Source organism: Anopheles maculipalpis, chromosome 3RL (assembly GCF_943734695.1).
Source record: "Anopheles maculipalpis chromosome 3RL, idAnoMacuDA_375_x, whole genome shotgun sequence".
Lineage (NCBI taxonomy): Eukaryota > Metazoa > Arthropoda > Insecta > Diptera > Culicidae > Anopheles > Anopheles maculipalpis.
This window is the reverse complement of record NC_064872.1, coordinates 38,662,260-39,117,928: the sequence shown is the minus strand read 5'-3', so window position 1 is coordinate 39,117,928 and position 455,669 is coordinate 38,662,260. Positions and strand designations below refer to the sequence as shown.

The window sequence follows — 455,669 nt, the reverse complement described above, 5'->3', positions numbered from 1 at the left end:
AGCGCAAATAAAATAAAAACAAGGCTATAAGAGAGAAAATATTTGATATCAAAGCTGTACGTTCAATCGATTTCGGAGCCATTGGTTCGGAGCCGGCACCGGAGCCATTGGTTCGGAATCGGCTCCGTAGCCGTGGGTGCGCTCCGGATCGCACATCACTATCGCCTACACCACCGAACCGCCTCAATTCCTAATGAAAATAACATTTTGATTCATGCACACGTGAATAGAACGTAAATGGAGTTCCAAAGGTGGATATTTTATATAATTCAATTACAATATAGTTATGACATGAAACTGGACACAAATATGAAATAAAATATACTTTTTCTTAAACCGGGTATGCCTGAGATAAGGCAAATAATGAGAAGGAAATGCCTTATTATTATGTTTATATAATTTAGTCGTCAAGAGCGGTGTTGACGATACGACATTGTACTGTCATAATTAATTATTAATATATTTATATATTAATAATTAACGTGCGTGCGTACGTTGTTTAATCGTAAAGATTATTCCATACATTATACATACTTTTCTATTGAACTTTAATCAATTCTCAGCAAAAAGCAAACGCCAGTCTCAACAAGAGTAAACACTCTGACAACCATTTGAAGATTATTTTTAATTATTATAAGAATTCTTGCCCCAAGTAACTGAACTAATAAAATATGTACTCTGGGTCAAAGTCTTCTAATTGATGGATTTGAATAAAGCCTTTTAATGCTCGATTGTAATTCGTTTCACCTAATTTCTCATTGGAACCATAATTCAACCAGCTTCAAAAATTAAGTACCCCGGACGGCTGATGAATGGTTCTCCTTCATTACCCTCACACTTTGGAATTACATAAAAACTTCCGTTGCGTCACACAATCGAAATGTGATAATGTCGGATAAACGTCAAGCTGCGGGCAGTAATTGCTGACAGGCGGGATGGCACCGGTTGGCACCAGTCCCACATTTTCTCGTTATTTTCCCACCCTCACCGAGTGGAACCACAAACGTATCCTCTTTGTATCACTTCTTACGTTACGCAAAATACACACCCGGCTACCGTTTGCCACCACATTCCGGCAAAAACCTATTCGTTTTCCCATCCTGACAGATATTGTGTTTCATATGACAAACAAATAAATCTTCTTGCCACACCCGTCCCTTTCGAATGCCGCTGATGATGATGTCCTGATGGGAGTTTGGTCTTTCGATTGGACCATTTGGTCGAGGAAGCAGCAAGCGAGGGAAGGTATTCCAATTGTACAGATGTATAACGGACGCTTTTTCTTTGGGACCTTTCCAGGATTGCACGGGCGGAGTAGGCCACCGTATACAACAATTCATTCCACGGCACACTTTCCACTTTCACTTCACGAGCCCAATCCGAACGGCAAACCCAAACCCGTATCGGAAAGTAGACTCAACATCCTTAAGCTGTATCATGTCGCGCGCAAAACCGCTCCTCCTCCATTACACCTGCACTTGACCGACAAATAGAAGGATGATTGATATTGGAATGTATTGTGCGAAATAGGGCTCACAACAATAATGCCAACAGTAGTAACGGTTACACGCTATTACACATTTCGAGAGCAAAATCTCGAAACGAGACGGTGCAAATGTTCCAAAACATATATCGCCCTTTCAATCCGTGTTGAACGTGTGCACCAGCACCACGAATCTGTGGGTGTTGTTACAAAGAATGTGGACCTACGGGTAGAACATAATCAAAACCTATCAAAAGCATTGCAGGACGGGTTGGTTACATTATGAACGACAGCGTTGGAATCCACCTCACATAAGCACACACACACACCATGCATCTCTTTCTCGGTGTACGGTCTCTTTCACATCCGCAGCCTTGAAGAAGCAGAAGCAAAGTTTCGGAGTCGATCTATACGAACTTGTCCTTCAGTGATCAAGTTACCGAGCTGAGATTTAATTCGTAAGCTTCCCCCCTGAAGCTTCCAAAGCGATGTTTATTATCATTTACCTTGGAACCGAGAGCATGTGCCAGTACAAGTATGTGTGTTTGTGATAGAAATCCTTCTCTTGCTACCTTCTCCCCTACTTACCAACTCCTCCTCCCTCGGGAGCTGGTGCATTGTGTCTCCGGGCGTTATGCAACATATCTTCCATCTCGAAGAATCTGTCTGTTGTTGTGGCATGTGAAAAATGTACTGCCAGCTCCCTTGACGCATCTCACCCCCAAAATGTTGCCAGTTTTATTTGGAGATACAGTACGGCGTATGGGAGCAGAATACCAACCAAACCTAGTACCAAACCCTCGGTACGTGTACTACATTTGTTTCACATGCATTCCAATTGAAGGGAGGGTCAATTCCAACGGAAGTTCCTTCGATTACTCATCTACAACCAGCACAGATCCATTTGCTCCAGGGAAGGGTCGATTGTTCAGAATTCTGTTACACGCAAACCATCCCCCGACGAAGGTCCAAACAACGATTTGGACTGATAAATGATTTTGAGCCTCTCGAACCAGACGGGAGCATGGTCTCAGCGATCCAGAACCTTATTCCTGGACCAAAACTAGGAGGCGGAGTAAAATGGGGTCAGTTGTGCTACAGATCCGATTTACGGTAGCGAACCGTTGCTAGTTGCAGGTCCGGCCAACGTCTAGTCAGCCGTATTCCAAAGAACCGGATCAAAGAGAGCTTTAGGGCTTGCCTCTACATCCTTCCCCATCAAGGCGCTGCGGATAGAAATTTTGTTTATTAAATACACCGACCGAAGAGGAATTTGCATAATTTTCTTGGGAAAATGGCACACTCCCGGGTATCGAGTAACGGATCGCAATAGGCAGCTGGGAAAAACCCGGACAAATACATATAGCTGAGGCTGTGAGTTGTGTGCTTATGGTTTTATCCTTCCTTCCTTCCTTCCTGGCAGCTTTTGTGCAGATACCTTTTCTTTTTCCCGCACAATTTAGAGATTTTCCCATTGAACCGGCACCGCACATATGTTTTCTTTTCCAGGCCTTATTGCGAACGATCGGTGAAGCGAACGGGCAAAGAAAATAATGCAGATTGACAAAAAGACAACACCGATAGCTGCCATTGAGCGTACAATCCGAGAAACGAACGTACTTTGCATACGTAAGTATGATGGCTTATGCTATTTATTTTTCTACAGTTTGGGCTTCCACACAAACACGCACACACACACACACACACCGCCGGTACTACAGTGGATGACTGGTTGTGCTATAATCCTACGGTTTACGGTGGATTTATAGAGACGAATTTTAAGCAGTATAAATAAACACAATCAAAATATAAATACAGTTGATCACAAAATTTTGGTCCAAATATGTATCTGTGAAATGGAATGACTTTTACATCATATTACAATGACAAAAAATGCAACGATTTGCCATGAACAAAGTAATAATGATAGTATTGTTTAATCAACAGCAAACATTCATAAAATAAGTCGAAATGATGAGATGAGATTTTATGATGAATAGAACAGCAAATGCAAGTAAATGTTGTGATACATCAAACCCACAACAAATCCATCTGAAATGAAATTTCCTTTCTCGCGACATACTGAAGAGTTTCGAGGAGTTTTCCTGTTTTTTTTCTTTCTGCTCAAATTTGCTCGTTTAAGGCAAAGTCTTCTTTCTGAAAACAATCTTCCAAATATGCCTCGTTCATGAAGTTCATTTTCCTGGGAAAAATGTTTGGCTCGCATCGCCCGAACATCCACAACCTTATTTCAGGGTTATGTTTGGAAAGAAAAAAAAACACAAGAAACTTGTTGTTGGCTCCAGTTTCCTTGGGAGCGAGTGTGTGAAAACTCATTGCACAAATAAAAAGCATTAATAAAAAAGGGAAGATAAAAAAGAAAGATGCCACGGTTGATGCAGAAGGAGTGCACACACTTCAACGCCCCGAACAGATTATGTAAAACACAATGCGCGAAGATCTCACTCCACACACACACACACACAACACAGGAAGGAAGCGCAGCAGCATCATTTCCCTGTCAACCGCTGGCCGCGCGTCGTAAAAAGCGTAAAACGAGCTCCTACCGCCCGACCAAAGCACTGGCAGACACAAGACGGTACAAAGGCAAAAGTTCACAATCTTAGTTCACCTTGCTGCTTTGCGTTCTTCTGGTGCTTTGTTTTATTTGCTCTCTCCGTGCGCCATTTTTCGCAGTTCGTTTTCTCCTCAGAAGCTTACAGCATTCTTCCCGCGTTTTATTTTGCGGGGTGTATGAAGCTCGTTAAAGGGAAAGTTTTCTACTCAAGTGTACCAGAATGTAAGGCCGATCTGGGAGCTCACCAGTGTTCTGTTTCTACCAGCAAAATTCTAAAAAAAAAAAACGCATAAAAACGAATAAAATGAAATAAAAAGTGGAGGAAATAAGACAAGCAGGCAGACAGACAGAGGAGGAACAGAAGAAAGATAATCATGGAAGAGCTCAAATTAATTCACACGCGAATACGCCACTAATGGTGAGAAGTACGAACTATACTGCTCACACTCCACCGAGGGCTGTGTATCATGGTTGTGAACCGGTTCGGGGAAGTGTTTTTGAAAATATCCTTTCGCGAGGCCCCAAACGGCTCGATGCGGGTTTGCAGACGTTTCCAACAACTTTAGGAATGGTGGTTTGCGGGTAGGCAAAACAAATGGGAGGGGGAGGGAAAAGTTTCAATTTCGTAAAGAATCCAATTTGCCTTCGTCGAGCGAATAACGAGAGCATGTATCTCCCGCAGGAAACGCAAAAGGGCACTACTCTATGTAGAAGGGACGAAGGTAGCGCGACAAATACCTCATTCAATGCCCACCCCTTCCCTGGCATCATGCTTCGGGTCGGTCTTCACCCTCAGGGATGAACCCTCAAGGGTGTTGCTGTGCGCGTTGCGCGCTGTAAACTTTCTTTATCAACAACTTTTGAAACACTACAAATTTTCCACTCACGACAAAACCGACCCAAACTCCCAGGCGGAACTCCCGGGTCCTTATGCCGCCAGCATATCTTCCCGCTGATAATAATTCTGCCCATTTCCCCCCCCCTCCCTTTCGAAGTATGTGTTTATCTCCATGTTTCATCCGTGTGCTGTTTTTGGAAGTACTACGGCGGCGCGAAATCATTTCCTGCGCGTGTAAAACTTCCTTCCCTAGCGTGCCCGTTTTCGGGAAGTCCGGAACCATAGCCGTGATTCCTTGCGTTTCTAGCGCGCATTCCGAACGGTTTCCACACGGCACGCGGCAAATTATCGCGAGCTGTGTACGGAGCAGCAGTAGTTCAACGTTGTACGATGAACAACAGGATTGTCCCGGTGGCAAGGATCGAAAAATGGTGTAGATGAAACGGTTGGTTGTCATGCTACGGATTGAAACAATATCCGGACAGGCAGTAACAACACTTACTCGCCCTCACGCCCATCCAGTAAGCGGAAAGGATTAATCAACGGTTGCTATCTTCATCTCGGGTTGTTGCAGATCTCTGGTTGTACATCTTCATCCCCGGGCGCCGTGGGGTCACGCAGTGGAGCCGGCGTTTTTATCGCGCATTACTCCACCGTGTAACCATGTGCTCTCGGTTGAAAAGTCATCTCCTCGGCACTGCTGGTGCGAAGCCCCGGCGGGTGGTCGGCTTTCTCATTAAGCACGTCGGCCGGCGTCGACGAATTGCGGACGGTACAAAGCGGACGCTCGCAAAGCGCCAAACTTCCTCAACGCGCTGACAGGAAATGAGAGTCAAGATTTGCATACAGATAAGCGGTATTAAGTTAATTATGCCTTAAGCCCTAATAGCTTTCGTGCGTTCTTTGATACACCCGACCACACCCGCCCGTCAGCAAACTGAGGCCAGTGTCAGAACGGAACGCAACCGAGCCGTCTTCATCTTCGTGCCCGGCGAGTAGCAGCGAGACCCTTTGGCAGGGCGGCTTGTGATTTTGAGAGTGAAGTTGGGTGCGAACCAGACACCGGAAATGTAGCTAAATGGCAGAATCCTCGTGGGAGTTTCAACGCCTCCCAACTCGCCTTAAGAGGCTAGATCCATTGCGTACGGTGATAGCAATACGGGTGATAGAAGAAGAATCTACCAAACACGCGTCGCCATGACAAACGCTTCTACTCTAACCCTTGAAGCTGCGTTCTCGCATTGCTTTGTCTCGTTCTGTCCCGTGTCAACCCTCCCACCACGAAAGTGGAACCGGAAATTGATGTTCATTTTATCCATCGAGAGCAGCTCGCAAAGTGTGCTTGCGTGTGTGTGTGTGTGTGTCTGGTTGTGTGTGGATCGGTTCAGAACGAACGCGGCAGAAAAGTAGCTTTAATAGGATTGGATTTACGGTGCAGTAGCACCACTAGCGTTCCCAAGCGTCCCGTGACAGGACGATGATCTGCGCTGGGTGAAACGCTAGCGCGTGCTGAGATTTTCCCACCAGGGTTCGCTTCGATCGAGCGCAAAGTGAGATAAAGTGAAAAAAAAAATGATAAAAGCACGAAGCATATAACATCCGATGAAGGGTTAAAAGCTCTCCACTACACTAGATGGTGTCGGCGTCGTGATGAAATGTGACAAAGTGTGTTTGGCGATTGGCCATCACTTGTTTCCCTTCTCTAGTGTGGGTACGTGTGTGTGTGTGTGTCTGGATATTTGTGTATGTGTTTGAGAATGGCTCGTGCATTTTTAACACCACCTGGGAATGTGCCCTTCATTCGCTATGTGGCTCCTGCTGTGCCCTAGCAATTTCCCCAGCAGATCCCAAAAAAGGAAAAGTATGTTGTGAAGAAAATGCGTCACGTATATCATTCCATTCCGGTATCTGTGGCTGTGTGTGTGAATGTGTACACTACACCTCTTTACGTTCAATGTCAAGTATTTGTTTTCGGGTGAAAGATAAAGCAATGACAATGTAAAGAACCTCCAAGAACGCTTACAAGTTTGCAGTATTTGTTACTTTCCGGATTCTCTCTGTTTATTCGCCCGTGACACTTGTGTTGAAAGCAACAAATCCGTGCTCTTCTTATTGCGCTCAGTCATGAAAGCTCAAACCCAGTGCCGTCTACGTTTCCCAAGGGATAACTATACTTCCGGCAAACGTTCCTTGTGATCGGTGTGTGAGTGTGTGTGCTCTTTGCGCGACGAATTTGTAGCATCGCGTCTTTATCCGCCTTGGGATATTACCATTTCCACCGTTAACTTGATGAACAACGCAGACACGGCAGGACCAGGCCAAATGCACCACCAAACAGTCTGACAGGATTTACGACAGTTTAACCGATTTCCGGTATGAGTTTCCCTTGCTGCCGGATATATTGCATTCTCTCAGCCGGTGGGTTTTACTTCCTGATTATTGGTTTGCCATTGGTTTGTTCGAATGGGTGCGGAAAATGGAAGAAGCACGATTTTGAATTCTTCCTCTTTTCCATCGTTGCAAAGCGAGAAGAAAAAACAACGTCCCGACAGAACGTGAAACAAATAACACCCAAGGAAAAAAGGGAAGGAAATACCATAAAACACTTTGCCGCAGGAAAATTTGCTCCGAGCGGAAATAGTTGGAAAGAATGATTTTTTTTTCTCACACAATATCGGTGTTTTATCACCACCGTTGGCTTGCCCGGGAACAACCGTAGAATGGCTATTGTTCGAACCGGAATATCGATTAATTCTTTAACACGAATATTCAACCATCTTCACGCCGCTTGCAGGTGTTTCAAGTCCGTGTTTTTTTTTGTCATAAAACGAACCCAATCACACTCCGTCTGCCGGTGTTTTTGTGCTACAGCTTTATTTTCCCACAGTGGACAGGTTTTCTCACACTGACAATGCGGTTAAAACTTCTGTCCTACTGTGGCCAGCACGAAAAGAGAATAATAATAGCCGTGACAGATATGCAAACAAAAAAAAAGTTGAATCTATAGATTGCATCGTCAAGATACGGGTTCGATAGCAAATCCGAGAGCTTTGGCTGAAAGTGGAACGGTTGGAGATCGAACTGATTGTTAGTGTTACTGTCTCTGTACTCAGTTCCAAGTGCAGCAAGTAGATTTTGCTATTTATGTGCGCCACAAAACGTGACTCTCCAATCATGTTTTTTGCTGTAGTTAGTTATCTTTTTCGTACCACAAGTAGCTAAAATTATTTTCTGTCTTGATTGAATTGATATTACCTACATTTTTCTATGGAAATGATGCCAAACGATCCTATTTGCCACTTTGTAAATTTCTATTACAGTTCAAGTTTACCATCTCGTCAAGTGCTCAGCCTGCGGTTCACAGAAGACAACCAAAATAACACATCACAGCACGGTCTGCAAAGTTGTGTGGTATCGAAAACACATACTCAGCCACGTAAACCACCGGGATGGAAAAATGGAATGCAAAAGGAGACATAAATGAAACATTACCATTACTACTACTCCCTTTTCCTACAACTATTTTCCTTCCATTTCTGCACTTCACTATCGCACCGAATGGGAATTGCACGGAACAACACAAAATGTGTAGCCAGTGTAAGAACCACCGTACCGACTACCTGAACACTGCCGGGGGGCCATTGAGTCATCCTGGTCACGGCACCCAGAGTACGATACGCCAGGAAAGGGGGTTTGTGTTACAAAATGAACCAACCGAAACGAATCCTGGCGGTGACTTTTGGTTCCGGGGCTAGGACCATGACACACTGTAATCCTAGCGACTTGTTTCCATGTGTGTGTGTGTGTGAGTATATGAACCATCTTTTGACAGCACACGGCAGTTGGGCATACAACTGTTTGGGTTTTTCACATTTGCTAAATCATTTTTTACTTTGACTAATAGTCCACACGTCGCCATGTAAAAGGGTGGAGGCAGTAGCATTTTGAATTACTTTTTTCGGTTTGACTTAGCCCAAAGATCCGAATGTGCAGACAGCAAGGGAAAGAAGGCTCGTATTCAGCAAACGTATACGGCAAGGCTGCCTTGTGCCTCGACTCTTGCGGATCCGGATGAGTCAGCCGTTTTGTGCTGGAAGCGGTTCTGGGTGAGGTACGGAAAACACGCACCATAAATAATGAGTGCTTTGTGCAAATGCACAATTTGTCCTAAGTGCTTGTGGGTTTTCGCTGTATGTGTGTGAGTGTGGGAGCCTTTTTTTTTGAGTTCCATACCTCACTCTGCTTAATGTGTTTCTGTATTTTTAACGGGACCGTTCACCATCAGAGCGGTTATAGGGAAGGCCTTTCTTTAGCAGATACGAAATGCTTGGGAAAATACAAGACTTCATCGTTCCGGTCACTGAGAGCTCCACCGGCCGGGTCGGTTTGCTCTATTTTTCAATGAAGATGTGCTCCACATTCAGCAAAGGTAAATTAATTGATATGAATGTTTCGCCGGAACTGAAGCAAGAGGCCACCGCTGAAATGTGATGTCGGTTTGCCAAGCTTGCTAGCCCTATTTACTTTGTGTTCTCTTGCAGGAGCATGCAGTGTTCAACGGAAGCACCATGAATGCATCTGGGTGGGGGATAAAAATCCAGCTTCCATCGCTATCCCATGGCACGTCGAAAGTGCGATGCAATTACTTTGTCAAGTGTACACAAATCCATTTGGTCGAAATCCAGCGTACGACATGCTCAAAGGACATGCGGTGTTCGGTGTTCTGGGAATCGTTTCATTTCCCATTGTCATCGTACCTAGAACCTTCATCATCGAGCCGCTATTCCGGACGAATCGATTCCGAATATTAACAATGACAGCGGACACGATTGACAGTGAGAGTGGCATTAGGAAAAAAAAGGAGCAAGCCATCACCGAGTGTGGAACCGAGTGAGACAATAAATGTCCCGTCATCCTCACGAAATGCTGCGTCCTTCAAGCAAGTAGTAGTCGATTATGCATTGAGTCACGCGTTTGATACACTACTCACACAGTCCGTACACACACTTGCCATACACCATGCCATGAAACACATCATCGAGACAAATCATGCTCACTATTAATCATCCCTACTGACGGGTAGAATTTGTTGAGGATAAAACAGGGGCTTTATACGGGGACGAGTGTCTAATCGCACCCACTGTCAGTGTCCGTGTGGAAACACTTCCTAACCCGCATTTCCAACCGCCTCCCATCAACGTGACGACAGTGAAAGGGCTTTAACGGTCGTCGGATCTGTATCTCTCACTCGTTCACCCGCCATTTCCTCTCGGAGGCCAATTTCAATCTCAATCATCCAGTTCGGTCCCTTTATTGTGCAATGGGTACACATCGTATTTGCCGAACCTCGAACTGCCTCTCCAATATGGCTTTTTCACGGCAAAGCATTCGCCGCGCAACAGAACGCTCCTATGGGTAGAGGTTTATTCAACCAGCATCTTGACATTTTCGCTGCTCTGCTGGTGGTAGAGCGGATTGCGAACGCGCCAAAAAGCATCACGAGGACGACGATGACGATGACAGTCATTTCGATTGGCAAGCGGTGGAGGTCGCCGACCATAGGTAATTGATTATGTCATAACAATACGCAACAAACATTAAACATGTCAGATTATATTTGCAGATGCGAACCGGAACAGGAATTTATATGTGCATAAACATCGTCGATGGGGCGACATTTACGAACAAAGCGAACCGGCGAAAGAAAGTGGACAAATAGTAAAGGAAAACAACCTCAGGAGGTTGGAATTCGAGTTTTTGCCTCCGATGGTGGTTGTTTTCACTCTTATCATACCGAACAAAAATGCGTGGAGCGTTTCGTTTTTACATCGATCTCGAATTGAGTATTGGGCTGTGTATGAATATGTGTTATTCTTCTATTTTCCTGGCTTTCCCACGCGAATCATTGCTGATTGGCTCCCATATCGATGCGAGCTAATGAAGTGTGAGTGAATGTGAAGTAGCATCATCGTTCACATGTCAAATCACCACCACGCTCTGCCTTACTCTGCTCCACAGCAGACAGTCTTTTAGCCGGGCTTTTGGCGAATTGAGACAACCAATTAAGCCATCGCTATTGTGCACCAAGATCCGGATGATAGAAAGAAGCGTAAAAGGCCTAAAAGGTACTTCATCATACGCTCATATCGGTCGTAAAGATGAAGTCGGTTTGCAAGGAGAGGAGTGGCACTGTAGGAAAGGATTTAAGCACAAAACCAAGTTCCAATTTCTCGGTATGGAAGCATTAGTAGCAACCCTCCGGCATCGGCAATTTCAAACCGGTATCAATCGCGCGCTTTTTAACGCGGCAAATTTGTTCATTTCAGCCACATCAACTCGATCGATTTCCGGTCCGATGAATACGACGCTGCTATCGCAGCCATGTTGGAAGCCCGAGGGACTCGGGATAACAACAGCAGACAGACAGACAGGCAGACGAGTTTTGATCTCACTCATAAGCCGCACCCGCAACTAATGTTTGCCACCTTTCCGTAGGCTCGCTGCTCTCGAGGACGGATATTATGCGGTGGATGTTCGACGTGTGATCCCCGCGGCTACGACGATTGAAACACAGTTTTGTCGACGTACGTTTTTGTGCTCGTGACATTTTCTACCGATTGAGATACAGGTGTCCGAGCTTTTTTTTTTTGCTTCTTTCTTTGATGCGCTTCATTGAACAAATCGAGAGGAAAAATGAAGTGGATGAACTCTGCCCGAGGTTAAGCAAAAGCAGTAGACCATATTCAACGGATGTACATGTGCGTAATCTTGAGTGCGTGTGGGATGCTTTAGCCGTTTGATACCGTCTGATGGTTGATAGTGGATTTTCGCACGAAAAAAAAAAGCAAACAAAGAAAGAACACCGAAGCATGTACGTCACCATTATACAATCCTGAGCATGAAGCTCATCGAATCGTACAGGTAATTGATGAAACATTCGTACGCAGTAAGACACACTTTTTTGCTGTACCGATAAAGCGAACGAACATGATGGCCTATTTTGCCGCCTTTTGCCACTTGAAGTGGAATCATTTTTATGTTTGCTGCCTCTTCTATGATTGCCGATCTCTGTATTGATGTTATTTTTTGTGTTTTACTCGTGAATTCTCTCCCTTGCACCGATTATTGCCGCTTGTCTGTGCTTTCTGTTTCGTTGGTGTATCGCAATTTATGTGAACATAAATATCCTCCCCCTGCACGGCACAATACGGAAGCGATAGCCACCGGGCATAGAGTGAATGAGCGACTGAATGAATGTTATTTTTCCACATCGTTAAAAGCACGGCACAATACATCATCGTATGGTTGAGTGCAACTTTTTTTCTCTCTCTCTCTCTCCCTGTTTTTCTATGACGTGTGTGGCAAATGATGTTCCACACGAGGATAAGCGCACGCTTTTCATTTGCACAGGTATTGAATCGAGCTAAAAGAAAGTTTTTGTCTATGCTGCGAAAAACGATGTGAATAACACAACATCACACTGTGCATTCAATGGCTGGTCCATTATACAGTTGAGCAGTTTGTTCAATTAACAAACAGCGCTTGTTGTTTAGTTAGAAAATAATGCACAATAATAATATTTATTGTGGGAAGAATTTAATTAACTATTGGTTATTTTTGTGTACGGAATATGTATCACAAACATCAGCTGGAAAATACAGCAAATACTAAACTTACTTTACAGCAAAAAGTTTATTTAATTTAATCTATTTAACAACGGTACGTGGTATCGGCAAGTCTTGTAAGCCATTCGACGGCCGGCGTGACTATGCAGGTCGTTAAGCCAAGAAGAAGAATAACGAACTTTGTGAGCCTAATAAGGAATAGTATTGCAGGTCCGCAAATAAATAAAGGCCGTTTTGAAATCGATGAGGCCACTGTGGACTGTGGTGCGATTTTGATGTTTACAAACGTCATAAATTAAGTTCGGCAAAGACATAATCAAACTGTGTAAATAGATAAGTGATTATTTCGTGCGAGTAAAAGTTTTTAGTTCTTGAAAATTGAGCCGGATAAGCGGCATAAAAGGGAGGTGTTGCTGTTTTTGTTTCGAGCGAAGAAAACTGCTGCCGAAGCGCATCGAGAGCTTTAGAGTGTTTACGGCGATGTTGCTCTAAGCGAAACAAGGTGTCAAGATTGGTTTCGACGCTTTCGAACCGGTGATTTCACCGTGGAGGATGCTGAATGTGAAGGAAGGCCCAAAACCGACGCCGACGAAACATTGACGACTTTACTGTTAGAAAATCACTGCCAAACGCAAGACGAGCTTGCAGCCGTGCTTGCTGTAACTCGTCAGGCCATATCATCACGGCTGAACGCATTAGGCATGATACAGAACGAGGGCAAATGGATACCACACGAGTTGAAGCCGCGGGACATTGAACTCAGATTCTTTCTTGTGTGAATTGCTGATCCAGCGGCACAAAAGAAAGGGTTTTCTGCACAGAATCGTGACGGGAGATGAGAGGTGGATTTTGTTCAGCAATCCTAAGCACAAAAAATCATGGGGATCCCCCTGGTCATACCCCAACATCATCAGCTCGGCCGAACATCCATAGCTCGAAAGTTATGCTGAGTATTTGGTGGGACCAGCTCGGCGTCATCTACTACGAACTTCTGAAAACGGGAGAAACAATCAAAGGCCGAACACTGCGTGAAAACGGCCAGAATACTCATCACGCTACGACAAAGTTAATCTACTGCATGCCAATGCTTGGCAATATGTTGCGCCTCCTGTGAAAAACTACCTTTATACCCTAAAATGGGATGTTTTACCGCACCCACCGTATTCACCGGATTTGGCACCATCGGATTTACATCTGTTCCGATCCATGGCACATGGATTGGCTGACCAGCAGTTCGGGATTACTCGATTGCGTCGAAAAACGTATTATTTCCGAAAGGGATTCCGAAAAGGAAACCGCGATTTATCCGAAAGATGGAAAAAAGTAATAAATAATAATGGCCAATACTTTGATTGACCCAATTTCAACAAAAAAAAAAAATGCTACGAGTAGAAAGGAACTTATGTAAAAATGGCCGTTATTTATTTGCGCACCCAATATATATAATTATTTTTAGTTTAAATATTTGCAATCTAAGTCGGTCTTCAATTAACACATCGCTGTCCTATTTGTTTGTATACAAATGGTAATGAGTCGATGCACAAGTCCTGCCAATATCCAAACATTTTCTGGAAACGCTTCGCATGAAGTACGACCGCTTGCCACGGCCTCACTCAGACACTCATTAACGCCTAACATTTTCGCATTGTTTAATCATCCGATGTACTTTATCTATTTATAAAAAAACTCATTGGCTGCCAAAAGAGTAAACAAATTTGAGAGTGTTTCAATATTGATTGACATGCGTTTGTTCAGTGGATACTAATCCCAATCAATTCCCTTTAATCGACGATAAGCTCCGACTGCAGTGATTGATAATACTAAAATCATATGCAGTTATTAATTAAAAACTTAAACAGTCTTATCAGATCTAGAGCACAAACATCATTCGTCATTTCATCGTTGCACAACAAAAACACGCCCCGCTGTCAAGTGCACAGCAAGTGCAAGGAGCAACATTATCTGGGCTGATGATTCACTTCGGACCATTGAATCCTCGTTGAGATGGAAATGCATAGCACTTTAAAACACTAAAGCTGGTTGCGTTTTTCAGCAATATGTGCCGTTCGTCGATTGCAATCAATACAAAATCCATTCATCAACGAGATGGTTCCATCCCTTACCCATTCATCATTTTAGTAGCCAGACCACGGAAGGGATCTCTTTTGCTTTAAAGTGATTACGAACGAAACAGGCACTCATTTACGTTACTTACATAATGCATGGCATGGTTGGAGCGGTTGGATCGGTGGAGAGGAAAACTTTAAACCACTTCTAACGAGTACTACAAAAACTCTTTGAAATAGGATTTGCCCCAGATACCGCAAACGTCCGATACTGTTAACTATTGCTTGACTGTCGGTGTTTGCAATGTGGAGAACTCCTGCCGATGAGATGCTTCATCCCGGCACGGCACAAAACGTCTTCTCGGGCTTCCCGTAGCGTAAATGAGTAGCAGCAAGAAAACGATAGGCAGCGTATTCTTAAGAACGAGTGCGGCCCAAAGATCGGTTGCGAAAGATACATTCCACATTGGTTGACCAAACACACGAACACAGGCCAACCAGAAGCTGGTGCTTGAAAATGGTACCAAAGTGGCAGACAGGCAGACAAATTTGGCATGAATACGAATTTCGAGATGATATCTTCAAAGTGGAACTTTGTGGCGAAACAAATTTTCCGAAACGTTCACGCTCGGATAGCTGCTCAGTTTGGGGCAAAGTTTCAAACAATTTTCTCCTCCTGTCGTAGGACATTTTAGATATGTTGTGTGTGTGTGTGTTTGTGTGTGTTCCGTTAGTTACACCTAGAGGTTTACCCTGCAGCACTGATGCTTGGAGCACGGGATCAGGTAGAGAGGGTCGTGTAAAAATGTTCTTTTCGATCGGTCCTACATAAGCACCACTTATCACCATACTACCATACACACACACACACATGCACGCTTCCATTTGCGAGTGTCCTTGCGGTATCGTTAAGGTAATGTCACCGAATGTATCCTGTGGCAAAGTTGGCAACAATTTCATCCACACACGCCCCAATCTCTTCACCCATCAGAAGCGAGATTGCAACGGGATCTAAGCTTCCGCAGACGCCTTGCTAATGCGTTCCCTATGTTAAGAGAACCCGCAGACCCTTTTTATTGGGCTGAGTAAGCAAGGCTGGGTCAAAACTTCGTCGAAAAGGTCTATCACAAGGATGTTCGGTGCTCGTTAGGTCGGAGAAAGTGAGGTCGTACGTACCGTGTAAGAGATTTCAATAAGGTACATCAGCGATGGAATGTTCCGGGAACTTTAATTGTGATGCTTCGGTTACACCAATAAGTCAAGTCAAGCCATTTGATATCGGTTCATGCTACAGGGATGCATATACACAAGATATGCGAAAGACTTCGTACGCTGCAGTCGCTACCAATCCCTCAATAAAATGTCCCATCAAGTGTACAGCAAGAAACTTCACGATCAGCAGCAATTTCTAATTTCGAGCTTGGCGCTCGGACGAGAAGATCTTCTTTTCTAAAGCCGCTTGCAATGTTTACATGACAGCTGGAAGCAGAAATGGCACATTACATGCATCCGCTAACAGGCGGAATCTATTTTTCATCCACTATAAACACCATCCTCTCTTCCCATCATCGCAACGAAAGGTGTCAAACCCATCGACACGATCCCATTCGAATAAGTCGGGTAAACGCTCTTACCGTTAGCAATAAATCCACAAGTAGCTAGAAGGATATCATTTTCCTCCCTTTCGTTGGAAACCTCTCCTCTCTGTCCTTGCACACAGTACAGTTCGTCAACAAACACGGATCAACAAAAGTGTTCCTAAACGGAATTTGTTCCAGGATCCTTTTATGCAGCCCGGCACGACCACACCTTACGTTTGCCCTTTTTGGCGGGGGTGTGAGTCGATCCTTCCCGGAGTCGATAATCGTGTTATGTCGTCGTTGTCGAGGTCGTCTTTTGGTTGGTTTACCTACGGCTTTTACTTTTTCTGCTTTATGTAAGCCATCAGGAACCAATCAACCTACCGTGCACACGCACAATGGCCGCCCTTTTATTCCCTTTTTTTATCCCGTGCGAACGGAACGAGATGTCTGATATTCTTTGGTGGCAAATCACCTGTCAATGCATGAGACCACCCAGTACACCGTTCGTTCCAGTATCACCTGGAAACAAGGTCGGCAAAAAATGGTGCCTCACATAGAGTGGTGCAGGACCCCGGGTACGGGTGGTTGATGATGTTCGACATAAAGGTTTTCGGTTTTGGATGCTTTGTTGTGTATGTATTGTGTTGTGGGGTGTGCATACGGATAAATGGATACATGCACACATTCACACATACAGCCCCGTAACAATGACATACCCTTGAGTGAGCTCACTCACTTTCCGGCTTCTTTCTGAAGATCCACGTGCCCTCTATTCCGAAACGAAACGAATACCTCCTCTTACAGCTGGTTAAGCTTTTAGAGCAAAGCAGGAACATTTACACACGACACATAAAGGTAGATAAAGACAACAAACGGGAAAGAGCGTGAGTGAGAGAGAGAGAGAGAGACAGATGCCAAAACAGTCGCCTTCAAATACCCTGCGCTTACGGGACCTGTGCTTCTGGCGATCAAATTGGAATGAAATTGATGCGAACGAGGCGAAACGAGCTGCCAACCATCGAGATGGAAATAAATTCACTCCTAGGAAACCTCACCGGAAAGGACGAAATGCGCTCGATTGTGTGCGTTGTTTAGCGAGTGCTTTGTCAAACTGTCACTCATACGAATTTCCGGGTTCATCCTCACTCGGCAGATGGGGAAACAAATGTGGAGCAGACGAAGCATAAAAGAGTAACCGAAAAGAAAGTATAAATATATTCTTATATTATCAATCCCAGCACCAGCAGCATCTGGATGAAAACAAATGCGCCCACGCAAACCGGTTTGCTTTTGTTAGCCGGAAGTTTGATCACATTTCAACTTCATTGCTGATGCGGGTTGGACGGATAATTCGTGTGGATCATTGGCCCCGGTCAGCGTTCCTTTCGTCGAGCGCTTTGACACGTGCCGGGGGACCGGGTGAGTGTGTGCATCATTTTTTAGCTGGCAGGCAACGCCTGTATCGTTTGAATAGACAATCTTACACACCTCGCTGCTTTTCATCATCAGCTACCGACACATAGCCAACAACAGCGTTCGTTACCATCATCACCGACCACCATCATTCTACCTGGTAGACGTACAATTGCCAAGCAAAAGTTTCCTTCGAGTCCGATAGATTCTTTTATGGGTAGTAAAATAAAGCGGCAAATTGTTTCGGCCCTGCTCTCTTACTGCGGGCAGCCAAATTCATCCGACAGGATTACATTATTTTCCCGAATAAAACATTTTCACGGGCCCGTTTCGTTCTGCTTGCTTGAGCGCTTTAGTTTACGTATCGTAAATGCACACCGAACGTACTTCTATTTCACCGTTGCTCCACATCAAAGTGCGTCCCACGTGCGATAGAAGTGAAAATTTCTAGCAACGAACGATAATACCCAAGTAACTAGGTCGAACCGGTTTTTTTTCACTTCATATTATACACGTCACCAGGCGTCTCCATCATTGGATGAAACACCATGCGCCTCCATTATTATCCGAACGGGACCGAGAAAAGAGCATCTAAACCACCAAGAGGGGTATTATCGTAGATAGCTTTAAGATGTTTTCAGTAAAATGCACACGGTTAATTAATTTGTAGTTCGAAGTAAAAGAGGACATAAAACAAGGTTGCTAAAAAGACGTAAAATTAATAGAAACCCACGATAAAGTGGTAGTTTTGTTGTTTTTTTTTTTTTAGTCTACTCTATATTCACTACTGGTTGGTGTCAGGATAAACAATGAAATACCCTTTTTTCTTCAGAATGGAAATCTACCGAAATGCAAAAGACTAAATAAACCATCAAGTGATCGTACTTTTTCCCACTTTTTTATTACATTTTATCCCACACAGCACACACCTTAAACGGTTTTATCACACCGCCAGTATAGGGCTAGGCCGTAATTCTTTATTTCACTTGCGAGAACGTATGGTTGTAACGCACGTTGAATAAATGAACTGCCTCCACCACAACACGTCTCCACTCTCACCTGCCGCTGCTATGCGTGTGTGTGTTTGTGAGAATGGAAAACGAGAAAATCATCCAGCGGAAACACGGTGGACCTCTGTCGGATGGCTAACAGTGCCCTCATCGTTCAATCGACAGGATGTACTGGTACATCGTCCACCGGAAGCTGTGCCAGATGAAACAACCGTCGATCGTGTGTTCTTTTCCGACTGAAGTGACACCGCCAACGAATGGGAGAAACGTTGATGTGCGGCCCCGTCGGATGCTTTTTCATGCGACCGTGGTGGAGAGCGAAACAAAATAAAGGTTCAGACACGGGATACGGCTGTGCCCATCGACCGTCTAACAGCGTCGAGTGGCCGTAACAACGTGTTAACAGAGTGCGATGTGCAGTGAGCTGTTTGGGGTGGGAAAAACACAAGCACACACATAGCGCAGAAACCGGACCGAAATATCTATCGTCAGTGTTTGGTTTTGTTTAGCCGTTTCTCCTCTTACTTTTTGCATAATATGAAAACAGTCCGGAACGGGACACATCACCATGAGACCGTGAGCTAGTCGTCACTTTGCAAATGGCATCGAACCGAAAACACGGAAGAATCACCGCCCCCATGGTAACGGTTCTGTCACGGCGGATGGAGGCGCCTGGTCACGCATCATTCCTGAGTGGCCGTGTACTGTGCTGTGTGATGAAAACCGGTCGGTGACCCGCAAAATGGGAAGTTGACACAACCTTTCGGTGGAACGGCGAAAAGCGAGGTAGAAGTCAAGTTAAGCGCTACGGCAACTTAGAGCAACTGGCTTTGAAGCTTGAAATTACGTTTTGTGCGTACCTGTGTGTATGTGTGTGTTTTTTTTTATTTTGATACGATATCAACGAACAAGGACGATTCTGGACATAAAGCGTCACAGTGGATACCGTTTTCGATTCGAGTGCTTGGACAATATAGCCTGCGGGTGCTACGCCACTCACCGGAAAGCAATTAATATTCGTGCGTGAAATGAGTATACAGCCGGAGAAACAAGGACGCGCAAGGGTCTACCCGACACCCGAAACACGTGTTTATGTATCCGGTATTCATATCAGGGCGAAATGAGAAAGTGCGTTAGGTCAGCACGTGGGAAGGCATCATTTGATTTTCTGACTGCTGTACTATTTTCGGGTTGGGAAAAGTGCTTCAAGCTAGCTCCTTTCCCAAATGCTAAGCAAAACATTAGTGCTGCTGTACCGAGAAAATTACAAAACCTTTCATACTCAACGAAACACTCTTCCGGGGTGTGGCACACGGTTCGGGTAAGCACCACGCTCGTCCGACCGCAAGGCATATAACCCAGCGATGATTGAAATAAATGTACGAGGGAAGTCAGTTGGGCCGAGCAATTTAAAGCCTCCGAAAATTTGCTAACCGACCACTTCAAACCCATCTTCATTTGGGGGCACTGGCCGGCCTGGTGGTGGTGTAATATGGAAAATTACACACCATCACTACATTCTGGCACGGTGCTACGAGTTGGTATTATTCCCAACATGCCAACGCTTGGGGCAGTACACCTCATCCGATGCCTCGCTACAATCCAAAACCGTTCGCTACTCGAAATGCAAACTGTCCAATTAAATGTTCCCACGGCCGGCCGCTCGGTCGGTGCCTTTTTCTCACCTTTCACATGCGCCCTTCGGTCGAACGGGGCAAAAGGAGCGCAGAAAGCGGAAAGCCGGTACGTTCCTTTGAAACGGTAATGAAACGAAATTGCGTTACGGTACGGTCAATTCAATTATCAAATCCATTCAGCGAATTATATATGTTTCCTGCTTTTTGCTTCCACATCGCAACCCACCCCCGGAATGGTTTCTCGATCTTGGTGGGCCCGTTGATGGGCGACACTCAACACAATGGAATCTTCGCAACCACCTTTTACTGTCCCGTCTGCCCGTAAAAAAAGGACCTGTTGCAGGAAACGTGCGCACACACACACAGACGTACAGAACGAGAACATTACGAGCTATGCGAAAGGAAGATTCATTAAATTTTCCACTTTCCATGGCCCATCTAGAATGGTTGTGCACGGCAAATTCGGTCCTTCCTGGGGTGCTCTTCCCTTCTGGCCCCTTCTTTCTTCACTGTTTGCGTATGAAAATGAATGCATTCATCGAAGCGTTATAAGCGACGATATTATACTCATTTTCGGAACCCGGATCACCAACACCGGCCATCGACAGTGTGATGGATCCATTCGGCCGGAACTACCGGCACAAACCCACCACCACAACAACAGACCGGTTGACATGATTCCGGTTCGTTGCATTTTCACCCGGTCAGCTAGCGTACGGCCGTACCGGTGCATCATCATCATCATCATCATCAGGCACGCGACTTCCGTGCGTCCGTTATTACCGAAGCGCAGTAGCGGTGATTAAAGATCATTCATTATAATCATGTGTTTTCGCGACGGGATTCTGTGGCATTTATGCTGGTAGGCCTTAACGCATCGTCCGCAAGTCCGCGCAACACGGCTCACCATTTCATCGACCAAAAACCCGCGCCTGTCCCTCGTTAATGGTTGCTAACGAGCGGAAATTAACACTTCCTGTCCGGTTTTCGGATTCGGTTGGTCGGTCGACCGGGCGGACACACAGGAAGCGCTATATTTCCTCAATCAAACAATTCGTCCGTGCAAGGTCAGTATTTAAGCAACGAGATGAATCCACTAGTGTGAGCGCTGTTCGGGCACCGTCGCGGCACCGAGGCAGAATTAATAGAGGTGCAAATGGATCAAGCAATAAACAGAGAAGGCACCCACTCCTCCTGCGTTGTTATCCATCTTCATGCGAAAACAAACAAAACATTGAAACAAATAAATAAAGCAAACGACGGCCGCATGTTGTAACAATTATTTTTAATTGACAGCACCGGGCAAAGGCAAGCAGCCCGGGCCACCCACGGGTTCGGGTTCGAGTCAGTCATTAAATGAAATGCAAAAGAGGCAATTTCAAGGACGAAGTCAAAGGATCGCACGGTACCATCGCAGGGCATGGTAATCATCGGTAAAAAGGCCTCGACTGCTGGTGTGCTACCGAGTTTCCATCGAAAGGGAGAGCACAGAATAAAAAAACGTAGGTCCGGGATGTGATTATTATTAATTTTTTCATCCACCTCTATCCAGCGACCCTGACGGTACGGATCTTCGAGCTGAAGTCCGTGGATGGATGGTTTAATTGGAGTGAAAGCTTACAGTGAAAATGTCGGCACCATGGACTTTTTTTTTGTGTGCAGAAAATCAAACAAATCATCAAATGAAGTAACCCAAACAAGCACATCCACACCCTTACGGTGTACTGTGCGATGAAGCAGGTTCCGGCTGTGTTAAAGTTAATGGTAGTCAACGGTACACGAAAAATAAAATTTGTACCATTAAAATGTAAACTCACACGCGAGCATCATTTATCATTTGCAAATAAATTGCCTTAAAAGCGTACGCGCTCTCCCTGGCCAGCAGTAAATGGGGTAGAGCTATAAAAAATCATGAAAAATAGCATCGGAACCGGTTGGGATTGGTGCGATGCAACAATAAGCAAACGGGGCAGGGTATTGCTGTCCCCACCTGCATATGCAAATGAATAAGCCAGTCGAGAAATAGGAACGAATATCGAAAATTGTGGTGCGCTCCCATAAAGAAACGGTCACCATTTTTCTACCATATACCAGCGCAACGATCCAAAGCGAATGGTACGTGATTATAATATAACTATAATGTCCCGTTTGTTGTTTGCCGCACTATATTCGGTGACATTTTATGCGAGTGGCCATTGTTTGACCATTTTCCTCCCCTTTGGCTGGTTCAGAAGGTTAAACAAACGATACAAAGAAGCTAAAGACTGCTAACGGGTGGGTGAAGGTGGACAAACGGATTAAATGGGTAACAGCAGGCGGGAGGAAGAGGTGAGCTTGTTTTGCGCAAAGCATTCCAAAAGCGAAAAAGAAGTAACATAAAACATAAAACCCCAATACAAATCGTCCCATTCCCGTTCGGAGTACGAATCGATATGTTTGCCATCCGGTTGGTTATTTAAGTTTTCCAATTCCCGTTGCTTTTTTTACTGTTTTGAAAGGTTTTTTTTTGCAGTGTCCATTCCTTATACCTACAGTGGCCTGTAGCGCACATTCTTCGGTGCTCCCGAAGGAATGGAAATTGCTTATTATTTTTTAATACCAGGATAAGCCTCTTGTACAAACGAATTCGGACTCGGTGAACACGCGCTATTGCGATGGAGCGCACGAACCGATGACTTTGTCCACACCCGGTTCGGGTGAAAGTCAGCTTGCTCGCTAGCGTTCCTTGAATTTCGATTTGTTTTGTTCCAATTTATACTGCCTGCCAGTGCCGAAACGAAATCGTTATTGGATTTTCTTGCATACAAATCGAAAGCAGACAAAAAAAGTTGTTTTTAATGTTTATTCTATCGACAGCATGTTCAGGTTTTATATTTTGTTAGTTTCCACACCCTCCCCCCCCCCCCCCCCCCTACATAGCTGCACAACCGTCGCTGACATCTTATTTAATTTGTGAAATATCAAACCGATATGGCTGATAACGAGCTCGAACGGATAAGAAGGGCAAACACAAGGCGAAACGGAAATAGGACCCCGTAATTGATCAACGAGCAGCTAGGAATAAATTAACGAACGAAGCTGAGCCAATCTTTTCCGTGCGCAATATTTTCACTTCCTGGATTTAATTATTACCCTTCACGGTTCATTCCTGGGAATATCCTTTTTTTCCCGAGAAGCGGGCTTTAGGTGGCGGACCGAAAAGCGACATACCAAGCAAAACTTTTGTTCCACTGATTTTTGGAGCGGACAAAAAATGTATTCACCAAGCATCCCCTTTTGTTCCGAAGGCTAGAAATAGAACACAGTAGAAAACATAACTTAAACACATTGAGTTTGGAACGGACGAAAAAAAAAATGTTTCAGCTTAAAAAAGGATAATTATATCGCTCCCCGGAACTGGACCGCGTTGGCTGGTAACTGAAAGCTTCTAGCATTATCCAGTAAACGGTAGCCAATTCCGGATCGGGATTTTGTTTTTTCCCCCTTGATTTTCTTTTTCCTATCTCTCTCTCTCTCTCCCACTGTGTGGCAAGGTTCGTGGGAATCACGATTTTACAGCGCTCATTTCCTGCACCGATGATGGGTTGGGGCGTCCGTTTTACACCGTCCATGGCCGGTGATCGGTTGTTTATCCTTTTGCACGCTGCCCCAGATCAGATTCCAATGAAAACATCCCCCCCCCCCCCCCCCTTATCTTGCCATTCAATCCGTTCTCCAGCTAGTCCAGCACCACCATCAAGTACTAAAACCGGAAGCACGATGCCAGTAGCAAGAAAAATAAATAAACGGTCAACGTAAACAGGCGGCACCCGGACGCCGAGCGTGAAAGACGATTGAAGATTATTAGCTCGAAGCAACCACTGTTCGTCCGCTTCCTTTCCACGGTTCTCGCTGGCACTGTTGTCGTGCAGACGGGTCGGACAACAAGAGGGTTAAAGTCAAGAAGGCGTCCAGTCCAGCAAAACCCTCCGGTGCAACCGTTGCCCAATCGGCTGAGCATCGGTTTTGGAGTCTTGCGGAGAGGATCGTTTATTGGCAAATGCTTCTGAATCGTGATAACACTCGGGGCGCGGTTTCCGAATACTAAATTGCGCCAAGAAAGGGACAGTCAAACCTTATTGCTTGTGGGTGTGGGTCTAGGTGTGCTAGAGTTTATGCGTTTACTCGGAATGTCGCCATTATGCAGGGATTTTCGTCAATCCTTTACTTAGTCATATATTTTTTTTAGGATCTATGCGTAGAATTGACTTTGCGAATCGGTTTAGCAAACACCAAATTCGGTAACAAATAATAAAATTATTAATAACATTCTCATATTTGCTTGTTTGTTGAACCACCTTAGACTGCGTGGCGAATTAATGGCAAAGGTTTTAAGCAGAACACACCTTTCGGAAGAAATTTTTGGGAGCATTGTCTGCGAAGCAGAGACTGGCTAAATTCAAGGAAATTCAAAATTAAACATCAAACCAAGTTTTAGATCCTGTAAAACAACAGATTTACATCGAAAATTAAATTTTCACAATTTCACCACTTCAAGACTTTGCAAGACAGTTTCAATCTCTTCGAAATCATTCGCAACGTCAAGAAAACCCCTGTATTTACTTCCAAAAAAAGGAACGCAAGTATAAACATTGGGACATCGGTATGGTAGGGTAGCCTTGCCAGAGCAAACGCATTTCGCAGCCCCGTCCAGGCAAGGAATGTTGCTTCCGTAAACAAACAAAGCCTAGGGGAAATGAAACACACTGCCGAGGTACCTCGTTCCTGTGCACAAAATAAGGGTAAGACGGCGAAATATATGGCAACAATATGGACCAAAAATGGCACACCATCTCCGCCCTAAATGGTGTCTGTAGTATCCAAGAAAAGCACAGCCCAGAAAAGCGGGAGTTTGAATAAATTTTCCTCAAAAAACCATCGGCACTGTGCGAGCATGAAGGGATTCGTTTTAATTAATCGAAATTGAAAACAAACCAATCTCTTGTAGAAATGAGCAACGAAGCAACGGAAGGCATGGAGCAGGAAATTAAGGACATAAGGTGGCATACTCTCTGCTCCCTTCCAGCTCACTTCCACGATCGGGCCAATGGAGTGTAAAGGGCATTTATCGGGTGTGGGAACTTAAATTGAGTGTAGAAAATAAAATCCCACTCACTCCGCCCGATCGGTCCCTTGAGAGCAAGTCGCCAGGTGAAGTCAATTATCCTGGGACGGATGTATCCTGCCAGTGTACCTGATACTGTGTGCTGATATTACACCATACGACGATTTTGTATGGGAATTTATTCTTTTCAATTTCATATGACACACACACACAAACGTACATACATCCACCACACAGGTAGCAGCACTTTTCGCAACTTAATTGAACACGCCTGAGAAAACAACAGTAAAAAGATGCTGAAAAGCAAAACCTACCGTTAAGTTTGCTTTTGCCTGTCTTTCGCGCACACTCTTCGTTAAGAAGATTTATTCCGGGCGAATTTCCTTTAGCCACCCAGCGTTACACACCCTGGACCATGTTTCCTCCATCCAGCGAGACCCGAAAAAAGCCTGATGGGCATTTTAAACAGGGGCAACAAATCGTGAAATGAATCATCAAATAGAGTGCGCGCACCGAGAGAGGCACACGCCAAGCAACTTCGCTACTGCCGTCGTTGGTGTCCTCACCAGGGTTTTGTCTGTGCGGTGAAATTGTTTTACTTTTCCATTTTCCAATTCGGTCGGTTCTTGCGAAGCGTGCGAAGACCCAAACCGTCTACCGGTAAAGGACGGAGTCAAATCTCTGGGCGATCCTTTCGGCTTTGTTTGGCTTTATTTGGCTTTGTTTCAGTTTGGTTCACAAAATTTCGTTAGCTTGCACGTTGGGCCACTCCTCCGTTTGGGATTTTTCTTCCCAAACACCCAAAACCCCGAAATGTTATTTTGCCTGTTTTTCCTCATTGTCTTGCCACCGTTTTTAGCGGGTGTTGTGTTTCGAGGATTTCTTTTTACACTCTTTTCTTCTTTTGTTCTTCAAATCAATCTGTCCATTAGGAATGGAATTCGTCTATCATCGTTTTCATCTCCATCATTACGCCGGACGGTTGGAGCGATTGGCAAACGAGACTGAGGTTTCTTAACGACACACACACACACTCCCAACCAGGGATGGCGGGTGTGCCGATAGGGAAGATCCGGACAAACCGTCAACCCAGAATCTGAAATGTTAGAAGTGAGCACTAATGAAACAAAAGCAAGAAATCAATTTTCATCAATCCAGGCGCTAGCTATTTCATACCGACGACCTCAAACCACTCCAATCCGTAATACCGAAATTGACATTCCTCTTTTTAATCTCTCAGTCCGGGCGCGCAATCTGTGGCGACACGTGGGCGAAGTCCTTCGTCCGACCAGCCGACCGAGTGATTAAATTACATCAAGCTTCCAGGGAAAAACGGAAAACTTTAATCTTCCCCACCAACCACGACGGTGGCGGTGCTAGTGTAGTCTCGGGTTGCTGCTGCCCTTCATTCGAATGTCTATCTTGGCCTTGGGTGACCGGATCCAATGACGGTTTTGTTCACTCCTTCTACCACACCACCAGCGCTGGGTTAGCGGAGGTTTTCCTTTTTTTTTTGTACAGAAATTCTCGGCCGTATTTTCCTGCCGAAACTTTAAAGGTGTGCTAGGTGCAGGATTTTGGCTTTAAGCCCATGCCTTCGAACTCGTGTTTGTCTTGAGGTCACAAAGGGTTGGATCTAGCACTCAAGCGGCAGATTAGAGAAATACCGTTTGAGAAGAAAACTCCTCAGTGCCACCCAGTGCCAGTGACGGTGATGTAATCGAGTTCTAAGAGTTTGGATACCTTTCTGGAAGCTGGCTTGGTTGAAGATGGTCGAGCTTGCGTTCAATATTTTCATTACCAAATGACACTGTTGTTGTTTCATGTTTCCGGGAAATAAACCATTTGATAGATTGAATAAATATCGCATGAAGCTTTCAGAATGAGTTGATTAATTCATTTGCTCAATATCCTTGAAGTTATTGCATGTTGATTTTTTGAGAAATGGTATTTTTAATTTTAAAAAATTTAATTTTATAAACGAACACGATTTCTTCGAAGAGAGCAAAACTTAAAACCGAAAATTCTATATAACAATCTAAAAGGATATCTCCGGGAAGTTCAATCCTTCGAATTGCAATCGAATGTATCTACATAATTGCATGACCATTCGTCGATCCTCCACATGTTTTACCCAAAAGTCCTTCGGAAACTTACAACAACTACATACATGTCCAAGCATGTACCGACCACAGTGCAGATGGCCAAACGAACGGAATCAATCCCTCGCCCTGTTTGCACTACGCGCGCTTTACTAATATTAAGCACTGCCGGGAAAGGGATGCCTTCTATCATGGATTATGCTTGCCTTAATTCATTATTTATACTGTTGGAAAAGCTATTATCTAGCCCTGGGAAAGTATGAAGCTGGCTGCAACAGATTCAGCTGCTGCCGGCGATATCGTACACCCGAACCGATCCTTTCAATCATACCACAAAGGCTCGTAAAGATGATTGGAAAGCAATCAAATTAATAATGCAATGTAAAGCTACCATTTTCACGTATTCGTGCTCGCAAGGTCCGTCTACCATGGTCCATGGATGGCCAATAAACGACGCGGGGGTATTCTGCCATAGTGCTTTATTTCTTTTTAAATATACAAATTGAGCAAATGTAACTGTTGAAACAGCTGATTTCTGCACCGGACAGAGATTCCGATGAAAGACTGTAGCTATACAGCAAAATCGGAGTTTATTCAGCATGTGGAGCAATGGAAGGTTATTGGAACGCATAAAACTGGCGATATTATTTTCAGATGCGATTCCATGTAAAAATGATTCTTTCCTATTGTGTGAAGAGTATTATTTGCATGCTTCATGTCCCATAAATCAGTTTTTTTATTTATTGGAGATATCTATACTTTCCACGAACGCCATAATAAACAAAATATTATTGGCGGAAGCTACATCAAAAATTCTTGTTGCAAGCAATTCTTAAAAAAGAATGATTGGCATAATCGTCACATCAATATTTTCGAGCATTGATAAATGTCAAATATCGCCCTTTTGTGATTATGTATGTGTACCAAAAAAATGTTCTCGTTTAAATCCTACAGGGTGTTCAATAAGTTCGAATACAACTTTTCATCGATTTGTAGTTCTGCACTCTGTGTATTCTGTGTATTAATATTGGTGTCAGCTTTAGTATTATGCATAGGCTAACCGTTGCATGTGGTGTCGACTAACTGTCACTTAGTTTGTGAACACTGTGTACGATAAAATAGTGCCGCGATCTTATAGTAAAATTGTTTGTGGGAGGTGAGCAGCCCGGCGAAATATTCCGGCGGTTGAAATCTCACGGGGTGAAGCGAAATTTTATTTATACTACCATCCGTCGGTACCGGGAGACGGACTCGACCAATGACCGTACAAGATCCGGGCAACTGCGTTCGGCGAGGACGCCAGCAGTCTTCAAGGCGGTGAGGGAGTGGATCTGTCGAAAAATTCCGGAGACCGCTGCTGACCTGAATGTGTCAATCGGGACAACTCACACTATTATGACGAAGGACGTAGAATAAAAGCCTTACAAGAAACGTATAGTATATGAAATAACGGAAGCTGCAAAGAAGAAGAGGCTGGACAGATGCAAATCGATACTTTCGCGGAACGCAGATCTGGAGTTTGTGTTTTCCGATGAGGAACTTTTCGTTTTCGAACAGCCGCACAATGTTCAAAATGATCGACTGTGGGCGCCGACGTTGGCCAGCATCCCTCCGTCCCAAATAAACATCTTACCCACGGCCGAATCCAGGCGTGGGAAGCTCCTAATAGTTTTTATTGAGAAAAACGTCAACATAACGCCGCGTACTACAAAACTGAGTTTCTGGAGCAGGTTGTGTCTCCGGCACTTCAGGATCTCTTCGGGAAGGATCCTTCGGAAAGGTCTCATTTTCCAATAAGACGGCGCTCCGGCCTATACGGCGAATATCGTCCAAGCGTGGTGTCAGGAGAATTTGACGGGGTTTCTAGATAAGATGTCGTGGCCACCCAGTTCCCCGTATCTCAATCTCCTTGATTACTATGTATGGTCATTCGTGTTGGCCAAGCAAAGCGAGTATAAAGTAAACACAGTCGACCAATTCAAGATCTTTACATTTCCAAGATCTGGGACGAAATGCCGATGGAACAGGTGCGTGCCGTGTGCGATTTGTTTGCGAAACATCTCAAGCTCGTGATAAAGTACAAAGGGAGGGGGCTCCCTCCTAATATGCCAAAAAGATAGTAAATAAATAAATAAGAAAAAAAAATACTCAAAAAATTATTATTATTATTATTTTTTATTTTTTTATTCATAAGGGACGGCCAGGCCGTATTGCTTCAAAAAATTATATATTATGTTTACATTGTTTGAGCTTGTTTTTAAAGTGTATTCGAATATATTGAACACCCTGTATAGCGTTGCCCAGAAGTAATGAATCATATCAGCTGATCGATCACGTATCACTCATTTATCACGGATGAAATATTTCCTCCAATAAAAATACTCATTTTACCCCAAGTAGCAGTAGTTAGTTAGGCACATAAAGTTTAGTTACGAGTTCGGGCACATCCGATCCATGGGTCCCGCCGATTTGTTCTTCCTCTTGAACGCTCATCACGGTCGATGTGAAGTGCTATAACTTTTATATACTAACTCTGCGCCTTCTTCTGTCACCGTACCGAGAGGGTGCCCCTATCAACCATCTACTTTTCGCACGTCACATAAATCACTGAATGCAATAAATTTATCGTTGAACCTGCTCCAAACGCCTCCACAATCAATCCTCGCTCTAACACACTCAACCGACACCAACATACAAGCCTACGTGTGGTGAAAGATGCAGGTGTGTCCAAATGTCCTTTCTGTCCTTTTACAGCACCTGCTCCGCACCTCATTTTCCATCATTTTATCTCTACCCCCATTGTTGTCGGACGTGCCATCGGGACTTAAAACATCAATTAACTAGCTTCTAAGCGGAAAGCCAAACTAACATGTCCCTTTTATACGACCGTCGAATACCCACCCAAAAACCCGACGTGTGACGTACGTTCGCACGCAGATAATCTTTGCCAAGGTCAACAGAACCATCAACTACCCGAACCCCGAACCCGTCCGGATATTTCTCCCGCTACACATGTTTGCTGCACACACGGCTCGACTAAATGTCGACAAACTAGTGCCAGTTTGTGTGTTGCTGTTTACTCTATTTCATCCACCCATTCGGTTCGGTGGTTAATAAAATATGTACCAAAGCCATTTCGGGAAACGCTAAACGATAATTGGTAATGATCTCGATCCTGTCTCGCTCTAAATTTTCCGCAATGCCGAACCCAACACCGGTGGGAATGAAAAGAACGCATCGGGAAGGCATGTGAAAGTGGGACAGTGTGGGGGGGGGGGGGGGGGCGGTAGCAAGAGTCAATCATAATCCAAACATACGACGTGTACGTGGTCGATCCGGGCGACAGAATTGGCGCAACTTGCCGTCATTTGGTGGAAATTATATTTAACTTTTGCCGTTTTCGAGCTACCACTTTTCTCTCCCTCTTTTTCCATGGAAACGCTGTCCTGGCATGTTTGGGGGAAAAGTGAACCTCGGCACACAGCGCGTTTCAATGAAGTTCTAAATAAATATCGCCAATCGACTTCTGCGCTGGAGAAATATCAACCAGTGCACTGTAGCGCTGGAAGTGAAGAGCTAAAAATCGGATAAATTACATTCAATATAACCGCACACTTGACGCATTTTATGAAGAAAACTTTTTTTTCCTTTCCTTTCGCGCACCTCTGTGACTCTTCGCTGTTTCGCGATCCTATTCATTCAGATTTGCTATGTTTGCGTCTTTTCACATTCTAACCTCACAAAACCAAAGGGCGCCCAATCAATTGGAACAGGAAATAAAATGTGTACCCAATAGCTGGTGGCATTTGGCTTCTATTGGTTGTTATCATCATTATTTAACAGGTGAAAACACCGCTACACAACCGGCGTTGAGCACCAAAATAATCATAAAAAGAGAAACCAAACCAATTCACCGTGCCAAAAAGGAAAGCCATTTTGGGCAAAGTGCTCCATTCAAAGAAATTGTGAGGTTTTTTTCACGTTTGTAAGGTTTGGGTGTTCCTGTTGTTATTTGATTTCTGCTGATGATTGTTAGGCGAATAACAACACCAACCTAAAACTGTGCGAATGCTGCCGATATCTAAACACGACGACATGCGGGACAGTTTTTATTGCGCGTAATGAAAAAGGCTATAGCAGAGTGAGCATGAAAAGCATCTAAGCGAACAAAAGAAAAGCAGTGTTCGGCAAAGTGGCTCTCATCAGCCCCAATCCTTCCAGGCGCGAAAATATCCTGCTCCACAACTAGTGAGGGGTTTCAGAATCCATTCCAAACCATGTGAAATGTGTCAGTAAAATCTGTGCCATGGGGCGTGTATTAGATTTGCAAGACATTTCAATTATCGATCGTAGATAGAACGATTGCATAAAGAAAAGCTGTTGTTTTCTGTGATTTAAATTGAAATACGTCGTGCTTAGCTTTACACAGAGTAAATAGAATACATAGAATGATTAAATATTACCAACATTTTATCTTAAAGCATTCCGAATATCGCTTATAAGGCGGCCTGCTCATTGCGGGATCCCCGGAAATGAAAAAGCAGACTCCTTGGCCAAACGAGATGCCTCCGATGGCAGCATTTTTGAGAGGTCGATTTCTCGTCACGAGTTTCTTCGGACCCCACAACAGCTATGCATGGCCCGCTGGCAGAGCATGTGGGTTGAGGACGAACTCGGGAGGTTCCGGCACTTCATCCCACCACAGGTTTCCCTGCGTCCCTGGTTTCACGGGCTCCCAGTAGATCGTGCGTGTCGATGCGCGATATCCTGGGACAGAAGGACTACGAATATGCGCGGATTCTGTTTGACTTCGCCTAAGAGATGAGAATCATCCTTTGATCCCTTCCACTCTCCCTTCTCGGAGATTCTGTAGTAACCTTACAAGGTTATTGTGGCTGTCGGTTTCCTTGCGTTTTGCTGGCGTTAGGGTTGCCAGCGACTTCATTAGATCACTGAACCAATTGGATTAGGTTTGGACGACATGTAGTTGTCACTGGAAGCTTTACTACTGTTGGCAAAATGCGTGAGTTAGATGCCACTGTAACTTCACAAAGTTGTAGAGGCTTTCGGACTCGTGCGTTCTTCCGATGGTGGGGCCGCCAGCCACAGCATCCCAATGCTGGCAATGATATGGAGTGGCGAACACCACAAAGTATCCGCAACAAAGGGGGTTTTCCTGGGAGTCAGTGTTAGTCTCCACATCTCGATGCTCCAAAGAGGCGCAAACCCCTTTAGCAGACATAGAGAGGACAACATTAGAACCATATCTGGCAGCAACAACATCCACAAACGAGCTCACCCGGGATAAGGTGCACTTGAATTGAGCGAGAAGGAAATGTTCTTTGCTTAACGATCTCCAAGGTCATGCCGGCCATCGAAATGACTTACTAGACTGCCGATACCACGTAGTTGGTTAGTCAGTCCTCACTACGGGGAGACGACGGTCCGGATGGGATTTGAACCCCGGTCCTGCCGTTTTAAGACCGGCGCCGCTGTCGCCTACACCACCGGACCGTCCCCGAAGGAAATGTCTACCTTCCAAGTACGATATAAGTTTAATGAATTGTTAAGCTAGATATAAGATTAGATTTTAAGGAATACGGCATGGGCATCATTACGAAATTTAAAAAAAAAAATTTTTAACGTTAACTTAACATCCGGGGGCAGGATTTTCAAAAAATCTCTTTTTTTCCTTGACTGCGCCGATCACCTCGACATTGTCTGACGGACAACTGTGACCAGGTGCAAGGCATACAACATACTGAAACCCGAGACCGCCACGAGTTGATTAAGGATCAATGCGACGAAAACAAAGTACTTGCTTGCCGGTTGCTCTGATCAACAACTAGGACACAGAGCTTTTATTGGCTACGACACGTTTGAGGTGCTGTGTGGGTCCTGCTCCCGTGGTACGATATTAAATTTGGGATAAAAACGTTTTATTCTTCACCTTGACTTAATTACATGCCGAGTCATAACTGGCGCTACTATCACGTCGTCCAACGAACCATTCCTTAAAAAGAAAAAAACATTGGATAGCTGGCAAAGTGAAGTCTTAAAGTATTTGAAATGAAATCTGAAAGCGCATTGTTCAGGCGAAACGTACCTAGTATGGGCCCCAGTATTCAAAACCAATGTTAATTGCCTTTCTCAGACGTAATGAAATCAGTACACCATGCAACAAGAATGAGTAGATAGTTATCACGACTTGCAATAAATAGAACTGTACATTACTTGTGCAAAAACTAAGGGCTACCAATGCCATAATTGACGTTCATGAAATTCTTTCCCTAAGCAGCAAGGCATGCGCCTGCCACACTGGATCCTATTTCTCTTCCCATTTAACTAAATTGTTCAATGCTGAGAAATACAAACATTTTCCAAGAATTGTACAAAACAGTGGCCAGATGGAAGATTGGAATATTTTAGAAATATATAACAACAACTCTAGAGAGCTACGCGGTTCGTGAAGTTGCAGACGATGACATTGGCTTTGTAAATAGCTTCTTCTATTTACAGGAAACCCTTAACTTTGGTACCATTTTTCACATCCTTTTATACCTTTTTTTTAATCACAACCCCCTTTACACACAGCAAAAGCTGCTGCTTCATAACTTTTACCTACACTTTGCGGAACCGGTATTTGCCTCCATTGCAGGTGAAGCATCAAATTTGTGTTGAATATTCACCGGAAACCCATTGAACCGCGAAATCGAGCCTCATGCGGCAAGATTAACCAGCAGGAAGGGATTGCTAGCCGAAAGATGGGGAAAAAGAGCAGTAGTTGTTGTTGTTTTTTTTTTTAATTGTGATTTTTGCCCGTATTATGGCGGCGAAAGTAGGGTAACCTTAGGCATCAAATCATAGAACGCTTGTACCAGCGCTCACTCGCATCAACACAACCCGCCCCCATTGGACTTTCGAACTTTTCACGCGCTTAAAACCACTGCTAAAATTGCCAAAAGCTTATCCCGACAGGCAAAACCACATGCCCAGGAAGCAAACCTCAACATCTCGCCTTATTTCGACAGCAGAACACTTCACAGGTTAGCTTCATCTGGGCCCTTCATCCTGCTGCCAACCACAGCGTCCGGACGACCGGGTGATAATGACATTTTACCTTTTCGATCTATCTCCAATCCGCCACATCATGTCTCCCAGTATCGGAGCCGCTAATAGGAACCATCCAAACGGGGAAGGAAATGCAAAAAGGAACGATAACGGTGCTGGGTGCGTCTGTAGAAGTTTTCGTGCCCTCCAGAAACCCGACGGCCGTACACTTTGACGGCGGTCAATATCAACTTCCCTGCCTTCGCGGTGCAGCGGAATGGGAGTGGTGAGCGTAGCCACGATGATGAAGCTAACAACGGCAACCTAGTACGCTGCCTAGGACGATTTGATGGTGTTGAATCAGGTTCGGTTTGTTGGATCGTTGGTATGAGAAATCGAAAATTTGTCCGCCAAATACAGTGTTGTGTAGAGATGGTTGTTTTTTCGGAAGCACAGGAAACGGGCAAGTAGTGAGAAACAGGGGCCCCTGCTGGAACATGAACTCAGCACACAAAGGAAAAGTTTCAATCAAATTTCCAACGTTTTTTTTTATTACTTCTTCGTTCGTCCTGCCATCGGATGCCATGTTTTCTATGTCTGCGATATAGATGGTGCGCCAGGATGGGATAACGAGAGGAAGGTTTTTGCATTTTACCCGTACTTGCTTGCTCCTGCTCATTCCCTGCTCATTGATCGCTTTCAGCCGGTGAAACATTCAACTTACTGTTTCTGGCTACACAGTAAGAGGACCAACGGTGCAGGAATCTATCCGGGAACATATTCCCAGGTTCACACGTCACCCCGAAACGAAGTGGAAATTGTTACTTTATTTTCAAAGCATGAGCAAACGGGGGTAAAAAAAACACCCGCCACTAAGGTTTTCCGAGCCCCCCCCCCCCCCCCCCTTAGGCCACCCAGTCAGATTACTACAAACGGGGCAACAGCTACAGGTTCAGGTCTTCCGACTAACGTCTCGCCTCGCCAGGGTACACCATTTGGTAGCAATATCAAAGGCAAACAATAAAACAATTCGAATTCCCCATCCCCATACCAAACCGTTCCTTTCCCTGTGTGCCGTGGGGCAAGGGCGAGCGACTTTCATTTGTGTGTCTCATACCGTGTTTGTGGAAAATGTGAAAAATAAAAGTAATTGTGTTCGACGGTTCTTTTTCGTCCCGAAAAACGGAAATAGTAACGGCACACGAAACCGTAACGCAATGGCAACAGCTGCTGCAAGAACCTGGTGTTAGGCGATAAGAGCTTTCGGTAGAAATAATACTGATAAACGAAAAACGAGCTTTGCGTTGGCCTGGAGCAAGCGAAACGAAGGACCTTTCGGTGGAAAGGTGGTGCAAAGAAATACAGAGATTGTCCTTAAAATAAACACTGCGCAAACAACAACAGCTCCAGTGGCAAAAGTGAGTAAGCTCTACGTGAAAATGTGAAAGTCAAAAAAGAAAAAATCGACCAAAGGGATACCGGGACGGAATGCATGGATCGATGATTTGTCACGTTGCGCCATTGTACCTTTAACGCCTGCACCGTGTTGTTTGTTATTTGGTCGGTTTAACAGTTCCTCTCGCTAACCTACAAAACTTCTTCGGCTTGAAGGACGCCCATCACTACAGATTAGCGCATTCGCGCGTGTGCTTACTGACCCCTGATCCTTTTAGTCAAAGTTGTTCCTACATTCTTTCTCCTTCCTGCGCTCACTCGTACACGCGGTTAAGCGATCGCAAAGGATTTGAAAAATATAAAATTCCATTCCGAGCTTTTCTTTTTGTCCTTCGAATCACTATAGCGATTCGTGTATGTGTGCTCGTTAGTGAGTGTGGATCGATTTGAAATAATAAAAAAATGAAACTTTTCCTTCGCTTTTCCGGCGCGATCGAGACGTTCCTCGAAATATGGCCGCCCCGGTGAAGGTGTCGGAAAAGTTAGGTTAGAAAACCACCAACACTCTCCGACACTTGCGTAAAACTTTTGGAGGACGAAAGCTTAGCAAAAGACGCTAGTGGACATCGGGCGGATCGTGAGGAAGCCGGTGTTGAGGTTCACGTCACTCGACATTCGCGGTGAACCGTATCATGGGAAATATGGAAAAAAAAGGGAGGAAAACTTTCCCGGAAAGCTCACACGATAGGCTTGTGCATTGGGGGAGAAGGATCACCGGGAGTGGCATCGGCCAAACGGTTGGTTTCGGGTGACGGAAATTCCGAATTCCAAATTCCAAAATACCGAAATACATTTCAACCCAACGATTTGCTAACGTACGTACGGACGGACGGAGCGAGCTACAAGTCTGTGCCACGGCAAGGGAGAAAGTCCTTCGAATCATTCTTTTCTTTTCGTTCCTTTGCGTTTTGTGGGCATGCTTCAGACCTGCGCTGCGGTTTTCGGTGGCCACATTTTGTGCACAAACGATGAGACCACCCGCCGGTATGGACCACATTTGAATGGCCACTCGGAAAAAGACAGCCGACAGCGGCGGATCCCAGCAGTGCGAAACCAAAGTCAGTGTGGAATTTTCACAATTTATCATTTCTCCCGTTCATCTAAATTCCTCACATTGCTGGCTCGGGCAGTGGGCACGAGCACACTGCTCCTGGCCAGTCCAATTCTCCAAGGATGCATGCACAACTGGCCGGCGTCGTGCGGAACAATGGTGGGCGAATGGGGCATGGCAGGGTCTCTGGCTGCATAATGATTGCGCGACTGGTCACCGTGATTTATGTAATCGTTTGCGTTTGCCGGATTCCTCGCTACTCTAATGATGGGATCTTGTCCTGTTCTTTGTGGACAGAAATTTTTCATCAAAACCGCTCCCATGGTCGGCGGAAGTTGGGATAAAAGCGACGGGTGGTTGGTTGAACGTAATCCGCCAAAGGGCACAAGTCCTTTTGGGACGTCGTTTCGGTGGGGGTGGGGTGGTTTTTTTTTACTCTTTGTACATTTGACTCGCTTCTGTCTCACTCATACCCATTTTCGGGCCCGCACACAGTATGTGTAAAAAAATCGGGCCCCAATCCGACAAAGTAGTCCAAAGCCCAACAACGGTGGGTAAAGTAACCCGCGGGCCGGAAGAGGCTGAGGGATCAAATCAAGTGTTACCGCAGCAGCATTAAAGGTGGGTGGGGCGTAGTAAGGCAAGCCACAAAACTCGCGAAGAGGTACTCAAATGCAGACACTCTCGGGAAAACGGAAAACCTTGGGGAAGGGGAGGGTGAAGCGAATGGGACGGAGCACAAGGAGCGGCTACAGAATAAGCAACATAAAATATAATCGCATCGACGGAGCATGATGGTGGAATCTACAGTGATTAACAATTTTTTAAGACAACCGGGTGGAATAGAATTTTTTTAAAGTTAGATGAACCGTTTACTAAGTTTTCTAGTAACATTAATTGTACACCAAAAACGAAACACTAATTGGACATGGTTGGCAGTGCTACAAAATGTATAATGTTTTAAAAAGCAAAAAAAAAAACAATTAAACGCTTTAAATTACAATAAGAGTTCTAACCCTATTGAAGAAATCTGTCAACTAAGGCAATACTAAGTTAAATTTGTATTGACAAATTTCTTAGTAGTGTTGATTAAGGCAATTTTGTTAATAGGGAATTACATTATATCATAAACTTTAATATCAACATAACTCATATTTAATCTTGTTCTAACTGAATTAATAACAGAACTGCGGTAGCCCTGTGGTCCAGAGGTTCCGATTTCGTCATTGGATTGAACCCCATTTTGGTCGTCCTCTCATACACAAGATGGGCTATTAAGCTTCTCCAAATGGCAAGCCAAAACCCATGAAACCCATCTTTGGTCGGCTAATATAGTCCCAAAATAGTCCCAGAAGAGAGAATAATTTTTTTCTTAATGTTAACTTATGCCAAACAAAGTGCACAATATAGAAAAGAATCATTTCGCACAGAAAATTAATTGCTCAACACATTAAACAAAGAAATACGAATGTAACGATCTATCATCAACCATGAGTGACAAAACACTGGTCAACCACTGTATTGGTCCGCTTGCAGAGGTGTGCTACATGGTTGGCCAATCACTTCATTCCATTACCATTTGCCATAAACGATCCAAATGGATGCCGAAATCCGAACATTCCAGCATTCCAGTGGCGCGGACAACGACGACAATGGGATGGAATGTGGTCGAATCCACTTGAGAGTCCTTTGCCTGTGACAACCTACGACAACGGCGACGACATTTGATGACGTTTGTTAAGGGAACGATACTCCTTGAGCTAGCTGCAGCTTCCACCATCCCGTGTTTCATGCCATCCATTGTCTTCCTCCCCATTGCTGGGAACGTTCTGTTTGAGGTTATTTATGCGGGTTGGAGGTTGGTAGCGGTACGGCACGGATAGAAAACCGTAGAAACGAAGAAGAGTGTGCTAAGTCAAGCATAAATGTAGCTCGGTGCTGGTGGGAGGATGAAACACTCATCACTCCCTCCCCCCATCGGGTATGCCTCATCATTTCGTGTTATTTGCATCGCAAATCAAATTCCGATTTCCATTTCGTCATTTTTCGGCAGACGGTTAACGGTGCGCCCAAAGGGAACGGGAGAAAAAGAAACCGACAACAGCAAATTGTAATACTAAAGGACCACTTCTTCCATTCCTCGCTTTGCTGGCGAGATTCACTCGAAGGTGGCCTATCACCTTAGGCATTGCAATGATCCATCATCGAGGAAAACAGTCGGTCGAAACAAGCCGGCGAAGCGAAGGGATCGTCGTCGTAACTCCAAACGAACGGAACGGAATCCCATCAAGCGTGAGTACGAGCCTAGCGAAGCACGGCAGAAACGGAGGAATTGTCAGCTCTCTGCGCCGGAAGTCGTACCATTCTGCTCCATCAATATCACTTTATTGCACGAGGTGACTCGCTCGGTCGGTGCTGCCTGGTTTTTGCTTTGTATGCAAAACGATGTCAAATGAGTTGCTGAGTGGGTTTTCTTTCGACCTTCAGTTGTATCCCGGTCGTTGAAATGACCCACAGAAGAAGAGCGAAGAAGAAGGAGAACGATATCCGGCAAAAACCAAGGGATACAGTCCGGACGGTACCGCATTGAGTGAGGGTGCATTCCTGTAAATTTGATGACCGTGAACAGAAGCGTATTTTACATCGAAAAATACGACCAACCCCGAAGAAGTGGAGAAGGACGGACAATCTCCGCAACCAAAGTGTCCACTTTAAAATTAAATAAAAGTTCAACGACAACCAACGAAACAAGTAGTATTCTCTTACCTTACTTGAGACGCAAACGGATGAAGTCGCACAGCTTGGCTTCTCGGACGTAGTCACACTGGGTAGTGATTAGCGTAGACGTTCCTTAGCGCTGACGCTGACAGCAGCTCGCTATCGGACGAAGAAGCGCACAGCATCAGCTATTCGGTTTCTGTTTGTGTCCCCGTGTTTTTGAGCGCGACAACACTCAGCTTGCTGTGTCAAAACAAGCTTTCAAAATCCATCAAACGTTTCGCGAATACTTCAGCCAATCCCAGGCCTACTGGGCCAAGTGCTGCCGTGATTGAGCACTTGCGATAACAAACGGATAGATGGGATAGCAAAGCCAAGAAAACTGACAGAGACACACCGCGAAAGTGTTCACTCCGCGCTGCAAACCCTCACACTGATTTTCCTGATTGATTTGACACTAATTTATCGACTCAACTACGGCAAAGCGTGTTACACTCTGGCGGCCACGGACGGGCCAATTTTCACTTCATTACAAACACACACGCCTGGCCGACACCGTTCGTGTGCCCACGCACAACTTCACACCAGCGTCACCGGGTAAGTGTACATTGTTATCGTGGGCCAAGTAACCAAATTTCTTCCTATCAGCAATAATGGAGAATGTGCCGGAATTTACAAAAAATGTTCTGCCCGTCCGAAACCGTTTTCCTCATGCGGCGCTACTACTACAGATTCTCTCTTCACACAGACACCTTAAAAAGGTACAGGGCTAGTACAGCCGGAAACAACGTCCAGCGCGGTTGACAGTCAGTCGAGGACTATAAGGATCTTTATACAGCGAAACTGGTTGCACGTTGAGAGCATTCGCTCGGAATGTTTTAGCGAGCGGCAAGGCAAGCTCTCTGTAGACATGCGTCGACGACAGCAACCGAATGGTAGCCACGAACAGCGAACCACATGGTTGCCGAGCAGCACCAGATCCCTAACAGTGTCCTTGTGCCAAACTCCCGAGACACTTTGCTCAGTGCAGTTTCGTTTTTTTCGTTCCTTTGCAAGTGACACGGCAGCCTTTGTTTACAAACCGACGGGGAACACGAAGACCAGCAACGAGGCCCACGAGGGTGCCGTTGACGATACCATGGTTATGCCATTTCGTCCTGTCGGAGTGCCACGTGCTCGCGGTGAGAACACTCGGTATCTGCATGTATCTTGCGGTACGAGACACGAGCAGAGAGCGTGAGCGGGAAAGAGCACACCGAGTCATCGCGGGGGAAAAACTATCAACAAAAATAAACACCTTTAAGAAAGGCGTTCCCCGGCCACTCGTCCGCCGGGGCTTGCGGAGATGCAAAGAAGGAAAATCCTTCCGGACCTTTACCAATCTGCCATACACGATAGGTATGGAAATGATGTACGATAAAGGTGACATATTACACTTTAACTCACACTCCAGCATACACAGCAGCCGCAGCCGGGTCGAAGGACAGACGCTTTCCATAACGATTACTTTGTACGTCCGCAAAGTCAACCCCAAACGCCAAGTGACATTCATTCATTCAGCGCAAAGTAAAAGACCTATCTGGATAATTGGAAATGAAAAAGGACACTTTACCATGCGACATCGGTGGGAAGCGTGGTTCCGTGTGCGTCGCACGCTGCTGCCCTAAAAAGGTGTGAAATCTTACGTGTAGTAGGAACGCTGAAAGATATCTGTCTGGTGGGAAGCTCCGAGAGGATTTAAAACGATGATCGTGACAAGATGAATTTATGTTCTTACTCGCGCTTGTTTGCGATGCACATTATTGAATGAGAACCGTTCATCATTCAACAACCGTCGCTGAAACTGGCACTGTCTTTCTGTCGGCAGATTGTCCTTGGTGCCATGTGAGAGGGTACGTACTTGGTACTTTACATTGAATTTGAATTTCTATTAAAAATGCTTCTCGCGAAGTCTAGACAACTGTGTATAATGCGGCAAAGACCTGTAGAAATAGTAGACTTGAAAAGTAATGCCACTTGCACATGCAATGTGGTGTTGTTCATTCAAAAGGCACTTGGAAGGTGTATGTAATGAGTTTGAGACAATAACATAAAAAAAAACAGACTAAGAATGGATGCGTTTGAGTTTCGCCGTTTGAATTTTAGCAAATGCATACCGAAAGCAAACTTATGTTAACAATCTTAAATAATTTTTTTTTAAATAATGTAGAAATAAGACAATACGGCACTGGACCGTAATAATCAAATGTATATAAATAAATAAATAATGTAGAAATATTTTATCAGGGGTTTGTACAACGACTAATGCCCGGCAGGACTGTGCACGACAGACTGAGCTTTACCAAGCTACAGTGGACTGATGCAAAGACAATCCCAGAGTCATTACAATGGTTAGCTCTACGAGCGGCCCGGTGGTATAGGCCCGATCTTCAAACGAAGAAGCGCCGGTCTTCAAACGGCAGGTCCGGGGTTCTAATCCCATCCGGACCGTCGTCTCCCCGTAGTGAGGACTGATGATCGTGGTCATGTCATGAGAATGACACCGAACGACTAAGCTCGTTAAGTGTTTTTATGCCATCCGCATGAACAAAGACGGCATGGTTGGTCCAGACTGAGATGGAGTCCACGCCACGAACGTGAAGCGATTTTAGAACCTTATAAGCGTCGAAATAAGTGGGCTGGCAATGCCATAAGAAATGCGCCAAACGCTCATTGACGGGAATAGTTTGGATAATTTGCAAAAAAAGACCATAAGCGGTATCGAGAACTTCTGCAGCATTATGACGATCACAAAAGATCCACGAACCATCTTGTTGTATGATCATTTATTATTATTTTTCTAACCAGAAACCCAGTCGATTAACTGATAGGCTCAATCTTCGATAATTTCCGTAGCGACTAAGGAGGTGATCAATAAGGATTGTAAAAGACATTTCAAATTGTTAAACAAACTGTCCTCTGCTACTAACAGACATCTCCATCGATCGCCAGGCCGCTTTTAGATTAAGCTCATTCGGATCGCGGCTCAGCACCCACACGTAATGACAACGCATTACCTTCTCCGGATCTCCTTCGATCAGCACACCTTGACTGTCCCGAACACACATTACTTGCTGTGTTTGGAAGGACACTATCAGTACCGGGCCGTGTTCTATTACTTTGCCCATTGTAAGCTCAACGTTCTCGATATCTAAAATCTTCGAATCCAACAGATAACCGGCTGCTTGAGATTGTGAAATTGTTAACGCAAGGATGCTGTACATGCTTTCAAAGCACCAATCTTGCAAAATTTCTAGCTCCCCTGTACTATGGCCTCGAGCAGGTTCGGACTAATGTCACTTTCGCAGAACCACAGAAACCGTTTCTGGTCAAAGCTCGGATCAATCTTGCATATTTCGGTCAGCGTCTCTGAAAGTTCCGTCTTCGAAAATATATTTCCCATAACTTCACTCACCTTATCCGCCAGAAGCCGGGACACTCGAATGATCGGGTTCGTTGACTCGTCGTATTTTTTTCCCACGCTTGATAAAACTTGCTGTCTTTATGTAGCTCCAACTCGGTTGTCTTTGTGTTTGGTTCCACCACTCGCGAAGAATCGGACGCGTTCGACACTTCTACACGTTTGCGCAACTTTTCCGGACTTCGATAAACACGGGATTCGATACTCTGGCTATCCATCTCGTCTCGGACCATTTTTGCTGTCTTACTTATTCCTCGAAATGCACTAGACTGACTCAGTATCTGTCCCTTTGTTTTTAATTTCTCACCAACTCCATGTGCCGTTTTGCTTAACTCCTCACCAAGCTGACCAACATTTGTCTTGGCAGCCTCTCCAAGTGCTTCCGTTATGCGGCATCGTATTTTGTTCAGATTTTCGTTTAACATAACACCACTCTTCGAAGCCTCCGATTCGATCGCGTTAAACTTTCGGCGGGCTACCTTCAGTGTATCCGATCGTTCGAGTTTCTGCGCTTCTTTACGAAACTTTTTCAAGCTTTGCTTCATGTCTCTGTTCTTTTCCATTTCATGTTTGATGTTTTTGATGACTTGTGCGAAAAGCCAGGTCTTCGAGTTGAGTAATTGCGTTGCGAGTGTGTAACCACTCCAAATGCATGAGTGTATGATGCCGATGGTACTATGGCACCGATCACAGGGAACTGTAGAATGTTTGGTTCGTTGCGGATCTGTCCGAAGCCGTAATAGTATACTAACGATTGCACAGTTTTTACGCACAGTACACTGACACTTACACTGTATGAGGTAGGTAACATGACGCTAATCTAATACAGGTTTTGGGACTACAGATTTCGGTACTTTCCTAAACTTCAATCATTAGTTGTTTGGCGTTCCAGATTGTTGAATTCTTGTATTGTACAAACTCACTTCACTACATAACCATATTTAATATCGCTTTGGAAGATTTTTTCTACTAATATTATGCTTTTCCAGTTTTTATCTGCTCCGCACACTACAGCAAGCGAGCAAAACGATTTTCCGTTTGTGCACTGTATTTTAACAGCACTATTTAGCACACAAACAGTTTGTACTAAAACGAAGCATTCCACGACACGCTATAACCGTGCTGCCTGCCACAACAATTGACAGCTCGCTTTGAACAACAAATTGGACGATAAACAAAAAGGTCGTGTTTGTGAATCGAAATTTTGCCGCTCCCTCCTGCGTTTGTGTTGTTAAGTTTTTTGATGTGGAAATTTACACTATGGAACGTACTGGCGATAGCCTTCGGCATAGGCGTAAGCGCCGAATTTTCCGACATTTTCGACGAGGAACTGTTTATAAAGCCACTGCCGGATAAATTCGTTTACAGCTATTTCCAGTTCACAACCCGCTGGGAGCTGGGCAAGAACGATAGTCGTACGTAAATATCTTTTGCTGTAGAAAAAAAGCTTACGAAGCTCATGAATTGTTTAATTCTTTTTTTTTCCAGTGCTCCATACCAACTTAGTGCCACGTCCTTTAGCAGAGTTGTTCTATCATTTTGGCGTTCAGGAGCTACATCTTAGCTTCACGTACGGTTTGTGGCGATACGAATCCTGGGGCTATCCCGTAACCGATGCCGGACCAGGCGCAGAAGTATGGGCCTGGTTTGAGCCCACAACCGACCGTGCATCGGTTGATCACCGTTGGAAGATGCTCTGTGGTACGCTTTCCGGTCTTTTCTGTGCATCGTTAAGCTTCATCGATCCAAGCAACACGTACGAACCGGTTTATACGTTACGTCCGCAAACACATCACTTTCCGGGCCAAGCCGAACCGATCCTGCGCTATGCAGCCTTGCCGCGGGAAATTGTGTGCACAGAAAACTTAACACCATGGGCAAAACTTTTGCCCTGTCGTTCGAGGGAAGGTTTGGTGTCGTTGCTTGTGCCGGACAGTATTTACTCGAGCAACTATCACTCGCTCGGTGTGCACATGCGGAAACTCTGCGCTAATGCGGAATGTAGCGAGTTTCAGTTGGAAGTGAAGCAAACAGTTAGTGTTGTGCAGGATTTGCGACTATTTGGCGGCCCTAACTGGTCCATCCGCAAGCTGTTCGGTCAGGGAATGGAGGGTTCGTGTGCACTTGCAACTACCAGCAACGTGTACGTCGACGTTACAGACAGCAATGGTGCCATCGATGTATCACAAAAGGCCGATGAGACGATTCTATCGATACGCGGTGGTGCCCGGACGGAACTTCAACGCTTCGACGTAAAGCAGTTCGAAGCGATCATGGCAAAGGGCCGTCGAGCGATGTTTAACGTGGCAGTAATGGACAAACGGGATCCGAATGTGATTATCGTCGCTGGGCCACCACCGATATTTGCCAAACGATTCATTCTGGGCGTTGGACAGGAACGAGGCAAAATCGTTACACACATCACAAACGCTCACTGGGGAGCGTTGGATTTGATTGTGTTCGAAAACATTCCCTGGTTTGTGCCAATTTATCTGCACACGCTCACGATCCGACAAGGCAGCGAACGGATCCAGCCAGCCTTCCTGCATTATACACCCGGTGTTCAGAGGGAGCGTCCGTACGGACTAGAGGTAGCGTTCCGCATACCAGCCCGTTCCACCGTTGAACTTTCGATCGATTTCGATTACATCTTTCTCAAGTGGCAAGAGTACCCACCGGATGCGAATCATGGTCATTACATTCCATCATCGATTATCTCGCTGCTATTGCCCTCGGCACGCAATTACACCTCTATTCCTCGGGAGGCCGCACTCTTCCGTGATTCGTTCAACGCCACACAGCTGGCGGGATACTTTCTGCAGGTACGAACCGAATCGTTGCTACTTACGCTGCCAACACCGGACTTTAGTATGCCGTACAATGTGATTTGTTTGGCGTGTACGGTGGTAGCGCTCGCTTTCGGCCCAATACACAACATCTCGACCAAGCGTATCGTCGCAAAGGGTAAAGAAACATCCAAGACATCGCTCGGGAAGAAGGTGAAACAATTTTTCAAAATCAAATCGGGTCGAACTGCAAAACAAGCCAAAGACGAGCAGACCGCTAGCACAGAAGACTTGAATGCGCCCGATACGGAATAATGCGGAAGAATAGCCACTAGTCATTAATTGGGCATTACAGTACTGGAAAAAATAAATCATACACGCTCAACAAGAATGCTTTTTAGTTTCCATGTTTACTATTTTTAAAATTAAAAAGTTAAAGTAGTTAAAGTAGTAGTTAAGGTGGTGTAGGCCGCGTACCTCGGGGCCTTGATCTTATATTTTCTAGGTAAGTTGCTCTTTTGAAAACTGACCTGCAAATGAGTTTTTTTTTTCTATAGGAAAATGATTCCAAACATACATCGAAAATACAACTTTTTTGTTATACGAAGTAAACGAGATGCGATACGAATACGAAAACGAAATACGAATGTATCTTATAAATCTTACCCGTGAATAACTACCGATCGCTGTAACTTCTTCTTGGCTTAACAACCGTAAGGTCACGCCAGCCATCGAATGACTTACTAGACTTACTACCACGTAGACACAGATACCACGTAGTTGGATAGTCAGTTCTCACACCGGGCGCTGGATATTAAAACAACTAAGAATTTTTGGTGTTATTCAGACTACCAAGTAGACAACACATTGCTCTCCAGCAAAATTGCCTATTTTAAAGGCTTTGAAATCAGCATAGAGGAAAATCGATTCTATGTACAAAAGCGAAAGTATGCGCCGTTGATTGGAAGGGGTGCTAAAGGCAAAGGGTAATTATACTAAATACTGAGAATTGTAAAATGTAATCTGAAAGTTGATATAAACATGATTTATGAATAAGAAACCTGATGTATGATTTATTTTGCACACCCCGAATCAATCTGTTTACTGGAGAGAGGCAAATTAAGTCTCAGAGTCTCAAAGCCTCTATAAATAAACGAAAAAAATCGTTTTAATGAAATAACAGGTATATTGAAAAATATATGCATAACCTGCACACCTTTACGGTTTCTAACTTAGGGCTGATAAAAACCTAGGGTAATAACTTTCACCCAAATGATGAAAGCGTATGATTTATTTTGTCCAGTACTGTAACTGCCTTTCTTTGCCATCCAAAAAATAACCAAATTCTCAGATGGTTATATCCGTACATATCCTAATAAATGTATTTTATTCAAACAGTAAAGGTGACCACTTACGACGGGCCACTTAGTCTTATGTATATGTAGCGCATCATGCCACGCACGACCTTTAAGCCTAGTACACCCGATCCTGGTAGCTGTTGTCCTGCGGTTTAGCCTGCATATTCACCATCTGCTGCTGGTAGTGGCGTATGTGTCCCGGCCGTCTCGGCGGTGTCAGATACTCAAACATGCTCTGCGTGTGTTGCGACAGCATTTTGCTCAAATCACACGGCATCGGGTCCGTCCAAAAGAAGTCGTGATTCAGTGCCGTGTCCGCATCGATACGCTTTTTCGGGTCCAACATTAGCAGATAATCGAGCAGATCGATACCGTGCGGGTCCTTCACGTACGGACGCAAGCGCTCACGCACCTTTCGCTTGTGACCCATCGGTAGCTCCATCTTGTGGAACAGCTCCAGATTCTCCACATCCGCCCATACATCGTTCGTGAACGAACCGCACAGCTGCGAAATGAGAATGAGCTGCTGCTGTTCCGTCGCACCTTGCATGATCGGAGAGCGGGTCCACATTTCGGCCATGATACAACCGGCACCCCACATATCGACCGGTGGACCGTAGTTACGATCGCCCAGCAGCAGTTCCGGCGGGCGGTACCAAAGCGTCACTACACGGTTGGTGTATCGATTCGGTAAACCGTTCTTTGATACGCTGTATGCACGTGCGAGTCCAAAGTCGGCCAACTTAAGGACGCCATTCTTCGTTATCAGTACGTTTGCTGCCTTCATGTCGCGGTGGAGGATCTGGACGAAGGAAGAACAAAAAAGATTGGATGAGGAAATCTGACTTCACTTCAAACAAATGATTCCCCTCTTTACCTTATTGCTGTGAATGTAGTAAAGTCCGTTGAGCAGTTGCTGCATAACCTTCTTAATTTCACCCAAATTAAACTTCACATTGATATTGGACAGCAACCCAGCCAGATCGTGCTCGCAAAAATCAAACACAAGATAGAACGTGGACCGGTAACGATTCTGTACGGTGGCCTTGGTACGACAAATCTCGATCAGGTTCACCACATTCTCGTGTTTAAGCAGCTGTAGGATGCGAATTTCACGCAACGCGGTAATTGGAAACTAAAACAAACCCAAAACGGAACCAATTAGATTTGTTGCCCGGATGTCGTCCGGTGGTGGTACTTACCCCTTCCTTTTCATTTTCCATCAGCACCTTCTTGAGCGCTACAAACTTTTTGGTTGATTTCTTTTCCCTTGCCTTAAACACCTCACTAGGGCATCGGCATGAAAAGTTTTTTTTTTAAAGAAAATAGCGTACTGTTGAATAGGAAACAAATTCGCACCATATCCGCCAACCACTCACCCGAAAGTTCCCTGACCGATTTTCGTCACCTTCTCGTACTTGCTGGACTCATCGCAGTAGGGGAAGTCGTAGTTTTCGATGTACTTCTGCTTTTCTGCCAGGCTTAGCATGGTGCTCGAGGTCGACATTTGTCCGCTGGTGCTGGAATGTTCAGCTGCACTCATGCTATTCGCAACAAGAGTGATAAAAACGCACTTTTTCTTTAATTTTGTCTGCAAATCTCAAACCTTTTGTACGTGTTTTGGTTGTTGTTTGTGTTAGCAATAGTGATGGACGAATGGAACGATTGTTCCGACGGGTGTCAAATAATTGACAACTATCCGCTCCGTTGCGTGTCGGAATGGATGCTCCGGATGGAGTTGTAATTTTTGTAGCTTTTTGTATATTTACAACCCGTTTTGAATAAAATTACATATGATATGAAAGAATGAGGATACAGCTTTTCTTTATTATTCTCTACGAAACAAAAATTACCAAAATGCTTAAAAATCCTTTTTCCAATTTTAGTACACCAACACAAATCCAAATTGACCGTTCTTTCAACGGTTTAATCCGGAAAGGAAAGGGAAACCTGGAAAGGGCCACAAAAACGGTATTGATTTTCACCATCAGTTCCACCTTTGTTGTTGCAGGACGATCTATTAGACTCACATTCAACTGCGCTCCAAACTCTAGTGATCCAAGGAATGACTATCCTTTCCAGCATCCTGATGTTCCTAATCCTGAGGACAAGGATGTCAAAGAAGACCGGTGTCATCACGTCCCCTTCTGACGACAAGCACCCGAACACCATCACCTGGTGGGAAAATTTGGTATGTAGAGCAAATAAGAGAGTCTGTCCCATTGCCACAGTCCAAACTAATTTGATCAGAATTAGACAATCGGCTAGACGCTCAGTGGCCAACCCTAAATAACCTTACAAGTTGCCCAGGAAACCTGTGCTGCAGCTCTCCCCGATCTCTGGTGACTTGAAGTTGATGACCAGGATGTTCGTCGAGTTCAAGGTATCGCCGGCAATTCTGCAAGTTCTACTGCAGAGTGAAGAAATAATTGATCTTGTTCCGATAAAAACAAACTCGACAAAATCTGAAGCACGAAATCTGCAGAAGACCATAGGGTACAGGATCTTAGAGGCCGAGAGTGATAATGAATTGTGATGGCTCGAAAGCAGTTAGCACAGGTCTATTTGCACATTCAGTGCCATGCACACAGTTTCCGCTGGTCCCGCTATATTTCTTTCATTTCGAAACAATTGCCATAATCACATAATTTACACAATTATTAGTTTTATTCTGTAAGAGCAGTTCCATTTCATACTTTCAGTTTCATTTCGGTCACACGGGACCACGGAACCTATTCTGGATCTACCACCCTAAATTTTCAACAGTGCACTCTAGCCACGAGATAAAGCTTCTCTGTTACAGTTTCATCCTGTATTCGCAAACATTGCTACGCCGAGTAACAAACAGTTTAACGTGTTTTTACTGCCATCCTAAAAAAAAACACTAAGCTTCTCTTCTACACCTCGTCAATGCTGATTAGTGTTATGTACTTAACATACACACACACACACACACACTTTGGACTTTCGTTTGTTAAGTAAGGAATAGTTTCGAAAAACTCACGCACTTAATCGTTTATAGTTAAACGGGATCATCAAAAGGCATTTCTCGAGACGAAATACGGGGCAAAAGTAGGGTTCCTGTGTAAAATTTGAACTGTGTCTTCGAACTACAGGGGGGATGATAGAGCCTGATCAGTTTGTGGAATGTTTTTTTTTAATTCGGTCGAAACAAATGCAATTTTGAAAACCACCTACAACGAACTTACTACTAATTTACCGACAATTTCGTTCCATCAAATATTTGAGCAGAGCAGACGCTGAAAACTAGTATCCGTCTATTTAGCCTAGCCTAGGGATGAAATCCTTGTATTCGAAGCAGGATACAGGCGTTTTTTCTTTGCAAAATTCTAATGAGTCAGTCACAATGTTTCATGTTTCATCGTCTCTGTGATACGCTCGAATCAACTCGGATCCGCAATATGGAAACCTCGCGCTCGCTCGCTTCAATGATGAAACCGTTACCAACTGCTACATCTCATCGTATATTACCGCTTTGATTTACTACACCACGTGGTAGTATGGAGTATTAAACTACGCGTGAGCGTGACGATAAAAAAACGTATCCTCGTATCGTATCGAAAAAACAGTAGCTTTCGCAAGGGCAGTCAACATTACGACCAAAGCGTATAGGGGCCACACACGCCAATGTTCCTTCATAATACAAAAGTTAACCTGTTTATCTTCCCTTGTCGAATTTTGATATAATCATTATTTGTCCCCACTAGCACTCTTTTCCAGAACGTTTTAGCTCTCATTCACTGTGTCGTAGTATCTTGCAACAGCAAATTTTCAATAACATTTATCACAATATACAATATTTTACGAGCTATCCTCCTAGAAAAAAAAAACACGCCGCCAACCATCCTTACTTCGTGCGAAACACACAAAAACACGCACACACTGGATGATGGTGATGCCCTAAATTTTCACTGTTCCGAACAGTTTTATCCCCATCGGCCAAACCATTTGTTTCCATCACACTATTATGCGACTCTTGTACCACATTTATAAAATACGTTCTTCCTTTTTATTTGTTGAAGGAAGTAATACGAGTACACAGTACATCAATTAAATACGACACACATACACACTTCGTGCAACGCGCGTTAGCTTCCTTCGCTCGTTTCGTCCAGACACATTAAAATAGTTATGATGCTACTCGCTAATATTGATACCATTATCGGATGCATGAGCGATACTAACAGGTAGGTAGATCAGTTGTAGCTCTGATTTGTAGATTGCGGCACCTTTTCAAGGTGCACACACACGCATGAATTTGATAGCTTTCAGTTGAGTAGATGAGGAGTTATAGTACTTTGAGAGGAGTGAAACTTCTGATATAATGCAAAGCATGGATAAAAACGAATTTGTTGGACTGATCCTTCATTGATTCTTGATCGATAAAAACACTGTTCAAACCAAACGATTCTAAGTCTTACCCGGACTCTACACAGTCACCTACAAACATTAAGTAATTGTTTTGTCGGTTTAAAAGTGAGTGTAGCTAAACAGCTGCTACACAGGATGTTTCGTCAGTCAAATCCATTGTTCCATAAAATGGTGTTTGGATGACCATAAAAACATTGATGAAGATAGCAGAAGCTCTGTCGATATCTAAAGCTATGTCGATTTTTTGTATCTATACATGACTATGGACGATACAACAGAGAAAACAAACTATTTCCGATACGCAAACCAGAATAAAATGCTGGCTGGAAAGAAATTGAGGTCCAATGATGAAGTAATCACTAAAACAGAGGCCTATTTTAAGGCTAATGACAAATTATATCTTAAAAAATGGCTCCAAAAAGATAGTAGATTGCTGTCAAGCACTGTTTTGCTCCCGTAGGCATGTAAGATGAATAAACAAATTGAGTTTGGTCAATAAAAAAAGCCTTTTATCATGGGTAGGACTAAGACTTATCTGCCCACCTGTTAGTTGCACGTAACACTTGGTTTTCCTCGAGGTCAACATCAACCACGGAACAAGGATATCACGCACCGAAAAAAGACCTTACTATAGTTTACTAGCGCGGCAGGCAAATGGAGACAACAAAAAAGGGCCAAGTACAACAGCAACAAAATTAACGCGATTTAGCGTAAAGGAACGCCATACGGGGCGCATATAGTAGCTACGAGATGATGAAGATGTTGACTTATTTCACTTAAGATTATACCTAGCGTAATTAAAGGAAATATGTGTATAGTGTATATATTCGAAAACTGGACAGTTGTGTGCATGCCTTGTTTCGCACTGTCCTTTTCAGCGTACGGAGCAAGCTTTGCTTGCCTTCATCCTGCTCCATTCTTAAATAGTAACGTTCACCTGAAGCTTCTTCCAACAAACTGTATGAACCATCCTCGGTACTGCACTCTCGTGTGTTTCTTTTTTTTTCCTGCCAGCTGGCAGGGATATGATGGTGGGGTGTTTAGTATAATTTGTGCTCCCTCCGATATTTTAGAAGCGAATCATTTCTCCTCGCTTCATCATGGTTTTCTTGAGTACAACCACAATCCCTTCGAACACTGTGCATAGCGCACGTACCGCGCTGTTCCTAAACACATGGCTCTACATAACCACAACGTTCGCTTCTCAGATGTCGTCTTGTTGCCATCGGTTGTTATTAACAACTCTCCGTATACATGCAGCGACCCAAGCCGACAAACATTTCCCTCCATGCTGCTGCTGCTGCTGCTGCTGTTGTTAATGATTCCAGTTCAAATCATTTAACCTAGGCGCGGATCGGATGTTGGTGTTTCGGTTGGAAATTCAACCTTTGGCTTCGAGTAGAATAGCGACAGGAACAGCTTCAGCACCGCCATTATTACTCCGCGCACCGAGGGCGTTGATGGAAGGGCGGCAAACAGCAGCCCCCACCGTGCACGGCCATAGCTAAGCAGCTGGCTTAGCTCGGACGCAGGTAGCAGCGGTAGTGCACCGATCGAAGAGCGTGGTGGCAGTGAATCTTAAATGTCCACCGATCCGGTCCGCTTCGCCACTAGCAAATCGTTGTGCGACATCACGATGCCACCGATCAGCGACACTAGCGCTCGGTCCAGCCAGGTGACCGGGTTCGGATATACGAGCCCACCCTCATAGAAGCCCAGGTGGCCACCGTTTGCAAGCTCGATGTAAAGCGATTGGTTGTGGGTTGCTGCCATTGGACGAAAGAAGGATTATTTTTCGAAATTAAATTTAACTTGAAATTGTCAGAGCTGAAACGAAAGAGTGGACCTGCCAGTCCCACCTACTCACAGGCAAATTGTTTCACCGGTTCGAGTAAATTATCCGGCACCAACGGGTCATCCCGTGCGTTAACAAACACCATCGGTCGTTTGATGTTGGCTAGATAGTTGAGCGACGAGCTCCAGCTATACATATCCTTTACCGTTGGGAACTGATGCACCCGTCGCGTGTACGCTTCGTCCAGCTCAGGTAGCGTAGCGGCAGCTGCAATGTCGCGCTCGTTCAGCTGATACCGCTGCTTGATATCGTCGGACAGCAGTACGTGCCGGTGCTTCATGATGATGCTCTTCACGTTCTCGGTCAGCACGTACAGGTAGAAGCGGTGGAAGTTTTGCCACTTCAGCAACCATTGGGTGGCACTGTAAAATAAGAAGCACCGAATAAGAATTATAAATCGACCATCATATCATCAGAAGAAAAAAAAAAACGCCAAAGCTGTGTCAGCTTCCTGAGAGCTATATCTACTTACACCACCGCATTATAACCCTGGCAGATCGAAACGCCACCGATGATGTTGGTCGAACGCTTTGCTTCACCAAGATACTTGGAGATGAGGTTGCCACCGAGCGAAAACCCGACCGACACAATGTTTGTCGTGGGGTACTTCTTTAGCAGGCTATTTATCATTGCGGAGTAGTCATCCGTGTGTCCTGAAAGGCGCAAAAAAAAATTGCATAGTTTCGGTACCACGTGTTTCATGAGCGTGTAAACAAAAAAAGGCAGACGACGCTGAAGGGCTCTCTTACCATACGTGAATATACGGCTCGATGTCACCTGCACACTGTCGAGGACACCGATATGATTCAGCACCGCACACCGGTACCCGTGGCACTGGGCGTAGTGAACAAACGTACGGATGTACACCGATTCGGACGAGTTGCCAATTCCTGGACAGATGGCAACGGTGATATCATCTGCGGAGGAATAAGGGAAATGATGAAGAAGTTATTAATAAGCGTCAGTGCAGAGACAGGGATGCCGCCAGGTGCATTTAAACTTGTACGCTTGATCTGTTCAGCGGTGTTCGCCGTAACACTTACCTTCGACGGTCGTAATTAGCGGCTGGTACAGATCGTACGTTAGTGTGGAACCATCCGTCAGCGCTAGGTAGACACGTTCGCCTAAAGGCCACGGACATTTGACGCGCCCCACAATACTGTGAATTATTGTCTGGATGTGTCCGCTAAAGCCCCACAGCCGAGTCGGAATGTACCTATGGTGAAGTTAATGGGAGGAAAAATGGGGGCGAAGTAGAAACATTAGTATCCTTCCAACATAAAATTCACGTTTTCCGCCAGAACACGAACGTGCTGTGCTGGGTTTCGGGTTATACGATCGGAATGAATCGATAAGGACCGTCACAACACGCGCAATGGTTGTAGGAGGTGCCAGCTTGTGGGAATCGAATAGAGGTTAAAAGGTGCACACAACAGCACTCACAATGTAACATATACACAGCACCTCCATAATGGCGATGGCGTTCCGAACTTAGCGATAAGAAACTTCATCTTTTGCCGTTTCTTATTTCCAAAGAAGGTCAAAGGTTACGTTCGAACCCAAGGTTTCCGAAGGATTCGCCGTGCAGTGGAAAATGTTTCAGCTTCCGGTTTTGCAATTTGATGTATGGGATATACAGCTGTACAAGTGACGAGGTAGAAGCGCAAGCACCAAAGCTGAATCCTTTCCATCGGTATCGCTTGGCAAATCAGCGCACGAAACGTTCCATCGCTTGTTTCGACGAACGCGTTGTTCGATAAATCAGTGACAACGAGTACACAAACTGCCCGGACTAGACTGATTGGGTGGATGTTTCTTTGAAACGGTGAGATGCGTGTGTTCCGCTGGTTGCACGCAATTTGTTACTGGATACCGAAGGATTAGATTAACCAGTACTGGGGGGGTATGGTACCTGACACGTGCACACGTGTCGGAGGCGTTGGTGTGAAATGTGTACCAAGGGTGAAGAATATCGGTGCCGCTCGTTTGCCATCGCAGGATCGATGTACCAGACAGGACTACAAATCCTAACTAACATGCACTTGCAGTCATCCGAGAGAGTCTGGCCCAAGTGCTCAATTAGGATGGCAATGTACATAGCTATGCATCACGATTTGTTTGATCTCAGGCATGCAATTTGTCCATATATTTACGGATATTTATGATGAAAAGGATGTTCGATTAATGTTAAAAACATAAAATATTATGACTTAAACTTATAAAGTAAACACCTTATGGCATGCTGTGAGTCTATTCATATTGAAATCACTCTACTCAAGTAGAGCAACCTTCCACTAAACTCTGATCTAATCTTCAAAAACTGTTTCACGGGCACAAGTTTTTCCCATTCCTATAACCCATTCCGTAGCACAATTTTCCGCGATGACCATTTTCCTGGAAACTTTTACAAAACAATGGAGAAAAGCCGCTCCGCACGCCGCCCAATGATCATGATGAAACCTTTTCGTTGGAAAAAAGTGTCGATACGAACAATAACTTCCCTCGAGATGAAGCGTCGTAACGCGTTTCTTCGCGGGAACAGAGGGCAGGAAGGTTTCGTGTGACCGGGTCAGGAACACCCAAAGGAGATCTAAAGTTTGCCCGTTACAGCAGCTGCTTACAATCGATTCCACACTACTGGCAGGTTATAATTTTCCCCCAGGTTAGCAATTTGCTCCCTGGTGCTATCGAGTCGCAGTGCGTGATTGTGTTTCGTTTCACAGGAAGTGGAACAATTTTATCATTTCACTTGGCGTGCGGCGCCAATGGTTTCGAATGGCGTGGTCAGCATGAGAAGCGGATGGAGGTTTAACGACGGGTGTAGTGGAGGTGGCTTCTGGTGTTACTGTAGGCGGTATCTACTAGTGGCGCATTAGTACGAAAGGACACACTAATTGAAGGGTTGACATTGTCTCGACTACTGAAAGGCGTACATATGGGAGAATGTTTAACTTAAAATGTGAGCTGTTTAGTAAAGGCTTCTCCACAATATGAGTCACAAATTTTGTACTCTAAAATTATACACAATATTATATGAAGCACACATTGAATAGCCTTTACTTCGTTCGGGGGGAATGTAGGTCAAGGTTGTGTTTGTGGAACAACTTATTGTGACGTTTGCTCTCTGATGCTCCGTTCTGCGTCGTCTCAAGGATAATCTCATATGAAATTTATTACGAGCTGCAAATGGTGAACACAGATTTCACATGATGCACAAAGAAAGGATTGTTATCTTCATGGGTCCTGCACTGCGGTAGTATTAAACGTGTAAACAAACAGCCACACACCAGACATTTATCGAAATTATACTTAAAACACTTTTATTTATGAATCTAAAATTGAATGTTCCAGATACCACACTTCAATGCTTTATATTATTCAATAGCACTCAATTTACACCTCCACACGTATTGCGATTGTGTTATACGATCTTTTTGTAATAAAAATCTCCTCACCCGCCGCTCAAATCGATGCGGAGAGCTTTTCGATGCATGCATTATGAAGCACCGAAAAGTGTTGCTTTCCGTCTAACTTTTTTTTTTTTTTTTGCACCGAAACATACATAATAAATTGATCGGAATTTGTTGTCGGTTGTCTGACACCGAGAATAAATTACGATGGCACGTGTGGGGAGGAAGAGAGAGAGGGAGAGTGAGGAATGATTTATCTTATTACCGACGGTCCTTAACGCCATACAGAAAAGGATCATCTTTCAAAAGGAGCAGCAGCAGCCAGCAGACGATGTGTGTCCCGATTCCAAAATCAATCGCGAATGACATTCTGCCGATGTGTGAAGTCGCACGTTCAAACGTTGAAACGAAGGAAGGGTGGGCGAATGATAAAGCGATCCATGTTCCATTAACACGTTCCGCTCGACCGGTACACCCGCGCATTATGGTAAGTGATTTTATAAATGTAAAATGACATTCATTTCATTACATGGATGACATTTTTGCTCATCTGGTATTGTCAATTCTTTTACATTTAAAGCGAAAGTAGCAAAAACGAATCTATTAATTATCGCCACGAAAGCTACATTCGCTGCATCCCTTTAAAAGCGATCAGATTAGCGACTAATTTGATGTATGAAAGTAACCGACGGATCATGTTTGTCGCACAACACAGAAAGCGTGGCGCTCGACACTGGATCGTAAAATTTAATAGAGCTCATGTTGCGCCTTGCACGAGCGCATAACATGGGGCCCGGGGTTTGGATCGAGAAGTTTAGAATAAGTTTCGGCGTCGACACGACACGGAACATTGTGCAGCTTTTTATATTGCTGTCCAGTCAAAACATCAGATGACTTTCGGACAAGATATGTCACCAAATCAGGAACAAGCTTGGACATCATTATTCAGTGTCCTACGGCGAAGAAACTTTTTGTTTTTTGTTGCCTGCTTGAAAACCGTGCCGGCTGAACTTCTGGGAAGGCACCGTAACGATGATATAAGGGATTTTGCGTGACCTTTAGAAAAGGGACGTACCCGTTTTAGCTTTATCCACTTTTTCAAATCAGCGGACAAATCCGCACTAAATCTAAGGATCCGCCCGGCTTTACCCACAATGTTCCGGGCGCATTCATTCATTTTTATTCCATTTGAAAGTCATCTCTGGTTGATAGAATTCTCGATTTGAGGAGGAAAAATGGTGTTGAACTGTTGCTGTTTTAGGGATTTTTCAGACCTTGATCTAGTGAAAAAGTTTGATTGAGGCATTAGCAAAACAGCACTGTTAGAGTTCCTAGTCCTGTATGCCACATGGATCCAAATACAACATTTTTGATTCGCAAATGAACCGAAACAAACGAATTTCCTCTTTCTTCCAACCTTTTTCCCAAGATGAAATACAAGCAACGGATGGTTGAAACTAATGGACAGTGAATTTGGTGCACTGATTTTATGCTTCCCGCTAATTGAGTCACGTTGATCAGTTGTTATTTTAATGTTGGTTATGAAAATATTCTTGCTTCTGGGGTAACGACAAAAAGTGTTTTGCCGGTAGCTTTTGCTGTCAATTAATTCATTAGGTATGCTTTTATTTACCCTCATTATTATGAGTGGTGTCAAGCGTTAAGGGTGAAGTCATTATTATGCTAAACAGCAGCATCCCTTGCGGCACATTGAGAGTGAAAGTAGAAGTAATAAAAATTGTGTTGTCCTAGCATTATAAAACTGGATTTAATACGTTTACACCAAATGTATTCGGAGAGTAGAACAGGACACTAAAGGGTTGATTGCGGTCAATTGTTAATATAACTATATAATAAAAAGGCTTTACATGACAGGACTGGGGTTTAAATCACACCAGGGACCATCCCACCGTAGTGAGGACTGACCATCCAACTTCGTGCTATCGGGATGACCTATTCAAATATCAAATGTTTTTAAAATAATGAGAAATTTGTAAAAAAAAGGATGTCTATCATTTCTATCACACGTTATATTATATTCAATATACATAAGTTCTAGAGATTAACATTCATTTTACTCATTGGTCACTCCACCACGGACAACTGCGCCATCAAACTTACTAATCACACTTCCATCTTTTCCGCCGAAGCAATAGCAATTCAACTAGCCGCCGACGAAGGACTACAGACTGACCGACCGAACTACATCTTCAGCGACAGTGCCAGTGTTCTGGCTGCCCTGGAACACGGCAACTCCAAAGACCCCCACATCCAGCTCCTAGACTTCATACCAGTATCCCCGAAAATCGTTTTCTGTTGGATTCCGGGTCATTCTGGAATCAACGGAAATGAGAAAGCCGACCAACTTGCCAACAATGGTCGGCTCCGTCCTGACGAACCATACAACACCCTTTCACGCCGTGTTGCCATCCGCTTCACCATCATCTCCCAACACTGAAACTCCACATGGCACAACGTAGACCTCAGCAACAAACTCCGTCCTATCAAGCACAACACCTCTTCATGGGAAGCTTTCGAATCCAGCCACATCCAACGAGTCCTTTCCCACCTTCGTATAGGTCATACCCGCCTTACGCACTCCTACCTCCTAGAATAATGCAGTCCTCCATTCTGCAGCTTGTGTGGTGTTGACATCACCGTCCGTCACATCCTCACCGATTGCCAATCAATAGTTTAAAATTATACTATAACTTATGCCATAATCGCAATAGTTTTCCATAATATTTAAACCACCAATACGATAGTTTTGTATTAGATTTATCCATTTTTTTTATACAGTAGAGAGGCGAATGTAGTCTCTGAGACTCAAAGCCTCTATAAATAAACGAGAAAAAAAAAATTGGTCCCTCCAGATTCCAGCTAAATTTTCATGAAAAGTACGAAAGAACTTCATTACGTTGTTATTGTCTGCTGCTGAAATTGTTTTGAAAGAAGAAAAACACGTCGACTGTTAAAGACATTTTGAAAACGGAAAAACATCATGCATTGACTAGAACAATTGCTGTATTAATCAAGGTCGTTCAATCATTGCGCCATCAAAGGAGAAAACTCGTTTATCACACATCCATTACCATCTGCTAACCACCACAATACCTTCCTCCTTCTTTTGGGCTACTCTGGGGAATGTTATTTCGACGAAACGTCGGTTCAATTTACTAGAATCTATTCGACATTCTTCGACTTGGCTCTCAATTGCTGCAGGATAGAACAATCCTGTGGTAAGGATGCGAGTAAGAGGAACTCAATTTACCTTCGGGCTAGGTTGTTAAAACAAAATAAAGCCACAACAAACACTCACATGTAATTGAACGCTAGCATACACACCACGGGGGATATTGACGGGCAACGGATTTATCCTAAACGGGAGCACGATTTGCTCCAGAGGGATCATTGTATCGTTGGGATCGAATCAGGCCAATGTTAGCCAAAAATTTCCAACGTACACATAATATTAACACTGTGCTGGGGAGGCTTCAATGCTTTTGCAATGCTCTTGTCCTTACCCGCAAAATCACAATATCGACCTGAAGCCTTTGCAGCCTCGTGACGGATGGGTGTTTTACGCTTCATAACCTGCGGCAGAAAAGTGATTGTTGTGGCATTAGCAGCCATAGCATGGGGTTAAATCCTGCCGGTTACATAAAATGGGCACGGGTACCAAAATCGCAGGCTTGCCAAACTTCAATTTCCGTTTGTTGACCGCCCGATCGGAAGGTGATTTTGCTCCATTTCTATGTTAGGCGGTCAGTCTCTTTTTGTGTGTGATAAATCGGACAGATTTACTTGTTGAACGCGTAAATACAGGGACGGTATTGTGAAGCGTAACGAAATAAAACGCATGATTTATGCTTCCTTTTTTGGGGGTGAACTCAGACGAGCGCGGAGTGTAGAGCGCTTTGTCGAGACCTATAAATTTATGGTATGCTTAGTGTCATCAGCCTGCAGAAGCCCTTAGACAAAGCCATACAGACATAGCCAAGAATGGTAGGACAACGACTATAGGACCGTAGCTATAGTGGCCAGATAGAATGCTTGGCTTCCAGAATTGTAGGCAATTCATTGCAGGAGACGCAGTTTCGTGTATAGTTTATTGCGAGCTCGTTCGAAACCATCCGACACTGGATTAGGTACGTATCCTTAAGAAAAGGTTCACGCCGGTTCATTAAATACCAACCGATGCAGGATTATGCCGGACTGGTGTGCCGAAAGCACGGAATGCTGCAAAACCTTTCCAGTTGGCCACCATCACGGACGCCAACGTGCACAAATTGTTTGGTTCTGTGATGCTGGCCTCTCGAAAGCGAATGAAAATGTCTTACCTTAACACAGGGATTGATTAAAGGAATTTGCTTGCGAAGGAAGCTTGTGCCCTACCGGATAAAGTGAGTGAGTGACGTTTAATTAAATATATTCAACTAGTAATGGCACGTAAAACAGAGAAGATTGTGTTGACAAATCAAATCAGCTTTCCACTGGTTTAATGTATTATTTAATGAAAAGAGAAAAAGCTTTGTATTTCAAATATAAAATTATAGTTGCATAAATATATATTTAAACGATGTCGTCGTAAAACACTGCAAAGTGTGCCAAAGAAACTAACCACAGCCGGCGACGGTTGGTCCAAAAATACAACCCTTTTCCTTCCATAGATAATGTGGATTAACTAACATAATCGGTTGAATGACCGACCACGTGTTAAAACTACATAAAATTGAAGAAAAAAAACTCAACCTCGTTGCGCATTTTTTCTCAGCATTACACAACACACGATCGCCACCTCTTACGCGAAGAAAGCAGGCAAAGGAAGTTAAGCATAAACCGTACCGCTAGGCAACGGGACAAACAGCGCAAGAAGCAAAAACACAAAGCTTAAATGAAAATGAGAGAAAACGGCACATGAGCTAAAGGAAATGAAAGATTGCTCACCAACGAAAGCAAAGAAACAGGAAAAGGAATGAAATTTTGCGATGCTAAAACACAATTGCCAACATTGCAAGCGACGAAAAATGAAGAGCACGCGGCGCATGAGAAACACGAGCGGGCAAAACACAATGTTTTGCCATCGGCCAGACCAGCCGAACAACATGATAGACGTGGATATAAAGAAAAGCACATTGTGTGCATGTGTAATCCCTTCTGTAATGCATTGCACAGGTGCATCATTGTAATGCACGTGTTAATGTGCACAGATGACTTGAGGTGAACAAATGGTGCCTGAAACGTACCGCTCACTTCCATCATGTGAAAGACACACTAACGAAAGCATATCATAGACAGCAGTGCAAATGATACTCCATGAATGAATGCAGAAGAAAAAGGCCGTTTTACCTAGGTTACATCATCTGGAAAAAATTAACCACTTTATGTAACAAGTAAGGAAGACGGATAAAGGTACAAAAACAGATTAAAGAAACTTTCGATTTATTTTAATTTACAAATTAAAAAATACTTACAAATATAAAGCAAAACATTTAATAGAAGTACAAAACAAAACATTAATAACAATCACATAACAGAAGGTGATTACACCATCCTTCCGGAATTGATTCGTTATTGTTCGTTATCAAGATGATAGTCAATACAAGCATGGTCTTAAGTTTGTTAAGCAGATTGCAAAATTATTGACGAAGCCGGATGGAGCATGAAGCACCGAATAAAATGACAACCATTTTTAATTTTTGACGGAAATAGCCATTGTTGCAGTAACAAAAAAAGAATAATAAGAACGATTTGAACAATTATTTAAACAGTAATGATTAAAATAAAGAGTTAGCAAATAGTATCAATAGACACTTTCTAACACAGGTCATTCGTTATCAAAATGGTCCAGCCAGCCAGACGGCATGATAAGACTTCACTTGATTTAATGGCCATATTTTATCACCTTCAAGACATTAACGATTATCGCAATCAGACGAACATCGCAAGTCCCAGAACATTGTCGGCAAATACGCGTAACCTAGACAGAAAATCCGGTTATTTCCAATTAAACTTTTTTGGCAGCGGCGTGGTACGCTTATCTGCTCACAACGTGCCGAAAAACGCCACGCTGAGGAACGACGAGAGCTACCCAAGTACGTAGCAAGTAAAATCACGCCACTGATAACACGATCTTAACCGGATTTAGAAGTTTCCCACCCATATTTCGTAGCTTTAATTGACGGTAGCAAAATGAAGAAACAAAACGAAGCAGAAAGGGAGCGAGCCGTATCGACGCGCTTGCTGCAAAAGACACATTATCCATGCTAAAGACACACATTAAGTCACCTCGAAGCCGATTACGGATGGTTAATGATGATGATGATGTTGCTGATGATAAGCAAACGGAAGCCTTTCGAGCTAATGACCAATAGCATTAAAAACGAACGACTAGCTCCAGTAATCGATTTGGATTGAATGAAGTTCGGGTAAAGTTTTCTCCAAGGAAAACGCTTGATCGCTTCATTTCGTCCCGTGTTTACTTTTTATAACGTTTTGTTTGAACGAATGCCAACTTAGCAGATGGCGATTGTTTGCATTTGATTTGCTTTTATTGGACGAGTGCACGATGCGTAGGCTCGGTGAGTACTGTGCCTATCTTTGCAAAATTTCATTTTTTTAAGCACAAATGGCTGGACCATAGTGCTGATTTTCCATTTTATTATTCTGTTCCAAATAGAATATTACACTGGAGACTGGACTGTGCTAACTTCCGGGCCATCACAGTCCTGAATGTTGCCTATAAGATCCTGTCCCGAATATTCTCCTGCAGACTGGAGCCCCTTTCTACAGATTTCGTCGGAAGCTACCAAGCTGGATTTGTTGGAGGCAAATCGACAACCGACCAAATCTTCACTCTACGGCAGATCCTCCAAAAATGCCGGGAGCACCAGATCCCTATGCTCCACCTTTTCATTGACTTCAATGCGGGCAAGGAGACGGACTCTCCTTTTTGTTGTTCAACATCGCTCTGGAGGGTGTCATGCGAAGCGTGGGCTTCGACATCCGGGGTACGATATTCACCCGATCTCTTCAATTCACTGGCTTCGCGGATGACATCGACATCATCGGACGGACAACTGTGGCGGTTTGCGAGGCGTACACCCGACTGAAACGCGAGGCCAATAGAATTGGATTGAGGATCAATCCCAGGACGACAAAACACCTGCTTGCCGGAGACTCTGACCGTGATAGAGCCCGACTCGGAAGCAGAGTATCAGTTGATGGAGTTCTGCTACCTTGGTAATAACTTCGGACAACAACGTAAGCAGCGAAATCCGTAGTGGGCACGATTCAGGGGAATCGTGCCCACTACGGACTCCACAAACTCCTGCGATCCAGAAGACTCCAACAACACACGAAATGTACGATTTACCGCAACTTGATACGTCCGGTAGTCCTCTACGGGTACGAGTCTTGGACTGTGCTGACGGAGGACGCCAATGCACTCGCCATTTTCGAACGGCGGGTGCTGAGCTGTTTGGCGGTGCTGATATCCTGACAGTAGTCCAAGCCGGAAGGATACGTTGGCTGGGAGATGCCGGACTCATGTCCCACCAAGAAGGTGCTCGTCAGCAACCCGTTCGCCACGAGGCGTAAAGGAGCACAGCGAGCTTGTTGGCTGGATCAAGTGGAGTGGAATGGAAAAACTGCAGCCCTAGACCGAGTTTCCTGGAAACTAATTGGAGACCTGGCCATATCGACACGACGTACTCAATCCTGAGCAGGCCAAGAAGAAGAATGAATGATGAATTAAGGTAACAAGAATTATTATATATTTCAGTGAATTAATTTGACAAAAATGACCAAGCTTATTGCTTGCCTGACCTTTAAACATTATTTTAATGTACGAAACATTGATTAAAGATAGTATTTTAAAACTGCAAAATATGCTTGCATTAGTTTGAAGAGACTTTATGTCATTTATAATTCATTCGTCTCTTGAAACTTCGGCTGATCGACTTTAATATATTTTTCTCGACACATAAATGACGCGTTTAGTGAACATTCTTTTTTATTGCATTACGAATCGGAACAGTTTTCTCTCCTCAAGCATGTAGGTCACATAACTGAAGCATAACCAACAAAAAAAGAAGACTTCATGTAATTTTTTTTTCCTTTCCACAAACGCCTTCTGTAAAATCATTGCGACAGTCACGCCATCACAATATGGAGCAGCTCATCATGCAAACATTTATCATGAGATATTTTCACGTGTTTTTGATTGTTTTTTTTTTTTTTTGCATCGAACTATGCTTTGGTGTATGGCTAACAAAAACACCGCCAACAAAAGATGAAAGACTATGGTTTGAGCTATGTTTGGACAGAGTCCAAAAATGTTCAGTATTTGTCGTGTATGCATTCTACACGATCTTTTTCTCCCTTTTCACTAGGCTGCACCATCTATGATGTGCTTCGATGCATTTTTGTCGCGAGATGCATCCACCTCTACATTATACACTTCGTACATTGTACACTTCGGAAATGACCCAAATTTGATTTTTGGATCTTTTGGGGCATCATACAAAGGGTTCCAGGAAATCAGGAAAACAGCAGCTTCGCCAAAAAATTGTTCCAAATCACAAATAAACCAAATTGATGGTTTTGGGCTTCATTATTCACTAGAAATTGAAATTGAATTCAAGCAATTTTAATCGTGTTTTGATACGTTTGTAGCTGCTGTTAGAGCTCATATCAAAAGAGCATAAGAATGATCAGGCACGTTATTCCAGGCAGATCAACGGGTGGGAAAAATAATTTAAATTTAATTACTTCCAACACCCACACAAATCATAACAAGAAGCTCAGATGAAAGATGGTAGTTAAGATGATTTAAATTATTTACAATGATTGTTTTCTCTTTTCTTCCATCTTCCGACGACTTCTGAGTGCTAGTGTCCAAGTTGAAATCTTTTCAAAACATAATAAAGCGAACTTCTTCATATGAACGAACATCTTAGCGTGGTAGTGCATTAGTAACATGGTATGGACAGTCGACTGGACGTGAACAAAAGCATTTTTATCCTCTCGCCCAACATCCGGTGACATCCTACACTGTCTGTGCTACTATTGTGACCATGAGAACGCATAACCAACGCTGATTCTTTTCTGCACCAATGCACCCGAATGCAGGTGGAACAGTGCAGCTAACACATTTGCCGGTTTCAGATGAAAATGATACATTTTTCCCACCGGACGCAGAAAACTTGTCCGTCGTCTCAGTCTCGAGAGACTCTTAGAGCTCCCGGGTAAAAAAAAAAAACAAAACACGCCGCAGTTCAGGGACTCCTTTTTGCAGCCCGTTCAGATGTACAGAAGGAAACAGGAAATGAGTAACAAGTGCTGAACATATTTCGCTCCAGATACTTTTGCTTCCCTGCTTTTCTCCATTCTCAATTCTCAAGGTTCGCTTTTCCACACAAGAAAATGCTCCCTTTGTTTGTGCGATTCAAAGGTTAACGCGTGCTTCTTGCGATTCGGTAGGAAAATACAACTTATTTCTGACCTTTTTGCAGCGTCTTTTAGTGTAGGACTTTGGCGGGTTTCTTTCACAGAAATCATTGTGCTGTTGGTGTGTTTTTGTAGAATTTTACGCCCTCTTCACGAACATGGTACTCACGAAATCATATAAATACTTAATATTTTTGCAGCAACAATTGTGATTAAAAAAAAAACGAGCCCCGTGGAGAAGTTGTGTAGGAAACAGTGCCAAGAAAATAAATCACATCACATTTATAAAACCACAGCCGTGTGGAGATCATGGGGAAACGTTATTCCTCATGTGGAGTTTGCTATCCATGTACTCGACTCAATTAGGGCAAATTGAAAATGATTCAGCGATCCCGAGGCTTTTCACGTGTTCCACTAATCGAATCGGTTCCGTCTTTTGTCAGGAAAAGGAAATAGTACAATAGATTTGTGGAGCAGAAAAAAAAACGCAAAATAAGACATAATTGAAGCAAAATTGTACAGGGGTTATCTGCGGAACGTGACAACACTTGAGGAAACATTATTTTATTTCATTTCATTTCGTTAACACTAACGTATGACACACTAAATTGTTATTCAAGTAAGCTTCATCTCAAACAAAATAGAGGATAAGAAAAAATCAATGACACGACACGAAGCAATTGAAAGGTCAATTAAATTTTCCCTAAGAACCAGATTTACATCAGCCTGACAAGCGTAAAAGAAAGTTATCATTTTCCTGCCCATTTGCAGCAAGTACCGGGGCTCCTTTCCATCTTCAACAGTCCTAGATGATAAAGTGTGCTTCTTCAACACGTTCCCTAACGCTGGTGGATGGAAAGCAATAACCATGACCTTTGGACTTAGGCCACGAGAATGGAAAAACTTGCGCAATAAAACCGCGTAACTTCCAGCTCTGGCTTTTCGATGACCAACTGCAGACCGTACCCCGAGTACTGCATTACCGAAGTAATTAAGCACTTAACGGAAGGGACCGGAAGACAAAGTTCATCCTCGTTCCGGCGCACCGAGCAGGGCAAGGAGATAACGATTAAAGAAAATTATCTTCATATTTTCTTTCCTCGGAGAGCATTTTTCCCGCCTCAAGTTCGGGTCTGAAGCATTCAAGTGAATCGTGTGGGCGTTGGGTAGATTTCAAGGTAAATTATGTACAAGAAAGAGAAAAAAATCAATAACTGCGATAACAGAACGCCGTTTGATGACATCGGTCATTTGCAGCCAATCAACCGAATCTCGTTAGGCGCTCGCTTTTCTTGGAAGGGCAATGAGTTGAAAAAAAGAGAAATAAAAAACGGAAACCATTTACACAAAACGTTTTGCGATAGTCGAAAAAAAAAACACTCGCAATACGAATATTATTACCATCATGGAAAACCAAACACCGTTCAAGAAATAGCAAAAAACAAGAGTTAATTTTGTAAAAACTCTTTCCGTGTGTTTCGAGACACAATTTTCCCACGCAGGTTTCGTTATTTTTTCTCCATTTGTGCCATAATGATTAAATCATTCATTTTGCCAAGGAAAATTAAGAATTGTCGCTTCCAATACATCTATCAGGGTTCATCGGCTCAAAACTGTCGCCCATAATATCGCGCTTCAATGGATGGAAGATGTTTCTTTTTGCCCAGCTTTCATTCATCCGATAGAAAGTGAAAGAATTTCCATTTCACTTGAATATGCAAACCTTGACAAAAACCCACGTCGAACGACCGCCACTGTGCAACAATAAATTGGTCATTTGTTCAAGCAATCAGTTGTTTTTTTTTCTTCTTTTACAATGAGCAGCAGCTAGTCCGTCCCTGAGAATTCGCCTTTTCCCTAGCAGCAGCAGCAACAGCTCTCTTACATGCATCTCAATTTATTGAACACTTGAGCGGCTCTTTTTCGCCGGGCACATTTGTTGCAGCATCAGCGCGATCCGTTTCGCTTTCTACCCAGGCCAGGCGTGACGTCGATACCGAGCGAAAACCCACGATATCGTGAAACCGGAACCAAACCACGCGACCAAAGTAGTAGCGCTTAAAGTAGCCGAAGCATCATTATTATTATTATTATTGTCCGTTCCAGCATTTCAACACTTTACAATAGAGTTAAAAGTATTTTTTGTGTGATTGTACAAGTTGATACTCCTGCTTCGCGTCACATGGATCCTTTGTCCACGAATCAGTCCACTTGAAAATCTTATTTCATCCAACGGACAGCGGGCAAGCGAACAATCGGCAATGGAATGAAAGGACGCCGATAAAACCGTTGTACGAAAGCTTAACCGATGCGGGTGGTGATGTTAAATGAGCTGTAAAATATTAAATTTTCATTGAGCCAAAGAGCCAAAATCGCATATGTTTGCTTGGGACTCTTTAGGGATATTGATGTAGCAGCGAAAATATATTTCTTTTTTGCCATTACGGTCATTTTTGATTATTTATCTTTAATAAATGTACAATATCACATTAGCAAAGTGATTCATGCAATTACAAAAATGATGTTTAACAAAAAAAAAATATTTTTAAAAGTTTTGAGATTGAATAGTTATGTTTGCTCTTCTTATTGATTTAGCGACCATCTACTAAGGTCAAGCCGGTCATCGTTTGGTTTACTAGATTAGCTGATACCACGTCAGTAGACGGACCTCAATACGCGGGAAATATCCAGATGGGATTTGAACCCTGCCAAGTAAAGATCGGCGCCGCTGTCGCCTCGCATACGGCGAACGCGCATTTTTGAATAATTTGGTTTCTGCTCCCAAATTTCATCACAATGTAATGATTAAAAGCATATACATAAATAAAATATCTCCCAGCACGCACCTCGCCTCAGTTACACCTGGAGATCCTGGTGATTGACCACGTTCTTATCGATGGAAGGCACTTCTCCGATATTATCGAGCAAACGTCGACTCAGATCATTTCCTGGTTATGGTTAAGTTACGCCAAAAACTTTGCGTCGCCAATAAGCTGCGTTTTCAGCCAACACCAAGGCTCAACATAGATCGACTGAGGCATGCTGATGTGGCGAGGGACTTCGCAAATGCGTGGATCAAGCCATCAGCAACACAACCGAACGAACAATTGGCCGCGTGACACATAACCAGAGGAATGGTTTGATGATGAGGCGAGCACTATCCGAGAAGAACGCAACACGTACCCGCATGCTCCAGCGCGACTTTCGGCAGAACGTGGAACGCTACAGTCGTCTGAGGAGACAGCAGATCCGGCTCTTCCAGGACAAGAAGCGGAGTTTCGAAGAGTCAGACGAGCAACTCATGCAGCAGTTATCCCAGTCGGGGGAAACTCGCAAGTTCTACCCGACCCCGACGAAGTCATCAGTGCCATCAAACAGCTGAAATGCAACAAATCAGCTGGCAGCGATGGGCTGGTGGCCGAACTGTTCAAGATGGGTCCGCTGAGGATTTGGCCCGGAACTGACGAAATCGTAGCCGAACTGGTCAAAAACGGGAGTGTCTCTCTAGAAATGAAGTTCATCAACTTGTTACTGAGGAATGGGATAGCGAAACGATGCCTTGTGATTGGAATTTCGGCATCATCTATCCCATATACAAGAAGGGAGATATGTTGGACTGCAACAAGTACACGGGTATTACGGTGTTGAATACCCCCTACAAAATATTCTCCCTAATACCTCAGGATAAGCTTGTCCCATTCGTTGAGCAGATAGTTGGAAACTATCAAACAGGATTCCGAAACGGAAAATCTACCACTGACTAGATCTTCACCATGCGGCAAATCTTGGAGAAGATGGCTGAACAGCAGTTGAACACGTAACATCCATCTCTTCATATATTTCAAGGCCGCATATGATGGGATAGCCAGTGTAAAACTCTACGAGGCCCTGAGCTCTTTTGCAATCCCGGCCAAACTGATCAGGCTTGTTAGAATGACCATGACCAACATCATATGCCAGGTGAAGGTGAACGGAAAACTCTCAGGATCGTTTGCTACCACCAAAGGCCTACGTCAGGGAGATGGGCTCGGCTGTCTCCTATTCAACTTCGGGACTTCGGGAGACTTCGGGAACAATCTTCTATAAGTCAACCCAAATACTGGCGTACGCTGATGATATAGAAATCATTGGTCTGCGGCTCTCCTAGGTAACTGAGGCCTACCAAAGGATCGAGCAGACGGTAGGAAACCTCGGATTGCAGATTAACGAGGTAAAGACCAAATTGATGGTGGCACTACTAAAAAATCCGGAACTACGTGGGGGTGATGTACGGATAGGTGACCGCATATTTGAAGTCGTCCAAAACTTCACCTATATCGGGTCAAAAGTCAGCACCGAAAACAACATTGCGACGGAGTTGCGCGCTAAAATGCTGGCGGCCAGCCGATCATTCTACAGCCTGAGGAAACATCTCACCTCAAAAAACCTGACGCGGCGGTCGAAGCTGCGACTGTATCGTACCTTTATAGTCCCCGTACTCACATACGCCTCTGAGACATGGACCCTGTCCAAAACAGACGAAGTCCTCTTAGCCGCGTCCGAGAGGAAGATGACCCGTATGTGTGGAAGAACAATAGAGGAGCCACTACAACGACGAGCTGTACGAACTGTATGACGACCTCGCCAGGCTCTGATGGGCTGGCCATGTTATACGCATGGCACCGGGCGACCCAGCTCAGAAAGTCCTTTTAGGCCGTCCACACGGACAGAGGAGGCGTGTTAGGCCCAGATTGAGGTGGGAGGATGGCGTAGAATCATCCGCCATCAAGGCCGGAATAACGGATTGGTGGACGATGGCCTGCTGCGGCAGGCCAAGACCGCAAAGCGGTTGTAGCGCCTGAAAAGTAAGTAAGTAAGCTAGAGGTCAGAAAATCTACACTTGACTCTTGTTCTTCTTTGCTTTTACAACCTCCAAAGGTTTTGAGTTGTCGGCCATTGTTAGCTTCCTCTTTAGAATATTTTCTCTTAGCTGTATAGTAGTCAGTCCTGCCGACCATCGGTACCAAATGAACACAAACAATAAACATTATCAAGCTGGGTTTGCAGAGAGATGCAGCCATAATCAGAGAAAAAAGAAAACAATAGCAGGAGATCCTCAGGATAAAATACAGAATCTTTCAATAGAAAAACACTGAAAAAAGTCATCAACTCAAAAGGCGAGAAGTGGAGAACTGAAGCTTTATTATAAACGACAAGTTAGTAACGAATTTAACATATCTATGATGTGACGCAAAATAACAATGCTTAAGTATAAAGAGTTAACATCCAATCCTCTTTATGGATTTCTAATTCAGTTGCGAAGAATCGAAGTTAAAGTAGCTCTGATTCTTCCCAATTTTCATAAAGAAATTCGTTACTGATTTTACAAGTTTAAAACCATCCTTTAAGAGTGCGTAAACTGATTTGAATTACACAACAAAAAGTTCTTGCGACATACAATAAGTACATTGCGTCGGGAATTTGTTTCAATTTAAACTATCAGTATCATGTGGTGATATTCTACAAAAAGTAAAGACCGTCAAGTTAAGATCTCGTTTTAAATATACATATGGCAAGAACCGATGGCTTCATTCATTACTTAATTGAAATACAAAACCACTCAGCCGGCTTTGTGGCAACCGATGAACCTGTGAGAAGCAGTCGTTTTCTGTCGTTTAACAGCCGGCTACTGCATTTTGCCTGCACTGTCTGCCAAAAAACGAACGCCTGCCTTTAAAACGTGCTCCACCGATTTTGCTACCGCCGGGTGGCGTCAGGCTAAAGATGGTGCGAAAAGACGATGGTAGGTGTTTGCATGCTAAACTGGGCGCAAGAACACTCCCAAAACCGATGATTGTCAGTCTCTAACTGACTGGCGCTTCTTGCCGGGATCTGTCGAGACCTGTCGGGAAGTGTGTTTAAAGGAGAATTTAAAATTACCACGCTGTGACGATGCTTCGCTTAATTAGATTGCTGTAAGCTTTGAGAAACCTAATAGTCTTTGTTGTGCCCATTTACCCGGCGAGACAGCGCGTCAGACAAACGGAAGGTGTAGATTTTAATGAGCCCCCTTTATCAATGCCAACGTTGCGGAATAACGTGTCTTTAAAGTAAAACACACACGCTTGATAATACCTTTTATGGCAACCTTCGGTTAGGAGGTTAGATGTTAATGTGTACTATTTAATATTAAACATTATAACATGTCTGTGTAATAGAAAAAAATACGCTTCAACAAACAAAACAGTCAAGCTTCACATCTACTTTGCTAAGGCCATTCCAATAAATCCTGTAATCTTATTTTAAATTTTCTTTTTTGGATCCCTCTCGGTGGTTCCCAGCCCAAACCTTCCACCGACTTCTTTACGAGTACGGTGAAAATGAAAAACGGTAATTATGCAAATATCAAAACCCAACAAAAAAGACACACCATAAAAACTGTAATTGCTAAATGCAGACCAAACGCAACAAGTGCCCTTGCCCTGGGTACTCATTTATAATGTCACCAAGTTGAAAAAGTTCATCTTTCTGTGAGCAAAAACTTACTGTTGCGTCTGATTATCTGCTCATTTAAGGTGCAGAAAAGCATAAACTATCGCTTTGTGTAAGCTATTAGTTGCAGCAGAAATAAGCAAAAGTAAAAGTTTTCATCCTAAGCTATTTAAAAAAGAAAAAGAATGTCCGTCTTTGCTGGTGAAAGAAGCTATCCAAAACCTAGATTCGCTTTATTGCGTATGCCGCTGTTTTGATCGGGCTAATAAATTATCCTCGCACAAGCGTTATTCGGGCTACGGATAAGCGAACGTTAATTATCATTAGTGTGGGTGATTGCTGTGAGTGATGATTATTATTTTCCGTACAGTTTTATGTTTGTTTTGCTTTTGAGCTGCAAACCGTTTGACCATTCACTACACTAATGCTTCTCGAACCATCTGCTCCACTACTCCACCCGCTAAGGCGCTTAGTTGATGTGTCAATCGGTCCTGCCCTTCGGAAAGTTCGCTCAGAGTACTTCGATTGGTGTGGTGTAGTTGTTTAAGGTGTTTTTATTTTTGTACACCAACCAACCGTCGACGCACATACAACAAAACCGGGCATTGATAACGCACATACAGAACGAACAGTACCACCCCAGGGCGAGAATGTGCGAGAAATACAAAAATCATAGAACAACCTGGAACCTGGTGATGTATGGTGGCGTTCGGACCTTCGCCAAACACCAGACAGCTTTGGTGTTGGCTTGGCTAGGGTATAATGCTAAAAATACGCCCCTCTATGCCTATGCAAGACACAACAGGGCAGAAAGAACTTCGGCACATGATTCCCTAGTGTGCCGTGGAAATGGTTTACTTTTCCTGAAAGGTGAAACAGCGCCACACGAGAGTATACTAACTGATGCGCGTCTGGAAAACAGGTACCGATGAATTGCGCATTAGTGGGAGGTTTTTTTTCTTTTTCTTTTTGCGTCCCATCATCGGCAACCGTATCTGAACGGACAATCGTTTTAGTCATGCGGAATGTGACATAAAGTTCTTATCGTTGTCATAGTCGCGCCAAAGGCGAGCAATGTGGGAATATGCGTGAGACATAGATGAATCACGAGAGAAATTCACTCACCAAGAAACATATTGCAAGCTAAAAAACAAAACGCTCGAAAGAGTTGCTTATCTTGCTGGCCATTAAATTAATTGTTTTCCGTTGCACACTATTAGTTGTAGTAGTGTACTTTGGACAAAACTCCGCTAAGCCATGACTGTACAAATACAACACGATGTGTTATGGTGACAGTGTCACTAGTGGAACCTTCACAATATCGATCTTATGTCATATCGAAGTGAAGACACGTTCGTTGGACAAATAGACGCGACGATAAACAACCTCATGCATAAAACATATTTACATGGAATCTTGTTGAAAAACAGACATAACTCAAATGGTCATTGGAAAAACCTTTCCCCAATCGATGGTACGATTGAGACATCGAGATGGAGAGCAAAATAGACGTGCAAATTATAAATTTTCTTGGTTATACAAACATTTTTCTTCTAAGTTACCTTAATGTTACCAGTAAAAATAGTTTCAACACGCTGCTCAGCTTCCTGCGAAACACATAATGTCAGAACCAACTTTTCAGGTCAACTTTATGCTAATGTGCAGGTGTTAACGTGGGAGTTCATCCTGGAATCGTTTTCTTTGCAAACATTTCCACAACACCACCCAAATGCAATATGTTGCTAAAGTTGTGGATCAAACAAAGTTTGCTTTTACCGGTATCCTCTTTCACTCGTTTGACACGAGGGCTGAAGGTCTGCACTCGTACGCCTTTGATCATGGATTAACTGTTGAGAAGATTCGAAAATCGAATAATGCAATCTCTTTAGAAGTTGTGTTTTTCGAAACTATTCCAAACTATTTTCCATTTACGCGAAAATCTTTCCAAACCTTTATCTACTGATAAAAAAAAACATTCCAAAGCAAACACATTTTGGGAGGGAAAAACTTTTCTCCTTTGCACCAAATGTGGTGGACACAGCAGCGATATGAAACAAAAACTGCAGCTTTTTGTAGGATCAACTTGAAGTGCACCACCAAATTGCAAGAGAATTCATACGTATTGAGAAGGAGATACTGACCCAGCAATACGATAAAGTTTCGCATCAGTCAAAACAAGCGCACATATGTGCGGTCCAGGGGTTAAACTCTTTACCAAACACTTTTCTCCAAAGAAATTGTTGTGCAAAAGTTTTAAATTGAATTTTCCTAAATTGCTTGCTTAACGTGGCAACACATTTGAAGGAATAATTGTTTTAGTGACAATCTGTCCTTTCGTTTCGTTTCGTTCGTAATTTCGTTTTGTCACTAGATTATAGTGTAAGCTGACCAGTAGAACTGACTATAGGCCTAATTGTTAAAGCCAAACGGAAAACTTTCCGACGGAATGACTCTAACCAAACGGAAAGCAAATTTGTATTATGGTGCACCTGTTAGAGTCGACGAATTTTTCGTCGACTTTTTGCATATATCATGATATCATTCGAATTAATCCTGTCCTTAAATGCTTATTTTCACTAGAATCAGTAACTAATGAATCAGTTTGATTTAATAATATACTTTTTGTATTGGAAATTTTTCCGTTGTGGACTCTCATGGTTCTTGCTTCAGAATAATTGATGCAAACCACCAAATAAAATCACTAAAACGCCTTTGAAATCCTTGTCATGACATATACACGTAAAATATTTACATTTTTCTATCGATTTACACTTAAAACTGATTTTTATGCATGCAAACTATACTTTCCGTTGAACTTGACCGACGGAAAGCTTTTGGTCCAACGCGCGTTTCCGTTTGGCTCAGGCAATGCCAAATTTTTACTGTCCCTGTTAAAAAGATCTGTCATCGTCTTTTAAACGTCTGATTTGTCCAAACGGATAGCCAAACGGAAAGTCATAATACCAAAGTGACAATTACATGTCGTTTGAGAAAACGTTTGAGTTTCAATCAGGCCTGCATACGAATATGGTCCTGCATACAAAAAAAGTTCGGGCGGTATCCGAGTGTTATCAGCATACAATTATATTAGCCCTTGTCATCAGGAAATTTAGAAAAATTTTTTTTTAGCAATTTAGGAAAGCTTAATGCAACATTCGGGGCGGCACGATGGTGTAGGCAACATTGGCGCCGGTCTTCAAACGGCGGGACCGGGGTTCAAATCCCATCGTCCCATCGGACCGTCCCTTCGTAGTGAGGACTGACTATCAAACTACGTGGTATCGGGCAAGTCTAGTAAATCATTTCGATGGGCGGCGTGCACTTAGAGGTCGTAAAGCCATGATGAAGAAGAATCCAGCCCTAATGCTTTTGAGACATGCAATAATAATTTGGAAAATATACACTACGATGTACAACAACAAAAAATATGTCTTAAATATTTATATTGTTTGTCTCGCTCTTGTACTGAATGTTCCAACCTGAGATATCTGAAAGTCGGTCCTGTGGCAGAGGCGATTGCGGAATCGGTCTTCCCACGGTAGGATGACGGGTAGAATCTTATCCCATCTCCCGTAGTGAGGACTGACTGTCCAACTATGTGATATAAATAAGTCTAGTAAGCCATTCAATAGCCGGCGTGACCTTAGAAGGTCGTTAAGTGAAAAAGAAGACGAAGAAGAAGACAAAGAAGAAAAAGAACTGAACAAACAACTTGTCTTATTGTTGGAACAAATACTTTTAAAACATTAAAAACATCAGCAACGGTTTTTTACAAAACAAACTTAAAATTAGAATTAGAATTAGAATTTCGTTACTGATGTATCTTAACGAAGCTAATTATGTTTCCTCACCAATTTCAAAATACCCACAAACGATCTTTTATTGCATTTTTGCTGATTTTTTTCCTAATGATTTGACAGAAGAGCTCATGGCAGCCACAATTTTTGAAGAGTGGCTAGAATAATCAGAACAAATGTTTTCCTACAGGAAGCCTACCTGGAAACCTTCTAACAGTGTGTCTAATGCCAAGGTCCCTATACACGGGAAATCGACAAACTGTAGAAATCGATGCGAAACTGTCAAAAAATCTCAAAATTGCGATTCCAACTTTTTCTCCATTAGCCCGTGTGGGTAGTTTCTGTATGTACCAAGTTGCCAAAAAGCGATTTCAAAGCGAGAAAATGTTACAAAAAACTCATGAGAACCCGAAATTTTGATTGTGAAATCTCCCGTGGCTTGAGGCCTCACGACGGCACGTCGACCTATTGTCTTATTAGGTTTTTAATAAAAAAAAAACTTTTAAAACGACTTGATTTGAAAATTATTGTCCAATTTTGTCTGCTTTCTTTGACGTATGAATTGACTGAGGAATATTTTTATTTATATTATCTGCGGGAATGAAATTAGAGATCATTATAAATTTTACACGTTACATTTTACACTTTTTTAAATAAACAAAATAAAAAGGACTGGCACAAGAGAGGAAACAAACGACAAAGAAAATAAAATTGATGGACGTTACAGATAATTTTAAATTTACATAATAGTGATTTACTAATGACTGCATCGCAACAATAACGGCATAATAAAAAATAAAACAACTTCTTATATATTGCGAGGAAGAGGAAAAACACAGGAAGGTTATCAAAGTAACTTTATGCGTCGATTTAATGTGCGCTTTGTTAGAAAACTTGCAAAAGAATATTAATCTATTTCTGTAATAAATTTAAACCAATCCTTCAAACCCGCCGGCAGAAAAGCCACAAACAACAAAAGCAACGTAAAAACAGAGCTGAAACCAATGTCTGAAACCCTCAAGCCAAACACGAACCACAAGTAATTAATATTCATCGAAATAGCGAAATATTTGATCGTTTGAGGTTTGTACTGTTCCCACCTGTTTGCCATCCACCCATCCACCCACCACATGATTGGGGCGCATTTTTGTGAATGAAAAACAAACAAACCAAGCGTTTAGATGCAGCACAAACCTGCCATATGCTTCACTCGCCCATTGCCTCCGCAATGGCAGGGCGAGCAGTATGCGAGCAGCTGATTTCCGCCGGTAATGGAGGTAGCTAACCGGACCTGTTTTCTTCGAGCAGTTTTAGCGGTTGCTAAGTCGGCTGTACTTTGTTCTCACCGTTTTCGGTCACAACGAACCAGACGGGGACGACGGATGATATCATCACCTGCACACAAAATCACACGTTTTACTGGACTTGAACTATGGACGAATGGCGTGTATTGGTAGCGAAGGAACACGTTTCAAGCAGCGGTTATTCCGCTGCGGAAGTGTGATAACGCTGTGCGAATTCTAGAACAAGTTTGGCCCTTCGTTATCAGTGGTGTGACAAATGTCGGACAAAAACGTAACGTGGTGTGATGCAAGCCGTCACTGTGTAATACAATTTTTAAGTACAACACCAAGTGAAACCCTTATATTTGCAGAACAAAAAAAAAATGAAGATCACATCCAGTGCAATGTTGCATCCGATGCGAAGTAAAGTACCATACGGGCAACATCATGCAATGCGATAAATTAGTTGAACTGCTGACGCACTCGTAGCGTCACTCAACGCTTCTGCTAGGCCATGAATGGAACTGACCTAGAAAGGAAAAATGATCAAAACGCCGGCAAGCGCTGCACTGAACGACCGGTTCTGTTTTCATGCTGTCCGTGGAAACGCATACAGTCATGGAACAAGGGCGACTTGGTGCGAGAACGTTCCAAGGGCTGTCTGCCGGAGTGTCTTTTATGACGTGCTGTAAATTTCAGCTCTTTTGAAAGGTAGTGAATATGCATGTACGACAAGCGAAATTGAAGCCAATAATGGAAGTATGCAGGTGATGATGCTTTTCAACAGACATTACTTTAGTGTAGTGGGTCAACCTGTATCAATAATGACTAGTTTTGGTTGACACTTTATTTGTCAGCGTGTGGTACTTTCCATCGAAAGCCGCTGATGGAAGCTAATATATTTTTAAGATCTATGCGGAGAATCTTAAAAGACGACTTGCACGCAATTCCTATAGTCATAGTTTCAATACCGGCATCTTTTTCAGATTCGGGAAAAGTTTCGCCTATGGATTTCCTACGGATATCGGTCCCGCACTCCAGTAGTGCTTCCCCGCTACGTCGGAAGAATTAGGAGAAATCGTCGCCGGCTAACTCGGACTGTAACTAAACACTTCTCCTGCGTTGTCCAGGAAAAAACGTTAGTTCATCCGACCTGAGCGAAGCTGGAGATGCCCGACCAAACCTGAAAATCGAGAGAAGTTTTCCCATTAGCCTTCCCTAGGGATTTCGGTCCCGCATTCCAGTAATTCCCCGCTACGACTTAGGAATTAGAAAGAATCGTCGCTGGTTAAACTATGGTTAAGTGTTGGGCAATGGACTTCGAATTGGATTCTGGGATTCGATCCTTCCTCGAATCAAACCGGATTCAATCCCAAATCTTGGATAACCTGGATTCCGAATCCGGATTGGGAACCGAAACAAGAGTCCTGATCCGGAACCTTCAGGACTCGGATCCTTCAGGACTGGGTTCGTTTAAGATTGAGATCCATCAGCATTCGGATCCTTCAGGCTGGTGTCATTGCTCGGTGGCATGCCACTAGTTGCAAGGGAAATGTACGGGATTTGACAGATCAGGTTGAACGTCAAACGTGAAATCCCATACGTTTCCCTTGCAACTAGTGGCATGCCACCGAGCAATGACACCAGCATCAGGGATTGGGATCCAAAACAAAAATACAGATCCCGGATTCGGATCTGTCAAGATTGGAGTCTGGGATTGGGATATAAAGTGGTGTTTACATTACAGTATCAATATCGTCTGTTCACGACCACTGTCAAACGTAACGGTCGTGCTTCGTTTTTTCCCGCAATGCCTGATTACACTACAATGTCTTCAAATGTGTAATCTTCAAAGCAGTTCTTTTTATTTATAGAGGTTTTGAGTCTTAGAGACTACATACATTCGCCTCTCAATCTTCAAAGCAGTTCTGATGTTGTTCATCTGTTCATGTTGTTCAAGCATTTTGTGTGTGTTTCCTCCGAACAAACGCAATCAATATCCATTTTTTTATATCAGTTTCTTTGTCTGATATGTCTAAAGATTAAAACGTTGTTTTAAAACAAGATAGGAAAATGAACCGATCAATGACTGATGTAAAACTGATGATGGATCTTTTAAATGACTGAACCATTCGTGAATCGGAACGTTTTCTTATGAAAATTTAAACATTGTTTAATAACCTACATGATCAATTAACAGACAGAGTGGCTTCTTGGACTATTTTCGTTCGGTTTATATTTCAACGGTTTTTCCCTAAACTTATAACGCGTTGCCTTTCTCTGGTAGGCTTCTAAACGATTGTAGCTTACCAAACGTTCATCCAAGACTTATTAAGATAATTTACCGCATAATTTACCCTTGCCGTGATCCAATCAACCTCGTGGATAGCATGATAATTTGGTTCACTCCCAAACATGGTCCAATTTTCTGCACCCATCAAACCCATACGGGAAAACATGCCAGCATCGGTCGATCGGCCGCCCAACAACAGCAAATACGAAACGATTGTCTTTGACTACTCTCCCACCCTTCGTCCATTCTCACCCTATTGCGTCGCTATGGAACTTTCTCCGCCGCACATCAATACGGCGGCGCAGAAAAGGTGGCCAAGCCAAAAACGATCCCAAAATCGTAGCTTCTTTGCTTCATTCGGCAACGTACAAAGTCACCGAATAGCACCCTCATCCCTTTCACAAATGCGCCTCCACAATCGGAGATGGACAGCCGGGTTTGTTTTTGAATCGCTTCCGTTCCGTGCGTCTCCAGGCGACTTCGCTCCAACGGTTGCTTCGATTTTGAATTGCAGCAGCAACCCTCTCTCGCTCGCTCTCTCTCTCTTTCTCTTCGGTGGAGGGTTGAAATGCATGGCAGAAGACAAGGGTTCATGCTTTGTTGGTCTTTCCGCTCTTTCGGGCTAACGGTTCCGTATGAGCGAATTTTTCCATCTAGACGCTTCCATTGATGAGGGAAAGCTTGGCCCGGTCGCGAAAACAGGCGACGGCGGCACAGACACGAAGGCGGTGGGAAATGCAAAATCAAAACAAAAAGGCGTGGAATGATACACACACACTACCACGTTGCGCTGCCAGAAACGGAGTTTGCAGATTGATGAATGGGAAGCAGTAATGCTGTCCGAACTGGGAAAAAGACTGGGAAAACAATAAAATGGAACTTACGGTTCCCGTAGCATCGGGGCAATCTTGTTGAAGCACTCCATAAACTGGCCATCTTTGCAGACGATGCTGGGGATCTGTGGCGTGCTGCTGACGTTCAGTATCCGGAACAGGATGCAGAGTATGACGGCAATAACCGCCAGGAATGCGGGAGACATGTTGCTGCGGAACGCGTTTTGGCAACAATTTTGAATTCACCGGAATGATTTGCGTTGCGGTTTTGTACAATTGCTGTTGCTGTCTCGTACTATCGCAATATGCATGCACAAATAACAACTTCAAACAATTTCACTCACTTTTCACATCTAGTTACCCACATCACAATTCACACTTCGCATGTTATTACAAATCTGCACACACTTGATCCGTATGTGTTACGTTAATTTGCTGTTTCGTACCCACTTCCCCAGACGGTATCTACTTGAAGAGGCTTGGCCCTAACCACGTTTACCGAACGGGATATGCTTTTCACATTCACTTTCCGTGGCGAAAGGGCGTTTTTTTTCGTTTGTCGAAGGGATTTATATTTACACGCGGAAATGAAAAGCCACTAGCCAGGTTGGCTTTTCCTCAACAAAACGGCGACGTGTGGCTGATGTGCCAGAGTCGCTTCGCGAAAAACCGTCTCGATGCGCGTGCAGGGAAAATCAAACAGTAAACATTTCACAGCGGAACCTTCTCGGCCAAACTTCGAACAGAATTCCCAACCTACAAGCGTTGACGTTTCCAGTTGACGTTCCGGTAGAGACTGTTTGGGGTGAATTAAAAGTTATTATCTGACGCGCTCAAAGTGAGCTCAAAAGTATAGCCACAAGGCCTTTTTGAATTATTATCCTAGGAAGAAGATTCAAAACGATTTGCCCATGGTTTTGAATGTAAATACTACATTAGCAATTCTAGCAACTATGAATTGAATGCAAAAAATATCATATTTGGTGAGTTAAGGATGGTAAAGTGAAAGCGGATCGGGGTACAAATCTTTCAGATGTGTAGGTGTGTGCTCACCAACCATTTGTTTCAACTCTATGCAACAAAAAGGGTAATTTAACCCGTCAAAATAAATGTTTTTCAAATATGTCTATACTTACAATTTAATTTAATTTTTAATTCGATTTGAATGGGATGTGACCACTTGATCACCAAATTCTTTGCACATATAGCTCATAGACTGCCCGAGAACGCTGCTGAGGATTGAAGATGGGGAAATATTAATGGAAATTAGCAGCACAGTTACCTACATTTTCAAAAAAGATCTCAATTTCAATTTCAAAACGCGATCGCTCAAACAATTAGAGGAAATTTCAAGGTACCGTGTAATTTAAATCTTTTGAAATCGATTATGTAAAAATAATTTAAAAATTTTCTATTCCCCCTTTTTTCCGTTACCTTGTGTAGACAGCTTGTAAATGTCTTAGGTCTACAAAAAACGATTTCAAAGAAAAATATATTACAAAGCTTAAGAGAACCATAATTCTTATTTTGGAATCTCTCAAGGTCCGCGGCCTGCACATAAACTAACGAAAACTTCGGATTTGAAAATTTGGATCATGAAATCTCTCGTGACCAACGGCCTTTGGGCTGGTCTTAGAGCCCTAAATCAAGATCTTACAGCTGTACTAAAATAATCTTTTAGTACGTGGTTACTTGGGTAATTCTTTCCATGTAATTACCGGCAATGTTTTTGCTCATGACCAACAGTCACCCTTTGTGCAGTTGTGTCAAATCGCACCGAACATAAACAAATTATTTTCCGGTCATCCAAACAAAATAAACCATCGGGTAAAACGCCGGAGCAATCGAAAAGCAATTGCACAATACACACGAAAAGAACTGCAACGAAAAAAGTTTAAAGTGCTTCAGAGACATTATCTTTTTCAAAAAAGAGCCAGTCGATTTTCTTCACTGCCACAAGTGTTTCTCATTTCCGCTTTGTTCTGTGAAGGTAATATTGTTTGACTCAATGCGCAAGGGTGAGATAATTAAAATAGTGTATATTTTTTTCTTCCCAGATGGTTGTCCCCAACTTTCACTCACATCTCGCACAGGTGGAAGTGTGCGAAGTGTTGTACAACATTCGCGTACTCAAGATGAAGGATTCGGTCTTCATCTACATCGGCCAGGATAAGGCGGAATCGTTTGACGAGATGGCTGTAGCGATGCCAAATGCATACAACGCGTCCGATGTGCTGGGTACCACCATCATTGGCCCAACGGATGGTAGTGGCGCACAGGATCTAGCGCAGCGACTTGCAAAAAAGCTCAAGAAACAGGTTTACCTCAGCCTTGGATCATCCGTCCCGAACGATCGTATTGTGCGGCCATCAATCGAGAAGAAGATATTTGACGATATCAAAAACAACATTGAATGCTTTTGAGCTACGACGAAGGAACAGGCGTGGAACAATGGAATTACATTATAGAGAAGAAGAAAATAAGAGAGCTACATTACACTCATAATACCTCATAGGAGGAAGGATCGCTTTTTACGTACGTTGGGCGTGTGATTTTTACAAATGCTTTGCTAAGGAATTATCAGATTATTGCTGTGCCGTATAATATTTTTTGAAAATAAATACAATACATAAGCGGGAATAAATGACTCAACTTAGCAGCGACTTAGCTACGACTTAAATACCCCGCGCATTAAGTGGGCGACAACGATTCGTTTCAATTAGGTTCAGTTATCCGTTCATCAATCACAGCTAATAATGTAGACTTTTATGTCTCCAATCGAGCGCAACCAAGCCAGTCGAGGTTTGTGGCCGAGTGCTGCTACACCGCTGATCTAAGGTTAGATCATCGCTCTACTATGCTAAATGTGCCAAACGGGACTGGCACGGTTTATGTTACGTGAAACTGTGTGCCACAACTGCGGTCATTTCATATTGTATCACTCTGTCCCACAATATTTGTGTTACAACATGTTTGATTCAATCACAACACCCGTAGAAGAACGGGAAATAACTCAAACTTTTACTCTCTTTTTAGTCGAGAGCAGTGATCAGATCGTTTAGACGCAACGAAACAGAGCTCGTACAATAATCGCGAGCAAAAGATTTTTTTGGAACTCCTTTTGTGCTCATCAACCACAATTTTGACTCCTGAAGCAGAACGACCGGTACGATCTTTTCGATTCGTCGTGCTGCGAGCACTCTACATAACGAGCATATCGAGCATGAAGCATGGATTTAAGGCATTTGCATGGCGGATCGGATACTAACGTACTCACACCACGACAGGTGTCGTTTGTTTCTATCTAAAACCGATTTATGGCCACAGTGCGTGTCTTAAGTTTGAAAAAATAGGTCATAATTCAATTGCTTTTTACATTGTTTGTGGGCACTTACTTACGACTAAACCAGCGCGCCATGCGACCCACCGACGATGGAAGAACTGAGGCGTGAACGTTTCTGTTACGACGGTGGTTAAAACGAACCGGCCGACGGGGTGCACACCGTTAAAATCGTCATTTAAGCTGCCACTGTTAATTATGATATTGACGGCTTGTGCGCTGTTTGCCTAGGAAAGAAAGGATAAGCAAAAAAATAACTAACTGTTACTAGTGTAATCCACTGCCCTGGGACAGAAGCAAATGGACGTCGTAGTGTATTTTATTCTCAATGTAAGCAAAGGATCGCCGGTTATGTGACCGTGAGGTTAATGTGGCTTAATTGTGCCTGAAGAACGTATGGTGCGTCGGTATACCAACCTGGTGTGTTCTGCAAAACGATCCCTTCCCGATACGTGGCACGCAGCTTACATGAGTTGGAAAGCGTAACAAAATGTTTTGCCAAGATTCTGCACACCGATAGGGGCGCGGTTTTGTTTCTTTCTGTTGTTAAGATTTATCTGCTAATAGGTTTGTCGGCCGATTTGCAAAACAAAAAGCCAGCAACGATCATCACTTTGTTGTTTGCTATCTGATGCATCTGATACTATGCTGATGTGTAGCTAGCTTGTAGCAAATTAATTTGTTGTACTAATAGAATTTAGCGGTGGTTATTGTATCGCTTTGTACTTGAAATTCAAGTGTACGTCTATAACAATGGCAAGTTTCATGTGACACAGATCGGCGACGTTGTCATCTTTTTGTTAGATCGTTGATCAGAGATCATTATTGATGCGAAATAGAGCCCGTCGGAGAAAGGGAAGAATAATATCAGTTTAAGGCAATAGTCTCAATATTGTAGAGGAGTTCTGGTATGCAGTCCGTCAATGTTCGACAAAAGCGAGTTATTCAAGGAAATTGTTCGTTCTTATATATCAAAAGCAGAATAGCTAAAGCTTATTCGAACGGATATGATGATTGGAACCCGTAAGTATGCCAAGGAAGGATACCCTCATCCCATATCAGGAAGATGGTTATCATCGACCCGTTTGGCATGAGGCAAAGGTTGGTTTCCTGACCGGAGACAAAATTGTAACTTGTAACTATGCACTCATATCTTGTGCAGAATTTTCCATCAAATGAGGTTTACAAACACTTGTGGTGCAGAAGGCTTAATCAACATACACATTACTGTTGGTTAAGGGTATGGACTGTTCAATGACCAAAAGGTTCGGTCCAGTTTTTATTTATTCATACAAACTTCGCATTTCTAAAACTACATTCGCCTCGCTCGATGGACACGGCGATAGCGGCAACGATTTTGATACCGCCGATCGAATCTTCTCCGGACCGTTTACCAGTGGGTGAGGATTTACTATTCAACTACTTGGTATTAATAAGTCTAGGAAGCCAGTATATGGCCCTAAGCCAAGAAAAATAGCCAATTCGGGAGAATGGTTCGAGGTGGGATTTGAATAAAAACAAAAGAGTGCTTTATTTAATCGGTGGAGTGCTGTTGATGTCGCTTCTTTCAATAGAGTCGATCTTTTCCACATTCGGAGTGGTCCCAATGTTCGGATAACAATGTTCGAGGCCCTCTAAATGGTTCTTTCTCCAAACTGTTCATTAAAATTCGGGACCCCAAGCATCTGCTTAGTTTCCTTATACTACTATCCGAACCTGGGTGTACGCAGTTCTATTTTCCTTGTAAAATTCTCTACGATCAACGTGCAAGGTTATTTCAATGAGAAAACAAAAATTGTGAGAAATGGATGATTTCTATATTCTCCTATGCTCGAGGTTGTAAAAAAATATGTGTTGTACTTTATAAATACCTGCTCTATTTTCTGATCGAACACATGGCCTGACGATTAGGGAATATATTTTGCCATTAATGATAAAATTCAATTTAAATCTTTCAGTAATTACTTTTAACTTCTATTACTTTCTTATCAGTTAAGCAAACATCATCAACATAACTTCATATTGAAAGTACTAACAATCTTTCAATTTAATCCATTTGTTCAGATACCATCTCTATCTCCAAACATTAATCGTTTATTATCGACAATGAACAAATTCAAATCACAATATTCAACTTTAATATTTACCGTTGCGCCAACCACGGAACTGGTGGTGGAAAATGGAATACCTACCCCCCCCCCCCCCCCCCCCCCCCCCCAGTACACCGATTAACCGAGTTAATACGGGTTACCCGGGTTGGTTGGCTTCACTTCCGATCCTTCCACCACCAACCGAAGTCCAGTGGGAAAACTGCTGCTACACTTCCACGCTCTTTACCACTCGCGATCGCGAGCATTATGCAACCGTGCGCGATCAAACTATTCCGCGCCCTCGATACGAGCACCTTCGATACGCACCTTTAGCGCTCGGTGCGCAAAGACTCTTTCCGATTTCGTTTCGGTCCGCACGTACCGGGCGTGCACGGGTTGGATGCTGTTGTAGACCTGTTTTACATTTTGTTTCCTTCCCTGCCGTGGTTTCGGTTCCGCTCTTCCATCCGCTAAACTTTTCCTTGCTTTCGCTTTTCGGTGAATCGCACATGGACGCACAGAGGCTTATCAGTCGCTAGGCGTCACGTTGCGCCCGACTGGACCAGGAAAGGAAGCACTTTTTCTGCTCATTTTCATCTCCGTGGTTGCTTTCTTGACTTTTCCTCATTTGTTTTACCGTTTTTATTTCTACTTTAGGTTCCTATCTTTCACCCATCATCACTGTGTCCTCAAGCGTCATTACCGGGAAAAAATCGTAACCATTAATCGATTATGAGGCGAGGAAGCGAGATCGTGCTTCAGGGGTACTTTACCATGACACGTGATACATAATTTTCTCCTTCCGAGCTTACGGTTCTGTCCCTAAGGAGTTTGCATTGATCGATTTAACAAGCTGCAAACTGCTGATCAACTATGCTATCGAGGAAGGTTAAGAGAGTAGAGTAAAAAAGAACTTAATGATCGGGTTCGTCACCGCACAATAGGACACGGGAGGCTGGGATTTAAACCATATTCAATCCAACAGGTCCACACACCCGAGAAGACCGCCCACAGCTTCCTGCTCACCGTACAATTATTCCCACCAATAACGAGGTGTCGGAAAACATTGGTTTGTTTTTCTAGTACCGTAAATCGCTTTCCCTTTCAATCTTTCCTTCCATGATGATATGAGTAATCATAATGCTTCGAGATAGGTGAGTGTGATCGTCTAGTGTTATTGCTTGCTCGTAAGCATTCATTCCTAATCAAAATGTTCCCTTGGCCACGGTGTTAACAACCACAGATCCACTCGCTGATCCGCGCACAATGTGAGAATTTTGTCACATAATAAGCAGGAAGTGAGCACTACCTGTCCATGTTTTAATGGTGCACCTTTAGAGAGTACCAGATGTAACGCACCAAGTACAGTATGCACCTGCTGCTGCTGCTGCTGCTGCTGCTGTAACTGCATCGACGGGATCAACGTGCAGAATAAAGACAATTATGTCTCGCGGAAGTTAAATTATTTAACCGACAGGTTGAGCTTGTGAACCGGCAATATTGAACTACATATCCATATCCATTGCAGTGGTGTCCACCTCCACTGTCCCACGCCGAGGTAGGGAAAGCATCAGCTTGTGCGGCATGCACATGCTTGACATGCTTGCCCCATATGCCCAACAATCTTACCTACCACCCTTGTTGAGTCGTGGCATTGGGAGGGACAGGAAGATGAGATGGATGGATCGTTTTGATGGATTTGTCTGCACTGTGGACTGGTAGGTTTCGCTGGCCATTTCATGTGAAATGGTTTGTCTTTTCAACCCTTGGATGTAAGGGTGTGTAGTTTGGGATGCTAAATTTAATAAGTGGTGTATGAGTAAGGATAACTTTGACTTTTAGATGTATTAAACAATGTTGACAAAACCTATGAACTTACTTTAAAATGGCCTAATTCCCGTCTTAAGGTGTAATAGACTCATTTTTTTACAATTAATTATGCTAATTAACAATGCCGTATTGTCAATAATAGACTCTAATCGAGTGAATAAATCAGATTTTTATGATTTTTTTTCTCAAATGGTTTTTTGGCTCGGCAGCGTCTGTTGATTGCAGCAACACACCTGTAATGTGATCTTACTGATCGGTAATGATCTATGTATTTTTATGAGTAGTAGTATCTCATCCGAACCGCTTCCGTGTAGTGAGGACTAACTTGCCAACTACGTGGCCTTGCTTATAGTCTGGTAAGCCACTCGATGACCGTCGTGACCTAGTAGGTCGTTTAGCCTAGAATAATTAGAGACGCAAAAACAACTTTGTCACCTCCCCCCCAAAGGTCCGGGATCGCCTCAACGATCAAAAGTAAATCATATCAAAAGGATAAGAATTCTTAACAGTATTCAATCAATCCTCTACGGATGCCAATCATAACGCACCACCATCCATAGAAGGGTTTATTTTCCCTTTTACTGGATTGATCCACTTTCCGCTGCAGCATCGGTGGCAGCAAACCGAATATTATGTCATCAATCCCCATCGTCCCTGTCCGGCGAAGGTTGTTTCCCCGTCCCGGTGTTTCAGACGTACCGGGCCAGGGGTTCAGGTTTTTCTTCTGCCCTTCCTCGGATCGTACCGGCGATCATATTGTTACCGGTTTCCAATTTCCTCATGCCAATCGGTGTCCGGAGATTGTCCCGCTGAACTATGGTACACCCTACGGAAAAGCGGAAAAAGGGATACCGAAGATCGCGGGCGTTCACACTGCTCGCGTCCACCCCTTTGGACATAATGACGCCACCGTAAAGGGCACGCCGGTGGTAATAAGAGGATTTTGTGATATAAAATGTTTCGTTTGCACGTTCGGAACGTAATCCAGTGACACCTCTCGGACAGATCGGATCCGAGTGGCTTGGCTGGGGACAGTGGATGTGTTCCGTCACAAAAGTTGAAAGCACGGGGCGCAAAAACCTAAGCGAAAGAAAATTTTGTTAAAACACTTTAAGCGTTCGTTTCTATCTTTGTTACCTCGTTTCGGGCTTTTTGATACATCTCTTACGCCCTCGAAAGCACGCGGCCGTATCTGTAACCGTTGCAGGGGGTGGGCGTAATAGGAGCGCGGGTGGGAGGTGGAAAAATTCGCGCTGCCGCACGCTTTCGTAGTAGGGGAAAGTGATTGTTTGCGGTGGTTCTTATAAGTACGGTCGGCGCACCGGAGTGGAAGGTTATTTTCCGTGCATCTGCTGGCAAGGTCGGATCGTAGCTGGAAAGTGAAAAAGTGCAAGTGCAGTTTAGTGGTTTGAAACGGAGTAAATTTTGCGGAAATCGATCTGTTTGTGGTGTGAATTAATCAACGAAAATCGGTGTTCATCTGTGGTGCAATTTTGTGTAACGGTTTCCAGTTTAAAATACAGCTTTCAACAATGAAGTTGCTTCTAGTGGTAAAGAACATTTTATTTTTATGAAGTATTACACCGGAAATGTTTGTATAACTCGTGTATTAACTTAACGTACAACTGGGAACAATCCTACTCGTTTCGTCATTGCTCAAACCCACCTTAACTCCATGCCCATCTTACCATTGTGCCGGAAGTGTGCTTAAAATACAACCAAGACACTCGAAATCTGCGGAAGTAATCACTCTGGCATCAGTACATCCTTCAAGCCTTTTGAAGTATAGGAGCTACCCCCGTTGAAGCAATCAGTTTGATAATAACAAGATGCTTTGGGTTGCAATCGAGTGGTGCGAGAAGAAGCCTAGCTGCTAAAACAGCAAAGAAACAACCGTTGCATCATACCCTTTTTCTCGGGCGGAGTGCGAAGAGTGTTGATGGCAAGCGTTCCGAGTGCATTAATTTGGCCATCATCGGAATTTTGTAATGCTTAAATACAAACGCACGCTTCGTTCGCTTGTTATGTGGTGAGGTTCAGCATTGCAACAAGCTAAAAAGGGGGAAGAGAAATGTTCAAATTAATGTAACACGTTGGATCGGTGGCGTTTTTAACAGCATAAATGATGCCTTGGCAAGATGCAACGGTTGATGAAATGTGCGCGGGCTTTGACAAACTTTTCCCTTTCTTTCTCTTGGCCATGTTCTTTTACTAACGCAGCTCTGCTACGGTTCACGGAGTCTGCAATGAATTTCGAGTATAATATTGCTATTTGGAGTACAATCGGTACAGCATTTCATGTGAAATAATTCGGCTGGTTTCGGAAGTTCCAAAGTTGTTCGAGTAATTGCATACTTTCAGGTGCGCGCGTTCCTAAACAAATGGAAGTAAAAATTAATGCAGAGCATTTTCAATTGGAAATTAAACCATGTTTTGTCTCCAATTTGGAATTATATTTCTTCGCAAAATTTCAGAAATCTTTGCAAAAAAGACCGACTACTGCGCAACTAACCTGGAACTAATTTATTTTTTAACGTCGCTGTGTGTCAAGAAGAGCTCGTTTCCATCGTCTAGATCAGATTATAATCCCAAAGACCAATGTATAAATTATGGACGAGCTTAGTAAGGTCATTATTCCGAATGCTGTAATCGTGCCTGACAGCTAATTGAGGCATCTTGATCCCACCAAATACATTGCATGATCCAGATAAGGAATATTCAATATGGTTGTCGATGATGTAACATGGCCTAGGACACATTAAGGGTTTTCGTTACGCATTACCAGTCAGCATCCGATGTAATCATTCCGTTCCATTATGCGGTTAGGACAAGTGTCCAGTAGTAAATTAACGGAATTCAATTTCTTTTGGAGTTTATCTCCATTACCAGGAACGAATGATCTTCATTTTCGTCTTGACTAACTTTACTTACTATACTTGTTGATACCACGCAGTTGGATACTCGGTCCTCATTACGGGGAAACGGCCTGGATAAGATTTGAGACCCGGTTCTGCCGCGTGAAGACCGACGCCTTTTTGTTCTCTATCATTTCTCTATCATTAGACAATACGGCACTGGACCGTAATAATCAAATGTAAAATTTCTCTATCATTAAAGTATTCCAGGCATACTTTATTTACTTATCAGGCGCTACAACTGCTTTGCGGTCTTGGCCTGTCGCAACAGAATTCGGAACCGCTCACGGTCCCCCACGTCCTCCGCCAATCCGTTATCCAGGCCTTGATGGCGGATAATTCCACGCCATCCTCCCATCTCAATCTGGGCCTACCATGCCTCCTTTGTCCGTATTAAACGGCCTAAAGGGACTTTCTGAGCTGAGTCGTCCGGTGCCATGCATATAACATGGCCAGCCCATTGGAGAGGAGGATCATAGTATAAGTAAAATAAGCCGATGCTTCGTACCTCGTACATTACGACAGAGATAAATCTTCCGGACTGGTAGTGCAGTCATTGGGACCTACATCATTTACGAAGGATATTTGGTCACGGAGTTTGAAAATTAAACTTTTATAAGATATCTTTGTTTGGCCTCTTACGCTGACCTAGTCAGTGGATGTGTTAGGGGTCTTCAACTTTCATTGCCTTTATTTTCATAATTTTTTAGCCTTCCAAGAGCCTTCGTAGTCCCCCACAAGAAAATCCCTGTTACTGTTACTTGTACTTTCAATATATAAAACTAAACTCCTTTGACCATTATCTTCTAACCACCTTCCATAGATCGCAACCTGTCTACTGGGAGCCAGCCTGCTCCAGGCATCACCCCTCAAACAGAGCACGCCCCGGGCCCTCATTACCAGCCGATCGGACGTGGTAACACCGGAAGCCACCAAGGATAAACCACAGTATATGATCCGCGTGATGCCAAAGGACGAGGAGCTGGAGGAGTTATCGAAGTTGGTCGATTTTTTCGCGCATGGGGAGACCGGCTCGCCCAGCGGATCAACCGGCTCTCCCCACACGACCTCCTACGGTTCCTATAGCCCGTCCCGGGACGATCTAACCGAACCGCTGCTTCCGCCACCGGTCGAACAAAGCGAACCAAACTACTACGCCGTCAAGCCAAAGAAAACCAAGAGCAAAAAGTACAGCCCGACCCAGAAGCTCATCAACCTGAAGAACACCGATGGAGTGGAGAAGAATGCGAATGAAAAATCACGCCCGGACAACAGTGACAAGGGCGGGCGGGGCTCGAGCGAGGAGGAGGATACTTTCTTCCTGGATGCGATCGATCTGGACCGGCTGCTGGCCAGTGCGTTGCTCGGTGAGCAGGATGCACAGTCGGAAGCGACGGCCGTTTCGGGCCGTTCGCTGTTGCCGCTGCGGCTGGACGAGCTGAACCGGGGCGAGTTTGTGCCGAGCCGGAACCGCCGGGTGGATCAGTATACGCGCCGCGTTGCCGGAGAGGATGAAGGTGCTAGAATCGATTTTCAAATGCATGGTCACCATGGGCCTAACAGCTACAAGTTTGGCTATGACACGGGTGAAGGGTAAATGTGGTGATTTTTTTGTGACTAACTGCACGATCTTGTGATCTTTCTGTTTTTGTTGTGTGTGTGTTTTGCACCTTTTTGTTGTAATTTGTGTGTTTTACCACGTGTTTTTAGAACGAAATATACTAATAAGTGATTTTTTCCATCTCTTTTCCCACGCAACAGGAAGAATCGTCAGTTCCACGTAGAGGAACGCGACAACAAGGGTAATGTTCGAGGTCGCTACGGTTATTACATGCGATCGGGCAAGTTTCGTATCGTCAACTATAGCTCCTCGCCTGAGACTGGCTTCAGGATAGAGCCGTAGAAGCCAGAACAGGCCATCGCTCTGTCTGAAGACAAATCATCATTTAGTTACCTGTTTTAGTGTTTTATTTATTACTTACTTACATACGTTTACAAATATTCTACATCTTTTCGTCATACATTGTTTTGCGTATAATTTTTTCTTAGCCATTTGTCCCTTTTATTCATGGCCACACACAAAGAGGAGAACGAGAAGAAGAAAGCCAAATAAAATTAGTTCAATTAATTAAATCAGCTTGATGCGTTCTTTCCATCTACAAATCTTCAATCCGAACAAAAAGTTGTAAGAAAACAAGAACAATATGTATTTTTTCAAATTAACGTGGGTTTTCGAGGTAGATTGGGAATGTTATTTTTAAACTCTTAGTTACATTTAATCGCTCGGCAATAAATGCTTTCCCTTTCTTACAATCGTTTCGAAACGGCGTAGAATTGTTTTTCAATATCATCCAATAAACCGGACGCACCAAATCGGAACATTTCCGGCTTGAGCCATTCTTCGCCGAGCGTCTCTCGGATCATGATCATCCAAGCGATAGCATCCCGGACCGTTCGTACGCCACCGGCCGGTTTCAGGCCAATCTTCTTGCCCGTGAGACGATAAAACTTTTGTATGGCACGAATCATAACCAGCCCGACCGGAAGGGTTGCATTGACCGCTTCTTTACCCGTGGAAGTTTTAATAAAATCCGAACCAGCCATCATCGCCACCATGGAGGCTTTATAAACCTAACGAGAAAAAAAAGTTTAGTTTAACCCTCAAAATCGTTATTTCGCATGGATAACGTAAGAAGGACTCACATTAACCATTGTACCACACTCTCCGATGCCAAGGATTGCCTTCAAGTGCACCTTATCACCGCACGCCTTCCTCATTGCGACAATCTCCTCATACAGCTCTTGCCATTTTCCGGTCAGAACTAGGCTCCGATCGATCACTATATCGATCTCGCTAGCTCCTTGCTCAACTGCAAAGCGTATCTCCTGTAGGCGCGTTTCCAGTGGGTACGATCCGGAAGGAAATCCAGTCGCTACGGAAGCAATTTGAATACGATCGACCATTCCCAGTGCCTTAAGCGCTCGGTATGCGTCGCCGACACGGCTCGGATAGACACACACGGCTGCCGTGTGTACTTGGCCTTTCAGCGCTGCGTGCGTTGCAAGATCCGAAAAGGGATATGCTGCCCGGAAGCAAAGACGAGCGACGTTCGATTCCGTATCATCGCCTGCGAGTGTTGTCAGATCGGTTAGTTTTAGCGCTTGTAGCGTGTACTGCCGAAATTCCGCTTCTGTGACACGTTTGATAAGAGCCGAGGTTAGCAGGTCAACCGAACGAACCACGCTGGAAAGGTTTACACGCACGTTGGCGAGCTGTTTCGCGTCTGGAAGGATGTTATTGTAATGGAGTAGTATAAAGGATAAATAAAGGTAGAATTTTGGTTACCTACCATACGGGATTTCAACGTTTGCCACCATATCGAATGCTTTATTGGAGTAGCTTAATCAGATCAAGGGGTTTCTTTGCTTTGTTTTGCCGGCTGATAAGCGGCAATAAATCTAAAATGGATTAGGCAATCAAATATTAGAATGAGCGATACCGACGAGTTACGATCGTTGAAAAGGAAAGTTTACGCACAATTAAATGCTAAAAAATAGCTTTTTCCAAAAAACTACAAGAATTTCGGTTAGAAACTTGGAAAATTGGACACAAAAACACCAAATACCTGTTTTGTCTGCTCCGATGACAGTGTACGCCCAAATAACAAATTTCATTATGAAGGCCTGTGTACACTTGCACGACTGAAATTGGTCCTGAGATCAATATTGTTTTATGGTTTGTTTTTATATCAATAAAAAGAATAACATATTTCATAATGAACTATTTAGCTATAAGAAGAATGAAGCCAAAATATCTGGATATGGTAAACCAACATTTCGTGCCAAAAGCAGTAAACGGAATTCTATGCTGAACGATGGTTATTTTTTTATTCTTTAGGATCTAAAAATATTGCTTCATTTCGTTTAAAACTGTCTCGCTCCTGCGAGGCGCTTCCTGGAGCCTAATTTCACACCATAAAAAGCGCCACACAAAGAAGCGATTTTGAGATGCACTGAGAAGAGTGAGACCACACGCAAAAGAGCTGTTTTACCCAACCCTATCCACAACTTACCTACGCAAGGCAACGGAGAAAAAGCAGAAATCACAATTTTGAGGTTTTTTGACAGTTTCATATCGATTTCAACAGTTTGAAATTTCCCACGGTCCGCAGCCGCAAGATGTCAAATCGGAACATTTTTTTTCTGTAATCTAATTGTCAATTTATTCCAACATTGATATGACCTGAGCTTCACGGCTCGTCAGGCTATAAACGTCAGTGCTCAGAGCGATTTGTTTGGGAATGGACTGTCAAATGGTGTTGTTATTTCATACGCGTCGGACGTGTGCGTGTTGTTTTCGTGCGTGAATTTTTCCCCCAAAAAAAAAGTAAGCTTTCTCCTCGAAGTGGAAGAAGATCTAACGGTATGTTTTGCTACAGAAGAGCGTTGTGACACGGTGAGGGTGTATATGAGTGTAAACATTGCGCTGCTACAGTACGCTGTTGTGTTCAAACGTAGGGGGAAGGTGCATCGTGCTTAAATTCCCTTGCTTACAACGTATGCTCCAGCAGCGACAGGTTTCCTCACCCACCAGGTCCGTATACTCCATACCACCCGGATGCCTATCTACGATCAAAGCAAGCCAAATTAAAGACACAGTGAAAGGAGTGTGAAACAAAACGTGTAGCGCCACCGATCCAGCTTTCCTGTAAAAAGAGAGTTATTCCGTGGCTGTGTAATTTAGATTGTGGTAAAAATTTGATGCCTTCTGGTTGATTGTGTGGAAAATGTTTGGTTAATTTCATTATTAGCAAAGTTTGGGTGGTCACGTCTTTTTCCCGTTACAGTGAGTGTCGGTTCTCGCGGAGTGATAAAATCGGATCCAAAATAAAATAAAAATCATAAAAGCATGCCCAAAAAATTTGTGTTGAGAAGAGCTGCTTGATTGTGAGTGTAGTTGTGTGTATGTTTGTGTGATTTGTGTCCCCGGAGGTCCGAAGTGAAGTAGCTGGCAAACTGGCACAAGTGCAAAGTGTGTACCTGTGAAGAATTTCCTTCTTCCGTAAAGTGTTTGTGTGTGTGTGTGTGTGCGTTAAGAGTGAAAGTTTCCGGTTTTTTCTTTTTCGGTGGAAGATTGTTGGATGCGGAAAATCGCGCGTGAAAAATGAATAACAACAGTTCGCGTACGCATCAGCCCTGGCTGTTCAACAACTCGCTGGCCATCCGCCAGGAGATACAGCGGTTCGAGAGCGTCCATCCGTCAATCTACGCCATCTACCACCTGATCGATCTCATTCCGGACGTGCAGGTCGCGCAGCAGATCCGCGATCATGTCGTCTGCATAGAAGGTACGCGAAAGTAGTGTAAATTTTAATTAGATGACGTATGGGTTGGGATGGTAAGCTTGAAAAGTTGCGCTAAAAGAGTGCTGCATCGTTTGCATCGTGCAAGAGAAATCGAGGAAAATCTGTCCACTTTCTTTTAGGAAATTTATTTGTGTCATCGGCCCACACGAGAGGCTGAAACGCAAGGCATAATTATTGTTTGTAAACAGTTGGCCTTGAAAGCCCTTGCACGTGGTTAAAAATGGTTTTCCGGAGGCACACAAACTGTAATCCGTTGTTGGTGAACTTACTCTAAAGAGCTAAAAACCCACACGCTTTGCATAATCATATTCTTCCTCCTTTCCCGACAGAGCTGTTGCTGATCTTGTCCTGCCTTCGCCACGAAAATTTCCATAACTACCATCATCAGTGACTTGGATGTAAAGATAGTTGTGGGATGTAATTTCCAAATAGTGCTGTTTGTATCTACTTGCTCTCATCCGCAGTTTTTAGCTCTCGAATCCTAATAAACTACTGTGCCCGAAAAATAAAGTGACTTAGCGTTTTGTTTCTTAAATGGTTTTTTATGAGGCCAAATGATGGTCATCACCTTCGAAGTAGTCCCCTTCCGATGCAATGCACCTCTTCCACCTCTTCTTCCACTCCTCGAAGAAGGTGAAAAACGCGGATGCTGGGATGTCCTTTAGTTCCGCCGTCGCTGCGGCTTCTATATCCTCGATAGCGTGAAAACGGTGTCCCCGAAGCGACCGTTTTAGATTGTTGGACAGCCATAAGTCGGCTGGTGCCAAATCTGGCGAATACGGCGGTTGCGGAACAATATGGGTGTTAGTTGTTGCGAAAAACTCCCTCAAAATGACGGCACCAGGCAAGACTTCACCCGCTTCAACTCCAAAACATCTTTCAGTATGGTGTTGACCGAGGCTTTGGAAATCCTAACACTTTCCGATCGACAATTGTTGACCACTAAATACTTGATTTGGACGACGGTCGAGGTGGATGGTCTCCTCGAACTGTCCTCGTCTAGAAATCACTGTACCATTTGTACACATTTTTCTTCGACATAGATTCTTCCCCAAAGGCTTTTTGTAACATCCGCAATGTTTCCGCAGCGTTTTGTTTCATTGCGGAAACCAAAAATTTCATACATGCGCTTTGCTCCACAAACTTAGACATGGTCAATATGGATAAAAACACTTGGCGCAGCTCCGAAAACAAATTGTCACTCCTAGTCGGGTTCATGTTGTAACTTGAAACGTGGCAGAACTGTCAAAAACATACATATTGACAAACGGAAAATAAAAACAAGCGGCTTCTTTTTGCGCGCGAAATTTGACATAAAATGTCACTTTACTTATCGCACGCAGTAGTATATTGTGCATAGCTTCAGCAATCCTGCTGTTCCTGCTATTCGAATCCGTCAATTAAGATCCAATCTGAGTCGAATCTTTGTGGGGATTGAATCTTCGAGACTTTCAAGGTCCGCTTCAAGATTGTTGGACCAGCGAAGTACCATCGAGAGTGCTTAAACCTCGGAGACATGTGCCATAGCCCTATAACTGGGTCAAATGAGCTAGCTAATTAGCAAGGAGCCAAATCTGAATATGTTGTGTATGAATATATATTTTGGAAACTTTTCCGGTCACACCGTACAGGATCCTTACAGGAAGACAATATGGAGAAGTTTTGGTAGTGGGCTATAAGCGGTACAAAAACGAAACACAAATCTGTCATCCACGGCTCCAGTGATTTTGTTTGATCATTGTTTGTTATATATTAAATTAAGTTAATGCCATATTAAACGCCCCGCTGGCAAAACCTGGTCCCCTTTCGGTATTCTTTCCTGTACGAAAAATTGATACAAATTCGGTGGCCTTCTTGCTTTGCCGAGTGCTCCATTAATTTTGGGGGATTTAATTATGATTTACGATGGAGGCTGTGCGACAAACCTGTCATTCTCTTCGTCTTGCCAGATGCCTCATCGGGCCAAAGGAGAATCGAAATAAATCGCAGTCTATAAAAATTAAATCACCAACAGCTCACACACACAAGCTGTTATCGTGTCTGTCAGCATTTTCCATCGATACATTGAAGCGTTGGGCACATCCTAAGGAGACGAGCGTTGGATGAAATGTATTCCTGGGTCGCACTGGACGCTCTCGTCAATTAAAGTGATGTTCACCCTGGCCTCGGTGTCAGATGTCGTTTGGAACGATGAAAAAGAGAAAAAAAAACTTCAAAAAGGTCAGCACGATTTAATGTATGTTTTAAAGAAATATGTAATACAAGAAGAAGAACAACGTTTCCCTGAACGTTTCCTTATGTTTAGCCAATTGTTTTTGCCCAGCCCACAGTATTGGCCTGCAAAAAAAAACGGGAATTTTGAATGAAATAACGTATGCAGAACAGCTGTGCACAAGCTGTGGAATGTGTTTTCATTTTCTCCTGACGCATCAAAACAAGAGTCGGGATCCATATAAGCGGACCCATCGGAAGGCTTCATGGTTTAAATCCGAAATTAAATCAAATACTTGCTGACACAAAATGGGCGCCATAATTTGCTGATGACAAGTTGATTAGCAGAAATGTTAGTTTCGGTTAGTTGGCAGAATGTTTCGCTTCATATAAACTTATGAACTAGAACAAAACAGCTATCTGCGTTTGAATGGGTTAAATGCAAAGCATCATATGCGACCAGTCATTTGCGTACATTTCATTTTTGCGGTCTACACTTTCCGACGACACGTTAGCAGATGCTGGCGATGCTGTGTATTTGTGGGTTTCTTTGTTGATTCTTCTCGGCTTAGGATCGAGTACAGTTTCAGTAGTATGGTTCTGGCAAATACCGGTTTTGGCTGTCGATCGATTCCGTTCTGTCCGGTGTGTGTGTGGAGAGTATGGCGGCATTTTATGGCTATGCTAATGCTATAGGCTTACGGTTAGCTAAAATTAGACCTTTGCCATCCGACTAGCCGGTTAGCGGTTTTTTGGTTAAAATATATTAGGTGATCTGACCGACCAGCAGAACCGACCTGGCCACTACTGCTACGAGCGTGGAACACGCGGGGGTATTTTATTTGTTGCACGCCGATTGAGCATTTTAAAATCATTAGCTCTGTGACCTAATTTTGGTGATTGTATGGTTTTTGGTTCGTGAGGTTGGTGACTTTGTGCTCTTTATGGTTCCTTTTGCCGAGGTGTTGATTTGCCCATCGAAATAATTTAGGAGCGGGAGCGCCGGTGGTGTAGATGGTGTTTTAAGGGGCGGCCCGGTGGTGTAGGCGACAGCGTCGCTGGTCTTCGAATAGAATCCCCAGCTGGACTGGGGTTCAAATCTCATCTGGACCTTTCTCCGGACTGATTATTCAACTACGTGGTATCGGCAAGTATAGCAAGCCAATTCGATGGGTGGCGTGACATTAGAGGTCGTTAGGCCAAGAAAAAGAGTAATTTAACAGCCATATAGCGGTAGTGCTTTATTTGTAAAGAGTTTGTTTAAGCAGTTCATTCATTTGTTTTTTTTTTTTTATATTGAAATCATTCCAAAGTTAGAAATATGGCCTGGCCGTCCTTTATGAATAAAAAAAAAACATTCTAAAGTTTTTATAATTTATATAGAATTTCACTTAACTATCTTTTAAAAGCTAAATAACTTCTTCTTTAAGGCTTAACGTCCTTCTAGGACACGCCTACCATCGAACGGCTCTCTGTTGTCGCCTCACCTACGGGGCGACCCAGAAGCTTAATAATTTTATTACAAAAAACACATTTTAAAACGATATATTTGTAATCAATCTGCCGCCCTTTGGTTGTAAAATTTAAATTGATGTGTTGAAATATTCCTTATTTATTGACTTCATAAAAAAAACTATGCATTAAAAATATAGATTGATTTGATTAGCAGGACCAGGGTTCAAATCTTATCCGGGTCTTTACCCCGTTATGAAGATTGACTATCAACCTCTTTATATTATCGGCAACTCCAGTAAACCGTGCAAAGACTGGTGTGACCTTGAACAGTCGTTAAAGCAAGAAAGAAAAAAAAAGCATGGACCTTGTACGTTGTAAGTCCCTGATCGTGGTAATATTAGGTGTGCAAATAAATAATGGCCGTTTTTTTCCTTTCGGGGAAAAATGATACGTTTTTCGATGCCAACCAATCCTGGATCTGTTCATCCATCTGTTTATCCAACCAATTTTGGATCTGCTCACAGGAGGAGAACTGCTGGTCAGCCAATCCATGTGCCAAGGATCGGAACAGATGGAAATCCGATGGTACCAGATCCGGTGAATACGGCAGGTGCGGTTAAACATCCTATTTCAGGGTATTAAGATAGTTTTTCACAGGTTGAGCAACATGTGGCCGAGCATTGTCATGCAGTAGAATAACTTTGTCGTGGCATGATGAGTATTCTGGCCGTTTGTCACGCAGTGTTCGGCCAGTGATTGTTGCTCCCGGTTTCAGAAGTTCGTAGTAGATGACGCCGAGCTGGTCCCACCAAATACTCAGCATAACTTTCGAGCTATAGATGTTCGGCCGAACTGATGATACTAGGGTATGTCCGGGGGATCGCCATGATTTTTTGCACTTGGGATTTTGCGCTGAACAAAATCCATTTCTCGTCTCCCGTCACGATTCTGTGAAGGAACCCCTCTCTGTTGTGCCGCTGGACCAGCAATTTACATATGAAGAATCTGTGTTCGTTGTCCCGCGGCTTCAACTCGTGTGGTATCCATTTGCCCTCCTTCTGTATCATGCCTCATGCGCTCAGCCGTGATGATATGGCCTGACGAGTTACACCAAGCACGGCTGCAAGCTCTTCTTACGTTTGGCAGTGATTTTCCTCTATTAAAGCCGTCCATTCTTCGTCGGCGAACGTGTTGGGCCTTCCTTCACGTTGAGCATCCTCTACGGCGAAATCATCACTTCGAAAGCGTCGAAACCAATCCCGACTCCTTGTTTTGCTTAGAGCAGCATCGCCGTAAACACTCGAAAGCTTTCGATGTGCTTCGGCTGCCGTTTTCTTCGATCGAAACAAAAACCGCAACGCCTCCCGCATATGGCGCTTATAAGGCACAAAATCAGACATTTGCAAGAACTAGGAACTTTTACTCGCACGAAATAATCTTTAATAGGTTTACACAGTTTGATTATCTTATTCCCGAACTTGATTAATGATGTTTGTAAACGTCAAAATCGCGACACAGTCCATAGTGGTCCCATCGATTCATAACGGCCGTTATTTATTTGCGGACCTTATAGATAAGTTTTTTTATTAAACGTCCATTTTCCTCATCACCCAACTCATCAATAAATTTCAAAATGAATTCACCAGTACAGTTCTCGATCACACCCACACACACACACACTGTCTACCATCATATAACCATTTTATTGTACACTTTTTTTTTTAAATAACCACGAACGTAAAAGAGACCATGCCGTAACAAACTCATTTCGTTGAAATCGCATCAGATCGCATTAAGTTCGCCGGTTTTGTACCATATTTTACCGGCTTAGATGCGCACGGAAAGCGCTTTTCCGTTGGGTCGCATAGAAAGAACAAGCTGCTAGCAGCAGCAGCAAGCTTCGGCTTATTTTATGCTCCAACGTTTAGGAACGCTGTGTAGAAGGGTAGAACGAATCTTGTGCGCTAGATCACCATTCAACGGTTCGTTATTGTGCTCCTGGTAGTGGTAGTGCCCCTGTGTAGAGCTGTAGCGCAAAAGCTCCCGAAGCACTAATAAATTGTATGAAGATGAAAATCAGATTACGTCACTTGCGTTTAAGTAAGGAAAAGCGCTGTACTTAGTGACGGAGCTCTTCTCTTTCTCTCTCTCTCTCTCTCTCTCTCTCTCTCTCTCTCTTTCTTTGTCTCGCTTCGCTCTACCGTTTCGTTTCCGCAGTTCTTTACGTGATTGATTTTTTCCCGATTCAATTGATGGCTTGTATTGCGCTGTGCTTCTAGCTGGTTTCCAAGGCCAATAGGTTTGTTTTGTAATGGGTTTTTAAGAACATTAGGCGAAATAACGTGTAAGCTTTTAGGGCGAATGAAATATATTTGCAATCTATTTAGGTCATATTTGTGTATGTAATGCTTATAACCATTTTGTAATGAAAGTTTATAGAAAAGTTTAAGTTTACAACAAGGCTTTTTCGAAACATCTTTCATAAGCAATATTGCTGAGGGCTTCAATAACGATAGAATTAAATTCAAAGAAAATAAACCTTACACATCCAGCCAACGTAAGCTCAAACGGTTTTGTCTTGTAGAGAAACTAATTTCCCTTTTATCGATTTATCTTTCGGATGTCATTCCATGTTTATTTCATTTGAGCTTTCTATCGCACGCCTATGTTCTATGCTGTAGAAGCTTGTTTTCCCACCCCTTCTTAGCACTAATAGTTGCAAACATGACAGGAGGAAACGTGATGCAGTTTGGCCTCGGCTCGCTTGCCGGATTCTTGCACTGGGAAGGCTTCTTGGGCGAAAGTGCTGTCGTTATTTATAGCCGAAGCGAAGGACGCTTGCCGATCGAACTCGTTTTAGTTGCATCTGCTTGCAAGTGAGAAAAGTGGAACGACGAACTAACGAACAGCAAATGAGCGTTGAAACAAAGTGCCAATTGTGAGTGGGCTTCCAATTGGTACAACATTAAACTATATTGGGTACATTGTACATCTGGCGTTTCGATTTGTTTCAAGCAGAAAATATGTTAAATCGCTCTGTAACGCAAATAATGAGACTTCAAACGATCGTCCTTGCTGTCAAAGGCCAAAGGCATTTGAATTCTTTCTGAAAATAAATATGTGGCCCAAAAGATAATAAAGCACAAAATAAATAGAGTCCCTGTGTTGTTGTCCCCGTTCGGCCTGGGATGTTATTCACGTGTTGGGATCATATTTCTCTCTGCACAGATGAATGAATTTTTCGTGAAGAAATCTTACATGACACCTTCATTCCTGTATGCTGCTCATGTTCCCGTATTCCCTTTACGATTCAGAAAGGACCGAAAGCTGCAAAAGTTTAGCGTAATATAATCTCTACCTGTCCTCTTGCTTACCTGTTCAACTCCTGGAACAGCAGGCTGAAGAAAAGGTTGCAGTTTGAAAGATGAACTTACAGAAATGGACCCTGTTTATTTCATCTCGTGAAGCATCAGGGCAACTTGCTCAATGACTTGTATGGCTGGTAAGCTCGATTGGATGTACCGTAAAAACTAATCCACACACCCTTCGGCCGCTGTGTTGTTGGTAAAAAAGTTTGGTAAAAACAGAACGCAATGGCTTGAAGTCCCGAAAGAATGAGGGCGCCTTCGATATTATATACATAGATGCAGTTCGTTCAGTTGCTGTGCTTGGGAATTTTATGATGTGATAATTTTCTCACTCATGCACGTACGCATCAATGGCGTAGAGGGAAGGTCAACCCCGGTTAGTAAGAGGCAAAAAAAGAAGGTTAGTTGGTTGTTGAGTTGGTGTAATAAAATCCTGAAGCAGGCGCACATATTTCCGGTGCAACTCGGCAAGCAGGGGACAAGCAAGAGGGTACGGTGTGCGTGTTTGTTTCGGGAAGGGTACATCTTTACATGACATGATGGGCTTCTTTCTGGGTTGAATTTCAATGAGTTGAGACGATTTTTTTTTTGCACATAAAGTCAGCAATTTTATGGAGGAGTGTGTTGCCAGGGAAGAAGGGGATGTGAATATATTGGAAACATTTAAATATAGACAAATTGGAATGTATTGGGTTAGTGTTATGTTCATTTTGCTGAAGATTGTAGTTGAACAGTTGAAAATTGAATCAATGAACGTTGAATTCTATTTTGAAACGTGTGACTTAGAGGATGATGTAAATATTTGATTACCGTTTCGTAAATATTTAACTCCGCAGCTGAGCTGCCATTACCTTTCACCTTGCTTCCTTTGACGCTTCGACAACGGCGGAAGAGTTTTGTTTAAGCTAAAAACTTTCATTCTGCCGATGGCAGTTTGCGTTGGTGAGAAGGCGAGAAAAGCGACCCAATAACATGGAGCATCATTACGTCAACTTTAGAGCGACCAGCATCACCAAGGGCAGCGAACAGAATTGGGCGATGCCGTCTATTTGCATCGCCCCGGCTATATAGACACTACCAAGCTAGCTGCCAAGCATCACACTCAAGGCCAGCAGACGCGTTTTTATTTGATCACTATTATTGTAAACAAATCATTCTCAAGAAATTTTGGATGGCGAAGGGGCATGGTTTTACTCGCTTCGCCATCTTTCTTTCTCTATCATCATAAGCAGCTACTCGACAAAATGTTTACCAACGAACGAAGAGAGCGGAAAGATCATCACGGTAATAAAATTTCCAACCCCAAGCAGCTGAAAACTATTCTCAAACTTTTTATTTGTTTCAACACGGCACAGAAACTCGCCAGTTTGTTTGCGTTTTTCCGTGTTTCCCGGACCGGGGGCAGCATTTTTATTTGCTGCTAGAGAGAAAAAAAACCCCGTTCTTACCACCGCGCGTCTCTGTTTTGGGCGGGTGTTTGTGTGGTACCATCGCTTGCCAGATGGCTAGAGAAGAGTGTTTGATGTTAGGGAAAACACACACACACACACACACACACACACACACACACACACACGTGGAGGACTGGAAGACGTCATTCGATGCTGTGGAAGTATCTATATTTTCCACAATCGCAGGCTTCACCTAGTTGGATATATTTTCTATTGGAGAGCTGCTAGAGTTCTGTCAAGTGCGAGGAATTCACTTGAGCATCCGGGCTTCGGCTACATTAACCAGTCACTTGAGATAACGCCTCCACGTTTTGCGATTATTTCCATATTAGTTTGACACTCTCGACCCTCGGTGGCGTTATATTACACTTGACGGGGGTGACGGAGGTCGGTGTTTGTTACATTACCTCATCGAGTGCGGTCGCGTGCGCCTACGCACGAACTCCTAGTTCATCGCGATGACAGATTGATAGGTTTTGGGTTAGAATGGAACGATGTGTGGCGGTGTCGTTCAAGGTCAGGGTGAAGCTTACACAGGGTACTTGCTGTTAAACACTGGTTCGTTTAGAAAGATTTTGTTGCCCGAGGGAAGAAAGCTTTTTCAATTAGGTTTAGCAACAGACTAAGGTGTCTTAATTTTAATCACAATTGTATTTTCGACAGTACCCAGTGACGTAATCTTCTGATCAGTTCCATTTCTGAACTTGATGCCCGAAGAATGCTGAGTGTTTGTGTACAGCTGATGGAACGTGATCGATGGTCGAAGTTGATGGTTGATGGCTGCTGAACACGATCAGCTAACTGTTTGTAAACAATTGTTCCCACATGCCACTGCCAGCGGACGGAAGCAGCATCAGGGTTTTTCGACAAGAAAACGCTGATAGTCGAGAACTCTAGCAGGAATGCGACCCAATGCTGTTGTTTGCGCTTTTTGGGGTCGGATTCTCCCGTGCCTGTGTGTTGACTTCGATTCCTTGCTCCCTGTTTTAATTATATCACTTTACACACGGGCCTAGCACAAGGGAGAACTAGTACAACTAAGGGAACTAGTCAAGGGAAAGGGTGTTGTTTACTGTGGCGCTAGGGTAATGCACGACGTTACAGTTCTTCGAAGGTTTGTGGGAATTCGAAACAGATAAATAGAATTAAATTTTACGCAAACAGACGCGACTTGGGCAACAATCGGAAAAGGGTAGTGTGTTGAAGAATTGCTGTCGAGATGTGATTAGCTGAATAGTCGTTCGAGTAAAATTGGTAAACTAAGCTTGCAGTAACATGTGCCCTAGTTGTGATACAATATTGGACAAAACAAGTGCAACCAATCAAACCCAATCAAGAAACCCTACATTGAAAGTGCATAATAAGTTAACTGTGAGAAAGATGTTTTTATGTTGATTGAAACAGCACATTTTTTGTTTATTATAACAAAAACTTAATTATACATACATACATAACAATTCATGGAAAAAAAACTTACTTACTTATCAGGCACTACAACTGCTTTACGGTCTTGGTCTGCCGCAGCAGAATCAGGAACCGCTCACGGTCCCACGCCGTCCTCCGCCAATCCGTTATCCCGACATGAAGGAGGATGATTCTACGCCATCCTCCCACCTCAATCTGGGCCTACCTCGCCTCCTCTTTTCGTGTGGACGGCCTAAAAGGACTTTCTGAGCTGGGTCGTCCGGTGCCATGCGTATAACATGACCAACCCAGCGGAGTCTGGTGAGATCGTCATACAGTTCGTACAGCTCGTCGTTGTAGCGGCTCCTCTATTGTCCTTCCACACATACGGGGCCAACGATCCTTCTGAGCATCTTCCTCTCGAACGCGGCTAAGATGCCTTCGTCTGCTTTGGACAGGGTCCATGTCTCAGAGGCGTATGTGAGTACTGAGACTATAAAGATACGGTACAGTACCAGTTTCGACCGTCGCGACAGGTTTTATGAGGTGAGATGTTTCCTCAGGCTGTAGAATAATGTCTCTATGCTGTTTTCGGTGCTGACTTTTGACCCGAGGTAGGTGAAGTTTTGGACGACTTCAAATTTGCGGTTATCTATCCGTACATCATCCCCACGTAGTTCCGGATTTCTTGGTAGGGCCGCTGATGGTGCCACATGGAAAAATAAATAAACATAAAACATCAACGTTTTCCTCCTGGACAAAACAAATGCAACTGTGCGTGTTGTGCTAAAATTAAATTTTCTTTCAATATTTCGTTGCAAATCCTTAGTTTTCAAATACAGCCTTGCATCAGCGATGCATAGACTCGATCAGGTGATCAATGAAATTTTTGTGGAATTACTGCGAAAGCCTTCTTTTATTTGTGCAAACTGATCCTTGCGTCGAGCACCTTCACGATCAATTTGCTGATTCTCGATCTCCCACAGGTTCTCTATAGGGTTCAGATACGGAGATTGGGGCGGCCAGTTCATCATCATGATTTCATTATCCTTAAACTGTTTGATCACTTTGGTGATGTGCTTGGTGAACATTTTTCAGGATGTTATTGTACATGCAACGGTACATTATTCCATCGATTTGATGAATTGGACCGAAACCGTTCGCAAAAAAAAAAACATCCCCAGACCATTCCATTGCCTCCGCCATGCTTCACCGTCTTCTGACAGTAACGTGAATCTAAGCGTTTTCCAGTTGTTTGACGTGACAGGGAACATCCCGTCGCTTCCAAAGATGTTGAACTTCGACTCATCACTGAACAGAATCATTCGCCATTTCTGCACATCCCAGTCAATAAGAAATTGAGCAAACTGAAATATTTTATTCCGGTTCCTAAGTGAAATCAAATGTTTTTTCACAGAACGTCGAGAGAACAATCAACGCGGCTTCAACGGCACGAAACAGATAACTGCATATCCATTCGCACCTTGAACGAAGATTTTAAAGGATCCTTTTTCATGCTTCGTACGATCATAGTGTCCTCTCTTGGCTTGGTAAACTGTGGTCTTCCACCTCTATTGTCCACAAATATCTTTCCGGTTGCACAAAATTTCGAGCACAGTCTAGATACGGTCCAGTTTTTCAGCTCATACTTGTCACAAATTGTTTTTTGTGACATTACGCTCTTGAAATCATCGATGATTTACTTTCTAAGCTTCGCTCTAAGGCTGTCAGGTGTCTTTTTCGTATCTAGTAACAAAAATATAAAGAAAACGTCAGTTACCAACGTGTATTTACCTTGTAATGTTACAATAATAAAAAAAAAAACACTTTTTTCAGTAAACGAATCTTTTTCCAACGTAAAACAAGGTTATTAAACGATGATGGTGGAGATAATAGTCTAAGAAGCAAGAAATTGAAGTTGTTTTCACCAACACAAAATGGTTCTTGTTCACAAAACACTCGCTGTGATTTGTAAGTTTGACAGCTGATTGCTGCAATAAACTTGCAGGGAACATCCAGACTCCTGAACCGTCAACTGGAGTAAGTGTCCCGTTTTCTATTTCAAAAACTTGAAATTTGCTGATCATTTTTATGATTGTGCTATTTGAGTTGCACTTGTTCTGTCCAATACTGTAAAATACGGTGTTATTGTGATATATTTGATTCAATTGACATATTTGATTGTTATTTTGGTCATCATTTCGATTTAATTCCTAAAGATTAAGTGAAAAATCCACAAAAAGACCAATACAATACTTTTTATATTTACATTGTATTCGACTTTTTATAATACGATGATGAGTTTCAGGCTACATTATGGAAAAAAATCCAAGAATAGATGCAAAAATAGAAAAGTTGAATATTTCAACGAGACCTCTTTATGCTTACTTGTATTACTACCTATGAAGCAGATGATGGGCAAAGTGATTTTATATTCTATTTAAAATAGGAGAAAGAAAATCATGTTTACTCACATCGTCCTGACGTTAGTGGCACACTGTTCCATTATCAGCGAGTCCTTGAACTAGATACTAGATTGTGGCAAACGGTACAACGAGTCGGAAGGACTCTGTGCAAGAATGTACACTACTTCTGGAATGTAAAATTGCTGTTCAGATGCCTCATTATAATTGCTTCTGCACCTTGGAAAACATCACACCTAGTTCTTATGCATGCAATGTTGGGTGGATTAACTGCAACAGGAGCAGCGATGCACATACTGGCGGCGGGTGTCATTTTCTCAGGCGTTATTTCTCGAGCTCACGCTGATCGAGAGAGTTGCCCGGTTATTTATAGTGCCTCCATTCAATGCTGTACCATATCCATGGCAGTGCTATGCACCACAACATCATCATCATCATCATCATCATCATATCATCATCGTTGTCGTCATCATCAATGGTTGTGTAAACACTTATGGTTATGTGCAGATGAAAAGGTTGACAAAGAACGCCCGACGGTGGTGCCTTTGGCTTAACTCTCCACATGGGTTGGTGTATTGTGTGTCTGCCACAACCAACATGTACTATGTTTCGTTATTATTGTTGCCAGTGTTGCCCAAACCACGTGCTCGCTGTCAATAGTGCTCTTAAATACCGTCGTGTTGCGTATTGATGGGTGAACGAGCTGCACGAGAGCAAAATGTCAAAATCATTCCACTTGTTCCTCGCAGCCCGCTGGGGCCCGCTGGGTGATGATCGTGGGGGCGTACTGATGTGTGAGTGTTTAAGTACGGGATAGAGTTAAACATGTGACCGATCAAACGGAGGAAAGGTAGAGAAGGGATCGGCCAGGTTTGGCGCAACTATAGTGATGCTTATTTATAGAACCAATTCTCATTTCGCTGCTTGCCCACGCTCGTTTTGGAGCTTCCCCCATTTATCAATATTCATTCCCGAAAGTGTGCGACGTCCCGGGAAGCAGTGTTAAATGTAAATGAAAATGTCAACCTCTTTGGCATTGGATTTAATGCCGAAAAGAAGGTGTTTAGTGTGATTCGTTGAGTCTATTTATTGAGCGTCTGCTGGGTGTACTTAACTCATGCGATAAGCACACACTTCGGAATTGAAAACAGTCGACAATGAGCATTGAAATGTGGTAGAATTGTGAATTGTAGCATATTTACTTTGTGAAGAATTTAACTTCAACTTTCGTACTACTGATTGGTTCAACTATCAATATAATTTTGCTTTTTTTCTTTGTAATTCTTCTTCATGGGTTAACGTCCTGATAGTTAATGCCAGTCATCCAATGGCTAACGCGCTTAATAGATACCATGTAGTTGGATAGTCAACTATGGGAGAACTGTACGATTTAGGGTTTGATTACCGACTGGTCAATCAGACTAGAACACGAGGGAGTACGCTTTTTCGGGATGCATGACAACAAATTCTGATTTGATCGGCTAATACTTTTCAGAGTTGAGGCATTTCGGGGAATGTAGCAAGCGTTCTTGTTGGAGGCGCTCCGCTAGGATACTGATCGATGGTACGAAAAGATCTAAAATGCTCAACATTGCGCAAGAGTTGATTCTGATCTGAATCCTATGTGTTCCATTTCGATGGAACGAGTGAGATGCGCGGTCTAAGGAACGGGCGAGAATGGCGGGCTGAGGAAGGAGAGAGAGGTGCGGGGTGAGGAGCGAACGGAAGGCTGTCCGAGTGGCATCTGTTTTGGCGACAATTGTCTGGAACGGCGGCACCCGCAATTGTTGTTCGATCTCATCGACACCGGCCAGAATTCCGCGAAACCCACCGTAGAATGCAAGCGGGCGGCTTGTGTGGTCGGACGGACCAGAGAAGCGAGGCAAGCGAGTTGCGGCTGTTCGCCGGACCACGTTAAGGGGGAACAGAGAGGGAATGAAGAGATAAGGAGAGAGTGAGAGAAGAGAGGGAATTATGAAATTTATTTGTGACCGAGTGGAGTGGGTCAGTCTGATGAAAACCGCGAATGAGTTAAGTCGCAACCAATAAAGTTGTGCGTACAGGATTACCGTGTTCAGTACATTGCGTTAGGTTATCCGCTGAGATATCACATTGGTCCTTCGAACCGGATATTGACCCTTTGTGCTTTGGATATCGGTAAAAATCGCATCATCATGACTCGAACGCCTCGGACGTCTCGCACTCCAACCGTAAAGCCGGCGCCACAACCCGGTTGGGTGGATGTAATTGTTGCTGTAAGGCCGCATGTGCACATGCGTGACCTTGCGTATGGCGAATTGATTCGCATAAGGGACAACATTGTGCAGGCGAAGGAAGAGGGAAAGGCGCTGACCGCGGTACAGTGCAAAGTGTTCGGGAAGAAGGCAGATAGTGCTTTAGAAGAACACAACAAACATTATGGTGAGATCATAAAACATGACGAAAGTGAAGTGCATGACGACAAGTTTAAGGAGACAGTGAAATTGCATGAGGAGGTGATGATGGAAATAGAAAGTGCATCTGAAGCCCTTGCGGCACAGTCCATTTCACCAAAAGCATTGATACCTGCTCCTAGCGTTTCGTCAGTGATTGTGAATGCTCCGCTTCCTCGGCCAATACCTTCGTTCAGTGGCAAGTATGAGGAGTGGGCGCGGTTTAAAACAATATTCAAAGATATTGTTGACAAAAGTAGTGAAGATTCGCGTATCAAGTTGTATCATCTTGAAAAGGCCTTGAGTGGTGAGGCTGCCAAGGTAATAGATGAGAAAACAATAAACGACGGTAATTATGAACGTGCGTGGCAACTGTTATCCGAACGTTATGATAACAAACGGCGTATGGTAGACTTACATATTAGTGGACTTTTGAATTTGAAAAAAGTGAATGAGGAAAGTTATGTAGGTTTGCGCGGTTTGGTTGAATCGGTTGAAAGTCACGTGGAAAATCTAAAGTATTTAGGTGAAAACTTTACTGGTCTGTCGTGTGCGATGGTGATACATTTGATAGCGAATGCGTTAGATATTGAAACAAAGAAACTATGGGAAGCGAGTGTCCCTAGAAACGAACTTCCTTGTTATGAAAAAACCTTGTGCTTCCTAAAAGAAAGAGTGTCGGTTCTAGAAAGGTGCCAAGGAAATGTTGCAGCGGGGCAAAGGGGACGTTTTGTTTCGAAAGGGCCCAGCTCAAGTGGTGTTACGCCTATGAGATCGAATGCAGCTACAACCGTGTGCAGTGTAGTTGTGTGTGAATTGTGTAAGGGTGCCCATGAAACGTTCAAGTGCTCTGAGCTGATGCGACTGCATGGAAAGGATCGGGAAAGTTTTATTAGATCGAAGCGTCTTTGCTTAATTTGCCTAAAACCGGGACATTGGCGAAATCGTTGCAAATCGCATTTGAAATGTAACAGGTGCCACAGACCACACAACACGGTATTGCATTGGGACAACGGTCCAGAACCGGTTTCAAGGGAACCCGAACAAGTGAGCGCGAGCCAGCATGTGAACAATACCGATGCGGCGGGAAGTATTGTTCTCTTGCAAACCGTCTTGCTTTACGCGGAATTACCAAACAAAGAGGTGTTGTTGTGTCGTGCGATGTTGGACAGTGGATCGCAAATCAGTTGTGTGACTGAAGCGCTTGCAACGAAATTAGGCGTAAATTTGGTAAACGTGAACGTACCGGTTAAGGGGATTGGCAACGTTGAATCTTCGGTGAAGAAAAAGTGTACTTTTACAGTGAAATCTCGGTGTAGTGATTTGCTATGGACGTGACATGTTTTGTGTATCGTGAAATAACAGGTAGAATACCCTCTGTGTATTTCGATACGTCGAAGTGGAATTTGCCTGATAAATCGATGTTGGCCGATCCATATTTCAACAATCCAAGTTGTGTAGACATTTTATTGGGAATGGATTGTCTTTCGGAAATAATGGCATCTGGTTCAGTGAAATTGGCGAAAACACTTCCCATGATGACGGACACTCATTTCGGATGGGTGATAGGTGGACGTGTTGCGGAAATACACAAAGAGCGTGAGGTGTACACAAATGTTGTGACAAAAGAAAATTTGGAAACAATAGTGCAAAGGTTTTGGGAAGTTGAAGATGTGACAAGTGAGCGTTCCGTGAAGGTGGAAGACGAGATATGTGAAGAACATTTTGTGAAGACACATTATCGTGAATCCAGTGGCAGGTATGTTGTGCAGTTGCCTTTAAGGGAATCGATAAGCCAATTGTGTTGTTCGCGAAGTGTAGCGCTGCGTAGGTTTTATTTGTTGGAAACAAAACTGTTGAAAAATCCATCGTTACGTGAACAATATCAAGCGTTTATGAGTGAATACGAGGAGTTAGGGCATTGTAGAGTGGTTGATGAAAGTGAGGACGATGGCTCCGTGAAAAGGTGGTATCTGCCGCATCATGCTGTATTGAACCCGGCCAAGAACACTACCAAGTGCCGTGTGGTGTTCGATGCTTCGGCGAAGGTAAACGGCTTGTCTTTGAACGACGTTATGATGACCGGCCCTAAGATAAAGGTGGATCCCTGCGACAGCCCGCTACAACGAGTATTCTGGAGAGCTTCGCCGAATGAACAACTGCGTGTGCTTGAGCTTACCACGGTGACCTACGGAACGGCAGCAGCACCTTTTCTAGCAACGCGAACGTTGTTGCAGCTAGCGAGAGATGAACGAGAAGGTTTTCCCTTAGCCAGTCGCATTATTGAAGAGAATTTTTATGTCGACGATGGATTGTTTGGGGCAAATGATATCGAGACTGTCCATGCTGCACAAGTGCAACTCATTGAGGTGTTTAGAAAGGCGGGTATGACACTTCATAAATGGTCAGCGAATGATGAAAGGCTTTTGGAATCGATACCATTTGAAGATCGGGATGCTCTAACAAAAATCGGCGATTGTGAAGCTAACGAAATCATCAAAACGTTAGGTTTGATGTGGAATCCGATGAATGATGAATTTATATTTTTGACAAAGGTACCGTCTAAGGGCAGAACACCTACCAAACGAGAGGTTCTGTCTGCCATTGCAAAAATATTTGACCCATTGGGGCTTATTTCTCCAGTGGTTGTGTTGGCAAAGATTTTGATGCAAAAGCTATGGTTAGCAAGGTTGGACTGGGATGATCAAATTTCTGAGCCGCTGATAGAAGAATGGGATAATTTTTTGGAAGCATTGCCAACAGAAAATCAAGTTCGAATTCCTCGACATGTAGTAAGTACAAATGCAGTTTCATTAGAGATCCATGGATTTGCGGATGCTTCTTTGAAGGCATATGGAGCCTGCGTCTATATAAGATCAATAGAGAGGAATGGTGAAGCGCAATTGAGATTAGTGATCAGCAAATCTCGGGTTGCCCCTTTATCGAACGTGACAATTCCTAGAATGGAACTGCTTGCAGCTTCATTGCTTTGTCGTCTAGTGAAAAAGGTACTGGAAGCATTAAAGGATTTTAATTTCGAAACGATTAACTTGTGGTCGGATAGCCAAATAGTTCTGGCATGGTTGAAAAAGCCGATAGAGTGCCTGAATGTTTTTGTACGAAATCGTGTAGCCGAGATCAACGAGAACCGAGCGTTCATTTGGCGTTATGTTCGGACACATCAAAACCCTGCGGATGTTATATCAAGGGGTCAATCGGCGTCGCTACTGGTTTCAAATGAGATGTGGTGGAATGGTCCGGAGTTTTTACGTACTTGTGAGATACCAAATGTTTGCATCGATGAACTAAATGATGATGAAATTCCGGAATTGCGCAACGAGGTTATCTGCAATGTTATCGTACCGCTGAAAGTTCTCCCAATTTTGGAGAAATATGAATCCTTTAGAAAGACACAAAGAATACTTGCCTACATCGTGCGGTTCAAACAAAACACAAAGCGTCGCAAGGGCGAACGCATTAATGATCCAAACCCTACTATTCCCGAATTGCGAGAATCGATGCGTTGGATCATTAGAGCAATTCAGCATCAGGATCTACCGGAAGTAGTTTCGGCCGTAAAAAATAGCAAACCGTTGCAACGTTATCAAGACCTTAACCTTTTTTTGGATGGTGAGTTACTGCGGGTAGGAGGTCGTATAAGACATGCAAATCTGGCTTTTGGAAACAAGCATCAACTTCTTCTTCCAAATCGAAATGTGATTACACATCGTTTAATTGCAACAATTCATCGTGAAAATTTGCACGTCGGGCCATCTGGAGTGATTGCGATTCTTCGTCAGCAATTTTGGGTTGTCAATGCGCGATCAACGGTTCGAATGGTTCTGCATAAATGCATTACCTGTTTCCGAAGCAAGCCAACTACTTTGGAACAACAGATGGGTGATTTTCCTAGCTACCGTGTAACAGCTGCTCCTACCTTTCAACGAGTTGGGCTTGACTTTGCTGGGCCAATTATGCTGAAATCCGGTATACGTCGTGTTGCGGCAATAAAGGGATACATATGTGTATTCGTGTGTATGGTGACTAAGGCGATCCATTTGGAAGCAGTGGAGGACTTATCAACTGGTGCCTTTCTCTCAGCTTTGAGACGATTTGTATCAAGAAGAGGAATACCTGAAGAAATCTTCAGTGATAATGCGACAAATTTTGTCGGAGCAAAAAATGAACTACGAGAGCTGTATGAGATGTTTAGGAAGGAGGCGACAGGCCAAGGCATTTTCCAGTATTGCCAAGAAAAGGAGATCGTATGGAAAATGATACCCCCTGGTGCCCCTCACTTTGGAGGAATCTGGGAGGCAGGGGTCAAGAGTGTTAAGAGTGTACTGAAGAAGATTTATAAATCTGCATCTCTAACAATAACTGATTTTAGCACGCTTCTATGCCAAATTGAAGCCATCTTAAACTCAAGGCCATTGTATGCTCACTCAAATGATCCTAACGATTTGGAATGCCTTACTCCAGCTCATTTTACAATTGATCGTCCCTTGATTGGAGTTGCAGAACCATCCTATTTAGATATGCCTGAAGGTCGCTTGAATAAATGGCAGAGAATCCAACAACTGCGGCAGCAATTCTGGAATAGATGGCAAAGGGAGTATTTGTGCGAACTGCAAACTAGATACAAGTGGACCAAAATAAAGGACAACGTAAAGGAGGGAGCATTGGTTCTAATAAAGGAGGATAATACGCCCCCGCAATTGTGGAAGCTGGGACGCATTGCAAGGGTGTTCCCGGGCGAGGACGGATTGATCCGGGTAGTGGATGTGAAGACAAGGAGTGGTGAGTTTAAACGTCCTGTTCATAAATTAGCTCTTCTTCCAGTTATAGATCCGTAGCATCAACCTGGCCGGGAGGATGTTCCATTTCGATGGAACGAGTGAGATGCGCGGTCTAAGGAACGGGCGAGAATGGCGGGCTGAGGAAGGAGAGAGAGGTGCGGGGTGAGGAGCGAACGGAAGGCTGTCCGAGTGGCATCTGTTTTGGCGACAATTGTCTGGAACGGCGGCACCCGCAATTGTTGTTCGATCTCATCGACACCGGCCAGAATTCCGCGAAACCCACCGTAGAATGCAAGCGGGCGGCTTGTGTGGTCGGACGGACCAGAGAAGCGAGGCAAGCGAGTTGCGGCTGTTCGCCGGACCACGTTAAGGGGGAACAGAGAGGGAATGAAGAGATAAGGAGAGAGTGAGAGAAGAGAGGGAATTATGAAATTTATTTGTGACCGAGTGGAGTGGGTCAGTCTGATGAAAACCGCGAATGAGTTAAGTCGCAACCAATAAAGTTGTGCGTACAGGATTACCGTGTTCAGTACATTGCGTTAGGTTATCCGCTGAGATATCACACTATGTATCCTATGGTTCCGATGAAAGTCTTCGCAAAGATCGTCCACGTACGTGGCCTAAAGGCGATGAGGATTCTGAAGCATTCCTTCAGAAAGAGTGAGAGCGAACAGTTGACGCAGCTGCGACGGCATCCGAAATTAAACGCCTTCCTGGAGTGCACGATCCCACTTGAAATCGTCTGGTAAAAGTCCGGCTACAGTGAGCTACGTAGATCCATAAATGAAGTTGTACTCTTTCGATTGCATAACTTTAATCGAAGGCAGTACCGTTCCATCTGACATAAGACATAAGACAGTAAACCATGCAGCCGACCACGATATCGGTGGAGATGAACGCGGGACATAGACTGTTTCCCAGGACCGTTGTACCACAGCAGTCGTCTGGTTGGCTTTGCAAAACGATAATGTACAGGAACTTCTTGAAACGTCAATGTGCGTGTGGCTACATCGTCGCGTTAGCATAGTGTGATGCAGTGACCGATTAACCAATGGGTGCAGGAGGTGACAGTGGTGGTCCCTGTTCATTGACTTCAAGGCGGCCTACGATACCATAGATCGAACCGAACTATGGAACACCATGCGGAACTCTCCTGTTTGTTTTTCAACATCGCTCTGGAGGGTGTCATGCGAAGCGCGGGATTCGACATCCGGGGCACGATTTTCACCCGATCTCTCCAATTCCTTGGCTTCGCGGATAACATCGATGGATCATCGGACGGACAACAGCGGCGGTGTACGTGGCGTACACTCGATTGAAACGCGACGCCTATAGAATTGGATTTAGGATCAATCCCAGGACGACAAAATATCTGCCTGCCGGAGGCTCTGACCGTGATAGAGCCCGACTTGGAAGCAGAGTATCAGTTGACGGCGACGATCTCGAGGTGGTAGAGGAGTTCTGCTACCTTGGTACGATCGTAACTTCGGACAACAACGTTGGCAGCGAAATCCGAAGGCGCATTGTTCAGGGGAATCGTGCCTACTATGGACTCCACAAACTCCTGTGATACAGAAGACTCCAACAACAGACGAAATCACGATTTACCGCACCTTGATACGTCCGGTAGTCCTCTACGGGTACGAGTCTTGGACTATGCTGACGCCAATGCAGTGGCGAAGGAGAATGAACCACGAGCTAGCTGAACTGTTTGGCGGTGCTGATATCCTGACGGTAGTCAATGCAGGAAGGATACGTTGGCTGGGGCACGTGATGAGGATGTCCCCGGACTCATCCCCCACCAAGAAGGTGCTCGTCAGCGACCCATTCCGTACCAGGCGTAGAGGAGCACAGCGAGCTCGTTGACTGGATCAAGTGGATTCAAGCCTGTCGGAGATCGGATGCAGCCGTGGATGGAGGACTGCAGCCCTAGACCAAGTTTCCTGGAAACTAATTTTGAGACCTGGCCATGTCGACACGACGTGCTCAATCCTGAATAGGCCAAGAAGAAGAAGGTGGTGAGAGCCAGTGGCCTCAATGACCAGGGATGCCTCGCCGGACAGAGAAGCTTCACCGATCAGGGAGCCTCACGGGTCTGTCAATTGCACTTGCAGTTCAACGCTGGCACTCACTCGGCCTGACGCTTTCGGTGCAACCGTACCACTCTTTCGACGGACGTCTCCGTAAGCGGGGTATTGTAACGCGCTAACCATCTTATGTTGGTTGGTAGTTCTACCGCGTTAGCAGAAGTACCTTCCGAGTCATTCATTGTTCTAATAGCGAAAAATGAAATCAAAGTAATTCGTCTTATTCAATAAAAAGCTGTCAAACTTACCCGTTAGTTTGAGGATATATGCAACGTTTAATCGTTTGAAAGTGACACGGAACACAGTAATATAGTCAACCGTAAATTATTTAACTTTTTGCAATCATAAAAACCAACGTAATGATCATCACGGAGAAACTGCACATTCAAGTAGGGGTAAGGTCTACTCTAGTCTACGGCGTCGTCCTTTCCCATGTAAAATGTATGGAGAAAAATTTAACATTCAAGTAGGGGAAAAACTACGCTTTGCCCATTGCTAAATTTGTATATCGATGTGTCGTCCATTTTTATAATTTTTATACCTTAATACGGCAATATTTGTGAGTAATATTCAAATCTGTTGGCTATCAATAACAAATATGGAGCTTAACGTATATTTTTATGTAATAATAGCATCGTTGGAGCGATTTATCCATGAATCCATAAACATGATTAAACCATGAATGTTTTAAACACGTTGGAATATATATATTTTAACTTTTATTCAAAGTTACATAAATCTCGTAGTTTGAAAAAAAAATCGAATCGAACACGTTTCTTCTAGTTTCGTCTGGATTCATGCTGCTAAGTGACAATTAACTCGTGCGATTCTACCATTTATCCCCGGCCGACCCGAGCGCGTGTAGCATTTTGCCACACGATGCTCACGTTTTTCCTCGATTTTGTTTGTCGATTTTCGTTAGCTTCGGACAGCGCAAAAATGTGGATCGTGTCAATTTTGAGCGCGCAACCCCAGCACAGAAACATGAAAAACGGTTCAATCTTTCTAAACCCCTAACCATCGGCGAAACCAATCGGTTGACAGGCCTGGCGCAGAGTGGGGACCAGATGTCCGCCAGGGGTCCGTGAACGGAAATGAACTTTTTCTGCAATCGATCGCGACAGGGAACATTTGAAAAAGCAAGCACAGACAGAGAGGAGAAGCACCTTTTTGCAGTGCGTCACATATTTTTTGTTTCCTGTGCCTTCCAAGTGTTTTGTAACCAATGTTTTGGTACGGTGCGAACATACGGAAATGTCAAAGCAAAACACGGCTCCTGATGTTGCTGGTGGCATAGACATGGTGGGGAATTTATTTCTAGGCATGTTTTGGTAGTTGATGAGGTTTTTCTTTTCTGTCGGCGAGATTTGTTACAGCAAGTTGTTGGCAGGATGTTTTGACTGGTCTGGGGATATTTTTTTCATACAATCACAACCGATTGAAACGTGAAACGTTGTGTGGGTGAAGTGAAAGTTTGAAAAGCTTTACATTTTGAAGTTTTTGTTGTAATCTTTTACATCAGCTGTCAGAATTTCTGTAAAGAAGCTAAAAAAATGGCGATCGTTTATTGTCCTCACACACACACACACACACACACACACACACACACACACACACACACACACACACACACACACACACACAACGACGTAACAAAACACGTATGTCACTTTTTCCTTTCCGCATGTAAAGTGTTTCCGATTTGAACCTGTCCTTAATCCCTCTCATGCAAACATCCAAGTTAATAAATTTGTCACTACAATTACGGGCATTTTTCAGCTGTCAGATGAGGTCTTTTCATCCCGAATGCTTGCCGCAAAGCGAATAAGTGCTAGCAAAATCTACTGAGTTCCTTCTGCATTCCCATCGAACAAAACGTGTCGCATCTGCATCAGTTGTTTGTTGGTCCTTGTGTGATCTGCTGCAATATGAAACCATCCTATTTTTTATGCTTCAACAACGGTCTCACTGTTTTCCAGACACACGCGCACACAAAAGCTTTTGCTACCGCTGAATAATCGAGTGCCATCATTCAATGCTGCGTGGTGTGGCTGCTTGCCGTTGCATAGCAAGTGGGCTCAGGCATCATCAGAGGCCCCCGAAAGGGCATGAAAGTGCGGCACAAACGGTTGACGAATAATACGTGGGAAGCGTTAAATGTGGTGCTTTTTCAGGAAGTCGGTACTTGCGTTTTCGGCTGGTTGGAATTGGTCCCTTCCGATGAGGAAAGGGTATGGACATAAGAATGCTTGATAAAATAGAGATCGTTTCTTTTAGGACGACGTGTCACCAAATCGAAGGAAGAAAAGATTGGAACAAGTTGGCAGCAGAAAATTCTCGCTTAGGATGGCGTTCTTGTTTAAATGGTGTTTGGGAAGGATACAAGACACTCGGTTGGAAACGAATAAAGTTGTCCCTTAACCCTTAGCCACACACTGTGAAAAATAAATGCAAAAAAGATTTCCGACTGAAGGAAAACAGTTGGGAATAGTCAACGTATTAGTAGAGAGCCAAATTTCTATATCACTTTGGAGTAATTTATCAAGAGAAATTGTATAATAGTGCAAACAGAAATTGGAAGCAGCCATTTTTAAAGTTAGTTAACTCAAACATCAAATACTCGAACAATTGAAGACGTGCAGTTCACAACAACTCAATAATGGCGACGAAAATGTGCGACAATTTCAATATGTATTGACTCTTCTCCGAGCTCCAATACATCACTGGCCCGGGTGACAGGTGGCAAACCTGGCTAAGGTGCTTATGTTTTTTGCTTGCGTCACCATTTTCCTGATGAAAACTGCATCTCATTCCGCTCACGTACCTTACAGGCAAAGAAAGGGCATCCGCTTAGCACCCAAGGCTGCAGAACGGTGGTGATGTCGTCAGACGCGAATGTTTCGTATTTTAAACCACGCTGTCTGCCGATCGTCGTGTGCTCCGTGTTGGTAGGTGCGAAGTATTATTCTTCCATGTTGAAACTCAGTTTCATGCTCGATTACGAGTGATGTGTGGCTGTGTGCCTACATGCTTGGACCCTACTAGAAGGGGCAAAAGATTGGTGAGTCAGTCGAATGAATTGAATGCATGCAAAGTGGCGAGGGGAAACGCAGCAAAAAAAAAGAAGTCTTGTAAAAAACGTGATAGAAACGAAAAGATAGGGACAAACGTGCGCGAAAAAGGGGGCAACGAAATTGACGAGTGACGACGAACCGACATCTCGAATGACCATGTTTTGTGCCTACTTTTGCTTGTAGCCAAACAACGCTTGTTGATGGCATATGTGCATATCGTCGGTCTCTTGGCAGCAAAGTCGTGCATTTCTCGCCCATAGGACCAACCCATACGGAGGCGTTTTGCGTTCAGCTAGCGCGGCAACAGTTCGTGTACAGCTGATAATGGTACGGCTAAAGACACATAAAAATAGAAGTCACGGCCCTGCGAGATACGGCGCTCGTACGCCTGTTTGTGCGAGAGCCCATCGACATCATCGTGTGCATGCATATCCGGTTGATAGTTTGGCGTGGCAGGAGAAAGAGCAACATCTTTCCGCTGCCAGAGGGAAACGGTTTCGGTGCGGCTAGACAGGGGCGTTTGCTTGGTAAAACCTTCCGCATGCGCTAATAATGTACGTGGCACGACGTTATATTCCTGTTTGAAGGACCCCAGTTCCCTTGACGGTTTGGTGCTCTCTTTCGGTTGGTTCGATTGCACCTGTCATAAGGCTTCCGCCAGCTTGTCCGCCTGCCACCTAGCGAGGGTGGTAATGAATTTTTAATGCAAATATCGATTTCCTTCCCTAACGGTGGGGAGAAAAAGCATGCAGTGGGTAATAGTGCGCGCGGAGTGTCTTTAACCGCAAATGTGTGGCATGTAAAAAAAGGCCGGTGAGTAATACAATGCCTTGTGTTGGCAGAGGTGTGGTGAAAACTGAGCATCATAGATCTTACGACCTTGTGTCATTGATAGAGTTATTGCAATGCTACTGCTTTAAAGAATGAAGATCGAATCTTAACTATGACGAATATACTCAAGGTTACAATTGCTTACAGGACAATACGGTATTGAACCGTAATAATTAATTATAAATAAAAAAATGGCTTGCATATTTCTATGGTTGACAGTAAGGCGACGTGCCATCATACTCTGTAATAAATAAATATTAAAGTATTTATATGATTAGATATCTTAATCGATAATAAGAGATCTTCGCAAAATGTTATTAGTCGTGAATTAGTTAATTTGAATTAGTTAAAGGGAGTTTGTTCTTCCGTAGTAAGGACTGACTATCCAATTACGTGGTATCAGCGAATTTAGTGAGCCATTAGATTAGAGATTGGCCTAGAAGAAGAAAAAGTTAACGGGATAGTTAATCTTGCTTAATGTGGTCATAGTTTGTTAGAAATTTACATCCTAATTAAGTATGTTGATGAGTTGTACGTGAGATGCTACGTATATTTCTGGCCTAGGCTACAAGAAGTAATGCCAGGTGCAATCTGATATTTTCGTTCGAAAGTTTGACATTTTGGAGCATAATCACACTCACAACTTTTTGACGTACGAACATAATTTGTGACGTTTACATTGACTTGAACAAATCAGTTTCGCCAAAAAATAGAATTGTCCCGTGAACATTTCCGTGCGATCATTTTCACAAGACTGCTTTGGGGAACTCAAATCTTCGTATGGCGATGAAGCACCATCCTATAGCACGGTTAAAAATTGGTATAATGAATTTAATCGTTGCCGACGCTCGCTCGATGACGAATTTCGAGATCGACGTCCAAAAACGATCATTGTGCCTGAGAACATTGATGCCGTTCGAGATCTAATTGTACAACATTGTCATATGACATACCATGAGATATAAGCATCTTTTGGGGTTTCTTCCACCAGCATAAACACAAAAAATACGATCATGGTGCTTCAACTTGGTGGGTCTTCAACCTCGAACCAAATCCAACGAAAGTTATCCTTGGAAGTAGTATTTCGAAGCAAATGGTCGCCTGTTTCTTCGGCAAAACTGGTCATGTGGCGATGGCGCCGCTTGAAGAACGTAGGACGATCAATTCTAAATGGTACACCACAATTTGTTTGCCAGAAGTCTTCGGAGAAATTCTAAAAACGAACATCAGAAAACGGAACATTCTTGACCATGCGAGCTCTCACATATTGGCTCAAACCATCGCTCATTAGACCGGCCAAAACGTCAAATTGATGGGTCATCCGCCCTAAGCTCTGACTTGGTACCCAATGGCTTCTTTGTATTCGCGCACATAAAGAAAAAATGCGTGGTCAACGATTTTGTCCCTAGAAGATGCTGTTGAAGCGTTCAAAAACCACGTTTTGGAGGTATCTCAATGAGAGTGGAAAAAGTGCTTTGACATTTGGTTTGAACGCATGCAAAAGTGTATTAGTCGTGCTGGAGAATACTTTGAAAAAGAATAAAACACTTTTGGATGATAAATATTTCCAATTTCATTATTAGGCCAGAAATATAAATAGCAGCCTACGTAGTATTATCTTTATATTTACTGCTCTGATGGCTGATCCAATACTTAATGTATAATAAATGGATCATTTAGGATGGATCATCATTCTATCATAAATGCAGGAAAAAATGTCTCTCTACTTAAGTGAAAGGTGTATTGTTTGTAAATTAGTAGCAAGCAACACGACCAGATCGTTCTAACAGAGTTAATAAAAATTGCTAGGGATTTGGGATCCTGTACACAAATACGAAATTTGTTTTAGCCCCCAAGAGTGGGAATAGCTTAGCTTAGCTTCTTCTTATTCGAACAAAATTGTGTACAAATGGTACAATGATTTCAAGAGTGGCCGTGAGAAGGTTGAAAACGAGGACCGCCCGGGGAGACCATCCACCTCGACCGACGGTACCCACGTCGTTAAAATCAAGGATTTGGTGGTCAACAATCGTCTGTTGACAATATGAAACCTTTCGGAAAGTGTTGGGATTTCCAAAGCCTCGGTCAACACCATACTGAAAGATGTTTTGGAGTTGAAGCGGGTGGTGCCTCGCCTGGTGCCGTCATTTTGAGGGAGTTTTTCGTAGTAACTGTAGTATAACTCATTTGACATTAAAGATCATTCTAGCCTGTTCAGTCAACCTCCTCGGTTCTTCGTAACAAGAATTAAATAAAGTCGTTCTTACGTGGTATTATCATTTTCCAAAGACATTTCCGTATCATTTCCTTCACGTAAGGCTTTGATAATCATGCGACTGCATTGCAATCGCATATCATAAAAGCAACAGCAAACACCTTTGATGAGACCCCGAGAGTATCGGTGACAGGGAGTTAGTTCGTCGACACTTCGGGGTAAGGCTGTTGCAATCCGTTCATTATACTAGAATATCATTTTAATGGGACGCTCTTAAGTGAAGCTGGATCATTGGAAGAGAATAATGCGTCTTAAAGCAAACTTTCTTGCTTACTGGTCCTTCGCTCCGGGCTCTGCTCCGTTATAATTTTTCCAGCAATGAAGTGCCGCGCGAGTTTAGTTGCAGTGTCACGATTTTGCTGACGGATGAGCACGCAGTTTCTTTCATCATTGTGACGACGCGGTGGTAGCCGTCTTAGAAAGAAATTAATGAAGTATCTCATCCGTCAACGTAGATGCTGGCGGGAAATGTGGCTCTCCCTGGTGGGTCGTGTTGATCGTTATCGGAAGGTGTAGTTACATGATCATTATCACGCTACCAAGCATGTCCTGCTGAGGAGCATGACGGACAGCCCGTATATGTTTGTGCCATCCAAAGCCTTTCCCATAAGTTGAAAAACTTAGCTAAAATTTATCTGCCGTAAGGTATGAAGCACAGATTCAATTGAAACCATAACGAATGGATCATCCCGTACGGTGTGGGGAAGGTTCCTCAACAAAGCTTGAAAATGTTTCAATTCGTTTGGAAGCAATCAGAAATTCGTCTCTTAGGTCTCTTGGGTGTAGTCGCGATTACCACCCTGCTTCTCACTCTGCTTGCTCTCGGCACAACATTAGGCACATAAATCGCTGACCAATCAATGCCCTCCCAAGCAAGCTTCTTTTGGTCCCAGTCCGGTTCAAAGTTCAATGGCCTCGACAAAATCGCCCCTCGGGCGCAAGGCGCGCTAGTGAGGGCGGCCACAAAGGAGGTATAGAAAAAAAAAACGCGATCACCTACAAACAGCATCATCCTTGCGCATTCTTGCTGTGGATGCTTCATTCCGCAGTGCCAATGCCGATGTGTGTTCTGGAGTGGAATGAAGTGATCTTGACTCTTTTATAGCCCCGGTTACGTTTCCGTTACGATCGCAAGCGGGATCACTCCCGTGGGGTTTCTGTTGTTCCCACCCTTCGATTCGCGATTCCTCGTGTTGGTTGGTAGCGTTTTGACTGTTGGCGTTTCAGCATTTGCCAGCGCGGAAAGATCATTTTCCTCAGCAGCATCAGACCATTCTTGATGCTCTGGTCGTGGAATGGAGTTGTACGAATCATCTCCGGTACGCTTCAGAAATTCAGCCTTTCGACGTGATGTGGAGGAGAAAAAACACAGAAACTGCTCACGACGCGGGCAGTTTCGATGTGGATGGTTCGCGTAGAAAGCGCGAAGAAAGAAAAAGGCTCGATTTCAATTTCCCGAGTTCGTGCGCTTAATAAGCTCCGGCTTCCATGGTCTCTCTAGCTCTTCCATTCCACCGACCGTTGGTTGTGATGGTCCGATTCTTATGCTGTAAATCTGACTGCTCGATACCTGTCCGAGCAACCCCTTTTCAAAGCTTCGATGCTCGTGACCGGTGAGACAGTGGGTACGAGAGCAAATCTTCGTGTTGTACTGTCAAAGTTAGCATCTTCCACCTTTAGGTGGACCTTTTCCGGGACTGATCTAATAATCTTCTTGTTTGCCTAAGCGGAACCAACATGTATTTCACGTCCGTGGACTCGGAACGGGAACTGCAAGACCACCGCCGCCGCCGGGAGAGTTGATTTATGCATCGCTAAGAGTGATCCATAAATCACAAAAGCCCGAGGAGCACGGCAGTTGTGGGACAAAAACGGAACACTATGCCTCCCAATGTGTACAACCGTGTCACCACGCTGCCCCTGGGCACATTCTCTTCCGCTCGATGGGACTCCAGGACGCTCCCCCATCCCGGAGGGAAAAAAAAGAAAGTATCTTTGGGGTCGGTAAAAACTTTCGAACGCAGCACAAAACTAGTTCATCGTATCGTCACCTCGGATCGTCACAACCTTCAAACTCCTTCGGTACCTTCTTCGGTGTACAGTTATTCATTAAAGTTCTTTCGCCACCATTGTGATCGTGATAAATGCAAAACAAAGCGGGAGAAACCCTTTTCATTTTACGATTCTGACCCATCTTCCATCAGCTGGCCTGGGTGAGAATCCGCCGTCGTCGCGTACTATTCGGTTGGAATTTCAATGGGTCGTAAAAATATGGCCAGAATTGATAGGTGGGTGGGTGTAGAGGTGCCAGCAACATAAACTAGGTGGCGACGAGTGGTGCAGTGTTTTGGAGCATGGTTCGATAATTTTTGTGACGCATACCTGCACTGTATCGGTTAAAGGTTTGTGAACCTTTTTGGTGGTTTCTTTATGATGGTATGATTTATTGACAATTGTTTGTTATGTTTGTATTGTTGTTGTTTAATCGGGATCTAAGATAGGAAACCTTTGTTGTGTTTGCATGCCGATCGCAATCGCGACACAACGCGGAATGCGTTGCTTATCAAGGAATGGAGGGTGTGATTCATAGTAAATTATGAATAGTAATATCGTTTATTGTGTGAAACCGTACCCTCAGATTGTATTCAATATTTATGTAGCATAGATGTGCAAACAGAGATTAAAATAGAATCACGAGACATTTATTGATCCGTAATTAATAGGTAATAGCTTCTTAAGCCGTTTATCGTGTCCTGCAGGGCAAAACAACTACCGGTTTTAAGTAATATCTTATGCGATTCTTCCACAGACACAGCCTCCTTGACGCTTACAGGGTTTCTGAGTAGAACTAGACAAGTGCGAGGCATTTCTAGACAACAGCTAAGATGAACTGGACAGAGGGTAGGTTGAACTGGACAACCGTCGCCCTTTCTCGACAGTGGTCTAGTTGAACTGGACAAACGTCGAGTAGAACTGGACAGTCATATTTGAAATGGTTGGTGAAACGGTTTGAAGCGTTTCGGAAACGCTTGGCAAATTTGAAATAAAAAAAAGTCTGCAGAAATACGATTTTTTTCTAATTTCCGATTCTAAATAATTCCCAAACGTACCTATACTTTCACACCGAATGTAATTACAATCAGAATCCATGGTTTGATTTAAAAATGTGAGATGGAAATAAAATATTTGCAATACCTGTTCAAAATTTTATCTTTTGATAGAAGATGACAGAAGACGTTTCTGTTTATAATCACTGTATCGAGTTCTTATTTTTTATTTAATTTATTTTACCGCTTTCAAACATGTTCAAAGTACAAATTATTTTAATGTTATTATTGAATGCATGTTATGCATGTAAATTACAAAAATGTGTATTTCAGCGGTTACTTTTAAAATATTTGCCAAGCGTTTCTGAGACGCTTTCAACTATTTCACCCACCATTTGAAATTTGACTGTCCAATTCTACTTGACGTTTGTCCACTTCAATCTAGCGTTTGTCCAGTACAGCTTGACCACTGTCGAGAAAGGGCGATGGTTGTTCAGTTCAACCTACCCACTGGCCAGTTCATCTTAGTTGTTGTCTAGATACGCCTCGCACTTGTCTAGTTCTACTGAGAAACCCTGTAAGGTGGTCTTGCTTAACGCACAGCGCTATCTAAAAATCATGCTCCGTAATTGCATTGGCTGCTACTGAATTATGATTGCCTTCCCCCGAGCAATAGGTGCTGCGGTGTTGCTGCTGATGATGTCGGCTTCCTTTTCTGATTTTTTGTGCCTTCCCTTCTTACGATGTGAAACAACCTGCCCAAGAGCTTCTCGGTCCAGTGAAATAGAAACGAAACAGCCCATCCATACTTGGGCGGTTGTCCGTTTTTCGCATGCTAGTAGTACTGTCTTGCTTCAGCCGAGTCGGAATCGGTAAAACATCTTTCCTATTTCGCTCCTTCCGGCGTTGATTGTTCGGAAATCAGGTTCGTTTTTCGGACGGTGATTTTTTGTTGCTTCGTTCTTTCTTTTCCAACCATTTTGGAGTGAGACTAGACGATAATTAGCCACCAATAAGGCGGGGGGAGTGTGTGTAACTAACCGATGTGTATGGTAGAGGCGCGCACTAAGTGCGGTTCGTCGACTGCTAAAAAGACTTTTTTTCTCTTGTCTGCCTTGTTTCCTGGTGGTGTTGTTGTTTGAAGTGCTTTAGTGAGGCGATTGGATAGGAGTTTTGTTGAAGTGTTTGATAAACGGGTTATTTGCGCGAGTAATCGAGTAGCTGTACCGTTTAACTACTTTAGACAATTTTAAATTTCTCTTTGACACGTGTATTAATGTATGCTTTTTCGGCGTTTATTTCCAGGTATGCCATTCGTTTGACATTTTTGAAGTTGGGTGTTGCGTAAGTTACATAATTCAATGTAATTATAAACGGATATTTGGTGTGGATGAAGTTTCCGTTTACCGCCATTATATAGGCGAATTTGCACATTTGTGATAAATGGTTTTGGTCTGGTTTTGCATGTGGAGAAATACGCAAATCACGTAATCCGATTATGATAGGATGCTGAGCGCTGTAATGAAACAAACAGGCCGGGGTGAGAGACTTGAGTCCGCCAAACCCAACCGTACGATAAGTAAATCAAGTGCAATCAAAGTCGATTGAAAGTCATTAACATAATCGTCGAATTGCATTCCGAGTGGACTGAGTGCTGATTTATGTTTCCTCCTGTTTGAGAGGGTGCTGGTGAATGGTTCAAAAATCCAGATTTAATCTAATATAACGATGTACACCTTTTTTCCTACAAGGTAATAAATCATATTTCCATTGCACTTGTATAAAAGTTTCAACGTGTCACGTATGAATGGATGTTGAGACTTGATTAAAACAAGTCTCCAACTTCTCGTTAACAAATCGCTTCCATGTGGCAATGCTGGAATACGAAAATAAAAGCAGAAACGATTTCTTCTTTTCCTGGATCCTATGTGTGATGCGTTTAAAGAGCCTGTGCAAATGACAAATTGTGGGTATAATAACATGCTGGAACTTATTTTTAGGCAACAAAGTCAAGTGCAATGGTGGAACCTAACGAGATGTTGTTACTTCAGCATTGTCTAGACTTGGAGCATGTGTTCTATTTTAAAATGCTGACGAAGAAATACACGAGCTATACCGATTTTCCATGTTAATTGAATAGTGCTTTGAATTTGGTTGCATTTGTTGTTTACATATATAAAACCATAAAACGTGTGGCTGCGTGAGGATTTGGAAAGAAGGAAGTGAGTATGGAAGGAGCAAATTGCGAAAGCAACCAGCAAAAAAAAAATACAAATAGTTCTATTTAATGGAAGCTCATGTGCAGATGTCCAAATACAAAATTTGAAATTAAAATTCAAAAAGTTATAAAACTATTTTACCTTTTAATTCGCTAAGCTTCCATAAACTTATCGTTCCATGCTGCAAGAGCATAGAGAAACATGAAGGAAATGCCACACTCATGGAACGGGGTGCCAAAGTGTACGCTTATGACAGACGCCCGATTTTCGATTTAAACAAAACAGCAGAGGACATTTTTGTAGCTAATAATTACGCATCTTAAAATGGGTTCTTCCCTGTAGCCGGCGCGAGGCCACCGAACCGTAGCTAATCGAAACCGGCGTCCGATACCATGTACGTGATGCCCATGGGTAGATAGAGGTGTTTACGCCAAAGATACGCCTCGTTACGCTTCGTACACCGCTAGACGGACGCCTTTTTGGATAAGCGGCAAGTTGTGCTGGGCGTCCCGATGTAACTACATCGACCCACAGCCTCATTCACTGGAGAAATCGCACGTGGGTGGATGTTCCAGCTTTGCGTGTTTGTATTGCGGTTTTCGGACCGTGTTTTGTGCTGTGTTTTCTCACGCCACGCGAAAGTGATCCAATGACCGGATCCATACCCGGCCGGGAACTGGATTGCCATTTTTGGAAGCGCCGCTCTATGTCCTTGCGTTGTTGGGAGGGAAAATACGGGCGTAGGTTTGGAAGGAAGGACGCGTTTGGTTGCGCTTTCTGGATGGGTAGTTTTGCAGGTCTCGCCGGGCTTTTAAAAGTGGGTCAAAACACCGGTCACTAGGTACGGGTGGGTTTCGTGTGGAAGCTCCATGAGCTGGATCAAAGCGTGAGTTCATTCATTCGCATCGGAGGTAATAAGGCTGTGGAAGATGGTGGATGGATAAGATGGGTGTTTTTGTGAGCTGGCCAATATATTATTAAGACTGTATTTTATGGGAGTACAGGTCGGGCAAGAAGCTGAATTTATTCGATTCAGCTGTTTGAGTAGTGCACATCACCATCTTTGTTTGGAGATACGGCGTTACCCGGCTATGGCTATTTAACTATGTTTTGTTGTTGCGAACAGAACATGGAGGCTTGATTCTTATACTTTGAAGTGTGTTTATGTTATTCTGTTTCTTACCTCAACTTTAAAATAGACCTATTATCAGGATCATTTGCTTTTCGGTAAATTCAACACTCCTGTAACACATGCCATATACGGTAAACAGCGTGCCAAATATGCTTTGCTCAGAAGTTTATTAGGTTTCCTTCCCTATTGTGGCACCTGTGTTTAAGGTTATTTTTATTTCTTCTGCACATACCCCAAATGAACACATTTGTGTTGGTTGCGTGTGGTTTGGGAATTACTTCCCTCGGCTAAGCAACCATTTTTCGAGCTAGGTTTTCGGACGCAAAAGAGTGTGCTAAACAACGAAGTACCATTTATTTGCACGTTAATTTTGTTGCCTCGCTAAACATGATAAAAACACGCAGCATAACTTGTTTGGAGATGAATGGCGGGAGGAGGCGCACAGATCGTTGTACGTAATCGGTCTCGAAAGATAGACTCGACGTCTCGCGCTGTTAAGACGCTGTGTTTTGGGTGAAACTTTAACGTTCATTTTTGGTTGTTTGGCTTCTCGTGGTTCTTATGGAGAAACATCATTCGCGACGGCACATCGAAAGTGGAGTTTATCTCAGCTTCACTCGCAAGTACACTATCCCTGGAGAGATTCCTGGACTTTCGGAGAAATCATCGTGCTGCGGAAGTGTATTTTCGTGATTTTATTCGTTGTTGCTGGTGTCTTCATTAGCATTTTCGGCAGGAATGTGTGTTTGTGCTTGGGAAAAGTAAAACTTGCCTAAGGAAAGGAAGCATCCTCTCCAGGGAATCACTCCTCTGCAATCCTTAAACTTTCAGAATTTTCCTCCGTTTATGATTATGTTTGTTTGAGTTACTCATCGTGTACAGTTTTGATTAAATATGTATTACATGAAATATTTTCACTTATTCTCGCATCGAAGATCTGAAGTTGTGCAACGTGCAGAGATAACTTCACATGTATACGTACGTACATCAAGGCTATCTGATTATACTTCTGATAAAAAAATGAAATATTCAAATTGTACAAATTGATGAGCAAAACTGTGTGCAGAAGCGGTGGGTTGAATTAATGAGCTTTTAAGCAAACGATCATGACATGATTTTTCTGACGCCGCCAAAGAGCATGATCGTTCCGCACCACACACATGCGCGGAGGACATATGCATACGAACATTTCGTCGCCATTGTGTTGCCCTGGGAAGTCAATCAGTGCAAATTCCCAGGGCTTCTCACAGGGCAGCGTTTCAAAGATTTATGGAGCAACGGTGAAGCATGCTGTTACATCGAGCGAACGCAGGCAGGAGCGCTCGTTTTGGGTAACGCAGCATCGAGGTGATTGAAGCGTGTCGGCGAGAACTTCTCGCTGGGCATCATACACAACAATGAAGCAATAAAGCTATTCATAAGCTGAAATTAGCACCTTTTCGGCCGGGAAGTTGGCGTTTTGTTGTGGAAGCTTGCGAGCAACATAAATTCACTCTTTAGCGTACAACGCGGTCTTGGCGGTGGGGCATACATGCCGGTGTAGAAAGATTGTGGACGCGTGTGTGGAAAGATATAGTGCAGAAGGGCCGTAAAAACAATTTTATAGATCAGAGGGCACAGTGTGATGGTTTGATGTTTTAATTACTAGCACGTGGCAGATGTGCAATTGCTTCAATCAATCAGTAATCGTTTATCGTATTTGTTTTATATGCATTTGCATTGAAAGATCAGAAATTTTTTTTTAATATTTGAGAAATAGCTAAAGTACAACACATGGCACTACAATTGATCGATGGACAAGACTAGACGATTCCGTATAGCGTGCAATACTGCAAACAGTTGTGCTAAGAAAACACACAGAATAGAAACCAGACAGTCGATTGAACGTCTTGAATAGGATTGTGATGAAGTAAGGGCGTTCAGTTCCACAACAGCTGTACCCACTAAGAGCGTTTGTAGCAACGGAATGAAGCAGCTAAATAGATACTCAGATAAACAGAGAAAGAAAAAACAGGAAACCCCAACCCATGCTTCGTGCAATACGAAGCACCTAGAAACGTTCACCTTCCTCTTCGACGGTGAGTTAGAAGAGCTTATTAACAATTTCTTTTAATGGTCGATTGAACACTCCTTCAACGGCAGTACGCACTTTCAAGGTTCAACTGCGGTTGTTTGCACTTGAGCTCTGGCAATTGTTTTGACGGCAATGGGAAGAGCAACTGTTTCCAGCACAATGGCGATCATTAATTCTTGCTGGGTCGATCCAGCACCACCTACTGATAGATAGACCGTAAACCAAGTGCGTAAAGCTTAATGATTCTAATTAGTAGCGAAGGAAGTATTGACAATTGTAGCAAGCATATGCGTGTCACGTGTACGGGTCTACCGCATTTGGCAAGCAATTCTAATTGAAATAAACAAATTTACATACGGCTAATAGCGTAATAATTGAAATTGATTAAATATTCATCTGTAGTTCCGGTTTCATGCGCAAAACTTATTGTTGTTGGTCGATTCTGGCTAATAGAAGCAAGCAGTCTTTTGGTTTATCATGCATAAAAAAGGAAAAGAAAATCATACATAAATTGCGTGTTTATTTTTCATTGGAAAAGTTTCTAAAGCTCGCGCTACATGGAGCGTATACGTGAAGCGCAAACTCAAGCGTTGTGTCAAAATGTACTGTGATTTTTAGCGCTTCGTGTACTTACTTACCGTAAACCGGTCACGGACCCGCGCCGTTGTCCGCCAATCCGTTATCCCGGCCTTGATGGCGGATGATTCCACGCCATCCTCCCACCTCAATCTGGGCCTACCACTCCTCCTCTGTCCGTGTGGACAGCCTAAAAGGACTTTCTGAGCTGTGTCGTCCGGTGCCATGCGTATAATATGGCCAGCCCATCAGAGCCTGGTGAGGTCGTCATACAGTTCGTACAGCTCGTCGTTGTAGCGGCTCCTCCATAGTCCTTCCACACATACGGGGCCAACGATCCTTCTGAGCATCTTCCTCTCGAACGCGGCTAAGAGGCCTTCGTCTGTTTTGGACAGGGTCCATGTCTCAGAGGTGTTTGTGAGTACTGGGACTGTAAAGGTACGATGCAGTCTCAGCTTCGACCGTCGCGACAGGTTTTTTGAGGTAAGATTCCTCAGGTTGTAGAATGACCGGGTGGGCGCGAATATCCTAGATCTCCAACGTGCCAGGATCTGGGACTATACGTCTATAAGTCACTCCTAGATCCAACATGCCAGGATCTGGGTTGACTCATAGAAGATGGTTCCCGAAGTCTCCACCTCCGAGTCACGGATGGCCCACTCTAGCGCCAAATTGAATAGGAGACAGGCGAGTCCATCTCCCTGACGCAGGCCTTTGGTGGTAGCAAAGGATCATGAGAGTTTTCCATCCACCTTCACCTGGCAAGTGATCATGGTCATTTTAACAAGCCTGATCAGTTTGGCCGGGATTCCAAAAGAACTCATGGCCTCGTAAAGTTTAACCCTGGCTATGCTATCATATGCGGCCTTGAAATCTATGAAGAGATGATACGTGTTCAACTGCGGTTCAGCCATCTTCTCCAAGATTTGCCGCGTAGTGAAGATCTGGCCAGTGGTAGATTTTCCGTTTCGGAATCCTCTTTGATTGTTTCCAACTATATGTTCGACGAATGGGACAAGCTTATCCTGAAGTATTAGGGAGAATATTTTGTAGGCGGTATTCAACACCGTAATACCCGTGTAGTTGTTGCAGTCCAACATTTCTCCCTTCTTGTATATGGGATAGATGATGCCGAAATTCCAATCACAAGGCATCGTTTCGCTATCCCATACCTCAGTAACAAGTTGATGAACCTCATTTTCTACTGAGGCACTCCCGTTTTTGACCAATTTGGCTACGATCCCGTTGGTTCCGGGTGCCTTATTGTTCTTTGACCGACGGATAGCTATGCGCGTGTCCTCGATGTCAGGTGGCGATGGTACATCGGGACCGTCTGCTAGTGGAGCATCTAGCTGTTCGTTGAACTGGTCGTTAAGTTGTTCATCAAAGTACAGAGCGCTTCTTGTAGCCACAATATATTTGCGCTCGGCTTTGCGCTTACGGTGGATGAAGCCTGAAGTAAAAGTATTTGATAAAATTTATTTTAAATTACAGTAATATGGTATTATTCGTTAAACTATCGTAAAACATGAAAATATCCGTAGTTATATTCTTCTTTCGCCGCAGTAACAATTTGTTTACAAATGTCTGCGCTTGAAAGTTTGTTTACACATGTTTGCGATCAACGTTTATGCCTATCAAACCCAAAAATGTTGTTGACACAACACTTGGGTTTGCGCTTTACGTTTGCGATCCATGCAGCCTGAACTTAATTCGCTTACATCATTAGACCATTGTCTATTTTCTATCATTTTTATGGTGGACGATATTATTTAATATGTTTATTCTATTTGTTTACTTTCATTATATAAATGTTCGATTTTATTTTGTCATCTTCAACCCATTTGTTTTTATTTAAAAAAAAATGCAGATTGGGATGAATTTTACCCAATACCAGTTGAGAGCTGAATAACTTCTTCTTCTTCTTCTTCTTGGCTTAACGATCTCTAATGTCACGCCGGTCATCGAATGGCTTACTAGACTTGGCGATATCACGTAGTTGAATAGTTAGTCCACACTACGGGGGGGTCGGTCCGGATGGGATTTGAACCCCGGTCCTACCGTTTGTAGACGGCAATTGTCGTATACACCACCTTGCCTGCCGAGAGCTCAATAAATGATTTTTAATAAATGTAGATTGATTCATATGTTTAAGAATGTGGTGCCGTCGCGGTCATTTTGTGACAAGGTGGTAAGAGTATGATAATAAACGTTATGATCCTCTTCTAATTTGATATTTAATTAAACATCACCCCCCGAAGTTGAGCTAAGTTGTATTATGTTGCATTATATCTATTTATGTTCTTGTATATATGTGACAACTTAAAGGTTTTCTTTTATCCGTAATGTGTTTTTATTGAAGGAAAGCTTTCGAAAAATAAAACACAAACTGGAATCGAAATTAGGGTAAATTGAATGATTACTCATCGTCAGCACAAAGAGGGAGGAACGAACAGAAATTGGTTTCTAATGGAAGGGGAACATACAAACTCGAATGAAAATGGTTAGGTCCTATTTCCCGTCAGAATGATCTAACGCAACTCATCGGTTCTTAGCAGCGGTTAAAATAATTGGTATATTTATTGTATCGCCTTTGTGGTGGGTGGTACAATGAACCAAAACACACAGCCTGGGGTGGTTCATTTAGTCGATGGTGTTGTGTTCCGTTCCGAAACCGGTTCGAACTCCTTGTGCCCTTTCGAAGGTCACACACGACGGTGAAGTCCTGGGTACAGTGTGCCGGAAGGACATCGAAGGACATTAACGCACTCGAGCGTCAGATAAGAGAAGGTCGCAATCAATGAGCTTCATGAGCGTCCGTCTGGGAAGCCGTTTCGTATGCCAGGGTCATCAAGTTACGCGTAAAAGCGAGCGACGTGCTGGGTGGAGTAAGTTGACTTATGTGATGGGTTCAAGTGTATGGCAATTCGTTATCCCGGCGGTGGTTGGGTGGCTGCATAACTTCCACAAAGACAATCGAAACACAATTCGCTGCACAATTTGTGATGCGATAATTTTGCATTTGCAATTTGCATCTTTAGCCATCTTCATAATGCTGTCGTACGACAGTATACTAGGATTCTAAGCGCTAGAATGTATGTTTACTAAACGTTGCAACATTGTGTATGTGTGGGTGCGTGCGTGTGTGTGTGTGTGTGGGGCTTAGTTGATAAACAAACGACCGTATATAGACCGGCTAGTGGCGAACCCAATGTCGAACCTTCATAACACCACATGGTGTACACAGTGCGTCGTGCATGATGCAACGCCGTTGTGCGATGCCAGACGACGATACACACAAGGAAACTACATTGAATGGCGCCACCCATAGAAAAGAGCCAGGGGGAAATGGATGGCTTTAGTAAAAAGTTGGTTGTCCCAATGGTTGGTTGCTATTATGAAATGTGTTTGATTAGAACGGTCCAAGGCACCGTACCGTTGTTTCTATCGATCGATTCAATGAATGATAATACTATTATGGACGGATTATTGTGTGTTATGAAGATTTTAAAACATATTAATCTTCACGTAAACTTAAAGTGCTCTCACGTGTTGAAGTATAGACGTGCCAGTACAGGGAGTGCTGTTCTACATTATGCAATATTTCACACACATCCTGTGTAATGTTGATGTTTATTACACAGCTTCAAAGTGTATTCACGTACTACAGATTTAATAAAAAAGAAAATCAACCTGTGGGCGTAAAAAGTAATCTAAATTCCACCATATCATCTCCAGAGTGGCAGGCTGGTTCCGGATGTGGCTGATGCTGTCTCCCTGTGTATATACTGTTCGTTTGTTTTGTTTCATCCCGTTTGAAGTTGTTAGCGTTGCAGGTTTGTTGTTATTTCTATAGTAAAGCGGGGGATATTTTAAGACTCAAAAAAGGCTCTCCGACGTGTAGTAACTGTCAGCTTTGTCTTTTTGTGCAGAGTTTTGTTTTCTTTCGCTTACATTTAGAAATTTGAATAAAAGATGGTGAATGCATGTGGCATTTTGTTGGCTTTTTGTACTACTTTCGCCGTACTTAGGTTATGAATACAAATTGGCTACAGAATAAAAGAAAAGAAAAAAATAAAGAACTTTTATGTGTTGTTTGCGGATGTAGAATCTAATAAGCCTGTTTTTTCTCCTTAAAAAGAATAAGAATGTGGGTAAAAGCACTCGTTTCAAGCTGCACAAAAAGTACGTTCCAACCTCATGGAACCGGGACTGATGAATGACCACGTCAAGCGACTTCATTAGCATAACGCTACCGGGCGCCATATGTTCGTACAACCTCGTGGTTTCTTTTTCACCATGCCAACTAGCTTCGCTCGTTTGCGCTGCACAGGTTTTGGGGTAGCTCGGAGTCACACTCGCACACCATCATTGGAATTAGTTTTCCCGTAGTTCAAGGGCGATTCGCGAACACTTTCTCTAACGCGTACGACAGCGAATCGACCTTCTCAAACCTTTTGCTGTTATTTAATCCACAGACAGCAGGTTTGTTTGTTGTTGCGTTTTTGCATGCGCGAATTCGACGAGGTTTGGCAAGTGGGTTGCCAACAACAATGTGTGTATTTGGTCGAGCGGCGGCGGTGAACCCCTGCGGGCAAATTGAAGCAAAACTTGAAAACGAGTTGCTGTTGCTGCAGGTGGGATCCGTTGGCCTCTAGCACCCCCTTACGTGTGTCACCTTATGTGTGTGTAAAAAAAAAACACGCAAACATAAACATAAATTAACCACTAAAGATCTAGCTGAGGTGCGTTGGAGATGGCGGGAACTTAAAGGAGTCGCGTTGTGTACATTGCCTCACTGGTTGTGAGAGTGCAGTTGAGAATGCTCTCCATACCCTTTTAAATGTGAGTGCTAATCGAAATTGATTTGACCACCAGCGTGTTGAGAAGGCGCTTTTTGGGGTGCGAACGATCGTTCGCTTCCAGTGTCAAGTGACAAGGTCAAATTTCAAGCACTCTTCGGGGTAAGCCAAAGGTCTTGAAGGCTTGATGAGACGAGAGAGGTAAAAGTATAGCAAAAAGAAGGATCTGCTTTTTGAAGAGTAGACATCTAAAAAGTGTAGATAGTAAAAACACGGCGTGAAGTTATTAATTCATTGCTATAAAATATTTGAAGTGTTAATATGCCTTCATACTTCTCTACTCTTTGTCACAATATGTCCAACCTATCATAAAACCAACCCCCAATTCATATTTTCTGAATCTCGCTGCTGTATCTCGCCCGTTAACCGGTCGTTTCAGCTTTTAATTTATGCACGCATCGTACTGTTATAAATTATTTTTGACGAGCAGGCCAGGCGCACAGCCCGTTGTAGGATCGAGTTTTTTGTAGGTTGATGGTTTCAGGGCAATGCGTTCATGGTGGGGGTTGTTTGCGCTTTTGCTTTTCTTTCGCTTTTCCGCACTCACACACAGAGACACAAAGGAACCGAGCGCGAAGCTCTGTGCATCACGTGTTAGTGATTAAAATGGGTCACAAGTTAGAGAGGTGAGTAGTTTTGGAGTGCGGAACCACTCGGTCCGTTACACAAATTTACTCCTTCGGACGTAGCGTGCACTTTCACTTTCATTCAAAATGTTGTGTGTGTGTGTTCTTTTCATTTTATGTCCGTCACGTTGACGTGAGTGACTTTTTTTCCATCATGGACCCTTTGGAACATGCAATTTTTGGAACATTGGAAGAGAAAACGTGTGCATAAGGGTGGTTTTACGTTGGTCACGTTTCTCTATTTTAGCTTTTGGAGTTGCTTTTAAGGACCGCTTCTAGTGCGCTAGCAGATAAGGGACATAGAACGTCCCCAAAATTGCCATGTTCCTTTCGTATCTCTCGTGTTTCTTCTATTCGTTGCTATATCCTGAAGGTCAATTTCAAGCTCATGTGACACGGTAGCTACATACTGCGATGAGTCTGCGGTTGTTCTCTGTAGCAAAACACCCTCTTCAGGAAGCTGTTTCCTCGGGGAAAAACTAACTAAAAGCAGAGCAATTTATAATGTATAAGGTTGCGAATCGCGATGGAGCAGAAACAGTTGAAGAATGTTGTAAGAATTTCGGAGAGATTCGTGCAGTACATGTACTCTGAATTTCGGAGAAGATAGAGTCCTGGGAAAGCACCGCACCGTACTCTTAAGTATTTTTATTTTGTTTCATGGTAGTCTTCGAAGTACCATTGGCAGCTGCCGTTAGCGTTACATCGTGCAAATCGCCTTTTAACGAAAAAGTCTTAATTTTTATAACGAGATGGAGAAAACAATACGTTTTACTCTAGTTGTAGTAAAATGCATAATTTAGCAAATAATTTTCATAATCGATACAATGCATAAAAGCACTTATCGCCTCAGTAAGTCGTCATTGCATATCTCCAGGCGCGTACTTACCAGACACAACCCAAGCCAGTACAAACCATTGAGAGGTAGTACACAAGAAGCCAAAAAAAAAGAATGTATTTCTAAAGAAGGAAAATATTCGCGGATTTGTTCAACGAAGAATTTCTGAACCCTTGGCAATAAGATGCCTGCGTCATATGACACGGAGCTGTCGAGTAGGTGAAAGCCAATTTTCTCGACGCATCGGTACCATCATTCGCCGTTAAGATACGCTTCGGGGATTTGGCAGCTAATTTGCAAATAGCTTTGAAAACCATCCAGTCCTGCGGTGATAAAACCTATCGTGCTCCCCGTTAATGGATTTATCTTTAATGAATGCTTTCGAATTATTCGAGGGTTTTGGCGAAGTCGATGGAGGTTGTTTAACATAAGTGTGTTAATGATGTGCCAAACAACTGATTTACTATTATTGCAATAATATAAATGATTAGAAATTAATCGTTGCTTCAAATTTCAATAGAAGTATGTTATGTTATTTGTGTTTTAAATAAATATTGTTTAGTAAAATTTTGTGTTTGCTACTATTTAGATACTATGGAATAATTTTTTTCTTGAGTTTCTTTTTTACCAATAGATTTCTATCTATGGAGTGTTGTAGAAAATGCTGCACAGTGGTACGAAAGCTCTTACAACGTTTTCCACTCTCTTGAAGTACATTTATTTTTTGTTGTCCTGATGCTATGTAGATAGCTTTATTTACGATGCCATCGCCAGAAAGCATCCTGCCTTTTTTGTTTCCTACTATTGCTTTCCCTTCGTTTTGTAGCCACAATACGGTACACTGTGAGCGCTGCTATTACACTTGGCTAGATGCACTTGTCAGTAGCAAAGTGGAGGAAGTGCATTGTCGCGTTTGCGGTTAAAACGTAACGACATTACTCTTCACTCCTGCAACCAACAAAGTATCGTCAATTGGCATAGAAGAGTGGAGTGTAAAGTTTTCACAAGCGGTCGTGATCAGCCATCAGAAATATAAACCACTTTTGTTCGGTAGCATTCGTCCGGTGCAAGAGGAGCTCTTACCAGCCTGTAGACTCGGTGTATCGTTAAAATTTTTATTTGATTTTGTTCGTACAGAGTTTCCTCCATTTGTTTGCTGCTCGCCAGGCGAATTACCTTTCTGTACAAGCAAGCGGTAGTTTATTGCGAAGTTTTCAACTCCGCAACATCTCTATTCCCACACACTAGAAGACAAACAGTAAAAAGTGACATTCAATGTCCGAATGTGACCGCAAAAACCAAAGGTTGTAAAAAGGAAATTTACCATCGACGACGTAGTGTGTGTAAAAAAGGGCTATTAATTTTAAGTTTTTTTTCTTTTTCTCGTAAAGTTATTTATTCCGAAAACAAATACGTTTTGCCTTTAACGAACGTTTGAGGTGGCTAATGGAGTCGTCCCTCCTGCGAAGGGAAGGTTTACATAGCAACGCTTCACTTCGCGTCTTTAATTTTTAAATGTGTGCAGTACAAAGTTTTGCTATATTCAATTGACGGTTCACCTTCACTGGTCCGTCGGTGACCCCCGGCAAGTTGCGTGGACCACTTTACTCGTTCTAACAGTAGCTGGAAAGCAAACACGGTCAAACACAGAAAAACCTCTACCATGGTCCGGAAAGACTAGGAGAGTTGAATTTTAATTATAGATGAAGCTTATGGAAGAATTTCGTCTGAAAACTTGTTGCAAAAAAGATGAGCTTTTTTTCGTTCGAAAGCTCTGGCGGATTGTGGGGACAATCTTGCCTCGGTAGCAGATTTGTTTTGATAGTGTGGTTTCACACTATGTAATCAGAAATTATTCTGGCAAACCGAGAAGTGCAAACTTTTGTTTTTAAATTTGCAATTAAATGCTTTGAATTCTTTAATATGTTTTTATTAAACATTCAAAAACTGTATTTTTTAAAATTAAAATAATTAATCGATGAAAATTAAAAACTTGACCACAATTGTATTAGAACATACTGCCAGTTTTAATTTACATTTTTCAAAATAGTGTGGCTGCTTTGTAATACAATTTAAATTTAATTTGTGATAGTTTACCTGAACGGTGAAAATGCAATCATTTCAAGAAGTGCAACATTTTCACTCCAATTACATTCCTATTCACCTTCGTCGCGACTGCTTCCGGTGAAGCATTTCCCTTCGGAAAGCACATCGAATTGTTGTGCTTTTCTTCCTTCCGACTGGGAAGCCTGGCGGCAAGAAGACCAGCGGATAACGGCGTCGTCTAGCGCCGAAGGGTTGAAAAGTGTGAAGAGAAAACGTAGACACACCGGTACGGAATGGATAGCAATTTGTGCTAAATAAATTATACGCCAAACAAAGTCCTTCTCCAGACTGCTTGGCGGGTGGCAAACGTGGCTAACATTTTTTGCTACATTTTTATTCAGTATGTACTGATGGTTTTGCCGGGAAGGAAGCTTATGTATGGGAGACTGGAAGCTTATTTAAGGTTTCCCAACAAGGATAGACGGAAGGTACTAAGGTTTCGATGGAAAGATGTGTCCTCGACTGCAACGTTTTGCTTTTTTCCGTGGTTTTGTTTGCTAAGCTCTGGCCGAGACAATATGTTCCGCCACGGCATTGCTCTTACGAGACCATAACACTGACCGCACAGGGACTATTTGAAGCTTTTGATCCTGTCCAACGGGGGGTTTAGCGTGACGAGAAAAGAACAACCGATACACTTAATTCTTTCCGTGCCTTCTGACGATATGCTTTTGGTGCTTTGGACTGCTCACAATGGAAACAGTTCATTGGTTGGATTCGCAACATAAAGTGTGAAATTTAATCTACATTATTTCGGTATGGATCGTGCATGTGGAAACTGTGTAAATTGTGTCTGGTTGTACTTCATCGAGACGAACACATAAAGGGCGTAAAAATAAAGCAATTGTGCACACCTCATCCGGTGGACGTTGCTATGAAAATCATCCCAATTTTTACAGACGAAGGTTAAACTCGTACACGAGCGACCATTTTGGTGCTTGGGCAAAGGGATTTTCTTCTCTGAGTCCAGTCGGCTGTCGAGTATGCCTGGATGATGCTGACGATACTCCACCTTTGCCAATCGGATATCGGGTGAAAGAGAATTACGAGTTCGAATGTAGGCACTGTATAGGGAAGCTTTTGGAGCTCACCGTACTCAGCCCACTTTCATTCATTTTCTCGTTAGTGGGAAAAAGGTGGAAAATTGAGTTAAACGAGATCACCGTTACCGGATATTATTGTTTGCAGGATAGAATGCTCGTTTTTTGGTTGCCATCGATTTCGTTTTCGGTAGGATATGCCAGGACAACCACACAGCTTGTTTTGGGATTAGAAAATTTCTTGCGAAAATTTTACCTTCTTCACAGCTTTATGTTTTGGAACTGCTAGGCGACTGGTGTTCTTGGAAGCAAAGAAATGTTATTGATCAAGGAAATTAATGAGGTGCTACGCAGCTTGAAACGCAAAATAACTTGATTTGCTTGTGCCGACGCTATTGTTTGCTGTATTTCGTTTTGTAGGAGTAATCCTTCCAGGCATAATACTATTAAGAAACAGCATTAATTATTTGTGTATTCTTTTCTTCCAGGTAATGTGATGCATGAACGATTTAGCTTGGAATGTTTCGATGCGTAAGTAGAGAAATAGCGTGATAATATAAATTAAGTTTTAGTGTGACGATACGTACATACATGTTTACAAGAGGTGCAGTGGGAAAGAGATTAGTGGATGATGACTGATAAATAATGGGAAAATAAATAACAGATGAACGATAATTTTTCTAGTGACCATTTACAGCACACCTCGTTTCGACCGGATACGTTCTGGCAAATGTGTATAAGATTCTGATACCACAGATTCTAAAGACTTGCTGATACCACATAATTGAATAGTTGGTTTCCTCGCTACGGGGAAATAATCTGGATGGGATTTGAATCCCAGTTCTGCCGTGTGAAGACCAGTGCCTCTGTCTCCGTACGGCCCCTAGAATCCAAGAGGTCTCCTTAATTTCATTTTAATTTGGACTAAACTTTGTTCACTAAAAAACTTAACAGATTGAGTTCGTTGCCATTCTTGTAATATGATCAATCCAGCAGTGTCTATTGGCTAATATTGGTGATACAAGATGTAAATTCCGAATACATGGTAGTAATTTGGATTAGAAGGACACGATTTTGACGAATTCGAAAGTTTTGTACAATGTCCATAGTGTATATTTTAGGGGTGTTTTAGGGTATGTTGAGCGGTGAAATTTCCTCAGATTTTTTTCTTTTTGTCTTAACGACCTTCTCGGCTACGTCAGCCATTTAATGGCTTACTAGACTAGCTGATACCACGTGGAGGAAAGTTTGGACAGGATTTGAACCTCGATAATGCCGTGTGTGGACCGGGGCCGTTGTCGAATCCCCACCTAGCCCTTGTTTTCTTTAGAATTTAATTTATATTTATTATTTCGTAACGACGGTCAGGCCGTATTCCTAAAAAACGAATCTGCTAATCTAATATCTAGCTTTACAATTTATTAAACTTATATCCTATTTTAAGGGCAGACATTTACTTCTCCCTCAATTCAAGTGCACCTTATCCCGGGTGAGCTCGGTTGTGGATGTTATTGCTGCCAGATATGGTTCTAAAGTTGGACACTATCAACTGGTTTCACCATCGACAGAACGCACAAGTCCGAAAGCCACTACAACTTTGTGAAGCTACAGTGAAATCTAACTCACGCATTCCACCAACAGTAAAGCCGTCAGTCATAACTTCATGTCGTCCAAGTCTAATTGAATTGATTCAGAGATCCAATGTTGTCGCTGGCGACCCTGACGCCTGCAAAATGCCTGGAGCCGATTGCCACAATAACCTTGTAAGGTTAGGGAAGGGAGAGGGGAAGGGATGAAAGGACGATTCCCATCTCTTTGGAGAAGTCAAACAGAATCTGCGCATATTCGTAGTCCTTCTGTCTCTGGATATCGCGCATCGGCACCGTCCAAGATGTTCCTGATGCCCGAACGGCTACTAAGAGTCCGGGTCTAGCCGCATCGAACTCCAGACATGACCAGAGGATGTGGTCAATGTCGTGGTATCCGTTGCTACAGCTACAAACCTTGGAGTCGGCGCTACCTATACATTGAAGATGTGCATTCATCGCATAATGGTTCGACATAAGTCTCAACATCATACGAATAAACGCACGATCTACTGGGAGCCCGTGAAACCAGGGACGCAGGGAAACCTGTGGTGAGATGGAGTTCCTCCCGAGTTCGTCCTCATCCCACATGCTCTGCCAGCGGGCCATGCATAGCTGTTGTGGGGTGCGAAGAAACTCCTGAAGGGGAATTGACCTCTCAAAAATGCTGCCATCGGAGGTACCTCGTTTGGCCAAGGAGTGTGCTTTTTCATTGCCGGCGCAATGAGTAGGCATCCATATGAGCGATATTCGGAGTGCTTTATTAAACAAAGAGCTTAGAATATACAGTATTGTTTGCATAAAGTAATCAGAGCGCTTTAATGCCTCGACAGATTTCGGTGCTTTGACAGCGCGGAGGCTATCAGTAAATATAAAATACTGGTTCGGAGACACACCTCCCAACAGGATCCGTCTTTGTAACATCTTCTTCTTCTTGGCTTAACGACCTCTTAGGTCACGCCGGCCATCAAAAATGGCTTACTAGACTAGGCCGATACCACGTAGTTGGTTAGCCAGTCCTCACTACGGGGGGACGGACCTGATGGGATTTGAACCCCGGTCCTGCCGTATGAAGACCGGTGCCGTTTTCGCCTACACCACCGGGTCACCCCTGTGTAATACTGTTGAGGATTTAGATGTCCTCTTCGTGTCCTCTCGCATGGAGGTGTCGCCTACTAAAAGGGAATTGTAGGACTCTGGCAAAGTGGTGCGGTTTATTGGTCAAGTGGTACTAGGGTTTGTCTGGAGAGATACAAAATCATGATATAGATTCATGATTTTGCACTTAGAGCCCGTCTCTCAGATTTTATCATATTAAAATTTGAAATCTGCTGGCAATTCTGGTTTAATTGCGATTTTACTTTTCTGACAAGTTAGTCGTGCGTAGGGACGATGAAAAACTGATTCCACTGACTGGACTGACTCGGTTGTGACTATTGATTTATAAATATTAAAAACATTCTTTTTTTTTTAATATTGTACAATTTGAATAGTAATGAATTGACTTTCCATGATCCATCTATGATCCATCTATATCTGCTTTCTTTAATAAAAGCTCACCTTTAAAAATATCGTTAAATCAAACTAATAAACAGCGGCGTTAGCCTTCCTACGTTAGTACCGGGGACCAACTCCCATTCTTGACCCTTCACCTGTAATGAGGAGTGGATATCCAGCTACGTGGTATCAATAAGTCTCTAAAGCTGTTCGAAAGCCGGCATGACCTAACAAGTCGTTAAACAAAATAAAACTAATAGACTTAGCCGCTATGGTAATTCGTTTTCACGAAAAATGTGCGACTCTTCCCTTTGAGAATCAATTCTGTTTATACTAGCCCGCGTATGTTTATGCTGCCTCTAATGAATGGTGATGATAATGATCACCGTTTGCAACCACGCTCTGATCGCTAGCTATCGTTCAATGTTAAAAGTCATTGATTGTTATTAGGTGTGCGGTGTTTTTCGAGTTGAATGGGAAAGCATTTGACCGAGATGAATATAATAGAGGGCTTCAAAGAGAGTGAGTGAGAGAGAGAGAGAAAAAAAAATATGCAAGCTTGAATAATCGAAATGACATATTGACCCACGCCACGGTTGGGAGACTTACGCACTTACAACGATACACTTACGATGTGTTTAAGGTGAGCGTGTTTCAACATTATCAGCAGCGCGCGATGCCCGGTGTGTGTGGCTCGTGCGTTGCGAGACGGCTCATTATCATTCATTACGGACATGCGAAATTATCTCTCACTCTTCGCCTTGCCTCTGTTCGCGAAACCGTGTATGCACTTTTCGACTTGCAATCGGTAGCGTTGCCAAAACAACACTACCACCACCGTGTTTATGTGGATACATCCCCCGCTCGGTGCTAATGTTCGACGAGAAGGAAAAAGGGGGATTATTATGGCCTCAATTGTTTAATTACAATTTGGTCAGGTCGTCGCCGTCATATTGCTATTGTGTGCCGAAGTAGTAGTACAAGATGATGATGATGTTGTAGATGTGAGCGAGCGAGAGAGGGTTGTTTGGTGGCTTTTGCGGTGGCAAATTTATAGGTAGTGTGCCGACCCAGCCGCCACTGCACTGCACTTGGGGTTGAAGTTCATCGAGGTGTTTAAATGGCGAACGAGAAAAGCGTGTTGCAATAATAATGATCGCATAGTTATGATTAACTAAATGGATTGGTTCCTAAGTGTATGCTAATTAGTGTGTTCGAAGTCGATATTAACCCTGTCAAATAATGGGAAGCGTTTGTGTCGTTTTACCGAAGAGTTTGTGTAAAGTTTAGCAACATTGTTTTTGCTTACTTTATTTTATTTTTACGTATTTATTGATTTTTTTTTTTTACTGACAGTATACTCGTCAATCTGATGAGTATGTTGCCTTTAAAAAAAAGAATCGGATGTCTAAACGGCTTTAATCTCCGGTCCTGTTCCGGTTGCGGTTCCTTGTTGGTACCTAGAAATCGCTCTTAAGAATGCTTTTTATGTTTTCCTCCCTTTCAACCTCAAGTCTGCTTGTGTGCGTGACACAAGCCGTGCGAGGAAAATGTCAAACGTGCATGGTTAGGTGGATTCTTCTTCCGATGGTAACCTTCTGCTTTAAATCGTCATCAAGCTTCAGGAATCAGCTCTAATCGCTCACATACCATCTTCGTAGTCAGCTCTCAGGAAGCAGTTAGACGTGCTTGGAGAGCTTTGATGGAAAAATCGTTCGCCTGGCGTACGTTGGTAGAACATTCGAGTACGATGCTTTGATGAAGTAGTGAAAATATGCTGCATCAGGGAAAAACACCGGCAGCGGGGGATGAATTCTGCCAGACATACCAAGGAATCGAAACCGCAGGCTAGAAGTCGGATTGCTAGGCATGAAAGAATGATACCATGTACGTACAAACGATGCCATATGGTCCTTTACTATAAGCAGTGAAAAGTGAAGTGGGTGTAGGCTCTTGTCGGTCTGAACTCACCTTTTGTATTGGCGTACGTCCCTTATCAATGCCAACTGACGTTAACTACCCACCGACATTTGGGTTGCATCATGCGTGAGCGATTGAAAATGGAATTGAAGATTCGTTTATGCAAGACAATCTAACTCGCCTGATGTGTGGCTCGGTCTCTCAGAGCACATCATTTCCTCTGGTAGAACGGCAAGAATCATCAAACTCGGTCAGGAGATTTAAAACAGTTGTTTGTTGTTTTGTGTTGGCTTGCTGAGCATTTGAGGTTTTATTTAATTGCTATATAATCCTCATAATGAAAGGATACAAACTGTGCAATTTTGCTGATGATGGTGATGGATGGATTAAATTAAAGGTTTTAAATACATTTGACCAATGGTGAGACTGGGCATTGGTCCTTCTTCTCGTTGCAATAAAACTTTGTAACAAGTTTCTCGAGCAGGAGTTGAGAGTTGGTCGATATAGGAGGCATCAAATAGAAGTGATGACGGAAATAAAGATGTTTACTATGTCATTTCAGTCCATCTGCATAAAGTCATCAAATTGCACTTAAAGCTAAGGAGACGTAAAAACCGATAAACCACGACCCACTGATATCCTGCGGTGAAATGAGTATCTTTATCGTTCTATTTACAACGTTACAGAAACGTTCTATTTACGTTTCTTGCATTGTTCTTCAAGTTATAAAGTGTCGTCTTATTTCAGTATCCGATTTCTTAAAGGCTATGATAAAAAAAAATTGAAAACAACTCTATAAATCGTTCAAAATCTTTATGGTCCTTTACTCAAACTACTAGAGCTTTCTTTAGCGATGCATTGTTCTGGGAAATATGAATTTATATTCAGGGTATGAATAAATATCGCAATTGAAACGGGGACATTCTTTTTGCCACCATTTTCTCTTTCGGTCCATAGTTCATCGCTGATATCTCACTAGCATACAATTGATTTTTCCAGCTTTCCCACCATAAAATGGCTCTTATTTATCTCGCCCTTTTTCCCCCCGAAAGGCTTTCCAATATTCAAACTCTACTGTCCGTTCACCGTTACGTTACGGCATTCGCAGGGAAGGAATGCTAGGCATTACATTCATCGAATGCCTTACTCCATCATTTTTGTGGCGTGTGGAAGAAGGTTTCTCGGTATGCTGCTAGGTTGGAAACATTTTCTGTGCTGGACATTTTCCAATCTCGCGACGATCGATCGATTTTCACTCCCTTTCTGGGCGGCTCCGTTACGACAGGAGAAAGGTTTTATTTTTTCGTGTTCGTTTTTTTACAATCTGATGCTCACCCCCGGATTTCCCGTTTTCCGATTAGTGCATTGTATTTTGTCACGTTGGAGGTCGTGTCCGGGGATTATCCTACCCATTTCCGCCTTAGCTCAGGTTATGAGGAGCGAAATGGAAGTAAAATATTTACCTTCAGGTTGCACCAGCCATTTTTTAACCGTTGTTTACTCATAATCCTTGGAACGGAGAGATTTTAGACAGATTGCCGAAGACAGCATGTTAGCAAAATAGATTGAGTAGTCATTGTGAATGTAAAGAATTTGTGTAAAACTTCGTCTCAAGTAGTTTATGCCATTTTCACGATGTTAGGAAAATAAATAAAAAACTATATATTGTTTTACCCAATAATAATCAATAGTCAATATCACAATATCCGTGATTAAATTGCAACAAGCTGTAAATATGTACGTAATGGAAAAAAAACATTACATAAATTAATGAAATCTAATTGACCAAGTGTGTTGCAAATGGGTTTTCGCTTCCGTAACCGACGAGGTTGAAAATTTGTGGTGACATTTTATCGCACAAATAAACAGCCGTTTCGTTCGCTACAGAGTCAATTCGTAGTTCCGGTGAACTATGTGCTAGACGGGTGGGATAACCGTATGCAAATTATGTTCCAATTGTTTTCGAGCGTTGGCGGGTCGGGGAAATGAACGCCAATGCACGAAAATGTAAATGGTGGATGATGATTCCCAATTTCCTTTTGTGTGTCGATTGTGTTTTGTGGATATTTGGAGGTTTAAATGGAGTCCGTTTTGCAGTTGAGTCATTTTTTGTTCCACCTTGTTTAAATGTTTTAGCAAGACCAATTAATGCGTCTGACTTTGCATCGAAATGTGCAGATGCATTTGAATTTGTATCATGTAGTACTTTTTCGCGCATTCAACCGAATAATTGGCTTTTGATCTTTTGCAAATAAAAATTAAAAGCATTGATTTGGTTGCAGTGGTTCTTGCGGTAACGTGTGCATTAAAAAAATGAATTGATTTTCCGGATTTGTTATTGGATGATTCTGTCTCCTAGCTATTCACTAAATTGCTATCGTGATTTTTTAAGTTAAGATAGAATTTAACCGGGGGCGGCCCGGTGGTGTTGGTGACAGCGGCGCCGGTCTTCAAACGGCAGGGCCGGGGTTCAAATCCCATTCGGACCGTCCCTCCGAAGTGAGGACTGACTAACCAACTACGTGGTATCGGCAGTTTAGTAACCCATTTCGATGGCCGGCATGACCTTAGAGGTCGTTAAGCCAAAAAGAAGAAGAAGTAGAATTTCACAGCAACCCAGCATGCCCGGGATGAGGCAAAAACCGTGGAGGAAATGCTCCGTTAATCTAGTTTATATACACAGTCAAGGGGGCAGCCTGGTGGTGTTGGAGGCATCGGCGCCAGTCCTCAAACTGCAGGGCCGGAGATCAAATCCCATCCATACCGTCCCCCCGTAGAGAAGAGTACTGACTAACCAATTTCGTGGTATAGGAGAGTCTAGTAAGCCATGGCTCGATGGCCGGTGTGACGTTAGGGGTAGTTAAACCAAGAATTAAAAAAAAGAAGTTGTTAAACAGTCAACAAATGTGATGTTTACAATACGGCGCAAGCTGTCACACATAAAATAAATAAAATAAAGAAATAAGTAAATAGAACGTAACAGCGTTATAAATAAATATTACACTACAACTGTCACGATGTTGACGCATGCAACTTTACCGACGTCAGTATCACCATTTCATGGATCTGACTAACATTTTACTATTTTTTTTTAGTTTGTATGTTTTGAATAATGAACTTTTGATTGATTTTTACTTGCGGCTTTTTTTGTAAGAACGGCCTGGCCGTATTGCTTTTGACTCATGAATAATACGTATTGAGGTTAGTTAGTCCTCACTACGGGGGGACGGTCCGGATGGGATTTGTATCCCGGTCTTGCCGTTTGAAGACCGGTGCCGATGTCGCCTGTACCACCGAGCCGCCCCATGTTGCATATTTTTCATTAGAAAACAACCGAATTGAACATCAATAAAGTCTGTCCTTTTGTTATGTAACCTCGTAGATTCAGAGCAGTCACAGCAATATGATAAAAGCATTGGTTTTTTACTAATAAAACTGTAAAATGATATTTAAATCCTTATTTTGTAAGGAAATAGAAGTTATTTTCCAAGGAATACGTCTATTCGTTATAGAAATTCTCCCTTACACGTTCAACAAAGCATCAGACACTACTGGTCAGGGTAGAATTGTCTATGACATAACTTTATATCTATATTAGATGCGATTATGATTTTTCAAATACCTGGGGCTGTTTTTTATAAGTCCAAAACGGCTTGTAAAATGCATTTTTTATGATGTCCTATGGATCATTCGGGAATATATCAATATGTCGGGATGTCAATATGTTTGTAAAAGTTTTCTCGCGTGTAGAATTTATTTGAAAGTTGATACCACCGAGTAATCTACTGCAGTTTTATTAACACTAGTCAATCGACCCGGTTGCAGGGCTACGCAACAATACTCTGGTGTATATCTGAACACAAGGGAGTACACTTTTTCGGGATGCATGAAAACATATTCAAGTTTGATCGGCGAATACTTTTCAGAGTTGAGGCATTTCGGCGAAAGTAGCAAGCGTTATTGTTGGAGGCGCTCCGCTAGGATACTGATCGATGGTACGAAAAGATCTAAAATGCTCAACATTGCGCAAGAGTTGATTCTGATCTGAATCCTATGTAGTGTATCGATGTCGATGGTTCCGATGAAAGTCTTCGCAAAGATCGTCCACGTACGTGGCCTAAAGGCGATGAGGATTCTGAGGCATTCCTTCAGAAAGAGTGAGAGCGAACAGTTGACGCAGCTGCGAGGGCATCCGAAATGAAACGCCTTCCTGGAGTGCACGATCCTACTCGACATCGTCTGGTAAAAGTCCGGCTACAGTGAGCTACGTAGATCCATAAATGAAGTTGTACTCTTTCGATTGCATAACTTTAATCGAAGGCAGTACCGTTCCATCTGACATAAGACATAAGACAGTAAACCATGCAGCCGACCACGATATCGGTGGAGATGAACGCGGGAAATCCACTACTTCCCAGGACCGTTGTACTACAGCAGGTGTCTGGTTGGCTTTGTAAAACGATAATGTACCGGAACTTCTTGAAACGTCAATGTGCATGTGGCTAATGTGATGCAGTGGCGGAATAACCTATGGGTGGAGGTGTTGGCCGTCATTTGTCTCGCCAAGCAGGGGGTTCTCTCTGCCTAGGGATGCTTCCCCGACGTGGGGATCTCCCCGGACATAGAAGCTTCACTGATCAGGGATCCGAACGGGTTAGGCCGCAATTCCATGTTTGCGGCGCAATCGTTAAATATTTTTCGGTGGGCGCTGTAACGGGCCAACCATGCTGAGTTGGAAGGCACCTCGGTTGTTTCCGATTGAATAGTGTTCGAAACGTTAACTTTGATAATTATTCTTCATAATTATTCTGAAAGACTTGTCATATTGATATTGATTTCGGATAAACAATTTAGATGTCATGAATTTGGAGAAATGGCACATCCAAATAGGGGTAAAGTCTGCTGTAGTCTGTGGCGTCGTGCTTTCCAATATAATTTGTATGGAGAAAAATTTTACATCCAAGTAGAGGCAAAAACTACGCTTTGCCCATTGCTAAATTTGTATAGCGATTACCATTTGAAGTTAATATATTTTATGCATGTCATTTGCTTTAAAAATAGATTTCATTTGAAATTGGCAGCAAATAGTTTTTTTTTGTGCTAAAAAGAGGTCATATGCGAGAATGAATTAATGATTCACTGAGCAATACGCCCCTGGTATATTGATAAGAACGTATTATTTTCGCATTACAGAAGCATGACTGTTTCAAAGCGAAACAGCATAATCTTTCATCCTCTTGCACTGATGCTGTCGGTTTCACTGTTCCAAAATGGTTTTTTAACCATCTGGACCAGCTTTCAATCGGATGTTGCCCCTTACATTTCATTATCAACTAGAAACAGCTTTTTTAAATTCTTTTTGAGTATTCGTACTCGTATCAGTTGTGAAGCGTGGTCGTGAAAGTAGTTTAATTTTCACGATTATCTCACACCATCCTCTCAAAACAAATCTTGAGCTAATCAAAATTGGTGCTGTCGAAAACAGTGGAAATGATTATTAGCTTGTATTCGACATCCAAGGGTGATAAGTGTACGCTCTGTCGAGTGTCATTGATGAGTGGTTGGAAGGATGCTTGCCAGTTGAAAATTAACACCTTCCCGTCGCTGAGCTCGTTTGTCCTTCATTATCATAATTATTTGCTCTCTTTGCGATAGACATTTCGCAATCTGTAAAGCATAAGATCGGCTAGAAAGCTGTGCGAAGGTGTCTCGAAATTTTCAAGCACCGCAAATAATCGTTCACTTTTTTACAACTCGTACTGAAGATTCTTTGTAAATAACTTTACGGCGAAGCAATTTAGGTAGGTGGGTGGCGCCACTCATAATTTACCATTTATCAAGGGATGACACAGCGATTATTTTGTATCATTTTTTTTATCGAGCTCAGGGAGACAAAATAAAAAGCAAAATCGTTCCACGTGTTATTTGCATGAAATATCCGCACATCACGAAACACCGTAGTTTAATTTACTTCCGCACAATTGTCTTTTACGTCAACCGAGGCGACCCATCCGTCGCGCGATTCGTTTTCACGTGCACACGACGAAGCACGGAAATGGTGACAGTATAATTCGTCCCACCGATACCGTGGTAGTGGCGGGCACGTTGCAGCCACTGTCTCGCGACCTTCAGTACGCGATGAGTTTGGTTTGGTGGTGGCGATTGGAGCAAGCCGTGCAGGGTAAGGCAGATTACGCCACCCGTTGCCGCAGTATGGTGGCGTTATCATAGCAAAAAAAACCCTTCCTCAAAACCTTCATGCTGGAAAAACAAACCCTCCGCAGGTTGGAAAAACGGTGCACAGCGGTCTGATTGTCTCTCGCGGTAGTAAAATGTGTCTGTGAAAATGTGGAAAAAAAATTACCGTCCCAACCGATACGGGCATCATAGAGGGTTGTATGGGCTGAAAGAAACGTGTCGCGTAGGTCTGTAATGAAAGACTAGCTTAATAATTACCCGGTCTTGTGTCTTGGTGGTTTTTATGTTCACTGATTTACATTATTCACTGAGTCGGGCTTTTTGCTTGGGATTTTTTTTTTCGCACAAAAAAAAACACACTCTTCAGTGCTTTTAAGTAGTTCAGGAGAGTGTCCTTCCTGTTGGAAATGCGCATGAAAAAACTTCACGCATTCAAGCTACACGAGTTGGTGGTGTGTCTAGAGATGGGTTGTCGTGCAGCGAAAATGTCCCGTCCCCGATGGGTACTAAAATCACAAACTAATTGGATTTGGCGAAGTCGTTTAATTTGCGAGTCTGTTTGAGTAATTTTTTTCTCTTGGTTTTCTCTAGCACTGTTCTACTGCGTCAAATGAAGAGTGTGACAGGTGAAAATGCGGATGCCTCTTGTACTTTGCGCATTTTTTTTTGCATTGCATTTCTCTATAACCAGTGGACAGCAAACTTGTAGAACAAATTAAAATAAATTTAAACTGTGCTCTTGTTTATCATGTCTTACTTTGAAAGACAAAATATTGTAGGACTATCAGTTGATTTGGAACAGGTATCGTAAACTCACACGAGGAACAATTAATAAATGTATTAAAAAAAAAAACTCCCTGATCAACAATTTTGAAAATAATGAGCTTCTTCCTGGATGAGCTATTACTGCTAGGACAAAAATTTATCGTTATTTTATCTATATCTTCTACTTGTTTGGCTCTACAATCTCGAGAGCGTTTGGCAAGCCATTACTGCCTTTCGATGACTTCATTTCACCCTTTAGCAGAGAGGTCAGTCATGTCGGATTTGACGGGGGTTCGTTATCCGTGCCTGCCTGTGAAGATCATCGGCGCTATCACCTCGGCCACTCCGATGAAAACGTTCAAACAAGCACAACGCACAGTCACAGTATTGTAAGATCGTAAAGTGAAATATAAATTTAAGAGAAAACCACAGGCTTTATCGGCTATCATCTGTTGAGATAATCGCTTAGAAACTTGTGTGCAGGACGCGTGCGTGTAGGTGCCTGAACTGCATGAACGCAATGCCGATGGAATAGACTTCTAACTGACTTTAGCAGGTGCTAATAATTTTTTAGATCAATCATCTATTAGAAGATTTTTAATTTATTTGATCTATTGCCGGCTCTCCTCCTTATTGTCGGATCTGTCTGGAGATTTTATGAAATTATTTTGTATTCTTATCCAATTCGCAAGTCAAACCCAAGAAATAGCTACGAAAGTCATTGCTAAGGCGCCAGCTACACATGCAAAGAACAGCACGTGGAAGGATGGAGTTTTCTAATGCTTTTTGGATACAAAAAGCAAGTTAACTCTCATTTACTCATGTTGGCCTGCTCTTTTAAAGAGCACGTCGTCGTGACACGGCCCGGTCAACAATAGATCTCCAGGAAACTCGATCCCTGGCTACAGCTTCTCATCCATGTAGGATCCCCGATCTCCGACATGTCTCCCTTCACCTGATTCAGTCAACGAACTCGCTGTGCTCCCCGACGCCTCGTGCCGATCTGGGGGTCGCTGACGAATACCTTCTTGGCGGGACATGAGTCCGGCATCCTCCTAAAATGCCCCAGCCATCGTATCCTACCGGTCTTTGCTACCGTCAGGATGTCCGGTTCTTCGTATAGCTCAGCAAGCCCGTGGTTCATCCTTCTTCTCCACACTCCATGCTCGAACACACCGCCAAAGATGATCCGGAGGATGCGACACTCAAACACGCCAAGAGCGTTTGCATCCTCCGCTCGGATGGTCCAAGACTCGTGGGCATATAGGACCACCGGGCGAATCAGTGTGCGATATATCTCACATTTCGTGCGATCTCAAAGTCTTTAGGATCTCAGCAGACGGTGAAGGCCGTAGTAGGCACGATTCCCCTGAACATTGCGTCTCCGGATTTCGTTGCTGACATCGTTATCCGAAGTTACGACAGTCCCAAGATAGAAGATAGCTGCGTCCCTCTCGGCCCTGTAACGACCAGAGCCTCTGGCAAGCAGGTATTTTATCTTCGTCGCATTGATCATCAATCCAATCCAATCTAAACAGCAAGTCTATCCAATCCAATCCAAAAAGCACAACATATGTAGCAGGTCTATTTTTAATGCCTAACACATGCCTGTACATATGTTTAATGCCCATGAATTCGTATCTTGTAGTTACAATGCCTGAAAGTATGCAATGTCTGATTTTGCTTGACTTTTTGTGGTATTATATTCAAGAGTCTTTAGTTTAGCGCGATGCAATCTGGATTTGTTAAAGATAAAATAGTAATTTACTAGCAATACGACCTGGCCGTCCTTTAGGAATAAAGAAAAATAATTTACCTCAAAATTAAACGCAATTGAAATAGTGTGATGAATGCTATGTTTACCTTCTAAGTGCATATTCCATACAAGAAATATACTTTTTATCGTATAAGTTCATACGTTAGTTAGTCTTATCCTATTTGTTCCAAGCGATACAGTCCGTTAGAGATGAGAAAAGTTAAATGAACGCCCTTTGCCGATCCCTGCCCTAATTGGCAAGTACACACAAAAAAACCCTTGTGCAATCAAAACTGATACCGTAGTGCGCAAGTGAATCTCAGACAGTTTTGTCTGTTACGTAGGAGTGTGCTGCTTAATCGGGAAAACGTTTGCGTATGCTGTGTCCCCCTCACCAAGCGCAACTTATCCTGCCCGCCTAGTCTATACCAACGAATGAGTTTTTATTCCGGAAATTTATTGGCGTGTTCGGTGTCCGGTGGCGGAAAATCACTAGCACAAACATCGCCAACACCGATAGGCGTATTTTTCCGGCCCTAGCCGTCACTACTGTCACCCTTTTCATCCCTCGGTTCGCCTACCGGCAAGTTTCAAACGGATGGCTTGATCCTGGTTTGAACGTAGCCGAACCGAGACTGATTTTCTATTGAAGCGAATAAAATATGTTTTCCATCAATCTAATTGTCGGGATGGATGGGAGGAATTGGCACGATATCGCTGCTGTGGCAAAACGCAGAACGGGAAAGAGAAGCATGAGAATGAGGTTTGAAAATTATTCTTCCCGGCTTTACTAAGTTGTTAATAGAAGGAACAGTGGTTTGGGAAGTAATGTTTTGCTTTCTCGTACTATCATTTTGGGCCCGTCAAAGAGATTTCTCTTTTCATGATGATGCGGTTGGGTGTGTTTTCACCTTCGTTGATTATCCTTTAGCGTTTTGTTCGGTGACGCTGTGTCCTCAATGTAAAACGATAAAATCACGCCCAAAGTTGAACACGATCCTTACGTCCGACAGGCAGGCTAGCTTGTTTCAAAAGAAAACTTCTGAAATTGTGGGAATGAAAAATCATCTCCGCTCGGTGTAGTTGTGTCGCAATATGAAGCAGCTGACTAAGAGGTTTTTCCCAGTTCGATCGAAGTGTTTCTGGTTGTTGTAACGCCGGGTTGAACAAAAAAACACACAAGTATGGATAATTATTTTTGGTACGCATATGAAACTAGGAAAATTGGCTTTAAAATGCGTAGCTATAAATGTGAATTTAAAAAAAAAAAGTCAAACGTAGTCTTAAATTTAGCAAACACATTTTAAACATGAGAAAACATTCTATAATGTACTAAAAACTGAAAAACAGGTTGTACTAAAGACGATTGTAGGTAATGCTATTGACCGCCAGATGGCGCTTTGTTGTGTGGCGTATTTAGGATTCTACGAAATTTGCTTTACGGCACACGTGGCTTGTATCAATGTTCCTGAACAGTATGCAATTCGCTGTACTTGCGTAAAAGTTTAGAACACAGCAACATTGTTCAGGTATGCAATACGCAATACGTTGTACTAAAATATGTATTGGTTTCGATACTCGCTACACAAGTTTGCTTCTCATATTTATATGGAGTGACGAATGCAGATTTTTAGACTCAAAGTCTCTATAAATAAACGAAAAGAACAATAAGCATAACAATAATTATAATTTTACATTTACACGTTAAAGAAGACACACACTCTCTCTCTTCTTGGCTTAACGACTTTCTAAGGTCACACAGGCAATTGAATGTGTTACTAGTCTTGTCGATAACACGCAGTTGGATAGTCAGTCCTCACTACGAGAGGACGGTCTGAATGGGTTTTGAACCCCGGTCCCGTCGCGTAAAGATCGGCGCCGCTGTCGTCTATACCACCGGCCCGCCCCTCAGAAGACACATTGTTGTTTAAACTCAAAGTCAACAATACGGCCAGGCCATTCTAGGAGAAAAGGAAAGAAAATTGGAAAACATCCTGTGTTGACAAATTAGAGGGTGAAAATAGGTTTTTTTGTATTAATTTATCAATTCTTTTTAGTTTTTCTATTTCTATTTAAATATTGAAAGGTGAATTTCCTTACTTCGCACGGACTACTAAATTTTAATTAGAACATGCTTACTTATCAATCAAATTACGCTCTATTTCGCACTTAGGTAATGCAGAAAACCCGCTGTATATTGTTCTGAGGCTGTAATTAAATTGCAGTTCGCAGCGCATTGGTGCAAATTGAACGCGTAGGAACCATCAGACGGATGGTCATTATTATATCTTAAGGAGGGTTATAATTGCACTTTTCTTAAGTCACCGTCATGATAGAGCTGATTTCTTCCGCATCCAAAACTAGACGGCTTTACTGAGGGTGCGAAAAAGGCTGGAAATTGGGAAGTAAAATTAAAGTATTCACCCTGATTACGAATGCGAAGGAGCATCCCGGTGTAATCGTCCTGCCGTCCTACCAAAGCTGGAACTGAACCGAAACATCCACCCGATGAGTCATCGTTTCCATAGCCGAAAATACATTTTCAGTTGCCTGGATGCTTGGAGGGGCTGTGTGCAAGACGAGGGTGTTCAAATCAAGCAAAAGGAAAACTCACCGTTCTCACTCTTGTCGATGTCTTTCTTCTCTGTCCCATCTACTGGATGTTTACTTAGTGGGCTTTCTTTGGATAGAGGACGGCATCCTCTTGAAATGTTTTCTTCGACACAGTTTTCCTCCTTTTGAGTGAAATTGGGCCAATGTTCTTCGAGCTGCTGTTGCTTTAAATTGCGCTTCGGTACAGAAATGGCTGCACGTAGAACTTGCGCGACAGAAACACGTGCTGCAAAGTGTGCACAGTTCTAGGATGTGCAAGAGTGTGGGTCTGTGGAAGGTTCGTTAGGTAAAAGTTGGTCATGCAGGATGCTGGGGAGCTCTCTCTCTTTTCTTCTCTCTTTCATTCACGGCACACGAGAAGAACGTGAAAAACAGTTATAAAGAACGAGATATTTCTTCCATAAAACAGCATACAATGTATGGAATTGGATAGAAATCTAGGAGCTATACATGATGGTCGTTGCATTATACTCAAAGAAACACCACAGTACAACAAACTCAAAAGCACTGTACGCTTTTTGATAGCTCTCGGATGAGGAATCAAACAACGGCATGATTCGTTGGAGCGCTTAAAGTTTCCACAAACAACCTAGAAATGACGTGATCATTCCAAACCGTAATCCCCGCGAAAAGGTTCTGTTAAGGATGGTTTTAAAAAGAGATTTACAGGCAGCAGCAGACTTGGTTCTGATGAAGGCTTTCCCCTGCAAGTAGCTAGAAGCGGATGGTGGAATCTTTCTTCAGCCTTGCGGAAAACAAAATGTTAGAAGCGAGAAAAGCAGGAGAAATAGAGGGGAGCAACATGGGGGATGTATTTGCAAATGCCCAAAGAGCACACTAGAAAGGGATCCTGGATCGAGTTTTATTTACCTCTCATCTCGCATTGTTAGGTTTAGGCATTGAGTTGCTGCAGTTGATTACTGGGGTACTACTCCCCAGCACAAGAAACACTGGAAAGCTTCTTGGGTTGTTTGTTGTTTGGAATGTTTTTCGGTGTTTTGATGCTGCTTTAGCGTAGGATGGTTCCGTGGAACAAGGTAAATGAAATATAAATGTTTTATGTAGCTTAAAATAACTGTCAGCAACCGATTCCGGAAGCTTCAATTATTCAACAACGAGCTTCAAACTCCAAGCTACAGTCACATTTCTTATCTTGGCCGAAGCCCGAGTAAATCGTGCACAGTCGGAACTCATTCCCTTAAAAGCGGCAACCATTTTGTACGATAAATTTATATCGAAGTCAGGACCTCGCGGTTAGAAATGGTTGCCAACGGAATACTGAATGGCCTTTTGTGGAACAATTTATGAACTCATCGAGGAGCGAATTTTGAAGAAGGCTCACCGAAAAGCCTCCATGCAGCCATCGAGAAGAACGTCTCGATGATGCGAGGAGTGTAAAACTTTCATCACTCTCTTAACGGTGACATTTTCAAATGCTGTCACAAAATGTTTTTACTGGTCATAAAATCCGAAAGAAATTGCCGGCTTTCGATTGCCGTGGGGTAAGTATGGCAGCTACTGGATGACCTTTCCTCTGGATAATGTACCAATGTCCTTGTGGCATTTCAATGATGCCTTCGCAAATGACGCTAGGATTGAGACGTACTTTCTTCAATCGAGTTGAAACTTTCTTCGATAAATTATGATCTTCCCGGTGGTTGCTTGCTTCGGCTGGTCGGGGTGGAACATTTTCTCGATATTATGACTTTATTGATTTTCTTTTTCCTTTATTTTGTCCATCAAAGCTTTCCACGGCATGTGTCCGTTTGAATCGGTGCTGGGAGATGGTTTTGTGATCAAAGCGTATTACGCGTAAGCACCGGTGGTTTTGTTAAAGAAAAGGTTTTTCGTTAAAGGATCGTATCGAAATCGAATTAGTTGCGCTTGACGGACGGTCCGGACTTTTGGGATCCGATCGTAAATTGTAGGATACTGAACCATTGCTTTCCGTCCGCAAACCCCAGAGGAAGTATTGGATGCGCGAAGAAAATGTGGGCCCTAAACGATAAGGAACCGGAGAGTGTCGGTGATGATTGATCCGAACGGTTCAATCATTTGCTACCGTTGGTTCTGAATTGGAGCGAATCGCGGCTGCCCCGTGTAGGATGTAGCGATCGTTATGCCACATTTTAGGGATAAGCTGTTGGTCCCGGGTGGGAAACGTTCCATCCGTGTCCCGTGTTGCGGTCCGTTACGAAAGTTAAACAAAATAAAAACATCTGACCATAAAAGCTACGTCCCTTCTAAGTCATCCTTCGCGTCCGGAAAGGACTTTAACAAGAATGACGGACAAAGTTGAGTGGTTTTCGAGCAGAACCGTATAGAAAAAAAAGAGTTCGGATGGGAAAGTTTTTATTTTCAATTGTTGACCGGTAAAAGCTAAAAACACTTGAGAAAACAAAGATGAAAACTAATAACGGACGCTAGAACTTTGGGGCTACGTTAGCGTTTGTAAAGGATCCACCGTAATGGAGGGGGTAATGTTGTGTTTCATTATTCTTCAAACACTGCTATTGATATTTAAAATATAACACACACACACAAACAACCCTTTTTTTCTGCGACCGGAGCTCATTGAACCGGTTGGCAATGGGGCAAACAATATGGACGGTTTTGAAAAGGACGAGCAAAGGATGTGTCAAACTCATGCTGAAAAGCTGTCAATAGTCTGGGGTGCTGCATGCATTTGACCCAACAGCAGAAGCACAAAGGGAATAGGCGACAAGGGTGGTGTGTATGCAATTGGTGCTGCATTTTCATTAAAAGGAAGTGATTGTTTTGTTAGCCATAATGTTCGTTTAACATACGGACAGACGGGTGGACAGAACTCATTTCGATTGGTTCATGGTTCAAACAAATGGGTAATAGAACATAGAGCTGAATGCATTTGAAATAACAAAAAGGATACAGTTGTTTTAAATAATCATGGTGTGAAATGTATGATACGTTGTAAGTATGATGAAAAAATACATGAAATTTTGGTGAGATTGGGGCTTAAATGGGCCGTTTTCCTTCCTATTAATTAATATAAAGCTAGCAAATGTTAGCGGTAGTCGGAATCCAGAACTTGTCTAGGCTTTAAAATTCCACGCGCAGCATTAATGTTTAACAAGACAAACAAGAAACATTGATGTGTCGAGTCATGAGTTTAATGCTCGTAATTGCTAGTATATTTCTGGTTATAATTCTATCGGCTTGAGTCTTCTAAAATAGCCGATTAATGTAGGATATTAAATAATTTGATCCAGGGAAAATTCTGTTAAGTCTTGTGGCCGTCCACCTGGACATCGTCATCATGTTGGCCTGCTCTTTTAAAGAGCACGTCGTCGTGACATGGCCCGGTCAACAATGGATCTCCAGGAAACTGGATCCCTGGCTGCAGCTTTCCATCCATGTAGGCACCCGATCTCCGACAGATCTCCCTTCACCTGATCCAGCCAACGAACTCGCTGTGCTTCCCGACGCCTCCTGCCGAACTGAGGGTCGCTGACGAAAAACCTTCTTGGCGGGGCATGAGTCCGGCATCCTCATAACATGCCCCTCCCTCCGTATAGCTCAGCAAGCTCGTGGTTGATCCTTCTGCTCCACCTTCCATGCTCGAACAGACCGCCAAAGATGATCCGGAGGATGCGACGCTCAAACACGCCAAGAGCGTTTGCATCCTCCGCTCGGATGGTCCAAGACTCATGGCCATATAGGACCACCGGGCGAATCAGTGTGCGATATATCTCACATTTCGTGCGGTCTCGAAGTCTTCTGGATCACAGCAGACGATTCCCCTGGGGAATGAGTCTCCGGATTTCGCTGCTGACATCGTTATCCGAAATTACGACAGTCCCAAGATAGCAGAACTCCTCAACCACCTCGAGGTTGTCGTCGTCAACTGAAACTGATGCTCTGCTTCCGAGTCGGCCTCCATCACGATCAGAGCCTCCGGCAAGCAGGTGTTTCGTCTTCGTCGCATTGATCATCAATCCAATTCTTGTTGCTTCACGTTTCAGTCGGGTGTATGCCTCACACACCTTCGCTGTTGTCTTGCCAGCGATGTCGATGTCATCCGCGAAGCCAACAAATTGAAGAGACCGGTAGAGAATCGTGCCACGGATATAGTTGTCTAGCCTCGCGCTTCGTATGACACCTTCCCACCTGGACATAATACACAAATTGACGTCGAGTGATACGTCTCCCAAAATGGCCTTAATTATGGGACTGTGAGCGATATCGCGGATTGTTGCAGTCGACCAAGAACACCGAGACAGCAGCACAACGATTAAGATGAACGCTAAGACGTAAGATAATTCCTTAAGAATAGCAGCGTTGGTAAACGGTAACGTCCACGTATCAGCAAAAAGTATTCTGTTAACGTAGGAATAATTTGATTTTTGAATGTTCAAAGCACATTAAACAATCTTAGAGACGCATCCGAAAACTGCCCTGCCTTAACTTAGAGGCTATGGCTTATAACCAAAACTCATCAACCGTTGAATGACAATAGCCACCAGCAGTATCAACATTCATACTCGAAGGTATCCTCATTTTCGATTTCAAATTCAAATCAATTCTTTGATAGGATAAAAATTCGACTATTCTTTCCATTTTTTCAATTGTGTGGCCAGGTCGTATTGCTATCCGCTTTTATCTGCTCCTCATTATTTTGAATGATTTTGCTCTTTTTTTACCTTTTATTGATATCCTTCATAGTAGACTTCTATCAAAAGGTACATAGAATAATTTAACCATTCTTACAAAAAACAAAAAGTTTTTATAAACATCTATTTTTACAAATTTTCCGCTAAACTGAAAACATATCCTAGATTTGCACCGATCCCATTGTTAGATTTGCTTTTGCCCTTTTAACCTCCCTTAAACGAGAAACACGATCGGACATTATCCCATCCACACGAAAAGCAATGTTTGTTTGATGGATGATGCAAAATGACTTTTTTCGCACTATGCAATTAATTTTAATGACACTTTAGCGTTGAATTGGTTCCGAAAATTCTACCAAAAAGGGCACTTTGGTTGCTTGTGTGCGAGTGTTGTTCTCCAATCAAAAAACCTGGTGTTGTTTATCGTACGTTGCACCCCGAAACGTTGCACCATTTTCACGGGGCCGCTGGACCTCGGACACTATTTGTTCACCCGTTGACATTATCTTTGTGGCCGCAGAATGGTGTCCGCTGCAGTGTATCCTGAAGAAGCCTTTTGTGTGTCAAACAAACTGCTCACCAAGGTTCCGTTGTGGTTCAGCATTTGTGTTGTATGGGACGCAAGGGCTGAAAAAAAGGGAGCTGTGCCAACAAATTGACGATCAATCCTCGAGAGCCATCACTAGCCCGAAGTGTGTGTGATGGTGATGAATTTTGATTAATGATGCAACCGGCACACAAATGGCAACCAAACAAACGGATGACCTCTCTGACGTGGCGTCGTAATGGTCCTTTTGAAGTGTTGGAACGAGATTTTCGACGTTAATATATAAATGGACATTAAAGCGAAACATAGCAGTGATCATTAGACGAATAGTGAGAACTGCAATCGATGACCTAATTGACAAATGTGACAAAAATACGGCAGCGTGTGAGAAAATGTGACGCGAAAAAGCCTCCTTTGGCGATCGGTTGAAATGAGGACACACAGTTCGATTTTTTTTCCGATGCGAATTTTTTCCTATCAATTATTTTTTTCCCCATTTATTTTTCAATGGTCACTGTACCACGCCGGACATCCTTCGAACGTGAGGAGCGTACACACGAAGGACATTCGCGAAACAGTGCATCTCATTTTGACCGTTGGAGGGCGAACGAAAATGGATGTCCGCGAGAGCTATTAAACCGTTTACCGCCGTCATTCCCGTGGGCAGAGTGGGCATCTAAGGGGGAGCATCAGAATTTGTATGCATCCCATTGCAACGAGGTCACCGTCGTTAGCTTTAGGGCAGGACGAAGCTGCAGACGGCACAAAACAGCTGGCAGATGGTTTCGATCGTGCACAACGCTCTCGCACACCCGTTGACCGCAGTTGCAATTGCGAATAAAAAACGAAAAACATCCACGCGGCACTGCACCAGGGGTGGAATGGTGCAATTTTGATGTGCCTTTTATAGATGGGTTTAGTACTGCGTTTTTTTTTATCGTTTTTTTGTAATGGATGTTTGGTCAGAAACAGCAACGTTATTTTTAGCCATTATTTTATGTAGCAAATGCAAATAGTTTGAACTTTTGCTGTTGTGGGTGAAAGAGGGTTTAGCGATGGTCAGCCAACAAATCGCTACTGGAATGCGTAATTAAGCTTCTGTTTTCTGTTGAAATGATGGTGACCGATGTTTGTGGTGTAGTTGATAGCAAATTGAGAATGTTGGCTTCATCCACATATTTATATGATAAAATATAAAATATTCATGTTCAAATATAGCGAGTAAGACGAGAGTTTTGTTTTGTTAAATCAAACTATTTGGAATCTGGGGTGGCCTGTGGGTAGAAGTGACAGCGACGCAGGTCTTAACATGGCAGAACCGGGGTTGAAATCCAATCCGAACCGTTCCTTTATAGTACCTTGGAGTGTGCAAGACAGGTATGACCTATACGAAGGCGCGAAAGGACTCGTTGGATGTGGCTGGATTCGGTATCTTCCCATGAAGAGATGTTGGATTTGATAGGAAGGAGTTTCTTGCTGAGGTCTACGTTATCCATGTGGAGTTCCAGTGTTGGGAGATGATGGTGTTGGTGAAGCGGATGGCATCACGGCGTGAAAGGGTGTTTCATGGTTCATCAGGACGAAGCCGACCGTTGTTGGCAAGTTGGTCGGCTTTCTCGTTTCCGTTGATTCCGGAATGACCCGGAATCCAACAGAAAACGATTGTCGAGGATGCTGGTATGGAGTCTAGGAGCTGGATGTGGGAGTCTTTGGAGGTGTCGTGTTCCAGGGCAGCCAGAACACTGGCACTGTCGCTGAAGATGACGTTCGGTCGGTCAGTCTGCAGTCCTTCGTCGGAGGCTAGTTGAATTGATATTGCTTCGGCGGAAAAGATGGAGGTGTGATTAGGAAGTTTGATGGCGCAGTTGTCCGTGGTGCTTTTAAGTTCCCAGTCTATGGCAGGTGTACGGAGATACCAGGGATTTCACTATTAATACTTCTTCACGCATGGTGGTTATACATATACGCATAACCTGATAATTATGCAATACAAAGTCGTAGTCAATGCTTTACACGAACTTTGTCAATTGATTAAAAGCCTGAATTACCTAAGATCTCATCTCAGAGCAGATCATCCATCAATCCATTAACTATATTTGCAGTACATTGTAAAAATTATATGCTTCTTATTCCGCGACTCACAACAATTCTTGTTGTGAAGCTATTTTAAAAATATGTCCACAATATTCACCACTAATATATTGTTTAAAACTATGAATCCTTCAGAATTATGCTTGTTAGAACATCGCAAATTAAGGTTATAAGATGCACCTCAAAAGTCCGCTCAGTACAATCGTAATTGCAATTTATGCGATCTACAATTGGAACAATTGTGCGCAAGAAACATGTCAGTTTGGAAGGAATTGTTCACTCCCAAAAACACCTTCCCATGTCGTTGATTGTGTGAAGAAAATAAAGGACTCTTGAGGAGTCGACACATCAAACTGCGCCAAACGAAGGTGGTACAAGAAGAAGGAAAACAAAGTTATGCAAAAAAGGTACAAAATGAGGACCAAATGAATGGCGGTACATAAATAATTGCCCAACTGGTCATCATTGTAGTCGTTGTTGGGAATATGGTTCGGACGATTCCTAGCTGTGGCCGTATGTCTAGGGAAAAAGCAGACTCTACTAGAGCCAAAAGTACGACCTTTACCTCAACGCGGGATCTCTTTGTGACGAAGGAATCGCTTATTTTTTCTTTCATCTCTTAGAAACGATCGAGATCGTTTACCTTTTGGCATGTGAGGGAATGAAGCGCCAGTGGGAAGGATCACGTTTCTTGGGAAGGATTCTTTTACGTCATGTGCACCTTTTCTTTGGGCGAGCATCATGTCTCGTAGCATAATGGGCTTGGACAGAAAATGTTCTCGTTTCAATAAATTGCGATCAGAATGACACGTACTTAGGAAGGGCAAGACAGACAATTGTGCCGAAAATTGCACCAGTAACGAATCTTATACTGGAAGGTTTCCATATTTGATGGACGGATGGACGGCGAGAGAGAGAGAGCACATCACAAGCCTATTATCGTTATGTTTACGCCATCGTTCGCATATCTGTTTGGGGAAAAATAAACTCGACCGTTGAGTGTAATGTTTACTGTAATGGCCTCTTTAGTGCCAATTGTTCTAGAATGAAGGATTTTCCCTCACAGCTAGTCTTTAAAACGGCGCCCATCAAAGAAGACTACATAAATTACAACCATAAAGTACGTTTGACAACATCTCAGTGTCGTGATCGTTATGGAGAAGATGTTTATAGCTGCTTATATCGATTATTAGAATGAATGCTAAGATGTCGAACCCCACTGTAATGTCTAGCTGTTTGTTGTGGTAACAGTTTGGTTTTTCTCCTCAAGGACAAAAATCAATCTTCTTTGCTCGCTGTCAATTCGTCGGTCATTTCCCGATTGAACCTGTCTCCCAGGATGTGCCTTTCACTTTCCACTTTCTAATGGAATGAGCATGGGATGGCTTTTATCGTATCAGTTTACGTCGGAACGGCGATCAAATATTGAACGAATAAATGGCACATTAAGCTCCAATGCAATTCTTACTCGTTGTCGTCAGTTATTTGCCCGTCTATCAATCTGTACACAAAAAAATGAATTCCATGTGTGTATGCTTGAGCTCATTTAGCATGCAACCATGTATTATGCTGCTAGTTTTGTATACTTAAAAAAACAATAAATAACACAATTTTCCACATGTCGTCCCTTTACGACTGATACGAAAGCAAGTTTTTTCATCTCTATTTGATCAAAATACACGAGCTATACTTTCGATACCGATGGTGCGTTCTTTCGCGATCGTTGATGCGGAAAACCAAAGGGAATGAATTTGAACCTCGCTTCATGCATCTCATTTCTTCGGTTGACAGGAATTAGAAGTGGTGTGTGTGTCAATAAAGTACAAGCTAATGTCATATTTTTTTCATGTGTGTTGTTGTTTTTCTCTCTCACTGTATCGCTAGTCGTGTGCTAGCTGTCTTTCATCCTTTTAATGTTGTGCCCCGTTCGACGTTTTGTGTATTTATCGTGTATTTTATTTAAATCCGCATCCCAAAAGTGCTCTCCCGAAAAAACAAAAGTGCATTCGAATGAACTGCTGAACGTCAGAAAAAGCAATAACTTTCCATCTTCCGATGTGATGGTTCTGGTTCGGGATGGACCACGCACAGGGGTGACGAAATTAAACAGCTAACAAAAAAAAAAACGTGTCCCAAAGATTGAACCACGCGGCTGCTGTTGCACATGCAATGCAGCACCCGAATGCACCGTCACCGTTTAATGATGTTGGCAGCTGATAAAGTTCCGGTAAAATATGTAAATAAGCTCTGCGTGAATGTGTGGGGTTGCACTGGCGGCTTGAAAAGTGAATGAATCGAACTCCCTATCGTGTTTTGCGGACCCAGCATCGGGCGGACGCACGGCCGGTTTAGAATCGCATTAAATCCTGCAAGCAAACAACATCTCACAGAGTTCGACAGGCGACTCTTTTTAAAACGTTTACCGATTTTAAGGGTACGTTTTTCCGAGTATGGGTTGAATTTTTGGTGCTGTTTTCTGATTGTTAGATGCTTTACCGATCACAAACTACGTTAAAGTTGAACTTAACTTACAGAATGGAGATGAATTGGAAATCTCTAGGGGATCTCTTGAGGAAGTACAACTTATGACATGTTTTATCATTGCCTATTTTACGTACACGTACATTAGTCTTCACGTACTACTGTGTCCGCCAAAAGAAGCCGCTTGTTTTTATTTTTCGTTTGTCAATATGTATGTTTTTGACAGTTCTGCCACGGTTCAAGTCACAATATCAACTCGGCAAGGAGTGACAATTTGTTTTTGGAGCTGCGCCAAGTGTTTTTGTCCATGTTGACCATGTCCAAGTTTGTGGAGCAGCGCGCATGTATCAAATTTTGTTTGCGCAATAAAACAAAACACTGCGGAAACATTCCGGATGTTACAATAAGCCTTCGGGGGAGAATCTATGTCGAAGAAAAATGTGTACCAATGGTACAGTGATTTCAAGACAAGGACAGTTCGGGGAGACCATCCACCTCGACCGAAGACGCCCACGTCGTCCACATCAAGGATTTTATAGTCATCGTCGGTTGACGATATGAAACCTTTCGGAAAGTGTTGGGATTTCCAAAGCCTCGGTCAACACCATCCTGAAAGATGTTTTGGAGTTGAAGTGGGTGAAGTCTCGCCTAGTGCCGTCATTTTGAGGCTGTCCAACAAGCTAAAACGGCCGCTTCGGGGACACCGTTTTCACGCTATCGAGGATATAGAAGCTGCAGCGACGGCGAAACTAAAGGACATCCCAGCATCCGCGTTTTCCACCTTCTTCGAGGAGTGGAAGAAGAGGTGGAAGAGGTGCATTGCATCGGAAGAGGATTACTTCGAAGGATCTTCATTTGGCATAATAAAAAAATGAACTCAACCAAGAAAGGTATCGATAAAGTGCTCAAAAATTCAGTTATACCTGAAAATGTTCTAATTAATTTTTAAGGGAAGTATAGACTTGCTACTTTGCTCTTAAAATTATGTATATTCCAAATTCAATTTTTATTTTTCATTAAAAAATCTATATTGAATTCGCCACAGTGCCGCATTCTTATATTTGATGATGTTATGCTTGAGCGAATTAATTGTCTATTATACTGGCATTAGGTCCTTTACTATTAGCAACATCCTATGTTGAAACGTTTCTCTACGCAATCTGATGAATGTCAAAGAAACATACTGCAAATAGCTTAAATTGTTGGTTAAAACTAACACATACACGCCTCACAATAATACACAAACGTAATAGTTCCATATGTTATGCTTTTTTTCTGAAGACTTCCTTTCTTTTGGACCATTCTGTCTAAGGCTAAGTCATCACGAAAGGAAGGAATATTTTACAGAACAAACAAACAGAACAGAAAAATGCATAATGACTGGTCAATGTGCGTCAACTTGTGGTAAGTGAATAGAGGACCGAAAAACCGAAACCGAACCCGAAAACCGAAAAAGCGTTTTTTATTCGATTAAGAACGACAGTAATTGTCTTTAACGTCGAATTAAAAGCTTTTCTTATTGTTCCAACGCTTCCATTCCTCGGTTTTGGTCGCTGGTGGCAGGATAATGCTCTGCCATAGTTTCATAGCTCCGTTCACTTATCGGACGCGCACAAGCGGTTCACTGTTGTTCCGTTTCGGTTTCACTGCTTTTGTGGTTCGTCAAACAAATTTCTTGACGTAACCTCAAATTACGAACAATTAAACCACTCTAGCGGAAGGTAACCCCACCCTATGCCGTACTGTGTGAGGAAAATCCTTCCAAAAATGGATTCAAAGTGAAGAATGGTCGAGCAACAAATGGGTCCTTTAGGACGGTAAAGCAAAAGGATGGAGGAGTTTCAATGTGGTTTAAGCATTTTTTGTTTTCTTCAACAAAACATTCCACGAAGCAAAAAACAAGCTAACAGGCATTCGTTCAAGGGAACTGCCACCACGCCGTCAGTGAGGAGTAAAGAAGTGAATAAAATTATACTTTAAATTGCTTACAATTTCGACAACTTCTGGTAATGTTCCGCACGCGACACGATAAGCGATCGCGAGCCTTGCTTAAGTACCGTGCACTGGATAGGGAATAAATTTCATAACATCACAGCCACAGCCGGCATGTGATGCGTGAAAGATAAATTACACAGTAGTGGCGAAGGTCCTGGCAAAGATGTTGATGGTGCCTTTTTTTTTTTCTTTGACGACCTCGACCATACGTCATGTGGACGGGTTTCGGCGTGTACACGCTCGTCCGCGTGCTGAGACAAAGAAGCGAAGAATGGGACAACACCCATTGGTTCGCGATGATCGCAAAGGATCTAGGCGCTGAAGGGTTGGTCGCGCACTTCTGGTGGACGGTTGAGGTGACCGTTTAATTAGCGATACAGCAAAAGGGGGTCCGTACGGTCGTGCCTGCGGGACATGTGCGTTATTAATATTGATGTAAGGTTAGGTGCGTTCCACCTGGGAAAAAAGAAGACTCCTGTCGCTGTTCGATGTGTCCTGGATCGTGCGCAGCAGTAACTTGCCCGTCATGGCGCGATCATAAATTCATAAATGCATCACTTGAGGTAGTTGTGTTTGTGAAACGATTAAAAACGAAAGCTAAGTTGTTTGTAGATACATATATCAGAGGGATACATTTCAGTGCAGCAGGGTGTCCTGGTAAATGACTTCATTCTGCAGTAGATGTGCGGTATCATTTAAAATTGAACTGCAAAGAATATCTATTGGTAATTTTAATATACATTTACCAGTAACACAAATTACCTACCTCTCTCTTCTTAGCTTAACGTTGGTCACTTCGGCGTTTAATGGCTTACTTTTGCTTGGCTTAACGATCTTCTCGGTCACACTGGCCATCGAATGACTTACTAGACAGACCGTCTCCCGGTGCATGGGATTTGCACATCGGTACTGCCGTGTGAAGACCGACCCTGCCTACCAATTTGAGCATTTTTGTTTTTTATTTCGCAATGACGGCCAGGCCGTATTTCTTAAAATCTAGTCTGATATCTAGCTTTACAATTTATTAAACTTATATCCTATTTGGAGGGTAGACATTTCCTTCTCCCTCAATTCAAGTGCAACTTATCCTGGAGCTCGGTTGTAGATGTTGTTGCTGCCAGATATGGTTCTGATGTTGTCCTCTCTACGTCCGTTAAGGGGTTAGCGCCTCTTTGGAACATCGTGCCGTGGAGACTAACTTCTAAGAAAACCCCCTTTGTTGCGGATACTTTGTGGTGTTCGCCACTCCATAACGTTACCAGCATTTGGATGTAGTGGCTGGCGGCGCCGCCATCGGCAGAACGCACGAGTCCGAACGCCACTAAAACTTTGTGAAGCTACAGTGACATTTAACTCACGCATTCCGCCAACAGTCAAGCCACCAGTCACAACTTCACGTCGTCCAAGCCAAATTCAATTGGTTCAGAGATCTAATGTTGTCGCTGGCGACCCTGACGCCTGCAAAATGCATGGAGCCAACAGACAAAATAATCTTGTAAGATTACTGCAGAATCAAACCCACACATTCTGCCAACGAGAAGGTCGCTAGCTCCGACCTTAGATCTCCCTAAACCAACTTTTATCAAACAAACAAAGAACAAAAAAAAAACAAAAAAATAAAAAAATAAAAAATTCAAAGAATCCGAAGCGAAGTCAAATAGAAACGCGCATATTAGCAGTCCTTCTGTCCCAGGATATCGCGCATCGGCAACGCCGGGGATCTTCCTGATGCCCGAACGGCTGCTAAGAGTCCGGGTCTAGCAGCATCGAACTCCACACATGACCAGAGGATGTGGTTCGATTTGAGCATTTTGTCAAAAAGTTAATTATTCCATGCACTATCCTTGCGGAAAACTAATTGCAGTGGATAAAACACGCCACAAAAGCTTACCTCCTGACGGTCGGGTGTCATTGCAAATTGTTTCCTTGTGGTTTTGCGTGCCAAAGAAATTACACCAAAGAAAAACGATGTTGCAAATTTGTCAAATGTGGTGCCGACAAGCTTCTAAAACGTCATCGTGTGGTGCAATTTAGCACGCATTTATCGTAGCATGATGGGAAAGAGGGACATTTGTGCAATTCTTGAATGGTTTTTTCGTTATTGTTTCGTTGTAAGAAAGGGGTTGTCTCCTGTAAGCGAAGTCGTTTTGCCTAATGATGGTTATTTTAAATCTTCTTGTTTTGTTCTTCCCTTCTCCCCAGGTATGTCACACACACGCAAACTGCTGCTCATCAGAAACGCAACAACGCCTCTTCGGTGTGACGTCAAACCGTAGCAAAGCAATCATCTTCCTGGTTGTCTGGTGAGGCGAAGCTATTGTGTGATATTGTTTTTGCTACAGCAAGCAGGGCCACCCGTTCCGGTTGCCTTCACGTCAAAAGGGCACTCTAAATAGAAAGATAGAAATAATGTAGTAAAAAAAAAACAGACTGCTGCAGCGCACTGCACGTAAGCAAACCAGAGCGAAGTAAAATAAAAACTTCATTTCCATACCAACTTCATGCCCCGGCCGGCCTGCAAATCCCGTATGCATCTCGGCATATCGGGAAGAAAACAAATAGCTCATTCTAGCAGCATAGTGCTGCACTCGATCTCTTGGCAAAATGAACTAAAAAATGATGCATCAACCAGCATCCGGATTATGGCGCGTGATCCTTCCGCTAGGTGACGTTAAACAAACGAAAAGCCGCAACGAATGCAACGCCATGGATCCGGGGGCACACGAGGTGGTCTGACAATCGTGCAGAGCAACGGGCATTATCACGCCCGAAACCCATTGTATTTACATAATGAAGCGTCACGATTCTGGTTCAGGCTTTCTTTGGCACAGGAAGAAGGATTTGCAAGCAAAGGGCGATAGATAGATACAAGCCGAAGTCAAAGGTTGTCTTCTAAATAGGACAGGGTTTTCTTTTTATTTTCTGCTTTCTTAAATGTTAACAGGGTTAACAGTAATTTAACGGGATGCTTCTCGATCTAGATCTTTATGAAGAAATAATACAAATCTGCAAATACTTTTTATGAATAATGGACAAGATATTCAATATTTTTTGAAAAAGTATTCATGATGATGCCTTCAATACTTGATCTTCACATAAGTCCCAAAGTTTGTGTATCAGAATTATTGGCAGCAAACATTAAATGTGTCCTAAATATGTTTTTCCGCCCCAGAAATACAAAGTCACCTTACCGATAGAAATTAGTGGAACAGTGCTGCAGTTGATGCAGTGAAATCCTTTTCCAACAATCGATAGTTGGAAAAGGACCTACCTCTTGAGGACGCCATTTGCATGTCGTCGAGCTGGCAACCGTTCGTGAGATGACTTCCAGATAAACGAAACTAGGACACACCACATTCAGTCGGAATGGGGCAACACTAGGCAGAGCTCACCTCCAACCTCATTTAAATCTTTGTCCCGATTCTTATCGTTTGGCAGAGTTTGTAAAAGGATGCTGGTGCTGCAGCACTGTCGGTGGGTGTACCAGTTTGTGTGTCGAACGTTCGCTCGTTCCGGATGCTCTCTGATTGCCTGTCACGTGGTTTTCCGTTTGCTGATGGGTTGCGTAGTGTCCTGGTTTAGATAATTGGAGCGTCAATTTCAGGCAGCAGTCCCCAGAGATATTAAGTTGAATAATGTGATTCGAGCGTTCAGTCATTATCGTCGATCTCATTAAACGAGTTGTACGAGGATTGATAGAGTAATTTGTTCTTCCTACAATGGTTGAAAAATCTACAGATAAACATTTTAGAACAGATTCAGAAGAGTAGAAAGGAAAAAAAGAGTGGAATTATTTTTATTTGTTCCCCAAACTTTAAACAAAAAATCAATCCCTTATCTATTTCCTAAGTAAACGTTGTGGTTGGATAAGATTACGTACGTATTAATTTCCATTAATCAATTTGCTACACATTAGGCATAAGCGATTCTTTTAACTGTGAAAGAAAAAGCAAACAAACTTTGACTGCTCGGAGATGTAGGAATCACTCAACGTTACTTCCTTTTTTCTTGGTTTAAAGATATGCAAAGTAAAATGTGGAAAGGAGGAAAATGTTTGTCAGATTTTTTTACGAAAACAAACCCCAGACACCGTCCAAGGCGCAATCAAATCAAACTGATATCCCCTGGCGAATAGAAGACCGATGTCAAAGCGAATCAGACCGCGTCCTCACGGAGCATTGAGGCCAGCTTCCGTGTGTGTCTGTTTTGTCTTGAAGGCAACAACAAATCATAAACAGTAGCAGTAAACAGAAGTGCGTCGAAAGGACATAAGCTGCTTTCACATTTTTTACATGCTACCATATTTTTTTTCCAATAAACCATAATACAACAACCATGATAAAAACGAAGCTCAACACTCTGCTTCCCAACGGATGTAAAGTTTGTAGACGGTTTAAAAGTGTCGAGGGCGATTATTACGATCGTGTACCCCAGCTTCGGCGGTTACCCGCCATGGTGCTCCGATCAAGATTCCTTTTCACGCCAGCAAGATACAACGGAAGATGGTTTATCTCGCATTAGGCACAAGGAACAGGACCTTCATCGAAGGGAGGGATCGTTCGTCAAAGGGTGGCCACGTAAAAAATCTGTCCCGAAATAGTTGCTCACAGCCTGTCAGTCAGCCATGTCAAGAATAATTAGCCAGATAATGAAGCGTACGAAACGACGGTCGAGATAATATAGATTGAAATCTGAAAGACGATTGTAGATGATGCCGGTTGCCGGTGGATAGAAGAAGGAAAAAACGCATCGCGTTCGCTGCATCGGGCGCGAAACCCTTACGAGGGAAAAATTCAAATTTGACGAGGATTGTTAATGTGAGCTACTGAAACTCGAACAGGGCATTGGTATGTGACATGAGTTTTCGTTTCAACGAAAGAGGTATGAGATTCTACAAATCTGTAAACGATTAACAGAGTGCGCAAGGTATCTTTTTGTTCTCTTATTATAGCGATGGACATTTTTTATGGCGCAGATTAAGAAAACGGTAAGAAAAAACGTGAAGCCGATAGAAAATAGGCGCGATATTTGGTTACGCACCACGAAACCCGCTTGTAATCGCCTCTGTAATCAATTGTAAGCTAACATGTCCCTCCTTGTTAAATGCCACAGTGCAGTGGGATGTAGAAAAGAAAAAAAAACATCAAGATATTTTGGCTTCCTTGTCCTAACATTCTAACATCTTTCTAACCCTTGGAACCTGTATTACCCTGGAACAATCAAGCTGACGCTGCTGTTGATGCTGATTGTCCAGTTCAGGTTCACTTCCTTCCGAAGGATGGTCATTTCGACCAGAAGGAATCGGTCCATCTTTGGGTCGTGTCCCCGGAGGGTGCAAACGGTCAAGAAGCAGTTTGAAAGGGGTCAAGACTGCAAAGAAACAGGATGCTACAGCATGATGGATCACTTTTGAGGACCGGACATTTTAATCTGTCGTGAGAGAGATCCTGCTGCGCCCGACGATGATGTTTCCATTAGTACGAAGAGGTTCAACAACTCTTTACCGCATTGCTCATTTGACTGGCAATAGAAAACAAACAATTCCCAGGTTGTGGCTGGCTGGAAATGATTTTGGACTTTCTTGGAAGGTGTGCCAACAGGGGTTAATCAAAGGGCAGAATGGCAATCATCGTATCTACGGCACTGTAGACCCGGAAGTGTAGAAGGGAATTGTCGGCAAATTATCAGAACATATCGCTCGAGGATGTTGTTTTTGGATGCATTGTACGTGTGAAAGAGATTAACATGCAGATTCCGGTACGGGATGCATCAAAACAGACGGCAGCAAACGGTGCTAGAATATCTCAAGGGATTCAAGTGCAAGATGAGATGTTAGTAAGTAAATCGGGTCACATGGATTGGAAGTCCTAGGATGATCGCTTGGCAATATTTTCCCATCGAATGGAACTTAACCCAGCTCAAAGGTTGTACCATTCGCACAATGTTACGATTATGATAAAATGTTCCTTATTTTGCATCGACCTCGTAAATCACGCACTAGCACAACAAAATTCGCCTTAATTTATGCAATCAGCCTCGGGGAAGCAATTTTTGCATTCTATTTTGGCAACAAATGCGAACGTCAATTAGTTCGTTCTATGCTAAAGGTCTTGCTTAATTTTAAAATCGTTTAGAAATGCTGCAATGATTAGAACCGTTTCCATACGATTTGGGCATCCCACTGGGAAACAGGAAAAAAATCGCAAAAAATGTTGCTGCAATTATGCACAAACAGCATAACGCCCTGCATTTAAGATGTTTTTGTGTTGCCTTTTTTGTCGTTGCCTTACGTGCGTCACATTACGATTGCCAGCAATGCCCGTACCCGGGTGAAACAATTCTTGAAGTCAAACGTCGAGAGCTGTGGTGCTGTTTAGAATGCAATAACTGTTATGCTAATGGCTGGGCGGGTCCTGGGAGTCACGCGCAATCCGTGCATTTGTGTTGCTTCTTTTCTCCCGGATCTCACTGCTGGTGTTGCTTGCTGATTGACAATTTGTTACGCAAATCGTGTATGCGCTCTTGCTGTTTAAATTCGATCACCCGATCCCAGCATTGCAACTGGCAGTGCATCTAGAAAAAGAAAAAGAAGCGAAACGGAAAACTGTACCACATCCGTGCGTAGGGGAAGGAAAAACGAGCGTGCCACGCAGCGTTCTTGACATCTTGCACCACACCCGGGGCGGGCTAGTTTGGTTGCTTGCCGAGAAAAGGGTCGTAACCCTTTCACTTGGCTTTCACTCTATCTTCAGGTTTGAATGATTTTCCCCCCATGATATAGAGGGTTCAGTCAGAGCAAGCAGGGCTATTTTTTGTGAGTCGTGTTGTTTTCATCCGTTTCTGGAAATCGAATCACGAAATTCGATTCCCCCTTGAGCGTTGCAGCATGTAACATTTGCATCGTGCATCACCTGAACGAGAAACTACACGTTTGTTCTTGGGAGGAAAGTTGACATTCCGTTCCTTACGCTTGTCATACATCGGACAGCTAGTGTCGCAACTTTTTCCAGGGCCGTTGAGAATCGAGACGAAACACGATAGGCATCGAAGGCTGAATTTGCGGAGCCAAAAGGACGATTTCTTCTTCACTTTCTTTATAAGGCAGCTTTCCCTTTCACTGGCTGGGGATGATGTTGGAATCAAAGTCTGATGAATCGTGCATCACCAGGTCTCGTTGCAGGCCTTAGGTTTGAGGGAAACATTCTAGAGAAAGTGGAAAAAAGGCCGTCGTAATTTCATGCCTGTTAAAATAACAATCAAAACAAGCGCATTGTGCACAATTAAAATGAAATTAAGTTTTTTTCTCTTACCTCTTTTCTGTTCGGTCTTTGACGGTGTTTGCGCCTTGGATGAAGCATGTGTCAAAAAAAAGCGTACATTTCGATTGATGTGCTCAAAGAAGGAAGCAGGATTTGGTTAGGGTAGTAGAAATGATCATGATGTTTTGCTGATTTTTCGTTGGATAGCGTGTTTGGTGTTTGAAACAGCATCAAGAAAAAAAAGTGTTCTTACAGCCCACAATCAACTCTTGTACCAAAGATATCTCTTATCTAAGCTACACTTACTGCTGGTGCAAATTCATTGTAAGAACAGCACTCTATCTAATTTTTTCGATAACTATAAATTTTAGCACAGAACCGCCGCTAATGGTTAAACTTCCTTGCTATCCAGCTAATCTTTAACAGCCGTGCTAAATCCAAGTGGAATGGACTCAATTAAGCACCGTCATTATTAATAATGGCACGAAACCATTAGCTGCGTGCGAGCATAAAAACTTGCCAAATGCCAAATCCATTCTAGCTTTTGCTAAGGATTTTCTAAACTTTCCGCCCTGTCCAAATGGCCGACGCAAATGGAACTAATTGTTTGCTCGTAAACGTAAACAAACCGAAGCGTTCAAAGCAGGCAACAACCAACCTTGGCGGTTTGGTGTTTGTTTGTCGTCAACAGATTTTCAGCGTCACACCTGGAAAATGGCGTTTTCCAGCACGGGAGAAAGAGTTAAAGAATGTAACTAAACGTTCAGAAAAGTAGGTCAGACTTGAATTTGGTGTATTGTTTTGTTGGAAGGAACATGTTTTAGCAGCAGCGCATCACTTCCGTCAGCTTGGAAAACATTATTTGGTGTTTTTATGGATTATTGTCGGAGTTGATATCGGTGTGAATGGAGAGTATGGCGGATACGATAGTGACGGAATATTTGTGTGTAAAAGGAAAGGAGCTCATTTTTCATACAAAAATCATGTTATGATCAATATTTCAATGTCCATCCACGCCTCGGACAAACTTCAAACTAGGATAAAATCACAACTCAAATTGTTTTCCAAACAATTAAACTAGTTGAACAATTGTTTTATCTTTCGAAACAGTGACACCAAGCTGGAAGCCACTGTTCAAAGTTCCGTCGGGAAATTTTTACTTCCACAAAGATCCTTAGAATATTGTTTTCTTTTACATCCCAAACAAGCTGCTTCACCAAGTTACCGTTGCATCTTTCATGAAGGGAAGAAATACGCTGTTTTGTTTGAATCTTATTTTTGGACAACAGGATTGGCCCTCTCTACCTTTACAGGACCCGTTCTGGAAGGTTGTCACGGGCCTGTTGTTGTTTTTTCTTTCCCAAACACCGTCCGTAGAACCGAAACGGCTGTGTTCCCGTTTCGATATGGGACCTTTTCCTGTTTCCACTTCGCGAAGCCAGGTAAGAAAACTGTAGCGTTACGAAAACCATCCGCCAAAAACCAAACTTTCCCCATGTCATGTTGTTCGGCACCAAAGTTACCGACAACAAGCAAGATTTTGTGCAAAATGTATGATGCTCCGGTTGGAAAATGTTGCTTTATATGCGGTTGAATGGCTACAAAGCGGCAGGAAACTAAAGCACAAACTTCCTTATGAAAAGTGTGTGTGTGTGTCTGTGTATATTTAAAAAGGAAAAAAAAGGTTACAAAGGTTTGACAGAAGCATGAGACAAGTTTTTGGTGGATGTAACTATGTGAAATTTGCGCAACTTGGTCTTATTATTAGCTTCGTTTGCCAACCGTTGGCTTGCCGAGGCTCGCGATGTATTGAAAAATAAAAGTATGAATGTAAAAAAAAGCAGAAGCAGAAAATGGTTGTGGTTTACTTAGCCGGCGAATGGTATTCTTCACCGGTACAAAAGTGTCTCTCTTGAATATACAGCTCATGCTCTATAAACAATCGGAAAGAGCGTTGAATGGAAACATTACCTCATATTAACGGTCATTTGCCGATGTAGACCTTTGATTTTTATTTAGTATTTTATTCATTGGATTAAGGCATTTTTACATAAGTATTTATATGTTAATCTTATTAGCATACAATGAGTAAAATGATTTGAAATTTTAAAAATATAATACCGTCCATCAATGACATTTCATGAGATGGTTTTAACTTAAAAAAATGTAATTTCTGGATTTTACTTAAAGAAAATACGCTGTAATGTAAGTACTTAAGGACTATCACAGAGAAACCTAATCACAATGTTTCGAATCGCACTGTGAGTCTATTTGTTTAGATTTTTATTGACAAAGCTGATTATCGGAAATTCCTGTATGTGTCACACAGAGAAGTTCGCCTGGCTTAATCCTTTGAGGAAGCAATGTCCCCAGCGCGAGGTCATCACAAGGGGCAACGCAAAGATTGCCATCCATAAATCAATCGACCGACAACAAACCAAACTCTCGTCGCATTAAAGTAGCTAGCACCGTTCGTCCGACACCCGATTGATCCTGATTAGAAGCCACGAGCTTTTGAATTAATTTCTGTCCCGTACCTTTCTTTGGCAGAGTGTGCGAGCACATGGGGTAGAGCACAACCCTTCTGGTGCGTGAGCCTTTTAGTTGATGCTAAAGGACCTCGGCGTGAATCAACCATTAAAGTGCAATAAATAAAAGTGTGTTGGAACATGTCTAGGTTTTATGCAAGCACTCTCCAGTAAAGCAATGGAAAAACGCTAAAGATTGTAATATCCCCTTGGAATCCCTTCCTTCGGTAATCGATGGGGGGGGTTGCGCAATTGTGCATAAGGTCGAGTAGTGCGATTAGATATTTTCCTTTTATTTCCTAACAACCCTTTTGCCACAGTGGAAGGATACGCATCGCTTGACGCGGTTACATCTTTGCATTAAGAAAGATCGAGGGGTGTTTCATACTGTACTGGTTGAAGATTTTCCCAAAAGTCGTCGCGAAGGATCTGTCGCGGTTTAGTTGCTGCCAGCGGACACTCGACGGCGGACGACGGAAGGACGAAGGATAGGCTCGTACGGTCATAATTCAAGTAAATATGACAACTCGATGAATGGTTAATGCCTTCTAATCCGTTGGTTGTGATAGGTTTATAGTCATGTTTTTCCACGTGAATTCTAAACAAACGCAAACGGGTATAGGGATTTAAGCATAGAGTTAAACCACACACTGTGCTTCTCTGACGGAGGTCTGTTTTGGTGTGATAACTCATATCTCGCACGGGAGATACTCATTTTGTGAAATCTAAATGACGCTCACCTAGTGCTCGATTCGAATATTCTAATTCCTCAAAAGGCAAAGCACAAAATTTCTCACGCTGATCGTTCCTAAGTGCGATCGATTGGGGCTAATTATTCAATGTCTATTTGCAAAATTCCAACACATCCTAGCAGCAGCAGCAGTACGCATCAGACAAAATTCTCTCCTAATGCAGCATAACGTTTGTGTGGCAAAATTTACACACCTCGCAACAACGCCCATCTAATCACCCTCTTGCCTGCTTAGGGTCCTGTTGTACCACATTTTGCCTCCCAATTTCCATGTCAGTTCGCGTCACGGTTCAACACACTTTCTCCCGGGGTGTGCAAATATTTGCGCGGCCCATAATTTACGTCCAATCAGGGCTGTGGAAGAGATTAGCAAGAACCGTACGCAAAACAGTGTGAGTGGACGATGATGCATGCGGTTGTATTACCCGACTAATGCCTATGGGCTATATGCATGTCCCCTGTGCAGATGGGATCCTGCGTGCCAGGCTAGTGTTGTGTCTAGCGATGCCGAATCCAGGTCAATCGAATCGGTGATAAATTGGTAAACATTTGTCATACGATCGTTCAAACACGGGTCTTTCGTACGTGCGTGTGTGCGTGTATGGTCAGGATGAGTTTTTTTCGGTAGGCTTTTTCAAAGTTTCAAATCGAAAGGAAACGAGTGGCAGGATGCTGCTTTGGTGATGCGTGATTTGATCGCATACTGCAATTTCATTTAGAAATGGAGCAGGGCAGAATGTACACATCCAGCTTGATAAATTGTATCGTTATTAATCTTATCGCACCTTTTTTTCTTCCGGTTGGTGACATTAGTAGGGGATGGCAAGAATTAGGTTAGGTTTTGTGGATATGCTGCATGCGGTGGAACGCCAATCATATGAGCAAAACTAAGTGCAAAACTAATATTGATTCTAACTGGCCTGTTGATCTCAAGCAAAACAGGCGCCTTTTAGTGTTGACGCACCATTGGTACGTTTTTTTGTTGTGTTCTGTGCTTTGATCATACTGACACGGTGGGAACGTTACAGCGCCGTCAGGAAGGAGTGCTTGTTAACGTTGTGTATTGTACGAGTGGATTTAGCCTGCGTTTTGGTTACCATCACGGTCAGTTCCCGTGAATCATTAATGTACTGACTAACCCTTAATCTACGTCCGATAAGATCCTTGATCCAGCCGAGGTCACTACCTGGAATCCTGGAATTAGACAAAAGGATTGTCTTCTTCACAAAAACGATGTTTTTGTATCACGAGAAAATAAGGATTCATAGCTTACAAAATGTAGATCCCTTTGCCGTCAAGGCGAAGGGACATGTTTTAGCTGACCATTGGATAGTTTTCCTTTCGCCAATTCCGAGCAGTGTGTAGATCTGGGTCAGCATTTGAGGAAAAAGGGGTCAACGATGAAATTGCGTTGGACGGGGACCATCCGTCCCTAGTGCAACCGGTACCGTTTTTGATTGATTGCACCGGTCAGATTGGCAGATAGAGCCGTCTGATAGCGATGGGTCCGCAGGGAATGATGATGTTATTCATGAGTGGCCGGGAAATGCGGTCGGGTACTTTGGATGGGTTCAACCCAACCGTCATATTGCACTATCGAGTACGCTTGGTTAGAACATGCATCCCCATGCATGCATCGGTCAAGTAGATGCGTACTGAGAAGAATGAGTTGAATGGGTGCAGTTATTTTATAACAGTGACCCTTAGAAGGATAAAGTAGTTCTGAGAGGTAAGGACAAAACCTGCTCAGAATTTGTTTATTTATACTGCTTCACTGCTAAACTGACGGTAAACTTTTATTTTTTAATGCTGTTTTAATCAACAAGAAAGATCATAGTAAATACAATCAAACTTTTTTCAATGAGTTCAAATTTAGAAACTTGATTAATACCTTTGAAATACAGTGCTGGGTATTCAAAATCGGACACTAAGAATTCAGCCGTTCTCTCTACATTTCAATGTATTTATTCGTGCCTTAGAATTGTAAAATATCATCAAAATTGTGCAGTGCGCTTCTTGTACCACCTTTCTACACGGCGATGTGAAAAAATAATTGAAAATGATATGAACAAATTAAGCGAAGATCAAGCTAGAACGTATCACTACTTTCAGTAGCGATTTAGTGATTGGTAGAACAAGTGTGTTTCAACAATGCCGAAGCAAACAACTATTGAAATTAGAAAAAATGTAATTTCAAACACGAAAAAGGGTAGAAGTGTTAAAGAAATCAGTGAAATCACCAATATTAGCAAATCTACAGTTCACGACATAATAAAAAGATACAAAAATGAGGGTAGATTAGATAATAAAACACCTACCAACGAATCAAAACGCAAAATTAATTATAGAGATGGACGACACATTCGACAAATTCGAAAGAATCCTTTTCTGATCTCTGTTGAATTAAAAAACAACATCAGATATTCGTAATATTGATATTGAAACAAAATTTGGTCGGGTTGCAATAAAAAAACTCAGTTACATCGGAAAAGAATAGATTGCTTCTGCTCGAGTTTGCCAAAAAGCATATAGACAAAGATATAGAATTTTGGTCGAAGGTAATCGGACCTAACCCGGCTCAAACATAAGTTTTCGTGTGAAGAAAACCTGGTGAAGAATTTATTTTCAAATTTATCATAACAACTGTGAAACACGGTGGAGGATCCGTCATGCTATGGGGTTGTATGACATCAAAGGAGTTGGCAAATTACATGCTATACATCGAAATTCTTAAGGCAAATGTTCAGCCAAGTGTAGTTCAGATGAGTATATGTTCTATCAGTACGACGATCCCAAGCATAAGGCATGGACGACACGAATGTGGTTGTGGTACAACTGCCCATCACTGTTAGAAGCTCCTCCACAGTCACCAGACCTAAATATAATCGAGCATGTTTGGTACCAACTAAAAAAAATGTATCAAAAAGCTGGCCTTCGAATTTGAAAAGGTTGGTGGAAATAGAGAACGAAGAATGGCATATAATCGATTCACATTTTTGTTTAAAATTGGCCCAAAGCATGCCAATAAGTTTGCAGGCTGTAATAGATGCTCATGGAAATGATACTAAATATTAATGTAGCTATTTTCAAATACATTTTAAAGTGTCCGGCTTTGAATTCCCAGCGCCATATGAAGACTGTTCGCATTTGCACCCCATTATTTTTCGTAAAAAAGAGCTTTTTCAATTATTTTTCCACATCTCCGTGTAGAAGGAAAGGTAGAAGAAGCAACCTGCACAGTTTTGATGATGTTACACAATTCTAGGAAGCTGATATATGTATCGATAAATAGAGAGAACGGCCGAATTCGAACTGTCCGATTTTGAATACCCATCACTGTACTTACAAATGATGAGTTTTATGTCGGTTTTTTATTATAAAAATAATGTTCGATTATTTGTTCGATGTCTGCAGCTGTGGTTTTCATCGGAAAAACTATTGTTAATGCTTTCTATTCCACAGAGGAGGGATTATCTCGTTAAAAACTCATCAAGTCTTAAAATCAGATAAGAACAAACATACTTTCATCTTCCGATCGGAGCAAATAAAAGTTTAAAAGAAAAAAAAGGCTTGATGCAACAAAGTCTCGACTCCGTCAGAAAAGTTTCACCAACAAATGGATTGCAATCTTGATTGCAACGGTTGAAATAGTTGCGGTTCGTGTGTCAGCTTGTATAGAGCCAAGTTCTAATCGAAATTGAATCCTTTTCGTAAAAATTCTTTGTGTGCATGTTTTGTCGTTACCGATTTCATCATTTATCCTTCTCGAAGACATCTGTTCAAATAAAGGCATCAAAGCCACAAAGTCCTCTCAGCAGTAAATGCGACACGTTCCTGATCCTGACGTAGAGCGCAACAGCTTGCGGAGACGGTGATTTTTCTCAGTTTCTACCGGGTCGTTGGTGTCCTGCGTAAGAATTAATCTATGGTAGATTTTTTTTAAAATTTGGTAGTTTTTAGCAAACAGCATCAAAACAAAAAAAAACGCAAAATCTCAACCAGGTGATTGATGTGATGAGGAACATTGAATGATCGTTGATAGAATGGGAGTAGGGTAAAGAACTTCCAAGATTCTGGTATTCTAAAGATATCCGAAACGGACAACTGTTGCAATGCCAGTGTGTTGAACAACAGGAAAAGCCATAATCTGCACTTCCAGGTTAACCAAAACATTTACATCCGGTTTACAGCTCAGATTTTTTCAAGGCCAGCACACTCTGTAGGACGAAAGGCAATGCAAGAAAATACTCTCAATCCACGTAGGGAAGCTTACGTGTTATTAGCTTTCTTTTCATGCGAATTTTTGGCAAGCAGGATTTAACCGAAAACATGCCGCATCCAATTAGTTTCCTCATTCTTTCGTGACCATTGTTATGATAAGCCCACCACAGTTCGCGACCATCGCCATAGTAGTGGACCTCGGTAACCGGTTCCAACGGTGGCTCTCGATACAGTCCCAACATGCTTTGGTTGGATGGTGTGTGATGGAAGAGACGAAACGAGCAAAGGAGAGGAGGATTAATGAAAATCCTTGCCAAAATTAAATTCCCATTACCACCATCTGAACCCGGAAGCGTTGGGAATGAGGAAATGATGGATTAAAAATGTGTAACGTACTGGACACTAGGGGGACACCTCTCGGATGACCTTCCATCCATCACGACCAATCACGGCGACGTGACGCCTGTTGCGAAACTTGATTTTGCTTTTTTTGGAAAGGAATTCGCGAGACAGCAACGGCACTGCCCAAATCGCCCAAAAGTAAAATTAAATTAACCAACCAAAACAGGATTTCGTCAACGTCAGCATCCTGGGAAATTAAATTCCAGCAACGTTGAAAATGTGTTGTCACAAACAATTAACGGCCTCTTTTTATGTGTTTCAATTTTTATTGAACGAATAAAAATCAGTGTAAGGAGAAACTTTTATATTTTTCTGCTTTTATGCGTATTTGATAGATGCATCTAACTGTTGGACGTTGTGTATAGAGACTCGGAAAGCTATATCTAAACACTCGGTTAGCATAATGCTAGGAACCAGCCGCAGGAAGAAAGATCATAAATAACTTTAAGTGTCTTTTAATTACACCTTAATATCCGGATGAAGATTTCTTTTGCGCTTCGGTTGGTCCGTCCTGCAATACGTTTGTAGTCAGTACACGGCTGAACACACTGGATGTTGTTATGAGGGAATTCGGGATATTAATTCACACTTAGATTTGTATCCTAGTTGGGAAGTTGTTACGTTTGTGGTTTTGCGGTAAAAAGTCCCATGTGGCTTTTTCATATAAAGCAGCGGGTTGTTGCGCGTCCTTTCTTCTGGAGTGTACTTTCTTCTGCTTAGATTAATTGCACTTATAATGAATTGCTCTTGAAATGGTAAGAATCCATTAAAGGAATATCCCATGTCTTTTCTATTTATGTTCGCTAATTCTGCGGACTGCTAGAGATGGAGACAAGGTGTGCTTTTGTGTTTGATGCATTTTTAAAGGAATGATTCCGTAGTTAGCGATGGCACCGTAATCGGTTTCCAGAACATCAATTATTTGGTATTTGAGTCATGTAAAGATTAATGGGATAGAGCCCGACTCGGAAGCAGAGTAACAGTTGACGGCGATGATCTCGAGGCGGTAGAGGAGTTCTGCTACTTTCACGAACCACGAACTATCTGAGCTGTTTGGCAGTGCTGATATCCTGACAGTAGTAAAAGCTGGAAGGATACGTTGGCTGGGGCACGTGATGAGGATGCCGGACTCATGCCCCACCAAGAGGGTGCTCGTCAGCAACCCGTTCAGCACGAGGCGTAGAGGAGCACAGCAAGCTCGTTGGCTGGATCAAGTGGAGTCTAACCTGTCGGAAATCGGATAGCACTCGGTCTAGGGCTGCAGCCGTGGATGGAGGACTGCAGCCCTGGACCGAGATTCCTGGAGACTGATTGGAGACTTGGCCATGTCGACACGACGTATTCAATCCTGATCAATCCAAGAAGAAGACGAAGAAAGATTAATGGCGAACAATGATCTATTTATATGCTGCTTTAGGGATCTTTTTTTGTAATTCCATTTCCATTCCCATGGGTTAAGATGGTAAAAATAAATAATTATCTCTTGAGGTTTGTAGACTAAAACCAGCTCAAAATGTAGATTTTATTTTGCGAATAACTTCTTAATTTCTCCCTGCTTTATTTTGCTTTATTTCAAATGCAGGCAGTTTTAAATTGTTTGATGCTCGATACAATTTCTTTACGATAACGTAAGAATCGTTATTCTCAAAAGCAATCCCTCTAACAAAGCTAATATATCATACAATAACGATAAATAGTGAAGCAAAAAAGAAAACGGTGCAAATCGACAGCTTTATTTGATTTGGGTATTGTTGTTGAATAATTTTATTATAAAAGAAAACTATCCCTGATGTGCCCTACATTTAGGTCACCAAATTGCTGCGAATGCACACCGTCAAAAAGGAATGGCTGGTCAAAGCAATGAAAGCAATGAAAGCTGTTCGGTGTGAAGGTTTCCGTTCGAAATCGGCCAAAAAATACGTATCGTTGTCCTTTTTTTTACGGAAAAGTAAAAGTTTTCCCTAACAATTACGGAACGGTCGGTATTTTCCTGATCTTGAATGCGGTCCGATTAAGAGAAAGTTTAATAACCTTTTTTTTCGCACGGCGCCTCGCGTTTTTGCTTCTTTTCTTCGGTATTGTTGATCCCTTATTTAAGGTTAATTTTGATATCTTTCTCCGGGTGATTCATATCGATCGTGCAAGCCTCCGTTTTCCTACCATAATCTCGACCACTCCCAGTACGCTAGACAATACAAGTCGTAAAACTTTTCTTAGAAAACCGAATCTCCAGACACATACATGCATGCAGACGATTTTTGTTACCTTTTTTAATTGAACTGCTAAAAATCCTCTTTATGACAGTTCGCTTTTGAAAGAAAGTAGACAATCATAAATATTGGCTATTGCGTAAGAAAGGTACCAGAAAAATTGATTTGTGATGTTGAAGTATCTAAAAGTATCCACTTCAAGTTTGTGCTAGAAAACTTGAAGTGGTACTCGTTGCAATTATTGCTTTTTTGACACGTAGTTAGGCGATGGAAAAAATGCAATTCATGTCATTTCAATTATTTTGGGAAGTGTTTCTCATGTCATAATTCAGGCTTGCAGGGGAACATCTAACGTTCTTTGTAAAGAGTGACATTGTGAACCATACGTAGAGAACAATTTTACTCGTTACACAAATATCGATCCAACTGGGTCCCGTTTTCGTCTATCGGGATACAATTATATTTCTTTGCCTATCGAACACGATTATTGGGATGATATTGACAAAATCGGGTCATACTATTCCCGCTGGACACGGACAAAAGTAGAGCATGCATGTTTGATGTTCTCGTTATAAAGTATACTGTCCCGAATCAGGAAAGGTATAGGATGAGTTCGTTGTCCCAATTTAGATCTAGCTTGCTCTCAATTACGATGATGACGCAGGAGGTTCTACTTACGCTCTGGAACAGAATATGGTACTGGTTCTGGTTCGCTATCGATCCCTGATAGCGTACGGCTTCCTGATATGGGCTCCATTTTCCTAAGCCATACCTGGGATGCTGCTCTGTAGTAAATGTACACGTAATCATGTTAACTTTTCATTTCTAGTTTAGTATTCAATTCACATGCCTTCAAGGCGAAATAGGTCAAATAGGTAGAGTGCATGTAAAATGTTGTACTTTATATTAAAATGCCAATGAGTAGAGCGAAACATTTTCAACTTTCTTTACATTCTATGAAGTCATGAACATATACCATCATCATCAAGCAACTTTTCCTAGTTCACAAAATTGGATTCAAAGTGCACGAACTGATCGGCTCGTGAGAAGTTTTACATTTCAAAGCATTGCCTGATGTCACAGTAAAATCGTTACAGGATGTGGTCGATAGAAACCGACACCGACACACCTTTCCCGTCGAATCTTCAATCCCTGAGAAGATAGCTCATTATCATCACTCGGAGTAGACATCACTTTTTTCCCCTTCAGTTCATCTATACAGTAGACAGTAGACGGAGATGAAAAAATCGATTGAAAATCTGTTTCGTCCGTCTAGTCGTTCAAAAACAAGTATAAAACCGGATGCAATTGTATACAAAAAAAAAAAAAGAATAAAAGGCTGTGCACCTTCAAGGCTGTAGCTGAAGAAACCGATTGATGACATACGGACCGTCGGGAAGGAGACAATTGTTGCGAGAAATTTAAAACCCATCTCGATCGATAATCCGTCAATAATGATGTACAACATTTGCATATTTTGGTTGTGCCGATGGAAGGAAAGTCCCTCCCGGGGGTTGACAGATACGAAGGATCACGTAGAGCAGAGGATGAGTTGTTCACACACGGTTCGAAACAAGGTGAAGTAAGTCACATTTCCATGAAAACTCCATCCTACTGTACTTCTATGTCTCGGTATGCCACTTCCAACAAGCCTTGCTATCCCGTTGAAACATGACGATGGATCGTTAGAATGCAATTCGTCTTTATTTTTATGTGTCTGGAGTGTTTTGCCCTTTTTTTTTTGGGAAAAGAATTTCTTTTTGAATGTAAATAGAAAAAAAAGATTTCTTTGTGTGGCTCAACTTCATTTCCGTCCTAGACATGGATATCCTTGTTGCGATTCTTCATGACACGGTGTTGGGGACTTCTACTGGATCAAACTTTCTAATGCAACACCACCAAACCAAACAAGCTTCTGGGATCGAATCGAGATCAAGGGGTGCAGAATGAGCAGGATGCGCAACAAAACCCAACTCCGGTTGCAGCTGCAATCGATATTGTTATTTTAGAATGATTGAACATTGACAGGCGCTCTGTGGTGATACATAACCACGGCACGGGAAGGAACAGGAGCCCTTAAGATTGCTACTTCATGCGTCGTGTGAAGGAAATGTGTGTGGTTCTTCGATCACCCCGGACGCTGTCTTGTGGGTCGGTGAAATGGCTAATCCGGCACTGTGCACGGACGTATAATAATGTCGAAATGCCGCAAAACCGATTTGTGTTACCGGTCGAATTGTTGGTCGTACGGCTTTTGAGCGGTTTATTATGGTTTCGGCAAAAACGGTTTCTGTTCTACCCCATCAAACGGGGACGAGGTCAACGAGGCCGTGAAAGCAGAACGTCCGGATCTCGAGCCAAGGGTAACAATAAATGACCATATAACGAGCATAGAATATGGGAAAAGTGCATGTGATGTGAAAATGATCAAGGAAATGCGCTGGGACATATGGTGCGCGATGAAAGAACCGAGCCTTTCTTTAAGATGTGCATTGGTGCGGGAAGGATTATGGCATTCAGTATTGATTTAGTTTGGTATGCTTTCGCTTAGTTAGTGCAGGACTTACTGGCGCACGATGGGTGGTTATGGGGAACGAACTAAATAAACTAAAAATATTATATTTAATTTCCACAAATGTGAAAAAAAGGACTCTAACATAGTCATCTAGCCTACACACGAATGCGATCTATTGCGGCATGTCCTTTTACTCTCCCTCTGATTAAAAGCAACGCTGGCAGGGGTAGCTTTGATCGTATCGTGTTGTTTTATCGCGATCAACAACCGCACGCGTAGATGTTGCTTACCTTCACAAAAAAAAAAACTATTCGTGCGATGACGCACCCCTGGTTAACTAATTTATACGTGAATATGGATAGTTCGACTATGGCACGTCGCATTCGGATACAGATCGGTTGATGGCGTCCCTTGGCGCTCAGAATTACCATCGCGAGCAGTAAAGGATACCACACATGAGGAGTTTGTTTCCCCTTTTATTTTCTTCAGCAATACATTTGTAGCGCGTGTTGCAATAAGATTGAAAATTTTATGGACCCACAGATCATGATAAGAGATGATTCGCTTGTACACTGAAAACTGGTCGAATTCTAATTGCTCGTTTGTTTTCTTTTTGTTTCTTTTCAGGTAATATTTCTTCCAGACACACCTCTGGCAGCGAGAATGAAACATTCATAAATTCAGGTGCATCTTGACTGGTAGCTCTTCTTAATAGAAACATAAATTTGTATGTGTTGTTTGGGGTTTTGTGAACGTGACTTCATTGAAAGTAATGAAGACAAACTCCCTCAAAATGATTGCCGTATGGGAAGGCGCTTTATCGTGGTGCAAAAACCAGCGGTTGTTTTTCAACAAACCCGGCCGCTTTCGCCGGATGGAGGTTACGGAAGGTCCCTATCGTCAACCGATGATTGTTGACGATCAAATCCTTGATTTGGACGACGACGCGGGCGTCGTCGGTCGAGGTGGACGGTCCTCGTCTTTGACCTTCTCACGGCCATTTTTGAAAACACTGTACCATTTGTACACATTTTTCTTCGACATAGATTCTTCCCCGAAGGTTTTTTGTAACATCCGCAATGTTTCCGCAGCGTTTTGTTTCATTGCGCAAACAAAATTTGATACATGCGCGCTGCTCCACACACTTGGACATGGTCAACATGGACAAAAACACTTGGCGCAGCTCCGAAAACAAATTGTCACTCCTAGCCGGGTTGATGTTGTGACTTGAAACTTGGCAGAACTGTCAAAAACGTACATATTGACAAACGAAAAATAAAAACAAGCGGCTTCTTTTGACGCGCAAAATTTGACATACAATGTCACTTTACTTATCGGACGCAGCTGTATATTTTTCTTATATTTACTAATTTCAAGTCCCAAGTCAATTCCTGATGGTCTTTTTTAACCGTTAGTCGGATTTTTTTCCGAATTGGTATTATTTGTGTGAACACAAATTTATACTCTGTTCGAAAGTGTCAGCTTGGAATCTCATTAAAAACCGTTTGTATGAAAGATCACATCGATCTGCTCACTACATAATTACGCAACCAAACACATCGTATTGTGTGGTTTGTTCTTCTGCTTTAGGGAAAGTACCAATTAAAACCACAAACAGGGCCCTATCCATAGTCATGCTGACGGGCTTTTAATTGCTTTATTATTAGCAAGCTAACCTTCATTCTTATCAATCTTCTACTTCAATCACCAATAGCACTGCGTCCTGGATCACCTTTCCAAACACATGACGTTTCCAGCGTAGGGTTTTCCTACAAGGGAGACGGCTCATTGTGGGTGATCACCATTGAGCATAATTTCTGGTTCGGCAAACTTGGCCGAACTATCAGGGGCAATAAAATAGTTAACTTTAGCGCTTTCTCAAAACTCTCGGAGTGTTAATGATCTGCTAGGATGGAAAGGTAGAAACTTTCCTTCGCACGTGTTGGCTTTATTGATAAAATGAAGAAATTTAGGCCATTTCTTACCTATTGTAAGCACCCAAGACAACAGTCTCTATGCCTGTAAACAGTGTTAAAGGTTCTGTGCCTTCTAGTTTTTTTTTTAAAGCTAGAAAGTAAACCGTCACAATCAACCCGCTGCCCAACATTACCATCAGCCGAAAGATAACGTGAAAGTGTTTTTTTTTTGGGTTTTTCGTTTTTGTTTGACTTTTAATTAGCGGGTACGGACTGTCCCAGCGCGGCTCTTGCATTAGTCACACTGCCGGTATTCCGTCATCAAGGGTTAATGCACTTTTCCTGTTAGATGCCTGCAACATCCGTTCCACGCCCGCCTGTGCGCGTACGCTAATCATAAGGTGATGCAGTTTCCGTCTGCTTTTCGATGACGTTGTGTACAAACATGACGACGATAGGCTGGATAGAGACATAAGGTAAAACAAACTGTAAAAAAGTTAAAAACATAATCCACAAACACCAAATGTAAAGCATTCAGTACGCGTGCAAGTTAGAATTTGAAGCGAAAAAATTATATGTTTGAAACAACTTTAAGGGCAGTAATGCGTATGGAATAGTCAGATTTTTTATGTAAATGCGATCAACCCGATTATTTAGAAGTTGTGTTCCTGTGAATTTATTTTTTAAGTGGAGCACTTAAACCCCTCAAATAAATTTCTCGCGTCACTTGAAATACGAGGGTGAGCTACGTCCTTAAGGGTGTTTTTTAGTGGGTGTAAACTAGTTCATTTTTGTAAACTAGGGTCATTTTTGTAAACTAGGGTCATTTTTTTATGGAAATATTAACATGTAAATTGCAATGAACAATATTTGTTAGAAATGATTCATATTTGTGATCTTCGATTAAAAAAAAAGGTAATATCTATGTAACTTATAATAGTTGTTACGATCCTTTCAGGCTCGAAATACAAACAACATATTTCCCCCAAAATATCTATAGAAAACAAGAAAATCAAATCCTACAAATAGAACTATCATGCTTTCGAAGCAAATGCCACTCCCATCGAGGATCCTCTCTTGGTTCGAATAGCGCCAATAAATACCGCAGTGAGATGACAATTTTACAACAAAATCACCCTCCAAATGGCACGTAACAGGAGCAGCATTATAAACATTATAAACAGTAACAACCGACAAGGAACTCGTGCAACTTTTCCTGAAATTGAATTTCAAAATCGTTTATTGCAACATGTCGAAAGGCAACATTTCTTCCGAGTCTTTGCGCATATTGCACATTCGGCTCTGTTGTGTACGAGAAATAAATAAATAATCGCAAGCTAAAGAATAAGAAAAGAGTGCGGTCATACTGTGTTTAAATAAAGGACCGCTGCACCAGTTACGGTAAGTCCCATAGCACAAGGGTCTGTCCGATGCAGAAGCTCGTTTGCAGCAAAACAGCGCACTACGGTTCCCCGATGGGGTGTGTTTCTGCCATTGCATTGTGTGCTGTAGTTTATTCGGCATTTGGGATGGATGAATCTTGTGGGAAGAGTACTGGTCTGGGAGCGTGAGCTTTCTTGTTAGCACATCGGGAGCAACAGTGTGTTGCTGTGTGGATCATATTTCAAAATTATATTATAAATAGATTCCTGCTGCAGAAGCTGACAATCGAAAATGGAGATGGTCAAGAAGCTGAGCAATCTGCTTAAAGTTAACTCTTTTTAAGACGCGTGTGAGGCATCGCAGTTTGCAGAAACAATATGACGTCGGAGGGGTTTTTTTTAGTACTATTCACTGCTTTGAATACAAGGTGACGTCTGCCTTTAAGCGTGTAATTTATCTTCCCGCCCAAGTGGATTTCGATTTGACCAGTTCACGACTAAAATTCAACGGAAAATCACGTACACGTAGCTTATGACCTCAAAAACTATTTTTGTACAATTTTTGTTTCTACTTAACGCACTGCCGCAGGTGACTCAAAGAGGTGAGAGAAACAGCAGTACTGCAGCAAGACTGCATTATGAATAATGACATCACGGGTGAAACCACCCACCCGTTGCAAAGTTGTTTGAAAACAGAATCGCAAACAAATGTTCCTGATGAATCATGAATCTTGCCTTGCTTCGTGACTCGAAATTCGCAGATGGTTATAGAAAATAAAACTGTTGGGTATACCTGCATCAAAATGTGTCATTCACAATTTATATTCGATCGAATATTTATGTTCCGGTTGGTACAGACATTTACTACCATCAAAACCTTCCAATATTGCTTTAAATCACAGTGCGATAAATTATGGTGAGCTCATCAAAATAAATATTAAAGCTTTTAAAACGTTTTCTAGGCATAAAAATAGCGAACTAAAAAGTATTTTTATTAGCCTCCTTGTACCGATTGTCTAAAGTGGTTCATCTGTACAGGAAAAGGATAATTTTTTTACGATCGAAAATATGGTTCTCGTCGGTAGGATTTAATTCTTCTCGAGTGTCGTTTGTGTGTACAGGATCGTAAAATGGTAACGAGCCAGCCACGATACTGAAGGGACAGCGGAAGGCTCTTAAAGTACAGTTGTGCATCTACAGGGAAGGAAGGAAACAGTTGCATTTTTAAAGCAGAATTTCTGTGCAATATTTTTTAGCTTAAGCTTTAAACTGTCGCATTCGTCCTAGATGCTCTTGTGAGATAAAAGAATACCGCAATCAAAACAAACAATATATGTTTTAGAAGAGCCTGCTCATACGAAAAGAAGGCAACAATGTTCTTGTTTTACGACTTTTTAATGTCTCTAAGTGTGGTGTACCGAACATGCTTTGGTTGTTTGTGGTCCTGCCGGTTACAGTAAATGGATTGGGACACAAGCTCTAAGAAACAGAAGTACGAAGAAGAGACTTTCAACCCAATGGCCCTTGTGTCAATTGTGATTGTAAAAGAGCATAAAATGTAATACTGCATGTACTCACATGCATAGGCTGGCCTGACGCAACATAATAAGAGGACATTTGGTAGACCCATCACGAATTGGCCTCATAAAAATCAGATCCTTTCCATGGCCCATGGCACGGTACAATTTAAACCTTTTTTATGAGATAGTCTTAAGGTTGGACTTTTCGAAACCCTCGACATTATTGGGTGGTTTCTTTTTACAAAATTTCTTATGTGGTGTTTTTCATACCTCTGAGCAAAGGAAAATTGAAGATGGGCGGATGGTCAAGCCACGCAATATGTTTGGAATATTGTCTTTTATGTGGATGTGCTTTTGTTTAATAGTATTTCATAAGTTTCGTGTTTTAAGAGCCCATGCTGTGTGTTAAAAGTGTAGAACAAAATATTAATTCAAACAAGATTTCTCTTCAACGCTGCACGGTGACCCATTTGTTTCACCATCATTATCTTAATCGTGCTCAAGGGTATTAGATGACGAACAAGGGTGTCAGAAAAGTTCATCGATGCTCTTTTGTCAAACACTAGCTTTCCGATCAAAATTTAGCTTCCAAAAACGCATCCTCCGAACATCGTCTCGTGTTACACATGCTGTTGCAATCTGTGAATCATTCTGACGATGATGGTTTTCGATAGGAGCAAAACTACCTCCACCCTCAAAGCGTATTCATCGTCAAAACCGACCACCCCGCGCGAAAAAAGCAGTCAGGTACGTTCGGTGTGTCGCTCGCGTAGGTGGTGTGGATGGTGGGATTGGTGCTCGAAAGAAGAACCAGAGTTGCTGATTCACACCCGCCCCGACAGTGTCGTGTGCCATTAACCTGATGCTGTGTGCGGTTGCTGGTAGTGTGGTGGATTAAGCACGAAGAAGAAATGTTCAGAGAGAACATGATATCACCTTCCTCCCATCGTTGCCGCGTCAAAGTAAAAGGTTGCTCGCCTACACATTTTTGAAGTTTCTTCGCTCGTACGGTTGGGTCATTCTCCCAAAGTGTCTGCCAGTCAGCGAGAGAGACTCAAAAGGATAGCTATAGAGGGATCGTTAGCATCGTGAAGGGCCGGTGCTTCGATAGCGCTTTGGAGCGGAATGTGTGGAAACTTGTCGCTGCGAACCGTTGGGGATGATTTTCTGGACGTTGTTGCAACAGAGAAATCGGAGTTGAAAGAACTTGATTGACCTCTAGAACGGCTGGCTTGCGGTGGTAGAGGCAAGGATCTGAATGAGATAGAGAGGAACGTCCTATTTTGTTGTGCAATGTTGCATGAAATAGTTTGGCTCTGTCTACTTTCTTCCATGAATTCATGAAATTTGCTTACGTAAAGAATATGCTTTGTAGATTTAGTCTTTCCTTTCTCGCAAAGAAAATCCCCTGTGATTATAATTAAGACTTTTGCACTATGTATAATATGTATATATTATATACATTCCAGAACAATCCCTGAAGACTCGTCGGGTCAAATATTTAGGGGTTATAATAGACGACAAGTTGAAATTTCACGCTCACATAGACTGGGTCATCACCAAAGTGGCAAAGAAGTGTGGAATGATTAGTAGGCTGGCGAACGATCTCGATTTTTTCGTGAAAGTCCACCTCTACAAATCACTAATATCCCCACACTTTGATTTCTGCTCGTCCATTTGTTCCTCGGCCATAAGGGGCAAATTATTCAGCTTCAACAGTTGCAAAATCGTATTATGAGGCTTATTTTGGGTTATGGTCGACGTACATCGTCCGCTGTTATGCTGGATATCCTGCAATAGATGTCTGTAGAGCAAAGGATTTTGTATCAGACCATGACATTTGTATATTGACTATTGAACAACCTATTGACAGAGTATCTGGGAGAGAGAATAGTGCGGGGATCTGACGTTCACAGGTACTGTACACGCAGAGCTGATGATGCCAGAGTCCCAAACTTACTATCTCATTGTGCTAGGAACTCTTTGTATTTCAGAGGGATTCAACGGTACAACAGAATGCCCAGGGAATTAAAAAACGCGAGCAGCTTACAGGAGTTCAAGCGTAGGTGTGCTGTTTATGTCAAATAAACTATGTAATGTTAAATATATGTAGATGTCCTTAACCCTGTGTTGTGTAACTGTGTAACTGTGTGTACTGATGATAAGATTTTTTTGTGTATTTTTAATTTAAAAATAGAAATGTTTAAAAGAAAGAGACAACGCAAGTTTGAGTCACGCGCGCGCATAAGTGAACAGATTGATGTCATTCAGGTTCATTGAGTGTTCACGGTCTGGAAGTTCACAACGGAATTCATACATTGATGGTTATAGTATGTGGCTGAGTTCTCAGATATGGATTTCCCTGCTTCGGAAGGTAGTTTCCCTAATCCACCCGATGGTGTTAGAGGAACTGGCCATGTGCATGTCGCAGCAGTGTTCTTAAACGTGGTGGACCAGTCCCATTCCTCGGTCACTGTAACGCTACGTAAAGGATACCATGAAATACCATTGTCGTGAAGTAAGGCTCATTTCTTCCTCGGTGGAATTGTGTTGGTCTTATCAGATATGTTGATGACTTGTTGGATTCCTCGAAATGCTCTTCGACGTCCCCACTTACGATTTGTTACGGTGTGTTGGGGTAAGAGGTGGGACTTATCCTCATCAAGACTGAGTTCAATAATCGCATTCGGCTATCCTGTTACATCCTGAAAACCACGTTAGACCAAGCTCTTCATCATAATTTTAAGATCCTAAACACTTATTGTTGGACACTCTTTTTACTCATTTCTGTATAAAGTGGTATTTGTAAGACATAAGAAAAAAAAATCCATATCACAGCTTCTTACCGAAAATCGTATAATAATATTTATGGTTTTGTTCATTATGTCGAGTACCGATCACGGCACGGGGGGTAACGATTATGCTCAACACGATCTGTCAACGGTGATGCCAGGGCGCGTTTGTAAATTGGCCAAATGCAACCGGTGCAACAAAAACCGTTCCTGTCTGAAGCATTGATTGTATTGAGAATTTTTTTGTGTTTTCGTTTTCGCCTTTCGCGACGAAGGGAAGCTTGAAAACCATTCGGTCCAACCTCCTGTCATCTGGAGGCGTGTGCGATCGAACGGTCCGTTTTCCTTCGCCACAGCACAGTGCCTTACGTTTGATGATAGCATATAATTAGAGCGCCGGAAAAAAAAACGGAGATGGAAAAAAGACGTAAATAATTGCATTATTTCAATTGTTTCGGCAATGGTTTGGAAGTTTTTTTTTCTTTTTGAGAGTTTTTCTGAATTTTCGCACCCTACTTGCAGCCGTTCGGTCATAAATGATCGCTTTAATAATAATAATTCTCAAGGAGTTTTTTTTTTCATTCGCTAAATTACATCCTTTGCAATTGTTCCGAGTGGCAGAAAACAATGAGGCAAGCACGTAAAAACAAAACTCAACTGTACCGAGCATTCTCCCGAACGTTCTCAAGAAAGATGTTACACGGTTTTATGAGCCGTACTTGCTTTTTTATGTTTTACTTTATGTGGCTTACGAACCCTCCAATTAGTGTCACCTATTTGCGGGAAAAGTTCCTTAAACCACCGGTTGTTACCTCCACCAGAGTACTCACTGCAAGTCAGGGTGAAACGAGGTAAGTCTGCTTAGGAATTCACCACGGTTAGCTCGGTTATGATCGTGTGTGAGATTTATGTACTTGGCACAAAAATTTGAACATCTCGTTGGGTCTTGTTGAAAGAATGATTCTGGGGAAGGACCATCCTTGACAAGACAAGAAATTCTATGACTCAAAACCTTGTGGAGTGTAGAGCAACACCGTACAACGCATTGTTGGAATGGTTTAGTTTTTATTGTTTATTTATAATTTATTTGCCGATAAATAATAATTCCGATCGATATTGAAAGGGGAGGAACAAGGAATAACTCCTGTTGCTTTCCGTTTTCCCGATATATCCTGTGGATAGTCTCTGCATTGTGCACATTTTAAGAATCGTTGAAATGCGTGGTTCAAAAGTGAAATCGGAATCTTATTGTTTTTCCTGCTGGTCTAACACGAGGAAAACAGGCAAACATATTCGGGTAAAGATGGTCTTGTGAGGATAATGATGTGGTAAGTGTTGTGTTGGGCACATCCCAGGGGATGCTGTAAAAGTTGTAATTGTTTTAGCATCATTCCACCTAAAAGTTGGGAAGTACTGCTGCAGTGTTACCTAGAAAGATTGCCGTGCATAAATCAGGTCGATCAGGCGAGTAACTCTAGCCACGGAATCAAACCCTCATTAGCATTAGAGTGAACGGGCAATGTCGGTCGATGTTTGTCCTGTTGGTTAGTTTCATGCCTAATCGTGTCAAGGTTTTGGGAAGGGAATGGAGTATCGGTCGACCCATCGTTCCGTTGGAATTTTCCTTCTTCTTCTCGAGCTGAAATCAAGATCAACCTTTCTCCACCTTCGGTTGAATTTACCGCCAGCAATCGTTGTAGTGTATTTTCAACCGGTTAACAACCAAGTCTCATTCGTGCGGCCACTCCCGGGAGGGTTTATTTTTAGACTCGTTTATAATCGAACCTCATAAACATCTCCTACGGTCCCGATCGTCGCATCGCACAGTGGATGGAAGTGCGATGGAAAATTCTTCATCGTCCGTTGCGGAAAATAGGTTCTTCTACTCCGTGAGCTGATTGGTAAAGCACTGAAGCGTCTCGGTGCTTAGGAGGTGTTAGGTTAATTGGATGAAATTCCTGCCGAATGATTTTTCAATCAAACGTTTTCTATCCAGACATTTATTTTTGGACGTCCAAGACACTCTGACCGTTGATAGAGGGCAGAATCATGTGTGTTCAGGAAAAGTGAGTATTTTTGTTGTATTTTTTTCTTAGCTATTCCTGTAAATAAAAATACAACAGAAATGGCAAATATATTAAGGGAAATTTTTAACAACAATATTTGTGCATCATAAACGAAGCATCTTACACGTGAGGATTAAGTTATTGAACACAGATCATCGTTAGTTTCTGTACCTGCGCTTCTTTTCTCATCGCCCGTCCCGCAAAACATGGAAGGATTCTAATCATGGTACCGAAAGGACATGAAACGTGACCCGCAAATTAAGCTATCAGCTTATGAAAAAGGGTTTCCATTCTGAAAATATTTGTTAAATACATTTCTTTCCCACCGTAGACATTGCAAATGCTACAGGTTGTTTATAGAAAACTAACCCAATCGGATTAGGGGTTTACCAGAGACACAAGCGTGCGACCTGTTGGAGAACAAGTTTTCATTCTGTTCTTTAGGTTAGGGCTTTTCGTAGGTGTCGAATATGTGGTGCGAGGCGTAGCTTACAGGATTGGCAAGACAAGGTTAGGACAATATTGAAATGTTTAACGTCGGCTTAAATTCGTCACGAATTTTACTGCGTTGGATGACACGTCGTTAACAAAAACTTACATGTTTTTGTGAAGCAGATTTGTTATAGAACCCAAAACCAAATGCACACCTGTAAATGATTTGAATAAGCAACATCATTGTAGTACATCAGTGGATGTGCTCTATCGTGTTGGTTTTACTAATAACAAAATAAAATTCCCTTTCATTTCCCACGAATCAACTCAAGCATTTGTCGGAATGGTTTTGTAGCACGTACATCAGAACGACAATAAAAAAAAGTAACTTCCAAATGGAATTGCAAATTGAATTGATTTTTCGCACAGATTCCAAAAGCCAAGAGTCCGGGTTGAGGAATATAGCTCGCACAGTCAGGACGACGTTGTTCTGCAACTGCATTACATAAATCCAATCTCAGACAAATGAAAATTATCTTGCATATTTCTTTACCATCACAACTCAGGTAAAATTATTAGTTTTTGTTGAACATGGAGCCGAATCACAAGTTGAGGGTGACAAAAATACGATGATGATAAATGATAAAATGAAGAGTGGCAGCCTAGCTTTTCGAAAGAAGCTTTCTTGCGCAGAACGTATGAATCAGCATTTTCCTTCTTTGTAAATTGGGTTGAAGGCGGTTCCATTCTTGGATGCTTTTGGATGAGGATACCCTTATCGAGAGTGAACGAATGATATCTACAACGCAATCGAACCGCATGCGGTTAATGCTACTGAAGCATTGAATTATGCAAGCTGCGACTGCCTCGGACACGATTGGTATCGTTTGTGTAGGAAAATGGGAAGACCATGCCAAAGGTGCATTTTATTTTCGCTTGTCATACCTCTAGCTTTTGTGTTATTCGATCTCAATACTCTGGAGAGCAGTCAAAGCGTGGGCAATTGGGAAAAAGCCAGTTCAAGCAAGTATCCTCTTGGCGACCGATTCGATGATGACCGATTGTAAATTGAAGCATACTTTATCAACTTTGCCGAAGTCCTTTGCACTTCTGTTTCCAAGTGCGGGATAAGGATGTCTTCTATCTTGCAGTATCACTTACCAGTTTGTGCAAACATTGCCTTCCTCTTTGGCCGCCTGTACAGGAGATGCATGAATAAATAATGATGAAAAATTATACCTGCAGTAAAACCTCTGGCAGGAGAACCTTCACGCTGCTAGACAAATCTCTTTCGCCCCAATGTTCGGGAAGGAAAGAGGGAAAGTATGTACTGTGAGCTAGCATTGGGACTGCAGCAATTCAATCCCGAGCTTTATATGGGCATGCATGCAATCTTTTAGAAGAGGCTTTTCAATTGGTCTAAATGCTGTACATGTGTTTGCAGAAGCGAACAACATAGTTGTTAGGGTTCCGATAAACAACACATTGGCAAAACGCAAGATGCCGTCGTTGTGATAGCGAAGCAAAACAAAGGAGCTTGTGTAGGAGTGTACTGAACAGTGTACTGAAATTGTCCAAGCACCAAGCATAACACGTCTCGAGCGATAACGGAACAGCATAAGCACCTTTAAGTGCATGGAACTGAAAAAAGGACGTAGAAATGAGGGCATGGAAAAAGAGGAACGCGACGCAAAGTACTGTGGCAGGCCATTGATCCCTGTTGGTGTTGGTGGCACGTGAGACATTCTCGTGCTAAAGAACAACACCTTTAAGCGAAGGGAAATAAGCGATAGTAGAGGATAAGGCAAGTTTAGCTCCCAGGAGGTCTCTAGGGTTTCTATTTCTGGACGATGGGATTTTTTTGCCTTTGCCGATGCTACTTCATTTCTGCAGAAGCTGCATGATTTCACTTAAACACCCAGGTGCGCGTGGTACGCGTGCAGATGACGATTGATGTTTGCCGAGACCAGCTTACAGTTCGGCAATAGCTTGGTTTGGCCACCTACTTGAACACGAAAGACGCAGCTCGGGGTGCACTTATCCTGTGCTTTGAAACCTCTTTCTATCGGAAGGAATTGTTTTTTTTTTCTTGTTTCTGCTTCCCTCGCTCTTACCCAAGGACAAGAGAGTTTGGTACGCATTACTTAAGGCAAGCGATCCCAACAGTGAAAGAAAACGATAAATAAGATAAAGGACGATAATTTTGAAGGCGTTTGAAATTTATGATGGTCATCTTTCGGAAGGCATCTCTCCCTTTTGCTTTGTCCACGTGCCAGACCGGGAAGAGGTGATGCTGCAGAATTTACTTACGGACGCAAGTGATCTACTTCGGTTTGGCACGAGACACAATGAAGGATGTGATGTAGCGAAAAATGGTCAGCCGTAAAAAGGGAACCCAAGCGTGCAAGGTGGTGTGCGGTGTGGGCTGCGGTATTGAGCAAATGGCACAGCAGCTTGCCATACAGCCATGAATTGAAATTCAGTTTGCTTTTGTGATGCACCGCTGCCGCATGCAACTTAATTACGTACGTCAGAAAGTCGCCAAGAACATGGATTGCCTTCGGAACGGGAAGTTTTCCATTGTTTGGTCTGTTCTGCAAGAGTTAGGAACGCTTGTGTTCCCGTTCTTTAGTTTCGGGTGCTTAAAATAAGCATGACACAAGCATGCGAAGGTGACGGAAGCTTTGATGAGTTCATTTTTCAAGTGTGCTTGTGTTGCTCTAAAATTGCCACTGGTCCATGGCAGATGGCAGAAGAATAAGGAAGTTATTATCATTCTGGAGACCTTTACCTTTCAAAATTACGAGACTTTATTCGAGAATAGAAACCACTTAAACCCAATGCAAGGATAAACCGCTCAAATATAAAAACATTACAAACAATATTCGTTGAATAATGACTTGTTTATTAATTATGCAATTTTGGTTTTCGTTTCTTCCATAGGTAATTTCTATTCACTGCCATTCCTTACTTACTTACTTATCAGGCGTTATAACCGCTTTGCGGTCTTGGCCTGCCGCCGCAGAGTGCGGAACCGCTCATGGTCCCGCGCTGTCGTCCGCCAATCCGTTATCCCGGCCTTGATGGCGGATGATTCCATGCCATCCTCCCCCCTCAATCTGGGCCAACTACGCCTCCTCTGTCCGTGTGGACGGCCTAAAAAGACTTTCTGAGCTGGGTCGTGCCTTGCGTATAACATGGCCAGCCCATCAGAGCCTGGCGAGGTTGTCATACAGTTCGTAAAGCTCGTCGTTGTAGCGGCTCCTCTATTGTCCTTCCACACATACGGGGCCAACAATCCTTCTGAGCATCTTCCTCTCGAACACGGCTAAGAGAGCTTCGTCTGTTTTGGACAGGGTCCATGTCTCAGAGGCGTATCTCACATACGCACTATAAAGGTACGACAGGGACTATAAAGGTACGATACAGTCGCAGCTTCGACCGTCGCGTCAGGTTTTTTGAGGTGAGATGTTTCCTCAGGCTGTAGAATGATCGGCTGACCGACAGTATCCTAGCGCGCAGCTCCGTCTCTATGCTGTTTTCGGTGCTGACTTGTGACCCGAGATAGGTGAAGTTTTGGACGACTTCAAATTTGCGGTCACCTATCCGTACATCACCCCCACGTAGTTCCGGATTTCTTAGTAGGACTGCTGATGGTGCCTCGTTAAACTGCAACCCGAGGTTTTCTGCCTCGATCTTTTGGTAGGACTCGGCTACCTGAGAGAGCCGCAGACCAATGATGTCTATATCATCAGCATACGCCAGGATCTGGGTTGACTTATAGAGGATGGTTCCCGAAGTATCCACCTCCGAGTCACGGATGGCCCTCTCTAGCGCCAAGTTGAATAGGAGACAGGCGAGCCCATCTCCCTGACGCAGGCCTTTGGTGGTAGCAAAGGACCTTGAGATTTTTTCATCCACCTTCACCTGGCATGTGACGTTGATCATGGTCATTCCAACAAGCCTGATCAGTTTGGCCGGGGTTCCAAAAGAGCTCATGACCTCATGATGAAGGGATGGTACGTGTTCAACTGCTGTTCAACCATCTTTTCCAAGTTTTGCCGCATGGTGAAGATCTGGTCAGTGGTACTGCCATTCCAATACGAATAATTCGAACTGAGGAAGAAACTCTGCTTGCCCCTTACTAAATGACGAAGCAGACATCATCAACCGAAACCCACCAATTATAAGCGAACCGTCCTTCGCCAACAGTACAGCTACGCTAATCGCCTCGTATCATAAACAAGCATTAGGTCTCACAATACGTATACGCCAAAGCTAAGTTAATCAAACAGTGAAGTCGCACAACCCAAGCATATATTTGGTATCGAGACTATATGTTTTTTTTTTTTTTGGTGCCGAAATCCTACCAGTACCAGTCGGCACGCGGGCCATGTTTGGAGTGAACTGGTCGGATTATGCCGTAAGGATTTGTCACCAAATTGCCCACCGGCTAAATACGGTCCACGGATGATACTCTGCCGGGTCCGGTTTCAGTGATTAAGAGGGGTGGATGGACGCATAAGATTTGCTCAGGCAACCAAATGCTGCTGCACCTAATGCATTGACCATTGTCCCGCGCTTGCATGATGCGTGATTGTGCATTTGAGGGTCGACAGTGACATTGTTTAGGGCGAATGGACTAAGCTTTATTTCAAACATTGCGATCCAAAAATGGTGGTTCATAAAAAGGTTTTTTTTTCTATCGAAAAAATAACTCATCAACGTTGCGTGGAGTGTATTTTTGTTTTCCTTTACTATTTTTGCTGCCTACCTTGAACTATGCTGCCTATCGCGTGTATAATACTCTAATCGTCGATATGTTGCACCCCGCTTATGGCACTCGTGACTGTCATGTTGTGCATCGTCCGTTTGTGCAGTCTAATCCCTCGCTCGTTATTAAGCGGTAATGCAAATAAGTGCGTTAAATTGAATAAATACAGCAAGGTAAAGAGAGAAAGATAGAGAGAAACCATGCATCCTAACAGCTAAACGGATAAGTATCCTGCGGGAAGATCGAACTTGAATCCATTAGAAAAAAAAGGGATCACTCCAAAATACGACACCAGTAAGACGATGACAAAACAGTGCATTAAGCTATGATATTTACTCCCCAAATCATCAAACTGTTGTCTTCTTTCCGCACTCGCTAACGAAACTAAAATACCACACATAAAATAACTACTACACCCAAACTGTAATCGCTTTTAACGAATGGATCGAAATCGGAAGACTCGTCATCCGACGACTGAAATAGAGATACACAAATGCAATGCCATTAGCATTAGTGATTTTCCCGCTAAATCCCGGGCTTCTAAACCCCTCTCAGCCGGACGTTATGGACGTCGATTGACTACCGATCAAAAATAAAGACAAATCGGCCGGTAGCGAATAGCGCAGATCCTCCGTTAGCTAAAAGGACATTATGGCCATTACAACGTGGCGTGTTACACCGGGGACTGTGTTTAGTACATCCTAAAAATAGCGAATGGCAAAGGAAGCCACACGAACGATGTGTCTGTCTCGCGAATGGTGTGTATGTGAATAATGTAATACGAAATCAAAACATTCGATCGGTCAACGTTCGTCAACGAGCAAAATGGATCGAAAGCCGTTGTTCATTGTGTTGCTACGTTCTATATGTGCCATAGTGGTATTGTTTTTTTTCCTGTCTCGTTTTTCGGAAAAGAAAACCCAAGGCATGAGTTTTCTTTCGTAGCTTAGAGGTGAAAGTTCAAGAACATCTGCTGCTAAGTGGTCATGCATGTATGCAGAATGACATAAGGCATGTTCAATGCTGTAAGTATTAATTTTTTTTCTGTAAGAAACGACGCTTTATTAAGAGTCTCTTGTAACAAACACAAGTTAAAATCGATTTGGGTAATTTAAATGTTGAATTTTTGAAGTCGTCGCTATACAGTCGACCAGTTCAGAGAAATTCAATAGATTAAACATGTAATTAAAATTTGTATCAGCTGCATCACTAAACAGAGTAATGTTTTGCAGTTGCAATTAATGTTAAATTTATAGCAGCATTAGCATTTTTGCACGTTCCATTGAAACTATTATTCGTTCAATTGATATTATACATAACAGCATGCCCGTTAGCAAGGGTACCAGCCAACAAACGTATTCTTCACGATTCAGTGTCGGTGTCATAAAACGCATAATTCCAGATTAGCGCTGATCATAACTTAAAGATTATTTCGAAATGGATCGTAAATTTGAGAGAGCTAAAATGTAACGGGAAGACATACAGGATTCAAATTTTCCAAACGTCCTTCGAAGCCGGTTCGAGTGTTAGTGTGCCTCAGCTTTGTCGTTTAAAGCTCAGCACAGGTCCTGTTATAGCTCCGATTACGGAACGATAGTCATCTGTGGTCCTGTCTCCCTTCAACGGACACCAGCCGTTTTATGGCGTAGAAAAGCGTTACCAGTGGCAACGCAAATAAAAAAAGGCATCCCCTTCGCGTACTTGCGCGAAGGTTTTGCGCACGTGCCGGTAGGTTTCATGTTGCGTTCGGTGGTTCGATGCCGCGAGCCCATAATTCCTAAGCCTTGAACAATTTCTCTAATCCGCTAAAAAAATTATAAAACCTCGATCCCGTCGTTGTATGGCACCGGGCGACGGCTTAGAGCACGTGCGGCACGGGGGCAAAAACACTTTTCATAAATAAATACACCGGGAGAAAGAATCAACAAATCGTTTGTAAATTGTTTGAAAGCAGCACAAAAAAAAACCTCACCTATACTCAGCTTAAATCCTTGGCCCCGGGTAAAGGGATAACGATGGCATGCACCGGTAGCAATTTATAATTAGAATAATTAAAAGCTGAAATCAGCTTTGGAGGTAAGTTGTAGCTGAAATGATATTTATTCGCCTAAACAGTCAGACGAGGGAGTGTTTTGCAACGTTAACGGAAAGTTAAGGGGGAAAATGTGATCCTATTTTTGGCGAAAATATTACCAGTAGGAAAAAGGGGAAAAGCAATCGAGGATTGTACAGGAAAAAAATCGTGGCAAATCCGCAAATCAATGTTTTGCATTGGCGCTGGATCGGTAAATGCATTCGTGCGTTCTTGCGTTCATTTGCACGCGTATTGCATTGAACCATTTTGCTAGTCAACTTTAAATCACCTTTTCCTTTTATTTATTTTTTTCAAAATCCAGAACAGGAACGTTTCTGTGTAAATGTACCTAATGTGTCCTAGCAGAAATAAATCACAGCTACTGGTGAAAAAAATGTCAAAATAAAACTCTTGATGGTAAACTGTACATCCCACACTTGCTTTATTTGCACATCAAAGCGTTCCTCTTGAAAAAGTTAGCATCAAAAGTGCCATCGCTACAAACCTCCCTGTACCTAGCCGATTTAAAACGCGATTAACAGGCACCGCAAAATACTTAACTTTGATGTGAGAGAATGGAAAACGCAAAGAAAAAAGAATACATGCGTTTCTGCTTGCACCCTCGTCGGAACAAAAAAAGGGGGTTGACATTAGTTGTGCAAATTTTCCGCGAGGGTGAAGACAAAAAAAATTGCAACCCTTTTATACCGTTTCCGTTAATCCCATTGAACACCACCATTGGATGGGTGCAGACAAAACAAGAACATTTGGCTACCTTTTTTTTCTAAACGCAGTAAAAGTGTACGAAAAAGCATAATACAAACAACAACAGTAAAAATTTGCAGCCACCGTACAAAACATAGATGATCGCGAGATCCGGTTCCGGTAGCCACAATCAATTTGCTCTATGTACACAATTGCGGTTCCCAAATTGTGGTGGCTTCTCCTCACCAAAAGCATGCTGGTGAGCTTTAAAAAAATAGAACAATCACGGAAGGAAAAACTACAAACGATGATATTGATTTTACTGGTGAGATAATAACGGCGGATCTGGTGCACTTTTAGGTTATCTGTTGTCAAATCATGTATATATTCCTATCGTGACCACGCTTTCGATTTTGATGTTGTGGGGTTAATCAACACGGTTGAAGTTTGAAACCATTAGATTTCACAACAGATCTCTCAGCATCGCTTATCTTTGCCTGTCAGTCAGCGCTCTCATCCCGAAAGTTTTTTTTTCTTGCCAGCGAAATAGGACATCCCTACCCACCCTTACACATTTACACTTAACCCCTTTTAGACGTGCGCAAGCTCACCTTGCTTGTCGTTTGATGTTGTCCTGCGCCCGTGTGTGATGAGCGCCTTCCGTTGTCATCGTTTGGACTGTCATCCTGTCAGCTTCGGCTCGCTCGATCGCTTACAACGTTAAAATGACACACCGTCCCTCACTGGCCGTAATATGTATCTATACATTGTTAGAGCGCATGATGATACTTGCTTCCCCCCTCCTCCCCTCCCCCCTCGGGTAGTCCGGCAACTTTACCCTCGACCCTTGGAATCGGTTAATCTGATTGTCTCATAGAAGAACGCGAACGCGAGCGCACTGACCGGAAAGCTGCTGCTTTTTGTGTAGGTTTTGTGATGAATAAAGTAAAGCAAAATAAAAAAAATACAGATTCCCAATCCTTAAATCATAGCGCTCAACATGAAGCGAACAGTAGAAAATTTCTTTGTAATGATATCATGAAAATGATTCCTAATTTTTTTTTTTTGGCTGCTTCCATACTTCATAGCAATTGAAAACGTGCTTCTGTGAGTTATAATTCGTCAATGGGCGCATAGGCGCTTCTGAAGACTGGAACTTTTAAACTTTCATCAGGACACACCCAAAAAACGAATACGCAACGAACCGAATGCACCACATTTCGATTTGGGTTTTCTGTTTGATGTGAGGTCCTTCTTCATGTTTTTTTTTTACATTGACGTAGTAAAAGTTAAAAAAAAAGTTGTTGTTGCATTCGGTCATACGTCCTAGCTCCTCTTCATGCGTGCATTCATGCGAAAAACATGAAAAAGGTAGCACGGGACCGCGAACATATCCCCGCACCAGATCGGATCCTTCCATCGTACGCATCGTTGTATTAGAAGAGAACTTGTCGATTGCTGTGTGTGTGTATTTTTTTTTTTTTACATATCACTCTTCTCCATCCTTTGTTGGGTACTACTAGAACATTGCACTTTGAGTGACGTGAGTGACATGAAACGCGAAACAGGAAAAAGGGGGAAACCCCTGCCAAGTACTTGCCGGAAGCACAAAGACCTACAAATTGCATACCATTTTACGCGTACTGCCAAAGGGACATAAATTGCGTGATTTTAGCATGTCCTGTTTTTTTTTGCGAACGTTATTCTCTTTTCTATTTTTTTTTTTTTGCTAAAACCAAAAAAGGCAAATCGGTTCGGGCACTCGAAGGTACGTACCACTTCAAAAGGTTTCAGGGAATTTTGTTTTTTCGTCTATGCTTCACCTACTCTCATGCACCACATCGTCAAGGACGGATGTTGGTTTTTAAGGAGTAGTTAGAAAAAAATGTATTTCACGGTCGTTTTTTTGTGCATTTAAGTGTGGAAATTTGCATTCTTGTTAGTACTTTCCAGGTTCAAAACGGTGCAAAAATAATAGCAAAAGGACCATTCACCTGGTCATTTCTGATTCGGTTTATTTCCCCTATTCTTGGCCTAGAACTTTTATTAGTTCAAGTGGTTTTTGCCAATCAAACCGATCACATGTGTTCTGGCCACACACTCAAATGCACAATCTGCCAATGGAAACACCACTACCGCGACAATGTTCCGGTTCGCGTGCGGTCAGTCGGCAAAGAATAATAAAAATCTGAACGAGACACGTGCATTAGTTGTAAGGATAAATAGAAGTGATTATGTACATTAACACGCACACACACACACACACCCTTGAAAAAGAAAGTGAAAACGAGGTATGAGCAAAGGAACATAAAACATTCACCGCAAAATAGCTAATCATGATAGCCCCATGTCCATGGCACCGGCATACACGAAATTATCTTTTATTTCATTTCATTATTCATTTTTCGTTTTCATCTTTATCATAACAATCTCATGTTTCGATGTTGTCATTTCACACCACCGGCAATTGTTTTTCCCTTCCATATATGGAGCATTGCAGCTGGAACTGGGACGGAGAATAAAAGGGAACACAAGCGCGCAGTTCACGTGCCGGTTTGGTAGTGCTTTTGCCATAATTTTCAAATTAGCTTTTACGACCGGATTGAAGAGCTTGGGTTAGTGTGTGGCTGGTAGGGAATTTATCATGTGAGGTGGCTGCCCAATATTGTTACGCTGTTACGAATCGCGTGCGCCAGACGGTTCCGATGTAGTAATTAAGATATAACCAGCATAACCAGAATAAAGTACAATACAACTGCTACTTCTGCCAGCTCTGCTCTCGTTTTGGAAGCTAATCGTCGTTCTAGTTTTTGCCGGGCGCGCCTGAAGAGATAATTTTGACTTCAAACGGTGCTGTTATTTCTTGGACCCACACAATGGATGCATACATAAATGGTGTAACGGAAATTAGGGGCAATGAAACAGTTAACAGAGTCATGATTTTTTTTCCAAAATGAAATTGATTGGAAGCTATAAAATGTAAAAAAAAAATTCACAGTTTAATGTGATTTATAGCGAAGGATCATTTATCATTTACTTCATTACTTTGCTTCATCATTAATTTATTGATTTAAAATGCTGCTGAATGCTTTAATAATTTACTTTTTTCGTACTAAACCTATAAGATCGTTAAATATCCCGTACACTTTACAAGACCTCGATGAGAGTATTGAATTTACATCATGGAAGGAAGTAAATAAACTAAACAAATTTCAGTCAAGGCTCGTTTTACCACATGAAACTTATCTATAGCGTGTTACAATAGGGTTTAAGCTCCAGCATGCGCTGTAAATTGAACAAAAAAAAAAGCAAGGGAAACTGTTATGCTGTCCCCGCGTAAAACCAACGAAAGCAAATCATGCCATGATTAATGAAAGATCATGCCCAAGCCGCCCTTTATTTTCGTTGCACCGTAATGAGCGTAAATATTTTCCAATAATTATTCGCTTCAAGGCAGCCGACCGATACGACAACCGCGACACACTGCACTGCCGGATGGGCTCCTTGTTCAATAGCTTCGGGCGACCCTTTCTCTCTGATGGCGGTGATTTTTATAGCCAACTTATAACAAATGATCAAATGCGTTAGATTGACGGGCGGAAGCGTGCCGCGGCAAGACCCGGTCATTCGGTGGATTGGGCCAAATGGCAAACAAGCGACAAAAATCAACGGACTAAAAAATTAAACGAACATTTGTTACGGTGATGATGTGTTTCGGCGGTTTGATGGTGAGTTTTTCTATCGTCTGAATACTTACGCAATTGGTGTGCAAACCTTTTAAGGTCGTTTTGTGTGTGTGTGTGTTTTTTTTCAAACATCTTCAGTCAGTATGTGACCATCACAAATCATATCATGCTGCAGATCAAGCTGACTGGTGGTACCATCATGACGTAACATAGCTGGGCACGTGGCTTTCTCCAAGGATGTGCGCGTTGGGGTGCAACACACAACTCGTTCGAAAATGTCACGAGCCTCCACTTCACGCACACATTTTCACCGAAAATTGAAAGAAATTCGAACAACGAGTCCTTACGCTGGTAAAGGAAACAGAATGATAAGTGGCCTTTTTAAGAGGCGCCCTATACTTATCGGGCAGCTGGTAACCTAACGAGCATCGAAGATCTAACTTCCGACCCTACGGCTGGCCGAGTTGCAGTGTCATTTTCGTTTTTCTCGTCTCCATCTCCAAGGATATCGACGTAGCTAACAAGGAGGCTCATTACGCACGGCTCGAAGCCGGAGCTCTGGCTTAATTAATGCCCGATTACGGGTAGCTGCTAAGTATGCTAAGTGCTAAATGATCGTGTCCTGTGTGGCCGTGCAGTGAAGCTTGGCGCGAATTTATCGACCACGGCATCAGAATTAATGGGCAGAAAACAAGCGTTTCCACTTTTGCACTGTTTTGTCCGATGTGCATTTTGGAAAAGTGGTGGCTAAGTAAGGTTATGGCATGATTTGCAGGTTGAATGGAAATTTATAGTTTTTGGAGACAATTTTGAATAAATTTTCAGGAATGTCTAGAAGAGTTAACACTAGAACCGCCGGACTTTTCAACCTTACTAGAACCGCCAATTGGGACAATATTGTCCCATTGGTCGTTATGTTTACATATTAAGACATTTGTATTATTACCTATGGATTTCTTGTGGTAAAATAAACAATGTTATAATGTGGTGAATTAACATTATAATTAGGTATAATAAAGCTTTATTAGCAACTCAATCAACAATTAAAAAATCGAATTGAGATCACATCAACCGTACATTAAGGTTTTTTTTTTCATCAATATAAAATTTTAGGGCTTTTAGTGATAAACGCTTATGATTATTCCTTACGAAACTCTTTTAGTACATTTTTATATATTGGTCTATAACATGTGAAGCATTCGTTCACACATTTGAGCCTGGCAGCGCCGACGAGAACCTCCAGCACAAGCTCCTGACGTAAGCAAACTAGCTTTGACGCTCTTATTTTGAACGTACTCTTTGGCAGGTTCTTCGCCTAGCTTGGAAAAGAAAATCCCGGTTAGATATCTTTTCTTTTCTAAGTCCTTTGTACAAGACCCAACCATTGTTTCCCGCCAAATTCAGAATATTTAAAAATGAATAAACAGGCCATTTTCTACTCACACTTTCCACGGAGTACTTTCTACACATTTGGCCAACTACATCAGATTTGTACTTGATCGAGTAGTGTAAAAACAAGGTTTCAGGCTTTTATGTCCTTAGTGCATCTGGCAAACTAGTTGCGCTGGTGTTGGGAGAGCATACACAGCGACCAAGCAAGCCGGCAAGTCGAAACGTGTAGGCTACTTGTTTGCAACTGCAAGAATTGTGCTGGGGATCCAAATACGCAATAGCCAGCAGGTGATGCTTTGGGTGGAGAGTGGGCGATAGGGGCACTCAGACGAACCAATGTTACCAATAAAATTGCGGTAAAGTGTACAAAAATGGTGTTTATATTGACTAGCTTTTTGATGATAGCGAAAAAATTCGTTCACTTTTATTGATCTAGTCGTATTGGCATGCATTGTCACGAAAACGAGTACACGCCAGTGCTGCCAGACTTGCAGATGCACATCCGTCACTCGTTGACATCCATCACAACGTATTTTGCCTATATGACAAAAATTTCCCATATGGCGGTTCTAGGTTGGAAATGATTTTTTTTAAGTACACACAATTGTGGGGCAAACAATTTTGTATTGGCGCATTCGAAGTATCGTTAAAAATTAATAAAAGTCAGAAAATTTCAAGGGGTTATTACGACGGAAATCGAAATAACACACCTTTTTCGAGAGCAATGGGACAAAACAGTCCCATCGGCGGTTCTAGTGTTAATCACTCTTGCTTGTCGTAAGACGATGTCTGAGGTTCACTGATTTTTCTTCTATTTTCTGGACAATATTTCATCCAGTTTCTTCCATTAATCTTATAAAAATACAAAAGTAAACTTCCCTTAAGTAAACTTTGTATACTCTGGGCCACAAGAACAGATTTATTTGATACTTTTAGAAAGGAACCGACCCATAAGTCCACAAAATGGAGTAAACACTTTGTGCCAGACACTAAAAACCACATGCTCCCTCCATCCTATTTGCATAAATCGTATTCAAATGAACTTTCGTTCGAGATAGATAGCACCTGCACACCCAAACACCTGGGCAAAGAGAGTACATCCAACGGTAGAAGTGACCTACTCCACTGCTATGGCTGTAGCAACGCTCGAAAAGGGAAAAGTTCAGCAGTTATGCAGTAACTCTTGCTTTAAGAGAAACTCTATCGTTCTCTGGTTGTGGATTGAACACCAGAAGCGGTGCCGTGAGAAGGAAGGTAAATCCTTTTAATATCCTTTTCCAGGCTTTTCCCGAAGCCACATACCGTGGGTCGTAGTGAGTCCAACATTCAGAACACTCCACTAAAACAATCAAACCACACGTTGTCCGATTCGGTCGGACTGCGTCACTGGCGTGCGTTTCCATTTCCATACCAACCTGAACAAAATGGAATTATTATTATTATGATTATTATTAGAGCAAGCGGCCATTTGAAACGAATAAGGACACTCGAGTCTATGGTACACCGATTGGGAGAAGTGATGGTTCTTATTCAGCAGTACGTTTCGTACAAGGCGCAACACTGGGACACGTGCTCCGGTAGTGAACGAAGGGGCCACTGTTCGATGGTACTTCATGGACCGTAAGGACGAGAACCCTGGATGGTCATAAAAATGGATCCGGATAATTTCGTGCTCTCCCTAAACTTATCACGGCCGCCAGTTGTTTGTTTGTGAAAGGGCTATCGGAAGAAACAATGAACACTAGCAGAAATAACAAAACAACATTAGATTCGCGTCGGTTGTTGCGCTTTAGTGTTGTTGTTATCCAGCTCGACCGTCACGAATCGCGATCCTCACGCTTTCGGATCCCTTAAGGGTTGATTTTCTCGTTCTATCTGCCACTGCTCTACCAGACGTTGCTCTCATTATTTTTATTGGCGATGCAAATCAAATTAATTAAAATGCACCTATCCCAGGTGAGAGATTCATAATGAATCCGTTGCAAACCGGGAGGATACGTACAAACGGACGAGAATGCTTTGTCCTAAGGGAGAAAAAAGGGGTAAACTCAGCAGGTTATCTGCGTGGAACGAAAGGATTAGAAAATCCCCGGTATTCTCGCGAGCGAGTCTTTTTTCCACGTGCACAGGCAAATCCGAAGCTTCCGGGCGCTTTCTAGTACCGGGTAGTGCATAAACCATAACGAAGAAACTGCTGATTATCCTTTCCGCCCTGGAACGCATCGTAATGGTTTCGCGCGTATTAATGCCGCATCATTGTCGCATCGTTTGCTCTAGTCTGCAGAGCGACCGTGCAGTGTTGAATGTAATGCGGGTGCCTGTGAGGCTGGAGGCGAGGAAGCGAGAAAAAAGCGCACTGCAACCCATACTCCCTTTTATCACCCGCGGTGCATTGCCGGTGACATGGGCGCAACGTGATTGTCACATTTTGTGACTCCCGGGCTCGAGGATTTTTGCTGGTATCACACTGATTCTGTTTTGGTTATGGGTTGTGTTGTTTTTTATATATAATTATTGTTTCGAGGATGCCTTTACCGGTATCCTGTGGTTTCGTACGGGGAGTTTGGCTTTTTTTGGGTGCATAATTGCATATATGTTTCGGTTATGATACGCACGTTAAAAAGAGCTCCCTTTAATAGCTTGAACTCATGTCTCGTGCAGATGCAAACGGATTATCTGCTAACAGTTAAAATTGGACAGTTCAATTGTAATTCTTTTCAAAAAATGTCTTTTTTTGCTATTGATACGGGTACCCACAACCAAAAACTTAGTTCCCTATTGGTTGGAACCTGATTTATGATATCCGGTAACAAAATTTGTTTTGCCTCATTTTGAATACTCCCGATTTGATGCATTTTCGAGATTTTCGATCCATACAAACAAACATAACAATAAAACTACCCTTATGTGCGGCTAGGAGATGTAGGTCATTTGGCAAATTTATTTGCTTTCGAGGGAAATTTATGATCATCTCGAACCAGCATAAAATGAAAAGGCTTAGAAGAGGTTCGTGCTAGTCTGTTTCGTATATTTGTTGAAAAATCCATGTTTCCCCCAAAAAATCAAACGATATTTTCCAATCGTCAAGAGAAAACAATCTAACCACCAACAAGGGATAACATTGGAAAACTTTTCCATCTTTTTATTTCCTGACTTTTGCCGGCATAACTGCTCGTCGACCGCTTATAAATGGCACACGTTCATGATATGGCAATTTAGCAGCCATCCTGCGGTGAGGAATAATTATCGTCCTAGCCTGCCGGCTCTCGGCAGAATCCTTTCCCCCTGTGTGAGCACAACCGGGGCTACCAGCGGGGTTAGTAAACTCAAACCCCCCGGACAGTAGTATCGGGGACTTGATCTGCTCAAAACTGACCGGTCAAACCGATTGTCCAAATATTTTCATTTCACTTTCACCGATACTATCCTTGCCCAGCCATTCATTCGCGAGAAAACCGTTACCAATCGGTTCCCGCTAGCGCATAACTGGTGATTTTGGGCGCTGTGGCATCAGAGAAGAAGGGGAAAAGGAAGAGGAAATGATGGTGTATCGCCCGAAGGGCTCATTAGATTATTGGGATACGCTTGAATAGGAGCGAAATGCAGCTACAGGGTAATGGTGTGGTATGGTGGTCATCGTGCTAGCACCTGGCACTCTGCTGTCCATTTAAGGCACGGTCCTGACGGGTCGTTGATGTATGAAAAAATACACCACACGAGACAGCGCGGACGGCTTTTAACCACCGCATGATGCAAAGCAGAAATACTTGATGTGTGGTGTTTGATGTTTGTTGTTGGTAACGAATTATATTTTAATGATCCGTTGCGTATGTTGCATCAAGCGATAGCAGTAGGGCTGCATTTGATGACAAGCCTGCAGGACATCTCAGTGGCGTACCGTTTTGATTAAGTATGGTCACGCGAACGATATCCGGATTCGATCTAAAATTATGATTTTAATCAGTGGTGGACGCTTCAAAACGGAAATAAGATATTTTGTTTAACAAGGAACCCTTTCATGTAGGTGTAAGTGGTCGATGAAGTTTTAATCAAAAATGGTATAATTTAAAACGTCATTTGTACACATTCGAATAGATCACATAATTGGACAATTAGAATTTTAACTGAAAATACAGATACGTTACGAGATTATTACAGGTAGTATGTGAAAGCAACATTCTAACATATATTTGTACTCAAAATCTTCTTACACTAAGGTTAATTGTTTTTAATGTTTTGCTTAAATAACCGACACGAACCGAAACATCAAAATGGATTTGAAATAATCCACAAAAAACCTTCGACACATTTCGCCACGTTGCAAACTTAAATTAAATCTTTGATTTCGTCCATTTCATGCTTTAAAATAGAGTCATCATAAATTATTCAAACAAGCCTCTCACCGCCGCCAGTTTCTTCCTCAACGCAACTAGCTAACACAATAAAACAACAAACACGCATTGTCCACGGCTACTCGCGCAGCATTATGAACTGCTACCGTCGCTGCTAAGCCACGACCTGCTGGGGGAGGTTGGCGTGTTTCCTGGATTAGGAGTAAAATAGAAACATTAATCATATCACCTACCGCCGTTTGAACTTTCATATGCTCGCGTAATAGAGTTTTTAACACCCACCGCCTAATGGGAGAGGGTTATGCTATCGGTGGAGCATCGTAAATTTTCTCGCGGTCCGCTAACCTCAACACCGACAGCGATAAGAGGTAACTGAGGCCTCCCAGCTTATGCTCGTAGTCTGTTTCTTTGCGCCATTGTTCTCCTGGTGGACTACACGATCATCAGCATAAAAAGAATCGCTATCAGGGCTTCCGCTTTCTGCACTCCAACTGCTACGATCCAGACCCGGTACTGGTGCTAAAATGTATTTCCCTTCAGCCTTCTCTTCTTAACTACTCACGATCTCCAATGGCGCATCTCCCGTTCGGTAGGTTCAATTTTCGCGTGCCCCATTAATTAAGCCACGTAGTTGTGCGAATGTTCGGTGCGCATCACACAAGAATTCGTGACTGTCGATGGGAGAAACTTGCTTCGTACTTACCCGTCAAGACCACACGCCATAAGATGATTGTTCCCTCCCGTAGGTGGTTATGGTTCCATTTTTTGGAGAAAGCAGGCGCCAACGTAGGTTAAATGCGTAGCGTGTAGCATTGAATAAACACGTTCCTGTCACAGAGGTACACATTATAGCGATATGTATGAGTTCCTCCTAGTTCCTTCGCATGATTCTGTGTTTGACTCTGCAATGCTTCCTGGTTGGAAGGTTCGGAAAGCGTTGCTGCATTATGGCACAACACACGCTACACTGCATCGGGGCGTTTGTGTGTGTGTGAAGATGACAAGCACCAGACATACACCACCGAAACCGGTCGGATGTCTTGCGCTTATGATTAATCTGTAAGGAAGGTGCGCAACTATTGCTTAACACGATACGGCAACGTACCGACGATAACGAACTGAAGATAAGCTTGCCAAGCAAATGGGGTCTTGCAAGGGGGTCGTTTCATATGTTTGACCTCTGTACCCGGAAGACGAAACACGTTTCTGTTTGGTGACCTCCCGCCGCATATGAAGCTGGCAACTCTGGCGGGTGGAAACGCTGAAACCGTTCGCCGCAGCATGGGCGGTTCGCTGAAGATGACGATGACACAACGGCGTCGCGTGCACTTTAACACAAGCCCACCGGAACTAGGCCTCGGTGCGCACACGCATGTGCATAGATTTCTTGTTAGAAACCACACGCAAACCGGCATGCGTAATCTGGTTGTCATGTTAACTTACGATGTTTCATACCTTTCTAAAAAGGTTTTCGTTTTATCTATATCACGAGGTCTCAAGATTGGTGAAACTCTGTTTCGAACGAATGATCGAAAAGGAAGTGCACGTTACAACAGTTTGGGCAGTAGAAGAAGCATGGTGTAGATTTCAAGATAAGCGATGCTTTGTAATGAACCACGAGAGCGTGAAATTCTCCTAAAAATTCGAAGGGCTCCAACTAGAAATTGAAACAAGTGTCGCATTCATTTTTTTTGACATTCCAGGTGCTACGATCTACATGTTGTCCCTATAATTAAGCGTCAGTGCATGCCGTTTATAACACTTGTGGTACAATGATTGCGACGATCTCCATAAATGTAGCAACATTCTTCTCATACTCACGGGATATTGACGTTTACGACAGCAAGCCTTTCGATCGATTTCGGCTCAACCTTCATCATCGTTTGCATAGAGTTTGCATGGAGTATGCGATGTAATAACATTCGTAATAACAATTACCCGAAAATGTGTCTCGACTAAACTTGAGCCTCTGGTGCAAGTACCTTCTCCGGACAACGTTCCACATTCCCGAGTCATAAAAGATTATAACCTCTTAGGTAACTTTGGATTCCAATTTCCTGATGTTTTTGCTCATGTCTCGTACCCTTGGGGATTGAAGTGAATTACGACTTGTGTGTGTTACACTGTGTGCCACCGGCACAGATACATCCCGGATGCGGATATAGCGCAGCGCTAAGGAATTTATCCACAAACTAGGTCACAAGAGCACAGCCAGAATCCGCCGACTTTTATGTGTATGTCGGGAGAGGTTATATTGGCTACCGAACATTCTCATGAGCTTTTTCGACGATCGGTTAGCATTGCCGGCGTGTGCAGTAAGGTGATGGCAGCAGAATGCAATAAACGCCAAATGCCATTCGGTTGTCTGGCGTTATGCGAGCCGTTCGATTGGGCATGCACGGAGGCCTGCTATATAAATCACACAATTTTACGATTCGCGTGCAATTTCCTTCCCTTGGCGTGTGTGTAATATGCGATGAATTTCTTACACTGTGCGGTGAAGAAGCCATCGATGAATGGGCCTTTGCTGATGGAAACTGGTGGCGAGTAGTTGCAGTGGTAAGCATCATAAAAAGTTCTTCACGCTGTTGTAGAAGCGTGACGTCTTTTGCGCATCAAAATGCTAGTAGAGTGATGCCTGGGTAGTGGTAGAACGTTCATTCCATCGGCTCCCGAGACTGTCCAAAATTTACGATACCATCGGTTGGTTCCGCTGGAATCGATCCGTTTTGACACTTTATGGCCACTTCTTGTATCGGAAAGGTTATTGCACATCGAGTCGTTCAGGTTCCTGGAAGGAGTGAGCGCGATACGGCGCAAAACTTCAACCTTTACCGCACGCACTGTCTAGTTCTGGGTTCGGGATGTTGCGAAAAGTAAATAAATTCACATAAATGTCAACAAAAACACAATTAAATTTCATGCCCATCAATAAGGGCAGTGCGTCCATCAGGAGGATGGGATTGTATATGAACCTACCTGGCTAAGGAATGTTTCTTATCGTTCATTGCTCGTACGCCAGTCGTGTAATGCAGCCACAGATCCATCCAAAATTCGGTATCGACTGACAAATTTGCGTGAAATTAATTTTTTACACCCGTCTGAAAAGATAAGACAAAAAAAACGGCAACTTTGGGATCATTCTTGGTCCTTGACTCAGGCTTGGCTTGCAATTGGTTCTTCTTGGTTGGATGCCAGGCTTAGTAAGGATGCTAGGGTTGTAGAATGGTTTCGCGAGATCGTTGAGATGGGTTAACCCTTTTTGACGGTTGTTTTTATGTTCTTGCCGAACTGGGTCAATCGATAGCTTCATTCGCGCAGCGCTACACCGATTCACAGACAAAAAAAAAGCGACAACCCCTTGAAACAACGGTTGGGAGGCAACGAAAATGGAAACAGTAATAAAAAAAACAACGGACGCTTTTTAAACTGAATGGTGAGATTTTTTTTAGCCTCAGCTTAGTAGGTTCGATGCGCCAAACTTGCTATTTCGCATATTCATCCCAAGGCGAAGAACGGATGGAATGCTGTTTTCCCTTTGACTATTTTCCTGCAAGGAATAATCTCTTGTGGAAAATAAACGAGCTGCGCAAGGATGAAATTACTGTTTGTACATCAATTTGGAACTAATCGATTGCGTTTATTGCCATATCGCGCTCGATTTCGCTGCTTGGTGATCGAATACCTTCGATTTCGATAAGCATTCTCGGATGAAGTAATGCGTCCTTATGCAACAACGCACCAGTGAAAAGGGGTTACGTAAAGGGTTGCTGTTTGAAGGATGGGAAAAAATGCTCAGAAATGAGCATCGACGAAAGGCAAGCATCAAACAAATCAATCTGAACGGCGCAAAGCAGCAGCACGATAGGTCAATGCAATTAACAACCAAATTTGGAAGGAAATGACAGGCTTTCGATGTGGATTCGGTAGATGTATGCAGCGCATCGAAGAAGTTTGTTTGGTTCTTGACTCTTTCGGCACGGTGGAACAAAACACAATCCCTTTCCCGATGGTGAACAGATAGGGATCAATCACACTTTACTGGTAGAAATAAAATTAGTTTCCTATCAGACAGATAAATGGCGGAATGCTGCCAATATCAAGGGCCTGTGTGCGCCTTTTCATGTTCCGTTTCCTGATGTATAATCCAAACCCTTTCCAAATCCGTTTTCTGTACTATTATTGATAGCTATTGATTTGAGGAAAACTTTCTCTTTTGCAGACGAATAGCTTTTTCTTATCTGCATCCGAATTCGTAGAATATGGTTCGTCGAATCACGAAGCATAATACAGTTCGGAGGCACTTAACACACTGTTCGTGCCATGGACCAAGGCTATGATTATCACAAATCGATATGCCAAACTTTGTCTCATGGTAGAATGGAATACAATTATCCCTGTCTTACGATAGTTTTGCGTGGAGTAAAGTTTCTCTATGGGGAGAAATATCGACCGCTAAATTATCTTGATTCTGAGCACTTTCGTCTCAGGAACTTTTTCGTCTTACTCTTGTTGAAGAAAACTCCTTCCTAAGTGTTTTTGTGTAGGAACCTTTCTAGGTAATAAATTTCCATTCTTAAGCATGTGTTTGTTCCTTTCATGTTAGGGGCAAGACACATCCGTTGAGTTTTTTGTTTTGTTTTACCAACTTGACTCATTAATGTTGGCTTCGTTTATTACACGCACGTACGAACATGCCTCGTGCGCGCGTTCTTATCATGTGCAGCAACATAATGAGGGAGGGTGTTAGTTCCTATTTATTTCCTTCATTCGTTCACATCTCCACCACCCGAATGCATTCCCAAGATCAGTCTAGTGTTTCTCTTGATGTCGGCACTACCTCGTCGGTACAGTGCATTTATCTTTCTTCATATTCTTGAAGCCCAATTTTTTCTGAAGCAGTGCCACCTTCATGTAACTTTCTGCTTTGTGGCGATGGTATGATTATGCGCTGTGCTTGCATCGCTCTCTGTCTGTGTTTCGTTTATGTTTCGCCGCTGCTATCGCACCGGCAGCCCACTTTGTGCCGTTGGGTTCTTATCTTTTGCGTCTGTTATATGCACCTCAGCATGCTTACGTCACAATGTAGTCGTCATCAAGCTTTTAAGGCACGCTTTGGATGGAAATGCTTCATAATAATACGTCTTCAATCATTCACCACCATTTTGTTCCAGTTTCGGTACCGATTGGCCCGTTATTGTCGATTATGATACTTAATATTTTATGCACACTCATCAGCCGAGACGAATCTTCTTCCAACACTCACACTGACATGCTGCTTACTCTCGGTACCAAATTTGGTCCGATAGCGAATCGTGCAAATGGAGATAAATTATGAATCGTCAGGTAGATTAATTACGCGACCGAATAACGCGTGTGACGCGAAAGGATGGCTTTCTTTCTCATACCCCGTTCAGCTTTAACGGTGGCGAGCAGTAAATACAGGTAGCTCGCAAAAAAGAGCCGAAAATGCCACCGCAGAAAGTGTATCTCGTAATTATTTAAATTTGATTAACCACTGTGCCAGCCCAAATTGACCAAAAGAAAACGCCCCTGAATTACATGATGGATGTTTTACGACGAGCTACCCCTTTTTCTCGGAGGGGTTTGCGAGCTTCTACGCCGGAGAATATTACTGTCTTGCACTTTGGGTCATTCTTCAGGTGAACTGTCCAAGCCTATTTATCGGTGTAATTAAGCATAAAATATCTCAAGATCCGTCATAATGTAAGCCGGGTTTTGTGGAGAGATGTTCTAATAACTTCTTAGGGTTACCAATGTAATTGTTGGGTACTCTGAGGTGCTTTCTTTGAATTGTGTGATTGACTAATAAAGATGATTGGGAATTTAAATCTTGTTTTTGTTTTGTTCTCATTTTAGGTATGTAACAACGATGAGTTTTCAAGTAGATACGTCTCACACGCTGATGTTACCTTGTAAGTTTCTTATATATGTATATTGGATTTATAAACATCGTATTATGGTTCTACGCAGTCTACCGAACTTTATTTACTCCTACAAAGGACAGGTTATTAGAAAAGCGTATGAAGCCGCTACGCTCTTCAAACTTAAAAAAGAAAAAGCTCTTTTCTTTGTACCTTATCGACTGTTAATGGGTTAAATGTTAAAGCATAGTGCTTTACCCATTTCATTCTTTTATGCTTCACACGACGTGATATTTCGCTTTGAGCCGGAAAAGAAATCTTCAACGAACCCCGCTTACCAACCGCTCCACGAAAGATAACTTTCAATGTCCACCTACTAGCAACCCACGCGGTATCTCACCAAGGACCTGACATGTCTTGTGCAGTGTGCGATCCGGTATTCATTCCTTTTCAAAGACACCATCACTACAAGGCACCACTGTATGGTCTAGGTTGGTTGGTGATCGTAAAGCATAATGTTGCTCTTACACCCCACGGATGAGGAAGCCTGGCGCGTTCTAGCTACGGGCTTCAATCTGTGTGAGGTATTTGCCTCGTAGGCGAAGACTATCGGGCTTCCAGATATGGTAATGAACGTTCGATACCCGGTTTATTTTCTACGGACGACGGTGGGACTGTTTGTTGCGGTTACCGGTTGGCTTCGTTTTAATGTATTTCTACCAGATTTTATTCCACGGTTTTTTTTGTCTGTTGTTGGAATGTAAATTCAATGCACGATGCAATATCTATGCTGGCGCTAAGAGTATCTGTTTTTGTTGTTGTTTTTCGGATGGTGGCCAGAAGCGTCTTGGTATCGGAACCGGTTCGTGAGTCAGTTACACGATGGTTGAGTTGAGCTTCAAAAGGTCAGCCGGTAAAACAGATAAGCTGGGTTGGACTATTTCAAGAGCAAGTCTAGCACCGTAATTTGAATTGGATGCTTAATGGGAAAGATGGTAAAATCATGGAGATGGAACGCATCAGGTCAGCTGAAGTTTTGTGTTATACTTCCATTTATTCAACAAAGTTTATTTGTTTATTTAAGTAACTTCACATGTTCCTACAAGTTTCTATACGATGTAAAGATTTTTTAATCTTATCCTTAGCAACATAATTTTCAAATATTATTCGATTATTGAATTTTAAAATTTAATTGCAAAATTTTATATTTTCTTTGAAAAATTTATCGAACTCTATGTTTATCAAACTCGTACGTATCATTATTATTTTTAATTACAAAAAAAGGGCAAAAAAAGGCTCGATGTTGCGATATTTTGCTATCGTATAAACGAATTGTTTTCATGTGTGAGTGAGTGTAGCAACGCTTAAGCGTTCGTGAGTGCGTAAAACGCTTCAATTCGGTCCTTCGTTTATGTTATTCAACATAAAGAGAGCAAGAGAGAGAGAATGATGTACGTTCCATAATCTGAGAGCAAAACAGCATAAAATGAGATATTTTGAGCAGGGTTGGTGTAGTGTTTTTTCGTTTTATGTTCACTGAGAGAAAGTCGAAAAGTTTGCAGTAAAAGTTATGAAAGAATTTGTATCGTACATTAAAATAAAAGCAGAATTGCAAACCCTAACGAATGTATATTTAAAATCGTTACGTTAAAGGTTTTTTAAATGTATATTTTATTTCATTTTAATTCAACTTTGAGTTGATCAATTCCCTTGACAAGAAAGTACTGTGAAATATTTTAAATTTTTCTATTGAAATCAAAAGTTTTATTAATTGTCCACGGCGGGATAAGTGCCATGCAAACTAACAGTCAAAGAAGTCAGAAAAGGTTGCCCCATAACCTCTGTATAAATGTGTCTGAAATAGTTTTCCGTTTTCAAGTTCACACACGCAGAGTTAAAATACTTATTTGTTGATACTTTTGCTACAGCAACAATTATCATGTGTGGGTTTTCTTGCCTTGTTCCGTAGTAATCTGATATCGAATACAACCAATTTGTTATTTTCATTGTTACTGAACAATTTTTACTGAACTTTAAGACCTCTAACTTATGTGGTGAAATTGTTACAAAAATAAAAATAAGCTATTTCCATCACATTTTTGTACACAAAACATTATGTATGAAAATCTGCAACCTTAACCTTAATGCAACCAATCCTCGTAGGGGGATAGAGCGTTGTACGAGAGAGCGTAAACGGTGGTTGATTCTCTCGATTTCACCCCTATCTCAACGCACCCATGCTATGCTATCGCATGCTTCGTGAGTCGCTCAGTATCCTTCGAGTCGGTCGGACGTACTTGTAGTTCCCGCAGCCGTAGAGCATGCGTTCGGTGCATTATTTTGTGAGCTCGTCCAAGTAGAGAATGTTTACTGTGGTCGTGCGATTGGGGTATAGCTTGAAGTGAGTGCAATTCCATTTCGTGAATGCCACTTTGGCGATCTTATTTGGTGGTGATCATGTTGAAAACTAGTTGCCAAACAACTTTGCACACAAGGTTCATGTAAAAAATGTGGAAATAGCAACAATGAGCCATTTAGTGTCGAAACCACCCACCAAAGAGAGTGATTTTGTACGCCGGTTTACCCGCTTGTGTCGTGTTGGATGATGATGATGATGATGCATCAAGCGAATAAAAAACGTGACAGCTTCTGAACACCTCGAATGGTGCACGGTGCCAAATTTATCCGAATGTGTCGACATTAATCAGCCACGTCGCACGTGGTGGTTCAGACCTAGCAAGCCACTACCCCTAGTGTATTCTAAGCAAGGTTGAGTGCATGTTCGGTTGGTAGTGATAGTTCAAACGGTATGGTGAAGGTCGTGCCGAAAACAACCGTTCGCGAAACTGGGATTACGTATGCCAAAAAAATTGTGATGCAGATTGGAAAACATCTGTAAAAAGCATCGCTTAAACCGAAGCCAAAGAAAATAGTGCAGAAGTGTCTGCTAAAAACCCTGTTTTCAACCATCGGATGTGTGTTCGTGTAGGTGTTGTGAAATTGTAAAGTTGATTTTTTGTAGCCAAAGAAAATGTTCATAAAAAACCACGCCAATAATTTATGTTCAGAGCCCACAAGGTGTGTGTGATTAGTGTGCTGTAGAAAGAAAAAAAAATCGTAGAAATATCGGGCACGTGTGACAGATAAACAACGCAGAAACGCAAGAGTGAAACAGAAAAGCCTTGTGCCTACAAAAAATACACACATTCAAACAAAAAAAACAAAACACATCTTTATCACACAACATGACGATGCTGGCGGTGAAAAATTTCTTCCTGCCCGAACGGAAGGCACCACCGGAAGCGCCAAAGTTTAGCCGCATGCCGGAAGCCTTCCTACGCTCCATCCGACGTCGATCGCTGCGCATCAAACGCCCAAAAACTGTCATCGTGGAGCGGGAGAAGCGAAAATCGGGTAATTAAAACGCACTACAGTGTTATCTTGCCCAGCTTATAGATCGTTGACATGATTTGCCTACTGATAGTGCCAAAAAGAGTGGATGAACAAGAAGAAAAGTGGAACGTTTTGCCAAAAATAAGCAATTTGTATGATGACAAATTGCGACCAGCAGGGAGCCAACCAACAACAACAACAAAAAAAAGTGTACTTCCAAACACACTTCTCAAGGACAAACGCCTTCTACGCGGTTATCTCGCTGCCATCAGCCACGCGGTGATGATGTTGCCGAGGTGTCATCGTAAATGGCACTTTTAATGAATATTAATCACCGTGCTTATAGTGGTCCGCTTTTTTTGTGTATTGTCCCCTTCTGTGGGGATGTCATTTTTCGTAATGGATTCCGTCCCGTCAATGGTTCGATAATACTTTGTTGCCATTTTTAGATGTTCATTTTTTTTTTTGGTGGAAGTCTTTCACACAATCTCATCTTTTCGAGATGATTAGATTCGTGGAGTGGCTAAAGCAACCCATGTCGTGGTATCGTAAACATGCGACTCTGTGCATGAAAATTTGTATATCAATCCACTGCCAGATGGAATCCACATGTTTCACTCTCGACTGGCGAGACAAGTCTGGACGGAAATGATGATTATGATGTCGACTCGGTCGGGTATGCGAGGGTGATGCAATGCTATGGAATGGAGTGAGAGTAAAATTCAGCCAAGCAGGGAAACACATGTGCAAAAACTAGCAAAGTGAAACGAAAAACTGATATGCTGGATGCACGAATTAAAAGCATGAGATATAGAAGCGAGACGTGCTTCTCTTTTGTGATTTAATCATTTATGTTTTATTTTATCACACACAATGCATGATGAACATTGAGAACAACAATTAACGCTAGGAAAAGAAACAGTGTAGCTCTTTGATTAAACGTGATAAATAATCTAAACAAAGCTAAACATATTAAACAAACATCTTAATACGCTAGCGTTCCGACGCGAAAAGGCTTGGGATGCATTTTAATACGCAAAAACTAATAACAAAGAGCTACTTTCAGGGCGCTCTGTTTGCAACACGCTACAGCCAAAACCCCTTCTAAACGTACTTTCCTATCATGTGTATCTTTGATAACAGTGTGGTGTTGTTGTTAAAAAGCACCCAGCAAAGTCCGATGCATCTACAACTCGAAGTACAAAAAAAAAAAAAACAGTTCACGTACACCTCTCGACTAGGTGTGGTTTTTATTTTGATAGGCCCTTTTTTTTTGCACTACTCACCTTACCAAAGATAAGATTAAAACCTTCACCGTACCGTATCGTACCATCGTGTACCGAACTTCACCCAACCATTGACGGTTAGAGCACTGCGGCGCTTATCAGCTCCCTGGACCGTTTTCGCCCCAAAATCATGCACTTCATGCACAGCAACCGAACGTTGCTTTACACGCGATCGGCTCCAATTTCCCATGCGTGTAAGAGAAGCGTTCCACGGGCGCAGAGGGAACTGTACGAAAGGAACGAAATTTTACACACGATGAAGCTTTTCCTTTCACGCCCGGCGCGTAAATAACCTTGAAAGAAAGTTAAGCGCGTCTTCAATGTCAGTGGCAACATCAACCAGTGGTAACACGGGCGGCTCATCTCAGCTGTTGGCAATTGTTTCATCGCTAGCTTTCTCCCGGAGCCAACCGTAAAACCCACACCCGGCTGGTGTCGCCGGTCGGAGTTGAAAGCAGAGCGGCATTTGCCTAATACGCTCGCCAAAGGTCTTTTATGCGAGGCGCATTGTTTCGACACCCGTTAAACAGACCGATAATCGAATGATGCATCCGAGAAGAAGCATATTTGTGTCCACACAATACACTCACCCCGGGGGGCAGTTTCCTTTCTAGCTGGTGTGAAACAAATTTCACACTCAGTTACAGAGATCACATTTTGTTCGCTTTCCTCAACCCGGCTCGCATCAGCATCAGCTGACCGTTGCAAATTTTCAACCGTAGCGCTGGCAGCATTTCTCCGAGGGTGAAAGTGAGTCTGGTTCCGGTTTCTGTTCGGTGTCGGTAAAATTCTAACCGTGCCCGGTAAGAAAGTCTGCCGTCCTCCGCAACTTCTGTTGCTGCGTGTCCGAGGGATGCATCGCCGTACACCGGAAGGTGGAAGAAAATTTACGACCTGACCGACATATTTTCCTCATATCGATTTTATATGTTCCAGTTTTCGAAATTTTCCTTCGATTCGTCTTGCGTCATATCTTTTCCGATGTTTCGGCACGGCACAGAAATACCGGTATCGCTCCATCGATGGTGGTCCAAAAGGCTAACCTTGGCCATGTGACAGATGATGTCATGCCGAGGTGAATGCTTTCTCCCAAACTATAAGGCTACTTTTCGCGACAAATGTGGGAAGGTAACAGAACAATGTATCCAGAAAGGCACAGCGAACGTTTCTAACGGAAGGTTCGTGATGCAAATGTGGGAGGCTTTGGAGAGGTTTTTTCTCCTTCTGTTGTCCATTTTGTTCGCATGGCGCATGTGTTACGCATACGCGATTATGCTGTGTTTGTTACGTAGCCATCGACACGTGCGGGTAGGAAACCCGCAAGGAATTGTTCTAGCACGTAAAGGCACGTAATCAAACTCCCTACTATGTGTAACAAAGGGGGTACCATCTTGGTTCAGGGTGTCCGTGTGGACTTCCTGTCCTTGGAAACGCATTACGGTGGAATCATATTTAGCCCACTGTTACCGGGTCCATGCGGTTCAGGAACTGTTTAGCGCGCTGTGGTGAAATTCATTGCATTGGCATTGTATTCTAAGGATTTGCAGCATGTTGCGAACAACGTTTTGACCTGCTTTACCCTATAAGCCCTCAGCAATCCGTTATCGATTGTCTGTTTGTGTGTCCAAATTTGGAAAGGATTTCAATACCCGACCATTTTTCCTATTTTTTCGGTAGCCCTAAATTCAACTGTACAGCTGTGTATTATTCATACGGAGCTATTTTAGAGCCGCCCGATGGCTATCCAAAAATGACACACAGAAGTGTTTTTCCTCTGTTTTACTTGCGGGTTCACCTGACTGAGAGCTCTACTTTTGGAGTCTCGGTATTAACCGTCCGTGTCGTCCAAATCGCCTGCTAAAAAAACAACTAAACGTGACTTGCCAGCTACATTCGGCTTAAGGCAACCATTCGGTAGCAGTTTTACGTTCATTCGCCTTTTTTTGTCGAGAACGTGATCGTCTCTGTGTTCTACTTGGAGCTTCAAGCCCGAAAAAAAACGCACTGAGTGGAAAGTGTGGAAGGAAACAAACCACCATACGAATGAGGTTGCCTGTTTTCGTAGGCTAATGCAACACACAGCATGCGCGATTTTCGGCCACCTATGTCGCATTGGTATTTTTAACCGAGCGAATAGAAAGTCACTTGCCTTGAAGGAACACTATTTTGAATGAGGCTGATGTGTGTTGGGGGTTGGAAGGAATAGAATGCTTAAATCTGTCCACTGGCGACTAGAATTTGTGGCCGAAAAAAAAATAGTTAAACCCTTACCCAAGCCATTTATCTTCGTTGTGCACAATAATGATCCTGTTTTCGTGGTGATTTTTGCTGTTGCCGACGTGTTCGGGTGCAGTGTGAATAAGGCGCAGAAATTTCGAGAGCTTATCAAAATAAGATGTCGTGAAAGAATTATTTTGAAATATTTCTGATGTGTAAACAACAGATTGCAATTTCCCGTCTCATAACATTTGCATGAGCTGCATACCGCACCGAAGAACCCTTACACAACGACTTCGGGATTCGAACTAATCTCATTGACCTTAAACTCTCCAACTGCTCCCCTCCGAGGCTGTTTGTGCTATCCGACCAAATTGAAACTACATTAGACCGCTCCTGGCGACGTTCCGATCCAATTGACTATCACTCCACCGGCACGTTTAGACGTTAGGGGCCCCCCCCGTTGGTGATGGAACTCGAGAGCGTTTCGTCCACCGTAAAATTATTCGCTTCCTTCCCACGCAGTTAAACCAATCAGTGGCGTTGTTAGTTGCTGTGTGGCAAGCGGTTTTTTTTTTTTTTTTTGCTCAACTGTTGACTTGAAACCTGACCACTTGTGGATGTGACCAATAACTCCCTACGCACCAAGGTGCTAAAACCCACACACCCCGAAAGACTGGCGCCCATTCTTACGCCTCTGCATCTCGTTTGAGGTGAGAATTGTGATACGCGCACATTTGGTGGTTTAATAAAAATTCAAATCCTTCATGCATCGCTTCCCATATTCAAGCGAATTCCGGTACATCTTCCTGAGAGTTTGCAGTGCGAAACATTTTCTCGCTGTCCGCCATTATGATCCGTCTATATGTCGGTTGTGGTGCTGCAGTTCTTGCACCAATGACATAAAAATCTTACGACCGGTTTTTTTCCTCGAGAATGCTCACTAAACGAACCCTTACATAGGGGCAAACGGAAAAATGAGCCTGCACAGACTAGAGGCGAGTAGGCTCCACCCCTCGGGGTAAGAAAAATGCATTTCCTAGGGAATTTGTGTTGCAATGCATAATTCTTCCTTCGGCAAAGGGTGCCGTACCATTTTCTCACTGCAAAGGGTTCAAGCCTGCTTGATGTAATGGCATTTTACAGCATACAATCACATGCCGCAACGGTACACCTGTGAAATGTTTCATCGCGTATACGAGTGGATGAAAAGTTTCACTCACATGTTGGCGCGAAATTGGAACCGAATTTTGGATGTATTAAATCAAACATTTTTGAATGTGTGTGTGTGTTGTTCCCCACGTGCTTTTGTAAAGAAGCACGTGACTGTAGTGTTTTTTGTTTTTTGTTTTTTTGCTGAATGTATGTGAGTACTTTTGAGGAAAGAATGGCCTCTGGTAGCATACAAACTGCACCTAAAAAGGTTTAAAAGAAGGAAGCGAAATAAAATGGTCAAAGACCGCAAAAACAAAATTGATCTAAAAATGGGAAGAAGGAAATGGTAAGCAAAAAAAAAGGCACCGTAAAAAGAAGGTCAAAACCGTTGTTCTGTGCCTATTCAGACAGTGAGCAGTGAAGTGCTCGCATTAACACGCAGGTAAAACCCACACGCGCGCACACTGGAGACGCGTGGCTCACGTGTCCGTCTGGCCGCGTGTGAAAGGTGGCCCTGAGCATGGGTTTTGCAGCTGTTTTGTTCTGAAACTACTGTTTCTACCGCTTTGGATCCAATCGGAAAGATCTTCGCCCCGCAAACGGACACCCAAAACATAATCCAAAGATCGTCCTCGAGCATCGTCAGAACGAAACGAACAGCGAAAAACTACCAGCGGGTCAATTTAGATGCTAATTTAAAAGGAAGGATCGGGGAAAAAACACCTTCATCACTGTTAACTACCACCGACACGCACCACACCACTTCCTCGAGGCGTTCGGATGTCATCGGACGTGTGCATCCCGGGCCCAAACCCAGCCGATTGCATATTTATGTGCTTAATGCAGCCGCCAGTCAGGACAGGGCCATCTGGTTGTTGGTGTTTGGACGCGAGACGATGCTGATGATGATATCGTGTCTTGGGAGGGATTATCCTTCGCTTGATCGTAAACATACACCACGCTTCGGGGCCGGTTTTACTTTTTTGTTTCTTGAAACATTGAACGAAGCAGAGATTTGACGAGTTCATTTTACGTTTTGCATTTTGGGCAGGAAGATCGTACGCATGCTTTGGGAGGCAAGATTAAAGTTTCATTTTCTGGGTTTTTTCTATAACGTATCTAAATCCCCTTCTTCAAGAGCTGTTCCGTGTAATCAGGCTTAACTTGGTCGACAGCTGCTTGCGTGGGGAAAACAGTGCAAGGAAAATTTCATTTACTTTTCTGCTCGCGTTTGCATTTTAGTAAGTATATATTAACTTTCTACAAAATTTCTTTGTGGATAAACTTGGCAATACTTGTCAGGAAGCATTATTAATTGATCATTTCATGTACAGGCGGCCGGATCGTTTGCTTTTTCACATCTTCCATCGATAGTTTTTCAAAGGAAGTTACAATTTATTATTAGAGCAGTGTTGAACGATTGTTTCTGGTGTTGTTTCTTCTTCGCTTCCGCTCAAAAAAATTGACTTCCGATGCGGGAATTGAAACCCATCACAACAAACACCGTCCAGAGAGAGGCTGATTGACAGGGCGACATGAGAGCAACTGATAGAAGATCGTATGCTAAAGGCAACATTAAGACCGGGTATTATGTGTCGCTTGTGAGAGAGATGTACTGTTGACAGACGACGAAAGGTCATCGGGCATCAAAACTACATGTGCACGCTGACACCTTACATGTTAAGAACTCTGAATTCTCAGACTGCATCATGCCCAAGTGTGATGTCAAACAGAATCCTGGATGTCAGAAGAAGTTATCGATTGTATTGTCTCTTCATTTTCATAGTTACTCACGTGCAAATGTCAAATATTTCTTTCGGATATATTTATTGACTCGATCGGATGTTGTAGTTACTAGAGTATGTATTTGAACTTCTTCCTTATCCGCTTGATTTGACAGCGCTTCGGTCTGGAATTTCTTCCTGTTCTGCCTCATCCATACCAGCGGACCATAAATTCAAATCCATTTCAATTAGCGCCAGCATCGAGGCGTAACCAGTGCAAGAAAGAAAAAAAAAGCTCGGTTAGGAAGAATTATGTTGAGTATTTGTATTTCTTTCACTTCCTGCAGTCCTTGTGCGGTGAACATGTCCTTACAACTGAATTCTAATTAACTTTCAAGTGGTGGATTTAAGCTGAATTATTACGCATGATGCTTCTCAAAGTACAAAGAAACGAGTAAAAAAAGTCTGTTAAGAATCCTGTTCGGGTTTGCTCCGGCAAGATAAAGTATCCTTCGCTAGAGCTAATCAACCATTCCAGCTGCATGCAGGGAACTGAAGACTGAAGAAAATCAACCGGAAAAGAAGACATTCCTGAAAACGTGCTTCAAAGAAGATACAATCACACTTTATTACGGTTGACATCTTCTTCCTTGAATGGTCTGTGCGTTCGTGGTTGATAGTTCCTCCGACTGCCGGGAGGATGAAGAAGATATTTGCCCGTAAAGGCGCGACGCGTTGCTTGACAGATGAATGCATGAATGACAATAAACTGACCAAAACGCCACGGTACCAAAGGGGTGGTGGAATGAAGAATGCTGCACATGCAAAAAGCAGCACTGCACTGTATCATCTCTAACAATCAAACCCCATCGCGAAAATGTTCCTCCCTTCCATGTCTGGTACATCCATCACTCCGTTTCCGGGCCAGCCGGACAAATTGACATTAATGTAACCCCCGTTTAGCGTTTCTTTCTTCGGTATTAAATGGTCGCCATTTGTACATCCTTCGCATGCATATGATTATGCATACTCTAAGGTCTCTTTCTCTCACTTATTTGTATCGTACGGACAATTGTGCTTGAATATTTTTTTTTTATGTTTGTTATCCTTACTCAAATCCTAGTCAGTTCCGCATTGCTGTTTCCGTAAATCTTGACAGTTGAATATAACCTTTTTATCGCTTTATTTCTTTATCATTGTGCGATTGTGCAGAAAGCAAATGAAAAATAGGCTCATATTTCACATTGCAGGTTTACCTCCGCCACATTCGTTGCACATCATTTCTCTTCCGTTTGATCGTTTGATTTGACAAAACTTGTTTGCTCACTCCTGGTGCCAACTGGACACTGTCGGACGATGCCTCACTTTTCCCTCCTTGGTTTACCCGGCGCTATTAGTCCACCGTAGAACCATAAAAGCGCGGGACATTTGTACAACCTTTAATAGAAGTCACCCCTGCCCGAAACACATGCCCATTGACCATTTCCTTTACCTTCCGCTTTCTGTCGGTTTCACTTTATAATTTTATTATTACAGTTATTAAAATATTTCCCCACTCCCTCGTTTTATCCTCGTGTCCCTTGCATTTGTTGAATCGATTTTGTGTCGCAGAACATCATCAGAAAACCACCACAAGTCCAGGTCGACCCGCGTGCTGATAGGGCTAGAAATGGTGCAATATAGTTAAACTGTGCCCTAAATTGTGCGCATTTAAACCAGTCTCTGGGTGCATAATTTGCCCGTCTCATGTCTAACGGTCGACGATCCCGTGATCGAATCAGCTCATAAACTCGGAACTCGCTTGTCATAAACGCGCTTACCCCCGGTTGCGGTCATGTGCGGCATATTAGGGGGTGCAAACTGGTGTCCACCCAGTTCTAACGTGTGTCCATATGGGAAATTGATTGGACCGGGTCAGGTTTCACCATTTTGCGCCACATATCTCATTCGATTCGCGCATAATTGTGCTAATTTGTTCTATGTCCTCTTTTTCACCCCTGACGTACACTGGCTCAAACAACGGATGCCAAAAAAACAAAACACGGTGAGGGTGAGGAGTGTATGATTTTTCGCAATAACTGTCAGCTTGATGCTTTTAACCTTTCGGTTAGTGTACCGCCTAATGAGTCATTTCAGTGGAGGGTGCATTAAAAAACTATGCAGGAAGGAAGAGGGTATGAATGTGGCAGGAAAGTGGGTGCATTATTTTGTCGCTTTTGTCGCTACTGGACTTTTCATTAACTTCCAATAACGTGTCGAATTGGCATTGTTGGTGCCACCTCAGACTGGTTCGTACGCTGCACACCATCTATGGCTAACACAACATATCATTACCGAAACGAGACGCAAAGCGAATTGTGGAAAGCGATTATTGTCAAATATTTGACATATGCTAATGGGAAGTCATTTGGCATATGTTCAGTGGGGAATGCACTTTTTCGGTTGCATTTTTTGTTTGCGAATTTTCGAAAGGTGAACGTAAGTAAAAGACAAACAAATCAAACACACCGGTTGGCATTTAAATTAGTCCAGCACGGCACGAGCTGTCTGTCTGTCACGCAATCAAACAGTTGGAAGTTTTGAATACATTTTGGTAGTACAGATCGAAATAAATATGTCCAGGAAAAAGCAAAAAAAATATAAAAAGAGCTAGAAAACAGCCTTTGGAAAAAATATCCTTTTCAATCAATTTTCTAAGTTCTCTTGTTTACAAATCATAACTTATCTCACCTACCGGGCCATAAGGAAAATCGCCTTACTCTTCCTTAAAGCGAATAACCATAATTTTGACAATATTTTAATTGCTGGTGTAGAAAAAAAACGAAACAGAAAATGTGTCACATAAATATCAAATCATTTCAAACCTTTTTCCTGCGTTACGAATCGGCTCATAAGGATAATGAAAAATGTCACAAAAAAGGTAGCCCTAGCAGGACATACCAAACAGAGATAAAAACGAGTAAAATGTTGAGCAAATAATCAGAAACTTTTGATGGAATTGTTTTTATATTGCGATCGGCTTGATTCGGCACAGCCAAACAAAAAAAATATCATGGTGTGACTGATTTCTCACTCTTCAATCAACTGGATGAAAGTGAAACTTTGACCGGGGGACGCTCACTTGGTTATGGTAACACCCCACGGCGAAGGTCTTAAAGAAAAACCAACAGCTACACCGAGCATTTGCGTCATCATCCACAAGTCATCGATTACTAGTTAGAAGGCAAGGGCAACATGCTTCAATCAAACGTACGTTATCCAACGATCGCATCGAGGGAAAAGAAATGCACCACCCTGCGCTGTGTCCCACCAATAAAAAACAAAAAAAAAACGAACCAAATAGATAAAAACCAAACAAAGAACGTCGGAGACTCGTCAGCGAAAGGTAAAAAGCAAATCGATACTACTCCCTGCAAACTCCCTGCGACTCTTGTCATGTCGATCATCTTGCTTGCTTTTCCCCCCCGTGATACCGTTCTCATCCAGAAAAGTGATATTTATGTGACAGCTTCTGATGCATCCTTCTTCACGAGGGGTGAGAAAGCAAAATGAGCCTTCCGAAGATGATAACTGATGAAGAAGCAACAAAACGAATCAAACCCCGTGTTCTGTTCTTCCTCCGTTTGCTGCTTTGTGCAATTTATGCACTTTTGGGTGATGGGTACGGTAAAAGTGCATTCGCCAGTCAAAATATGGGCCACAACTGGGAGAAGAAAGCGTACCGGGAAGTCGTTCAACTGCCGGGACACTTTTCATCGCTCAATCAGAAATAGAAAGCAATCGGCAATGGCTGTGTGTCGGTGTCGTCCTTTTCTTTTTCTTTCTGTTCTTCTTCTGCTCGGGACAAGAATCACACCGACAGTAACGATCATCTACGACAGCCCTTCTACAATAGGACACTTTATTTGGCATGGCTTTCGCCTCTTTGCGCCCAAACACACCAAGTGAAGAAAAAGGTTAATAAATTTTAAATGATCATCAACGTTTTAGTTTTTGCTTTCCTTGTCGAAAACTGTGTTCGTTCCTTGTCTTTCGTGTTTGTTCGTAACTAAAGCCTGGTAGGAGAAAACAAGTATAAGGAACCGCCTGGGCGTTGATTTCCTGCTTGCGTTAATGTTTATCTAACGGATGTTTTTCACCGGGCTGTTGTGTTTTGCAAAAATATCTTTGGTATAACGTTTTGTACATCGGAAGTACGGACTCCGTCATGAGGTTGTGTACAGTTTTTCAGTTTTAAAATAGCATTTTTTTCCATTTTTAGCAATACGAATTTAGCGGTGGTAGCAATAAATATTTACCAAACAACGCAGAAAAAAATCTCTGCTTTCAGTGGTGGTCCCGTTGGCATTGCTCGATGAGCTCGGTGAGTTTATCATGCTAAAGGGATGTATAGCATCTTTTCTGTCCGTAGTCGCATTATTTAAATTGCACAATGTGCGTTCCGCAAACAAAAAAGAAGCTTTTCCTACGTCAATTTTGCTTCCGCAGCTCTGTGTCTACGACCTTCCTTTGCGCCAAAAGTTTGTTGCATAGAACGACAGCAAAAAAGTTTTTCAAGAAAAGGGAAAAATCATTCGTCAGCACATCTACCTAGTTTCCATTTTTTCGGCCGGCGGATTCAAACAGCCTCAGGCCGTGAAACCGAATACCGCGCGCGTTTACGAGCCGCAACGCCCAGAAAAACGATGGCACAAGACGGAAGTGGATTGCACAGTTACACTCTATCCGAGAGAAGATCTGCTAGACTAAATCATAACAACAAAAAAAAAAACACCGAACCGTGTGCTTGCTGGACACGTTAATCACTAAAGGACCTCCACATAGGGAAAAAGGCATGAAGCGTTGGCTTGGCGCATGGGTTTTGAGTGGAATTTAATTTGCGAAAAATATAAATTTTAAATTGAATTGCTTCAAGCCTTTTTAAATTCCAGTTGCCGGTACCAGTTTAGTGTATGCGTGTGTGTGTGTGCGTGTCCCTCCTGTCTGCAGGCACATCCTTTTTGGCTCACGCGTGGTACTTACCATCCTAATTTTTGGGCTCGTAACGGCATTCGCCTCAAGTGCCCTGTTCCATCCGCCGTAGACCGCGCGGATAGAGTGTGCGGAGGCTCGGAAAGCGGTTCAAGAGTTTTTAAATGTTGAAAATTATACCATGCAAGTAAATGTGTCGTACGAGGCAAAGGAAGGCAAAGTGGAACTTGAATTGGCTAGAGCGAAAGGTGCTCACTCTAAGCTCGCAGACGAACGAACGAAGCAGAAGGATTGATTTTGCAGCACATCTTTTTCGCTCCTTTGGTGTAAGCCTGAAAAATCAGTTACAATAAGATTATGAAAGAATCCTTCCGAAGAGTGGTTAGAAGAACAGTTTTTGTTCGGAAAATAGAAACATACACAGAAGGAAAAAAAAAGGATTTGCTCCAATAAAAGGACCACAGAGGAACAACTCCCTTACTCTGGTAGCAAGACAGTACCGAGTAATGGTGAGACAGCAAAAAAGGGGTTATGGCAAAAATTTGGATCGTCGTTAAATTTATGATTGCGTTCATTAACATACCGGCATTAATTCGCTGCTAAAGATGCGTTAAATTGTGAATCTGGTGGTGTACGGGGCACGGGACAGTAAGCAAGTGGAAACCGAGAAGAAAACAGTTCTCGCTGGTGTCCAGAATCGTGACGCAGTGTTACGCACATTTGTATAAAATGTGTTACCCAGGAGCTTTTTGCCGTGTTGGATAATGTTCTATTTTTTAAATGAGATAAACTGAAGTACAAAAAATCTCAATAATGCCATGGGAGAACCCCCCGGCAAATGAAATCAAGACTGGTAGAATATTTAGGTTTGGTAGGACGCAAAAAGGGAAGCAAAAACGCAAGAATTGTGCAAGTACAAACCGAGTCCAATTCATTATGTCGGTATGATAAATGGTGACCGTCTTGGCCGGCCTAATGTGGGGTTAGCATTTTTTGGCAAACATTAACGCGTAATTTTGTCTTGTATTTATTTTTTTTTTCCTTGATTGCTCTCTTTTTCCCTTCGCTGTCTTTGCACTCCATGGCAAATGCTTTGATTTATGTATTGTTTTGGTAATTTATGCTAATGGTCTCTGTTACTGACTCTTGCCATTCTCTCTCTTTCCGTTTCGTTTCAGGTAAGAGTGGTTCCTTTTTACTGACCGAGAAAAACATACGAAGAACGCACTGTCCGTCTTGAATTGTACTTTATCTGGAGCCAACTGAAAGGATCACGAAACACGCATCCAAATGGCCAAAAGAGCCAATGACCATCACTCCCAGGAGCGAATCCTCGCAGCGGGTGACATAAATGTCTTCATCGGTGCATCATGCAGCCGCATTTAAAAACAGGTCCAACCGGGCTTAACTGAATGGCCGACTCCCGCAGACTTTGCTACAATGTTGCACGCCTTTTGTGAAAGGGCGCGATTCCTGGGGCGCGCGATGAAGTATCGACCTTAAATTTGTCACTTGAATTAGCACCCCGGTCGCGCCTTACTTTTTGCACGCTGTAACACGTCTTCTGGAGTGGAGTAATGCTGGCGCTACGACACACCCAACTGGCCGGAACAGGTCATCTCCCGCTGTGTGGCATGACGCTCTTACGGGAAGGTGCTAACCGAGAAAAAGGCTAACCGATATATACTTCCAGGCGCTACTAGCGCTTGCTCAGACTGTAAAGATGCTGATGCAAAGTAAAGTGGCCACTCAACATGGGAAAAAAAGGACACGGCACTGCAGGGCGTCGTGTCCAAGAAACGTATCGCCAATCGACGGCGTGTCCACGTGTGTGTGTGTTTTTCTGTTCGTTCCCATCATTTGGTCACCGGGCAACAATGTCTTCCCGTGGACTTGCTCTTCACCAGTGACATGGTAGCTTCTGTTTGTGTGTTTATTCTCGTCTCACTCCATTTCTTTCTGTTTGATTCATTTAAACATACGCACTGCGGACACCCGTAATACGCGGAAGCTAGTCTACGTTCGCGCTTCTTCGCGAATGTTTTCGGCAATGAATAATCAACCGAGAGGGATTGTGAGGGACCACTCTGTACGAAAGTGTACATCTTCATGTTTGTGAAATACGATGCTAGAATAACAGAATATTATCAACTGCAAACAAAGCTATCGCCCATGGAACATCAGCAACATACATTTTGGGAAGTGGTAACACGTCGTTACCCCTCTTCAAATGCAAAAGGGACAAAGGGACCGCGGGAAAAAAAAACAATTCTCCTTTTTCCACCGTTCGCTTCCTGGCACACTCGCGCGCCAAAGTGGTGGGAGTAAGAAGAACAGAAAGTCAAGAAAGAAGATGTATGTTCTGCCGAAAAAGACGAACTTTGAAGATGCAAAGAGAGAAAGGATAAACGAGTCAGTCGCGCTCTACCAACGGAATGGAATCCCTTATTTTAGGGGGTTTTCCTTCAGGCAGGACTTCTTCCATACGATTTCACGACCGGCATTATCATGGAAGTGTGGTGTGCCCTATTGTAAATTGCAAACGTATGCTTTATTGCCAAACATTTTGCGCGCCCGTTTCATCTTTCATAAAGCAACTGCAAAAAAAAAAAACATCCGTTTTTGCCGGTTGAATGTGCCAAAAAAGAAAAACTACCGCCATCTCATTCCCATTTTCGAGACCAATCTGGTGACCTCAGGTTTTGTTTCCTTTATTCACGAATCCCAAAGCAAATGCTAAAATGCGCCATACATGAATATTTGAACTGGTTTTTGGGCTGTTTTTTTCTTTCTGTGCGTTTGACTGCAGCAAAGCGCTGGTTTGAAAATTTGTTTCTTTTAGCAAAAAAAAAAAAAAGGAAAATCTTGACCGGCTCCGCCCAAGGCGAAAAAGTGATTTGCATGACGTGGCTGATGTTGCTGTTTGAAGATGAAGAACTCAATTACTTTTAAATGAATTTAAAAGTCCCCTTAACGTTCTGGTAGATAAACAATGGGAGCAAAATTGTTCTTTAATAGCATCAGAAATGTTCTTAAGTGTATGAGGCATAAGCGATGGGAAAATTCTGATGATGAACTAGTTTCCAATCAATCTTCATTTAAGGTTTATTCCACCGGTCAGTTCAATTCCTAGCACTCCAGTATAAACCTGTTGCCAATTAACTCTATCTGTTTGTGGTAAACTCCAATGGCCATGAATAACTTCATCCATTTTAACATCCTTCCCCGACAGTGACGCATGAAAATTGGCCAACGGTCATTTCTTCTGCGAATACCGTGCATTTCTCAGTGTGTCACTTCTATGTAGATCACATTAGTCTCTTCCCAATCAGAACAAGACGTGCAATTTGCTTTATCATCCACATTAACCCTTAGGCTTAGTAAAGTTTTCGTTCGCACAATTGTGCATCGTCCTTCCGGCAACGGTGAGATGAGCCAGCACAAATGGAAAGATGCACCTTTTATTTCTTCGTTCCGCAAGTCTGCATGGCTGCATGACAGTGTCCAATGTCCGGTCCCGTCCTTAGGATGTGTTACCGAACACAATCGTGCCGTAATTAGTCTTCCATGATGCGGCCACTGTTCCCGTAAAGGATGTTGGGCACAAACTCCTGTTGGCAATGTTCCGGTTCAGCAAAAAGCCGGACAAAATCAGTTAAAACTGGAGCACATCTCGGTCGCCCATCCGGTCCGGTATGAACGGTATTTTCCTTCTGTTTCCATTAGGACAATTCCTTTCGTGCTGAGATTTATTGGCATCAGAACCTAGGCGTTATTTTTCCTTTAGATTGCAACCGTTTTTCTTCGCCCAGAGAATAAACAGAGGAATGATGATGCGATGGTACGCGCACGAGGCGAGGGTGAATAGCTGCACTATTGGAGCAATCTTGATGAACTTTCTTCCCTCGCCCTCGAGCAAGCAGCTGTTTCGAATTTCTTTTCTCCAAAAGTTCCAGCACTTCTTTGCGGGCGACCTTTACGGGTGTTTACGGGACACTGATTGTTTGTTCCGTCTGCTATTGATCCCGTTTTGGCGAAAGGCACATGCCTACGTAATCTAGAGCAAACACAGCTAACCCTGAACGGAGCCACCTTTCCATTTTGTCCAGTACTCTTTGGACTCCTCATTCTTAGGTCCAGGGGTTGAGGTCCTCCTGGCAGAAGAAGATTCCTTGATCCTTCAACGGTTCGAATAAAAACGGTGGCAGAACGTTGAGCAGCGAGAAGCAAAAAATCAGGGCCATACCTTTCACTGTATTCCTTGTATCTTTCACTGTGTCTGCCAGTTTTATTTGCGAGGGTGCGCAAGCATAATATTAGCTCTTATTATATGCTTTTCTCCGATTCGTAAAATTCCAGCGCAGCGCATGGCGACCTGCTTTTGGGCGTCCTTTATTTCTACCTTCCCTCTTTGCTGCCATCGGGTTGCAGTTGACACAAGCTCACCTGAGGGATCGCTCTTGCCTATATCCTTCCTCGGTGACGTAACCGGGTGTGTGGAGGAAAGTCAGCTTAAAAACGTGATGGCAGCAGAGTAGGAAAGGGAAATAAATTATTGATTGGAAAAAAAAAGTAGAGTAAAAAGAAGAAAAAACCGTTCACCTTCAGTTTGTTTTTTCTTCTTCTATTAATGTTTATGCAGCATTGTTTTGCTTACTTAAAAGATTCTTATGTTTGCCCAAGAGCGACTGGAATATCTTGAAACCGGCAGAATACGCTAAAGAACTCTACAGTATGCGTTTGGTTTGTTTCGTACCGATCGCACGTCAAAACAACAACATTTCTCTTGTCCCATTCATACGCCAGCAACGCTTGCCCCGAATAGAGTCTATTGAAGTGTACATCTTTCTGCTCGCAGAAAATGTGCCAACCGTCCTGTATAAATTGTTAGGAGGACTTTCGCCAACTGCAGTATTGCCTTTCATTCCTGGAAGGGATGGAAAAATTGGCTGCTGCTCAACCCATCATTGATTCGCTCGTCTTACGTCAACTCTTCTGTTGCGTAGACTGAGGAACGTGAACCCGGGTTACACATTTGACCGAGTTCCAACACCCATACTGTGCGGAGTTGCTGGAATGTAAACCCAGCACCACCGTGTACTGGTCGGATGTTATAACAATTCTTGGTATGATTTATTGCTGGATGGAAATAAACAAACAGCTTCACCAAATGCGCATTCCGATCGATTAGGAATCGGAAGTATGGTTTCAATTTCATTGCTTCTTCGATGGATTTAGCACCGAGAATTGGTTGTCTTGCTAAGATACTGTTACCCAGAGAAGAGGAAAACATGGAATCTGTTGCTGTTCGGAAGATCGATTGCTTTCCACGAATGAACTCAAGATATACGGCGTGTTCGATGCTACTGCTCCTTGTTAACTCCAAACACCTGTAACTCCAGCACACCGATCTCAACAGTTGTGTTGATTCAATCCAGAAAGCAAATGATGTTATTATTGATTTAACAAACTCTCACACCGAGGAATGTGCGGATGCAATCAGGTCTTGTTGATTTATTTAAGCTATGCATAATCCCGGCAAGATTCCGCAAACCGTCTGGCCACACCAAACAGCAACGCTGCACGGTGAATTTAACCATTTCAGTGTAATTGATTTGCCTTTCCTGTTGCGGTAAGTTTGCAAAGCTCAGCGATCGAATCGTAATCGAACAAACTCTAATGTCCTGGAAGGGATATTTACGTAACTAAATAAATGCAAACGAAAAGCTAACGTAAACAAAACAAAAAAGATATCCAAACAAAAACACACTCAGCTTTCATCTTGTTCCGCTCATTATCGTAATCTCTCTGCGGGTATGCAAAACGGTTAACCATTAACTCGGCATTAATCGTTACGCGGCTACCCCAATCCTGCGGGGTAGCCGCGTGTGGTTTGTCGCTCTAAAACAGGAAGCTGGTAAAAACTTTACGGGTCGCCATCATGTGGGGCAAAATTGCTTAAGCTAAACGGCTTCGGGCTAATCGATTTACCGACACATGACGTGTAGCATTGAGAGAATGCAAATGTGCGCAGTACAGCACCATGTCACTCCAATGTCTGTGGGGTTTTCGGATCGATCGATCAAGAATTGGTGTAGCGAGTCAACCATATTGTTGAGCAAACTTTCTTCCCGCACGTGTCAACGTGATGTATGCAGAGATAATTAATTTATCCGGGGTCGCTGTGGTTGACTCTCCGTAAATATAAAGTGAAGCTACAAATTATCCAACGGGTCCGTTGCATAACTACTTGCGCTTTGAAGCGAGTAAAATTTATGTTGTGACATCGAGACATCGATTAATGCGACCATCAGACAAATTTGTCCACCAAAAGGATGATTGTATAACTTTACACCCGAAACAGCGAACAAAACATAAAAATGGGAACAATCCAATTGTAATCGAAATTGATCAGATTGTGCAGCGCAATGTGGTTTAAATTGTCGGTTTAAAGCATGGTGTGAAACGGGGATTTTCTTCACCATCTCGTGGGGCCGCAACTCACGCCACCAATCGAAAGCTCGTCGAACTGAAACCAATTTAAAATTTCCTTTCAACGAGGTCGCCACTGTTAGGCAATAGAACAGCGGACGTACTGAAAGCGATTGTACTGCTTGTATGTGCTACGTTTAAGTTGCTGTTTAAGGGGTGCAACGTTTTTTTTTGTAATAGACAAGCGGCATCATAAGTAGCACTGGAAGCCCGGGACAGGTGCTATCTTTTGCAACAGTCAAGTTGGAAACCAAATCACGTCTAATTTAATCATCATCAAATGCATCAGCGAAACATCATTACAATACATCCAGCCACTACACGTTATTCTGCATGGGTAACCCATTCGATTAAAGCTCGATCAATTATCGCCAGACGGTAACGGCGGATGTGCTTATGCTGTTGAAATAATTTAATCTAAACGAGTAGAACGTGCGAACACTTTTTTTGATGGAGAGAGCATATGTTGGAGCTGCTAGTATTTCTTTGTCGTGACGTTCGACGATAAGTTTGGACATTGGGCATGCTTCTCTTCCAAAATCTTTATACATTGATGAATATTAAAATAATGATCATCACCATACGGCTCACCAAACGAGAAACATAAGGAAGTCATTGTTGGAATGTAGAAAAATGGATGTCGTTCTGAGACTATCCACCCTTCAAACACAACAAAGCGCTGTTATGGTAAACAAACATCACAATGCGTTCGCCTGGGCAGGAAATCATTCACCGCATTAGAGTTTTCTATGTTACCCATTTTGTTTCTCCGGTCTCACTCCTTTCTTTGGGGGGAGGGGATTTTAGAAACCGAAGCTCTCTCGTATCTACATAAGAGGCCATAAAAGCGTACGTTAACCTTACCGACAAGTGGCCACTGGTGGATAATTTGAGCACTTGGAAATTCTAACACACTCAGCTGGACTTGCTGTTTTGGAGCTGGTTAGGGAAAGCTTGGAACCGTTTCGATCCCCAGATTAACAATAAAATCTGCTCGTTTGTTTTATGTTTATGTTGGGTTGTTCTTGGACGGGGATAGAGTGTTGGTTTGCAACTTGGAACACCTCAGGTGAAAGGTAGAGTCGTTAACCGTGCAATTACAGAAATGGAAAGATGTTTCTTGGAGTGTGGAAGTATGTTAAGCGATGCGTTTTAATTTTAATAAGATGCACAATATTGTGGTTAGTTCGAGTGAAGGGGAATTTCTTTGCTGCTAGCATAAAAACTTACTTCTTTTTTCTGACACTAAGCGCTTAGAGAAGCAAGTTTTGCATGGTTAATTAATTTATTCCACTGTTCGGGATGGGGTTTGATGGATACGCCAATGTCGGCTTGCAGGCAGCAGTCAAAGCGCTGCTTTGCCTCCGGAAACGGAAACGATAGAATAAATATATGCACGTTCAGATCTTCGCCGAGCAGAGAGGGTCGAGGGAGCACATCCTTTCAAGACTATGCTTTTTCCACAAAACCACGGGTGCATAAATCGATCAAAACAAAGCTGTTGGAATGAACATCCCAAACGCCCTCAAAACACAAGGCGCATTATAATATTCTGGTTTGTTTGCCTGGGTTGAAGCAAGGGAAATGCGAATGAAATAGGGTGAGTATAATCGAAGGGAAGTCCATTTCCGCCGTTTTGGACTATTTCTGAATGTTTCACTTCTTTGGAGATAGTCACTGAGCCTCGGTAAAGCCTCAGAATGATAATAATTCTTTTCTTTTTTTTTGTACCAGGTTTCTTTCATCGCCAATAATGTCCAAACAGGTTGAAAAACGGACAGCATTTGGGTAGAAACGAGTGCAAAGTCTGTACTTTGCACAGAAACGCTCCTATACCGGAAAAAGGCCAACCCCAAACACGTTCTGCTTCATTATTTTCAATTAGCTCCGATAGGTCTTCCGCGATATTCCTCCTCTGGTGATCATTTTCTTTACACCTGTCCGGAGCGTTTCGTTCTTTCCGGTCGATTGCTTGCTTCGATTCAGAAATTCCGGATGTGGTTCGAAGGAATTTCGAAGCCAAAATGCACCCAGGGGACCATCCTGGTTCAATATGCGATAAACGATTTTTGGACATCTTTGGTTTCGAAGGGACGTACTGTACATTTTGTACTTTTGTTACTTTGGGCTAAACGAGTAAGCGTTCAGGTGTAACCTGGAAGAACCTTGCTGTGCTCTCCACGCTACCCTAGCTGAAGCACTTAAGCGAAACACCTACACCGAAAAAAGCTTCCCTTGTCGCTTGCGTTCCCAAGTTCCCTTGTTTTATTTTTGCGCATCACTGATCAACCGTCATTTGTAGTCTTTCAAAAAGGGGGGAGAGAAGATTGTTATGGTGATGACAAGCATAGCGATAATGGTATAAGACACAAACTTTGACCCTTAAGACAATTTTGTTCAACGCGATCTCTTCCCTGTGGGAAGCGTCGGGAAAACGAAAACATTGTTCACGATTGACTTTTCCTTATTTCGACGTGGGAGCATCATTTTCCTTCTCAAAATTAAAGCACCAAGCAACAAACCTGTTGGGCGACACTTGAAGCAATGCGTCGAATCGTCATCGGCCGGCAGATAATGTTGTGCAGCACTGTGCTCCATTCCTGCTGCGTTTTGTTTGTTAGTCAGCGTTATTTTTGGACTCACTATTTAGTTGTGAACTAACTAATTTCACACAGCAATTCTGGTGTCGTCACGCGATCACGACGGGGAGGGGGGGGGGGGGGAGAAAACTCGTCTCCACGCAGTCCAACTTCATTAGCTTTACGACCGGCTCGAGGCGTTCCAACGAAACTGCTGTACAAGCTTGAATTCCTATTCTGGTTTGGCGTTCCGTTTGGAACCGTTTTCTCCCGGTTGCTAGGTGTCGATTTTGTGACCCAGAGCGATGCGAATTGAATGGTTGCCTCGCATGGTCCCTTTTCGTTCGCTGCATTATGTCACGTCGGCTTGCCAGGCGGACAAAATTACTGCCACCAAAAAAAAAAAAAACATCTTCATTTGGCATGCTGCAGTACGCTTCACTGGCGTACTTGTGTTTGAAAATTAGTAGCAAGAAAGTGCGAAACTGTGGACAGTTTTCGGTGCAGTTGTCGTCATCCACTACTTCACACTTGTTAGCCGGTGTCGTTGCAGTTTTTCATCCACTCGCCACTTGACTAATGATAACATCACGCGTAAAGGAGGAATTTAAACCATCCTCCCATGACCCGTGTGTGTGTGTGTATAGCATGGAATGTCATGTTGTGCCAACTGGCAACCGCTCCCTAGCACAACCTGGGAGGTGTAAATGATTTGTTTGAACCGTTTCGGCGCGATAATTTACGACCACCAACTTCCTTGCACGATGGCTGAGAGCATAGCAGGGCGTATGGTCGCGGTGTCGGACCACGGAGATGAAGCAATTTAAAATGAGTTGTGCCACTGCTGCTGCAGCTCGACCAAGCTCGCTGGTGGAAAATTGTAATGGTTTTCCTTGCTTTTTTCGTCTTCTGTTTATACTAGCCACTCGCATGGTTTCGCACTGATGATGTGTCCCTACATCAGGCTACACCATAAAACGCCTTGTAGTCATTATATCACTATTCTTGGCTTCGCTCCCTTCGCATAATTTTGTGTGCCCTGTGCTAGTTCGTTAGTTTTCGGATTGATTTTTTTTTCTCCATAATGCTTGCATGCTTCATTTCGGCACAATGCAGTATGGTATGTTAGTTTTGACTTCCAATTTGTTGCCACTTGGCCCACGACGTAATCGAATCGTTGGGGCGCTCCATTCGAAACAAGTGGGTCGTGGAGAGTGAAATCATCGTTGGCTCGATTAGCCACGGTTGGCGTCATTAACATCTTTGTGTGGCAAGTTAACGCTGCGTTTAAAATTGATTTAGCGAAAGGCATAGTACTTGAAGCAATCCAATATAAAAACTTTGTTTCGTTTGCTTTTGATAGCACATTGCTTTTACATAGAATTTTAATAAAACTTGAAAATAAAATAAAAAATCCCTGCACCACATATGCGAATGAGATTGCAGCATTATTTAACTGTAGGTTGGAATGTTCGCGAAAAATACAAAAAAACATCTGTGCCCAGCAGAATTTCATGGTTCCCGGGCAGAAGGACGCCTCATGCATGGCAAACAGATTACAAAGCCAACGTCCTCGAAAATGATTATTCATTGAAATTTATGCCAATCGTTTACCACCATGTTTTCGATCAAACAGGTTCACTTTTCGAAGATAAAATGCCTTCCATTCCATCGAAAAAAACTGGAGGCTTACTAACCATTGGAGGCTTACTATAATAATAATGAATTAATTAAAAATCCGCCTTTTATTATGTGGTTTACGAATATGAGCGCTTAAATGCTTTCCTTTGTAGCTCTGGTTCCATCATACGCGAAGCCACAAAGTAAGTGAACGGATATTAGAAGACGCTTCATCAACAAAATAATTAACACATCTCAACACAACGTGGCATTAAATCGATAAGAAAGAAAAATTCAATTACCCGCTGGAAAGTCATGCTGCTAATGTAATACAACATACAGACTGTTCGGTATTTATTAAGGTTTTTCACAAATACGCTGAACACCTACTAGAAATACCAGTTACAGTTTTAAGATTTAAAATACCGAACGTTCGCCTATGTTCACCTTCTCCGGGCGGGCCAAGCGATCCCAAGTTAAGGTTTTGTAAACAAACCACGTCCCTTAAAAACTGCTACCGAAAACATTCCACCCGGCGTGCTTTGCCCTTTCGTAAAACCCTTAGGGCCGGTCGTCACATTCCGATAGACAAATGGGTTCGGTGATTAATTTGAAGATTAAATTGTGTCAACTAATTTGTCCGGACAGCAACCGTCATCGGATCCATGCTATTCTGCACCTCACGACGATGACAATTAGCGTACAGTATCCAGGGATCCCTGGCAAGCAAGACCGGGCCAGGCCACCGAACCACCGACCGACCGTACGGAGCAGATAGTGAAGCATGGATGGCAGGTTTCTCACGCCGATATTACGCGTTTACCGGTTGAACCCTTTTTCCCGGAAAGCATGCAGATACATACACAAGCGCACAACTCCCTCCCTTGGGTGTCGTCACGGCGCGCTGCCTAAATGGTGTTAATTTACATGCAATCAATCTTGCGCAATCTTGCCCAGGAAAAGACAGGGCAGATCAGAGTGAAAGACTGTTTGTGCTGCATCCTCCCTGCCAGTTGGGTGTCGTTCTTCCAGTGGCACTACGCAAGGGCGTACGCTTCGTAATCAATCAAGATGCAAATGTGCATTCCGTGCAGCTCACCAAGCGGTGTGTTGTCGGTTGACGAATCGGGACTGATCTTTTTTTTTTTTTTTTTCTTAACTTCATTTCGCTCGGAATGGCTCCAGCGGCAGGATGTCAATTTCTACTTTCCGCACAATAATTTGGTACTTTTAAGGGAGCCTTTTAGGGCTCTGGATGCCGGTGTTGGCCCTTTTCGGTCATATGCATAACTGAAGGAAGCTTCCGTCATTTGTGTTCCCAGGCAAGGCCCACCGGAATTGGTCGGATAACATCAATCAAACGAAAGTTTCGGTGCCGTCTCGTCTGATTCGTTGGTGCCGGTCCAGTTTTGTTTTTCCGGTTGGATCTTTACTCATGTTTTTTTTTTCTACTGCACGGTGACCTCAGATGCAGTGGCTAATCTTTTTGCAATCAATCACCTTTTCTTGCCAGAAGAAAAGGAACAGTGAAGAAAATATGTTACTTTTAAAATGCTTTAAGAGGAAAGACGGATGATGGTGTCATAATGTGTGTTGCAAAGAATCGATCACGAGTATCGTTTTCGTTGAAGCGTTTGTGTGCTATTTTTTAATGAAGTAAACTATTCATTGCAATGAAGTAAATTTAATGTGTCAACGAGGATGATCAAACGTGTACATTTGTACAATTCAAAGACTTATTTGTAGCACAAGAATTCTTCAGCGCAACACGTCAAAAAACACATGTAGTCCTGATTTTCTTTTATTGTTCGCATCCGCAAAATAAATCACCACCAGAAAAACCAGACCGAATCGGACATCCAAACAGGAACGGGATTAAGCAGGAAAAAATACATAAACGATATGAAAACTGCTAACGTGCCGTAGCTAAAGGGCCTTTAAACTCGGGATGAAATTTGGTGACATTCCATCACCGAAACAGTGACGTGTGGAAAACGGTGCTCCGATGTTCGTGTCGCATATCAAAACATAATCCTACGTTGATTAACTACAAGCAGATTTAAATAAAAATTATACCCCAAAGAAAAACAACTTCGAGCCCTCTACTGGCCTGCGCCCAGCGGATAGCGTGATGATGGATGCTGTTCGTCAACTTTTTTCAACTTCCATTTCAACCACGTCCGTCAGCACCCAACATGTTGCCGAAAATGACATTTTGATGAGATCTAATTCCGCTTTCAAAACGGCCGTCTGCAAAACCAGCGAAGCGACGAATTGTTAATTTAAATTGTCCCTTTTAAAAAAACAAAAATTAAAAATCAGAAACAAGCTCTTCTTTGGCGAAATTTCTCTAGCTCCTGGTGCCGGTGTTCCCTTCGCCGAAATTTAGCTCTATTATCCTTAAAGAAAACTTGGTCGCGTTCGCAGCGCTAGATTGACACTTGAAAAGGAAGTGTTAATGAAACGGGGACCCGTACACCCCACCGGGCAGAACGTCGGGTTTATTCGTGTCCACCCTGTCTGCACACTGACCTTCCCGAAATGCCTTTTTTCTTCAAGCAAAGTTTGCCCAGTTGGTTGCCCTTTTGCGATGTCCGGAGCACATTGGGGTGCAGCGGCGCCAATAAGATGCAAATCCCTGCTGTCAGAAATGGGATTAGTTGCCGTTTGCTGTTTCTTATGCTTTGCTTTTTGTTGCAGATCTTTTTTTTTTGTGCTGCTAAAAAAAAGCTTCATTAACACTTCGCATTATAGAAACTGGTTTGGGCTTTATGAATGTACAGAAATAGTATGAATTTTTTGACAGGGATCATGCAACAGCGTTCTTATCTGTTTCTTCTGTCTTTTCCTTGTTTTTTTTTTTTGTAGATTCGTTCGTCAACAGCCAGGAATGGACCATCTCACGATCCGTGCCGGACATCCGCCTCGGTATCGTTGGCAGTCTCAGCTCTGGCAAATCGGCCCTGGTGCACCGCTATCTCACCGGCACGTACATGCAGGAGGAATCGCCCGAAGGTGGCCGGTTCAAGAAGGAAATTCAGATCGACAATCAAAGCTACCTGCTGCTAATACGGGACGAAGGTGGACCCCCAGAAATTCAGGTGAGTTATTTGGAGTGGCAAAGTCCGACAGAACGGGATCTATTCCCACTGCTACTGGGTTGGGTTGAATAAGGTGATAATAAAATATATGAACCAGACTGCCCTACCCTCAAAGGGTCAGGCCCATAAAGTCGTCCTCGTTTATAACCTCATAATATCAATGACAGACGTGTTTGGCGCTTGGGTACGGTTTTGTGCGCCATTTCTGTCCATCCTTATGCTCCAATGTGTATCCTTTGTCCGCTCACTGAATGGGTGTGTGTTGATACTCACCCAAGGTCTCTTGAACGATAGCTTATATCACACACCGAAGTGGTTTTGCTGATAAAATGTCTACTTAATTGGTCGAGTTGCAACACCTGCCTGCCAAACGAAGACTGTCGATATCGTGAACAGAGCTAGCTTATCGAATGCGGGCTGGAATTTGGATCTTTAGGAATCCATAACGAAAATGTACTCTCCGTTACCGATCCCGGAAATGTAGCGGAAGATCCAGTTCTCTTATCAATCTATAATTTACTGTCGGTATGTCATAAATAGTGTCTAAGCCGGAAAAACGAGATATCTACCATGAATTATGCTGCCTTGTACTAAGCAATTGCATAAGCGATCGGTGCAGCATAACAGCAAAAAAAAAAGCATGTACACACGCAAACTGTCCCGTTCGCTGGCATAAACCGGCTCGGGTGCGTTCAACTTGAAACTACCATGAAGCAGCGGTGTGTGTAGGTTGAAGTTGAGCTTTTCAAGGGTGTTTTTATTTTATTTCCTTCAAACGACGTATTTGATGACGCTCTAACGTTGCTGGTTACACTTGATCTTCAATGGCCACTAAAATTGCGTGGACTTTGACGAGACCCCTTGAAGTTCCGCGTGCGGTGGCGCCAGAGCGACAAATTGACCGGAGGAGTGTTGACTTAAAGTGAGATGCCTTTAAAAACAAAGGTTTTTTGAGTCCTATATCAACAGATGGCAATGGTCAATTGAATTGTTACACCACATTTCTGCTGCAGTTACATTAAAATAATTTTTCGCTACTGCAGCTGCACTTTGAATTGCATTTTTTTCCCCTGCCCTTGTTGCTGATCACCCTACAAAAAGCGCTTTCTTTACTGATTACTTCATTTTTTGCGCAACGTCAGTAACAATTAAAAGTCATTCGAAATCAGAACAATCGATGGTCGGAATCCTATTGAATGAATGCATGACTAGCCGATTTTTCAGCATTTTCTTTCCTTCTCCCAGAACACCACCGTCGTGATGAGTTATCAGGGTTAATCTATTCGATTTTATATATTTTTTTACTTTGTACCCCTTGAGAGAAGCGTACAATAAGGGATACGAATAAAACATTATTGCAAGCTAATTGTTGCAAATATTTTCATTCATCTTCTCCCGGGTGGTAGAGATACGCCAAAACAACAATAGCACTGTGTGCGTGTGTGCGCCCGTCCGTTAGGATCAGCATTAGGATGAATTCGCAACTCATCGATGCATCACCGTTACCGGGAATGTTGGGTACGATGCAAAAATTTGCATACGACCGTGCACGTACCCCCCGCCATCATGGTAGGTGCGTGAATAATTGGTCTGACTTGGTAGTTTTCTGCGCAGCAATCAAACAATGCAGATCGAAACCACGGCACAGGGTGCCTAGCGTAGAGCAAACCGATCGGGATCGGCAGTTAACGGGTGCTTGTAGAAGGTATGCACAATCCTGCGGGACTCTACGCCCCGCTTACTAATCAATTACACGAACCCGATATCGCGACATCACACACGTACCCATACTTGGGTGTTTATCGAGGCGCAAAGAGCAATTGATTGCACTTTAATGACTTTCTCCTGGGCGGGGTGGTATCGTCAGCGCGATGGAAAAGGATTAGAGAGAAGCGAGGGGGGTACGCACACCTTATTTGAATTGCTAATTAGTCCTCGCTTCACGATTGATCGGTGGCTTTGATTTGGTGCGGCAGGATCAACCCTCTGCGGACGCAACAGTAACTGTAACTACGGCGTACAGAAATCCAACACAGCCCCCGTTGAACAAAATTTACAGCTCATTGCATTTGGCGAACTTCGGTTCACCGTTGACTCGCTAATGGGTTTGTTTTCATATCAATGTTACGATTTATCGATTCTTCAATGTGGCAAACAGGGCACTATCATCGCTGTGGATGCAAATGGATCGAACGAAAGAGAGTTAGGGGTCGATCTTTACCGATCAACCGATTATTTCTACTTTAGGGAGGATGGAGAAACGAGTTATAAATCGTCGATTTCATGCATGACAGCGACCGGTGTGCCACACGATAAAAAGGATCCGCTTCGTATGCGAGTGTGTCCTTGATTCTTGTGCCAGTCGGGATTTGTAAGGTAAATATTATCGTTGAACGTGAAAGAATGAAATGGAACATGATGTCGATCGAGCTGATTTTGGTTCGATTTTGTACTGCGGTAGTAATATGGAGAAGTCGTTTCGATTATTTATCGCTTTATTAGCGAGGGTTTTCGTTTAGATAGATCGAAGCGTTTATTCTGAACGTCTTTACAGGTTCAGTGGAATTCTTTTAAATCAATTTCAAATTTTCAAATTTCAAATCATTTAAGCTAGTCCTCTTAGCAAAATAATTTTAGTTTTTTTAAATGAAAATGTCTAAACAACTCTAATGGTGAAGAAAGAAAAAAAACACTCAAACAGGACATCAAACGTTGCTTTGTTTAGCATTTCAAGTTCACTGTTTTCCGCAGATGTGACAGGAAAAATTAAAAAGAGACACCTTCATAAAATGTGCACTGAACCTCCCCGCTTTCGTCATTGTACATGGGAGAGGTGACACATGCTAAACCACTGCATAATACTGCCATTGGTTCGGGCGCATTGTGCAACCTACCCACGAAAGGACATCAGCATCAAAGCGCTATCACAAAGGATACCACCCGCGGTCAAGCATCCACTTTAGGATGTGCGATAAAACACCCCTTTCATTATGTGCTGACATGTATTGCTGTACACGCGCACTTTAAAGGCCAGGTGAGAGCGAGAACGAATTTAAGCCAAAAATTGAATCAAACAATTGATGAACTTAAGTGTGCACACGAACGTGTCGGATGATCCTGGTCGAAACGATGGCCGGTGCGGTGTGGTGGTTTCGCAAACACAATGCGTCGAGTTTCGTATTTCGCATACTGCCCCAGGGGCTCTCCTTCTGTACTCTTTCTTTTCCCCTGTGTACGAGATCACCCTCGTTTGGCAAAAAAAAAAACTCACATCGCAACGCAGATCGGCGGTGGTTGGACAAATTATATTTCACCCTGTTGTGGTAGGGCGCACAAATTAAAGAACCGAAACAGAGCAAAACCGAGAGCATGCATACACTGGCTGTGCAAAGATTTTACAAATGCAAAGAATACCGTCTACTGCCGCATCGTCAGCCGGTGCTTGCGGCCGGAGCAGCACGGCATGAAACGGAATGGTAATTACAGTCTAGTTGGCAGCTGGTGAAGCTTTATCATTTATGCTACTGCGTGCGGATGCCGCAGGATGCAGAAAAGACAACACACATATGGATATATGGCACCTTTCTTTCGCGGTGCATTCGAGAGGAGAATGCATTTCGTGGTGGGATGTTTGCATAACTCGCAGGCGTCGTCTGCGACATACAATACAAAGATGAGTATGTATGTGTTTTTGCTTGCCAAGAAAGTAAGGCAAAAAAGTGAACCCGAAACCCCTTTAGGGCGGAAAGAAAACGAAGAGGGAGCCAGAGCAATCCATCCTCGAAATGCTTTCCATTTCAATGAACCTGAGCGCGCGGCGCCATTGAGTGGTAATGTGAACAGTAAAATATGGGCCTCGAGAGCCCAGCTCCACCATCGCACCATTCGACCGCCTAGACCTGTGTCTGATGCCCAAGAACAGTGTTTCAAGATTGCAACGAAACCAACTCCAAGCTCTCCTGTACTCCTTCCGCGGCACAATTGGGGGGGGATGGCGTGATTAACGGGCGACCGACTTCCAAGTGCCCCCGAAAGGTAGACTAAGCGCAACACACAAATCAGGACACGGCCTGTGTAGCTGTCGGCGACGCAAATTCTACCATCCGAGTGCCCATGTTCGTGTCCTCCAAGTACATGTTATGTCGCAACGGTTGCTATTGAACGTTGGACCCGGTTCATGGGCCTGCCACTGTGCTAATGCTGCCAACACACCGGCCTCCTTGTTGGTTGCGCCTGCGCGTCTCCCAAACAAATCGTGTATTATATGGCGACCTCTTGAACTTCCGTCTGCTGCTGCTGCAGCTTAGGTTCTAGTCGTGCGACCCGATGGATGATGTTTTTACGCTGGAAAACAGGGAGGGCACACGAAAACAAAAAAAAAATTAGTACTCTGCAACCTACACATGCAGGGGCGGGGTGGGTGGAATGGTCGTACAAATCAAGTTCATTGCCTACGCCGTAGTTTAGGTTTCAACGGAGTCCTTTTCGCCAGTACGCGAATTGCACGCATTCGGACTTGACTTGTTGTTTGCGGTTCTTGCGGGAGCCTGTTGTAGTTTTGGTTTTGGGCATTAGAAGCGTGGATTGGTGTGTCCTTGAGTGTGAGTTCATGCCCGTGTTTCGTGTTTGCGGAAGAGAAGCAATCTTTTGCGTGCCAAAGAACGGACGCACGTTGGTGACAGTGGGGACAGTGTGTTTAAAATTCGCAATTGTGTGTACCGTTTTAGCACCAGGAAGTGTTGTTCTGCTGGCCGTGTGCTGGATGCAACGAGTGAAATCTGCACCCGTATCGTACGCAAAGCGACACGCTGCTTGTCACGGTAGTTTATAAATACAGAAAGTTGCCTCTACCATCTCCAACAAAAAACCCTCCTGAACTCTTGTGCAATAGTGTCGCCTCATCGTGCACTTACTTTTGATGTTGAAATACCATTATGAGCGGCTTAGTAAAGAACGAAACATACACAACAATAGTTACAAAATGTTGGAACAAATCTGCTGGACGCTTTTGCTGTCCAACCAACATCCCTCTCAGGAACTGTGCGCCTAAACCTTACTATCTTTGCGCAATTCCCTTGCCTCTATTTCGTACAGTTTTAGGTTAAAATCAAGCACCCGCCATAAATTAAATCGGTGCCATTAAGGTGGGCATTCGCCAGTATTGCTGTCGATTATATTCTACCTTTTTTGCTGGTGCTGCTACTGCTGCCTTTCGTACTCCTACCCCCGTGTACGTTTTGTGCTATTGTTGCTGTTTAAGTTGGTTGTTTTCTCCCCCTTTGCCGTAATGCCCCGTTAGCGGATGGTGCAGTTCTCCAGTTGTTTTACTGTGCGCCGGTTTTTGCTCGCTGACAGCTCTATTAGGCGTAGTTTAGTGGCGTAACTTCGCGCCGCAACCATCGATGCGCAGGGAAACGCACACGTGCGCCTACAGGAGATAATTTTGTTGTTACTTTTTTTCCTACAAACAACCAAAAAAAAAATTACATTCGCTGGTAGAAAGCGTCGATGGTTTGTTTCGAACTGACAGCGTTATTATCAAAATGGGATAGCAATGTTGGGCAGCAGCAACAATTTCTCCCGCATAGTTTTGCACACTCACCTACCGTTTGAAAATAATCCAACACATAAGGGGAAAATAAATCTGGACCCCGGAGAGACCAGATATCTCTATTTTGACTGCGCTGGTTTGGTTTCAATATGGGTTCTTTAGTGTATTTTTGCGACCTCTGACAGTGTCTGGATGTCGTATGTGTCTAAAACAAGTCATTTTCAGCTGCAACCAGCCGGATACGACATCACGCTCTTTCGCACAGCATGTACGAGATCTGATTTGTGCATGTAATATTAGCTAGAAGCGCTCTAAAGCAACCTTCCCCCAAGTATCAAGCGCCAAGTCTGGCTTTTGTTTTAGTTTTCTGTCTTTCTTCTCTCGTCTCTAGACTTTAGTCCGAAAGCCGAATTTTCTATTAAACCGAGTTCATTAATGCGTCGGTCCCTTGTCATGTGTCTGCAATGCCTCAAAAGGAGTCCTTGGTCGTATTTGATTTAAGAAAAAGTCGTGTACTCCGGCCAGGAAATCATCAGACTTTGACTGCATACTGCGTGTCGTCTGCGAAAACAAAAAATAGGGAAAAAAATTCCCAAAGAAAAAACCTCTCGTTTGTTTGTTTGTCTGCGGCCTGGGGAGTATATCAAATTCGAATATTTTCCCATAAATCTCACACTATCAATCAAACCAAGCACAAAACCGCCTTAAATTCTTGTGCACCTTCTTCCAGAGAACAAATTCTGGTGCTATTACAGCCATCAGCCGTCCCTTCCACTATTTCTTCTGTTTATTAAAAACATTTTTCGACACCTCTTCCCTGCACTGTGGTCTAATGAGTTAATTTTTCGACAAAACAAACTTTAATAGACTGTGCACCACCACAAATGCTAGTGCTTTATGATTTCCGGCCAATTCTTCCCTTACAATTCCTCCTCAAAGGAACAAAAATCTGTCCTACCGTTATTTGGCATAGCAAAAAAAAATCCTATACGTCGTCGTAACCTTAAGAACCAAAATGTTCTCCTGCCTCGTTGAACCATTCCGGGGGGTTCTAGCTCCCTTGTTGTGAGACTTTTTTTTTAAATCAAATTCTAGTTTTTGCGCACAAAAAACGCACAAAATCGTAACGCACTTTAATTCATCAACCAAACAGAATAAGAACTGAAACGTCCTGAACAAAAAAAAAACCCGCTCAGTGCATATGCTGCATGTTTGTGTATAGTTGGTTTTGATTTATTGGTTCACCGTGACGAATCAATTGTAAGACATTCTGTTTATATGTGTACTTTTTTTCCCTAGGTTTCTTTTATTCGATTGCAAATTTGCAAAAACCGCTTCTTTTTTCATGGCTTCACCCCAAATGATTACGAAAAATGGGTTTTCGTCCTCACATGTACACATGATGTGCGTGTGTGTGCGTGAAAACCCATTAATGTTCATCCTTTCAATTTAACTATCCGATTTTTCTCTTTTTTAACCTAAATTTTCTCATTTTCTTCTGCTTCTAGTTCGCTGCATGGGTTGATGCGGTAATCTTTGTATTTAGCCTGGATAATGAGTCTAGCTTCAATGCGATCTACACCTACTACAACCGGATAGCGCATCATCGCAACACGGCCGAAATTCCGTTTATTCTCGTTGGAACGCAAGGTACGTACGGTTTGGATGATGTCTCATATTATTGGTATAATTTTAATAATTACTAACAAAAAAAAACTATTTTCTCCTTCAGATGGCATTTGCGAACGAGCACCACGAGTAATTGACGATGCACGGGCCCGAAAGTTGGCGCAAGATTTGAAACGGTGTACCTATTACGAAACCTGCGCCACCTATGGATTAAACGTGGAACGAGTGTTTCAAGACGGTAGGTGTATTGGGAATGTTAGAGGGGGAAGAGCGAAGACACAAACCAGTTTTGAAAGGACATTAGACTTTTAAATTGTTTTATTTGAAATTTACTTTTGAGTTTCGTTGATTTAAAACATAATGTGAACTTGTAAATGAGAATCAGTTTTTCTATGTAGATTATTTGTAAATCATGTTGATTTTTCATGTGTCATTTTTATTTGGAAAAAACAACGCTGTATTGCTTTAAAAAAGCTTTTAAGACTGGCCTACCCCTGCGATTGCGAAAAGGATCTGTCAAATGAAAGGATAACAGTACCGTACGCCATCTAGTGGCCGGTGCTGAAATCACACACTTTCACCAACACATACGCGTGCTTCCAAACAAAGCAAGCACGCAATTCGTTCCGCATATCAACAACGCCAAGGAGGGTAAGCAGCAGTAGCAGCATTTTGGTGCACAAAAAGAAACATCGAAAGAAGCCTAAAAAGAAGCGTAAACATAAACTGAGCACTAACCGAACGAAACAGCGTGCAAGCTTTCCGTAAGTCGCGTGAGCTGCCTAAAAAAGGGTAAGATGGAAGCATCCAGGCAGAAAGTGGGAATGAAATAGGGAGCAGCAACGACGTTGTTTGCAGGAAGGGCATAAACAAAACAAAAGCCAAAGCCTGCCTCTTCTAATCGTGTAAAGCCTGCTAGGCAGCCCAAGCACCATCCGAGGCTGCCGGGTTTTTTTTTCGTGGAACCTTGCGTTATGCGTATGTGTTTGTGTGGATGTGTGGTGACCATCCGAATGGGGTGGTAGTAGTGGTAATGTTTTTTTTTTTCTTTTTATTTGTACGTATATCAGTTCCCCTTTCCTCGGGGACATCTTCTCGTCCTTCCATTCCCGTCATACTTCTATGCTCACCAATACGGCGTGTGTATGCTGTGCTTCCCTTCTTTACAGCTTATGCTTTATGCTGCACGTTCTTGAGCCTCCGTTTTTCCTTCATTCGCGGGACCGGTCCGAACGTGTCGTGCCTTGGCGTGTGTGCGTTGTGCAGTATCATCATCATCTTGCCTCTTCTCATCTCATGCTCACGTTCTTTCTTTAACTTAAACTTTTTTTTTTGGTCGGAGGTCCATTTTCGTCAGTTTCCTTTTTTGCGCTGTTCGGTTCGTTCATTTCGATGAGTTTTCGGTGAACAAGCAGCAGCAGCAGCATCACTCTGCTATCGCATGGAAACGGACGAGCCTCCGGCACGGCATACAACCCAGCAAAGCCTACTACTACTAGCTAGTTGCTAGCCCAAAGCACTGGACTTTTATGTTGTGTTGTTGCCTTGGTGAAACAGTGTCAAAACTCCTGTGCCAGCTAGAGAGCGCGTGTTATTTCGTCCAAGTGGAAGTAAAACGTTACTTGCCGCATTTATGTTTGAAAAAGCGTCCAGTGCAGCATCCGCTAGAAAGAGTTCCGACCGTGGAGGAACAGTCGGTGACGGTCGGCACCACGTTGCTGGTGGTGCAGCAGCTTTAACACTCAAACCGCAAACTACATCTGCCACCATTACCGCCATGCCTTTCTACAGAAGATATTGTAATTATTACTTTCTTGCATTACGGCGATTGCATCCTCGAAGAAAACGAGTTACACCAATGCAAAGAGCATAAAGAGCGAGTGTGTGTGTGTGTGTGCTTTCGCAAACGATCGTTCGAAGGAACATCTGCCTTTTGTGACACAATCGCACAAGGAGTTCTTCATGTAATATTAATTATCTCTCTCTCTCTCTCTCTCTCTCTCTCTCTTTCTCTCTCACTCTTTTTCTCTCTGGTACAGCCTGTCAAAAGATTGTCCAGCAGCGTCTTTCGACCGGATCGACGATAACGCCAACAAACTCACGGCCCACAACACCGCAAGGTACGCGGCTCGGTGTGGCCAGCTTTCACCCATCAGTTCCTAGCCCCACGAATGGGTTTTCCGGTGGTCCACAGCTAGGCAGCAACTCTTCGCCCAGCCATCAGCAACAACATCCCACGCATCACCAAACCACTGCCGGCGGCACTATGACATTGCCCCACCGGCATCACGTCCTCTCTGCCTCGAGCCATCACATTCCGATCAAGATCAGCCAGGAGCTGATCGGTGCCGAGGCACAGCATCATCACCATCACCACACCAATGTGGCCGGTGCGAATGGTGGCGGTGCGCAGAAATGGGGCACGATCTCTCATGGCACCTCCCAGCAAGCACTGTTGGCGCTGACAAACGAAAATAATAATATTGCCAAGTTTGTCCCACCATCACATCCCGTCTCGAGCGGACCAACCGATACGCTGCAACCGCTTGGACTGTCCGCAATGTCGGCGAAGGACAGCAGCAGCAGTGGCGGTGGTAAGGAGGGAAAAGATGGCAAGGAGCTACCGACGCCCACGTCAACACCGACCACATCACGCAAGAGTCGCCGAAGATCGAACCTGTTCATCCCGTCGTCCTCAAAGAAGGAGCAACAGCAGCAGGAAAAAATCAAGAACGGTGAGCTCGGATCCGGCCGGGCCATTCCGATCAAGCAAGGCTATCTGTACAAACGCAGCAGCAAATCGCTCAACAAAGAGTGGAAGAAAAAGTACGTCACGCTGTGTGACGATGGTCGGCTCACGTACCATCCGTCCCTGCACGACTACATGGAGGATGTACACGGGAAGGAAGTATCGCTGCAGTACGTCACGGTAAAAGTGCCGGGACAGAAGCCTCGGGGCACCAAGTCCATCATCACGAATAGTGCTCTAACGGCAGCGGCTGCCGCTGCTGCCCAAGCGTCCACCAATAATGTTACGAATGGGTCGAACGGTGGACAGACGGCTACGAGCAGCTCGAACGGTCTTACCGAAGGTATTGGTGGACTCTCGCTCGCCAAAGATCGGAAATGCACCGAGAAGGTCCTGCTGACGGCATTCGATACGTTGCGTGAACCGGTTAAATCCAACTCCCAAACTAGCGGCGATGAAGGCATCGTGATCAGTAGCAGCAACTCGCAGGGTTTCCTGGGCTGTGATAGTAGCAACACGGCAGGTGCCGGAGGAGGCAACAAGATCGATGCGCAAACGCCAAATGTAAAGAAACGGCACCGACGCATGAAGAGCAGTGGCGTGGGGAAGAACAGTGAATATGATGGTAAGTGGGTGTGTAAGATGTTCAAACTATTGATGTATAAATCCTCATTTTTTCTGACATTCCGGAGTAACTCCGTAATGTTACAGAACAAATACATTTTTTAAATTCCTATCCCTACTTCAATCATCCAAGCCAAGCGAGATTAAATTGACATCCGTTTTTCGGTTTTTCTCCTCCGCAAAAATAGATTCCGACGGGTTCGAGTTCTACATCGTATCGCTGGACAACAAGCAATGGCACTTTGAAGCCTCCAATTCGGAGGAACGCGACGAATGGGTTTCGGTGATAGAGCAAGAAATTTTCAAGAGTTTGCAAGGCATCGAATCGTCCAAGTCGAAACCACTGAACCCGAGTGATATTGCATCGATGCAATCCATTCGAAGCCGTGTCCCTGGCAACGGTTACTGTGTTGACTGTGATTCACCAAGTAAGTGTACCTAAGGTTTGCCCTGTTTGGAGAGATTGCTTACTGAGCTTACCCTTTGTTATTGCAGATCCTGAATGGGCTAGCCTGAATCTGGGCGTATTGATGTGTATCGAATGCTCCGGAGTGCACCGAAACTTGGGTTCACACATCAGCAAGGTGCGATCACTGGGATTGGACGAATGGCCGTAAGTAACGCGTGTTTGGAAATTTGCGGAACTGTTTCGCACAGAGATGATACTAACCTTTTTTACCTTTATTCCCACAGTCCTGGACATTTGAGCGTAATGCTTGCGATCGGCAACAGTTTAGCAAACTCCGTGTGGGAAGCAAATACGCGTGGTCGCGTGAAACCAACGCCCGCCAGCTCCCGGGAGGAGAAGGAAGCGTGGATAAGGAGCAAGTACGAAGGCAAGGACTTTTTGCCCCACTTTAATCCTTCACCCCCGATCGGTCAGCAGCTATGTGAAGCGGTCGTCCGTTCGGACATGAAGTCCATCATTATCCTGCTGGCGAACGCATCGAACGAGCATATCAACTCGACCGCTAGCAACCGTGATCTCCGGACGCCATTACTGTTGGCCTGTGCCATCGGTAATCTAGCCATCTCGCAGCTACTAATATGGGTAAGTCCCGATTTGGGAAAGCGAGAGAGAGTTGTGGAAAGAATCCTTCCCTAACACCTACCCTTTTTTTCCCCCTTTCCAGCATCATGCCAACCTGAAGCACGTGGATAGCGAAGGCCGTTCGTGCCTAACCTTCGCCAAGGCGGCTAACTCGCTTGCCGCCGCAAAACAGGCCACCAACTCGCCTCATCACGTCAACGTAGAAACGACGACGGCCCTGGTCGAGCTGCTGACCAGTCTCGGCTGTACGGATCCGGCACCGTTCTCCGCCAGTGGTACGCTACCCCGCCGAAGGGAAACCATCGATCAGGCCACGTTCGAAAAGTTTTCCTCCAGTGTGATCTGAAGTAATGTTTAAACGGTGTATAGAGAAGAATGCTAATAGATCCAATTTCAAGGAACGGAAATCTCAAAACGGATGCGTGTTTGTGGAAGAAGATTCTCTTGTATGTATGCAAAACCCCACCCTGTATTTAGTTCTTAACGTTAAGCGGAAGAATCCCTCTGTTACTCTTGTGTGCGTCCGTGCGCAATAGATGTGTGTTAGAGCAAAAAAGAAAAAAAAGAAAAAAGGCCAAATACCCCTTTTAGAGTGGTATTTTTGTGATCCGGTTTTAAATATCGAGTAGGAAGGCGTTCGTTATGTACGGTTTCCAAAATTAGAAACTACGCATTACATTTGTATTTTTGTACATAATTTAGCTTTCTCTAGGGGTTCTTTCATCCCATTTCCCAATAGTATCGGCACGCTGTTTTTTGCCAAAGGCACAACAGACGAAGATGATCGATATTAATCCTTTTTCTCTCAGTTTTCTATTCGTATGTAAATGTGTTTAAAGAACGATGCTCCCTTTGGAACAGGCTAGTAGATAGGGTGGTGTTAGTTTTTGTAGCTTTAAATTTAGCCTTGTTTTGGCTTTCCCGAGCCGAGAGAACAGGCGAGAAGAGAAAATAATCATCATCCTCCTTCCTTCCGGTTTAAGTTTTAATAATGGTTGTTTTTGCGTGATAAGAATTAGATGTTTATTTTTAGTTGGCTAAAGTTACGCTTAAGCTCTAACGGTAACGTGCTGGTGCTTGCCAGGTTCAACGAAACCTGTCTGCAGCAGCACGGAATGTAAAATTATTTTTTGAAAAAGCGAATTTCTAGAACCAAGATTCTAGATAAATTTTTGTTTTTAAAAACCGTCTGTATCAAATGATGATGAGCCTTTCCCTAATCGGGATTTTCAGGCGCCTTGTATCGTACGCAAACTATTTATTCATCCAGCGCAATGATCTTCAAACGTTGTTTGTTTGTTTTAATTTATCCAGTTCCTGTTACGTTCCCTTTTGGTATGCAAAGCGGGAGGACACGCCGAGAGTAGTTCCTAATACACTACACGATTTAATTGCACACTCCTTTTTTTTTTTTGTTAGTGGCATTGTAGGCAATTGTTAGACAACCGATCGATTTAGTCTCATCGGAAGGCATCAAAACAAGCATTAGTGTAAGCAACGGTAAACAAATAGTCTCGACTCGAACAACAAACTATACAAAACCAATACATGCCAAAATGGTTACGATTAACTAAACAAACGAGAGTAGGAAGTAGTATTTTCCAATCCGCAGTGCCGATTTTGAATGCAATATTGCTCTATTGCTGTTCCCATAGTTATAGAAGGCATGTTATAAAGACGAAGCAAATTAAATGTATATGTGCACACAGAAACATAAATACACCTAATATAATACACAAACAAAAGCAAGCAAATAATATCCAGCACGGTCGCACCATTAGCTACTGTTGTGCTGCACTTAAAACACCCAAAAGAAAAGCATACAAAACGATCCTTCCTTCCCCACAAATGGTAGACGAAATTGAACACGTTTAGTGTCTTGTAGTAAGAATGTGAAGAATGTTTAACTGTTTGTAGCGCGCTAATTTCATAACTTTTCTTGTAAACCCCTTGCGTTTGGTAGTAGAGCACAGAAAATAGAACAAAACTAACAAACATGCAAAGATTTAGCATATGAAACATGAAAGCATTCGGAGTTTATATATATAAAGTGTAGTACCCCCGGTAAATAAAAGAAGTAAAAAAACAAAGCAAGGAAGCAATTCAAACAAATCCAAACCCCCGGTAACCGTTAAAGTATCGACAGTTTATAATGGTGACACCCTACAACAACTAGTACGTAGTATAGAGCAAAAGAATATAAAATCATTTAACAAAACGTGTTCGTAGTGGTGCAGCAAGCGACAAAGCGCGGCGAAAGTAGTATGCCAGACAAAAACAAAACAAATCTAGTATATTAGTATAGCAGGGCAGAGCGCATATGTTGAAAATTAATGATTACAAAACAACTAAAACAACCAAAATCATCCCTCACACGTTACAATATTAAAACAAAACAAAAGGACAAAAGGAGTGGAAAACTTTATCAGTATGTGTGTGTGTGTGTGTGCGTATGTGAGAAAGTGGAAGTGAACTGACATGAAAAAAGGAGCTAAGCAGAAAGGAAGCTGCAAGTAGGATAAATGCTAGTACCTAGTAGTAATAACCGACCTCTCTCTTTCTCTCTATCCCAAACAAACAAACAAACAAACAAAAGTATCGCGTACAGTACATTGCTAGACTCAAGCTAGCGGCCCGTGGTTGTCTCTAAATTCATTGTTTTGTTTCGGTCTCTTGTAACAAAGGGACGTACGATAGAAGATTTGCGTCTCGCCCCCCTTCGCTACCACGTGATTTCGGGAGGCAAATTGAACGGAACTGTGCTTGTACAACACAAACACACGCATACACGGTGTGATGAAGAATGATAAAATATACGATACGATGAAAACTAGTTAATCTATTTCTTTATCTGTGTTTTTAGTGTGAATTAATCAGCCTACTTACGGGTTGTAGAAGTTCCTCAAAAAGCAGACTGCCAAATACCATCCTCTGTCCATCCATTGTTGTGTCCTTCATCCTTCTAGTGCTGCAAATTCTAGAATCGTTGATGTTCAACTACAAATATTGTGTCGTTTTTTTGCGATTCTTTTGTAAAGTTTTCTAGGACCTACCTAGGAGAACCACACACCAATTATGTAGATGACTTAAATGATTTCAGCACTAAGTAGAAGTAAAGGCACAGACCTTTTCGCCCTTTCATGCAATCGGAGCATTAGTGGATCACCCAACTTCTTATGGACATTCTTCCATTGCTCATTGCTTAATGTAGCTTTACCCTCATTCCTTTGATTCGAGCTGACATCAATCGTCAGATTCTCTCATAAGGTACAAAACTAAATGATTGACATATCTCTCTTAACTTGGCTAATAAAGCCGATGGTCTCGTTTAAATCCCTCGGCCACTTATCTATCACACTTTCATTGTAATATCGAATCCGAAAAGCGTATACCGTTGTCTTAAATGGGTTAAAATTTTATTTAAACTTCTCACGACATTGTAGGGTCATTTTTTGCTGCACAATCCACCATCAGGCCACGATTCGGGCCCGTTTTGCACGTTATTCGGCGCTGCGTAACAAGAGAGCATCCCAATGCGGAGGTAGTGATATTACCAGTGACACGTAACTCGGTACATTTGGTAGTGTGCGATCTGTGTCGCTCACGTGTGTTCATCTTCGATCGAGCAGTTAGCGTTGGCGGCCATATTCGAAAGTTCAATCGAATTGTTCGTTCATTTTCGATGCTAGGAGAGCATCCAAATGTGGAGGTAACTTGCTACGGTTGTGCCAATTCTATCCTTGTGTGTATTTATGTTTATTTCTTTCTTGTGCTTTCCACATCCTACTCACTTATCTTCCAATTTAACAATCGATGATGAGACAAGCGATGGATGGTAAATGGTTGGATTTTTATGTGGAAAAATCTCTTTCCTCTTTCTATCAGTAGCAGTGATGAACAGAAGGTGTTTTTTCTCGCATTAGAACATCGGGAAATCAGTGTAAGGCAGGAAATTTTTTTTTTTCATAGCTCAACTATCATTAAAAACAGTCAAAAGTAGCGAAAATCTTGCCACAAACAGCGGTGATCCTTATGCCTCAAATGTTATTTTATTTTAAATTTTGGATTATTTTTTTGCGTAAAAATTGGTTTTTGAGTTTGAGTTTTTGGAAAATACTAGATAGCTCAGCTGCCATTGTGGCACACTTGCCCCAACTCTCGCTTCTCTTTTCCCAAATAGCGATGGTTCTTTTACCAACATATCCAAAAAAATTAGATATTTCAAATTAGATATTTCCTAGTTTTTTATCTTGCTCTCTTTCTCAGACGATTGTCTTAAATTTCATTTAGTACACTATAATCAGTTTAAGAATCTACTCCATAAAAAGACAACAGATATGCTCGCTTTGATAAGAAAGGAAATTCACCTAAGTCACAAAGTCGGCTATTCTTCCTATTCATTACAAGTATGCTCCCTCAAAAACGTGCCACAATTGGATCCCTTTATCACTAATCAAGCACATTGGAATACAAACAACTTTGCTTTGCCGAGCTAGTTAGTGTTGCAATTTATCATTTGCTTCCGTCATCATGCACCTCCTTCACTTACTAAATAAGCCAGTTATCATGTCACAAACGAGCAGTCATAATTGCCATCCGGTCTATTATCTACGCTTCAGCACGGCTTAGATTATTCGTATAACATAGTAGATCTGTGAATCCAAAAACATACGTCACCAATGCTCTATCCTTCTCTAACACATTAATCGGACTTTGATTATGCAAAACCCCATACACACAACCTGATCTCCATGAGGGAAGAACCGCGTCAAACCTTTGAACCTACCTCAGACTCTACACACTACACTGTGACGGGGATGACTTGCAACACATTGAAGTATTCTCTGTTCAATTGTCTGTGTTACTATCTCACAGCTGATAAGTCTATTTCCGACCAGATCTCTCACCATCTCTATCTGAGGCTGTATCTGTGTCTGGTCGTATGCACGTTAAATGTTTCCATTCCGCCCAATCGCACGATCAGTCTATGTGCAACCGTGCTGTGTGTAGGAATCCATCCAGTGTGTTGTTCTATCCAGTTACATCTAATTTCATCCGTGCCCTTCGTGTGTCCTGCAAAAACAAAATGGAACCGTTTACAACGGCTCAAACTGTTTACGATGCCGAGCGGAAGCTTTGGTACGGCGAACCGTTACCGTCGGTATGGAATCCAGCTGCCGGTATTGGCCGTGTTGTACTCGATTCGTTGTCCCGCTGCCCTGATCGGGTGATACAGATAAACGCGGACACAGGTCGGGAGACAACGTGCGCTGATATGAAGTTACGAATTATACGCGTTGCGCTGCATCTCCGTCGCCTTGGTTACAAGCGTGGTGACTTTGTTAGTATCGCCTGTGGAAATGGGGAAAATGTGGTGCCCGCGTTGATCGGTTGTTGGGTGCTGGGATTGGCCGTGAATCCACTGGCACCGGTCTTTGGGCGGGAAGATTTCGAACACATGATGAAACAAACACAATCAACGCTCGTTTTCTGTGATACGGCCAATTACGTAGTGGTGTCCGAAGCGGTAAAGAATGCAATCCGTGCAAAGGTGCAACTGTTTGTGATGGGTGACGCTCCGGTGGATGGAATGGGAAGGTCAGTCGATGAGCTGCTGGAACCGATCGAGGGTGAGAGCAGCTTCCGGCCGGAATATCTCGGCGATGCTACCAAACTGCTCGCGATGGTTCTGTGCTCGTCCGGTACTACCGGACTGCCGAAGGGAGTTTGTCTGTCCCATGCACACTTTGTGGACGGAAATGTCTTTTCCACGTAAGTAAGCTGAATTCCCTGTAAATAAAACAAGCATACGAACCCAATTCGCTCGCTTCTCTCTTTACAGAGAAATCTCCGACGGACCCATCTTTAACTTTAGCTCACTGTTCTGGGCTACCGGGATCTTTGCGGTGATGACATCCCTGCTCCACAGTCGACCACGTGTCCTGACAAGCAAACTTTGCCAGCCGGAACTGCTGTACGATCTGATCGAGAAGTATCGCATCGAGAATCTGTTTACACCGCCTGCCTATGTGTCCGCCCTGTTGGCCCATCCACGGCATGCTACGGCAGACCTAAGTAGCGTTCGGCAGTGGCAACTCGGTGGTTCTATGGTTCCGCCTGAAATGATCTTGCGGCTTCAGAAGCACCTTCCAAACGGGCACGTGCGCTCCATTTACGGTAGTTCCGAGATTGGATTTATTACACGGAACGACGCCAAAGTTAAGCCCGGTTCGGTCGGTCCACTTACGACGAACGTCGAGTGTCGGGTGGTGGATGAGGACGGCCAAGAGGTAGGACCGGGAATATCCGGCGAGCTTCTGATACGTTATCGGTACATGTTTTTGGTAAGACAATCACAGCCAACCATCCATCGCTAAAAGAGAGAAAATAATTACGATTTTTTGCAACCGTTTCCTTTTGCTCAGGGTTACCTTCACAACGAGGAAGCCACAAAGAATGCCCTTACCGAGGATGGGTTCTTCCGGAGCGGTGACATCGGATATATGGAAGCGGACGGCAGTCTGTACGTGATCGATCGTATCAAGGATATCATCAAGTACAACAACTTCCAGGTGTCACCGTCCGATCTGGAAAGCATCATCCAGAAAATCGAAGGCGTGAAGCAGGTGTGCGTGATCGGGATCCCATCGCCGGACGGTGCGACCGATCTGCCGATGGCTGTGGTGGAGCTTAAAACGGGTAGCGCACTGCAGCCGGAAGATATTGTGCGACTTGTGGATGAGCAGGTGACGGACTTTAAGCGACTGCGTGGTGGTGTGCGGTTTGTCGAAAAGTTTCCGATGACACCGTCCGGAAAGGTAGTGCGGCGTCTTGTGAAGAAAATGGTCAATGAAGCTACATAGGGTGACATCATATGATTAGACAAGAGTATATAGTGTTAGTTGATATAACACGTTACAGTGCATAAACTTCAAGGCAAATGCCGTGTAGATAACTAACTCAAATGCATAAATTCTAGTTACATCGCAATCAGGTTTCACAATATTTCATCTGACCGTACCTACGTTCAGGATCATACAGAAGCTAACACCATTCAGGTCGCACGAAATTGTCACTGAAGCTCATTACTATGACTGGCTAATATACAAAGTCAGGGCATTTATTGCAAATCATAATCATCTCATTAATATAGTTAAGGAAAAACACCACTCAGAATGTGTCTGCCCTTACAAGGGATACGATCATCAAGATCAGACCGACACGTCAGAGACGAAGCCGAGATCCGACAGTTTCACGCTCCAGGACAGCCACTACCGCTCATCATCGTGGGTTGAATAAGCTCTACTTTCGGTGAAGTAGAAATGAAAACTTGCCTATAGAAATGATCCTATGAAGCACAGTCTTAACCTACCAACGCCCCAACCAAAGGTCCGCATTCTACGCACGCATGCTCCTCTAGCGATGTGCACTTTCACAACGATTTCGCTCTGTACAACCCGCTAAACGCGCTCACTCAACCACCATCAGTTCGTTTCTATTCGAATTGCACGTTGACCTAGCTATCCGATTTACCAACAACAGTTTCACAATCAATTCGGTTACATTTTGAACAATGCAGCTGAATGGTCGTTTTGTCAAATCGCCCTTCGCTGGAATTAAATACAATTGCTTTTGTTAGCGCATTCCGAGAACACGTTTTTATTGTTGTAAACAATACCGATTCCCACGTGCTTCCACACTGTCAAATGCGCGCTCGTCCGGTGAACACTACAAATGTTAGTTTCGTTCAGTTGCGAACGCGCGTGCACAGTGCTCTGCACAGTGGGCACGGGGCACTTTTTTCTGATTTTAAATTTAAATTTTTCGTTTATTCTGTATCATGGAGAAATATTTTGCAATATAATCGGATAATGTACATAAAATTTAATCGGATTTTATGCAGTAGTGGTGCAAGGTGCACATCGGTTTGTACCATATCTTGGTAGCATTGGGTTAGAGGCTTTCTGGTTTAAAGCTCGTAGCACGATTTCTCTTCGAGGTAATAGCGGTTGACCATGGGTATTAAATAAACTTGTATGAATTATAAAATGACCAATCATTGAACCGTCACAATTAATAATAAACAAAAAAACCAATGGCGATTTAAGACTACAAACAACTTATCTGTGAGATATACGATCAACTGTTGTTCAAAAAAAAAAAATTATTTAAAATACTCAGCTAATAGAAATTTTACCAATACCAAATATGTTTGACAGTCGAGTCGATTCATTCTGTCCGATTTCTACTGTTGAAACATAAATAGCTTCCATTGAAAATTGCAAACAACAATTCCAATTTCATTCATAAACGAAAGCAATGTCGAATACGATTGCCAGGGCCTCGGTTTTCTTTCATCAACATCGGTAAAATTGTAATGCAGGCTGCAACTATTAGTTACGAAGGGGTGCATGAAATTCTTCAACATCTGCTTTGGACAAGAACTGCTCTTTTCATCTGTTAAAACGGGTTGGCCGTATTGCATGGAATAATGGAACACAACTTTATCTGCCCCATGCCATCTCCCAATTTTGTGTCAAACGTCCAAATATCAATATAAAACTCCATATAAAATTAAAGGAAGTCGTGTACTCAGCTACTCGAAAAGTCTACGGAGTGTAAACACAAATAGGAAGCAAAAGATGATGGACAGTTGAATTGCTAAAACGGACTGAGCGGTCGTTAGAGGCCCCGGCTCAAAAAAGGGCCGGGGCACACATCGAATTGCAAATACTGGTGGAACTATCGCAGCAGAGGCGTCTTCATAGAGCCCCTGCAGCCGTCTGGTACTGGAGGACCTTAATCTTCGGTATAAGAAAGACATGAGTTAGCCCCACTCCCCAACCGGTCATATCATTTTTAGAAAATATCTCTCCCCCCCCAGCCTCTCCCACTTAGCATATTCAATTTTAAGTAGCCCCAGCACCCATTACGCTTAGGAATTCTAAGCCCCTAGGTAATTCTAAGGGCTAGGTCCAACTCTACTAAAACGCATTAAAAATCTTCATAAAAGCTGTAAGAACATAAGGATGAATTGTTTTAATTTTTGAATTAAATGCTGATTAACATTGCATTGCATGTGAGAAGAAACCTGGGTAACCAAAAACTTTAAGAAAAAGGATTTTGTGTTTGTGACAGTGTTCTTAAATTTCGTTTAAAGCTTGTGAATTGAATCTCACGTGGAACAACATTATGAACCGATATGTTGAATTAATACGTACGTTAACTAAGTTATGAGGCAAACATAGCTCTCTATAATCGTTAAGCGAAATTAAACCAAAAAAAATTACATCTGATTCAGAATTCTTGCAGAAATATTCTACACCTTTTAGAAGGTCAGCATACAGCAGAGCTATTCTGATACATTCACATTGCGATCGCTTGTCAGCCGATACCAATCTACGCTTATCTATGTGAGGCATGCCCACCTACTTTGCATAATGTGCTTTTAATCGTCCAATTACCTACTGACGTAATGATCACCTAAACCCGTCCAAATTCGTCTGCCCAGCATTCTATCTGGCACAACTCACAGTAGTAGTAAGACATCATGTTTGTCACTTGCTACAGAGGCGTGGCGATCATTTTTATTAAAGTACGCTCCAAACTTTCAAACATTACTCCAACGACATAGACAGAACGGCAAACCGGCGAGCTTGTCGGTGAAAGTTGACCATTTAAAACCCAACCCATAGCAATACGGCCAGGCCGTCCCTCATGAATAAAAAAAAAAAAAAAAAAAAACCCAACCCAAAATTGTACAACTGTTTTCACTACTTGAGGTTGTTTTTTGTCAACCAAAAAGACTGAAACCTAAAAAATGAGATCAATTATCTTGCCCACTATGGATCAGAAAGAAAGACTGGCAGCGTTTAAATTTTATGGTGAGTAACGTCGCCTTTCCAATGTGATAAGCAAGCAAGTGTACACAGTGCCTCGAGTGTAAAAGATCCTTCCATTGCCTGGGCTCAACTGGAAAGAGCTAATATGCACACACAGAAAAAAAAAAGAGCATTTAAAGAAACCAGTTTTCGTCACTAAACCGGCTTAAGTTAAGATGACAGGATAGTTCTACTTTTCCTTGTTGATGGGTTTGTCTTTCATGATCACAACTTTATGGCCTGTTTGATGCTTGCCAGAATGATCGTATGAATCATTAAACATTGTTACGATACAAGGCAGTGAAAAGCACGTGTCAACTCTTTTCATTCAAAGTGTATGAGAACGCAAGCCTATCAAAGTTGCCCTCTTCTACTCGTTTGTGGTTTAAATTGTGGCTATCGTCTGCTGTTGTGGCTGCTATTGACTAATAAACTTAATGAACAATCCAAATTATCACCAGAACAAAAACCAGACAAATGTGAGCAAAATACGCATTCCGATCATCCAGCGGGAACATTTCAAGTTTTCAATTTCAAACATTTATTTCACACACGGGTCACAAACTCGTTTGGCACGGGTTTCATTCACAACTTGGCCAACAACTAAGCATAGCTGGGAGTGTTTTTTTTTCTCCCCGCCCGAAGACGAAGGTCGCATACGAGGACGAATTAATTTAATTTCACAAACCAATTTGCCCATTTTTTATTTGTAAACTGCAGGGTGGTTTTCGGATGGAAAAACTCTCGACCCCGCACAATTTGCATAAAAGTCAAAACACGACGAAAGTTAAAAAAGAAAACGAAACTATTATTATGCACACCCCGTGTGGTGGTGGTCGCTAAATTATGTTTCGCTTCTACTTCAAACGTAGCGGACCGGCCAAAAACCTGCGCTTAACGATGGGGATTTGTGTAGTGGGCAACGAAAGGTGTTTAAAGAACGGGAATACATATAATCTGTGCCCTTAAATGTGTGTGTGTGTGTGTGTGTATGTATGGGAAGGAGAAGAATGTTTTGGAGGTATAGAAATGTTCTAAAATTTACACCATCGATACATAACTTTCGTCACTGTACAGCAAACGCTCAAAAAATCCAAATTGATCGTTGGAATTTGAAACCGGTTTCCGTGTATTTCGTATGTCGAATTGATCTTCTTCGAAGGTATCGATCGAAGATGTACCAAGGATAGGCGTTAGCGAAAATGATCAACCAAGGAAGGTTGATACGGTACAATCGTGATGCAGCTGTTCGTATGATAAAGGTTTAGATGTTCACTAGATAGAGGATTATCTGTTTTTTGTTTAGATTTTTCGAATATTATTAACCGTGTTATTCGCTCAGGCCAGCCATCAAATGGCTTCCTAGACTTGCTGATACCAAGTAGTTGGATAGTCAAGTTCTCACTACCGGATATTGCGATATATGGGACAATCTTGACCTGGTGTAACACCACTAAGATCAGGCAATATCTTATACTTAATGATTCACCTTGTAAAGTGCCACCCGACTCAGTAAGATGTGCATTTGCATGACTGCATTATTGACCTTTCACGTTGATGAGGCACATTGATCAATGTGTGTGACAGTGTGTGCTTAGCAGGTGACAAATCACTACTACTTAGTCGAACACTATCCTTCCGTTTTTAATGTAAAAATCTGAACTTGCGGATATGATTCATGTATAAGATCGTTTGGAAAATATAATATAATTACATCAGAGTGATGTGTAATCATAGTGTTGTGTTAACTACAATTGCGATAAGCACTTTTGAATAAGAGTAAGTGAAAAGAATTTTACATGATTGAGTATATTGACCATTGTATGCAGTGGCGGATCGATCTATGGACGGAGTTGAAGAGAGGAGTATCACCGGTCAGGTCGAACGAAGAAAATGTATGGGGAACCTCGGTGTAGTTGCATCAGTTCAACCTGAACCTCACTCTCCTGGCCAAACATTGAAGAGCTACAGGGGACTCGGCAATTCCACATCCTCTCCCCTCCAGGGATACAGGAGCATTTGTTCAGTTTATCAATTTAATAGTGGTTAGATAGTCAGCCCTCACTAGGGACAAACGATCCGGATGGGATTTGAACACCTTCCCTAACCGTTTGAAGACCGGCGACGATGCCATCCTACCACCAGGCCGCCCCAATCAATAACAATCTACAACTGTGTGTACTACGTAATTAGACTATTATGTAGCTCTTGAGGTTCCCCAGAATGATAAGACTTCTATCCTACCATACCTTAAAATGTTCGTTCATGGACCGCTTTTTATATACCATGGTGCCATGCTCATAAAATAGCAACAGATAGCGATAGATCCGGTTTGAATAGCCAGTGAAACGTAGGGAAGTCCTATCCCCGGATGGGATATGATACATGGTCCTTCCTCAATAGATAGAAACTACTGAATATCAATAGAATACTCACCGTATGTAATTGCGAACTGCCCTTCCGGTACCAACCAGATCCTTCATACAATGTCGTCGTTCGCTGCAAATTGCTGCAGTGTCGGTATAGCAAAGAATACGTTTTTATTTCTTCCAGAAATCTAGACGATCGTTCCAGCTTCTTGCACAAATAATTACAGTTGATGTTCCACATAATTTCCACAATACTATCGTACACTGTATCTCAGATATAACGGGCAACTCAAACTTAGTAAAAGCCACCAAACGTACATGTCTTTTCTCCTTTTCTCCTCTGTTGAATTCCTTGTTTACTCGGATATAGGAAGTAAAGTAAAAAACCGCGCACATGAGCCAATGATGATGCTTTTCTCTCTCTCTCTCTCTCTCGCTTTTTTTCTTTTCTCACACAACGCTCCCTTGACACACAGGTACGCGCACAGCTGTCATTGCAATCCCGCATGGCGTAACCTTGCCAATACGCACTGCGCACAACCACACTGCTGCTCGAAAACTGCTCGAGCCTGCTCGATTGTTTTGGCTCGCTCGCTTCGACCGTGGTCGGGCGCCGTATTTACATTTAAAAACAACTTAGCTCTCCACGGTGTCGGGCGCGTGTGGTTTTTCGTTTGCTGCGCGCGAACAACATTTGAACTGTACAGCCTCGGTACACAAGTTAATGGTGAAGTGGGTGGTTCGTTCGATGTTAGAAACAGTGTAATACCGTGTGAAATAGTGTGTAATTTTAACAAGCATGTTATACTTAGATTGTGTGGGGTAGATGGGATTGATTGTAAGTTTGAAAGTGGAAAACAAGTGAATGAAATACGTCTTTTTATATCATTTTGTTCTATAGTGTGCCTGTATTTCCCTCGTAAAATGCACCTACCTAATCGTAAAACGAATCCACCTACCTTAAACAGCTGAAAACATTCACTGTTTACGTTTTATGAGTTCCATTTGGTCTACGATGGTGAAATATGATGTTGTATAATGGCACAATTGTACACGCATCTCATGCAACGAGGTGCCGTTTTCTTCCCTTTTTTTCTCTAATCTTGAAAAAGCACCAAATCCATTCTGCCACCGCCCCCCCCCCCCCCCGCCTCCCTCGGCCACTTCAACAATGCCGTGAGTCTGTTCCGTCCGTCTCATTATCACTTCTCGAACGTAAAGCGAAAGTACATCAGGAAAGAGCGTGTGTGTGTGGTGCGTTTGTGCTGCGTGTGGTGCTTGGATTAGTGGCACGAATTTAATTTATCACTTTTGAGTGAGCGCGAATACCCGCCTTTTGATTCTACCGTGTTCTACAACATCAACAAGAGCAACACCACACTGTGGCCGAGCGAACGGCGCAATTCCCGCCGAATGCGTGTGTGGTTGTGTCTGGCTTGTTATTTCGCTATTTTTCACGCGCACGTTCGCGACCCAGATGTTGTTGTTTGAAAACTTTACCAACACACGGCATGATTTCTCGCGAGAATTATCATATCCGGGATGCCGAAGGGAGCGCCGCAGAAGTGAGATTAAGAAAGGATATTTATGGCTAATCGGGCTGAGACGACAGTCCACAGTCCCAGAAGGAAAGCAACAACAGAACGCAACCGCTCCGAAAACGCGCAAAGACGACGGAGGAGACGCATGGTAAACAAATTAAATTCAATCCAAAGGTTGCTGAGCTGCTTGGCTGGTGTGTTTGGATAGAGGCCCACAGAGCGTGCTGAGAACAGAGGGGATGCACAGTGAGCGTGATGATGATGCTAAGATCAGTGAGATGGTGCGTGTGTGTGTGCGCGCGGGCGCGATGCAAAGATGCATTGCTTTAACGAGGATGCAAAGCGCATTCTTTTCCTGTCTGCTGTGCATCGTCGCGAGCGATTCTATTTCAATTGCAAAATGAAAAAAAAACCCACGGTCTGTTTGAGTTTAATAAAATCGAAAGTGTACCTTCTGCTGTGTGTGCTTGTGTTCTGTTTTGGTTGCTGCATCTGGCGCTTGCATGTGCAACAACACGCATACTCACACTCTATCTCTCTCTTCCTAACCCTTCCCACAGCAATAAAACGACAAAGAAAAAAACGGGAGCGTCTATAACACATACACACACACACACGTTCACATGGAGGGTTAAAAACATTTTCCATGTTTGTTTTGACGGGCATGTGTGCAAAGAGGGTGGCCCGGAGTTTCGTGGAGCGCACCTTTCACACGACGAAATATTGAGTAAGGGCAGTGCACAGAGCGCCTTTCCATGCGGAAGTGAATACAATTAAGGGCATCCGTAGGAGTAAGTGCCCGGTCGCAGATGGTCGCGTGTGTGTAGAGTGTCGTGTTTTGTTTCGTCTTTTTTCTCGTCTGCAAGCTTCCTTCGGGTGTAAGGGTGTGCGATTGAAACCGTACTGGTGCAGATCGAATCGATTCACGAATAAGCAGCATTTGTGTTGAAAAAAAAAATATAAAAGGTCGCATAAATGTCTGAGATGAGGTTCCCTTGCGTGTGTAGAGAGATCACAGTGGTGTGCATGTGCGGCTCCATCTAGCGAAATGTCACAGCATATTGTGTGAGAAAAGTTTCTTCGAATGAGACGTTTTTTTCTGTGCATGGGTCGATGGTGTTTTAAAATATAAATGAAAGTGAATGTATAAAAATATTGTAATAAAACCAATTCCTTCCTTTTCTTCTTGCATGCTTACGTAGAGAATTACTTTATACACAAGCTCTTATGTGCGCCATCTGTTACTATGGTGATGTTCGCAAAATGTATCCTTTCCTGCAACAACCCTGCAACGACCACAGTGCAAGAAGGGTCGTTGTCGCATAAGAAAGGATTAAACTGTTTGTGTCCGTCGCGTGTGTAAGTGTGCCGTTATTGTGCGTGCGTGTGTATTTTTTACTACAAAAAGTCAGTTTGTTCGAAATTTCTTGTGAATCGTGAAAGAGAAAGGGCCTGATACCCTCCAAATCGGTGATTGGCATCGACTAAACGGGAAGCAAAAATTAATCCAATCGAACCCGTTTGTAAGCCAAAAGCCAAAAAAAGAAGAGCACTAAAACTGCACATCGCTGCGCCAAAAACCGAAGAGAGTGGAAGCGGTCCTGAAAGTGGTGCGCAGGAAAAATCGAAAAACCTGTTTTATGTGCACGCGGGAAAGACGGTAAGTTCCTTAACCTTGGCAGTCTTATTTCTGGGGGAGAGGGGGGGGGGGGGGCTGAGAGAGGGACTCCTCAGAGTCACAGAGGGATTTCACCCCTTTTATTCCGTGTTTAGGTGGTTTTTGTTTTACCCTCTTTTTTGCTCACCACTGCAGATGATGATAGTCAAAGGGAGAAAGGGTTTGCATTGGTGTTGTTGTTGTTGTAGTTTTTGTATGCATGCGTGTGTGTGTGAGCATGGCCCTTTATTCGGCCAAACCACTTTGATAGAACCGCAGTACGGTGACTAACACTGTTACATTATAGTTTGGCGAGTTCCCTTGCGTGATCGTGTGTGTCTCGCGGAAGACTGGCGCTTTGGGAAGATTTATACTCAATTGAAGAAATTTATTCGTCTCCAGTCGCATGCATGCAGCATTTCGTAGGCACACAGACACACGCATCCGTTTGAACTGCACCGCCTCCAACGGCGCTGACGATTAATTCCGTTGCACCGTTCAATGGTTGCTCTGCTCCGCTCAGAGAGGGAGCAAGGCCCAAAGATCGTTTATTGGCACGTTCGCTTACTGCGGCCCGATCATTCATCGTAGCTCGAGGGCGGCTAGCCGGTTTAAAAATAACCAAAACAAAGACGCTTCCTCCCGCTCGGTGTGTGTGTGTGTGTCGCGTCGCGGGACCGGTGATGATGACGCTTTCGAATGGTAAACAAACGGTCGCCTCGTTGACTGGGATAGATGGGACGTTGCGGTGTGTCGCAGAGCAATGAAACAGTAACAAGAAAACATCTCAGTCAGCAAACGCCCGAAAAGCTTTGCTGTGTATCGCGAAAGACCTTCTAAGAGGTGCACAACAGACGGAAACACGCTCTGCACAAACATTCCACGTCCAAAAGGATCGCGAAAACTGATCAGTAGACGAAAGACAGAAAAAGGAAAACAAGCGACAAGCAATAGGTTGAATGACAACAAAAAACCGAACAAAAATCCACCATCGGGGCATGTTTGTGGGACGTTTGGCGCGAGCGTCACGTTACAGCTGAATCGCTGTAATGTTCCCTTCTTGTTTGCCGTTGGGGGGGGACACATACAAAAAAGGCTGCCTCGAATGTGTAGCTGCAGTTAAGATGCATGATTGATTCCGGCTGATAATGGGGCTTGAAGAAATTCCTTATAAGCTCGTTTAAGCGACCGACCCAGCAACGACGGCGTTGAATTCTTCTGGAGCACCAGTTTTGGTAGGTGCCTAAAGCTACTTCGAAGATGAAAATTGGTAGTTTGGCAAATAACAAAACATGAGCAGAGCGAAGTAAAAAGTGAAAGGTCTGCGCGGTGCGAAACGATGCAGTGTGTGACTTCTGCATTTTTCTACTCCCAGAGATAGAGTTACACGTGCCTTTGACCCCTTCTCGATTGTGGTTGTGTGTGTGTGTGTGTGAATGGTGGAAAATATGTTAATCGGTTTTGTTTGTTGACCGAAACAGGTGGGGTAAACAAATAACAAGGAGGGTATGGAATGATTACGGTAGAGATGGCGCATTCTGGTGCATCATACAGTTGAGTGCATAGTGGAGGAATGTCAAACTTTTTTTCTGAGACTTTGTTTTGATTGATATTTGAGCAATTATCACCATTTTTTTTCTTTTTCTTTTCTTTTAACATTTTTGTTTGAGACGGAATTGTCGTAATCATTTAAATTTTATTTATTTTATTTACAATTAATTATTACGGTCCAGTGCCGTATTGTCAAAACCTGGCTTGTGTTGAATAGATTTTACCATATTGATAATGATGATAAGTCCCACCTCTTACCCCAACACAGGTTTGAGAAGGACGAAACTATCTTTAAGATATTTAAATTCTAATACATGTTTTGAATATCCAGGTCAAAAAAAAAAAAAAAAAAAAAAAACTAGACGGTAAGTGGTGGCATCAAGGAACACTCTACGGTATCCATCGGATTTCATACAATTCCAGCCCTAAGACCCTAATTCCCTAGTGTCCGTTAAAGTTGCCTCCCGGCTACCATTGATACCCCGGCTACCTCCAACACCAACATGGTGTCAGAGAACTACCTTCCGGGACAGGAGAATCTAATGTGTCTCAGAGATTGGCCACGTACAACATCCATGAATGAATCTCGCAGTTACCTTGCCAGACTGCATGAAAAACGGTAGAATCCACGGGCATCCCTTGAATGTCCACTTATACGCGCGCGTGTCTCAAACTATGTTGTCTCATTCAATTATTTTTTTTAAATATTACTAATTCAAATAATCTATAATCTTATCATCGTCAACGAGATCGTGATGACAACTGCAGTTACACTAGATAGAGTCACGTAGGACAACTACATACACCAATGGCATAAAGCTCACATTACACAGTTTGTTTGGCATAAGGCATTTCCTCCTTACTTCTTGCCTTATCCCGAGCATACTCGGTTTAATCAGTAAAATATTAATTAATTTTTTAATAATTTTGCTAAAAGATAACTCTTTTTATTTATTGCAAGAAAACAAACGAAAAAAATTAAACAAAATTTGCTTATACAATTGTACTGCTATCCCACAATTAATCATAGCGAAATCCTTCAAAATATGTTTTTACCTTTAAGTAAAAATCAACCCATCGTTACGGACAGTATGTTTGACCACCCTGCATCGTAAAGAAAGGAAGATAATTTATTTATGGAATGAAGGCCTTACCTTTCCAACAAGCGCAAGCATGAGCACGATGCATTTACGGATGAATTTATGCTCCGTTTTTTTTGCCTTTTCGCCTGCCGGTACTTCAAGCTGGTTTGCTTCCGTACCACGTGTCATTGCGGTTTGATAAGCAAAGTGAATTATCATCACATTCCGATGTACGTGCGATGTGTACAATCCTTGCGTCTTCCAATTTTCGAGTTTAATGAGGCCAATTTTGCTGCCACCCGGGTAAAATACGCCGCCACACGGTTGGCTGCAAATAATCGTCCGCTAATGGACTTTTGATGATGGCCATCAGCGGACTATCGGCTAAAGCTCATGCAACAACCAATCTCCGCATCGTGCGTTTGTTAGTAAAAATGTTTAAACGATGGCTGACATTCGGCGCAATTTACACCTTTGAGGATGGCCTTCAGAACAGCTGTTGTAAATAGAGTGGAACACCAACGCTTTTGCGAATTTAAGTGTAGCACAGTAAAATCGAACAGCGCATATTGTTGTGTTCTTTAAGCTGGGGGTTAAATTGTTACCGTGCTGTTGGGAGAGCTGGAAACCCACATTATACTCATATTTTTCTTTTCCACCAGATTAGGTCGAACAAGAACATAGCCAAAAAAAAAAAACTCATAAATGTTTTCTGGCCCATCTTGATTAGCGTGACCGGTCGGGGCCCGGGTTTTTGGTACCGACGGGACCTTTTTTTCGTCTTATATCGGACCGTACAATCGCAAATCGAGCGACGCTAATCAAAATATATGCTTGTCGCAAGTAAAAGAAAGCCAAGAGGCAAACGGTTCAGCATGCTCAGCTTTGGTGATGGTTTGTTTTATTTATGAAAATTAAAAATCACATTCTTGAAAGTTTGTTTGAACTTTACGAAATGAACGGTTTTTTGGGTCGCCACGAAACTCTAATCGATTCCATTTACGAAGATATGATCTTTCACATTGACTGCACGGGAAGCGCTGCGTTTGTAAATGAATATTGCCTTAGTTTTTCGTTTTCTTTCAGAAACGACATCACATTACAAGTAATTGAAGGCTCATTTTTTGGCACATGAAAATGTGACGGGAAAATCTGGTAAAATAAATCCGTAGTCGTTTGACGCAAATTGCTGCAAAAGCTGCTGTTTGTTTTTCCTGCGAAAGACGGCCAGATTTATTTATCCGAAAAAGACATGTACATGATTCGGAGAAAACGAAGAACCGGCGAGACTTTAACTTCACCATCCACCTAAACAAACACCCCAACCGAAGTACGCTTATTATGGAGCCATGCGAAAAATAAAACACACACAAAACTGTGTCGCAAATAGAACACACTCGAACCAGTTCCAGCATGGTGTACTATTGCGTCTAAAGTGATACAAAATTGTACTTCAAAATTGAACTGATTTGTTGCGACGCTACGCTACAAACAACGCTACAAGGATGTGCGTCGTTGAGGGATAGCAAGTGCTGTGTGTGCTCGGCTACAAATGTTTGCTTTTCTTTCGGCACACCAGCGAACAAGAATTAGTTTGTCACAAAAGTTTTCGGACGTATTTAACGTTATACTTTAAAAATAAATTTCGCAAGCTTTATTTATCTTCAGCATTTACGGTACGATTTCCAAGAAGCGCGTTGGTTTGTACTCTTCGTCTCGCTCGGGGGTTGTCGTTATTGACAGACTTTGACACTCGTGGTTCTGTTCGTTGCCTTTCCGTACGTGGACGAGGGTAGGTGTCTTGTATCTGTTAGAAGTAATGCTGTAAACAAACGAAAGCCTATAAGTCAACAAGGAGTAAGGCGCTGGATCGTACTGACGGGCGAAGAGCAAAAAAATGTGCGTGAAGTGTGTAGATCCACCATGGAGGTGATGTACCAAAGGAGGGTAATAAATAAAAATATGCTATCCTTCTGCAACCGATCGTCCAAAATGTGTTGAAGCGTAAGCGATAAAATACACTCACTCGAAACATCAAAACATGGACGTAGCTCGCGGAAGGCACGACCTGCCACGAAACGATATTACGGGAAAGGGAAAGCTGGAATGAAGAAACACAAGAGCGAATGTGAAGCGGTCTGATAGCGCGCCTTTGGGCCAGCATTCTAAGTCGGAACGCGAACGGCGGAAAGCAATTTTCTCCTCGGCTCGGCTCGGCTTGCTTTTGGACCACATTCTACCAGATTTCACACCAGACCGGGAGCGAATCTGCGTATAATGTGAAGCGAGGACAGCGGCAAAAAGGGGATGAAGTGTGTAATCAAAGATTTCCCACGAAGCAGCCTGACTGACGCGTTTTGGGGCGAACCTGCGACAGGATCAAACATTAAACCCATCTCTCTCTCTCTTTTCATAAGGACTCACCAGTCGTAAATAGCAGCTAAAGGCACAGTGGGAATTAAGTTCTCGATTGAGGTCACAAATGTAAGGCATTTTTGCAGAGTTTTGTTGAATTTTTATAATTGCATTTTATGTCATGTCATGCTTTTAATACGGCAATACGACTAAGGCCGTCCTTCTAGAAAAGTATCTAAATTAAAGATTTGTTTGGATTTTCCTGAAACTTATAGCAGTCCTTCCTGCTTCCTTAGTCCTTAGCTAAATTTTATTTTAACAAAGTTCTATCAGTATACTTATTTTTAGTTATTTTACTCGTGTATAATACGTATAATTTAAGCATTATTCATACTTACTTCGGGGCCGTTCGGTGGCCAAAACGATGGCCACTGCCGGTATTCATACAACAGATCCGGATATGGAGTCCTGTCCAGACCGTGTTCTCGTTCGTAAAACTTACTTTTCATGCCATAGTCCAAAACAAGAAGACATTCAAGCTTTTGGTCTCTTTTTTGTCCCACTGTCGCAACTATGTTTTGTAAGAATTCCAGCAAATCAAGTAAGAAAGATCGGATGTGCTGAAAGCTGATGTGGATATTTTCTACCGCTATCAACCTAAACATGCCACACGTCCTGTGCTTGTGTGTGTCTGCTAGTCGTATTTATCTCTTGTTTCCCGATGGCACAGTCTTCCCATTTTTGAGGTCACGTTTGAGGTAAAGTGAAGAAATGCTTGTTTATTATCGAAGCAACATAGCCAGCAGCCGGCAATTTGCCGGTTACTGTTGAACCTCTCCTGTCCCAAGGTGGCACAGCCTGCCACCAACGGCTGATATCAAAACGCAACACACCACACGCAGCGTAACGGGCGCGTGTTTGCTAGTACGACGTAGAATCCATACGCAACGACACCAAGGGGCTTTCCATCCCTTTGAACATTAGTTTTGGGATCATAATCCGGCCCCAAGGCTGGGCCACTCCATGTGAAGATGATGTGTGCGTGTGTGTTTTCTATTTGCCCCGCAGGCAAATCGGCGAATCCGCAAATGCGAAACGCATGCAGTCGACGGAGCTTCCTGGCTTCCATAATGGAGACGCCTTGTGTTTCACCGGCGCACAAGGTGGCACGTGGCATTGTCGCGTACGGAAAGCATACCTTTCGCCTTAGTTGCCGGGTTGGTTTCGGTTGTTGGATGGTTGGGTGCTACGGTGGCTACGGTAAGTTGTTAAACGGTTCTTTCCCCGAAACGTTCACTAAGTCTCATTGAGTCATTTCGTTAACGTACGGGTGCCATGTTTACTTGTTTTTGCCGATTTACTGTATGATATGTTTGAGCATTTACGAAAATGAGCATTTTTATATTTTATTTTTGCTAAAGAGTAATATAGGCCCACAAGTTGCACGCAACGCACTCACATTCAAGCTCAAAAGTTGTTTGTGAACATGGTTGAGTTGGACATATTGAAAATATTAAAACTATTGGTTTATTAAATCCATAAAATCTTATTTTAACTAGTTTGAATATAGTTTTAGTAACAAAATAAACTTTCTACTTAAATTATGTTTAGTCAATATTTTTTTTCGTAAAAACAGTCATTTAAAATGAAAATTTGGCTCAGTATAGAATTATTTAAATTACAGTATGAACAGGCTCGTTAAAATGATTAAATTAGGTTCGTTAAAATGATTAAATAATTTTTACAAATCAATCTTATACATAAGCTAGCTTTTGCGACACTTAATAATAATTTCAAATAGCTTTCCTCGTTTTGATAACGATTTATTTCAATAATAGTTTTATGTCCTACGCAAAATGGTCACAATCTACCGTGATTTTTCACACAAGTTTGCATGATAAAAATCCCGTAAAACGTGTAGTCCTTTGTTACTTTTTAGCCTTTATTTTTATTTTAGTTTTATTTCAGTAGTAACGTTTTTTTCCACAAATCATCTCTCCTATCCGCCCAGATAATGTTCAACTTTGTTGCAATAATCTCGTCGTTGCCGTACGCCACGAGCGAACAATTGATTAAGAACCTTTTACTCTGTTAACGCTAAACCGGTAGGGCTTAACTTTAGCCGGTCAGCTTGTGCGTACTCAGCTCCAGCTGGCTTTCGCGAGTGATTCCCTCGGTTCCACTTATCAGCATGAAGGTTGTGTGATTAAGCTGCCGCTTCAAAACATTCATTCATGGCAAAATAATCAAAGTGCTATAAAAATGGATCCTCTTGTTCAGCCCTTGTACGCATTATTTTGCCAGTTAAGTTCGCATTTTGTGTTTGGATGATAGCTTCATAGGCTTCCGTTAGGCGTTACGATCCAACCAAAACCCGCAATGACAATGACCGCTTGGCGCTTTTCGGCTAATTCCTCTGAATGTCCCACATACAGCCAGACACACCCATACACATACCCATTGGCAATCAATCGCGTGAAAGGGGTTTAGTGAATGGTTGCGTGCGGTCAGTGCTGATTCGCATGATGTTCTTCATCCGGTCCCTTCCCTGGTGGCTTGTCATTTCTCCCCTTTTTGCTCCCCCATTTCCATGCCGTACTGCTCGGTGGCGGAAATGTTAGAGTGCGTTTTTATTTACAAGCCGCAAAAAAATAACAGGAAACGTGTGATGGAAATAACAAATAAAAAGAAACATTCACAGCTTGCTGCACAGTGGGGCGCGCTATGTTTTTGATAAGTAGTTAGCAAACATTTTTTTTTTTGGGCAAGGAGAAGTTCAGTGAACATCAAAGTGAATCATTTACAACTGTTTTAAGTATACGGTTGGAGTTAAATTTAAATAAATGTAAAACTTGCAAAGGGTTAGTCAAGGAAAAAACCAATGTTGTTGTGTTGACTGGTTATCATCTTTTCTTAACTTATAATAAAGAGAGGTGTGATAAAACCGATAATTATTATTCCTGCTGTTTTGCATATTGTAATTTGTTCGCGTGACTCGAGTTTTTATTGACTTTTGTTTATTGTTGTTGTTTTGTTTTAATTTTTTTCAATTTATATTTTTTATTCATTTTTTTTTTAAATATCTTATTTACTTTCTTTAGCCATCCCTTGCAAGTAATGTAAAGAACTTAAAAATCTGCCTCTCTATGGAGCTTTTTTCCCCATCTTACAACAGTCGCAACATTTCTTTGTGTAAGCTTGTGCCCGACTGTATATGTTGCTTTTGTTTTGCTATTTTTTTCTGCTGACGCATCGTTGCGTTATCGTACCATGCTCGTGTTCACACACGCGTTCGCTGCGCGTTTTGATGTTTAATCTTTAAAGACGCGCGTACCGAAAGGAAGACAATCGAAACGGAACCCTTCATCAACGCCTCTTTACGCCGGTACAAGGATTGTTTTCTCGCATTCACTTGCACGAGCGTTGTGATGCCGGTGGTTTGATTCGACCAGGAGTTTTACAAGGTGCGGGCAGTAGCAGTAAGCAGAAGGAACAACAACCATGTAGAGAATATTGATTCGCTTATCAAGGTCATTAGTGTTGTTCACATCCGTCACATTGCGTTGCTCCAATCGCGTGCAAAGGGAGTTATGTTATGTTGCTCTCCGTTTGTCTGTCTCTCTCTTTCTCTCTGTCTCTCTCTCTCTCAAACACACATTCTCTATGTATCTTTCCCTCTAATTCTTCGTAATGTTTTTTGTTATTTTTCTTCAACATTGACTAGCAAGCAGATTTTGGAGAAGTCAACGACAGGTTTTTTGTTTAGTATGTTGTGGTTTGTAAGAGACCGCAGCATCAAAAAAGAGCTAATCTGGAAAGAAGGAAAAAATCAAAACAAAACAACATTTTCGCTCACATATACACATACGGCAACGGGACAAAACGTACGTAAAAATACAGGGGCAGAACCGAGCTAAAGCATCACATCGCTCGTACACGTCTCATGCTAACATTCCGATGATGCTGATTGTGCAATGATTTCGAATACCGTGTTGCAAAATGGTCCACACTTCTTGCGGACATTTATTTTTAAACCATCACGGACACGGACGAACACACGCACGCACAAGGATTGCAGCGAGATTGGCCGTTGGGTCATAAAAAGCTAAGATGGATGAAACGTACCCGTGCACTAGCAAGCATAACATACAGGCATTAAATTGCGCGGTTGGTTCATCCTCTGCGTCTACCAAACTCCACCGGCATCAGGTTGAAGAGTCGCTTTGGGCAAGAGGCCATCAGACATTAAAGAAACAAATAAGCACACAAATTCCCAGACCCAACAGTTACACCAAAAACTCGTCCTCTTCTTTTCGCTACTGAGTACGTACAAACACACACGTACAGATAAATACCAATACAGATGGCGTACGCTTATACACAGCGAAAAAAAGGGCGCATAAATTGGAGGGTGCTCCGTTTTGTTGGGGTTGGGCCCCAAAATATTTGGGGCGATTTTATATTAAAATGAGACATTCGCCAAAGTGGATGGCAGGGTAAAAGCCTCTGCTTATGTGTGTATCAATGAAGCTAAAGATGTAGAATGAGGGCAGTGGCGCTCGACAATTCCTCCCGCTCGGTAATTGAGTCGGTTTCCGCGGCAATATTACGTGGGCCCGATAATACTGATTGTGAGGAGTGTGTAAAATGCGCGAGAAGAAAGGTTTCCCTGTGTACGTGGTTGTGTGTCAAGGCGCAAAAAGCAACCAGCGAGATTACAAATTCCACGTTGATTTTATGCCAAAACTGTAGGTTGCCAGCGTTTTTTTTTGGCATTTTTTTCTTCTTCTTCAGTTACAGTTAAAGTACCGTATCAAGCAAGTAAAGAATCCAGCTAGATAGGAATAATAACACTCACTGGTGGTTCGCTTGATGCCACATTTGGGCGAAACCTTCTTTCGTATGCAGCGTTTGACACGGAAGAGAAGGGCTGAATTAAAATTATGTAGATGAACAACGGTTCAGGGATTTCGTGTTTGGAGCAAGAAATAGAACACCCAAGAAACGTACATGTAGTAGCTGGTTTCGTATCGTATGTTGCGTTTGCTGTTGTGTGGCGTGAGTGTTGAACAAACGAGAGTTCGTTAAAAAGCTACCAATTATCAATTGGCCTGGAGCGCGCACGGGAAGGGTGTCGGAGAGTGTAAAAGGGAGAGTTGGGCGGGGCAGCTGAAAGGGGAGTTAAATTTATTCTTAAAAGCTATCCCTTCACCGTCATCTTACACATCATTATGCTCCGTGAAGTCGACGACGATGAATAGTGACAAGTGGTTACAGTGTTTCTGCGCATTTTTATGCTTCTTTTACAATTTTCAGCCACTTATAGAATTATTTATGAAAAAAAAAACACCTTGAACTATTTTATGAGCGTAGCTTAGCAGGTGCGGTACCATTCAGTATATGTTTTTTTTTTATTTAAAAATTCAAAACCTCTTTAAATAAACGAAAAAAGAAGTATGAAAGTTTATCGCGAAATAGTTTAAACATTTGTGTTAAAAAATGCAAATGTCTTCCGTGTGCTGTGGTCACTGACAGATACATGTATTCGGGAGCTTATAGAAATTGTTTAATAATTTACCTTAAATGACTTTTGTAAGATATCTTCTTAGCATAAGCTTTAACACTAGAACCACCGATGGGAATTTTTTGTCTCATCGCACTCGAAAAAGGTGTGTTATTCCGCTTGCCGTCATAACAGCCGATTGAATTTTCTGACTCTTATTTATTTTTAATTTATTCATCTTTCGAATGCGCCAATACAAAATTGTGTGTACTTAAAAAAAATTTCCAGCCTACAACCGCCATATGGGACATTTTTGTACCATAGGCAAAACACGTTGTGATGGCTGGTATGCCTGCTGTCAACGAGTGACGGATGTGCATCTGCAAGTCTGGCAGCACTGGCGTGTACTCGTTTCCGTGACAATGCATGCCAATACGACTAGATCAATAAAAGTGAACGAATTTTTTCGCTATCATCAATTAGCTAGTCTATATAAGCACCGTTTTTGTACACTTTACCGCAATTTTATTGGTAACATTGGTTCGTCTGTGTATGCTCTCCCAACACCCGTGCACCAAAACCAGTGTGCCTGGTGCACTTAGGACGTAGAAAATCAAAGTCTGAAACTGTGCCTTTGTCCAGCTCAATCAAGTACGGAGTTTATGTAGTCGACCAAATATGTAGAAAGTACTCCGTGAAAAGTGCTGGATTTGGCGGAATAGCGGAATTTGGCGGATTCTGGATTTGGCGAGAATCAATGCTTGGGTCTTGTACAAAGAACTTACAAAAGAAAAGCTATTTTGACACGATTTTCTTTTCAAGCTAGGCGAAAAACTTGCTAAAAAGTACGCCGAAAATAAGTGCGCCAACGACAACTTGCCTGTGTCAGGAGCTGGAGGTTCTCGTCAGCGCTGCCAGGTTCGAATGTCTTGTCACGAGGGCAAAAGTGTTTCGTACGTATGCGTTTCATGTGAGCCAGGTTCTGATGCAGCAATGTAATATTTGGAAACCTAAAGATGTGTTACCGATGCATGAAATAATTAATCTAGGTGTTCCTTTTGCTTTCGAAGCTTTGTCCTCTTCTTTTTGGCAATTTAAAGCTGTATTGCGTTCCTCTACTTTCCAATGGCAGCCAGTTGTTTCTGTTCGCTGACGACACACAGCTTTACGCAGCGTAGCTTCAATATAATCAACGAGTGGGAAAATAATCTTACCACACAAAATGCGCCAAAATCTAATTAATCCGCGTTCCCATTTCCTAAAACTCGCCGACTCCACCATCCCATGGTCACGGAGAGTAAAGTACCTGAGGATTTTTTTCGATAAAAAGTTATTATTCCGCGACCATATATATGTGATGTGATTAGGAAGTGCACAATTCTGACCAAAAATCTTTACCACCTTATAAATCGAAGGTCAAGATTATTGCTAAAAAACAAAAAGGCTATCTATAAACAAGTTTTTCTTCCGTCAGCAACATATGCAATAACTGTATGGCAAACGTGTGCCAGTACTAACATTAATAAAATTCAGGTCGCCTTGAATAGGGTTCTTAGAATGCTATTAAATGCTCCCCCCTAAAACAAGACTAGTAAATTTATATAGTAAAAGCAATAGCTTGTCTTTAAAGGACATAATAATAATTAGATATGATTCACTAAACTCACCTCACATCCATATCAAGGTTATTTTTTCATAGTATTCTTAGTTAATATTTTAGGTTAGTTAGTCAGTAAAGTAAATTTAGGTATCCCAATTCAAAAGTACACATTACCTCTGATGGACAATGTCCTTCGCAGTAACTTTCGCTGAAAAGCTTTTAAGCTGTAACTCGAAAAACAAGACCCATATGTGAAGACGGAAAATGATAATAAACCAATATTATATGATAAAGCTAAGTATTGCCATAAATATTGCCATAAGTTTTTATTTTTATTTATTTATAATTAATTATGACGGTCCAGTGCCGTATTGTTCACACCGCTTATGTTGAACAAATTCTATAAACATATTTATAAGGCATTTCCTCCTTATTCCTTGCCTTATCCCGGGCATACTCGGTTATATTGCCATAAGTATTGCCATAAAATTTTTGTAATGTTTCTAAAGGGAGTCACAGACCCAAAAAAATTAGAACAAATGATTTGTTTTATTATCATAAAAACTTATCACTTATCACTTGATTGTTTAAATAACTTATAACTCTAAGCTTAGATTTACTGTCGTTCAAACCTCTAAGGAATAATTATAAGCGTTTTACCTCAATTTGATTTTATTATTATTGATTGAGTTTCTAAAAAAGTTTTATTATACCTAATTATAATTTTGAAGAATTATATTACCACAAGAAACCCTTAGGTAATAATAAACATGTAAAAATATGTATACATAACGCATGGGACAAATTGTCCCATATGGCGGTTCTAGTGTTAAAGTCAACTAGGACGATATGCCCCTATCCTTAGCTTATTCTGCTGGTATTGATACGTTTATGAATCGTATAAGTAGCCGTAATTGAAAAATCTTTTCTAAACGAAAACATGCACAAAATGTCAGGAATTTGGTACAGGTACCACGTGGCAACCCTGTACAGTTGCGTGCTCAGGTTGAAGTATGAACATTAGTAGTATTTTTGTCTAATAAATTATGTTTCATCCGTATACCAGGACATAACTTGTTCCGTAGTACTACGTGGCAAAAATGAAGCATTCAAACGCACAATCCTCATCAAAATTCGTCCTGAAATAAATTAATTATGATAGCTTGTAAAGCAAAACTTTATAATATGGTGGCAATAAATTTTAAAACACATTACTCAATTGAAACAACACCATAAAACTGAAGAAAAAACTCTGTAAAACTAGGGTCCAAGAAAATACTAACACAAAAAAAGACACTTACATTCTCCAGATTGATCAACAATGCAGCAGCAGTGCATTAAATGATGCCATTAAAACTAATAAAACAAAAAGAAAATCTTGGTTTTTCAACACTCTACTGTTCGGGCCTGATTGGAAATTTTATTTTTCTTTTCCACTTCACCGTTTACCGCCTCACAAGCACCCATAAAAAGCGCATAAAAGGAAGCCTTTCCTTGTTTTGCGTCCTCCTCTCCTCCCTCCCTCTCTATTTGCACAATAAACCAGCATTTTATTAATAACACGTAATGATGGTGGTGGACAAGGTAACCGGGCGTTAAGCATGCCACGTAAACGTTTCTTCATTATTGCACGCTTGTCGGGAGTTTTTGCTTTCATGTGTTTGTCACGAAAACGGTTCTTGCTGTTGTGCACGGTTCCGTTTTGCTTCATTTTGCAAACAAAAAACAAACAACAACAAAAACCTGTTCGAAAAGAGGACTGGATGCGTGAATTTGTACGCGCGCGCGCTCGCGCGCCTTATTTTCGCTTTTCCATCACCACCAACCCCGGGGGCGAAAGATGCGGCAGGCAAGAACGAAAGCCTGCAGGTTAAATAATTCACTTTTAAAGGTTACTTACGTCGTTTGTTTGTATAAAAGTGCAGTTCGAAAAATAATAACCTTTGCTTTCCAGTGTGCGATTAAAGCTGGTAGAGCTTGCCGAAAGGGAGCTCGCTACACGCGCCACCACCCTCTGTACGATGACCTTAGAAAGTGTTCACCCAACACTTAGGGGTTGTTTGTTTGCGTCTTCAAGCAGGTGAAGCTCACGAACGGGAAGCTTTGGATTAATCAGTCAATGTCTGCACAACAACTTGCTCACCTCCTAAGCGATCAACGAACCGTAAAGCGGAGGGCAGGCAGAAGCAGTACGGGTACGGGTGTTGTTGTCGAATTTTACCACTAAAACAATCGCCTCGTCTCGATCTAGTTCGATAGCAAGCAAGCGCAAGCATTAGCGCCATGTATTTTATCCTCTAGTTGCCTTCCGCGTGTCTCGGCTTGGCAGAAGAACCCTCGTCAGAAGAAGCAAACATCAACATCACCCTGATCATTGCTTTGTAGCCACATTTGAATTTTATTGCACCTTACGCACGCAACTCGGTTTGATTAGTGCTGCTTTTTTTTCGTCTCTTTTATTACATTTATCCGGGTTTTTCAATAAAATTAAACCGATTCACTATGATCTCTCGGTTACGAAACTCCGATGCGTGCTGAGAGCGGAAAACAAACTTTTCTTGCTAGAGTCCAGTAAATTCTGAATGTTTCAGAGCACTTTGCTATTTTTGGTGCATGAAAATAAAACAAAAACACTGCGCAAAACACGCAAAAATAGTTCACCGATAGAGGTTGAAACTTCTTCATTCAATAAATTATTTCCAACAAAATAAAAAAAAAAAACAACAACACAAAAACATCATCGCATTCCCACTTGTCACCTTCCCGTCCTAATTGACCCTAGAAGTTTGACTGAATCACCAACACGGACGTGGTTTTCGTCCCATAATGATGGTTATTTCAGTTTGATTAAAATTTATTTTGTTTTCGCGACAAAACGGAGCGTGGTTGTGTCGAAAAAAAAACAACAGGGTGTCAAAATGTGATCCCAAGATGTGGGATTTTTTTCTTTTTCGTTTTATGTTGTTGGTGTGTGTTTCTGTGTTCGTGGATACGCACATACTAGAATTAAACATGCGCTGCCAGCTATGCTCGTATTGTTTGGCTAGGCAGCAATAATCATTCACCTTAACAAAATTGGTGGTTGTTTGCGTTTTGCTTGTCAGCAGTGGTCAAGAAAGAGGTACTCTTGTTGTTCGCGACCATCAAGCCAGTTCGATTTCCTCCCATTGTGCGGGTTCTTGGCCCGAAATCGATGAACCAGTCAATCCCCAATGCCTCCAATAAATGGCACACGGTCACTTGCCGTGGTGGTAGGTCTCCTTTCTTTCCGACATGCGTACGTTTATGATTGCTGATTGAGTTAAAAGGGTCGGAATGGTCAATCGCGGTATCGTGGTAAACGGTACGGCAAACGACAACAATAGAACACGGTTCGGTTTTCGGTGGAATTGGTAGCCCTGCCGGATCGGATCATGGCACGGTAGGCACATTTCTGCAAACATGTAATCACCTGGGTCAAGGTTAGGTTGATTGACGTTATTTGTTGGGCACGGAAGGCATGGGGAAATTATTTAGATATTTTTAATTCGCCATAATATACGTTTGAATCGATGCGAACTCTAGGGATGAGTTGCTTTATCTTATCGTTGCGTACGTTTCGGTTCGGTTGTGCAAGCTTTTGATATCTCACCAACCTGCCCATTCTGCCTGATAAACATCTTCTATAACGTTTTCCAATCATCTGCCGAAAGACTTCAACGTGCTTCGAGGCGCAAATGTTTGACCTACAATGACAATAACACACCACAACGCAATCTCTCTATTTTCATTCGCCCGATCACGCTGTTGGCGGACGAGTCAGCTTTGGATGGACTTAGCACACACGACAGGCAACAACAACATGATCGGTGTAAGCTTCCCGATGTACAGGCTGAAGTTTTCCCCCATCACAGAACACACTCTGTTTACGCCTGGCATGCTTGTTGGGACCGATTTTCCCGGAACAGATTAAAATCCTCACCTCGGTGTGTTGTGGGTTTGAGTTGGTTGGTTTGAAAGTAACACTTTTCAATCAACACCTGATAAACCGGCCGGAAGGTCTGGGGGGGCGATGGTTATCATGCGTTTGGAGTAATTACTATTATACTGACCTTTTTGCCAATGTTTATGAATGTTTATTGACGCCCGGGGAAGGTTGTTTTGTAACGATATTAATAACAAGCGCCCACAAACAAACAAAACCCTTGGGTTTCCTGGAATCATCCGCCAGGACTTCGCAACAAAGGAGGAAGAAATAATAAACGCATGGCCTTTTCATTTGGAATATTGTTCATTAATGCACAAAAGCGTCCCCAGGGACGACCGGAACGAACCGGTCGTGACTGAAAATCGTAAATTTATGTTGGATTTTCGTGCCTGCTTCTTTACTTCTTTACGCACACCTTTGCGCGTGCGTGTGTGTGTGCTTCTTAGTAGTAAATATAAGCTTTTGTCTAAAAATAAAGCTTTTCAGATATGAAGTATGTGTGGGCATGAGGCGCTTACAACATGACTGCGGGAAGAGTGTGTGTCGTAAAGACGCAATTAAACCTTCCCACTTCCAGCTAAAGGGTATTACCGTCAGTTTTCGTTTTTTTTTTCTCCATCTCGCTCGCTCTCCAATCGGAGCTTTATTTAGCAAAAGTTTTGAAATCGAAAAAAGACGACTTAGAAAAATGGGAAAGCTTTTCCCATCCAATATTGACAATCATCTTCCGGAGTGATTTTATAAGTGTTTCATAAGTTCTTTTCTGTCTTTTTTCCCATTACTGATTGGTATTGCTTTGCTTCTATAAAGCGCTTTATATACTCAGTTTTTCATTCAATAGAAACGGCCGTATTGCTATTCTCATTTTCATATCGTTCGTACAATTAGCCTCGAACTGAGCACCACACATTCGCCGTTTGTGGCGCTATTTGCAATTCCAATCCGTTTGCCCCTAATTGCTGGTTTCCCTCGGGTGATCAAGGGGCTTAATTTTTAACTCAAACGGCTTAAAGCTTTAACCCTGTTCTGTCATTCGGTGGAAGAGCTAGCACAACCTCAAATGACATTCATTAATCATTGTTAATTATCCCGATCGGTGGCTTCGGGTTCTGCGGAATCGGCTGGATGAATTTTCCATAGCCGGCCTTGCAGGAAATGTGGTTTATTTATTCCATAATTTATTTTATCTTTTTACTCTAGCTCGTTGCTAGCGCTTCAGTTTGGGGGGAAGCCATTTTTTGTAACCGTCATCTTATTTAATAGCTTCACTGTAGTTGCTTAAATCAGGTTTGATGCGAAAAACACTTTTACACCCCTAGTAAAACGTGTCGTAAAATTTATTTGAGTTGAGTGAATCGATGTTCGCTAACGCATAAAGGCATATTTTAAAGGCTGTTGATACATTTTATTCACCCTTAAACTCTAATAGCTCTAAGGCGAACAATGTTTCTCTTTGTTACTTATCTACTGTCTATGAGAATAGTTTTCCTGTGTAATACAACTGCTACTATGTTGCTATTTTTAATAGCTAACAAGCCAGCTTACAGCAGACGCATGCATCAAAGACAGTGAAAACATTTATCTAACCGTATTACGAACGAAAAAATAAGACGATTGTATTCGGTTGGTTAATTACGAGCAGACTGAGTGAACCTTTGACATAACAGGTTGGCTGATAAGTCCCCGGTCTGACACAAAGAATGCGCCGCTAGTATTAAATGCATATCATTTTTATATAGCACCAACTTTCAAATGATTCGTGTCAAAATTTGACGTCTGTATGTCAATTAGTTTGTGAGACAGAGCGTCTTTTGTCAAGCAACTTTTGGTTGCTTGACGAACGAAAAAAGAACGAAGAAGAAAAAAGTGTTGTTCCACCAAGACAACGCACCGTGCCACAAGTCATTGAGAACGATGGCAAAAATTCATGAATTGGGCTTCGAATTGCTTCCCCACCCACCGTATTCTCCAGATCTGGCCACCAGCGACTTTTTCTTGTTCTCAGACCTCAAAAGGATGCTCGCAGGGAAAAAATTTGGCTGCAATGAAGAGGTGGTCGCCGAAACTGAGGCCTATTTTGAGGCAAAACCGAAGCAGTACTACCAAAATGGTATCAAAAAATTGGAAGGTCGTTATAATCGTTGTATTGCTCTTGAAGGGAACTATGTTGAATAATAAAAACTAATTTTGACAAAAAAATATGTTTTTCTTTGTTAGACCGGGGACTTATCAGCCAACCTGTTACAATCGGGCCAAAATCTTGAACTACGTAGGTGACAAACGAGTGGCAACATATTTCATTTCCCTTAATTACCGTCCATGTTGATGCTATAAATTAGGAAGGAAAATATTTTACCGACCAACATGATTGACCTGGCGTCTCCATTGAACACGTGTTCCAATGCTTCACGTATCCGTTTTTCCGTTCGTACAAGTCAATGCAATTGAATATTCTCGGCAGAGGTTTTCCACACCCATAAATACCATTATCATTTTCCGGTAAGGGGCGTGTGAACCAACTTGATCATCTTGCGTTTGGCACGCATATATGCTCGCTACAAAAGCGACACTAAAATAACACAAAAAAGAAGCTTTACAATAGATACAACACTCTTCATGATCCACTCTAATCTGCCCGATGGCTGGTAAGGGGTTTTAGCTTTGCAGCACGCTGACGCGTCTAATCATTGTCAAAATCCACCCACTGCATTAGCAGTAAATTCGTGTTTCCCATTCAACGATAGTTCCGTCCGAGGTGAACATCCTCGACACGGACTAGAGAATCGCCCAACCAAACCAGCCATAAATGTAGGAAAAAGGTCAAAGCTATGGGAAAGGGCCCTTGATAAAGTGTTTGGCTACCATAATACGCAGACGAAGATCGAAATCCGACACAAGCGGGTTCTCTAAATAGATCAGTACCGCACGAGCAAGAAAGACATTTGGCGTGTTGAGCACCACGCCTGTGCATCTTCGGATACTTCGCACAGGAACGACACCAATCTTGAAAAGTGCGCCCGCGTAGGCTAATGTCGTGTTGCCAATTAAAATTTCTACTTTGTCGGAGGTAGACGACGACGATGCTCAGGAGGACGACACACACTTGCAGCACAAGGAAGACATTCACTTCCGTAAATATGAGTATGAGCACGCGACCTGTTCGTTGAAACCGAGCAATGTGTGGGATGCGATATGTTCATGCGATCGGTTTTAAAGGGTTCATAAATCATTCACAAACTAATTAGATGTACCGTTACGGGGCGTTGTGGACGTAAACGTACGTTTAGCGGTAATCTAGCGTGGCACCGGATAAAACAAAAACCACTTTTTGACGCGTTGTTGGGTGAACTTTTGTAAGCCACTTTGAAAGTTGCTCTAGTGCTTGCCGGGTAATCGTTTGCATGGTTTGGGATTGGAGTTTTTTTTTTTTTTGGGAGCACAAAGTGGCTCGTAACACGGCTTTCGATCGATATCGAACTGGAAAGCACTTGAGAAGGAAGCAGATACAGTATCATCTCATTATCAAGTGGTTCAGGCGGTTTTTTTATGATTCCATTCGAGCATATCACACTAGACACGTGCAAGCCGACCATACCCGAGGGCGTATTATGCCGATAAAAATGGCTGCGGTCACAAGCGGACAGGTATTGGAACCGGTGAAACGATAGAATGGCATTAGGTGGTAAATCGGGTCGTAATGTTGCACCAAATCTTGGGCGCTTTTCGCTCTCGATCCGGCTCCCAGGAGCATTGATGAATGGAGAATCCCTTTATGTAATGATTTCTCGATGTATGACGCCTTCTTTTGTAAGAAACAAACTTTTTCGTAGACTCTACAATGACTGATTTTCTAATAAACTTTTTTTTATCTTTTATTCCTTTTCAGAATGTTCATCATCAAACGCAACGAAACGAATTGTGAACGTTCTTAAGGTGTAAAAACGTTTTTGCTGCCAAACAGAAACATAAGCAAACATTTTACACACACTCGACAAATGAAAGCTCTCTTAAAGCATCTCAAAATATTCCCACCAAAGATGGCACCCGTAGTGCAGTTGGGGCTGCGTTGTGAAACACTCGTCCTGCTGCTCCTGTACGCCAGCATCGTGGGGAACGTTTACGGCCAGTTGGGTTCACTAAGCCGAATAAAATCGGTCGAGATGTACGAGTTCGAATGCTTGCCACCGTCACAAAAAGGTAAATCTACTTGAACGATTAACATCAATCGCAGTCACAATGATTATTCTTCACTGTCTAATTTTTGTTTCGCGATCGGATCACTCAAACTCCCGGACAAGGGATCGATTTCAAACTGCGACGGAATAAATTCCACTTTCGTCATAATTGTTTTGTTTTCCTTTCACTCACCCGTTGGCTCGATAGAAGATCCAGCATGGAGGGAAGGAAATAATTTATTGTATAGTTTTTTTGTTTTCTTCTTTGTCTTTGGGGTGGGATTTTTTTTTTTCATACGGGAATGCTACTATCGCGTCCGGAAGGGAGAAAGGCTGCATGAAGCATATATTTATATTTATGCAAAAGCAGAATGTCGTTGACATCGTTTGCATAATTCATTTGCTTCCCAAAAAATCACCTGTTTTGCTGCGCCACCACCACCACCACCACAGACACTTGTGTGCGATACGATAGGGGTGGATATCCTGCCATCCGTTCGCTCTCTTCCCTTTTTTCTACATTCTTGCAACGCCGGCTCCAAAACAACGATGAATGATTTTGTAAATGAGCGGCAGCCCGCTCTGTATCAGTATGTCGAGTGTGAATGTATTTGTGCCGGTGGAGTATCACCGATCAAACGATGATGGGGCGGTACGATGTTGGATGTAATTTTGATTTCTTCCCATTTGGGCGGAGTAAGTGAGATGGGAAGGAAAGCGTGGGGTCTATTTTTGAAAATGGGTCTCCTCCACACAGGTTGTGTACCTGGGTCGCTCCCTCACAATCGATTGGAATTTCCATTTGTATGCATATAAATTAGGATCTGCCGCGAGCATTCATGCGCCGAGTTGGCAACCACGTTGGGGGGTGAGTTTTTGGAGCTAAATGATAATGATCAACGAAAGATATTGCTGAAGATGGGAGCGCAGGAACAAGCGACAACGAAGGGACGAGCAGGTTGAGAATGGTTCAAATTTGGTTGCGTATTGAAATCGTTTTACAACTGCGATTGACCACGATAGGGGTGTTTAGAATGGGTTTTGGTTCAAATTACTGAAGGAAGAACCACAAACACGTTCATCGTTACTAGCCTATAAAATTGATGAAAAATAGCACACAATCGACTAAAGCGCTAGGATTGCACGTATTGAGGTTAATTGGCGACTTTTATAATACCACAATGTGTGTGAATAATTGATAGAGAATGATGAATTTTGCATCCCTTTAGGCTCTTTTGCCAAAATTCTTTGTTGTCTTTAATCCCAACGCTCAAACGTTAATCAATCCCAACGAAACGAACAGCCATCGGGAATTTCCTACTCACAGTGGCTCGCTAGAAAATGTTACGCTCCCAACCATGTGCGCTGTAAGTGGTTTGAGCTATTCTCTCGCTGCCCCGAGAAAAGTAGGCCAAAGAAATAAATAAAAATTGGCCATTTCAGCTGTGCGTAAAAGTCAAACGGAAAGAGAAAAGTCGGGTTCGCCGTCCGATCAATGGTTTGGAGTTTTCCATTTCCCACACACACTTTGATGTGTTTTGGATGTTTAAGGATCCAAGAAGCCTCCGGCTGCCAGCAGTTTTTAACTTTTACTCTGGTTATGGCTTCACTCTCGGTTTGTGTGGTTTGTTAGCCGTGACTCCCGAGTTCGCGTGGAAATTTCTACCTCAACAAGCAACCGAAAGCAATAAATTTGAAATGAATGTATACGGCTAATGCTACCGATGGATGGAAACTTTTGCACGCTTAAAATGTGTTGTACGCACCATAAATCCGTCAATAATTATGCGCCAGAATGAATCGCGGGACACATTTTCTATTTTTATGATCAAGCGCCGTATCAAGCGCGTCGCTTTTCCTGGGCTTCTTGAGAAAGGCTCCTTTGCGATTGGTATTTTATAAAATATATTTATAGAGTAGAACACATTGAAACGCCGCTAGCGCACGTTATAAGCGAGCAGCAACGCGTTTGATGTAAATTCCACACTGGAAAGATTGCACGTGTTTTCCCATCTTATCACAGTTTCACCACTGACATTGTGAGCTTCACTCTGCCAAGGACAGTATGATAGCATTCCAAGGAACTCGACAATATACGCACGCGTTATGCGTCAATAACGAATATTCCTATCAGTGTTGAAGTGTAGTGCCATACTCTATTTGTGTAGCCGCCTTGAAAATGGGTATGATCAAGTTTCAACCAGCTGTCATCAACTAGTTCCCGCAATTGCATGCTCATTATCTTAGCCAAATGGCAGCTGTTTTGACCTCACGTGGAAGCTGTAGTAAGTAGTGTCTCCTTATTAATGATACCATATTGCACTTTCATTGCAAATCCGGAAATAGTTTCCGTTGGCGTCATCGGAACGTGTAAGCAGTAAATGCGTCTGGTTTGCCCTAGCCATTTGTAAATGATATTCGGCTCTGGCAATCTGGCATGTTTGTTTTTCCTAACCCGGAACCGATTGTTGCATCGATTGTGATGACGTGAGCTAGTACAGTTAGGAATAGGATGATGCGAGATAATGCAGTTGGAAACAGCAAAGCTTGAAAGCTAGCTGATTGATGCACTAATGCCTGTACAATAACAGGAAGCTGCTGAACGTTTATTGGATGGGTTCCTATAACTAATTATCACATCCTGTGCTCTGTTTTATGTACAAACCATCAATAAGCAATAAGCAAGCAATCGATTACGATTCGGTTTCATATCGCCGACTGTCCTCGCGCTAGAAGGACCTTTTGTCCGGACAGGAAACTGCGACGGACATCGCCTCGGCTCGTGACTTTTATTGCACCTTCCACCTTCGCAATGATGATTTATGGCACAATTTAACGGTGTCCCATTTCTCATGTACCAACCGACAGGATCTTGCTCAACGAAACCGACGTGACCACACGTGTGGTGGTGTGGTGTGGTTAGAAACCCCTCGAAATGGTTTCTCGGGGAGAAAGTCACGCGCTATCCAGCTTCCTGTCACGCTTTATCACTTTATTTACTTTCCTTCTCGTTCTCCGGTACGTTCCGATGCTAGCGGACTGATAGGAAAGCGAGCCTGCGGAAAATACGTGTCATTGTGGGTGACAGTTCTTTATTAATTGTGATTCAGCAGAACTCGGTACCGGTTTCCAGTTTGCATGAACTACTGAATGTAAAAAAAAATCAAGAGTTAATAGGTTTATGTGGAATTTATGTCCAAGGTAAGATGTGTAAGACTTCTCAACATCTCAAATGGTCCTATTTTGATTGAAAGATGTGTTTATCGAAATTCTGTCATTAATTTCAAACTAAAGTAGCTTTACGATGGTCCAAAGCACCTTAACTGGATTCGTATGAAATTATTTTTATTTTTTTAAATTTTATTTTTATATGAAAAGCTCTTATAAGAGTTAAAGTTATAGATCACAGCCTAGCTTACATATTTTTTTCACCTACTGCAAAAGTCTTTTAAAGGGAACACTTGCAGTAGAGGATTATTTCCATCTCGATTAGGGTATACTAGGCCTCGTAAGTCTTTGTAGACGGCTTTAAGAGATTTTACGGATTGGGTCGTCCGGTGCCATTCTTATGACATCTCCATCTGCTTAAGTATTATCTCATAGTTAACTGTATTTGTAGAGGGCCCTCTATTTTCCTTTAAAACATACGAGGCCATAAATCATTTTGTCTAACATTCTTTCAAACGTAGCTAACATGAAATTATTAGTTTTTGACAAAGTCATCTCTTAGAGACATATGCGAGTAGTTAGACTAAAATCTGTTCTAAAGTAGAGATGTTCCCTGAAGCTGTTATATGCCCGATTGGCAACCAGATAGACCTTAGTCACACACAAAACAGGCAAAATGTAAACGATAATGATAACTAAAATGTTACATTTCCTCTGTTGAATCGTTTCCCTGTTTGCTTTTTCATGAAACCCATAGCAGATAAAAAATCGACATGAAAAATCTTCTAAACCCTCAGTTTCAGGTCATTATACGCGTCATAAAGTACCTAAAGTGCTGTCAGCATAAATACAATCGTGAAGTAAAAGTGTATCCCGAGGCATCCCAATCTGCCCAATAAAACGCCTACATCCACAAGCACGTGCAATGATGCACCGACATCCAGCCGTGCATGACTTTATTGCTGAAAAGAATTTTCACCACCTACGGACGACTCACGCACTCTCGCCCAACCCGTCCGTAATTGTGTTTGACACGATGTAGCCAATAAACATGCGCATCGAGCTGATTATGTGGTGAGACGTTTCGTTTTTTCGGCCGGTTTGCGTTGTTTACCGTGGAGAAGCGTCGTGCCAGGAACGCAACAACGCCTAACGGTCATCAATCAACAATTACGGTTTGTGGGTTCGGCTGCCATGCTGCTGCCACGGAGCCGCCGGATGGTGGCGGTCGACTGACAGATGACACGAGCGTTTTGACGCTTGACGACTTGACTTTCGGCGCCTGGCTCCTTTGTACTGGCGTAACGATGAAATCGGTGTGAAAAATGACTATTTTATGAGCTGCTATCATTCCGTGTGCGTCGGAAGTTTGGATGTGTTTTTGGAGGGGGGTGGTGCTGTTGTTGCTACTTTTGCAGCAATTTGCTAGCTTCCGAACATAGAGCGTGGTAACCAGTTCCAGTCGAGTTGAGAGTAAATTTAACTGCCTGGACGAACGCTTTTCTCTTTCCCACACGCGAAGATAATTTTTCTTCCACAGCGATACGCATACCCGTTAATATGTTTTGACAGCTTCATCGTCTAATTTGTACGCTGTGTTTTATAAACTTTCCATTTGCTTTCCCGATTGTTGTCCAGGTTTCTCGACCAACGCGCTGAATGGTGGTGAACCCATCAAGTCCACTTAGAATTATGACGCTCGTAACCTAGCGCTCGGGTTTTTTGGTTGAACGCGTCTTCATTGCGTACGGCAATAGCGACTGAGATGTATCGTGATTTTAATTCAATTTTACGATTGTTGGCAAAATTAGTTGGCCGGTTTGATTCGCCTGGAGGGTAAAATAAATCCACGTCCGTGTGAGCAAGGGAGCAATGTTTTGCAATGAATTAAAAATTAAAATAAAACAAAGATTGCCGATTTGTGCCGTCCCGTACCGATTGGTGATATTCTCGCAATTCATCATTCGGACATTTACGAGGGAAATAAATTTTCCCAGCAAACATTCACTCACCCAGGTAAGCTTTATCGAAGGCGTGATCAAAGACGCAAGGATTGTTTTTATTTTCTCCCAAAGACACGCAATATGGCAAAGTGATGATGAACGGTGGAGCGGTGATTTGTAAACCGATACGATAGACCGTTCACGATTGCCGATGGCAGTTTCCTGGTTTGAGTGGAGCTTTTCCTGCCTTTTATTTGATCCATAGTGCTCGCTATACACACCGTGGCCGTGGGTTTTATCTTTATCTCGGAAGAGTGTTTGGCAAGCGGCGTACTTCATCGTTCGTTGTTCAAGTTGTTCCGTTTAAGCGGTATGCAAGGGCTGGTTGGGAATTGTTTCCAGCATAATGAAGCGCGCTCTGATTGCAAATGCGATGAATCATAGAAACGGGTACCCGGTTGTGTGTTTGTTGCGATGCGTTTTACACATTTTCGATGCTCCTGCTTGATTGCTATTAATCTAATTATAATTTATTGAGAATTAATGCTCTTCGCTGTGGTGCCGTTTGAGGGTCGTTAGAGAGGAATAAATATTTAAAAGGGAAGAACAAAGACGATTTGATAGATAAAAGCATGTTCTGTTCGGCATTAGTTTTTTAACGCTTAAATGTGTACTAAATTTGGAAAGAGAAAGACAATGTTTAAAGAAATGTAGAAATTTTGCAAGCTTTTCATTGATGTACCTTTCATAAACACATAATTCTTGAAAATCGGACAATTTTTCGCAAAAGGTTTCCATCATATTTTATCATGTTGCACCCTACGGGGATATTTAAATAATTCTATCATTTTTCAACCAAAACCCCATAAAACTTCGATTTTGCGACCGTCTGTAATCATTACTTACGGTACAAATTTTAATAACACTAAATAACTAACCGGAACCCTCGTTATCGTCGCTCGTTCGTACGCCCGTATCGCCGTTATTTTCGACATAAACGGACCCAGCTAATCTGGGACCGTTTAACGTAATGCGATCCTTGCGAGCATGGAATGCTAATATAGCGTACTTAAAAATTGCCGACCTATCATCAACGCTGGATGGTACATCGATTGAGTGTGTTCATTACTCTTGTCAATTTCGGGATCGGGAAGTTGAATGAAACCGCACCAAAAAGAAAAGACAAGCTTGGAAAATTGATAACAAAGAGACAGTGCACAACAACAAAAAGAACGCAAAACCGCCCTCAGACGTAAAATTATTTAATCTAAATGAAAGTATCACGAAAACTGGGGCTTTTTTTTGGCTTTGCAAAAGTAGCTTACTGACTATTCGTGTGGAAAAGATGAAATGTTCCAACACTGGTAAAAAAATGCTTTATCAAGCTCAACTCGAGGACATCATGTCGTATCTCTGAGGCTCGAAAAAAAAATCTACCCTTTCGTCAACTCTATCTCGACGTTGCTTCTTTCGGGCGTATGTTGTGATATGCATACATTTACGTATACCATCGTCTGGTCGTTTTAGAACACGGCGAAGAAAGTTTACCACTTCTTCGCCAAAAGAACGCTCATTTTCACCATATTTGGGAGGCTTTAGCAAGGCGGAGCTGACCCGACGATGTGGTTGGATTCGAGTCAACTTTTGCATCCTTAAACAATTTACTACCGGTTGATAAAAATCTAACCGAACGGGAAAGGAAAGGGCCGGTGCAGAATGGACCTTTTCTTTGCGGGCATGAAGCAAAGGAGACAATTTGTGGGCACCATTCGGTGCGATAGCTTGCCGACAGCGCGTACACCTTTTGCCTGGTGGGGAAATCATTTTTCACATTTAAATAAATCGCTGCCTCTTACAACCAAGCCAAACAAACAAGCAAAGAAGCCACGACACAGTGCCATAAGAAGCAACGGGCAACATTCGTCATAGCATGATACACTTTCGTGCGGGCGGGCGCGACTGACAAAAAGGACTCCGAACTGTAAGCTATTCTTCGTGAATGTTTCCCTTGATATTTCCTTCTTTCGCCTCCTGAGGTGGGTTTAACCATTTTGCTTTTCTTCTGCTCCTCGAACGAACGCACATACTACGCAGTATCGTAATTTTGGAACGCGGCACCCAGAAAGCCCTGACGTTGCGTACGTTCCTTCATCGATCGATGTGCACCCGGTGGACCATCGTTGGTGTGGCGCTTTTCGAGCCTTACGTGCCGTGTTTTTGGGATTTACCTTAAGGCTACCTTTTTATCATTGCGATGCGATGGAACGATGCACGAACGGTAAGGACAAAACAAAATGAATCCTTACACGGTTGAAAGTTTTCTTCAAAGCAATGTTATTTTCCGGCCTCCCCCCGTACTGCGCTCCATTTACGGACATTAAAGGTCAGCTGCCGGAAAAGGGGAAACCTTGATGATACACGCAGACCAGTTTGTGTTTACAGTTCCGGTCCGCTTGCACCGTTTTAAGCGAGAAAATCGACCATTCTTACACTTTACCCGGCCGGAAGGCGCGAAAAAAACGCACTTGCACACCCAAACCGTCTCATTTCATTAGCCGTCCTTAGTTGTCTGTTTGTTTTCTGTTGAAATGAAAATTGACGCAAATATAAAGCTTCATATTCGTTTGTTACATGCTGTGCGTTAAGGTAGAAAGGACAGTGCCGGAAGGTTGGATACTCGGGACGCTAGCTCGCTTTTACGATTTCCACCGCAAAGTGCGTATTTCCACCATGCGTTTCATTTCGTGCGTTCGCCACTGCGACCGCTGTAGCGCTGCTTTTTGGTTGATTTTGCTCCATTGCGCATCACCAGTTACGCATTTTCGGTGGGGCTTTCACGTTCCATCGGGCAACGAAAAAAAAAAACCACTATCGGTCCTTTTGCCCTTCGTTTTCCTAGGAAGGAGTAGAAAAAAAAGTGAAGAAAGTGTACCAAAAGAGACCAAGTTTGCTGGTTGGCTGCTAGAAAGTATCCATTGATTTACAGGGTTTTAGGTTTTGAAACAAGGCACTGCTTACCGTGCACACAATGAATTAATCATTTTTGTCAGCTATCCCGGGGTGGTAGGAATGAAACTACAGCGAAAGCGTATTTAAAGATCATAAGTTTTTGAAAAATATTAGAGCGAATGTAAAGGATATTTTTGATGATTTTTGGCAAAGTTTGCAAGCGTTTAAGCCTGAAGTCTATTTTCTGAGGCTCCAACGAGTTATTTTTTTTTTACTTTTAATGTATAGTACTATTTCATGTATGGTATTACACCTCGTTCTATTTTCTCAAAAATATTGGCAATTTGATACACTTTTACGCGTGTAGGAGAACACGGTAAAATTATTCGAGCAATCTCAACCATTCGATCAGAAATTTTTAATCCATATTCCTTTCAAAAAAAGACTTCTTGAATGATAAACGACTTTCGAACTCTAAAAGACTGATTAAATAACATTTAAAATTGCATACTTTCATGTGTTACCAGCCAAAAGTATAAAATTGAATTACACAAGTTTCAGATGATTGCTCCATTTGCTCGTCGTAACCCTGCCTTTTTGGTGTCCCCTTGCTATACTATCCTGACACGACGTTTATGCCTCATTCTATCTAAATATTGAGGGTCTAATACATGTGGAATTCGTTTAGATATCAGAAAAAGCCGCGAAGTTAAGTAAGCTGAAGCTTGACACACACGTACATCCTCTTTTCTAGCCTCACTTCCAGCTAAATCTCCACAACCACACAAACTACCTGTGCTTCACGTTGAATAATGTCGGTTCATTTCCTGTTTCGACCCTTCTCAAGGTCACCGCCATGCGCTACCGAACCTCAGCTCTAATCCTTATCATGTTGATTCAGGATGTTTTCCCGGCCTATCTATTGCGTCGCCACTAGGACGAGCGAAAATCTACTTCCGACATATCGCATACACTCGTGTTAAAGTACAATTTGCCAACCAACAAACAAACAAACAAAAATACAACTCAAGAATTACCTTTTCGAGTACCTTTTGAGCACTTCCGGGGTCCAGTATGGTTAAGGGTTTTTTTCCCGGTTCTCTTTCATCCCTTCACAGACTCTATTACCAAAAAAAATATGGAAAAACTCTTTGGAAGTTTCCATCGTAGGCACCAGCATACCCGGATAGCTTGACCATTGAAATATGAGAGACGACTCACGTGTTTATGTGTGTATATTTGAGGGATGTTCAGTGCTCCTCTCCTCACGCAACAACAGTTACCGGCACGCCAACAGTAAATAAGCGCAGCATATTTTACGATCGCAATGAAACAATTTATGAGCCAACGTCGTGGGGCTCCTTTTCAATTACTTTTCGTTCCGTGTGAAGAACGGGGGCCAATTAGAGCGCCCGGCGGGAGACTGGCCACGCTCATATGGATGCAAGCGACGTAATTAGATGTTACTGTTTATGTTTCTATAATTCGAGTTTCGGTGCGAGTTTTTCTTTTTCTTTTAACTGCAATTTATGGGACTTAGCCGATAAAAGACGAAAAGAAGCTTAACCGAAATGGATATCGTCCCTAATGCATAGAAATTCGTATTCGTATCTGTAAATTTCACCCGTTTGTGTGTGTGTATCGTTTTCGGAATTACGCATCGCATATTTTTCATATTGCCATGCCAGGACAAGGACATGCCAAAGGAGGCCAAAAAAAAAACGCAGGGGTCGATGTACTGTGTTATGGAATGTTTAAAAATTCCTATGGAAATTACATCCACAATACACACATAGAGAGAGAGATGGACAAGCTTTTGGGCAGGGTGGCCGATGTGGTGGTTAAAATCCGGGCAGAAAAATCAGACTTCATGAGTATCTTCTAATGTTACTTCGCTGTCTGGCTATCACATACCACACACGTTTCCGTCTTGTAGGGAGTTGTTCAGTTTGCGGAAATTCTTTTGTTGTACGCAGATAAAAATCCTACACTCACACGCACATGGAACGAACACATAGATTTTGGCATCATGCCACAAGCGCCCTTGCTGTCTCCATATTTATGCGCATACGGAAGGACTATCTGTGATTTGTCACTCCGATTGCATTATGCTTTTGACTGTGTCTTGAACATAAATTGAACAACGATTTACGATGTAATGGGACGCCCAGCAAAGCGGCCATGTAACACTGGTTGTCCGTAAAGCAATAAAATTGGCAAAACAGACGTCAAGTCAAAGGATTACAGCCAGCCCAGGGTTGGTTATAGTTGGTGGCATTACAACCACAAGCTGGCTTACCATGGTACGCCGAGGATAGGGTAATCCGCAACCGGTACTGAGCGGCAAATTGTAATTGTTGTAAAGCTTACGTATCCCTGCGGCGCCAAGAAATTCTTGACTGCCTTAGCCTTAGCGACAGAGCACGACGCGCTTGCCAGTTGTGTTCTGAGGAGACACTCAATAAAAATGAATTATAATGCCGCAGTTAATGGAGCTTTTGGGGTGGGCAATCTTGCCAGAGTAACGCAGGCAAGATGTAATAAAGATGTGCCGAGAATTGTTTGTTTAAAAAACTTAAATTGGATTATAAATGCGTTGTACGTGATTGAAGAGCATAATGTGTGCCATCTGGAAGGGAGCTGTGAAGTGGATGATTAATAAATTGTGGAATGCTGGCTATATTATACAGGGACGAAAATTGATCCTTTTTTATTGGGACTAGCATGACAAGGTGGAGTTTCAAAGCGTTTGTTCTGTGTCCTCTCTGTGACCCTGAGAGATCAATAAGAGAGTGTACGCCAGCCAACCTAAGTGCGTAACGCGATGAACATAGTAAAAGTTGTTCGTGGAAGTAAGAAAGTCAACGCTCACACTAAGACAAAAAGCTCATACTTTCGCAATCAACTGTTCATGTATATTTATCTTGATTTTGTAAACACTTGATGTAAAGTAACATAAAAATAAGTACGTAGTATAATGAAGTGCGAGGAGAAGGACCACCACCCCATTGGTCTTTAGCATAGCATTGCGATGTCAACGTAAATCCCCAAGCCATCAATGAAACACTAACGATGGCGTTAAAGCACAACACACAAAAATAAAACAAATAAACACTCACTTCATATCGAACCTCGTCATATAGATGTACACAAAGCGTATACAAATAAACACACTCAAGCCGCGCACCATAGCCAGCGGCGTGCGGTTTACATCAACAATTAACGCAGCCTTCTTGCTACTAAGGATGCGCACATCTCCATCGCTTCTGCTCAACTGTGTACCGACCACCCCTAAAGCGATATTTTCAACCGTTTGCAGAGGAGTTGCGCTATCTTGTTAAAGCGAGGGATGTTACCAGAGCTACTAACAAGGTGTAGCAGAAGCGAGAAACCAATCGATGGTAAATAGCAATTAAGCTGAGTAAAAGGTTGACGGGTTGACACAAAGTAAAGGTCGTGAGCGTGATTGAACCAAGTGTGCGATGGTGTGCGGATCAGCGGGAATAAAACGTTGAAAATGGAGCAGTAGAATAGAATGACAAAACGCTCGACTGCGAAGAATTGACGGCTTTACACTGCTAAACGCAAGAAGAGCTTGCAGCCGTGCTTGGTGTAACTCGTCAGGTCATATCATCACGGCTGAACGCGTTAGGTATGATACAGAAGGAGGGTAAATGGATACCACACGAGTTGAAGCGGCGGCTCAACAGAAAGGGGTTCCCGCACAGAATCGTGACGGGAGACGAGAAGTGGATTTTGTTCAGCGCAAAATCCTAAGCGCAAAACATTATGGGGATCCCCCGGTCATACCCCAACAGCATCAGCTCGGCCGAACATCCATAGCTAGAAAGTTATGTTGAGTAGTCGGTGGGACCAGCTTGGCGTCATCTACTACGAACTTTTGAAACCGGAAGAAACAATCACTGGTGAACGCTACCGGCCACATGCTGCACAACCTGTGTAAAGCTACCTTAATACCCTCAAATGGGATGTGTTACCGCACCCACCGTATTCACCGGATTTCCATCTGTTCCGATCCATGGCACATGGATTGGCTGTCCAGCAGTTCTCCTCCTATGAACATATAAAGAATTGGTTGGATATCTGGATTGCGTCGAAAAACGTATCATTTTTCCGAAAAGGAATCTTCGATTTACCCGAAAGGTGGAAGAAAGTAATAAATAATAATGGGCAATACTTTGATTGACCCAATTTCTACGAATAAAAATGTCACGAGTAAAAATAAACTTACGAAAAAACGGCTGTTATTTATTTGCGCACCTAATAATAGTAGTTTATGGTTTCTAATATCCAATTTCCAGTGTCTAATATCCAGTTTATGGTTTCTAATATCCTGATTCGTCGTTCAACCACAAACTCAAGCACCCTCGTACAATTATACACGAGTTAAACGTTGTGTGCCGTACTCGCACTTTTGGGTCGTTGCGACCAATCAGTTAAAGAAAAGATAAGATGACAACTGAAAGAAACGAGCCAGGACAAATAAGGTGGCGGAAATTGTTATACTATTTTCGGAATTAGGTAACAAATCATTAGACCTTCTTGAGGTTGAGAGTTTTTATGTGTTAATGTGCCATAATTTATTCCTTTACACTAACTTGGAATAATCGACTGAGAACACTTCCGCAACTTTTACGTTCAGTGAATGTTTGTGATTTTTTTATTAACAAACTGTTAGAAAAAAAAAGAATTAAAATATCAAAATTGAATCTTAATTTTAATTCCTCCCGCGTACAATACGACATTGACATCGATCGCCAAAAACCAAATTCCAACAGAAGATCGCTCACGCTCGTAACATGTAAGATTATTAGCGTTCGTTGGTTCACATGCTAAAAGTCATCCAACTTATGATTCGCGTACGAAAAACCGACAGCATTGCAAATAACAATAAACTATGGTATCAATCGGGAAAAAGCAAACCCACGATAAAGAGTCCAAACCACACCGCTTTTCGGGGCGTTGGCATCTTAATGATTATTATTGTTTGTCTCCCTACGGTTCGGTTCTGGCTGGTCGCGTGTTTGTTTGTTTGTTTGTTTGGTCGGTTGACAAAATTGTCCCATTCCGAAGATATGCTAATTTGCTTACGATGGTTTTTGTTGCAGCGTTTGCTAACTGGCTGCCGTCTGTGTGGCTTCTGGTCCGGGTAAACGATGCGCGAAAGTGACCATCTAAAAGTGATTCGATCAACGGATAAGGAGGAGGAGTATTATGGATTGACTGTTGCTGTTTGTAGCATAAATTGAGATCTAAAAAAAATAGAAAATTTCATTTGATCCTAACACCTGGCCGGATGAAGGAATGAATTTGAATGATAAGAAGAAAAAAATCGTTAGTTCATCCACTTTCTCCTACGAGACTGGGAACGTTGCAGACTGGGGCGCGTCATTCCCCTTCATTAGCCCGAATGAAGAAAGTGTGAATCTGCCTGTCGCCTTTGGTGTCATGCTTTTGTAGCTATTTTAATTTCGTTCGTTTATTGAATGAATTTGTGTTTTCTTTTCTTTCTTATGCAAGTTATGCAAACTGAAATCCTAAAAAAAAACCCATCCAACCCAAAGGTTGGTGCTTGCTTTACCACGCTATACTTGTTTTGTTGATGAAACTTCATGTGGGGTGGTTTACATATTTTTGTGCTTTAAAAACTGTTCACTCTTGCTTCACTACTCACTTTTGCATCAGGGATCGCACTCGAGACGGCCACCATCGAAGGCGGACGTGTTCGAAATTAGACCGATTACCCAGCGTTTTCGGCCAGCGTTGGAACATCGACATGCCCAGAGCAAAAGGGACAGAGCGGTAAAATTAGCAGTGATCATAAAAAAATTATGTTAATCGCTCAAGCGACAGCTAGACGGCATAAATAAATAGGCAGACTACGCAAATTCCGGCGTCTTTCATCCTTTGTCGCAAAAAAAAAATCTATGTATCCCCCCTTTCCGAAGATTTGGGAGGGGTTAGCGTGGTGAAGAAATTATTTTTATCAGCCCCAGCATTTTGTTGGTGTAGAAGCGTCATATTTTTACTGTTAGTTTCTGTGTATGTGTTTTTGTACGCGATGGTCTAAGCTTGGAAAATGGTTGCAAGCGACAAAAGCGACCAAATTAACTGTCAATGACGTCGAGACACGGTCGATGAGTGGTGATGAAATTCATCCACAAGGACTATCTATTGCACTGACCGTTACGATGACGCGCTGTGTTGGGAAGTTTGGTCTTGTTTCGTTTTGCTTAATCTGTGGTGAGTGTTTTTTGGTAAATGTCTTTTTCTCTTTCATTTTTTTTTTTTTACTCACACTTCACACTCGTTGTCATCAGCTGGCTGAACTGCCGCTATCAACTTGACACTATCATTTTACGAGAGCTTGGGCTCCTTTCTACGGCCGGTGGCTCATCCGTTTCTCTGTTGGTTGTTGGTCTTTCTTTTGAGTTTTAGGCAGACAGCGCAGCCAGACAGTCCTTTCTAAAATGTGTTAAATAATCCACTATCCGCCTGTAAATATGTCTTTACGAGGGGTGGTCAATGGGCCGTGAACCATTTGTCTTTGATCTCCTGTCCTCGGTATTGTGGACAAGCAGCATTCGCTATTCGAGCTGCAAAATGACGCTTTAATTCGTGTATCTTCAAACAATAATGTTTTTACTGGCTGTGTAGCAGAGCTTATTTCGTTTTAGTTGCAATTTGTCCAAATGATTTGCTTAACTTTTGCTACAAAGTAAAGAGCATTATAAAAGCTACTAGACAGAGACAGGTAACAAAAGAAACACTTTTTTCCACAAACAATCGCCTAATAGGGCAAGCAATGATTCTATTTACAACTTAATTAATTCCATTTAGCTTGCAGTCTCTTGCAGGAAGTGGAAGCCCATGGACAAGTAATTAATAACGAAATATTTACAGGAATGGATAAAAAAACGAAACATTTTTTAGGAGGATAAGATGGAATATGCATTTTAAATTTGAGTTTAAAAGGTTGATGTACTGCTTTGAAAGCTTGAACTTTGTATTATTAGTTTAATATAAGTTAAGTCCGTATTAAGTGGCGAATACTTTTTTCTATCACCCACTGTACTCTCTATATTCTAACCATTCAACTTCCCGGACGGAGCAAGTTCACGGCCCATCAAACCACCACGAACGGGCCTTCGGGCGGATTCTTCCAACAGTAACGTGGCGTTCCGTTTTACGATCCTCAACCGTGAGCCTGTGTACCGATCTAGTTTTGCCAAAATTTAGCCACCGGCATCGGAATGAATTCTTGAGACTCACCCAACTGCCTCGCCGTGGTTCCAATGTGCACGGATTAGCGGAATGGCACGGCACGGATGGATGATCCTCACGCAATGGTGTACGATCGGTTTACGCTTCAGTTGACAGCCTAATCGTTTGACCGTGGCTGATGTTTGGGTGCTGAAAAGCCTTTGCACAAAAAGGGTGCAAGATCTGTGGACGAGGGGGGGGGCAGCTCATGAGGTGCGGCTAGGTATAGCATAATTATTCTGCTACCCATCTCTGTTAGATATGTTTCCCATCCACCGGGCACACTAAGACAATTGGACTAGAGCTCGGAGAGTCGATGGGAGTAAGTTCGTTGTACGACAATATTGCGTCTCCGGTGGGGTCGTCTACGACGCAGCAATAAAACCGTCAGCCGTACCACTTGGTCGGGAACCGTCTCCCCAAATAGTGGTGAAGTGGGGTGCAGACACAGGGAGATTAGCGTGGTTTCTAGTTTTGAACACAGCTTGAGCCAAACGCTTATCAAATTATTCTAACAATTGCACATTCTTACTCAATCCATTGCGCACCAGCAGCTCGACATCCCGGCCACCCACGGATGGTGGGACGGTTGCACCCCAAAACCACACAACTGGTGACAGCGTAACTGCTTCTCTAGCTCGAGAAGAAAGCAATCCAAACGGCCAATAGTCTTAAAATGCTAGTACCACTTACAGACTCGCCATTTATTTTTCTCTTCTCGTCCCCGGGTTTCCTGCTCAGCACGTTGTATCCTATCAAGGCCCAATTCTATTCGCGTACCGTCTATGACTTTTGCTTTCCTTGTAGTTTTTTTTTCTTTTAATTTTTTGGTTCCTTCTGTGCCACACCGTATCTAGAAAACACTCCCCAACCGAATTTCTTGACAAATAATTCCCACAGATGTGGATGATGTTGATCTGCTGCGCTGTGCTGTGGGAGAAGACGATGAATCTGTTCGCAGCTGTGTAGAAGTGGCCATGGTTGGGGTTTTTTTTTTGTAATGACCATCATCCCCCACATGCAACCCCACATTACCTCACCGGTCAGCATGCTTCGAATGGTTATGTTGTGTCTTTCGGATCAAAAATGTGCGGCTAGTATATCGCGTCCGTTACAAGACAACACAAAAAAAAAACCTCCGCTGTGACGGCAAGACACAGCGGAAGAAATGACCGTTATCCCTTTGGGGGTTTGCTGTTTACAGCGTTTCGCGCTTAAGATGTCTCGATCTATTTCTTTGCCTTCCGACACACGACTGATACTGTGTGCTCTCTCCTTCTCTCTTTATCTCGTGTTGGACGTTCTGTTGTACTTTTGATCTTTTGGACTTCCAACCGAACCACCTGACCGGGGGCTACCTTTGACAACCGCCAACCGAGTGTCCCATTTCTCTCTCTCTCTCTCTTCAAACCCAATATTTGGAAACATAAATCTTAGTCGCGATGGTTTTGCTTCACTTGCCACAATACGATCCAATCATCATAAACATGCCCCCGTTCGGAAAAATCGGGGCCATCTAAGCGTCACCCTGAGTCAACGATCAACAACGAGAAGTTTGGGGGTGGGAAAAGTCAACGAACGCGTTAGTTCGTAGTGAAATTCTTTTGCATATCGCTTTTGTAAAGTTTTTCCCGGATTAGATAAAGTTCCCGGCGGATTTGAAGGGCTCTCGGGATAATTTTTGAAAACAAAACATAACAAATACGAAATTCTTCTTTCTCTATTGCATAAATAAACTCAAGCAACCAAAAGACAAAATAGAAAAATACAAATTTGAGGATGTGGAAGGGGAGGAAAAATCGCGCCGGAAACTGAAACATTCCATACCGGAAGAAATAAATAATTTAACCCCGAGTATCATCTATTTTGCGTTGCTATTTCCCTTCGAGCTGAGGGACGGGGTTTTCTCAGCAGTGAAGAAGAGAAAAAGACACATTTATGGGTTTTGATTTACATTTTTATGTTTGCTGGTCAGGGTTGTCAAACTTGTGTTATGAAATAAAGCGAGTGTTTGAGTGATGGTTTAAAAACTTTATAAGCGTGGAATAACATAAAGTAACAAATGAAATCCATTCTCCACAAAGTTATACAGAGAAAAACACTTTAGTATCACATATCTTGTCTATCAAACCTGGCAGCTACTATAGCGAAAGAAAATAGATCTGGAAATAGAACCTTTATGAAGCAGAACCTTTTGAAAACAAATCGGTAACCTCACAAACCCAAACCTTTCGGGAGCAACGACAAAATAAAATTGTGCTAAGCATTAGATAAACAACCCCTCATCTTCCCATCCCTATCACTCCACCTGTATAGAAATAGAAATTATGCACTACTCGAAGAGGAATCTAGCAAGGCACATCGTTCTGTATGCACTTCTGATCGATCTTCCATGCAAATACTACCCACCGCAACTGTGGTAAATAAGCGAACCATCGTCACCCAATGCAAGGTCACCGCTAATCTAATTTTATCCCCAAACTCGGAGACATGCGTGCGTCTTTAGCACTCTTGCCGATCGCTACTTTGTCACTGCCCGATTCTGCTTTCCCACAGTGTATTTCTTGTATTGCGTTCCATTGCACTCACATTCACCCTTCTCGCCTTACGATTCGTTACAGAAAATCTAACGCCACGGTTTGCGTCCCCCAATCAGAACGACTCGATCTCGCTACAGGTGTCGAACCGCTACACGCACCAGATCCTGTCGCGCATTTACGCGATCTTTCTCCGCGAGGTCCTTGGCTATCGCAATGTGAAGCTGGTCGAGGTGGGGGATGACCTGCCGAGTGTGCAAACCGAACGTATGAGAATGTTTTTATCCTTGGAGCATTTAGCAAGGTAGGTAATTGATTGGATAGTTTACATATTTTCTTGTGTTTAATTTTAAGTACTATTATAAGACATTAAGGCTTCAAGTTGACACTTAATTTACTACTGAATTTACTTGGATTTAAATTTTGACGCTCAGTATGCATACAAGTCCCGCGCTATACGGTGGCCTTGAAGGCTAACACATCAAATCGGCTCCTCGAGAGCTCTTGGCGCACTGGTCAGTATCCTGTTTGGCGTCATTAATTACGGGTTTTTAGTGGTTCACTTTTGATGCCTTATTTCGATACAAAATTGCAGAAGAAGAAAAAACTTTATCGCATTCACACGGTGGCCTAAAGGTTCAGTGACATTTAGTAGATGCCTAAGCAAAAAAAAAAACCACATACCTAAGCGTCTCCTTACCAACATTAGGTTCAAATTTCAAACCACTGGGAGGGTCTTTTTAGGCGGGAATGATTGGACGTAGCTTTTTTGTTTGGACGCACAATATACGCTTGTTGACCTGCAGCACAGCATTGAATCTTTCGAATGTCTGGCCGTCATGGCCGAGACATGGGTGTTAAAGGGGTGGGAAGTGGAAATGGTCATAAATTTCCTGGTCGCAAATCGTATATATTTAATTTCGGTAGTTTTTGACAACAGGGTAAAGAGTAGTTTGGAGCCGAGCCGCGAACAGAACAGGGAGGTGTACGGTGTGACGGTAAAAAATAGACCCCGAAGACAACAATTAGCGGTGAAACCAATCTAAAAACAAAAACCCCTCACCGGCACAACAACAGCAGCCAACAAAAAAAAAAAAGGCATATTTATATGTGTATAAACTCATTCCGCCACAATGGCCGGTCTCGGTCGCGGACTAGGTGCGTTACGTACGGTAAGGAGAGCGAGGTTCGTTCCTTATGACTAGACAACAATTCACGGGTTCCGTTTGTTTTTTCGGCAACGTGTGCGAACAACGTTTGTTCGCAGTGTTTGTTGCGTATTTGTTTTTTTTTTTTTTGCTGCACAGCTCTTCATGAAATTAACTTGAGCTTGTGCGAGGCTTGAAGGATGGAAGGTTGCCATCACTCGCAGGTTTTTTTTTTTCGCTGCGTGTCTGCAACCGCAGACTTTACCACCATTTAGCTCCAGACAAGGCTGACATGATGGATGGGATAAAGGCTCGTGTACGCCAAATGCACTACCGATGCAGCGGCATCACGAGCAGCAATGGCAAACGAGGCGATAAAGCTTCAAGCATAAAATAGCTTGAAACAAGTTTAATTTTTTTTTCGGTGGAAGGTACAAGAAATGAACGATGAAATTAATCCTCGCTGAAAAGAAAAAAAAAGGTAGGGGACAATTTAATGAGAAGCAAATAGCGTTAGCGTTATCGAGCTTTAAAGTGCCACCAGTTGCTTGTGAGCTTATTTTCATTCGTTTCGTTCTTAGGTCATTGAAATCCAATGCTGCGAACGATCAGACGTCTTACCGCATGGATAAACAAGAACCACTGTGCCAGTGTTTCGGTACTGTTGAGGTTCGCTAATCTACCTGGTTGGCCAAGATGTGCTGCCAAGAATGCGCACCGAACCGTAACCATCAATCCGTCCCGGGGTTTTCATGGGCTTATGAAAAAAAACAAACCTCCCCTGCAACGAACCCACACCACCCTTCACCGAAGCCTATCATCGATGATCTAGTGCGAATTTTCACTGTCCACGGCTCCAGATATTACTGCTCCCTGCCATACCATGCCTCTACATGCTACCGAAAGCTCTCACCACTAATAACAGCCGGATTAGTGTCCGATTTCTCGCCAAAGTTTCAGTACGAGGGGGTCGACAGTCGGTCCAATTTACGGCAAGCGTTGCAAAATGCTGGTCACGGCCTGTCTATTAATTACAATAATTAGATATAGCGTCACTTTGCGGCAATAGCTAGCTTATAATGGGCGCTGGCACGGTGGGATAAACGTGGAGGATGCACACGACCACTGCTCTAATTTGGCAGCTTTTAATTATGGCAAAATCTAAAGTGATACTATATTATCGGTTTGCGAAGTGTGATATAATTAGCCACGCACGGTTGAAGTTTTCTTTATTTAGTGTGAGGCAAGTGGCAAGTGTCGTTTTCACAGAAATGGTAGAAAACAAAAATAATTGTTTATATTTTAACTGATTTGAAAAACAGGGGAGGGATCATGGTGGATTATTATCTTAACATAAGATTGACTATTTCTTCTTATACAGGATTCATCTACTGTACAGTCAGTCTCAAGACAAGGCACTGATCTTGAAGATTCTTATGACAACGGCTATAAAACCTAGAAATGAATTATATACACAGTTCTCCTGCTTCGATCGCGAAACGTGTAGAGACACATGCACAAAAACATGTAAGAAAACGGTCACCGGTTCCATCCGTTGGTCATAATTTATCAACAGCAGAAACCTTTTTTCCAAGAATTGGAATTTATCGAAATCCCTTTACATTCTTAGAACTTTACAGAACAGCGGACAACATGAATGAACATAACAAAAAAAAAGAATGCAGTAACTATGCGAAACATAGCCTTCATATCGCGTGTACAACGATTATCTGTCGAGTATTTTCGAATGGCGATCACGTTCATTGGTTAGCTGTGTCGGAAGTGTAACCAAACACCCCACCCGAAAGAAGTAATTCTTCTAAATGTCACGAACACATATGTATGTAGTGTATCGTTTGTTAAGAAGTCCCTCACTTGAGAAGCTCTGATAACGTCCGCTGTGTACTTCTAGACTTAATCCGTACGATCATTTTTCAACTGTGGTCATGCAGGCGGCGTGTGGTATCACGAGAAACGAACCGAACAAACAGATCCAGTGTCAAGTAGGATCCGTAGTTATTGACAAATTTGGCTGTCAACAGAAATTCTATACTTTCCACCCGTAACCTTACACGGAAAAAAAGAAATTGATTGATTGCCAAGGTAAAGGAATTGCTGTAGAAGATATCGATCGACACAGGCACAGGTGATTCCCCCTTTAAAGATCCTAACGATCATAGTTTTCTGTCATGCTGACTTGCCAGTATACCTGTGGGTAGTACCATCGGGAAGCAGTATAGGATTGAGATTGAAGAACAAGAAAGAAAGAAGGAAAAAAATGCGACGAACAACCGTAGCATTTGTCATTGTTCTGTCCTTCAGGCCATCAACGGCGAAAAGGTCTTGGAAGAACTCGACCCCCAAACAGATTGTGTCCCATCTGCCCAAGTTGGAAGTTTCATCGAACAAGTTCATCTGTGTCAATAGGCCGCGTACACTCGTTGGCAGGTTCGTGTAGTAACGTACAGCACTGCACAACTTTTGAGGGTCGCTCCGGACAACCTGTGCAAATAGCGTCCCGCAAGAGCTGACATGGCACATGGCTCCGGTCTCCATTACCTTGCTCTACAGCAAGCAGACACGATGACAGAGTAACGCGTCCTCGCATGCCCATCTTAAAGTGTGCAGTGGTTGTTTTGAATCGAAATGTTTTGATTTGTTCATTTCTTCTATTTCTTGGGGAAACAAAACCAAAGCATCTCGGTTTTAGAGGTCTCTATTTTGGGATAATGGTGCATACGGCTGATGATGTTCAGCACACGATTAGGATCGTCGTTTTGTGTGTGATGTGAAATAGAACAGCTTCCACTATAATATGTGACACCAACTTCTCTTTTCACCCTCTTACAGTCCTGCAGGAAAATGGCCGGATCCAACAATCGATCTCGAAGTTTGGTTACTGTCGGACTACCATTACATCCCGCAGGAAATCCGGGACGCAGGTGCCATCACAAATCCGGGCCGGTTCGGTCTCTTCGTTCCGAAAGCGCTCATCCGGAAGGAGGATGCCTTTCCCAAACCACTTATCTACACCATGTTCCAGGAGGACATTAACGATCCTCGGTACTACGACATCATTAAGAAGTTTGACATCCCTGAAGCAGTGCTCGAATCGATCTACCGGTATGCCGAGAACAATTGTACAAACGTGTGCAACGATCAAGGCATGTACATTCCTGACCACTGTACCGAGGGACGCAAGTGTGCGCTGGTGCTGGCCCCACACTACGAAAACACCCACTTCATCGTGAAGCACATCGAGGAGATGCAGTTTCAGCTGAAGGTGATATGGTTGGGCGACAAGTTGCGGCTCGGTATAAAGCAGCTGATGAGCGTGTACGGAGTCGATCGTAAGAATGTGAAAAAATTCCTTGTGTTCCACTGGACACCGTCGGAAGTGATCAACAGCCGCCGGATGGAGTACGCTCCCATCACGATGCCACGGTGCGAGGAGATGATCGCTAGCAATGATACCGGGTGCAAGTACGAGATGACACCGCTACTCAAGTTCTATGGTAAAATGTTTGGCGATGCAAAATATGTTTACGATTCATTCGTACTGTTCCACTTCACGGATGAACATATGCAGCAAACGTTCGACTTGTACGATAAGTACGAAGATCAGATCCTGCAGGCACGCGAGGACCCCGATACGGACCAGTTGGGAATGACACGGTTCTATGACCAGATTGCGTGCGACTGGATGCTCAATCAGCCTGCCGTGTGGAGAACGTTCAAACCACGGACACCGTTAGAAGAGGTGTATGTCGGTGGTATATTTCCACTGTCGGGTATGGGTCCTTCCTATTTGGGAATAGCACCGGCCGCCCTAATGGCACAGCGGGACATCAACCAGAACACTACCATACTGACGAACTATCGGTTGACGGTGCAGCAAAACGATGGCCAATGTCGGGCGGACACGGTGATGAAATCCTTCATTAGCTACTACGCGCAGCAGACAAAGATGATCGGTGTCCTAGGTCCGGCCTGCAGTGAAACGGTCGAACCAATTGCTGGTAAGTTTCGGGAGCAAACGAGCTTGATTTCTCCACATCCAAACAGAACTAACCTTCACATGCTCCCGTTTGCCGCACAGGTGTTTCGAAACATTTCCGTATGGCGGTCATTTCCTACTCCGCCGAAGGTGCGTTTCTGTCCGATCGCGAGAAGTATCCATACTTCTTCCGGACGATAGGCGAAAACCGGCATTACGAGCACGTGTACGCGCTTCTACTACCACGCCTAAACTGGCACCGAGTGGCCGCACTAACTGAGGATGGCCAGAGAGCGACCGAATACATCTCCTACATGGAAACGTTGCTTAAGGAGCGCTCCATCGAACTGATATCGAACAAAAAGTTTCCGCGCGATCGTACCGATTATGAAATGAATCGAGTAAGTGAACAGGCACGCCTGAGTCTCCAGGCCTGGTTAGTTAATCTTATCGTTCTTTTTCAACGTTTTTTTTTTAATTTCAGTATCTACTGGATTTAAAGATGAAAAATGCCAAAATCATTATCGCTGATGTGGACGATAAGGTGGCCCAGGTGATTATGTGCGAGGCGTACAAATTGGAGGTAAGTGGGTGAAAGACTTGAAAAATCACAGAAAATGTATCTCTATTTTAGATAAAAAAGGTTTCCTTAAAGCTAGGTTTAGGAAGATGTGGGAGAGGTGTTTGTGCGTGTGTGTGTGATGTGTTAGTTTATGCTCCTGATCAAACGGTTCTCACCTTTAATATTCAAATGTTCAATCCGTAGCGTCCCTTTTGCACACCAACCCGAACAAAACGGTGGTCGATGGCGACGGCCGAATAGATTGAGGTTGATTGTTTTCACTTGAATATTCATACTGGTGCTGACCCTTTTTGTACAGTGTAGAGTTCCCGGTCAGAATTCAAACGCTATTCATCGTAAAGGGGTCGTTTTGTCCTTAAAATGAGGTATTCGATAGCAGTTCTAGTTTGTAAAGCAATCAAGTACAGGCCGTGCGTTCGGTCGTGGTTTAAAGTGAAATAAGAAACAGTACGTTCTGAACAAAGCGAAGCTTTTTCAACAATTAATTATAATTATCCCTGACATTGTGGAATTGAAGCCGTCTCATTAATCCAACACCGATTATATAATTTCTTTCGCGAATCAGTCAGAATTTCCCACCCAGTAAGGAAAAACACCGCACCACGGGGCTTAGGCACGTCTCGGTTGTGAAACCTGTTGGATCATCTTGCGAAGTGGAGTTGTTTACATGTCAAGTGGCGCTCCAAATGGCGCGGTGTTTTCCCTCCTTTTATTGATAGCTTTTTCTTTCAACCTCAAATTTTGCACAATCATCAGCAAAATGTTTCACAAACAAGTAACGGGTGAAAAGGAGGCCGCAACTCAAGGCAGGCGTTAGGACAATCTCGAAATTTGAACTTCAGCAACACCGACGAAATCTGCACGCCATAAAAAAAACTCCCCCCTCGTACGCCTTTAAAGGGTAGACGAAGAAGGCTCGTTGTACACAAAAGCTGATGACTGGTCATTTCGTATGCCTCGGTGTGTTGTTCTCGATGGCTAACTTCGTTCTCTACCTACCGGAAATCAAGCACAAACCGCATGACAGGCTCATGCGGAATACGGGTGGTATAAAATGTGCAAATGCAACTGCAATCAATTTTGCGTTGTCGATGCAGTTTTTTATGATATACACACTCACACACACACACACCGAAACACACAAATGCTTACCTGAAGGTGTATCCCTCCCGACTGGCGGGCAAGGGCAAGGTTTTTTTTTGTGATATTCTGACCAAACTTGCTTCCTTCTCGATTGCATATTCGAGACACATTTTATCGCGACACAAACACACTTATGGTGTGTTGTCTTTGGAGTTGGGGAGCCCTAGAACGTGTGGCAATATGTGGCGAAAACAAATTAACCAGAAACACGAACCGACTGCTGGCACGTTGCAAAGTAATCGGATTCCGCTATCGATTTTATGCGCTCAGCGAAAGAAAGTATCACTGGACCCCGAGGACCAGGGACAGGCAGGAACGGTAGGTGTCGAATGGTAGCAGTTGGCGCCGTCTCGTGAGTACACCGGGAGACTCACCAGGAGCTGCCGGAACTGCTGGAATTGGATAGCTTCCAATTGTCCCAGAGTCATGTTACGTGCCACTCGAGCGTCACCGGCACTACTGTTAGGATCGAGCCAGAGCCTACGATTCGGTTCGTAGCGACTCAATGACGTCGACGACAGTTGAACGAACAGAACGATTCGGGCGTATACTTTAATAGGAACGTTTGCCAATGTAATTCCGGAACATGAGCCGTAAAGCATACATTGTTGCGCGGTCAGTTTTGTCTTGCATAGTTGAGATTCTTGATGCAAGAACAAGGTGTAATTCTTGTTCGATTCTTGATGCAACAAGAACAAGTAATATGCAACGATTGCAGCTAGCCACAATTGGTGCTAATAAAATGAACAAATGCATCTTCTCTAGGTCCATGTGTTGCACAGCGGAGAGAAGACATTCTTCGTCTCCTTCTTTAACATTACAGCCTCAGCAGGACTTGGGCTGCCATTACTGGCTTGCTTGAGCTGGCTTTAGTTATTTACCCTTAGCTCGATCGTCAGTACTGCCTGCGGAAACATTCGATAAATATTTTACAAGAAACAGAAACATCGGCTGTTATAGGAATCAATAAAACATCTACAGGCAATCGTCAGTTATTACCACCGATCGTCTCCTTCCCGATCGAGCTTGGTAGTGTAGACTGATGCTTTTGGAGTAGGTTGACATAAACACACACACACAAAAACGCCCTATGGCCTGTGCCAACAGCGGCAAATATTTAACTGATCGGTTTCTCCAAACCATTGCTTGTTTGATTTGTAACCTCCTTGTGAAGTAAGTTCCAACCATACACAATGGCGAAAACACAAATAAACGTTGGTCTTTCGTCCACCACTATCGGCATTTGGCTTCCCCTTTTGGCCACGACACAGTACCGTCCCGTACGTGCTAATTGTTCGTTTGTTGTTCCCGTTTGCCTTTTTGTTCTTTAGCCGTTTATGCAACAACGACTGCCTGTTTGGCTTGCCTGTCTTCGTTGCACAAATATGTGCATTGGTACCTTTGAAGTGTGAATAAGTGTGCATCTTCTTGTGGACCCCGCAAACACTGTTAGGATGCAGGTTAATACGGGCTGAAGAAATTACGCATGAGGTGCTTACTTTCACACGGTTTGCTGATAAATGGTTACCATTTGTTCGCTATGTTTTATACATTTCTCAATAGCAACGACTTATTTACACGAAAGGCGTCAAAATCGCTTTGTTGTCTTCGTTCACTGTAGAAAAGCTCCTAATATGCATAGCTCAAGGATGCTATGCACTCATATCGAACGATGATTATCTAGGCAAATGCAAAGCATGTTAATCTAGCTGACTAGAATCTTCTACCTTTGAGAATTTATTGTAGAACTCGTTTTGGCTTGACGATCTACTAGTTTACGCCGGCTGTAAGTCTTTGTGAGGATCTCTTTCAGATTCGGGAGAAGTTTCCCCTTTGTCTTCCCAATGGATGATGGTCCCGTATTTCAGTAGCATTTGCCCATTCTCTCGAAAGAATTAAGGGGAATAGTCGCTGATTGAACTCTGATTCGCGTTTAAATACTTCACCTGTATAGTTCAGGACAAAAGGTTAACTCCTCGACCTTGGTGACGCCTACAGTCCCAACGCATTGTCAGCAGATAGACGGATTCTTTGGTAGGAACCATTCGTAGTCGATTAAGGAAAAAGTCTATCCATCTGATTCAAATAGATCTGACGACGTAGCAAGGAACTGCGCGAGTGTTTGGGATCTGCTATTCCTTCGCGTGATCGACCCACCATCGGCAGATGTTTGCATCCGGTTTGTTCCCGTCAGCAACTACGACCATCGAATGGGTTACTAGACTAAATATAACTTCGTAGTTGAATAGTCAGTCCAATAGTGAGGGAACAGTTCTTTAAGTTTCGTGAACCATTAGGTGATCTCAGAGGTCGCTAAGCCATGAAGAAAAATAAGTGGATCTTTGAAGCAAAAACAGTTCAGGAACCAGTGTTCTTACACATGGCTGAGAACCTTGATTAATCATCATCACAGTCACTCATAGGAGTTCTGTAATTTGACTTTTGGGACTTTGTGGACCTCGCATGGGTAAATTTTTAGCTCGCTAATGCTTGTTCTGCTGGCATGGAAAGGATTCCGTTTCCAGAAAATATATTCTAATGCTGCTTCTCTATCACGTCTGCTACTGATCTTCGACGGATGCATGTCCACCTAATTTGACCAACTAACTTTGTCGTTTATTATTATCATAAACTCCAGGGAAACCTGGACCTTCTGCGTCGTTATACAATTCTTGTCAGATATGTCGCTAACGAATAACTTCTTGATGAACAAGAGGGCGAAAGTACTTCAGGCATGCCCATTTCTGGCTTCCTTTACTTATCCTACTCGTTGAATGATGATCCTGATGGGATTTTGTAACGGTCCTTCGTCCTAATGGACGCTATACCAGGAGTATGAATGGTAGGAATTTGCCCAGTTTCCCAGAATTTACAGAACTACAAAGGCTATGTTCATGTCCTATGTCAATGGTAAAAGGGTACTTCGTCTCACATTTTTACTCTAATCAGATTATTCTAATTTACCCGCAACCAATCTAATGTCCTTCTTTCCCCATCCACAGATGACTGCTGAAAACGGTTACATCTGGTTCCTGCCTACCTGGCTGTCGAATATGTGGAACCTTAGCTCGGAAACGCACGGCATCGGTGGCAACGATAGCAACACCATGCCTCCACACGCTCCGAACGTTCGCAGCTGCAGCAACAGTGAACTGCTGCGTGCTATGAACGGTCATTTTTCCCTTTCGCATGCACCTTACGCCGACGATGACACGCGCTTGGACGTCGATGGTACCACGGTAGCAGAGTGGAAGCAACGATACGTGCAGAGTCTTTCCTACCAGGGATACACTGCTTCAGACTACGCCGGTTACGCGTACGACGCTGTTTGGGTGTATGCGCTCGCCTTCGATCGACTCATGCGTGAAGAGCCTTCGTACATCAGTGACCTTCACTCCGTACAAACAACCAACCGACTAATGCAGCTGATCCGTGAGACCGATTTCCAGGGTGTATCCGGTAGAATTCGATTCAACGAAGCGGGCTCGCGGTATACGATCATCAACGTGCTGCAGTTCGTCAATGGGACGGCCAACATCGTCGGACACTTTACGCCCAACATATCCGCCGACTACAAACTGATTGGAGGGGATCTGTCGCTAAACGTATCCGCTATCGTGTGGATGACGCGGGACGGCCGTGCCCCGGACGATGGTGCGGTTGTGTGTGCGTTCGAAAGCATCGTGCGTATCTTCGGCATCGACTGTGATGATGTTACGCTGATCGTCATTACCATGGTGTCGATCATTTGCATCTTGATCCTTTCGGTGGCGTCGTTCCTGTTTTGGAAGGAACGGTACGATCGCAAGATGAAAACGTCCGCCAAGTATCTGCAGAAGCTTGGCATCGATCTGCTTTCACCATCAGCCATACCGTTCAACACGCTCGACAAGTGGGAAATTCCGAAGGATCGTGTCGTGATCAATCGACGGCTAGGAGAGGGTGCGTTCGGTACGGTGTACGGTGGTGAGGCACAGATCGAAGACGAAGGCTGGACAGCCGTTGCCGTGAAGACGCTCAAGGTGGGCTCCACCACGGAGGATAAGGTTGATTTCCTTTCCGAAGCTGAGGCGATGAAGCGGTTTGACCACAACAACATCGTTCGTTTGCTGGGTGTCTGTCTACAGTCGGAACCGGTCTACACGATCATGGAGTTTATGCTGTACGGTGATCTGAAAACGTATCTGCTAGCTCGCCGACATTTGGTGAACAGCAAACAGTCAGAAGACTCGGACATCTCCAACAAACGGCTCACGATGATGGCACTGGATGTGTCGAGGGCACTATCGTATCTGGCGGAGCAGAAGTACGTCCATCGAGATGTGGCCTGCCGTAACTGTATGGTCAATGCACAGCGTGTGGTAAAGCTGGGTGATTTCGGCATGGCACGACCAACGTTCGAGAACGATTACTATCGATTCAACCGGAAGGGAATGTTGCCGGTCCGATGGATGGCACCGGAATCCTTAGCGCTGGGTTTCTTCACACCGGCCTCGGACGTGTGGTCGTACGGAGTGTTGCTGTACGAAATCATTACGTTCGGCTCTTTCCCGTTCCAGGGCCTGACAAACAATCAAGTGCTGGAGCATTTGAAGAATGGCAATACGCTGACTATTCCGGTCGGTGTGAAGCCTCAGCTCGAGGGTCTTATGAAGGCGTGCTGGAATCAAGACTACAAGAAACGGCCCTCCGCCTCGGAGGTGTCCGAGTTCATCTCAAACTATCCGCGATTGCTTAATCCCTGTCTGGATGTGCCGCTCGCTTCGGTCGAAATGGTGGACACGGACAGTGATCAGTTTGAGCTGCTGCCCGGATTGCGCAAATACAAGGACGATTCACAACCGACAGCGGATCTGCTGGTCGGTACGCAACCAATGAACGATCTTAACAATGGCTACAACAATGTCAGCATCATGTCCACTGGTGGTGCCCAGCGTAATAACCAACGGCGTGCGATTAACCTGAACGATCTGAACGTAGCAACCGATTTCACCACCGTAAATCCTTTGCCTCCGTTGGAGGACTACGAGGAGGATCCATCCACGAGACAAACGCTCGGTGTACCATCACAGCAAAGGCAAACGACCTCGGCAAACCATCTGAACGTGTACAACCCGATCGAACCACTGTTGCAGCGTGACACCGAGGTTACCAAGAGCAACAATAGTTTGCTGCGTTACGTGCCTATGTTTGGGTTTGGGAAGAGCAAAACGGTTACGATCGGTGGTACAACGATCGTGACAGGTAGTGCGGGCCGAACCGTACCGCCGGCGACCAGCGCCCTTCATTGTACCACCTCGCTAGGGGCGATGGGAGGCACTAGTGTCGGTGGTAATACGAGCTCTCCACAGTCCCCTACCGGTTCGGTGCTCGGTATGAGCGGTGGAACCATGATTGTAAACACGCGCAGCACTAGCACGACGGTTTTATAGCACACCGAAACAGTACCGGACCGTAGCCGTCGCCGTGCGCATCCGGGTCAGCTCAATATAACGCAACCGGAATCGAAACGAGAACTGGACGAAAAGAGCCCGATCGGTGCAGCTGGCGGATCAAACTAAAGACAAAAGCAAATCAACTAAAATAACCAAAATTATCCTTTTATAATACAAAAGAAGAAAAAATACAGCTTTAAGCGCAGAGCAAAAGAGAGACAGGAGGTTCCTATGAGTCCTTGGTGGAAGAGAGCTGCGGCGAGAGGGGGATAATAATTTTAAGCAATTATAGGAAAAAGGATAGCTGACGGTCGATTACCGATCACTTCGCATTATATAATCTGCCAACGGGAATTAACACTGCTAAAATCGGGGGGGTAGAACGGTAGTAATGCGTGTGTGTTACCTCGGCGAAGCATAATCGCATACATTTTTAGTAGCATTAGCAGCCAATACTAGTGAAAGCTAGTAGTACTAAGCTAACGACAACCGAACGAAAACGCATGAAGAAAATCAAACAAAAACCACCCTACAGAATAATGATTGGATTGGAAGAAGAAAAACACCCCCAAAACCAAGTGAGCATAATCTCAACAGTACAAACTAACCGTATACCGTCCAAGGAGGTAACCAGTCAAACAAAGAAAGCAAACAAAAACATTGGAGAAACCCGAGCGCAACGCTTTGCAAGACGATGAACATATTTAACAAACAAAAGTCCCACTAACAAACCATGATGATTACCGTGTTTAAGGCTATAAATGGATTAAGAAACATTCGCACTCGTACCAAAAGCAGAAGAAAATGTGCGCAAATAGAAGTAGAAGCATTTAGGTTTGCTAACACATAACACATAATGGAATAATAGCGAAATTATTAACCACTTTATGCTGTAAGGGAAAGCTTCCATATTTCTCCCCTTTATCTGGGTGGTTAAATAGTGTTTAAGACAGCATGGCTCATTAGTTTGCTGCTACTCTTGGGGTGTTGAATTTTGAATTCACTGGAAGAGGATGCCAGGGATGTCAAACATTATGATAATAGAAAAAAAACCACCATTAATTTAATAACTGACCTTGATAGAAAAAGAGAAGCGAGAGAGAGAGAGAGAGAGAGAGAGAGAGAGTGAGAGAGAGAGAGAGAGAGAGAGAAGGAAAGGAAAGAGAGAAGAGCTATTGTTGGACACGTTTACACGATACGAATCGTTCACGACGGACGTTTGATAATCAAACATTATGCGATCTTGTGTCCATGTGACCGGCCTCAAAGGACTTTAGTTTGGATTCAACATCAATCTGAGCATAAGCTCCTTGAAGTAGTTTAACAGGACTTCGTCAGGTTTTTTTTTACAAATTCGAAGTCTCAGAGGCATATGTGAGATCTATACAGTCCCTCGGGATACTGTTTGCAAACAGTTTTCCTAAAGCTGCTTCCCTGTGTGAAAGGTTCTTTGTGAAAGATCCGATTCATGTAAACGTGTATTACCTATTGCGCATCCAATTTAGCAAACATCACAACAGGATTATAATTCTTATTCAAATCCTAATAATTATAGCAAATTTTTTCCACCACTCAAATAACTATACAACGTAGTGCAATGGGGTGATAAAGAAAGAGCAAAAGGGAAGGATAACATGGAATTACGAATCCCAGGGGAGAAATGAATCTCACCTTGGTCGCTTTGGAAAGGTTTTCTTCACGCTTTCGCAATAAGGGTTGATCCTCCAAGTTGCTTCTTAATCTTCTACTTCTTCTTGGCTTGACGACCCACTAGGCCACGCCGGCCTTCGAATGGCTTACTCGACTTGCCCCGACACCACGTGGGAACGGTCTGGATGGGATTTGAACCCCGGTATAAACACCGACGCTGCTGTCGCCACCACTACTAGGCCCGCCTGGTAATTATTTGACGCAACGGATGCAATTCAGTGCCAGGGAACACTTCAACAATTGTGGAATTATTTCTATCCCATGCAAATAACAAAAAGCTACCACCATTTAGTGATAATAAATATCGAATAAATTTCTAGTAGCATTATACGTTAGGGATAAAGCACACATACCCACATAAAACACTGGGTTTTGGTATTCTCTCTCTCTTCTCTCTCTCTCTCTCTCTCTCTCTCTCTCTCTCTCTCTCTCTCTCTCTCTATTCTATTCTATTTCATATGCTAGGCAAATTTTAAAGGTTTCGTAAAAAAAACTGAATAATGAAGCGAAAGAGAAAAAAGCACGAGAGATTGTGATTGTTAAAAAATATTCATCATTTAGTTTTACCAACTCTTACCAACCAAGCGTCAAACAACGAGGCAAAAATATTATTGTTAGAAAGGGTACGCGCCGTGAAATTAGTCATCCTCCGCCGAAAACGCAACGAAGAAAGTTGAGTGTATGCGGTGAACCAAAGGCGAATTAGTAGATTAGAAAGCAGACGACAAAAAAAAAAAATAAGAAAAGCGAAAATGATAAATCCACCACGAGCAGTGCAGATTATCAGTCCAAAGTACCTATTGTTTAGCGATAATATAATTTCTAGCAACAGTGCGTAGCGTTAAAAATTAGGGAAAAGATAGTGGAGCGCGAATTGCATCAGAGTCAGAACTTTCGGTTAAAATTACGTCTTCTCTGCCATGCAAGAAAACAGATTCAACTGCCAACAAAATAGTTTTCTATAAAAGCAAACAAAAACGCACTGTCAATAGCGCTGCCAACAATGTTTAGATTCACGCAACAGTGCAGACTGTTTCGGAACGGCAAACTAAAATCAACAGAAGAAACAAACGTTAAGGAAGGAAGGAATATGGACGACGTACTGGAAACGGCTCGAACGGATGCTAAAACCGGCAAAAACCTGATAAGACTGATTAGTGTATAAGTAAAGTCCGGCGAAGTGGCGAAACGATAACGTTTCCAGACTAAGATGTCGATCCCCAATCCAAAACTTGCAAGCCCTGGTGGACAGAGATCCTCTGGAAGCTGGGAAAGGATTCTTGTTTTTAGCTAGCGCAAATTTACGTAACCAGTTTTATCCGAACACATTAAAACACGAGGGATTGAATAGCAGACCGGAAAAACGGAACCCCACTAGATCCCCAAATAAGGGTCACATTTAATCCTGCTAGAACATTATACACAACCACATACGTACACACCTACTAAATGTACGGTACATATATATAGACAGATAAGAATAAAGCAAAGAACGGATTTCTACTACATTGATTGGATAAATGTTAGGTTACTAAACGTCCGATGTTGCTGTTAATTATTTGTGTGAGAACTGCCTCCTCAGTCGTCTGTAGTGTTCCACGTTCAGCCGGATCTCGCGCTGGAGCATGCGGGTACGCGCTGCGTTCTTTTCGGATAGTGCTCGCCTGCACTCATCATCAAACCATTCCTTCCTCTGGTTACGTGTCACGCGGCCAGTTGTTCACTCGGCTGTGTTGCTGATGGCTTGCTCCACCATACGCCATTGGTCACTGAGGGTCATCGCCTCGGTGATGGTGTCCTCCGGAAGCGCTTCCCCAAGCGCGTTTGCGAAGTCTCTCGCCACATCAACTTGCCTCAGCCGATCTATGTTGAGCCTAGGGGTAGGCTGAAAGCGCTGCTTATTGGCGACGCAAAGTTTTTGGCGCAACTTAACCATAACCAGGAAATGATCTGAGTCGACGTTTGGTCCTCTATAGGTCCTCACGTCGATGATATCCGAAGTGCCTTCCATCGATAAGAACGTGGTCAATCTGGGAATATGTCTGCTGTGGTGAGCTCCAGGTGTAACCAGGTGCTGCGAATGGTTATGCGCTTGGAGGAGGCGAAGTTCACAAGCCGAAGTCCGTTGCCGTTCGTCAGCTGGTGGGCACTAAAACTTCCTATTGTGGGTTTAAATGCCTCCATCCGTCCGACCTGAGCGATAAAATCTCCGATGACAATCTTTACGTCGTGTTTCATGCTTTTCTCCACCGCTTTGATAGATCATGCAATCACTGCGGTAGGGGCGCTCCGTTACTCCTTTCCAGCGCATCTCCAGAAATGCTACTACTCCGAAGCCGCGGGCCCTCACTCCGTCCGAAAAAACGCGGATACTTCTGGGTGCTGAGACGGGTGCTGCAGTTTCATGTCCCGAGTTTCCAATCGTAGGTCCCTATTCCGTGGCGTGGGTCTGTATCTGTTGTTACAATTTGGAATTTCTTTTCTACCTGTTGTTGCAGTGATATTGGGGAAGGCTTGCAAGGCTTCTTCCCCAAAAACTCCCGTGCGTTGTACTATTTGAATAAATTTCCGGTGTTTCAAGATTAAAGTCAATTAAAACAGTGGTTTGAACCCACTGCTGTTAGGACCAAGTTTCATCCCAAGTTGATGAGAACGGTTATTGAATTGGTTACCATTAATGGCTAATTACACTTCTCTTCTGAATGTAAACTGCATTGCTACTTGTGAAAAAGAAAGTTATAGTAAATAATACTTTCTGTAATGAAACCTTGTAGAGCGCGACTACGTGAGCTCTTCGCCATAACTGTGAAAAAAGACCAACCAAACAGAATTTTAATGTTAGGGAGTACTTACATGAGTCTCGTCGATCAATTTTGGATCCTTCATGATTGCTCTCAAATTGTACGTCGTCGTTGCTCAATCCTCTCGGTAATCTCGACTAGAAAACAGCAAATTCTGGACACACTTAATCTATGTAAAGAAACGTCAGAACCTACTTTAAAGCCACACACAAAATGATTCACAAGCTGTGTTCATCCATTGACCGATGGTTGATTTGATGCTTCGACGATTCTACGAGTATTTGTTGCCACGTTTCGCATTAGCAACGATTTAGAAACGGGAAGAATTTGTTCGACGGATAGCCATAGCAAATAGGCAATTGATTGATTATAGTGTTTTCGATAAGTCTCTTCAAGTCTTTCACAATTACAGAAGGAACAATTACTCAAACGTGGCATATCATCGTCCAAAGCCAACATGCTCAACCTTAAACTTTAGCAGCTGTATCAGTATCATTACAGCGACTATTATTTTCTCATTGGTACCATACCACAACGTATACGCACACCACAATCCATCTATTTACTAATAGTGTTTTATTCTTTACAATTCCAATAAACATAATTATTTGTTGCTCATTGTTGTGTTCTGCCTTCCTCTGTCTTTATATTCTTTTTTTATTATTTTTGCAAAATAATGTACTCTCTCTCTCTGTTACTCGCGATGCTGTTATAGTAGTAGTAGTAAGAAAGTGTTTCAGGGAATTTTCTTGTCAAATGGTAAGAAAAACTTGTAATATTTGCCAGCAATTGTTTAGTTCCCAGCCAGGTGTTGTGCGGGTATGTTTCAGGTAGTACAGAGCAAGGAATGTGTGTCCGTATCGTTTGATGCTGTCTAAATGCCTCAAACGAGAACTATTTACGATCTGAAGGAAACGGAGAGGGAACGAGGATATCAACAACAATGAGAAAATCACATTTTGTGCACGGTATAAAGGGTGTAGAAAATTGCGCAACAGGTTCTGTCTCTGTCTGTGGAAGTGAACTGTTTAGGACGGGGAGAACGCGGCACTATCGTTATTGTAGTAGAAGGAGGGTATTGTTGTAACAGTTGTTAAATGTTGGGGCGAATCAGATGCGTTATTTGTATTTCAGGACATAGCTCATACACAACAAATGAGAGAGTGAAAAGCGACGATTCAATAAAAAACTATCAAACCATTCTTCAAATTAACCTTTTCTAGCATTTATGCAAAACAAACACAAGCAACAGAAATAGTGACGAACACCATCGAGGGTGTTTACGATTAGTACACAAACATGAAACCCGCATTATTCAGAAACATTAGTCACATTATGCTGATATCACTTTTTAATGCGCCAAACAAATATTCGAATTAAAAAGAGGAAACATTCCAAAAGCAAAATGCTAGTCTCTTCAGCTGCTTGGAATTGAAATTACTGAAATACCTTTCACATACAATTGCTTCCGTGGATTTGATGAAAAAAATTGGGAAAAACTTGACCATAGGAGATAAGCTGTGTTGTTCCTATAACCCATGATGCATGATTACTGTGCTCATCATCGGTCCCATTTTTTTTTTGTTCAACCTTCTTTAGCCGACAAATCTTAAAAACACGCAATACTATTGAATTATCATAAAATCGCTTCATATCCCTCTCTTCACTAATGTCGACCGAAACCAGTATGCTTAATACTTGTATTAAATCCATGACATTCACTTAATAAAGCCTTAAACAAAAACGATAAACCCATCTAGGAACATCCCGTCCCGCAAACCTCGGTCAGGTTTTAGCAAAACCGTGCCGGAATACTCCACCCGTTATTTCCTGCCATTCTCTGCACACTACCCTACACCGTCCTGCTGCTCCTGTTGCTGCTGCTGCTATTCTATTCGTTCAGCTCTTCGAGGTTGGCGATATCGATGAGCGAGATGTGGTTTCCACCAAATTCGGCAAACTTGGCACGCTCCTGAATATCCGTGGAACGCTTGTAAACTAAAATGAGATTTTAAAAAAATAGTGTCATTACACTGTGTCAAGCAAATGATTCCATTCAATCAGTGCGTATGTGCGCCTTACCTCCACTGACAATCTTCTCCAGCTGGTAGATCTTCATGTCGACGCACTCCTTCGTGACGCGGGGCGAAACATCGGTGAAATCGGTCAGCTCCGGCAGCACGACACGCATCGTCTTCTTCAGCACGCTCGTATCAATGTTGTAGTAGCCAAGCTGCATCTTCGTCACTAGATCACGCAACGACTGCGGTGGCAGGACCGTTTCACGATCGAGCGGCATGATGAAGCAACGTCGGGCCGCACTGTCGATGATACCAGACTGGTTGAAGGTGAAGTCGTGCAGGAAACGAGCCGGACGCTGGCCACGGAACACCGGCACATCGATCTTCGAGTAATTCTCCTCGTCCGACAGTCCCAGCTCGAACTCTTCGCGGAAGAAATCATCACTGTTGTCGTTGCCATTGCTATCATTTTCGTTCGTCTGCGAATCATCGGAGTTGGCCGCCTGTTCCTGGTTGAGCGCCTTCGGCATCTGGAACATGTTGAACTGGCGCAGAATTTCCATGTCACGGTCGGAATTCATCGAGCGGTACAGTGATTCGAAATTGCTTGCATCGTACGGGATCTTGCAGAAACCGTGGTAGCGCATATGATTGCGGGCTTGCGCGTACTGGCGATAGTAGAACAGACCGCCGATCGTGCCGATGGAAAAGCCGAGCAATGCCACCAGCAACAGGATGGCTGCCGTTGCCGGCTTTAGCTGACGGCCACGGCGCAGGAGAATGATGTTCGAAGCGGTTGAGTTGTGGCCATCTTCCTGTAAGTTGGAAAGAAGAAATAGAAGAAGAGAAGAAGAAGACACATTAGTTACGATTAATCATAGACTGCGTCAAAAAGTATTTTCTAACAATTTTGAATCGAACACTGCCTTTATATTTTACTCTGTTTGACTACTTAAGATTGATGCAAAATCCTTTGTTTATAGTCGCCAATTAAGTCATTCTACGCATACATGTTTGCATATTTTTAGCAATTGATTATGCAAAAATCCGATGTCTTCCAGTGATCCGAAAGATATAATGACCAGGGTTTCTCTTGCACAGATTTCTTGCGAATCCTATTTTCATGTTATTTGTTTATTAAAATTAACGGACCGCTGAAGCATTCTTTTTCGTTTTTGAAAACAGATTACAGGGAGTAAGACGCACAGCACAAATGCATTTCAAGAACGCCGAACGCGACATGTCAGATTCGAAAGGGTCACATACATTGTTAAACTTACGACACATAACGAGGACGGATCAAAAGAACTAAAACGGGTACGGCGTTGCTTTACGTCAAGCAACAAGAAAATTCTGTCATGAGCTCTGTCAGCCGTTCTGGGCTCAAGGTGTAGAATAAACAGTCTACTAGATCATTGAGCATTTGCCAGCATTGAGCCGTCAACAGGAGAATACATCCAAATCAGACATGAGCTTTGAATGCGGCCCGGGACTGTGTATAGTTCTTCTTCTTCTTGGCCTAACGACCTCGAATATACCTCGGTCATAGAATGATTTGCACGATTTGTTATTACCTCGTAGTAGGATAGTAAGTCCTCACTACAGAAACGATCCGGATTGGATTTGAACTCCGGTCTTGCGTATGAAGAGTATATAGTGAGAGCATCGATTATTGTAAAACCATTGCCAGACCATACTGCTAATGATTATAGAATTAATAAAAGTTCATGTTAATGTCACCCAATATTTATGAATTAGCAAACAAAGCCTGTTTCCTATTGACAAAATCGGTCAACTAAAGCACTACTAAGGCAAATTTGTATTGAAAAATCCCTCAGTAATGGTTATTGAGGCTATTTTGTCAATAGAGTTGTCAGTGTTGGGAGGATTTTATTATCAGAAAAAGTTGCAACATTTATAAAGCGAAGTGCAACAGTTTTTTTTTTTTTAATGCAATCGGTCTTTCCTAACTTTGTCTTTGAATTTACATCTTTCTGATGCTCAAATAGCCCGATATTTGGATTGTAGACCGCAGTAGCATATAGTTGTGCACCTCATTTTTGTTAAAGCACGTTCCGCAAGCAAACTGATCCTAATTGAGAATGCCTCAGCTGTTGCTATTTATCATAGCACAAACATCGCTGAACATGCAACTGTTTAGCCCTTTAGAAATAAACTCGAATTACATATGCATGGCTGTCAATCGCTGATGTTACGACAAACAGTAACAATCACTTGCTTCACAGCTTAATCCGGGCCTTTTCAAACCCATGTATTCTTCTCATAACACCCTCGCATAGTATTGGGTGTGATGATCTAATGCTAGTTTTATAGGAAGACAACGCAAACGAACAATCTAACTTTTACCAGCCAGATGTTCGTTTAACTTTGGAGTTTGTATTTATGAACAAACATTCCGTTTGAAATGGGTCCAAACTTTATTTGGAACCGAAAAATCTAGATGCACTTCAGTATATGCATAAGCAAACAGATATGCCAAACATTTACTCCAGAACGAGCCCAAAAATGAGAAAAAAATTCGAAAGTATTTGATGAAGCGAAATAAAATTTCAATCAAAGTTAAAGAACAGCTTTTAAAGATTCGCAAGATACAGTCATCATCCCACGCCACTCTTGAAAGCTGGCAAACGTTCTTATGTCATTCTGCTCACCAGATAGAGCAGCCAGGCCACTGTCTAGTTAATCAGTGCACAGCCATCACCATCATCCCACCTATAAGCCAATGAACTGACCCCAACCGGTGTGAGATATGCTGCGCAGATGTAGGCGCCTACTTCATTGCTTCCTTCTTCTCACAGGGAATTGGCCCGGGGATTGAACTTGATCTTGACAGGTTCCCAAATAAGCATTATCAGCGCGCTCCTCTTCCCTTGCTAGTGTGTGGCCAGTTAGCGTTTGTTAGTACGCAATCCGATCGAGGAAGTAGGGATGATGCTTCGTAAAAGCTTCTTCGAATTATGCGTACACAACGCGCAACAACAGCACACCCACGAACTGTGTACCCCATTTGGACTGTTGCTTTAAGCCAAAAATCCGCACAACACGGCACGCAAACCCTTTCCAAATAAGCCTGACACTTTCCACCGACTTAGATGCTGCTCGATATAGTTTCTCGGTTGTGACAATGTTTTGCTGGCGGTGGACAGACAACAGATGACGAGCAGTGGTCAGTGTCGCACCGACGCCCCTAATTCAAATCACGGACGACGGTGACGGTCCTCCCCTTTATATGGTAAGGCCAACACCAACCGGTTGGCGTGGGATGATGGATTCCAAACACCTCGGCGGGAGCAGTTTTCCGTGCCATTGCGAATCTTCTTCGCTGAAGTTTGAGGCGACGCTAGGCATTGTGGAGTGACCACACTTCCTTGGCTGAAGTGAGAACTTGGTCGAAGACGAACACCGAACAATTCAATAAAACGAATGCCATCAAACGCGTATGCGATTAGTTGGTCAAAGGTTGTTCACGGGTTTATATCGGTGGATGTCGCGTGCGTTGATTGATTTATTTTAATAAAGTGAATTAGTTTATTTCTTAGGATAAATTTTACTGTTTATCTCTTATGAAATAAAGCCTTAAAAAAAGCCCCCGACGTGTTGAAAGTATTAGTGAATCAATCAATGATGAAGATAAATTAAATATTGTGCGAAGTAATAATATCGATTAACGCTTCATCCTAAATGGTGTGACCTACGGCAGTGAAGAGAAGGAGAAATTTGACGCAAACTGTAGTGTCGTTAAAAATAGGATCATCAATAACTAATCATGTTAAGCGGCGTGATGATAATCGATTCGAGGAGGAACCATCAAGTGTTGTTTCATGTGCTTTGCTTCGCGTGCAGCTTCTTCTCGACACCGTACAACTTCCTACCGCTCGTTTCCGGTGAATCTTTCGATGGATACGTCTACCCAACCCCAACTCCAACGCCTTCCTTCGATGGGTACGATTACACCACGCCAAGCTGTCCTTTCTTGGAACAACCCGTGCCTTCCTGTACGGCATCTGCAACAATCCTTACCGTACCGGTTAGGATAAATGTCACCGAGACGATCGTCACATTCATAAAACAACCGATAACCGTAACAACGACGTTGATCGTACCAACAACTTCCACCGAGATACATAGAGCGATAGAAACCCAGACCAACTACCACACAACTACACACACCGACAGGATCACGTTGCCCCCGGTAACGAAGACTTCATCCGTTACTAGTACGGTAGCTAGAATCGAAACGGTTACGAGTCCTGTCGTGCGAATAGAGTACGTTACGGAGCGTTACCCGGTGGTGGAATATCGAACGGATACAATCACAAAAACATCCACCTGTACCGTGACGGAGCTTTTCCCTACCACCTACTACAGTACGTACATCTCAACGAGCTATGCACCACCGGTGACGGATGTCATTTATCAAACGGAAACTTCTTACCGTACGCTCACATCCACCAAAGTAAGCACACAATTACGGACGCAAACCGAAACATCCGCCACATATCTTACGCGGACGGAAACGATCCGGGCAACGCGTACCCTCACCGAAACGACCACCGTCACAGCGACCTGTGGACCTCCACCATTAAACAACGAATACCTTCCATTACCAGCCCCAAGCAACGACTATTTGCCACCATCTTCTTTCCGTTTACAACAGCAACCGGCAGAACAACGCCTTCGGGGTAGTTTCGTTCTTCCGGAAGATCTTTTACCACCGAAATCGTCACCACCGGGAGCAGCAGAAGCAGTCCGGGATACGGTATCGGTAACAGTGACGAAAACGTTGGATCCGGTTACACTCACAAAGGAACACACGGTCACCAAGGTTACTGATGCCAAGTCACTTGCAGAAGGGGCGGCTGCCGTTCGCACCAAATCAGTGATAGCCTTCGATCAGCGCGTTACGAAGCTCGTCACCGTAACGCCTACATTGACGAGCTACATCTACATGGATACGGTCACCGTTACCTCGGCGAAACCTGCTGCTTCGACGCTAAAAGCAGGTTAAGCAGAAACAGAAACCATGCTGCTGATGAGACATAAAGCAGGAAAGAAAATAACCCCAACAACCCCACTCTTCGGAAGCTTCGTGATGTGTGTTGCATCACATTGCGTCATTTGCGGATGGTGATGGCAGGAAAGAATCGAGAGACATCAAACCGTCGTAGGACCTTTCTGGCATTACTTATCGTAGCGCGCACGAAGGACAGTTACACAGTGAGGGCAAATGAAAACATAATGTGACATATTAACCCCGAATTCCACAGCTACCTAGTCCGCAAAAGGGAATTCATGTCGTAAAGTACGAATGATATGCGGAAATAAAAACTAATTAATGAACGATGTTTGCACCCACGATTCTACTTCTTTTGGTTTTCTATGTCCTCAGACGGTTAGCTAGAATTGATCTTTAGCCATGGATCAGATCAACAGGTAGTTCAGTGTATAAATTCCTTAACAGTATATCACGAATTCTGCGCGTGATTTTTTTTTTAATAAATCCATTGCTGAAAATGGATTTAAATCCACAGACTGAATGGCATACTGCACCATCTTACCGGAACAAGAACATAAGACATGGGAAGTTTGTTCATTTCATCAAAATTGTGTAACATTGCTTAATATCGCTCACCATTGACCATTAGTGTGACAATTAGTCATCTTCAAAGAAGTAGCTCACCTTTTTCCGAACATACAATCAATCAATCATACAATACAAAATCATTATTGATCTAGAAGCGGAAAGTTAACTGCTTCGAAGAAAAATTGCTCGGAGAGTAAACAAAAATCGTGATATTTACAACAAATTTGAATAATTTCAGCTTGTTGTTGGAATGTAATGTTACACATTGTGCTATGTCCACAATGAAAATTGTACAAGATTCTTATTGCTTGTCTCCATAGCCCAGGGAGCTCAGGGAAGGATAGGAAATATATTACAGCAAATGGTTCGAAAATGTTACTAATTTCCACAGTTAATTCATTAGACCACCAGACAGACAGAGCTTTACACGGTTAACGTTAATATTTCTTCACTGATAAGCTTAAAATGCGTGTTTTATCGTGCCATGTACAGGCCTGTCTGATACTTCCAGCAAGTTGTACCGCTGTTGGTCTCGCTGAGCAGTACAAAACACTAAAATCATCGTCACAGATGATGCATGCACCCCCATGGGTTGCAAATAATAGAGATAGTAGTACTTTTATCTTCCCACCACGAACGAAACATGCCAAAGTGTGCCGTGCAAATGTGTACATCGGATAATAAAAGATAAGGCTGGAAATCGTTCCGTGTAACTCTTTATCCTAAAAGAGATATATTCCTAGCGTGTGTCCAAAGCAAAAACAAACATGCTTCTGGGTTCGGTTTTTAATTTAACAGGCATTTTCTTCGCTTTGCAGTGCAGATTCACCAAATTTACAAATGCATAAAATAAAAAAAATTAATGTGAATTGTAGACCTTTTGTGTAGATAAAGCGTGCCATAGATAATAATTCGAACTTTCAATTTCTAAACCCATTTATCACATTATGATTAGCAGAAGCTGAGTTTCAAGCGGTCCCAAATAGCGCAAGCGCCATAGGAAGCCGGTAAAGTGTAGCCCGATTCCCCCCGAAATAAAACAAAAGAAAGTAAAAAGAAAATCATAATGAAAACACCCTCGCGAGGGACACGCAACCTTCACTGCCGGTGTGTACACCGGGTTATATGGACTGCGCGCGCTCGGCAGGGGAGCGCACTCTAATAGGTTGAAAGCAATAACATCACGTCGCAATTGCGTCGTGGAAATGGAGAAGCTTTCATTACGGTCTTGCACCATGCGTGCCCAAACTCTAGACGGATTCATTTTTTCACCTTTTCTCAATTAATTTTCTTCTTCGAATTGCTTCACTGCATAGCGGAAATAAAAGTAACTGATGATTTTTTTAACAGATCGGTATTAGAAGCATTTGCTTTGAGGGTTGATTATTGTGGTGTTATCGATGTAGATGACATATAGCTTGCTATCTTTAAAAAAACACACAGAACTTGGGCAATGCTCAATTATTTCCATGGCATTGTACCCATGGTTGCGCTTATGCCCCTCTCTTATGCAGTAAGCATTCATCTTGCTTCCCTCCTTTGTGTGGGGTAGTGGAGGTGTAGCGAAGCACACCTGTATCGGTGGTACTACCATAGTAACCAGAGCACCAGGCAGCAATATTCCACTAGCTTGAATTATCTGGAACTTTGAGAAGTATGTAATTGTCAGATACTTCGAAACACACCTCCGGACTACTTTGGGAAATGCTTTCTTCACAAGTGAAGAACTAAATTTCCTACACATCCAGATAGAAGGGTCAGGAAAATGAATTTTTATACCATACAGTTAATACAGAAAATAGAATGAAATACAAAAATTCAGGTTTCAATTTCATTTTGTCATAAGCAACGTCAAAGTAACCAAAGCACCAAACAGCAATGGTCGAATGGATTATCTGGTATGCATTTTTCCCCCTCTTGCCCAGGGTCAATGTTTGCTATACCGATGCATCCGATCCATCGACAGTGCTGATGTTGCGGAATGTTTACACGCTCGATTTCTCATCGGCTCATGGGTGAGGGTGTTTGAGTGTGTTTGTGATTGGACAAAATGGAAAAAAAGAATATGCTCGTGCGCAAAAATACGGAAGAAAACGGGCGGAATCAACCGTGTGAGCTTCCGCTCTTCCGCTAGACGGCACCCGAAGAATTGGTGAGCATATTTCAATGCCAACGTTTTGCCTTTAAACAGGTGCCCAGAGAATGTACAGATGGATAATATTTTCGAAGGGAAATGAATAATAATCAATGAATTCAATTATGACAATCACACAGTTACGTCTACTCTGGTGTTGCCTTTTTTCTCTACTTACGGCCGGGGCGGTTGGTGTAGCGTTCGCATCCGGAACTGGGTGAACCAGGGGAAGGATGGACTTTTCGCCCTTCTTAGCCGACGATTTGGCGATGACAACCATTTTTGCGTTTTACTTTTCCGTACGAAATTGCACCACCTAACAACACGAAACTGCTTTCCTGCTGCGCTGCGTGTATGTGTGTACGTGAATGGGTGTGTATGTGTGTTTCACGCGATGTATGAAAACTCTGGAAAAACTTGACCGCCGCCTTTTGTTGTGAAATTGTGTGTACACCCTTCCGCCTGCGAGAGAAGAACGATTGGAAGGCGTTACAATTTAGAATAAAATATCACTTTATGTTATTCACGCACGCACAGAATGCTTTCGCAATGGTAGGGAATAGTTTTACTCCAGATTCTTTTCTACACTGTGGACAACAAACCGCTCTGTATTACCTTGGAAATGGAGTCGATGGAATGTTTTTATCTCTAGCACAACTTTTCGCTGCTCGTGAAATGAAGCGAATGAATAAAAAAGTTTACGTCACGGCACGAGCTGTCAGATACAGTAGAGTCACGTTAAATTGAGTTTGGTTGGTGGATTATCCGTGCGCTTCGATTTGAAACATACGTTAAACGGTTGTTGATCATGTAGTCGAAGGAGAAGGGTGAATATTTCTTACAGGCAAAATCATAATATTATTTAGAAAGTCTTCCGAAACAAATAAAAACATGTTAAGATACAATAAACAATAAATAAACAGACTGTTCAGCATCAGTTGGCATTTGCTTTATATATTTGCGTGATAATTGCTCAGGGTGATCAACATACGAATGTAAAACAGCTAAACAAGAATGAAATAGAACTCAGGAAAAGAATATATTTTATTTAGAAGATATAAACATTTTTAGGGGTTTTAATACTAAAGATGCCGGAGCCGTTAAACAGCAGTAAGCTATGAATCACGCAAAAAAAAAAAAAGAATTTGTATCGAGAATTTTAATTCAGTTCAAATTCAATGAGCAACAATCACAAAGACATTTAAATAATCCACTCCTTTATTGCATTTAGATCATCAATTTTTTCACAAAATAAAAGAGAACTTTTACGCAAATATTGAACAGAATTTAATGTTTTCTTATTGAAATTTATTTAATTAAAAAACAAGCTTACAATCAGTTGAAACCATAGAATAATCCACTTACATGAGCTTGAACACTTTTCGATTACGGATCAATTTCGCACAGGAACCTTTTAAAATAACTGAATTTACCACCGCACAGTTTCATTAAATAATAACCCGATTAAAACCAATAAAGCTGCTTCTGTTCAGCTCACGCAACACCAATTGTTCATATTTTGGTTGTAATAAAAATGGCTCCACAAGAAATCGATCAAATTAAATATCCAATAATCGGCCGTTCGGTAGATCCTAGGTACGCACCCACTTTAGACATTATCGCACACCGTAACGATTGCTTGATTGTCCTTGTTTTCGGTCGCCTCCTTGCTTGCCTGCTTCTCCTGCTCTGCCACATAATCCTCGCGGACCCGCTCGAGCGCCTTAATCAGATCCATCTCATCGATATCGGCATTGTTCATGCAGTCCAACCGTTCGCGAAACTTTCGTGTCAGCTTCTTCCGATGGTAGTCCGCCTCGATGTCCTGCTTGGTGCGAGGAATTCGGAAGCGTATGCAGCAGCACAGCATGATGACGACACCGAGCACCGATCCACAGGAAAGAAACAGCAGATGCCACACGCGCATCCCAAGACTCGTTTCCGCCTCGAGAATCGCTTCCGCTTCCTGCTCCACACTCATTTCATCACCCATCTTGCTTCTTGTTGGTTTTTAAATGGTTAAAAAATTGCTCAAACTGTACGCACAGAAAGCAACAGTCCGAAACAAGACAACAATTTACAATGTAAGATTAGACAAACGACGTTTTGTCCTGCAAATGTAGCAGGTCTTATCACACTTCTGCACAGGTTGCCTTAAGGTACACAACTGTATCGCTGGTTCGAAAGCGTGTTTTCCGATTGTCGTATCCTTCGCGGTTTCACTGTGGGTGTGTGGACACGAACCCCGAGTGGAGGAGGATGGTCTCGTTCTGTCTAGTCAACGGTTTTCGCTCATGTCATATCCTTTTCTCGCCCCAATCAACAGGGTGTGTTCCTTTCACGACCACCACACTTCGTCATCGTGATGTGGAGAATTAAGGAGTGTCCCACCTGCTGCTTGCTTTATTACTTTCGTCTCCTCGGCCGCACCCTTGCGCCGTCTATCGGATGTGACCTGACCGGCCGCTGCTACTTTCTATCTTAGCATTCGCTTTTAAATACATGTTTAGATCATCAGCACGATAGGTTCAACAGGAAGTGACACACGTTCCGTAACATGTACGGCCGTTTTCATAAACAGGGGGAGCAGACAGTGGGGCAATGAATGTAAATGATATAGATGCGCCCGTTAAGTGATAACTTCCGGATAAGAAAAAGGTCGAATGCGTTCGGTTCAATCGGAGTTTCGATATACTCAGCACCAAGGAAAGTCTCATAAACTATCTTGCCTAAAAATTTCTTTCGTTGAGTTACATTATACAGTCCTTTCCATTATCTAGCTCCCCAACCAAACAGATTTCCTCGTTTAGCTGGGTTGGGTCTCGGATTTATTGAAGATTGTTGCTTTCTTTTCAATGTATTCTCTTTTTTGGATTTCCGGGTTTTTTGCAATTTCCATTTTAATCCTTTCTATACGTCCCTATACTGCAACACTGCCACCATTCTAATCTCGCTTTTGTCACCTTCATACACATACGGGATAAAACACAATTTGTTCTTCAAACCATTTGTTTTGTCCTAAGCATTGGTTTTAGCAAACCAGTGCCGCGGTGGCATTGTGGCACAGATACGATGCGCCTGGTAGTAACGAATTTCACGTGTATTTTGACACACGCACGAAACATTTCTTTGTCACAGCAGCTTTAAGGAGGATTATCACATCCTCTGTCGTTCGGTAAGTTTGTTAAGAATAAGAAGGACTTTGTTTTCGCGTACTAGCCGAAAGCCCCAACGGAGAAACACACATGCACGCAACAATTGAATACTATCAATTTATATCGCGTTCTATGTCTCTTGCTAGCTATAAAGGGGGAGCTATTTTACAATTGAAGGATTTAACCGGTTTGGTGCAGTTTTGGCGCAATATGGGAACGGCGGATAGGGCAGCTTTTCCAGGGTATTTTCCCTACAAGCAGGGAATAAATTTTTGCGACAAAGTCGTTTCCCGATACTTTTATGCCGTGATTAGCTAGCTATTGTTGCTTGCTGGGGTGATAATAAATGCACATCAGCTTTCACTCTTAGTTTTTTTAAGGTTGCCTGCCCTTTTCAGCTCTCTCACCCTTCAGTTATCGTTTTAGTTGTTTCGGGTTTCGTTTTTCAATAGATAGACAACACACGCATATATTGAAACAAACGCAGGAAGTGGCAGCTCAGATGGTCTCCGATGGTGTCACTTTCACTGCAGATTATAGCACAATTGTTTCACATTATTGTGCCACACAAGGAAGCTGATCTCGGTAGAGCAACATATTTTCTATGAAAAAACAACCTAGTTTTAGTTTAAAAGCCTTGTTTAAGAAAAAAAAAAAGAAAATCATAATCAAACACGAAAAATTCTACTTTTATATCATACATCGGATAATAACTAACATGTGCTGCAATTGTACTATCATCTGCCGTGATTGTATTTAACGTCATGCTCTTGTCGTACCATTGCCTGTGTTTCTCTCGATATTTGCTTGGTTTACGCTTCCATCTGAAAAAAATCCTCTCAGCACCTCAATTACCTCTTTGACGATCGCTTTCTCTCACTCTACACAACAAACTGGAAGAAGAGCCCGAATCCACCGACCCACATCAGAAGCTCGATCTCGTGTGGTAGTAGTAGGAATTTAAGGTAGGAATTGGTTAAACCATGGGTATTCTACTAGAAAACCGATTCTTGTACCCGAGAATGGAAACTATTTTAAATGAGGATCATTTCTTAACTAGCTTCAGTTTTAATAATTTGCTTCTTGTCTACTATTTATTTTCCCCCTCTCTCTCTGTCTCTTTCTCTTTAGTCATGTTTTCCTGGTGGCGTTGCTTGTATCGCACGAAAGGCTACTAGTAGTAATAATATTAGCAGTAGTAGTTAATAGTAAACAACGTTTTTTTTCCTGTGTAGTTTGGTAAAATTTGATGAGGAAAACAATCTAAGGAGGACCACACATTCACCTTTCTCCCATTGCTAGTGCACCGTTTTGCTTTAACCACAGTGGTTGCAAATCTTGTCACTTAGTTAGTATTGCATTCATTCCGACCCAAACGACGTTTTCTTCGATTTAGATTCCATATTTAGTCCGCATCTTTTTCATGTAACGCGACGCAGTTGTAAAAGTTCGCACATTTCTGTCCGTGACCTCGTTACACAATTGATTAGTAAATTGATTAGTGTGTTTGTTACTGCTATTTCATCCACACGTTTTGATCTTCTTTTGTGCGACTCGTTTGTTTGTGTGTGTGTGTAATACTAGTTCTGCTAGTACCGGGAGCAATTAACCACCCTTTTGCAGAACGAACAACCTTACTACACCACATTCCATTTTTAACCCCTAAAATATGACTTTTCTTAAAGGTGCATTAGGAGCGTGCATTGCTGGTAGTAAATGCATTGGCATAGAACCGGTTCATCCATTCCCCCTCATCGGGACGTAATCTCGCTGGACTAAATGTAAGATATACGGAGCCCGAAAGAATGCAATTGCTGTTTTCAAACGATTCTTTAAACGGTCTACGGTTGATGTTGGCTGACTACTAAAAATACATATTGCATACTTTCAGGCGCCCATACACCCTAAAGTCACGTGGCGATAGTTCATCCAGTAGTACTAATGCAAATGCCAATTTCAACACACGTCATTCTCCTCTTATTATTTTCCTACTATACTTTTCTTTTATAAAATTAGTTATATTAAGCTTACCATAAATTTCTTACCGCTCTACTCCTATTTTAAACTTTTTTTCTCTTTTCTTCAATTGAACCACTTTTTGTTTGTGTGTATGTCGAAAGCCTTTTAAGTGTTTCCTTTCCATTTATTTTGACCCAGCTCCTTTTGGTGAATTATATATTTTTTTTGCTATATTCCTTTAATCTGTTTACATTGGCAGCGACGATTAAGAATGAATGTTACCGACTGTATGTATGGGTGAAATGAGCGCATTTTTGTATGATTCGAAGAGTATATTTTGGACTAATGCATACGATCAAATGTGTCAAATGTGTCTACCAGTGCGAGTAGTGAGGGTTCTCTACTCTCTTTTCCTCCATTTTTCAACAAAGGGGTTATCTCAAGAGCCTGGTTGCAATAGCGGAAGTGGTGTTGTTTGCTGTTACCATACGCAAACCTTGCATGGTTTATCATTGCTAATCAGCCCGCCAATAAGTCATCCATAAAGAGATATTCTATTACAAATGACTAACAGCTACCACTAGCGCGGGAGCTTTGCCTAATGCTGAATCACGGACCATAAATTCTCGCTTGATTGGTTTGTTTACCTTAACATAACTGCTGCAGCCACCAAATTGCCGTTTCCTTCCAAAAAAGGAACCACCATTTAAAGTTTCCTTACTTTGCCAATGCCTTCCAGTTTGCTTCCCTTACACTTTTTGCATTTTATTAGGTTCGTTTGAATACTTACACATTTAACAACTAGACGACGCCCGACGTATTTCGCAATCATTCTTTCCTGATGAATGTTCGGCCGCTAAAATAAGGGAGGTAAAAAGAAAGATAGATAGAGTTTTGTACATGTTTTCTCCCGTAAAAGCCATATCCACTTACGTTATTGTTTTCTTTTCCGTAATTTTTGGCTCCGGTCGAGCGCGATTGAGCACCTTTAGAAAATCCGTCGTCTTTGCACGCATTCGCGAGTGGATGTATGCTTTCGAACACTGGAAAGTAAAGTAACAGCATTAAACACAATTTTTCTATTGGACATCGTCGCTATACCTAGCACTCGAAACTTACCTTAATATGATAATGCAAATAATCACGGAACATGTGAATTAAATTGATCGTATTATCGCGCGTCTCTTTCGCGGTGTGCCTTGGGAATAGGACTGCAATAAAACCAGATAGCAGACGTGTATTAATAAACGTCTTTGCGTACGCCACCACGAAGTTTTATGGTTAACTCGGATGGATACTTACCGAATGTAACGTAGCCTATGTTTTCACCGACCCTTGCACCCGTATTGGCCAACTCCAGCGGAGGTTCCCGATGGGAGAATAATACTTGTGGCGCGGTGTGTGACGCTCTTCGGCCTTCGCGCAACTCCTGCATGAACACTTTACCTAAGACTACGTCGTCCTCGTCACGGAATATCGTACTAAACACGACCGTTACGCGATCTGGTTTGGCTTCGACGTACCTAAATGCGCCACGCGTGAATAAAATCATATTTTTAATCAATTTGAATCAAACTTTCAAAACCTCCCACCACGGCTTGAAACTTACATCGTTTCATCATTTCGATAGTTGATCACTGCTCGTTTCTGTCCTTCGCCTTCACCTTCGCCCTGCGACTGGAAGTCGAAATACTTCTCGAACACGGACGCAAAACAGTTACGCTTCAGCAGACCGACCTTTCGTACCGTTTCTTCCCAATTTTCCGGTATGTTTTCCAGATCGACTAGCACCGATACGTTGTATCCGTCCTCGGGCGCAATCAGTAGATCGCCATACTCGCGCTTTAGCAACTCGTCGGCACCATGCTCCTGCAGCTGCTTGTAGAACTTGAGCGATATGCTCGTCTGTACATGGAGAAATGGTTGCAAGTAAAAGGAAATGAAAAATTGCATTCGAGTTAGATACAGCAACGCAGCAAAGAAGAAACGAACAAAAAGTGGAACATCGTGTTAAACATGATAAGATGCCGCGTTGTCGAGCAAGCATTGGTTCGAAATCGCTTTTAAATTGTTTCTTGGCATCTTGGCACTCTTATGCCTGTCCGTTTTTCTCAGTGTAAGGACCTTCATTTCTCGCTTCCTTTCCTTCTCGATACCTATTCTTAACAAATCAATTGGATAATGGGCAATGCTCGGCACAGTCTGCGTTGAGTTGTTCTACTTTTACCCTAACAAGGGAGGGCGCTTTTTGCTGTCTCTGATTCAGCCGAAGCAATGAAATACGTACTCGCACTTTCGTTTTATCGCCATTTATGTTGGAAATGTGAAATAGTACTCCGTCGAAGTCGGCTACCGTCACATCGATCGATTCCGCCTTGTTTCTGCAAATTGAGAACAAATAGAAATAAAAAATGGGATAAATATAAAATGAAACAAAATGACAATAAATGTGTGGAAAATGTTGATTGATAGTAAAACAAGAAAAAGGGCTCTTCGACGAAAGTATGTTGCATTAGGGGTGACTAATGCATTTACTTATCGCCTGTATGAATATGAACAATACGAATGCTTATTCAGAAGAAGAATTATAATTTGCGGGTTTTTTTTCCAATTGGGAAATATAACTTTGTATCGTATTTTTTGTCTGTTTAGTATAAGTTTCAAACAATTTACATATACTTTTCTTGATTGTTAGATGAACCAGGTCAGCGATTTTTTTATTAATAGTGCGCTTATAGAATGCTTATTTATACAAGTTTGGTAGAAAGAAAACATGCTGACTTGTCACTTCAATATTGGTTAAAGTAAATGCGAAAAATTGTAGCATTTCAGTCGTATCTACACAAGGAGTGTTTAATGCAGGTAACACCACTTCAACGATAACGGAAATTGCTAAGTTGCTGCAAGATAAGGCAACGGGGTGTTTCGACATAAACACCAATAACGATCGACCCCAAAGCTAATGTTATCGACACATATACAGACACACACACCTTTGCTAGCTTGCATCCAAGCTACCTTTGCTAACAAAAAAAGCTATATTTGGACTGCATCACAGGAGGCGTGTAAACAAACAAACTTTAATTAGCAAAGCATGCATCTAAACGTTAACTATAAAAAAGAAGAGGGGTCATATACTTTCGCTTTCATTCTTCTTTACGCAATGCATATGAGCGGTTTAACGGACGACCGTTGGACAAAAAAAAACGATAATCGGAGCATTAAGCAATAACACACCGACATCACGGGATAGATAGAGTGTGACATACGTTAACGTCGGGATAGTTTGTATATGTGAGGACGGACTGAAGCGGTCAAAAATTGCGCCCGATAAGCGCGCGCGATAACGCGGCACCAACTTTGGGGGAGCTTTTATTTTTTGCTTTCAACGTTTTTGTTTTTTATCTGCCAACAGATTGGGTGTTGGCTAGATAGGGTATTGATGCAAGAAAATGCCAGCTCCAATGGGATCCGTAAGATGAACGTGTCTGAAGTAGAGAGTTTAGATCATGCTTTCGTGTGCTTTTGAGAAGACTCATCGTTCTGGTACGCGGCGTTTAGGCGATGCGTCATGCGAGCACTATCTTAAGCGGGAAGGGACAAACAAGTTTCCATTTTTGTCCATTCAATGCATAATTCTCCGGATGTGTGGCAAATAGTTACACTTAAGCTAGAAAAGAGAGCTCCATGAATGTTGCATCAACACTAGCCGAGCTGTTTGTTAACTACTTCCAGTATGAACGAGGCCAAATGCAGAAGTTCGCACCCCCAGCGATGACGTGATGATAATAGCCTTTTTATGGTGACGATTACTCACCCTGCGATTGCATTTTTAAACTTCACTGTAAGCGTTTCCTCCACAATCCTGTTGTTGATCTCCAGCAGAATCATTTTTGCTCATCCAACTGGCAAAGTGCCTTTGCCCGGGTTACGTCAAGTTTACTCTTTTTTTGCTCTTCCTTGCAGATTCGTTGCACACCGAAGGGATCCACCGTACGTGTGTGTGAGTGTGTGTTTGCGTGTAATGTCTGCTGGTGATTTCCTTCGCTTCACCACTATGCGGTCCAGATGTGCTGCTTAATTCCGGCGGTTTTGCCCGGTGCTTGTTTTTGCCACTCCTTCCTGCGTGATCTCACCACATTCGATCGTCAGTGGCTTTTTCGTCGTCAATGATGATGGATGTCGTTTGCACCCGTGTCTTCGATCGATGCACTAACAAATTAATTATAAAATCACTTTGCCTCGTAAACGATTTTGCTAAAGCTGGTGCTGCTACTGTACAGCCCCGTGGGAGGAAGCTAGTGGACAATGACACTGTGCGACCCGCTTTCGACACTGCCTTCTTGATTCACTTTTTTTTATTGCTTACGCACAACCTCACACGCACACACGCCTACTTGCACGCTTCACATGTGCACACATATGCACATTACACATTCACACACGCGCGTGAAAGATACGATAAAAATCGCCTAGCTTGCAGGCCCGTCGCGTGCACGGCACTTAGGTTTTAGTGAATGAAAATGGGAACGATTAAGGACTCCCCACGGTTGTGCTGGACCCACGTATTGCCTACTGCTCTTTTGATTTTCTGAATGCCGGGATTTTACGAACGACAACTCCGCTAATTATCACGCAAGGGAACCACTTCCCCGGAACGCGTTGGATCCAAAACCGCCCGCAAAGCAACCGGATAACACACGATGCACCAGACGCGTTAATGACTGCGGGTGTACGTAGCGACAACAGTACGGCACACCTAATTCTCCAGCCTTTCTTCACTACTGGTGCGACAAAACCAGGGAAAGCAACACAATTTTGCGGAATTTTCGCTTCTTTCGATCCCAGAAAAGTTGACTCCTTTTTTGTTGCTGGCTCGCTCTCACACTGTCGTGTCATCTGTTTGACAGTTACCATCGCCCCGGGATGGCATGCATTTACAGTGCTGAGCTTAGAACTTTGTGTATTGTGTATGCTATGCACTTCGCTACTTGGTTTTGCCTCGGAAGCGGAACTTCCGAATTTTATGACTGCTTGCGGATAGAAATGATTTCGTCGACGAAATTCATTATTATTTAGCGTAAATGCATGTTACTGTACTGGTAAATCGCATTGGCAAGCAGATGATACCAAAAATTAACTGAATAATACTTTTTTTGGTTTACATCCAGCGGATGCAGCTTGCAAAACACGGACAACTCCAATCAACCAATGAAATGCAGCTAATTTCTCCGTTCTTTTCCGCCGGATACGAGCGGGTAATACAATATCTATGATGAAACTAAAGCAAATATATTTGCAAAAACAAATCTAATTACAACCAGGGAAAGGTTCTACCCTATTCTTTCGCAGCACAAACTGAATTTTGCGATTCATATCTTCGTTGTAGATGGATTTACAGCGTTCGAAATTGATGCGACGTCGAGTCTATGGCGAGAAAGAAAACAAACAATTAATCAGAAAAAAGCGTTTCACAGCAGCACGAAAGGATTCTCGAGATGAGAGTTACCTGGAACGGTTTTTCGTAGTACCGAGTGCGGCGATATTGATCGAAAATCTCCTCTTTACCCAGTATGCGATTCAGTACTCGACAAGCTTCTTCAACATTGCTGTTTTGCACTAGCACGGTGCGAGCAATAAACTTTGCATGCCGCATTGTCGCTTAGTCAAAATGCACGAAAGTCAATCTGATGGAAGAGATTGCATAAACAATGAAGGCGCAACTTACAGGAGCGTTGAATATATCTCGCAGAGATGCATTTAATATTGCACCACGACACCATAGACCTAGACTTTTACTATCTTCACGGTGCAATTAAATAATCAGAATTGTATACTTACAGTAGTTTTCTTAGCTATTTTCTCCTTTCCAAGAACCAGCGGCTCGGCACGTTTCTGCTGTTTTCTCGGGCAACTCCAATGACAGCTGTTTGTTTACATTCTGGTCAGAAAGAAAAAAAAAGACAAACAACAAAAGCAATCAGATTTACAACACGATAGTGAATAATTCGGTCCAATCGAGTCATTTCTGAGCCGCCCAAAATGACCAGCTCAGATTTGATTTATCAGTACAAAACGACCTGTAATAAGCTTAAGAAAATACAACGTGTATTGATTAAGTAAGTGTCTGCGAATAGCAAATTCCAAACAATTATTACGAACAAATCATTGTTTCTTCCTTGCAGACGCTTTGGACCAAGTGTCTCGGAAGTATCGGAGGAGTTCGGTACACTGGCGAACAGCTTCAACGAAGCATTTCTCCCCGAATATGCCGCAAAATGTTACATCGGTCAAAGCAAGTGTGAAAAGCTTATCGGTAACGATGTAGGTGAAGTAGATGCACTGCTCCGGGCTGCCCGCTCTTTCCGGGCCGCGCACGATAAGCAGGAACGGATGCGTGCGACAAACATTTCGCACGCCTACCACGAAGGAGCGTTTCGTTGCTACACGCAAGCTCTTTCCAGGTTACCGGACAAATCGGTTATTGGAGCGGCCATCATCCGAGAGCTGAAGGAGATCAATCCAAATGTTGAGCTGACGAGTGATTTTAGCTCACCGTGTCATCGAATCTGGGATCTGGAACAGTCGGCAGAGGGCAATCTAGCTGCGCGCGATTATGTGGCCGCTTTTGAGAAGCTGTCGGAAATTTACGATGATGTTATCGAGCGCAAGTGTGAATCGCTCTACCAGGATGTGATGAAACGGATCGAAGTGTCCAGATTGTTGTTGCTATGTCTGCTGCAATTGCCCCCGTCCGTGCGTTACGATCATAAGTTTATCGAGAAGTATTCCACCATCGGGGAAGGCACTAGTCAACGCGAGTCGAGTCCTGGTCAGGCAAAGCTCCCGGAAGATCTCGTATTTCTTCTCCAGTCGCTTGTCGTTTCCTGCCAGGCAAAGGATGTGGAATCGTTGATTTCGGTGCGCGATGAACTATGTCAAAGGCAAGATCTGACACAGTCGCAGCAGACTCTACTAAAGGAAGTGGTCGCAAAGTATAGCAAATGATATTAGATGCATGCGAAGGTATACTGTTTGGAGAGCTTGTTTTGCATTTTAGTTTAATAGCATTGAATGCACATCAACACTGTACATAGTGCATAGTCGTGAGCAATCCTTTTTGCTTGAGTTGTGCATAACCGAACCAAGAATAGTTTTTAAACCTACCACTCTAAGCTAATTGTTAGTTATGGACGTTCAAATTCCCAAGTATTACTGCTGGAAAAACAATGGTGTTTCCTCGAAAAAGAAAATATATTAAAATAAATATTATCATACAAACCGAAGGGTTTCATCATCTACATCTTACTAGTAACATTTTCCATGACGCTTCTGAGGTCACAGTTACAAACAGGCAGTATTAAACATTTATTGCACACAACACGGTTATTGTGCTGACCAATGGGAAAGCGGTGCATACCCGTTTACCTTCCGCTCTGCACAGCTAGCGAGTAAATAAAGGGCTTTAGAAAAGCTCAGGTAATTTATTTTTCCAATAGAGTTCTCGCAGGCCACCTCTGGTCCCTCTCAAATGCGATGAAAGCAAAAGGTTTACCCTACCGAAAACCCGCAGCAATTTTAACAATAAAATTCCTGCATGATTCTTACTGCATTTGCTGCTGTGGCACAAACACACGATCAAGCGAAACAAAGGAAAGAGAATTGCAGACCCTTTCATTTTTCCATTTTTCTACCCTTCGTTTTACAGTGCAAAGGATTCTGCTGTGTTTTCCTGCTACCTGGAAATTTCTCTCCCTTCCAATTCCTGTAGGATTCCAACTGAGATTTTTTTAGGCATCAACGATCATATGCTACCTTTCAAGGACGTCTCATAAATAGAAGATAGAAAGAGAGCACTATATGTATTTGTTTCACAGCTGACAGTCCCAATAGAAGGGCTTGTAAGAATATAAATCCAGCGTTCTGTTGGCATTACATATTATTCCTTTGTTTAGTCACAACGTGCCGTGGGATACAACAAGAAAATCATCATCATCATGGAAAATCATAATTCCAACACAAAACCCCGACCAAATCTGAGTCTCGTGACACCGCCGTCCGGCAATGTGGCGACATTTTATTCGATTGCTGCCGATCCTTACAGCGGAACGACGGACTCTGCATTACAAACTATGGTACAAAATGCATCTGGCCATTCGTGTTCGGAACATTCAAACTCTTCGTTCGATGTCGTGATGGAACAGTCAAAGTGCATCAATACCTGTTCCGTTGTGGTTAATGCAGATGCCGGGAACTTTGTGGAGTCCGTCGACTCTTGTGGAACGACCGTTACATCTAGCTGTGTAGCGGTGGAAAACGGCACCGTCTCAACATACCATATGAACACGCAAGGACATGTTACTGGTCAAGTCGTGTACAAAAGCACGGATTCACCTCCATGTTGGGCTCTGATTGAATGGGAAACATCAGACGAAGAACCAAATTCGTACACGGTAATCGACTCGACCCAAATAATTGCCCGCGAAAACAGTCAACCAGAGGAGGAGAACAAACAACGCACGCGAGACTCTGGATTGTACACCGGGAAGTTAATTCACGTGCTGCGGGGCAGATACGTTATGCCGGCAACGATTGTGATTATATCGGGTGAGTGTTTCAAAAAAGCTTTGATGCAAAATCCTTAATAAGTTTCGCTTAACCTCAAACTAATATCAAGCTGTTTGTTGATTTTGTTTTATTATTATAAGAGGATAGAAAATTTCTCGAAACGGAGCTTCACGAGTTGCGTATCATGGCCGCCAACAATTTGATTTCGAAATCGGCCATTTCGGCACAAACTTACCGCAGGCAAACCATGCCAACACACGCGCAATATGGCAGACAGGGTGGTACAAAACCAGTGCAGCAGAAAACGATTCCACCATCAAGACCGTGTATGGAGCCATTAGAAAATGTAAGATATAATGCTGTTACACCAGAGTGGCACATGTAAATAACTTCGTGTAATACATTACAGATACATAGTGCGAAACGTCAACGTTGCGATTCTGGTTCATCAAGTAGCGCAGTTAAGGAAAGTGAGTCAAGGGTATCGTCTGCATCCACCCCGAATGTTGCGAGAGAAGAACCACTAGCTGGGATTCTTTTCAATGTGGACAATTCGTATCATACCACAATACCACCCGGTAGGATGATGGCGCCCCGCTTTACTAGAAACGAGCACGTACATTCGCAAGCACCACCCATGACGTTCGATCAGCAAACACAAACCACCGGTACATCTGCTGAACTCAGTATATCCAACGATGCAAACCTCGTGCGGATTATGTCGTACCTTGAAAGCATCATGGCAGAACAGAAGGGATACCGATTGGAAAGCGAATACAATCGCAAACTGTTGCTCGACCTACAAGAGAAAATACTAGATCAACACGAAATGCTCCGAAATGTTCAAATGCAAGTAGCTAACCTGGAACCGGCAGATCCAACGATGAGGTTAAACATACAATCGAAGGAAAATTCATCGGACAATTTAGTCGTTACGGAGGTAGTACAAACATATTCCCCCGAGCATGATGTTGAAACCAATGCCACGATAGTAGACACCTTTGAGACCACCACCAATAACAATCACATCGTGCTAGAATCCGGAGAATCTAACAGCAACCAAAGCTGGACGTCATCCAAGATGGATATGCTCTGCACGCGAAAAGGCATCACGTCATCCAACATGGACGATTCGTCGAAAATTATCTCAGAATCGTCAATCTACATAGAAAAGCTTAAAAGTCAAACTGAGACTGATGAGAGCGCCCAATCCACCACCACCTCCAACTGCGCTACTGAGGTGCATGATTTGATAGAGAACGATTGGAACGATTCGATGCCGGAAAGTGAAAGTAACGATCACCAGAAGAAAGATGTTTCCCAAGCACCCAAAACGACCATGGTAGCGATCGGTAGCAACAACACGATGGTCTCCAAATCCGTACTGGACAATATTAAATGGGTGAGCTACAAGTTTGCCACGCGAAAGCTTCTGCTGGCTGTGTTTCCGCGGGAAGTGCTGGCAACGCATTCGCTCAGCGGAAGACCCTGCCCGACGCAGTTCAACAGCACGGGAAAACCGGTGAAGCGGGCACTCGATCCGCACATTGTGGCCGACGTTGTAGAGCTAATAATGAAAAAGTTTCGTGTCGATGAAAGTAATGTACGGGCAGTAATTACGAACAAATGTGCGGATGAGAATAAGATGCTACAGAAAAGGAACGTAACCCCAGCAGCACTATCGAATGGAGGGAAAAGGGAAGTTGCGCGAGCAAAGAAGTTGCGCAACAAGGAAAATCAGTCAGGAGCGTCATAATACAAAAGAAAAACCGAAACAAAAATGTACCTAATTTAGTCGTTGAGTTATTTATATTATCTTTGCTACCGACTTAGATCTAATTCGCAATACCGATATCAAATACATATCACCAAATAAAAGGTTATCTAAGAAATTTTACCTATTTAAACGTGTTTCTGATTATATCTAAATGCAGAGAGGAAAATATGCCAGATCTTTAAATTTGCTGTCTTTCTTGTTATATGGTTCTACTATTATGCTAAAGTTTGCTAAAGTATTATACATATGTATGTATGTATATATTTATTTGAAGTTTGTTTGCTTTAACTCTAGCAAAACTTTACTTGACAATTATGTTCATGTCTAAAAGATCAAGAACTTAAATAAAATAGGCAATTAGAGGGAATAGAAGGAGCAAAAGAAATTATAAGAGAGGATCGGACACGAGCACGGTAGGAAAAAGGGGAAAGATGAAATGTAATAAATTGCAACAGGAATTCAACAGACACATGGCACGCACCAGAGGATTATTACGGGTGATTGTGGTACGCGACGAAGGAATGAAGACGGAGCACACGAATGCGTAACTGCGAGGAATCGCAGAGAGCAGATTGGGGGCATCGGTGCAGTCCAAGAGAAGGGTAGGAGTAAAAGACGATTGAGCAGTTTTCAGGCGAGGTTCCAACGTTTCTAGCCCCAAGGTGCGACAGCTGGATTCAGGAAAACCAGAGAAGTTATCACCGAGCTGTTTACGAAAAACGAACCTGGTGAAGGGCCAGTGAGTCTGCTCAACACGATCGATGTTAATCTTTGCTGTGGGAGACTTGACGCACAGGAGTTTGTTAAAATCGTTAAAATAAAAGATTCGCTGAACAATACCAACAACGAATTCAATATGGAGGCAAGAGGTGAGACTACTGACAAGCCAGATCCTAGGTTCCCAATAAAAAAAACTCGAGACCTTTGAGAGTTATTTGGGCAATAGGAAAATATTTTGGGATTACGGGAACGGGTAAACAGTACAAATTTAGCCGTAAGCGCGAAAGAAGCTCAATTTGTAAAGAAATAAACGATTGAGCGAGTTTAAAATCCAGGATGATGCTTAAGCGACGTGAAATCAGCAGAATTTCCCGTTAAAAACACAAATTTCTAACGAAATCGTTTCAGGATGCCAAGCACACTACCCCTGAGCTATATCTGATTTATGATTTATGGCGTTGATTGGATTTTAATTACGATCCAAGCCCGATGGTTACTTCCCTAATGTCTCAGGGCTAGCCAACTTAGATTGTACAAACACTTTTCTTCTTTCCTTGTCCTTAATGCAAGGCTAAGGTCACTTGTTCAAAGTATTCGACGTGGCCGACGACGACGTTCACCCACCGCGAGATTCTCCTCTGTCTGTATATGCAGAGCTGAACAAATTGTATGGTCAGAAAGTTGGATCATTGCAAAACGTTAATTCTCATTTTTTGGCAACAAAATGTCCTTGCGGTTCATATCTTCTCTCATCAACTTATTATTCGAAACGATTTTGTATCCAGCGCCTATCAGCTGGATTCAGCTTCGAAACATACTTCTTATTAATTATTCGGATTGCTTTTTACAAAATAAAATATAAAACTACTATTTTTTCTTTTCTTTTAATCGTGTTTTCAATCTGTCGTCACATGAATCAAATTTCACTTTCCTGTGTCTTTACTTTGTTTGACTTACTTTTTTATCCGTACCGTGTTGCAAACGCAAAGCTATATCTCGTTCCTATATTTTGCACTAACACCAACACGATTCTAGAGTCATGCAGCAAATGTAGAAGGAGCAATTCCATATGAATCAAATGAGCAGAGTACAGTACAGCTACCGCATAAAAATGTCACCGTTTTTCCATTATCCTCTCATAGGCAATTTTAATTAAATTCACATTTTAACGACCTTCGTCTTTCGTTGGCTACAATCATATATTCAACACATTATGGTGATGATGCACTTGTCCGTCCGTCAGTGCGATTTTATTTAGCCTAATCAGATTTCTTACTTGGTGCCTAGCATACCCAAACGCACCAGCGATCAAATGTTGCTGGCTGTTGCTTGCTGTTTACGTTTAGCTCTCAAAAAGTGAGAGAGATCAGTTTTCGGGTCTCTCTACATATGTTCCTAACGAAAAATGTATTTATTTCGATTGGTTTTGTTTAGCAAAAACATTTATAAAGTTTATAGGCAGATTCATATTAAAGGAAAAACACATTCCACTGTCCTCTGATCACATTTTTTTTGCGTCTGCCATTATCAAAGAAGGAAAGAATAACCGTCGTCCAGTTCTGAATCGTAACTGTGTTGTCTTCTGTGTACGTGGCAAGCACATCAGAGGTATATACGGGACGATTATATCGGTTTTGAACACAGTGGAGTGTGTGTAGTTTAACAAGGATGCAAAATACTCCTATCGAACGTAAGGAAAACACCAACGAATCTATTACCAACATCAACATCATCGTTACTACGCTCTCCGTTAGTACTATTCCTGCACTATGATCGTATTTTCCGTATCACCTCCACACTCTTGTTGCTTCAGCAGCAACGCATCATCTAGGATAAGTTTTATTTTGTCACCCAGCCGAATGTTGTCGCTACCGTCGTTCGCAGTCGATTCGGCCTTGGAATCCATTTCACCCTCACCGCTAGTTGTCGTATCAGAGGCAGGTTCGACGGCAGCCGTATTGTGATCGGCAGTTGCTGCCATCGTCACCGGAACCTCTATCGTTTGGGTGCTCAGCAGATTGTCACTGCCGGGTGGATAAATGGCACGGATTACAATGGGCTGAGCGGTGACGACGATAGATTCGTCGCTCAATGTCGGTTCAGTCATGCCATTGGCGGTGATGTTAGTAGCCTTGCGGTGTGGCGTGTCCTCCGGCAGCTGGTCTATAGATTCCTGCGATTGATACATGGAGGAGGATTCTTGCGACGGAAGCTCTGACAAGCTGGTTTGATCCGTATGGATACCACTGTCCTGAGAACCATTCTCGCTGTTTGTACTATCCGTTTGTGGTTTATTGTTGCAGTCCTGTCATTGTGTAGTTGTGTGTTTACGAAGAGTAATCACAAAAGAAAAGAAAAAGAGAAAAAGAAAAGAAAAAAATGTATTAACACACGATCATACGATATTTGTTGAGGTGGACGGACACTACGGATGAGCATTACGATTTGCCAACATTTTTTTTATTCGCTCTTAACAACAGTTAAATGAAAAGAAAAGGACACAAACAGTCCTAGCGTGATGGTAATACGATGAAATGAAATTACTCATATTCACTAGAAAGTGAATAAGAACTTTTGATGATCAGTGCAGTGGAAGGGATCTATGTTAATGCAAAAGTAACCGCCACTTATGTTTACGACATTGATTAAATAGGTTTCAAACGCTGAGGTGGTATGGGATGAATGATTCTTGCTTTGTCTACGACACGGGGATAGTTATGATTGAAATATTAAAGATAGTTTCACACGCACGCGATGATTAGTGATTTTAGAGGAAGAAAGCAATAATCACTTTTTTCTGATTATTTCGCAACTTTTTAACTAGATGAAGGATGCAGATGTAAGAAAAAAATACAATACTTTCACTGTCGTCTGTTGAAGCTAGGCATGTGCAACAATTGGGAAAAAATGTCAAATACGAAATTGTCTAAAGCATTTTAAGCTGCGAAACAATTATGTGAGATTCAAAAAGATTTTGATCAGTTATACGACTCCTTATATAGAAAACCCAGAGACCCAGAATTTCGAGTTTTTGGAATCCGTATCTCAACCAAAGGAGCTGCCGGCTATGTAGGTTTGAATATAAGATAAGATGAGCGTTAAAAGTATAGCCTCAAAGGCGGCATCTTCAGTGCTTTTTGGAGTGTTGACTTCATCGAAAATGTCTCCCAAACTTCATTAATTGCTCCGTCTAAAGTTGCAGACGAAAAGCAACGATACGCATAACGCACAGGATTATCTCGAAACCATGAGTTGAACTGAATCCTAAAAACCATCTGGCGAGACCGCAAAAGCGTACTGTTCGCTTTAAAGTGTTTTGTTCACAAGTCCCGAAAGTCCGTGGTGCAGAAATTTATAGATAGACACAGTACTTTTCAGTTGGCTTAACGACCTAATAGGTCACGGTGGCCATCGAATGGCTTACTTTTTGATACCACGTAATTGGATAGTCAGTCCTCGCTACGGAGGGACGGTCCGAATGGGATTCGAATCCCGGTCTTGCCGTGTGAAAATGGCACTGCTATAGGCGCCTTAACCAGACAAAATACTTAACAAATTCAAATTTTCAGGAAAGCGGTGACAGCACCGTTTGTTGTTGTTGCACATGCTTTACTCCTATAATAATAATGATCATTTATCTGCAGAAGCATTTATCATTGAATATCGTAATGTAGGAACAGGATCAGTAAAATGCATTATTAATTGAACAAGGATTAATATGAAACGCTAGGCAGAGATTCAAACGGCTACAATACTATGTAGAATAATAAACCATTCAAACTCTCCCAAGTAGCTTCTATAACACTAGTCTTTGAACACACTATTTCATTAAATATTACTAACGTTTTCGAACGATTACCAGAGCATTTAGAAAATAAAACAGATAAATACAAAAAAAAAGAAAACACCAGTAACATTGATATGTGATGGCTATTTGGGTATTATTCACTGTATCTACACTGATTAACATTACACGATCGTTATTACCTGATTGAGGCAAGGAGGTTCTAAGGAAAAGTAAAAGGGAAATATTGTTTCAATTAAGCTGGGACGTGTTGATTTCGGGACGTTTGGCGTAGGAGAATTCAGGAGAGGCAGGAAAAATAACTACTTCATAAACCGAGATCAGTTCGGAGGGCATTTGGAAGAAGTTGGATGCCAGGGAACTTATCAGTACGGATTTGCAACACCCCAAATATTGTTACCACCGCTATTGATCGATTCGATGATATCTTCGATCGCCTACAGAGGAGCAGATTGATTGTAGATGTGCGATTAAGATAAAAAGAAAAAAAAGAAATCGTTCACCGAGGTAAAGATTTTAGTGAAATGTATACTTTAGACACTTTTTTTAGATTATTTAGGAGAAACATATACAAAAGAGATTAAAATAATAATCAAATCAAGTGACATGGAATTAAAAAAAAAATATTATTATTGTCAATGAACTGCGTGTTGCTTTGGTGTAATCGGTTGGAATTTAATCTTAATCAGTGTGTTTGCACTACTGTAGGTAATCGATTCGATGTAAGCTAGCGCCTTGATTGAGGAATTAAGAGGAAAAAGACAGAACAAACGGCTAAAGAAGATCACCAGAGATACTAAATACTAACTCTGGTGTTTAATTACATTATTGATCGAAATATCTTACTTTCTTCATTATCTCCACACTACAACAGTTGTTAAAAAACCTGTCAACTCATTTAGACTAGCAATAATCTAGGTATTGTCACAATAAAATTCTATAGAAACACTGTTACAAGATTGCAAAACTAACTGCTTGCCGATACGATCATAAAACTGGGCGTCTAGTGGAAAACACGTCTCAATAATATATTTACTGAAAATGAAATTATCAAACGCAACACTACGCTTCCTAGAGTAAGAATAATGCAACAATTCGACAGTCAAAAACTCATCATTCGGTTGCCAAAAACAATAAAACACTTCAACATGTTGGACAAAGAAAGCAAAAGAGACATAAGAAAATAATAATATTGAATAGAACAAATCCATAGAAATAAAAAATTGAAAAAAAAAACAATATGGACAGGAATTTCGCGGTTTCAAACAAAAAAAAAACAATAATAAGGCATAACAGAAGAAAATAAATGCTGAACAACAACAAAATCAATAAAGGGAACAAAATCAAAACAACCAAAAAGATGCCAAAAATCAAAAGCAACCTAGAAAAAAGATGATATCACACTTACGACCCTGTATCGTTCGACAACGCCAGTACGCAGCTCGGAATGCTGACCAAATATCCTGTGCTCATATACATATTTTTGGATCATATGGGCATCGATCGACCGACCGTATAGTGTCGATCAGGTACGTTTTAGTGTGTTTGCATATTATACAACATTAGGGCCGTAGTATTTAATCGATTAAGAGGTTCAATCGTAATGCAAGAATAGCGAAAACATTCGACCGGTCGTCAACAAGGGGCGGAGAAGCAGAAGGTGAACGGATCCCCATTAATCGATAGGATTCAGTGAGAGAGAATAAGAAAGGTTTAGTAAAAGTTGCAATTTTGATATATCAATTTAAGCGGTTCTGGGTAGAATTACTATTGTGTTCGGTAGAGTATAATATATAGAGAAAGAGAGAAAGAGCCGAAAAAGACAAAGCGTATAAGAGAAGTGGTGTGTTTTTGTTCTGTTTTGCATATGTACATGTTTGCGTAGTTAGAATATCATAAATAGTGAAGAATAACATGAAATTTTCTCTTAGAAAGATAAAAAAACAAACGCAACAAGAGTAAAAAGTAGAATGTTATTGAAAGAAATCTCAAGAGCTAGTAGAAAATAGAGAAATTGTATAAGAGCAATAATTAAAGGTTGCGCCTTTTTATGTAGAGGATCTTTACAAAATGAGAAAAAAGGAACATATGAAGGAGGTGTTTGGACAGCTTTCTGTTCAGGTGTATCATCGCTTGATAGCAAAAATGCAAGAAAACAGCTGTAAAACAGCATTATTTCAGATGTTGGATCTTTTGCTAGAGAGCTGATGAACTGAGTATGAGTTACATCATTTCAGTGCTTCATATATGCGTGTAGTTAGTGCTTGTGCTGGCTAATGTGTGTGAATTAGCTTGTTCAATTGGTGCGTGTATACGAGGATCACTTTCACCCTGGACGATTGTGCTTCGGCTTTGCGCATGGTTACTTCAATACTGTGATATGTTTGTATTTGTGTGGGATTGGTAAATGTGTTGGAATGTATGTATGTTTTGACTAATCTCCTTTGAACGTATCTGGCTTCTGAATTGCGCCGGAATGTTAGAAATCCTTATAGAAATTTAGGACAATTAGCTTCTAAACCAGATACTTTCAAGAGTGCAAGAAGTCGAGTTGGTGGATGGTGAATTGCATTAATACTACTGCACTTACCTTCTTAAGCGTGCTGGGCGGTACCTGTAGATGCACTTTTCGTTCACAGAGCGACTGCAGTAGTGCAATTCCTTCCGATCGATTTTGGCTGTACCGATGTTCCCAAGCATCCAGCAAACGATTGTAATACCGAGGGTGCTCGGTAAATCCAATGTAGCGATAACTATTTGGAGCGGGAAGAATCCGTTCCAGTGGTGCACTACGTGCTAATTCGTCCTCCGTCAACAGTAGGCATCGCACATCATCGGGCGTTAATTCTTCTAGTATTGTGTTTAGATACTGTTAAAATAAAAATGCCAAATAGATTACGTCATATTCGCGGAGTTGGGGGGGTTTTGTATCTCAACGTACATCTTCCCGGCACATGTCTTTCTGGATGAATTGATTATGTTTCAGTCTTTCGGTCTTCGACAATCCGGTCGTGTAGATGCGCTTATCGAAACAGAGCGGACCTGCCAGTCCCTGCTCTTTCAGTATCTCTTTCTGTTCAGCCATTGGTATTCTCGGAGGAACCTACGAAATTGAGTAATCATTTCTAGGTATTCTTGTAATCGAACAAAAAGAGCGGATGCTAATTACCTGATACATAACGGTGTTAAACAACGCCTTTACGAGCGGTCCCTTAACGCACAGATCCAGCGAGGATGCAGAGTGTAGTGAAGGAGAAATGTTTACCTCTAGCAGCCACGGCACCAGCTCAGAATCAAGCAAAACGTCGATACCAAACAGTTCATAGCAATTGTACTTGCTTCCCACGTTTACCTTCGACATCGCGTGAATGGAACATTCGCCAGCAAGGACCGTCCGGAGCACGAGATTACGTAGCGCACTCCACAGCCGATCCACGTTGATCCCTTGCTCGGCAAAGTACGTCCAAAGCGACTTGATCGTCCATTTATGGCCCTGGCACGCGTCGGCATCCTCGTTTTGGCTGTAGTTGTTCGACAGTTTGTTAATACTGTAGTTCGTTAAATGCATGTAACGATCGTTCAGCGTTTCCGACTTTTCGCTGTACTTTACCGACGCGAACCGTGCCAACCCGTCCGTGTGCATATACACACGTAGCGGGTTCATCGAGGTTACCAGCACGTACAGTCGCAAATCAAATTTACTACCATTGATCAGCAACGGACGCTCGATGTATCGCTGCACAATCAGTGGCTTTCGCTTAGGTATCTGTGACCATCGATTCACCACCTTAATACCCGTACCACGGGCCGATGCTGGCGGCTTGATGATCCACTTGCAATTGCGCTGATTGTAGCGAGGCCAAAGTTGCCGCAACATCTTCAAATCCTGAGGTATAATGTAGGTACGGGGCATGAAACCGAATTCTTTCTTGCCGTGGCGATTCATCTGCGTTTGCAAATTGCGCCACATGCGATCCTTACGCCCGATCTGGAAGCTTCCGGGTAGGTGGTTAAACTTTTGATACGGTCGTAACGTTTTAAACAGCGTACTCTTCATGTGTCTGCCCCAAATTCCGACCCAATCGTTCGTTTCTGTGTGAAATAACGATAATAGTTAACAAAAACTGTTCAGAGAAACGAATGAAACAAAAAAAATCATCCACACACATACACACGCTACTTACTTTTCAACAAACGGAAACCACTGTTTTGCAACACTTTGCGAACTACGATTGGCGTGATTAGCGTCAGCTTCCACTTTAACACCTTGTGAATGGAGGGTGGCATCGGCGGTCCTTTCTCGTCATGCGTCGCGAACGTAAGATATGGTGGCACATACGGGAACAAACTGGGTGCGAGAGGACCCTCGGGAGCATTTCCACCGAGCACGCTACCAATTGACGTTACGACCGGCGTTTTGTTGCCGAGCGAAGGAGACGGTGAGCCGGAGTGTGACTTTGGCTTCTGATATGCAGCCGCTAGATACGACCGATAGTTATCTTCCGAATCGGTTAACGAGTCGTCCAGCACCTCATCGCCACTAACAGGAACCTCATCATCCAGATCATCATCCTCCCCGTTACACTCATCATCTAGATCATCGTCATCGTCACCCGCATCGGACTGATCGATCGTTTCTGCATCGAGATCTTGCGTGTGAACCGACTCGCCGCCGCTCGTACCGATGGACACCCCAGACGGAGTCGGTGAAGAGCTACCCGCGTTGTGCACTACGCCAATAATAGCAGCGGTTGTAGCTCCTTTCTGTGCTTGTGGCTGGGGGGAGGTTGATTTTCGACTCGTGTCCGTCGGCACAGCTGTTCCGACTATACCAGTACTGGTCAGCGTGCTCGCTAGTTTCGGTTTTAGCCTATTGATTCCAGTGCGATTCGCGCGCACAGTTACCTTCGATGATCGTAACTGACCTGCACCAGTGCCAGATAAACTTTTGGAACATTTGTTACGCTGTACGGTTGAACCAGCGATCCTTCCGGATGGCAGGACATGCTCCGGACTAACATCCATCTCTTCTGTTGCATTCACCATTTTCGAGGGAGGTGAATCTTTCTGACAGTTACCGGTTGCCGATGAGGATAAGGATTCACTTGCACAATTATCGCTGCTAAATATGTCGAAAGATTCATCCGCTTCCAGTGTCGGCGAAATTGTGTCACGTGTTCGTTTGAGTGTGTTCTGGAAAAAGGATGCAATTTTGTATGAAAATCTAAGCAAACCACAAGTAATTGCATTAATAGGTGGTTAGACAAGTTGTAGTCCTTATGTATAGCCTTGAACATAATTATAATTTGAGGATCAGTAATGCAGTTATCGATAAAGCCGAGGCCTTTTTTGAGACTAATGACAAATTATATTTTAAATAAGACAGAAAAGATTAAGGATCGCTGTTAAGCATTGCTTCGCTCTGGGAGGCAACTAAGTTAAGAAAATAAATTGAATAAAATCCTTTTATCGTGGTAAGGACCAAGACTCATCTATCCACCTGTTACGATCACGTCACTTACATCACGACTGTGTCGCTGCTGCTGCTGCTGTAGTTGCTGATATCCAGCTGTCCGCTGGCCTGTAAACAAACTACTGCTACCGGCACTAATACCGCTATTCCTATGGGCACTGTGGTAAATGAATTCTTGTGGTTCCGATTCGCTTCGGGCACGCAACTTCCTGCCGCTGCTACGCTCGAGAATCGTCGCACGGGTGGCAAAGTTAGTCTCCAGATTGCGCGCAAACCGTGACTCGAGATGCAACTCGTTTGCTACGTAATATCCACCGTTCCGACGGTCCTTTCGCATCCCGTCCAGCTCACTCATATAAACATCCTTCGCGTTAACAGCGCCGCCACCGAACAGATGGTTTTGTGCGACATTCTCCTTCGACTGCTGCTGTTGACTATTTGTGCCGGAAGCGTTCGTTGTGATCGTCGGCAGTAGCTCGTGAGTCGCTAGTGGCAGCACTCTACGATTACCGTGATGTGGCTGTTGTTGCAGGGAGAACGATTCGATGTATAGACCGCCCGGTGTGGTCGAAACCGGATGATCGTGTAAAGCCATCGACGTGCTACCGGTGCCAGAGAACTTTTGCTTACTGTGACTTAGATTAGCGTGGTGCGATTGGTTGCCTTGCAGCACTTTTTTCGACCTGCCAATCGCATGCGGTTGCAGCTGATCGGTAGCAGCGGTACCGTATAGCAGCGGTGCCATTGGAAGACTTTCACTGCGGCAACGCCGACGCAAGGGTGGTGCAGCATTGGATGATGGATTTCCGCCTAGCGAACCATTCGTTCCCATTGTCCCGGATTGATGTTGCTTTAACGATTGTAGGCGAACAGCGGAGTTTCCGTTGCGAGCATCGCCACCATACACCACACCACCAACGAGAGGTTGTTGCTGTTGTAGCTGTTGCTGCTGCTGCGAAGAAGCACCTGACCCGTTCTGTTTGAAATCCATTATGGTGGCAAATTTTGTTGTAATCTAAAAATGAAACCAACAGAAAAAATTTGATTAGCAGAACGTCCTTACACAGCGAATTGTATGGCCGTAAGTGTATAACGCTATGATAGAAAAGCTTAGCAAGAACACACAAACATTCAATTTCGTTCATTACACTTTGCAGCAACCATGCACAACAGGAGTACAGCAGTGTGACGAGTATTTTAAGAATACTTTCGACCATATTATCGAACGACGCGGTTGGGTGAGAAAAAAAAGGTGCCAAAATCCGGTGCTGGGTCGATTTCGCGTTACCCCGAAAATTACACGCAGATGACCGAGAGGGATCGACTATACGCCGGCGCGTCGACCACCAACTATGTCCGCCGCAAGGTGACTAATGGAAGATGATGAAGATCTGCCGTTACACCTGCACTTATGACCGTTGTTCGGGAAGTTCGGGTGGTCTTCCGTTATGACACCTTCACACCGGTACGGGCCACATACACACAAAAGCACGAAATAGTTACGGAAAATTGTAAGCACAAAACCACGCGGTCTTGATATGACGGATGTAGCCCACCACCACGACGCAGTGAAACATTCGGTCGCCACCCCCCCCTAAATCGCGTCTTAGTCGCGTGGTAAACGTTTTTGCTACTGCGTCGTCTCCACCGCGCAATACTCGAGCCACGGCATTTGTAACCGGCTTTGGAGAGGAATCGTATCACGCTGAGCATCGCCACTCTCTTATCTTGTTTTTGCTCCAAGTTACCACATTGTTTTGCTATTTGGTACATAACTGGCCGAGGGTCGAGGAGAAAAAAAGCTTGACCACATTCTCACGCGCTCTCTCTGCTGCTGGGGGGAAGGTGATTCTCTCTATCCGAACAAGAGTGACTAGTGTCTGTTTTGATGGCGTACTTCGAACGATGCGAATAGAAAAAAGGCGGAAGTTTGACCCTGACACTGCAAACACAGACAGACGGCCCCATGCGGTACACCAGCAGCCAACGATTATGATCACTTTGAACAGAATTATGTCTGTGAGTTCCTTCTGATTAGGTGTGCTCGCGTTTTCACACTTTTATCGCGACGTGACGGAGAACCGCTCAACGGATACGTAGCGTTTTTGACACTTGCCGCACACGCGGTACGGAGTGACGCAATTATGGCAGACCCAGAGACACTCACTAAAGAGTTTAGTTGAACTTCCAAAACACAACAAAACGAAACTGGTGACTCGAATCGTCATCAGGCGACTACTTAGATTTACCTGTATCGCCTCCATTCTGTCACTCTCTTCGTTTCTACTATTTGACGTTTGTCCTGATCGCATGGAGAGACTTTGGGTCGCACTGCTTTGAAGACCTTCGCATATTTTACCAACACAAAAAAAGCGTACCACCACTTTGGGATAACTCACGCATTATCTGCTGCTTGGCGGGAGTCACACTTTGCGCGCTTTGGGAGAGTGCCAGTTTGCAAAACATAGCGCCGACCGCGTGTTTAAAATCGCACTAATTGACAGCTGACAGAGCTGATGGGGCAAGAAACGTAAATACGCATTGTCGAAGACTCTTGGTTTAAGATTTGAGATTTCATCCATAAACATATGCAAGTGTTGTACAATAAATGCTTTGTGTAATGAAAATGATAGTTGTTGTTTTTTTCTATATTTAAACGCTTTTTTCAGCCTCAGAAGCTGTCAAATAATTCTGATTCCATGATTGTTTGTAGTGGACATTTAAATCTGGGTTGTAAAACCCTGCATATAACAATACCCTGAGCATACACGACTCTGATCGTGATCATATTGTAAGGACGTCAACTTACATTTACATAACAATCCAATTCAGATTAAACAATTGCTTGTTTATTGCCCCTAATTAAGATTACAAAGCTATTGCGTTGGGATCGTTGTAGCGACAACCATAGGAAAACTCTTTTACTCGTCAGGTGTCACAACATGTGTAACTTTTTAGCGACCGAACATACTGCAGAAATGATTCACACGGCCTCAAACAGTTTCGGTTAGACATTTGCATCGAATCCACCACTTTTGAAGTGTAACCAAACCCCATTAGAGGTGGTGTGCCGCTTCAACCCAGAGCAAGAAATTGACCCAAGATCGAGTGACCGGATTGTACAAATTCGGATCGCATCCGATCGCTGCGCCTGCTAAAGCACCCATAAGCTGGCGGTGGGCCGACTTACACCATTTATCTCTCATCACAACCCTTTCCACCCGGTACACAATGCAAACACTCGCGTGTCTGAGTAAGCAGCCGAGCTCGCGCGAGAGGAATGACACACACTGTGTCGCGCTGCCGCCATCGACATTGACCGCGTTATACTCTCGCGCCTCGCGACTTGGTGACACTTGTCTTTCGTCTACTGCCGAGTGTGTCTACTGTTGTCCGCTGGTAGGGGTGGGTTGCTGCTATACGTTCGGCGATCCACTCCACACCACCGCCACTGGATATACATGGAAGTGATTTAATTTCAAGGTTAAAAAGACAGTGCGGCTGCATGAAGGGGTGGCATTTTTTCCGTGCCGCGAATTCCTATCCACATAACGAACGCAAACTTAGGCGGGAAAGCAAAGATAGAAAGGTGACGAAATGCTAAGGAGAGTGTGTGTGTGTGAAAGTTGAAGAAGCGTATATGTTTCGCAGTGACACACGGGTTGATGAGACCTCTTCTAAATCTCGGCACGAGCGCACTAAGGCGAATATTTTAATGACACGCTGGGCCGTGCATCATTAGCGGATGTTCCATCGTGACTTTGTAATAGATATAAAAAAAGAAGGTTCCTTTCGAATCACATTGTTTGAATAGCTTTCTTTTGGAATTACAATTCTTTACTTTCAATTTCTTCAAACTTTTTCGCAACATTCTGTTTACAGCGAGCAGAAGCATTTAATCAAAACTTGATCGGGTTTTGTTGTACAATTTTGCAGTGGAAATAAACTTAAACAAGAACCTTGTTATAGCACAGATTCAAATAAGAAAAATGAAAACATTTACATTGTCGTTCATTAATCCTCACCTAGTACCGCCAGACATTTCCAAAAAAAAAAAAGGAAAGTAGAAGAAAAATGGTTCCTGCTAAGCACAACACAACGACTCGGCTAGCCCAACCGGTACGATACAAAATTACGGAAAAAAATCGTCCACGTTCATCTACAACCTTTCTTTACCCGAAAATAGGGAACGAAACATACAACAAACAAACAAACAAACAAACCTACCATCAACCTACGCAACCTCTTCGAGCGATCGTGTGGCAATAATCGCCCATTTTCATTCCAATGGTATACGCTTTCCTCGTGCTTGATTAATTAAGAATCATTTTCAGCACGACACATTCCACGAGAGTGCGGAAGGAGGAAGGGAACTGTGCAAAGCAAAAAAACAAGCAGAATGGAACAGGAAAAATGTTTTCCAACGTCAACAAGGTCTCTCTTATGGTTGTTTGGGTTGTTTGAATGTGGAGGGACTTTTACTGGATTGCGCTACTGTGAACTAGCGTTTGAACGAAGAATGGAGACGCCTGGTGGCGAATGACTTCATTTTTTTGTGCTATCTTTGACTTCACCGCATTCGCATCTGAAGGTTGGAGGAACGATCTTTAAACGATCCTCTTTTAAGTGCGGTGCGTAGGTACACTGAACAGGGTCACATGAAAAATGCAGAACTATGCCTATGAAAACCATTGGCATTGCCTTCCATGAGAAGTGTGATCCGATTTACGAGGCGAAAAGCAACATATTTTGTCCATGAGAAGTTTGAGTTGCACACTAAAATATAGATAAAAAATTTGCTACCATTGGTCGGTAGTTTTTGGTAAGGGAGTACTAATAATTAAACCAGATTCATAAGCTTATTGTCATCCTTATTAATTAAATCAAAGTTTACAATCATATAAAAGTCAATTTAATGCATTTTAAAACGTTTTAAATAGTTCTACAATCATAAAGCATCGATCGTTTGTTGTCATCCCGCTAATAAACCCATCGTAACATCAATAATAGACCATTCAAAATATGTTTTAAGTAATTAAAACTATATCACGTGATTGGATCGGTCCGAAGACAAAGAAACCGATACCAATAGACCGTATTCTCATACTCAGGACGAACTACTCAGCTACTTGGTAAGCTTGGAACGAGAAAATCAAGTGAAGTTCAATCCAGTGAAGACAGACTAAGACCTCTTGGGGTTGTAGAACCAAACCAGTAGAAGAAGATGATGATCGTATGGCAACAAGTAATATTGTCAGCATTGAACAGGGATTTTTGGTAAGCTGTTGACCATTTTTCTATCGAAGAGACGCGTATAGATCTTCTTCTGCTTTTTCGTGAGTCAACTACCTACTAGGTCATGCCGGCCGTCGAATTAATTTTCAGATTATATTGATATCGCAAAGTTGAATAGTCAATCCTCACTGCGAAAGAACGGTTCAGATGAGATTTTAGCCCCGGACCCGCCGGGTGAAGAGCGAACAGCTCGGTAGCGTATCGATATGCAGGTTAAAGCTGTCACCTTTGATTGACGATTTTAATATTTTTTCCTACTAACATTAACAGCACAAACCAGTGACGGGCAGAAGAAGGACAGGAACGAGACTTCATGATCGGACACAATCAAGAAACCTTCGAAATGGAAAACGATCAAGACCCCCGCTACCATCAGGACTACGAGCATGGAAATCCCCACATACACCCCGGGATAAGGTGCCCTCACACGATAAGACTTTCGCCTATGAACACGACTTTGGATTTGAATGACAGAATATACGCAACGGAACAACCGAGCACACTAGGGGATATGGTGCCCTTTTACGGCTCGGAGAAGGAAATGTCTCGCAGGAAAGATGAAAGGAGTATCTTACTTTTAAGTTATTGTAAGCAATACGGCCTGGCCGTCCTTTATGAATAAAAAAAACTTTAACAGTACTAAAGAAAAAGTAAATAAAAAGAGATATTTCTCTTAGCTCTTCCCATGATTGGATATCCCATAACTCATACAAATATTAAAAGCAATAGAGAAGATTTATGAACAGTAAAATTAACTGTGGCTTTTTTGTTTTATCTGATAAAAAACTGTAAGTACATCTCCTGAATTCTGACATGACTCAAAAAAGTCATTTAAAAGAACTGGATATTAGCAAAACTTCGTAATGAACGTACATTTACTCATTCACATTTATACCTATTAACTTCTTCTTTGCTTAACGACCTAATAGGTCACGCTGGCCATCGAAAGGCTTACTAGACTCGCTGATACCACGTAGTTGGATAGCCAGTCCTCACTACGAAGGAACTGACCTATTAACTATACTGCTTCAATTATTCTCTCCTGCAAAACGCTTTTCCACAAGGAATGCAGAACAAAATAGCTGCACAGTGTCGAACGATGGGATAAAGACCGTACCTTCGTTTATAGAACGATGGAACCTCACAGGCGCAAACCACAACCAGAGCCGGTGAGGTAAGAGCTATACTTAAAATACTCCTGGGACTTTTAACATCATAATGAAACGCACATATGTTCATCGTTTACACTAGGCTTTGAACAGGATTTAGTTTGTGAGTAATTGGATTTCCACAAAGCGCCCTTTGTGTGTGCGAATGTTGTTTGCGAATAGACGGCGAACGACGGCGAACGACGGTGAAATAAACGATGACGTTTCGTATTTCAGCTCACTTACAACGCCAGTAGCAAGAGATATTTCACTATATCACATCATAATCCACAATTACACTTCATTACTATCAAACACATCCCTTACATCCGCTTACCAACATTATCCAAACACAGGAATGTTTACTTAACAACACGCTTCTGCTATCATCGCAGAAAAACTAGTTCCGTGCACTGAATAGCACGAAAGCGACCCGTCCAATGATCCTCAAACACACGCGAAGGATGAACTCATGGGGGGGAAAAAAAGCTCCAGGATGAACCATCGTCCTTTCACTCTCGTCACACGGTGAGGTTCGTTGATGACTTCGTGTGTTCTGAATTTGAAGCTTACAAACCCCATATCTCGCTGGTGCTTCTTCTGTGCGAGCCGTTTTTGCTCGTTATCCTTGTTTTTTTTTTTTTTTTGGTCTTAATGCCTTTTCACAGCGAAATCTAGGCCTGTGAGCGCGCGCACAGTATACACGCGGTGAGGCATCCGATGAATGTGGGGACGTGAAAGTGGACGCTCTTTTGCAAAACGGATAGTGGCTTGGGGGAATGGGAGGATAGCCAGTGGCGCTGTCTTTACAGGCAAAAGCGCATCCGACGAGCTGTCCCACTGCATTTCGAATGCGAGGCAAGATACAATGGACAGAGAAAGAGAAGGAAATAGCGAAAGGGGCACCGACACGACACAGTAATTTAGTACTGCGCCATGCATAATCGAGAGCCAATAAAAATGCGATTCTGCTGCATTTGGCACACGCTTACAATGTGTGCTGCCGTTGTCTGCAGGCCGCTCGATTAGTGTATAATGTGTTGAGGTTTGTATGTAACACCACTTGCTTGGTTGGGGGATGTTAGCTTCATGTACGCTTGTTCTTGTACAAAACGAAAATGCATATCGACCAGTATCGATTCGGGATTAAGTTTACGCCTTCCCATACGCACACGGTTTTAGTGCACAGGCACATACAAAAAGCTTAACGAACCTGCGTGCCAACATAATTGACACCACACATTCCGATATGGTACGTAAAGTGTGTGTAATTATGACCAGCATTTCATCAAACTTTGATGGACAAGAACGGGCCGGTAAAACCGACCTCCGGCAGCCCAGTTCTTGGGTATGGTGGGTCAAATGTTACGTACCAATGCACTGCATCACGTGTGTATGGCTTCCATTCTCGCTGTCGGATGTGTGCTTTTAATGTTGGGAATGAACTCCATGGTACGACCTGTCAATTATATCACGGTTCTACTACCTTCACCTAATGGAAGGTATGGATTCCTGGTGTTGGATCGTTTGCTCCGAATGGTGACCTAATTTTGGTTCAGATCCTTCCCGAAAAAAAATCCAACCGTGTCGATATAGGACTTTGCGCTATTGCGTGAGGAGTGTAGTAAAATAGAACGAACTGCTTGTCTCTCCTTTACGCAATCTGGTTCCTGGGCGTTGGGGTGAGTTTGGTAATGGTGGTGGTAGCAAATCAACAAATCACCCAAGGCGTCAAGTGCAGCCGCTAGCGCTGTAGTCGGGTGGCTGGTGTGAGAGCATGGTTTTGCGCTACCACTTCCGTTTGAGTTAGCCATTTTCCTCCTATTTTGTTACGATGAAGAGCAGCTATTAAGCTATCACCGTGCTTTGTCGGAAACTTCGTAAAGAGGCATCATTATAGGGCGTGTGTGTGTGTGAGTTTGCCTGTCGTTGTTCGTACCATTGGAGCTCGTGATCCTTTGCTGCTCCTACTGCTGCCACCGAGAGAATACTTCACGTGGTGTGTCATTCGTTTTTATACTCTCCTCTATCATGCTGCAGTAGTCTGTCGGTTCCAAGCCACCATCGTCGTTGACTGTGTCGAGTATACCCGTCAAGGATTCACCTTACTGGCCCTACGAATCGTTGTCTTCTGTGTGGAGGGACCATCCACCACAACTCTTTTCCAACCGACTAGACGGATACTAAAAAAAATAAGCGGAAGCGAAAATAAATCCCCCCGGAAAACAGTGAATCCGCCAAAAACAGAAACCTTCATCAACATAAAACCGTTTGACGGGGCACTGGTGGCATGAATGCTTCCTCTTCGATCGTTGTTTTGTTATGCCTCTATTCGAACTCCCACTATCTAGACAGGTGGCATAAAATGTGACCTCTTTTGCACGTAATAAACTCATATACTCTTCCCTTTTGACGAGACCCACGGTTTGATACGCTGATTATTAGAACAAATTTTAGCTTTCTTTGCTATGTTTCAATTGCATACTTTAACAATTTTACGCCTTATTCCTTTAACCTGTGATACGGGGGAAAAAAAGAAGGATAAATTGAGAAAAAAGGCATAATCGGTGGGACGTTTTGAAGCAATTGTCTGTTGGGTGTGCCCGAGCAAGGGTACTTTAAGTGTCTTGCTCAATGTGCATCGCTGGTGTTGATTGGCGGCAGACGTTTTTTTGGAAGCGACCTGTCGAACATAATCGTTTTCCGTCTGGGCTCGATATCGATAACAGTCTAGGAAGTTGATTTTCCTTCTTTGTTCCAATCGAATAAAGGTTGTTCACCTTGGCGTTAGGATTTTGATGGATAAGGATAGGGAAAGCGAAAGAATACATTTCCACTATATTCCTTGGAAGTAGGGAAAGGGGCGTTCCATACTTTCCTAAAATGTATTACAAAATTCGCTTCAGATTGTTTAAATCTATTACTTTCATTACAGTAATAAACCAACCCATTTTTTCGGGTTTGGCTTTTATAGAGTTCTGATAGGTTGTTTTACCCTGAATCAACTGAAGTTACAATCGAATCGGACCCTTGTTTTATGCTGCATATGTTGTTTGTCATGCTTCCTCTTGTTTACCTTGTGCTTCCAAAACACATCCAGGTACTACTTCCGCATGACGTATCCAAAAACGCAGCCCATCAAAGCGTAAAATATGGCTGCAAAATAATAATATCACTCCGAATGACATTGAGCAATTGACTGGGGATGAATTTATGTAACTTACTGCATATGCCCGTTTAAGCGAAGCAGCACGAGCCAGGGAAAGTGAAGAATCTAAATCGAGTGTGAGGTTACCCTTGAGTGGGATTGCATCGACTTTGTTTGTTATTATTTACCGACCTTTTTTTCATTCGTATAAATTCTATCGTGATTCATCGAAAAACATTTAACTGCATTGCAGAAGCTCGAAAGGGCGGCACATACTTTGCAAATAATTGTTGGAAATGTTTCACAACAAATTACTGGCGCACGGGGAGACGAATCGGTAAACCGTCAACGTCCTAAACCTCCTTGCACGAACGTCTAAACTGTTTTCTGGTGTAAAGTAAACTAGAAGAAGTTGATGCCCCCCGAATGCCCTCTCAAGTGGGGAAAACTCCAGTATAAAACGCAATTCTGGGGCATCCATTCAGGAGAAAAAAAAGGGCAAACGCCCCAAGATATTTACTTACTACTGCCACAACAAGCACGATCAACTAGGGATAGGGCAAGGTTTTTTCTTCACCAGAATAGAATGGCACAAACAAAAAGGAACCCGGAAAGGATTTGAACGATATTTGCACACAGTATGGCGAGGTACTTACGTAGGTGCAAACGCAGGACAGATTCGCGTGACAAGCCATCGTTTCACGCCTTTGGATTTTCGGGGGTTTTTTTGTCGTTTATTTCACGGGTTGTTCCTGAATGATTTTCACGCCCAGACGGGTCCAGACACACACACACACTTTACAGCAGTTGCAAGAGCAGCGGGAAGAAATTTAGGACAATGATAGTCTGGCTTTGACTCGTGACACTATTTCACGAGCCACACTGCCCTATTGCAACACTGTCGAACGTTTATTTGTGGGCGAAACTTCAAGAGGATGGTGGTGAGATATTCAACGGATCATCTGATCATCGAGCAAGAGAAACGATTTTTTTCGATTTTCTTATCAAACTTTATGCACATCAATAAAGTTCCTCTTTGTAATGAGGGATAAAATTATATTCTTTTTGCTATTATCAGTACACGCAGTTAAAAATTAGTTTTTTTAATTAGACAACCCTATCACATCGTCGCCGCACTTAACACGTCACTCGAGTAATTTAATTACCCATTCAAAAACGGGTTAAAATGATGACCCCACAAGGGCTTCACTGTTCCTCACATCGAATGTGCAAAGCCACCAGCCACTTGAAACATTCTGCTTCGAACCGAATCCGTACGGTGGTACAGCTTTTGAAGCTAGCAGCTTTCACACACACTTTTTACCCCGAAGCGAACGAGCGCGACCTGCGACTATCACGACGGCCACGGTAAGACTGACGGCGAACGTTTCTGCCTTTCACATCCTGGTCGCGCGTTTGCTTGCACCTTGCGTTTTCGTTTGCGTTTCGCGCGTCGCCGAATGCCGCGCACACGCGGGCGATCGCGGGTGGATGGATGGTGCTAATTTGAAAAGCATTTCCCACATCCCCCCCCCCCCCCCCCCCACTTGACTACATTTTATTTCCTTTTGCTTGTTGAAGAAGCGGTTGCTTCGCGACCATTAGGCGGTGAGGGGATACACGCACCATCTCTCCGGAAATAAGCGACAATTCTGACCTAAACCGGCGCCAAGTATGGCGAGAAAAGTACTGTGTACTGACGGATGATATAAGTGTGTTAGATTTAGCCAAGGGAACCAACCAATCAAAAACCGATTGCAAGGAGGCAACGGAAACGATTGAACCGTGTTCGTCCCGTGTACATGCAAGGACTTGCGGCGGGCCCTTTCATCGGCCCCACAATGCTCGTAACAATAACAACAACAACAACAACAACAAACTGAAACAAAATACAACACCGCGCTCTACCACCGATCGGCACTGGCGGTGCAGACAAAATAACGGGGTCGACACCAGTTGGGGTGAAAGAACCGACCCGGAAAATGGTCCCCTACTGCTGATGGGAAACAGGACACGGGTGAGTACTGTTTTTGTTTCTACAAACCATTGACTGGTGCTTCCGGGGAGGGAAAAAATATTAAAAATAGACATAAAATTTTTATAAGTGCACAAGTATGGTAACATTTCAAATTTTCTTAGAGTATAATCAAGTTGTGCTCGAAAAAGTTTAATAATTAAAGTCCTAACAAACAATTCTTTATTTAGCTAACAACTAGCCCATACAAATTGGTTGCAAAATAAAAAAAAAGCCAGTTTGCACCACACCACAAACATGCTCGAAAGGATCACGCACGTTGGTAGCGTTTCACGATCGCCAACGCCCGAATCGCACTCTCGATGCCGCAACCGATGCAATTAACCCGACCCGCAAAATGCGTTCTTTGCGTTCCTTTGGTCGATGCCAAGGTTAGCCACAAACAAAGCCCAAAATCTATAAACAAACGTGCAGCATTACACGAACAAAACCAACATTAGCGCGACGATCGATCGCTTACAGCATGATCATGTAATGCGAATTGGTTCGGCTGCCGTAATTTTAGCAAAGGCTCTCTATGTTACACGCCTAGGCACAAAGAACATTCCTATTGCGTTCTTCCGTGCCAATTTCGCATCTAGCTTAAACCACTTGAACCCCCCGCCCCACGTGCATCGTCATAAAAATATATCATTTCAATAAGGCGGAGACATTCGCTGCACATAAGCATCGACCTACGCTTTTAATATACGAACCGTGTCCATGATTGAGCTGCCCGCACCTTCCGCAGGAAGGCCAGTTTATTCTTGCCGGGAGAGATTGTTTTGCGACGGTCATAATCCATAGCGTGTGGCGTAGTGTGCTCGTGGTATGTCCGGTGGAAAATCAAAGGAAAAGTAAAATAACAACAGCAACAAAAACAAAATGGTTCCGCGACGGTGTGCTTGGGTCATCCTGGTCGATTCCATTCCAACGGCATTAGATCACCGTACGATCGCACTCAGGAAAACAATTTTTAGAGTTGAGAATCGTGTAGGTGGAGGACATGGTTTTTCCTCCTTTTCTTATGCGATATTTTTTGGTCGGTTTGGTTAAAATTGAAAACGAAGGGAAACATTATTTGAGCCAAATATTATTCATTTCATAAGCATAATGATTTTCAGGAAGTTATAAAATCCATAAATAGCACTAAATTATTCTTGATTTAAAATAGCTATATGCGAATGCAATTTTATGCCAAGCAATGAGTAACCCGTTTAATTACATTTGCTAAATATTCATTCCAACTCAGGTTACAAACCTATTTAAAATTCTTTAACTGTCCAAATATTACTTGCTTGTTATGAAGACGATTAGACGTTTAAGATTATCAGAAAAAAGATGTAGGGAACCTGTTTTTCTCTCTGAAACATTGATATACTTCATAACTGACTAGGCGGATATGAAAGTCCACGATCTACGGAGGTTTTACTGCTAAGAAACAGGCAGTCAATATCAAATTGCAATATTATTAGTTGCACATTCAATAGAGCAAGGCATTGCTGCGACTATTCTGCTTATTTTTTCCATTTTTGGCTTTACGACCTCTACTAGTTAACCGTCTCGATATCATTGTATTGTCTTTTTGAGCAAACAAAAGCAAAAAAAATATATTTTTTTTAAATTATGAATATTATGAAGAGGGAACCGAGCATACCCGGGATAGGGCAAAAAAGTCGAAGGAAATGTCCCGTTAATCTAGTTTATATACATAGTCATCTCATGTAGTTTGTCGAAAAAGATGCTTAAAACTATGATGTTTCCTGAACCTGTGAGTACACTTGGGCCTGATAGGTGCTCTTCAGCCAAGATAGGTTATGTTTTGGGCATCTTGGCCTTTGTGTGCAGTAGAGCCTATCGAAAGTTAAACAGCATAGGCACTTATTAGCCATGACGCCACAGCGGTATAAGCACCAACTGCTGGTACTCTTTATAAAAACATTTGACGATCCAACTGTAGGTAAATTACAGATCAAAATAAGTAACTCAGTTGACAATACGGCATTGGACCGTCATAATCAATTGTAAATAAAGTAACTCAGTTCAAAATTGAATAAACTTTCTAATCGACAATCCGATGGTAGAAGCCATAACGACGCCGATCTTCATACGGTGCAACTGGAGTTCATATGCCATCCAGATCGTTCCCCCGTAGTTGAGGAGTGACCATCAAATTACGTGGTTATTACAGGGTTTCTGAGTAGAACTAGACAAGTGCGAGGCATTTCTAGACAACGCTCAAGATGAACTGGACAGCGGGTAGGTTGAACTGGACAACCGTATAGTAACCGTTGAAATGCACATTTTTTGAAATTTACATGCATAACATACATTCCACAATAACATTAATACAGTTTGTACTTTGAACATGTTTGAAAGCGGTAAAACAAATGAATCTGAATTTTTGTACGTCTGATTTAATATTTTTGATTCTGTAAAATATCCATGACAACAGCTACAAGAATTCGATTCCGTGATTATAAACAGAAACGTCTTCTTTCATCTTCTCTCAACAGATAAAATGTTGAACAGGTTTTGCAAATATTTTATTTTTACGTCACATTTTGCATTGAAAACCATGCATTCTGATCGTAATTTTCATCGGTGTGAAAGTATACGTACGTTTGGGAATTATTTAGAATTGAAAATTAGAAAAATGTGTATTTCTACAGTTATTTTTTTAATTTAAAAATTCGCCAAGCGTTTCCGAAACGCTTCAAACCGTTGCACAAACCATTTCAAATCTGAAAGTCTACTAGACGATTGTCCACTTTAACCTATCGTTTCAACTTCCAGTTCAACTTGACCACTGTCGAGAAACGGCGACGCTATCCAGTTCATCTTGAGCGTTATCTAGAAATGCTTCGTGTCAAGATCTACTCAGAAACCCTGTATATCATTAGGTCGATGACCGGCTTGGTGTAACATCGAACCTTTTAATAACTTTTCATTATATAATATATACCAGTAGAATAACAAGGCCAGAAATGTATAATAATCAGGCAAGCGATTTTTAAACACACTTTAGGAAACCTTTCAAGTTTGATAGTCCCGTGCTATCTGTCAACAGTTCAGATCATCTTGAGTCCAGAAAGATTGATAGATCCCAATTCTATTTTTGCATCGTCTATTTTATCTTGGGCAGAGTACTAAAATGTAATTCAAGGAAATCAGAGGAACAACCTTAAGATCTCCTGATTTTATAGTCCCAAATGAGAGGAAGAATCTAACTTTCTATGCCTGCTTTTTTCTTAGTGTAAAATTTTTCAGCATATGAAAGCAGTTAATTACAGCAGATAAATCAGATATTGTCTTTTTTACAGGCCTTTTATTGACTTCAGTTTTCAAGGAGGATTGGGAGGAAATCTTCCAAGGATATAGGGACGGCTCTATTGGTATTTTTGCTAGAGGCACCAGATGCCATCCCAAAGAAACTTTCATCAAATCCCATCCAAAGACTGTTGCTGGTTGGACTATGCATTTTTGAGAACTGTACCATGGCATGTGACGTTGGTTAGGGTCATTCTACACGGCATCAAAAGCGGCTGGATTAGAAAGTCTATTTAACGGATCCCTTGAACAGCAGTTGGGTTTCCCGTTTTACCATCCCATTTGTTAAGATTTGTTGTCAGTCAAGACGATTATGAAAGGTGAGTTAAGATTGTTTTGGCGAATAAAGTTGTGGAAATACTAATTTCTTGTTTTAAATAATGCATCAATTGAATAAAGAATGAGTACAATTTTCAGCTTTTTTCTCGTTTTTGATTAAATGCTGTTTTGTGTTATATAAATCTCTCAATTTTGAATACTAATCTAAACTGATAGCGTTTGAATTTGACGGCAGAAAGTAGATTAAATAGCATTATCCTGTACTTGTAACATAACCTCGTGTTAGCGGTTGGTAGTATACGCAGAATGATGCAAATTTTTCAAAAAGAAATTACTTCAAACACCAAATTCAAATAAACTTCCTACTCCAACTGACTGAGCACAAGCAAATAATTGGTTACGCGATTTGTTGTTATGCCGCGACATGCGTGTTTCGTGCGAGATATTTTTCAAACATCGTACAATTCACGTGTTTTCGTTGCCAAATTGCGTACTCATGGTTCTCCCTGTTCGCATTCATTCTTATTCTCACCACGGCTATCTCACACACTCTCTCTCTCTTTCTCTTGCTCTCAGCCAACACAGCTCACGCTCGACGCAGAACGTTCATTCATAAACCGCGTAAAAAGAAGCAAATGCTTCTGCGACCAAGAAACACACACTTTACAAGGAAAACATACATGCAACGAAACGAACGGCGAAATAAAAGCGAACGCAAAATAGCCACCACGACCATGGCGACCTTCGCGCTTTACTTACCTTCGCGAAACGCACCACACACAAGCGGCAAATGTTCTGCGAGATTACTTTTTCCCAACACAAATCGGCCAACTAAAGCTCCCACTGCTGCTGCTGCTGCTGCTGCTGCCCGCGTAAAGAACAATGGCGCTGGGTTCTTCTTTTTTGTTTCGCTGGCGAATGAACTTATTCGCCAATATCTCTTGCCCTTTCGGTGTACTGTCAATGACAGCAAAACAGCCAAAGCAAAGAAAATGCCCTTAATTTACACGACCAATGCGGATTTCACTATCACACGTACGCACGATCACTCGGTACGAAAATGAAAACACTTGATCATAACATTTGCACACACGATTCATGTAGCCATCGTAGTTTGTGGACAAGTATGGCGCACTGGGGTAATCGCAAAATCGCGAACCTGTAACAATTAAACCCGACACACGATGACGTCCTTGCTACGCTTTGCACAAACGGCAACAGCCCGTTCAAAAAGGATAATCCGAATGTTGCAAAAATCGTAGAAAAGGCGATTGCTCACCAACCCTACACACAACGCCGCCAGCTAGGGTGATGGATGCCTCACGATGATGGTGGAACTCGTGCCTTGTTGAAGGCAAACGGCGTACCTGATGCAAAGCCCGCAGGGCCAAAGTTTACCGTGGCGCACACTTATGGATGGGGTTTTACACGTTTGCTGAGTGTTTTCACGCGCAAGTTTGCCGCCCAACACGATGGACAAGCCGAACGAGACCCTTAATTTCTACGGATACTGAAAAATGTACGCACGAAACTCTTCAAAATAGCGGAAAATAAACACACATTTTCATCCGACGCAAATGACGTTTCGAGAACAAACCAAGGTAAATAAAAGCTTTTTGTGAAGCGTTTTGCGGTATGTCCATTGTGACAGTTGCAATGTGAAGCATTAAGGGCTGTATATACTGATAAAGTAAGAAAAAATTGTTTTATTTTTGAGACCGATTTATTCTTTATTGGTAAAATCTTTGTAAATCCGTGAACTAGGGCACAAAAAGGACAAATTTGAATTGAAAAAAATAAACCCTTAGGTAGTGGTTAACAGCTCAATTTATTCATGATGGTGATTCAATGAGCCTTACAAACGCTTAAATCTTGTACCTTCCACATTTTGTAACCCTCTTAGTTTGTAATAGTTCAAAAGAGTGATTCATCGAATGCGTATTGCAGAGATAGAGATAAGGTGACTAAATAGTTAAGAATAATAGAGCAGTATTTGTATTTCATATACACTAGCAGCAACGGTAAAAATGAACATGTTAACAAAGAAAGATAAAAAGACAGCGAGATGTCAGGCGAAGTCAGTCTTGTGGTTGTTTTTACGGAGAAACGACCGAAGGGAATACATATTGTTGAAAAAGTTGGGAAAATCCCCAAAAAGTAGAAAAAACAAGACGAGACGTGCCAATTTTTGAAACCAGTTATTCCAGCTTTAATTTTAGATAATCGAGAGACTTCCGTTTTCAACGCTAAAACTGCAAAAAGTTACTGTTTCAGGTGGGCACACCTTATATACACCTTCTTGGTATTAAGGCACACAACTCAAAGCAGTGTTGCAAAGCAGCCCTGAAACATCGCATGCATCAAGTTGGAAATTTAAACTTGAAACGGCTTTTAAAAGCACAGCAGTTGAGCTTTTTCAAAAATGATTTCTTATTGGATTTTTTCTTCTGTTAACTTTTACAAGTTTTTTTTGTTTTTGTTTTTGTTTTTTTACACAATTACACAAATCGTTGTACATATTTCTTCTTCTTCCCTTTGGGTTAACGATCCTAGTAGGTCACGCCACCCATCGAAATGACTTGCTAAACTTGCCGATACGGGACGGGACGGGTCCGGATTGGATTTAAATACCGGACCTCTCGAATATACCATCGGGCCGCCACACATATACATCCGTTAAATATAGGTACTAATTTGTCTATAATTTCTCTTTCTTTGCCAGCATATTTTTAGTGGCTGAAGTTAGTCTAATAGCTAGAATGTAAAATGTTAGGTTGACCTAATTGGATCAACGTGTTTGCAGAAACCCAGTACCTTGCCCAATGTGTTTCTCATTTCAGCTCCTAGTGCCTTCCTCACAAATTAGAGCATGGTGCGTAGGCAATATTCAAAGGTTGATTCGTGTGCCAACAATATTTTCTACATAATCTGCAGTGTTTTACAAAAAATTTGTCCCATTGCTTCCTGAAGAATAAGCAATCCTCCAAGTTAAGAAAGCAAACCATAAAAAAAGGATTAAAAATGGTAGAGAAAGTTCAGCATGAACTCGGCACAGAACCTAACCAACAAAAAAGGGGGAAGAAATAAAAGAGTAATAGAAAAAAGGGTACGTGCGGGGCGGCCTTTTGCTTTGGTAAACTTGACACTTTCACACCGTGCCATCGTGCTGCCTGGCTGCAGGATACCGGTGCTCTATACAATTGGCTGCTGGATGCCGATGGTGAGGTTAATTCGAACGATTTTTATTGTACGAGCGAATCCTTTTCCCGAGAGCCCGTGGGACGGATGCTTGCTTCCTGTGCCGTCGTAATTAAATAATGAAATGAAAATACTTTCCCAAACGCGGCGGTTCCGACTACGGATTCGTATCGGGGGAGGAGCACCATTCTGCGTTTGAAGAAAGGATAAAACGCGGTGGCCGCGGTACTTTCTTACACGGTTGTTCGGCTCGTAAGGACGAGCAGCAGATTTCGGTAGGAGGAGATCAGAATTGTGGCCCCAAATAGTAGCGCTCTGTTATTACAATTTGAATCACAATATTTTCGATTTGTTTTCAAATACTCCGATCCGTACGAACGGTGTGTGCACCTGAGAGACATTGAAACGAGAGAAGGCAAACAGAAAAAAAAACTACAACCCAACGAGCTGTTTGTCTCCAGATGTTGTGGGAAGGATAAATGGTTGCGGCTCGTTTGAGGCGATAGGCGAATGAAATGTTGGAAAACCCCTTACCTCTGCAGAAGTGGTGCCCACACGAGCTAGCTAAAACAAGCCGAAATCATCACACGATCGTTCTTTCGAACCATCTAGCCCTACACCGTTCTTTGACACCGACAAAGTGGCTCCAAGTTGTGTGCCCCGTTAGGTGCCGAATTGTGAATTAAAACGTTCAGTTGATTAATGTTTCGCACCGTAAATCATAATTAATCGATCGATTTGTTTTTGCTCGTCGTCCCGAATTTCGTACCGAAGGGAAAGCTCGATGGATTTGTTTATGATTGTTTTATTTTCTTCTAGAAGCGACAAGAAACACCAAATGAAATCTGCAGACTATGGACTCTGTGAATGGGGTAGGAAAATTTTAGAAATTGAATAAAATATGATCCCCTCTAATGATGTCTGTTGTTGGGCAACCTAACGAGATCATCCAACTGTGAGCATGAATCGAGGCTCGGGTGCGATCAGCATCTGCTCGTGATTTAAACACAAACATCATCTCGATCATCATAATCATCCTGATCATCGTCGTCGTGGTTGTTGCCCTAGAAATCGTCACCTTTTTTTTCCTTTACGAGCTGACTTACACTGCAGGAAAATCAATCCAAATACAACAACCACGCTACCACGAAGTAAACAATGAGGTGCTAATAGTGTGTTTCCTTTCTCCTATTTCTTCTCTTCTCCCAAGGACTGCACCGGAATCCATTTATAATGCAAGCACCAGCGTTAAAAGGTGGACAACACAATCCGCAAGGACAACGAATTGTGTCGCAATTGTGTGTGGTGATTGTGATTGCGTGTGTGCAGCAAAATGCAGAAGTGCATCCGAAGGGTGCCACAGTGGTCCCTTATGGCGGCTTCCGATCGGTTTAGGGTAGCGTGTCGTCGTCGACTTTGATGTCTTTCTTACAGCAAACTCACCGCCACCGAAGATTGGGATGAAGCTGTACAGAAGTCAATTTCTTCACCAAAAGAAGATGTCCCCGTGTGGTTGAGCTGTCTATTAAGCTTTGATGCTATTTTCTAGTTGCCGCCAACTCGGCACGAAGTTTTTTTTTGTTGTCTCTCCATTTTCTCGCTTCCAGTTATGGCCGATGGATGACGATTGTACGGCACGCCACAAACCCAAGGGGATGCACTTTTGCTTGTAGCTTGCGCTCCGCAACTGCAACTCGGCCAGCTGTCGGTTGTTAATATTGCGCTTTTTTTGGGGATGACGGCGTTTTTTTTGTCGGTCAAATGATGTGTCGAGATTTGTTCTGAGTTTGGCCACTAACTTGTCTTGGTTTGATTTCTTAAAATAAAGCCATCTTTTCTTCTTGAATCGGGACGAAAAAAAACGATCGACACATGGGTGACGATGACGTGGATCTTGGTCTGAGTGAGTCAATAAACGCTTTTGTCGGTATCTTTTTTATGTGTTTGATGTGGGTTTGCTGGTCGATTGTTTGCTAAAAAATTCGAAAGAACAGGAAATATCATCAATTGACCGTAGCCACGTGTTACAGAAGAGTATGAATAAAACACTGTTTCATCTTGTATGGCTTTTTTACAACAGAAAGTATGATTATCAAACTGGTGCTTAGTTACAGGAGTCCATTTAAAATTTTCAGATAAGACCGACTTTGCAGTTTATTAAATAGCATGGTGAAGTATATTATCATAGGGGTGCGTATTCAGTTTCTTGGAGATCAAATCTGCTGACCGAGAGGGGTAAGGGAGGGATACTTTTGGATTCGAGACCCATTGAGAGTGCAGTCCGGACCAAAGAATCGAATCTTACTCTCGTATGTTAGTTGGGAATAACTAACAGTGTTAAGGTAGTTGACACGCTCTAGACAAATCCGCGCCATCGATGGCAATTGTTTCAATTGTTTGTAATTATAGTCTATTGTTTCAAGTTCAAACAATTCCCAAACTATTGCTGCGCACGTAGAGAACTGTACGTTCGGTAATGAAAACCTCTAATAGTCACTCGTCTAATCGTACTTTCGAGTTCGCCCACGACAACTATTGCATCTATACTTATCATCCAACAAAGTACATTTTTCGCAAAGCAGCGCGAGGATGAGCGTCTTTTTTCGACCAAATATCAATCGAAAATCAATCCTGGAAGGATTTAATCTATTTGAGAGACCATACTTAAAGCCCTGTAATACCTTTTTAATTTTGGTTAATGTTTAGCTGCACAAGAATCACATTACGGCCAGGTCTTTTTAATCGAAAAGACACATATCACGAATCAATAAATTAGACTGTCACGAATAACTTAATGTAGTTTATATTGTTTTATGGGTTTCAATTACTTGGGAGACTTTAAACTAAATTCTTTTCGTACAAACAGTTACACCTAACCCTGTAATTCTCGTCTGGTCAAGGGTAAGAAAGCGACGCACGGGACGCACGTTGACGCTTTCTGATTGGCTCACAGGCATGAGAAAAGGAAGGGGAGAGTTTTTACTGCAACGTTGCACAATGGGGCTGACTTTGGACATACAAAAGCAACATGTTATTTGAAACTGTTGTACTTAGTGAGCAGAAATGATCGAAAAATTATGCAACTTCTCTTGTAGGTAATTGGTATATTTTTTAAATGTTCTTATTAGTTTCCCCCTCCTTCCCTGGCCCAACAACCTCCTGACCATTGCTGACTTTTCTCACTTAATATATCTTGAATAGCAAGTCCTGAGTCAGGGCAGATGGTGCGGACGGGTTGTCCTTACTGATCCTTTCGTGTTAAACAACGACGCTGCTAGCAAAATGCTGTGAAATGTTTTGGTTTAAATTAATCTTTGTTTTTTTGTTTATTCTAATAGAACGGTCTGGCCGTATTGCTAAAATTAAACCTAATTGTGTAATATATTTTCATATACGTAATTAGTAGAATCCTCGAGGAATTAATTAACGCTAGTTACATTGTTTTGGCAAACGACAAAGTAGCCGCCAATGGTGACGCTACATCGTTTTAAAAGCGTCTAAATTATTCTTAATCAATCGTTTTCATGTTTATAGCATAATGTGATTTTTTCATCAACCTTTAAACGGTGACAAGCGGCCTGATCGTGAAGGTTTTTGCTTTCTTCTAAACGATCGTTTGCATCTTATTTGTCGCACAATGGATGCGTGTATGTGACCGATCATTAAGACAGACACTAAATTGTGATATCACAGCACCGGGTTCGGTTTGGATCTTGTGTCCGAAAGGCGTTGCTTACGTTACAAAGCCCAATCCCACAGCTTAATCCTATTTTGCACCACAATGAGCGGAGCCAATTTAGGGTGGCGATAACTTTTCTTTTACTGCAGGCGGAAGATTCACATCATTTCGGGTGTAACAGGTGATTCGTTAGAGTGGTGGGAATGGGATCAAGCGGAAGGAAAGGATGGAGAAATATTTTGAATAGATGCCTATCAGTGGGACAGTTTGAAACAGCTGTCACTAAAGTAGATCTAATCCCGCTGGCTGCAACCAGATCTAAAAACAAACCAACCGAGATGTGAAAGAGAGACTGAGACAAGAAACTTAAACCCACGATGGTCATAAAGAGGCACGATGGTGTACGGTGGAGGAGCCGTGGTTCATTATCGTAACAATCGTTTTTCTAAGTCGCAACAAATTGTTGTAAAACACCAAAACCTCATAGGAAGGACGCGTTCTTGGGCGGCACTGATAAAAAGGAAATCGGGGGATCAAACTAGCCGCCGGTGTTTTGTTTTCCCCGGTCCACAGCAATCGGGCAAATCGTACGGTCGATCGATCGCGGTTTCGGTATCATTTATGGTAATATTAAGCCTGCTGCAACGATCTAGACGAGCCGAAATGGCACATAAAAAGGTGGATAACACGGTGGGGAAAGAATGGGAAATTGCTTCCCAAAATCGCGCAACCAATCCAACCCCCTTTAGATCGGGTTGATGATCTTTATCGGTGATCATTTATTTATGTTTTTGTTTCGGTTTTGTTTTACCTCCGCAACACCTGTGTGCGGGTTTTGGTGATGTTTTTTTTTAGGTTTGGATTGGTGTAGTTTGTGCGTTTTGATGTGTGGAATGTGTGAGTTATATTTCAAAAATAGTGAAAATAAATGGTTAAAAAAACTGAACCATTTTATACAATTTTCACAATTTATTCTGCATTCCTATTGGATTATTCTTTCGATTTTTTTCCATTTTCGATTTAAAAAAATATTTTTAAAATTTTGTTTATTAATACGGTATGTTTAATATACAGTCTATTAAATGTTATTTATTTTGTTTGCATCAAACTGTAAAAAATTCTTCTCAAAAGCGCAGTTAATAATTTCATAATTTTTTAAACATTTTTTCACCTTTTCCACTTAATCGCTTCTCGAGTAAAACACATAAAAAAGCCACAAATACATCGGTGAAGACAGAAGATTCCACACAGCTTTTCTCGACCACTTCTCTCCTCCACCCTACAGACACAATCAATTCGGTGGATAATGAAGTGTTTAACGGGCTTTAGCGAACGGTGAAAGATGGTGTAAGCGTTTTTAATGTTTAAAAGGAAAGCCGAACGCTGAAAACGAGAAGGAGAACAAAAAAAAAAAAAAGAGACATCGAATCTACCCCTCAATAAGCGTGGAGGGGATCAAAACCTCTTCCACAGGAGTTGAGGGGTGCGTTTTTGGGGGTTGAATAATTCATCCTCCCCACTTTCTTTTCAAACAGTCGGCAACCCAGTGCCGACTTCATCTGTGCCTGACTGTTGATCGTCGGTTGATCGATTTGTTGCGTCGATACGCAGTGTCGTGGCCCGATTGTTGAATCGATGTTAATTGAAGCAATGGTGTACAAAATGGCGCTCGGCATGTACTAAGGTGACACACAAAAGAAAAGGAGAGCACGGTGAGATGAAAAGTCAATTCGATGGTATTGCAAATTGTTCGAAAATTGTCCTCCACGTCACTTAAACGTCTGGGGTGAGGGTTTTTTATTCAGGACACCCCCAAGAGGGTTGTGTGCTCCAGTACAAGAGCTGTTTTTTTTGTTGGTGCCGTATTTCCGTATCGACATACCCATCGAATCATTTAAACCCTCGTAACCAACGTCGGTTCGTCGGTATCGGTGGTCTTTGATCTTTTTCGGCACATTCCGTCGAGTTTGATGTTTGGTTTAGCGGATGAAAATGATACACAACCGTGAGATGAGCTTGGAACGTGGCTTTAGTACACACATCCGTTGGTGAGTGTGAGAAATTGATCTCATTTCGGACCGCTTCAAGCTCAATATCTCTTCCGGTGTTGGTGATCGTCGTCACCGAATACCAATATTGTTAACATTGTCACCAAGTTGCTGTACGGAAAGGTAATTCAGCCAGTTTGGAAACGTTTGCATTAAAAGAGAGGGAAAACGTTTCGCATTCAACGCAAAAAAGAAGAAAGATGTGAATTTACCAGAACTGTTTGGTCAACTTAGCTCGACTTCAAAGGCACGATAATCCGATTTGCGTATATTTTTTTTCCTTCCACACATCCGTGCAAGAAGATTGTTTTGGGAAGTTATGGACGAAAACGAAGAAAAACAATACTCCTGTGAATGTGTTTCCCGTAAACCGGCGGAACCCGGTGAGAAGTCAAGAGGATCGCAAGTCCTGGTAGAGTTTGGTTGCGCTCGCCGCGTATGAGATCTATAGAACGTTTTCGGACCCAGCGTGGACAACGAGTAATTGGATCATTGTTTCGTTTGTTTTCTTTCCACAAGCAGGCACGATTGTTTGTGTACCGGGATCGGAAATAGTTTTGGAAAATAGGGCAAAATTGGACGATCGTCTAATGGGAAGGATGAGAAACTATTGTAGAAAGGTTCCATTTGTCAACTTACCTACGCGCAACTGTTTGTTTGGTGAACGAAAAGCCAATTTGTGAACAATTTCTATTTACCATAAGGTCTTTCTGTACCTCTTTGGATTATTGAGAAATTTTCATTTGTATGTGAAGTTGGCTGGAAGATTATGTGTGGAGAGAGAAAAAAAAACTATTTCGCTACCAGATGCTTTGAACGGGGTCCAGAATGTATATAAATAGTTCAGAATATCAGTATCGTTCGTAAATTCACAAACTATTTCTTCACGATGCGTCGCCATTTTTATTGACAGCCCGTGCTACTGTCGGCCATGTTCCTAGCACTCGTACCAAATCAAAAGCACCCCAAAACAAAGGAAAACCCATTGAAACAAATCTATCAAACGCGAGGGAAACAAAACTTATAACGAAATAAAGTAAACGTAATGCCAAAAAAAAAAACCAATTGCTACACGCTGCGCTCGCTCTTGTTTATTTATGTTTATTCACGATGGAATCAGTTACGGCTGTAAATCGTTTGCATTCCGGCCGCGACACCACGGGCGAGAGTCGTATTTATTTATGTAGTTGTTTCTTATGTTATGCTCTGTCTAATGTTCTGTGTGCGGTGAAAAAAAGGGTTTCTTTTTGGTTATGGGTGGTGGGTTGAGATTTTTCACGCGCGTCGTACGACTGTTTTTCGTGTAGTGTTTTTAGTTTTTTTTTTTTTTTCATTTTCTATTGCTCATAGTTTCTGCTCCCAGTTCCTCGTCACGTTGATGGTTCGAGCGTTTGTCACTAACGAACAAGGACATCGGGTCCGATGGTATCGGGCTGTGAGGACGCATAAGGATTAAAGCATACCATTGTGTACCGGCTGGTGTTGGTTTTTATTAGTGCTACTGTTGTAGCCTGTTGCTAAATTGTTAAACAGTGAAGGACGAAAAACTACAACACGTGGTTTGATTATAATTTAATTTATTCATGGTTGATAATTGCCGGTACAAACAATTATTTTCATAATGTATGACTTACTTTTACTTAAGTTTTATAAGCAATATAAAATGTCAAACCTGAGACATAAGAAACCAAGTCCTGTAATGTTTTATGTTACCAAAATTAATTATAAAAATGGTGTAATATCTAATAGCTATGAATGGCGATTTTACTACTATAAGCAAACAATGAATTCAAACGTGATTTACTTGTTTTACTTATTTATTCTTGAGCATAACGGTTTGGGAACAGTTTGGAGCGGTTTCACCAAAAAAAGTTGTCTTATATGAAACATACGACGATTTCAAATAATTAAAATAAAAAATGTTTGACAAAACACATCCTTAAAGCATTAGAAACTATGTATGTGTGCATGAGTTAAAATACAAAGAAAAATAAATAATTAATTTATACTTTAGTTCATCAAACAGAATCCAAATAGGTACAACAGAAATTTTTGGTTCTTTAAACGCACTTAAAGTTTTTTTATTTTGATTGTTATTGAAAGTTAGCATGAAGTTGAGTTTATTGTGAACACATTGGCCTAATAATTTTTTTTGTATTTTGTGTTTTTGTAACAAGTCTTAAAGCTATTTAAATATAGATTAATATATAATTAAAGTATACACAAGCATTTCTTTTTTTTAATTTGTGCTTTAGTAAAAATTCAACAATTGCGAGAGTAAAGGATATAATGCAAATGTAGCCAATGAAAGGTGCAAATTTGAGAAGCCTTACCCATTTATTTCTGGTTTACTTGATTTGGTTTTACACGAGGTATTTCTGTTGGGATTGGATAAATCGTCGCGCATGATTATCATCTTTCGAAATATAATTTCTTCAATCGGAGCAAAAAAGTTAGACCGCACTGTACCGCAAGTTATTTGCAACTCTTTCCATTATCCGTTAGAACAGTTGTGGCGACTCCCTTCGATGTACAAAGAGTCCTTTAGATTTCCCGCTTGCCTCGACCGAAAAAAAGGGGGAAAACTTCAATGTCAAACAAACAAAAAATCCTAACCTCTTCATTAGCGAATTACAACCAGAGGGTCCCTTGTGCACTATCGGGCTGCGATCGCTATGGCAGGATTCGGATAAGGGATTCTGCTTTATTCAACATCCTGGAAGTCGGGTAGAGTTTGACAGTTTACAGAGATTTAGCTGGAATTGAAATGGTTATAAAAAAAAGGAGTACGAATGGGAAATCTTCCATTACGCATCACCTAGAGGGAACTAGTTCTTCAAGTTGTCGACCGTCATCATCATCATCGTCATCGTCGCCGTCGTCGTCGTTGTCGTTTGGTGTTTTGGGTGAATGTTTTCGTTTGTTTAATGGCCGCGATAAATTCGATACAAAAGATTGCAACACGACTAAACATTACATGAGGAAGAGAAAAAAAAAAAATGGGGGAAGAGCTACGGGATGGAGTTAGTGTGGAAGATCTGCTCTTAATAGTAGGGTAAGGCAAAAGGGTGTTGCGTTAATGCAGATGTAAAGACACCAGGGTGGAACAAATTCGTTTGTAAATATTACCAGTCTTACAGTGGGGAGGGAGCTTAGAAACTGGTTTTCGGTTTGTGCTGATGTGATTTGTATGGAGATGTACAGTGTTAGGAGTTTCTAATTTTATGATTTAAAAATGTACAAAATACAAAAGCCAAAAGTAGAACGCTACACATTTCACAAAAAATATAATATCTATTATAAAGAGATAACATGACAATTAAACTAAAAATAAATAAGCATCGATTATCTTCATTTCAATTCGATTGTATCGAAATCAATCAAACTTGATTGATACATTACATTAATTTCATAGACTTACGATCAACTTCAGCTTGTACCACCATCCATTGTTATGATTGATCGTCGAATATTGTTTTATCGTTTCTTTCCTAATATATTCACTGATTTGGGCAAAATGTTCCAGTTGTTGGCACACATTCATGCTCAATGTCATCAATCAGCTAAAGGGATCAACGGTGCATACATTTAAAAAAAAACCCCCCGGTTCGCACATTCGATCGTGGAGTGCTTGGCCCTCGCTGCTAAAAAAGAGTAAAAAACGGCGTGTTCCGTGTAGCTGCATCCGTGTTGCACCATTTTAGCATAAAGTGTGAATAAAAAGAAACAGAGGCCATACCATAAACACCAACCAAGCCCGGTTCGTACGAGCATTCGAGGTTGCCGCTTTGTTTGACAACTGCGATAAATGGCGGTTCGGAGGTTTCATTTGCATATTTAAATGGCTGTATGGTTGTGCGTGTTTGACTGCACGGGCCTCTAACTCTAACCGTGGTCCAATCCAATCACTACGCCGTATTCCCAAACGCGCACAGTGCGTGCTTGTTTACGGGCTGCTTTATTCTTTGGGAGTTAGTCTTGCCGTTGGGTGGTCACAGCTAACTGGTTTAGTCACAAGGACACGTTTTATGTGTTCCTATACACGGGACGAATGGTGATGAGTTGTGCATCTGTGTTGTCAGTGCAGAAAGGGAATGAAATATGAGGTGGTGTTCCGTGGAGTGAACGACGAATCGCGCACAACTTGAACAGGGAGGTGGGATTAGTGGCAGGATAAATATTTGCCTACACACTACTGCTGCACGCATTGTGCGTTCTGCTGATGACAAACTGTGCAGCATTTCATCCGAAATCCATTCCATTATCGTTTTGGGGTGTGTAGGGCGTAGGGCAGCAGTGATGAATGTGATGAAGATGAGTTTGAATGGTGAGTTTGGCAACAGTTGGAACTCATGTTTAAATAATGAGTGAGCTGTAAAGCGATTGGAGGTTTGCTTTGTACGGAATCGCCTCTAATCAACGATCTTTTGCATTTATGATTTTGTGTTCTCGCCCTTTAGGGTTTGAAGTGATTTGTAAAGCGTCGACCATGATTAGAAGTGATGAAAGAGATGGATAAAGCCTCTAAACGACACTTTGATCTTGAGAATCTTTTACTTTATTTAAGGGGAGACGTTGTCCAAAGAGTCTAGTTTAGAAAGATCCGCCTCGGCCACTATATACGGAGTCCCTTGAAAGCTCGCAACCCCAAGAAATTACTTATTTTTCTTGTATTATGATTCGATTCTGTGTGTAAAGGACGGCTTGTCTTTACTTGTCCAAAACCCTTTTAAATTAAGGACCTTTGAGTCAAAGAATCTTTTTTCTTGAAATAGAATGGATTTTCTCCATGTCCTAGACTGCTTTGTCGTCTGAATGGCAAATACTATAAATACAATTCGTAGTTTATTCGTCGCTTCGTAAAGCCTCATTTACCCAGGGCTTTACTGCTTATCAGCTTTTCGCTTATCGGACGGACAACTGTGGCGGTGTGCGAGGCGTACACCCGACGGAAACTCGAGTCCAACAGGATTGAGACGAATTACCTGTTTGCCGGAGGCTCTGACCGTGATGGAGGCAGACTCAGAAGCAGAGTATCAGATTTACCGCACCTTGATGCGTCCGGTAGTTCTCTCCGGGTACACGTCTTGGACTATGCAGACGAGGGACGCCAATGCACTCGCCATTTTCGAAAGGCGGGTGCTGAGCTGTTTGACGGTGCCTGACGGTAGTCAAAGCCGAAAGGATACGTTGGCTGGGGCACGTGATGAGGATGCCGGACTCATGCCCCAACAAGAAGGTGCTCGTCAGCGACTCGTTCGGCACGAGGCGTAGAGGAGCTCAGCTCAGGAATTCGTTGGTTGGATCAAGATGGAGGACTGCAGCCCTTTACCGAGTTTCCTGGAAACTGATTGGAGACCTGGCCATGTCGACCATGTCTCATTCCTGAGCAGGCCAAGAAGAAGAAGAAGATTGCTTACCAGCTTTATTGCTCAAACTACATCTACCAGTCCCGTAATGGTAGATTCTCGTCGACTAACAAGCTATTTTGTTGTCGAAGTGGATATTTGTCTTAGTTGATGGTGGTTCTTCCAATTAGAGACGTTGTCTTTAATGGAACCTCATCGTCGAAATGGCTGTGTGATGTAATGTACAATGTATTGTGGTATAAGATGCAGAAAATCCTTAACTACTGCTAAGAACCATTCCTATCACAGGGACCCTCAAATCTGGATCTTCCATCGATATGGATGTGTAAGAGTTGTTCATTGTGGTCGGTGCTTCATTCACATATTTTTTCATTTCATTGATAAAGCAAATCGTGGGAAAGGATCCAGATATTATTACAACTCAAGGGTGAATTTATGTAGCTCAACCAATTCCATTCAACTAAACATAAAAGTCATCCACACACAAACAAAACCATATCAAAGGAAAACCATTTCACGATGAGTCATTTATCCCACTGCAGTACCTTTATTATACTCCAGAATATTAATTCATTCGATTTAGACTTTCGCTCAGGCGGTTTCCATCATCCTTACTTGTCTTCATCTCTCTCACTTTGCTTTTGCTTATTGACGATTTCTAATGCTAAACAAACAAAAATATTCTCCTTGACGTGTGTCCTCGTAACCTGCCACTGCGCTTAGCGTGCGTACGACAGGACCTGCACCGCCGCCAAGGGATAGTTTATTGTTGTTTATTGTGCTTAAAGATCGTGTCAAAGATGCCGCCAAATGTGACTTTTCTGACCCAGGCACAATCAGCCCGAGAAGACGTGCTTGCGAAGCGATCAGGCTACAGTCCAGAAATGTAGGTTTCAATTTCTCCAAAGTTTGATCGGATTTTGAAAGAAAAAAAAAAAAAAACTACCAAAACTACCGAGAATACAGAGTTCCGTTTCTATTATACAGCAAGAACAATTCGATTTTGGTTTGTCGGCAGTCGAAAGAGCTTGTCCTTCGAGTGAGATGTATTCGATGAAAGGCAAAGAAATACCGCGCACAAGGATCAAAAGCAGCATAACAAAAGCTAAAGAATTAGTTGAAAGGCTTCTAAGGGAAAGCATTTTACTTTGCCGACTGCAAGGATTCTTCGTCAGCGCCAGGTAGGGTGAGAGAAACGACCAGCTCATCAGCTAAACTCAGTCGTGAGTTGAAGTGAATTCACCACGCACGTACCCTTCTCACACTAGTGGTGAGAAAGGATCATGTACAGCGAGGATGAGAATAAGGACACACGGTGACAATGGCGAACTAAGGCATAGTGGTTGAGCAAAGGATTCTTTCAATACATTTAATTTTTTCGAAGCATCACATGTTTGTCGGAGAGAGTGTTTCTTTTTCAGGGCTGATGTACGTCGCCAAAAAGTCTGGAAATATCGCAAACGGGCTTGACATGTTGCTAGCATTAGGGAGACTCAAAAATGTGATTGGTTTTAGTTTTTTTTTTTGTAACTTTTATTTATATTTTCGTTGCTCTTGTTTGAGTTTGGTCTCCGCTGCGTACGGCTATATTTATCATTTGTCTGCTTTTTGCTTCATTTGATTCCGCCCGACATGATCATGATCAGATCAGTGTGGAAAATATAAAACATGTATTTGATTTGTTAACAAGAAGTCAGCTTGAAAGAATTCTACTGCGGAGAGAGAGAGAGAGAGAGAGAGAGAGAGAGAGAGAGAGAGAGAGAGAGAGAGAGAGTGAGAGAATAAAAAATGAAGCTGGAATGCAAGATAAGTTCGCCTACTTTGCGCCAAAGCAAAAGATCAAACAAACTTTACCGCTTGAGTAGAAAGATAATTTATTGAGTTTTCATTAAGATTTTTAACCGGCTCGGCTGATTCGGTACGTTGTTCCCTATGGAACCTGTGCGACAGCTTAAAAGGAACCGCAAATCCCAGGGGCAGGGAAACGAACTGATCGGTATATTCAGGTGCACAAAATGGCCAGAAGGAGGACCTTCAAAAAGCTGGAACATTATGATGCCTTACGTTGACATATTCTATGTGTATCAAAATAGCGCGCTGGAATGCAGGAACGTGATCATTAATTCGTTTTCAAATTTATGCGTTCTTTTATGTAAAATAGAACAAAATGATGCTTGATGAGATTGGCATGATTTAATCACGTATAAATATGTTCTTACGGTAGTGAGGCTTGTCGAGGATTTAATTGAAAATTGGATGTTCGTGAGGATGGTGTGGTTTTCAATCATTGAATCATTCATGAATTTTAATGATGTAAATGTGGTTTCAAAATGGAAGCGTTGGTTGCCGCATGAGCTTTTTCATGTTATTCAAAAATAAAAACATAATTATTGAAAACTACTTTTAAGCTGGTAACTCCTATAAAAGCTGGCAAAGCGTACATTATTAAAACCATTTATGTTTCAGTTATAATTCGCACGAGGATCGCCCTTGACTGAAATGAATTGGCGAAATGCTCTTCAATTGGAATCGAAAGAACATTGCAGTACTCCATTTTCACACACTCACACTTCACTTCAGCTTCTGGAGCAAACGATCCTTACCAAAAGAGGAACTTATTTTCATTTATCACCTGGAAAAGAGTTGCAAAGTGACAAAAACCAATAAAAAAAATTAACAAGAGGATGAAGAAGAGCTTGTCTCGAGTGGTGGTGGGATAATGGTTACAATTAAAAATCCTACGTATCCTTCAACCTTTTTTTTAGTTCCAGAGCAAAGCTACAGCCATCCAATTTGCCTGCGCCTATGCAAGTGAAACCGAGCGTACAAGCATTTTCACACTTATTAGCTTTCCTTGTATCCATTTCCTTTTTTTTTGCCATAAATCTGCATCGTGATGATACCTGAATGAAGGTAGGAGCAGCAGACAAAAAGACGTATCGCACAATTGATGCATGTTTTCATTCGTAATGAATTCAAAAGCAACTCTTTCCACCTTTCCCGAGCTTGCTTCCTTTCCATGGGAAGCAAGCAGGTCGGCAGCCATGGCCGTGTCATACGCGTTTTTGGGTGTCTTTTGTAATAAAAAGGATAAAAGCGTTTGGTCCAGGCTGCCGATTCGGCGGTACAATTTATGAATATTTGTTTGGTTTGAAGTGTTCGCGATCCGTTCTGGTTGACAGCCGGGAACCGAAACTTTAATTCTTTCCACTTTCCATGGGAGAAACAATCTTGAAAAGGGTTTTTTTTTCTGTGCTTGTAGCTTGTATCCCTTGTAGTCATTTTTCGTGAGCTTTATTGGCCGTGTTTGTAGCGATATATGCGTCCGGTGTGTTACTGGTAGATGGACAAGCCCTAATTTTTTTTTTCTTAAGTGCGGGAACAAAACTGTTTTCTGTTGAAAAAACCTAAACCCTAAATGAAATGGAAAAAAAAAGTTCTCATATGCAGCACACGCACAATTGTTTGGGGAAAAGAGAGGAGCAAAATAGTGCGTTGGTCATGGGTTGATGGATGTGATAGACAGTTTGTCCCGCTTTGAAAAGCCATCCAGATCGTGCCGTGTGGCATGGCTGTTTGGGCGTTTTGAACCGTTGATGTTAACCGCTTGCAAAAACGAATCAAACCAGCAACGATCAGTACAGCACTCATCACTTCGAAGCATATTTAAATACGCTCGAAGTCAAATTTATCGTTCGAATAATGTGCGACTCGTTTGCACGGTTTAAAATTAATTGTCTTCCAATGACGCACGGAAAGAAACGTAGCTAATTCAGCAATGGCGCTGGTAAAACTCGGCTCAATATCAATATTGAAAGTCGTCGCTGTCAAAAACGGGAAAACATGCATGCTTTCCTGCATTCGACGTGCAAAGCGCCTCAACAATCCCGTTTGCTGCAAGCAGAAGGGTCATCCTTGCTGTAATCCACCGCCGAGTCACGGAGTACGGGGTGACAGTGTAGCCCTTCCCTAAGTGGTGTAAAATAGAGGAGTGTCTCTTCCGTTCACCGTTCCCGGGTGTTTGCCGTTGCGGATCTTGAAGGGGTCCAAGGGACCAAAGGAAACACACGCTTCGCCGTCCTAATTCTGTAATGTTGCTTCCGCAGCCGTCAATTACACGTTCCTGCGTTTTTTTCAAACTATGGCACCGCAAAGCGCAAGCGGACCAGCTACGTCGTTGCCAAAAAGGGGTTCACTCGGTTGATTTCAGAAAACCATCCATCTGCATCGGTATCGAAAAATGATCGGTACGACCGAATGAACCGTACGGAATTGGATAGAATCCTTCGACGAGGTACCCGAGATGCCTAAGGGTGGGTCGACTTTAATCGAATTATGGCACTTGATTTATGTGCGACTGTCGCACAATAATGTTTTAATTCTGTAACGCTTTTCCCCCTGCGTGTGTTTCGTTTCGTATCTCGTTTCCTGTTTGGTGCGATGGCGGAGGACGCTAGCACACGTTTTTGACACCAAAGAGATCACGGCCATGTCAGCAGTTGCTAAGGTGATTGGGAAGTTTGACAAGCAGTTTAAAATGTTCAATTAGTTGATTGCAAAGCTGTTTGTGGATTAAGTTGTTGTACGATTACAGCATACCGAAGGGCACTCAACATTGATTTTAATTTTAATCAATAGCGGTAAGTATTCTTTCCTGAATATTTCTCGTTATTTTGTTCCAGGCATTAGAAAGACGGCAGTTTCATCATTTTTCCATTGTTTTTATTTTCAAAAGAATAGTCTGGTGGCGTTACTATCGTGTAGCATATGCTTGTTTTAAAGCTTAAAGTTCAGAAAAGCTTTTAAAATCATTAGAAATCAAAATTAAAAGTGAGTGAATAGTATGAGTATTAGTGATTAGAATTCATAAACCACATAAGAATGAAAACATTTCCACCATTTTATTCAATTGAAGTTTCGTAGTGCTGTAATTTAAGAACAAGCTAATTATATAGATTTCGTATTTCCATAAACCAATTTTAATAAAAAAAAAAATAAAAAAAAACGAATTGACAATACGGAGACTTCCTGTCACATAGAATAGTATATAAATCAAATTAAAATAATTTTATCTTCACTGTACCGTCAAAATTAATTGTAAATAAATTTAAAAAAAAAACAAATAAAATAAGCTTGTTACAATACGGCGACAATAGTGTGACGGCTTACACACTTAAATAAATAAAATAAATTAAATAAACTTATATTACAGAACATTTACTTGTCTCGTTCTCTCTTCAAATCTTTGTCTGGTACAATCCAAAAATTAGAAAGGTAAACGGCTGGTATTTAACGTGTTATTTTTGGTAGGTTTAATATAAATTATAGATTTTATTTATGATTAATGTACAGCGTGATATTAGCCACTCCATTTGAATGATCTAGTATAGTAGTTCGTTGAAGTGGTGAGTTCACAACAACGTCTTTCTTCACATGGCAGGACCAAGGTTCAAATGCTAACCGGGCCACGCTGTCCTGCAGTGAGGATCCTATGTGGGTCTTATCATGTAAATATGCTGCTGTTAAATGCCCTGTTAGAAAAGATCAAAGATTTACTGGTTGACTCCATTTCAGATATGAAGTTCACATGAATTTTCAGATGAAGTTGGCTCTAGCAAGCATGGACTCGCTGCTGACATCGTTATCCGAAGTTACGACAGTCCCAACATTCTGACAACAAGGACGAAATCATAAGATTGTTGTAAAACGTTATTGTACGAATCTTTGTACATGACATATTGTCATATGTTGTCCATTTTAAAGGAAAATTTAACGAATAATTAAGAACTAGAATGTTTTTTAGAATGTCTTGATGCTGAATGCGACGAAGACGAAATACCTGCTTGCCGGAGGCTCTGATCGTGATAGAACCCGAGTGGGAAGCAGTGACAGACAGTGACAGACAGCCTCGAGGAGGTAGAGTTCAGCTAGCTTGGGACTGTCGTAACTTCGGATAACGATGTCAGCAGCGAACGCATTGTGCAGGGGAATCGTGCCTAGTACGGCCTTCACTGTATGCTGAGATCCAGAAGACTTCGAGACCACACGAAATGTGAGATGTATCGCACATTGATTCGCTCTGTGGTCCTATATGGCCACGAGTCTTGGACCATCCGAGCGGAGGATGCAAACGCTCTTGGCGTGTTTGAGTGTCGGATGCTCCGGACCATCTTTGGCGGTGTGTTCGAGCATGGAGTGGAGCAGAAGGATGAACCACGAGCTTGCTGAGCTATATTGAGCATCTGACATCCTGACGGCAGCAAAGATCGGCAGGATACGATGGCTGGGGCATGTTATGAGGATGCCGGACTCATGCCCCGCCAAGAAGGTATTCGTCAGCGACCCCCAGTTCGGCACGAGGCGTTGGGGAGCAAAGCGAGTTCGTTGGCTAGATCAGGTGAAGGGAGGATCTGTCGGAGATCGGGTGCCTACACGGATGGGAGGCTGCAGCCAGGGATCGAGCTTCCTGGAAATCTATTGTTGACCGGGCCACGTCACGACAACGTGCTCTTGAAAAGAGCAGGCCAACATGAGTGAGAATGTATTCGATCATTTTAATAGTAAAGTCGTTTTATAAATTTTATTTTATTTTCTGTAACTTGCTGAATATCATATTAACATTTAGGAATGCTGTCCTTGCAATCCAGTCAAGATAAAGATCTATCCAACGTATCGTGTTTTATGCAAATCCATACACAAAGCCCTACACCTATCCTTTTCAACAGCATACTACCGTCCAATATAAACTAAAACATCAAAGGTACCGAACGGTTCAGCTTCCACTTTTAACACACTGATTACAATTGCGTGTTGTTGCGTGTTCACACACACACACACACACACGTACAAAAAAATGCAAAAACAAGACCGGTTGAAAAAAGCACCTTAAAGAAAACTCATGCACAGTGCGCGCCCGCTGCCACCACCGACAACAGCAAAACAAAACCGCGTATCAGACTAATAACACGTTTAGGTAAACAAAACTTTAGGAAAAATCATAGATAAGTACAGGTGCGAATTAAACAACATGACGGCGCGCCTTTTCCTCGTCCCGAACGCGGCGCAAAGTCAAACGAGTCAAAAGGCGCTAAGGCTCTTCGCCGCTGTACGGCGAGTCCCACAGGAGCTTGACTGTGACTGTCCACTTTAGTATTTTTTTTGTTGTTGTTGAGTTGTTGGTGGTTGCAGCTTGAACTGCTTGAGAGTCTTGCCGAACGAGTCCGCCCTCCCATCCAGCAGACAGCAGCGGACGCGGTTGCAATTCTTCCCGCCCTTTTTTCTCCCTTAACGTTCATCCAGCGATGGCTATTGTTCGTGGCGTCGCCGCCATCCAGTTGGGTGCATAAATAAACACCTTTTTTTCCATTCGGAAGCTAGTACGAGCTGTTCTTTGGCAGCGAATCTGTTCGATAGAATCATGGTTGGCGGCCCTCCTTTTGTTCGGCGGTCATCAAAACCGTGGAGAGCTCAAAATGGGAAGCCAACGGTAAGAAAGAAGTAACAAACCGATGTGAAGTATGTTTCTATTGTTTGGTGGGTTGGTTGGCTGACTGGCTACGGTTTTTGCCTTCTTCCGGGTCAACTAGTTTCGGGATGGGAGAAGGCTATCCAAGCTCAAGAACGACCTATAGTCGCTGTGTGCCGGAAGGAGTTTTAGGGCGGCAAATACACACGTCAGGGAACCGTGTTTTGGGTAGAGTCGTCCGAACTAACCAAGAGAAAGGATATCGAGCATAAGTTGGAGAAAGCTGCAGCAAAGAAAGGTTAAGATCATAATTGTATCCACACGCACACAATCTTGAACAACCACCGTCAAATTATATGGTTTATTGGGTGATTTTTTTTCTCTCCATATTTCTAATTCATTGTCCAAAAAATATCGACACGTATTGTGAAGGTGCAATTCAACGTCAAACGTTTGCTGCCTTTTGCGCTCACTTATGATCGGTTAATTATAGTTGAGCAGGGGTGACGTGGATTGTGACGTGTGTTCATCAAAATTGCAACTATTCGTTTGGTGTTTGCGCTGCACTGGAACAGAATAATTGATTTTTTAGTACAATTTGGAGAATGTATGCGAAGAAAAATGAAGAAACCGAAACGAAAGCAGATTCGTTTTCTTTTTTTTTGTTACTTGTATTTTAGTGAAGTGGTCGCTCTAAGAAGTTTACTTGAGATCTCTCTTCAGACAGCTGCAATAAAGCGCGTATAGCGACATTACAATAGCTGGCAAATACCTTGCAGCAACTATTTTAAATCGCTCACAGTACAGCATCACACCATGGAACGGAGCGTGTCATTGAGAAGTCAATTGGTTTTGTCAACACTTGAGCATTATAGGCACACACACACACACAGGCAGCAAACAAAAAACATCGAAGAAATCAAGGATCACCGGAAGAGGGTATCCCTGCTGTGCAACCGGACCATAAACCCTTCACAACGGGGCTCGGAGGAAAGTCTTCCCGTGTCGCAAGAGAAGAAAAACGAAGTCTCTGGCACGATGGGGGGTGCCATCCAGCGATGAAAAACAGTCGTATCGAAACTGGGAAAACGTGCACCCTATCAGATACGGGACTGCCGATATTTGTCGCCTAGATGCGCTAGTGATTAGTGGATTCTGGATGGCTTAAGTGGTTTTTATTGGGCCGCGACTTATCGTGTGCCGGTGGGAGGTCGTGGATGAGTAGTTTCCTGGGAACGGAGAGAAATCAAACACCACCAATCGAAGGATCGATTGATCGGAATGGAGGAAATTTGGGACTTTTTACTCTCCTTCTCAAGTGATTCGTGAGCCATGCTTTAGCAATTGAACGGTATAGGAAATGCATATGGGAATGAACAGCTTTGGTTGTGGTCGTGAATTGAATAAAGACGAGAAAAGTATGGGAAATTTTTATTACGAACGACAAGGAAGGACACAAGAAGGTGCAAGATGCAACACGGTTGGAAGTCCAAATCAACATGGAAGTTCCATCGAGTTTTCAAATACATTTTAACTTGTTTGTTCAATATGTATAAAATCAAACAACGAAAGAAAATAATGAAGTAGTTCTGGACTATTACAGTGTTAATTTAAATTGTTTTGTTTATTCCTATTTTTTATTGAAGCTGTTATTTTTCAAACTTCCTTATACGTATTTTACTGGTGCAAATAGTTTTCTTTCATTTGTTGTTACGGTGTTTTTGTTGTGTTTTGGTGTTGGCAGTAGTTTTTTATTTTGTTTTTCCCTTTATTGTATAATATTCGTATTTTTACCAAAATATTATCCTTCAAGGTCTTTCGTCTGCTTGCAGGCACGACAATGGATCCGAAGCCTGTAGAAGGTCAACACAGGCTCTCCATTCGCGACTCTTACTCAAAACGTCCATGACGTACAGGCTGGTAAACTTGTCTCTCGAATATCTGATCCCGGGTAAAATCAACCCTGGGGGACGATGGGAGGCAAGGCTAAATTGAAAAGGGTATAGGCTTCACGTGTAACTGGGGTGTCTGAAAGTCGGGGGAGGGGGGGGGGAGGTGTTGGGTTGGGGAGTAGCTCTTTCACGAGAGCGCGGGATCAGTCATCCCGTCCCATCGCAGCCCAATGACTACGGAAAGCCGAAACGAACTTTACGGAAACGACAAATCGCTATGTATGGGATAGCGAATCGATGGCTTGTGATTGGAATCTCGGCATCATCTATCGGATACAAGAAGGTAGATACAAGAAGGTAGATATGTTGGACTGCAACAACTACAAGATTATTACGGTGTTGAATACCGCCTACAAAATATTCCTACTAATCCTTCAGGATAAGCTTGTCCCATTCGTTGAGCAGATAGTTGGAAACTATCAAAAAGGATTCCGAAAAGGAAAATCTACCACAGACCTGATCTTCACCATGCGGTAAATCTTGGAGAAGATGGCTGAACAGCAGCAGTTGAACACGTACCATCTCTTCATAGATTTCAAGGCCGCATATGATAGCAGGGCCAGGGTAAAACTCTACGAGGCCATGAGCTCTTTAAGAATCCCGGCCAAACTGATAAGGCTTGTTAGAATGATCATGACCATCGTCACATGCCAGGTGAAGGTGAATGGAAAATTGTCAGGGGGATATGCTACTACCAAAGTAGAAATTGTCAGGGGGATATGCTACTGCATCGGGGAGATGCGCTCGTCTGTCTCCTATTCAACTTGGCGCTAGAGAGGGCCATCCGTGTCGCGGAGGTGGAGACTTCGGGAACCATATTTTATAAGTCAACCCAGATCCTGGCGTACGCTGATGATATAGACATCATAAGTCTGCGGCACTCACAGGTAGCAGAGGCCTACCAAAGGATCGAGCAGGCGGCAGAAAACCTCGGGTTGCAGATTAACGAGGCAAAGACCAAATTGATAACGGCACCATCAGCGGCCCTACTAAGAAATCCGGAACTACGTGGGGGTGATGTGATCGCAAATTTCAAGTCGTGCAAAACTTCACCTATCTCGGGTCAAACGTCAGCACTGAAAACAGCATAGAGACGTCATTCTACAGCCTGAGGAAACATCTCACCTCAAAAAAGCGGTCGCGACGGTCGAAGCTGGGACTGTATCGTACATTAGTCCCAGTACTCACATACGCTTCTGAGGCATGGACCCTGTCCAAAACAGACGAAGCTCGCTTAGCCGCGTTCAAGAGGAGGATGGAGGAGCCGCTACAACGACGAGCTGTACGAACTGTAAGACAACCTCAACGTCGTGCAGCGAATTAGGCTCGCCAGGCTCCGATGGGCTGGCTAAGTTATACGCATGCCACCGGACGTCCCAGCTTAGAAAGTCCTTTTAGGCCGTCCACACGGACAGAGGAGGCGTGGTAGGCCCAGATTGAGGTGGGAGGATGGCGTGGAATCATCCGCCATCAAGGCCGGGATAACGGATTGGCAGACGACGGCGCGGGACCGTGAGTGGTTCCGGATTCTGCTGTATTATGCATCTGCGGAATATTCTTTTTCTTCTTTTTTCTTCCTTAAACAATTTCAATTCGTTTTTCTATTAATTTGTTACTTTCATTTGATGGTTTTTGTGGTGTGAATTTACGATTAACTAACTGTTGTATCTGCCTCTGTTTAGTTATAAGTTTATAACTAATGTTGTTAAAACTATTAAGCAATGTTTTTTGTCTTTGTTTAAATGTTTTTTGTTTTTTTTCTTGCTATTGTATTTCCTTCGTTCTGTCTTGACTATCGCGGGATGTTTGATAATTTTTTAATCAACTTTTAGATTATGAAAACAGTTAAGTAATTATGGTATGATGAGGCATCAATTATTGAGTTATTGGAACGAAGCCTTAGAACATCAAAAAAACCAAATTTTACTTCTTCCCATGCAATTAAGTGCCTCATCATGTCAACGCGCTATTAGTTCAATTTGTCTTTTAAGAGCTGTCGAAATAGTGTCCGTCTCGGTAATGGTAGAAATCCATCATTCCAGCGACACCGCCCAGATGTTGAATTAGAAACTGTAAAATAATCGCTTCGTGTGACCGACCGACGCCAAAAGCTGTTGGCAAATTAGTGACTAAATAATAACTATACAATATGGTCAGCTAGTCTCCGGGCAGCGAAAATCTCCCGGACCCCGAAACACACATAACGTTCCATGTTTATGCAAGCCTGTCGAGTAATTATTGTACCAATCGAGCGTTTTGATTTGCTTGGCATCGAACGGATCGAGAGACGAAGACAGATATTCCTCCAACACACATTTCACACGTATGAACACGGAATGTGCAGAACGGTGTCATAACTCACTATCATTAGCGCGCTGGCGGAGAAACTTTCGACAATTATCCAAAATGGCAGTCCGGTCGCTCGGTACCGGGCGAGAGATGAAGAGAAACGCGGTCCGAAGGCAATGCAAATGCAATCGCTGCAAAAGGTGTACTAATTTAGAGTAAACTTAGCGTCATGCTAATCATTCGCCAGCAATGAACCCAACGGCGATATGAGCTATGTTTATTACAAACTTTCAAACGCTTACACCATACCCGCTCCCGGTAGAGTGCGGGACGTTTGATTGGAAATGGTCCACAAATCGATGCCAATGGGGAAACTGTTTTGCCCTTTCCTCTTCTCGCTTCTTCTATCATCGCGAACTCGCACAACCCTTTCACAACACGGAATTCATCAACTTCATTGATGAAAAGGGAGCAGTCCATGGGTACGGTGGTTTAGGGTGGCTGTTTGTGCACTTATTGGCAACTTGTGCACGGCAACGGAGGCTTTCGTTCGTCCTAATCATAAGATCCATTACTTAATGAACCATCTCGCATCGCACCAAACGGTTCGTACTAGTGGCCGCCGGTCAACGGTCTCCAGCGGATCCACCTCACCAAACTATTGTTTCCCTTTCCATCTTCCCCATCCGTGTTCTCAGGTTGCCACTCTGTTCCAAAAAAAAAAAAACTCCCTCAGTGGGCGTACAGCTTACTTTCTAGCGCAGGAGCATGGCATCGTGGCCGTGGCGGCAGATTGCGCTGGATTACAGATTGTCAGCACCGATCTTCACCGTACGCACCCACGGTTGCTTCACTATGTTCAGTCGGATCGCTTGCAAATCTTCCTACAACTCCCTTCTCTCACTCACAAACGGCAGACCGGCGGTTGCGGTTGTTTTGCTTCAGCATCTTTTTGTTGTTATATGGCATTAATGTTTTGAAAATGGCGTATAACACTTTTGGTGTGTAATTTTCTGTTATATCGCGGGTACGAACCACCCCCGGACCGTATAGGACGGCGGCGGCGGTGAACGTTTGCTCTTCCTTGCTCTGTACGTTCGTAGTAATTTTTTCCTTCATTGTACTGTGCTCCAATATGGTGCCGTTTTTTTTTCCTTCTTGGTATGTGCGCTGATGAATGAATGAAAAGCGAAGCACGAGGGATGAGAAATCGAAACGGGTGGAAAAACGGGTTGGTAAAACTAAGTGTTGATCAGGCGGCAGAATCATTGCGGATCACCAGCACCCTGGAGTCCAACATTTGCTCCACAAATTAATGAGCGGTTTTTCGGCAGCGAAACACAGAAGACTGGCACAGGTCGGCTTCTGGTGGAACAATTGCCTCTTACACTACTGTCCGTGGGTTTGTTTAGGGTGGCGTTGGGCTTTCTTTACTGGTGAAGACGGATCGGATTGGGGTTTGAATTGAAAGCCATACATCTTTGCTGAAAATGTGGAAGACGGTGGAGAAACAGGGGCCCCGAAATGTACCTTTGAATGGGTTTACGTTGTTGTGAAAATATTGATAATTACTGACGATGGCGGCGCGGTTTTTGCTTTCATGATGGCGCCTGTACCGGGTTGGCTTGGAAAGCGATTTCGATTCTCAGGTGTAGTGACGTGCGAAGGGTTTCTAAGAATATATATATATATATATATATATATATATATATATATATATATATATATATATATATATATATATATATATATATATATATATATATATATATATATATATATATATATATATATATATATATATATATATATATATATAGAATATATATACATTTACTCCAATTAAATAAGCAAGTATGTGTGAGAGACGAAATGTCGGGAATACAGCGTTGAGCCGCTATACTTAAGACTAAAAATGTAAGAGATTTACTTAATATAATCTACAAGAAAACTTTATTTTTGCTATAATCGAACTGAAATGAAACTATATCTTATCTGTTCAATGTGTTTACAGTTAATATTTCTAACATCAATTGAAATTATAAGACCGATGAAATTTCTTCGTTATATTTCTACGCTCATTGAAGATTTTGACCAATAATGTTGGATCCAATTGATGCCGAAAATAAATGCCAATCGCGTACGATCAGTGGGTGCGCGGTACCGCACCAAACATCAAAGGAAATTCGATACCGCGTGATCAAGATCAATCGCGTGTTGTGGAGTTTGCATGAAAAGTGATGAAGAAGGTTTGTGGAGGTATGAAAAGAAAATAAGCATGGCGGTTCCACGAATGCGGTTGCAAGATGAAAGGCAACAACAAAGGAAAAAATTTTAGGAGTTGTTCCGTGTACGAAAGTTGTTGAGCAAGTTGTTAAGGTAGCACAGCTTCATGATGAATTTTAGCAAATATTAAAATAAATATATGACGTACATGTTCACCTACATTAGCTAAGACACTGCTGCCAACAATCAACATGGCATCGACATTAATACACTCGAGATGATCGGTAATTCCGGGATCGTTTTGCGTCGCAAATGGACGAGAACGCACTCAATCATCCCGTCCTGTGCATCGTTGGCAATTTGCATTGACATGACAGGTAAACAATTCGTTGCTACCGAGAATTCAACTTGTTCAGCACCAACGGAACGTTGCAGGAGATGCGACAGAGCGTCTATGTTAAGATGTCCAACATTAAGGTGTACTTCCCGAGGGGTTTGAGATACACCTTCACTCCTGCATGCGCAGCTATGGGTTAAAAATAGAGAGAGAGAGAAAGAGAGAGAGAAAGAATTATAATTAGCAACACATAAAAGCTTGGAAAATCTCTCGCATGTTAGAAATGGCTAAGCAAGCGAATAAAGACAACGAGTTGCAGCAGGTCCACATCCTGCTGTCAATTTTGACAGATGCGCCCGATTCATGCGCACGGTGGATTAGTGGATGGGATGACGATACCTCTTGCATATTTGTACGCTTGTCACCGATAGAATCCATGCGAGTGAATGGGTTCGATTGATGCATCACTTTGCACTCGTTTGCCTTTGTATGGTGGGCGAGTTTGTTGTAGTTGAGTTTTATTTTGTCCTTCCATTTGCAAATACATCAGTTTTCGTAGCCAGATCGTTGCAGTTGGCATAAACAGGATCCGCTTGCACCACAGCAGGGAGCGGCCGTTCGGCCATTCGAAAGCCGATTCAAATCAATACAACTGACTGAAATCGAGAAAAACTGACGATGATCGAGACGTTTCTAAGATGTGATGGGCGAGGCCAGGGTGTGCGCGGATGCGGAATGCAAAACTGCTTCTGCTCCGACATCTGCATTCGGGTGAGGTGCAATTCAGCTTCCGATCGGTCGATGGTTGCTGTGGTTTTGGTTTCCCCGCAGCCAGTCGGATGAGCGAATTGAAAAGGAACTGATTTGTTGAGACACATGATTGAGCACGGGATGATTGGTTCGTCGTCTTGAGTTTCTTCAAGCACAACACAAAATGGTTCAAACGGGACAGAATGCTACCGCTTTTATGACAAGCTTCTAGGCATGAAATGCTCGTCGGTGATACAGCTGTACGGATGAGATTAAATGGTTTGCTGATTTGTATTGGAAATGCATGACAAACTGATGATTGAATACCTTAATCACCTGGAACTCGTGCTGTGGTGTAGAAGATGTATGATAAAATTATTAAAATGGAATGGAAATATTATAGCGATATTTCTAAACTTTAAAAAATGATAGCTCAGCAGCCATTTTTCCTGTACGAAGTGTTGAGTATCAAACTACGGGTAAACATTATGTTGAGGAAAAACAGATAATGTGACAGGATGTCCAAATAACCTATCAAAAAAGAAGAAGAAGAAAAAGCACAAGAATTTTAATATTTTTGCTTCTAAAGAGCGTACTTTTTTATGGCTTATATTAGTTTTGGTTTGACAATACAGCGACGTTCCGTCATACTTAAAAATAAATAAATGTTTTTGTTTATAGACGCTTTGTGTTTCTGTACTCATCTAACTGCATTCACCAAAGAAAACCATTGCGATTGCGACCGGCTAGTTGCATCTTACAACTATAAGTTTAATTCCTTCAAAGGTTGTTGATGCGTAAAAAATTATTTAATAGCGGGAAAGGAACGGAGGATTTTGAAGGGTTGTTACGTTGTTCCACTGGTGTGTAGAAGAAGAGAGTATGAAGAGGGAGCTTTGTGGCACAGTTGTATAATGTGGAATGGATCCCACAGCCGGCTGAGTTCTGATGAAGAGAACTGTTGTTAAAAATATGATGGAAATTTTCAAAATTTTGTTTGAAATCAAGATGGTAAAGGTATTGTGGTTACTTTGTCCGGAGTAACAAAGGACGTATTCCCCGGCGTATGGCTTGGAGGATCAGTGGTAGCTGGTGGTTGGTGAGTGGCCATAGTAGATCGGTGGATCTCTCTCTCTCTCTCTCTCTCTCTCTCTCTCTCTCTCTCTTCTTAGCCTGCTCATAATTAAGCACGTCGGGTTGACATGGCCAGTTCTCCAATCAGTTTCCAGGAAACTCGGTCTAGGGCTGCTGTCCTCCTTCCACGGCTGCATCTGATCTCCGACAGGTTAGACTCAACTTGATCCAGCCAACGAGGTCGCTGTGCTCGTCTATGCCTCGTGCCGGACGGGTCGCTGACGAGCACCTTCTTGGTGGGGCATCCGAGTCCGGCATCCTCATCACGTGCCCCAGCCAATATATCCTTCCGGTTTTGTCCACGCCAAACACCGCTAAACAGCTCAGCTAGCTCGTGGTTCATTCTCCTTCGCCACACGCCCTGCTTGCACACATCGCCAAAGATAGTCCTTAGCACCTGCCGTTCGAAAATGGCGAGTGCATTGGCGTCCTCCGTCAGCATAGTCCAAAACTCGTAACAGTAGAGGACTACCGGACGTATCCTAGTGCGATAAATCGTACATTTTGTGTGTTATTGGAGTCTTCTGGATCGCAGGAGTTTGTGGAGTCCGTAGTAGGTACGATTCCCCTGAACTTTCTTCGGATTTCGCTGCTTACGTTGTTGTCCGAAGTTACGATCGTACCAAGGTAGCGAAACTCCTCTACCACCTCGAGATCGTCGCCGTCAACTGATACTCTGCTTCTGAGTCGGGCTCTATCATGGTCAGAGGCTTCGACAAGCAGGTATTTTGTCGTCCTGGGATTGATCCTCAATCCAATTCTATAGGCCTCGCGTTTCAGTCGCTTGTCCGTCTGATGATGTCGATGTTATCCACGAAGCCAAGGAATTGGAGAGATCGGGTGAAAATCGTGCTCCGGATGTCGAAGCCCGCGCTTCGCATGACATTCTCCAGAGCGATGTTGAACAACAAACAGGAGAGTCCGTCTCCTTACCTCAGACCCCGGTGAGATTCGATCGATTCCGACAGCGTACTCGAAACTCTCACCTTGCACTGCACCCCGTCCATAGTCCTTAGTCTTTAGCAGCCATACCAGCTTCCCAGGGAATTCGTACTGCTGCATGGTGTTCCATAGTTTGGCCCGATCGATGGTATCCATAGGCCGCTTTGAAGTCAATGAGCAGGTTTTGCGTAGGGAATTGGTGCTCCCGGCATTTTTGGAGTATCTGCCGTAGAGTGAGCCTTACCACCGGACTGTTATTTGAATCAAAAGTGTTTTTTTTCAATGCACGGCTCATCAACGCATTTTATTTGGGATCAGATTTTACCTTGACCGTATCTGCAGTAGTCAATTCTGTGAAACAAAAATAAGCCTAGCTTGACTATTGTTAACAAAAGATGTAAAGCAAAGTAAAAATAAGCAGATGGATAGTCGATGTTTAAAAGCCGTAAATGCTTACGATTGATTAATTTGATGATCGATGATCAAACAGTTTCTCTACTAAAATGAGCTTTATGCCGTGATAGTACAATGAAGTTTCCCGATTTGGGCTGCTTCTGGAATTTTATTTATATTTTTTCCCCAGAATCATAATTCTCGCTGAATAGCTATGCTTGGGAGAAAAATCTAATTACACACACCGTTCATCATAAATCAACTGAATCGGCTTTAAGCAGAGTTACATTCCCATAGTGTGAGCCATCGTCCATCTTCAGTCACCATAGCAACCTGTTGCATTCAGCGGTTGAGCTTAGCATCACACGGGAAGCGGAGATCACGCTGTGCGCTCTCTTTGAAATCATGAATAGAGGATTCGTTTTCTTTCTTCGCATCGAAACAGCCGACCCACAATAACTTTACAGCAACAGTAACGAAAAAGGAAGACGTCATCGACGTGGAGACGAACGACACCACGGCACTTATCAATAAAAGTCATGCCGTCAACATATCCATCCAGGGAAGCGGCTACAAGAAAATGAGGCAAAACAACAAATCTATGCGTTCACCCGCACCCGTAAGCCGTTGCGAGCGGGTGTACCGGGTGTAGGGTGAAGATAAATTACACATCATAAATATTAAACCGAACAATAGCGATATGTCATAATATATGGCGTTTTTATTTCAATTTCTCATTTCGTCAACAACGACACGGCGGCTCGTTCCGAGGTGGACAGAGGCCGTCTGGTCGCGTCTGAAAAATAACGATGCGACTGAATTTAGCCTGTTTGATGTTTCAATCATCATTTTTCTTTCGATGGAAAGAAGTGTCCGTGCGTGTGTGTTGTCGTCGCTAGTGCTTGCATTCAAAAGATAAAAGAGATGATTTTTTTATGATTCCCTATTGCCTTAAGTCATGTGAGAAAATTTGAGTTTTTTTTCTGGGATTTCTTGAGCTTTGAACGGAAAGGGCTAAATCGTGAATTGGATATGTTAAAGTACATTTCTCAACATGTTTGACATGTCTCTCAGTTCATTCTGTTTGACTTTATTTTGTAGGAAGGTCATCCATAATCTCTGCAACGCTGCATGGAATTTGTTTACGCGTGTTTGTTTGTTTAAATGACAGATGATCGTTCATAAAAAGCAACACGTCTGCATTGAAGTTTTCATAGTATTTCCTGCCATAGAGCAGACGGTACGCTGTAGCACATAATCTTAGCGCTTAAAGCTTTCCTTTACAATGTAAAATTACCATGGCAACTGACAGCACCGATCGTGAGTCGTTTAGGGGCCGTTTGGTAACAATGCAATACGAGAATGAAGGTGAGAATATGGTCCTTTTATAGCGTTGTTGGATTTTTTCGTTGGTGCGTTGTAAGCGCTCATAAAACACGAGATTTTGCACCATTGTAGTGGGAAGAGGAACGCAACTGAACAAATATTTGTTGTGTATGGATATTGTCAGGATTGAAATTCCTGGACGGATTGGAGCTGTTAGGTTGCATTCTCTCATTCGTACGTTACTGTGACTTTAAGGAACGATCGATTGTTTGTTTGATTGGTTTACTCCTGGCATGCAATTGACCCCACCATTAAACCTCGCACCGGAGGGATACCATTGAGAGTTGGTAGAGGTGTGGACCGGAAGGACTTACACGACAACATAGCTGTGTGATTTGCGTCATGCTGGGACGTGTGTCCTATACCAAGGATTGTGTTGCAAAAGCCTACCAGACCGATCACAGGTGATTGGGGGTTATAAAATGATCGGTTGCAACGTTTTCCAAGAAACACCGAACACTGTGGTTTATGAGGAATTGGGAAATCTAAACAAAAATAATTTCGAAGTACAAATCTTAGCCTTTTCTGCAAAGATTGCACGTGTATGTGTAATATAATTACTATATAAAATAGAACAAAAATGCCTGGGCGAAAAAAATATCACAAATAGGTGGCTTGAGCTCTGGAATTCGACCAATAAAGCAGCAAAAGGGATCCTTACATCGGAAGATTGTGATGATAAGACCTTATTACTTTTTATGTTGAAAATAGAACAAAACGAGCACAGAAAAACACTGGTAAAGTATCAAGTTAAACAAAATGTATGACGCAAAACATCGGTATAAAATACAACGCCTTATTTTTTTTTTTTGCCAGACCTTACGTTACTTTTTACTCACACACAAACCAGCCAAACAAACGTCCTTGCTGGCATTAGGAACATTAGGAATCGTATTGCGAACGGATTGTCTTGAAATAAATTCTTACCGGCTGCAAGTTTAGGAAAAGGAACGTTTTTCCCCACCCGGAAACGTGATACTTTCCGTACTTACTATCCGATCGCGATCGGATGTCGCACGCATACGATTCCGTTTCGTACCGTTGCACTTTCATGTTCAGCCGAATTGTGTCACCCAACTGTGCGGCAAACTCTCCGACCAAAGGACTACAAAGCAATATACCGCTTGAATGGCGGCGCCACCCGGTATGCCGGAACCGTTTTCATCCCGAACGCGATGTTTCCGGAACGAGTTTTCCGGGCTGTGTGATTGTGTCATCCGGCAGCGACAAAAGGACAACCGTATGTCTCGTGACATTGTTATAAATTTGTAATTTTCGGTTGAATGTTGGATGATCAAGCTGGCAAACTAAAGCAATTTTATCTCCTTTCATTGTTGACATTAGTGTGAGGCAATGCTTGGATCGGTTGCTAGAATAATAAATATAAATTTTGATACAAAGTAGCTGATTACGATGGGTAAGTTTGCTGCTGATTCACATATTCCCTCTCCACAATTCGAATCCTGATTGTTGGACGCGAGACCGAAGGTAACGTTTTGATCCCTCGTGATGTTAAATTTATGGTGACGAAATGAGGGGTGCAACGGATTTGGTAGCCGAGTGGACAAAAACAAACACAATTGGACCGATATCAGGTTTCAATCGGGCTAGTTTTATCTGGCCGATAATCCAAGGGCAACCGTAAGGGACAGTGTCTATCAAACAATCTGTTATGGTCGATGTTTGCAGAAGGGAACTAGGAAATGTTTGGTTTTTGTATAGATTTTTGAAATGATAGGGAAAGCAGTGATGGCAATTGCACTTTGGAATAGCGTGTAATTTTTGTAAAATAACATCATTTTAAGGTTTTATGTCTTAACATTATATGATATTAACATTTTATGGTATAATCCTGTAAAGTCCACCTAAGCTAAGATGTTGAGTCGTCGATTTTTGAATTTATTAATTAATTGACTAAACATTTCATGTAAAGCTGTTTCAATGAGGCTTACAAATTTATTTTGATTTAAAGTTATAAAATCAATGTTTCAATACGTTCATTTGAACTACGCATGCAAAGAAAGCCAGTTCAAAGAAATTAACATTGTAATGTATCGTTTGTTTGCATTGCAACAGCAGAAACTTCAACAGGGGGTGTAGCTCAGATGGTAGAGCGCTCGCTTAGCATGTGAGAGGTACTGGGATCGATACCCAGCATCTCCATTGGAAGAAGTATTTTTCTTCCTCCGATTTTTCTGTTATTCAGTTCAGAACTTTTATTATAACTAACAACTACCTACCATCGCACGGTGGTACGTTGTAGCAAATAAATTATTTTATCAGTTTTTTGAAGATTTTTACAATGCTGGTAGCTGTTTTCATGTGAAATATTTCTGTGAGAAGTTATTCCTGTAAAACAATGAACATGATTTTGGCAGATGATAATGCTCAATAAAAAAAAAAACTAAGGGAATAGAATGAGTACATCCATCGATTGTTCAACCATGCGACTGTTCGACGCTACAGTGGTGCTGTTTCGCTTCAAATACGTTGTTGTTATTTTCCAACCTGAGGTATCGAATTACATCAGATTGATCGTAAACTAAAAATTGCAACGATGTAATGCGCAATACGTGATGCATAAACTTTATCAAGGGATTGCTAGAAAAATGCTAGGACCCCATGTGGCAGGAACAGCAAGCTTATTGTAATTGTTTCTGATTTATGTGTGCTATTGTTTATCCGGCAGAGCTAGCTCTATTTTCGATTTCTGATGCAAATCTGCTCAGATAACAAGTAACTGAAATGGGAACGGATTCAGATTTCATTATTGTTAAGTTTTTTTGGTGGGAATTTGTAGCCAGACGACGCAAGACACGAAGAATCTAGATTACATTTCTCGATTTAAAATCAATCTAAACTGGAAACTTTTTAGTTGTTATTTAATACTTTAAAACTTCTGCTGCTGCTTCTGAGCCAACAGCAAACGAATAACCAATAGTGTTTCAATGTTTATTTGGCAAAATGTGGTTTCCTAGGAATAAGCTTTCTCTGTGCAAGGTTTACAGCTACCAACCAGTTCGAAACGTTTGGCCACACGCCCTCACAGTCGGTAGCCAGTTTTTTTTCATGGTAAATTTCAATTGCACTGTGAGCTTATAGAGAATTTGTTCGGACCACCCAGCTGTATGCATAGTTCCAGTACACCAATTTGCATGCACCTTCGCAATTCTAGCTGAAAACAGCCTTTCTTATCATGGACAATCTTCGAAACGATCACGCGCCTGATGTGCGAGATGTCAACGGGGCGAGTTTACGACCTCTCGGTAGTTCCTTGTTGTGCTGAAATTGCAGAAGAAGAACGCTGTAGATAGTCGCAAGGCAGTGATGAGCTGCGGGTGGTAGGGTAAACAAAACCCGTGGGTCATCCCCGGGAGCTACTGCTGGTGGTGCTTCTTCCTTTAGCCAATTTTATATTTATTTAGGTGAAAGTAGGCAAACGTTTGCTGCAAAATTGGTGAACCCCCGCCGAACAGCACGCTGGTCGTATGGGACCTCCTGATGTGAGGTGACATCGTGCGCTGTCAGCATCAGTTTTTTGTTGTGCTTCTCATTCTCTCATCCCCAGAAAATGAACATGTTAGGATGATCCTCCAAAGTATGCTGATTGAAGGAAAGAGACAAAACAATGGATAGTTTTGACAGGCGGATGATGAATCCTTCATTCACTGGGACACGCATTAGGACACTGTCGACGTGTCTGCTGCTTCTTTTCCAACAAATTCCACCGCTTAGGGTGTACAGGTTTATGGTTGATGGTTTTCGCTTTAAAAATTATCTCCTTAGTAAGAACTTAACCTCGCTTCGAGCAGCTCGTTCCGGGCTAGGAACGCCACATGATATCCCGCGGGAGACTGTCCGTCGCTTTTCATTGTTTCCAGAACTGATGCGTCCATCGAAACGGCCAGCAAACGGAATAGACACACGTACCGAGTTAACTGGTAGTTATCGAGAATCATCTTGACCAGAATGCCGGCTGTACATGGTGCCGATATTGTCTGGTAACACCAAATAAGGTACGCTGGCCCCAGGGTCTCACAGTCTGCAAGGTCACAGTGCCCAGCGTATGTGAGGATGATGAATGTGAAAAGATATCAAACTGTGCCTTTCATACACGCCCGGGAGACACGATCGATCCTCGAGAGTTGAAACGTCCGAACGAAGTACGCAAATGGGGCAAAGTGTGCCCTGGTGGATGAGTTTGTGCCGAAAACATTCGCGGAAGGTCTTGAAGATGGTGAGATGAGCAAGGAAGTGATCAGTCCGGGCTTCTCGGTGAGGGCACAAGTGCAGGGGTTTATTGTGGGCATGTTTCGTCGGTTGATCGATTTCATTGTGAGGTACGTTACGTGTCGGTTGTTTGCTTATTGAATGACATGCTTTCAGTATCTCCATCGATCTTGTTTGTTGATCGATCGGGATGATGTGGAGGTGAGTTCTTGATAAACAGTTGAATTTTGAGATCTAAATGACCAAACGGAGTAGTTGACCAAAAGCAATAGAAGTAAAAAAATATTAAGATAATCGCTCAATGTTATAAAGAAACAATTTTGTTCGAAATTCACCTAATTTGCTGAGTTTGATTTTTAAAACAATTTTTATATCTACTCGCTTCTAAGAAGCGTCTTGAATGAAGTGCATCTAGCTGTCGATCTCCGTTCCTGTCAAGCTTTTCAAAGCGTACTAGCTTATTGATTTTCCATCTGAAGACACCCTCGTATATTCTCCCTTTCAAACACAGTCGAAGAACATCGATCTTACTATTTATTGTTATTTGTGCATTGGCACTCTATATCGCAAAACACGACGCACTGGTGATAGATCATTTGCACAAGTCAGCGCACTGGGGAACACTTTCCTTATCCTGACACGTGCACTGGTGCGCCGATGGTGCTGCATACGGAACTGCAAATGAATGTTCAATAAGCTTCTCGAAATGGTAAAAACGTGCCCGTGGTGCGTGGTGCATTTTGTGGTTATGACCGTGAGATAATCATCACTCGCTGACTGCTTGTTCACGATCCATTTACGAAGTCGATCCAGATTCTTCCGTTTGGTGGACGTCTGCTCGGACTGCGATAATCATCAAGCCCAGCTCATCGTAGTGCGTCGTAAGATAGCTTTCTACTCTATTCACACAATTGTGGCCAGGAAGTTTCCGGATAATCTGGCTCGATGGTTGTTTTGCGGGCTGGAAAACTTTGTTTGAGAAGGTTCCAATTTCGAGGGGTTTCTTAAGAATAGCTGCAAAAATCGGAACGCACTTCACTCGGGTTACAGCTCATCTGGCGCAAACTTAGATGCGGTTGTGTGGATGAAACAACGTGGTGTCGGAAAACAGTTATCAACTAATGAATGGAACGAGGCAAAACAAAATGATGACAGATTTTACTGCACTCGTGGTGTGCAGTAAGAAGACCTGATGCCCTTGGGCAATTTCAGGCGGCCCCGTAGTCACAATGTTTTGCGGTTTGAAATTACAACCAGCGCGGTGTTTTGTTGCTGAAACTGCCGGGAGCATAAATGAGCATTGCTGGGTTGTACGGGAAGCAGACTAGCTCTAACTAGCCCTGGGGGTAATCTGTGGGTAGCCATTGTATGACCTTTTGGTAATGGTGGATTGTATAGAAAATGTTCCATTTTCCACATACAGGGAGCATAATTGATGAAGCACAATTACCACCGGGCTCGTTGTTTGGGCAGGAGGATGGCCAAATTATGATATCATGTTGATGTCTCGCTGTGCCTCAGCAACATAAGCCGGGAATCGGATCCATTGGCGGAAACGAACGGTGAGAAGAATGTGCCGAATATTAGTTTATATGTCAACAGAGCAAAATATGGAAGTGGTCCTGCGGTGAGAACGATGGTCGTTGGTAATGTTACCATATAGTTACACAGTGTGATACATAGTGGGAAACAATAGACCATTCTAGAGAGCAGACAATGTAATATGAAGCAATAGAAATACGTCAAAGGACTCCACATGTTTAGGTTTTTCATTCTTGTATTTACTTCTGCTATTACAGTTAAATCACTTCCAAAAATCTTCATCAGAATTAGAATAAGCACCTGAAAGCATTGCCTCTCATTTAAATAGCCTCAAACAGGATCACACAAACGATCGTTCCCAGGCGGCTTAGTTTGTTTGGTGTTGCTTATTTTCACGTGGGTTATGTCTTTCTTGTCTATTTCTTCTATAGAAGCAAGTAGAGTGAATCGGTGACAGCAACACAAATCACAGACGAACTCGTTCCCCAAAATCCATTGGCCAACGCGGATCAGGTTTCAATAAGCTCGTTTTTTTTTATTGTGAAGGGCCATCAGTTGTACCCACCGGGCCCAAACCCATTTACAATTGGTGGCATGGTGTCCAGCAGAGATTTTGTGTGCGAATTCGTTTGTTGCGTACCGGCAGTGGCTGCGAACTGTTTTGACGCATCCCCACAGCCGATTAAGAAAAGACAAGGACGCTCTGTACTTTTATTTATTGGAGCATTCAGTCAACAATGGGACTCGAGGTTTGCTCTAAATAATAAAACCAAACGGTGCAAGGGATAAGAAAAGTAAACTCCGACGCAATTATTCAATTTTCCCATTATGTGAAGAGTTCTGTCGGTCGAGAGCAAAGAACGTTTTCTTGGAGGATAAAATTACATGCGCAAACTACGCACTACGGTGCACTTTTGCGGCAGGAACACGCTACCAATGAATATGAAGCAGGACTAGACCAGGTCGGAGAAGGACTCGTGGCAGTGAACATATTGTTCATGAAGACGCTCAATTTGCGTTCGGGTTCTTTTGGTGCTCTTTTTTCTTGCTTTCGAGTTGTACCTTATGGTTTGATGTTTTTTTTTCGCCAAATAATCCCTGGTGGAAGGTGGAAAACGGATCATTAAGTGTGGACGGTAGCAATCGTCCATAATTAACGTGTTTTTATTTTCCAGCTCACCCTCGACGAAAGATTTGCCGATAGGAAGCTGGAATTGTAGCAGTGCCGTTTTCGTGGAACGGATTTAGATCGTATCGCACCGATAAGCCACTGGACTGGGCTTCAGTACAACATGATACTTCTTTGCTTCTGAATGTGGCTCATTCAGTGAAGATGTCCTGTTTCATGAGGAGTGAGTTTGCGATTTTGTTTCGCCTTTGTGCAATCCAAGTTGACCAGTCAGCAAGCCACTTGAGGTAAGCTGATAATTGTCCAGTAGTTACCGGTAGTTACAGAATTCTTTCCACCTATCACGGACCTGGTGAAAGATGAGCTTCATTGCGTCGAAAGGATGATAATTTTGGATTAGGGGCAGCTTCAGAGCATTCCTTGGTACGGACTTAATGAAGAGCATACCTCACCGTAGTTGCAAATAATTAGATAATTGCTGGTACGTCCCAACCGTGTGCGCCATGGTCTGTTATTTTTTCGAGCTTCCGTAACTGGCTCACTCGGTAGTTATGTGCAAGCAGTTGAAGTGTGATAAAAACTAGAGCTGCCTTGAGAGGACGCTAGGTACCAAAATCACTCTTTGGAAGTTAAGCCGGAAGGCAACACTTTTTGGCGTGGAGAAGAAGAGTCCGAAAATGACCATGCAATGGTAAGGAAATTGGGATCCTTGGAAGTAGAGCATAAATGGCAGCTGTGAAGTGCTCAAATCAACAGAAGCTACCGGTTGGAAGGTGTGGCGGAGTAGATTATGGTACTGCAATCTTTAAGTCGGTAGCAAGATCAGGAAACAGATAGTGACTAGTGTGAAGCTAATATGAAAAATCAACAGTATAAAGATGGAAATTTTAAACTTGATTATTTGTAGACTTACACATTGTTTGCTCCTAGTTAAAAATATCCGTAGCCATAGATATGGCTTTGATGATGACAGCAGCAGCAGCCTTTCTTTGGAAAATTGTGAGTGTGAGTTTTCAAGACTTCAAAGCTAGTAACAGTACTAGGCTTATAATGCTTGTTGCTATAGTTTGCAATTGTTACATTTTACACACACTTAGAAAACATGTTCTTGGACAAATAATCGCTTAAAATGAATAAAATAAGTCCCAATCAAACCAACATCTCAGCTACATTCTGCCGAAGATGCATTTGATCCTTAGTTTTCCTTTTATTCACTTCTCTTACCTCATCGGAACAGCTACCGTTTGTCGCCATGCTACCGAGCTGCTGCACTCAAGCCCATTTGCCCAGGTCATGCTGCGCCATTTTGTAGCAACATTAGAGCCCATCGGGACGGTTCGCATCTCAATGTTTTCTTGCAGCCGTGCACACACCAACAACTGTGGAACAAAAGATAAAGATATAGAGCGGAATAAAAGTGAAGCTAAAATTCAAACCACGAGAGCGAAACAACGAACCGAAACATAACATCAAACGATCGAATACGATTGTATGGGTGCGTGTGAGATGGGCACAAGTTCCACCCGGCCGCAAACTGTGGCCGGAAACAATGGCTACCGAATTGGCCACCGGACACACATGCTCACAGCTATTGGTTGCAATGCATCGCTTGTTCTCGGTTGTCAACGGATGAGGGAAAAAGCGGTGCATCGTTCGCTACGCCGGTGCACAAATGATTAATCGTTTGCCCCCCGAAAACCGTGTCGATTGTTGGTGAAGGTCGATCGGAAAAGATGATCGTTTGTGGTGTGATTTAGAGGAGCTTTCGTGGGAGATGCCTTTTGTCCATTGTGTAGCGATGGGTAAGGGATGCGGACAGTTTTGTTGTGTATAAATAATGAAGATATCAAGAAGGTCGGATTTTGTGTGTGGCTCGGTGGTGGAAGTCGTCTTGTGTTTTGGATGTTGGATATTTCATTGAGGGCAAAGGATTACGGCGAGGAAGGCAATTTTGTGTGTTCTAATAACTTTTCTTGACACAACTTTGCAGGAGGATTGCTAGAAATGACTAACGATGGTTACGTAAGTTTTGATGTTATGGTTTATAACACCAAAGCTTGAATACTTATGATTGCCATAATCTGGCATGAAGCCACTCAAAACAATCAGGTAATATGTACACATCAAAGATGTGCCCCAAAAAATCTTTTTTCAAACATATGTTAGTTGTTGAACATATTCCGCTGCGGTGAAAAAAGTTGATGTTTTTACTTCGTCAGCTTCAGCCCTTTCATATTTAATTTGGAAGGAAAATTTATAGATGAGATGTTGTCTGAAAGTTGAGCAATTATGAGCATAACCAGATATTTCTCTCAATAACTATTACTTGAAATTTACATCCAGAAAGTCAAGGAATTGTATGCAAAGCAAGCAGGAAACGATTAGTGCCACACAGCATTTGCTAATCTGCCATTAGTTACAATGAAGGTTACCCTAGAGTTGGCACCAACTACCTTTGCCACAAGCTCTAAACCATCTGTGTGGCCTTACTATTGTGGGCAACACATTCCCACCCTAAACCAAATGTAGTCCATACCCGGGAGTAGGAAAAAAAACCGACCATCCCAAAAGCAATGCGATGAAAAATGGGGAAAAATTAATTTTGCAAATTTGTAACGGTTTGCATATTGCCGATGCACCGATGGGAAGCGCGATGCACTGTTGACACCGGGGCTGAAGAAGAAAATATTTGTACAAACGCTTCCTGTGTTTGGGGTGGTTGTATGAAAAATCTGTCTTTTTGCACCCAAAAGTGTGCAAACGGTGCCGCAAACCGCACCGGGAAGGATGACAGTGACAGCGATGATGATGATAGTAATTTATGATGCGTCTACCATTGGGCCCGCTATCTGGGAAAAGCGATACCGTTGTTTGCATTGGCCCTTTGCGCGTCTGCTGGAAAGGAAAAGGTCCTTCCGTGTAATGGCAAACAGTTAACCACGAACCACGAAGCGTATAAAGCGACCATTATCAAGCCAATTTCCCGTTCGGATTAAGATGTTAAATGGAAGGTGCGGAGTTTTGTGTCATTGCGGCTCGAAAAATCACCGGCATGTTGTTGCAAATAGGGTGCGAGAGAAAAATCTGAAAGGAGAACAGCAAAGAAGAAAAAACGACCCCGAAAAACAAGCAAACCAGAGACAACATTTTTGTGCCCAAAGCTGGACCCAAAATCCGTTTGTATCGGGTACGGTGTGTCATAATTCGAGGGCTTACATTGACACGGGATCATTGAAGGGGAAGTCGGACTGGCAGTATGATAAGTTATTTGAACCAACCGAAAGCTACCATCATGGTAGCTTAAGCAACCGGAATTGAACAATAATAAATACGTTTACGTACGATTGGGAAATCGCACATTTGCAACATTTCGCTTGCTTGTTTGTGTGATGCACTTTGGAATCGTGTACAATCTGATTGCAACTGCACAAGATTAACGGGCGTGTTTTTCGGTTCCTCTAGGTGTGTTTGTCCCTGGACCGGGTAATTCGGGTTCGTCGCTTGCCGCCGTGTCGTTTGTACGGTTGGTTCCGTTTTGGGTAATAAAGTAAAGCGAAAATGGACCAAACTTTAGGAAATGGATTGCTTCCCTCTCCTGGTACAGTGCAACCCCACAATGGGAACGATTCTGATGCAGTTGATGGCTTATTTATCGGCTAATTTTATAAGTATTGAAACGAAAAAAAAAATCGATTTGGAACAAGGTCGTATTTCATGGCCACGTGCTTGTGCTGGTTGATGATGCACGATAGAAGCGTATATGGCATCGATCTTATGATGTGCGAATGTGTTTGCTGCATTGTGTGTATTTTATTGCAAAAAATGTGAATTTTTTACTCGCGGTGAAATGGCTTTAGGACACTCATTTTTTTTTTAAATTGGAAGCAAACGAAAGGAGGAGTCGATCGATGTGTGCTCATTAAATTTCTCCAAATAGCATAGAATGATAAATTATATTAAAAGTTCAATTTTATCATCCATTTTCTAATAATGCGTACAGCAAACCAATAAAAAAACCCCTTTCGTTACCCAAAATCTGATGTTCAGCATGTGAAAAGAACAGGCAGAAGAATCTCATCCTGTCGGTACCCTTTGCCGTGTATGGCATGCTGTGTAAAAATTTCCTTTCATTGATAGCTGAACACGTTACGCAGGAAGTAATTAATTCGAGCCCGCCATCCGGCAGCAAGTTCCGGTCTATGGAAAATCGCCACCGCGTATATTTGACCACACAACCAAGCTGACCGAGCTGCACTTCATTAAAACGAACCGAACGAACAGCTTCGATTGTTCCGACACAAAAAAAAGGGGAACACCATTTTCTATCTTCACTGAATGTCGCTTACAATAATAGCTCCAAACACCTGATACTGCATCAGAATGATGGAGAAGAAAAAGTGGAAGAGCAAAACAAAAAAACGTACAACAACACAGTGCGACTTCCGGTTTTCATGTCCTGTGAATTTTTTTTTAATCGTTGCCATGCTCTGCTTGGACTGTGGTCTCCTTTTCTTACGATAGAGTGATTTGGTGCATATTTTTTCGGAAGCTTATTCGTACTGTTTGTTATGGTTAGGTTCCGTGTGCCTAAGAATGGACAACGCTTCAGATGGCAAAGCATGAAGAAAATGGCTAACCGCCGGCTCTGTCTGTGCGGTGTTTTGTTCCGCCTGCCACCGTTCCGGGAACAGGTTCGCGTGAGGCTCCCGGTTTGACAACACTGGACGCACACGGGGTATTGCAGGTTTCGTTTTAATTCGTTTGTCGCGTTTTGTTTCGTTGTGGACCGAGGTGGACAAAGGCGTTGTTTTCATTTTTTTGCTGCTGCCTCTATATTAAACTAGCCCATGTTTTGTTTTGTGCCAAGTTGTACGTGTTGTTGGCCATAACAAATGAAATCAAATCGCGTTTGTGTTCGGCTCTGTTGTTTTCTTTTTTTTTTAGCTTAAACATGACATCTTTTGTACAAACGAACTTCTTATAAAACTAACCGGAATAAGGCAAGACAAAGCGGTAGGAAAAGAAAAAAATGATTCGTTCCATGGCAAAACTCGAATGGCGCAAGAAAATGGCGTCAAATGTGATGTAGTTTGTGAAGTTTTCTAATCACAATAAAGAAAGAAATGCTACTTAATTTCGTTTCTAATTTCTCTTGTTGTGACGCAGTTCAACACCTGAGCCTGTTTGTGTGGTACAATAACACCCCGAAAGTGTGAGTGTTGCGAATAATTTATAACACCCCAGGCCAGGTGTACGAATGATTGGTGGTACATAGCAAAATTTGGAAAGCAAAAAGGCCTTGAACTGGCGTACATTGAGGTCTGTCTTTTATTTTCTTTGGCGTTCTGCTACCACGCAATTCCACCCTCGAAATGAGAGCATGTTTCCTTGTAAAGTGTGAACAGTTTTCGGGTTCATAAAATTAATCACTCGAGTACTGTAACTTTATTTGTAAGGGTGTATTTTGGGTGGATAAAGCTGCCAACTCCCAACTCCCTCGGGACAGTGAGAGAGTCGGTAATGATTTGCATATTTTTATTGTTTGTTTACTTATCAATATCTTTTATGTGCGAAGTGTTATTCCACGGTTTCTTTGTCCGATTGTTGTGGGTTCGATGGCCAGGTGGAAGCGCATCGGCAAACACAATAGCGTAAGGTTTAGCTACGCCATCATGTATGTTTCGATTTATAAATTTATGCTTCACCGCATTTGCAAAGGTTTGACTGTCGGTAAGAATTAAAACAGGGTTGCGGTTGGTGGTTGTGGTAGATGTGCCAGCAGAAGAAGGGCCAGTGTACACTAATCCTCATTAATTCGAACCTTTTGCGGGTACAAATGTCGCTGTTTCGAAGGACACTTCCTGTTCGCTTCCGAACGACGATCATTCGAAACGCTAAGCACCGGAGCTGAGGTAGGGCAAAAGAAGAAATGTATGTAAATTCAAATGAAAATATTTTTCTCTCGCACAACAACACCAATCGGAGTGCGGCGATGCGAAGGAGGACCAACCGACCGTGGTTCTGGGCAGTCGTCTTTTATTCGCTTTTGGTTTGCTTCCTTTGCTTATTGCGTCCATGCTCCCCGGTCAGGATGGTTCGGTTTGATTGCATTATTTTCTTTAGTTCTTTATGCATGTGTGTTTGTGTGGTTGGGGTATGTGTGCTTGCTAAGGTGTCGCAGTTTGCTTCCTCCACGACGCCATTTGTCATCGCTATTACTTTGGACGGCGTTGAAGGTGGAAAATGAAATGGGAAGCTCTCCCCCTCCCCTCCCCCTCGCTTTCTCTCTCTCTCTCTCTCTCTCTCTCTCTCTCTCTTTCTCTCTATTCGATCATTCAGCAAACCTCCAATTCACTTCATGATCATTCACTATAAAGCAACATTTCCACATAAATAAATAAGCTTTTGTCATGAGACGGCGTGTTCTGTTTTTGGTTTCCATTTGCCTTGTGTGATCTTCTCGAAGTGTTTTTCTTTTCGGGAGCGAGTGTTCGTGTGTGCATGTAAAGTAGTGTTGTGTTATGCCGACAAACAGACGCTATTTTCTTTTGCATATTCTGCACCGAAAACATCAGCAATTGCTGAATGAATGTGGGTGCTCCACATTTGAATAGCAATTGCGAGCAGAAAATAATAATATAAATGAATGTTGGGCCCTTTTTTCTCGCCCGACATGAAAGTGAAAAAAGCGTTTGGGGCTAGAAGAAAAATGGTGCCATAAATGCTAGTGTGACGTTTTACGGGAGCTTTGCCGTTAAGATGGGGAATAATAATCGCTTCATTCGTTCGTTCATTGTTCATATTTTTTTTTGTAGCTGTAATTCATTGGATGTTCAATCAGTTTTATCATTAAAAAATTTCTTTTATTTAACCGAGTATGCCCGGGATAAGGCAAAGAATAAGGAGGAAATGCCTTATCAATATGATTATTAAATTTACTCAACACAAGCGGTGTTCACAATACGGCACTGGACCGTCATAATTAATTATAAATAAATAAATAAAAAATTTCTTTTATTTTAAATTGTTTTTATTTTAAAAAAATGTGTTTATTTTCAAGAGGCATTAAGCGTATGTTGAAGTATGTTTAGCTTGTTTGCTAGAAGGGTACAAGGATTAGAACAGCATTATGTTCAGCAAAGCAGGGTAAAACCCTCCACCATAAACAACCCGCATTGCTACCACGAAGTAACTCTTCAAAGCGTTTTTATTTCGTACATTCAAATATTCTTTTGCGTAAGCTTTTTCCCAACTCAATGAAGCATAAGACGATTTTGTAAGGTCTTTTCGAAGGAACCTTTTTTGTTTATATGTAAGATATGTGGGCAATTGAAAGCAATTGGGAGGCAAACATAACGCACACATTCATTGAAACTGGATTAGCACAGTGTCTGGTGCGGGCTGTAAGGACATTAAACAATTCCTAGAAAACCGTTTCTTGCCTTGCCTTCGAGAAGGAAATCTTTTATTTATGTGTGTGTTATTTTTGTCGTCTTGTGTCATTGAGTTCTCAGTCAACGTTCTGGTGCGTTCTGCAGGTTGCACTTCAATACACTCGTGCCGTTAAGATGGGGCAATGCAGAAAACTAATTGAGAATCGATTACGAATCCCAATTGGCCTATTACATATTGTGCTAAAAGGTCCAAACCGTCGATGCGGGTTACGAAAGATGCGGATGGGTCCTTCAGCGTCCTTTAACGTGTGTGATGCTGTGAAGGTTAAACCGTCGGAACACGGACGTGTTAGAGGTGGTGTAGAACAGCATGATAATACCACTTGAGAATGCTGTAACCCCTCCCGGTGGTGGCTTAGTTCCCCGGGTCAGTTAAGCATTCCCTGAAGCGGTGGAATTCGGTTCGAGCAGACCGGATTATGGTCACAAAGGTGCTGGCTTACGAACGGCAGAACACACGGAGAGTTTTTGGAGCGAATTTTCATAGCAGATGGCTTGTGAAGTACAGCCTGAGGTGTCTTTGAGGTTGTGCCCTGAACGTGAGTCGAGTGTCGAGTGAGAATGAGATGAGATTATTAAATTATTACGCTTTTTTTCAAATGGAAATGTTGCACAAAAAGAAGCAACACTTGTGGGGCATTAAGACCTCAAGCTTTTTTTTTTTAATTCTCGATACCAGCTCGTTATGATCGTTCGTGGTACGGTGAAATGATGAGAGGGATAAAACTGGAGCATTTAACAAGTTTGAAACAAGAATTAAAAACGTGTTAAAGAATACCGAAGGGTATGGTAGCTGTGGAAAGGTAATGACGGGGACTTAACGAAAAGGTGTGTCCTGCAAACGGCTGTTAGGAGACTCGTTTCCCAATTTTTACTGCGAATCTTTTTTCACTAGAAAAGGGGTAAACGACTCGTACACTCACACACTCAGCAGCGTGTCTCATGGATTAGCTGAAAGTGAGAGCTAGAGCACAGTGTAAATCTTCACAGCAATCAGGATCCGAACCGTGGTAAACGAATCTGTCATTGAAACCCAGCATTAGCAACCGGGAAAAAGGTGGGCTTATTTTCGATGAACCGAGCGACCGGTGCGAGAAAAGGCAAAAGGGGGAAACATTTCCGTCGGCTCGGAATCAATATTAAAAGGTAATATAATAATGATAAATGGTTCCAAACTGCCAGAGCAACCTGGATGAGAGGCGATCGAATTATTGACAATTTGTTGATCAAACAGATTGTTGGATTCGGTAGGTTGCTACGGGTACGTTGTCACCAGGATTAGAAGGCTTCCCAGAGGGTTGCATTCCGTGTTCGATAGAACAGAAAGGGAAAGGTAAAGAGAGGAAAGAGGCTATGGGCAAATAAAACAACGAAAAGGACATTATGCTCTTTGTTAGCAATACTTGCTACACCAAGAGACAACATACAAGAAAGTCAAATATTGTGCGAGCGACAGAGGCTGCGATGCTGTTTCACACAGGAACAGCTTTCCTGTAGCTTCTTTGTGAGATGTTGTTCAAACTAAAAACTAATCAACGGACGTTAGGTTAGCGAAAGTTAAGCTTTGTCCAAATAAAGGTGCAATATTTAGACGGAACCGAGTTACAAAGCTTTTGTCAGTTGAAATGACTCCCGCAAATACATATCAATTCGTTCGGATTAAAGAACGGTGACAATGTTCCTGGTAGTTGTCCTTGAACAGTATGTTCTCTGTATACACGACGTAATAAAGTTGATGAGTTGATTTAGAAAGCGATCTGATAGAAAATGAACGGAAATAGAGGATCAGAAGGATCGAAAAAGGATAGTTTGACAGCTTGATGTAGGATTAGAAGGATGTTTCCGGTAGCTTGAATGATCGTGTGTTATTTTATTGATGGCTATCGATCATGTTTTGAAGGAAAATGTTTGTTTTTACGATAGATGTTCCCCCGGTCAGCAGATTCAATGTGATAGGAGCCCCCAACTTCGATTTCCCTTACTGCCTTCGAGAGACTTAACGCCAAATTAGGCCTCTTTTTTAGTTTTGATCGAATGCTATACCTTTTCGAATAATAGAATAAGCAAAACATTGCCAAAAATAGCCCATAATCACGCATAATTTATAACATAGTAAATAGTAAGCAATACGGCCAGGCTGTCCTTCTTTTAATAAAAAAAAAAGGAAATAATTAGAAATTGTGTTCATTTGATGAAGCACGAACCAGCTCCTTCATATCTATATCGGTCGCTTTTTCTTTTCCCGAACGGCTGATTGTACTAAATTGCATTCAGTTTATGGTCATTAATTTACATGATTCAGGAGCAATCGTTACAACAAAATAATCAATCCGATAGCTGACCGAAAGCCGATCGCGCACCGTTTGATCGTCGATCGGGTGGAAAACTTCTATGTGTGTGCTGTGTGAGGGAAAACATCAACTCACCCGCCTTGTCCCGGTGTTTATCGTGTCCGTTAGTTTGTAACCCACCAGATGAACCCGTTTTGTCGACTCGCTCGATCTGTGAGGGGTTTGGTAGAATCCCCACAACGGCGCAAGAGATTAGCGAGGATGAGTCGGATGGTTTTTGTTCTCCGGGTGCAGTTCGCTTTCTCGAACCCGTTTCGACCAAGTTTCGGTATCGCCGGTCGGAAATGGAGCCTCCCCTGATACAAATTATAGACTAATTAAGAACACGGGCACACACAAGCGCAGGCGGCCCACTGCTGGTGACGGTACCCGTGTGGATGTGCACACACAAAGCACAATGGTTTGGCGCTGAAGATGGCGCTAAGACGTTGGCACGGTTCCACAAACAAACATGAATGGAGTTGAGTGCGAGTCGGGGAGGAGGATTGGCGGCTGGATGTGTTCCAGTGGGCGGTACAGCAGGAAGACAATGTTATGTTCTGACATTACGGCGCGAGGCGGCATACCCCTTTACACTGTATTTGTGTATGTTTATGCTGAGTCCGTGTGAACAAGGCGCAGCAGCACCGGTGAATACTGACCGGCGAAATGAATACGCCGCCGTCGATCGTCGGTCAGTAATTGAATGTTTGCAGCGGTATGCAATTATGTTGCGCTACTGCACCGCACGGTATCTTAATTAAATGGTATTGTGGGGCAAGTGTATGGGGGTGAGCTTCGAAAGGTTTCTAGAATTTACCGCTATCGTGAGTGTAGGGTGAGAATAATTAATATTTTTTAAGGATTTGATTGTAGATTGTAATTGAAGTTTGAACTGTAGGTTTTAATTTATGCTCAAACTCATTTCAATTCCAGTTATAACATGTGCATCTTCTAATTAAAAAACATATCAATATGACCTTGAGAGGTTGTTAAGCTAAGCTACGTTTATTACTGGAATCTCGAAGGGAATATTACCTCGAAAAATATTTATGGTAGGCTAAAATCGTGAGATTCTTTTGATTAATCTAGAGCAAAATGAGTTGCTATTAAAATTATGTATTGTAAAGGAATGGATTGTCTGGTGTCATTCTTATCACGTAATCAACCTACCAGAATCTGTCTGTCTATGTTCAGCCTGTGATAAACCAATTATTTATTTTTCTTGTTCAATAATATGCTTTGTAAGGAGTCCGCTGGTCTTCAAAAGGCAGGACCAGGGTTCAAATACCATCTGGACCGTCCCTCCGTAGTGAGGATTGACTAACCAACTACGTGGTATCGGCAGTCTGGTAAGCCATTTCAATGGCCGGTATGACCTAAAAGGTCGTTAAGCCAAGCAGAAGAAGAAGTCTTTAGTCCTGTTTGTAGAAAATGTTCGTAGTTTTTAGTCCTTAAAAGTCTTTACATAATTATTTTTATTACTTGCGGCTTGCGTTTTATAGACAATTTAAATAATTAATTAATTTAAAATAACTAAAAAAATAACTAAACTTGTTTCTGTGAACATTTCTTCTGTTTCAGGGGACCAATCAAACGGAAATGATTCATGTGCAACAAGTTTCCAAAATCCTTTATGAATGATTCTAGCCGCTGAACAAATCGCTCTACACACAGCTGTTGAGACGTGACCACCTGTAGAGTATTACCACCCAGAATCGTGAAAAAAGTATCGCATCTAAACTCGGAATGACCCGTTAAGATGTGCTGCTATCTAAAGCTAGTCTGATGGGTTCGAACATTAATTACTACCAGCCGTGAGGTCTCGCAGCTCTCTGGTGTGGGTGCTCTACGGAAAACACCTAAACTGTTCCCGATGACTCATGCGCGTACCAAATCACAATCCAGTGGAATGTAATGGGCAACCGTTTGGGTCTTGGGACGTATGTAATCTAAATGGCATTCTTATGGAAGCTGCTGTTGGAAGGAGTTTCTCATCGCACCAATGAGCAAGGATTTTGTTGGTGACCAATTCAGTGACCCGGTTCCTTCAAACATTTGTATCCCTTGCATTAGCTTCAACACGATCGAAGAGATAACGCGCGCTATTTGTAACGACGGCTACCGGTTTTCAGTGGGCAGATGACTCCTTTTTTGTTGTTACCCGAATGTGCACATTCCACATTGAGAAAAGGATAAACAAACGAACACACCCATCCTTCACCACTATCGTCATCATCGGATGATCTAAGATGCCGGCGTAATGGAAATGGTCTGTTGTGTCGGCTGCTGCTCTTGCATGCATGTACTGATTCGTAGCGAAAGGTTCCTGGAGAAAATCATTGCGTTGCAATAGGCTGTTATCTGATATTTTACCTCTACTCAGGCCGGCTCCCGGTTTTCGGTCGGAAGAAGTTCTTCCAAGGATCCTTAAAGCGTGGAAAGCTAGCAAAGAAGCTGGGAACATGATTTTGAAATAAATCTCCTATTACACTGGGATGTCGTTATTTTCTTTTTCGCTCCCTCCGAATGTGACCGTCTTTGTGTTCTCGTAATGAAGATGTTTCTGTTATCAGATCGGAGAAATGCACCGAGCGGAAAGCCGAATCTATTCTTTCCGCAAGACTCATCCGATCATCTGGTTGATTTTTTGTTGCCTCCTTCTTGGAGCGAAAGGTTTGTAACAAGGACAGTTGGTTCCGATTACATGGACAGATTGTTAGGTTTGTGAGTTTGGGTGGGTGCAATACATGTTTTGCAGACTTTGAGGTTAGAATGTTACTGTGTTTTTGTAGTGAATCGATGAAGTGGAACTACAGAGAAAAGTGTAAGGTTCGCAGAATAAGACAAAAAAGGATATGTCTTTTTATTGTTTGTTTTATTTTGAGGTGAAAGGTATTCGTTTGCCTTTTTTCTGTCCAGGCAGAAAAGCGCATCATTGAAGCTTTGTTTTGGAAATTTAAACTAAATATCATTTTAAAAATAGTTATATTTTTTATTTCCTTTTTTAAAGTATGACGACTTGCGCCGTATTGTCAACATCGCATGTGATGACTATGTACAAGATTATTAGAGCCTCATGTAGGGGAGAGACAACACCAGTGACCTCCCCTACAAGAGACTCATGTAGGGGAGGTCACTGGTAGCCAACACTTCTCTCATTTCAGTACCCGGTCGTCTGCCAATATTCTCGACTGCGCTCAACAAGGAGGGTCTTGCGGTTCCAAATTCCACGCAGGACCACAGAAGGAGATCCACATCGTGGAATCCGTCACCGCAAACAATATTTTTGTCTGAGCTAGAGTTATACGCTGTAGATGAGCATTCAACGCAAAATTATTCGACATAAGTCGAGACATCATTCGTATGAACGTCCGGTCTACAGAGAGCCCATCGAACCAAGGCCGCAGGGACACTTGCGGAGAGATCGAGAAAAGGAAACGCCCGAGTTCGTCTCCCTCCCACATGCTCTGCCAACTAGACAGGAAAAGTTGCTTTGGAAAAAAAGGAACTCCTGGGCTGAGATTGGTGGTCGCATTATTAGGCGCCTGTTTTGGCCAGTGAGTCTCATTCCCGGGAATTCTACAATGAGAAGGGACCCAAATTAGCGAGATCCTATACGCCTTATCGAACATTGAGCCAAGCAGTTCAATGATTTTGATGGTGAGGAAATCCTGACTCTTAACAGCCTTCGGAGATCTCAGAGCTTCAATAGCACTAAGGCTATCAGTGAAGATGAAGTACTGGTCCGAAGGTCTCACTGCTATCATCGATAGTGCGTACAAGATTGCAGCTAGCTCTGCGGTGTAAACACTACATGGCTGCCTCAATTTGAAAAATGCCTCGGTGAACTCGCTAAAAACACCGAAGCCCGGGCCCTCCTCAGAGGATGATCCATCAGTGTAGTACTGGCTTATTTGGTCTAAATGACCATACTTGTTCATGAAAATGCCCGGAACTACCCTCGGGCGAAGATCATTAGGTATGGTCTTAATTTCCTCGCGCAATGAGGAATCTGTTATTAAAATGGAACTGTAGTTCTCAGGAAGGGCAGCACGATTTAATGCCTGTGGAGCGCTAGCATGCACTTGTAGGGCAACAAAATCTTCATAAATCTTAAGGATTTTGCTCTTAGAACCTGTCTCTAGAAGCGCTTCAAAATTTTCTATTATCAAGGGATATGATACTGAACAACGGACTAGAAGGCGAAGCGACAGCATTTCAAAACGTAGTTTGAGCGGCATCACTCCGGTCATCACTTCTAGGGACATGTTGTGTGTGGATTTCATGCTCCCTAGTGCGAGTCTAAGACAACGGTACTGTAGCCTTTCAAGCTTGAGTATCAACGTATTGGATGCCCAATTTTTTATTTTTTTTTTTATTTATAGAGGCTTTGAGTCTTAGAGACTTCATTCGCCTCTCTACTGTATAAAAAACAAAAATGATTTAATCAAATACAAAACTATTGCATATGTGGCTTAAATATTATGGAAAACTATTCCGATTGTGGCGAATGGTATTGGATAAGTTACAACTATTGCTTAAATTTCTTTGTATAAATTACTGATGCGTAAAAATCTAATAAGGCGGTTCTGCTGAAGTTTGTCGGGTGAAAGGATTGTCGTGAGATCAGTATCTAGTTGGCAGGTGGCTCGGTGTGTCGTGTATCCATGGCAATCGGTGAGGATGTGGCGGACGGTGATGTCAACGCCACAGAAGTTACAAAGTGGAGGACTGGATTTTTCTAGGAGGTAAGAGTGTGTAAGGCGGGTATTGGATGCCCAATGGAAGCATATGCTTCCATATTCCAATACGGATAGTACCGTTGTCTTATACAGTCTCAGGACGTCTGATGGATGTGCGCCCCACCAGAATCCTGTGACTGTCCTTAGAAAGTTGATTCTTTTACTGCATTTTTGCACCAGATGGGTGAAGTGTGTACTCCAGTTTAGTCTAGAATTGAACCAAACACCATCTCAACTCAACGCCGTAATTACTATTAATAATAAACAATTTCTCAAGGCATTTCCTTTTTGGGCATTGCCTTCTCTCGGCCATGTTTGACTGCAATTTATGTAGGTTGCATAAATGAAGTGTCGAAAATCATTCTTATAGCAGGACGAGTCGAATGAGATTTGATAATGGTATGATCTTGGTTAGGAACTGTTCCAAGAAAATATGTCTTACTTTCCAATACTTTAAGTGAGTCAACGGAAAAATCTACAAAAATTTCAATCTCTTATGCGTAAAAGTTCAATGATCGTTAAAATATCCTATCCAATAAACATAGCACGCAATCGCAAAAAGCTTAATAGCTAACAGATTCCTTCCTCCTTTTGACACAAAAACAACCTAGCGAATCCAGCGCCATAAAACTACGGTGTGATAAAGATATCACCAATCGAGGAAACACTTCTGGAACAGGCCGGTGAAGCATGCGAACCGCTTCACCCTCAGCTAGAAGGATATGTAAATGAGCAATATGCTTGGCAGGGCCTATGATCATGACTGGCCACGACGAAACACTACCTTCGTCAGCAAATGAAACGAAGACCGAAGGCAATGGCACGATCGATTCGTAAAAAGAGTTGTTGAAATAAAACGTAGGGAAAGAGGGGAGGTAGAGCGAACGCCCAACGCACGGGAGACAGGCAATTCGAAAAGGAATTGGGCTCAAAATCACTCGCACCACGTGAACCCGATCATAACGGACGATGGTGCCGCGCGCTTTAGGGTGCCAGCGGTGGAAGGAAATTAACTTGTAGCTTATAAACAGATAAAAATATTTAGATAAAATGTCGGCATCCACGGATCGGATGCAGGGCGACAGGGGTCGGTTTGGTAGTCAAATCGCCTCATCGTCGTCGGAAACCATAATCTAATCGGAATAGATGGAAATTGAAAACAAAACAACCCTTTTCGCTGGGCGATATATTTGGGGAGCAGGCGTGGATAAAACCCGGGACGAACGGTAACCGCAGAACTGAATTCCTCATCTGTCTTCCCAAGGACCGGTTGATGGAACGAAGGATTGAAAAGTTTATGGAATGGAGTAAATTGTGTGAAAAAAGAACTTACCGATGGAAGCAGAGCTTATGCGGTGAGATTAGATAAGAAGCGTTTTTACTCAATATTGGTTAAGAGAAGCCCACTGATTTCCTTTAAAATTGCAGTTCGTTGTTTGTCTCCAGTTGGACAGCATTTTGCGGATAGTCCTGAGACCAATCACGGAGACCTATCCAATCGAGATCCATCGTTCCCAGTCCCGGAAGATTCTTGAAACCCTCCTCTTCCCTGTCCCACAGAATTTGATGTCGGCAGGAACCTTTGGAAAATACCGTGACCGTCCAACCAACACCACCTTCCTCGTTTCCTTGAAATGCCGCCGATTGAGCTGTTTCGGGAGCACGGCAGCCACCCCGATCGGATGGCAGAATCGGCTGGGGAAGGCAATCTGGCTGCTCTGTTGTCGGCTTAAGCCTGCGCATGATTTATCCGAATCAGCTATACCTTGGCAGTACCAAATGCGGCACACAGCGGGAGCGTCCGACGGGTTTTTGATGCCTTCCGATGCTGCACGTTCGTCCCCGTTCCATTGGTGCCGTTTTTTTTCTTTTTGGTTTATGGTGTCCAAGATGTACCGAGCCGAGGTGGAGAATGTTTGTGTGAGGGGTTTGGTTTGAAGGTAAACTTTCATCGCGAGAGGTGATCAAATAACGCTCACGAAATCAGCATCAACTTCCAGATTAATAAACGTCACCCGTCAGCCGGCACGTTTTTACGCACTCCAACCAGCTGCTGGCGGTGGTTGCGTGGCTGCGATGCTGCAAGGAATGAGCGAACGGTGGGAGGAAGAAGAGTTTTGTAGATGTTGGGGGAAATAGGAATGGGGAATGCTACCGGGAAAAGATATAATATGGTATTTCAACGTGGTGGATGATTGCGTGATTGGCCATAAAACGAAGAAATTGTGAAGCGTGATTGGAACATTGGAAAGGCGAAAAAACATGTAAATAAAAATGATCACTTTGGAAGAACATGCAATATAGATTTAATAAGTAGAGAGTGCTGAAAGAAAGTTATTTTTTTTTCAAAAGGTGATAATAATTAACACAGTAAACATCTACTAAATACTTAATGCATTCATAGAAAACTAGGAATTTTTCATTTGAATTAGTTTTAATGTTTCGTGTGTATTTTTATTTTAAGTTGCTCGGTATGTAATAAAGATGTCAAATTTTGTCATTTGTTATTGTTCTACAGATTGTGCTTTTACAAATCTATTGAATTAGATTGAGTGAACTTCTTTGATTTACTTTGATAATAACGATATATCGTTTTTTATCGCTAAATTTATTGAAGGTATGGATTCTGATGAAACTTTTTGCTCAATTGAATAGTAAAAAACTAAATGACAGATTTTAAAAGTTGCGATTCCCCTTAAACAAATTATATTTCAAAAGAATGCACCTGCTTTGAATGTATGGAATTCAAAATTTGTTACGGTTTTCATCAATTAAAAGCATTTATTTGAATTTCACATGTGCATGGAACTATCAACCATTCCTAGTTCCATTTAAGTTCGCATCACAACAAAAGCAATAAACGTTTCTATCAATCATCACGGCGGCGAACAACATTGATCTTGTCTTGTTTTGCGTTGCTTTCTTCAAGATAGGAAAGTTTCATTGTCAATGAGAGAATCTTAATGACATGTGTTGAAAATCGATCTCCATTGTGCGCAGTGTTTATAACAATCATTGAAATTAATTGTATTTTTTTAAGCTTCACAATCGATTGAAAGGAAAGATAAAAGTTTAATTGTCTTAAACTTACACTTCGATCAAAGCGGCACTGAAGTTTTGAAATGACCGTTACAAACGTCTGACAGCTGCCTGCTATTTATGTTTCTCCTCTGCTGATCTGCTGACTGTTCGGAAGGAGCATTCGGTTCTCGGCTTACCATTCAAATGGCATGCAATCATGCATCGGTCACTTTGATTGCACCGGCCGTTGAATGGCAATGTTGTTGCAAACGGGGTGGTAATTTCAAACAATTTCTATGCATCATAAACTATCAACTCCACCCCTTTCGTCATCGCACCTTGTGCACCATGGTTGCCCTTTTGTCCCTTTGCTCTCGGTGTCCCGGTTGCGGTTTTACCCGACGCGGACTTGCTTAAGCCAATGTTAAGTTGCCTGGTTTTGTTGTTTTCGTTGCTTTCTTTAATGTTTTTCACTGTCCACAAACCACTCAATCGGATGCAATCTGAACCAGGGAATGCAATCCAGGGAAGCTTTTTATTAGTTGAGCTGAGAAAATTATTAATCGCACCTTCGCTGCAACCTTCGACTTTGCCCCAACGATGAAGGATGTTGATCAATGCTGCCGACCCTTGTTGTGGCAAAACATGCCACAGGAGGTGAGAACTTAAGGTTGGAAGTGGGGAGGGCGAGTGGAGTAGCTCAATACTCATGCTCCCAATGCACAGGCAGAGCTTCACCGCGAACTTTTGAAAGGATGGAATAAATTAATCCATTTCCTTAATGCAACCAGCCCGCACTGCAATCGTTTGCGGCACCCACTAAGATATTCTCGTGCTCGTGTCGAATGGAAGCAAAACCGCAGAAAATCACCAACTCTCGGGGACTTTTATTGTCCCTGCTTTACGTTAGTATTTGAACTCTGAAACCTTAATCGTTTGAAGGCACGTAAGTGGACGAAAAGCAAAAAAAAAAAAAAAGGTGACGCTGTAATGATTTGCTTTAATTTCATCAACAAAGATGTTGACGAAAAAAGAATACACATAAACATCCAGCCGCGATATGATATCTTTGTTTGTAACTGTGTATTTCCAGCGTAGCTTCCGTCTCACAGGTCTAACCGATTATCTGAAGGCCGCAGTTTTGTTTCAATCCGCATCCAAACGTAATCGGATGCAACGTTTTGGGCCGAATTGCAAAACGCCAAACGATTAGCAAAGGGTAAACGGTGCCGGGACGTGAACAGGAGTTGTGCAGCATAAATGCAATCAACATCATCAACAATGGCAACAACATTTATAAGATCTTTTCCTGCTTCTTTCCCACCTTCTTGCCGTGTCTTCCAACAGTCACATCTCATCTGCATCCAGCCTTTTGCGGCTGCATTAACTTTTATCGTCTCATCGTCGTTTAAGCAAGCGAACGTCTGATGAAGAAGTGACTGCAGTGTTTCCCGTTTTTTTCAGTTGCGGTTGCAGTTGATTGAAGGAAGGAATAATAAAAAAAACAGCGAGCAAGAGAAGGAGCTTTCCATCGGAGCCTCCCATCCGATCATCAGGCGGTGGTGCACGGGTGCAATTCGCAACAGGTAGCAACTTTCTTGAGGAGGTCCGAACTGACGCTTGATTATAATTGCAATTTTATTAGTAAAACATTTCAATTCTGGCTACCTTTATTCGCCCGAAGATATAATGTTCTCTGCTGGGTTGAGGCTTTAAGGGGAAAAATATGTATTTTATATCAATTTGCCACATACCCGATACGTGCGGCACAGCCGATGCTGGTACAGTGGGAGCGGTGCTTCGAATTATGAAAAGCGTAGGACTGCTTCACGGTTACGATAAAGGACGAGACGTGAGGTTTGAGGCAGTAGGAATAGTGTATTGAGTTACACAAACGTATCTCTTAATTTGTAGCAAAATTTCTGATGTTACGATCGTGATCGCGAAAGCTGTCGAACGGTTGTCGATCGAGAAAGGGGCAAGAAGGATTAAATCGAGGAATGGTTCAAGTTTTTTCTCTCTATATGCAGCGCTCATGTGTTGGCGCTGGATACTAGTAGAGCGAAATGAGTCTTTGGTGGTTGAGGTAATCGAAGCAAGTGATCTTAATTATGATGCCTTCAAGGTGTATCGAAAAGTATTTAACTTGGTTAAATTATTTAATATGTTTGAATAATTTAATGGATCTTTTTGAAATGAATTACATTTTGTTAGGGTTTTCAAATAAATGCTAACTATTAAATCATCTGTACAAAAATTTTAATGAAAAATTCGTATTTTTTATTCAATGCTGGTAAGTTAATAATTTAAACGCATTGTTTTGCTAATTTCCTATTTTAAGTAAGATGAGGTTAATATTGTTTTACTCGCAGATAAGTCAGACCCCATATTAATTAATTCATTCAGTTGACTGCATGCTTTGTACCTGATCTTTCGTTTCTCCGTTTTGTAGTTTCATGAAATTTTGTTAATGACCGTTCGGGAAAATATTTTTTGGTACTTTTTAAAACATAAACTTATCCTAAAATATCTTTTTGTTATTCATCCCCTATAATTAATTGCCATTTTGATGATTTTCCAACGAGCAGTTGGAATTGATTTTAATAAAGCATATCTACGAATGGTAACCCATAACAGTAAAACAAGTTAAACACGAACAAGGCATCACAAAATGTTGTGCCATAAACTCGAAATGGTGAAAAAATCGCACTTCCCCGGCGGACGATCGATCGTTCCGCATCCGATCGAGCATGGAATGTTGAGACGTCAAAAAACAAGGCAGGAATTTTTATACCATTTTATTGTTATTTATTTTATGTAAATCGAAATAAATTTTCACTCCACCAGTCACCAAGCGCCAAGAGCGAGTGCGTTTGCATAGTGTGTGCGGCTTCCGTTTGTGTGTTGTGGGCCCGCCTGTCAGACTGGTCAGAGGCTTGGGCAAAAGGATTCTGAAGGATTAAAGTCGGGAGAAGGATAAGAAGAAGCAAACGACAACCACAGCAGCGCAAAAATTGGAGTCGCGATCAGTCGTCAGATCGTTTCGGTGCTAATAAAAATTGTTGTAAATGGAGTTATTTCGATTGCCGAGCGATCGATGGCTTGATTTGTTTTTATGATACCCCCAGCCTGGTCTAAAAGCGCGCGCGTATCGTTGGGTGCTGTGGGTTGTTGTGTAGCATGTGCGATTATAGCCGTTGGATTTTCCTTTCCTCCTTCATCGCTCCATGTCTTAGACCCATCAGTTTTTCCGCTCACCACCACGGTATAGTGGGTTGAAAAGTATTGGAAGGTTTTACGATCGCGCCCGGCGCATTATTGGTTGCTTGTTATTATTTTGACATCGTATGGGTGAAAATTTATGAGCATCTAGTCCCGCGTTGACTGCATTCGAAATTGGCTGCTGAATTACTTTGTAGCAGGCTTTCCCACCTCCCCCCCCCAGCCCCACTCATTCCGCCTCTTATTTCTTCTTAGCTTTACCGGATTCCGTCTGGTCTTCGATTGGGAATTGATTGGAGCACTACACTGGTAGAGGATTAAGCTGGTACGTATCAGTATAGCCCACTGATTGAGATCTCGGCAACGGATTTATGACTTTATTTGCCAACCGACCTGTCAGCGTCAGCTCCAGGGTAATGGGAAGCCAGTTAGCTGGATTGAGCGCAATAGATGACGGTTAAAGCGGAGCGAAATAGAAGCACCGAATATTTGGAAAATGAAAGCAAACTAGCGATTCGTTTGGGTTTAGGACGTGTTTGCGTGGCTGTGTCATTAACGGATGGAATTCGGAACGGTGGCTGTAAAATAATGTGTAATTCAACGAAAACTTCGATAATGGTGTTTTATTGTAGGTCATAGCTTGTAGTAAGGGGGAAGTTGCGGTGATATGTGTTGGTTTAGTGATAGGTGAACACAATTTAAAAAATAACATAAGTTTTTTTTCCAAATATCGCTTCAAAAATCGGTTGATTATATCAATAAAATTGAAAAAAAATCGAGGAGTTAACGACACTTACATTGTAAGTTGTATTGTAAGTTGTAAATTTAAAAGCAACTATTTCCGATAGGATAGACTTTAATAAGGAGAGAAATTGTGACACCCGTCCCAAACCATTAGAACCCGATCAGAAACCCGTAGTGGCGATAAATAAGTCTATTAAGCCGTAATTTGTTATGCATAACCAATCTCCAACTAGTAATACGGCCTGGCTGTCCTTTATGACTAAAAAAAAGAACCAATCACCTACTGTCTATCCAACACGTTACTATCACGTTCTATAGACACCTGAATGGAGGTGCTACCGAACCATCCATATCCACGACATAACTGGAAGAAGTCATCTTGTAACTTCGAAATTTTTATTCTACGGCAAATGCTGCAGAAATGCCGGGAGCTCAAGATCCTTACGACAACCGGGGCAAGATTTTCACCTGATTTCTCCAATTTCTTGACTTCGCGGATGACGTCGACATCATCGGACGGACGTGCAACCGACTAGAACGCGAGGTCAATAGAATTGGGTTGATCATCAATGCGACGAAGACAAAATACCTGCTTGCCGAAGGCTCTGACCGTGATAGAGCCTGACTCGGAAGCAGAATATCAGTTGACGTCGACGATCTCGACGTGGCAGATGAGTTACGCATGGTACGATTGTGACTCCGGACAACAACGCAAGCAGCGTTCAGAGAAATCGTGCCTACTACGGACTCCACAAACTCCTGCCATCCAGAAGTCTTGAACAACAAACGAAATACAAGATATATCGCACACTGCGTCTTCTATGGGTGCGAGTCCTGGACTATGCTGACGGAGGACGAGGATGCACTCGCCATTTTGGAAACGGCGGGTGCTAAGGACAATCATTGGCAGTGTATGCGAGCAGGGCGTGTAGTGAAAGACAATAAACCACGAGCAAGCTGAGCTGATTGGGGGTGCTGATATCCTGACGGTAGTCAAAGCCGGAAGGATACGATGGCTGGGGCACGGGATGAGGATGCCGGACTCATGCCCCACCAAGAAGGGGCTCGTCAGCGACCCGTTCGGCACGAGGCGTAGAAGGGCACAGCGAGCTCGTAGTTTTTTGAACACCTTTTTAGAGATTTTGAAGCATAAATTGGTTAAATTCTCTTTGTTTTATAAGCAAATGAGTGTTAAAAGTCATGTTATTTTATTATTAATTTATTTTTACAAATTTTAAACTCTGAAAGAATAAAAATTTAAGTCATGTCGCATCAAGTTCCAAAACAATATTCACGCCTCATAAAAATGTACATAATTTTGTACTTGTAAGCAAATAAATTAAACAGACTATACAATTAAGACATAACTTTTCTGCTCACAGCTGTACCGCTACCTCATCAACACCAGTAGAGTTTGGGGTACAGGTAGTTCTCAACAAGCTCGGACAGTTCGTGTAACGATATTTTTTTCAAATATGCTATAATTCATGCACTTGTCATCATAATCCACACGATTCCGTCTCGTGCTGTGCCGTTTTCTACCTTCGCTTGGCATTTTTCGTCTTTTTTTTTTGCTAAAGGATTTTCCTTAAACTCTCCGTTCCGACAACAGATGGAGCATGGAGTTTGCGTGTTGCTGGTAAAATATTGATCACAAACGGGGCGGGGGACAGGAGGAACACGGGATAAACTCCACGGGAACGAAACAATTTTCACCACACAGCAAACCCGATCGGATTGTTGGCGGCAACTGGTTGAACTTTGGTGCCGAATGCGTGGCACGAGAAAGGGCAGTGGTTTAGACTACCAGTGTGACCACCGTTGAAAGGTGCGCTTCCCGTGTTGAGTGTGGAGCAGAGCTCAGTGACTTCGTGAACGCGTAAGCGACGAACCCCGCCAACGCGCACCGGTGTAACCGTGGGGATAATGAAAACTCATTAAAACGATTTATCAGCAGAAGAGCGCAGCAGTTGTACAGCTGATATTTTTTTTATATTGTTGAAAGGATGGCAAACTTCGTAGCTTCGAACCGTGCGTTGGTGAGAGTTGGTAAGCATAAATAATAAAATCCAATCAAATCAAACTACACACATGTGGTGTAAATTTGCGTGTAAACATTTAAATTATCTTGTTTCGAGTTTGTTTCCTTCCCGCTGCCCAGTTTGCGTACTTCCTACGGTAGAACGTTCCGGTGGTTGCCGTGTTCCGTACTAACCATGCTTCTGAACGGAAGAGCTTTTAAACGATAAACAGCTTTCTGTTTTGCATGTACGCGTTGCTCGTAGTGCCATTGTTATTTATATGTTGGTTCGATTGGAAGTAAATAAAGAGGCAGTTCGATGGGTACAGAGGAAGCAATCGATGGAGGTCTCGGGGATTCATATCCGAATGGGAGAAAGATGACCTGTCAACGGGGCGAATGTGTCGAAGAAGGTTTGTTTCGGTGGCTGATTGGGATCCGGGGTTAATTCCAGACGAATGCAATTACTTGCCACAGTCAGCGTGCAACAGAGCTTTTTCATCTCTGCCACCGTTATTAACCTCCGCACGATAGAAACACGCCGTTAAGTAGCTAGCTTTCGCTCGTGAGGTGTGTGTTTGTAGCTAATGAATAAAATATGGTTGGCAAAAAGGCGCCGTTGCTTGCAGCATCAGAAGCAGCAGCTGGTGCTGGATCATGATTTACTTCGATCGTTTTTCTTGCGGGCAACTGTAACGAATCGCGGCGTGCGGCGTGATGAGTTATGTGCTAAATTTAGCAAACGTCTCCAAGCTTTAGCGATGGATCGATAAATACTAGAGTTTAAGCAGACTTTAAATAGTCAGACTTCTTATGGTTTTGTTTAAAAGCTGTTAAAAAAACAAAGTTGTGGTTTTTGTCGAACTGTGAACAGCGATGTAGATAACCGACACCATTAGGTAGAAGAATGTTCGTTAGCCTTCTTAAGCTTCTCTATTGATATACAAAAGAACATCCTTTCAAACTAGGTCACTTCATCCTTTATCAAAGATCACTTGTGTCTTGTTACTTTATTCATGTGCAACGATCCGAGCATCGAGGAGCGATCCTCAAGATCGTGCCATTTTTAGGCCATTTGTCCAAAAATTTGCGGTTGACTTGCGACCGGCAATGATCCGATGTCGAATTCGTTCTTTGCAGCCTGGTGTAGGTTTCCTAAATAAAAGGCTTCCCAGCATATCTTCCCGAATGTTTTGTGTTGTGCAAAAACAGTAGCCGTACACAATGCCACAAGAAAACAGAAGCAAACAGCTCAAAACCTTATGATATCGTGGTTTCTTTCGCATTCGCTACGGCTTATTCAGGTGTGCTCGAGATCTTGCGACGACTTTGAGATAGTCGAAGACCGAAAAGATAGAAATTGGATGTATTCCATTCAGAGCACAGTTGCACACCTGAATGGTATCCTAAAAAAGTAGATAAATTTCCTTTCTATAGCACCCACATCGCATCAAGAAAGATGATCTTTTACGCTTGATATTTGCAACTGATGTAGTGAGCCTTTTTTGGTCCCATCAGAAGTGCGTGTAAAAAAAAATGGGTAGCTTCATTCGATCGATATTGCAACACATTCGTTTCAGTTCGCAGCACTGGAAAGAAGCAAGGATTGTGGTTCACTTTGGCACTCTGAACCCGTTGTCCTTTTTTGAAGGTTGCGCTGAGAGTATGGTTTGTTGTTTTTAGGCAGCATTTTGTGTTGGGTGCGCTATCCGTTTTCCACGGATCGATTGAAACGGTTTTGGTTATTTAGAAATACACGATAAGGGTGAACAATGCTTTGCTCGGGTTGAACGAGCAAGACTGTTCTTTTTCTAGGATAAGGGAGAATGAACGATCGCACCGATTCGCTAGCTGATCAGTAGCAGTTTATGAAAGAAACCATGTTAAAATTGAAAATACGAGGTGTCTCACGATGAGCTTCAACGAAAAAAGTTTCTTACTGTGCGTGTGATCTTCGGAGTGCATCCTTACGGGCACAGCAAGAAAAAAGGTTCAAACAAAACAACACGCTTCCTTCCATTGCAACAGAAGCCTTCAGGCGATGAAAAGCGAGCCAACGAGCATGAACACAGACACAAAATTAAACGATCCCGCCTTTCGAAAATGCTTTGTGTTGTGAACGTTTCCAGGGCATCCATTCGTACGTTAAGCTTCCACCCTTTAGCAAACCAACGGCGGAAGGATAAAAAAAACACATTTCTTATCACGTCGTTTGTTTCAATTTAATTTTGCCGACGGCATGGGCGTTGTGGTCGTATGTTCCTTTTTTTTAATGCTCTAAACTAGCAGTTTGGTTCTTGATGTTTGTTTTGTAGCTTTTTTTGTCTGCCACGCAAGTGGAACGTGCCATCGATGTTTGGCCGACGGAGTAAGTAAAATGGACAGCATCTGGGCATCTGTTTGCGCTCCTATCCTCGGGGCAGGAATCCATCATCCTGCATCTTGGATAACGATGGCGTTGTGGTTAGTTTATATTTTATTAGGAAGGAAAAATCAATTGGAAGAATGTAAACCGATGTTTTACATAGGTTGAGTATTCGTTTGAACAAAGAAAAAACATTTTCACAGAATTCAAAGTCATGAATCTCTTCAAACAAAATACTTAGTAAAGTATGTCGCATTGAAAATAACGTTAGACATAAAGCTATCTAAAACACCTTGGCCTCAAAATAGATATTGATGAGGAAAACAACTTTATCAATGTATTTATGTGGGGTTGAGGGTCACAATGGTGGATTGATTGATTATGGAACTGAACTGAATTAAAGAAGTAATTTACTCACAAAGATTTACAACCCCTCACTATCTAGAATCATCATCTTTTTCATCTATTTTGTGTACTACAACCTTGAGAGATTTCACTCTACTAATTCTAACATCCTTGGCTTAATTTACCATCAGCTAGAGTCAGATCTCTTGTTAGGGAAAACATTACGGAAGAGAACCGTTGTCCAGTTCTGTCGTGTGAAAATCAGTTTAGGTACCGCTTCTGTCACCGGACCGCGTCATCGTTCCCAATATTCTACCTTGCATACGGGTCGACGGTCAAATCCCAATGGGATTTGACACAAGTTTTGATCGTGTACAAGACCAGCGTCGCTACTAACGTGCACCAGCAATATCCCAAAGCCAACACTTTGTATGAGCACATTACTCCTCCTCTGTCCATGTGTACGACCGAAATGGTGTATACAGAGTGGGGCGTTCGGTGTCATTCTCAAGACATGACCAGTCCACAGACTGGCACTGGCAAGTGGAGGCTGGCAAATCTAATTCAACGTGCGTTGGTGAGATCACTGTACAGCTCGTAGAGCTCATCATTTTGGCAGTTCCTTTATTTTCTTTCCACACATACCTACGTTGTGAAAACTCTTCCAGAGCATTTTCCAATGGAACGCGGCCGAGAGCGTTTTGTCAGTGTTGGACAGTCCATGTCTCAGAAAGGTACATCAGTACACAGCAAACTAGCTAGCCTATTGAATGTGGCAATTCTATCCTAACTTTTATCAGCTTCGAATGTTTTATTTGGGCACTTCAACCGAATGAAAGAACGAAACTTCAAACAAACTTCAGCAGTATAAAATCGATAACTTTATTACACCTGTCATACACCTCTTTACTAATTAAGTGATGCTAAGCTAATCCTGTTCAGACCGAGCATGGCGAATCTCTGTTTTTAAATATGAAAAACAAACTTTTTGCACTTAGAGCAACCACACAAAGAACCACTTGCTGTACGTATCTTTGCACAAGTTTCCCAACAAGACAGCTTTACTACTGTTTGCGCGATATATTTGCCCCAGACCCAGAGTTCCCCAGCAGTCGGAACAGTTGGAGCAAATGGCAGCTGATAAGAAATGACTACAGTGGCATCCACAGCAACCGTTTATTAAAGCAAAGTCACCTTGTCCACCGTTCGGTAGTCTTAGCGCCTAAGGATACGCAGAAATGGAATTCAATTAATTAATTGTATTATTTATTTACCGGCAGACAACGGACACCCGTCTCTTCAGTAGCGTTACTCTGGCTGTAATTCGCTCCAAGCCAAGCTGCAACGATAAGTGGATTATTGCTTCTCTTGTGTGTATGTTTCTGTGCGTGAAACTTTAAAGTGAAACAGTCGTTCTCATTTAGGCCACAGCCTGCGGGCGAATGAAGCTTATCGCGGTGTTAGCAATTTCTATGCAGATGCAAACGTTTCGCGACTTTTGCGTTGCGCTTCGTTTGATCCGTCCGGAAATTTTTGTATTATCGTTTATGTGTCTCAATAATGCGCATCATCACTTTGTATCCCTTTGTGGGATGATGATGATAGCGATTCTTTTCGGTACCAATCGCTATCGCTATGCAGACAAAGGCGCATCTCTTGGGTGTGAAATTGGTGGACTGTTTTGAGGCAAACATTCCGCAACACCTGCCGTACCGGAGCGATCTGGCGGTTGTTGGCGGTTTTTATTAAATTTTTCGTATTTTAATGTTACCATCGGGTTGTGGATTAAACCTCGCGAAGAGACCGCACGTCCGCCGTCATCTATTGTGTGTCCCGGGAGCCATTTGTTGGGTCATCAAAAAGCATGTTGCTCTTTTGTGTTTACCGATCGACTCGCTGGACAACAATGAAGGTGGGGCAGAACGGAGAGCCGTCCGCCGGACGTTGGATGAAATAAAATGTCTTAAAAAATGACCCATTACCGGGGTGTATTAAACTGTGGCGATCCGGATCGAATCGAAATGGAAATGGATCGAGTGTTCCCTGCCGGGTGCCTCCGTGCCCTCGATCACTCTTCGAATTCTCCGATGGGATCGTGTGGGTCAATGCGTATGTAAATGTGGACATCCATATAAACAGCTAATAACATCATCATGCTTCACAGACGGATGGTGCTCGCGTTTCGAACGCAACTCGATTTCATACGAGCTGTTTTGTTTCGTTTTTTTCCCGCTGTCTTTCCTCATCTTTCCGAAACCCGAAAGGTTTGCCGAAGCTGTCAAAACGCTCACGGATCAAAGCTCTCTAAGTGCTCCAAACAACGCGTATACGCCGACTTTTGAGTGCCAGCTTCAGGTGGAGAAGGAACAAACAAGATAAAGACCTATGGTACGGGCCCGGAGACAACGGAATCTGCTCTCTACCACCAGCTCAAAAATAAAAAGAGCAAGCGATGAATTAAAATAAAATAAAACCATTCCAAACCGTTCCACGCGTATGATCAACTCGATCGATTGCATTTTTTGTTGTTAAGTGGGGGTTTTTGGTGGACAACACACGCGTGGATGGTGGATGGTGTCTGGTCCGATCGGACGGTCGATCGGATGCATGTCAATGGGGTCCTTTTGGGCCTGCGGTGAGAGGTGGAACATAAACTGAGAAACTGACAAAACATATTCACACAATTCATAAATTTGTTAATCCTATATCCCATCCTGATCGCCGATAACGGGCGGCTAAGATTGATAAAGCGCCGAATGGAATGGGTGTGTGGGTGAAGGTGAGCGGTTTTAGGGTTTGAGATAAATCCATTAGCCTCACTGTTAAGCCATGATGATCGTTCCTTTTGAGTCGATCGATATGTGGATGGCGTGTTTTGGGGATTTTTTTTTTGTTTGAGAGCCTATCTCCGCCGTCTACTCGATCGTGTTCGATGACAGTTTTCGTTTGGCACGTTGACAAATTAAGGCCAATTTTGATGAATGTGTGGTGGAAGTGAGATTGAAATTATACATCAAATAGGTCAAAAATTTACAAGCAAATAGGTTACGGGTTTGCTGTTCATGTTTGTAAAGTCTTCTTGAAATGATAGATAAATAGATAGATAATTTTTTATTTAAATTTAGGCTTTTAAAACTTTTTTTAGATTTTTATGATTTTTGATAAATATAAAATAAAATTATAATAATTTCCTTAGGGAAAAAATTACAAAGAAAACCCTGAATCTTCATGAAATCAATTAACGTATTAAATAAATATTCCTCGCTTGTAGTGTTTCATTGATTTTGCAGTAAGAAATTGACCAGAAAACTTTGTCCAATCCCAACGGATTGCACTAAGAAAAAGTCCCGTTTCGAGCCAGATTAATAAAGCTGTTTCTACCAGTGAACATGATTATCGTCTCCCGGGCTCATATCCGCCACCCGAGCCAATGCTGATAGAAGATGCTTTCCAACGTTAATGCAGTCTGCAACCTTAAAACATGCAACCGAAAGGGGATCCCACAGTGGGACGGTCACAAAACCACAGGATGCGTCACTGAATTATCTGCGCTTTCGAGACCACGCTTTGGGGTTTGCTTCGTCGCATTATTTATTGATGAAAATATGGTATAAAGTACAAACTTTACAAGAGCTCGGTAAATTAAGCGTGAAGCGAAAAAGGGTGATACAGCGGCGGATGGTGAGAAAAAGCGGGCAAGGGAACGATCCAAGCAAATTCTTTCTTCGGTGTTTTATACCATGTTACGGTTCCCGATCGTGCCAAAATCCATTGCGATCTTCCTCGCTTATAACCGGCCACGAGGCGAGTGAGTGAGCGAGACTGGAGCAAGCGACGAACCGGTTCGGAAATATTTAGCAGAATAAAAAGAAACTAAACTACTTCTTGTTGTTGATTCTGGTGGGAGATGGGAGAGTGGTACGACGCCGTTAGTTTGATCAGCTTCCGCAACTTGATCTCCGTGCTGGCATATGGCGGCATATCGTTTGGCTGTCCAGTCGCCGCCAAATTGGTTGCGGTTAGCAGTGTTGTGATTACGATGTGCTGCCTTCGATTGGGTCAATTAAGTTGTCTATGGCAGTAAACTGGTGCGTTTGGTAGTGGTTGCTGTTGTTGTTGGGGATTTTTTCGTGTACATTCTCACTCCTTACAGATTTGCGTACCATTGCATCCCCTGTGCCGGGTGCGAACGGAACCGGTAGAGGTTACTTAATGAAGCTTATGAGCTCTTTTATTTCGCCTTTCACTGTCACTGTCTTGTTTCCGCGCGGGCGCGATCGTCGATGTGTGGCGAGTGCGAAATGTGATTTGGAGGATTTTATCTCCCGTGCTGTTGTTGGTTGCCACCTCAAAGAAGGTAAATTCTATCTGCTTGCCAAGACGGGAGCGTACGGGAAAGGAAAAAAAAGCACGTCCATATATCAAAATTATATGCCGCCAAACAACTTGACTCAAAGACCATCTTCTATT

The 455,669-nt window shown here is 42.7% G+C and overlaps 16 protein-coding genes, 2 non-coding genes and 1 pseudogene across 20 annotated transcripts; 9 read left to right on the top strand and 10 right to left on the bottom strand.

Annotated features, from left to right (window-relative positions):
• The first annotated feature begins 14,420 nt into the window (after positions 1-14,420).
• LOC126565137 (40-kDa huntingtin-associated protein) lies at positions 14,421-356,430 on the top strand. The gene is made up of 3 exons (XM_050222283.1): positions 14,421-14,425; positions 355,361-355,446; positions 355,513-356,430. The coding sequence occupies exons 2-3, from the start codon at positions 355,370-355,372 to the stop codon at positions 356,333-356,335; spliced, it is 900 nt and encodes a 299-aa protein (XP_050078240.1). The 5' UTR covers positions 14,421-14,425; positions 355,361-355,369; the 3' UTR covers positions 356,336-356,430.
• LOC126560611 (mitochondrial import inner membrane translocase subunit TIM44-like) lies at positions 42,656-43,984 on the bottom strand (annotated as a pseudogene).
• On the top strand, positions 44,417-46,276 carry LOC126564388 (GPI transamidase component PIG-T). Its single transcript, XM_050221421.1, has 2 exons — positions 44,417-44,588; positions 44,662-46,276. Exons 1-2 carry the CDS (start codon positions 44,417-44,419, stop codon positions 46,272-46,274), a joined length of 1,785 nt encoding a protein of 594 aa, XP_050077378.1. The 3' UTR covers positions 46,275-46,276.
• Positions 47,433-48,930, bottom strand: LOC126564804 (cyclin-dependent kinase 9). The gene is made up of 4 exons (XM_050221917.1): positions 48,697-48,930; positions 48,520-48,604; positions 48,195-48,452; positions 47,433-48,119 (listed from the first exon to the last, which is right to left on the bottom strand). Exons 1-4 carry the CDS (start codon positions 48,858-48,860, stop codon positions 47,433-47,435), a joined length of 1,194 nt encoding a protein of 397 aa, XP_050077874.1. The 5' UTR covers positions 48,861-48,930.
• Positions 53,029-81,341, bottom strand: LOC126564789 (abhydrolase domain-containing protein 2). The gene is made up of 6 exons (XM_050221895.1): positions 81,153-81,341; positions 54,608-54,780; positions 54,314-54,481; positions 54,037-54,217; positions 53,577-53,926; positions 53,029-53,475 (listed from the first exon to the last, which is right to left on the bottom strand). The coding sequence occupies exons 1-6, from the start codon at positions 81,305-81,307 to the stop codon at positions 53,288-53,290; spliced, it is 1,215 nt and encodes a 404-aa protein (XP_050077852.1). The 5' UTR covers positions 81,308-81,341; the 3' UTR covers positions 53,029-53,287.
• Positions 83,159-83,742, top strand: LOC126565643 (uncharacterized). The gene has a single exon (XM_050222840.1). It carries the CDS (start codon positions 83,159-83,161, stop codon positions 83,522-83,524), a length of 366 nt encoding a protein of 121 aa, XP_050078797.1. The 3' UTR covers positions 83,525-83,742.
• On the top strand, positions 85,772-93,179 carry LOC126560610 (uncharacterized). The gene is made up of 3 exons (XM_050216566.1): positions 85,772-85,867; positions 92,100-92,869; positions 93,038-93,179. Exons 1-3 carry the CDS (start codon positions 85,772-85,774, stop codon positions 93,177-93,179), a joined length of 1,008 nt encoding a protein of 335 aa, XP_050072523.1.
• On the bottom strand, positions 93,584-94,726 carry LOC126565101 (deoxyribose-phosphate aldolase). Its single transcript, XM_050222240.1, has 3 exons — positions 94,627-94,726; positions 93,980-94,560; positions 93,584-93,907 (listed from the first exon to the last, which is right to left on the bottom strand). Exons 1-3 carry the CDS (start codon positions 94,652-94,654, stop codon positions 93,584-93,586), a joined length of 933 nt encoding a protein of 310 aa, XP_050078197.1. The 5' UTR covers positions 94,655-94,726.
• Positions 96,261-264,427, top strand: LOC126563998 (centaurin-gamma-1A). 3 transcript variants are annotated; one of them, XM_050220891.1, is made up of 9 exons: positions 96,261-96,624; positions 252,238-252,470; positions 259,530-259,671; positions 259,754-259,888; positions 261,690-263,024; positions 263,212-263,451; positions 263,519-263,636; positions 263,717-264,074; positions 264,157-264,427. In XM_050220891.1, the coding sequence occupies exons 1-9, from the start codon at positions 96,441-96,443 to the stop codon at positions 264,418-264,420; spliced, it is 3,009 nt and encodes a 1,002-aa protein (XP_050076848.1). In that variant the 5' UTR covers positions 96,261-96,440; the 3' UTR covers positions 264,421-264,427. The 3 variants fall into 3 exon arrangements, with proteins under 3 accessions (XP_050076848.1, XP_050076849.1, XP_050076850.1); XM_050220892.1 differs by lacking the exon at positions 96,261-96,624 and adding an exon at positions 227,161-227,346; XM_050220893.1 differs by lacking the exons at positions 96,261-96,624; positions 252,238-252,470; positions 259,530-259,671; positions 259,754-259,888 and adding an exon at positions 261,232-261,449.
• LOC126560609 (probable 4-coumarate--CoA ligase 3) lies at positions 269,161-270,937 on the top strand. The gene is made up of 3 exons (XM_050216565.1): positions 269,161-269,846; positions 269,917-270,418; positions 270,500-270,937. Exons 1-3 carry the CDS (start codon positions 269,161-269,163, stop codon positions 270,935-270,937), a joined length of 1,626 nt encoding a protein of 541 aa, XP_050072522.1.
• Positions 271,240-271,439, bottom strand: LOC126566284 (small nucleolar RNA U3). The gene has a single exon (XR_007607343.1). It is a non-coding gene; the product is annotated as a small nucleolar RNA U3 (small nucleolar RNA).
• On the top strand, positions 299,573-329,965 carry LOC126563884 (uncharacterized). Its single transcript, XM_050220671.1, has 6 exons — positions 299,573-299,777; positions 317,721-317,940; positions 321,635-322,803; positions 322,884-323,182; positions 323,266-323,364; positions 327,510-329,965. The coding sequence occupies exons 1-6, from the start codon at positions 299,576-299,578 to the stop codon at positions 329,937-329,939; spliced, it is 4,419 nt and encodes a 1,472-aa protein (XP_050076628.1). The 5' UTR covers positions 299,573-299,575; the 3' UTR covers positions 329,940-329,965.
• LOC126565057 (integral membrane protein 2A) lies at positions 336,343-344,531 on the bottom strand. The gene is made up of 3 exons (XM_050222196.1): positions 344,392-344,531; positions 336,536-337,289; positions 336,343-336,451 (listed from the first exon to the last, which is right to left on the bottom strand). Exons 1-3 carry the CDS (start codon positions 344,491-344,493, stop codon positions 336,345-336,347), a joined length of 963 nt encoding a protein of 320 aa, XP_050078153.1. The 5' UTR covers positions 344,494-344,531; the 3' UTR covers positions 336,343-336,344.
• Positions 345,821-346,207, bottom strand: LOC126565617 (transmembrane inner ear expressed protein). Its single transcript, XM_050222811.1, has one exon. It carries the CDS (start codon positions 346,204-346,206, stop codon positions 345,823-345,825), a length of 384 nt encoding a protein of 127 aa, XP_050078768.1. The 5' UTR covers position 346,207; the 3' UTR covers positions 345,821-345,822.
• Positions 350,056-353,579, bottom strand: LOC126565113 (probable actin-related protein 2/3 complex subunit 2). Its single transcript, XM_050222255.1, has 7 exons — positions 353,145-353,579; positions 351,615-351,708; positions 350,937-351,232; positions 350,630-350,850; positions 350,447-350,538; positions 350,261-350,370; positions 350,056-350,183 (listed from the first exon to the last, which is right to left on the bottom strand). Exons 1-7 carry the CDS (start codon positions 353,216-353,218, stop codon positions 350,156-350,158), a joined length of 915 nt encoding a protein of 304 aa, XP_050078212.1. The 5' UTR covers positions 353,219-353,579; the 3' UTR covers positions 350,056-350,155.
• LOC126565703 (28S ribosomal protein S21, mitochondrial) lies at positions 354,606-355,037 on the bottom strand. The gene is made up of 2 exons (XM_050222906.1): positions 354,837-355,037; positions 354,606-354,754 (listed from the first exon to the last, which is right to left on the bottom strand). The coding sequence occupies exons 1-2, from the start codon at positions 354,981-354,983 to the stop codon at positions 354,638-354,640; spliced, it is 264 nt and encodes an 87-aa protein (XP_050078863.1). The 5' UTR covers positions 354,984-355,037; the 3' UTR covers positions 354,606-354,637.
• Positions 356,431-357,324: 894 nt separating the features above from the next.
• On the top strand, positions 357,325-359,651 carry LOC126560608 (uncharacterized). The gene is made up of 3 exons (XM_050216564.1): positions 357,325-357,934; positions 358,036-358,241; positions 358,305-359,651. Exons 1-3 carry the CDS (start codon positions 357,325-357,327, stop codon positions 359,649-359,651), a joined length of 2,163 nt encoding a protein of 720 aa, XP_050072521.1.
• A 2,436-nt stretch (positions 359,652-362,087) lies between these two features.
• LOC126565785 (tubulin monoglutamylase TTLL4-like) lies at positions 362,088-370,901 on the bottom strand. Its single transcript, XM_050222994.1, has 7 exons — positions 370,819-370,901; positions 369,720-370,685; positions 368,382-369,390; positions 367,367-368,289; positions 367,139-367,300; positions 366,788-367,066; positions 362,088-362,697 (listed from the first exon to the last, which is right to left on the bottom strand). Exons 1-7 carry the CDS (start codon positions 370,885-370,887, stop codon positions 362,149-362,151), a joined length of 3,957 nt encoding a protein of 1,318 aa, XP_050078951.1. The 5' UTR covers positions 370,888-370,901; the 3' UTR covers positions 362,088-362,148.
• A 49,241-nt stretch (positions 370,902-420,142) lies between these two features.
• Positions 420,143-420,215, top strand: Trnaa-agc (transfer RNA alanine (anticodon AGC)). The gene has a single exon. It is a non-coding gene; the product is annotated as a tRNA-Ala (tRNA).
• Positions 420,216-455,669: the final 35,454 nt, after the last annotated feature.

What these genes read in the sequence shown, in the direction of transcription:
- LOC126563884 (XM_050220671.1), top strand. Translation starts at nt 299,576, where the DNA reads ATGAAAGCTCTCTTAAAGCATCTCAAAATATTCCCACCAAAGATGGCA. An exon ending in CTTGCCACCGTCACAAAAAG is followed by an intron (nt 299,778 to 317,720) that starts GTAAATCTACTT and finishes GATTCGTTACAG; the next exon opens with AAAATCTAACGCCACGGTTT. An exon ending in AACGGTCGAACCAATTGCTG is followed by an intron (nt 322,804 to 322,883) that starts GTAAGTTTCGGG and finishes TTTGCCGCACAG; the next exon opens with GTGTTTCGAAACATTTCCGT.
- LOC126560610 (XM_050216566.1), top strand. Translation starts at nt 85,772, where the DNA reads ATGGACACGGCGATAGCGGCAACGATTTTGATACCGCCGATCGAATCT. An exon ending in ATTTACTATTCAACTACTTG is followed by an intron (nt 85,868 to 92,099) that starts GTATTAATAAGT and finishes CACCTTCCATAG; the next exon opens with ATCGCAACCTGTCTACTGGG. An exon ending in GGCTATGACACGGGTGAAGG is followed by an intron (nt 92,870 to 93,037) that starts GTAAATGTGGTG and finishes CCCACGCAACAG; the next exon opens with GAAGAATCGTCAGTTCCACG.
- LOC126560609 (XM_050216565.1), top strand. Translation starts at nt 269,161, where the DNA reads ATGGAACCGTTTACAACGGCTCAAACTGTTTACGATGCCGAGCGGAAG. An exon ending in GACGGAAATGTCTTTTCCAC is followed by an intron (nt 269,847 to 269,916) that starts GTAAGTAAGCTG and finishes CTCTCTTTACAG; the next exon opens with AGAAATCTCCGACGGACCCA. An exon ending in GTTATCGGTACATGTTTTTG is followed by an intron (nt 270,419 to 270,499) that starts GTAAGACAATCA and finishes CCTTTTGCTCAG; the next exon opens with GGTTACCTTCACAACGAGGA.
- LOC126565703 (XM_050222906.1), bottom strand. Translation starts at nt 354,983, where the DNA reads ATGCGGCATGCAAAGTTTATTGCTCGCACCGTGCTAGTGCAAAACAGC. An exon ending in ACTACGAAAAACCGTTCCAG is followed by an intron (nt 354,755 to 354,836) that starts GTAACTCTCATC and finishes TTCTCGCCATAG; the next exon opens with ACTCGACGTCGCATCAATTT.
- LOC126564388 (XM_050221421.1), top strand. Translation starts at nt 44,417, where the DNA reads ATGTGGAAATTTACACTATGGAACGTACTGGCGATAGCCTTCGGCATA. An exon ending in GCTGGGCAAGAACGATAGTC is followed by an intron (nt 44,589 to 44,661) that starts GTACGTAAATAT and finishes TTTTTTTTCCAG; the next exon opens with TGCTCCATACCAACTTAGTG.
- LOC126564804 (XM_050221917.1), bottom strand. Translation starts at nt 48,860, where the DNA reads ATGAGTGCAGCTGAACATTCCAGCACCAGCGGACAAATGTCGACCTCG. An exon ending in TGGAAAATGAAAAGGAAGGG is followed by an intron (nt 48,453 to 48,519) that starts GTAAGTACCACC and finishes GGTTTGTTTTAG; the next exon opens with TTTCCAATTACCGCGTTGCG. An exon ending in ACTACATTCACAGCAATAAG is followed by an intron (nt 48,120 to 48,194) that starts GTAAAGAGGGGA and finishes TCCTTCGTCCAG; the next exon opens with ATCCTCCACCGCGACATGAA.
- LOC126565785 (XM_050222994.1), bottom strand. Translation starts at nt 370,887, where the DNA reads ATGGTCGAAAGTATTCTTAAAATACTCGTCACACTGCTGTACTCCTGT. An exon ending in TGGTTTCCGTTTGTTGAAAA is followed by an intron (nt 368,290 to 368,381) that starts GTAAGTAGCGTG and finishes TATTTCACACAG; the next exon opens with AAACGAACGATTGGGTCGGA. An exon ending in TTAACACCGTTATGTATCAG is followed by an intron (nt 367,301 to 367,366) that starts GTAATTAGCATC and finishes TCAATTTCGTAG; the next exon opens with GTTCCTCCGAGAATACCAAT.
- LOC126565617 (XM_050222811.1), bottom strand. Translation starts at nt 346,206, where the DNA reads ATGGGTGATGAAATGAGTGTGGAGCAGGAAGCGGAAGCGATTCTCGAG.
- LOC126564789 (XM_050221895.1), bottom strand. Translation starts at nt 81,307, where the DNA reads ATGTCTCCCGCATTCCTGGCGGTTATTGCCGTCATACTCTGCATCCTG. An exon ending in GCTAATTACGACCGTCGAAG is followed by an intron (nt 54,482 to 54,607) that starts GTAAGTGTTACG and finishes ATTCCTCCGCAG; the next exon opens with ATGATATCACCGTTGCCATC. An exon ending in CAGGGTTATAATGCGGTGGT is followed by an intron (nt 53,927 to 54,036) that starts GTAAGTAGATAT and finishes CTTATTTTACAG; the next exon opens with TGCCACCCAATGGTTGCTGA.
- LOC126565137 (XM_050222283.1), top strand. Translation starts at nt 355,370, where the DNA reads ATGACCAGCTCAGATTTGATTTATCAGTACAAAACGACCTGTAATAAG. An exon ending in ATACAACGTGTATTGATTAA is followed by an intron (nt 355,447 to 355,512) that starts GTAAGTGTCTGC and finishes TCTTCCTTGCAG; the next exon opens with ACGCTTTGGACCAAGTGTCT.
- LOC126563998 (XM_050220891.1), top strand. Translation starts at nt 96,441, where the DNA reads ATGAATAACAACAGTTCGCGTACGCATCAGCCCTGGCTGTTCAACAAC. An exon ending in TATTCTCGTTGGAACGCAAG is followed by an intron (nt 259,672 to 259,753) that starts GTACGTACGGTT and finishes TTTCTCCTTCAG; the next exon opens with ATGGCATTTGCGAACGAGCA. An exon ending in GAAGAACAGTGAATATGATG is followed by an intron (nt 263,025 to 263,211) that starts GTAAGTGGGTGT and finishes CCGCAAAAATAG; the next exon opens with ATTCCGACGGGTTCGAGTTC.
- LOC126565101 (XM_050222240.1), bottom strand. Translation starts at nt 94,654, where the DNA reads ATGGTGGCAAACGTTGAAATCCCGTATG. An exon ending in AAACGTTGAAATCCCGTATG is followed by an intron (nt 94,561 to 94,626) that starts GTAGGTAACCAA and finishes ACATCCTTCCAG; the next exon opens with ACGCGAAACAGCTCGCCAAC. An exon ending in AGTGTGGTACAATGGTTAAT is followed by an intron (nt 93,908 to 93,979) that starts GTGAGTCCTTCT and finishes TTTTCTCGTTAG; the next exon opens with GTTTATAAAGCCTCCATGGT.
- LOC126565113 (XM_050222255.1), bottom strand. Translation starts at nt 353,218, where the DNA reads ATGATTCTGCTGGAGATCAACAACAGGATTGTGGAGGAAACGCTTACA. An exon ending in TTTAAAAATGCAATCGCAGG is followed by an intron (nt 351,709 to 353,144) that starts GTGAGTAATCGT and finishes CTCAATTTGCAG; the next exon opens with AAACAAGGCGGAATCGATCG. An exon ending in GCGATAAAACGAAAGTGCGA is followed by an intron (nt 351,233 to 351,614) that starts GTACGTATTTCA and finishes CTCCATGTACAG; the next exon opens with ACGAGCATATCGCTCAAGTT.
- LOC126560608 (XM_050216564.1), top strand. Translation starts at nt 357,325, where the DNA reads ATGGAAAATCATAATTCCAACACAAAACCCCGACCAAATCTGAGTCTC. An exon ending in AACGATTGTGATTATATCGG is followed by an intron (nt 357,935 to 358,035) that starts GTGAGTGTTTCA and finishes TATTATTATAAG; the next exon opens with AGGATAGAAAATTTCTCGAA. An exon ending in GTATGGAGCCATTAGAAAAT is followed by an intron (nt 358,242 to 358,304) that starts GTAAGATATAAT and finishes AATACATTACAG; the next exon opens with ATACATAGTGCGAAACGTCA.
- LOC126565643 (XM_050222840.1), top strand. Translation starts at nt 83,159, where the DNA reads ATGGTTGTCCCCAACTTTCACTCACATCTCGCACAGGTGGAAGTGTGC.
- LOC126565057 (XM_050222196.1), bottom strand. Translation starts at nt 344,493, where the DNA reads ATGGTTGTCATCGCCAAATCGTCGGCTAAGAAGGGCGAAAAGTCCATC. An exon ending in CTACACCAACCGCCCCGGCC is followed by an intron (nt 337,290 to 344,391) that starts GTAAGTAGAGAA and finishes TCCAACTTACAG; the next exon opens with GAAGATGGCCACAACTCAAC. An exon ending in GGAGAAGATTGTCAGTGGAG is followed by an intron (nt 336,452 to 336,535) that starts GTAAGGCGCACA and finishes ATCTCATTTTAG; the next exon opens with TTTACAAGCGTTCCACGGAT.